The following is a 576,716-nucleotide window of genomic DNA, read 5'->3' as shown; positions in this document are numbered from 1 at the left end:
AATTTCCCAGTCAGTATCCATACACTCCAGCAAACACCCTGTCACTCCCCTCGCACTCCTCCAATGACCCATTTCGCACCATGTACTAATCCATTCACTGAGCAAAAACCCAAACACTTATAAATTCACCCAGGCACTCTCCTTGCAGTACTCTAATCATTCAGTCAGTACCCAAGTACTCATGCACTGAACCAGGCCTTAGCACATGAACTGCTTCAAACACCTATCCACTATACATGCAGTCCTCTAACCACCTACACACTTGTCTTTCACACCTTCAATTTCCCAGTCAGTATCCATACACTCCAGAAAACACCCTGTCACTTCCCTTGCACTCCTCTAGTGACCCATTCAGTACCATCTACTAATCCATTCACTGCACCAACACCCAACCACTTATAAATTCACCCAGACACTCTCCTTGCAGTACTCTAATCATTCAGTCAGTACCCAAGTACTCATGCACTGAGTCAGGCTTTAGCAAATGCACTGCTTCAAATGCCTATACACTATGCATGCAGTCCTCTAACACCTACTTACTTGTCTTTCACACCTTCAATTTCCCAGTTAGTATCCATACACTCCAGCAAACACCCTGTCACTCCCCTCGAACTCCTCCAGTGACCCTTTTAGCACCATTTACTAATCCATTCACTGCACCAGAACCCAAACACTTAGAAATTCACCCAGGTACTCTCCTTGCAGTACTCTAATCATTCAGCCAATATCCAAGTACTCATGCAGCGAGCCAGGCCTTAGCACATGGACTGCTTCAAACACCTATCCACTATGCATACAGTCCTCTAACCACCTACACACTTGTCTTTCACACCTTCGTTTCCCTAGTCAGTATACATACACTCCAGCAAACACCCTGTCACAACATTTGCACTCATTCAGTACCATCTACTAATCCATTCACTGCACCAACACCCATCCACTTATAAATTCACCCAGGCACTGTCCTTGCAGTACTCTAATCATTCAGTTAGTACCCAAGAACTCATGCACTGAGCCAGACCTAGCACATTGACTGCTTCAAACGCCTATCTACTATGCATGCAGTCCTCTAACCACGTACAAACTTGTTTTTCACACCTTCAATATCCTAGTCAGTATCCATACACTCCAGCAAACACCCTATCACTCCCCTTGCACTCCTCCAGTGACCCATTCAGTACCATGTATTAATCCATTAACTGCACCAAAACCCAAGCACTGATAAGTTCACCCAGGCACTCTCAGTACAGGACTGTAATAATTCAGTCAGTACCCAAGTACTCATGCAGTGAGCCAGTCCTTAGCACATGGACTGCTTCAAATGCCTATCCACTATGGATACATTCCTCTAACACCTACACACTTGTCTTTCACACCGTCAGTTCTCTAGTCAGTATCCATACACTTCCAGCAAACATCCTGTCACTCCCCTAGCAATCCTCTACTGATCCATTCAGTACCATGTATTCATACAAACTCTGCACCAAAAACAAGCACTGATAAATTCACCCATGCACTCTCCTTGCAGGACTGTAATCATTCAGTCATTACCCAAGTACTCATGCAGTGAGCCAGTCCTTAGCACATAAACTGCTTCAAACGCCTATCCACTATGAATGCAGTACTCTAACCACCTACACGCTTGTCTTTCACACCTGCAATTCCCCAGACAGTATCCATACACTTCCAGGAAACATACTGTCACTCTTCTTGCACTCCTCTATTGACCCAATCAGCACTCTGTACTAATCCATTCACTGCGGCAAAAACCAACCTCTTATAAATTAACCCAGGCACTCTCCTTGCAGTACTCTAATCATTCAGTCAGTACCCAAGTACTCATAAACTGAGCCAGGCCTTAGCACATGCACTGCTTCAAATGCCTATACACTATGCATGCAGTCCTCTAACAACTACACACTTGTCCTTCACACCTGAAATTCCTCAGTCAGTATCCATGTATTTCCAGGAAACACCCTATCACTCCTCTTGCACTCCTTTAGTGACCCATTCAGCACCATGTACTAATCAATTCACTGCGCAAAAACCCAAGCACTTATAAATTCACTCAGGTACTCTCCTTGCATTACTCTAATCATTCAGTCAGTACCCAAGTACTTATGCACTGAGCCAGGTATTAGCACATGAACTGCTTCAAACGCCCAACCACTATGCATGCAGTCTACTAACCACCTACACACTTGTCTTTCACACCTTCAATTCCCTAGTCATTATCCATACACTCCAGCAAACACCCTGTCACTCCCCTTGCACTCCTCTACTGATCCATTTAGCACCATGTATTAGTGCATTTAGTGCACCAAAACTCAAGCACTTATAAATTCACCCAGGCACTTTCCTTGCAGGACTGTAATCATTCAGTCAGTACCCAAGTACTCATGCAGTGGGCCAGGCCTTAGCATATGGAGAGCTTCAAACGCCTATTCACTATGCATGCAGTGCTCTAACCTCCTACCCACTTGTCTCGCACACCTTCAATTCCCCAGTCAGTATTCATACACTTCCAGCAAACAACCTGTCTCTCCTCTTGCACTCCTCTAGAGACCCATTCAGCACCATGTACTAATCCATTCACTGCGCCAAAAGCCAAACACTTATAAATTCACCCAGGCACTCTCCTTGTAGTACTCTAATCATTCAGTCAGTACCCAAGTACTCATTCATGAGCCAGTCCTTAGTACATGGACTGCTTCAAACCCCTATCCACTATGCATGCAGTCCCCTAACTAACCAATACACTTATAGTTCTGCACTTATACATTCAACAAAAAAAAACAATATTTCAGTTTCACAAAATAAAAAAATGAAAAATCCATTTATATTAAATATATATAATGTAATTTAACAAATAAAATATGCAAACATAAACAGTGTAAAAAACTGTAGAAAATCAGTATATAAAATACTTATAACTAATATTACATTTAAAAATTATCATTTTAAAAACCTTCGAAATTCACTAAAAAAACATAGGTTTCAGACATGTTATAGTTTGGAATTAGCATTTAAAAAACCTTAGAAATTCACTGAAAAAAACCATAGGTTTCACACATGTTATAGTTAGCTGGACATTTCACTCATACAAAACCACTGAAATTCCCCCGTTATAGTTAGTTCAGCTAACTATAACTCGCGCGACCGCAATGCACTGCTGATGACGTCACATATTACATCACTCATGACATGGTCAGTGACATCACACATGGCAACACTGATGACATCTGAAATCACATCACTGATGACATCACTGATGACATCATCCAGTAAATATGTGTCTTTCTGAAAAATAAATATTTTTTATATATGTATATCTAAAGATCGATGGAAGAATAAATGGGTAAATAAGTGTCTAAATGGATGATTTTTTTAGTAAAATTGATTGTATAACTGCCTTATTAAGTGTATCTTAGTGAATACATGTATTAGCGAGTAATGTTTAAATATGTAAATATCTGTATCAGTGTCTCACTTTCTGTATAAGTGGATGCATGGGTTGGTGAGTATCTACATGAGTGTCTATATGGGTTATTAGTTGCTGACTGTGTATATGGGTTATTACTTTGTTTTTTGAGTATCAGTATGAGTGTCTGTATAGTTTGGTGCGGGATATTACTTAGCGTATAGATGCATGAATAAGTGACTCACTGATTGTATGTGTTTTGAAGACAGCATGTGTGCAGGACTGTATGGGTAGATGAGTGTGTGTATGGGTGTGTTAGTGAGTGAATGACTGTCTCAATATTGTCTTTATGAATAACTACATATGTTTTAAACTAGTATATGTGAGTATTGATGTATAAACATGAGTATATATGAGAGTCAGTGTTTGGAAGAGTTCCTGTATAAATAAGTATGTGTTTCTATAAGTGATTGTTTAAGAGAGTAAGTATGTGTACGTTTCTGTAGAAGTAAGTGTAGTGGTGTGTGTATAGCTGTATATGCAAGTAAATGGATGTTTGATAGTTTATTTGCATGTGTGTAAGTAACTCTAAGGATGGGTGTCGGTGTGTAACAGGATGTATAGGTGTATGAGTACATTTGATGAGTGAGTACATGTATGAGTGACTATATAGAACTGCTGGTGAAGGAGTGTATATGTATATAGATGTTGGACCACCATAATAACAGCAATGGACTCATCTTCCAGCCATTCTTCAGAGGTGGATTTCATTCCTGAAGAACCTCCAAAGAAGAAGTAAGAAGCTCTAATTTGGAAGTGTTTTACTTTCCCTGAAGGGCAAAGAAATGTTAATGCTCCAAAAGTAACCTGTAACCGGTAACCTGTAAAATTTGCCAAACAACTCTTTCAAGAAGTGATCCATTGAAAAAATACTCCTTTGGCACAGCGAATATGGTGCGACACGTGAAGAACTTGCATCCCAACAACTTTGCTCGAGCTACAACACGGGACAACCCACCTGCTGCTGCACCAAGCACATCAACAGCTGCAGCAGCATGTTCAGCAAGCACTCCACACCCACATATTGATCCTGATTTTGATGAACTTAAAATTCTATGCATTTATTTCAATGAACTTTTGTGTTACGGGGAACAGTCTATCGAACTGATAAAATGCAGGAAGCAGGAGCATCGCTGTCCTCGACATTACTTTTTTTTTCTTTATTCTTTTGTTCCTATTTGACACTTTTTGGGTTCCAGTTCCATTTTTTTGGTTTAAAAAAAAACTTGTTGAAAAACACAAAAAAAAACAACTAAAAACAGTTATTTTTAGAACTACCTTCACTGGTCAAAGAAGGAACTATATTTCTATGTTAGTGTATAAAAGATTCTGAGAATGAATGTGTAGTTCATAAATGAATGAATAAATACATTACTAGTGTATGGTGAATGTGAATGTGCAGAACTATAAGAAAGTGCTACAGCATAAATCTATAAGCGTTTTACCTATAGTATACTGCAGTACCTCCGAAGCACTTGAATGTAACATATGCACATAAATATGTTACAAGTTTCTGCTTCAATTTGCACTGCTGGTGAAACTGCCTGTATGAATTTGTATGTGTTAGGGGTGGATTTACAACTCCCTTGTGCCTCTTTTACACAGCCGTTGCGTCACTTTTGTGATGCACTGGTGGTGCAAAAGATGTGCCATGGTATGTGGTATTTACAATGTGACACATCTGGAAGCTGCATCACATTATAAAGCCCTGCGCCACAAGGAGGTGATGTCACAGTACACAATAACTGGCATATCTCTGGGGATGTTCCACTTATTGTACATCTGCTGATTAGTGTTTTAATGTAGTAAATGGATTCTTTAGAACAGTGTATAGATAAACACATTGTGCTGTATGGTCACTACAATACTGAAACAGAAGTGTGATAGTGTTTACTGGAAGTGTAAGAATACAGATTGGGGAATTGAAGGTATAAAAGACAAGTTTCCCGGCGCATAGAACACTGCATGCATAGTCCATAGGTGTTTGATGCAGTCCATGCCCTAAGGCACACTTTCCACCATGAGTACCTGGGTACTGGCTGAATGATTACAATTCTGCAAGGAGAGTGTGTGCCTGAATGTATAGCAGCTTTACTTTTACAACAGTGTATAGATAAGCATATACTGCTGTATGGTTCACTACAATACTGAAACTGTAGTGTAAGAGTGTTTGGTGAAAGTGTAACGATTCACACTGAGTAATTAAAGATATAAAAGGCAAGTTTGCTGCTGTATACAACAGTGAATGCATAGTCTAAAATGATTTGAAGCATTCCATGCCCTAAGGTCTACTTTGGTGCATGACTACTTGAAAAACGACTGAATGCTTACACTTCTACAAAGAGATTGTCTAGCTGAATATATATCACCTTTAGTTTTAGAAAAATACATACATAAGAACATACTGATGTATAACTCACTACAATACTAAAATAGCACGTTTATTCAGCTCTTCTATGACACTGTTAGTAATTTTGAAAGTCTTCCAAATTGTTTTGTTAATTTTACATACTGATTTTTTTATGTTGTAGGTCCTTGTACAAAACATAAACAATTCATTTTTTCATTTTTTCTGATACTGAACACAAAACTAGCTTTATCAACTATTTTGCCCTTTCAAAAATATACAAATACCTTTCTCAACTACTTTATACGATTATATAAATATAATACAGCCTTATAGCCGCCGTAGAAGGCTATACCGGCTATTAACGCTCTCTCCCGCATTAAAGACCCGAGCCGAAGGCTTTGAGCCGAGCCCACGCTCTGTGCATGTGTTGCGTCTGCGTGTTTCAGTGGATTTTGTGTGCATATGCACCATATCTTTCCCTCCGTCTGGGTGTGTACCCCAACGGTTCGCACTCACTGTGCGCATACGTCTATTTTTTAGAAAAGGCACTGTGCGCCGTCCATCAATCTGACATCCTGTTTGACCAATCACAGCTCTGAAACCCTCGTACATATTGGTTAACCAATGACTGTCATCCTAAGTTATAAGTAACCTCCCATTCTTATACAAGTAAACTTTTAAGTAACCTCGCATCCTTCTAGACAAGGTTGCCAGATTGCGCTATTTCTCGCACAATTGGGCAACTTTTGCCCCACTTTTTTCACAATGTGACACCCTCTGCACTAATGTTTGTGGTAAATTGTAAATTGATTGCATTATGGTTCAGTTTCTGAATGATCATAGTGACCTCTGCCTTTGACCCTTGCCATATTACAAACAAGTCATCAATATATTGTCACCAACATTTAACATTAGCACTAAGGATATTTCCAAATTTTCTGTGTAGGACCAGCTCCTCCCACCAACCCATGTGGAGGCAGGTGTAGCTGGGGAAGAAGCTGGCCCCCATGGCTACTCCCTGTAACTGCTGGTAAAGGGTGCTCTGAAATAGAAAGATTATTTAGACAAAATTCTATCATGTCCCTGAGCATTCTACTATGTTGTTCTTGTGTAGCTTGTCTTTTTCTGAGGTAATGTTGTACCGCTTGTAGACCATATTTGTGGTTAACGCTCGTATAGAGCGCCATAATATCCATTGTCATCAGTAGAAATCGGGTTGCCATTGGAAATTATGGATTTTTGCCCACAAATCACCTGTGTCTTTTAAATAAGATGGTAGTGATTGGACAAATTCTTGGAGGAAATGATCAACATATTGAGATGTATTTTCTGTTAAGCTGTTGTTGGCGGAGATAATAGGGCGCCCAGGTGGTTTGACCTGATTTGTATGCAGTTTGGGAATGAAAATTAACACAGGAGTTGTGGGTGTATTGTTCCTAAGGAAAAAAATATTCATGCTTGGAAATCAGACCCAAACCTTTCCAAGCCATAAGTTTGCTGTAGTAGGTGGTGTATGTTGCTTTTATGGCTGCTTGGTCACTCAGTTGTTCTGTAGCTTCTTTGACATAATCTTTTTTGTCCCAAATCACAAAGTTGCAACCTTTGTCAGCATTCCTTATGATTATATCTTTGTTGTTGTTCAATTTTTTCATAAGCTGATGATATTCAATTTCCTGCTTGTTCTTTTTAGTATTCTTTGTATTGTTGGTTTTGTGGTTCAGCTGTTTCAGTCCCATAGTGACTTGTCCATGGAATAGATCAATTGAATCCCTTGGCATAATGGGAATAAATGTTGAACGAGGTTTAAATATTTTACTTTGATTGGTGAGTTTAATATTTGCCCCTGTAGCCGAGCTTTGGCCGTCCTTATCCTGTGTTCCAGTTTCCTGTGCTAGAACATGAAGGTCTCTCAAGAGTGGCATATCTTCACTAGTTGGATTATATGGGGGAGAGGAGCAGGCAAGAGGATACATGATTTCTGTGTCATTGTTAGATTCCTTAATAGTTGTATCTTTAAGAAGATGGTATTTATTAAGTTTAAGTTTTCTGATTCCATTGAAAATGTCCATTCTTGTTGCGGCATAATCAAATGAGCTTTCCGGACAAAACGAGAGTCTGAGGGAGAGAAGTTGCAGCTCCTCTCTGTTAAGGACAATGTGTGATAAGTTTGTCCCTGTAATGTTGCTCCTTTTGACCTGCATTGTGTTTGTTGTTACTTGCGATTCCATCGGCATGTTTGTTATCTTCTGGTTGATTCGCCTTTGCTTGGCACGTCTCCTTTCACGACATTTGGAGGTATTATTTTTACTTGTTACCGCCTAGGTCACAATGTTTGCTTTCTTTCCTCCACTAAAAAATTCAATTCTTCTTCTAGTGAGATGGCAATCGGAACACGTCTGTTGCTGGTTTATGCCTCAGTTTTGCTTTCAATAGCGGAGCTCAGTTCGGAAGTTGAGGAGTCTGCTTTTCTATTCCCTCTTTTGATTCCTGGTTGGATTTTGGAGGCGGCGCTGTACTTACATATCTTCATATTCTAGAATTTCTTTGCGAATGTGAAGATGCGCCCACACTCATAGTCAGCTTTATCTCGATGGGATTTGTACTTCTTATGTTCTCTTATTTTCTCTTCTTCTTTTTTTAGGCGTTTTATCAGCTCCTCTCTCAGTTTTTTATCCTCGTCACTTTGTCCCATTTCGGCCATTTCATCATTGAGGGCTTCTATCTGTTCTTGTATTTAAGTCGATCCGACTCCGCATATTTCACCAGTAAGATTACTAGTCTTTTTGATGACTCTAAATTTGTCTCAGGCCACTCTTTCATCATAAGTGGGTCCGGTGTTTCATAGCTTTGTGCTATTAATATTCTTAGTCCTAGTTGGATCCTCCCAACATCCAGGTACTGCTTGAGGGATTTTCCCTCCCACCACTTACTCTGCTCGCTTTACATCAGTTTTTCTAAAGTTCTGTATTTGTCCCGGAGACTTGTAGTTCTGGCTCCTGCTGATGCATTCTGGACTATGGAGTTTGTTTTCGGTATGCTCATGTCATTGAACATTTCTGACGATGCTGCCTCGCGGTCTCTTAGCGTGTCGGCCGACATACTTAGGGGTTTAATCATGTGTATTCTAACAGAGTTGAGGTTTTGCCTCTAAATTATTGTTAGCAAACCATCCAAGGTTCACTGGCACACCCCTCAATCCTGCGTGTTGCATGTGATGGTCCTACCTTGGTTTGCTGTCAGTCCACTTTCGCGTCCTCCGATGCGAGATGGTGCTGTCTGCTTACCCAGGGTATCCTCGTTTACGCCGTAAATCCTCCCGGATTGTAGAAATGGTGTCTGTTTCTAGACGGTTTACTCTCTGCGAGCTGCCTGCCCAAGTCGAGGGGGGGTCCGTGTGCAACCGGAGAAGACAAACCGGGTTGTAATATCTCGAGTTCTCCACTGCAACTGCCACTGGCCCTTCGATTCGGACGAATGGAGCACGGACCCCAAATAAGGTGCATGAAATCAATTTATTCACCCATTGGTATGACGACCATTACGAGTTTCGCTCCAGAGAGCCTTGATCACATGACGCGCTTGGAAGTCAGCTGATATTATTTATACAATTTTTTCTTTTTCTATTTGTGTTAAAGTGACAGTGCAACGAGTATTGAACCAGTCTCAATGGTGATTTTACACATAGCATGACCTGGACGCTTTAAACTTATTGCTGTACATTACAATTCAAATATCATTGTAAACATATCAAAGTGCAACCAACGCAATATTTATGTTGTGGTTTGAATACCAGAATGACATTTAGAACTCTGTAGATTGTTCCGCAATATAAGCATACGGGTGATCCCTCAATGGTTCAGAGATCAACCAGCTTGAAATATGTGCATTTTTGCAATTTACATACAGTACTGGATTTAACAAGGTTGTAAGAGATGGTGGAAGTCATACATATTATATATATCATTCACAATTCTTTATGAACAGACTCACTGGGAATACCTTGTGGGACATTTGGAAAGCCTCTCAGGATCATGTTGTCAACTATCTGGAGGGAAGCACAGGGCACATATCACCAAATTTCACATACAAAACTTGCTATGGGAATTCATTTGACATTATAAACATTAAGCACCGCCTTAATCTGTGTATGCATAGGCCTTCTCAAAAATTAATTAATACTATAAGTGGCCCTTTTACAAATAATTATATTTTTATAGAGCAATGGTTTCCAATTAAAATGAGAATGAAGATGCCCAGATAAGTAAAATGCTCATCCCTACTGATAAGTTGACCCTTGACTAGAAATATTTTGGATCTGGTGTTGTTGGGGCCATTCAACATAACATGGTATTTGGTTTCGTTTGTTGGGAAGTTGAGACCCTCCATGAAACTTGTCAAGGAGTTGCTGCAAACCCTTGGCATTACGTTTGACTATGCAAATGAAAAGGTGGGCAGCAAGCGGCCACCTTCACTCAGTACGTCCATCAATACGTCCATCCTTTGTTCAGTTAAAACTCACTCCAGCTGATTATTATGAAGGATAAATAGAAAGGGGCCAGGATATAGCCCTGGCGGACCCTCTCTTCAAACTAAAGTACTGAGTGCATCCTCCATTACACTATATCAAACTGAAGCAGTAAGACCATCATGAAAATCACGCAGGACAGTAACAAGAGTGGGCTTAATCCCCATAGAACTCAGCACAGTCAATCAATCAATCAATCAGAGTTCATGTAGAGCGTGGTACTTACCCGTGAGGGTCTCAAGGCGCTGAGGGGAGGGGGTGCTGCTACTGCTCGAAGAGCCAGGTCTTGAGGAGTCTTCTGAAGGCGAGTAGGTCTTGGGTCTGCCGTATGTGGGTAGGGAGGGTGTCCCAGGTCTTGGTGGCGAGGTAGGAGAAGGATCTGCCACCGGAGGTTGTTCGTTGGATGCGAGGGACAGTGGCGAGGCTGGCAGAGCGGAGCTGGCACGTGGGGGTGTAGAAGCTGAGTCTGCTGTTAAGGTAGGCTGGTCCGGCTTTGTGGAGTGCTTTGTGTGCGTGGGTGAGGAGCTTGAAGGTGATCCTCTTGACGATGGGGAGCCAGTGTAAGTCTCTCAGGTGGGGGGTGATATGGCTGCGGCGGGGAGCTTAAATCCATCAACCCTATCAAATGCCGAGCAGAGGTCATTAAAGGCCATGGAAATTGCACCCTTGTATATTAAGTGAATTTCAAATGTAGATTCAGATACTGTTCAATAGTTCCCCGCCCTCGCCTGCAGCCATATTGAATCTCAGATAAAACCTTCTGTACTTTTGACCAGGTAGAAAGTTGTCAGGTAACACCCAATCCATGAATTTAATCACAATATCTACCAAAGAAAGAGGTCGATAGCAGGTGGGATCCATTCTATTCCCCTTTTTTAAATCTAGGAATATTGGAATGTGATTTATTAGTAGGTGTAGTTAGATACCTACCACAAGTAATACGACCACAGTCACAATAATAGGCACAGTCAAGTTATCAATAAATAATTCCCTTGCTCAAACCTTTGGTACCTGGCTGCTAGTGAGCAGGCTTAACTCAGGAGACGGGTGTGTAAAGCATTTAAAAACAACAATACATTAAATAAGTGAGACACAACCTAATACAAATTCCACCGGCAATTTAGATAGAACATAATTTTTTTATTAAAATGACACCAAAACAACAAAAATCCAATGTACGGAACTTGAGATATGAATTTCTTAAAGCCATGTAAAAATTTGCTTTTTAGTTTCTAAAAGCAAAAAGTGCCACCTGGGGACATCTGGTCACGCCTGATCGGGACAAAGTTACAGAATGACTCCTATGGAGCACAGCTCAGTACAATGAGCAGTAGGGCCCAGACAAAATTTTACCTTTTCACGTATTCATTTTTTTAGTTCTTTTTGTCTCAACGTCGAGGAGGTCTCTTCGGCAGGCGGCTTTGAGTTTGAATATGGTGGCTTCCTTCAGCAGGACGCCCGGGTCAATTCCTGGAAGGGAAATCTCCTCCAAAAGTTCCAGAGCTTCAGAGGGGGAAACCTGAATGTCAGACTGGGTCATGGTTCAGCGTCACTGGCTTGACTCTTGATGGCTGGTCGGTCAAACCTCTGGAGATGCCTTTAGTAGGTATTTTGGGTTATTGATGGGTACACAATAACAGCCATGGTTCCAGAAGCTCTGAGTTCCTCCTTTGAGAGTTGGGATTATAGTGCCCACAATGCACCTGGCTAAATCCTTTAAATTCCAGCTGAAGGGAGTCATCTGCTTTCTTCTTGATGGAGATTATACAAGTGGAGCTCTTTTAAACTGTTGCTTTGATTGATTCCACTCCTTAAACTCTTTGTGCAAAGCAAAGTTCTTCTTTTGCTGTAGTTCCTATCACCCACATGCATCAAGTGATTTTGGAGTCGCAAATGGTGCGATTCGGAAAAATCGGCCATTTGCGATTCCAAAATCACATTTTGGGATGCATTCAACATTTCCACAAAATTCGCAATTTTTTGCCATTCCTAAAAATGCGATTGCATTTAAGGAATCGCATTTGTGCGATTCCTTGATTGCAATGCATGATTTTTTTTTAAATTGTGAATTTGGAAATAGGAGGTGCAAATTAACACGAGGTTGACCCTCGTGTTAATTTGCGAAATCTTTCAAAAATGCTCAAAAATGCATTTTTGAAAGTGTCATGTTACATACACACATGTCCTTTGGACATGTGTGTTTGAAACTTGCACTTAAAAAACATTTCAAGGGTGCAGGGGGGGGTCCTTTGGACCCCCCTCAGCACCCTTGCAATGCATCAACCAATTGCGAATTGCAAAAAAAAAAATGCAAAGCGGCATTGATTATGTAATGCCATTCCTTAATTGCGATTCGCAATTAAGGAATTGCAAATTCTGAAAATTAAGAAATCCTAAAACTTTTCAGATGTCTTGATGCATAGGATTTTGCAATTCCTAAATTGTGATTACTTAAGTTTCGCAATTTAGGAATTGCAAAATCCTACAATGTTGCATGTGGCCGAAAGTGTGTAGTCATTCAAACTGCAGTCCTGTTGGTACAGGCCAGGGTTCTAGCAGGGCAGTCATTCTTGTTTCTTCAGGCAGGGATCTGAGTCTGTTAGACCTGGCACCATTGGCGTGCGTCTCCCTTCCTCTTTTTGACGGATTACCTCCTCTGTTTTTTGATGTTTGCTTGGTTAGATGCTCTCAGTACTGTGCTACTGCTGTCCAGTGTGCAGTGCAAGTGCTCCCTGAGTAAAGTGTCAATTCGTGATTCCATGATTGGTGTATTTGATTTACTGTCAGACCCTGGTAGCGTGCACCAAGGGTCCCAAGGGTTTGTAATTCAAAAGCTACTGGTGGGCTTGCAGCACCAATTATGCCACCCGCCGGAGTAGCTGGTAAAGTATGACTCGTGCCTGCCACCGCACAGCGTCATACGCAGACTGTGCCGCTGTGTGACTCAGCGAGTGCAACCACTTGCAGGTCTGTGAACCTTCCCTCTGCAACATGTTGGTCACCCCTACAGAAGACCTACAGGCAGGGTGCATTGTACGTAGGAGACAGGTCATGCCCTGAAGTGTGTGGCGTGACCTGGTAGTGAATTACCCCAGAGCGCGTTTTTCACTATTGCAAGGCTCCCTGTTCCCCGTAGGCCAGACTGGGCATTTCGATTGTAGCACCCTATAATCCTACCTGACCCAAGGAACCAGGTAGAGAATCGAGTTTAGTATGCCTGTACTCAGAATGATAAGATGCATCTTTTAGGAAAGTTGATTTTAACATTCTGTGTTCGAAAATACTCCTGAGAGTGGTGGGTGGAGTTGGGTGGAAATTGCATAATCCCATTAACTTTAATCTCTCCGAAAGCGCCACCAATCTACGCAAACATGGGAAAATATTGCAAAGACGCGGAAGTGCTTGCCCCGCATGTTCGCAATGTTTCTTGTGTGATTGCGTTGGAAATGTGTCGCCAAATTGCCCATGCAGTCACTAATGGGCGCAGCCATCTTGTTTTTTCACCCCATTCGCGATGCCCATTTTCTGTTCCGGGTAGCGTATTGCATGCTCCACCCAATCATGATGAGTATTTCCAGTTAGGGAACACGTATTATGTTTTTGCGACGCTTTTTGCGTGTTCAAGGGGGAAATATCCGACAACCTTTCCCATGCGGTCGCAGTGGGCACGGCCATATTGTTTTTTCACTCAATTCTCTGGTTCTGGGCCTGGTTTTCTATCCTCCCTCTATCTCTGCAATCCTTTGTTTCTGCAAACTTTTTTAAATCTTTTTTTATTTATTATCTATCTCTCTATTTTCCTAATTCTATATTTCAGTTTTTTCCCACTTTTTGTTACTTTTTCTCCTACTTTTTTACTCTTGCTATAACTTGCTTTTTCTTTTACCTATTTTTCCAATTCCTCCCTTTTCTTTTCTGCCCTATCCCCCCAGAGTCCCGGAGCCATGGCCAAGGGAGAGAGCAAGGCGAAGGCCAAGGGCAGGACTGCTCGCAGTCGCAACCGCCTTCCCTGTGGAAGGGTGCGCCCACATGGGGTGCATGCACGGGCCTTATTCGGTGAGGTGGAGATGGCTGCGCTTTTTTTTTTGTCCAGCGCCACCTCCCCTTAACCCCGGCAGCAGGCGGCAGGCCTGAGTCCGGGCTCCGGGAGCATCGGCAGGGGTGGGGAAAGGTGCGCCGGGCAGTGTTTTGCTTCTCTGGTGTCCGGCACACCGGTGGTCCAGTTGACACACCGGTGGTCCAATATCCTGGACCGGGAGCAGGACCTGCTGGACCTGCTAGGAGTGGAGGTCTGGGGGCTTAGTGAGTACCTATTTAATCAATACTACTTTGTGTCTATTTTTCTGCTCTGTGTTATATATTGCGAATATATGTTTTTTTCCGACCAGCAAGAATGCTGCTGCTTACATTGCAGGTAAATTACATTTAAAAATCTTCTGTGATTGTTATGACACAGGTGCTCGGCGCTACTAGTCTTACTTATTTGCAACTTTGTGCTAGCTTGGCATGATTACGTAAGAGTTTACTTTAGAGAACTTAAGTTAGGTAATGCTAGAGAGACTCAAGTCCTTCCTTTGTCCTCCTGCCACTAAGAAGAGATAGTGGTGGATCGATAGGTTTAGTTTAGTTACTTGTTATTAGTAGGTACGTTTTTTAGTGGTCTGCATGATGCATCCTCTGTCACGTTGCGTGTTGCTGAGTGCTGCTTACCCCAGTCCTTGGTAGAACCTTTTGTAGTTCGTTTATTGAATGGTAATATAGGCTTAATATTTATCACTAGCAAAACATCAGCAGGAACCAAGCATGCAAAGCATGGTGTATGCAAAAATGTAAGCATGTGTTCTCCATTAATTTTTTGCAGACTTAGTGAACAATTGGCCCGTCTGGATTAGGTTTGCTAGGTCAGGTGAAACTTATGTTTAGTTAGTATTTTGGAATCACAATGGAACACTGGAATATAAATATATTACCTAATACCAAGACATATCGCGTCGAGAATCCCACTATACTACTAGTCGACCAGCTTTAGATAGGTCAATTTTATTGCAATTGTGGTTTCCATAAATGTTTTTTTGAGCGTTTAAAAAAATATTTTATTTGTTTTCTACCAATCATCCATGTTTGTCTCTTTCTTTCTTACATCTTTCATGATCAGCACCCAGGGGCAGGAAGATGGGGTCGGAGTTGGCGGGAGCTGTTGGACAACACCAGAGATAGGAGAAACAGGACCAGGACTGCTCCTTTATTGAGGGCTCTACTGCTGGACCCAGTAAGTCTTCCTGTTTTTAATATTAATTATTATTATTCCCTAACTTTATTACCCACCTTATTTTTTCCGAACTATTGTTTCCGTTTCCTAATGCTATTTTTTACCAATTCTCCTTTGATCTAGACTATCTGTTTCTAAATTCTTGTTATCCCTATCTCTAACTGCCTCTGCTATAACTCTCTGTACTACTACTAGTAGTCTGTCTGTAGCTAAGCTTGCCCAGTTGGCCACTCTTTATTAAAAAGGTTTTAACTAAAACTCAGATTCACCAATAGCTCTAGCCATTGAGGCTTTTTTAATCTTGAGGCTTTTCGACAATTCCCACTAACATAATGCCCAACCAGATTTTACTATTTTCGATAGAATAGGACATACTATTACTGTTGTAGGGATTTTGCACATACAGAACTTTCCACAAGACAATAGGACGTTGGTGATGGGAGGATGAACCTTCCTCACACCTCAATCAGAACCCACCACAATCTCCTGCTGACTAGTTATAGTAATTTCTCATTACTACTAGCTCTCCGAACATCCCCCCAAGATACCCAATGAGTAGACAACCCAGAACATAACACTCCCGACCTCTCAGTCGTGGAAGCAATGCTCATGCACACACTTCCTTTCGCTCACTCACTCGTGTAAGTCCACACCAAATAACACTGAGTCTATGTAAGTTCAAAAGGTTTATTTTCAACTAACAAGCTCTGTATGTTGTTCTTTAATGCAGCACCAACAGAAAAATGCATACGATTAAAACATTAAACATTGTTACACTTAGTCATACTTACAACAACTACAAGTCCATAGAACGAAGACAAAATGCGAAATCATGATAACTTAACAGTGGTGGAGGCACCGCCCTCCCTTTGGTAGGAATATTCAGCCTGATTCATGAAGCGAAATAGCGCCCGCAATGGCTGCAAAAACGCAATTGCGGGTGCAAAACACGGAATCGGCATTCAAGTACGAAATAGCGAAATCGCAAAAAAATTATAGCGAGCGGAATAGCGATTACGCTGTAAAAGTCGCAGACTCCGGGAAGGCGAGCATTAGCGACAATGAAATAGCGACCAACCACGGAATCTGCGAATTGAATAGCGAAACGCAATATTGTCTCAATCGGCATTCATGAAAGAAATACATTAGCGAAAAATCGCTAAATCGCACATTAGCGCGGCGCAATTTAAGGACAACTCAAAGCAGGTGGTAACCATAAAAGCCATGATTAACCAAAATTTTAAAAACTGTTAGCCAATCACCAACAGGTCCAGGCCTGACAAATCACACATAAGGATATTCAGCAGCAGCAATAGGCGTTCCACAATGCCTGGGATGTACATGGTGGTGAGGCGGCGAAGGCTACAGCGAGCAGCACGGAGGAGACGCATGAGGCAGGCAAGGATTTACCGGCAGCGGGTCACCTTGCTGGGGCAAACCAGAGAACAGATTTATGCCAAATACAGGCTGAATGGGGAAATGATCACCTGGCTGATACAAGAACTCGACCCCATCATGCAGCACCCAACAAGGCGAAACAATTCTGTGCCCACACATGTGCAGGTATTGTGCAGCCTGCACCTCCTGGCATCCGGCAGTTTCCAGGGCATAGTAGCCGCTGCTGGGGGGATTTCCCAGCCCACCATGTCACGCTGCCTCCACACTTTTGTTGACGCCATGCTCACCCAGCTCCACCGGCACATCACATTTCCCACGAGCCAACAGGATTTGGACCTCACAAAACTACAATTTTATAATGTTGCCCATTTTCCCCATGTCCTTGGCTGCATAGACTGTACCCACGTCGCCATCTGCCCACCAGCTGGCACGGAGTATATGTACCGCAACAGGAAGTCGTACCACTCCCTCAACATACAGATGGTCTGCAATGCCAAGACCATCATCACTGACATTGTGGCCCAGTACCCAGGGAGTACCCATGACTCCTTTATCTCCAGGCACAGCGGACTCCACACACGACTGATCAGGGGAGAGTTTGGGGAAGGACACCTACTTGGTAAGTACACTTTGTCGACAATGTCACATTGCTATGAAGTAACTGCGCTGCACAGGCAATCAACATCTGCTCCTCTCATTCAGGTGACAGTGGCTACGCCCTACGGGAATACCTCCTGACCCCTTACCTCAACCCTGCCACACCTCAGCAACGCCGCTACAATGTTGCGCACATCCGGACAAGGAACTGTATTGAAAGGACATTTGGCCTGCTCAAGAGCAGGTTCCGTATACTGCACAAGACAGGTGGGGCCATGTATTACAGTCCTGCAGCGTGCTGCCGCATTGTGGCTGTCTGTGCAATGCTTCATAACATTGCAACCAAGCGCCGGATACCAGTTGACATCTCAGGCAGTGAATCTGAGGGGGACGACCGGCCACCAGCACATGCGCACCATGCACGCGGGGAGAACCCAGCTGAAGGCCACAGATGTCGCAACCACATCACAGCTAACAATTTCTAGCCCACCCCCTTCCCCCACCCCACATATCACAATTGCATGCAAACTGTAATGATTACACAAGGCGTATGTGTGCACCAAAATAAATGTATTTGTTTGAATCACAAAAATAATAAATGGGTCTTCGTAACAACTATTTACAAAATGCAGTATTCATGCATACTGCATGAGACGCTCCATGGCAGGCTTAAGTTCAGCCTGCGCCTGTGTCCCTGACACAATGTCATTGGCGCCTCCGGCGCACAATTCCCAGGCGCCTGGGAGCCTCTTCCTCTTCCTGGGCAGCTGGAGCTGGGGCAGCCCTTGCGCTGCGCCTAGGTGGGGGGGCCTGCGTGGCAGAGTGGCTGCTGACACTAGAGGCACCCTCACTAGCATCATCACCCTCCACAATTGCCGGAATCACAGGTGCGTGCAGTGCGGTGACGGCGGTTGTCAAATGCTCCAGCACCCGGGTAATATCCTCGCAGCACTGGACGAGTTGGTGCTGCTGGGTTAACGAGCGCCGCGCAAGCAGGGTGGTGGCATTTGCCGAGGCATAATTGGAGCGGCTATAGGTGGACAGCCGGCTCAGCAACTGGTGGTGGCGCCTGCTAGCAACACTTCGGTGCTTCACCAGCGCTGCAGTGTTGTGTTCCATAGCCGTCGCCATGCGGTCAATGGCCGCCGTCATGCGGTCCACCCTCTCGCCCACTCCCGCCACATTGCGGCCGATCTTCTGCAGCTGGAGCTGGATGGCTCCTTGCTGCTGCGACTGGCGCTGGTGTAAACGCAGCATGCGCCGCTCCACACTCATGCATGCGTGGAAATGGCCATTGCCCCTCCTGGTGGTCGGCCGCTGTGTAGCGGATGTGGCTGGCCCAGATGGTGGTGGACGAGCTGCAGGTCTTGCAGCAGCTGGTGTTGCAGGTGCGGCAGGTGTGGTGGGTGGCCTGGCCTTGGCAGCCGGTGGGCCTGAGGCGGAAGCAGCAGGTGTGGTGGGTGGCCTGGCCTTGGCAGCCGGTGGGCCTGAGGCGGAAGCAGCAGGCAAGGTGGGTGGCCTGGCCTTGGCAGCCGGTGGGCCTGAGGCGGAAGCAGCAGGCAAGGTGGGTGGCCTGGCCTTGGCAGCCGGTGGGCCTGAGGCGGAAGCAGCAGGCAAGATGGGTGGCCTGGCCTTGGCAGCCGGTGGGCCTGAGGCGGATGCAGAAGGCAAGGTGGGTGGCCTGGCTGCTGGTGTTGGCGCTGCCGCAGGGGCTGGTGGCTGGGTGGCAGGTAGGGATTCCTCCTCCTGGGCCTCCTCGTCGATCAGCAGCCTCTCACTGTCGCTGCTATCTCCCGCACCTGTGAGGGTAAGTGGATACTCATTAGGTGCATGTGACTGTCAGACGTGCAGATGTTACATGCATGCTGGGTGTCATTCCCTGGGTGGCTGTGTATTTGCGCACTTTGGAACCTTTCGGGCCGCATTGTGGTACTACTACATTGTGGACATACTACGTCTCCCACAATGCTTCAGGGCATTTCCTGATGCACGGCATGACTAAGGGCCAATGAGTGAGCCTATTTGGTCAGGGGCGGTCATAGGGGACAGGGTCGCAGTCGCATGCCACTTACCTTGGGTGTCTTGGGTGGGGCGGGAGGAGTCCAGAGGGGTCACGCCAACACACGCCTCCCTCTCCAACGTGTCCTCTACCCGGTCCTCCAGGGGGGTGTTGGGTGGGACAGTCGGTCCACCACCTCCGGTGCCTGATGCCTCACCAAGGCGCTCTGCCACCCTCTCCTTGGCACGCCCTCGGAGGTCGTACCACCGCTTTTTTAATTCCTCCAGGGACCTGTCCGCAACGCCCACAGAGTTCACGCTTGCGGCAATCCCCACCCAGATCCTCCTCTTCTCCTGCTCTGGGACCCTCCGGGAGTTTGCACCAAACAGCTGGTCGTGGTTGGCCACCACACCCTCTATGAGGTTCTCCAGCTCCTGTTCGGAAAATTTCAATTTGCGCTTTCGGCCAGCGCTGTTGCTGGGTCCGGGCTGCGGGTTGTCTGACATAGCGGTCGCTATTTCGGCGGGGTCGGGATGCGCAAACGGCGGGTTGGTGGCAGCTTTCCGTCGTGGACAGTCGACTGATAGCGTCACTGTGGTGTTTGGGGGTGGGATTTGGCAGCTTCCTGGTTGTGATGTCATCACGGTGCTCGGAATGCGTCTTCCCGTTTTCCAGATCCCGCGAGAATGCGACTCGCAATCCCGTGCAATCGGGATTGCGAGCGCAATCTCGTGCGATCGGGATTGCGAGTCGCAATCCCGATCGCAGGTAGCCGGAAATAGCGATTATTCTGCGTTTTTTGTGGGTCGCTAACGGCTTTAGCGCCCGCATGCGAGTCGCTATTTTTTCTCCGAAAAGTACATGAATGCCGTTTTGCGTTTCCTCAATAGCGAGTCGCTATTGATCGCTATTAGGGACACGCTAAACGGCCCGTACATGAATCAGGCTGATAGTTTATATAAAATTATAACTGAAGATCTCTGAGCGAATACTGGGGACCCCTCACCTTAGAAGAACCTAGTACTGGTTAAGCTGCAAAGCTCTGGTTCGTAGAAGGGAATCTTCCATCTGTTATAAGAAAAATTGTGCGCGTTAGTATATTGCAAGCATTTCTCAGTTGTGCCAAAAAGTGTAGCATTTTTATGGATAAGCAATATGGACTGGCTTGTTTTGTTCGACCTTGTACGCAGCACTTAATAGTAGCAGTATGAGCAAATGTGGGCTCAAAGGCGTCTTACACAACAAGCAGCGAGGTAACGTGCACAAAAATAAAAGACAGAAAGGTAAAATGGTTGCATGGCTCGGGCTAACTAACTAAAGACTAAAATGACCCTAGGGACTGTAGTGGGGTTGAGCATTACTTGCGTACAGCGTTAAGTTAGCATGAGCTTATTAGAAGTTTAAACGCCATTTTACCTTTTGCTGCCTTTACACACAGCACACACTTTAGCTGTTGTTTTAAGTTAGGCTGCGTGAAATGCTTCACATGAGAATAACTTGTTTTTCTGCATCCCTAGACTTACATTGCGAGCTTAGTCTGTACAGTGAGTGCTGAGGTCTCCAAGGTTATCATAACACTGTAGCTGTTGTTCGAGCTGATCAGCGCATGTTCTAGCCATAACATATATGCAGCTGTGGCCAACTGAGATTCTGGCGCCTTTAATAATGCTAACAAAAAGTTGAGGTTGACCCTTGGCACTCCTATGAATCAATGTTCTCGTATTTAATAAAATTTTAATAGAGAATTTTGTTCCTCCTTTGGCGTGCTGGTCAGTGACCGTGGGCTGCCTGTCCCACAGGTTGTAAAGTTATTTAGATTGATGGTACGTGATCAGGATGTCACGACCCTGCTGATCGCACTGCTGTATTAAAGTATTTTCTTCTTTGCAATAACTTTATCTGTCACACTTATTGTTGGTTGTTACTTAGATTTTGCATTTATTTAAATCATTGTTTTAATTCACAGTAACTAGTTGATTGTCGCTTTCACTGTTACATAAATACCAATATTATCTAAATGAATCCTTAGTTACACTGATACATTTTAGATTACATGTTCAAGCTATAACAACAATCGTCGCTTGTTGAATAGGTTGGCCCGACATGACATGACATCCTGATCACGTGCCTTTAATAATGCACCTTAACACACTTGGAGAACATTTGTGTCCTGAGAGCTTATGCAGAGCCTGATGTGATTCACTCCTGCTACTCTTCGATGTATGGGGTTCCCTATTCAAGCCTAAGAGACCTTCAATAGTTTGTAAAATATAGTACTAGCAAGGGAGGGTGAAATATAGGTATATTTAAAACCTGTTTCCATTTAGCATTATAACATGCTTTCTCCATTTGTATTTTATGGAATTGTAACTATGCTGATAATCTTATTTCTAATCATATGTCTGCTTGTATTAGCAAAAATGCTAATAACATCTCTTACCTTTGCTTGATGTTTAAATTAGTCACAGCGATGGCTGCATGGTGATGATGGTTTTCTTTCCCAACATGCCATGGTTGTGTGGTGGTAGTAGTAGTAGTAGACACTGGCAGGAGCATTTGCAAACAAAGGAAATGAGACAGTCAGTAGCCTGAGAGAGAATGTTGGAGGAGTAGTAGAATGAAGAACAGTACAGAACTTACTGCTAAACAATAATATGCAAAAATATAACAAAACGTAATAGTGGTGGGGATAGCCTAGTACATAGCGTTACAAACTCTAGTTGTGTCGACTCACTCGACTAGGCCCACAGTATACTGCACACAAGCGTAACTGTTAGTGCTGTGTAGGAGGATGACAACAAATCCAATCGATGCCAGCAAATAATGCTGATGTATATTAGGTACCTTTGGTAAAAAAGTTACCTCACAATTATACTGCTCATGGGTGGGCAAGCAGAAGAAGATCCTAGTCCTGCCTTGACATTGAATTACTGTTGCTTTTGCCACATCCACCCCAGCAAGCGTGTGATAAATTATTGGTGTACATTTAGTCACACCTCAATAAGTCACACAGCCCGGGGGAATAGGGTTAGGGTTTGTTGAATGGTTGGGAAGGGGGGTTTGGGGAAAGGTTTGACAAAGAAAAATACTAGCATGGACAAACACCAAAACACAATCTTTGTAGACTACCATATCCATATCAATCTGTTAAGGGAGAAAAAGAAATGCATGCATGATGATGATAAGGAGAGACCCCGATTACATGCAGTTTGTGTTCTGTTGTACCGGGCTTACTTCTAAAGATAGCCAGAAAATGTTAAAATATATGTAGGGATGAATTATAAATAGAGAGCAAACATAATAATAATAACAACAACACACTGTAGTAATGATTGAAGACAGAAAAATGAATCAAATTATTTAAAAGATGATGAAAGTTGATACTGTTACTGTGTTATCCTGGTCAAAATTGGGAGGTGCATCTCGGCATTCCTCTTGGTCCTCCCTTCCATCGATGCTCCGTACATGAATCTTGGGTGATGCCACTGCCTGCCTGCAGATGTAGATTCATTGGTAAGGTAAGTGTGCATTGTTTTCCCAAGTATAGCACTGGGTAAGGCCCAGTCTGTAATTGTAGATAGAAAAACGAAAGGGATATTGAGAAACCAAGTCGAAAAAAATACACAAGTTATGGTTTAGTGCAAGAAGATCACTTTAAGAGGAGGCGTGGATGCATCATGTCTACTCTAGTCTGTTTCCATCATTAACCTACAACAACAACAGGACAGAGCAGGCCCACTGTGATGGCACCCTTTGCTCATCCTCCATTTAGCGTGCATTTTTTGAAAGAGTTGAACAAAGCACATATCCAACAACATAGCATTTTACAATTTAAGTGACTAAATCAAAGTACCGCAGTCATACCACACTACCCTCGACTCCACCGCTACACAGACATTTAGGTCTGCTGTAGTTGTTGTTGACTTGTTTACCTTTTATGCCACTCATGAAACGCCATGACTTATTCCATCAATCATCTCCGATCCCACTGAGTGACAGCAAAGATACTATGTCACTGTATTCATCATGATGGTGTTGTTCAACTCAGTCTGCAGTGTACCGAGTGAGTCCAGATTCCATATTCAAAAATGCAATGTATCAGCCTGCAGTAGAAGTACAATTTTGTTATTAAGCAACAAGAGTGGAAATATTGACTTGAGTCACTGTTAGTGTGTAGATTAAATACTAGTACACTTTTACTTCACTTCATGCACAACAAACAACAACAACACAAACACCAATCACTCAGAGTCGGTGTCGAATGCATGCCATTCATTACCTGTGCCTTCTCAACTTAAGTGAAGGGGCAGTCTCTCTTGCCATCATCATCATGGTGTTGCCCTACTCAGTGTGCAGTGTACAGATTGAGTCATCTTTCTATATTCAAAATACAATGTATCAGCCAGCAGTAGAAGTACAAATTTGTTATTAAAAATACAAGAAGGGAACAATTGCCTTGAGTTACTTTTAGTGTGTAGATTACATTAAGGAAAACAATGAATTAACTTCCTCCACAACAAACAACAACAAAATAACTCTGTCAGCGTCCAATTCATGGCATAATTATTACCTGTTCCTTCTCATCTTCAGCTAATGGGCAGTCTCTCTTGGCACACAAAGGAGGATAGCTATAGTAGTCATCATCATATTCCACTTCTTTTTTTGAGGGACTCAACGAGGAAATATTTTCTTTTTTCTTCTATTTTGCATCATCTGGCTTGAGGGCAATGGAGTTAGGGACATTCAGGAGGATGGAGGAGCAGGATTTAGAGGAGTGGACTGGTCAAATGTAGACATCTGAAACTTGTATATGGCAATAACAAGACTGGAAGACGGTGGTGATGGATTTGTTGTGATTCAAAGTTTCCAACCAGAAAGACAGACACACAAAAAAAGAAAATAAGGGAGGAAGACAGTAAGAAGTGCAAGCCTAATTGTCAGGGAAGTATAGCTCGTCCTAAAACTCTGGGGGTTCAACCAGAAGTAGGTAACCATCATCTAACACACTACTTCCGTCACCTGAGCCGCTGTCCTCATCTTCCTTCCTAGTTCTAGTTCAAGTTCAATTTATTTATGATTTTGGAACTCAAATGAGATCCACATAAAAAGAAACACAAAGGATAAAACATACATTTTGAACAATAGAATAAGATATACAAATATACAAAATCATGTAAACGTCAAGTAAAATCAATGATGATAGTCATAACATCCTTTAGAAACTTTAGTATATACCTAAAAAAAAATTTAAAAAGTTAAAAATCCTGTGGCAAAACATTTCATTAGGAGGATTATAGATGGCATCCATAAATGTGTGGCGGACAAAATGAATAGTTGCAGGCAGATTGGCCTCATCCACTTACGTCGATACAATAAAAGAGGCAGGCAAATAAAGAGCACATGTGTAACATCCTGAGTGGAATTATTGCACAAATTACACATAGGGGAGGAACCGTATCATTTGGACAATACATTGTTAAGTGGAAGAGAACCCTGCCTCAATAAAAGCCAAAAACGACGCCCTCCATGAGGGAGGTTCCAAGTAATATAAGACTGTACTTTGTTTATCAGGCAAGAATCGATAACTGGATGAGAGCCTCTCTTTGAAATACGCGCTTCCCTGTCCATAGTAAATTTTAATTTCCAGGTGGCCTGCTTCAAAGTTGCCTTAAGCTGATATGAAGATAAAGTAAAAAGTACCGATTCATCCAATTGAAGCAACTCCACCGCAGTTCTAAAAATTTTTACAACTAATGATTGCTCTTTTAGGATTCCTAATAATTCTTTCTGAATAAAGGATCTTAAGGTACCAGGATCACCCTTTACAAGGCTTGAGACCCAACGCACTATCCCTGCAAGACCCTGTGCCCAACTACTGTGCAGCCCAAATTTCAGCCTAAGAGCTGCAACAGAACAGGCAGAAATAACTGAGGCTAGATTCCGAAAAAATTTACCTTCTGTTGTATTTAAAAAGCCCCATTTTCTTATATCGAGTAGTTCGATACCATACAACATGGACGCTGGGATTTTAGCATGGAAAACCTCTAGTAGAAGTGTGAAGTGTCTTCTGCCTGTGGATCTGTAAAGGGATATTAAGCTTTTACCTTGTACCATTGCTTTCCTAATATTATTTCCTATATGAGCATTTTCACTTAAGTTTCCTCACAATATTTTTCCTAGGAAGACATATGAATTTACCACTTCCAATTTTTGTCCACCAACAGACCAGACGTAGTTCCCAAACTTCAACTTTTTCCTTCCCCGCATGCACATTATTTTACCTTTAGACACATTTATCTTTAAGTGATGGGCCTCTGTATATTCATGTAATACCTGCAGATGACTATTTAATCCCCTCGGTGTTAAATCCAGTATTAATATGTCGTCGGCATATATCAAATAGACTATCAATTTTCCCCCCAATAATGGGGCGATACCTTCACTTAAGGACAGGGCATAGGGTACATCAGATATATATAAAGAAAATAATAGGGGGGCCAACAAGCAACCTTGTTTTAGGCCGTTTGTTGTAGAAATAACTTGGGATAGACCTCTTTCCACCCCCATTAAGACTCTACACCAAGTGTCAGTATGGAGAGCTCGAACCAACTCCAGAAGGGTGGCCGGCATGCCGAGGTCCGATAGTTTTCTCCACAGCAAAGGACGATCTACTTTGTCGAATGCTGTGGAGAAATCTATGAAAGCTGCGTACACTTTCCCTCCTCGGACTTTAACATATTTTTCAGTTATTACTTGCAATGCCATTAGATTATCCTTCGCCTAGATCCGGTCTGTTCAAATGGAAGAATTTCACCTGAGTCCACCCAGACATTGATTTGCATCAGGAGGCATTTGGCGAAGACTTTACCCACGGCATCCAAGAGTGCAATTTGTCGGTAATTGTGTGGGGCATCACGGTTTCCCTTCTTGAAGAGGGGGACTAAAATACTCCCTTTCCAAGATGGGAGAACGGTTTTATTTACAAAGCAGAATCTAAAGAGCGGGAAAAGGATTCTACTCCACATTGCACTGTTTTGTTTCAAGACCGAAATTAGGAGTTCGTCCGGGCCCATCGCCCCGGAGGAGCGCATACCCTTGATGGCCAGTTCAATATCTTTTCAGAAGGTGGTTCATATGGAGACGCGTCTTCACTTACTCTGCTACAATCAATCACATTCCCGTTACTTGCATAAAGGTTCTGGATATAGCCAACCCATATAAGCTCCTCAAAAGGAACTGGAAATGGACTTGATCTAACTCCACAACCCGCCCCGATAAGAGACCAGAATGTTCTTGTTTGACCTTTCAATGCAGCTTCCCTCAATTTAATCCATGTACTATCCTCTCTTTCTTTTCTCATCTTGCCTAGTCCTCCTTCTCTTGAGTAGTAAAATTCTACGATATCTTTCGGAGGAGTTGGTCATATATTGTTCCCTAATTAATTTATTTATTTCAATATTAAGTAGGCGTAGAGATCTGGGGGTTACTCTAATGTTACTTCTTTGGATCGACTTTTTTGCATCTGCAATCACTGTTTCCATAAAATCAGCAAAACATGCTATTTCAAAGCCGTTCCAGTTAATCAAATTGACCACAGCGGCCTCTAAGATACTTTCCAAACCCCTAATAGTCCTGATATCCCAGTGACATCTTCCTGATTTCTTACCGAGGCCAACCAAATCACTATTTGAGGGCCATGGATCGGTCTGAGTTGGATGTAAATTTACAGTGAGAGTTAGCACTTTATGGTCGCTATGGTGAGTATTTGAGACCTTAAGATCTTTCACGAGGAAGAAGGAGGTACTTCCCACTAACACATAGTCTAGGATGGATTCACTGTTATTTGATTTACAGGTGAAGTTCGCCGGTGTATCTGACGGGAGCCTTCCATTTGCTATAATGCCATCAACTTTTATCAATTCATCAAGAAGCATTTTCCCTCTCGTATTTGTCCTGATGTTTTGTGGAAAAATCGCTTGAGGAATCTGCAAGGATTCTTTTTTATCCTTATTTCGGAAAATCTCTAGATTAAGATTGGCGATCTTACAATTAAGATCCCCTACCAAAATTATATGAGGGGAAGGTTCTGCTTCAGTGACTTTCTTTATGTATGAAAAGACATTTTTTTAAAGTACATTGTGGCAGGCATCCGGAGGTATGTAAGCATTTATCAAAATCAATGGTTTAACCTTTCCAGCATTGCCCATGTTGAACAAAGTTATTGCCTGAAAAAGGTTACTAGGGTCTATGTAATAAGCATGACTCCATTTTATCTTATTAGACAACAGGCAAGCCACCCCACCCCTTGCATGTCCTCTCCTGGATGGAATTGCTCTGCCGTCCAACGTAAAGTAATCTTTGCCCAGTAATAAATTCTCTGTGAACCAAGTCTCTTGGAGACAGATCACGTTTGCATCTAGTGTGTGTAGAAATTGCAGCTTTTCCCTATTCTTTATACCTGCAGCATTGCACGATATTATTTTTAGTTCGTTGCTAAAAGAATGGATGTAGGGGGAGATTATTGCAGGATCTGCTCGACAGGACACCAGGTAACCAATTCCATTGTAGGCTCTCCTCTATGGCGTTCCGTTGGAAGGGGAGAGAGATAGGGTCTATGAGTCTCACTTGTCTTCCCCTTTTAGAAATACAGATTTTTAAGTCCTCAAATTCTCGGAGGCGGTCTCTAGTAACAGAGTCTGCCTGAGTTATCAGGGGCTTATTATCAATAACTCTATTTCGTGGTTTCTCTACAAAAGGGATGACATCGATCCCCCTACTTTGCAGAGCTTCTGACCATTGGAGTATAAGATTTACAATGATTTTAGAATTAAACCTTACCCTCGCTATATGCCCAACTTCTATTTCAAGGATAGAGACTAAACTTAAGTCACTACTTTGAATGAGTTTCAAACTTTCGATCTCCAAAAAACATCTGAGGAGAGAAGACCTATTCAATATGAGATTCCTATCAAACAGGGGCAAGAAGTCTAAATGAAATATATCTATCAATTCCCTTACGCGAACATCATTAGGTAACTTTGATTCTCCTCTACTTTCTTCCATTTACGGGAACGGCAAAGCCAAGGGATTAAGTGCTGAAGAAACTAGGCTAGCAGGCGTCTGCTGTGCTGCCATTTTAACACTTGGATGTCCCTTTGTTACAATGGTATAGGGAGCTAACTGGGGATGTATAGTGTTTGGGGGCGAAGCATTATAAATCAACAAAGGCCCTAACGCCAGATCTTTGGGCTCTGTAATCACTTGATCTACTTCAACAGGCTGGTTCATATCTTGTGATACATTGTGCAATAACCCCTGGGAAGGATCCTTTCCCATGAAGGGTTTCTGCGTCATCCTTAAAACAAATTTTCCTTTGCCTCTTTTTTGCAAATCTTCGTTTTGGTTTCAACTGTTTCCCTCTGTTCTTTTTAAGTTTCCCATTTTTTCCTTTTTTCCCAAACATGATGAATCCCGGACACTCTCTCTCTCCTCATTTATTCGGGTCTTAAAAATAGGAAATATCTCCTTTTCCTTTTTTCCCAAACATGATGAGTCCAGGCCACACTCTCTCTCCTCATTTGTTTGGGTCTTAAAAATAGGAAATATCTCCTTATCTATCCTTTTTTCTGGGTCCACCGCGATTTTATCTTCTTGAACACACTCATGAGTGCAATCAACTAATAGTGGGTTCAATGAGGAATCAAGAATCTTCTCTACCGTAGCCGCTATATTCATTTGCTCAAAGATTTGGGGAATACCATTGTGGTCAATTGGGATTGAGTCACAATTAGCGTTCTCAAACCTGTTCCCCACCACCTTATCAATCTTCTCTTCCAATCCTACTTTAATAGAGTCCGTTTCTAAACTAAGTTCCCTCCTCTGTTTGCTGTTTAATAATACCTTTAGTATTTGTGTTATGGTTTCCAGCACACAATCTGACCCTCCAACGAATTTTTCAAGTAACTTTAAAATGGAGGATAACAGATGTTCTAACGATGACAAAGAGTCTGAAACGAATATATCCTTACTGGTGGTTTGACAGGGTTGGATATCAGTAATATTTAAATCAGGGCTCGTGGAGGTGCGAGACTGTGATAGGGAATAATTAGATTTATTAGATAGAGTACTACAGAATAATTGAATTCCTATAGGGGCTGGTACAACTGGGGTATTTGCCAATTCTGTAATCTTGCTGGTATCACAGGCGATGTATCTCCTATAAAGCTCTAGATCTAGATCCTGAGGGTGAAATCATTACTTCGTACCTCCGCAACCGGAGAAGGACCGAGAAGGTCTTCTATGACTCCACCGGGGGCAGGTAAGGGTCTATGCACACTCACCTCCATTATTTTAGAAGTAGGTCCAGAGGATACATGGTGGGTTTGAGAACCATTTTGAACCCCAGGGATTTGCATAAAGTGGCTCAGGGGTTCCGGGGGACCTTGAGGCCTACCCACCCGACAGTAACTGCTTCTTTATCATCTGCCATATCTAATGATTCAACTATTTCAACATAATTGCTGTTCCCACTCACAATTACTCCTCCATGTCCATCATCCTCCCCCTTACTATTTACAATATTTGTTCCCACTTGGGGGACTCTGTCCTTTCCTCTTTCCCATAAACTATAAAGTTGTCATTGTCATTTAACAACATACCAGGAACATCCTTGTTACGTAGGGGTTTAGATTTAGTCTTTGAACAAGTCCTTCCTACCAGTAACCGCCCAGACCTTTAGCTTTTTCGCTGTCATTATGTTTAGTGGATTACTTAAGATAAAAACACCAGATACTAGAATAAGTGTCACAAACGAGAATACAATAAAAAAAAGAACAGATAAATAGTCAATTGGACATAAAGAATGCCAAAAGCTACGATAATGTTCGACCACAAAACAAAGGCACCGTGGGGGGACGCCGCTTGAAAGTGGGAGCGCTAGAAAGCAGGAACTGGAACCAGTGCCAATACCGCCACTTCTTCTCTCTCCTCGTATCGTTTGTTGGCGTTTCACTGTGTCTCAGTGCTCTCCACTACTTTCCGCGGCACGCTTTCCTGCTGCCTTGTCCCAATGTCTTGTGCCTTGTGCCTCGTCCCACCTCACCACATCGTGCCTCGTGCGCTGTGTATACAACAGGGCACCACACTCCGTGTACTTCACCGTTTCAGCCTCTCGTTGTGCTCACTGAGCTCACTGCTCCTCACTGCTCCTCCGCTGCTACGCTGCTACTACTCCCGGAGATCTCATGACACACACCTTCAGATGAGGGAGGTAAGACAGGGGCGTAATGCAGTCTCAAGAAACCCTACCGCCTGCCTTCTGCCTCCAGCCGCCTGCCTCGTGAACAACTCAGGCACAACTTCGTACACAAAAATGCGGGCAGAAGCTAGCCCCCACGTTAGCCCCCTCGCACCTTGGACTCTCCAACTCGCCAACTCGCTAGCCGCTCCTCACCTCTCAGTCAGCGATAGCGGCAACTCCGAACAGGATCGTCTATCCAGCCGCGGCGTGGGCGGGCCGAAGTAAGAAGGAGAGGGCAAAATCACGCCAGTACTTTTGCTTCGCTCTCGGCTTCTCGGCTTCACGGCCCGGCTTCCCGTACAGTTGAGGATCAGGTGAGGCAAATGCTGAATGACGGCTGACTAGGAGAGGGTGAGGGTGGGGAGGGAGGCTTACACACTGGATGCTGCTTCACTTCGCTTCACTCTGATTCGACTCAAGAGCAGCACATCTTCCTCCCTTGATTCATGTATTGTGTAATTTGGTGGTGTAAAGTGCTGATTCATTTTGATCATGGTTAACCTCTCCACGTTTTTGGGTGAGAGACTGGTCCTTCTCAACTGTTACAATGGAACCAGCAGCACTGAAAACACGTTCAGAATAGACACTTGCGACAGGGCAAACCAGATAGTTTACCGCCAGCCTGCTGAGCAGTGGCCATTGACCTCATTTCCCATACCAATAACGCAACGGGTTGTGATCAATGTATACCTCTGTTGGGTCATCCAGATATGCCTGGGCCATCTACTCAATCTTCAGGGGTGCTACACTTTGTTCGGGCTCTTTTGTCTTTGCATCAGCACTGGACCTAGCAAGTCCTTGCTGTAAATCCCAACCGTTTAACGATTTTCCTGGGGGCTAATGATCCGGTTCTTGCTGTTGTCAATAGTGTTGGTGAGTGTTCTGAGCCAAAGGCACTGCCCTCAGGCTCCAAAGTTAAACTAGATGCCAGATGCCCTGTTGCAGTACTTGTTATGGGTTTATCTAGCAGCCTTTTAATTAGCAACCGTTCATTTTTCAACTTACTGGCGGACTCAGCGATCCACGTTTTGCACCGGGCAACATCCATTTCTTAAAAAGGAATTAAAGTCTTACTTTTCAGTGCCAATTTTTACCGTGGCTCCAGAATTGTGGCACAAATGTAATGTTCTTGTGACAAAATCTTATTTTGTACCCTTGTATTGTCAACTAACCAACGGGCTAAGCTCTCCACCAATTCATACGCTTCTTTTTTTTCCTCTACACCTTTGTACACTTCAGACACCTCCTTCAGCTGTTGCTCAAGCATTTGCAACAATGGGATAGCTTGGCCCATGGTACAGTCCTCCTTGCTGACTTCACGTGTGACGACCTCAAGAGGAAGAAGCATCTCAATAAGGCATTTAACTAGGCACTATTGGTCCATCTGAAGGGTCATGCCTTTCACAGTAACATCCCCTCTTTGCATGACATATTCATTGATTGGCCTGTACTGCTCAAACAGACGGTCAAGCATGTAATAAGTTGAGTTCCAACGTGTTGCCACCTCCTGGATGACTGCTTTGACTGGCATTCTATACTCACATTGAATGATACTCAGCTGCTTCCGAGCTTTAAAAGAATGGCTGAAATGAGTACATATTCTTTGGCAGGTGGTCAGTATGTGGCTGACTATGGCTTCTTTTTTCAGAAAGTCCTGAAATATAATGTTAATGCAGTGCACCAAACACGGGACCCTGAAATAAGAACCAAGCTCCATGGCCTTAAGTACATTACTGCCATTATCTGTGGAAACAAAACCAATCTTAAGCCCTCTTGGGCACAGCCATTCAAAAAGTCTTCCAAAATGTTTACAGCAGTATGAGATTTCTCGATGGCGAACATGGCTACAGTTGCATGTTTGCGAGTAGCATTAAAAATCTCAACTGTGTCAACAGCACCTACTTCCCAGTGATGCACATGTAATCAGTGGCTTGGCAACTGGTCCACATGTCTGTTGTCAGGTAGATATTGTGAACAAGACTCTGCTGCAAAGCTTGTCCAACCAATTCCAGCAAATCATGATGTAGTGCTGGAACAGCAACTCTGGCGAAATAGGACCGGCTGGGGACCTTCCATTTAGGGCAGATGACTGACACAAATTCAAAGAAACCCACCCTTCCACAAAAGAAAAAGGGAGAAGGTCCAGCGCTAACATTTTAGCCAGCTTCGCATTGTACAATCGTGCCGTTGGGTTATTGCGTTGGTACTGCCCCTCCAACCTAAGCATGCTCTCAATAATAGGCTGTATTATTTTCCTTTGTTGTGCAGTTGTTTTCTTGAACCCAGTTAGGCTCAACAATGCACTTTGTTTCATTGCAGTACTACTACTCGGTCGACTTGGTGTCTCAGTCTGACTCTGAGTATAGCTCTTAATGCGGTGCCACTGAGATGTTGCTGAGGATGTGGACGGTACCACTACACTGTTGGGGACAGGGCTAGAAATGTCTCCCTCTTGTTCACCTTCCACCGCGACAATATGTTCCCCTGATTCTTCATGCCCAACAACAATGGGTTGAGTTTAACTTTTTTCTAAGCGAAGTAGGTCAGCCTCCCACACGATATTTTGGTGTATTTTGAGATGACTTGTTTGGCCTCCGGTACCATAGTTTGTACCAAGCTTACCCCGCCTAACAGCATGTCGACAAATTGAGCATATAGCAATGTTCTCCTCCTTACTGCTAACCGAAAAGAAGTCCCAAACTGTGGAGGGGAACTTTCTGGCACTGCTGGATGTGCCACTTTCAATACCAAATGAACTGGAGGGTGGGATTGGAATGTGAATCTGTGCAGCTACACTTCTAACACTACCTACTGAGGTGGTGGTTGAGCTGGATGTAGGTCACTGCCGGGCCTTTGCAAATGCAAATATGGAAGCTGGAGGTCATGGTGGTGTTACCTGTGTTGGTGGTATCCGTGCTACATCCCTCGCAGCCATTTTGGATAGTGTAATATTGTTGGTCTCCATCTCCTTTGGGCCAGGAGTAATGTTCCTGATGACTGGCTCGTCATCATCATCATCCCCTCTTGTGCATCCACCTCCATAACTCTAAGGCTTTCTGGAACCTTCCTTTTCACTAGCCTTGTCTTGTGGGGTGCATCACTCTCCGACTGAGCTGGTGGCTTCCAAGTGGCATCTCGATCATCAGAAGTGGAGCTTGAAGAAGAAGATGATGGACTAACCTTCCTTTTCCTTGCTCAGGGTATGGAAGATAATGGATCTCCTGAGACAGTAGCTTGCTCCACTTTGTCTGCAGGCAGCTCAATTTCCTGAAATGCCCCTAATTTAGGAGGAAAACTACTATTGAGGACTGTTGTTGTGGCTGTAGTTGTGGCTGCTGCTGTTCTTGTGGTTGCTGCTGTTCTTGCGGCTGCTGCTCTTCTTGGAGATGTTGCTGTTCGTGCGGCAGCTGCTGGTCTAGTGGCGGCTGCTGTTCTTGCGGCTGCTGCAGTTCTTGCGGCTGCTGCTGTTCTTGCCCCTGCTGCTGTTCTTGCGGCTGCGCCTGCTGCTACACACTTATCTGCTGAGTTTCCACCTGCGTTAATTGTGTACTACTTTGCGATAATGATGTTTCAATATCGCTACTCGTTAGTAGACTGGCGACACTCAAGGGCTTGGGCCTAGGTTGGTGGGGTTGAGCCGCTGGTTCGGAGGTGCTGCTCCCAGCTTGGTCCCTGGACAACACTGCTGCAGGCGTAATTTTTAGGAAACCGCGAAGTTACCCATGCGGTCGTACAAGGGCATGGCCATCTTGTTTTCAGTGTTCGCGTTGCGTATTTCCGTTTCAGGGCGCCAGTTGAATGCTTGCGTTGTGCATTTCCTATATGCGGTCCGCAATTACGTGTTCGCGTCCCTTTTTGCGTGCTCACGGGGAAATTTTGCGCAAACTTACCCACGCGGTAGCAATGGGCGCAGCCATCTTGTTTTCCATTCACTGCTATGGTTCTGGGCATGCTTTTTCCATCCTCTTCTAATCTTTTGCCGTCCTTTGCTTTTTTGAGCTTTTAAAAAATCTTTTTTAATCATTATCTATCACTTTATTTTTCTACATCTATATCCGGTGTTTTTTTCTACTATTTCCTACTTAAATACTACTTTATACACTCTCTCTCTCTCTTCTTTTATTTTCATTTTACCTTTTTCCTATTCCTTTTTTTGTTTTCCAGAACCATGGCAAAGGGAGTCGGCCCTAGCAAGGGGAAGAGTCCGGCACCCCGCAGCATTGCGGGCGCTTAAGGTCGGAGGATAGCACAGCCAGGGAGATCTTTAGTACAGTGGAGGTGGCCCTTACTTATCTTTAATGTGCAGCGCCACCTCGCGAAGACCATCTCAGCAGGCGGCAGGCCGGGTACATGGTATGGCCTCGGGAGCGTCGCCAGCTCTGGGCTAAGGTGTGCCGGGCAATGTTTAGGGAGTCGGGGGTCCAGGGCACCTACAACCAGGCTACGCATCGGTGGTCGGATCTCCTTGACCGGGAGCTGGACCTGCTCGACCTGCTAGGCATTGAGATCACTGGCCTTGGTGAGTAGCTATTTAATAACTACTTTGTTTTCATCTGCTCGGTGTTATATTGCTAATATATGTTTTTCCCGAAGAGCAACAATGCTGCTGATTTGATTACATTGCAGGTAAATTAATGTTTGAATAGCTTCTTTGATTGCAGGTGCTCGCCTGCTCAGTGGCGTTGCTACAATGATTACTTGTTTGCAAATTTGTGCTCATTTGGCCTGATTATGTATGAGTGTAGTACTTTACAGAACTGCGTAATGCTAGAGAGACTAGAGACTCAAGTCTAGTCCTTCCTTTGTACTCCTGCTGCCACTAAGAAGAGATATTGGTGGATTGATAGGTTGAGTATATTATGACTTGTTATTTAGTAGTAGGACATTTTTTAGTGGTCTGCAATCATGATGACGGACTGCTGCTGAGTGATGGCAGCCGTAGTAGAACCTTTTTGTTGTTGGTTTAGTTAGTGATTTACATAACTTTCCAAGTAGACGGTCTGCGAATACAGCAATACTGTACTATCTTCCTAGTTGACCAGATCAGATAGGTCAATACATGTAGTGCAATTGTTGGTAATTTCTTGTTTCCCCGAGATAATTTTAGATTGTGGTCAAATAAATCAAATATTTTAAAAAAACAATCATCCATGTTAGTGTTTATTTCATGATCATCAGCACCTCCTAGGGGCAAGACCACGACAGAGACGCCATCAAAACAAGGTGGGCAGGATCGGTCCTCCGAGGTCTCTTCTGCTGGCTCCTATAAGTTGTTCTGTTGTTAATATTAATAATTATACTTCCCTAACTTTTACAGCACCGATTCATTCCAAACTGTTTCCTAATTCTATTTTTACAAAATAGACTTTGATCTTCTTGTAGACTGTTTCTACATTTTTATCCTGCCTATACTATCACTCTCTGTGCTACTACTATTTACTATCATTATGAGTCGGTCTGTGTAGGTAGCTAAGCTTGCCCTGTCGGCAAACGGCGTTAAACAAAACTCTGATCCAGCAATAGCTCTAGGCACTGAGTGCAGTCCTCTGGGTTGCCCTTGCTGTCTATTCCAGTCTTCTTAATATTAGTGCTTTGACAATTTCCAACAGCAAAATGTCAATGTCCACCAAGAATAAGCTAGTAGTTGGCTTTTTGATTTGATTGGAGCACATACCATACCGCTAGTGTTTCAGGGACTATTCTGCACATACAGAAGTATGGACAAGAGAAATAGGACATTGTTGATGATAGGTGCAGTTCGACTTTCCACATACCTCAGTCAGTCAGAACAGAAGTTGAACCCCCAATACCCTGACCGACTATCTAGTGTGTCTGACCAATGAATATACGACCCAGAAGAACAGAAGAAGACTACTGAGTCCCGACCTATCAGAGTCACGGAAGCATGCTTACAAAGTGCAGTAGTGCAACTGCAAACCCTTCCGCTCACACAGTGTTTTTTAGTTTTAAAGTTTTATTTTCAATTTTTTTTTATTTTTAATAGCACAGTATTCCCAGCGAGCAATGGTGATAGATGACGTTAATGTTTAAAAACCCTTCACTAGAATATACTTCAACTTAACACATTTAATTATTATCATAACTGTGCGGGAGTCCTCACCTTGTTTGAAGTTCAAGTACTGGTGGTGATGGGGAGTAGGTGGTGAAAATTGAAAACCTCTTGTTGGCAGAAGGGCAATGGAATCTTCTGTCTGTAATTAGAAAAATGGTTCACGTTACAAAGCAAGCATTCATCAGTTGTGCAAAAAAGTGTAGCATGTTATGGCTAAGCATATAAAAAGTTAACACCCTCCCCAAACCGTCACTTTTTTTCAGTCTCAATAATAAAAAATTGTTTATGTATTAACATTTTCTTCCATTATGAGACAAAATAGGGGGTGGTGTATGGCATCTAAAAATAGGACATGTTTTTTCTAGGCATCACAACATCGGATGCGGTACCTACCTCCACCGGGGCCAGCAGCGCTGAGGCGTCCACTGCAAGGGCTGATGCGGCGGGGCCACAAGTGCCACCAGGAGGAGCTGCTGTGGGGGATGGCTTAGCAGCGGCGGAGGGTGGTAAGTTATTATACTCCTTACTTATTGCCATTGTAGAGTAGGCTCGCAAAGGGGTGTATGATGTACTGTACAGTAGACAGTACACTAGTTCAAGTACACTGTACTGTTAAGAACAGTTACTAATTTAGAACTACATTTTTGCCAATCACGGAGAAGACAGTCACCCTTGACTTAGCAATAGCATTAGCGGTGGTAGTTCTCGAGTAAGCAATGGCCCCCTCTCTTTGACTTCAAATCAGCTGTGATACTTTTATTGTGAAGCCAAGTCAGATCAGATGAACTTGGGGGATGTGATGAACTAAAAGGGAAAGAAGGGTGTAAGGAAGGATGAGCGAGTCGTAACATTTATGACTGTAAAGAATGATACGTATTTTTGAATGCATGCAGAGGTGGCTGATAGGAAGGAATCAGATGCATGGCTGCTTGAAGCAAGGATGGTTGGAGGAGAAAGAAAAGATGACTGCCTGTGTGGGTGAATCAGAAAATGCATGTGTGGTGTGCATTGCATTATATCATTTGGGTGAAACTCAAATGCAAGTCAAGACGGTGGTTTACCAAATAAAATAAAAAGGGTGTTAGTTGGTTGATGAGAAAAAGTAAAATTGGTCCAGTTGAGACATTGATAAGAATGATAGACGTTTACTTTGGAAGCCTGGATGGTGTCTTCTTCCTCATTGATCTACCTAAGAACAACTAGGGTCGGCTCTTAATCAGCAAGGCTGAGCCACAATTCTATAACAACAAAGAGAATTGCCTATACTGATGTTTGGTTAACAAAGGATTTGCCACCAGAGCAAAGAAAATTTATCAAAGCTGGGATGTGCTTATAAGTAGCCTTTTATTCGAATATCTTAGTCAAAAAACAAGGGTATATTTGTATCAATCATATACAGTTTGAACAAAAGCAACATATTTTGAATACACTAAAGAAATTGTGGACAAAAAAAACTCAATAGAATGTTAAAATTCAACATACATTCTAAATCCAGTCATATCACAATCATACCTTATCAGTCATACACAAAACACGTACGAAAACAAATACACCCACGGCTAGATAGAAATAAATAGTCGTGTGGTGTATTAGGTCTGCTACAGTCTATACAATAATATATACACAATTATATTTACAGATGTAACTGAAAAAATGGATCAACAGAGTTAAATGTCAAATCAACAACACTATATAAATCAATTTTTTGTAAGCCAGTAATGTGTCACTCTATTCACACTACAGGACACCACAAATGTGAAAGAAGCAGACATTGAACATGAGAAGGCCTACGCGTTTCAAATCCCCAGGATTTGACAGGGATTTTCGTCAGGGCCAAAAGTTTCTAAAAAAAGAGAGAAAAAGAAATTTCTGTCGTGTATCTTTTAAAAACTATGTGTAATAAAAGATCAAGATGCTCCAAAGCATTACCACCCAAGAAGCCTTCAGCTTACCACTTTGGAGAGTATCCGAAGAAAGGAAGAGCCTGTGTGATGAAAAAACAACATACAAGAGGCTACATAAGTAAGGTGAAGAAATCAAAAAGGGGAAACTCCCACTAATGTTACAGGCCTACAAAGACGGCGGGAAGATACATGCCAAAATGTTATACTGTGCTTGCAAGTTGCTAGTGTTACTGTGAGACAACTTTCTGTTAAATTATTTTGTGTTAATGTTAAAGAGTATTGGTTACAGTATTTTTCTTTCTTTCTTCATATAGATGCTCCAAAAAAACTCACCCGGAAGGAGATGGCTGTCCGGTCCAGTGCCCGGAAGCTGGAGGCCATTTGTGCCATATATCAGCGGCTGGTGGCTCGGGAGCAGGAGGAGGAGCTGCATCCTCCTCCAGTGCCCCAGGGTCCACCAGCCAAAAGCCTCGAGTGGTACGGCGCCGTGGTCCGACAGCCTCCCGCTGCCGCCGCGGAGCAGCAAAAAAAAAAGCAGCAGCCTCCCCAGAGCCTAGATGGCACGTCAGCGCCATCTCCGCAGGAGAGTGGACTACCTGGGGCGCGCGGTTGAGAAGCTGAAGCGCCAGCTCCAGGACCTCCATAAAGGGATGCGGGACCACCTGTCCACATGACACCGCCGGAAGTGACTGTCCCTTGCCCCTTTTTTAAAGACTGTTGGGGGTGTGGAAATTGGGCGTTGGGGATTCAGAGGGACTTTTTGAGGGACATTCCTATGGACATTGGTTGGGGTTAGGGAGGGGGAGGGTTGGGTCTTTTGAATAGTTTATTTTTGTTAGGAGAAATATAAATATTTATTTTACATACTTCAACATAGTGTAAGCGTTCATACTATTTTGTGGGGTGTTGGGCGGGGGTTACTGTACGTTTGGTTTCCTCAATTGCCCTACTAGTACTTTACTAGTACTACTGTCAGTCTCTCCTCTCCTCCGAGTCCTAGCCCATTATTCTACCTCCCCAAAATGCTAATCTTACCTGTGATTCGTGTTTGAGAATAGAGCTAGGCACAGCGCTGGCTGCATGGCAAATGGTGATTACGGTTGCCCATGAAATCCATCCAGGACAGAAAATCCATTGTTGTGGTGGTAGTAGGAGTGGTACCACACTAGCAGTAGCAGCATATGAAAAAAAAGGAAATGAGACATTGAGTGGCCTGAGAGGAGTATTAGAAGGAACAATATATTTGTAGCCTAAGCAAGGCTGAAGATAAGTATGGGAAAAAAATATTTGCATGGATGATTATCGCTACAACAAGAACAGTGACACTGTGCAGCGTAATCTTTCTTCACATGTAGGAGGATGCTGTGTTGACGTTGGATCCAATCGATGGTGGGCATGAAATTCAGAATTGATTTGAAAATACTCATTGGTGTTTTTTTAAGCAGAATTACAATATCCTAGGATTCATCTAGGTGCCTTAAAATTGATTTGAGGAGGTTGCTTGCACCTTATCCTCCCCAGCAAGTGTGTGGAACTATTGTTGTCATTTAGTCACACCTCAATGAAAACCACACAGCCCGGGGGAAGAGGGTTAGGGTTTGAAAATTGGATGGGAATGGGGGTTTTTGAGAAAGTTTTGTGGAGAGAGGAAAGAAAACACAGCATGGACAAGCAACAAATGAAGAAAACAAATCTTTGGATACGAAGATATCCATAAATCTTTTAAGGGACATAAAGGAAGTGCACTGCTGCATGCATGAAGTTGTTTGCTAAATGGATGGTTAGGTTACTGAAAAGTAGTTCTTACTACAACTTAATAAGTATGAAGAAACAATTTGACAATACAGGGCTGCGGTAATTACGCAATTTCACTTGCCTATCTGCCCTCAGAGAGAATAAACACTTATTAAATTAGTTTTAAAAATAGCAAAGAAACTTATGAATTAGCTGGAGGGATGAATTTGAAGCAGAGAGCAACTCATAGAAGTACACAACAATAAAATGATTTAAAAGATAAGGAGAAGTGAAGAGGATACTGTAACTGTATGTTGTAGTTGCCCTGTTCAATATGCGAAGTTGCATGCATCCAGTCATTCCTCCGTTTCGCGGTACTCCTCCATCCCTTCTGACGCTCCGTCGATCAATCTTGGTGACAGACAGACACACTGTCCACTGACTGCCTGGCGAATGCAGAATTTTAGATCGCTAATGGTAAGCCTGAGTTAAGCGTTTTTCCCATCGCACAGGGTAAAAGCCGGCCTGTAATTGTTGATGGGAAAACAGGAAGTGATATTAATACACCAGGGAGAAAAAAATATAAGGTACGGTTTGTAGTGCAAAAATAACACTTTCAGTTTTCAGAGGCGACAGTATTACATACAAGCATCATTTCTAAAGTGCGTACTGTGAGTCTCCTTTTCAAGGATACTAATAATAAATAGCACACAGCAGGCCAGGGCCATGCAGACGGTCAAGGCAGGCACCACTGAGTGTAGCAACCTGATGTAGCATACCTCTTTGACACAGACAGACAACGCATATCTAATTGTATGCAGCAAGCCATATAGCCGCAATGTTACATGAACTGTTGTCTGGACTCTGGCATAACAACACTACACTGGCTCGACCACTCCATACCACGACTAGACAGACATGTAGTTCTGCTGTAGTTGTTGTTGACTGGTTTACCTGTTTGCCACTCACGAAATGGCCATAGTTCTTCCGTAATCCGACGATGATGATCCATCCATCCCAGTGAGTGACTGTAAAGAAAAAAGATATTATGTAAGTTTGATCATCAAGACTCATCATCATCATGGTATATTGGCAAATTCAATGTTGTTCATGCAGTCACAGTCTAGTAGTCTACACAGTGAGTCCAAGGACATTTTGTATATTAAAAAATGCAATTTAGTGGCCCCTGCAGTAGAAGTACAATTTGAATTAAACAAGGTAAAAAAAACAGAGTAGACTTGAGTTACATTTAGTGTGTAAAAGATTAAATAATAACAGAAGACATATGATTCATTTCATGCACAAGAAAGAAACAGCAATTGCTTTCATCAGAGCCAGACAGCCAGTGCTGTCAAATGCATGCCATCTCATTATTCATTACCTGTTCCACTTTTTGTCAGCATCTTGTTCTTAAAGTGAAGGCCCACAGGGCAGCCTCTCGTGTCAATTTCAGAAGTAACTGTCATCAATCAACTTATAGTCAGTAATTCCAGTCCCACTTCTTTTGAGGGGACTCGTCTACGAAGCGACAGTTTCTTCATTCTGCGTAATCCAGCCATCTGCCATGAGGGAAATGGATAGGGGGAGTCTGGAGGAGGAGGATAGAGGAGCATGACACAGCGGCACGTTCAATAAGGAAATAAGACGAAGACAGTGCTGCTGATGAATTTGTTGTGATTAGAGTTTTGTTGTGGATGGTAAAAGTTGCAAAACAAAGAAAGACACACAGGAGTAAAAGTGAATAAGGAGTTAGGAGGAAAAAAAAAGGAAGTCAGTTTCAGGCCTAGGTGTCAGGGAAGTAGAGCTCGTCCTCAAACTCTGTGAATTGAGACGGGAGTAGGTCAGCTAACAGAGAAGAACTTCCGTCACCTAAGTCGGTGTCCTCTTCGTCCTACGTGGATTCACGAATGTTGTAATCTGGTGGTATGAAGAGCTGATTCATCTTGATCATTATTAATCTCTCCACATTTTTGGGCGAGAGGCGGGTCCTTTTTGAAGTTACAATGGCACCAGCAGTACTGAAAACACGTTCAGAAGAAACCCTTGCGAGTGGGCAAGACAAATAAATTAGAGCCAGCTTGGTGATGAGTGGCCATTTATCCCTTTTCCCATACCAATACCGCAATGGGTTATGATCAATCAAGACCTCTGCTGGGTCATCCAGCTAGGCCTGCACCATCAAGTCAAGGTCCTCCAGGGTTTGTCCACTTTGCATGCCATCTGTTGCCTTAGGCTTTGCATCAACACTGGAACGAGAAGAAAACCCTTGCTGAGTTATCCAATCCGCTTCCGACAATATCATGGCTGGGCCTGGTGCAGGTGACGATGATGATATGGTTGCTGGTGTCGGTAATGGCTCTGAGGGAAAGTGACTGCCTTCGGCCACAGAAGTGGACCTTGACACCGGATGGCCTGCTGATTCAGTAGTACTTGTGACGGTTCCTTCAATTACCTGGCGCTTTTTTTCGAACCGAGTGGCTGACAGAGCAAGCCAATGTCTGTACTTTGAAACATCTGTTTCAGTAAAAAGGAATGAACGCTTTGCTGGCCACTCCCTTTTTGTACCGTGGATTCAGAATAGTGGCACAAATGTAATGTTGTTCTGTATGTATTTTTTTAAGCCTTTCATTGTTAACTAGGTGGGTTAATAAGCTCTCCGCCAACGGATATGCGTCTTGCTTGTCAGTATCATCTTTGAATGTTGAAGACACTGCCTTCAGTTGGTGCTCTAGCATGCACAGCAATGGGATAGCTTTCCCCAAAGTACAGTCCTCCCTGCTGACTTCACGCGTGAAGACCTCAAAATGACGAAGCATGTCTGTCAGGCTTTTAACTAGGCCCCATTCCTCCAAATCTAGCCTCATGTCTTTCATATTAGAACCCCGTTGAAAGACATACTCATTGATTACTATGCACTGCTCAGACATACGCTCTAGCATGTAGAAGGTTGAGTTCGAATGTATCACCATCTCCTAGATGAGTCCTCTGACTGGCACTCTACGTTCACATTGAATGATCCTCAGCTGATTCCGGGCCTTAAAAGAATGGCTGAAATGTGTGCAGATTCTTCGGCAGGTGGTCAGTAACTTGCTGACTTTGTTATCTTTTTTCAAGAAATCTTGAACAACAATGTTAATACTGTGCGCCAAACACGGCACTCTGAAATAGCCACCATCATTCATGGCCCTAACTATATTACTGCCATTTTCCGTGGAAACATAACCAATTGTGCGCTTTCTTGGATGCAGCCATTCAAAGACCTTACTCTTAAACTCAGTCAAAATGTTTACTGCAGTATGAGATTTCTCCATGGCATACATGGCTACTGTTGCATGTTTCCGAGTAGCTTCAAAAACTGTGTCCCTGTCAACACCTGCATATAAATTGTCTCTAACCCCTGCAAATGAGACCCAGTGTGCAGTGATGCACATGTAATCAAGGGCTTGGCAACTGGCCCACATGTCTGTTGTCAGATGGATAGTGTGAACAGCACTCTTCTGCAAAGCTGCCGCAATCACCTCCAGCACATCTTGATGTAGTGCTGGAATCGCGACTCTGGCAAAATAGGATCGGCTAGGAACCTTCCATTTAGGGCAGACTGTTGCCACAAATTCTAGAAAACCCACCCCTTCCACGAAAGAAAAAGGGAGAAGGTCCAATGCTAACATTTTAGTCAGCATTGCATTATAAAGACGTGCCGTTGGGTGGTTGCGTTCAAATGGCGCATCTGACCAAAACATGCTTTTAATGGTGGTCTGGACCGTTTTCATATGTGATGATGATGATGCAGACTTCTTCAACCCAGTTAGGCTCATTGATGTACTGTTTCACATTGTTGTCTCTCCCAGACTCTTAGTGTGCCTCATACGTGTTGCTGGGGTATTGGGTGTGGGCGCTACCACTGTAGTGCTGCTGCCAGGGGTACTGGGTGTACCAGAAAAAATGTCTGTTGCTTCTTCACCTCCTGCCTGCTCGATCAGCCCCTCGTCATCATCAGATGCCATATCAATGGATACATTTGGATTTGTTGTACTTTTGGCTTGCCGGATCATCCTTAGGTACGCCTGCCAAGGGATAGTGTGGTGTTTTTGGAGATGACCTCTCTGGCTGGCCTCCGGTATCATAGTTGGTACCAAGCTTACCCCGACTAACTACAGCTTTACAAATTGAACAATCGACTAGGTTTTCTGCTTTTTTGCTAATACGAAAAAAGTCCCAAACTGGGGACTGGAGATTTCTGCTGGTGGTGGAGGTGCTACTTTCAATGCCAGATGAAGTGGTGGATGGGCGTGGCTGAATATGACTCGGTTGTGCACTTACAGCACCCCTACTTGAGGTAATGGAGGTCGAGCTGGATGGAGGTCCCTGCCGGCCCTTCTGACGAGAAAATATGGAAGCTGGAGGTCGTGTTGGTGTAGTAGTTACCTGTGTTGGTGGTGGTACCAGTGCCACTCCGCCCACATCCCGCTCAGCATCAATTCGGGATAGGGTCAAAATGTCTGTCTGCTGCATGCCCGCTGGGGCTGGAGTGACGACTGTGATGACTGGGTCGTCATCAGCAGTAGAATACACCACTTTTACTTCTTGTTCGTCGTCATCACCCATAAGTGAAAGCCTTGCGGGAACCTTCCTTTTAGGCATAGCTACCTTTGTCGGCTCATGGCGTGCCTCCCTCTCAGACTGCATTGGTGGGTTCCAAACAAGATCTAAATAATCAGAAGGAAGAGGGCTTGAAGAAGAACGTGTACTAGCCCTCCTTGACCTTTTTCTTGCTGGGGATCTCGAAGACAATGGATCATCAGGAGCAGTGGCTTGCTCGGATGATACCTCCGCTTGAATCTAGATTTCCTGATGTGCCCCTACTTCTGGAGGAACAAGCATTGTTGGCAGTTGTGCCTCTCCATGCGCTTCTTCATGCGCCTCTGCTTGCGCCTCTCCATGCACCTCTACTTGCGCCTCTACTTGTGCCACTCCTTGCGCTACTCCTTGCGCCACTCCTTGCACCACTCCTTGCGCCTCTCCTTGCTCCTCTCCTTGCACCTCTCCTTACGCCTCTCCTTGTTGCACCTGTGGTTGTCGTTGCGGCTGTGGTTGAACACTTGTCAGATGAGTTACACCCTGCCTTGATTGCATGCTACTTTCTTGCGATGAGTCAGCGCCAACATCACTGGTCGATGGTGATTGAGCAATTAAAGTGGCTAGCTCTGCGGCACTCATGGCCTTGGGCTTAACTTGGTGTGGTGGTACTGAGACCAATGAAGCTGAGGTGCTGCTCCCAGCTTGGTCCCCAGCGGACACCGCTGCTGCAGGCGTAGTTTTTTTTTCCCCAAAAAAAGTGTCTGTGGGCACACCAGTCTCCTTGGTAAGTGGTGCCACTTGCTTCTTCTGCTCCTTCTTACTGGCAGTGGCACTGGCAAATTTCTTGGTAGAGGAGCTACGGCCACCTTTCTTTGGGCCCATCTTCTTCAGATGTCAGAACAGCAGGCCGCAGTTGCACGAGTTGCAGAGTTGTCTGTGGCCACACGTGACGTTGTGCTGCACACACCGCAGCAGGACTTCTTCCTTGCACTGATGATGAACGATGAGGATGATTCTTGGTTCTCTTTGTGCACCTGGAAGCAAAGGAAGCCAGAGGAACATCAGTTAAATAAATGTTGCATATGTTGTGCTTCAATTAATATTTGCAACTAGGTATTTATTAATATTACAACACACCCATAAACGGTAAGACCAAAAATAAAAATTGCAATTATTTCTAATCAAAAGTGGATGTTTTACATTAATAGAAGAGAGACCACACAGAGAGAGTTGTTTCATGCACCACTGAGTACCCCTGGGCATAATGGATGAAAGCAGGGCAGACTGGGTGCAAGCCTATGGCACAAAGCACACTGCCTGGCTTCAAAATGGCCCCTTGACCCCCACCCACATGGCCAGGCCCTGTCTGGACCAGGCCTCAAAATGGCCCCCACCCACATGGCCAGGGCCCAACACCACCCCAAAAAATCGAAAAACACACAAAAATCACCACAATACAATGCCATCCAGGCCCTAAATGATGTTTAAATTCAAGAGACCCCACAGAAAGCCTTGGTCCATGCACCACTGAGTATCCCTGGGCATAAGGACTGAAAGCAGGGCAGACTGGGTGCAGGCCTATGGCACAAAGCACACTGCCTGGCTATAAAATTGCCAATTGACCCCCACCCACATGGCCAGGCCCTGCCTGGACCATGCCTCAAAATGGCCCCCACCCACATGGTCTGGCCCCAAAACCACCCCAAAAAATAAAAAAAACACAGAAATCACCACAATACAATGCCATCCATGCCCTAAATGATATTTAAATTCAAGAAACCCCACAGAAAGCCTTGGTCCATGCACCACTGAGTACCCCTGTGCATAAGGGATGAAAGCAGGGTAGACTGTGTGCAGGCCTATGGCACAAAGCACACTGCCTGGCTACAAAATGGCCCCTTGATCTGTGGTACTGAAATTCTGCACCCGTGTCATAAAAATTGTCATATCATGATGATTTTGGTAACATCAGACCGAAAATGACAAGTGTAAGGTGTGCGAGTATTTTCGTCATATTTGAGTGGTGAGATCACCATGAAATCAGGGATTCCGTTCTGAACCCTCGGGTTCCATTTTGTGTACGGCAGCTATTTTGTGGTTGCCCTCACATAGGCCGATGATTAAGGCCGAACGAGTCTTTTTGGAACACATACACCTTCAGCTGACTTCTGTGTGACCCGGGCAAGCTGACTCCGTTGCCCGAGGCCGGACTTGTTGGGCCAGTTCCTTTCCCAGTGGCCGATCAAGATTAGGGATCAAGGCACAGCATGCCATAAACCCTTTATTGCACACAACTATGTCTAATCTTAGTCACACCTGTCTCTGTTCTTTCTTTATGGCCTGCTTTACAATGAGGAGGTGCCCAATTTTATTAGGGGTCCATCCGATTATCTGATGAAAAGTGTTGGGCCTTGCCGGGTAATTGATTGTGGGCTGGACAAACTGAAATATGGGCTTGTCATTTTGACTCTGCTTTTTCTTTGTCGTGAAAATATGTGAATGGTCAACTGTAAATAAGGAATGTTTGCCTGAAGCATAATATTTGGTATAAAGGGGGTGACCACCTTTGTAAAGTTGAGCAGTCTCCTGAGAACATACATCGTGTTGTACTTCTAGGATACCTGTTACTGGTTGCAGCCAATAAATCTGATCTTTGACGTCACCAAGAAGTCTCTGCGTTTCTGTAGTCTGAGACAGGAGAATCCGGAGTCTTTGGGTGTGTCCCCTGGCACCGCTGGGTTCTAAAAAAAACGGTACTTCAATTGGCGCCCAACGTGGAACGATTTCAGCGGTACCGGTCCAAGCCAGGGGTTCGTGAGGAGCATCGTGTGAAAATTCTGGAGGAAGGCCAACCACTTCATCGACCCCTGTATGTCGTCGTGGTCCGAAAGTCTTTGCTGCGAGGTTCCCCGCTTTCCAACGGCTACGAAGGACTGCTGCCCTGACTATCGCCCTGTCTTGGACCCTTTGATGATTTGTAGAGCGGAACGATAGACGAGTCTTCTGGTGACATCATCGATACCTCAGTTAAGTATGAGTGGAGCGTCTCCCAGTCCTTAGTTTTGGGTATCCCCTTGGGATCTTTGATTTGGAACTTGCAAGTACCAAAGCCGAGGGACTCGTGTATTCACGAGACTATCGTATTTGATAATCCCTTAAAGTTTGAAGCTAGACTAGTGAGCGAAGATGCCTGGTCTTAGCAGACTTGGAAATTTGTTTTGTTGCGGTCGAAATAGGGATTCCCAATTGGAGGACTCGTGTCCGGTTCCTCAAATTGGAACGCCAACGTATGAACTTTATGTGAAGCATGGCGTGGGCCCCATCACATATAATGAAGTATGGATCCGATACACCAGGAAGGACGGTGTTCTACAGTGGCCCCAATATGGCAGTTTTGACACAGAAATTTTAGATAATCTAGAGGTTAGACTTTTTAAGAAGAAAGCCCGGCCGGCGATGTTTGACTCTTTCCGCCTATGGCGAAAGGAAGCCAAACAGAAAGAAATGAAATTAGCAAAGAGGAATAAAAGAGAAAAGGGTATCTCGATAATGCAAGCTGCTATGCAGTATAAAGATAATGAAGAAGAACAAGCAAGTGAGCAGTTGCACAGGCAACGTAAAATGGCGATTGATAAGTGCTATCCAGTTTTGTCGCTTCTTCAGAAAGATGCAGCAAAGGAACTCGAGAAAGATCCTTTAATGTCGCATTTGTTGAGTTTGCCACCCCTTTATGCACAGAGTGCTACAGCACCTCCACAACCTTTAGTTGTACAACATCCGGTTGTTTTGCCTCAGGTTCTTCCACAACCGCCAGCTCCGCATCAGTTGGCTCGTACTGTTATGGCGCAGCCTCCTCAAGGGCCGCCGACTGTGCTACCTACTCGAATTATACTTCCTACGACTTTGCCTACTGTGTCAACTACTTCTTCTGATATTCCTCCTGATACTGCCTCTGCGTCTGCCTTGTCTCATCCTGTCTTTCCTCCTGTTCTTTTGTCGACTTCTCCTTCTGTTCGACGGAGAAGGACTGATACTGTTACTAGTCTCCTGTCTCCTTTCTTTGGGTCATTAACTACGACCCCTGTTTCAGAGCGTAAACAGTTACGTAGCCAACTGCCGGATACTAGAGAGAATGGAGTGTTGGATCACTTGGCGCATAAATGGGTTACTGATCCTACAAGATATGAGTTAGAGTCTGTTATGGATGTCTTCCGTCAACGGGAAGCACCGAAGCAGAGATATGTTTTTGACAAAATGTGTGTTTTTCTTTGTGAAGAATTGGAGGATAATGATTTGGAATCCAATCTGCCTGAGTTGTGCCGTGTACGGTTCGAGTTTGCGAAGGGCACGATTGTGGGTTCCGATGTTGAAAGAGCAGTTGCGACATTGTTGTCGTTTAGGAGTGAGGCTATTTCTCGGACATTGTTTGAGCCTGATCCCTCTGTTAGGAGAAAAGCGAGACAGTACCCAATGAGAGAGGTTACTCCGGTGTGGAAGGAAGCAGTTCAAGCTGATGCAGTTAATAATATTGTAGCTGCACCGGCTCATTTTCAGCGTGTTTGGGTACATGTCCCGTGGAAACGTGCTGCAGTTTTGGCCCTTAAGCAGACTTTACCTGACCCCGGAAAAATCCTGCAGGGTATTATAAGGAATTATCTCAACTGCAGACTCATGTGTTATGAAGTTAGCTGACATAGACATGTTGTTTGGAAATGTTGTTCCGCAGCCTTTGTGGGGATTGATTCTTTATACAGATCATGCACAGGAGTTAGGTGATACATGGGCTAATATTGGTGCTGCAGATGCACAGCAAGTTGGCGGTGCTAAACCTGAGCCTTTAGTAGCAGAACTCCCTGGTAAGATCGTTACTTATATGAAGACTTTAATGCCTGCGATGCGTGTAAATTGGGATAAATTGTCTGCATGTAAGCAGAAGAAAGAGGAAACCGTATCTGATTTCTTCACCAGGTTTGAAGAGACGTTTATCGACCACAGTGGTCAAGACATGAGTACAGAAGGTGGTCAACGGTTGTTTGTTGACAAGTTTGTGCACAATTTGCTTCCTGAGTTGTGTAAGACATTGAAAGATTCAGAGAGTTCGTGGGCCGTTTCCTCTTCAGCACAGATATTGGCTACTGCACAGTACTACGAAAATAGAGATAAGGATGAGAAGGATAGGGCAGACAAGAAAACTAAAGAATTGAAGACGAAGGTTCTTTTGCAGCAGGCGTATCCACCTCGTGGGGATGTATGATGTTACAACGCATACTTTTACCACGCATACCTTTACAACGCGGTTTTTACATCGCAAACCTTTACAACGCATAGCGCTTAGAGGTGCTGGATAGTGGTAAGTATAAATTTCTATTCCAACTCCAGTCCCCGTAGACACTAGGGAAGGTGTTGGATAGAAAATTAAACTTATTCCATATCCTAGAGCGCCCCCCAGCGTAATGCGTTGTAATGGTATGCGTGGTAATGCCTGCGTTGTAATGGTAGCGCGTTGTAAAAGTTTCGTTGTATACCACCTCGTGATTTCTCAGCAATGTTTTCCTGTAGGCCCTAATCAGTGTGCGCATTGCAAAGAAGAGGGTCATTTTAAAAGTAGCTGCCCTGTTTTGTTACAACGTATGAATGGTGTTTCTAGCGCAAGAGGTCGGGGTGCTCCACAAGCTCCTAGCGGTAGAGGACGTGGAGGTTTTCCCCAGAACACACGTCCCTTTCCACAAAATTCAATGAATAATAATTTTGATCAGCAGAATAACGCGTCTGGTAGGACGACTCAGTACTATGCTGATGACTACTATGCAGAAGATGAGAATATGGAAGGTGATGATTGCTAGGACAGCCATAGACAAAGAGAGGGAGTTGTTTCAGTTCCAGTAGATCAGAGTGGACCTTATGTTGAGGTGATTACATCAGGTGTGTCAGAGCCTATTCTGTTGGATACTGGTGCTACAAAGAGTTCTATTATGCACTCTAAACTCCCTGGCGCACCTTTGTCTGGCGAGACGAATGTTTCAGTAGGTTTTTCTGGCGCCCTGGTTAGGAACCCGATTTCTAGTCCTATGTCTCTTTCTGTTGGACCTTGTGAATTCGAAGCACCCCTTATTCTGACGACGGGTTGTGGTGAGAACTTGTTAGGATTGGATCTGTTGAAAAGATTGTATGCGACATTGTATTGTTCTCCTTCGGGAGTACAACTAACACTGGGTAAGAAGGTGGTCTCCTCGATGTATTTGTCAAAGGATAAACTTCCGACAGAATTGTCGTCCCTCCCTGATATTCTGTGGGCTACTGTTCCTAATGATGTAGGTCTTTTGGAAATACCGCCATATGTTGTAACGTTAAAAGAAAATGTCAAAATGCCACGCATTCCCCAATACAAGATCTCTGGTGAAGGTGAAAGGGCGTTGCTAGCGATTATTCATGACTTGATTGAGAAAGATGTAATTGAAGAAACAAGAGGTAACGTTTGCAATAGCCCCGTTCTGCCTGTTCTGAAATGAACTGACTCTTCTCAGCCACCCGTTTACAGGTTTGTGATTGATCTTAGGGAGGTGAATAAAATAGTTGTGCCACAGTTTCCAGTTGTTCCTGATATCACTGCCTTATTAACGATGATTCCAGCTTCCGCCACTTGGTTCTCGGTGATTGACCTGAAAAATGCCTTTTTCAGCATCCCGATTGCCGAGGAGAGTAGGGATATTTTCGGCTTCTGTTTAGGAGGACGAAGCTTCCGGTTCAAACGCGCTCCCCAAGGCCATTGTGAGAGTCCATCAATATATAGTCAGGCTTTGAAGACACAGCTTGATACGATTGTTTTACCTGATGGTGCTGCTCCTATTCAGTACGTCGACGATTTACTAGTCGCTGCAGATACTGAGGAGATTTGTAAAGAAGCCACCTTGTCGTTGTTGCGTCATTTGTCTGATCTGCATCATTAAGTGTCCCTTTCTAAATTACAGTATTGTCGACATGAAGTGACCTACTTAGGTCATCTCTTATCGAAGGAGGGAAGAAGATTCACTCCAGAACGAATTCAAGCGATTGCAAAATTGAGTGTGCCAATTACACAGAGAGAAGTGCGAGCTTTCTTGGGTATCACGTCATATTGCAGACAATGGATACCGAATTTTTCCTTGCTGGCCAAACCTTTGGTGGCATTGACCTGTACAGATATGCCAAATCCCCTTCCGTGGTCTGAAGATTGTCAGAAAAGTTTTTCCGAATTGCGTGATGCATTGTGTTCGGCTCCTGTGTTGGGTACCCCCGACTACAGTAAGCCCTTTACACTGTATGTCCATGAGAAAGAAGGTTGTGCGTTGTCAGTGCTGACACAGTCTTTTGGGGACAAGCAGCGTCCATGTGCGTATTTTTCGTCAACTTTAGATCCGGTGGCTAGAGCGTTGCCGAGTTGCTTGAGAGCGACGGCAGCACTAGCTGTTTCTATTCGACAGTCTGCTGGTTGAGTGATGAATAATATGTTGATTGTAATGGTTCCACATGCAGTGGACACTTTGTTAAACAGGACAAAGACACAGCACTTAACTAGTGCTCGATTGTCAGGTTATGAGTTGACACTTTTAGCGAGTCATGTGCACATAAAGAGATGCAACAAGTTGAATCCAGCTACGTTGTTGCCGATTGTAGCAGAGACAGATGTTTCTGAACAGCATGATTGCTTTCTTAGGACAGAAGAAGAAACGAAAGGGAGAGTAGATCTTAAGGACACTCCTCTTGTGAAGTGTGATGGTACCTTATGGGTGGATGGTTCATGCTTCAAGCTTCCGAATGGGGATACGACTGCGGCACATGCTGTTACGACTTTGCATACGATTGTTGAAGCTGCACGTATCCCACATAATTCAGCTCAAGCAGCCGAGTTGATTGCACTTACGAGAACGTGTGTATTATCAAAAGGAATGAAAGTGACCATATATACTGACAGCCAGTATGCGTTTGGTGTGGCTCATAGTTTTGGACGATTGTGGAAAGAGCGTGGGTTTCTGACTTCGCATGGAACCAAGATCCAACATGGTCAGTTGGTGAATGAGCTTCTTGAGTCACTTACCTTGCCATTGCAAGTTGCGATTGTGAAATGTAGTGCACACAAGAAGGTTACTGACGACGTTGGTCGCGGTAACGCGTTTGCTGATGAAGTGGCGAAAGAAACAGCAAGAGATGTGATGAGTCAAATGTATGTGGCGGGCCCTGCAAGATGGATTGGTGACGTTGGAATGTATGAAGATACGATAGAGAGTGTGAAGTCTATTCAAGCTGAAGCTACAGAGAAAGATCTGAGTGTGTGGAGAGAGAGTACGGGTAAATTAGATGCAAATAGTTGTTGGGTTGAATTGTCAGAGCATCAGCGATGGTTGTTACCCGATGCGTATGTGCTTGCAGTGGTTACGATGGCGCATGGAATGGCTCATATCAGTGTGAAAGGGATCTGTAAGTTGTTGGCTCCAGTATGGCAAAATGCTGGAATTCCTAAGTGTGCAGAGAATGTGGTCAAGAATTGTATGGTTTGTCTGAAATACAACCCTGGTAGGGGAACTCCAACTCCAGCTGGTCATTTTGCGCCTCCAACGTATCCGTTCGAGGTTTTGCAGCTATATTTCATCCACATGGAGAGGTGCAACAACTTTAAATACGTACTCGTTGTTGTTTGTGCCTTTTCGAGATGGGTAGAAGCATATCCCCTGAAAGATAACACTGCCTTATCCACAGCTAAAGCCCTTGTCAAATATTTTTCCCTAGGTTTGGTTTGCCGAGAATGGTCTGGAGTGATAATGGGAGTGAATTTGTAGGTCGAGTGATGAAGAGAGTATGTGAAGGGCTAGGAATCAGGCAAAAATTTCACGCTGCAAATCACCCCCAATCAGCTGGACTAGTAGAGTGCTATAATGGCACGTTAAAACTGAAATTGGCCAAGATACAAGCGAGCTCTGGTCTTAAATGGCCTGATGCTTTGCCCCTAGCACTTCTATCGACAAGAATGACTGTGCATTCACGAGTGGGACTTAGTCCGTATGAGATTGTGTTCGGTCGCCCGGCCAACATATGGGGAGTGCCGAGGCCGACGAAATTCAGCAAGATTGAACACCCTGTACTGCTCAATTACTTGTATGATTTGACGGCTAAATTGCGTGTTTTACACCAACAGGTTCACGATACTCTGCCTCAGGCATCTGAAGATCCAGGACACGTCATCCATCCTGGTTCATGGGTTTTAGTCAAAAACTTTCAGCGGACAAAGAATGATCAGCCCCGCTGGAACGGCCCCTATTTAGTCCTGTTATCAACGAGATCTGCAGTGCGAGTGCAAGGAAAGAAGAACTGGATCCACGGCGTACACTGTAAGAGGGTCCCTTTGCCTCTGCCGTATGACCGGTGGGTCAAGGAGGGTATTGCAGATTCTGAAACTGAGACTGTGCCTCGTTATCTGCCTTTTAGCGATGCACGTTTAATTGGGACAAATTCTGAGCGTGAAAGCGACGATCTTCTGCAAGAAGCCTTGCCATCTGCAGTTCGATTGGATACTACTGAGCCTGACCTGTTGTTTCGAGATGAGACATTACCAGGAAAAAGCCGTTATAATTTGAGGCCAAGAACTATGGACAAATAAATAAAAATTCCTTTTCTTTGCTATTTTTGAAAGTGCAGCTCTCTCATCTGAGAAACTATTTTGATTTTTGTTTTTCGAACCACCATCCGGGTTCAGCTGTAGGGTCGCGGCGTCAAGTCTTTGGAGTGCAAACCGAAGACACAAGGTCGACGGTTCTGGTTGGTCCTTGGGAGTTCCCTGGACTGACAGGCGCATTCCTTAGCACAGAACACCCTACCCCCGCGAGCAGCAAGGTTAGAGGATGGAGTTTTTCGAGATGGAGAGACCTGCCAAAGAGATGAATTTTAGAGCCAAAATGTGTACAATGATGACTAGAAAATGTTTTCTGATATTATGCATTTTTATGTTGCTTAGTGTGATGATGTTTCTAATAGAATATGTTTTATTCTCTTTTCGAGTGACGTTTGCACCCACCACGCAGCCCATACCTCCTTCTACTGTTTCCTCGCATTCTTTTCACCCTCTACCTGAGCATGAGTCCGTTAGAAGATTAGAGTTTATCAATAACTCCTTTGTTCAGCTTCTGCACCAACACCAATTAGTAGTGAACACGACTAACTGTTGGGTGTGTGGTCTTATGCCTCATACTACTGATAAAGGTATCCCTTATCTGGTCCTGCCATTCAGCTACAATGGTTCTGTATGAGCATACAGAACGATGTTCATCTATGCTCGTGAAATCCAACCCCTACGTTCTGTGAAGGATAATCCAAAGAATAGTGCTCTAGTCAAGGGAATAGTTGACATGATAAAGGGAGCTAATTCCTTTGAGGCTATCCCAAAGGATGAGACACTAGCGTATATTGGATGGAACGTGACTGGACATGGAGCGAGTCTGAGTGAAAACCAGCGAGCAAAAAGATCCTCCCCGATTAGGATTGTATCCCATCAGGGTCATCTATGTCTGAAAGGTAATGGCAAGAATCCAAGACCTCAGTTAGGAAAGAGTATCTGCACTGAGACGTATGTTTTTGCGTCCCAGACTTCCCCATCATTCTTAGCAGCTAAGGGTACCTATTGTATCTGTTATGATAGAGCATACACATGTTTGCCCCCTGACTTCTCGGGCACATGTTTTGTTTCGTTCCTGTTGCCTCCCACCTACACCGCTGCAGCAGATTACCACAAGACAAGGGTAGTTAGAGGTGTCTTCAGTAAGGAAGATACTGCAGGACAAGAATTGGGAGATTTCTTGAAGGGTTTTCTGCCGTTTTGGGGACCTATGGTGAACAGCAGAAACATACGGCAATTGACGAGAGTGGTTGAGTCCACCGTAGTTGAAACTGCTGGTGCCCTTAGTAACTTGACTGCTGAGCTCCAGTCGGATCGTCTTATGACTCTTCAGAACAGAGTTGCATTAGATGTCATACTTGCAGACCGAGGTGGGGTATGTAAAAGGATCCCATCAAGTTGCTGTGTTTTCATTCCAGATAATGCTCCGACAGTGTACCAGGACATTTCCAAACTGCATAAGTTCTCCGACTCTATACATGTGGATAAAGGAGATTGGTCGTTGATGGGGTAGTTCTGGGAACTGATATCCGCCTGGGGATGGAAGATCCTGATGGTCATTGGGATGATCTTAGCCATTCTTTTTCTGTTCTGTCTGTGCGTACAGTGTGCTCCTACTATATGTGGCCTCTGTGCTACATCATGTGTAAGGAAACCTATATCGAGAGACGAGCTAAATAATAGGATGATGCTACAGCAACATCTCAATGATTTTATGAATATAGACCTAGACTCAGACTAGTGTGAGTGTAGGTTATTGCCTATGTAAGGGCAAAAGGAGGGTCTGTGGTACTGAAATTCTGCACCCGTGTCATAAGAATCGTCGTATCATGACGATTTTGGTAACATCAGACCGAAAATGACAAGTGTAAGGTGTGCGAGTATTTTCGTCATATTTGAGTGGCGAGATCACCATGAAATCAGGGATTCCGTTCTGAACCCTCGGGTTCCATTTTGTGTACGGCAGCCATTTTGTGGTTGCCCTCACATAGGCTGGTGATTAAGGCCGAACGAGTCTTTTTGGAACACGTACACCTTCAGCTGACTTCTGTGTGACCCGGGCAAGCGGACACCATTGCCCGAGGCCGGACTTGTTGGGCCAGTTCCTTTCCCAGTGGCCGATCAAGATTAGGGATCAAGGCACAGCATGCCATAAACCCTTTATTGCACACAACTATGTCTAATCTTACTCACACCTGTCTCTGTTCTTTCTTTATGGCCTGCTTCACGATGAGGAGGTGCCCAATTTTATTAGGGGTCCGTCCGATTATCTGATGAAAAGTGTTGGGCCTTGCCGGGTAATTGATTGTGGGCTGGACAAACTGAAATATGGGCTTGTCATTTTGACTCTGCTTTTTCTTTGTCATGAAAATATGTGAATGGTCAACTGTAAATAAGGAATGTTTGCCTGAAGCATAATATTTGGTATAAAAGGGATGACCAGCTTTGTAAAGTTGAGCAGTCTCCTGAGAACATACACCGTGTTGTACTTCTAGGATACCTGTTACTGGTTGCAGCCAATAAATCTGATCTTTGACGTCACCAAGAAGTCTCTGCGTTTCTGTAGTCTGAGACAGGAGAATCCGGAGTCTTTGGGTGTGTTTCCCTGGCACCGCTGGGTTCTAAAAAACCCGGTACTTCAGACCCCCACCCACATGGCCAGGCCCTGCCTGGACCAGGCCTCAAAATGGCCCCCACCCACATGGCCAGGCCCCAACACCACCACAAAAAATCAAAAAACACACAAAAATCACCACAATCCAATGCCATCCATGCCCTAAATGATGTTCAAATTCAAAAGACCCCACAGAAAGCCTTGGTCCATGCACCACCGAGTACCCCTGGGCAAAATGGATGAAAGCACGGCAGACTGGGTGCAGGACTATGGCACAAAGCACACTGCCTAACTTCAAAATGGCCCCTTTACCGCCAACCACATGGCCTGGCCCTGCCTGGACCAGGCCTCAAAATGCCCCCCACTCACATGGCCAGGCCCCAACACCACCCTAAAAAATTAAAAAACACACCAAAAAAACACAATCCAATGCCATCCATGCCCTAAATGATGTTTAAATTCAAGAGACCCCACAGAAAGCCTTGGTCCATGCACCACTGAGTACCCCTGGGCCTCCTGGCTAGTGTGGCTTTACACGAATACCTAAATTAAAAAGAAAATCCACATATAACAGTGAGATATTCTATTCCATGACATAAATGAAATTTAAGTTCAACAAAACTCACAGAAACAGTTGTATCGTGCACCCATGACTAACCCTGGGCCTACTGGATACAGTGCCTACCCAGAAATATATTTTTTTTAAAGTTGTGAAAAAGTTTAAAAATTGTCGTTGCAGCAACTGTAATGCACCCAAACAAACAACACCAACTTACTTGTAAAATCCCAAATCCAAAAGTAATCCAAAAGTGATCCAAACAAAATGTCCTCAAATACAAATATCCAGCAGCAGCCACAAAAAGTAATCCTTCCAGCTCCAGGTCCAAATGAAAAGTGACCAGGACATGGACAAAGCACTGGGAGGAGCCTGCTGGACAGGAACAGGAAGTTGGAGACTCTAGGGCACTACCTTACTCCCACCCCCCCAAAAATGTTACTCCTTGCAAAAAAAGTGCAGCCAAATGTCATTTTCAGAAGGTTTATGCTGCCTGCGGTATATTTCTTGTGCAGAATTGCAATTTTTACAAGTTCGGGAAAGCGAGCTGTTCAAATCTCCCGCCGGAAGTCAGCTGCGCGTCACATCTACGTGTGCGCAATTGTTTACTCCCGCGATGCGTGATCGCGCGCCCTTATGACGTAGTCGCGTTCTCAAACTCTCGCAGTGCAAGATGGCAGGCCACTATGACATAGTCACAGTCGAAAAGTCTCGCGCGATCACGCAGCCAGATCCAAAAAGGCGCACGCATGCAAACCAGGAGGAAAAACAACTCGGCGAACTCAGAATCACGGTAAGTCAACGCAGCGTGCGCGAGAATGTATTTTTGAAGCCCGACCAAGCAAAAAAATCCGCCAGCTTGCAAATTGCGAATTTTTGGACTAATTTGGACGATTCGCGGATCGCGAAATTGCCAAAAATTCGCAAATTCTGAGAGCGGAACGGATTTTCAGCCCATACTTACTGGCTACCCACACAATTTAAAAAAAAAAGAATGTTAAGTACCAAAATTGTAGTTGCAGCAACTGCAATGCCCCAATCAAACACACAACACAAACTTACTTGTAAAATATCAAATTAATAAGTCCTCAAATGCAATGATAATGATGCAGCAGACACAAAGAGTGATCCTTCCAGCTCCAAAGGCAGAATGAACAGGAGATGGACAAAGCACTGGGAGGAGCCTGCTGGACAGGAACAGGACGTTGGAGACACTGTGGCACTTCCTCCCTCTCCCACCAAAGGACTCCTTGCACAAAAAAGGAGAGCCAAATGTCAATCTGAGGAGTTATTTTCATCCAAATCATCATTTACAGAAGGTTTTATGCTGCTAGAGATATTATTCTTCTCCAGATTGAAAATGTTGTGTGTTCGGGATCGCGAGCTTCACCACACTTCCGCGGGATGCCGATGGCGCGTCCAAAGTGATGTGTTCACAATCTCACGCTCTCTTTCGCGGTGGAGAGTGATGTGTTCGCGATCTCACGCTTTCTCTCACGGTGGAGAATGACGTGTTTGCGATATTAGACTCTTGCGGTGTCTGATAGCTCGACCGGCTACCAACATCTCGTGGAGCACACAAACCGTTGGAAAACTCGTCGTCTAATGCAGGGATCCGGGTAAGGCAAGGGCGCGTGCAAGAACTCATTTTCAAAGCGCGAACATGAAAAAAATCTCCGCTACGTTCCGAGGAAGGAGAAAATGTGAAAATATTGCAACTTCTGCGAGCGGAACGGAATTTGACGCCCACCCCTAGCGGTGGGGTGGAGTAGGTACCTCGGTCTGAATAGAGTTGGGCCATCTCCCACAACATCGGCTTCACTCCCGTGGTGAGTCTGAAGACCCTGGCCCGCCCCGACAAAGAAAGAGGACAAGCAAGGGCGGAATTCACCTGAAACCGGTTCTGACGAGGCAAAGGACCCTCTGCCGTCAGAGGACAAAGGATTGATGAGTATAAATACTGGGGCCCGGACCCCAGTTCTTTAGGATCACTTTGGAAATGAACAAAACAACCCTCTGCCGAGGAAGAGCACCCTTAGACCGCAGGAGTTGTACTACCCCTCTGCCAGAGCGCTGCAGTGGGTTGGCCTGTTGTGGTGTCTCTCATGCCAAGTAGAGGTAGAAAGGACCAAGGAAGAAACTTTCATCATCTTGCCAAATATTCTCCAAGGGCTAGAGCGAACTAGTCTCCTGTTCGAAGACGCAGGGATACCAACAACTTCACCTCTTCTGCTTGAGCAAAGCTGGAACTGCTGTTTCCGCCGCTACAGAGAAACTCTGCAACCGGTTCCAAGATCGTCATCTGGACGGAGCCGATCATCGGCAAGAGTAACCGAGCACTCATTGACTCAAAGACATCAGCAATGACCTGTGGTGCTGGTACTGCAGTAACGTAACCTCCTCTCCGGTAAGGACCGAAGCCGCCCCCTGTTTGCATCTGCATTTGGGGACCCACTGCATCGCTTTCCCCTGAAGCAAGGAACTGACGCTACCACGTGCCACACGACATCGCAGCTCTCTGACGCTGAGAAAAGCCTTTGCTTATTAGCGCGGTACTGTCCCATGAGAGACTAGTCGTGACTCCGGGCCCAACGCTGCACTCCTCATAGGTGGGTTGTACCCGAGAACTTTGCTGTGTGTTGAAGTGATAACTCCCATTGTAGTTATCTGTTGCCAGAGACACCTGAAGCTAAAGCCTATTTTTCAGTATCCCTAAAGCCTATTTGTACTGTGGATTTTTGTCGTAAGGTCTTGTGATAATTATATAAAGATTAATTATTGTTTATACATCCCGGTGTGGTGTCCGTTTGTAGTGGTTCATCTATATTACTGTATGTGTCCACAAATGCTTAACACAGTGCCTCTGAGATAAGCCAGTCTGCTCATGCCAAGCTAACAAGGGGGTGAGCAGGGGTAATCTTCATCGTGTAATTCCCTTGCCCTGACGTAGACAAAGGGTCCCTATTTGACAAAGGTGCATACGGTTGCCAACTAGAGACTCTGGGTTCTAACATTGGTGATCAGCGGTTGTGATTTGTACTTGCATTTGTGATGCATGTACAGTGATAGGTGAACACTACTAGTGAGTGTAGACCAAAATGCAACCACGTACTAAGTAAGAAACTACTTTCCATCGGAACCGCCTATTTTTAGCTATCATGAGCCGACCAGCGTCCATTGCATCCACAGATCTCGAGTTCGAAGAAGAGAAGTTGGAATGTTACAACATCAAACAGCTGAAGCAATTCTGTTGCTAACTGTTTTCCAGAGCTACGCCAGCATTTGATCGATAGTAAGTTGTCCAATCCGAGGAAACTTGCTAAGGAGGAGGACCTCTGGGTTAGCACCAGGGTCCACAAAGGTCACATGGGAGACTCCGCCAAAGGTGGGTGGGGTCCCCAGCAGAGGAGTGGGGGGGGGCATGGGTAAACAGAGGGAGTTCAGGAAAGGGCCCCAAAGTAATTCCCAAGGGAACCAAGGGAAGGGTTCTCAGCCTCCCCAAGAGAAGAAGCCGGAAGCCCCGAAAGGTAAACCTGTTCAGAGGGGCCCCTTCACATACTATGCGTGTGGCCGAGTGGGTCACCGTGCTGTAGACTGTCCTGACAAGGAATCCAAGGCACCGCCGTGTGCATCCCCGTCAGATGGCGAGTGTAGCCCTGGGAGAGGAGGAGATGGGTGTCCAAGGAGGGTGGGGTCCCACAGAAATGTCCCTTGTCACGCAAGGAGACTTTGATATGGTCCCAAGAACCAACTGCCTGATACCACAAAGAAATACAGGCAGCGATTGACCATCAATGGCCACAGGGTGGAGGCTCTACGAGACACTGGGGCAAGCGTGACCGCCATCAGTTGCCGGCTGGTGTCCAAAGAGCAGGTGATCCCTCATGCATTCTACCCCGCAGTTGCAGCGGACAACTCGCAGAGCCAGTGTGAGGTGGCTCAGGTTCCCTTTGAGTGGGGGGGTCTCAGGTACTCTTCAAGTAGCTGTGAGGCCCGCCATGCCCGTAGACTGTCTGTTGGGAAACAATTTGGAGAGCACCCCTTGGGCGAAGGTGGAGCGAGGTGCACACTTAGAGATGTTGGGTTTGCCGGAGTGGGCTTGTGTGACCACCCGAGCAATGACAGCTTGTAGGGTTGTATAAGAGACTCTGGAGCCTGAGAGTATGGCCCAGAGACTTGCCTTGAGAAGAGGAGGGTGGGGGTGTCGGAAGCCAGCCTCCAGCATTCCCTACAGTCCAGGATGAGGCAGACCCAGAGGGGGATGCCGTGGTACCGATGGGGGAACAAGTGGCTGAACTGGGGGACCTACCTGAGCTGACCCATTGGCAGCAAGAAGGGGAGCCCTCCAGGGAAGACTTTTGCGCAGAGCAAAAGAAGTGCCCCTCTCTCGTGAGTTTGCGGTAACAGGCCACAAACCAGGCAGCAGGTGATCAGACCAGTTCACATTGGATATACTGGGAGTGCGACCTCCTGTATAGTGAGCCCAAGGTTGCGGAGCCTGGGTCAGCCTGTGTACTGGTGGTACCCCAGTGCTTCTGAGCCTTCCTACTGGGGTTGACTCATGACGTTCCTTTAGCTGGACATCTGGGGCAGGACAAGACCTTCGAAAGGCTTGTAACCCATTTTTATTGGTCCAAGACGTGGAAGAGTGCAACACTCATTGTAGGAACTGCCAAACTTGCCAGGCAAGTGGGAAGAGCAGGAGGAAGCACAAGGCTCCTCTCCAGGCCTTCCCGGTAGTCAGTACCCCTTTTAAGCGGGAGAGAATTGACATTGTGGGGCCACTGGACCCCAAGACAGCCATGGGCAACAGGTTTAAACTGGTCTTGGAGGACCATGCCACCCGGTACCCAGAAGCAATACCTCTCCGGACAGTGACGGGCCCCGTGGTGGGACGTGCACTGATGGGGATTTTTTTTCCCCACGTGGGGTTTCCCCATGAGGTAGTGTCTGACCGAGGTACAAACTTCATATCAAACTATATGAAGTCTCTTTAGAAGGAGTGTGGGGTAACGTACAAATTCACCACTCCTTACCACCCCCAAGGTAACATGGCCATATGCAAATTAGTATGACTCTGAACTGCCAAGCCATGTCTTCCCTGGATCGGAAACACGCGTCCCGGGACTGGTTTCAGCTTCAAAACCATCATCAGCCAGGCTATCTGGAATCCAGTGGCAAAGTGAGCAAGGGACCCACGTCTGGGCATACCCTGCCCACTTAGGGCGAACAAAGAGATACCAAAGGGGATGATGGAGGGAGCACTTGAGCAAATCAAACACTCACCCCCAGTCAACTGATCTGCGTTTAATCCATTGTCATTCTTTGGCTCACTCCACCACCCCAGTTCAGACATGGCCATATGCAAATTAGTCTGACCCTGTGCCTCATGGGAACAGTCCAGCCCGAAATGCCAAGCCATGTCTTCCCTGGACAGGAAACAAGCATCCTGGGACCGTTCTCGGGTTCATAACCCTAATCAGCCAGGCTATCTTGAATCCAATGGTAAAGTGAGCAAGGGACCCACGTCTCGGTATTCCCTGACAACTTAGGGCAAACAAAGCAATACCAAGGGGGTTGATGGACGTAGCGCAGAGAGTGAATTGGAAGGCTTTTGATGCCCTGAAGACTGCCATGTGCACCGCACCCGTACTTCAGGCGCCCAACTTCTCGAAAGAATTTGTTGTCCAGACAGATGCTTCGGAGCTAGGGGTCAGGGCTGTGCTGTCACAAGTGAATGAAGAGGGCCCAGATCAACCCGTAGCCTTCATCAGTCAGAGGTTACGTCCACGGGAACAGAGGTGGAGTGCAATAGAGCGTGAGACATTTGCTGTGGTCTGGGAGCTGAAGAAGTTGAGACCATAACTGTTTGGGACTCACTTCCGGATTCAGACAGACCACAGGCCCCTCAGATGGTTAATGCAGATGAGGGGTGAGATTCCAAAGTTGTTGAGGTGGTCCATTTCCCTACAGGGGATGGACTTCACTGTGGAACACAGCCCTGGTACAGAACACGCCAATTCTGATGGTCAGTCTTGATTTTCCCCCATAGTGAAAAGAACTACCACGGGGTGGGTAGTTCTCCCCACATTTCAGCTGGAGGGGACACTTGTTAGACCTGGCACCATTGGCGTGGGTCTCCCTTCCTCTTTTTGACTAATTGCCTCCTCTGTGTTTTGATGTTTGCTGGTTTAGCTGCTTTGGGCACTGCGCCACTGCCATCATGTGCGCAGTGCAAGTGCTCCCTGAGTAAAGTCATGTTAATTTGTGATTCCATGATTGGTGTATTCGATTTGCTGTCAGACACTTGTAGCGTGCACCAAGGTTGCCCGGGGCTTTTAATTCAAAAGCTACTGGTGGGCTTGCAGCACTGGTTGTGCCTCCCGCCGTAGTAGCTGGTAAAGTATGACTTGGGCCTGCCACCGTAGAGCGCCATATGCAGCCTGTGCCGCTGTGTGACTCAGCGAGTGCAACCACTCGCTTGTCTGTGAACCTTCCCTCTGCGACATGTTGGTCACACCTACGGAAGGCCTGCAGGCAGGGTGCGTTGTACGTAGGAGGCAGGTCATGCCCTGAAGTGTGTGGCATGACCTGCTAGTGAATTACCCCCAGGCACGTTTTTCACTATTGCAAGGCTACCTGTTCCCCGCAGGCCAGACTGGCCAGTTTCAATTGTAGCACCCTATAATCATAACTGACCCAAGGAACCAGGTAGATAATCGAGTTTAGTATGCCTGAACTCAGAATGATAAGATGTATCTTTTAGGAAAGTTGATTTTAACATTCTGTGTATGAAAATACCCCTTTTAGAAAGACAGTATTTTCTTGCCTGACCCTCCAGTTTGCTTCTGCTAGCGTGTGTATTGTGTGACTGGGTTTGCTAGTGACAGGGCTCGGGGGACTCTAGGAGGTAGGGTGTGACGGCACTAGGCTGATCCTCCTGAGAGTGGTGGGGAGGTGTAGGTACCTGGGTCTGAATAGAGCTGGGCCATCTCCCACAGCATCGGCTCTTCTCCTCGTGGTGAGTCTGAAGAACCTCCTTACAATAAGACATATCAGTGATCCAGTCCCTACTTCTCGGAAGACTTTTGCCACCCCAGCACAATGCTATGTGTATTTTAGCCAGTAACAGCGCGACAGCCAGAAATGTATGATGTCTAGCTCTTTTAATTTTGTATATACCCTAATGGTGCATTAGGGTTCTGTTCCGCTAGCATATTAGTGAGGATAGTAGTTACTTCCTGCCAATATCGGTGAAGTCGTGGGCATGGGTAAAATGTCTGCGCAATGAGCCCTACATCTATGGCAACAGTCATCCGTTCGTAAGCCATACCTGTGTAACTGCGTTGGTGTGTAGTATACCTGGTGTAAAAATTTGAAGTGTATTATTCGCAGATTGCTATTTGATGTGAGTGGCTGCAGTTGTGCACAGCTGTAGTCCCAGTCCTCCTACGAAATAGTACAATCCAGTGTGGTTTCCCATTTACATAGTGCATTGTTCCGTTCCCTGAATTGTTCACGTTGAGCTGCAGTGTAGAGAGATGTCACTAGACATTGACGCGTTGGGGAAGTCAGGAGAATTTGTAGTGTATTATGTGTCAGTGGTTCAGCAGGGAATGTGGGGTATAATTTATTCACAGCCAATCGTAGTAGGAGATATGCAAATATCTTGAAGAAGGTGTGATGGATGCTTAGGGAGGGGTCTGTTTGCGATATAAATTGTCAGTGCGGAAACAAGTCGCCCATTGCGTGAAGTCCCATGTCGTCCAGCAATGAATTTTCTTTTCTTGAGTCACCGTGATTCGTGGATGATCGGTAAGGGGTAGTGCGGGTGCATATGTGGGTAGTTTATGTGCTATTTTTGCCAATGTACGCCATGCTATGGACGTGCAGCAGACCGGATTAATTTCAGCTCTCGGGTGGTCTGCCTTGGGTCCGATATGTAAGTGATCCAAGGGGTCAGATGGACGCTGCCATGTTCTACGGCTATATGCGGAATATGAGGGTGCGGGTGTAGCCAGTACTGTGCATGTTGCGCCTGTGCACAGTTATAGTAGAGTTGTAGGTCTGGATTCCCAAAACCTCCCTGTGTGTACTGCCTAGTCAGGTCCGCCCTTCCCACCCTAGCCTGTTTGCCAGCGCACGTTAGACACAGCATTGCAGTGCGTAGTTTCTTAAACAGGTGTTGGGTAGGCCTCACTGATATATTCATAAACAGATAAAGAAATCCAGGGAGCATGACCCTTTTCTGTATGGCGATCCTGGCTGCTTGTGACGGGGAGTCTGATCCATCTATCTTTTTGATCTTCTAATTTAGATATTGCTCTTCCATAATTATCTCGGAGTACTACTTCAGGGTCTCTATGGTACCATATACCCAGATACTTCACAGGTTCCCTCTGCCACTGTAGGGGTAATCTATCTGAGGTTGTGGTGTAGCGGAGGTAAGGGGGATCCATACGGACTTAGACCATTGAATACAGAGTCCTGCAAAATATTCAAATCAAATGTATTCTCTGATAAGATTACGCAGATTGTCTGCTGGGTGGAATGTATATATAACCATGTCATCTGCGTATAAAGATATACTGACTGGTCTAAGATGAAATTGTAATGCCGTGCCCGCATGTCTCTGCCTCATCATACAGGCCAGGGATTCCAACACCAATATGAATAGTAGTGGGGAAAGGGGGCATCCATGTCTCGTCCCTTTGCAAATGTTAATGGGTTCTGATGTGTTTCCATTTACTCTTATCCTAGAGTAAGATTCTGTGTACAATAGTGTTATCCATTGCAGGAATGGTTCCGGGAACGCCATCCTGCATAGTACAGCGAACATAAATTGCCATTTCACCAAATCAAAGGCCTTCACTGGGTCCAGTAAGGCTACAGCCGCAGGTAAGTCTGGATTCAAATGGTGGAGCATTGCAAATATGGTCCTAATATTTTGCGTGGTAGATCGGGTAGGTATAAAACCTGATTGGTCTGGTAGAATCAAGGTGCGAATAAGTGGTTGTATCCACAAGGCTATGATCTTAGCCAGTATTTTGGCATCAATGTTTATTATTGATAAGGGGCCGTAAGATTCAAATTTTGTAGGATCTTTATCTGGTTTAAGTAGCGTGACTAACAATGCTTCTCTTAATGAAGGTGGTAATACTTCATCCTCATATGCTTCTTCATACATAGGGGCAAGTTGAGGTATTAACAGATCTTTGTACTCAATGTAAAATTCACTGGGTAAACCATCGATTCCCCGGGTCTTGCTATTTGGGAGAGAGTGAATGGCTTCTCTTTTTTGTAAAAAAAATGTATTGCCATTTTGGTATAATGCAACATACATTGCAAAGAAAAAGGAACAAACAAATTAGCCAGTACAGACTTACGACATAAATGATCATAGTACACGTAGCATGTCAATAACTGATGTGATGTACTTGTGCTCTGTCCACATTGCTATAAGGAAGAAAAGTGAGATTAGACAAAGTACAAGTGCTCTTAACCATTAAACAAAATCTAGTCAATTTCACAGCATGGGAGTCGTTAACCATCCATTCCATGTGACACATACCTTGTGGATTCTGATGTATGGAAAGGGCCACAACTGCATCCCTCCAGTCCTCCCCTCACATGCCTGCATCTATACTCACAGACAAGACCTCCGTCCATGCCGCCCATCCCACATCACTTCGGTGCAGTACCACCCTTCACACTTCGCATATGTCCCTAGTCCTGGAGGTGGAGGGCATTAGCTCCCTGAAAGTGGACAACTGTGAACGGCCATATGTGCCATCTCTAATCCAGTCATTTAGAGAAGGAATCCCCTTTTGCCCCAGTGTATTGCAATTTTGCGTTTAGCAAACAATAGGAGCATGGAATGCAACTTTCGGACCTTGACGGAGGTTTCCTTCACATATACCAGCAGACCGAGCAGGGGGTCAGGATCAGCAGGAATGGCAATGATCTGATGGATAGCAGTGAGGACACTGGACCAATATGGTGTCAGATGGGGGAAACTTCATGCTATGTGCAGAAAATGTGCTGCATGCGTGCTACATTTCCAGCAGCTGTCATCATCTTTCAATCCCACGCGGTGCAACCCAACAGGGGTCCTGTAAAATCTATGTAAAAATTTTAAATGCATTACCCGAAGTTTATAGTTAGGGGACATCACCATGAGTTGACCACAACAACAATAGGCCCATCTGTCCTCCATGAGTGGACAAGGGAGGCCCTCATTCCATGCCATTGGGCAACATGGGATTATGAGCCAGGGGCATGGAAGGCAGTTAATGGCTTCTCTAAACTCATCTTCTGTGATAGGGTGACAAAGAAAGCCTGTGGTCATCATCAGACAGCCAGGCCAATGCAATATTATCTAAGTATTTTGTAATGTCTGATGGGTCTAGAGACTTATCTGCGGAGTACAGTTGTGTGTAATAATCCCTGAAGCAGCGTATAATGGAAAGAGTATCAAAGTGAGAGGTGTCGTACGCATCATGAAGTTGTATGATGTGGGTCATTGTGTTTGGCTGCATAATGCCTGACCCAGGTATCCTCCTTCGCCATAGTTACGCGCTGTAAACCTGCGTGACATGTATTTCACCTCACTTTCCGCAAAGTCCTGATATGTCTCTAATGTAGTCCAAAAGTCTGCTAGAGTCTTGGCGTTCATTGTACGCATGCATTCCATTTCTAATTGCTGTATATCTTTTTCTGTTGTGAATAATTGTTGTTGGATATCCTTCAAGATGCTGGCGTGCTTCCCTATTCAATAGCCTCAGATAGTTACCTTGAAGGCTTCCCACACTGTTTTGGCACTGTCCACCGACCCCACCTTTCTCTCAAAATATCAGTTATGGTCGGTCTTAATTCCGGTCTAAAAACCTGATCTAGGTGAATTGCTGAGGGATGTGCGTGGGCAGCACCAGTTCCAGACGGACCGGTGCATGATCCGAGAGTGTTTTCGGCAGATGTTTTATTGATTTTGTCCAAGCACTGACGTCTTTTGTAGTGAGTCAAAAGTCTATTCTGGACCAAGTGTTATGTGTTGTGGATATGCATGTGCCCTCTCTGTTACCTGTATGTCTCATTCTCCAGACATCTAACATCTCAAACTCATCAAGACCATCTCTAAGCACTTTAGCGGCCTGCTTCCCAGAAGTGTCATTGCAAGTGGACCTGTCGATTAAGGGGTCTAGACAGGTGTTGAAGTCCCCACCCCAGAGAATCACCGTCGGTGGTAATGTGCGCAGTTAGTCCATATCAGAACGATTGGTCATCACCATTTGGTCAATATTCATTTACCAAAGTCAAGGCTACACCTCCGAAGTTCCCTTATATAATTCTAAACATTCCCTGATCATCTGTGGTCGCGTTGAGCAGAGTGAATGGTATACCACGTTTAATAAGAAGTAATACCCCTCTGGCATATGAGGAAGCAATGCGGTGTGTCGCCCATTTTATCTCTATATGGCTCTCTGTCGACCCTGTGAGATGGGTCTCCTGGAGACATGCTACGTCTATTTTATGTCTATCGGGGAAGGAAAACACTTTTTGAATTTTCTGCTGGTTTTTGAGGCCACATACATTCCATGTCAGGAGTGCTAGGGTTCTGGTGAAGCTTGTTTCAATAGCCATTATATAGTAGAGTACCTGGGTGTATTAGTAATTGTTGTATCGTCATGTCACATGGTTGACATAGTGCAGTCGTTTTTATTGGTCTAACCATTTTCTTTACATTACCCCGTCCCTCACCCACACCGCCATCCCAATCATGGCGAAGACAAACCCATAAAAGAAACCACTCACCCCTTCCCCTTTCCAGCTTGATTCCCATTTGAAGAAAACCCCAAGTGTAGTGGTATACACAAGTGGGTGGGAGCTGCCTGCCAAGAACCCCGGTGTGCTATCACACACGGGGTTGCTATATTAAATTAACTTTTTACATCAAGATCTGCAAAAGCCATATGGGGCAGAATCACATGTGTATGCATTACATCACTTATACAACCATATTTATATACAATCTATGATAATGTCGGTACGAAGTACAGATGCATGTTTTCCCATATACTTAGCACTCTATATAACTTATCTGAGTCTTTGCCTCATTGTCTCTGATACATAGATTATCTTTGAAGTGGTCCATATTGTTCATAGTTATATAGAGACTTACTAATCGATTTCCGAGGTTCTGCCTTGTTTGTTTGGATCGCCTCTGGGTGAGTTCCTTCTCGGAGTCTGTGTGCCTTTCCTTTTCAAGTACTGAAGCACCTCCTTAGGATCGTTATGGGTCATCGTCTTGCCTGCTACAGTTATCTTTAATCAGGCCAGGTATATCATTGCATAAGGGATGTTTTGGTATCTGAGTTTCTTCTTAACCTCCAAAAACATATTTCGAGCCTCCAGGACCATTGGTGTGAAATCTGTGCATATGGAAATTTCCATTCCGGTATATTGTAATTTTCCTAGTTCACTGGCCTTGCGGAGGGCTGCGTCACAAACTCTATAGTTGAGCACTTTAGCAATAATCAGTCACGGTCTGGCCCCCGGCCGGTGGAGGAGGAGCTAGTGATCTGTGCGTCCTTTCAATGATGAATATTTCTGAGAGCGTGTCTCTTCCCATCAAGGTGACCAAGAGGGTTTTGACATAGCGCTCCATATTTCAGGTAGATGTGGATTCTGCTATCCCCATGATTCTCAGGTTGCTACGGTGAGAGTGCGTCTGTAAGTCTTCGGACTTTATTACCAAGGTCATCAGAGTCTGTTCTATTTTCCCTTGTTTCACCGCCATTTGTTGCTGTGTGTCTTCAGCATCTGATATCAGTCTTTCTGCCATGTCTATTTTCTCTGCATGTTTATCTAGTATGTCCGATATATGATCCACCCTTATATGTCAGTGCTTCTAGCTTATCGTAAATGTTCGAAAAGGAGGCCTGTATTGTATTGTACATATCTCAAAGTTCCCCTCCTATTTCTGTTCCCTTGGCTGATGATGTGAGCTCAGCAGTGTGTTGTTCATCTGCTTGTGAATATCCCTGTTTTTTCTGCTGCTCAGAATGGAGTTTTGTTTGCATCTTATCTGGTTTTCCCATGACGTCAATCTGAGAACTATACCAATGGACTTAACAGCCATGTGGGTCGTGTCTCACCACTGTCTATACAGAGAAAGTCACTACCGTGGCACTCTTTATGAATGTTAGCAGATCAGCACACTGACATATCCCTCAGCGGAGGCCAGTTCCATCACATTAACTTGACGCAGTATGGCCACTACACATTATGTTGTATTGGAGATGCGGTTTGCTTGGCATTGGAGGGAGGGGGCCACTGTATATTCAACGCTGGCACTTTAAGCATAGCAAATCACCCTGGATTTCGAATGATACAATGTGAGTATCATCATACCCAGGCACCATCCACTATCGCCGCCGCTGAGTTAGCAGAATCGCCAGACTCCCAAGAGTTTGTTCCAGGGCTCGAGTCGGGGTACCACGCGGGTGGACGGCGTCCCCCCACTTATTTTACCTGGAGCTCGATAACTGGAGCAAATGGAGCCACACATTCACTCTTTGGCCTCTCTGGTGCGAGATTGAAGCCATTCAGAACGCTGCTCACGCGCTGGCTTCTCTGATGCAATCGCATCTAGGGGGGAGCGAGGGGAGGCAATGATTCTGATGGTGCAAGCCATCTTTCGTGACGTCACTTCCTGTCGTGACGTCAGCGTCCTTCCACTTCTTTTTTTAGGACTTGTGCCCTGGTGTGTTCTGAGCGAGGGATCCCCTCTCCCCTGCATATTTGTGGTGAGGCCTGCTCTTTGGAGTAGGTAAGGCTCGATTTGAGGGTTGTTGTGTTATTGAACATGTTCTTAAATCATCACAGGCAGAACTCTGTCACATTTAGGGGTTTACAATAAGCAACCAGTCTGTCTGCGCAGTGCTCCACTGTGGCCTACGCAATGAGTCCACTTATACAGGCCAGCGTCACTATCCTGTCTTCAATATTGGCCATTCAATAGCACTGTTTCAGCCGCTGTAGGCCTCTGACCTAGCCTTCTTTGACTGTTGTTTTAACCAGGCCGGCACTGGTTCCAGCCGTCAGCTATTTCAGTGAGCGTATTATACGAGTGTTATTTCGTGTGATGTACAAACCAGCCGGTACACGTTTAGCGTCTCTATTGTCAGCAGTATTGGCAAATGTATGTGCGTTATTTTCCTCTCGGGCCTTCACCAGTTTGTTACCGGACACAAGCTAGCAAAACTGGGCTATGCCTGCTTTTGCCTACGTCTGTAGTTGGCCTGTAGTCAGGCATTCTTCCTTCCCAGTGGGTTTCAAGCCTCTTCCGAGGCTGCCGAGTTCCCCAGTGCCACTTAGCCAGCCTAGGCGCCGCGCATCATCAGGGCTCCTCTCTTGGTCTTGCCCACCGTCTTCCCTCCGAGGGTCGCAGCGCAGAGCCGCCGGCCAATGCTCGGGCACGTCCTCGGACCTCGCCCCTCGTATGATGTTGAGGGCAATTTTTCCACTTCAGAGTTGTTTCACACAGTGCACTCAGGTTCCCTGGGATGCCAATACCTTCCGGTTTGCATATATGCAGTTTTGGGACAGTTTGCAGGATTTTGACGCAGGGTAAATTAAAGGATTATCTAGCGACTGCAGGAGCTCGCTCAGAAAGTAGCCATCTGCAGGCATGGCTAGCTCCGCCCCCCTCTTTCAGGCCACTACACACCTCATCAAGCAGCTTGGCTCAGCCTGACAAAGGCTGACCAATCAGGAGAGACTACTCTAGAGCTAGATTTAGTCACATTAGAAAAGCAAGTTCTGTAACCTCTTTTCTGTCACGGTTATAATGTCTAACCTTGGCAAGCTATTAGAATTGTTTAAACTAATATTTAGACACTTTGAAGTATTATTTTAGTTCTCTCCTGTCATTAGTTAGACTTTATTAAAGGTAAATAAAGTCCTCCCATGTTATGCAGCTAAAGCACTACAATTGGGAAAAACGAAATTGGCAGTTTTCCTTCACCACTGTATATAAAACATCTTTTGTAATTTACCTGCTTTCAGTTACAACGCACCCTACCCCCAAGTCACCTAGTGGATACCTTATGGGTGACTTATATGTAAAAATAAGGTAGTGTAAGACTTTTGAAGTACCTTTAGTTCCAAAGTCGAATTTGCAAATAAGTTTAATTTAAAAGCAGCCTGCAATCCAGGGTTGGCTTTTCAAATGACAGAAGCAACACAGCAGTCCAACGTTAAGTGCATTAAATCTGTTGGGCCTCTAAACCTACATGCCCTACAATATTCTAGGGACTTACAGGCAGGTTGTCGGTACCAATTGTAATTACAGCTAATTGCCATCTACCTTTTATTCAGAGCATGGGCTCTGGGCCTGGTTAGCAGAGCCCAGGGCACAAACAGAGTCAGTAACCACTAGTATCACTCAAAAATGGAGGTGACCAAGGCAAAAGGGATGACTTTCTCACAGCTGAAATCATTTCAATTGGCCTTTAAGATGAGAAGGGTCCACTCCAAATACTGGGGTTCACTCCTGTTTAAGGTAATTCATCATCATCATCATCATTATCATCTTTATTTCGATACATCTGTATCATAAAAGGTACATAAAAAATTGTAGTTCATAGAAAAATTATCACAATATTACAATTACCATGGGTAGATACAATTCAAGAAATAATTGATAAATGGAAGGGAGGGGTCGATCACATTATTAAAAAACCATAAATAGCTTAAAAAGGCACATATACAAAGGTAAAAACATTTAAATTTACAATCAGTTTTCCAGAAAACTACTCCAAGACACTTGTTAAGTATTAGCATTTAACTATGTTTCCTAAATAATTCATGTGTCTAAATATCAATTCTCTTACAAGTCCTAAAATTTCTCACCGGCTTTTAGCCGAAGTAAGTTCACTGCCAGCAGAAACCTACTGATACAAAAGACAATAACCTGGCAAGTATCTTTTAAGTTTTTGAAATCCTTTCTGCCTCTCTGTACGATCTCACACCTACGTTTATACACAATGCTTTTATCCATCTTTTTCTTGGGATCGTATAGGCTGGGCAAAAAAAGAGGACGTGCAATATCTTCCCTAACTTTTCCTGAGCACCATATACATGTTTCATTATTGTCATCAGTCCACCTTGCTACACATGATTTTATCATTAATACTACATACCTGTACTTCAAGTATAGTGTTTTTGCCAATGGTGGATTTACCTCGTTTAAAAAGGATTCAAAACAAGCACTTTCTTTAAACAAGAGGAATTCACTAGTCAACAATCCATTTGCTCTATCATTTAATCTATTGTGATCCATAAAGGCCCAAAAGGATACTTTTAGGGTCTTCCTTGAGTTTGAGGTCAGTGCAGATGGATTATTCCAGAAGTGTGCTAAACCAATCTTCTTTAGACATGTACTGACGTGGTTGAACCATATATTACAATTATTAACATCTAGATCCTTTATCTCTGTTAGAGCAGCCCTATAACCGGGCAGCTCTGGTGTTGTCCAGATCCTGACCCAAAACATCAGAGGTCTAATAATTACATGGTAATCGGTACGCTTCATGTTGAGATCTAGCATTAACGGTATTAACGGAGTACGTACTGGTAACTTTAGCAAAGCTCTATAGAATTTATTTTCATTGACCTCGAAAACCCACAATTCAGCGCCATATAATGCTGCTGATTTTGCTTTGAACCGGAAAACCTCAAGTGCTGGAAGCATCGCCTTATAAAGGCTGTTTCCATGTCTTTTTAAAATCGGTAATGTATTTTGCGTTAGTAATAGCTTGCTCTTTTCGATTTGGGTTTTCCACAACATTTTAGAATCAAGTAAAACACCCAAATAGGTAAAGTTTTGAACGTATTCTAATTTTTGCCCATTTAAAACCATGTTTTCTCTAAATGACCTGTGGGGATTTATTGCCATATACTTTGTCTTATCGATGTTGATCTATAGGCCTTTTTTGCTGCAATAAGTTTGGAAGGTATTAAGTAAACATTGTAGGCCCTTTGGTATTTGCAATACAAGAATTGTATCGTCCGCAAATAATAGAGCAGGTATTGTCTCACCCCCCAGTTTCGGTGCATCGTTACTACAATCTTTTAAAAAGCAAGGAATATCATTAACAAATAGGGAAAAGAGAGTTGGTGCTAGGACACATCCTTGGCGAACTCCCCTCGCTATGGGTATTGAACTAGTTTGTTCGCCAGCCGGACCCCACCTCACCTTTGCATAGTTATTTTGGTGCAATCTGATATTTTGTTCCAAGAGGTTGGCCAGTAATCCCTGGCTATTAAGTGATTTCCATAGCAAATGTCTGGGGATGAGATCAAACGCGGCTCTTAAGTCAACAAACGCCACATATAAATGGCCTTTCCTTAGATTTACATATTTCCAACAAATACAGCAGAACCTAAACACCTGGTCAATAGTATTAGTTTTAATTCTGAATCCTGCCTGGAATTTAGTTAGAACTTCATTTTTATCGATCCAAAGATTAATACGATTTAAAATGTGCCTTGCATACATTTTTTGTAAAATATCGATTACACTAATCGGGCGATAGTTTGCAGGACCACTCATATCGCCCTTTTTAAAAATACAAATGATTTCTGCTCCCCTCCATGTCTCTGGTATATCAGCTCCGGCTGCTACAAAATTACACAAATAATTATTGTAGGGGCCCAGACACTAGTATCATGTTTGTAGAGATCTCCAGGGATCTTATCTAGTCCAGGGGCTTTACTAGCTTTAACTGAATTGATAGCCGTAATCGTTTCTTGTAGGTTGAATTCTAAATTCCCTTCGCTCAAGCTAAATAACGGCCCATCATTTTCAGAGCTCCGGAGTTGCATATAGCCTTGTAAAATGGTCTATCCAAGTAGTTTCATCCAAATAAACTTCTCTGGAGCCCTTTTATTTCGGTTTCCATTAGCAACGATATACCAAAAAGCCATATGGTCCCTGTTTTTTGCTGCTACCAACATGTCTAACCATATATCATCGTCCCATGATGCTTTAGCGTTCTCTAGTACTCTCTTATATTTTGACCTGGCTTCCCTATCTGTCAACCCTTTGTTATTTTTTGATGGCATGTACTAGTTCGGCTTTTGCACTATGACAGTCTTTGTTGTACCAAGGTTTCCCCATCAGTTTTTGGCTTCCATTTCTTTTGCCTATTATAGCTTTTTTTGTTACCAGTGGGGCAATTCCCTTGAAAAAGCCCTTATGCAATTCTAAGAACATGTCCCTATCCACTTGGTCAGTAGCATGATTACCAAAAGTATTCGTGAAGATATCATAGATATTTGCCAACTTCTCACCATGTTCCAGCATGTGTGCCCATTTAACCGAGCGACGATTGTTGCTAACTATAACGTTATCAATATGATTACAAGGAATACTACTACTGTTCAATGGACTGGGCATCAACCTACTTTCTAAAACAAGTTCCAGCGGATGATGGTCACTCTCCACCCTTGGCTTAACTTTAAAGTCTACAGCATATTGCCATATATCAAAAGATAACATTATATAATCTATTGTACTTTGACTAATGCCTCTACAAAATGTAGGATACTTTCCTACATCCGATGGAAAGCGACCTTTACATGCCCTTAGGCCATAAGTCACTGTTAATCTCATTATTTGAAGTGCTAGGGCAGCACACGGGACAGATCTAGGGCGAGATAAAACAGGGATTTTATCGGCCAAATCTTCATCTTCTAAAATCGTTTCAAGCCCTTTGATGGGTTCATAATTACAATTAAGGTCTCCACATATTACTACGCCTACACCCGAATCTACCAAGTTTAAAATGGAGTCCAATTGATCAATTGTTATTGACTCCTTTGATCCCAACCTCGGTCGGTTGTAAACCTTGTATATATGCAGCACCCTCTTTTCCTTGGTCACTATTTTAATACTAAGTATATCTTGTGAATCTGTCACTAATTGTTTTACACTGATGTTAAGACTAACTTTTATCCAAATTACTAGACCACCAGAGGGTCTTCCTCTTGTAGACGGAACAGCTGCTGCCTAAAAATTTTTATAGCCCACCCTATGTAAGATCTTAGTTGACCAGGTTTCCTGTAGTATACAAATATCACTTGTTTCAATGAATTTGTTCCCCTCCGGGTCCCTGGTATTCTTTTTCAATCCCGCGATGTTCCATCAGATGATTTTCAAATCTGTGCGGGCTTTATAATTTAGGTCTCTCATAGGTTCTTCACTTAAAATTGGGTCAATACCATTTAATAATAGTGGGTCGTCTTTACTCTCACAACTTTTACCATCCCCTCCTGCCGCTTCACCCAAAATCCCAGTTAGTTCATTACTTATCCTCTCTGCTTCCCTATCTAATGTGTTCGATGCATCTAACTGTTGCAGTCAATCTACATCTTCCAGTAAGGATAATTCCTGAAATCTATTTGGAGTTTCTGCGACTAGAAAATTATTTAATGTTTTATTCGCTCCATTTTCTAAAGGATTATGAAAATATCCCAATGGTAGCGCGTGGATATTTGTTTTTCAGGTTAATGTTTCCTCGTGTGCTCTCAAAAGAGAACGGACTACATGAGGATGTCTGAAATATACAACGATACAATCTCCCTGTATGTCTTTCTGAGAACTCCCCACCCACCCTACCCTTCGTACCATCAGGATCTCGCCTGTTTTATGTGAATTAAATTTTTTATATTTGCAACTTTGTTCCTCAGGTTTTGCCAGGATTCTTTTTGGTCCCTTTTCAATACAGGGACACCAGCTAAAACTAAAACGTATGGACATGTAGCAGGGGGTAAGTTCAAAATATCTGGGTTGGGAATCAAGTCTGTCCCCTTCGGATTATACATCATTTCCCTGCCACTATAAAGCTCTGGGTTAGGTATGACATTGTCAGAACAGACAGAGGCCCTCTTCCTTTGCTCAGGCACCCCTGTAGCCTCTGCACCGTTCCTTAACTGAACTCTATCTGGGCATCCTACACCTACTTGACAAGGAGTTTTTTCCCCAACATCGCAAGCTATGTTGCTCCTTGTAAGCGATTTTAAATCAGCAAATAATTGTGCCACTTCTGCAATTATCCCATTTCCTTCTACTATATTTTTACCTAAATGGTGAACTGCATCATTTAATTGGACAATCTTGTTGTCCATGGCCCTTAATTTACTATCCATACAATAATTTATTTGTATCTGAATGGAAGTTAAGGCAGTTTTAAAAATGTCTGCCACTGTTTGTTCCAGGGCTCCTATTACCTCATTGTCCCTGCCTGCTCCAATATGGTCAACAGCATCTGTTTGTATCCCAATTGATCTCGACCTACTAACTTTTTGTTGTTCTGGTGCGTTTGAGTACCCATTACAAAGGTTCCCTTTCTCCCCTACTTTTCCTTTTTTTGGTGAGCTTTTTTCCCCTTCTGGGATTTTTCACTTTTTTCCCTAGTCGATGTTCCCGCTGTCCCCACAGTTTTTTGTACTTGTAGCCTACTTGAGATCCCTGGGCTTGCCTGCACATTTGCAACAAGCGATTCCATTGTGTCTATAATTGGGTTATTCACGGTTGATTGCATATTACCGTTATCGTGTTGCATATCTATGTCCATATTTAAACACAAGGTATTTACTGGGGACTGCCCCCTAATTACTGTATATGTAGGAAGTTTAGAGGGATCTAACGAGAGTCTTCTTTGTGCAATTTCTATCTCATGTGATAAAATGAGTTCTGCTTGTGTGATAAAATCATTTAGTGTCCCCGCCATTCCCTTCCTTTTACTCAATGTTAAATTAGACATAGTCGAACATCAATTCATAGCCAAAGCAGGAAGGTATACGGCAACTAAAGCAACAAGCAATAATTCATTACAATCCAATTCGCACTAGTAGAAATGAATAATTTATGATTACGCCTTTCGTTATGATTTTTTACAATAGCCAAATGCCTTACATTTGTCAGAATTACTAATTGATAACTACAAAAGCAGTATCAGAATAGCTTCAATCGTCCTGATTGTATTTCAGAGATACCTTAAGCTGAGCCAAAACCAAGAAAGCTGGCCCGGCCTCTTCTGGCCTATGATGGCCGCAGACGGCCCCGCCCTTGTCCCGGGCTTCTCCCGGCGCCCGACCCGCGCAGCGGGTACCGCAAGTTGTTTTAAAGCGGCTGTGGGCCAATTGAGAGCAGGTGAGAGCAGTCCTGGGGCTCCTGGGAGATTGAGTCCTTCGGGAGCAGCAAAGAGTTCACCAACAATACCTCACGAAGCGGGACCCGCGCAGCGGGTACCGCACATTGTTTTAAAGCGGCTGTGGGCAAATTGAGAGCAAGGGAGAGCAGTCCTGGGGCTCTTGGGAGATTGAGTCCTTCGGGAGCAGCAAAGAGTTCACCAACAATACCTCACAAAGTTGTTTTGGTATTGTTTTAATAAGATAAATATTCTAACTTGGTGTGGAGTCTTTTAGTGTTTTCTCTGTGTTTAAGTGTTGTAAAATGCTTTAAACCTTGCCTCCTAAGTTAAGCCTGACTTGTAGTGTAGTTACTATATTCCCAATAGGCTCTGCGCATTGGAATAACATAAACAGCAGTTTAGACGTAGGACTGAGGTCATCTAGGTCTCTACTGACTATGTTAGACTTAATTAGGTTTGCCAGCTAGCTCAGAGGTCACTAGAAACTTTCTCGAATGTTCAGGAAAGAGTTAACTCTCCTGATTTAGACAAGAAGGGATTAGTTTCTGACAACCGCATAAACATGACAACTTTGCTCCCTCAGAATAAAGAGTATATCTCTAGAGTCGTGTGAAAACAATAGACAGCTATTTCACTCAGTCAATCGTGCATGCTTAATTTCACCAGGAGTGCAGAGAAATAGAGAGACGGGCGTTGTCAATAAAAGTTGTTATTTATTGAGCAGCCTTCTTTCTCATGCAATACTTATCATGAAGTAAAGTGCGTACAGTAAAAGGAGTATTATGAAATAATACTGTAAAAGCATTGATGTGGTTTCTTAGCCATATGATACCTTAAAACGGATAAAATATATACATACATAAAAACATTGACTAACGTACTCAACTGGTGCTTCTAAGATACGCCTACCCCGGTGTACCTGACCTAAGCCTAATACGTGGGAAGGAGTAAGTAAGTTGCAGTTTAAGTTAAGTTGGTTTTTGCCAAGAATCTGAATCAAGAATTCTCTTAAGGTTTTAATCAGCTCCGTACCTTGGTTCTGGAATAAAGGAGGTCTTGTATCTCTCTCTCAGGAATCGATCTCCCAGCAACCCGCAAGGGTGACTGGAAACACCGGAGCTGGAATTTCTCGGCAGGAGAAAAGACAGCGTCTCTCTCAGTGCGTCAAATGGGAGGGTCGGCTTCCTTCGGTTCTCGCATCAGCTAGGCTTTGGGCAAGTAGATAGCCGCTCTGCTCCAAACCACAGTGTGTTTGCTTAAGACAATGTCCGTATATTTATACCTGTAAGGTGCCGAGTTTGACGTAAGGTTGGACATAAGACGTCACTCAGAACTAACAGTTCTTTCTGGACCCCAGGAGTTCTTGTGCAAATCAAAACAAAAGCAGGGGGAATTCCCGGGCTGCTGGAGGCTTGGTTTGTTTAAAGAACGTGTTGTACTTTCTAGGAGTATATGGAAGTAGCCTTGCCGTATTTGGACTGCATGGGCTATGACTAAATATGGGCATGATTCTTATGCCTTTATAAGGATATGTTTTATTATAACCACATAAGGGCATGAATCAGGGATATCTAATTAGGGTCCTAGATAGATTCACAACACCCACTCCACGTATTAATGTCCATCATTACTAAATACTAAGCAATACTAAACATATAACGATGCATGTGTGTTTTCCAACCCACCCCAAAATACATAAATTGCATTTGAAATGGTATATGGTAAATACATGAAAATGAGTATTTATACTGTACGTTTTTTCAAGCAGTGTTATCATTCAGGAAATGCATATATAAATATCGGCTGAATGAATTGTGAAAATTACATTTATGAAATGGCTCTGAATACAGAAAAGAAGGTCGAGACCATTTCATCACATATTTATACAATACTGTACATATGCTAGAGGCTGAGGTAAAATATTGTCTCTAGAGTTCCTAAAAATAGAAGCTCTGTTCTCTATGAATAGTTCTACTTTAAGCAGAGTACATGTGCCAGAAAAAAAGGTAAATATTTTTGAAATTGAAAAAAATTATTTTTCTTTCAGGGGAAAAAATAGTTCCAATTGTTTTCAGTAGTGTTGTTTATCAAAAACTGAAGGCCGAATTCAGAGTTCAGGGAACGCTGTGTGCTCATTGTTTTTAAAAGTTATTCTCGTTGTTAGGAGATATCAGACAGACTTGCGAAAAATTGGTCTACAACAGTAGGAGAAAGTTCGACCAAGTTCGAAAAAGCTGAAATAGTGCAAATGTGAGAATCATTGCTATCATCGATGTCTGGATCAGCAATGCTCACAGAAGGTTGTACCTGTGTGGTGCTGCTTTCATCTAATACTTCACCGCCACCTAATCGTAATGGTGAAGTCTCAACGAATGCCGTCATCAGAATAGGTAGCCGCTGGGGACAACACGTTGCATGAGCCGTTACTGAACCAAGCAAATTATCGATATATATCGGTACTGCTGATGGTAGTGTAAGACAGACGTCCAACACACATTCTTCTCCGCATAGCAGACATCGAAGCACAGGTAAGATGCAATCTTGCCAGAGTGGTCTGAATGAAAGAAACCAAGTTGTACTCAGATCTCTTAGCCGGGCTAATCCGAGGACTTTAGTGATTCGGTCTCGGTAGCGTATTGCTAAGATCGTTTCTTCCATCGTAGCTGGAGTTTTGTCTGTGGCTTGGCTTGCCATATCGGAGCAGAAGGATCAAATATAAAATTCCTGCTACGAGTCCCAAAAGAAGAGGCAGGCCGCCGAATAACGAATGCACAAAATTCGGGAAAGTGCCCAGAACTGTTTCAAAGGGTGCTAACAGTCCCGAAAAAACTGTCTTAAATACATGTGCGATGCCACTGGTATCAGACATGTTTAAGATTTGACCTAACATTTCTACGAAATGGACGGGGCTATTTATTGATAATAGGGTATGTATCTCTGCTGCTGTCCTTGCAACTTGCAGATCATACGTCTCTTTGGACGAGGTTAAAGGCACAGTTGTCTGTAAAAGAATAGACTTCATTCTGCTTATAGTATCAATTTGAATAGAAGAGATATTCAAAGACGGCCATATTGTTGCCTCCATGTCTGGATTGCTGTTTGGATACAATACTTGCATACAGCAAATGACCCTGGAAGTAACGTTTACGAGATAGGATTTTCCTGGCACCATGCCACAACAGCTGTGGTCACTTATTAGAACATAACTGCCGTTGGGAAGCTGTCTGAAAAAAGGCTCTATCTGTGTTGCAGGAGTGCCATGCAGGTGACATGAGAGGTTGTTTGATGAACCTTCGCAGGCTCCATGCAAGTTAATACCTTGACACAGAAGTGTACCGATTAGTGATTTTTTACAATTGTTACCACTAAGGAATACCTTTTTTTCCCCTTCACTATAACATTTGTGTGTATAAGGTAAATTCCAGGTTGATTTGATGTATCCTTTACCCAACCTTTTATACAGGCCTGCTGGTATATATTTTTGGCAATACTTAAACTGGAAAGTTGGTATCGGAATTGTAATTGTTCCGTGTATTATCCATTCAATGACAGGTCTCTCTGACATTGGCAATGGTAATCTCCCAAGTTTTTCAATGCTCAGAATCGTATAGTCTGCTCCTTTTTGTGCCAAACTGATTTGTGCATCAGTAAGGTTAAAGATAGAAAATAATGACGTTATGTTGGTTAGATGCCATGGCACGTAGCCGGAACGCAGGTTTTGCAACGTCCAGCCTAGCTGTACAATAGAACGCAATTGGGACTGACCATGTTGTAACATTAGCAAGTCCTGCTCTATTATATCAATAGCAGATGATACAATGCTGTCCAGTGAATAAATTCTGGAGGACAGAGTCGTTAACCCATTGTCCACTACAGAAAGTGATTTTTCCAAATTTATATGATCAATTTACCGTATTTTTTCAGCAGTTTCAATTTGCGTTACTTTCCAAGCTTCGTTGTAAGCAGCGTATATACCGACATAAATGAAACGTTTTTGACGCTGTTTGCGAGGTCCCAGTATGAAATCTCGCAAGTCAGCACCTTCTTTAAGTAAAGTCAAGTGTTGCTTAATTTCAGCCAGTGTGGATTTCTGTAGCCACTCAAGGCATAGTTTCCCTAAACTGTATGTTGTAAGTATCCCTGGATGTTGTCTCTGGGAATATCTTGGGTCTGGCCTGTTCTGTTTTAACCCCTGTGTTTTATTCAGGAATCTATATTGACAGTTATTTGTGTCTGTGGGCCAGATCAACCATTTTTTCCAATCAGGATTTGTTCTGTTTTGCTGTAAAATATGGGATACGTCTATCTCCACATCTGTAGTGCTATTATTATCAGGTATGGGCTTTGGAATAGACGGTTTATTTAAGTCTTTTATCTTGGCTAAGCCAAGACAGGACGTTTGTTGAATGGTATCATTCAGGAATATTATTTGTTCTGGGATCATGCAGGCTCTAAATAATGCTTCTAGACCGTGTACCTGCCAGTCTTTTGAACCCCAGATGGTTTTTGTTTCAATGTTCTTTTTCCAAAAATCGAAACCAAATGTAGACATTTTGTCATAACATTTTTCAGAATAAATCAATTTAGTATTTGTCAACATTGTTTTCATTCCTGTCTTATTTAACATTTTAAAATAAAACGTTTCTGGATCACTGTTGTTAAACCCTGAGAAGTATTGGAATTTCTCAAAAAATGTTTTCGAGCTGCCTTTTGGCGGAGTTGGACAATGTTCCCATTGATTATATGTAAAAACATTTCTAGGTTGAGCAGATTTATGCAAATAGTGATGACCAAAATGATTATAACAATACAACTCCTCATAATTTGATGAACCCTGTAAGTAATCATGTTCTGTGAATTTAGTTGACATTACTAAATCTGACATCATATTATTATTATTTTCAAAGTCCCAATCATCAGAGAAAGAACTTGGTGTCACAAAGTCACTTAAGGAAACCTTAAACTGGTGTGGATATTTCAAGAGCTCAATCGGCCCATAGATTTCATAATCCATTTTGTCCCATGCTACCCTACCGGGTATTGGATTGGCTGTGATGTTCACTGATGACAGTTCTCTTTTTTCGATGTGAGAGGATGTGTGAGGCTTTAGGGCCAAGTTGATGTTCTGACTTGCTGTGTCCATTGTACTATATTTTCCATCAATGAAGTTTGCCAAACATAGAACCATGATGAGCCAAAGTAGGAGGAAAAGTACACCTAACACAATCCAAAATTCAATCCATGGTGAAATCAGATATGTTTCTTTTAGTTGGTGAAAAAGTTCAGTCATTTTTTCTTTGAAAGTTTTTGTTGCTGCCGTTTCTTCATGCTCATTTTGATCTTCTGAAAAGTCATCGAAATTGATGAAGTAGCCAGATGCAGTTCTGTCAATTGTTGGAATTGCTTCCGGATTCGCATTAGACTTTGCATTTTTCTTTGTTTCATTAGCATAGTCTGAGGCTACATCGTTGTAGACAGGTGTTTCTTGACGAACTGTTGCAATTTGGGTTTCAAGAGGCACAAGTTCCATGGCTTTGTTGCATAGTCCTTTTTTATTCACTGCAGGTTTATTAAAAGTGATTAGTCTTTCAGTTTGAACCTCTTGGATTGTAGCAAGATTTGGTCTTCTGCTATTTCTTGGGAGTCCACTGGGCCTACTACTTATTATTGGCCACATGATTGTGGTTTTACCAGGTCGATGGATACAACTCTGTTCTCCTTTTTACCAGCAAGGGGCGGTAGTACTACTGATCTTGTTCCGCTGATAGCTAAGACAGGTACTGCTTTTCTGTAAGAAGGCCCAAATTCCTTCTTCACCGCGATCTTTTCTCTGACCAGATCCCCAATCTTTGGAATCCAGACAGGTTTTGCTGGGACAGGTGGTTTTTCTTCAGTGGATATTGGCTTTAGCTTTGTGTTACTTAGACTTCTTCTTGTTTCATTTAAGTCCTGTAAAACAGCCAAACGATCTTTGATATCAAAGGTTTTTTCTTTCACCACTGAAGTTTGACGATCGAGGTCTTCGATTAACATTCTTGTACCAAACAAAAGTTCATACAGAGTGATCCCCCCCAGAGAATTTCTTGGCAGATTATTAAAACTACGTTGGACACTTGTTAGATGTTTGACCCACCCATCACCCGAACCTAATACCCTCGCTGTTATAGATTGCTTTATGTCCTGGTTTTTTCTCTCCACTACCGCATTTCCCTCGGCATGGAATGGACTAGAGTCCCGCAATGCAATGGCCATGCTGGCCATGGCCTCCTTGTAGGCTCGAGAGCTAAACGCAGGACCCTGGTCAGAATGTAGCATGCCAATTGCGTATGTGCCGATAAAGACTCGCAAATCTTTTATAACAGTTCTGGCGTCAGCCGAGCGCTGGAGCAACATCTAAATGAATCTCGTCTTAATACTTTTGGGGTCGCATTCTTCCGTGTGGATGTCTACGTATAGATAGCCTAATGCTGTCTAATAGGGGTGTCTGGCCTGGTATCTGGTCCGGTTCACAACTGCGATCTCTGTTGCAGTCCTGACAATCCATTGCAAAGTTGTAAATTTGCACGCTCATCCCCGGCCACCAGTACTCTGATTGTAATTCTATTAGAGATTTCAAGATCTCTTGGTGCCTCAGACCCAGTCCCTTGTGTGCTTCTTGAATCAAGTAAGCTCTCCGGTTCGTGTTTGGAATTACTCTGTCCCCCACTCCAGGGATTTGAGCAAAAGGAACGGAATTTGCATCAACTATGTATGTATTACTGAGTTGATAGTTGAGAGGTAATGCTGCATATTCGCCTTTTAATGACGCTTTTACCGCCAGCATGGTTTCTCCATCTATGTGTTTTTTAGAATGCTTTTTTGTGGCTACGGAAGCCGGTTGAACCGCTGCCGCTGTGGCTCTGTTAGCCAATGAATTCCCTTCAACGTGAACGCCATCACGTTGATGACTCAGTGTATGTATCACGTTAGTCTTTCGGAGTTCTTTCTGCAAAAGAACTACTTGTTCCCAGAGCTTTTTATGCTTTATTGTGGCACCTGTGTCATCTATGTAACCATTTTTGATCCATGTCTGCATGTCAATATTGTAAGACCTGACGCAGTAATGCGAATCGCACACTATTAGTGTGGGTAATTCGCGATCGGCATTTTCATGCGCCATCTTTAAAGATCTTATTTCAGCTCGCTGAGCTGTACAGTTTCTGAGTGATTCAGTTTTTGTTATTATCGGTCTGAATTTACCAAAGCGCCAGCGACCTTTAACAATCGCGCATGCTGCATTGTAGGATTTTTTATCCACATCGTAGTGTTGTGCAAATCTATCCATGTAGATTACACAGCTGTACTGTTCGAGAGGCAGAATTTCGATTGACAGAGGATATTCATGTTCGTATTCTAGATGTTCTAGTTTGTTCATTTTCGGATCAAAAGCGTGTTTCACGTCTTCTGCAGCATTAGAATGTTCCCATTGTGTCCATTTTGGATCTAATGCCACTGCATTTAGATTGCGTGGACTTGTTACTGCCTCAAGGGCTGATTCTGCTGTTAAAACAGATATTCTTTTGCCTTGGGTTAGGGCTCTTTCTTTTGCTACAGCAGTTTGAACCGCAGTCAGAATTTTTTCTGTTGAACTGAATTTCATTTCAGCTTGTGTGTACAAATGTGATTTGTAAGCTATTGGTACAGTTTCTCCCTCATTAGAGGTCAGGTACGTGAATCCGCAAGTTCCTGGGATGACTCGGATTACAAGGTTGCGTACGTTTTTGCGTGTTTGTAATTTTGTTTTAGTTAACATGTCTGTTTGTAATGATCCTAACATTTCTGTGTGTTTCTGAGTCCAATTAATTGGTTTGAAATCAGGTTTTATTAATTCGTAGAGAGGTTTAACCCTCTCTGCATAATTTAGAATGTATGTTCTTCCGAAATTCAGGAAACCTAGTATTGATTGTAAATTCTTCAGCATTTCTGGTGCTTGGAGTACAGCGCACTTCTCTAAGAAGTTGTCTGCTAGGCTTTTGCCTTCACTTGATAATTCATATCCTAAGAACAGGACAGTTAGATGGGCAATTCGTGACTTTTTAAAGTTGAATTTGTACCCTTCAGCTGCGAACCCAAGTATTATGGTGTTCACTCTTTTTAAGTGAGTCTCAAGGTCATCGTCTGTGAGATAGATGTCATCGACATAAGATAATGCCTCATCATCATATATTTGTAGTAACTCTGTTATCCTTGCTGAGAATAATCCTGGGCTATTCTTGAATCCCTGTGGGAGTCGATAGAATTGGGGGCGTGACCCCATTATTGAGAAAGCGGTCAAATACCTGCTTTCAGGTGCTATGTTTTGACAAAAGAATCCATTAGAGATATCTAATGTTGTTTTATATTTGTTGCGCACAATGTTATTCATTAGTGCTGCACTGTGTGAGTTTTGTACTGCAAATGTTTTGCAGCAGGAGTTTAGGTGTCTGTAGTCCAAAACTAGACGATATGAATCATCTGGCGTGGAGACAGGAAACAAAGGATTGTTCATTTGTGAGGTGCATGTTTCAATCACCCCCTGATATTCAAGTTGATCTAAGATCTCCCTGACTTGCTCTTTAGCTTCTTGCTTAACTGGGTACTGTCTTTGGGCAGTTGGTTGATTTTTTTAACTGGATTTTGTGGTGAGGAGAATCCTCATCCCATCCTACATGATTTTTATATAATGCAGGAGCTTGGGCTACTGCCCATTTTCTTGCAAATGTGTATTTTTTATGAATTGGAATATGATTTGAGAAGGCAGGCATAATCATTTCTTCGCCATGAGGGCACTCCCTGACAAACTCTGGTGGCCAGTCTTTCTCAGCTAACTGGATGTCATAGCCTTTCGAAAGGTTATCCCAAAAGAGGCCCCTTACTTTCCTAGTCTTGTCCCCCTCTATACGCAATGTTATATCGTATAATTTATGGGGTTTGCTAACTCTGGTATCTGCAGTTTCCACTTGAATGTATTCATTCGTGTCCACTGTCTCCAGAAGATTCATCAGGATCTTGCGAGCTATGGTTACTTCTACTGCGCTGTCAAGCATTGTCTGGGCCATTTTCTGCTTTTCAGTTGTGTCCTCAGTATCCTCGGCATGTTTTATTCTAATACTAGCTACCTTCTTCTTTGGAAATTGTAATTTTTTACTTTGATGAGCAGGTTCCTTGTCTTTAGACTTGACGTGCTCTTCTTTGTGTTCTGACCGTCCTCTTCTTTCTGATTTCTGTGAGGAAGTCTGAAAAGATCGAGAGGGAAGTGTATCAATATCTTGATATCTGTCAGGTTTTCTCAAATTATCCCTATTTCTAAGGTTGTATCTTTTCTCAGAGGGCTCCCTCTGGGGAGACTTGCCTCCTCGTTCTGGAGATCTATCTCTTCGTTGAGGAGACCTTCCTCTGGACTGGAATCGTTTTTCTCTGGGAGTGGATTGTTTATTACCATCTTAACTCTTTTTTGGAGTGTTTAGATTATTTTTAATAAAGGTTTTTTCAGGATTTTCAGTTAGTTGGGGTTTTACTGGTTTCCCACCCAAACTATCTCTACCTAGTTCTTCATAGAATTTTTCTATGATTCTGGCAAGTTCAAAAGGTTCTTCTGCTATATCTGTTTCTTTGAATTTCCGGCGGATCGCCACAAATGCTGCTTCTACTTTTATGTTGGCTAATAATATAGCCGAGACATGCTTAAAGTCTTTCAGTAATTTCATACCTAGAGGTAAAGCAGGTTCTGGACCGTATTGATTTTTAATCTGTCTTAGCACATCTGGTATTACCGCCATAGACGGAACACCATGTGTTTTTGTGTATATTGAAGCAAAGACTGTGCCCCAAGTGTCACAGTCCTCCACATGTGGTGCGATCCCCATTGGAAGGCAGATAGTCAGAATTCTGTATTTCTCATTAGGAGTAGTATCAGGAAATACTGCCTCTATTTGAGTGATTTTTTGTGCTAACCAGAATGGAATTTGTTCCTGTTTCGCGGGTATTTTGCCAATGGCTGATTGTATATTTTGTGGTGTGATTTTATTTGTGTTCCCCTGGTAAGGGGTGTGCTGTGGAATTTGTATTACTTTTTGGACTATTGAAGTCCGCATTACATATTGGACCAATTGTCTATGTATTTTGATTAGTAGTTTTAGCTGAGCTAAAAGTTCCCGGTCTGACATTTTTTCAATGTCGGGATGTGGTGTGTAGCTGGCTAGAACCGGCCACGTGGCTCCTGGTCTACCTAGTGGACCGAGCCTGGTGATGTGATTTTGATGTTTTAGGGTGCCATTAAACCATAGCAGGTGCTCTTGGTAAGTTACTGGGATTTCAACGTCCTCGAAAGGAGCGTATCCATCCGGAGGTTCATCTATTTTGTAATAGTGGAAGTCCTGTCTTACAGCGTTTGCTGCTGGAAAATGTATCCATTAATAGAATACCTCTGTCTGCGATATTCATGGGTCTCTACCACGAATATGACTGTACCACCTCTTGGTGATAGTCCATTTTCTATAAGTTTAAGAGTTATAGTTCTTGTTACATTTACCGGAATGATTATAGTATTCGGGTCATTCTGTTGGAGAGTTGTGTCATCTAACAACAGTTGATATGCTAAAACATCTCTTTCTTCGTCACCATCCGGCATTTTACTGACAGAAAGTTTTTTTGTTGCAGATCAAGTTTCAAGGAAACAAAGATTAGGTGCATAACATTTTGGAACACTGTATCCTTCAACGTTGACTAAACCAAAAACTATACACAGGAATCTCTTCCTACTAAGTTCCGGCGGATATTAACCTTTTACCCACTCCAGACGTCTTTTGGAGTTTTTACGGGAAAAGGGGGTCTGTGTGAAAAGCACAACTGAGTTACTCAAATGTCTTGCGTTAGATTATCGCCTTACCAAACATTGGACGCCATGTAGTGTAGTTCCTATATTCCCAATAGGCTCTGCGCATTGGAATAACATAAACAGCAGTTTAGACGTAGGACTGAGGTCATCTAGGTCTCTACTGACTATGTTAGACTTAATTAGGTTTGCCAGCTAGCTCAGAGGTCACTAAAAACTTTCTCGAATGTTCAGGAAAGAGTTAACTATCCTGATTTAGACAAGAAGGGATTCGTTTCTGACAACCGCATAAACATGACAACTTTGCTCCCTCAGAATAAAGAGTATATCTCTAGAGTTGTGTGAAAACAATAGACAGCTATTTCACTCAGTCAATCGTGCATGCTTAATTTCACCAGGAGTGCAGAGAAATAGAGTGACGGGCGTTTTCAATAAAAGTTGTTATTTATTAAGCAGTCTTCTTTCTCATGCAAGAGAAATGAGTTGTCACAATTGCAATACTTATCATGAAGTAAAGTGCGTACAGTAAAAGGAGTATTATGAAATAATACTGTAAAAGCATTGATATGGTGTCTTAGCCATATGATACTTTAAAACGGATAAAATATATACATTCATAAAAACATTGACTAACGTACTCAACTGGTGCTTCAAAGATACGCCTACCCAGGTGTACCTGACCGAAGCCTAATACGTGGGAAGGAGTAAGTAAGTTGCAGTTTAAGTTAAGTTGGTTTTTGCCAAGAATCTGAATCAAGAATGCTCTTAAGGTTTTAATCAGCTCCGTACCTTGGTTCTAGAATGAAGGTGGTCTTGTATCTCTCTCTCAGGACTCGATCTCCCAGCAACCCGCAAGGGTGACTGGAAACACCAGAGCTGGAATTTCTCGGCAGGAGAAAAGACAGCGTCTCTCTCAGTGCGTCAAATGGGAGGGTCGGCTTCCTTCGGTTCTCGCATCAGCTAGGCTTTGGGCAAGTAGATAGCCGCTCTAAGGGCATGAATCAGGGATATCTAATTAGGGTCCTAGATAGATTCACAACACACTGATGTGTGGGAAGCTACCTCAGGTTAATTTAGGGTATATATAGGACTTACCCTGTCTAGAGTGGTGGTCCCTACTTGGACAGGGTGCAACCCTCTGCCAACTAGAGACCCCATTTCTAAGAAGTAATAAACCCATCTAGTAGTAAGGGTTAACTGGCAGATGCATCAATGTAGCCTTTTGCGATTCCTAAATAGCGATTTTTAAGGAATCGCTATTTAGGAATAGCAAAAGCCTACGCATGTAGGAATCGCTATTAAAATAGCGATTCCTAAGCATTCCTTAATTGCTACTCGCAAATTGCTAGTCGCAATTAAGGAATGCTGTCCCATTCTTTCCTATGGGCCTACAGGCCCATAGGAATGAATTGGAGATTGCATGAGCAATTTGCGAGTACCAGTAGGTACTCGCAAATTGCTCATGCATTTTCAAGGGTGCAAGGGTGTCAAAATGACACCCTGTGGCACCCATGAAATTGAACTCTGCACATATGTTGCACACACACATGCCCTAAGGGCATGTGTGTGCGCAGCATGAAACTATGAAAAATGCACAAAAGTGCTTTTTTCAAAGTTTTAGCAAATTACCATGAAGTTCAACTTCATGGTAATTTGCTACTCCTATTAGCGAATTCGCTATTTTTTTTACTTTCATGCATTGCATTTAAGGAATCTCAATTAGGGATTCCTTAAATGCAATCGCAATTTAAGGAATCTCAAATTAGAGATTCCTTAAATTGCGATTTTTGCATTTGGGATGATGCATCCCAAATGCAAAAATACTGGTCGCAAAGGGGCAGATTCTGAGAATCTGCCCATTTGCGACCGGTATTTACTTTGATGCATATGCCTGTTCGTCCTTAGAGCGAGAGCATTTACCAAGGGCTAAATTTTGATTTTTATGAGAAGCTGTGCACCCATGATTAAACAAACCATGCAGCTCCTTGCTCTTCAGTGGTTTGTGTACAACTAACTAGGAGGAGCACAGTGAATTAAATGCTTTCACAAAAGTGCAAGGATCTTCATCTTAATTTGTGCTTGGTGTGACTGCGTGCTGACTGTCTCTTTTGAGCTCACACATGAATTGCTCATTGTTAACTTACACTCAATCAATCAATCAATCAATCAAAGCATTTATATAGCGCATTACTCACCCAGAGGGTCTCAAGGCGCTAGGGGAGGGGGGTCCGCTACTGCTCGAACAGCCAGGTCTTGAGTTGCTTCCTGAAGGCGAGGTGGTTCTGGGTCAGGCGGAGGTGGGTCGGGAGGGAGTTCCATGTCTTGGCGGCGAGGTAGGAGAAGGACCGTCCCCCTGTGGTGGCTCTTCGGATGCGGGGGACGGCAGCGCGGGCGTGGCCGGTCGATCGGAGCTGGCGTTTGGGAGCGTAGAAGTTGAGGCGCCTGTTGAGGTACCCTGGGCCTTGGTTGTGTAGGGCTTTGTGTGCGTGGGTGAGGAGACGGAAGGTGATTCTCTTGTTGACCGGGAGCCAGTGCAGGTCTCTCAGGTGTCCGGAGATGTGGCTGCGACGGGGGATGTCCAGGATGAGTCGTGCTGAGGCGTTCTGGATCCGCTGGAGTCTCTTCTGGAGTTTGGCGGTGGTTCTGGCATAGAGGGAGTTGCCGTAGTCCAGGCGGCTGGTGACGAGGGCCTGGGTGACCGTCTTCCTGGTCTCGGTGGGGATCCACCGGAAGATCTTACGTAGCATGCGCAGGATGTTGAAGCACGACGAGGAGACGGCGTTGACTTGTCTGGTCATGGAGAGGGAGGAGTCCAGGAAGAATCCCAGGTTGCGTGCGTGGTCTGTTGGTTAGGGTGCGCTGCCTAGGGCGGGGGGCCACCAGGAGTCGTCCCAGGCGGAGGGTGAGGATCCCAGGATGAGGACTTCCGTCTTGTCTGAGTTCAGCTTCAGGCGGCTGTTCCCCATCCATTCGGCTACCTCTTTCATCCCTTCGTGAAGGTTGGCTCTGGCGGTGGCGGGGTCGTTGGTGAGGGAGAGGATCAGCTGGGTGTCATAGGCGTAGGAGATGATGTTGAGGTTGTGCTGGCGTGCGATGGCTGCGAGGGGGCTCATGTAGACGTTGAAGAGGGTAGGGCTGAGCGAGGAGCCTTGGGGAACGCCGCAGATGACTTCGGTGGCTTCAGATCTGAATGGGGGGAGGCGGACTCTCTGTGTCCTTCCGGCGAGGAAGGAGGTGATCCACTCCAGTGCCTTCTCCTGGATTCCGACGTTGCTGAGACGCTGTACTAGTGTACGGTGGCAGACAGTGTCGAAGGCCGCGGAGAGGTCTAGGAGGATGAGGGCTGCTGTTTCTCCGTTGTCGAGCAGTGCTCGGATGTGATCGGTGGCTGCGATCAGGGCGGTCTCGGTGCTGTGGTTGGCCCGGAATCTTGACTGCGAGAGGTCGAGGGATCCATTCGTCTCGAGGAAGGACTTAATTGCGGCCCCCTTATTCCATGTGTATTTACTTTTGGGACCCTCAGCTTTGATACTACCACTGGTTAAATTGAGCTTGAAAAATGTGGTAAGCAAATCGTGGTCGCTAGTACAGCTAGAAATTACGTTGAACTTTAAAAGCAAAGGTACAATTATATTCAAAAGCAAGTTCTCAGGCATTTAAATTTAACACCTCCCCATATGGGACATGCCTAAAATTCATCATCTCCGCCCCTCTCTGTCCAATAAACCACAAGTCAAGGTGTTACCTTGATTACTAAAGCAAACGTTAAAATCTTCTAAAATAAGACCTCTTTTTGAGCTTGTCCTGGAATTTAGCCAGGTGAACATTTTATAACATCAATTACTTTTACAATATTAAAATATTATAATTAAAATGAATCAGCATAAAATCAAACGTTTCAGGAATCATTTATAGCAGCAGTTATTACCAAGCATTTGCAATGCAATAGGTCTCGCATTTGCAAGAGTTGGAGCTATTGGCATTGTAATTGACAATGCCTTTTATTCATTTGTTTTGAAAACCTGCAAGCAGTGCATAAACTTGCACTTTATACGTATAGTCCTTGCTTACGAGAAGCAAGACTGGCAGTAAAAGAGATGCTTCTCATAAGCAAGGACTATAAGTACAAAGTGCTTGTTTATGTACAGCTTGCATGTTTTCAAACGCATAAATAAAAGGCATTGTCTTTTACAATGCCAATAGCTCAAACTCTCGCAAATGCAATACCTATTGCATTGCAAATGCTTGTCTATTTTGTGAATAAGCTTGTTAGTCCCTCCTTAGTACCGCCTTGTATCATTTGTAACCTCCCATAAGGACTGGCCCTTTTATGTTATGTTATTGTTATGTTATTATAGAGTTTTGTTAAGCGCTCAGCCACTCGGACCGAGTGTCCCGGCGCTGTCAGACCTAACACAACACAACCATCGCGGCCGAGGGGAGAATAATTGCAACTTCTGTTGTTACATGGTACGTCTTAAGCACTATTTTCTTTAACAAGTTTCTCCTACTGCAAGCACAACATGCTTCCCTGCTACATTCAGTGCGCCATGAGCGCTTTCACTTTCTAAGCAGCCCGGGACAATGGTGGCTGCTTCTATGAAATGAAATAGGTCTTGCATTTACAAGAGTTTGGGCTATTGGAATTGTAAATGAAAATGCCTTTTATTTATGTGTTAATTATCAAAACAGATCAATAAAGGGCATTGTCATTTACAATGCCAATAGCTTTAAATCTTGCAGATGACGTACTGCATGGCAAATCCTTGTTTTAAATGGTAACAGATCCTGCAAACTGCTGCAGTGTCAAACTAGGTCTAATATATCAGCACCTTAGTCCATACTAAGTGCCAAAAGCCTTAAACAGCTGCCCCACAGACCTCACTTCTGGTCCAAGGCATTTCTTCCTTTCTGTTGCTTCTGCACACATTCTGCAGTTTTGGAAATTTAGACAGATTGAAAACTTCAAAAATATTAAGTACCCGTTAAGATTTCCCTGCTATCCAGATTATGCAGATCTTTTTTTCACTATACACAATATTCTGAAAACAGTGGCTTCCGTTTTCCAGAAGAAAAATCTGAGCCACAGATTTGGACTGCTGCAGATTACAGACCCAGTAGACTGCAATGTAAAGCTATTACCAAAGACCGTTAAAAAGCCGGAAATGTGGAAGCATGGCCTGGGAAGGCATAAAACTGTGGCATTTCTACTGGTAGCAGCAGTGAGGCCCAACGATGAGTTGGCTACACGGGGCGCTCACTAAGTGAACGCGACTCCCCGACACCCCTTAAGCGCGATCTAACTCCAGAGCGTTATCTAACAACGCAGACAGTGTGGTGAGACAAAGCCGAAGGTATGGGCACCTCACCCTTCCTGTTCCCGTCTAGTTTCCACACCTTTCACTATCGTTGGATCCAGGGCCAGGCACAGGGAACCTACCGACAGGCCCTTGGCCAACGTCATTCATTTTAAAAGAAACGCGAGATAAGGCTCGTGTTGATTTGTTTGTACAGCACACAGTGCATAACGTATGTACTTCCAAGCCCGGCTCCAGGAATTTTTATTTGGGTGGGCCAATGGTACATTCGTTTGGGCCACTGCGGCAGTCGCGGCCGGCATGACTCGCGGGGAGAGGACGAGGGGTAGGGGGTTCACACGGGGCAGGGGGTTCACGCGGGGGGGTTCATTTAATAATCATTATTATTATTAAAAAATGTAGCTTACCTTTCCGCCGGCCAGGTCCCACGTCTTCTCGGCTCCTGCCTCTAGCAGGAACAGGATGCAGGCAGCCAGGCTCTCTCCCCAAAGCCAATCACAACACTGCAAGCAGTGTTGTGATGGGTCAGGACGCCGCCCAGCCAGGGGCTAATGTGGAGGCCATGTTCTCCATGCCAGCTGCATTGCAGCCAATGCAGCATGTATGGAGAAGGACAGAGTGGGCATAACTAGTTTGGGCAACTCCAGAAGTCCAACAAAATAGTTTTTGTGCACTCATGACCGTACTGCTAATTAAATAAACGAAAGGGCATGACAGGGCCGGCTTTAGCACTAGAGCGAAAGTCTTGTTTGGCGCCCCACCAATGACCTCTTTCTCCGCAGATACCATTAGTACCACCCTCCAACAGTGCCCTTCATCCCTCTGTAGCCCCTCTCTCAAATGCATTTCATTTGTTGTATAGCGCTACTCATATCAGTGTAGGGTGTCACAGTACTTCACATCACACACACATTATACATAGATAATTAATCATGCAAGTAGGTATATCAGTCTATAGGGAATGTCACATAAGCCAATGAGGATTAGAAGGAGTAGGACTCATGTCATCCATACTGGTGGGCAGTATATTTTAAGAGGGTATGGTCTGGAGAAGCACAAACTCAGGATTTAAAGCATACCCCAATTGTTGGTGGGTTGGCTTTACTAATAAAAATGTATATCTGCCTAAGCTAACTCTTTTTAGCAACATTAGAATAATGAAAGACTGAGGAAGTTCTAACTATATGGCAACACAAAAAAAAATGTGAAGTTCTAACTAAACCACTTGTTTAATCTTATACAAGGCTGCTGAAATTATGAGATTCTGCAGCCATGACATTTTTCACATGATTATGTATTTGTCACATAATCCACCACCTGCAGTTTAACATGTCGATTTAAAAAACAATTGCTTGAAGCTCAAATGGATCAAAAGTCACTAAAAAACATGGTGACGTGTTTGCGCACATTGGAAGCCCTTTTCAAAGGGTAACTGGCCAACTTTCAGTGGCTTATTTCTGTATTTGGCTGTTAAATTAGTACTAATGAGGTGAAATCTTTGCCCAGACAGTACTACCAAGTAAAAAAAATGTCAAAATAATTAACTTATACAAGTGAAAATGTGCCGCATTATACTGCATAATTCGTCTTTGGTGTGCCCCTGCCACATAATTCCATTGGTCCTGATCACATACTCAATCATTGCGTGGCAACCTATGTTATACAGTGTTTATTACAATTTTAGAATAATACCCTACATATTCACATTGCTTTCCGTTACATGCTGGGACCGTAAAACTGCATAAATACACATGTCACTATTATGCACTGCACCATCCTGGATTCAATTTTGTGACTCTGTTCTCATACAGAAATCTTCAGGGATCACATTAACCAAGTTTCATAATGCGAAGATGTGTGTCCCATCAATTAGTTTAATGGCATTTATTTAACACCTCATTACTCACTTGTAGATGTGAGCATTATTTTAAGTGCAGTTGCTGAACGTGTAAATACAACAAAATACTTATATATATGGCCCGTCAACTGTCATGTAAATGAAGACAGGCTGGAAACGCAAAAAAAGCCCAAAGTTGCTCTTCCAGGCCATCTTCATCCTTAAGTACTTAAAGAGGCATTTGAGCCCTCCTGGGACTGCCGCCATGGACCCACAGCTTGAAGACCTCCGCCCTAAGACCAGGGCGGAGCTCCCATCACATGCTGTGCCTGCTGGCTTTGGCCCATTGTCATTCTATATGTGACAATGGGCCGCGATAATCTGTGCTGGGCTGCGCAGAGGCTGCAGCAGCCTCTTAAATTCCAATCAGGAGAGCCAGCCCGAACACTGGTGGGGGTAAAAAAAGGACTCACATCAGGCCTCAGGCCAAGGCTCCTGTTTGGGTAGGCCAGGCTCATGTTTGGGTGGGCCTGGCCCACCTGGCCCACCCTCTAGAACCGGGCCTGTTAGTACTTCTAGGCCCTCTTGAGAGAGGCACGTGTTTTTTTACTCCTAACTAAAATGAACACCGTTTGTTAACTGCATGAGCAGGAGAGCCGGACAGATGCATTCAAAATGACCATATGAAACAAGCGCAATAAACAAGGTAACTCAAGAAACCAAGCATCTGAATGTGGAGTTACTATTAGAATGTGGAGTTACTATTTGTATATGGAGTTACTATTTGAAGTGGACCAGCAGAGTGGAGAGATGGGTCTGTTAGTACTTATGTGCTGTCAATTTCTATTTATGACTGTCCAGTTCCTGTTTGGAAATAACCTTTCAGGCCCCTGATCCGCGTGAATTTATGACGGGCAGGGCACACGCACAGTGATGATGAAATATGAACAAGGGCTGGTTTCAATTAGGCTAGTATGTTAGAGGGTGGGACAGACGCCGGGAGGGTGCCTCCCTCCCCAAGCAGTTCAGAGATGAGCTCACAGGATGAGCATCGCCTGCTGAGCTGTCAGTGGCCTCTGAGGCAGCATGGCTCTCACTTCCTCCCTGAACCCTCTTATTCATTCATCTTCAGCAAATCGCCCTCAGTCATCTCGGAGCGCACAGCATGTGCTTTGCTTCCTTTCTCCGGCAGGAAAGAGCCCCTTCCCCCTTAGATATGTTGCTTTGTCCTTGAGTATGTGGGCTACATCCTACATAGGTGCTCGAAGTTAGGTCGCGAAGAGGGAACCAATACCCGAATTAAACTACTCGAGACGCGATTGTAGCTTCGCTGTTACAATGGCAACAATAGAAATTACCTCGCACATTGGACAGGGTCCTAAGAATATATTTTTGCTTCATCTGTTAAAAAGACTTTAGCAGTAGGCAGCCGGTCTGGTGCAGATGTGTAGCTTATTTCGATAGGCATGGAAACAGCGGAATGCCATCTGCATTGTGGACATTGGCAGAGAAAGCAGAAAAAAAAAGAAAAATGGATGACGTCTGCAGAGACCCTCTGGTGCTTGCAGCATCCCTTTCTTTGTATAATATTGTACACGGGATGATGTGGAAATGTGCGCCTTCCAGCAAGGGCAACTTGAAAACATCAGTATTTGGGTCACCGCCCTTAAAATCAAATCAAACTGGCTGAGCGGAGCTCGAGGAGGAACAAAGAAGAAAATTGGCAACTGAGAATTTTAAGGCGAGGGGTGAACTAGGAATCAGATAGAACAACAAGTGGGAAGTTGTTTTTTGCATCCTCGCCTGACCGAGGGGGCTCTAGTTCAGGGCAGCAGAGGAGGCCACTGAGGCCGCCAGACACAGCTCCAGATGTGCCTGCAACTAAAGCGATGCCTGCAACCAGGACCGGCGCTAGGCATGGGCAGTATGGGCAGCCGCCCAGGGCCTCGCGCTCAGGTGAGAGGCAGGGGGCCCCCACAGGGGGCCTCCCCCTTCACTGTGAAATTAATTACTTTAACAGATTGCCCCCCTGCTCCACCAGGGCACCCTCCCTACACAATTACAATATACATCAGAGATGTCTGGTGTCAACCACGTGGTGGCATTCCTGGGGGTGCAGGGGTGGGGGGAGGGACAAACAGAGTGGGGAAGTCAAAGCGGCAGGGCCAGCAATTAGGGCTCAGAGTGACAGGGGCGAGGCAACACCTCTCTTAAGTACCGGCCATTCCCTGTCTGCATTTTGTTGCTAGGTGACAGAAGGCCCCTTTGTTTCCAGGACCAGCCGGACACAGGTAAGGAGCAGTGGGTGAGGGTAGGAGGGAGCAGCCAGATCAACTGGTGCTGGGGCAGTGTTTTAAGAAAGGCCTTGTTACTGCTTCGAAGGCCCAGGGGAGGGGGCCCCCTTTCCCTGGGCCTCGAAGCACTAGAGCAAGCTGCAAGGTCCAGGTGTGGGGGCCCTTTCCCTGGGCCTCTAAGCACTGTAGAAATCTGCAAGGTGTGTGTGTGGGCCCCCCTTCCCAGTAGCCACTACTCCCTCTTTCTTTTCCTTTCCTTTATTTGTTCCCCTGTGAAATGAATACAAAAAAGAAAAACTTTTTTGCTGGAAAGGTCATCTTTTTTGTGACATTTTTCACTTCCAAAGTGCAGCCTTGGGAAAGAGAGAAATAAAAAATTCAAAATGTAAAAAATAACTAAAGCAAGACAGAGTGGGTCGAAAAGGGGCCAGATTGTTTTATTCACACCCAAAACACATTAGTGCCACTACACAGAGTTTACCAGTGAAACACTACTTTTTTTTCTTGTCTTTCTCTAAACAGCATTGTTTTCCCCGGGTGGGGCATTGCACCATTTCTGGATGTACTGCAATACCTGCTTGATGGGCGGACTGGAAAATAAAGTGCATACCGCTGCTCTGTATTCACAAATGTGGTCTTTTTAAACCATATTGCTATCGTTTTGTAAGGATATATTCAATGGGCATTGAAGCAGGTCCGTTCCGGCCCTGTAGTCATGGCCTTAACTTTTCCTGCAAAAGCACTCATTCATTTCTGAATAAGTGCAAAAGCGTTAAGGTAACCATGTTGTTCCTGCTTACATTTCACATGCTTTAATTAATCTTGCATTCCTTATGAGTGTTTGCTTTTTCCAGCATGTTGTCACTTTTTTTTTAGGCAGCATATTGCTCTTGTCTAGTGCGTAATTTGAAATGAGTTGCCTCTAGGTGTTTGTAGCGGGGCACAATTGGGTTGTAGTTGAAGGCAGTGCGAGTTTCTCTCAGTGGGGTAGTATGGTGTTCAGTGGGGAGAGGATGTGGCACTATGGTCAGAGCTGCCGAATTTGGAACTGGGGAGCCAGGTTCAGCCTTCATGACCAGTCCACCAGACCAATCTCCCTGAGGGAGCATATTTCCATGCTAGACCTTGGAAGGACCCGCAAGACCTTAGGAGCCCTGGTGTCTTAGCATCGGCAGGTGAACCCTAGCAGTGGCAAGTGTGAGTTAACCTTGAAGGCCTGTTTACCACAATCCCTATTGAAGCCCACCGCAAGTCTTTTGGGCAGGCCTACGAAGCAGCACACCCTAGAGCAACAGTGACTCTGTCATTGAGGTCACAGGACCCTTGAGCAGGGAGGCTCTAGGGCGGTGCAAACGGTGAGATCGCATTGAGCGCTGACTTTGGGTCATGTTTGTGAGTATATTATGTTTCTAAAAGCACTTGCTGCCTCCTTCCTGGCCTCCAGGAATTTTCGGCAACAATAAAAATGTCATGAAACTCCGGTGATCAATGTTCTTCCTATAGAGAGATGGAGGTTTGTCAAGTGGAAGTTTTGACTCATGGAAAGGTAGTGCAGAGGGTTAATGTGCTCGCTGCAAAGAACATGTCCCATGCAGATCACTAAGTCCACATAATGTAAATAGGCCAGTGGATTACTGCTTTTGTCAGAGAGATCCTATTGGTACTTGCAGTTTATAAGTCAAAATCCTAACATAAGAGCTGCATGCCAACTGCAAGGTATAATTTACATCGTTATGGTTTTTTCCTCAGTCTTTGATTAACATAATGTTGCGAAAAGGGTTCACTTGAACAGAAATCAATTCTGGTTATTAAAGAGAACTTCCAACCATGGTATTACGTTCTAAATTCAGAGTTTGATTTCTCCAGATCAATCACTATTAAACTATACTGCCTACTAGTACGATTGTCATGTGACTCCTAGTCCTTTGTCTTATGTAAAATTACCTATTGTGATTTCCACATGTATTATTGATTATCTCTGTGTAATGTGTGATATAAAGTTCTCTGACACTCTAAACTGGTATCAGTGGTGCTGTTTATCAAATTAAATGCATCTGATAGAGAGTGTAGTTATGGAGACTTGAGGGGCACTGTTAAAGGATGGTAGTGAGGGAATCCGTGGCAGAGCAAGTCATTGGGGGCACCAACATATTCGCACAGGGCTCCACCTGTGCTAAATCTGGCCACATCTACTTCCTACAGTTCTAACACCAAATCAAAAGCGTTGATTTGACAACCCCTTGAATCTGTAGCATACCTTCAAGTCAATGCATGATTTAGCAGTGGTCTCGGTTGTTCTAAGACTGTTTTTGTTTATGTAAAATCTTTATTTGTTTGCAATGGTGTTTAGTAATTTTGCACTATATGTGTTGTGTTTTTGCACTTAACATAATTCTGGTGAGTAAAGAGCACACACACAAAAGATTGTCCTACGTCTCTTAGCATGGGAGTGTGGGATTCTGTTGAGAGGACTCACGTTAAAACAAATTACGTAATGTCATCCTAAGGTAGCACAATAATGGCACAGAAAGATAAGTTTTGAAATGTGCAATTATATCCATGGTGTTGGAGGTTTTCTCTTGTGTAATTTTATATTTTGAATGATCCCGCCCCTCATTACCTCAACAGGATCTCCCCCCTTTAAGAGGAAATTGTATCATGCACTCATCTGGAAACAATCTGTTAACGAGGAGTAAATAATATACATCTTTGTGAGACCTGCACCTAGCTTTTCCATCTAATGAGACAAATATAATCCATTTAACAGTTTTAAAATATATGGACTTATTTCATTTGTATATTTATCTTTTTGTCCATGTTACTGATATCCACGTTAGGTCTCTTCAGGGATGCCAAATAAGATCAATAGTCCTGCGATGTCACTTTCTATGATGTCACTTCTTGTGATATTACCAAGGCCGGCTCCTTCACTAGGGCGGAGGAGCGACGCCCCTCTACTTTCTCGCAAAAGCAGAAAGACAAAATGCTAAAACTACCATTTTATGTTTCTGCTTCTAGCACTGCGAGAAAGCAGAAGTGTTTCGTTGGGGGCGGGCGGGTCTGTTTTAGGGGAGGGGAGGATTGCCTTGCCAACTGCTAAGGGTGCTGACTGTTCGGCCAAACCAGTCTTGCGCACTCTGGCCATTCTCTATGTAGGCTGCAATGCAGCCTACATGGGGAAAATGGCCTCCCCAAAAGCGCCTGGCTGGCCGGCATCCTGATCAATCACAACGCTGCCATTGCAGCATTATGATTGGCTCAGGGGAGGGGAGGGAGGCTGCCTGCTTCCTGTTCTCCCCCCCCTTCCGAACTCCCACGAGATCCTCCACCCGCGAGTCATGCCGGCTGCCACTGGAAGATACATGCAAATTAGAGGGGCCTCACATCTTCTCTTTCGCCCGGGGCCCCAGGAGTTCTAGGACCGGCCCTGCCTGCAACTAAAGCGATGGCTGTCGGAACAATCTGCCCCATACGGCGCTGGTACCTGGGAGACCCGTCGGACCCCGCAGAGGCTGCCGCGAGAGGCGAGACAAGTGCACAAGAGGTGAGGTGCCCCTCTGCCTGTGAGTAGCACCCTGAGATAGCGGCGCCCATCAACTTCGGGGTCAGTGGTAACCCCAATCATGTCCAGAGTCCCCAATTCATGTGCAAAGCGCGATGCCGGTGAGGCCCGTTGGCTCCCACTGAGCTCCCACAGAGCCCATTGCATCACATAGACAAGCGGCGCCTACCTTTGATTCCCTGACCTTTTATGTGTTGAGAGGGATGTCCTGATCTCAAGGCGCCTGACCCCAAAATGGCGTTGCGGCGAAAAAGCACAGCCCCATTTGTTCCGATCTTGCCCTCTGCGTTCCAGTGCAGCAATCTTACCACTCTCTAAGCCCATCCTCATTTAGACTCTCTTATGCGGCCTGATAAAATGTTGCCTGCAGCCTGGCTGAACAAAAACGACCGGCCCATGACACCTGACCTCAAGATGGCGTAATTTGGGACACTGTAATACAAACCATCATGCTCGGTCATGCTTGGGACTGTAACCCAAGCCCCACAGTGATCAACATTGGAGACCAATGCCAATGAGGCTCTGTGCCAATGCAAATCAGTGCTAATGCCCAGTTCCAGCATTGCTCAATGATCCTGGGCACTGATTTAAGTGAGTAGCCTGTGAGTGGTGGCTACGACTGGGCCATGAACGCTGTATCAAATAGCTGCAATACACTGGGCTAGTGGCAGAGTAAAGCGTGTGGCTGCTATGCGTAGTCTCTGGCTCAAGCAACCCTGTATAACTGGGTTCATCTATCCAACCTTGACGCACTACGCGAACAGTCAGGATGGCCGTGAAGGAAGCCGCATGACCATCAGGAGGATGCTGGTGCCTCACCTTCAGCTGTGCAGCAAGTAGTGCCAGCTGCACCGTTTGGGCCTTTTACAACTGCGCAGCAATTAGTGCCAGTTGCACCGTTTAGGCCTTTTTCAGCTGCCCGGCAAGTAGTGCCAGCTGCTCCGTTTAGGCCTTTTTACAGCTGCGCAGCAAGTAAGTGCCAGCTGCTCCACTGAAGCCTTAACTGCTGTGCAGCAAGTAGTGCCAGCTGCTTCTCTTAGGACAATTTTATCAGTGTAGACAGTTTTGTTTGATTGCGATATGACTCACGCTACGTTGCCAGCAGCCTGGACATTATGGACTATGCATTCAGGTCATCTGTGCCCCCCTGCTGAGGTGGCCTGGGAGTCTCCGAGGCATTTAGGACGCTAGGCCATACTTTGATGCAGGGCCCAACAAATACCCACCCCACTTCCATGACGACACATTAGTTCGGACTTCTTCACCCAACTTCTGGATTATGTGCCTCCTTCTTGCCCTCTTACCTATCATCTCCTCAGCCTTCCTAGTAATACCTGTCTCTTCTCCCCCCCACCCTCCTCCAGCCCATTTTCCCAACATGGCCACCACTCGAGTTAAGGCTGGAATTAACTGCTATAAAATCATTTTTCCTCCCGGCCAGACTAAAGCCTCAGAAAAACGATTGAAACATAACACTATTGAACGTTTCCCTGATTCCCTTTTTGTTGATCAATTTTACAATGGTCATCTTGGGAGGCTCAATAACGACTTCATCTTCTTCACTCGCGACACCCCCTCTTGGTCCACAAGCTTTTATCATTCCCTTAACGTCACCTCCTCCTCCTCCATCCCTCATGGCAAACAACTAAAAATTTCCCCCTCTGCGCGTTTCGATGGCCACCTCACTATCTCACTCTATAACAACGGTACTATCTTGATACAAGGCAAAGACTCCTGTCTCTCGCTCTTTGACCACCTCTTCCCCTCCCTACTCCCCTCCTCTGTAACTAGGTTTTCTCCTAACTCCTCACCTAGCTACACCCACTACTCACTCTCTCCTCCCCTGACTCCCCTACACACCTTTAGGATGCACCCTCGAGAATCACAGGCATGCCCCCTTCCCTCCACCCCCCCTCCTATTCCTCCCCCTTCACAGTTTGCCCCCTCATTCTTCACTTCAGCCTTACCTTTAACTAATACGCTCCTTGCCCAAGCTACACCTTCACGATTCCCCAATCTCCTCACCTCACCCATATTCCTACCCGTCACCCCCCTTGTGAGTCCACCTCTTCTCCAACCCTCTACCCAGGCTAACCCTCCCTACACTCAGCTTATTCCTACATCCCCCCTCTCCTCTTCCCCCTCCTCCCCACGGTTTTCGCCCCGATTTCCCCTCTTACCCATTGCATCTCTCTCCTCCCACCCTCTCCTCCAGCTATGCTGTGCTACCCCCTTTCCCCCTTTGGTATTCCTCTCCACTTCCCTCCCTTGGGCACAGCAGAACCACTCCCCTTCCTCAATTTCCCTTTCTCCCAACCCCCCTCTCTAGGCCCGATGCCCGTTCCCCTACAGCCACCTCCTATCGATGACAGGACCCCTTTGACCACCTCCCCTCTTTTCCTCCCTAACCTCCCACATTCCCATAACTCTACTCAATCCCCCCCTCTCCTTCTACCATACCGCCCGGATCCGTACCGATCTTCTCCTAAATCGGTCCTTAATTCCTTTCCTTCCTGCAACTCCAACATAGACAACTCCCCCTCCGCCTCTGACGCACCTACTCCTACTCTCAACCCCCACCTTCCCCTACTTTTGAACCCCACTCCAACTCTCAACCTCCACCTTTCCCCACTTTTGAACCCTACACCCCTACTCCCCTCCTCCACCGCAACCCCTCCCTGCCCTCCCCCTCCAATGCCACCCCCTCCTGTCTCCCTAAAACCACCGCACAACCCGTGCTTTACCCTACTCTCCCTAAAAAATAAGCTAGACTCTCTGATCACCTTGATTTCCCAGCTTGTAAGTGCCATCTCACTTTTAAGCTCCAAGTTTCCCTCCTTTCCAGGCACCCCCATTCCTGTGGATAACCCGCACCATCCCACGAGCTGCACCTCGCCCCCTCACCCCACTATAACTAAGCCCAACCCCTCATCGGCAAACTTGGTTATCTCACACAAGTCTTCGAATGCCACCCTTATTCAACCTGCACCTCCTGATTACCCTATTGTCTACTCTATTCTGACCATCTCCTCTGTCAGAACCAAGCACCCACCTAAACCCTCCCGAGCACCCCTGTATAAGTACAACATCCCAATCACCCTGCAGAGCCCAAGTATCCCCATCACCAAAACAGTCTTGACAGAGCTGTGCTGTCTGCTCCACAATTGCAGATCAGCTGTAAGGCATAAACTTCAAATCTCCGATACCATCACAAGGTTGACATGCTCTTCCTCACAGAGACCTGGTTCAACGACACCTCACACGCTATATTTGATCTCCTACTACCCACAGGCTCAGGGCCGGACTGGGAACTGAAAGCAGCCCTGGCAAATTTTGCTAGACCAGCCCCCGTGCGGCGCGTAGGGAGCGCAGCTAGCGAGCCCGACCGCTACTAGGGGGGTTTGGGTTTTGGCAAACAGACCAAAATTGTGAATTTTACAGCACATTTTTCATTACATATTTATTAATATTCATATTGTGTTAACTTTCAAAGCACAGTAAATAGTAGATGATGACCTTAAAGGTTTCAGATTGCTATGTGTGACATTTTCATAATTTCAGTGTAATTATGAGTGAAATTTCAGCAACTATGAGTGACACTTTCTTGCGAGCGAAATGAAGGCATGGGAAACATATAAATATCAGAAATTACACCCATTTGAGCAACAAGAAACTCTGAGAAGATCTTAAAACTTCTGCAAAGTATGGGAAATGGAAGGGCACTAACTGGAGAGAGACTTTGTGACTTAAGTTCTCAGTAACAGAGGGCAGGCTCTGCAGCGGCTCAGAAGATGATCTCATCAATCTGATCCTTCATGACCACATAGTAGCCTAAAAAGCAGATTTTATAGCATAGCAAGTGGAACTAGGAGATTTATACTGTCACTCAGTCTCAAGCACTTACTCATAGCTGCCAAGTATTCTGACTTCTCATATGTCACATTTTCAGGATTTCACAGTACTTATGAGTGACATTCAACAGCAACATGTGACAACATGTGTAACACTTAGAGTGACACTTTCCCAAGAAAAATCAATCAATGAAGTGCATTGACAGAAATAAATATCCAAAATTACACACTTTCAAATAATGAGAAGTTCTAAAAAGATATTGAAACTACTATTAAATACCTGAAAAAGAGGTTCACTAACCAACTGCCCCTTTCTAGGAGGATCGCACTGTCATCTGTCAGGGGCTCAGTACTGCAGAGAGTGCTGTCATACATTACACTCAACTGTTTTCCTCTTACTACAGCCTCAATACTGGTGCTCATTTAGGATTGCCACCTTTTGCAGAAAAAATACAGTCTACCATTCCAGGTTTTAACAGTTTGCAAAGGCTGGACTTGATTTTTAAGGTAACTTTGCATGAAATTGTCCGTATTCATTTTTTAAATGGACTTTCTGTCTTTTTTATACTTTATCAGTCATGGGTCATTAGGGCAGTTTGAAAACACATTTTACACTGTTTTCTTCTTATATGCACTATTTAAAGTATGTACAGATATGGGTAAAAATACGTCTTGTATCTGCGAGAATATTAAAATACTTACTGTACCGGAGTCACGCTTCTAGAGCTGTTTTCTCTGATAAATTACCTAAATGCTGCTGGTGCTGGTGTGGTAGTAGGTAGGCTGAGGCAGAAGTTACCTTTCCTGGGGCTTAGTGCTATAGAGTGTTCTGGTATACATTACACTCAACTGCTTTGCGCTTGAACTTTGGCATCAATGCTGGTGCTCACTGTACCGCACAGGCTGAGGCAGGAAATTGAACATCGGACCTGCACTAGTTGGACATGTGTGTTGCCAGGCCGGCGGAAAAACAATTTGCCAGCCTATGCCGACTAGGCCCCCTGGCCCCCTTGGCGCCTACCCTGGAATTTGCAATCATAATAATGGCATGTGCATTAAAGCACTCTGGACTCAAGGCCGGGGACTTGGACAGGGCCCGGCCTACACTCGAGCCTCCATCAGGATGTTAGAGGCCCCAAACATTAGCAGCTGCCTAGTAATTAAAGAGAGACACTGTTAGATTGTGTCAGTGTACTCACTCAAGCCGCGGACATGGGACAGTAAGTCTCTGAGAAGTCTGTGAATCAGTGTAGACGAGGCTGAGACAGACTGAGGCACAGGTCAGTCACCTAGGTCACAGCCAGGCGGTCTCAGGCTGGCTGTATTTTTTTTTTTTAAACACTACATAGCTGTTTACTCACAGATGTTTACTAAAATGAGTTCTCTTGCCACATGTATTGCAAATTAGAGACGAACCAGGGCACAGCTTGTCATTGGCTCTGTGTCCCACCATTCCACATCTGTAAAATGTCCCTATAAATTCTAAATCTCCTTTTTTTTAAACTTACTATTAGTTTTGACAACACACACATGACGTGTGCCCTCTTTTTCACAGTAGTTTTCACATCCTTCTCTACACTCAAATCTTCCCCACACGTCAGAATTAGTTCTAAACGTTTAGCCACCAGAATCACTTCTTCTAGGTGGGTCATCCTTCGACCAAATTTCTTCTAGTATTTTGTCACTACTACTTCTTTAAAACAAATGAGTCTTTAATTTTCTGCTCTGTAGGTTTGCCAAAATTGAAGCTTTATGCCAGTTTGCGCCAAATAGTCACAAAATATTCCACAGACTCCTCTAGTTTTTGGAAGACATTTTCGTACTCATTCAAATTCCTTGTGTCTGCTCCAGACAATTCAGGTACATTTTCTAACACCTCTTGCGCCTAAATGATGTAATAACAGTGCATGTTTCCTCGCTGAGCTTAAGTTGATGCCACAAACTCAAGCATAATTCCCGAAAACCTTCTTCCATTTAAGATTTGGTTCGCCCTGTGATGTCAAGAAAAGTCATTGGAGCTGAAATTTTCTGAAGAAATTACTACAAGAATGCCTTTAAATTGACTAGACGCCTGAATATATATTATAGAGAAGAGCAAAAAGCAAGTGTCAGGGTATTGTTGTCTGTTTGCTCAAAATTACATCATTTAACTACTATAAAGTGCCTTATGCTCACACATAGTACAAGAAATAAAATTCACTTTCCAAACTGGACACTTTTATATGGACAACTTCAATGGGACCTTTCACTTCAGCAAATGCCTCCAAAATATCACAGTGACCCACTCTAAAACGGCTGCCCGCAGTTATCACTCCTATGTAATTGAATCCCAATCCAAAATGGCCATGACGGATGACATCATACACTCGTTGAGGCCACACACACACTTTACCAACCTCACTGCTGAGTCAATATGATGCACGAGCTTCAACAAGCTGATCATGCTCACGCCACTCCCATTGACATAACCATCCAAAACCTTCCTCTTACATAGTTCAATGCCTCTTTACACACCTTGCTGCAGTCACTGGGAGTGTGTCCGGGTCCTGTTTCCACTCGAGTTGTCACTATGGCAATACTCCTAGGTGACACTGAGCAGTCTGCGGTCAGTCTCTTTACCATTGACAAATAACACCTCATCCGTTTTGAGCAGGGTGTATGACTTAGCTTCTGCCTACCACCCTTGTTGCCAAATTGGGATGTCGACATCAATTACACATCAAAGCAAGGCAATGAAACGGTTCAAGTAAGGTACTATTTATTCAGACACCTTGACTTCATCAACTGCCTCATGGCCTTCCAACATTCCATCTCATTAAATCTCTAACATTCTAAAGAGGTGACCATGACTACACAGCCACATAATATGCTATGCCCATCCTAATGGTTTTGGAGATCCTGTGCACCAAAATATTCTGTCCCTCTGTTCAGAATATTTAGGGACTTACTGTGAGTCACGCAGATGTTGGTGTGATAATACTACACCTGGTAAAGACAGATATTGTTCAAGGAATTGAAGATTAGATTTATAAAGCTGCAGAAGGAAATACAGGGATTCCGTTTGTTGACTTGGCTCACAAGATTAGTTTAGTTACATTTATAAAAACGATAAATAAAGGTTTTTTTGTTAATGAGTTAGTTAAATGATCCCAGTGGTACTTTAAAAGATTTGACTACTTTCTTGTGAGAACCTCTTCTATTAATTACCGGATCAGTTCAGTTGGCAGCACTAACAGCAACTTGCCCTCTCTACGTCTATAAGGTCAGAAAACTGTGGTTCAGTTTATTTGAGTCGCTAATGCTGCGCTGTGCTTAGAGTCACTGGGACACGCTTGTGAGGACTACCTGAGGGCAACCACTGCAGGAGCTGTCATTCACGAGTGAGAAACTGCCCAACCCCAAAGCCTGCCAGTACCAGCGTGCACCACTGCCTGCCGCTCCGGATTTCATCTGGAGCTCTCAGGCCTCAGTACTTTGCTGAGGGGGTCCCCTGCAGCTCAGGCCCCCCGCACCATGGGGGCCTGTACTACGCCCCTGCACACACGTGCACATTCTAAATCATCTATGGCACATCGAGGATATTTGTGTGCTTTCTCTCTCCCAACAGGTTTGACATATATGTTACACTTGGATTTTCAGTAGTACTTGTTTTTTCCGACCTCTGTGAACCTTTATTTGGTGCAGGTAATGGTCAGCAGCAGCCGTACTCGGAAAATTGTTCCAGATGCAAGGAGAGTGCAAGCAAGCATCGAATACTATAGAAAGCAAAACAAGACTGCAAACAAGTACCTCGTGTAGAGAGCAACAGTGAGAGTGCGAGCTGACATGCATTACCTCCTCGTCAGCCCTCCCCGTCCCAGTCCTTACCCATGAGCATAGCTCCTCCCACCAGAAACTCCCAAGCAACTAAAACCCATCCCTTCCCTCCAGGCCACACCCACACCCTAAGGCATATAATCATGTGACCCGCCCATCCACATCCTGTTTGTTTTTTCTGCGGAATTCATTTCCTGGCAACTTCGTTGTGGGGAGGTACTGGACCGATGGTGCCTCCTTTCGGGTGAGTGTGAAACGGCCTGCTGGGCGGCCGTTTGTTCCCCTGATGTACTTGTTTTCTTTCCAGGTACTTTCGAGTCCCTGCTTTAGCGGGACCGTGGGGTTGGGGGGCCTTGACTGCCTGGTGTGGGGTGGTGTCTCCCTGCTGCGGCCTCCCCTCTTCCGGGTATGTTCCCTGCCCTAGCGGGTTCACCCGGGGAGGGAGGGGGGGTGTGTGGGGCGCAGCTGGCCTCTCTGCTCGCCTGTGGCGTGGCGGTTTGGCTCCTCCTTGGTGGTGTGTTTGGTGGCTGGGTGCTCGTTACGGGCCCGTGTTTCCCACTGTTTGCTGCCATTGGTTTGTCCGGGATTTCGGGGGCTAGGATGTGGTGTCCCATGCACTGCTTCCGGCTTTGGACTTGGTTGCCCGGTTTCGGGTGTTGGCGTTGCTTCAACCTCGTGTGGTTCGGAGCGTTTCGCATTTCCTCCCCCGCCTACAGAACGTTATCCTGTGTCCTTCTGTGATGCTACTGGTGCTCGTAAAAAGCGCGCCGTTGCGTTTTTCCGATGTTCCCGTGTCTGTTTGGATCTAGGGGTGCCCTGGTGTTCTGATTGTGTTGGGCTGTGCCCCGGCTACATCTGTTTATCATAGTGACATGATCCTCTATGTACTGTGGAGCGTGTTGGGTGTTTGAGCCTGCCCTTAACGGAGAACATGTGCTTTATTATCTTTACGATACGCATGCCTGGGGCCGGTTCCTTGGGGGGTCGGGACTCTGTGTGCTGTAGGTCCTTGGTTTCTCCCCTGGCCTCTTTCTCCTGCCGTGGGTCGCTCTCTGCCCCTTTTGAGGGCATTGCTTCTGTTTCTGACAGGGACCCGTGGTGGGGGCACGACTTGTCTTCCTGCTGGGGCCTCCCCTCTTCCAGGTTGTTTCCCTGCCCTAGCGGGTTCGCCCGGGGTGGGAGGGGGGTGTGTTGTGCATGGCTGGCTTCTCTGCACGTCTGTCCTCCTTTCAGGTAGGTGTGTGGCGGTCTGCTTGGCGGCTGTGTTTTGTTCCCCTTGGAAACCTGTTGTTTCATGTACGTTTGAGTCCCTGCTTTAGTGGGACCATGGTGTTTGGGGGGGTCCGGGACTCCCTCTTTATGTCATGTTTGGGCTGGCCTGCTGTCCTGTTGGGGTGTGGCTTTCCCTGATTGGCCCTTGTGGATCTTGCATTGCTTGGTCTGGGCTCTCCTTTCTCTGTTCTGTTCCCCTACTGGAGATGTGTGGTTTGGGCTACGCTGTAACTGGGGGGTGGTGGTCGCTGGGGCTTCCGCTGCTCCTTCACTGTTGTCATGTGCTGGATGCTTTGCTGTCGTGGCTCTGGACGTGGTTTCGGGTGAGTCCTGTGGGCAGGCTTCACGGTGTTCTGCTACGTGTTTGGGTTTGGGGTTCCCTTGGCCCTTGGGTGGTGGGAAGTCTGTAGACTTTTTCCCCTTTTTCCTGTTGTTGGGGCTTGTAGGCCTCCGTCTTTCTGTACTCTGTGAGCGGTGTGCTTGATGGGGGGTGGCAGGATGTTGTCACACTTGTTTTTCCCCTGGCTCTGGCGGTGGGGTGTCCTTTACAGTGGGTCGCTGTGGTGTCCTGGCTGTGGTGATGGTCGATCCCTGCTGGCTGGTGTGCCTTCTCGGTGCCTGTTGGTTTTTGTGGGTGCCGTTCCTTCTTATTCTGTGGTCCTGCTTGTTGCGAGGCCTTGGATCCATCTTTTTCTGCCTCTGGTCCTACTGTTCTGTCTGTGCCTTGCCCCTGCTTTGGGTTCGGTTGCTTCTGTGTGGCTGTCGAGGTTTCTCTGCGGCCTACGGCCTTGCCTCCCTGGTTTCGCCTGCTCCGGTCTGCTCTCGGGAGTTGGGCATGGTCGGGCCTGGTTGGTGCCTGGTTGGGAGGCCACCTTGGACTACCGGGTGCTGTGGGCTACGTTCCCTCTGATTCTTTTTCCATGTTGGGACTGCTGTTGCGTTTCCTGACGGATTTGTCCTTCGGTTCCCTTGGTACGGCAGCGGCTTGGTCCTCTATGGCTGTTCGATGGCTGTTGTGCTTCTGGCCTGGGGAGGCGGTGCTGTTTGTGGGGCTGCTGTGATGGGGCTTTCCTTCAGGGGCTCTGTCCAGTTTGGGGTTCCGTTGGTGCCCTTGTTCGGTTTGGCGGCTGCGGTCGTTCTTGTTGGCTCCAGTCCGATTACTCGGTGTGGGTAGTTTACGGGTTGTGTGCGGGCTTTTGGTCTGCCTTTCGTTATCTTTGATTGCCCGACCCTTTTGTGGTGTGGTGCGCGGCCGGTGGGTCCCTTCCTTCCACATGTCCTGGGGTTTTCTGAGTGCTTCCTCTTCTTCTGGTCCCTCCTTGTTGGGCTGGGCTACTGGATGGGTTCTGCGCTGCCCCTGTTCCGGGTTCTCTGGCGATGTGTCGGGCTTTCTTTCTCGGTTTTCGGGGCTTCGTTTCTGTTGGGCCTGTGTGGTACCCTCTTCATTCCTTCATGATTGTGTCTCTTCGGTTGTTTCTTCCCTTCCTGTTGGTGGGGTTTTTCCTGGATTCTCTGGTTCTTTGGGACGCCTGCTTTCATATGTCAGTTCACGCGGCTTCGTGGTGGTTCCTACGTTCTGTGGGGGTGTTGTTCATTTCCGCTTTTTGGGGCTGCCTTTTGGATGGTCTGCGCCTCCTGGTGTGTTTGCTGACCTTTGGCTCCCTGGGTGGTTTTGTTGAGCTACTCTGTTTGGTCTGCTCTGGGGTTCCGGATGTTCCCCTCCTTGGACGGTTGGTTGATTCTTCCTCTTCTTTCCTTCCGGCTCCGGCCCTTTCACTGGGTGTTTGCTGGCTCCTGAGTCGGTTTGGGTGGATTCTGGTCTTGGAGTCTTCCATTCTTTGCGCCGCTCTGGTGCTCCTGTTCGTTGGGTGATTTCGGCGCCTCGGTTGGTAGGGTCTTCCTGCCGGTGCCCTGCGGGCTGGCTCTGTTGCGAGGACTGCGGTGGTTGTTGGGGGCTCAGTCTTCCGCTTCTCCCCGGTGGCTCCATGTTCCGCGGCTGTTGTCTGCTGCTGTGGGGTTTGTTCCTTGGGCCCGTTGGCGCTTGTTCCCCCCAGATGTGTCTTGCTCTGGGGCTTTGGGTTCCGGCTTCTTTGGGCTGTCTGCTGTTGTTTCCGGGGGGTGTGGCCTTTGGCCGCGGGTGGTCCTGTTGGCTGGTGGTTCGCTCCTCTTGCGTGGCTGCCCTTTTATGTCCCGTGAGCGGTTGCCTCTGTGCCTGTCTTGGGCTTGTTGGGCGTTGATTGTCCTTGGACCTGTTACTCTATGGTATGTCTTGTGCCTCTGCTGCCGCGGGCTCACACTGGCGTTGGGTTCATATCCTGCCTCTGCTTTCGTGGTGTCCCTTGGTGGTTTTGGTTCTTGTGGTGCTTTCGTTTTGACCGGAGTGCTTTAGCTCGATGGTTTGTCTTGTGCCTCTGGTGGCGCAGGCTCGCACTGGTGTGAGTTTGGGTCCTTCTTCTGCTTTCTTTGTCTCCTGTGGTCGGTTCGGTTGGCCTGGCCTCTTTCGGCCTTGGCTCCTCTTGAGGTTCCTATCGGTCTGGTCGGACTGGGTGGTGGTGCCGTGGGGCTTTGGCTGGTGGGTGTTTCTTGTACCTTATTGTGGTGCCCGCCCTCGGAGGCCTGGGTTCGAATCCTGCCAATGCTGTGATTGTGTCCCCTGGTGGTACTTTTTGTAGTTCCCTTTGGGTTTTCTGTCTGCCGGGGGTTTTGTTCTTGTGGCGACTCGCCTGAGTGGGGTGTCTCCCTCCCTGTCCGTGTTGGGCCTCTTGCTGACCTGGTTCGGGGTTCCGTTGTTGGTCCTGTTTTGCATCTCCGAGGATCGCCTTGGGTTGAGGTTGTTCTCTGGTTTGGCCCGGCACTGTCTGGGGGGTGGTTGCCCTGTCCTTCGTTGGACGGGGGCCTGCTGTGTGCCTTTCCTCAATTCTGAAGCCCTTCGCCTCTCCTGTCCTGGGCCGGTCGTGGGGTTTTCCTTCCTGGATTACTGTCCGGCACGGGGTGTGTCTGCATTGGATTCCGGTGCGGGTCTTGGGTTTCTGGGCGGTTGGCTTCGACTGGGTCGGCCTGTGTCCTCCCTGCGTGCTCTATGGGCGGCTGTGTTGGCCTTTCAGGGTTCGGGCATTGGGCCGATGCGCCCCTTGGTGTCCGGGTGGTTTTGGATGGTTCCTCCTGGCGCCGTTCTTTCGTTCCTTTGCTCCTTGTTGGGGTTTCTGGTTCTGCCTGTTTTCTGTCCTGTTCCTCTTTCTGGGGTTTCGGTGCAGCTACTCTGTTTGACGGTTGTGCGGGCTCTGGAGGTGTTCCTCCTTCCTGCGGTGTCTTTTTTTTGGGGTGGTTTTCCCTTTTTGTTGCCTTTGGGCTGGCTGGTCCTGTTTTGGGGCCTGTTGTGGCTGCTCTCCGTCGGTGGCTGTGTTGGCTGTGCGGCCTGCTGTTGGGCTTGTGGTGTGTTGGCGCCTGGGTCGGTTCGAGGTTCCTAGCCTCGGGGGTGGCTGCTTCTTGTGCTTGCTTCCGGGGGGCCTCCCTGGCTGTGTTCTGCGTGTATGCTGCTGGGTGTTCTCCTCGAGCTTTTATGTCCTCTAGTCGTTGGTTGATGTGTGGGACTGTGTCTCCTGGGTTTGGGGACGCTGGGTTGCGTTCTGCTCGGGTTGTGTGCCTTCCTGCCTGTGAGGCTTGAGTCTGTTTTGCTACTGTGTGAAGCCGATTCTTGCTTTGGTATCTGCTCATGGGTAAGGACTGGGACGGGGAGGGCTGACGAGGAGGTAATGACCGGTTACTCACCGGTAATATTCATTACTCCGAGTCGTAGCCCTCCCCGTCCCAGTCCTGGTTCCCATCCCTCCCTCCCTGTTCGGCTTCTTGTGCTTGGTGGTACAGGATGTGGATGGGCGGGTCACATGATTATATGCCTTAGGGTGTGGGTGTGGCCTGGAGGGAAGGGATGGGTTTTAGTTGCTTGGGAGTTTCTGGTGGGAGGAGCTATGCTCATGGGTAAGGACTGGGACGGGGAGGGCTACGACTCAGAGTAATGAATATTACCGGTGAGTAACCGGTCATTACAAGGAAGTGGCGCAAGTCAGTGACAGCGAGTAGAGACCAGCAGCACCCGTTGTAGGTAACAGCAGAGCAATGAAAGTTTGCGACTATACTAAGACAACAGTAGCAAAGTGCAGGCTATGAAGTGTTTGCAACCGGTCATGTGCTACAGGGAGAAACGAGACAGTTCGAGCTTTCTTATACTAAAGAGAGAAACCCAGGATTTTCTTTCAACCTCTCACGCAACCCGTCAAATGAGAAAGGAGAGTGCGCGTTTTTTTCTATTTATAGGGGGCGAACTGAGAGAGCAAACTGTCACTTATTACAGAGGGAAATAGGCGTTTGCACACTGGCACTTTTATATACAGTAAAGTAATTAAAGGTGCACGCTGTCACTAAACAAGCTTCCTTTATTATTGGGAACTCTGACAAACCACACTTAATTACACAAAGTCCTCAGAACATGTCTTTTAGCTGCTAAATGGGTTGGACTTTCTCATTCTGTCCTATGCTCCCTAGCTCGAGGATGCCGGTCTCTGTGTGCTTTATACATCTACAATGAATTATTTCATTCATCCATGAGGAGAAACAGATGCGCGGGCCTTGAAGTCTATTAGGGACACAATGGGTGTATGCATCCTGTTACACGTAGAGTAAAAAAAGAGGAATACATGCTTACACTTTGAACAGAGAGACCATGTCGATAAACATGTAAAAAAATCCATCCTGATGATTTCATTTCAATTTCCGCTGATTGCTGTGTTTTTCCTTGTCCTGTCTTTCACACCCACCTGCTAAAAATGTCTTTTTAGCACACTGCACAGTAGTGCTGGGCCGCCCACCACCCATAAATCAGATCTGGCCCCTGACCTGAAAAACAAACAAGTACTAAACTCACCTGCCCTGTGGGCGGCAGACATGGGAAATTAAATTACGGGGTGCGGACCTGGCTGTCCTGCTCTGAATGCCTGCCTCGACCTCGCCTAAATCACGCGAACTTCCCAATGCGCATGAGCATCACTGCAGACCCTACCCTAAAGAAAACAGCGGCGCCGCGGAGACGGTGACAGGAGGCGGTGACATATGCTCGCCGGCGCCGCGCGCATCTTCAACAACAAAACATCATGATCCCGTGACAGGAGGTGAGGTCAGTTGATGACGTAGTGTGTTGAAATAATTTATTTTAAATCGGTGCGGCACCGCAGCTCACACCAGGCCTCTCAGACAGCACCCAGGCGGCCTGATTGTGATGTGCTTTTAATGTACTGCTGTAAGCACTGTCTGTGTTCTGTTATTGGGGCCGATTTGGACCGACCGTGACTCACGGTTGGTCCAAATGGGCCCCAACAACAGAACCGGCCCCCTGTCACGAAACCGCCCCCCACCCCATCCAGCCTACCGGGGGATTGCCCGGTGCCCGGACTGACCAGTGCGGCCCTGCACAGGCTATTCTATACTCAAGAAAGACAGAACCGACGGCGTTGGGGGTGGCGTTGCAGTCATCTTTAGAAACTCCCTTCAACTGAAGGCTCTTCCTTTCAGCTCTTTCCGCACTTTCGAAGGCCTTTCTCTTGAGCTCCAATTGCACCATCGCTCACCCCTCAGATTCCATGTCATTTACCGGCCACCGGGTAGGGACCCTTCGTTTTTGGAAGAACTCACTGACTTCATCAGCGACCAATACTCGGAAAGTGACAATCAGACCTTTGTGGGGGACTTCAATCTCCATTGGGGGCTCACCGCAAGACTCCTCTGCAAGCTCGCTTGCCACCTTCCTCTCTACAAACGATCTTATACAACACTGCACACAGTCAACACACTCTAAGGGCTCAATCCTGGACCTTGTTATTTCCAAAGTAGACAGGCTTTCTATCACTACCCCTATTCATGTTGACTGGTCTGACCACCTCCTCATCATATTCTCTCTTCACCTTTCACACTCTATAACTATTGGCCAACCTAAGAGGGCTACCTCTTGGTTCCGTGATGTTAAAAATATTGACATTGGTTCCTTCTGTGAATCATCCTTGTTATCACTTCCAAAGCTAGACCCGAACCTAGATGTTGACGTACTCACCTCCCAATGCCTCACAGTCCTTGCAGTCAAAATCAATAAGGTCGCTCCTCTCCAAAGCAAAAAGGTTAGGCCCACTCCTTCAGCACCTTGGTACAACAAATCCCTCTATGAAGAAAGGAAGCAGCTAAGATACCTGGAGAAACAATGGAGGCAAGAGCCCTCCACCGATAACTTAGTCACGCTTCGTTCTGCAAGATCCAAATACCATAAAAACATCTTCCTTGGGAAACCCTTCAGAACCCTCCTTGACTCTGCCAAAAATAGACCCAAAAAACTATTCGATCTCATCAAGATTCCTAACCACTCTCCCCAACCTCCAAGCTGGAGGACTCTACCAAGAAAGCAACGGACTTTGCTCTATTCTTTGACGAAAAAGTGAAATCCCTCATGGCTCAGGTAGCTCACCCTACCCCTCCTGAGGAGCGCAAATCCTTAGCCATTTGGCAGAATTTTGGCCCCATCTCTGAAGATGCCCTCCTCAAATGCATCCTCGAAACAAAGCCCTCCAACCACTCTCTTGACCCCATCCCTAGTGCCATTGCTATCGACTTCTATTCCCATTCACTGTCCTATTGGACCACTCTGGTCAACCTCTCCCTCTGCCAAGGCTCCCTTCCTGTCTCCTTCAAAACCGGGCAGGTCACCCCTCTGCTTAAAAAACCCTCTGCTGATGCGAATGACCTCAATAACTACCGCCCCATCACTAACCTTCCCTTTCTTGCGAAGATCACAGAAAGATGTGTAGCGAAACAACTCTCTCTTTATATCAGGGACAATGATCTTCTTGACAAATGTCAGTCCTGCTTCATCCAAAACTGCAGCACTGAAACAGCCCTACTGCAAGTGATTGATGACGCGCTGAGGATACTCGACTCGGGGGGGTCCTGTCTCCTTATTCTCCTTGACCTCTCTGCAGCCTTTGACACTGTCAACCTCGACACTCTCCTCAACACTCTGCAACAGAGAATGGGCATGGAGGGTAATGTGCTTAAATGGTTTGCTTCCTTCCTCTCAGATAGATCCCAAATGATCAAAATAGCGAACAGCCTTTCATCTCCTCTGCGGTAGGTCAAGGTGTTCCTCAAGGCTCTATACTTGCACCGACTTTGTTCAACCTCTACCTAGAACCCCTGGGAAATCTCCTAAGTAAATCTGGGATCAACTATCACCTTTACGCAGATGACACTCAAATCTACCTCAAAGTTGCCTCCACCCACGATCACACTATCCTTAGCTCAACTCTCGACTCCATTCAAAACTGGATGTCAACTCATCAACTGATTCTGAATCCCTCCAAAACTGAATTCCTCCTCCTCTCCTCCTCACTTTCCCCTCCCCCGGTTCAATCTTGGATGGATCAGACGAATCTACTCAACAATAAGCATATCATTGTTGAAAGCGCAAAATCCCTTGGTGTCTTACTCGACAAGAATCTCAATCTAATCCCTCACATCAATTCCATTGCAAAGTCTGCACGATACCAACTGCGACTTCTTTGGGGAATTTGTCGCTTTTTTCCTGAGCATGACCTTAAAACACTGGTGCAATCGCTGGTCCTCTCCAGACTGGACTACTGCAATTCTCTTCTTACTGGCCTCCCCAAATCCCACTTGTCCCCCTTGAAATCGGTCCTACACTCAGCAGCCCGTTTCATCCATGGGGCTAAAAGAAGCGACCACATCACACCGCTGCTATCGGCCCTGCGCTGGCTTCCCATCGAGGCTAGAGCTATCTACAAGACTGCCTGTATCACCCACAAAGCCTTGCACTCCTCCTCTCCTCACTACCTGTCGAATAAACTGAAACTCTCTGGAGGCTCTAGACCATCTCGGAATGCGGAAAATCTTCTGCTTGAACTCCCCACTTTCAAGAAGGAAAGATCGATGGCCCAATCCTTTTCAGGCAACGCAGTGAGAATCTGGAACTCACTCCCGCCTCAGCTCTGGACTACCTCCTCCTCTCAGGCCTTCAAACGGGAGCTTAAAGTTCTCCTCCTACAAAGACACCTCCAAGTCTAACTCACACCCTTGCCTTCGTTTGAAGGAAGACCTCCCATTACTGGAAAGTCCTTTGGCCAGGATTATGGTCTTCCTCCCCAGTTTGTTCTGGTAGTTTAAATGTTTAGTAATATCCCAATACCTGTGTATGGTACCCTTTTGGAACTTGCACACATCACTTTTGTTTTGTAACACACTGTTTGCTACCTCACACATTTGTTTGTTTTAGATACTTGCACAAGTGCCTCCATTGCCTTCGTAACGTTTGTTCTTGTGATGGAGTGTCTGCCTTTTATTGCAGTATTATACTTCTACTTGTATTTTGTACATTTTTGTAACTTGCACCCTTTTCACTTTTTTCTCCTGTAATGCACCGATTGCTACCTCATGTATTTTGGTTGCTCACTAGTGTCACTTTTGATCCATGTAACTTATTGTTTGCATTTGTATTTTGTTCCTTTATATCATTATTGATCCTTCTGTGAAGCGCTCTGACACCTTCGGGTAAAGTCCGCGCTATATAAAATTGCATAAATAAATAAAATAAACATAAATAAAGATGAAGGGGCGTGTACTCCGAAAGGGACAACCATACACAAGCCACATATGCAATATACACATATATTATTTAAAAAACGTACACATCTCATTATTACAACTCAAGAATAAGGAGAAAGTAATACACATTATATACAAAATGCATATATATTCTAAGCCAAGCTTTATCGCGTTCATTTCAATGCCGTGTGATGGGGAGGATGTCAGAAACTAGCCCCTCCCATCACTCATCTATGAGAGTCAATGACACGTTATACAGTCTGCTGGTGCACCTCTCTTCTCAGTGTTGCTGCCATGCACCCCCTGACACAGCCAGCACTCACCCCCGCAGCAGACCCTGCTTCGGTCGTTCCTCCCAAATTCAAGAAGCTTCACATGGCTCCCTGGCAGGCGGGGCTACAGCTGCTTCCCCCGGGTTCCTCGCTCTGCTGCCGGTTGCCGGTGATATCGTTGTGCCTGGCGGCGGCGCTTGCTCGCCCCCCACCGCTGGAAGAACCGGGCAAACGGCAATCCAGGACTGCGCATGCACCCAGGCCCTCGTGGCTCAGTACCAGGAGTAGGGGGCGTGGCAAGACTGTCCGACTGGGGTGGGGGGAGGCGGGGTGAATAACTGTCTCTGTTTCTAAATCAGCGTTTAAAAATCTGCGCTCTGGGGCGGAAGCGTTGCTGTCCTCTCGGCGCCGCTTCTATTTTGAGCTTTCCCAGTTTATGAAATTTCGTGTTGGATGGCGAGGACAGTAAAAGTCGTTGTTCCTCGCCTTCTATGAATAATTAATTGCGCCCCTCCACCCGCTACCGGTATGTAAGCGTGCGCCTTACGTTAGGGAGCAAGTACAAAAAAGATGGTCCAAGTTTGAAAGATTATTAGACAATTATTTCAAAACGGCGTTCAACCATACATATGTTCACCTTGTTATATGGCATCATTCATAATTCATTGCATGAATAAATGGATTACAAAGGTTTCAAGTTCAAAGTTCAGTTAAATATTCTGTCTCTGAATCGTAGTTAAGTAAACAAATCAGAAAAAAGACTTTTTCAAAATTCAAGTTAACCACATAGTTTTCAAAACATTATGTTGTATAATATTCCTACCTTTGTTTTCATGACTTCTCTCCTATGCCCTTACCTCATTGTGTTCCAGAATGTATGTAGCTATGAACTCTTCCTGGGATTCTAGGTTGAGTCAGTTAGTGCCTGGCCAGCTCCTTTTGAAGATGTCTTGCTGTCTACCTGCATAATAAACCTGCTGTGTTGTACTGGAGCCTCCGAAGCATTTACTACAATTTTGGCAACGTTTAGTAGCTGGTCAGTGGTACTTCTGGTGGCTTCCGGCGATCCTTAAAGGTTTGAGTCGTTGATTTCCAAAGAAATTGTGCCAGCGTGACAGCAGAAGGGAAAAAAAAACTTCAAAAGGGAAAAGAATCCAGGGTGTGCAGCCTCTCCATTTGTCCTCTGCCAGCGTGTTCAATTTTGGACGGTTTTCAAGAACTGTGAGTAGTCTTGCAGTTTTAGCGCGAGCGCATCTGCAACCGATGTTGTTGCTAGGCGCGCTGCTTCATGTCCATGCGTCTGATGTCATAGCGCTAGTGGAAACCTCCTGAAATGCGCTTCAAGCATTGTACGCATGCGTGACAAGCTTTGATGACATCGCGGTAGGCGACGTCATCGCGCAAGAGAAGAACTTTGCATCTTTGCGTTCCAAGCCTCGTCTTTATGCGTTTCAAGCCTCGAATTGAAGTGGTGGCCATTTTAACTCTTTGTTTACAATTTCAAAGCCGCATTTACAGTTTATTCATCGTAAGCAACTGTTCAGATGGGAGTTTTCCAATCGTGAAGCCTGCAATCTGTATCTGTACAAGTTCTTAACATTATTTGAAGACAACATCTTCCTGTGTGCGACATATAAATTTGGAGGTATGTTATAAAGGTAACTTGAACTTGTGGATTAACACTTGTTTTTGCCTCCTTCCATTTTGACATTCACAATTGCTTTTCATTGACTAAATTTGTTTAAAATTGATAAATATGGCACAACAAATCCTGGTTACCTTACCACCACAATTTTTGCCTTAACCTGGTACACCAGAGATACCTTGGGAAGATTGGTATATTATGTTCGACAACTACCTTGAGGCACTAGATGGACAAGAATTTTCAGCAAAAAGGAAAAAGGCTATCCTTTTGAGCACGCTTGGCAAAGAAGGGCAGAGAGTTTTCAGATTTTTACCTATAGCTTTAAGAGCTAATGGGCAGGATATGGACGATGAGTTCAAGGAAGCTGTGGCAAGGTTGGAGGTTAGATTTTCGGAGGAGGAGAATCTAGTCATGAACCGTTATACATTTTACACTCAGCGACAAAAGGAGTCTGAGTCCATAGATGACTTTGTAGCTCGACTCAGAGAGTTGTCCATTAAATGTAAGTTCGGTGTCATGACCGACGAACTTATAAGGGATCAGCTAATTGTCCAATGTTCTAATAAAAAAATTCAGGAGAGACTATGGGCGGCAAAGAATCCTTCGTTAAAGGATGCCATTGATTTGGCAAAAGTCATTGAGGAATCTAGCAAATGTATGAAGGTTCTTGATTCCCACAAAGTGAGCCCACAACAAGAAGTATCTGTGGTTTCTGATAGGAAAAGTCTTGCTGAATGTGAGCATTGTGGAGGTGACAATATTGCTGTAGTAAAGAATTAACCGAAGTTTCCACAAAAGAAAGGCTTCACTACCAACAAACCGTGCAATAGATGTGGAAGCAATAGTCATTCTTCAGATGCAAAATTTTGTTTTGCTGCAAACAAAGAGTGTCTCAAGAGTGGCAGAATGGGACACTTCTCAAAGATGTGCAAGGCAAAACCTAAGCAAAGAGTTGCTACTGTCGAGGACTACCTATGTGAAAGCGAAGCTGAGAGACTCCTAGAAGTGGATGAAATTGATGTGGTTAGCGAGGATCCTAGACAGAACAGACCAAAGGCTGTTTTCAAGATTGACTCTCATGAAGTGTCATTGATGGTGGACACGGGGTCACGTCATACCATCATTCCAAAATTTATTTTTGACACTTTCTGGGAAGGACTAAACTTGAATGAGAGTGATATCTCACCTAAGGGTTTCAATGGCCAGAAAATAGAAATTCTTGGCTTCTTTGAATCCAATATCTGTTTTGAGAAGAGATCCACTTGGGGGAAGGTGTACGTCTCTATTGATGGCCCTCCCATCCTTGGTTGGGTACACCAGTATGATCTGTACATTGTAATCAATCAAAGAGCTAAGAATCAGATTATGGTTGTGGAAGATGACTCTATCGAATCTATTCTTGATGAGTTTGGTTCTGTGTTCAAAGCTGAACTTGGTGAGCTGAGAGGTTACTCTCACCTCATCAGGTTAAAGAGAAATAGCTTACCTGTACAGCACCGTGTCAGAAGGATTCCCATTTCTATTCGTGAGGATGTGAGAGTGTTGATTGAGGAAATGCTTCAGTCTGGAGTCATAGAACCAACGGAGGCATCAGCCTGGGTTTCCCCAGTTGTTATTTCTAAAAAAAGCTGATGGCAAACTGAGGTTCTGTGTGGACCTCAGGGCTTTGAATAAGTGTGTTGTTGCAGACACGTTTCCCTTACCTAATATCTCAGAGATGGTGTCTACTCTTCAGGGAGCGAAATATTTCTCTAAGCTAGACCTGAAGAGTGCCTACCATCAGGTCAAGCTTCACGAGTCTTCTAAGCATCTCACCGCCTTTATCACTCCGGAGGGTATCTTCCAATTCACTTGTCTTCCCTTTGGTTTGATATCGGCGGCGAGTGTGTTCCAAAGGCTAGTCACTGAGATCTTCAAGGGGTTAAAAAAGGTTGTGTTCTTCCAGGACGACATCTTAGTTTTTGGTGAATCGGTGGCTGAACACAATCATGTCCTGAAGAATGTTCTGCATAGGATTTGGGACACTGGACTTACCTTGCGAAGGGAGAAGTGCTCTGTTCTCGTTCAGAACATTGAATACCTGGGCCATGAGATATCGTCTAGTGGTGTAAAACCCCAAAAAGATCTCTTGGAGGTTATACGTTCTGCCCGTTGTCCTGCTGATAAGGACCAATTACGTTCTTTCATGGGATTGATTGAATATTATTCTAAGTTTGTAGAGAAATTTTCAGAGAAAACTTTACCTTTGAGAGCCTTGTTAAAGAAAGGGTGTAAGTTTGTTTGGGGACCTGAACTGGGGATTTGTTTTAATAACATCAAAGATGCTGCAGTGCAAAGGTTCTGGCACCTTTTGATACCAAGAAAGTCTCTACTTTATTGGTCGATACGAGTGCTTGTGGTCTTGGCGCTGTTCTTGTGCAGACACATAAGGATGGTGAGAGGCCCATCGTTTTCGCTTCCCGCACCCTTTCTCAATGTGAACATAATTACTCAGTCATCGAGAAAGAGGCTTTAGCTGCTGCCTGGGGTGCACACCATTTTTGCACCTACTTGTGGGGTACGCGTTTCAATCTTAGAACTGATCATAAGCCGCTCATTAGGATACTTTCCCCTGGTGGTGCAGCTTGCAGTTCTCCAAGGTTGGCGAGGTTGGCTTCTAAGCTCCAAGAGTATCATTTCGATGTATCTCACATACAGGGTTGGAAAAACTTTCAAGCAGATTGCTTGTCTAGACTGGCTATACCGACTAATACTCAGTCTAGTGAGGGGTTCAGTCTTGAGGGTGCAGAGGAAAATATAGCTTGGATTAATGATGTTATTTCTCTTGGTGCGAGTTCTTTTTCACGTATGGATTGGTTGGAGGCTATGTCTAAGGACAGTGTTTTACAAGAAGTTATTCAACTAATCAAATTAGGTTCACGGAGGGAAAGTTGTGTTCATGTCTCTGTTCGTCCTTTTTTAAAGATTATTGATGAGTTATCTGTTTGTGAGGATAATGTCATAATGCGTGGAGACAAATGTGTTCCCCCTGCTGAATTGAGGTCCAGGCTTATTGCTATTGCACATGAGGGGCATCTGGGACAAACTGTAACACAGCAAAGGCTCAAGTTGAACTTTTGGTGGCCTGGAATGGACTCCTCAGTTTCTTCCTGGGTTGAGGACTGTCCTACTTGTAGGGTGGGAGGGAAAAGATTGAAAATTTCTGTTGGGTCTCAGGTTGGGGAGTTAAAATTTCCTGAGGTCCCGTGGCATACGATTTGTCTGGACTTTATAGGTCCAAAGAATGAATTACCTGTGTCTCAGAGGTTTGCTATTGTTGTAGTGGATTGTTTTTCAAAATGGTTGTCAGTTGAATTTTTGAAAGACATCACCACTGATACTACCATCAAATATTTGAGGTCTTGGTTTTTCTTGGAAGGTTTTCCTAATGTTATCATTACCGACAATGGGACGCAATTGGTTTCTCATGATATGGGCACATTTCTAACTGATTCTGGTATTTCCCATCACAGAACTTCCCTCTATAATCCCCAAGGATATGGTCTATGTGAGCGCTTAAATAGATTGGTCAAGGGAACCATTCAGATGGCTGTTTCTAAAGGTTCTTCTGTTTCTGATATGGTTCGTGAAATGATTTATGCCTATTGCACTACTCTTCATGGTTCTCAGCACAAGTCTCCCTTTGAAATTATGAGAGGTAGGGTTCCCAGTACGAAGTTGACTCCCTCTTGGCTTAAAGATTTGGTTTCACAGTCTGACTTAACAAGGAGTGCTCTTGTGTCTGGGTCTTCTTCTTCACCTTTACATACGCCTTCTTGTGGTAAACTTACGAAGCCTGTTTCTAGTAAGATTTTGAAGGGTGATCTTGTTAAAGTGAAGTCTGGTAGGGTTTCTGGTGGTTTGTCAAAATTTAGAGGTCCATTTTCTGTGAGGATGGTTTACCCACACTATATGGTGCTTTCCAATGGGGAGAAATGGAACTTGAGGAGGGTGGCTCTTTATCAGAAAGCTTGTTCTGGTGCTAGTTCTCAGGTTTCTCGTTCTGTTCCTCTTCAGGTTCAGCGTGATTGTAGTAGTGATTCTTCTGGTTACATGTTCATTCCCTCCCATGATTCACCTTCTTCCAGTTCTGTACAATCGTTAAGTAGGAGGGATGGTGGTGGTGATGCTCCTGACACTCAGTCCAGTAGTGGGGTTTCAAACCAATCTGGTCTTTGTGGGGTTTTGAACCAATCTGTTCTTTCTCCAGCTCATGACTTCTTTCAGTCTTCTTCAAGATGTCCACGGTCTCACAGACCACCCTTGTATCTAAATGACTACTGTTGTGATTGATCAGATGTTTAATGAACCGAGGTATGTTCCCTATTTTATGCCTCCTCTTTATGCCTCCCCTTTTGTATTTACTTGTGTGTATTTTCTTTTCTTAGAGTTTCTAGTTTCTTTTGTTTTCAACGAGAGAAGATGTGTTGTATATTATTCCTACCTTTGTTTTCATGACTTCTCTCCTATGGCCTTACCTCATTGTGTTCCAGAATGTATGTGGCTCTGAACTCTTCCTGGGATTCTAGGTTGAGTCAGTTAGTGCCTGGCCAGCTCCTTTTGAATATGTCTTGCTGTCTACCAGCATAATAAACCTGCTGTGTTGTACTGGAGCCTCCGAAGCATTTACTACACATTACTTGCGTCGTGCCCATGGTGAAAGCAGTGAAAAAGAAGGAATAGGTGTGATAGGGTATGTGAGGGGCTGGGTAAAGGTGGTGTGACATCAAATCATATCACAATGAAATCAGTAGACCTTTACATTCTAGCTTGTACACACGTTCCCTAGTCGCATCACACATAGGCTAGGTTAATCCAAAATATTATATCCTATGGTGTGTCTTGTCGGTGTAGTCTACGTTTCGACCCTGTAAAAGATTAAGGGTTAGTGGTGCCTCATGTTGGGGTCTTCTTCAGGACAAAAGTGATGTGTGAGCACATTTTTGGAGACGGTCTGTGTCATAACCGTCTATGTATGGGCCAGCTTGGGCTCATTATGATTTCGGGTAGGTCACAATTGTGCGAGCATCCGGTTGCCCTCCTCTGGTTGGTGGTTGGTATCCGTGGATTACCTTCTATCTGTGGTTCACACCATAGGTCAAGCTGATTTCTGGCTTCATAGCTTCCGAGGTCGGGGCAAGACGATTGTGCTGCCGCCTCTTAGATGCTGGTTACTCGCGGTGCCGCCGCTGAAAGGTGACCAGCATTCAGCGGCGGCACCGCGAGTAACCAGCATCTAAGAGGCGGCAGCACAATCGTCTTGCCCCGACCTCGGAAGCTATGAAGCCAGAAATCAGCTTGACCTATGGTGTGAACCACAGATAGAAGGTAATCCACGGATACCAACCGCCAACCAGAGGAGGGCAACCGGATGCTCGCAATCGTCTTGCCCCGACCTGTTATGGAGGGTAATTTAATCGGGTCCACCCCTGTTTTTTCCAATGCTGGAGGCACCCTCCTGCAATTCCCCCCCCATAATGTTGGCTGACTCCCTGAAAATACTGAAAACACTGAACCACGAAAACACTAGCATCCATTGCAAAGATGATCAATCCAGCCGTCTACCGGATTCTTAACCTTTCTTCATTCTGAGGGTTTGGTGCCTGACAGCTGGAAACATTGGAACATCTTACCGCTTTTACAGAAACCCTCATCTAACCCCTCTGTAGCTAGCAACTACAGGCCAATTTCGTTGCTATCTTTTTTCTCCAAGGCTTTGGAGAAATATGTAAATAGGGTCTTCACAGATTTTGTTGAGGCCAATAACGTACTACATCCTAGCCAGTCAGGGTTCAGAGCCAACTACAGAATGGAAACAACTTTACTGGAAGCGTCAGACTCCATCAAAACTACCCTTGAAGGTAGAGGTAAGGCCGTACTAATTTTATTGGACCTTTCCCCGGCCTTCGACACTGTGGCCCATGCTGTTCTTTTGCACAGACTTCAGGGCTGTGGCATTGGTGGCACGCTTCTTTGGTGGTTCACTTCTTACCTTGGAAGCCACCAGCAAACAGTCTGATCCTCCCTCTTTTTCAGCCCCTATTTCCCTGTTGAATATTGGTGTCCCACAGGGATCTATCCTGAGCCCTACCATGTTTAATATGTTTATGGCACCCATGGCGCTTTTGGCGGAACAATACGGTGCTAAAGTAATATCTTACACCGATGATACGCAGCTATTGTTCACCTGCGAAAAGAATATGCTCCTGAATAGGACCATGATAAACATCTGCATGTCTAAGGTGTTCACCTGGGTGCAGAGTAGCAATATTGCCGCAAAAATATCATGGAACAGAAATATCCCCACAAAAATATTGTGGAGAAGAATTTCGACTGAGAGGTAAGTAATATCAATTACATTCATATCTTCGTAATAAATATTGTTTACAAAAATATAGTTTACAGAAATATAGATTTATTAATAATTTTATGTATTTTAGTGTTTTTAATGAGAATTTTTTGTTATTTTATTATATGTTTTAGAGTTTTACTAGTTATTAATTTATTTTAATTCTGCTTTTTTAGTTCCGTAATGGGTTGCGGGTTTGTAGGGGATTAGGGTGGAAAGTAATTTCATCTCATGAAATTTATTGAATAATTAATGTGTTAATTGAATAATAAATAATAGTTTAATAATTAGTTGTTAAATAAGTTCAGTTAGTCAATTAATACATAATTTGGGTAATTGCTTAATTAATTTTAGGTGTGTGTTGTGGTTTGTATATGTGTAAATTGTGTGTAGGGTGGTAAGTATTACATTTCTTTATTGATTATTTATTAAATACCTTTAAGTTTATTACCATCAATTAATGAGTAATTATTCATTGTAATTGTGTAATTAATTATAGGTGTGTGTTTTGGTGTTAATATATGTACATGGTGGGAAAGGTGATAAGTAATTAATTTTTTATTGATTAATTAATAAATAATAATACATACATTTTCAATAATTAATTAGTAAGTATTACATTTAATTGTGTAATTAATTGTAGCTGTGTACTGTGGCTTTTATAGTGTTAAATAATGGGTAATTCATTTTTTTATTATCTTTGATAATAATAATATATATACATGTATATATTAATTATGTTAATTTTGCAAATTAAATTTAATAAAAATTATGATGGTATTATTGTTCATTGTTTTGGGATCCAGCGCTTTTCCTACTGTTGCACTCACTGGAGTGGGAATAGTAATTTTTACCCCTCCGCTATCCAGCGCTTTCCCTACTGTTGCACTCACTGGAGTGGGAATAGTAATTTTTACCCCTCCGCTATCCAGCGCTTTCCCTACTCTTGCACACACTGGAGTGGGAATAGTAATTTTTACCCCTCCGCTATCCAGCGCGTTCCCTACTATTACACTCACTGAAGTGGGAATAATATTTTCTACACATACGCTATCAAGCGCTTCCCTACTGTTGCACTCACGGGAGTGGGAATAGTAATTTTTACCCCTACGCTATCCAGCGCTTTTTCTACTGTTGCACTCAATGGAGTCGGAATAGTAATTTTTACCCCTTTGCTATCCAACGTTTTAACTACTAATATTTTTATTTTGTTATTAAATGTATGTATTATTTTTTGTTAAATAGTTTAATGTGTTAATTAAATATAGAATATTTTATTTTAAATTATTTATATATGTTTATTTTTATATAATTAAAAAAATTATTAATTAAATAAAGATAATAGTTAATAAAATGTATTTAAGTACATATATGTATATGTAAATATGTTTTGTGTTTATATTTAATAAAATAAATGTATTTGTTATAATTAGTTTAAATATATATTAAATGTAATTTATTTTGTTAATATATATATATTTTTTTAATTAATGTATTTTAATTTATGTTTGAAGTCGATATTTTTTACATCCATATTTTTTACATCAATATTTTTGAGTCGTTATTATTGTACTTACCTGTTTAACTATAGCAATTCGAAATTTTTGTAATCAATATTTTGACATCGATATTTTTTTCAACTATATTTTTGCAATCAATATTTTAACATGGAACTGTTCACCTGATTTAAACAGAATCAATTGTTGTGTACTTCTGATAAGTCAGAAATCATTTTATTTGGACACAACCCGTGTGAGGAATGGTGCAATTGGTGGCCACAGAATATGACTCCCCCTGCTAATTTAGCTACCACTGTTAAAAACCTTGGGGTGAAATTGGGCGCGGACTGAAGTCCCAGGTCCAAGCGGTGGCTGGCACATGCTTTGGCCTACTGAAAATGTTGCAGAATTTCCTTCTACTTCTCCCAGTTCCTCATAGGAAAACAGTGGTCCAAGCATTGATTGTCTCCCGCCTCGATTATGTGAATGTCTTGTATCTAGGCCTCCCTGACTATCTTCTTGGTCGATTACAGGTGGTGCAAAATGCCGCGGCAAGAGTCATACTTATGGTCGGCTACAGGACACACATGATCCTGCATTTGAAGTCCTTACACTGGCTTCCAGTGCGTAAGAGGACACATTTTAAAGCCCTGATATTGGCCTTTAAGACCTTCCACAACACGGGGGCCTCATACTTAAGGTACAAAATACAGCAGTATGCTTCATCTAGAAATCTGAGGTTGTCCAACCAGCAGCTCTTGACTGTTCCAAGGTTTTCTCGTTCCCGTCAGGGTGGACGTTCCATTCAGGTGGTAGCCTCTCGACTTTGGAACAGCCTGCCTCCATCTTTACGCCAGGCTCAGGATCTTCTCAGCTTCAGATGTGGTTTAAAAGCCTGGCTTTTTTCTCAATAAGCAGCAGATACATGTGTGCCGGTATTGTTCTGTCACTGGTTTCTTTCTCTCAGCTCCGGGACATTCCTGGGAGTAGCCATGCGCTTTATAAGTGCCCAGTAACAATAACGTTAACATTGACATATGGTGCATGGATTTAAGGATACCAGTATAAACCAGTCAATCTATATTCCGGGTTGAAGCAAGAAATTTGTACTTGATCCTTGTTTGTATTTTGTATATAATTCAGGAATTGGGTTCATTGTTAGCAGCAACAAGAAGAGATTCTGCGGGCATGCTATATTTCTTTTCAAAATACCCTAATGGCAGAGCTTTGTTGAAGCAGAGTTTGTAGGCTAATGTAGACAGGAGTTGAAGTAAAATTCTCACAGCAATAGCACTTTTAAAGTTTATTATCGCACAAGTCCCCTGGGGATTTCTTAGCATGGTTGTCAATCCAAGGGGTCCTTCAAATGGAGAGGATTTCTGCGGCTAGATCATACGTCCACTGCGAGTTCTTTTGGAGACAGTAAGCAGACTTTATTTTTAAAGCAAAATGGTCTTTCCTCTAATTTTGCCAGCATGGGAACACCCTCCAAGACAATAACATAAGGGGTACATTCTGGGGGGGAGCTGGAGATAGACACTTGTAATTGAAGTTTAAGGACTGATCAAGTGCAGTACAAACCTTCATAACAAACTGTTCATTTCTTCCTAGAGATGACAAATTCATGACATTTACACCTTGTGCTTTGGGTGCAATTTGCACAGTTGGTGCCCAGTTCTCTGGGTGCAAGGGCTGAATAGCAATGCTCTTGTGGGGCTTACTAGTATCACAGCCAAGTACTTTAGAATCATTTTTTTGTTTATTGTCCATCAATTTTAATTTATCTAGGAGTACTTTCCAAAACCCTTTGTGGGATTCCTATCACTTTTCAAAACTTTTGGAACATTATTATAGCCTTATGGCCCGCCGTAGAGGGCTATACCGGCTATTAAAGGCCCTCTCCAGCGTTAAAGGCCCCGAGCCGAAGGCGAGGGCCTTTAACAAGGGAGAGGGACTTTAATAGCGGCATAGCCCTTCTACGAAGGGCTATAAAGCTATTAGAACATTCTGTCACTAGAGGACAGAATGTTCTAACAAAAAAAACAAAGCCTTTTGGGAGCGTGAGGGGATTGGAATCCCCTCAAGCTCCATGAACCCTTTGTTCACAACCAGAGCTGTGAACAAAGAAGCATTGGAATGTTGGAGCTCCGGGCTTATACCATCCATTATAAGCCCAGATCACTCCATTGTTTTCAATGGAGCTCCCAACATTCCAATGTTCTAATCTTTAATATAGACTCCAAGGCTGCCAAATCCATTAAAGTAATGTTCCCTGAGTTTCTAACTTGCATGTTGCAGCAATTTCTAGTATCGGCCTACAACATTTCTGGGTTTTGGCACCATTGAAGTACAAGAGTGTACTTTTTTTTTTAAAGGTGGGAATGAGTTGGGTAGTGTGGTGGTTGCTGCTGAAATATCTGTTGGAGGGTCAAGTATTACACAAGGGTTCCATCTATTAATTATTTGAGGTCTTTCCTGACTCTCATTCATTCCTGGAGTTTCCTATATCAATGCCTGGATCTTCTGGTACCCCCGTGCACAGACATTTGAGACTATTGTTTTTTAACAGTGTGTACCCTAACCTCCTCCAGCTGAATTCAGTATTAATAGCCCACATCACAGAAGTTAGAAAATTAGTAATTGACTCACTTGTTGTGATTTGTTGAGGTTTTCTTCTCATGGAGTGAATTGATGTTTCCCTTTCCCATGATTAATGAATCCTTTGATCAGGAACAAGTGGACTAAAAAAAGGAAAGAGGTACCTTTTTGCACTTATCAGAGCTCTTCAGAGAGGCTCCCTTGATTCGTTGTCATGGGTAAAAAAAGAAATGTAGTGTTGCCCCCCTCATTGACACTTGGAAATAAATACAAACTCTCAATGTATGGGAATTATCATATATTTTAAACAAACTCCTGCTTTGGGAGTTTGTTTCTAAAAGACAACTAGGCATATTATCAAGAAACGGCATTAACATTATCGCCGCTTTAGCGGCAGAAAATTGCCACTAAAGCTGCGATAATGGGCTTGATAATACACCCTTGTGAATTCCCATAGAAGTCCATGTTCTGGTGTGAACATGGGCTTCTATAGGAATTCTCTACGGCGTATTATCAAGCCCATTATCGCCGCTTTAGCAGCAGTTTTCTGCCGCTAAAGCGGCGATAATGTTAACGCCTTGCTTGATAATATGCCCTAACATTTTTTTTAAAGTTTGGTGGATGGCATCAAAACCGATGGCAGACATTTTCCAAACTATTTGTACATTGAGTTTGAGGATGCTCCCTTTCAACATACAGAGGTGACAGATTGGTGGACGGCCATTTCTAAATTTGGGAAATAGACATTCAGGATGGCAGAGGTAATGCCCTCCGCTAACCGAGACAGAGTACTGTCCTTCAAGCTTTAAACCAGGCCAACAGTATTCCCTCCCAGGCATTTGAGTCCAACAATGAAAGCAAATTCACCAAAACCCAGAGAAGTGTGAAGGTGCTCCATACATTTCTACATTATTCTGCATAAAGATTTCTTAAAGTTTATTGGTGGGTAAGTTTGTATGTAACGGTTCTACTTTCCACTTCTCCGTATTTCCTCTAAACCTGAGGAGCTCATAATACATTCCCTATCTTAATGAGATAACTTCAATATCACTGTCAGTGGACCTTGACAACAAGCCTCTGCTACAGGCTGTGGGAAAACCTGACTAGATGAAGAATGCCATTATATAGATTCATTACAGCTCAAAGATGTACTTGTCATGTGGAATGGCATTTTTCTGAGTGGCTGTCACCTTTTTTAAACACTTATAAAATTATTGGCAGATAATAAAATGAATATTAGGCTGACTCTATTCTGTGAGGCATGGGTCTCCGATCACTTGCCCATTCAAAGTTGTGAACTTTTTTCTAAGTAAAATAGCTTATTGGTTTTACCCATGTTGTGCAAGTCTAAAAAAGTGTGCGATGTATGTAATCCCCATGTGCAATTTACTGCACCCATCTTGAATACTTGGGTCTTCGGCGTGATCAATCTTTGAGGAAAATATTAGGCCAGGTGATGGGAGGGTGGGTTGGAGAAAGAGGCATTGATCTCTTGTCTTCCTTCTCGAATACTTGCTGGCTTGGGTGCAATCAGTCCTTTAAGATAAGTGTCTCTGCAAACCAGTAGGTCTCAGGCAGTCACATACGCATTTGTGAGAGACAGGTCAGCAAAGAGAAAAAGCAGCTATACAAGTGAGGAGTCATGCAGATGTTGAGTAAATGTCCCAAGCTGTCCTGTGGGTCTGGGACAGAGTCACCATGAGGAAGGTGGACTTAGCGATGTATGGAGACAATATATGTGGCACCAGGAGGCGAGTTGGGGCAGGATTACCCATGTCAGGCCAATCCCTCTTGATTGCTGCAGGCTGCCCTAACTGGTCTTCCTGCCAGGGGCACACAACACCTCTCACCCCCCAATCTTTGTCTCTGTTGTGGGAGCAGTTTTCACACTGGGCTACAGCTGGATTGCTAATGAAAATTAGCCTCCTGGAGTATCAAAACACGGTAAATTTCTAAAAGTTACTTTTCCTAATATTAGTCACCCTGAGCAGGGCCTAAGTCGAGTATGAAGACAATATAAGGGTCTGTGCAGGATTACTCCTGTCAGGCCAATCCCTCTGGACTGCTACTAGAGCTTGGAAAATATAAGCTGCATTATATGTTGCATTATATGTTGACGTGTCTGACAGGATATTTGTTTGAAGTCAGTGTATGTTATACGCAGGCCCACACAAATGCATACATTTAAAGTGTAAGAAAGTTTAAAAGTAATAAATGGACTTATTAATTGAGGCTGATGGTAGTCCACCACAAGTAATATTATCTCTATCTTGTTAGGTCAAGTTAAAGGATTCAGTAGTTAAAACCTGAACTCAATCCATGGTAGCAAAAACACAGAGCAGACATGCTCTACTTAGATAAAATATGTAAAGCATTTAGGAATACCAAAACAGGTAAAAAGTAAAAAACACAACTTGAGAAAAATAGTGTATAATTTTTTGACCAAAACAACAAAAATCCAATCGAGTGAACCAGAGATATGAATTGTGGAAGATTTAAGTAAAAATGGTGCCAAGAGGCACAACGCACCAATGATCTGTGGTCGCTTTAGACTGGGACCTTGTTTTTTCCTTTAGATTTAATCTCTGAAATGTTGGAATGGGGGACTAAGACATTTCTATAATATGTATTAAAAGTCTGACATCACCATTAAGTGGACTTTTAATAAATATTAAAAATAGTTGTTCAATCATTTATTTAGCTGGTCCCTAATTGGAGATAGGAGAATTCATATGTAAAATTATTTCCTTAGTGTTTCCCTATGTCGCTGCCAGCCTCCAATCAGTGAAAATAGCTTTTGGGTGCTAGTCGCAGTAAGGTCATGACAATGTTACATTTCTACATGTCCTTCATTTAATTACCATGTAACCTGCCTTGTGGGCTACAAGGTCTACATAAAGGTGACCTATTAATACTAAAAAAGAAGAGTTTCTCCTGTCAAAAACAGGACATTATTTGACAGGATGGGCTGCAGTTCTTTAAGCTTCAGTGGGCAGTTTACAGTGGCAAGCCTGAATTCATGTTCGCATGATCACACTACTGGATGGTAAAATAGTTCTGCATTCCATTTTGCTTTCCATGCCATGGGGAAACTGTGGGCTACACAAACTATTGCCTTTCCGGAGAGTTAAATATACCAATGAGGGCTTAGCTAATTTGACACTTTTTATGGGTCAGACCATAAGCTCTGGACAGCAGTATTCTACTGCTACTGTGCAGAGTCTAAAAACTAACAATACAATAAAACAGTAGAAAAGGGAGTGACACTCTAAAAGGGGCATTTTCTCACATACAGGACAAAACAAAAAGGTTGTGATTGTATTAACATTTATTACCATCTAGTATAGCCACTGAAAAGTGGTGTTTTGGTGTCTCAGTTTTCTAACAATTTCCTTATTCAGTTTGTGGTTACATTACGAATACATGCATTACAGAATACATCTAATACAATGGAAAACCCTTGACAGCTATATGCTCATTGAATTAAACTGAGAAACATTTCAACATATTTTTTAATCAAATTAAGAAAAATGAAGAACATGGAAATGAATAACAAATAGTTTAGTATGGTAATTTGAATTAGCAGTTTGTTTCAGCAATTGCAGAACAACTCGTGCATTCAATACATTTATTTAATAGTTAAGCTTCATTGAATATAGCTAATAGGGATTTGATGAAATCTCTTTATTTGCCATGATTTTATGATTTCGGTTCAGCAAAGACCTGTACTTCACAAAGCGTGAGGTACTCCTTTCGGCCTCGTATAATGACGTTCACATAACGGCCCACCATTCCATAGCAATGAAAGGTCTGGGTAGCACCAGCTGCAATACTGGAAATGGAGCCGCACCTGGGGATCCAATAAAAAGGCAAATCTGAATTAACTCATTGATGTTTGAAACAATCTGCCTCCCTGTGTTTCATTAATTTATCCAAAAGCTGTTTGAGGACAAGCATTGACAAAGAGATTATGTTTGATTTTTGAATTGTTCATACAGAGATACTCATGACATACATGCACACATAGAGCAGGCACACGTCCACAGACTAACATATTTACATCATTTTCTTCAAGTGCAATTGACATCAGGGTCAAACTGCTACAATATATAGGCCCAGGCGCCAAAATAAAATTGATCGCCCATTAATGAATTAGATTGGTAAAGAATGTGGTCCATGTTTGTAAATTCGGTCCGTTTTGAACTTGTAAAGGCATGCTGCATAAGTGTTTTGCAAGGTGTGCAAGATTGCATGGATTTGGCCTACTACAGGCAAGGGGGCAGATTTATGAAGGCCTTGCGCCGCCGGTGCGTCACTTTTTCCCATGTTAAAAATGACGCATTGGCGGCGCAAGGCCTTCATAAATCTGCCCCAATGTTTCTTTTATCATCAGGGCAATCATCAGTAAAAACCGGCCCAGCAGACCACAAAACAGGTCCACAATCAACGACACAAGAATTGGCAGTGTCAAAATGTCTGTCTTAAAAGAATGCTGTATGGTAATGTGAAGTATTACAAGTAAATAGCATGGCAATTAATATGTATTTGTGTAGAAGCAAAGGACGGTGAAATAATTAAAGTGTTGGGTTAAAAGGTCATGTGAAAGTTGCATTGTCAAGCCAGACCTAAAAATCCATATAGGTTAAAGACTGCTCTCCTCCCATCTGTGGTGCTGCCAGAGTACAACAACATCAATTACCTAGCTATCTAAGACACTTTAATAGCACTACAATGTTGTGAGTGCCACTGAAATTCCAACTGAGGCTTCTGGATAAATCAAAAAAATTATCACAGCTATCTTAAGGGCAAACACTTTTTTGTTGAAGCACACAACTTCTGTCTAACCAAAACATGTACTCCTGGCTCCCACCATATGGGAGGAGCCAAAGCCCCTCTCTAGTAATTCTCACATAATTGCATGTTGACAGCAGTGTTGTCATGCCAGATCATAACAAGCAGTGGCATAGCCAGCAGGTCTTGCCTTTGGGACCTTTTTAGTATTTAACCATACAGCAAGTTAGCCTGGGTGCTGCAAAACCTACTGTTACTTCACATACCACTGATGAACATTCACACACACTCAAGGATGGGCTTCCTTCTGTGCTATTTAATGAGAAATTGTATTTATTTAACATAGAAGCTTTGACACCAACAGGCACAGCACCCTAGAGCAATCAGAAATTGGATAATTAGGGGCAAGAAAAGAAGTGAGAACCAGCCTGCGTCTCAAATGATCAGGCATTCAAACCCTAACAGTAGGAATTGGCAGAAAAATCCATAGCACCATCAACATCTCTCCAGACGCACCATACCAGCCTAAAGCTCTTGCCCAAACACCAACAGAATAAAGATACCCCCAGTTGCACAACAATTCGCTTAGAGAGGACTCATGCAACATCACCAACACCATCCTTGGTGGTGAACCCATCAATGTAAACACACAGCACCAGAACCTTAGCTCAACACTTTCCACAATACCACCTCCCACAAAACACGGCTGAATAAAGGGTGTACACATGTAATAGCAGACCTATTTATTCACACTGATATTGAAATAAACTTGTGAAACAACTTCCAAATACTCTACACAAAACCAGGGTAGTATTAAGAGTGAATGAAGCAAGTGTAAGGCTGGAGACATTGAAGGCAGTGTGAAAAAACAGGCATAGCAGGAGTGGTGGTCGCTATAGGATGCCAAAAGCCATGTGTGTGTTTTGTGAGAGCTTGCAAAGGAATTTATCACACAGGCTCAACTTAACAAAACCAAAGAAAGAGCCGCTTTACAAACAGGTTTCCACGCCTCCACCGAAATGCCAAGAATTCAAGTTACTTTGTACGGACACAGATGAAAACTATAAAACTGCAGAAATGGGGATATGTGTGGCCTCGAAAGAGAGCATTCGCTTCTATAAGGAAAAAGGGGGTGCCAGACACTGCCCTTTCTTATTATCAGTGAGTTTACAAAAGTGCACTCATGCTACTTCACTTATGCCTCTAGTGAAAGATTACCAAACAAAAATATCTTCTTGGTTCTGGCATGGTTTGTGTTGTGTGTTTTTTAGGTCGCACAAGCTGTCAAGGGCAATCCATAGCACCTGTGTACATTTTATAACATCTTTGCATCTACTTATGACCTTGCAACCATTTCCAAAATACAAAATGATATGAACCGCTTCCCAAATTTTGGAGGGAGATTTGTAGCAGCACTTATTATATTGCTCAAGTTGTGTTTTAAATTGCAAAAAATAAAAAACCTATCCTTTTAACACAGTTCAGCAGGAAAGTACAAATATTCTCTTTCTGCTAGTAAATGGCTCTCAAAAATCGCAGAATTGACAAATTGTCCTCATGTGTCTGCCAAAAAGCCACTGACTGTGGCAGCGTGCTCGCAATAACTCTTTACCTGTGCTGCAGTCCCACCCACCCAAGAGTGATGACATGGGATACATCTAGCTTTGTTAACCACTCTCCCGCAGCGATGCCCAGCTACTCAAACTCCATGCTGCTGTACTCCCACACACACTAGAGCGAGAACTTCGATGGACACAGTAAAATTCCCCCCACTCCTCTACAATAAAGACAACCCCTCATACACAGAATTGCTATCTTTCAATGGTGCTCAAGCCCAAAAACAAAACATGGTAGACAAGACTTACAATAAACTAACAAAAATGTTTTTAATCAATTATTCTAAAATGTAAAAGATTTAAGTTGACAACAAACAGTGTACTATAGAGTCCTATGGTGTATCAATTATTTTGCAACAAAAATACGTGTTTAAATAAAATGTCTAAATATTTCATTCGTTTTGGAAAGACAGGATAAACGTTTTAGGTTTGCGTACTAATTGTTAGTTGTCTGGTAAACAAACTAACAGCAAGAAGCAGCCGTGTGATGGAATAGTATCCGAGTGACCAAAATAGGAGTGTTTTTTCTTTTTATGCACTTTTGAATTTTTTTTTAAAGCCAGGCGACCTTGTGTACGTTTTAGTCCATTGCTTGAAACGCCCTCGCCCTATTTCTGTTGGTCTTGGAAGTTAACAATTTTCCAATAATACGGTCGAAACTCTGCTGATAATTAACTTTGAAAAACCATAGGAGAAAGGCACACTCCGCAGGGTTATTTAAGGACAACTTATAGAAAATATGTAGGCAGGGAAAGAAAAATAGCAACACCTTTTAGAGGGAAAGGCAAGCCATTTGGAGGAAGAAGAAGCAGCGCCCTCTCCTCTCTCGCCACAGGCCGAGGAGTATCATGAAGTTTGTGCTTTTTAAAAAAAATACTACATTTAGTGCTTAACACTCAGGCAATAGTGCAGGCGTCAGTACGCGCAAAAAGAGATTCAATACTGGTGCATGGGTGAAACAAGAGGTTTAACCGGATGGGCACAGAAGAAAGGAGAAAGGCCCTCCAGGCATGGCATGCACCTCCCAGGAGGTGATAGATGAGAGCGCTATACCCCGAGGAGTCAGGGCGAGCACTCATGCTTGTGCTGGCCTCCATAAGAGCAAGCAACGGTGCACAGGCAATCTGTTTCCAATTAGCAGGTGCGCCGCTGCTCGCTCCTGCAAGGTGGATGCCAGCACAAGCACAAGTGCAAGTGCTTGAAAAGTCAAGACCTATAGCAAAAGGCCCTCTCCTAGGGCAGCGCATGCGGGCTGACTAGGCGAGACCTAAAAACCAGCCCACACACTGACATGTCAGACCAACCCATTGGGCATTCCCTGGTTGCCATATAGGCCAATACGACCCTGACTGACATACATTTGAATTTACACACAATCACACAAGTACATTTATAGGGGTCAATGTACAGAGACCAATAGCTGTAAGTAACCCTCTAAACCTACATAACTATGCAGTTAAATTAGGGCATCAGCAAAGCATTGCATGATGGTCAGTGGAGACAAAGTAATATACATCAGGGGAGTCGTGGGGTGTGCAGCAGTGCAGCAGAGGGTCACAGCAGGTGAGCAGAATGGGATGTACTGCAAAGCTTTGCTGGAGAGGCATCTGAGAGGAGAACTAGGTGGTGTGATCTAGAGTAGCAAGGAGCGATGTGCCTCAGGGAAGCTCTAGATTTTGCGTCACATGGGCATTTAGGGTGCTGTGCATCAAAGATCACTAAACTTCATATAGGGATCACATGGTTTTGTGCATCACAGGAGCACTGAATGATGTGATGCAATGTGCTGTAGAAGCTCCTGGTGAATGTGTATGGGGGTTGAATTGTGATGTAAAATTTAGATACAAACTGTTGAACAAGTTACTTACCTTTGGTAATGCCTTACCTAGTAGAGACTCTATCTTGCCGCAGATTCCTTACTTTAAAATATTCCCCGGGTGTCAGACTGAATCTGAAAAAACTTTAGTAGGCCCCATGCTCACCTGTAGGAGGTGTCCTTCGGCTCTGCATGGAATCGTCACCATCATCCATGAGGGAAGTGAAATGCGTAGTGACCATATAATCCCCAATCCAGCATGCTGGCCTCAGTCCTCAACTGTTTTTCCGCACCACAAGCACAGACCAAACTGAAAAGAAATGACTAGTGTGCCAGTATGAGGTCCAAAAGGATCTCTTAAGTGTTAGATACACAGTTCGCAGAACAGGGAGGATGGGAGAACCGGTAAGGAATCTGCGGCTGGATAGTCTCCACCAGAAAGGCATTACAGGAGGTAAGTGTCTAGTTCAACTGATAAAGATTTCTAGCCACAGATTCCTTACCATAGAATAGATACCAAAGCAACCTCTCCCCAGAGGTGGGTCTGCTGACTGTTATATTAAAATGTTCCGGAGGACCAAACGGGAAAAATGCCCATCTCGCTGGACCTGACTGTCTAAGCTTAAAAGTTTGATAAACATGTGCAGTGATGCCTACATGGCGGCTAGACAGATGTCCAGAACAGGAACTCCTCTTGCTAACGTAGTGGTTGCAGCCTTAGATCTTGTTGAATGAGCCTGCATGCTCTCATGGTGTTGGTTCTTGGCCATGGTGTAGAGAAGATGATCCATTTAGAGATGGTTCCTTTGTGAACTGCCTTGCCTTTCTTCATACCTGAAAAGCCCACAAGGAATTGATCATCCACCTGGAAATCCTTAGTATAATCAATAAAACATTATAGCACCCTTGTTGGGTCCAAAAGGTGGAATCCCTTCTTTTCCTTGGGGGGATGAGGGGGAGCAAAAAATGTAGGCAATGTGATGGTCTGCCAGACATGAGAAGGGGTAATCACCTTTGGTAAACAAGTGGTACAGGTCTTAAGGACCAAATTGTCCGAGAAAAAGGTTGTGTACCGGGATGAACTGAAAGAGCCTGCAACTCACTAACCCCCAAGTCAGATGTTATTGACACAAGAAAGAGCGTTTTGATGGTCACCAGTATGAGAAGGCAGCTGTGCATAGGCTCAACTGGTGAGCACATGAGAAAGGTGGGAACTAAATTAAGTTCACATTGGGCAGAATTAAGGATGTAGGAGGAAACGTGTTGTAAACCTTTTAGGAAAAGATTGGCAACAAGTGACTTTAACATGAAAGGCTTTTCTAGCAACCACAGGAAGGCTGAAATGGCAAGAAGGTACCCTTTAACTGTGCTCAGAGCAAGGCATTGCCAGGAAAAAGATGAAGTAAACAAATGGACTTCAGACAAGGGTATAGACAGAGGATCAACAGGTTTGGTACCACACCACAAGCTACAAATTTGTCCCATCAGCAGATGCAAATCATTTTCCATGGGGGAACAGTAAGCTGTTTTCTTCTATCTGCTGAAGAAACTCATAAAGGTTTTACCATTTATTTCTCAGGATCTTAGAAAAACAGTGGTGACCACTGTGCTGCTGCCTAAGCTGGACTACTGTAACGGTTTATACCTTGGGTTACAGAAACAACATCTAAAGAAATTTCAGATGGTACAGAACGCTGCAGCCAGGTTTCTGCTGAAAATACCTAAGTACCAATCGATTAAAGAAGAGATACGGAAGCTCCACTGGCTGCCTGTGGTGTAACGGGTGCAACGTATTTCTTTCACTGTATCAAAAATATATGTAGCATTCTGTTGATACTTTACTGAATAAAGGTTTTTCAACACAAATTCTTTTTTTTTAAAAACCACTTTGTAAAAGACAAAGTGGTTTTAAAAAAAAAAGAATTTGTGTTGAAAAACCTTTATTCAGTACAGTATCAACAGAATGCTACATATATTTTTGATACAGTGAAAGAAATACGTTGCACCCGTATGAACCAACTGTTGTTAATATTGATTTGCTGCCTGGGTTCATAAGGGATACTGGGTTTACTCCATTGGGTACGGAGCCTGTGGTGTAACGTTCTAAGTTTAAGGCACTTTGCCTTGCCCATAAAACATTGAATGGGACAGGACAGATACCTGCGAAACATCACTTCTCATGGTACCACCCAGGCAGGCAGTTAAGATCGACAAACGCCAGATTAATGCTGGTTCCTAAGATCCGACCTGCTAGCTGGGAAGGTCATAGCACGGCCTATTGTGCAGCAAAACTATGCTCTTCCTGTTGCCTTGAGAGAGTTGAATTCCCTTTCCCTCTTCAGAAAACAATTAAAAACTTGGTCATTTTCAAACTAGTCCCTTTTCCTTCTGCGTCATCAGGTCCGACTGTAGTTCAGCGCCAAGACACCCCAGTGTATACGTGGCATTGAAAAGTTTCATTAACATTAACATTACATGCAATAAAAGAGGTCTGCATTCTAGCCCCTCGATTGCTTAGCCTATATATTTCAGATCTTGCAGAGGTGCTGCAGCAAGTTAGGGGGGAGCACCGCAAACAAGCAAAAACCAAAATGGAATTCCTGTCATATGCCGAGGACTTAGTTATTTTAGCAACTACTACATTGCGGCCTCCAAACCCAGATCACCAGACTACATGCCTATAACGTGGACAACGTGACCTACAGATTAACATCAACCAAATGAAAATGATGCTTTGAACCTGTTTTTTTGGCCCAGATGAAACTGAGCAGGTGTCCATTTATTCATACCTTGGGATGGAATATAGGACAATAAATTGAACTGCCACGGCAATGGAATCCCTGTGGCAGAAATTGACAGTAATCTCTGAGTGGTAAAAAACTTTGGGCCTCTTGTATGAGTTTTTGCCATAGGGCAGTGCTGCAGGACTTGCTGTTGCCCTGCCCTATAGCAAACGAGAAAGGCAGGAATGTGTTGTATGTTTCAGATACAGTGCATTCATGTCCTTTCCCCTGCACTAGTGCACAATGTACTGCTGTGCACCAATGAGTCACCTTTGCACCATGGAGCAAGGGTGCCTGTGCTGCAGGTATGATTGTTTTTGTGCAGGAAAGGACATTTTTGGTGCTGCCTCAGAGTTGCGATTTCTCATAAATCTGGGACAGCGGCAAAACACTATAGATGTTGCTGGGAACGCCCACAGCAACACTAATTGCACACCCCTTTAAAGCAGAAAACGGTGTTAAAGGGAACGATATTTACAAGGCAGCATTAAGCCATAAAAAGTGGATTAGTGCTGCCTGGTAAATATGGAACATTCTCCTGCGCCACTGGAGTGTCGCAAAATGTGATGCACCGGCGGCGCAAGGGGCTTATTTACGAGGCCCTTCCACCACCGGTGCGTCACTTAACGTGGTAAAAAGTGATTTATGGGCGGCACAAGGGGTTTGTAAATAAGCCCCTCTGTATTTAAATATGGTGGGAGTGCCATCAGCACCACGGTAATAGTGACTAACGCCAAGTTGGTTCCAGTTTGTACATTTGTTGGCTTACGGGAACCATTAGGAAAGTAGAAACTGTGTTTACGAGTGGTATCAGGAATGTATTTATGAAAAGTTACACCGCAGTCTAATAAAATGAGAACTGGGACTATTGCCGATCGCAGCCCGGATTACATTTAACTTTATCCACTACTGCGTGGTCATGGGGTGGATCATACCACCATAAGATTTAACATTAAAAAAGAAGTTTCAAAACCACACAGTGAGGTACCAGTGGCAGAGCCTTGTATTAATGACACGCTGACCAAGTACAATCCGCCGATCATAAATTGCAGAAAATGACGACAGTCACTCCGAAGTTTTATCCAAACGACCTGGTGCCTCTTAGACTCTGAGATGGTGTCACAATACAAAAACTCCAAACATATTCTAGAGTCTTGCACGATACAAAAACCATACTTCGATTACAACTTCAGCACAAAGGCAATATCATATTTCTTATGCTTCAGACTCCTCTGCCTTTTTATCAGTTTGAAGTATGATGGAAAACCCCTCACGATTAGACGGCACGCGCCGTCTTTGCAGCTGGGAGAGGGAAACACTGGAGCACATTATCTGTTTATGTCCCGAGTTAATGGAGATTCGTAAGAATCTACTGAAAAGTGAAACAACCATTTTTACTGGGTCTTAAACACGCATGACCATTACCAGGCATACTTTACAATGAGCATGCCTTCACCAGGCATGTCCGTAACTACAACGCTTTTCTCACCAATATGCCGTGGTAAAGGCATGTTCGTTGTAATGAATGGTAATTTTCATGGATTAGGAGCTCATGGCCGGGCGGGGAACTGCGGCATGGGTGGTGGCTATAGGGATCAGGCCAGGCAAAGAGACAGACTTATGGTTCAGGACAGAGGGCTAGGGCGTTGAGGCAGGGGGCGGATTTAGGGGTCAAGTCCAGGTTCAGGCATACCAGGCAGCGTTCAACTCCCCTCTGCTTCTCAGGCTCCACCAGGCTCTCCCTTGGACTGGCAAACTTAAGGTTCAAGAATGGGTGGGGTACTGCGGCACAAGGTTTTCTCCGCTTCTGCCCTCTCTGTCTCTTCAGAAAAAGTGAGTCCGTTCACAGTGTCTATTTAGCACTGTGAATGGATCACGTGGGGAGGAACAACAACAAATCTGGTACGTTCACGCTAGTGTGTCGCAACGGCACGCATGCCACTACAAAGGTAATGCCTTTACCACGCATGTCAATTGAGCACCTACAGGCCCTTGCCAAGCATGTCTTTATGACAATATTATCGTGACAAAGGCATGTGTGGTAAAGGCATGTATGTTGTAAAAATTATCGTGCAAAATGCAAGCGTGGTAATGACGCACGTAAATAAAAAGAAGCTTGTGGTATTAGTATGCGTGGTTTTGTCCTACAACCTACTAACACAGACTTTTAATATGTAAGGGATAAGAAAAATATGTGAGTCCATCTATACTGTTTTAGGGGCACTTCACCAAAACAAGTGGGACAGGCAGGGACATTTTTGATGACTGAAATATGGGGACAATTAAAATAAAAGCAATTCTTTTTTATGCTTTTTTGTATATATTTTTTTAATTTGGACGGATTGTCTGTATTTAATTGTTTGTTTTTCTGTTTTTCTAAATTTGTCAGATATTGTAAATGGTTTTAAGTAACTGGAACAATAAAATATGATCTGATCCGATCAATAGGTTTAAAGGGGCCACATTCAGTCAGGTTTACTCTTAGCACAAGTAAACGCGTCACGGCATCACTTAGTAAGTGACTAATTCTTATAATTTTGCTTGGACAGAAATCGAACTGTCAAAATATGACCCAGTTCCCTGAATTGCATGGGATCTAGAAGTGCACCAGTCATAAGTGCTAAAGATATACTCCGTGAGTGGAGCGGCATAAAGCAGCCCACTTCATATCCAGAGAGAAAGTCTAGATCTCAATGGAACAAAATTAATGTAATAAAGGAAATAATTAGTTGAACTCTTGAAAAGTAGGGTACAGCTCATAAACCAGTACTGATGGCCTGAAGTGTGTGCTTTTTTCACATAATACTCATTTACATTATGTATCTGGGACAGTAAATACTTAATTTCAAGTTAGAGACTGCACAAAATACTCTCTTTGAAAGTAGCTTGAAGCTGCAAACGTTGGAATACAAATATCACGACACAGATCTAACTAACACGCATCTGTTATGTGTAAATGGCAACTAAAAGTGAACAAAGGTTTAACTTTACCTTTTATTGTCATTTCCATAGTTTGTCAATGAATTCCCGACGAGAATTTGTGCTCCATTCATCCTTTCCGTAAAGCCATCTCTGGCGGTGACAGAAATGAAATAAACTTTATAGGTTCTCAATAAATCCACCCTCCACCAAGGACCATAGTCATAATCTGTATGGGTGCAGGATCCATGGGGATAATTGGGATCCTTATTTCCATCTATTGCGTTGATTGCATATGCACTCCATTCTCCAGCAAGAACACTTGACTGGATGGCTCTACCACGCGGGGCCACATTCTGACCTGAAAGTAGACAAGCGCTTTAGGTTAGAAGAGGCCTGTAGGGGCTACGTCACTAGTATAATACCCAGCGCTAAAACATGTTTATCTCATAGTATAGTTATTCATTAATACATTTACCGGGTACACACGGGTATTTAGAAATCAGTGCCCCTATGCTAGAGGTTTTTACATCATAAATACTGCAAACAATTAAAGGCTTGCAAGACATGCATAATTGACCAATGTGACCATTCACAAGGAAATATTTACTTGAAAGACTTGAAACACTTTAAAGGCTTTGCACACAACACTTGCCACAGATACCTGCACCAACTCTAGTGGTCTCAAGTAAGAGTGCACTGAACTCCACCCAAACTGGCCATGCTGTGCGACTGCTTCATTTTGCCGGCACATTCGAAATCCCAGGATATTCAAAATTACCCTGAACTCGTGATACATTTCCCACAACCTCTATACAATGGATTCAAGTATACATATTTCAGTCTATGAGTAATTATCTCCTATCCACTGTTGGAAATATGCATTCATATTTCTGTGCAGTATTATCAACATGCAGAATGTGGTTTTACAATCAATGACATATGTATGCACAAATATTATACGGATGTATGACGTTTCAATGCATGCTTTTACCACGCATGCCTTTACAAGGCAGGTTTTACAACGCAAGTCGTTACAACGACTTGCGTTGGGGGGCGCTGGATAGTGAATAGTTTTATTTACTATTCCAACTCCAGTCCCCATGGATAGTAGGGAAGGTGTTGGATAGTAAATTAAACCATTCCCTATCCTAGAGTGCCCCCCAGCGCAATGGGTTGTAATAACTTGCGTTGTAAAAGTTGCGTCGTAATGGTAGTGCGTGGTAAAAGTTGCGTTGTAAAGGATGTTCCCCATATTGTACTATTGTCTTTAAAACTAATTTCCCATGACATATATGAGAGTGTTTTCCAGACCTTTGTTAAATGGGCATCAATTTGGGCCTAGCAGTCATATTGTTCAAAATGGATGCCTTTTCCCTGCACCTTTCAATATCTGTCATTTCTGCAGCACACAGTCAAGCAGAATCAGGTTTGTTTATTTCCATGGGTATTTTATTTCCTGGTTTCGATGAACCCCCCCTGGCCTCGACACCAAAAGCAACAAGTGAAGCAGCCAAATTTGAGTTTAGCATCGTGGACTCAAGCAATTCTGCAAGGCCCTGGGATGCCCCATGAGAGGGGGCACAAAGAAGGACGAGCTTCAAAAGAGCCTGAAGGCTTGGTGGGAGACCCAAGGCACTGCCATCCGGGAGACGACACTAGAGGGAGTCGACGAACAGGAGAATAGGTTCTGGTCGGAGGATTTGCCTGGACTACGGGGAGCCGGAAGGGCCGCCAGTATCCATTCTGCCAGGAGTCTCTCAGAAGAAGAAAGAGAGAAGAACCAGAGAATCAGAGAGGATGAGCTGGAGGTCATGAGGCTCAAGGAGAAGGCAAAGGAGAGAACTCGGGCCTTGGAGGTGCGGAAGTTTATTCTAGCTCACAAGTTGAGTATGAGAGAGCTGGACATCAAGGCGACGCAATTCTAGTCCGGCTCGAATGGTGGCAGCGCACAGCCAGTGCCAGTGCAAGGGGGTAAGGTATACATCTCCAAGGACGTAGTTCAACATTTTAAGAAGGTGCAGGATATCCATGCATGGTTTGAATCATACAAGTTTGCTTTGCGGATGAATGGGGTGCCTGAACAGAACTGGGGGGATGCCTGCAGAAACATTTTGAGGCAGCTGGGACAGCAGTTTTACCACCTTTAGCTAAGGATGGAACCCTTACATTTGCCAAGATGAAGGAGGCTTTATGTCTCAAATACAGGCTCACCCCAGAACAGTACATGGTACGGTTCAGGAATTCCAAGAAGAATGAGTCAGACAGGTGGGTTGAATGTGTGAGAACGAACACCCAAGCACTGGAAGGTTGGGTGCAGGGCACAAAGTTACTGATTATGAGGGGTTGTGCCATTTAATCAGTTGGGAGCACTTGAGTAGTCTGTGTAATCCAGAGCAGCACCAGCATTTGTTGAATAGCAAGTTAACTGATCCCAGTGAGCTTGCGAAGGAGGCGGACCACTGGACGAGTACCAGGGTCCAAAGGGGATTTTGGGTACCACAGCCAAAGATGGGCAAGGTCCCCAGCAGAAGAGTGGGGGGACAAGGGTAATCAGAAGGAGTTCTTCAAAGGCCCCCAAACTGTTTCTGAGGGGAAGGAGTCCCAGCCCCCCAGCTGAAGGCTTCACAGTCCCCTAAGGGCGGACTTCCACATAAGGGTCCCCCGAGTTGTTACCATTGTAATGAGGTCAGTCACATTACCCCAAGATGCCCTAAGAAAACCCAAGCACCCATGAGTGCTCCGAAACCGGGGAGATTGAGTGTAGCTTTGGGTGAGGAATTAGTTTCTGTGGGTAAGGAGCAAGAGGTGATTACCCTGGTTTCACTCGGAGACCGAGAGATGGTCCAGGAAGCCTATCTGCTGGAGAACACTAAGAAATACCAGCAGTGGGTGACCATCAATGGGAGGTGGGTGGAGGCTCTTTGTGACATAGGTGCCAGCGTGACATCCATTTGGTGTCAGTGGGTGTCAGAAGAGCAGGTCAGTCCTAACACACTTCACCCGGTAGTTGCAGCAGACAACTCGGTGTGCATCTGTAAGGTGGCACAGGTATCCTTTGAGTGGGGGGGTCTCAAGTCCTCTGAAGGTCATAGTGAGTCCGTCCATGCCTGTTGACTGTCTGTTGGGAAATGACCTAGAGAGTTCCCTGTGGAAGGAGGTGGAACGCCAGGCTCATTTGGAGATGTTGGGTCTGCCTGAGTGGGTTTGTGTGACCACTCAGTCCATGGCAGCCAACAGGAGGAATCAAACAGACCTGAAGCCTGAAACAGTGGCCCAGGTACCTGCTAGGAAGAGAAGGGGCAGGGGCGCAGGAAACCCGCCCCCACTGTTCTCCCGGCCCAGGAGGAAGCAGAACCTGAGGGGGATGCCCTTGAGCCGACGGGGGAACAGGTAGCTGAACTGGGAGACCTGCCTGAGCTGACCCATTGGCGGCATGACGGACATCCCACCAGGGAGGAATTCTACAGGGAGCAGAGAGAGTGCCCTTCTCTCGTTGGTCTACGGCAGCAGGCCGCATACCAGGCAGCAGGTGGAGAGCCCAAATCGCATCTCATCTATTGGGATGATGGATTATTGTATAGTGAGCCGATGGTCACTGAGCCCAGTGCAGCCCGTGTGCTGGTAGTACCCGACCGATTCAGGACCTTCCTATTGGGCCTGGCTCATGACGTGCCTCTATCAGGACATTTGGGTGCAACAAGACCTTTCAGAGGCTTGTCATCCACTTTTTCTGGCCCCAAATGAGGAAGCACGTCAGCACTCATTGTAGAGTTTGCCCAACTTGCCAGGCAAGTGGCAAAAGTGGAGGGAAGTGCAAGGCTCCCCTCCAACCCTTTCCTGTGGTGAGCACCCCTTTCGAGTGAGTGGGCATCGATATTGTGGGGCCACTGGAACCCAAGACAGCCTTAGGCAACAAGTTCATCTTTGTCTTGGTGGACCATGCCACCAAATACCCAGAAGCAGTACCGGGAAGCAGTACCTCTCCGGACAAGCAGAGCCCCCGTAGTGGGTTGTGCATTGATGGGTTCTTTTCCCGTGTGGGGTTCCCCAGAGAGGTGGTCTCAGACCGCGGGTCCAACTTCATTTTGAAGTATATGAAGTCTTTGTGGGAAGAGTGCGCTGTAACGTACAAGTTCACTACCCCGTAACATCCTCAAGGAAACAAGTTGGTTGAGAGATTCAACCGAACCCAGAGGGGCATGAATATGGGCCTTTCGGAGCCCATGAGACGTAAGTGGGTGTCTTTCTGCCATGCCTATTGTTTACATACTAGGAGGTCCCGCAGAAGTCCTTAGGGTTCAGTCCCTTTGAACTCCTGTATTGGCATTCCGTTAGAGAACCTCCGAGTCTGGTGAAGGAGAGTTGTGAGAAATCTCCGGGGAAGACTCCCCAGCATGTGTTCAGCTACATGCTGGCCTCCCGCAACCAGACAGAGCACTTCAGGAAACCCGCTTAGATGAACCTAGAGGCTAGCCAGGAAGAAATGAAAAGGTGGTATGACCAGAATGCCAGTCTGGTCGGATTTAAACCTGGGCAGAAGGTGTGGGTGATGGCGCCAGTGGAGCCCTACATGCTCCAAGACAAGTGGATTGGACCATATGAGGTGGTCGAGCGCAAGAGCGATGTCACCTACCTGGTGAACTTGCAGTCTCCGAGGAACCCGTTGCGGGTCCTGCACGTGAACGGCCTCAAGCCACACTTCAAGAGGTCTGAAGTGACGATGCTCCTGGCTACAGATGCTGCGATGGAGGAGGAGAGCGACCCTCTTCCGGACCTCCTGGGAGCCAAGGAGCAAGACGGGTCAGTGGATGGGGTGAACCTCTCGGCCACCCTGACCCCCGAACAGCAGAGGGACTGCCATCAAGTGTTGGGTCAGTTTGCCTCCCTTTTTTCCCTGACTCCCGACATCACCCATTGGTGCGGTCATGATGTGGACACCGGGGACAGCCTGCCCATAAAACAGAAATGTTACAGGTTGGCAGACAAAGTCAGGTCCAGCATTAAGGAGGAGGTTTCCAAAATGCTAGAGTTTGGGGTGATTGAGCCATTTATCAGCCCTTGGGCTAGTCCTGTGGTCCTTGTGCCTAAGGCTGCTGTGCCCGTTGCCAATCCAGAACTCCGGTTCTGCGTCGACAACCATGGGCTCAATGAAGTCCCGCAGACCAACGCGTACCCCATCCCCAGAGCTGGTGAACTCGTGAATCAGTTAGGAGCTGCCAAGTACCTCAGTACGTTCAATTTGACTTCTGGGTACTGGCAGATCACCTTAACCAATGGGGCCAAAAAGAGGTCAGCATTTTTAACGCTGAGGGGCACTTCCAGTCCGAGTTATGCCCTTTGGGTTGAAGAACGCCCCAGCCGCATTCCAGAGACTGGTCCACCAGGTACGGTCCGGGCTGGAGGAATTCAGCTATGCATACCTGGACGACATTGCGGTGTTCAGCTCCAGCTGGGAGGAACGCCTGCAATACCTCTGCACAGTGTTGGAGGCCCTACAAAGGGCAGGCCTAACCATCAAGGCCAGCAAGTGCCAGATAGAGCTGGGTTCTTGTGGTGTATTTGGGACACCAGGTGGGGAGCGGCCAGGTGGTGCCCCTACAGGCCAAGATATATATACCATTCTGGCTAGGGAGCCCCCCAAGACCCAGACAGAGGTGAGAGCCTTTATAGGATTCACCGGGTACTATCACAGATTTGTCAAGGGATCCAGCACCATTGTTGCCCGCTTGACAGGGCTGACTTTGCGGAAGCAGCCCCGGAAGGGGATTTGGTCCAAGATCTGCCAGACGGCGTTTGACGTCCTGAAGACTGCCATGTGCAGGGCACCCGTGCTCAAGGCGCCTGACATCTCCAAGGAATTTGTGGTGCAGACAGATGCTTCAGAGCAGGAGTGGCAGCAGTACTCTCACAGATCAATGACGAGGGATTGGACCAATCTGTAGTCTTCCTTAGCAGAAGGCTACTTCCCAGGGAACAGAGGTGGAGTGTGATTGAAAGGGAAGCTTGTGCTGTGGTCTGGGAATTGAAGAAGTTGAGACCCTACCTGTTTGGGACTAACTTCCGGGTTCACACGGACCACAGACCCCTCAGATGGTGTATGCAGATGAGGGGGGAAAACCCAAAGTTGTTGAGGTGGTCCATTTCCCTACAGGAGATGGACTTTAAGGTGGAACACCGCCCTGGTACGGAACACACCAACACTGATGGTCTGTCGAGGTTTTTGTGCCTTAACTCCAAGGGGGTGGTTATTTCTCCCTACTTTTCAGCTGGAGGGTACATGTATTAGCCTTGGCATCTTTGGACGTGGTTACCCCTAATTGTTTTCCTCTACTGCCTGTATTTTTTATGAGATCCTGAAGTATGCCAAGTACAGTAGTGATTGGTTTGATGTGAAGCAGAAAAAGATCAAGAAGAAGCTGATGGCTGTCCAGTCATATCAGTTTCACAGAAATTGGAGTAGTCCGATGATACAATCTGATGTGAGTTTTATGTTGCCTACCAATTCGGGAATGACAGGAGTGCATCTGATGCAAGGAGTGAGAATGGAAAATGAGATAGTGCATATGCAAGTTTGCAGAAGGGAGTAATGAGTAAAATGTTAATATTGATTTGCTGAACAACAGCACGCTTCTTATTTCTGCAGTACAAACAACCACTGAAAGCGGACAGGTAGACAGAATCCAGTTCAAATCTGGTAGCGTCACAGTCTGTAGCATCAGTCCAACCAGCTTCTGTGCAGAATGTGCAAAATGATGGGCTGTTCCATATGAATATGCCCATAGCTCTAATGGTGCAGTGAAACATGAGAAACAAAATACCATTTAGTCCATGATTTCAGCAAAATTGATTGATTCCGAATAAGAATTTTCCTCTGTTTTCCCTCCAGCCATGGAGAGAGGCGGATTTTTCATTTGGAGCCATCCTGCTGGTAGACCAATGAGGCTCTTATGTAGGTGGTAAGGTGAATGGTAACATTGTGTCTTTCTTGACCGATAGCTACTTGTGCTACAGTTCATTCTTTGGAGGTTCTAAAACCTACTCTTTTCTGGAATAGAAGTACAAGTTGTGGACATTAGCAATTGTTAGACTTGGCATCTGTTGGCATGGTTATCACTAACTTTATGCCTCTACCACCTGTATTTTTGACACTGTGCCGGATTACGTTTTTGCTGTTTAGACGCTTCAGGCACTTTGCCACTGCTGATCAGTGCCAAAGTGCGAGTGCTCCCTGGAGAAATGGTATGTGATTGATTGTCCACGGTTGGCAGATTTGTGTTACCCTTAGGTCCCTAGTAATGTGCACTACCTGTGCCAGGGCTGGTACCTCAAATGCTACCAGTAGGCTTGCTGCACAGGTTGTGCCACCTACACAAGTAGCATGGAAATAATGTCTCCGGCCGGCCACTGACATGCCCGTGCGCAGTCTGTCGACTGTGCCGATGACCTGGTAGGTGTCCACATCTGCCAGGCCTGACCCTACCTTCTTGTGCACGTTAGTCACCCGTATAGTAGGCCCAAGGTACCCCCCGGGCAGGGTGCAGTGCATGAGGAAAGCAAGACCTGTCCTAAGTGTGTGAGATGGATCCTGAGAGTGAAATGCCACCCAAATTTTTTTCTCAATGGTGGTGTTATCTTGCCCAATAGGTTAGAATGGAAAAGGCTGCCTATCTTCCCTTTAGGAGCAAGATACAGAGTCAGAGTTTGATACCCCTGAACTCGGAATTCGATAAAACATCTTTTAGGCTGGATGGTTTTTAAATTCTGTGGTTGAGGACAGCACTTTTAGAAAGTGGCTGTTCTTGTGTTCGACTGTTCCATGTACCTCCGCCCGTTGTGTGTATTGTTCGTCTGGGTTTTTTGAGCGACAGGGTCTAGTGTGTAGTACGTGACCCATTGGAGGGCCGGGTGAGCTGGTGGTTGGCTGAATAGGCCGAATAGGGCTGTGCCTGCCTCCCTCCTAGCTGAATCCACCTCCTGCGGTGCGTCTGAGGACCCTAGCACACCTGCACAAAAAGACAATGATGGGCCCTAGCCGAGGATACCCCAAACTGAGTTCTGGACCCCTCACACAAAGAGTTCAAAGCTTTTATGGGGTATAAGTACACCAACTGAACCCCTAGAGAATTAGACAAGTCTGAATTGACTACCTTGGTGATCGAGAGGAATCCCTGCCAAAAAGTAACACCTGAAGAGACTCAGGAGAAGACTGCCCTTGCATTGTGTCTGGGGTTGGCCTGCAATTTGGTGTTGCCATTGAGGTGCGGTCGAAGGGACTCAGCTATGAGTTGTGTCCCCTACTTGAAGACGGAAGTTGCTGAAGTGCAGTGTCGGTCTGAAGGAAAAGCGTCCCCAAGGACCAGAGTAGAGCTGGTCTCTTGTTACGAAGTCCCAGGCTCAAAAGGACTTCACTGCCAGAATTTTGTATAGCCCTCTCGTAGTCATAACCCTATAACTATAACGTGAATTAACTGAGTGAATGCATGAAACTAAGCAACCTTGAATAAAATTGCACCTACACAAGTGCATGGGGATAACAAACTTTGCATGTGTTGCAACCATAATAAATTAATTCTGTGATATTGTTACGTCTCTGAAATAACCAAGCAGCTGTTAAACTAATTAAATGTAGCTTAATTGTGCTTTTGTCTTTGTCTTTGTGGCAAAATCGTGGACCTATGTGAGTATAAAACGCATAAATGTGCTTTATTTGCTAGGTAACTATTAACAGGGATACTTTAGTAAAGGGGAAGGTAAACATAATGGGATTTAATTCATTTAATTAATTAATAGTTATTAGTGTTTGTTTCTATAATAGTTCCCGAATGGGCCTCTGAGGCCTAGTGAAAGATGGCCGCAGTCTAAGGCCTAGTAACTGAAGCAAAAGGTGAATGCGTTAACTTTGTGAACGGCAGCAGCTGAAATGAATGCCCAGTGTCTACAATGACCAGTTCAAGGAGAAAAGTAGCAAGAGATGCTAAATGACTGCCAACAGAATGAGAGTCCGTGCCGAGAATGTGGGCACTTTCAGCAAAACAACTGTTTAAAGGACATGGATGATCTAAACTTTTAAGAAACAATAAGATAATTATGAAAGTGATGATGGTGCGGTAATACATTTCCAAATTACAGACTTTTTGCTCTTCCGTCTGTTGAAAGAGCCAATCACATTGTGAATGCATCTTAGAATGATATAAAATATATACATTTAGGTAGTGATAAATAGTATGAAAGAGTAGGTTCCGATGACAGAAAAAACAATTTTTTCTGATTTCATCTTGGTATCCTGAAATGCTGTCGGACTGCTGATTGAACTCTGGACACGTAAGAGACTTTGAATTAATTTCCTTATGGGTCAGGACTTAGCCTGATCGAGAGTGGAGTCTTTAGGTGAGGAAATTAGTTAGGGAATTAGGAGTTTGTGTTTTGGGAACTATTATCCTTCGACACTGCCACCTTCCCGGAGAGCTGGAAGCACACCAAGCTCAGCGTCCTCCTGAAGAAACCAACAGCAGACCCCACCGACCTCAAGAACCTTCGCCCCATCTCGCTCCTCCGTTTTTCTGCCAAAGTCATCGAGAAGACTGTCAACAGAGAGCTCGCCGCCTTCCTCGAGACAAACGGATCCCTCGACCCTTCGCAGTCCGGCTTCCGAGCCAACCACAGCACCGAGACCGCCCTCATCGCAGCCACCGACGACATCAGATCCCTGCTCGACAACGGTGATACAGCGGCCCTCATCCTCCTGGACCTATCTGCGGCGTTCGACACAGTCTGCCACCGCACCCTAGTACAGCTCCTCAGCAATATTGGTATCCAAGGGAAGGCTCTGGAGTGGATCATCTCATTCCTCGCCGGAAGAACCCAGAGTGTCCGCCTCCCCCGTTCAGAGCCGAGGCCACCGAAGTCATCTGCGGCGTACCACAAGGATCCTCACTCAGCCCCACCCTCTTCAACGTCTACATGAGCCCCCTCGCAGCCATCGCACGCCAACACAACCTCAACATCATCTCCTACGCCGACGACACCCAGCTGATCCTCTCCCTCACCAACGACCCCGCCACCACCAGAACAAGCCTACACGAAGGGATGAAAGACGTCGCCGAGTGGATGAAGAACAGCCGCCTGAAACTGAACTCAGACAAGACGGAAGTCCTCATCCTGGGATCATCACCCTCCACCTGGGACGATTCCTGGGGGCACCCTGCCCTGGGCACCACCCCCAAGCCAACAGACCACGCAAAAAACCTGGGCTTCATCCTGGACTCCTCCCTCACGATGACCAGACAAGTCAACGCCGTGTCATCATCGTGCTTCAACACCCTGCGCATGCTCCGTAATATCTTCCGATGGATCCCCACCGAAACCAGGAAGATAGTCACCCAGGCACTCGTCACCAGCCGACTGGACTACAGGAACACCCTCTACGCGGGAACCACTGCCAAACTACAGAAAAGACTCCAGCGCATACAGAACGCCTCCGCACAACTCATCCTGGACATCCCTCGCCACAGCCACATCTCGACCCACCTGAGAGACCTGCACTGGCTCCCCATCAACAAGAGGATCACGTTCAGACTTCTCGCACACAAGGCTCTCCACGACATGGGCCTGAAGTACCTCAACAGCCGCCTTAATTTCTACAAACCCACCCGCCAGCTTCGATCGGCCAGCCTCGCCCTCGCCACCGTACCACGCATCCGCAGAGCCACCGCGGGAGGAAGATCCTTCTCCTACCTGGCGGCCAAGACATGGAACTCCCTCCCCATCCACCTACAGCCGACCCAGTAGCACCTCTCCTTCAGGAAACAACTCAAGACCTGGCTTTTCGAGCAGTAACGGACCCCCCCCCCCAGTGCCTTGAGACCCACTGGGTGAGTAGCGCGCTATGCAAACATTGTTGATTGATTGATTGATTGATCTGAGGTGAATGTATGACATTGTTCTGCATTCTATATATCAACTGTTGTGTTTTCACGACAAATAGTTTGCCACCAATCTAAACAATACAATATACAAGTTTTTTCAAACACACAACAGAGATGAAACTTTAAAGAAAATTTTTTAGCTGCAAATGCTGCTTGTTCAAAAATAGATGAATTGAAAGGTAATTTCCTTGAATATTGCAGTTCTTTATTCAAGCATCTTCAAGTCGAGAACATTAATTTCCACTCAACCAACACGTTTTGACCAGGTATGGGCTTCATCAGGGCTAAAAACATAACTTGCATTCCTTATTAAATCTGAAAACTTTGCATTTCATCTATATACCACCTATTTTACAATGGGAGCATGTATTCCAGCCAGAATACATGCTCCCATTGTAATGAATAGGAATGCGACCGACCAGTGCTCTGTCTCATCCTAGTTAATCGGTCGGGATTGCAGACCGCATGTTGGTCGGTCCAATGACCGAGACGATACCAGGTGAAGGAAACTTTGCCCAGAATCGTAATAGGCCCCTAAGTATCATTTAACTTTCCTATATGCCTCCTTATAGTAATCACTTCAATTCATTAGAACAATACAGCCCCTCTTGTCTTCCTCACGTATGATCAGTGAGCTTTTGTTTGCTATACTAGAGAGGGCTAGTCTTTCTTTCTTGGGTAAAATGTCTTTACTATCATTTCTAAGGGTTGTAAGAGCTTTATCTTCCAAGCAGTGCAGATGCTTAGTCACTTGTTGATGAAAAACATCAATACTTGTCAAATATGCACCCTGAGGAGTAAATTTACTGTGTACATGTAACCCACTATATCACCAGTGTAATCTTGTTCAATACAAACAATGGCGGTTGGGCAGAATGCGTCAGATACTGAAACCACTAGGACTTGGTTTTAAGGGCCAAACACAGCTACTGATACATGATGTGCTTATTTTTTGCATTTCATAAAGCGTACGCTTGAAGAAGGCATATGTTCACACGTGTGTATACTGCTACAGAAATGAAAAAATACATGGAAAATGTGAACTTTCCTAATCTTACAATCACATGTGTGAATGCTGCTACAGAATGAATACATATACGGGAAATTTGAACATTCCTAATCTTACAATCAGTCAATCAAGATGTATGGCATTTTGAGCTTTTGGCAGATTGTTGACTTAGTGTAACTTGAACATATTACTGTGCAGGAAATATGAGCTGTGGATATACAGGATTTACGCAGTAGTTGTTTGAGCCCCCTCTTGTTTGGTGTATACAGATATATGGTAAAAGGAAACATGCCGGCATAAGAAGCACCATCTATGTGAATCCCAAATCATCCCTAGAAACAGACCGCCATAACAACTAAGGCACCTATAGTTAGTATAAGCCAATCAGGATACAAGTAATGAAATCTATAAACTATACTTTACATTTGTGAATTCCTGTCACAATGCATACAGTATATTTCCCATGTATCTCAGGATAATTGGCCAAATCTAAAGAAAACGGGCCTGTCAGCCCCGTATTTTAGGGAATTACTTTGTCGGTGTGTAATGTAACATAGAGGAATGTGTACATAAACTCATACGAATTCCTCCTACCTTTTTCATTTTTTCGTCTTGGATAAGATTGGTAGCAGACAGTGTGTTGCTTGGCAAATGGACAGTAAAATTACTAATTGTTGTCGAGACCAGAGAAAATTGTGTGAATGCTGTTGTAAGATCGACGACGAGTGGATGATATTTGATCTGTATGCCTTGATAGTGCATATCTGTTGACACTAGAATGAATTTTGGAACAATGCCAACATGCCAAAAGTGCAGGCAATTTTAGAATCACTTTTGAGCTATAGAAAGTGGGTTGCAACACTCATGATGGCTCTCATCCTTTCTGTTCAGAGGATCCATAGATGGACATTGTGTCTATACAGGGGACAACTGATGGACATTTCTCTTTTTAAAATATAGAAGATTAATACATATTTTCCGATAGGGTAAGTGAATGAGATTTGTCAGTTGATATGGAAACTATATGATATATGGGTTTTGAGGTCTGGTGTTTTATGCACTCCATCATTTTCTTTTAATTTTTAGAATAATTTGACTTCCCCTTTATGTCCTATGCTTGTGAAATGACAACAAGGATACAGGAACAACATTGAATCACACCAGGTGCAGAGCCCTGGTTAAGATCACCCTAGCCATTAAATGTGGTGGATTGGTGGGCAAGGATATGGAGTAACTGGTGCATGTTCCTGACTATTCGTATAAATATAGTAATGATTTGAGAAGAAATTATTTTAACTGTTTGTTGATGAGGGTGTTCGAACACAGAATTATGTGACAATGTTTAAAAAAGTGATCTCTTCTTTATTTCTGATTACCAGTTGTTTTAAGGAAATTTGAGAAAAAAGGGGATAATTATAAAAGAAATGAGGCAATTCCTAAATGAATTGTAATGGGTACAACAATATCAGCAACCTGTCTCATATGATACACATTTATATATAGATGAAATGTAAAGTAATGTAAGTTATGTTTGTATATGTTTGAGGCCCTGAAGAAGTCCATAACTGGGCGAAATGCATTGGCTACATGGAAGTTAATTTTCGCGACTAACAGATGCTTGAATAAAGAATTGCAATAATGAAGGAAATTGCCCCTCGATTCATCTATTTATGAACAAACAGCATTTGCTGGTGTTTAATTTTTGCTTGAAAATTGCCTCTCTTTTGTCCTTTTGAAAAACCTGATTTAGACGATATATATTTATGTATATAAATGGAAAATACATACACAGGCTATATATATATTTTTCTACCAAATTATTGGCTTGGATTGCCAGGATTTGATTTACATTTGGTAGAATAATACACAATCTAAGATGATGCATGTTTTTTTTAAGTTAGTCATTCATTTATGACTATGATTTATTGGTTTGAATAAAGTAACAAATATGGTGTCTGTATCGTGAACAAGGTCTTAGCAGCTGAAATCCATTGAGAGTCTTCAGCTTTCAATAAACCATGCAACTGTTTTCTCTGGAGTGCCACTATCCTCTGTGAGAAGGTGGGATTCTTGTGTTTATGATTTGCAGGTGGGTACACTTACCTGAGAATTACCGGTGATCAGGAAGCACACTGGTACGGCAGCTGATAGAGTGTAGATAGTTGTAGGTAGTTATAGTTAGGAACTTCTTTCCATAGGAAAGGCATTTTTTGTTTTGTCAATAACTTTGGCGCCGCTTGACAAATCTTCAGTTTTTAAAAAAAAACATTTGCTACCTTCAGTTCAGCTGATGTGTTGAAAATTTCTGGATGCTCTGTCAAGCAGGGGCAGAGAAAAAAGAGGGTCCCAAAATGTGTTTTTCCCATGCATTTTCCCACAGGGATTTTGAACACGACTACAGCTCAAACTGCTGAACAGAATTACACCAAATTTAGCAAAAAGCTATATTTTGACCCAGAAAGCGTGCTTTTTGTGCTTTGGTGTAAATCCATTCAATAGTTTTAGATATAGTTAAATTGAAAAAATATTGACAACAGCAAATAATGGTAACGGTTAATAGGAGCGCACAGCAGAGTATAGGTAAATAGTCAGTAACAGAAATGAAAAAGTACAGTCGGTGCTCAGGAAGAGATTAGAGATCGGTTACCACAACCTCTGAAGAAACCATTGGTCAACAGTTAGGTGATCCTCCGAGCACTCTGTAAATTAATGTCTTGGTCATATACAGTCTTCAATCACCAAATTAATGTCTTTATCATATGTGGTCTTCAATCACCAGTAATGATCCGAACTTCAATCCAAAAAACAAGATCAAGTGTCTTTAGAAAGTCGATTTATTCAAAAGCGCAGCCAACACGTGTTTCGTCAGTCAGTAAGACAATGACTTCTTCAGGGCTGCAACCCAAAACAATTATAATCAATTCCAAATGCAATAACATATCGATATGTCAACACTTGCTTCAACATGCTTCTATAGGAGAAGCAATTTTATTACAAAGTAGTAAAGGGGATACACCCTCAAACCAAAATTCAAATCCACAACTAATCAATGTGAAAAGGAAAGAAGAAACAAATTCGCCAAATTCGTGCTTCTGTATTTATAAAGTAATCAACATTCTCTGTTGATACTGGTTAAATCATAATAAATGGTTTTTGATCACCATATGATACATGGTCAGCTGGATCACGCATTACATGCTACATATTGGACAAAGTAAATAACTCACCAATAACTGTGTGAGTTCTCTAATGTTGTGGTCAATGAAAGTGTCGCTTATCAATGGTTCATCAGCATCAATAACAATCCAATTCCATATCGAGTTGATACAAGTAAGATCCTACAAGTGAATTTAAGTGAAATAACTACACAAATAAATCAAACAAGAAATTGCAGTCCCTCATATATCAATCACTAGAACGTAATACACACTTACCAAATCAATGCTTGATTGTCTTATTCAAAACCAACATCTGGATCCTTTAACTTTCATTGGATCCAGGTACAACATTAATTATTATTGTATATCCTCAGGCGAGTATGGAGCGTATGCACACCTAAAATAATATATTCAATAGATGTATCACATGTTTAAAATCAGTGATAGCCAACTGTAAAGTGACAGGTTGGTATTAAGCACCTTATATCCCATATCTATAATGCAATCTCACCTAATGAGTCACGTGTCTAAATTCAGTGATAACCAACTTTCAATTAACAAGTTGGTATGAGCACCTTATATCCCATACCAATAATGCAATCTCACCTAATGTAATGTGTGAGACGAAAAGACTCTCCACTGTATTCTAATTCTCACTATCCAAATCTCTGTTCATTACGAGTATGTATCTGAAAATCAAAGCATACAATAGTAAATATATCCATGTAATACTTGCTCTCACAGTATCTACAACGTTCCAAACTAACCAAGTAGTATTCACAAAGTCGTGTATTCCGTGGCGTTCAGCGTCCGCGCCATCTTGTAATGGCTTTATATAGATATCTTAACAGCACGAAAAGTATCGTTTTTTTAGGGCGCCATCTTGTAATGGTATTAATCGCCCTACTTTAGATCGGATAGCAACATGACAATAACTGAGGATACGTAATCCCCTCTGGTCAGGGTAATGTAATCATAAGATGAGGTTCTGCAAGATGTATCTACCATCGCTGGTGTATTGCGAGAACTGTATAAGTCTCGTAAGTAAAATGAACTATAGCGGTTGAATTCACTAACCGCGCCATTTTGTAATGGCTAAATGTAGATTACCTACTACATGTAGAAGCACCAATTCTAAGAGCGCCATCTTGAAATGGTGTGGTCCGCGCTAATATCAATAGTAAATCTACAATTAATATCTTGATCGGTATAATCCTCTATTGATGAGGTACTCTAAGTTATATGTAACATCAATAATATATCTGAGTACTATGTTATACCTATGACCGCATTACTACATTCTAACGGTTAAATTCACTCGCAGCGCCAACATGAGTAATGTAAAACCTGCGCCCAAATCCTAACTAAAGGTAAAAGTATCAAGAACAATAATTCGAAGATATCAGTAATATTATTGAAAATAGTCTACTATGAATATATCTCGTTAATGTAATGTATGACGTGTACTTGATGCAATGCGTTAACCCAGCAGCCCACGCTGCACATGGGTCGCAAAAAACATTCTATATCAATTCAAATTAACAATTCACCTACATACAAGTGAGAGGTAGCTGGAAAACAGGTATCCATCACGCCAAAATATTAATTCAAATATTGTACAGACATTAATAGCATCTAGTAACATAGAAACAACACAGTCTCAACAATTCTATGTAATACATTGTGTACATTGAATATTGTGTATGTCCTTGGGGTGACAAAACAATATCTAGACATGTCAATCAAACATGCTCAAGCTCTTCATTCATAATATTAATGTACATAATATTCCAACTTCAATTGCCCAGATAAAATTCGTATTCATGATCCACATTGAGACCGCATTCCACGGCCTTCAGTTTAATCAACCATTGAACTTCACGTCTTCTCAACATCAAAAGTCTATTCCCCCCACGAGGGTCTGCTCTAATATGGTCGATCCCATGATACGTGAAACAATGTTGATCTTTGTTAGCAAAATTTTGTACTAGGTGGGATGCAATCGGATAGCGTGTATCACCATTTTTTAAGGCTCTATAATGTTCTGCAATTCTGTCCCTAAGTCTCCTAATTGTGCTCCCCACATAAATCTTTCCACAGGAGCATGATATCACGTAAACCACAAAAGTGGTGTCGCAGTTAATAAACATTCCAATTGTATACATTCCAGAGTTATTATATTCAAAAGTCAATACCTTCTTTTTGGCCCATCTACAAGACACACACCGACCACATGTGTAAAAGCCTTTGAAACTATTAAGCCAATCAGTTTTGTTCAATCTGCTTGGGTAGCTCGGACTTAATAAATTCCTCAATGTAGTCCCTCTCCTGAAGGTTAGGCTTGGTCTATCATATAGGTGTGGTCTTAAATCATTGTCCATCACAAGAAGGTGCCAGTGTTTGTTCAAAATTGTAAATAGTTTAGAACTGTCAACACCATAATTCGTAATTAGTCTAACTTTCTGATCACTGATTTTGCCATCCTTCTTTTGTCTCTTCAGGGTGGATTCCCTTTTCAATTTCTTCACTCTAGATACAGCTAACTTGATTGTCTCTTCCTTGTAACCTCTGTTACGAAATCTATTGGACATGTCCATCAAGTTACTCTCGAAATCTTTGTCATTCACACAGTTGCGGCGGACTCTAATAAATTCGCCATAGGGTATGGCTCTTTTCTGACAGCTAGGATGACTGCTTTCTGCATGAAGAATTGCGTTGCAGCTAGTCGGTTTCCTAAACATCCTACTCTTAATTCTGTCACCCTCAATGAACAACTCAACATCCAAAAAAGTAATACTCTGTTTGTCATAGGATGTTGTAAATTTCAAATTATATGCATTATCATTAAGGTATTCAAAAAAACCTTTTAATGAGTCAACTGTGCCTGTCCATATCAACAGGCAATCATCGATGAAGCGTCCCCAATAATGTATATATTGGGTCCACTCACTTCCCGCCGGGCCCCAGATTCGCTCCGCCTCGAACCAACCCATGAAAAGGATGGCAAAATCAGTGATCAGAAAGTTAGACTAATTACGAATTATGGTGTTGACAGTTCTAAACTATTTACAATTTTGAACAAACACTGGCACCTTCTTGTGATGGACAATGATTTAAGACCACACCTATATGATACACCAAGCCTAACCTTCAGGAGAGGGACTACATTGAGGAATTTATTAAGTCCGAGCTACCCAAGCAGATTGAACAAAACTGATTGGCTTAATAGTTTCAAAGGCTTTTACAAATGTGGTCGGTGTGTGTCTTGTAGATGGGCCAAAAAGAAGGTATTAACTTTTGAATATAATAACTCTGGAATGTATACAATTGGAATGTTTATTAACTGCGACACCACTTTTGTGGTTTACGTGATATCATGCTCCTGTGGAAAGATTTATGTGGGGAGCACAATTAGGAGACTTAGGGACAGAATTGCAGAACATTATAGAGCCTTAAAAAATGGTGATACACGCTATCCGATTGCATCCCACCTAGTACAAAATGTTGCTAACAAAGATCAACATTGTTTCACGTATCATGGGATCGACCATATTAGAGCAGACCCTCGTGGGGGGAATAGACTTTTGATGTTGAGAAGACGTGAAGTTCAATGGTTGATTAAACTGAAGGCCGTGGAATGCGGTCTCAATGTGGATCATGAATACGAATTTTATCTGGGCAATTGAAGTTGGAATATTATGTACATTAATATTATGAATGAAGAGCTTGAGCATGTTTGATTGACATGTCTAGATATTGTTTTGTCGCCCCAAGGACATACACAATATTCAATGTACACAATGTATTACATAGAATTGTTGAGACTGTGTTGTTTCTATGTTACTAGATGCTATTAATGTCTGTACAATATTTGAATTAATATTTTGGCGTGATGGATACCTGTTTTCCAGCTACCTCTCACTTGTATGTAGGTGAATTGTTAATTTGAATTGATATAGAATGTTTTTTGCGACCCATGTGCAGCGTGGGCTGCTGGGTTAACGCATTGCATCAAGTACACGTCATACATTACATTAACGAGATATATTCATAGTAGACTATTTTCAATAATATTACTGATATCTTCAAATTATTGTTCTTGATACTTTTACCTTTAGTTAGGATTTGGGCGCAGGTTTTACATTACTCATGTTGGCGCTGCGAGTGAATTTAACCGTTAGAATGTAGTAATGCGGTCATAGGTATAACATAGTACTCAGATATATTATTGATGTTACATATAACTTAGAGTACCTCATCAATAGAGGATTATACCGATCAAGATATTAATTGTAGATTTACTATTGATATTAGCGCGGACCACACCATTTCAAGATGGCGCTCTTAGAATTGGTGCTTCTACATGTAGTAGGTAATCTACATTTAGCAATTACAAAATGGCGCGGTTAGTGAATTCAACCGCTATAGTTCATTTTACTTACGAGACTTATACAGTTCTCGCAATACACCAGCGATGGTAGATACATCTTGCAGAACCTCATCTTATGATTACATTACCCTGACCAGAGGGGATTACGTATCCTCAGTTATTGTCATGTTGCTATCCGATCTAAAGTAGGGCGATTAATACCATTACAAGATGGCGCCCTCAAAAAAACGATACTTTTCGTGCTGTTAAGATATCTATATAAAGCCATTACAAGATGGGGCGGACGCTGAACGCCACGGAATACACAACTTTGTGAATACTACTTGGTGAGTTTGGAACGTTGTAGATACTGTGAGAGCAAGTATTACATGGATATATTTACTATTGTATGCTTTGATTTTCAGATACGTACTCGTAATGAACAGAGATTTGGATAGTGAGAATTAGAATACAGTGGAGAGTCTTTTCGTCTCACACATTACATTAGGTGAGATTGCATTATTGGTATGGGATATAAGGTGCTCATACCAACTTGTTAATTGAAAGTTGGTTATCACTGAATTTAGACACGTGACTCATTAGGTGAGATTGCATTATAGATATGGGATATAAGGTGCTTAATACCAACCTGTCACTTTACAGTTGGCTATCACTGATTTTAAACATGTGATACATCTATTGAATATATTATTTTAGGTGTGCATACGCTCCATACTCGCCTGAGGATATACAATAATAATTAATTTTGTACCTGGATCCAATGAAAGTTATAGGATCCAGATGTTGGTTTTGAATAAGACAATCAAGCATTGATTTGGTAAGTGTGTATTACGTTCTAGTGATTGATATATGAGGGACTGCAATTTCTTGTTTGATTTATTTGTGTAGTTATTTCACTTAAATTCACTTGTAGTATCTTACTTGTATCAACTCGATATGGAATTGGATTGTTATTGATGCTGATGAACCATTGATAAGCGACACTTTCATTGACCACAACATTAGAGAACTCACACAGTTATTGGTGAGTTATTTACTTTGTCCGATATGTAGCATGTAATGTGTGATCCAGCTGACCATGTATCATATGGTGATCAAAAACCATTTATTATGATTTAACCAGTATCAACAGAGAATGTTGATTACTTTATAAATACAGAAGCACGAATTTGGCGAATTTGTTTCTTCTTTCCTTTTCACATTGATTAGTTGTGGATTTGAATTTTGGTTTGAGGGTGTATCCCCTTTACTACTTTGTAATAAAATTGCTTCTCCTATAGAAGCATGTTGAAGCAAGTGTTGACATATCGATATGTTATTGCATTTGGAATTGATTATAATTGTTTTGGGTTGCAGCCCTGAAGAAGTCATTGTCTTACTGACTGACGAAACACGTGTTGGCTGCGCTTTTGAATAAATCGACTTTCTAAAGACACTTGATCTTGTTTTTTGGATTGAAGTTCGGATCATTACTGGTGATTGAAGACCACATATGATAAAGACATTAATTTGGTGATTGAAGACTGTATATGACCAAGACATTAATTTACAGAGTGCTCGGAGGATCACCTAACTGAAAAAATATTGATACTGGGGGACGTGAAACCTTGCAATGGAAATCTGATTGACAGCCAACACTTCAATCAGGAAGTGTTGGCAGCCATCTTGAAACTCGGCGCCGAGTCTCTCAAATCTAAAAAAAAGGAGGCAGTGTAGGAATATCCTGATTCCCCCCAATCCTCCTCCCCCAGATATGGGGGTTAAAAGGGATTCTTTTTAATTCAATTTTGCAGTAAATTCACTGGTGGACCCGAGATCCGCTGCAAAAATGAAAGATTTTTCTGGAAGTCCCCGAAGTGGCCCAGATACCGGGGTAGGTGTTTTTCAATTATACAGGGACCATTATCCCCGGGACAAACTATAATATGATGTGGGTGGCCTCAAAAAACCCCCAGTCCCGGGGACTGCCGCCTCCCCCGGGCAATTTCTAAAATGAGTGCGGGGAGGCCTGTATGGCCTCTCCCACACCCTTGAGGACTGCCACCTCCCTGGTGCTAATACCAATGATATGGGGGCCTCAAGGACCCTCCCTGTCACAGGGACCACCACCTCCCCAGGGCTGTTTAATTCTCACATTGGGGGCCTCAGGTGCACCCCTAGAGACCACTGCCTCCTCGGGCAAAAATATATTTTTTAAATGGGTGTGGGCCGTTCTCGCCCTTGGGGACTGTCACTTATCCGGCCTACCTAAATCTAAAAAAGAGGGTGGACTGCACCCCCCAGAGCTATACATCGCCCTGGGGACCGCCATTTCCCAAAGCCGGCTCCTGCTGTGTCCTGGGGTGCCCAGTCCTGGGACATAGCTGTTTGCTATGGTGTGGCAGGAACTTTACTGCTCCCGCCAAGCCATAGCAAACTGTGCTTGCATTCAGCAAGCAAGGGCATTGAAAATGCTCTTGATTACTTAAAGCAAGCACATTTTCTTTTACAGAGGGAGAGCTTCATGTTTGCAGCCCCCTTTCTGTAAATGCAATGCTGTCTCCCACAGGAGGGGTGGAGCAGACAGGGACCATAGGGGTCTTGATGATCCTTCTGCGGTACACAACAGAGTGGGTGCTTTGGGTGGGACCAGAGCACCCACAATTGAGACCTGACCCTGAAAGATGGGGTCCCCAGGGACGAAATCAGCCCTGGAGGGGCAGCGCAGCCCTCCCTCCCCTTATTTATTTATTTGTTAAACATTTTTAAAAAGAGACAGGGCCCTGGAGAATGGGGTCCCTGGGGCTATTATTGGTCTGATATGGAGCCCATGGGAACCCCATTCAAAATAGGCCTGGTCTTGGGGGTGGGATTCCTGGGTGTGAAATTGCTCCAGGCAAGGGTTGCAGCATAAACTGTGCCACTCTAAGGGACCCCTCACCAAGCATAAACAAAGACTGCCACTGCAGACTGCATGACTTGATGCAGAGAAAAGTCGGCATGGCACACATCTCTGTACGGAAGGGTTAAAAAGGGAGGTAACATTGGGTGGTTTTAATTGAGATCACATGGCAACTGATGATTGTAGCATTTGCACGGTGGTGCAGGTACAAATGATTATGGATGTTTTGGGGACGTTATCATGACATGGGGGTTCAGTTTGGTAGACACTGGTTGGTATTGAGTTTCACAGGAGAAGCTTTTGGTTGATGCTGTTTGTTTTTTACATTTACAATGTTAAGTAAGACAACGTTTGGGATTTAAGGGGTGTGTATGTATTATTCTTTATACTAAACTTGCATGGATGATAGAGTGTAAGATGTTTAGAGAGACTGCATTTTTTGCTTCTTGTCTAAAGTGGTGAAATATTAATAGTGGTTTTTAATTTGAATTTATAACTACCCTTGACTAAGGGCTATTCAGCCCAAAATTGCATTGAGCCAAAGTGAATACAGCTGCCTAGGATGAATTATGTGCTCCATGTGCTATAGAAAAAGTCATGGATAGGCCTCTCAAGAGCATTTGAAAAAAATTGGAAATCACCTAGCCTTTTATGTCTATGGAGAAAGCAAAGAGAAAGTGATGTAATTAAACATGGACTAAAAACGGATTAAAATGGATGATTTAATTATTAACGGAGTCTTTTGAATAGTTTCCGTATTGGCTGTGCTACTGGTGGATGGAGCGTAACATTTGGTATGAAGTTTTCACCCGTCCTGTGGGGGCAGGGCACAGCTTCAGTCTGCAAGCAAATATTGCTGCCGTTGAGCATAAAGGATGGTTGAACATTAAAGTGTGCATTCTGTCACTAAACTTGGATACACATCCCGGTGTGCTAGGCCTACACACCACTAAGGGCCTGATTATGAGTTTGACGGTGCAGCGGCAGCACCACCCGGCCACCGCATCACCAAACTCGCTTGAAAACTGGATGCCTTATAATTACTATTTTAGTCCTTGGCAGGTGATTATTTGGGGTTCCCACGGTGGTGCCTATAAAATAGGCACTGCAATGGGAACACCAAGGGAAGTTCCAGCTAAGCCTGGGCGAAGCTCGTGGAGTTGCACTACGCGTTATTCTGTAGAGTTGCATAAAAACTCTGTGGAATTCCACTGAGTTCCACTCCGCCCTATATCTGTAAAAGATATGGTTTATATTGCCACCATTAAAGAAAGCCAAACAAAAAATAAATGCCACTGTGTTCCAATTGCGTTTATATAGCGCTTACTTCTACCCCTGGTGAAGAGTTGAATTAAACTGGTGATTCCTGCATGCACGCATGCACCAGTCTTATGCCAGAAGAACATTTGAGTGTTTCAAAAAAAATGCATCACCAGCGCCGGCCAGTGAATCCGATAAATTATACAGCGAGTTTGATCCCATACCTGTGCTGCTCCCTCCTACCTCCAAAATCAGCAGAGGAAGTGGGGTGGCATCTGGCATTGTAGTCTGGGTGATTTTCTTGTTGCGCTCACTGCCCCGGCTCCTCGGGGGAGGGCGATGGCTCGGTGGCCACCGGGGGCGAATGAAGCCTGCCCTTGGAGCCCTTTCCTGCCGTGCAGCCCCAGCCTCCTGCTCTCAGTGCTGCAGCCACTGTCGGGTCGGGCTCTGAGGATAGGGAGGTACTACTATGGGAGCAGAAGTCAAGGGAGCTGGGTGTGCAGTGCACCGCATGGTCATAGTTGGGAGGGCTTGCTCTTGGGGGCGGGCTGCAAGCCACAAGGATCCTGCCTTGCTGCTACATCAGCCTAGTAGTCACACCGAGTCTTGGAGCTGATGCGTTCCAGGGCCTATGCTGTGCAAAGAGGGACAGAGGGGGCATGGCCATAGGGTCATCACGGCAAACGCAACAGTTGCGAAGGCGTGTGCAACTCGGGCTACTCCTGGAATGCCATTGCCAACAAAGGTTGCAGTGCGAAGCAAGATATCAACCAAATTAGGGCATTTCACAGGTGAGCTGAGAGTCTGCTGGTGAACTCCACTCCGTGGTGGATGGCGTAGTTCTTGTGGAAACTTTGTGCTCCAAGCAGAGTGTGGAGTCGGACAATCTCCGCAGACTCCGCTGGTGGAGCAAAGTCCACCGCCCACGGTTAGTTCCAGCACAGTATTGACCTGAAAGCCATACTGTGCTGGAAATAGGGGTGTATGCACACAAGGGGTCACATGTTGTGCCCCCCTGTGTGCATCCACATGGAGCGAGGCACTGTTTTCATGGAGGAAAGACCTTCATGAAATCAGTGGCGGTGAGGAAAGTCCTGGCAAGCATATGATGCCTCTTGACTGCCGCTCCACTGCCAGGAAATGGCGGCTCCATAGCAGAGTCAGCGGTCCAAGGGTGGCACGACAATCAAGGTTGTAATGTGGCACTGCCACCCCACCATGAGCCTTACGGTCTGAGGACCACTAGACTCATAATTAGGCCCTATATGTGGTATAGGTAAGTCATCCATACAGCAGGCCTTACAGCCCTAAGACAGGGTGCACTTTATCCCTTGTGTGGAAATATCTGTATGAGTGGATGTGTCCCTGTGAAATCTAAGTAAATTCTTAAATATCACAAATGTGCAGGGAAGCCATACTGAGTACATGGGCTGGACACTCGTGATTGCGAGTTCTCCAGCTACAGGATGGCTTCACAGTACGCACTGAAGTTTCTTATCAAACATCTTGTATTATTAAACCAACAATGATGTTAGTGTTTCATTTATTAATAAATGCACCCAGAGTGCACCTTAGAGGTGCTTCCTGAAAACCTACTGACAACTAGTGGCTTGACTGACTGATCTTGACCAGCCTGCTGCCACAGACATGTTGCTGACCTCCTGAGTTGAGAGCCATTGCTCTCAGAGGCCAGGAACAAAGCCTATTCTGGACGGAGGTGTTCATACCTCCTCCACGAAGGACCTGCATTCCAGGGCTCTGCCGCCTTTGTTATGCGACCCCAGCCTCTCCAAATAGTGGAGATGCCCTCCCCCCTGTCCAGACAGTTGGAAAAATTAGTAAGATGAGGAAGCATGTTTCCACCAAGCCAGCGCCACGCCTAAGGTGGACTAATTGATGTGGATGCCATCTTTTCAAATGTCTCTATCTTTTTTTTGGATTGAAATAGTATTCTAGGGTCAGGTTTATGCCCCCTTCCTAGAGGAAGTGTTTATGTAGAGGGTGTAGACACCCTGACAGTAGGCTGCCCATTGGTTACTATCGTCACTCCCCTTAACACCCATAAATTGAGTATTTAGGTGGCACCCCTGAACCCAAAAACTCAGATTCGATGGATCAAGAGAAGAAGGAGTAAGAAGAGTCACTGTCTGGTGAGAACTGCAGAAAGCCCTATGAACTTCTGGTGAAAAACCCTGCATGCTCGCTACTCTCTTGACAATCGCGACAGAGAGACTCGCCCTGAAAGCTGGAAAACTACCAGAACATCATGTAGCCTGCCAGAACTTTGAAATTGTGTGCAGTCTTTCCTGGAGTAGATGAAATACTCCCTTGCAGTCTGCAGGCACCGAAGAGCAGAGTCTATAACACCGCCTTGCAGTTGTCTGCCTCAACCGACACCGCAAATGAACAAGAAAAAGATCCAGTGCTCTGGATGGTCAGATTTTTCTCTCTACCAAATGTGAAGACACCAGATCCGACCGGAGCTGTGCAGCACTAATGCCTGTGGTACCAGACACCCTGCAACCTACTCCGACAGGGAGAGCCCTACTGCTCCATGACCAAGCAGCAATCGAGGGATGTCATCATCACTGAGACCCACTTAGAGCTTGGCCTAGCAGTCCTGGTTTTGCGCCTGCCAGCTGTTTGTCCCCATCAGCGAGGAGCACCTTTGTGCATTTAGCTCAACCAACCTACTTGCTCTGCACACCGCCCTCCTGGCTTGGGTACCAATGAACCACTGTGATTCCTTGTTCTAAAGGCCCTTGGGACCCAAGACTCCTTTTGGGTCCTCTTGGACTTGCCTACAAGTCCCCTGTGCAGCTTGTTTCCAGGTAAGCGACTGTACTTACATTTATGCATGCATGCCTTGTATTCACACAGGATTGCATTGTGCGTAAAGACACATGACTTTGAAAAAAAATTTTACCTTTAAAAAATGATAATTAAAACAGTACATATTTTTGAACAATGTTGTTGGTTTTACAAAATACTTTTTAAAAAGTATTATTTTTCTAATTTAGTCTCAGATTTATTCTTTGAATGTGTGTCTCATTTATTACCTCTGTGCATACAACAAATGCTTAGCACTACCATCTGATAAGCGTAACTGCTTGCCCAACGTAACACAAAAGAGAGCATTAGTATTATCTACTTAAGCCTCTGTAAACCAGTTTGGGACCCACTGGACTCCTACACAGGGTACTTCTTTTTAGCACACTATATAGAGAGCCAGCATTCTGCATAGAGAAAAACTGTGTTCTATGTAGGCATAGTTTGAAGATTTTTGAGAAAATGTGGTAAAGACAAGTGATTTATTTAGTGAAGTGTAGATGTTAGGACTGTTTTTGCTATCAGGAAATTCCCTTTTTCTGGATGTAAATATGATGAAACCTTGTTTTTCACTATGGTTTGCAGTGTAATATATCTAAGAACACTAAGCTCTGCAGTTCAACTAAGCCATATCTCCCTGGCTTGCCTTTGGGACATTAGTTTCAAAACTCCACAGGATAGCCTAATATTGAAGCCATCCCACATTGCACATTTTGGTGAAATGCCCTCTTCTCAAATTGAATTACTCTATTCTGCATTTGTACAATATGTTGTTCAAACATGTAGAGAGAATAGAAGGGTATTCTTGTATCTGGTGTCAGCTGTTGAGAATGCTCTGTCACCTAGTATTAACCCCTTCCGTGCGGCCGCGATTTCCCCCGTGTGCGGCAGCCGCACGAACAGGGCGGACCGTGACGAACCCCAGCCGTCATCAGCACACGAGCACCGTGGAGCGTGACGGCTGGGGTTCGTCACCAGCATGGAAGGGGTTAAACAACTTAAGATTGACTCAGAGACAACTAAAGAGTAATTGCTCTAAACAATTAAAGAGAAAAGGCACAAAAAGTGTTTTTTAAAAGAACCCTCACTCACCGACCTGGTCGGTGACATGCTTCATCATAGGGTTCCACCATAGAAGCCAAATGCTTCCCTGGTGTGCTTCCACGCCTGACTTACAGCGGAGCAGGATGTTAGATGCGAATGTGCATAGGTAGTGAGATGTGAAAGTGATGATTAAAAAGTGTTGGCTGGTGGCATCCAGAATTTGTGTTAAGAGGTGGTCAACATGTTTTTGCTTAAACGTGCTATTAGCAAAGCATTCGTCAGGACCCAGAAAAAATCCCACGGCGGCGTGCACACACTAAGGCGCACCATAACCTGTGGAAAATTGCAACAGAAGGTACAACTCACGGTTATACCCAGTGGTCTTGCATAGTTTCAGAGACCTTTAAGTTAATTGCAACCTGTAAGAGAAAAACATTCTGTCATTGTGTCCTAACTTCAATCTAGTTAAGTCCAATTACAAGTTTGGATGAATACAGCAGAAGCGAATAATCTCTTTAAACCAATATTGAATATATATTATTATAACAATTACATTTATTCTGAAAAATTGTGGAAGAAACACATCTGAACTTCACAGGATGTCTCTATTAATGTGACAGCAGCAAATTAATTTAAAGCACATCGTGGTTCAATGTTTCATTAAAGCGCATCGTGGTTGTTAGGTCTTTCTAAGTACCTACGAGCTCAAAGAACGTGGACTAAAAGCTCAAAAAAGGGGATTAAAATCACGCATGCTTTATGGGAGAATGCTCTGTCCCCATACTTTGCTGTTCAAGTTTTGGAATTTACCACTTGAATGTGCACACAAGAAAGTGAGAAGTATTTTGTAATGCTCACTTATAATGTATTTGGACAGGCATTATGTGTTCTCTTTTATTCAGACAAGTGGCTAGCCTTGCAGTGGCATTTTCAACTAGTGGGAGCCAGCGGACTACTTTCTACCTAGTAGCCATGTATATCTCATCGCCATTGTCCAGCGCAACTGGACAAGGAATTAATAAATTGAGGCTAAATGGATGATGGCATTTTGCGTTGGTAAAAAGTGTGAACATGGGCACATTTGCAACCGTATTTAACAAACCCAAATTGTGATTCCTGAACACATTACCAAATAGCAATTTGGGTTTACTGAATCATTTTTGGATGGGATGTGTTGTAATCTTGTGCTCAAATATGTCATGCTCTGTTGTGGCATGCAATGTTATTCTTGCCACTGTTCAGATCTTTTGGTAGTTACCGGGAGAGCCTGGCGATTGACACCTTGCAGTTGGCCTTGAGTTGGCAGGGAGGGGAGTCACATTCGACATTAAGGGTTCATAGAGTCTTTACTCTATTTAATTCGATTTATAACAGGATGTTTAGGGCATCCTTTCAAATACTGATTTGAAATGGGATATATTAATATTTTGCGATTGAAATCCTGTTACCTACCATAATCTACAGATTGCAGAAATCCATTCACAAATGGGAAGGAGTCCTGAAGGGACCCCTCTTCTTTTGAATGCTGAAAAAACATAATGTTAGTTAAAATGTAACATTTGTAATTAAAAAATAATGATTGCTTTATTTAAAAGCAATCACAGACATGGTGGTCTGCTGACCCCAATGCCACCATCCATGTGATGACTGTGAATCATAGTGGGTCGGGATTTGCGACCTACCTTATTAATATTTATGGAGTATGTCAAATTGTGACCCACTACGATTCAGTATTTTGAATACCGACCCAGTAGTTCATTGGTCGGTTTGCAAAGTACCACACTGGGCGTAAAAATAATCGTTGCAAGTTGCAACCACCATTTTCGACCAGTGCTTCATACATCTGGCACAGGAATCCTTAGAAAGAGTCAAACAAATCCACTCAGTGAAAGCCTTTGTTGAAGGTACATTATTTACCTCAGTTTGTGGCTTTTGGTTTGTCTAATCTGGGGGACAAACCTCTTAACCCCCTTAGTCCTCTGTCATTTTTTTTCTTCGTTTTCCTTCCCAAATCCTATCACTTTCCTTACGGGAAACAACCTTTACAACGCAGTCATTACATCACACTACACTTACAACGCAGTCATTACATCACAACATCCCTCACAACGCATGTCACTACAACGCAGACATTACAACGCATAGCATTTCAACAAATGACACTACATCGCATGGCACTTCAACACAGGCATTACAACGCATACCATTACAATGCATAGTAACCCTACACTTTCCAACACTTACCCTACTGTTGACACCTCTGGAGTTAGAATAGTCATTTTAACCCCTACACTATACAACACCTACCCTACTGTTGCACCCCCTGGAGTTAAAATAGTAAATGTTACCCCTACACTATCCAACACTTACCCTACTGTTGCACCCCATGGAGTTAGAAAAGTAATTTTTACTATCCAATACTTACCTTAAATGCAATGTAATGGTAAGCGTTGTAAAGGTAGCATGCAATGTAATGGAATGGGCTGTAAAGGTCGTTTTTTAATATACTATGTGCCTCCTGGGATTTCACCGGCATTGTGTGAGACAGACTCCTGCTGCCTGTTGCCCTGCTACTTCGCCCGCTACTTTTCGCGACACCCGCTCCGCGGGTGCCGCTCATCTGATTCTCTGCCCCGTCCTCCCTGGTGTGAGCGGCTCCACAGTCGGTGGAGAGTAAGCGCGCTCCCAGGTTGAGGCCACAGGCGAGTGCACAGCGCGTGGAGCCTACCGGGGGACTGCGAGGACCAGCAGCCTCAGCTTCACACAGCTGGTGCCTCTTCCCCCGGCGGCCACGCCCCCAGCCTCCCTGCATAACATCGCCTGGGTTCATTGGCTGTGTGGGTGCCTCCTGGGATTTCACCGGCGTTGTGTGAGACAGACTCCTGCTGCCTGTTGCCCTGCTACTTCGCCCGCTACTTTTCGCGACACCCACTCCGCGGGTGCCGCTCATCTGATTCTCTGCCCCGTCCTCCCTGGTGTGAGCGGCTCCACAGTCGGTGGAGAGTAAGCGCGCTCCCAGGTTGAGGCCACAGGCGAGTGCACAGCGCGTGGAGCCTACCGGGGGACTGCGAGGACCAGCAGCCTCAGCTTCACACAGCTGGTGCCTCTTCCCCCGGCGGCCACGCCCCCAACCTCCCTCTACTTTGCTGGCCACAGCTCCACCGCGACGCGGGACGGAGCACGGGGCGAAGACCGGGCAAAGAGCGGGCCGTTTGAGGCCGTTCGAGAACGTGAGAGTCCGGTCCGGGCCCTTCCTCTAAGCTCTTGCGGTCTTAAAATTACAGGTACTTACCATCTCCCTGAAGTTAGCTACGATCCACCTTTACCAACAAGAAACCTTCGCATATCCCACATACAGAAAATGAATACGCGAGCAAGCAAGCAAAAGAAATCCAAAAAAAACACTGGAATAGGCGCAAAACTGCTAGGACCAATGGATGACTTTATCTCTAAAGCAAATACATTCATTGACCAAAGTATAAGCCTGATTGAGGGCAGAGTTTCTACTGAACTTGCAATTGCAAGGCGATCCTCAATGGGACTAATAGCAACTGCAAGAACCCCAGATACACAGCCTGCGTCAATACAAACACTAGTGCCCTCAAACAGACTTAGTCTTCCAAATAACGTAGATCTTTCGGCCTCCCAACTTTCAGTATCATTTTCAGAAAATGAGCTAGAGAAAACTCCAGTTATGTTTCCTGATAACACCCCGGAAGAAGTAAGGCAAGCCAGAGGGAGGAGGGAGGGAGCGATAAAGAAAAGGAAGGATAGGGAAAAACTAGATAATACCTCAAACACTAGAACGGGCGGCGACATAGAACTGACCGATACCATAAACCCGGAAGCATCATCCCATCACACTGCTGACCCATACAATAATGTGATATCGATCCACTGCTCACCACGCAACCCCCGCGATAACATCACCTCAGAATCCCCCCCACCAGTAACAACGAGCAAGGAAAGAGAATCATCAAGGCTAATAAAGGAGATAGCTTCCCTCCTAGATTCCTTTATTCGCCCAATAGAGACCAGACTGCTTAATATAGTGGCTCAATTGATTAAAATTGCTAGTTGCCCCAAGACAATCTCTCTACAGGGACCGCCAAAAGAAGGGACAAACATCTCGGCCATACTGTCGACACATAAAAAACCGGTAACCCCAGCTTGCCCACCGCCTAAACAGCAACTTACAGTAAAGGCCCCTATTCCACCAAAGGCCCCCCCTGCACAGAAACCCACGCCCAAGGTCCTTACTATTCCCCCGCAGACCAATATTACACTAAATACATCTAAAGTAAACACGCCAACCACAACTACACCGGCCCCCAAAACTCCTGCCACCAAAAAGCCAAATTCTCCAAATAACAAAGGAGCTTTGAAAGGGACCAATGATAACAGGCACCCTCTAAACATGCCACCTGAGGCATGTCCTTATGTGGTAGTGATTACGGGGGTGCCCGAATTAACGGGAGAGGTGAAGGAACCCAATTGGTCGCTAAAAAATAAAGTACAGTATTGGCTGAACACACATCGACCTGCTCCGCCAACCTGGAAAACCACGATAACATCAGTGTGTAGGACCCCTTGGGTGGGGCATAGGAAGAAAAGCATTCGAGGAGACTGTATAGTGATCACTTTCGAAGATTCGAGTATAGCTGACTATATCTGTTCTTGGGAACAAAACAATACAACTGGAGGGATCGCTACAAGATCCCTCTCTTATTTCTACCCAAAAAGATATTATAATAACTACACAAATGAATCCGAAAACATCTGGCGAAAAGCAATCCCCCAACCATGGGAATTAGATCTCGCTGGGCCTAAAATATCTCAGCGATATAGTGATCCGGACAATACTTGGTGGTCAACACATCAGAATTATCAACAACATGAGGGCCCGTGGCAAACGGTGGGACCACAAAATAGAGCTAGAAACTGGGATCAATGGGACAGACCGCTCTATCGACCATACAGATCCAATTATAGAGACATGCCATATGGGCAAAATTGGCAAGGTATACCGACCATGAACCGGTTTAACAGCCTGGAAATGGTCGATTGACCACGAGTTAAATCTCCGAATCCCATACATGCAACCGTGGTCACTTTAAATGACTCCTCTGCTCTACCAGAACCAAAAATGGCAGTTACAGAAAAGGAAATCTTTCAGCTCCTGGTGATCTTCTGGAACATTGCAGGTCTTCGATCAAAAATAGAGGATGGTTCCGCCGCCAGATTTCTGGAGGATGCTAAAATGATATGCTTACAAGAGACATGGGTCACGATGCCCATACATCTTGTGGGATATAAGACCTATTCATCTCCTGCCCTTCCAAGTAGTTCGGGCAGATCTAGGGGGGGGCTGGCAATCTATATAGCGAACACAATAACAGACCTGAGTGTAGTAGAGGTAGATCCTTCTCCAAACTTTCAGTTGCTCATTCTCACAACAGGGAAAAAACATACCACTATATTAATCAACCTATACAATAATTTAGATGATGACAACTGCATAAATACCCTTCTTCTAATTCAAGAAAAAATCACCCATCATCGGCACCGTCATGAGAGAAAGGGCACCGTTCATATAATCTGGGGAGGGGATTTCAACCTACACCCCTGCATGAACAATCAGACCTGTGGAATGATGGACGAACATGAGAACCCTTTCGTCCACTTCCTCCATTTGCGAACGGGGTCAGCTATGAACGAGATCCTCTCAGAACTGGAACTTTTAATAATAAATCCTACTCAACCACAAGATAATCGATTAGAACCCACCTATCGAGGAAGAGGGCACGAGACCACAGTGGACTACATAATGATCACAGAAGGTCTAAGAGACCAAATCAGTAACGTTACAACTTTGGAAAACATTCTAAGTGACCACTCTGCTCTAAGTTTTAACCTACAGATGAAACAACCAAGGTCCCTTATGGCAACAATAGCAAGCACCCTATCACAAAACAGGCTCGAATTAGGAAAAAACAATGGATACACTATAAAATGGGAAAAAGTGGACCCGAACAAGCTTACTAATACTTTGGTAAAGACCGCTTACAACAACATATTGATATGCCTGGATTCCCAATCAGATCCAAAGCTAATCTTGGAAAATTTCCAGTCGATATTAGAACAAGTAAAAACACTTCTGACCAGAGTACCCAAGCAAAACAAACCAAGTACCACAGGCTGGTTTAACCATGAATGTACTAAGGCACAGACCAACCTTAGAAAAGCACTTGGAAAACCAAACAGAGTCTCAACAGAGATCCAACAACTCCGACGAAACTATAACAACACTAGAAAGGCAAGGAAAAAGGAGCTGAAACTGTCCTTGTGGAACGCTCTGCACAAAAGTGCACTATCCAAAGATAGTCAGTCATTTTGGAGAATTGTTAAGTCACCCTTGTTATCGGACTCTAATACCCCACAAATCGATGTGGCTATCGATGAGGAAACCTGGGTGAACCACTTTTCAAAAATATTTCAACTATCATCTCTGACTGAAGAATGTAACTTTAATCTTTCACCCGTAGCATTTCCAATACCCATTGACTTCGAACTACAAGACGTCGAAATGACACTGTCAATGAGCAAGAGCGGCAAAGCTCCCGGCCCCGACGGGGTCCCAGTGGATCTATTTAAACACCTTCCTGATCTATGGGCACCAATACTCACAAGAGTTTGCACAGCTGCAGCGAATCTCGGTCTGCTGGAGTCATGGTCATGCTCCATCATGGTCCCTATCTTCAAAAAGGGGGACCGCCAGGATACGAAATGTTACCGTCCTATATCCCTGCTTGACTCCCTGGGTAAAGTAGTCGGTAGAGTCGTCCTAGAAAAACTTCAGCACTGGGCAAGAGACAAAGATATCCTTTCGGATCTCCAGTTTGGATTTAGGGAAGGTTTTGGAACAGTTGAACAGGCCCTGAATTTAAGCATGTTGGTTTCGAAATACATCCACGCAAAGCCAGGGACAATTTACATGGTTTACGTGAATTTGTCCTCCGCGTTTGACTGCGTGTCGCACACGAAGCTCTGGTCATTGTTGAGTACAATGGGGGTGGATCCTCCCCTCCTGGACTTCTTGAGGGAGCTATATGGCGAAGCCTCAGCTAGAGTGAGATACGGGACAAAAGGAGAGCTAACGGCCCCGTTTAGGGTAGAGCGAGGAGTAAGGCAAGGGTGTGTCCTGGCCCCCTTCCTCTTCTCTCTGTATACCAACGGCCTTGAGGAGATTATGTTGAGGGGGGGGCAGGATCTCCCCAGACTGAAACATCGCCTGATCCCCGCTCTGCTCTATGCGGATGACGCAGTTATTCTAGCACGCACACCGATCGAGCTACAGAAATCCCTATCTAAGTATGCTGACTTCATGGGTGCTTTGGATTTACATATCAATGTAAAAAAAACATTTGTTATGGTAGCGGGAGGAAAACGAAAAGTCACTAAGAACATTTATTTAAAAGACCAAAAAATTGAAAAGACATCGCAATACCCATACTTAGGCATCATGATTGATGACAGCTTAAACTGGAAATCAGCTGTCGAGGCCAGGAGACACCTTTTTAAATGCGCAATTCTAGCACTGATGAACTTCTCAAACAAACTTGGAAAAAGACCATCAGTAGAATTGCTACAGATCTATGCTGCAAAATGCCAAGCCATCGCCCTATATGGGGCAGGGATTTGGGGACATACAGCTACTGGATCACTGCAAAAAGAAGAAAACATCTTCATGAGATTCCTGTTGTCCACACCAAAAGGCACTTCCATCTATGCCTCGCATATGGAACTGGGAATCCCATACATAGAAGACCTAATAAAGATCCAGCCACTTCTACTTTGGAGGCGCGTGTGGCTGTCGGATGAGAATCTTCTGACCAAAAACATCCTGCAGGACTCTATGGAACTGGATCATGCACACAAAATAGTGTGGCTCTCCTATATCAGAAATTTCTTCCATGATTTAGGATTACAAAAGTATTATTTTACTCCAGAAAAGCTAAATGAAATATCCAAGAAAGATCTGAAACAAATCGCGCTGAGCCACCTAGAGTCCTTGAGACTGTCTTTGCTGACGACCAAAAAATCTGCGATACATGCGAATATGATACAGCATTCCCCGAAAATCCAGCTTTATCTGACATTGGAATTTTCAGCATATGAAAAAATGCTTTTAACAAGGTTCAGACTCAATCTTTTTTACAGACTAGTGACTTTTCCTGATAAAAACAATTGGAATTCTAACTTGGCCCCCTGTCCGTGTGACGATCTGTCCCAACAGTCTACTATCCACACAATCTTGTTTTGTAAATTTTTCCAAACCCACCGAAAAATTTGGATAACCCCGCTACTAAAAAGATGGGGCTACAGACAATGTCGCCCAGCTATGCTAGCACTACAGTTGCTTGAATCTGAATGTGTCTGTTATCATGTACTGAATTTTTTAAAGAGTATTATGAGGCATAGGAGCAACCTTTGACTGTCTTACTATCTACACAATTTGTAAACAATCTGATCTTACGTAATATCTGCTTTTTAATACTTGTGTATTTTTGTATGTTTCGATAACTTTTATGGTTTTGCGCTGCTAAAAAACCGAATAAAGATTATTATTATTATTATTAATATACTATGTAGTGTCAAGCGATGTAATGGAATGCGTTGTAGTGGATGTTGCGATGTAAAAACTATGTTGTAAGTGCATGCGTTGTAAATGTATGCGTTGTGACATCATACATTCTTTCCTTACTGCATTTGTGTGCTCAGCTTCCTGCTTGCCTCCTCCCCATTTCATCTGCACCATCCACATTCACTATTGCCACGCTGTAATTCTACAAATCAATGCTATCAAAAAAACTTTACTTCTTACAATTCAAATAATAGTTCTTTTTGCAGTCCTTGGTTTCTACCCTGGAACCATGACACCTTTTCCTGCTATCAGGAGTAGATCTCATTTATATAGAATCCCATTATATTGACGAATTTCTAAAATGAAGGCAGTCAGACTGACAAAATGAGACTGGCAAAACTTCATGCTGGAGAAATATCAAAATGAAATACCTTTTCTATGAAAACAGCCTGGTTCAGTGGAAAAAGTGTAATGGTTCTGTGATAGAAACCAAGCACTGCAAAAAGAACTCCATAAAAATGTTGTTTTGAAAACCATAGTTCCGTCTAAACAAATGACCATGGATTTCTAACCTATGCAACCACACATTGTAATGGAGAAAATAATGTATTTTTCCCTCTCAAACTTTCAAAAAACTTAGACGTGAGTGATTTTAAGACACCAAACGCTTTGCTACTTCGTTTTTTTGGGGGGTTGGGAATATGCTTTTAGTGACAGTATTTTTTATTATTTTGCTTTAAAAATGAATGTTTTATTCCATACTTATTATCTCAGACTGCTGCATAGTTATGGTCATCTAGGAAAAGAAGAAACTAAAGAAAGAAGAAACTAACAAGAGAAAAACAGGCTGATTCTTAAGGCACATGATCAGGCAAAAACTGTTAAAGAACTGTAGACAAAAACAAAAGGGAAGGTGCACTCCAATGAAGTCAACAGAGCAAAGAGTATTTTTTAAAAAGTCTCTTCTTTATTCAGTATCAAAGTTTTTTTCAATCATCAAAGGCACAGCCAACGTGTTTCGTTCCCCTTTGTGCCACGGGAACTTCGTCAGGGCTAAACAATATATTTGGTATGAAGTCAAACGTCACGTATTTAGGAAAATAATGTCCTTGTAGTAGGTGTAGTAGGCATCCCAATGATATAAAACAAATAAGCGCCAGAGTTGCTCGCTGTTCTGTTTGGGTGAAGGGTAATTGCGAAAGTTGAGAAATAGAAGCCTTAGTCGGTAGACCTTTGCACCCAAGAAAGGGATTGTGTTTCCCCCGCAGAGAAAGTACCTCGCTTCAAATCGTGCGAGGTTACAACAGTAATTGAGTTGGGAGCCGTTCCCAGAGTAATACCTCCGATATATGCAGAAATCGAAAAAGAACACAGTTGCGGCACCTTTAGTCGGGCACCGGAGTCGTAGGTCGCCAAATGTTCGAGACGCCCTTCGTCTTTCTACATGAAACGTAGAAAGAGGAAAATGCCTCCTGCACAAAAACAATCCTGCTTACAACACAGGCAAGCTTGCACCATGGTGCAAGGTTGCTTCTGTTGGCGCTAGGCAGCACATTGTGCAGCAGCACAAGAAAAACACAGGAATGCGCCGTATAATGTTAAATAAGGCACATTCCTACCCTTTCCACATCACACAGCACAGCAAGGGGGCTTGCTGTACTATATAATTTCTAGAGAAAAGTGCCCCTTCATGTTTGAGTCTAGCATGATCGATCAGGAGTGGCAAGTAGTGTTCACGTCCAAATCTGAGCTCAGCCATGGGTTTGCTATAGTCTCACAGTCAGGCGAAACCGGAAGTCAGGAGGTGAGGATGCCACTTATGCAGGTCCGGCAAGACAGTGCAGGTGAGGTAGAGAAGCGTTCTTATCTGAACCTGCACACCACACCAGGGAGGACATGCAGTTTGGTAATTGATCTGACTGCAATGTGCAAACAAGACCCAAAAATGTTGTTTCCTTTTACTGGCCTGTGATCCTAACCACTCCTTCACAGACTTTTGCCTGATTACATGGCTAAAAATCCACCTATATTTTGCAGGCTTTGAAAAAGCCCCAAGCCTGCACACCAACTTGCGGTAAGATGTCCAACTTTATAAATTCAAATTAAGTACTTGAACTTGAATAGGATAGAAGAAAATAGAAAAAGTATAATAAATCAGGATCACAAATGGGAATTTCCAGTATGTCAATCAAGGTCCATCTCGATAATTGCTTATTTATAAATAACCTGTTAAGCGTTTAGCTACTTTACAGTAACATTTTTTTGTTGTTTGATTTGAATTTGTTGTATACAATATCCAGTGGGTTAGTGGGCAGAACCATTGCTGTCACCAAATGCATATATACACCAACCATATTTATTAAAAAAACATACATCAGCTGTAAAATGGGCACCTGATCTTGGGGGACCAAATGTGAACTTCTCACTTTTCTTGTGATCTGTGTGCTCCTGTTGGTTTTATTAAGGGCTGTTGAATTTTCTGCAACAGCATTTGTTTTTTACCTTGTTTCGTGTTTGTTTTTAATATGTCCATTTTGAGCCAGACCCTAGTACAACCCCCTTGAGAGATGCACTGGGCGCCTGAACTCCTGCAGGGCGAAATATGACACCTTAGGAGAATCTTCTCATGGATAATGGGGCACTTGTTGCTTTGAAATAACAAGTCTGGAGGGACTGTATCTACAAAAACATTTCAGGGCCTTAACCTGGTTAAAAAACGTTAAACTGAACAGGTGCTTACGCCTAAGGCTCTGGAACCTTGGTTAAGGGAGAGGAGTGCAGAATAATGAAGCCTGGACCCTCCTTGCTCCCTGTATCCATCTTGAACACGCAGTAGAGTTTCTTCAATCCAGTATTTACTTTTGCACACTCCAAGACACATTTCTAGAGGCAGGGTGAATTTCGATGCAGGTGGTGATTCTAAGATCCATGAAGAAAACTCAATAGAATGTGAACATGCTTTACACTTACCTCTGCCATTGGATTTTATCCAGCGAGGATCACTGTGGAAGTTGCTAGTGGGGGCACACCCCATGGTAGAATGATCTTTTTTGGTGCAGCATAGGTAGGTTACTCCTTTGTCGATGAATGGAAACAAACACTGTGGATTGATATCTGCATTTAAAATATGGAGAACAAAAAAGTAGATGAGTCAGGGTGTAAAGGAAGATAACTTAGCAAGTTGATTCCTGGCAACCTCCCTAGTTTCCTATCTTAGAGCTGACCTCAGCTTCTTTATGATAACCCACAATAGACATTGTCAGTCATTATACTGAAGAAGTGCCTTAGATATCAGAGAGTGGTGTGTTACTTAATCATGGCATACTGTAACTTTGAAGTATGGGCCCAAACCATGCCCACATTGTACTTGTGCACCCAGCTTTGCCACATGATAGGGAATGGTGCAGGAGGGATTCACCAGAGTCATCTGTTGAGAGGTTTATAACAGCATTTTCAAAATAGATATTGGCAAACACTTAGGCCATGATTAGAAGTTGGGAGTTGAAGAATGATCCCTGAGCGAATGGTTTGTACCCGGAATATCGTAATCAGAATATCAATGGAACAGAATATCCAGGACAAATGATCAAAACTGAAATATCAAAAGGTAAGCAAGCATAGATGTTGTATACCTAACTCTACATATATGTACCTTGGTGATGTATATCTTCAAGGTACTTAAAGGTGGTGTTCGGATTAGTACATTTAAATTTCCAATATGCACTTAACTTTTGGTATTGTGTCGCTCGATATTTTGGCCACAATATTCTTTTAGTGCAACCTCTTCAAACCGGAGTTTGCACAGAGATCAAAATACCTTTTCTGACCTACTTGGAAGTCTTGGCTTTAGAGTGCTACTGAACATTGGAATACCCTAAAAAGATGTTAATGACTGTTTACCATTTGGACTTATAAAATTGAAGTTAAGATAAAATGGTCACTTTGTAAGGTTGTTCAGTGTGAGCTTATGGTGGTTTAGTGTTCGCCTTCCACTAAACACTACAATTGTAACATTATGAAAATACCAGAGGTCACTCATAACTCTTCTGCAATCCCCACTTGTGCTGAGGTCTCTTTATCAGATAATACCAAGAGTCACTAAGAAACCTGTGATTGCTAATAAACAAACTTGCTCAGAGCTCTATTAAACGTCGACTGACTCACTTAAAGCTCTCAGCAAAAATTATACACATTCAGTTTAGTAACCCCCATAATTCACTGGTTTACTTAGAATTATGCATGTGATGATAACCAAGTAATACACACTGAGAACTCTGCCCCACATAATACACCGGGTCACTCTGAGTCCTAGTCCATCATTATTTTGCACACTATGCCATCTCACTTTGGACCCAGCAATATGCCAATCAGACTTGACCCTGATCCACTGGTCCAACCATTCCTGAGTTGCTTGTATTCTGGTTCAGGAAGGACTTGGCTTGACAGTTTTGGCTGGACTGTTTCCACTGGAGCATGGTCAAGAATGATTTGAGTATAGTTGGGTCTAAACTGAAGTGACATGGGGTGCAAAGTAAGCATGGATTGGGAGGCAACTCCAAGTAATTACCAGTGGCTGAGATTGTAAATCTGTATTTGTAAAGCGCAAACTACTCACCCCTTACAAGTCTCAAGGCGCTGGGGGCCATCGTGGAAATTAAGCCCAGTCAAAACTGTCAAGCAAAGTCCTTCCTGAACCAGAATACAAGCAACTCAGGTATTGCCCAGAGTCACATGGTGCTGAGCTGAACTGCCACCAAAGCCGGGGCTCGAACCATGAACCCTGTGCTCGGAAGTCAGCTGCCCTGGCTGCTGCACCACACCTCTCCACTAATAATTCAAGCATTTGACCATCACTTTTTGCATACATTTGTATGTTGCCTTAAGTGGGATGATTATGCCCAACATGGGTCCTGGGCACACTGGTTCACTGGAACCAATCATAGCCATCTGATGAGCCTATAGGAAATGCAAAACTGGTATTGGGTTGCTTGTATTCTGGTTTAGTGAGGACCCGGTTTAGCAGTTTGGGCTGGACTGATCCCATTGGAGCAGGGCCAACATTGATTTGCATAAAGCTGGGTCTAATCTGAAATGGCATGGTGTGTAAAATAAGTATGGATTGGGATGTGACCCTGTGTAATTACCAGTGACTGAGATTCATTCAAGCATTCCATCCATCACTTTTGTATACTTTTATATGTTGCCCTAAGTGGGGCAGGTATGCTCAGACGTGTGTCCTTAGCACATTGTATCACTGAAACTAAGCTTTTCCCAAATGATGAGCCCATAACAAGGACAACATGATCCTGGATTGCTTGTGTTCCTTTTCAATGTGGGCATGGCTGGGCAGTTTGGATAGACTGTTTCCATTGCAGCAGGGTCAAGACTGACTTTCATCATCATCATAATCATCTGCATGAGAACTTTATTTCCCAACATTTTGCACAAAGGAACACCCCACTTTGCCCATATTTATTTGAATAAGAGACATACAAACAAAACATGATTGGGTGTTTCAGGACACTCATCACAGCATGGACACATATCATCTTTTTATCCTTTTGTCTGTTGCCATTGACTGGTAAACGATGTTATGGGTAAGGTACCATACCTAAATTGTAAATACAGTTTATTAGCCTGTGGAGGAGCAATCTTATCAATGGTACCTTAATAGGCAGCTATAGGTTTCTGGTCAAATAAATACACAAATAGGTAACCCGTACACATCCTAACATTGCTAACCGCCACATTTCCCCAAAAGAGTCCTTTAATACTGGCCTTACCAATCATGCACATGCTTTTAGGGTTTGTCCAATACTCATCTCTATTCAGTCTACGAAGCAGATCCTTCATAGTGCAGAGCCAGGGTATTTTCAAGCATACTCAGAGGCCAAGAGGTCTTTAACACCCTCACTTTAAGACTGGAGGGCAGGAATTGTCCATAACTTGTGCCAAAAGGTCAGCATTCTACATTCAATCTTATCTGCAATTTTCTTTTGGCCCAGGTCTAAATAAAAAGGGGATAGGGCTGTTCTAGCGGGCAAATTCATTAAGGTTCTTAAAAACCGTTGCTCCACTATGGATAGGCCCTAAATGTGAGAGTAACCCCACAGTTAAGCTCCATAGAGAACCACCCCTAAGGCTTTCACATTGTAAATTTCCAATGCTGAACTTACCCTTCGAGATATTGTTTTCCTGTGGATTTTACCTATATGTGTTGTATGTCAAATTTGGATACATGGGCTTTTTCCACCTGTGGTGTCCAGATTGGGTTCTTGGTCATTTTAATACCAAAGGTACTCAAAGCTCTGTACGAGATCTAAAATTGTGTCACCCACTAGCATCCTCCTCCAGCAAGAATTCTACAACTGTCTACTAAAAATCATACATTTGGTCTTGGAGCTATTAAGCTTAGAAATTAACAAGGTGTCATCCACATAAAGAAGTGCAGGGACCCCCTGCCCACCTATCTTAGAGGCATCACACCCATCTTGATCTAAGAAGCCAATTACCCCATTTATATATAACATAAAAAGGGTGTGGGCCAACACACACCCCTGGCAGGTCCCATGATCGATACAGATCTGGTCTGTCAAGGTCCCATCCCTCCCCACCTCACCTGGGCAAACGTGTCAGCATAAAGCCATACAATAATATTCAGCAAAGGGGCCGGGACACCCATCTCTTCAAGGAACTTCCATAGGCACTAAATGAAAAGCTGCTCGAAGATTGACAAAGGCAACATAAAGTTTGTCCTATCCTTTGATCATCTCCCACCAATACATAAAAACAAAACGAGATATCTGATCCAGTGTACTCACATTATGTCTAAAGCCTGCCTGCCAATCTATAAGTATATTTGCATCTCTGATCCACTCCTGTACACGAGCCCGTACCTGTTTGCAAAACATTTTTTGCAGGGAATCGATCAGACTTATTGGGTGGAAGTTGTCAGGGTTAGCGCTGTCCCATTTTTGATATATTGTAATAATTTCAGCTAGTTTCCAGGACGATAGAATCTCCATACAGATTGTTTTTGAGAGCAAGATAATGTATGGCTCCCAGCTTTCTGGGTTTGCCTTTAATAAATCATTGGGCAATCGATCTGGCCCCGTAGCACAACCAGGAATGGAAGACTTTATAGGTAGCAACGTTGTTGTAAGGGTAAAAGACAAATCGGCGGCTTTCGAAAGAACACTAGATCGAGAAGTCTCTTCTCTCACCTTGATATCACATTTTTGAGAATAGAGCTAATCTAATTGAGTCATCCAATCTTGTGGCTGGATACACAAATCAAGGGACTTTCATATAGCTGGGTCTAAATAAAAATTGCATGGTGTGCAAAATAACAATGGATTGGAATGTGGCCCGAGTAATTACCAGTGGCTGAGATTAATTCAAGCATTCCTTCCATCACTTTTTGTATACTGTTACCGAGCTCAAAGGCATTTTGTGTTTTGAAATATCTTAGTGGATTAAAAGCCCCCACCAGAGTTCCCTGTGTTTTCACCAGATTTCAGACAACAAACTGTCAAGATAAATATTTGTGATTAAGGTGCTGGTTGGAGAGAGATGTCAGTTTTGTCTAAAGCAGATTTGACTCCTGATAAAGTAGAGCAGAGGGTTAACATGCCTGCTACAAACAAGGTGTACAATGCAGATCACACAATTGTATTTTATGTAGATAGCCCAGTGGATTACTGCTTTCATCACAGAGATCTTTTAGTTAGTAGAGCCAACTCAGACCACTGTAATATGTATTAAATCCTGAGTTTGTGCTTCTCCTGATTAGGCACATATAAAATATACTGCCTACCAGTATGGATGATATAAGATTCCTACATCTTGTGGTCCTTGAATCACTGACATAATTATTGATAACAACAATCTTCGATTTTCTAAAATATCAGAATTTGAATATTTTTATCAGAAACATCACTTCCCTATACTTTATTTAAAAATACTCAAATATCGTTAACCAAAATATTGTTACTAAAAATATGTATTTTTAATAACATTGACAACACAAATATTGCTTACAAAAATATTGTTGTTTTTAAATAAACATAAAACAGGTGGAAAATAAAACACAATATCGAAAACATCTATAATGCAAAACATATGGATGTTTTATAACAATTAAAAAACGATTGTTATTTAACATAAAATCATAATAAATTAAATAAACATATATAATTAATTTAACATTTGTACAAAAATAATTGTTAAAAACAGCACAAATGTGCAATTAAATATATTTTTTCATTTCTTAAAGTATAATTTAACATAAAATCATAATGAAGTAAATAAACATATAATAATCTAACAATATTATGATGATTTATTTTTTTACAAAAACAGTGGTCATTACGATTGCGGTGAATCCGCCACTGGCAGCCAGCCGGTGGCAGACTCACTGCAATCGTGCGGCCAAATCCCGCCCGCCAGATTACAATGGCATCAATCGTAACCATTGCTGCTGTCGGACCGCACACATTAATAGAATGGTGGTGGTGCCTAGCAGGCACCGTCTGCCATATTATGCCCTGCCAGCTTGTGTATGGTGGTTCAACCGCCATTCACAGGCTAGCGGGGATGTACTTTGGGGCCCGTTGCGTTTCCCTGCACCAGGTGGCAGACAGTCACTGTGTGGTGTCTGCCATGTAGTGCAGGGAACTGCAAACAGTGCATTTCGAACATTGCGGTGGGTGCAGCAGCCAGCAGCACCTGTCACAATGCTAGAGATACAAGATGCGACCGCCACAGTGGTGGTCGCATTGTAATCGCAGGTGCAGGACCGCCGCCTTACAGACGCCCAGTTCCAAGGACCGCAACAAGGGTGGACGGACTGAAGTCCGTCCGCCATTGTAATGAGCCCCACAGTAAACAATATACATTTAAATATATCATTAAATCATAAAAATAACGTTTAGCAGAAAATATGAATAAAGTAAAAAAGCATATATATTGATTGATTGATATATTGAAAACAAATGCTAAAAATGCAATGTAAAAGTATACACTTTAATACATCATGTAATTATAAAAATACAAATATTTACAACTAATAATACATTTTCAAAAATTAAAATTTACATTCTGCTGACATCTACTATGCCTACTCCGAATGCATTAATTACAATGCACCCTGCCCTTTGGATATTGTTGGACACTAAAGGCTGATAATATTATAGGGGCCGATTACAATGGCGGGTGGTCCGCCACTGCCGGCCCGGCTGTGGCAGACCGCCCGCCCAGCGGTGGAGGACCGCCCGCCATCAACCTGAATATTCCCACCGCCAAATTAGGATGGCGGTGGGAATGGGAATGGTACCGTGGCCGACGGAAAGACCGTCCGCCGTGGTCCCGCAAGGCGGTCCTTTTCCACCCACCTTGCGGGACATGGTACAATGGGGGCATTCTGGTGGTGCCTTGCAGGCACCGCTGTGTGCATGAGGATGCCTGTCTTTTTTGGCGGAGATCCCACCGCAAAAAGACAGGTGGGGAATGTCTTCTGGGACCGGTTGAGGGCCCCCAGGGGGTGTGAGGGGTGGGATGCTGCACATGGGGGGTACCTATGGTACCCCCCTGCATTTGCATGTACAAAGTGGCAGGCACCGCACGGTGCCTGGCACGTTGTACATTCAAATGCAAAACATGTATTTTTACATTGTGGCGGGTGCTGCCGCCCACCTCAATGTAAAAATACGGGATGCGCCCGCCAGTGTTGCTCATCGTAATTTGTATTGCGGGACCGCAGCACCTATGGTGGGTGGTCCCTTTTGCCCATGTTATCTGCCCCTAAGATTCCAAACATACAACTTTACCTTTTCCCAATCAAATTCACGACTTATTAAATATAATAATGCAACTCAATATTATCCTACGGTACAAGTAATACTCACAGTAGTGAAAACCGTATTTAGGGGCTTGGACAATGAAAAAGTACATATCTTACTTTTTATTTACAATGCACCCCACCCTATGGGAAACCTAGGTCCTACCTTAGGGGTGACATATCCAATAAAATCGGAGGTTAAGGCTTGGCAATCAGGCTATATTGCCAGGTTGAATTTGCAAATTTGAAACTGCATTCAGGCTGCAATGACAGGCCTGGGACATGTTTCAAGGAGCTACTTGAGTGGGTGGAACAATAAGTGCTGCAGTAGCATTTAATTTACTGGCCATGTGTATATGGTATACCACTGTAAAAGTAAATTAAATATGCCAATTCTGTGCAAGCCAATTTTACCATGCTTAGAGTAGTGAGCACAAGCACTTTAGCACTGGTCAGCTGTAGCAAAGCGCACATAGAACTAAGGCCAACAAAATTGAAATCATTATCTAGAAGGTGTTAAGCACGTAATGGGTTACATTTACTATTCCCACTCCAACCTAAACTATTTTGGGGAAGGTGTTGGACACTAAATGGTTCCAAAGTACTATTCTCTCTGCAATCTAACACATTTTGGGGAAGGTGTTGAACACTAAAGGGGATACAGTTATGATACATACTCCAAATTAAATATATATAAAAAGTAGTATTACAATAAATGAAACATTAATAAAACCAAAATCCTACTTAATAAATATTTCAAATTGGATAATCAAATTATCATAATTAAAAAAATGTATACTTAGATTTTTTTAATTAATTACATTGATTAGCAGAGGTACGAAATATAAAAACTACATAAAATGAAAACAATACTATAAATATTCAAAGTATTCAAATGAAAATATTATTAAATATGATATATGTAAAATAGCATACGATCATTGTAATATGTATACCATATATTCATGTAGTATTAAACAAATAAATATATGTTAACTTCTCAATCTTCAATGTTTTACATATTAATAAAATTATTTTCAGCAAAAGCAAATTGCATTACAAAAAGTCACTATTCAATACGATATTTTAAATATACATGTATTTTATTATATAATAATTAGAATTTCAACAGAATCATTAAACATAGAAACACACCGGCGTCATCCTCAAGCGCCCGGAGGCGCTTAAATCATCTCAGCGCCTCCCGCAGTGCGGGACCTCAAACTTGCCTTACTTGCCTTATCTGAAGGAACACAGCCGAGGGCTGGTCGCTACATTACTGGACCGCGGAGGGGGCTCTTCACCCGCGACCATTCACCATTTGCGCCGGATACTCGCGGGGCTGTTCTGGGCTTGGAGAACCACAAGGCTCCCCAGCGTCGGCACGCACCGCCAACGTCATCCTCAAGCGCCCGGAGGTGCTTAAATCATCTCGCTATCTTTAGCAAATTTTACTTTTTGTTCCCAGCCTCCAGACATTCGGGACACAGATAACTTTTGCAATTGCAAAAGAGACCTAGAGGGGCATCCGGGGTATTTGCATGAAAGCCTGTGGATTAATTTGAATTAATTTGTATAAAAGGTTGTGTATTTCTGCTTCTATTTTATTTGCAGAGTAGAGATAGAGTTTTTTGCTGGGTAGCTGTACAGTTGCACTCTCCATTTCAGACTGTATAAAAGATCTAGCTGCACACTATCAACCAAGGAGTGGTTGACACGTATAGGTTATCCAAATAGGGAAAAGAAAATTGCACACTAGTCCACCTGTTACAAAAATGTCCAAGGTTAAAGAATTCAGTACATCTTTAATGAAATATCTGACGGGGCAGTGGGAGCGTTAGAGAAACAAATCTCTAATGTAGAGGAGAAGCTGAATAAAGAGTCGTCTGGCTTGACCGGCATTAGTATAAATTATTCTCCTTGCCATGAATCAAATAGTGAAGTTGTTGTTACTATCCCAAAATAATCTATAGCTGAATTGCAAAATGGGTGTGTGCAGAAGGGTTGTGATGAGATCTCTGTAAACAATCTGGAGGGGGCAGAATTACCCCCCACAAAAGAGTATGTGTATCGAAGAAATCAGCCCTTACTGCATTACCCCCACAGATCCATGAAGTTCCACTAACACCTAAAAACTTAAAGGCTAAATGCAAAGCCTCGACAGGAAAGGAGGGTTCAGCTAAAAAGGTAGTCAAAAACCTATTAGCAATCAATGCATAGATAAAGGGCAAAAGAATCCAGAACTGGGTGACATCGTGAAATCCATTGCTGACCTAACTCTGTTCGTTAAAGAAGCTATAGCCACAATGGGGAATAGATTGGGTCAAATTGAGTCCAGCTTGGTTACTCTTTCCGGGCAACTAAAGGACGTAAGTAGCAAGCAGTAGGGATAGTAACACACAGCTTAACCAGCCGATCACAGATTGTTTCCCTACGATTTGCAATCAAACAAATTGTGGGCAAAGAACCAGTTCGTACGTCACAGACAATTTTACTGAAATGGAAAATAGAAAACCTCATCATCAGGCTGAAAGCAATATCCTGACCAGCCTGAACCTCTCCGCGGCAGCTGCCCCGTACACCTTGGTCTTGGCTAACATCCCCTTATCGGATGAGGGTGAGAGGGAAAATTGGGAAACGCTAAGAAATAAAGCCATACATTTTCTAGGACTTAAGACGGGTTTAACACAAGAAATGTTTCATTCATTCAAAATTGTGAGACGTGTGAGGTGGCTTGGCCTGAGTAGAAAGTCATTTAACGGGGATTGTGTAGTGCTATCACTTGCCTCTCCTCCCCTAGAACAAGAAATCTTGAACCGGGTTGGTGCTAACAGAAGGTGGGCTGAGGGGATAAATGTGCTCCCGCTTGGACCTAAGATGATCAATAAGTATAACATTCCCTTGACTGGTCATTCTCCTAACAACACATTGAGATATAACCTGGAAGTATCCAATAGGTTCGGCCCCCTACATTCGTTAGAGGATGTGGATTGACAAATACAAGATAGGGCACCTAGAAAATGTAAAATGAATACTGGCCACACAGCCCTCCGACGCCCAGGTGACAGGGCACCTGCGGGTGAAAATATGATCAATGAAGCTATGGCACATACTAAGGCTTCCATAGTTGCAGTATTTCCTTTGATGCCCGCTGGTGGCGATACCTTGAGTATGGCTATGGCAGCGCAGGAACATAATGTACAACTGATTAAATCGCCGCAATCCGATTTATTAATAGGTGGAAGATACGAGAGCAGCGACCTGGTCCCTGGGGATATAAGAAAGGATGAATCTGGGTTGGGAGGGTGGATGTATGTAGAATTCAATCAATGTATGTCCTGGTAAGGGTAGCCTATTGGAATATATCTGGTATTCAATCTAAGATCAATATCCCTATTTGGGGAGACTTTATCAGGAACTTTGATATCATCTGTCTGCAGGAGAACTGGACATTTGAGGAAATTCATCTTGATGGCTTTAAAACGTTTCATGTTCCAGCGGGTCGCTCGAGTCGTGGGAGGCACAAAGGAGGGATCTGTGTGTATATCACTAACCTTTTGGGGACTGTGTGGATAAAATCTGTAAAATCGTCAAGCTATTATGAAATTGTTGTCATCAAAGTGTCCTCACTGGTTGAGCTAGTGATAATTACCATGTATAACAACTTGGATAAGGGCTCCATCACTGATGTGTTACATGATCTTAATGAGGAACTAAAGAGGTTAAGTGATACATCAGGGAAGGATTCCATCATTTTATGGGGTGGCGATTTTAATAATAACATCTGCTCACAGTCTTTGTGTGGGTTTGGGGATCTGGAGGATGAGGACCTGGACCAACAGGCCCATTTTACCCACTCAAACGGGGAGGGACAGCTTCAATTAAGTCATGGCAACGCACAACCTAGGATTTGCAAATAAGTTGTGTTCTCCACCTGTCGAATTTAGTCGCATGTTTGTAGGTAGAGGTCATAGCACTTTAATCGACTTCATTATTCTCTCAAATTGTTATGCAACATGGGCTGCGGATTTTGTTGCACACAAAATTGGGATTAGTGACCATCTCCCGCTTAGCATTAATATCATATTCCCCTATAAAAGTACCAGCTCCTTGGTTGAGAGTTTAGCCTGGACTCAAGGGTGTGTGCTGGAACGTCAGAATGGCTATTCATTACGTTGGGCTAAGAGTGACCCAGAGGCCACCAATTTGAAAATAATGACTCATGCAAAAATTCTAATAATTAAGTGCCTGCAAGAAGAGTCATCGTACACAGATATATTGGGTTCCTTTTCCGATATTACCAGGGTAATACAAAAAACTCTGAATCACCCATGTAGAGACTTCAAAACCGGTAGAAATGGCTGGTTCGATACTAATTGTACCAAAGCTTACTCCCTTCTGAAAGTGGCCCTCCAAAGAACCTTGAGGGACAGTGAGGAATTTAGGAGGCGGAGGAAGGCATATAACTTAGCGAGAAGTAGGCGCAAGAGGGAAATTAAGGAACAGGCCTGGACTAACCTGTATGAAGCCTCGTTAAGGAGGGACTGCTCCCTTTTTTGGAGAGCTGTTAAGACACCATTTTGTAGGATGAGGGAGGGAGCAAGAATTGAGGTGGCTATCACTGAAGACTCATGGATAGATTTTTTTTCAGAGGTGTACAATCCAGGGGGAAAAGACAAAATAGTAGCTACGAAGCATGACCCGCAGGAGGAGCAAGCAACATTTCTACCAATTGATATCTATATTACAAATGAAGAAGTACTTGCAGCTATAAAAGAGAGTAAAGGAGGCAAAGTGCCGTGCCCGGATGGGACCCCGATCGATTTATACAAATACTCGATCGAGCTTTGGTCCCCACTATTAACCCGTGTCCTTGAAGCCAACTGTGAGAAGGGTTTTATTAAATCCTGATCTGAGTCTATAATTATCCCCATTTTTAAAAAAAGGGGACCGGGAAAAACCCACATGCTACCGCCCCATCTCCTTGCTCGATTTATTTATGAAAGTTGCAGGCAGGGTCATCCTGAATCGCCTACAACAATGGGCGGAAGACAATAACGTCCTAAGCCCAGTGCAATATGGGTTCATGGAGGCGTGGGGCACTGTAGAGCAGGAGTTAAATTTCTCCACTTTACATGGGAAATAAACCCAGGACAAGCAAGGTAAATTGTTCGCTGTTTTTGTCGATTTAACTGCGGCATTTGACTGCGTAGTTCACAGCCGGCTATGGCAGATTTGAGCTGACTTAAAGGTAGAGCAAGCACTTATATTATTTTTAAGACAACTGCATACGGGGTCTATTGCTAAGGTGAGGTTCGGTTTAAAAGGAGAATGCACCAAGCCCTTCCACGTAAGAAAAGGAGTTAGACAAGGCTGCGTCCTTGCCCCGTTCTTCTTCACTTTATATACTAATGACTTGGAAAAGGAACTGGTGGCCAGTGTAAGAGACTCCCCGCAGGCCAAAAAAAATCAGTTTGTCTCGCTCTTATACGCTGATGATGCCGTTTTAATGGCGAGAACCCAACTCGGTCTCCAGATGTCACTAAATACATATATAGATTTTATGGACAACCGGTGACTGAAACTTAACGTTAAAAAAACCTTTGTTATGTCCTGCGGTGGAGGCAAAAACAGATCTTGTCCCCTGGTTGCTGGGAGTGAGAAAATCGCACCCACTAAAATATTCTCCTACCTAGGTATCCTTTTAGAGGAATCAGGATCCTGGGGACTAGCTATAAAAAACAGATCAACGGCGGCAGTAATGATTTTCGCCAAAAAGATGGGTAAAAGGCCTCCAGAAAACTTATTAAAAATATATCAGGCTAAGTGCATCAGTATAGCTATATATGGAGCCGGTGTCTGGGGGGTTCACGATGCATCACCTATTCAAAGGGTAGAGAATGCGTTTTTAATATTCATTTTAGCTATTCCTCAAAGTACATCTATTTTTAACTGTCACAGAGAATTAGGGATTCGCTATATTAGTGATGTAATTAATATGCAACCCTTACTGTTGTGGCATAGAGCTTGGACCTCACCCGATTTAGTTTTAAACCGAGAAATAATTAAAGATTCTATGGGCTTAGACCAGGTCACAAAGATTCCATGGTTGAACTACATTTGTAACCTCTCTAAAGATATGGGGAGGCTCGAGTTTTATAGTAATCCAGACTCCTTAATCAGTATATCTAGGAAAGAGTGAAAGGCACTGTTGGGCATATTATCAAGGGGGTTTATCTCCGCTTTTTTGGCTTTAAAAGCCAAGAAAGCGGAGATAAAATTATCTCCCTATTACCAAGCTGTCGCTAACACCAGTTAGCGACAGCTAATAGGAGATAGCGACCATCTTGGGCCCCGCTTTGCATGTCAGTGATATTTATCACTAATGACATGCAAAGTGGGCGTGCCAATATGTTAGCGACTGGAAACAGTCGCTAACATCGCTATCTCCTATTACCAACTTTTGGAGATATTCGCGCTAAGCGCGAATATCTCCAAAAGCTAACACCTGCCCTGAGCAGTTCTTAGCCATGTTAACCAATGGGAGGTGGATAACATGGCTAAGAGCATTTGCTCGATAATGCATGAATATCGCTGACTTTTCAGCGATATTCATGCATTGCGGCCGTTTTTTATCGCATTTGCGATAAACCTTGCTAATAGCAAGGTTTATCTGCGATAAAAATCGCCGATGTGCGGCGATAATTTTTGTCTCTAAACAAGTTAGAGACAAAAATTATCTCTATTGGTTGGTAATATGCCCCTCTGTTGGTATCACTTTGATACCTAAAGATTAGGAGTGGAGTTAAATAAGAAAACTGTAGTTCAACACAAACTCACCCTGGTCTCAACCTCAATACAACCTTATTTGGTCTGGTGTCAATAGGGGTTTGATAGATACATCTTGACCAGATTTAGATTCGATTATTTCTTTCTTTCGCTTGACTACTTTTCCTAAAACTAATGATTGGTCCAGAAAGCTTTGTAAATGTCCATGCAATAACCAATCTGATCAATCTACACTGCATGTGATTTTTTTCTGTAAATTTTATTCTTCAGAAAGGGCTAGATGGATTAAACCCTTTTTGAAGCAGGGTTTATGGCTTCAATATTTCCCGGCCCTAGTATTTTTACAATTACTAAATCATATGTATTGTGTTGGTATAATGACTGTTTTTTTAAAAAGTATCTTGAGGAAAAGGAAAAGTTTAATTTGTTCTTAAATTTTTATGGATGTATAATTGACATGAACTGTAATTTTCTTGACCGTATTAATTATTGAATGAACTGTCGCTTTTATGATTTTATAAAATTGTGAAATCGAATAAAGCTTTTTCTTTCTATCTAGAAACACACATATGCATTAATACATTAGAACATTTTGAAATTGATTCTTAAGTATCTTATACAGCAATATGTAAAAAAAAAGCATTTACATTAATTTCTGGCATTAAACTAAAAAATTGCATATGGTGAATTATTTTCAAAAATTCAAACAAAATAGACATTTACACTAAATATTAATAAATGTTCACAAAGAAAAAACATTCATATATTAAAAAAGTTTTTTTAACTTTCACAAATTATGATTTGTTTAATTCAAAATTGAGAAATTATATTTCACATTGTTAAAAGCTATTCATTTATATACACACAAATATACCACTGTCTTTAAAATATTGCAGAACATGTACAAACATTTAAACATTATTTTTACAAATGTAAAAAAACCAAATAAAAAAATGCATCATTTCATAAAATTATCAAACATTTAAACAATTTATAAAAAATATATTTAAGAACACATTTAACGTACAGAAAATGTATATTAATATTCTCTTTAGTCTCAGAGCGTGGCCTGTCTGGATGCAGTCTGTCCCAGAATAGTGTGTGCCCTGTCCTGGTTTTTGTAGCATTTTTCGCAGCAGACGACGGAGACGACGGATGTATAGGAGTTCAGCAGCACAGCTCCGCAAAAAGCCCTGGAAAGCCGGAAAAAGCCCAATATAAAGCCGCTGTAGGCTCTCACGGGCCGGGAGAACCAAAGCGGGGGGTGGGGCACCGTGATTTTCAGAATCGTCGGGAGGCCGGAGGAGGAGGAAGAGACTCGGCTCAGAGGAGCAGCAGCGGATCAGCGGCTCAATGGCCGGAAACAGGCTAAAAATACGGCGGCGGTGGCTCAGTGACCCAGAGACCGTAGTCTCAGCCTGGGGGACAGAGTCACGGGCGCTGCGAAAGCCGTGTGAGTTGTGTGACACGTGAGCTGCGACTCCTGAGCGCACAGAGCAACGGTGAGCAGAGGTGAGCTGTGGGAGAGAACGCGTTCATTTGATTGCCTTGCAGCAACCCCGGCTACCGCCAGCTACCCCCAGCAACCCAGCGACCCCATCAACTCCAGCAGCAACAGCAATTGAGTAAATCGCTAGCATTGCCCCATATTGCTACCCCTATGCAACCCAGCGACCTTATCAAGTCCAGCAGCCACAGCAATTGAGTAAATCGCCAGCATTGCCAACATTGGCCCATATTGCCTTAAAGTGCCCCCCTTTACTTGAAATACGGGGGAAAGTTATAATTTAACCCTCCAGCAACTTCACCAACTCCATGTAATTACAGCAACAAAGACCTAGCTTAGCACAGCACAGCGGCTCTAGCAGTGAGAGTGGCAGGAGCAAGAGCTAGCGCTAGTGCGGGTCGGTTGACAATCAAGGGCCAGCAGAGATAGCAGCAGCAGCTACAACAGAGGGTAAGCACCGGGTATTGAGCGCGGCAGCCATTAGTGGCTAGCGATAAGTGAAGCCCGGCGAGGCTGCGGAAGCCATCCAACTAGGTTGGACTCAGCAAGCGGCTCACCAGTGTGCCTTGCTCTGGGTGCACCCAAGGGGAAATAATCCAAACAAACTAATAATTCAATAAGGAGCATGAGACCTGGGAAAGTTCATCAGGTGACTAAAGGCAAAAATAAAAACAAAAATAAAAAATTTACAGAACAAGAGCAAGTAACAAGCCAAAAAAAAGGCCCCAGACAGAGAGAGAGGCCAGTCTCAGCTCAGACACTGGAAACAACATCCCTCAGTTCTGGTAATAACACTGGGATCCAGAAATTCTTATTTTTAAAGGACCCAATGGCCTCCATGTACACACCACCCTTAGAGACAGTCCGGCTGCCAAGCCCAATAGCGCCAGACACAAGGGTTAATAAAGGACCTTTTAATCCAGGAACGACTGACTAACAGGAAAAGTGCACATCCATTACCATTAAAACAAGCCCTATCTATACAGCAACAGTCAAATGTAAATAATGTCAATAATGCGCTAAAAGTAAATTTAGCTTTACAGAAATCAATCATAGAAATGCGCAAAAGAGGACAATAAAAATGAGCGCATGGAAGAAAAAATAAACAAATCAGTTGAACAGGTAGTTCTTCTGGAGGATGCCCGGTCAAGCTAATTTTCCCTATCCAATACAGAAACACAGGAAACACCGAATGAAGCAATACAAGGGAATGCCTCAATACTGGTTACCCACAGAATCGACCAACAAGAGAACGTGCACGAAGAAGGAAGTTTTTCAACGAAAATAAATCAATTAAAGCTGTCATCTCCAAAAACAATTTCATCTGTTAGCAGGATTGATCATGGGTCTGGGGCATCAGGAAAATCCCTTGAAGATTTTCAAACTGCACCGTGGAGTAAAACCTTGCTAAGCACATTGGAACAAGCAATTAGGGTACTGAACAAAATGGAGGTCCAGATAGACCTTATAAACTTAATTGCCGGTCACATTTCTGGCAGAAACACCAAGCTGGGCCTAATTACGTCCCTTCTAACTTACAGGGGAAACCTGGAGCCACAAACAAGTAATCAACAATAGCAGATCAACTGCAGCTGTGGCAAAATAATTGATAAATTGGTAAATCTGCCCGAAATATTAATGGATATCTTATGGGCATTTCAATCAACAATTAAGTCCAAACAAACAAGGAGAACCCAAAAGGACGCAGTGAAAAAGGAGCGATCTAAAAAACAAGAATACAGTGAAAGGGACTTGCATTAATGATAAGGGAGAAGCAGAACAAATAGAAACAGAGGAATGCCCTGTTACAAGGGACCATCAAATCAAAGTTACACCGAGCACCATTGACACCTCGAAAATTGTAAATCAAACTATACAAAGGAAAGAAAATAAATTATTGAAAAAAGGCACACTGGATGCTTCAATAACGGTCTCAGACCAATCAAACCACACAACGGACTTTAATGGATTTAATACGAAGCAGGTTCTTCATATACCAACTAACCACTGGCTGACAAAAGAATCTGCACAAATCCCTAAACTTGAAAAGAGGAAATTAGAGTGAATCCAACTAACTGAGAAGAGAGAAGGGGCAGAAAAAACATTGCAGGTCCAAGTAAGAATTACAATTACACCCGAGGACGACAGAAGAATAAGTCCTGATAATGGGGTACAACCACCCAGCAGGAAAGAGAAAGGCCAAAAATTAGATAAACAGGGAAGTAGGGAAAACACCAGGTAATAAGGTGTACGATAAAATACATAACAAAGAACAAAGTATCTGGAATCCAATAAAAGTCATAATAAATAAAAAGGTAGAACTTGTAGGCTTCCCCTTACCGAACAGCAAATTGAGCCGACATGGTCATTAACACTTTTTGGGAAAATCAGAGAAAGATTTAAAGGAAGTAAGCAAGCCAGACACACCACAGGAAAAGGTCATCAAAGAACAGAGGAGCCAAGAAATCCATGTCGACAATGAAACCTCAACCACCCAAAATGTCCAAGTAGAAAAGATGACATTTTGGAAATCGCCACTTGCCTCCAGGCAGAACACATCAAAACTGACATTTGTGTCAGAATATTCCACAAAAGGAGAGCAAGATATATTAAACCAAAGGAACCTGTTAAGGCTGTTCAAAGAAATTCCAGAACTTAAAAGGAATATCTTAGCATGATCTTTTAGCCGTGGAACTTAACCATACTACAGACACCCCAGACATTGAAGAGTCCTTAACAACATGGTCCTCAAAGGAACTAGTGGACATGAAATATGCAATGAGATCAACATTTGAAGCTTGGGGAATTACGCTGAGGCCCCATAAACAACTAACGTACCCTTAACCCCTCCTAATAAATAATACAAATCAAAAAATGGAATACACATCTGGAAAAAATGTAAAATAATATCTTCGCCACGCCCGTTCTATCACGCCACCAAGGCCATCAGATTCAATCAAGGTCAAGGTAAAAGCGAGTCCATCAAAACTTTGAACACCAAACAGGTGATAGAATGGATTGGTCTTGGGTGCCAAAGGCACTAAGTAACAAGCGTACCTAATGCACAGTCAAGGTTATTCTTGGAAGACAAAATGCGGGGGCAGCTAGCTCAGGCTAACAGGCAAGACTTAATAGAAGGCCCAAGGCATGACTGTGTCCTTGGGGAGGGGAGCCAGGATATGATCAAGATCTGTTCATGGAATGTCTATGGCTTTAAAAACATGAGTCATGACAATGAAACTCTGTCTTTTTTTGAACAACAAGACCTAATACTGCTTCAAGAAACATCGAACATGAACCCAGTATCAATAGCGGGTTATATAGAACATCACACCCTAGCAGAAAGATTTTCAATCTTTGGTCACCCGAGAGGAGGTTTATCAACATACATATCACAAAAACATGGTTGGCAAACAGAAGAACTAGACGCTGGGGTAAACTGGTTGCAGGTCATAAAACTTACCGGAAAGATTCATTCTAACAAATTCAACTGGCAATTAATACTAGTCAACGTCTACATTCACCCGGCAAAACAGAATCAGAAGGAAAATGTACAATACTAATGAATATGATCGATGCGCTGCGAAAATCAAATGAACTCTGCCCTTTGATCATCTCAGGAGACTTTAATAGTAGTCTAATAAAAAATAAACAGAACAAAAGAAAGAGGCAGGAGGACTGGGTATTTCAAATCGTGAGTTAGAATGCCATGGTCTGTCAATCCTATATGGTAACACAACTGGGGATAGCCAGTGGCCCTAACACACTCGAGTGGAAAAAGTCGATCTACAATAGACTTCACTATTACCAGCAGTAATCTTGTTCCAAGAATAGTCTCATTCCAAGTTCGCCCGTGCATAGAAAGCAAACACTTCCCGCATATTGCAAACATCAACATTACCCTCATTCCGGTCCAAAAAATAAACACGCTGTACAACATGCAGAAAAATTTAGGCTGTGGAAATTAAAATTGCGAGGATTGGATATGACGACTATACTGAACACACTTAAGGAATATATGAGTCAACAGGGCCCACGACAGAAGAAAATCTAATAAAAATTTGGGAATATTTGTGCCTTGTTCTCATCCGAAAATTTCCAGCCATCAACTGAAGCAAAAATAGAATTGGCACCAGGAAGGAGCCATGGTTTAACTTCTCTTTACGAGATGAAAAGAGCAGGATTGCACAAGAGGTGCTAATCCAAGCCGTCACTGCAAAAATGGGTAGGAAAACAGACAAGGGTAATTTTTAGGTATTACAGAATAAATACAAGAATATGCTGAGGGAAGCGAAAACATCATACAAAGAAATATTCTGGACAAAACTATTGTGAGCAAGTAAATTGCCAAAAAGCAGGGAATTCTGGGGCATCATAAATAACCTGACTAAGGGTTCAAAACTACAACAAGAAGCCGGAATCGGCGAAAAATCTGGATACAGCATGTACAAAATAGATTCAGCAGTACGAAGCATGAACATCGTGATATGGCGACAGCAGCCTCAGAATCATCGCAAGATCAAAGACCCGATGTAGAAACATACACCAGACTGCCCCCAGCCTGAATATAAAGACCTAGGACAAGAGGCAATCTGCAAAGATTCAAATAACCTGATCGACACTAAACAATTAGGAGGAATAATAAAACGATTGAAAACAGAGGGTGCGGCAGGCCCGAATGGGCTTCCCAATGCACTCTTTAAAAATGCTTCGGATTTTTTAACAGATTATCTCACGCCGCCTTTTAATCAGAATTACAGCCAGAACAATGTCCCCAAATTTTGGAAAGGGAACATCGTTCACTTAATATTATAACAGGGAGATCATAATAAGCCTGAAAACTACAGATAGATATCGTTGATCGAAATAGAGGCTAAATTATATGGATCCTGCATACTACTTCATCTTCAAGATTGGATGGATGAAATTAACATAATCCCCAACTTTCAAACGGTTTTAGACCAGGGATAGCCACCTTAACAAACTTGGCATTTTAGCACTTTTAACTGAAAAGGCTGCAAAAAAGAAAATTCGGTTGTTTGCATGTTTTGTCAACTAGAAAGCTGCATTCGACAGAGTAAATAGAAATCGTCCCTTGGAAAAACTAAGAGCTTTGGGGTGCCGAGTAAATTACTGGATGCAATAATATCCCTGTAGCACTGTGAAACCTGGGCAAGAGTGAAATTAGGCAATGGATGTAGTGCCACCGCCAGTATCTACACACAACAAGGCCTAAAACAAGGCTGCATCCTGGCCCGAGCCTATTCAACTTGTTCCTGGCAGACATCCTTAAATACATGCATGCAGCTGATTGCCATCCGCCAAACTTGTCTAAAGAGCCAATTCCCTTCTTACAGTATGCAGATGATATTGTGGTGTTGAGCCAAAGCCCTATCGGATTACAAAAAGTGATCAATAACTTAGTAACTTACTAAAGTAAGGTTGTACGCCTAGTGGACCCCAAAAAACACAAGTTCAAATGGTTTGTAAAAGGGGCAATAGTAGAAGAGAAAGCGTCCTACAAATATCTCGGCTTAAAACTGGGGCGGGGTTCAACATATAAGGAACACAAAATGGACTTCAAAGCAAAAACACAATCATTAATCTTCGCATATAGATTATTGTATAAAGAATTGGGCTGTCTGAACCATACCCATCTTTAAGAATTAATCGTTTTTTTATTGAGCAGCATAGTATTACATAACACAGCTTGGCTGCCTACATCCATCGGCCGGCAGAGCACAGTAAGGCAATATTTGAACACAGCCTTAGGGCCTACACCCCTGAGGGCGACTCGGCGAGGACATACGAAAAGCCAAGAGGAACAGCCAGGGGTATCAATATTACTGCAATTTATAGAAAAAGATCAAACAGTGGAACAAAAACATAAACCCTCCCACCCCCCCTACCCAACCCCACCACTGCCCCCTCCCCCCTCCCTCCTCCGCATCAGACCTACAAATGCCTCCATGAACACGAACTCCCTCCCTTCGGCCAGCACACATCAGACCACACCCTCCTAGGTGGCTGTACTCTGTGGAACCAGTGGAATAAGTTGTAGGATTTGCAAATACTTGGGGCAGGTGACCTCACGCAAATCGCGAGATAGAACACGTATAAATGGTTCCCACAACTCCGCATATTTCTCACCCTTGCCATCCACACAAAGCGATAGTCTCTCCATGGCCAACAAATGCCATAGCCGTCAAATCCAATCTCTCAGGTCAGGGGAAGCAGGGGATCGCCATTGCGTAAGTATCACCAGGCGCGCTGCTAGCAAAGCTAATGCTATCTGCCTACCCCGCAGGGAGCGCAAGGGGAACGCTTTTCAGTGTGGTAGACCTAGCAACACGTGTTCTGGGGCCCTGGGGAACATGACGTGAAAGGCCTCATCTACGTCGTCCAGGACTGCTTTCCAATACCGCTCTAGTTTCGGGCAGTGCTAGAGCAGATGTGTCAAGGTGCCTGGTGCACCGCAGCCTCTCCAGCAAAGACCTGAGCACTTAGGATCCCAGGCGTGAATCCTCGTCTGGGGTATGGTACCAGTTGGACACCATTTTGTAGGCCGACTCGGTACCTGCAACATTGGCCGCGGTGTGTTGTGCGTGATAAAACACCTTTCCCCACTCCTTACTAGACAGCGGGCGGCCCAACTCCGTCTCCCATCGAACCTGCGCTTTCGTACGCGGCGCCTTAGGCCGCGTGACAACCAGCGCGTATAGTTCAGATATGAGTTTGCGATCATCTTTTTTACATATTACCCAACGTTCTAGCGCTGTCATGGCTCGGGACATATCAGCCACGTTAGAGGGTTACGTAACCCAGTGCGCCACCTGCGAGTAGGGGAAGGCGTCAGTTTCTGGGAGGGCAAAGTGGTCCCGGCGCAATGAAGAGAACGAGATCAGACCATCTAGGTCAAAGAGATGGCCCACCCTCTTGCAGCCCAGCTCCCTCCAGCGTTGGAATACTGGCGACGCGCAGCCCGGGGAAAAAAACGGGTTATCCACAATGGGCGTCATGGGCGACGGAAAAGTTGTCCAGCCCCGTCGTCGTGCCAATTGGTCCCAAGCGTTCATCGTCGGAGACCTTACCGGCGACGAGTACAAGCCCCATGCTCTATGTTTACGCTGGAGCCACAGTTCCCGCCAAATATTGCAGCCCGCAACAGCCTGGTCCACGAATAGCCAGTGTTTGCTGGAGAGCGGTCTATTCCATTCAAGAATAAAGCGCAGGCATGTCGTCTGATAGTAAGCCACAATGGAGGGGAAGCCCAAACCGCCTCCGGCCTGCGGCGTCGTGATCCAGGAGGACGCAAGTCGCGGATGCTTGTGGCTCCCTAGAAACTTAGGGCCCGATTCACAGAATGAACTTAAGACTAAATCCTAAACTTACTACTATTTGATATTCACAGAATGCACTTACTACTTTCGGGATTCACAGAGTGAACTTACTACTTTCGGGATTCACAGAATGAACTTACTACTTTCGGCATTCACAGAATAGATTTAAGAATACTAACTTTACGTCCGAAGTCGGGCCGGAAATTCCGGCCCGGAGGCGGAGTTTCCAGCTTGGGGGCGGAGCTTGTGGCCCGGAGGCGTAGCTTCCAGCCCGGATGCGGAGCTTGCGGCTTGGAGGCGGATCTTCCAGCTCGGAGGTGGGGATTTAGCCATGGCTGAAATCTCCACCTCTGGGCCGCAAGCTCCGAGCGGCTTTCAGCGGTTTATCCATTTTCGGCCTAGTCGCCGCCATTTTGCACATCCCTTCCAGCAACACTGGTCAGGCCTCGTGGGTCGCTCTGTAGGCCCGTCAAGCCCGCCAGTCCACACATAGTGAAAGTCCCAGCGGTCAGTAGGCCACACATCCTGCCGTTCTCACACCTGGCTCAACGGGGCCCCCCTCACACGCCCAAGGCGGGAAGCAGTGAAGACGAGTCGGTGGAAGGCGAACGCCGACAGTTGGGCCCCCAGTGTCACTAGAAGTTGCCGGTGTCTTCCTCACCCACAGCGTCGACAGGGCGTCGACCAGGTACCGCTAAGCTCCAAACTCAGCCGTCTTCGGGCACTGGCGACTATGTCGGCTCCGACAGCACTCGTCTGGCGCCAAAAGTTGCTTGTCGGGGTGGGCGCTGAGCCTCAGCACCACCCCAGGCATCTTCCGGCGTCGCTGATTCTAGGCCCCACTTGGTTCCCGCACCGGGGCACCCAGGGCCCGGGCTCTCCGTCTGCCCCCGGGGGGATTGCTGATCTCCAGCGCGGGACCGCCGCAGGCCCCTGTACCGTCCGCCATGCCGCGGGCCGATGGGATTTGACTCCCGCTGCTCGTCCGCTAAGGGTGGGCCCAGGGCAGCGCAACCGTAGGACGCCAATCGTCGCTGAGCCCCCGAGGCGTTTCTGTTCCTCCGAGTGCTGTTCGGCCAGACGAGTGCTGCGGGTCTTCCCAGGGGGCCACCCATCCTTGCCCGCAGCTGCGCAGCACTCACGTTCGTCTGTCTGCCTGGGCCGCGCCGGCTCTGGCTCACACCGCCGTCGGCTCTCTACGCTCCCCGCTGGCAGCGTGAAGCGCATTGGGCTCCGCTTGCAGTGAACGCGACTCCCAGGCCTCACGTTGCATCGCGTGTAGGCCGCACCTCGGTCCGCCTCCAACGCCGCACCGCCCCAGGCAATCGCACCGCCCGGACTCTCAGGGCAGTCGCAGGGCACCGGACATCGCCTCCGGGCCGCGGAAGGGCTCTCTGTCATACCCATCTTTTAAAAGGGATGGCAGCACACATTTTTCCAACATTGTCGTATGCCCTTGTCGTCTGATGCGGTAAAGAGGCTGATCTGTTAAACGAACTCCCGACGAAGGTTTACAAGGCCGTTTTCAACCTACCAAAGTTTGCCTTCCCAGCTCAGGTTCGGTTGGAATTCGGCCTTCGAATCAGAAATTACGGGGCATGAGCGGCTTCGTGAAGTTATGCCATAAATTTTGCTCATCTGAGCCGGGGTCATTGAATAGTCTATGCTGGAAAGAAGTTAAAAACAAGATTGATCAAGACATTCCAAATTCATGGGGAGCCCATCTCAGAAAATCATTGGCGGAGCTCGATATACAAATGACTTCGGACAGCATGGCAGACCGGGTTGATTTCGGTAAATCGGTTAACAACGTAGCAAAGAAGAAGTCTTTCTTGGAAGATAAATTTGCAACTTCCAAATGTCGGCATGGATGGACTGTGATTAACTCTTAACCAATAAGAAAGATGTTCCCTCAACGGCCACAATTATTCAAAATCTGTATATATCATATTCTTCTCATGAGCAGTGATAAATGTACAACAACCATGTTTGTTCAGTTTTAAAAAAAATATATATATCATTTATTTATATTATTTTTTTTAAACATTAGCATTGCTCTCAAGGATACGTTATTACATTCATTATAAAAAAGTACAGAAAGACATTAAATCACAAAATCAATATATCGAAGAGAATTGCATAGTTCATACAAAAAAGGAAGAACAATATTTTTATAACATTACATAGAAATAATTAATCTGAAAGAAGAAAAAATATATATAAAGATAACAATTCATATGTCCCTGGAGGTTCTCACCCAAAAACAACATCCACACTCATACATACATACACGTACACATGCACTACAAAGGCAAAAAGGAATCTGGGTACTAGTAGACAGGGAGCCCCCTGCCACTAGGGCGGTCTCAATATGAAGTATGAGACCCCGCACTCTGGTAGTCGACGCGCGTTTCGGCGGCTCTTGGCCACCTTCCTCAGGACCTTTTTCCAGATAGACAGCAACCCAAGGGGACCCCAGGGGACACTGAGAGGCTTTTGCTTATATTCTAGATAGTGGTAGCAGACCAATATACCACGGGTAGGATGATTCTGGCTCTAATCAGTCCCTCTGTGTAAATTTGAAGATGTCTCTATGATGATACCGAATTGGTGGACGAATAATATCGCACGTGTTTTGGGGCTAAGTCCATTTATTACACTTCACTAGGATGAACTAAAGTTGTGAATAAGGATGCATACATTCCATAGCAGGGAATTCCTTGTATTTCTCAATACACAAAGGGAACGTATCAGTCAGATTCCAAACGAAGACCCACAAATGAGGATTCGGATATGTGCACTGTGTGCAGGGTCAAACGGGAACTCCACGAAAACCGGCGACATCATGTCGCCGGTTTTCGTGGAGTTCCCGTTTGGAATCTGACTGATACGTTCCCTTTGTGTATTGAGAAATACAAGGAATTCCCTGCTATGGAATGTATGCATCCTTATTCACAACTTTAATTCATCCTAGTGAAGTGTAATAAATGGACTTAGCCCCAAAACACGTGCGATATTATTCGTCCACCAATTCGGTATCATCATAGAGACATCTTCAAATTTACACAGAGGGACTGATTAGAGCGAGAATCATCCTACCCGTGGTATATTGGTCTGCTACCACTATCTAGAATATAAGCAAAAGCCTCTCAGTGTCCCCTGGGGTCCCCTTGGGTTGCTGTCTATCTGGAAAAAGGTCCTGAGGAAGGTGGCCAAGAGCCGCCGAAACGCGCGTCGACTACCAGAGTGCGGGGTCTCATACTTCATATTGAGGCCGCCCTAGTGGCAGGGGGCTCCCTGTCTACTAGTACCCAGATTCCTTTTTGCCTTTGTAGTGCATGTGTACGTGTATGTATGTATGAGTGTGGATGTTGTTTTTGGGTGAGAACCTCCAGGGACATATGAATTGTTATCTTTATACATATTTTTTCTTCTTTCAGATTAATTCTTTCTATGTAATGTTATAAAAATATTGTTCTTCCTTTTTTGTATGAACTATGCAATTCTCTTCGATATATTGATTTTGTGATTTAATGTCTTTCTGTACTTTTTTATAATGAATGTAATAACGTATCCTTGAGAGCAATGCTAATGTTTAAAAAAAATAATAAAAATAAACGATATATATATTTTTTTTAAAACTGAACAAACATGGTTGTTGTACATTTATCACTGCTCATGTGAAGAATATGATATATACAGATTTTGAATAATTGTGGCCGTTGAGGGAACATCTTTCTTATTGGTTCTTTTTTCCCCTCCGTTCCTTGGCCGTAATCTACTTTTCTGAGGGGGTCCCATCATTTCTGCTTTCTGTGATTAACTCTTACACATCATGAAAGCCTCAGGCCTACTTAGTAACCCATTTCTGCGCTGAGTTAAAAAAGTGCTTCATAGATTTACAGTTGGGCATGCACAATTCGAAAGACCTACAGCCATCCTGGAAAAACAAGTAGCACACTGCCGCCTATGTGGTTTTCGTAATGAAACACTAGCTCACCTGCTATGTGTGTGCCCTAAAGTCAAGGATTTGAGGAGAATACTTTTAAAACCCATTTTTAAAGAATTGAACATTCGCACATGCAAGCAAGCCATGATACGTTGGTTGGAAGGATCCTCCATAATCTTGGCCTGCCGGGCGTAAAATATCTGCCAAAAGTAAGGGAACTTTTACGGCAAGCCGATTTAGAGGAAACTAGAAAAACATGAATTAGGTCGGCATGGGTTTAGTTCAAGCATAGCAGCACTTGACAAGCCCATGTAACACACGGACTAAAAGCCGAACCAATCATGGGATAACTTGAATAATAGAACATTTTGTAGTTTGCTTAAATTTTAATGTAAAGCTCTGCATCTTTTTTTAGGCACATTTTATCTTAACAGGACCTAGTTAATTCGTTTTCTTGGACAAATTCAATCGCATGAGTTCCTTAAAAAATCTGAATGATAGAACTTTTGTAGATTGTTTAAATTGGATCACTGAAATAATATCGACGGACAGAATATCGACTAGCAAAAATATGGATGCCAAAATATAGACAGACAGAATATCGAGTTTGTATCTACAAACAGGTAAGTACAAAAATATTGAGTCCAAAATATCGTTTACAAAAATATAGTCTATTAATATATCGACTTTATTAAAAACAATGTTAAATTAAATTAATAGTTAAAATTAATTACTAAAATATACTTAAAAATACTTAAATTAACTTATAATAATTAAATAATTAATGAAAGTTATAAAAAAAAATTCAATCATATTTGTTAAAACATATATATATAGTAACATAATATAATTACATAATATCCAGAAGTGTAAAAAATACTATTCCCACTCCAGAGCGTGCAACAGTAGGAAAAGTGTTTGATAGCGTAGGGGTAAACATTACTATTCCCACTCCAGTGAGTGAAACAGTAGGGAAAGCGTTGGATAGCGTAGGGGTAAAAATTACTATTCCCACTCCAGTAGGTGCAACATTAGGGAAAGCATTGGATAGCGTAGGGTTTAAATTACTATTCACACTCCAGTGGGTGCAACAGTAGGGAAAGCGTTGGATAGCGTAGGGGTAAAAATTACTATTCCCACTCCAGTGGGTGCAACAGTAGAGAAAGCGTTGGATAGCGTAGGGGTAAAAATTACTATTCCCACTCCAGTGGGTGCAACAGTGGAGACAGCATTGGATAGCGTAGGGGTACAAATTACTATTCCCACTCCAGTGGGTGCAACAGTAGGGAAAGCGTTGGATAGCGTAGGGGTAAAAATTACTATTCCCACTCCAGTGGGTGCAATAGTAGGGAAAGCGTTGGATAGCGTAGGGGTAAAATTTACTATTCCCACTCCAGTGGGTGCAACAGTAGGGAGATCGTTGGATAGCGTAGGGGTAAAAATTACTATTCCAACTCCAAAGAGTGCAACAGTGGGGAAAGCGTTGGATAGCGTAGGGGTAAAAATTACTATTCCCACTCCAGTGGGTGCAACAGTAGGGAAAGGGTTGGATAGCGTAGGGGTAAAAATTACTATTCCAACTCCAAAGAGTGCAACAGTAGGGAAAGCGTTGGATAGCGTAGGGGTTAAAATTACTATTCCCACTCCAGTGAGTGCAACAGTAGGGAAAGCGTTGGATAGCGTAGGGGTAAAAATTACTATTCCAACTCCAAACAGTGCAACAGTAAGGAAAGCGTTGGATAGCGTAGGGGTTAAAATTACTATTCCCACTCCAGTGAGTGCAACAGTAGGGAAAGCGTTGGATAGCGTAGGGGTAAAAATTACTATTCCCACTCCAATGAGTGTAACAGTAGGGAAAGCGTTGGATAGCATTATGGTAAACATTACTATTCCCACTCCAGAGAGTGCAATAGTAGGGAAATTAAATACTTTATATATGATTTCAATAAATATAAATTAATATCTATAAAAAATTAATTAAAAGTAATTACCAATTTAATATAATATAATAATTAATCAATTAAAATAACTAATTAAAAATAATTATTACAACTGTTTACCTATTAATACAAATTAATTACAAATTAACAATTAATAATTTAACATTTAAAAATGAATTAACAATTAATTCAAATTAAATACAATTAAATACATGTATTTATTTAATTAAATATAAATAAATAACTTCCCACCCTATTCGCCTATAAACCCACAACCCGCTACAGAAAATATATTAGTAAAATTAACATAATTAGCAATTAATCAATTAAATAAAATTGATTGCCAATTAAATTGTAATTAATTACCAAATATAAATTAATTAACAATTAATTAAAATGAATAACAATAAATAAATTTACATATTTAATTAATTATTATTAAATTACTTCCCACCCTATTCCCCTATAAACCCACAACCCGCTACAGAATTAAATTACGCAAAAATTAAAACATTAAAATGTCATTAATTAAAATTATTTATAACATAAATACACACTTTTAACACATATAATAACATAAAAAACACTATAAAAAATTCAATATTATCAAAAATTCGATAATTTTATTAACCTATATTATATACTCCGATATTTTAAATGTCTATATTTTTAACATTCGATATTACATTACTTACCTTAAAAACAATATTTTTGATGTCTATATTCTGTGCAGTTGATATTTTGTCCATTCGATATTTAAAACTCGATATTGTGTCCAGTCGATATTTTGGAGTCGATATTTTGACTGTGCACCATTTAAATTCTTAGATAACACCTTATGAGCATCATTAATGTCGTTCAGATTTTAAAAATTGCATATCTCATTGCTATTGTCTAAATATTTTATATTGTAACTTGTAACGATTCAAAGTAATCATATACAATAAACCATTGACTTGGAAGTATTTTCAATTCAATTCAAGGAATCTTTATTCGATGATTAAAAATCACCATAAAAGCACAAACATATTTACATGGATAAAAAATCATTAAACGTTTTCAAGATCCTGTTGCTAAAATATTCATGTTAACATGGGACACAAAACAAGGAGAAAAATGCAGCACATTACCAGAAAAGAAATCAAGAACACCTCATTCATCCCCCCTAGTTACCTTTAAACGGACCGCCACTTTGATAAAATTCATAATACAACACAGTGTAAAAGGGTCCGACGCTTTTTGTAAAAAGACTAGTGCTTCGCTAGCGTGTTCCAATTTAGCTTGTTTTAGAACTTTTACTAGAAATCTGCGCCTAGGCATTATAAAAAAGGGCAGAGTAAAACTAGGTGAAGGGAATCCTGCGGAGACCTGTTGTCGCAGCCGCAGGATCCCTTCTGTTCAATTGATGTTGAAAACCCTGCTGGTGATGCCAATATAAATGGGATTAGGTTAAGTCTAAAACGGCACATCAAAAATCTGTCCTGTGCATTATGCATAAGATACAAATATGGCTCCATTCCCTCAATGCTCTTGACCAGGTTATGGGCCCTCACTGTCTTTTTAAGCCCTTCAGCCTCAGCTCTACGTTGACTTTTCAGTTCTAAAAAAACTTTCTTTACTTGCATCTTGTGCTGGGCTACAATTATTGCAGGGTTAGTAAAGAGATTTACATAACCTAGTTCCTCTAGGGTATTCTTCACATAATTGAGCCATGGTATACGCATACATTTTTCCCTCTCCAAACAGTCCTTTAAGATTTCTCTGCTTAGAGACGCATCAGGGTTAACCCAGATCTTTAACCAGGCCACAATTGGCCTGAGTTTTACCAAATCAACTAGGTGTGGCCTCCCTAATTCCCTATGTGCTATGAAGCCCGCAGTACTCGGGGGTACCCTCAGGATGTTTTTTAGGTATTTGTTTCCCTCCCGTTGGATTCTTGTGGTGTTAACAAAGCCCCAAACTTCAGCCCCGTAAATTACTTTGGAGCAGGATATGGAGCTGTACAGGTTCATCACCTGTTCTGGACTCCATCTACCTAACCTCCTACCAAAACTTGCTATAGCCCCATTAGAAGCGATAATTTTACTGCAACGCTCCTCAACCAGGGAATTAAACTGTAAGGCACCATCAAAAGTTACGCCCAGGTAAGGAAACGTTTTTACCTCTTCTACTATGTGACTTCCAATTGTATAAGTAAATTTGGTGGAGGGTTTTTTACCAGCCAGGAGCACATAGGATTTGCCCAGGTTGACGGAGAGATCTAGGGCACCCATGAACTTAACAAATCCGTCAATCAGGATTTGTAAGCTCCTTGGTGTGCGGGCAAGCAGGACCGCGTCATCTGCGTAGAGCAGTACGGGAATATGACGCGACCCCACCCTTGGGCAATCAGCATTTAAATCTAACAGAAACTGCTCCAGATTATTTATATAAAGGGAGAACAAAAATGGGGCGAGAATGCAGCCTTGCCTAACTCCGCTCATACAGGGAAAGGAATCGGTCAGCCCCCCCTCCCTGTTAAATCGAACCCTGGCCGAGGTGTCACTATGAAGTTCTCTTAGTATGTTAATTAAGCCACCCTCTATCCCCATAAATGACATCATGTCCCAAAGTGTCTCCCTGTTGACGTGGTCAAATGCCGCTGCCAAATCCATGAATCCCATATAAATGGGTTCATCGCTGGCCATAGTGTATTTGGCAGTCAGCATATAAAGATTCAGGCATTGATCACTAGTGGACCTCCCTGTCCTAAATCCGTATTGAGTGTCCGAGAAGATGTTGTTTTCTTCGGTCCACTCGGACAGTCTATTGAGGATCGCCCTACCCAGGAGTTTAGCCGATACGTCAATCAGGGAGATAGGACGGTAACACTTGGGGTCGTCCCTATTGCCCTTCTTAAAAATCGGCACAATTATGGCTTTAGACCAGGGCGGTGGCAGGCCGCAGGTGGTGGCAGTGTTTATGACCCTGGTCATTAAGGGGGCCCAGAGTTCTATGCAGCTCAGGAACAGATCGGGGGGGATTCCGTCAGGGCCAGGGGCTTTATTTTTAGTCAAACCCTCTATCCCAGCAGTGATCTCCTTAATAGTAAATACAACCGTTGAAACCTGATTTGAGGTTTCAGGTGACTCAACGGGAGTACTGGACTCATGGTTATACAAGCCCCTATAATGAGTGACCCACTGTTCTGGCAGGATGTTAGACCCTATCTCCGGGGTGTCGTTTTCCTGGAAAGTAGGTTTATTAATGATTTTCCAGAATCCGGTATATCCTTTTTTTCCCCAGCTTCTCTTAAGTCTGCCCACGCTTCTCCCTGCAGGGCAAGTTTCCTCCTCTTAGTCTCTTTCTTGTATTTCTCCCTACACACCCTAATTTTTTGGGGATCCCTAGGTTTGGATTTAAGGCTGCTTTTGAGCTCCCTCAGTGCTTTTGAGCAATCTCTGTCGAACCAAATAGGATTACCGTGGTTCCTTGTGGGCGCACTAGTTTTTAATAAGCCATCAATCAGGTTGGCAATCTGATCGAATGCTTCAAGTAGCCTAGGTCCATGAACTTCTGTATCTAAACAGTCATTGATAGCGGATTTGCCAACGACCGCAAGGTCCTTATAGAACCTTTCCCCGTCTATTTTGGACCACCTTAATCTCCTACCCTGATCTATTACCTTCTCCGTGGTTGTACAATGGTCTCTGCTTTTTGATCCCACCCGATACATCAACTCCAATACAAGTGGGTTATGGTCGCTGAAACTGCTCCAATCGATCCCTACGCTAATAATTCTATTTAGCAGGGATCTTGAGACCAGGATGTAATCTATAACGGACGAGCATCCTCTGCCCTTAAAGGTGGGTGGAAGTGTGCCATCCTTCTGAGTGCCCATCATGTTGATAGTATGCTCAAGGTCATATTTAAGCCGGAGCCTACTAAAAGCTAACCCTGTCGGCGTGTGGGAGAAATGCGGCCCCTTCTCCACGGAACATTGAGACCAGTCGGTATTTGTTGTGACCAGTGCCGAACAAAGGTGGCAATTAAAGTCTCCCATGACCAGCAGCGCATATGACTGCCCCTTTTTCTGGACTGTTATTTCCTGGGCCAGCCTATATTCCAATTCTGCTACAAATGATGTACGGTCTCCCGCAACCTCGTTGTTATAAATATTCAAAACAGTAAATCTTAACCCCTTCCCGGTAAACCGTATTGCTTGAATCACTTGGGAATTCCAATCTGGGGTAGACCAACTGCCCGGGAGGTCTAAGTCTACATAAATGGATAGTCCTCCCATGGCTCTCCCTGATCTAGATTTTTTAGATTTTTGCGCAGGTACGAAAAAGCACTTATACCCCTGCAAGTGAAAATTGTTTTCTGGGGCCCATGTCTCCTGTAGGCTGATTACATGGAATTTTCTAATGTAATCAAGCCACTCCTTGTTATTGAATTTAGCGGCCAAACCTGCTATATTCCAGGAAATAATTTTCAATGCCTCGTAGCTCTGCGCTGTTCCCCCTTCGGACCCTATTTGTGTCTCTGTCTCTAACCCTTGTGTATCCAGCCCATATCTTCCTCCTGTACTTTCGCTATCTATGACCGTGGACACATCTGACACAAACCTCCCAACGCAGCTGGGTGGAATTTGCTGCACAAGGGGGCTTAGCTGCACCGTCTCCCCTACTAAGGCCCCTCTTTCCCCTTCTCCTAGAGGGACAGTACTCGCAGAGTTGGGCAGCCTGCCCCTTTGTCAATCAACCCCCTCCAGGCCATTCAGGCAACTGCACCGGTTGAAAGTGTGAAAGGGTAACTCTAGGCGGCTGTGTAGTGGCCAGGGATTAAATTCCTGATGTCTTCCCTGCCTACCAACCCTCGTCCAGCTGTCATGGGTTTGAGTCGGGTGCACAGGGGTAGGGATAGGGGGAAAAAAGAAAGACACATGGAGAGTTTGAATAGTTGATTCCCGTGATCTGTTCTTTCCTTGACATATATGGGAAACAGTTCCAGCGTCCCTGAAACTCACCAATATGCAATCCCCTATTATGGATTTGTATGTTTTACCCACCCAAGGCACCCTTCTAACCATTATGATTTCATTATTTAGATGTACCGGGAGAGGTCTATTCACATTCAGCCACTTGATTACCCTACTTTTTAGTGAGCAAAAGTCCTCAACTTCGCCCGCTTCAAGTGGGGGACGCCCGCCATGACTACCGTGTAATCATTTGCCTCTGGAGGAAGATTAGGCCTGCATGGCCTGGGGGGGGGCTTCATTAAAGGTGTTGGGGCAATGCTATCTGCGGGTTGTATTAAGGGGCCTGGGTCTTCAGTGGGAAATGACCTATTGGAATTAAGTAACTTGGCTGGTACAGGATTGGTCCTGGGAGGTTGTAGGGGGGCCTCGGCATTCACAGCCCGTGGGGGGGCAGAGGTCACTGCTCTATTTGGGGGCTGCTGGGAAGCCATAGAAGTGGGAATAAACCCAGGAGATCTTCCCTGGAGACCAGCAGAGGGTTTCATGCTGTTTAACGTAGCCTCCAGGATAGTAAGTCTGATCTCGACCTTTTTGATGCTCTCGCTGATTGGTAATAATAACGACCTGAGCATAAATTCCAAATTACCTAACGGGACAACAGAAAGGGGGACACTAGTGATTTTATTTCCTATGTCATTTATCAAAGTGGGAGCAGTAGCAACCTGTACAGTAGGTTTGGGGGGTAATTCATCCGCTAATCTCTCCTTAGGTAAGGGGAGTTTTAATGTCTTCCCAAACTCGGAGTGAGGGATTTTGGATTTGTTTTTACCCTGAGCACCCCTCGACTTCCTCCTGCGTTTTTTTGGAGGGGGCCCAAATACTCCTTGCACAGAGGTTAGCTTGGATTTGACATTCCTAACTTTGAGGGCTGGGGGGGTTGGGAAATTAAGTCAATGGTCACCCTGCTTGGACTTGGGGTCTTAGCGGAGGTTAAGCTCGTGCTTAGGGCCGGTGTGAGATTAGTACAATCCCTCAACAGGAGGGGAACATCGTCTATGGAAGTTGACTCCTCACTTAGTGAGGTAGAGTTAACACCGAGGGGCCTATGTTTCAGATTATCTATAGAGCGTCTCCGCTCCGCCCTAAGCCTAACCAATGTGCTCTCCTTGTCCCCATCACCCGCAGCCCGGAGAAAGTAGTTGTCTAGGGTCCTATTTTTTGCCCCTCCCTGCATCGAAGGGGTACCCTCCCTTGGCGGTGAGGGCATTTGTACCTGAGACAGCTGATGGGCTATGGAGAGCTATGTCAGATATTGAGACCAGCAGCTTAAATATGTAACGCAAGAGGGTAGGCCCAGCCCAGCCTGCTCCGGCCTATGACGGCCTTGGACGGTCCCGCCCTTGTCCCGGGCTTCTCCCGGCGTGCTCCCGCGCGCTCCCGCGCTGCGGGTGTACGATAGGTATTTATAGCAAGGGACGTGATTGGCGGGTGGGCGTGGCCGGCAGGGAGAGCAGCCCAGCTGGTGGTAATCGGGCGCGCAGGGATTCCTGGTCCACGGAGTCCCTGCCTGATGCTCGCAGCCCTGCCGGTCGAAGAACACCAGCCCCTTGTACAACAGCGGCTCCCTCTCTGGCAGCCGCGCTGCGGGACCCGCGAAGCGGGTCCGGCGAGTAGCAGGCGCTGTCACTGGTGTCAAAAGTAGAAAGGGGCTCCCGCTGCTGCTGTCCGTAGGTTGAAGGCAATTACAGGCGTTTAGGTAAGGGTCCCACCAAGTAGGAGGCAAGTCTCTCCTTTATCCGTGGGCGGGTGGGCGTGGCCGGCAGGGAGAGCAGCCCAGCTGGTGGTAATTGGGCGCGCAGGGACTCCTGGTCCACGGAGTCCCTGCCTGATGCTCGCAGCCCTGCCGGTCGAAGAACACCAGCCCCTTGTACAACAGCGGCTCCCTCTCTGGCAGCCGCGCTGCGGGACCCGCGAAGCGGGTCCGGCGAGTAGCAGGCGCTGTCACTGGTGTCAAAAGTAGAAAGGGGCTCCCGCTGCTGCTGTCCGTAGGTTGAAGGCAATTACAGGCGTTTAGGTAAGGGTCCCACCAAGTAGGAGGCAAGTCTCTCCTTTATCCGTGGGCGGGTGGGCTTGGCCGGCAGGGAGAGCAGCCCAGCTGGTGGTAATTGGGCGCGCAGGGACTACTGGTCCACGGAGTCCCTGCCTGATGCTCGCAGCCCTGCCGGTCGAAGAACACCAGCCCCTTGTACAACAGCGGCTCCCTCTCTGGCAGCCGCGCTGCGGGACCCGCGAAGCGGGTCCGGCGAGTAGCAGGCGCTGTCACTGGTGTCAAAAGTAGAAAGGGGCTCCCGCTGCTGCTGTCCGTAGGTTGAAGGCAATTACAGGTGTTTAGGTAAGGGTCCCACCAAGTAGGAGGCAAGTCTCTCCTTTATCCGTGGGCGGGTGGGCGTGGCCGGCAGGGAGAGCAGCCCAGCTGGTGGTAATTGGGCGCGCAGGGACTCCTGGTCCACGGAGTCCCTGCCTGATGCTCGCAGCCCTGCCGGTCGAAGAACACCAGCCCCTTGTACAACAGCGGCTCCCTCTCTGGCAGCCGCGCTGCGGGACCTGCGAAGCGGGTCCGGCGGGTAGCAGGCGCTGTCACTGGTGTCAAAAGTAGAAAGGGGCTCCCGCTGCTGCTGTCCGTAGGTTGAAGGCAATTACAGGCGTTTAGGTAAGGGTCCCACCAAGTAGGAGGCAAGTCTCTCCTTTATCCGTGGGCGGGTGGGCGTGGCCGGCAGGGAGAGCAGCCCAGCTGGTGGTAATTGGGCGCACAGGGACTCCTGGTCCACGGAGTCCCTGCCTGATGTTCGCAGCCCTGCCGGTCGAAGAACACCAGCCCCTTGTACAACAGCGGCTCCCTCTCTGGCAGCCGCGCTGCGGGACCCGCAAAGCGGGTCCGGCGAGTAGCAGGTGCTGTCACTGGTGTCAAAAGTAGAAAGGGGCTCCCGCTGCTGCTGTCCGTAGGTTGAAGGCAATTACAGGCGTTTAGGTAAGACTTGGAAGTAAATTAATATATTTTTAAATTCTCATCACCCTTTTCCTCTAAACACCTAACATGTAACTTCTATACCTTAATAATATACATATATGATAAACATTATTACAATGTATATTAAAATAATTTGATGCATAGTTATTAAGCCAGAGGGAGTGGGGTCATAGTCATTCAGTCCACTGATTCATAATTTCTTCTATCTCATAGAAGTCTGAGAAATTCCATCCAATATGATTCCTCTCCCTCCCACTTTCTTGAGAAATGATATCTTGGGTCAACAAGATGTTACCAAAGAAGGACTCATGAGCTTTTGCCAAAAACAGCCCTCTCTTCCCTGGGCAAGATTGTTCAATAGCTCTACATGCTCTGTGGCCCTGGAGTTCACTGCCTCCACAAGTTAGGGATGCCTTTCAACCTACCCCTATTTGATGATCTTACTGTTATTGGAATGTTTGACATTTGGGAACTACCCTGGACTATCGGGGTGTTGGCAAGGGAGCCCAAAAATGTCAATCTAAGGGAATTATGGTCACTGTCCACCCTTTCGAGGACCACCATAACTTGAACACCAACTCTTCAGGCAAATTTAAAAAGTCAATACGGCTAGTGTTACCAGGCCTGTGAAAGGTATGCTTGCCATCAGTATCAAATAAAGTCTACCTGTTCATGGATATTAAATCGAAAGTAAAGGTGAGAGCAAGTATCCGAGCTGCCCTTGGGGGCCACTTAACAGGGGGAAGATCCAAGGGCGGGATTCTATTTTCCTGATCTTGCTATGCCAGTATATCTGAATCTGGTGGGATACATGGTTCAAAAATAGAATGAAGATCATCTGTTATAATTAGCTCCCTACCACTCCTATGCTCCATCAGGAAATCCTCCAGGGTATCCATACATTCCTCGGTACAAGCCGATTATAAACATTGAGCATAAACTGGGAATTGCTGCTACTGAAATCAACTCTTAAGGCCAACACATCCAGTGAACTGGACAGTAGGTGCCTAGCTTAACATTGTAGACCTGTGCAAATCCATGTTGTCCTCTGCAGGGTGGACCAAATCATTAGGGGACTGGAGTGGACCCGTGGAAAGTATAGCAGGTGGTAAAAGAGGCCTCGTTTTCCCTGTGAACATCTTTAGGACTCTCTTCTTGGCCCTTCTTTTCTTTGCAGGGCAAACCCGGGATTTGGGCAAGGCAACAGTGTTCGAGTCAACTGGAGTGTTTAATTTCTCATCCTGCCCATGACACAGTTCTCACTCACAGAGCTAAGACCTTATTTTGTGATGAGGGGGGCCTTTTGATGCCTTTGTAGACTTTTGTTTTCCCATTATCAGTATGGGGGATGCACAATGTAAGTACTATCTCAATGGTACGGAAATCTCAAAGTCACAGAGCGGAAAGTTTAATGCAAAAGGCTCTTGCACTGGATGAATAAGGGATGGCCCAGTCCAAACTCTTCCAGGCTCTGAAGGGGGTTGGACGGGCCCGCCCTTTGCCTTTTTGAAACGCAATATTTTTTATTTACTATTTTTTTTTTCAAATACTGTAGTCCTCATTAACTTTTGTAACATTTCCTGACACTGATTAACAAATGTATGATTCTTTAAATGTGTGCATTTTAAGAATATGTTAGGAATATTTTTCGCAAAAGAAGTAAGTGTTTTCAAAATGTATTTCATAAACTAAACATATTAATTTTGAAAATCTTTCTTATTTTGCTAAATATATCCCTAACATATCCTGGGCAAGTTGTACGACAGTTTTTCCATGCACAAACGGGTTTGCGAACCCGTTTGCGCATGCAGCAACTGCATGGGGAATGTACAAACCCTATTTTGTGAGTCGCAATAGGGTTTTGCAACATACTATTGGTAAGGTGCGTTCCCTACCTAATAGCGAGTGCAACCCTATGTAAAAATGTTTTGTGTCTGCAATTGTGGGTGCAAAACACTTGAAAACTACCACCCTCTTTAAAAGGGTGGTAATGGTGTCCCAAGGATCACTGCCTGCCCTTAAAAAATGAAAGGAAAACAATCCATTTTTTTTTAAAATGCATCCTATTTTCCTTTAAGAAAAACTGGATGCATTTTTAAAAAACTGCTTTATTTAAAAGCAGTCCCTGACATGGTGGTCTGCTGAGACCAGCAGGCCACCATACCTGGGAGGGTCTGCCATTCCAAATGGGGTGGATAATTGCGAGAGGTTCATTAATATTCATGAGCCTCTCTATTTGCGAGCCCATTGGGAATCGCTAACAGTGTGTTATACACTGTTTTACATCCAAAATAGAGCCTCGCAATAGAGACGCTATTTTGGCAATTGTACATCTGGCCCCCTATTCTTGCTTTATTCCCTATGTGAAACTAATGTATTGCATAAGTATGGGAAATGGACTTTAAGAGTTTAAAAATATCATAAAGTTAAACCGGAGTTTGGACCACATTAGTAGGGGAATTTCCTTACCACTTCCCTGACAATCCCCTGGGGACCACAACCAGTGCAACTAACAAGGAAATGCTAAAGCTCATTTTTTACACAGACTGAAATAAGTTAAGCACTCTGAATTCACTGCCTTACATAAGTTCATGAATACGGTGTAACATATGCAAGAATAAGGCACACTTAGTTGCAGTCTTTAGTCAGAGTGTAGTCTGTGTAACTCATGCACTAAGTGAGTCAAGATGGAAGGCAAGAAGAAGGCTCCTTATGCACAGAACAGTGCAATTTAATTGTGCAATTATTCAACTCGTAAATCAGTCATAAGTCGGTTAGCAACTGAAAAAGTGGCGTTTCATAATGTAGAAATGCCATTCACTAACCAAAAATAGCAATGTGACATGTTTGTAAGTCTATATTTTTTGTGATCAATATTTGTGAGGCGCTAATACAGAATTGGTACTTGCGAATTGCACACCTTATGTTTGAGGCTGCTGCAATTAGCAACGAGTTGCAAAAACACAAGTTTGCACATGCAATTTTGCACTGATTCATTCCAGGTAACTGTGCAGACTATAAAAGCTGGCCCAGAATGCATCAGATGTATCCACAATGAGTGAATTGTATGTGATTGTAAGGAGGACACGACTACTGGCTGCTCAGCAGAGGAGGAGAAAACTGGAGAGGATCATACTATTTTCCAACAGACAAAGGAGGAAATCTTTGTACAACTCAGGGAAAGAAGTGCAGTGATTTTAGATTTCATTTAATTTCAGAAACCACATCTTGAAAGCAGTGCGCTGTGCAGCAGTTCCATCTCCACACAAGAGCAGGTGTTGTGCTCACTGCATCTTTTTGCCCCTGGCCGCTACCAGGAGTGTTGACTGTAACTGGTGGGGTGTCACAAAGTGTGCTGTCACATTTGTGTATGCAAGTTCTTAGATGCCTTGCTGCTAACCATCAACAGGTACGTATACCTAACCAGGAATGTAGAGAACATTCAAATCACAAAATTAAACTGTTACAAGGTGGCCAGATTCACATGTCTTAGGGTGAGTAGATGGAACACATGTTCCTATTTGTCCTCCAGCCCATATAGAATACTTGTTTTGGAATCAGGAAAAATACACATTCGCTCAATTTCCAAGTTGTATGTGAAGCACACGCTGTCATTACAGATACAGTGCCAAAATACCCAGGGAGCCCCAATGTCGTATACATCTACAGGCACAGTGGAACACCAATACATGAAAACAGGGGATTTTGAGGAGGGATATTTTTAGGTAATGTGATGCTGCATCATATCACATATGAATGTGATCACCTTGGGCCTTATGTATCAAGCAAATTCGCATTCGCAAACGCCGAATTCGCGAATGCTAATTTGCTAAATGGTATGAATTAAGGAAAATCTGGTGCAAAACAAGGAATCGCAAAATTTGCGATTCCTTATTTTGCAATTGCATTTAAGGAATCACAAATTTTCCCAAGGGCCATATACTAGTGGAAATCACACATCGACCTTTGGATGTTTTCTCGACTGCCAATTGCATGAAAGTTGCCATTAACCTTCATACTATACTGGTAGGCCATCCTATCACCCTTACTCTGGGCATTTCTGTAACAAATATAACAAACTTTGTATGTACGGCTCTTACAAGGCTTGTGTTTATACCAATGGATGCCTCCTTTTGGCTCGTACACTGAGGAATGATTTTCAACCATTGGGTGAGATAACTGGATTTGTATTATGGCGTTAAAATATCTTTTCCGGTATTTGTTTTTACATACATCATTCTTTAACACGTACTTAGGGCACCGTTGTCCTGCTTTCTCCTCACTTGTCACAATGGACTTTTCTGAATACTTGTAGTTACAGACCTTGTGGGTATCATACTACCAGGGTCACACACTCCACTTAGAAGGCCTCTGCAATTTGGATGGCATGTTTCTGGTGACAAAATGATTTTTTCAAATACTTTGATTGGAATATATCTCTGATGTATTAATTTTATACTGTTCTGGGTTCTTTGCCTGGGAGCATCTTCCTACCTATCTTATTTTTTACCCAACTGGTGTTTTTCTTGCTCTTTCTTATTCAACACGGTTCTTATTAATTCCACAATGTAGTGTTTTTACAATCTCTTTTTTCTGTTGTCATGTCCTATACCATGTACATTTTTAAGTTTTTTACCTTGTATAGCTTTCTGGGATCTTTTGCTATTGCCCAGCAATGTGTTGTTCCCTTCTTTTCATGAATGGGATGTTACGTATTTGTCCCGTTGTCTTTGTAATTGTGATTAAGTGTCACGTAATTGTGTTGAACATAGGTGTATATAAATGTACAGTGTGTTCATATAGTCTGTCTACAATGTATATGTATCTATTCAACTTGCAGTCCTGAAGAAGTCCAACGCTTACGGGACGAAACGGGTTTGGTTGATGTTTTTATGAATATTACATAATGCAACAATAAAGAAAGAAACACGACCGGAAAAGAAGGCTGATGTTTTTCTGAATATTACATGACACAACAATAAAGGAAGAAACATAACCGGATTGTGCAGAAATTGTTACTATCAAACTATGAAATATTCTATTATGAAAGTTTACTTTTTTGTTTCTCAGATGGTGCAGCTCTGATCTTGCTTTTGTGACTGATTTGCATATGGCTGGACGCAAACTGGGGTGACGTAGTGAGCAAAAGATTGATGGATTTAACCCAGGTCTCTTTACTGGGGGTCAATGTTTGATTCATTCAGCATTCCGTCCATCATTTGTTGCTGCACACTTTTCTTTACCCTAATTGGGATGGGTATGCCCAGGGTCTCTTGCTCGCTGTGCCACTGGAATTCCAGTTAGCATGGCTGATGAGGAGTGTGACCCCGAAATTGGTCCCAGGATGCTTGTTTATGGTCTAGGAAGGACCTGGTTTGGCAGTTCTGGCTGGAATGTTCCCATGACGAGCAGGGTCAAGACTGATTTGCATATGGCTGTGTCCAGACTGGGTTGGCAAAGTGAGAAAAAAACAAATGGACTTAACCTAGATTGCTTGACTGGGGGTAAATGTTTGATTTATTCAGCATTTTGTCCATCTTTTGTTGCTACAGCACTAATCATTCTGGACAGAAACCTGGGTGTCTGTCAATAACAAACTTTGTGGATGATACAGGCCACCTTAAAGTTCATCCTTTTCAGTATAGGCAGCCTTTGGAGCTGCAGTAAGAAACCAGAAACGTGACTGGGTTTCCATAAGACTGATGCGTAGAGCATGGTTATTAAGATACAACTCGCTGTTACATCTCAACGTAGGTTTTTTAGACTCTCTGCTCAACCCCTGGTAGCTGTAGCACAAGAAACATGCTATTCCCATGAGAAATGTGCATGACGCAGACCCAACAATTTACAAATCGAGAAAGAAACACATTTAATAAGCCAATATATATCAAAACAATCATCATCTGATAAGAACTGGAACGTTTTGAGACAAAAAGTGCCAAGAAACTACAAACTTATTGTAAAAGTTCAGTTTGTGTCTGACCAAGACGTAGCTGTGATTTCAGAGCGTCCTTGATGGATGGAAGGTTTGGCGAGCCAAGTGGGTGACACCGGTCAAAGTTTTTATCTTGGGACTCAAGGCCAGATGTACTGTGTCTGGACTTAAGCCTAGTCTATCCCTAAATGTTATGTGTTTTAATTAAAGGTTACCAGATGAGTTAGACACTTTTTACACTGTTTACCTGACTCTGAATAATACATCAGAGAGCCTGGGTCTCTCCTTGACGTGCCACTGTGACAAGCTGAGGGGAGAGGAGAGAATGGAGGGCAGACGAAGGGAGAAGGAGGAGACTCAGTTCTTTCAGAGGATGTAGCCTTACGGCTAGAGTGGCCGCCTTTGAAGCTGGGGAACCGGGTTCGAGTCTCGGCAATGACGCTGAACATCCTGTGATTCTGGCCAAATCACGTAATCTCCCGTTGCCTAACAAAAATGTATGTGTCCTCATGTAATGCAACTGGTGCTCATGTAAAGCTCTGATACCCGATGTCTCGGGTCTAGTTCGCGCTATATAAAACTCTCTGGGCACCAGCAAATATTTCGTAACACTGGCTTATAGTTATGACAGTCCACCACAAGGAAACACTGTCAGTCTATTTTTTAACACATGAGCAAAGTGTTTACCATTACAATGTACTGTTAAAAAGTATTATTACCAGGTTACCCAGACCATTCCTACAGCCTTGTGTCATTTAGTATAGTTCAAATGATCACATTTAAAGTGTCTTTTGTACTAGTATTTGGCAGCGCTGGCCGGAATCATAGGTGCTACAACCTGCAGAGGCCTCCTGAGAAATATCTTGCGACCCGGAATTTATTTTTTGCAAATTAAGCCTAGGCATATTGGGGAGAGCAGGCAGACTTGCTTTAAACTGGACAAGTGAAAGGAAAAGTTGGGAGTCCTGGGGGGAAAAAGAGTATGCTGCAGAAAGAGGGCAGCTAGGCACAGAGGAAACTGGGAGTCTCTAAGTGATATAGTAGGGTGAAATCAGACAGGTTGAGGGAGACGTGGGCTGACTGAAAAGAGAATAGAGAGGGAAAGTAGGAGAGAGGGCAGACTAAGTGGAAATTCAGAAGACTCTGGAGGATAAGGGGAAGCTGACAGGAAAACTGGCAGGCTGAGAGGAAAGCATAAAAGAGGAAATACATTGCATTCTGGGAAAAGAAATTGAAGACTCTGGTGGAAAGCGGGCAGACTCAAGTGCAAGGAAAAGCAAGCTGAGGAAAAAGTAGAATAAAGTAGGGGGAATGGCTAAAATTGAGGAAGAGCATTCAAAACAGAAGGGACATGAGGCAGCCTAAGGGGAAATAGGCAGATCCAGGGAGAACTGGGAGACTGGAGAAAAACAGGAAGGCTGAAGGGCTAGTGGGCAGCTTAGGGTAAAGAATAAATCCTTTGAGGGGAGAAAGAGTAAACTGAGGGGAAAATTAGTAGACTGGGTGGAGGACGGACAAACAGAAGGGAAGGAGGTCAGATCTGAGGGGCAAGTGTTGTGAAAAACTGAGACACCATCGAGGGGGAGCACACAGAGTAGGGAAAAGTGAGTGGCCCCAGGAGAAAATAGTGTGAATCTGTGGTGAAGAGGCAGACAGGGCAAAGTGAACAGGCTCAAGGGTGGAACGGGCAGACTAGTGACCAGAGGTAGACTCAGACGTAGAGAAGGTTGAGGATCAGGGGGCAGGCCCTGTAGAAAGGTTCCAGATTCTGTAAGAATGGAAAGGCTTGGGGAAACTGAGCAGGCTACGGGGAAAGTGGACAGACGTAGCATGGAGAGTGAGCAGCTTGGGCAAATGGGGCAGTTTGAGAGAAAATTGGTCAACATTTGGGGAGAAGTCCCAGATCAGGGAAAGCAAGAGGGCTGAAGGGAAAGTGAGCAGACTGGGAGAATTGACACATTAGAGCAAAGAGGTCAGGAAGAAGGTGGGGAGGGCAGACTTTTCTGGAGAGTGGGACAGAATCTGAGAAAGCAAGCAGGTGAAGGGTGAGGAAAATTGAATTTTGCCTTGTCATGTGTGCCTACGTGTTCCCCATCCTATGTAATATGTGCATGATCGATATGCATATGTTCCCCCTATGACCGATTAAAGACGCAATTATAGTTGTGTCCAACGTTAGTTTCCAGTCCCTGTGAAAGCAACGAGTATTAGGCCTATGTTGCCAACGTTTTACATTGTGCACGTTAATTTATCGAATTGTCCCCGTTTCTAGGCCTCAAAGGGCCTGAACACCAGATTCAAGCTCCAGTCTCCTGAACCCACTCCGAGGAGCGATGCAGCCCCTCCCGCATCCCTGACCCTTCGCTTACTTCCTGCCGCGCAGCGCGGTGCCCGGCCTGGCTCTGCCTGCCTGTCTGCCAAGAATATGTTATGCCTCTAGTTATCAGTTCAGCTCACCGTCTTCACATTCCTAAGCTAACGAACCGCATAAACATTTTCAGCTATAGTCTAGTCTTCCTGTCTACATGCAAGAGAATTACTGTATTAATATTCATGGAAGATTCATAGCACACGCAATACATGAAGAATATATGCATGCACCAGGCTTAGTGTCCAGTAGCCTTTGCTCTGATAACTTTTAGATTCTATCAACATGTACTCCAAACACAAGATACCAGATATGCTATAGGTACATGTCGTCCTGACATCGCAGACTTTAGTCTCCTCTTCTAGTACAGAAGTCAGAGCCCCCAGTTTCCCTAGTTACACGTCATGGCCCGTTTGCGCGCACCACTAGGTTAAAGGTTCCAGCTGCCCAGGTAGCCCCCTCCATGTATCCACCCATTTATGACACTTCTGTGACGTTCTCATCACATGTCTTCGTGCACGCCCTGTGCACGCCTTCTTTTTACGCCCATGAGTTCTTATCTTACGTTTGTCACTTGTTACGCCTACTGTATTCAATGCAATTGTAATGTTTTCCTATATATACTATGTACTGTTAATGAAACATTGCAGCTGCCATCCCATGCCATTCTATTTCAGGCTGTTCCGATCCTGTCCCTTCCCTTGTGCCTGATTAAAGCCTGTTCAACTCAGATTCCACGGATCCTGCCTCTTATTTATTGAGCTATCTGTTTTCATTAATGTATTCAAAAATAGTACCGGTAATTATTTATTTATTTACCACATAATGGTGCCCGAACAGGCACAAGCCCCTTCCCCACGCGCCGGCGATGTAACGCAGGCCCCCTGACCCTTCTGCAGCCGTGACGGAACTCTACCGTGCACGTGCAGATATTTCTGCTTCATCAAGTCTCCCTCAGGCCCACGGAGGAGACGGAGACTGCGGTCCGGCATCCAGACGAGGCGGTGAGGAATGCGGTTCGTCCCGACCAGAGCCCAAGCCGAGAGAGCAAGGTCCGAGGTATCCGGAGGCCCACCTGTAACCGAAGCCCGAAGTTCGAAGCGCATGCGTAGTAACCAGACGTCGTAGCAGTCCAATCCAGTCCGAGGCCTTCAGTTTCTGCTTCCCGGTGAGTACCGTTGCGGGGGAAGTATCTAGACAGGTTCATTAGTTTGTCCCTGGTCCGATGGGTTTGGGTACACAGATCCAGTCCGAAGTATTCACCTAGGTGGATACGGTATGACGTGTCTCTTTATGAGACCGGTATGTTCTGTACTGTTTTAGCAGTGCATCAAGTAATTCTAGTAAGTCCGTTCTCGAGAAATTCAAGTATGTTTTCAGTGTATCAGGTAATATTCTGTTCGAACTGTTATTAATGTATTTTTTATGTCGTGGTATGAGTGATTTGTTTGCCATTTCATTACTGTGATTATCGTGTATTGTGTTTAAGTCTAAGTTCAAGTACGACTCAAATATGCCTTTGTTTTCAAAGTTACGTCAGATAAAAACCAGAAAAGGGTTACTCGAAGAATCAGTTCCTGTCCCTCCTAGGGACAGTCCTGGACATTTTATGTATCACAAGCATGGCTTAGATGCCATATTATATCTAGATTTATGGGTGGATTATACAAAGAATCTTGAAGAGAAATATAGATGGCCTGTATCAGGTACATGGGATGCCGAGTGCATCATGCGAGTAGAAGAAGCATTATGGAAAAAGAAAGCTAGACAGTCTCAGAAAGATGCCATAGAGTTATGGCGCAAAGAATCTCATAGAAGAACCGAAAAAGAATTCAGAAAAGCAGAGTTAAGTAGGGAATCCTCAGAAAAAGCCCAAGAAAGGGAACTTCTAGAAGAAGGTGAACGAGGTAGAGCAGAACAGTCAGACAGACAGAGAAATGCCCTTATTAAAGGTATGTATCCTCTTCTTGCCGAGGGTTTGCCGAAGGCAACCCCGGAAGCACCCTGTAATTTTCCGCCACCATTGATCCCGATTAAGCTACGTCATAAACCGACTGCAGCTGAAATTTTTCTTTCGTCCTACTTGGACGATACGGTCCCAGCATATGCAAACCCTATTCCGCTTGCTCATCCTCAGCACCCTGTTAATAATGTAATTCCTGTTCCTCCAGCCACTGGTCCCGGGGACCCCATTAATGTGCCAGTACCCCCGGACCAGCCCACATTAGGTGTGCCCGTTTTGCCGGTCACTCTACCAGCACGTACAGTATTAACGATTCCAGTTCAGGAGGAGCGGGGGGAGGTGCTCCTATCACCCCGCCTCCAGTAAGACGACTGACGCCGAGAGAAGCGGCGTTACAGCGTATGCCAAAAATGGCTACATACGCAGACCTCAAGCGACATCTTACAGACTGCATATATGATTCAGTTCCAGGCGAAGATCACATGATATTATATTCCGTACGTTTAAGACGAGTTGCCAACTTTTTGGCCACCCTGCCTGACATGAAAGAACATCTAGACAGAATATATCATTTTATCCGAACAGGAGAGAATCCAGGAAGTATTCACGAAGCTATGGCACACAGAAAAGCCGAGATTCAAAATATGATTTTACAGTTCTTGATTAACTGTTTAATAAGAGAACAAGATTATCCTGATAAAGACAAAGACGAGATGAAAGGCCTGACAAGATGGAGTGACAATATAGCCGAGGGAAAACACAAGACACAGGGTAGTATAGAAAATATGTACAGGAAAATTCGTAAGGAAATTATAAGTATACACCAGAAGGAGGAAGCAAAAAGAGCAACCGAGAAAGAGAATGACTCTTCAAGTGAAGAGGTAGACAGCGAGAATCCCGCCAGAATAGCGTATGTAGGTAGAACTAGATTTTCCGACAGACATTCACGTCTAGATTACAAGAAAGTTTTTCCTCCTCCCGTACCAGAACAGTGTTCTCTTGAACAAGTATTCCAGGCCACCGATAAAATTCTGAAACTACGAATAGGTTATAGTGAGCTTAGTACCATGCATGAACAAGAACTAGCCCGATCAGCCGTCCGATGGACTAGTGATTCTACCACGTTTCCAGACGAAATAGTGGCCCAAACGTTTCTGAAACTGCCCCCAGCCGAGCAGCGTCTGGTGGGTATGTATATGATCCAGCACCTCATTACATTGTATGAGGATCAGCATTCGAATCCAGGTCCTTCGTATGATGTACTGAACGAGTTACTCCTAAACAGATGGAAAGGTCTAGGTACCGATTTAATTAGTGTCATTTTAGAACAGCGCCACAAATACAGAACATTCCTGAATCCACATTTTGTCCCCGTTCCACCCCCAGTAAGAAAATCATTCTACATAGACAGACAGAATCCGTTACGAGAAGTACATCCAGTTAAGGGAGAGGGGGGTGATCTAGAACAAGTATTTGTTTACACCCCTATCACGAAAATAGAACTTCTAGAAATGAAAAAGTTAATACCCTGTCACGATAAAGACCCAGCAGGGTTCCACCGTGAATTAAAGGACATGCTCCGTATGGGAGAATACACGTATCCTGATATCATCAAAATGTTAAAGGTCCTGTTGCCTGCGGGCATATATGAAAAACTCAAAGAAAAAGAATGGGAGGTGGGAGAGAAAAAGATAGATTGGACCGCATTAGAGACTGAAGATAACACACGAGTTCTAGGTACCGGTCTTCGGGATAAAGCTAAAGCATTGCCCGAGTTGTTAATACAAGTCTTGCCAAGATTACTAGCCACGAAAAAGGAAGACTGGGATGCCATCTCAGCCTGCAAACAGAAACAAGACGAAGACACTAGTGATTTTTATTCGAGATTTGAGAAATGTTTTATTATTAATAGTGGTCTGAAAACAAGTAGTGAATCATATCCACATCTTTTCGTTACCAAACTAGTTGAGAATTCTTTACCACAAGTTAAAAATCGAGTACTGAAAGTCGAAAGTACCTGGCAAGCTAATACTCCGTCACAAATGCTCCAGATGCTCCAGTATCACCAGAACAGAATTAGGGAGGAGCAGGAACATGAAAGGAGACGTATGAAAGACACGAAAATGAAAGTACTGGTTGCACAGTCTGTTCCACAAGACAGTCAGAAGAGGGGTCCGAATCAAACTAGTCATTCTACAGCTCCCGTTAAAGGGACATGCAATTATTGTAAACAGCCAGGTCATTATATAAACGAATGTGCAGTTCTGAAACACAACATAGCTACAGGTAAAACAAAAGAGAGACCACGTCCTCCTAGACAAGAACAAGTTCCGCAGAATTCTCAGCCCCCGCAGAACGCACAACAGACAGTTACAGTACCGCAGCCTATAGCTGCCACACAACACGTCACACAGCAGATGTACCAGTACGCACAGTCAGAATATCCAGACTATCAGCAGTATTCATGAAACAGCCTAGAGAGGGAGGTTGGCTTGCCTCTCATCGAGATTCCTGTAGATCAAGAGGGTCCCTATGTACACAGTCAAGTATTAGGGAAAGACAGAAAGTTTCTGATTGATACAGGGGCAAGTAGGACTACCATCAGTCATGACGAGGTTCCAGGGGCTCCACTCTCAGGCTCTAGAAATGTTTCCCTTGGATTTTCAGGAAAGCCTATTGTTAATGAAATATCGAAACCAGTTTCCCTAGAAGTTGGTCCATTGTCCCGAACTACAGACTTGTTACTCACGAAATCATGCCCAGAGAATTTACTAGGTATTAAGACATTGAAAGAATTAGGAGCAGTTATATGCTGTTCCCCTGAAGGAGTGCGATTGTTTTTGCGAGATTTTAAAGGTCATTATGTATTACGTGATTTTGATCCAAGATTATTGAATGTACCTCAGCATTTATGGGCGCAAGGTCCAACTGATGTAGGTTGTATGCACATTACACCCTATCGTGTTACTCTGAAACAAGGTGTTGTATTACCACGAATCCGACAGTACAAATTGCCACCTGAGGCTGTAGCAGCCTTATCGAAAATTATTGACGAGCTAATTGCTCAAGGAGTGGTTGTAGAAACTGACTCCAATGTATGTAATTCTCCTATCATCCCGATTCTAAAACGTACAGATCCCAATGCACCTCCAGTTTATCGATTAGTGATTGACCTTCGAGAACTTAATAAATGTATCATACCCCAGTACCCTGTGGTTCCAGATATTTCTTCCCTATTGACTGCCATTGATTCTGAAGCTACGTTCTTTACTGTTATTGATCTCAAGAACGCATTCTTTAGTGTCCCCATTCATCCAGACAGCCAGTTTCTTTTCGGATTCTGTTTAAATGGAAGAAGCTATAAATTCACACGAGCTCCTCAAGGCTTCACAGAAAGTCCTAGCATTTACAGTCAAGCACTTAAAAGACAACTAGACAATATTCATATGCCAACTGACACTGCCCTGCTCCAGTATGTCGATGATCTATTGATCACAGCCCGTTCTGAACGTGACTGCGAATGTGCGTCACTTACAGTCTTGTATTTCCTGGCCGAGATGGGGCACAAGGTGTCCCCTTCCAAATTGCAATTCTGTGTCCAGCAAGTGGTCTACCTAGGACACTTACTGTCCAAGAGGGGTAGGCAGTTGACACCAGACCGTATCCAGTTAATAGCACATCTTCCACAGCCCAAGACTCAGAAGGAGGTGCGAGCTTTTATCGGCCTCACTTCTTATTGCAGACAATGGATTCCTCAGTACGCATATCTAGCCAAACCACTGATACAGTTAACGACACAGGAGGCAGCGACATCGACTGTCCTCCCTTGGACCCAGGAACATACACTTGTTTTTAATGAGTTAAAGAAAGCTTTATGCCAAGCACCTGTTCTAGCGACACCAAACTACAGTAAGCCTTTTACACTTTTTGTCACTGAACGTGATGGTACTGCATTATCTGTTCTCACACAAGATCAAGCAGGACAATACAAGCCCTGTGCTTATTTTTCTAGCACATTAGATCCAGTAGCCCAGGCTCTGCCTGCGTGCCTCAAGTCAGTTGCAGCCACAGCTCTAGCTATCAGACAGAGTGATTCCATAGTGTTAGGACACTCCCTGACAGTACAAGTTCCACACTCCGTGGAAGTTCTTTTAAACCGAACACAGACTCAACACTTGACAATTGCACGTTTAACAGGTTATGAACTGACATTGTTTCAGCCACACATAGAAATCAGACGCTGCAACATTTTAAATCCAGCTACACTGTTACCCTCAGTTACTTCAAATCCTGCCACACATGACTGTGTGGAAGTTGTTAACACCATGACAAAGCCAAGACAAGACTTGACAGACATTGCATTACCTGATCCCGACCTGACACTTTATGTGGATGGTTCATGTATGAGAACAAGTACAGGAGAACTAGTAGCCGCGTATGCAGTGACTACTGAAACTGAAGTTATAGAAACACATCGTATTGACACCCTGTCTGCTCAAGCAGCAGAGCTCGTCGCTCTGACCCAAGCCTGCATACGAGCCAAGAACCTGAAAGTAAACATATACACAGATTCACGTTATGCATTCGGAGTCGTACACGACTTTGGAGTGCTCTGGCATGAGAGAGGTTTCATGACTTCTCATGGAACCAAGATTCAGCATGGCCCCCTCATTCAAGCTCTGTTAGATGCAATACATTTACCGACAGCTATCGCTATCATGAAGTGCAAGGCACATACGAAAGTCACTGACCTCATTTCCCAGGGTAACGACCTGGCAGATCGAACAGCCAAGCTTACAGCTCAGACTCCAGACATTCCAGTTAACATGACACAGACAGACATTCCCGTTCAGACGACTTGTATGACAGTTAAGGACCCTACACAAGACGTACTAGATATACAGTCACATGCTACTCCCGATGAAATCAAGAAATGGTCTGAACAAGGAGGGGTCCAGACTGATCAGGGATGGTTGACGAAGGGAAAAGCCACATGGTTTCTCCCCGACTCTATGGTTCAAGTCATTATTAACACCGCACATAGTCCAGCACATTTAGGAGAAAAGGCCATGTTAGACAGTATTCAGAATCTCTGGTTTAACAAGCATTTACGAGCAGCAGCCAAGCAGAAAGTGCGTACCTGCATGATCTGTTGTCAGTTCAATCCAGGTAAAGGTGTCCCGGTGGAACAAGGTGGATTCCATCCTCCTGATCACCCTTTTGAAGTCCTCCAGATGGATTATATTCAGATGGATCGATGTCGAGGTTTCAAGTATGTCCTCGTAATTGTATGCGCTTTGTCCAGATGGACAGAAGCATATCCAGTCCCAGATTACACTGCCGCGACCACTGCCAGGCAGTTGGTTCGTGAGTATTTCCCCCGCTATGGTTTACCTAGGGTCGTGTATTCGGATAACGGCCAGCCATTCTCCTCTGAACTCATGAAACAAGTATCCCTTCTGTTAGGGTACCAGTGGAAGTTCCACTGTGTACAACATCCTGAAGCAGCTGGTCTCGTAGAGAGACATAATCAGACCCTGAAAATCCGCATTGCCAAGGTATGCGCAGAGAAAGGCGTAGATTGGATGGTAGCACTGCCAGTCGCCCTTTTTTACATGAGAATGGTCGCTCACTCCCGTTCAGGTCTGTCCCCTTACGAGGTAATTTTCGGTCGTCCCCCAAACATGTGGGGTACACCTATGCCACGTAAAATAACTGATGTTGACAGTAATATGCTGACAGATTACCTGGCTTCCTTGATGTCTGCACTACTCTCTTGTCGTTCACAGGTTGCCGCTGCCTTTCCCGACAACACTCAAGTGAAACCGCACGAGGTCGTTCCTGGTGATTTAGTGTTGATCCGGAATTTTGATCGTTCAAGTCCGCTGGAGCCCCGATGGAAAGAACCAAAACTCGTTCTGATGACAACAAGGACTGCAATCAAGGTCGAGGGTCGCAAGGGCTGGTTGCATTCCAGTCACGTGAAACGATTTCATGGACTCCGTCCAAAGACTTTTTTCAAAGACTGCCCCGTTCTCAAGGACTGCCCAGATACTGACTCTAAACTTCCCCTGTTAGAGAAAACTCCGCAGCAGGAGTATAAAGAAAAGTTAAGGTCTAGTAAGTCAGCCAGTTTAATTGTCTAAGTCCCTCTCGGGTGAAACGGTTAGACAGGTTCCTGACCTGTATGAGATAGACCAACATAGTGAGAGAGTTAGTCAAAACTCTAAGAGAATACGTTATCAAAAGAATCTTCGAAGTCGATGCATTGTTACTCTATTAATTTTATTATTTCTGAGTCTTACGATTACAGGCACAAGTTATGTTTTACATATATATTTTCCTCCTATTGTTTCTCATGTACATTTTTCCTCTAATGTTACAGTAGAGCACACATTTAGTGAACTGCCTTCTCACGAGTTATCCTATCGTCTTGCCATGCGCAATAATACTTTTATCTGAATGTTACACTATTCACACCAGACTAGCAATGCCACAAATTGTTGGGTGTGTGGTCGACTCCCCCCTTTTCAGACACCGAAGGGAGTTCTGCCACTCTTTCCCTATCCGTTTTCACACAATGGTTCGTGTGGAGCATGGTCCACGTTAACGTCATCCTCAAATGATAAGTCCCTTCTGAATAGAACATGTTTCCCAGACAAGGAAGGTCTTTCCCATAGAACAGGGTTAGATCTAGAAAATGAAGTATATGATCTAGGTAATTATTCCTCGAATTTCATGGTTTTGAATGTTCAGTCCGAAACTACTCCAGATTTGCCTGCTATTACAGTTCTACCAGTAAAAGGCGAATTATGTGTCAGAAAGAATGGTTCAGTACATCTAGGACACAGTGATTGTACTACTGTGGTCGAGTATAGTGACAGTGGGAAATCTACTTTCAAAGCCTCACGTCATTCGTATTTTGTATGTGGTCAGACCGCATATGTTCGTCTGCCCCTCGATTGGGATGGAACATGTTACATTGCCTTCCTACTGCCACCAGTTTTTCTAGCCCCATCCGATTATCACAGAAATACACATCTAGTACACAGGAGACATAGAAGGGAGGTCGAGTCCCCAATTGTCGATCAGACTGAAACTGCTTTAGAACAGTATCAAGACTTCAATAAAGGTTTCTTTTTCTTCATAGGTCCTGTCCAGAATAGTAAGCTAATACGTAGGCTAACAAGAACCCTTGAAGCAGTAGTGAATGAGACTACTTCCGCTCTAGGTAACTTAACTGAAGAACAATCTGCTATGAGATTTGTCGTGCTCCAAAATCGTCTCGTCCTTGACGTCATACTGGCCGATAGGGGCGGAGCTTGTAGAGTCATCGGATCTAGTTGCTGCATTTTCATTCCTAATAACGCACCGTCTGTTTATTCAGCTATAACCAGACTTCATAAAATAGCCCATCAGTTACACCAGAATCCAGGCACCTGGACATGGTCCGGTTGACTCTGGAGTATAATATCTGCCTGGGGATGGAAAGTATTGTCATTCCTGGGTATAGCAGTAATGATCATATTCAGTTGCTGTCTCTGTTTACAATTTGGCCCTGCGATTTGCGGCTTGTGTGCTACCTCTTGTATTCCTAGTCCAAAGTCCCATTCCAAGACGATTCGAGATGAGCAAATGATGCTCTATGAACAGATAGATGGTATCATGAATATTGATGTTTCCTGATGGAAACGTAGGGCACAAGGAGGGAATGAGGAAAATTGAATTTTGCCTTGTCATGTGTGCCTACGTGTTCCCCATCCTATGTAATATGTGCATGATCGATATGCATATGTTCCCCCTATGACCGATTAAAGACGCAATTATAGTTGTGTCCAACGTTAGTTTCCAGTCCCTGTGAAAGCAACGAGTATTAGGCCTATGTTGCCAACGTTTTACATTGTGCACGTTAATTTATCGAATTGTCCCCGTTTCTAGGCCTCAAAGGCCTGAACACCAGATTCAAGCTCCAGTCTCCTGAACCCACTCCGAGGAGCGATGCAGCCCCTCCCGCATCCCTGACCCTTCGCTTACTTCCTGCCGCGCAGCGCGGTGCCCGGCCTGGCTCTGCCTGCCTGTCTGCCAAGAATATGTTATGCCTCTAGTTATCAGTTCAGATCACCGTCTTCACATTCCTAAGCTAACGAACCGCATAAACATTTTCAGCTATAGTCTAGTCTTCCTGTCTCCATGCAAGAGAATTACTGTATTAATATTCATGGAAGATTCATAGCACACGCAATACATGAAGAATATATGCATGCACCAGCCTTAGTGTCCAGTAGCCTTTGCTCTGATAACTTTTAGATTCTATCAACATGTACTCCAAACACAAGATACCAGATATGCTATAGGTACATGTCGTCCTGACATCGCAGACTTTAGTCTCCTCTTCTAGTACAGAAGTCAGAGCCCCCAGTTTCCCCAGTTACACGTCATGGCCCGTTTGCGCGCACCACTAGGTTAAAGATTCCAGCTGCCCAGGTAGCCCCCTCCATGTATCCACCCATTTATGACACTTCTGTGACGTTCTCATCACATGTCTTCGTGCACGCCCTGTGCACGCCTTCTTTTTACGCCCATGAGTTCTTATCTTACGTTTGTCACTTGTTACGCCTACTGTATTCAATGCAATTGTAATGTTTTCCTATATATACTATGTACTGTTAATGAAACATTGCAGCTGCCATCCCATGCCATTCTATTTCAGGCTGTTCCGATCCTGTCCCTTCCCTTGTGCCTGATTAAAGCCTGTTCAACTCAGATTCCACGGATCCTGCCTCTTATTTATTGAGCTATCTGTTTTCATTAATGTATTCAAAAATAGTACCGGTAATTAATTATTTATTTACCACAAGGGAAAACAACAGAAACAAGGACAAATGAGCACACTGAATGAAAATAGGCAGACTGAGGGGAACGAGCAGACATGGGGAAAGTATTTAGGCTGAAGGGAAAGTAGGCAGAACAGTGGGAGATTCATGAGAGAATAAGAAGACTTGGGTGAAAGTGGGTAGACTGACAGAACAAGCAAACTGTGGTGAAAGCAAATAAAAACTAAGGGAAGGGGAGAATAGATGAACATGGGGACAGCAGACAGGATCAGGAAGGAGAAAGGAAAGATAGAGAGAAAGCAGGCAGGCTCATGGTACAATGGCCAGACTTGGATTAGAATTATTAAACTGTCAAGAATGTTTGAGTACCTTGGGGGACAACAGACACATGGGAGATAGCGGTCAGGCTGAGGGAAAGTAGACAGACTTGAGGGGAGGAGGAGCACACTTGAGGAAAGAATGAGAGACGGAGGGCAAAGTGGGCAGAGTTGGGGGAGAATGCACTGAATGGAGGGACCCGGCTCAGGAGGGAAAATGCAGACTGGAGGGAAGTGGGCAAGCTCAGGGGAAGTGAGCAAATGCTAGAGGACAGTGGGTAGACTGGGGGTATTGGATGGAAGCTAATGAAGGATGTATGAAGTTTGGTTGAGAATCTAGGGGGCCTGAAGTGGGAGTTTGGGGGACAGATTTGAGCTCTGGATGTGTTCTTGAACACAGGCAGATAGGTGGCTAAGGGTCTGCAGAGGGGCTTAGGCCGGTTTCCTCATTATCAAGTGGGGTCTGAGATACTTAAAGTGTTCTTTACGCCATATGCTAGTTGAATAGATTGTTTTTGACCTATTTGCCTCAAGTAACAGCATGTCTCCAGCGTTTGCCCCACCCCCTCTTTTGTTCTGTTTCGTCCCCCACTGCTTCCTCTGGTTTTCCTCCACTCTTTTCATTGTTTTTCATCAACCATGCGTTCCTCCATTACATTTCCACCCCTTGCTGCTCCTTCATTGATTTTCGTCACCCCACCACACTAACTCCTCATAGTGGCTCCCTCTTGTTTATTTGGGGGCAGATTTATATAGCGAGAACTCGACCCGCAGGTATGGGAGCGCTTTACATGAGTAACAGTTAGGTTACACAAGGTATCATTCTTGTTTTTAGGAGGCGCAGGTAGATTAAGTGTTTTGCACAGAATCACAGGATGCTGAGCCGACTCCGAGGCTTGAACTTGGTTCCCCAGCTCCAAAGTCGGCAGCTCTAATAATTCCCCTGACTTCCTCTGTTACTCTTCCACTCCCCCACTCTGTTCTTTTTTACTCGCCTCACTCCTGAACATTGCTCTCCCACCACTCTTCATCCTCTCTTTTCTTAAATTTTTTTGTGAGTGGCCAGCAACTCCACTGTGTTTTCTCCTCATATTAAGGTATGTTTCTTTATGGAATATGGAGCGCGTGGGTTCTTAGCGCAACTCTCTGATTCCAGCTGTGGGGGTTGACAGTTAGAGAGATCCTGGTCGGTGTCTATGGATGCACTTATGAGCCTGCTCCCTGTTCTTACTGAAATGAACCTAAATAAAGAAGATTTCATCTTACCAGGCGAGTTGTGACTCATTATAAATTGGCAATGATTTGGGGAACAGGTTGGTGGCTTATCAGCTGTCATGGGGTAGCAGTGTGGAAAGTTCTTGTGTTCCACTGTTTGTTGTCCTTTGTGGAGCAGAGAGGATCCAGACCGCAGATGTACTGGAGATGTAGTGGGTACAACACGTACCAAGGAAACCAGAATTTGAGTCAAGTCAGAAGCAAAAGCGATTGAGGGAAAAGACCATTGGGAGATCTGAATCGGAGTCCAGGCATCAGCACACGTTGCATCAGTCCATGTTATACATCTTTCGTAATATGCTCTTGGCGGACATGTTCAAGGAAATTCTGCATGCTTTCCAGCTGGTGGATTCAATTAAAGCTCCCGTCCACGCAATCACTGGCATTTTGTTGTCTCTTACTGTAAGGCTTAAGCCAGAGGATTCTTAGACCAGCACCGAGGCATGTGAGAGGTAAAATAGGGACATACTTTGTGAAAGGTTTGCAGTTTCCTTTGTCAAGACCTGTACTTTACGCTCTGTTTATGTTTTGGCTTCAATCATAGCCACTTTGTAGTTGGTCTATATCAGAGGGTTTCAAATCCAGCATATTAGCAGTAATGGCTAATGATAGTCAGGTATAACAACTCCCTAATTTTTAAATGCATCCCTGGAGGCCCTCAATGGAATGGAACAGATGGTTTATGGCATTCCAAAATTATTTGACAGCAATAGATGCTTGCGAGTACTCAACTGGAAGGAAATTTGCATTAATGTTTTATTTGCTGAGTAATGAAGGACAGAAGGTTTTTGACCATTTGCAACCAATACAACCACCTGGTGAAGAGGCTGTAGAATCTGGTGTTTGGAATGTGATTGTGGAGGCAGAAAAACGATTGTCAAAGCGTAGAAGAACCCAGTATTATTTTGGAACACTTTCATTTTTATTCCCGCAAACAAGCCTCTGTGGAAACTATAGACCGATATGTTGTCGCTCTAAGGCTTCTAGCTAGTACAAGCAAATTTGAGAGTGCTCTGAATCCATATTTTAGGGACCGGATAATATTGAATTGTTACATAAAAAAGTACAGGATCATTTATTATGCGGCACAAACCCTTCTTTGGAACAAACGATAAAAATTGCTAAAGGCATAGAACATTCCTTAAAATCAGTCAACATTTCAGAAAATGCAGGTCTACCTGACAAGTCTGACAGTGTGAATGTTGGTTTAGTTAAAAAATTAGATACCCCCAAAACTGGAGGGTTTTTGGCTCGGGGGAGTGCATAATATAGGTATGGGTTGAGTTACCATTTATGTCAGGTTTCAGGTTCCCTTCGCGCCTACCTGAGTGTTAAAACTACAATTCCCCTGAGCCTTCACTTGGGAAGGTACTTAGCGATGTCACGCGCGGAAGCGAATGCGCGTTATTCTGTTTGTTTCCCGATGCCGAGTTAGAGGTCTGTAGGTACGGGTCTTGTTTTCTTCTTGGTTGCTTCCTGCTTCGAGTCTTCAGTTGTCACCGATGTTTCCTCAGTACAGCGGTTGGTGAGTGAACGACGTGCTGCTGCGTCCTCTTCCTGATAGCGGGACGTTGTGTGTCGGCCGACCACACGTTACCGTTGTTTATACTGAATTTTCCTGTTCTCGGTCATTCCGAGTTATTCCAGCGCGGCTGCGCTCGTGAAAGTTTACAGAACGCTGTGTGTCAGCGGGCCACGCGTCTCTGTTGGGATCTTGTCCATTGCGGTAAACGTTGCCGAACAAAGTGGTAATTACTACATGTTTCTGTAGCTTCAAAGGCTTCCTTCTTGTGTGCAGAGCGCAGTGTGTATCCAGCCACGTGTTACCGTGAATGATTAATCATCCTGCATTTGTAGCGGAGTAAGGTGTGTTGGTTGACCACTTGCTGCCGTGAAACCTTGGAAGTACTTTTCTTCATTTATAAAGCGGAGAATTGTGGTGGCTACTACGTTCTGCCATGTGTATCGTTTTTTCTTTGGAATATACGACTCACCTTTATTTTGAACATAGACGGAATATGGCTATATATTATTCCTGGTATTCGGAACCTTGTTTCAGTTTCAATGATGAATGGAGTACTTTGCTATTGCTGAAGTTCTAAAGGGTTGCTGGAGGTCAGTAGGCTCTCTTATTATTGAGTGCAGAAGACTCTTACGTTGTTTCCTTGTTATCATTGCTGGGTGTATGCTGGCTCTTGGTTTCAGATGTGTTTATGTGACATCAGGCATTTCCCTAATAGCGAGAATTGATGAGAGTAGCTGTGTTGTTTATATGCATTGTTTAACCATATATTTTGTTCTTATATCGTTTCAGAGCCTTTGTCCCAGCAGTCTCTTCCCCTTTCCTGATATCCCTCGCCTAATGGTTCGAATTCCCTGTATTCTAAGATCGGGGAGTTGGTAATGTTAGGAGGTGGACCCCCATGAGCAACGACCGGATCCTGTGGAGCGTAATCTTGACAATTTAAGTAACAATGTAAAATGTCCTGCTCTGGGAAATAGGTGTAGTAAGTGCAATAAGGTGGGATATTTTGCAAAAGTATGCAAAAGTATGTACGCTAGCATGAATGTAGATTATGTTGCAGAGAAGGAGCAACAGGATGTAAGTGAGTGTGAGTGTCATGATTTTGCAGATATTTCTACTACCACTATTTTGACTGTGGCTTTTAATTCGGATGCAGGAGATATTGCTAGCAAGAATGGACCATTCTGTGATCTGAGGATAGGGGAGGTTTGTGTGAATAATATAGTGGACTCTGGTTCACCAGTAACTATGTTGTCAGAAATGACTTTCCATGCTTTACGGAAGGATATATGCGCTCGATATTAGTGCAATTGCGTATAGTGACACTGAGATAGAAACGTTAGTTTTTTTTGAAGAATGTTTGTGTTTTCAGGACAGGGTTATTAGTGGCAAAGTGTATGTGGCGGTAAAAGGTAAAGATATTCTCGGATGGATTGATCAAGGAAAGTTGGCTATGATTTTAAGACCGGGTACGAAAGTTCCTATTGTGTTGATTGATAAAGTAGACCATGATGTGAGTGACGCAATTGATGTGGATGCTACTTAAAAAAAATACCCACAGGTTTTGAAGACAAGTTTGGAGAAGTGATAGGATTTGAGCATGAAATCATTTTAAAACAGAATGCTACACCAGTGGTGCACAAAGCACTTGAAGTACCTTTGAGGGTTAGGGAGGAGTTAAAGAAACATTTGAATCAGTTATGTATTATTGAACCTGTGAATTCATCTATACGTGCTGTGGTCATAGCGAAAAGGAAAAGTGGCAGTATTTGTTTGTGTGAATTTGTGTGCATTAAATAAGAACATTATCGTGGATTGTCACCCATTACCGAAAATCCATGAGGTTTTAACGACATTGTGTGGAACAACGTTTTTTACTAATATTGATTTAAAGGCTGTGTCCCATCAGGTCAGATTGAAGACAGAATCACAAATGCTTACCACATTCATTTCAACATTTGAGACGTTTAAATATCTACGTTTACCATTTGGTTTACCATCCTCTGATAGTATTTTGCAGAAACTGATGTTTTGTTTATTTAAAGATTTACGTGGGGTGCAAGCCTTCCAGGACGATATTCTAATTCATGCTAAAACCATTGAATAACACAAGTATATATATATATTATTTTTCCCTTTTTCAAAATTTTTTATTTATTGCAAGAGGAGAAAAAAACACAGTATTAAATCACATTAGTTGTACATATATATATGGTTATCTATACAATTTAAGTCTTTATGTTTAAAGTAAAAGAATAAAAAGAGACAGGAGATTGCAAAATAAATATTCACAAGGCTCTGAAGCGTAACAAAAAGAAAAACTAAAAGAAAGATTAGCGTGCCGGTCACACAATAAAGTCCTCTGTTTAGTCCATAAATGTTCCCCATATTTTTTCCCTTCCTTTCAGTGCTTTTGGGCCTCTTAGTTTAGCCAATGAGAGCTCCATGGTATGTATTTCATGCATTAGATACCACCATTCCATAACGCTTGGGGGTTCTATTGATATCCAGGTCCTTGCAATGGCCAATCTGGCACAAGCAAATATTATTGTTAGACCGAGACCGAGACCAGGAAGACTGTCACCCAGGCACTCGTCACCAGCCGACTGGACTACGGAAACGCCCTCTACGCCGGAACCACAGCCAAGCTACAGAAAAGACTCCAGCGCATCCAGAACGCCTCCGCCCGACTCATCCTGGATGTCCCCCGACGCAGCCACATCTCCAGCCACCTGAGGAACCTGCACTGGCTCCCCATCGACAAGAGGATCACGTTCCGGCTCCTCACCCACGCACACAAGTCTCTCCACGACCTGGGCCCCAAGTCCTTCAACGACCGCCTGACCTTCTACACGCCCACCCGCCAGCTACGGTCCACCAGCCTCGCCCTCGCAGCCGTACCACGCATCCGAAGAACCACCGCCGGAGGAAGATCCTTCTCTTACCTGGCTGCCAAGACTTGGAACTCCCTCCCCATCCACCACGGCTGACCCAGGACCATCTCGCCTTCAGGAAACAACTCAAGACCTGGCTGTTCGAGCAGTAGCATACCCCTCCCCCCAAGCGCCTTGAGACCCACCCGGGTGAGTAGTGCGCTATACAAATGGCATGATTGATTGATTGATTTAGTAAATCGTTAAAGTTGCTCCTGGTATCTTGTATATCTAACAGAACTAAGTGGGCAGATAAAGCGGGTGATATTATATGTTTTTTGTTAAGAACATCAGTTATTCCCAGCCAAAAAGTCGAGAGTTTCGGGCAGTGATAAAGCATGTGTTCTATGCCGGCAGCTTCCTTATTGCATTTTAAACATTTGATCCGTTCATTAGAAAGGTTGCCAAAAGTCCAACTAGAAATTCTTTGCGGTGTGTAGTATATTTGAGTGATTGTCCTATAAAATTGTAACCTTAAATTTGAAGAATGCACCACCCGATTTAATTGTTTAAGTGAGCCCGAAATCTGGCTAGAGTTAATCTTAATACCCAGCTATTGGTCCATGTGTCCGCCATTTTCCCACAGTCACCCACTTGTCCTGTATTTAGAAGAGTGTAGCTTTTACTAATGGGAGATTTAGTGTAGTTCGAATAAATACATTGGAGAATATCTGATCGTTCAACTGTTTCGATTTTCATTTTATTGATCAAAAAATCTTGTATCTGCATGTATTTGAAATAAGTGGTATCTTTAATTTTATAGAGTAATTTTAGTGTATGGAAACTTAGGAAACCTTCCGGGCTATAGAGATCTCCTAGGGTGTTAATACCCTGATGTATCCATTGGGCACAAGCACCGTCGGAGAAAATGTTTGGCATCCCTGGGTTCCCCCATATTGGCAATTCGGCATTAAAAAAAGATATTTTATCAGTGTCCATAATTTGTTCCCAAATTCTTTTGATTGCTCTAGCGGTCTTGAATATCACTCTCTTATATGAATTTGGGTTGTGTACCCGGAATAAGAACTGATTACTTTGTGGCCCTAGCATGAATTGGTGGTAGAATAGAGGAGCTTCTTGGGACAGAAGGCTACGTATGCGTTGAGTAAAGGTGGCAAAGAAGTAGATTTTAAGATCTGGAAAGTTTAGTCCCCCTTTTTCGATTGGTAGTTTAAGTGCTGTCATTGACCTACGGGCTTTTTTGTATCCCCAGATGTAATTGCTAAAGATGCTTTCTATTTTCTTGATGTAAGATTTATTTAATTGTAGCGGGATGGATCTGAAAAGATAAAGTATTTGAGGTATTATCTTCATTTTGATTGTGTTAATGCGTCCGGTCAAGCTAAGTGGAATTTTATGCCAATTTTTAAGTGTGGAGGTAATATCTTCAGTAGAAGATCATAGTTAATTGGAATAATTTTGTCGATATTGGAGGTAAGTTTTACCCCTAGATAGGTAGCATTAGAGCATAGCCCTATTATTGGGTGTAGAGGTTGATAATTTGCTATCACTTGAGTTTTGTTGACATTTAGCCGATAGCCTGAGACATCGCCAAAGTCGCTGGCTTCCTTAATTATGTTGGGTATAGCTTGTACCAGGTCAGTAGTGTATATGGCGATGTCATCGGCAAAGGCGGTGATTTTTAAGCCCTTGCCTTCATGCTCTATTGGGGTAATATGCTCCTGAGCTGTTAACGCATTTAGGAAGGGTTCTAGGGCTAGAGCGAATAACAGTGGTGAAAGAGGGCACCCCTGTCTAGTGCCCCTCCTTATTAGAAAGCTATCTGAGTTATTTCCAAGATAGCTAACTATGGCTGTAGGTGTCTCATATAGAGATTGGACCCATCCCAAATATTGACCCTGTATGCCAGTTGACTTTAATGCGGCCCAAAGATACTCCCACCCCACTCGGTCAAATGCTTTCTCTGCATCTAGCATGACCATTCCGAGTGGGGTAGGAATAATTGACGCTACATCAAAGGCAGTTCCCGCGGTATTAATGTGGGCAGTGGTGTCTCTCCCCACCACAAATCCGTGTTGTTGGCAATTAACCAGATCAGGCATTATAGGGGCGAGACGGTTAGCAAGTATTTTGGCAAAAAATGTTGCGTCCGTGTTGATTAATGAAATTGGTCTATATGATCCCTGTTCTTCCGGTAGTTTTTTATTTTTTTTTTAAAGAAAATTATTTTAGCAGTACACCATGAAATAGGGGCACTTCCTGATTCCCCAATAGAGTCTATCACCTGTTGGAATAGAGGGAGTAGCTCTTGTTCACAGATCTTATAGATCTCCATAGGTAGGCAGTCTTCTCCTGCGGCCTTGCCTAGGGGAAGTGATTGTATAGCCTTACTTATTTCCTCAGTAGAAATTTTAGTATCAAGTTGAATAGTTATTTCTTGGTCCATTATTTCGAGTTTGTGTGTTTCTAAATATAGTTCTATTGCTTCTAGAGTAGGTTTGTTCTCTGGGGTATAAAGATGGCAGTAATATTTGGCAAATTGTTCCAAATCTGCTCTGGTTCATTGTAGTTTGAATAACACAAGTATATTAAAGAAATTTTAATATATCCTTTGTAAAAATGGTATGACAGTTTCAAAAGAAAATGTAGATTTTTAACAAAATATCTGGATTATGTGGGACATTGTATAACAGCGGGGGTGTTAAGCCCAAAGACGATCTTATCAAAGCTTTGAGAGAAATACCATGCCCGCAAAATAAGGATGAGTTCAATTCATTTATTGGGTTGAGTGATTACTATGCAAGGTCTGTGAGTGGTTACGCTATTCTTATGGAACCTTTGATGAAACTTTTAAGGACAAAAGAAAAGTTTGTGTGGGAGGAAGAACAGAGTCATGTCTTTGAGGTAATTAAATGCACACTTGCTAATGTACCAGCGTTAAAGACTTTTGAAAGTGGTGCAACTTGTACAGTATCTGCTGATGCTAGTGCAGTGGGACTTGGTACTGTCTTTTGTCAAATAGTTGGTGCATAAGAACATACTATAGTGTTTGCTTCTAGAATTTTATCGGATGCGGAGAAAGATACAGCACAATAGAGAAGGAAGTTTTAGCACGTTCGCGGGCTGTTGATAAGTATAAAACATATCTTTTGGGTACCAAGTTTATTTTGTTTAGTGACCATAACCTATTGAGATACCTCTGGAATGACAAGGGATGGTCTGCAGCTTCTTTTAGGCTTATGTTGACATCAGGTACATAATGGCAGGAAATGCTAGGGCGTTTTGTTTATCACGGTTGCCCTTTGCAAGTGAGATGGAGGAATCTATTAGTTTGAGTTCAGAATGTTTTGTTGCCAGACTTGATGTAGCAGAGGTTTGTTAAGGAACTGTTACTGAGGAGGAGTGGAACAAGGGTGTTGCAGAAGATGCTTGTCTTTTGAAGGTGATTGATTTGTTAACAAAGAGTGTCCAGCACTTAAGCATGTGCAAGGGGAATTACACTGCTCATCATGGACAGATAGCATTCCAACTTACAGTTGAATCTGGCATTTTGTTAAGAACAGGCATGTATGTTCCTCCAAGTAGCATTAAATGCAAGATCATTGGTTTAGCTCATTCCAGACATTTAGGATCTACATTTACCATTTTGGTGGCCTTACATGGACAAGCAAATAATCAGGCTTAATCCTGACCAAGTCATAACATGTTCAAGAGTTCGAAACATATGTTCTTCTTCTTTATAATAAGGTAAGAAAGTAAAGAACCAAGAAAGACCTTTTGTATAATGAGGGTGATGGTTTCTGTCGAATTTCTTCTTTATCATGGACACCTGACTTCTCATATCTGCACATTTGATCTCTTGCATTTCAGTGACAATTTCACTTGAAATGACCTTCTCCTCCTGCCACCTTTTTCTACATGTTTATTTCATTTTTGGAAAGCGGTTTATTACTGTTTGGTCTTTATGCCAAAGGTTTTTCTTGGTACTTAACTTTCTTACATTATTATAATGGTAACAAAATAGTTACTGGGTATATGTATATTTTCTGTTGTAGCCCTGAGGAAGTTGAAGGGTGATGACCCTAAGACGAAACACGTGTTGGCTACGGCTTTGACTACGACTACTAACAAGTTGTGATTGTAACAAACGACAGTGTTAACAATTGTAAATCATCTGGATTTGGTTACCTAGACATATGTGATGACCATTTGAAAATAAAGAAGAAGAACTGGACTATTATATGTTTCAAACTCTTGAACATGTTATTACTTGAACAGGATTAGGACTGATTATAGATTTGGTTTTGGAACTTTGCAGCCCAAAATACTTGGGGACGTGGGTGGCCGTTTCCTCTTTTTCCTTTGAAAATTCTACAGATTTTCTAAAGAGCTCATTGTTCTGATGGTTATGTGCAGATTCTAACCCAGCTACACTTCTTACCTTGTTCGTACATGGATAAGCAAGTGCAGGAATTTGTGGATAGATGTGAGAGTTGTTTGCTATCCAATAAGCATTGGAGGACCACGGAGTCTCCTTTGATACTGACTCCTTTTCATGAGTACCCTAGGCGTAAGTTAGCCTTAGATTTTTCAGAACCTATTTCTAAACTACTGGAGGAATCAAAATATGTAATTGTTTTAGAAGATTACTTTTAAAAGTGAGTTTATCACAAATTTGTTGGAGAAGTTAATACCCAAGTAGCTATTGATTTTCTTGAGGAAATTTGCATCAGAAGGCAATCCACTAGAGTTAATCACAGATAACGGGGTGCAATTAGTATCTAAAACAATGGAAACATTTCTTAAATACAAAAGGATCAAATATTTACAGCCCTAATTTCAATGGAGCTGTTCAGAGAGTAAATAGAATACTTAACCCCTTCCAGGCTGATGATGAGCTGAGCTCACCATGAGCGTAACCTGCCGTGCGCTCATGAGGAGCTGAGCTCGTCATGAACCGCGGGGTTTTTAAAATCGCCGCGCACAGCGGGAAAAGCCGCCGCAGCGATGCGGTTAAAGAAGCGATTCACACGGCTATCACTTCTAATGTAGACGTGAAGAAGTTTTTAAGATATAAAATGTGGACCTATCACAACACACCTCATACTGTCAGTGGAAGCTCTCCTTTTTCATTGCTGAGAGGTAGGGAGGCTCGTACAGGTTTACTACCCACACAGTTTGAGGATAAAGTACCTACAAGAGTGATGCAAGGAAGGTTAATGGATGAAGAGTTGAGATGTAAAGTAGAAAGTTCACAGAACGCAATGAGAAAAAGCCACAATCAAACAAATTGTTTGAATAATATCAAAATGAATGTAGGGAACTGGGTGATGTTACGTAACATGAGGCCTAAAAGGTCAAAGGTGGATTTTCATTTTAATGGACCATTTAAGGTGTCTAAAGTGGCTCGTACCTCCGTTTTGTTAGAATACAATCGCTGGTGGTCAATAAAGAACCTAGGTGGTGATTAGGATGGCCTAGCAGTAACCTGACCGGCTGCCTGCCATGCGGCGGTCCGCCACACCAATTATAATGTGACCGCCACCGCGGCAGTTGCATCAGGCATTTTAACATACGCAATGGTGAAATGCCATGTTGTGCATTGCCATGAACAACGTGGCAGGCACTGCGCGGTACCTGCCACCTTGTGCATGATAATGTAGGGGGGGTACCATTGGTACCCCCAAGTGAAGCCCCCCTCCCTCTTACCCCCCAAGGGCCCGCAACGGGCTCCCAAAGCAAATCCCCACCAACTTTTCCATGGCGGCATCGCTGCCATGGAAAGGCCTTTAAATCCAAGCATCTTAATATGGATGGCGGTGCCTGCTAGGCATCGCCACCATTTAAGAGCCCTAGCTCTGCCCGGCTGGCAATCAAAATAATTGACGACCGGCGGAAAAGCAGCAGATGGACTTTCCGTCCTCCACGTTACCCACCACCATTGTGATTCGGTAGGTTACGATGGCGGGTTGCTCGCCACCGCCCGACCATCATAATTAGCCCCTTAGTTCCTTTAGAAGATTTTCAAAAGAGCATTCTTATGAAGAGGTTAAACATCCCTAAAAGTAATCATTTTTTTCCAGTAGAGATGTTTCTAGAATGTGATTTTTCTATACATGAAGACATGAGACAAGAGAATCTTCTAGGGGTTCCAGTAAATAATGTTGGTGCGTCTCCTCCATAAGAAGCATCTGCTGCAGTTTCTTATGATGAAGAAGTTGCTGAGGTTTTGAGATTGTCACTACCAGATCTGGTTGTGTTTGAAATCAACCAGTTTATTTACTTGATTATGATGTATAATATATGGAACGTTAGGAAGTGTATCCCATATACTTGTTATCATGATCATTATGTAAGTTATTATTTTTTTTTTCTCTTTATTTTCATTTTTTTTCTCTGTCCATGTTTATTTTTTTGTTTTCTTTGTTGTAAAGGGGGGGATGTTGTATCCTCATATTATGGTATGTTTCTTTGTGGAATACGAAGCTCAAGGGTCCTTAGAGTAACTCTGGGATTCCAGTTATGGGGGTTCGAGGGTTGATAGTCAGAGAGATGCTGGCCGGTGTGAATGGATGCACTGATAAGCCTACTCCCCGAACCTAAAGAAAGAGATTTCATATTACCAGGAAAGTTTATTTATTTATTTATTTTGACGGTTTTGTATAGCGCGAACAAGACCCTTGCGGGTATCAGAGCCCTTTACAGGGCAAATATAGGATGACAAATACATATAAAACATAGAATTATGCGAGTACAGTACTGATAATTATTCAAAATTAGCATATATCTACAGGAATGTACAAGTAACAGTTCAAGTGAATTTAGACATGAGTAACTCATTACACACTGCTTTTTCCACTCCTGTATTTACTGTTTTCTAACCTAATTCACAGATTGAATAATAGGCCATCACTCATTTTCAAACAGTAAATTAAACTCAGAAAAAAGTCAAAATGTGTTCTGGTGCATTACAACATGAATGCATGCCTTTTGAATTCACAACACATTCACACAGTTTGGAATGCTTTTTCTTTCAGAACTCTATTTCAAAATGACTGCCAATGTGTGAGCATGCGTTGTGCCATAGCAGCATCCATCTTGAAATCAGCTTTTCTCGTAAAGACAAAACATTTCAAAATGGCTGCTAATGGACCTAAGTGTGAATTTTGTGTTTTTGTAATGTTTTTTTTTACTATGTTTAACAAACAAGCTTTTTTCAGTGATTGTTGCTCTAAGCTACTGCTACAGTGAAGGAGTTCGGAAACATTTATTTTAGCTTTTGACATTCACTTTACATTTGTATATATGCGCTTGATTCTTTACCTAAATTTACAGTGCATTAAATACAGCTAAGCAATGTCAAGTCCAGGTCTATTGCTGATTCTGAGTGACCTCTGGTCCCTCTGTGATTTAATGCTTGTGTAGTGTGCCTGGAGCTGAAGTCGGTGTTGGAATTTCAAGTGCTTATAGTTGATCTCTGATTCTTAGTGACATCTGATTCTTGGATGTTTCTGTTAAGCCTGCTGTTTTTGTCTAGGATATCTAGGTTACTTTGTTTAAATTACAGAGTCTGGGTGGCCTATGATCTCCAGAAGTTGTTGAAAACCCTGCTGTGTTTGTCTGGTATTTCCAGATAATTTTAGTTAAATTGCTGAGTTTGAGTGGCCTCCGATCCCTGTGTGTTGTTGCAAAGCCTGTTCTGTGTGTTTAGTATATGTAGGATGTTATATTTAGATGATTAATTTTTAATGTCCTCTTGTCCCTGGTAGTTGTAAATCCTATTGTGTTTGTTAGGATATCTCGGTTATTATATTCAAATTTTCAATTCTCAGGAGCCTCTTTTACGCGGCTATTGTTCTATAGCCTATTGAGTACATCTTGGGATGGACCGTCTACTTTGATATTTTTTAAGTATTGATTCCTTATGGAGTTCAAATACATTTGAAGCCCACACTAATGCCCTTCCCTGCTGTTTCACAGGGATGTAATAAGTAGGTCCATTCGCAGTATGACAGTTTCAATGGGCAAGAAGTATTACCTCTCTTATATTTGGACTTCTCCAGGTTCAGAGTTGTCATTACTACAGGTTGTGGTAGACTAAGGAAAGGTTGTGGAAAACCTGAGCTGTTCCTACGCAAAGGAACACCAAGTTACACCAAGGCTTTCATGCTACATTTATGACACAACCCTGCAGTGGATTCAAGATGCAGATAACTGTTGGTATTGTTTGGACGGATGCTTTGTCTGTAGTGTAAGGAAGATCTCTGCTCTGGGTTGGTTTTGAACAGATGTGTTTCGGGTCTTATGTAATTTCTAAATTTATTTGGCTAAGCTATAACTAATGCATTGGCTGGATTGTCCAGATCCAGCTAATACAGCAGTATCTACCTGAGTCACGTTGGTTATTCACACATTCTTTGTAATGTTACAAGAACTCAAACAAATATAGTTTCTCATTTGATCGACTCACTGGACCCTGGTCTTGGCCACAGTGAGATGAAGGTTTATGCACTGGGGCATAAGTCACTCTTAAGGCTACACAACATGTTTTTTAAATAATTTAGAGGTGATTTTCTGTCAATGAAAATATGACACTGCCATGAAAGTGTGATTTTGTTTATGAAAAAAAAGCAATTGTCCCATTTCCCATGGTGTGGGGGTCAACAAAATGTTTTTATTTTCACTGACCGCCACGTTTTGGATGGCGATATATGAAAGGAAAAACTGGCCATTTGTCTGCCTACTGTAAATAGAGCAGGCAGACAAATGGCATAATCTCTGATGGCCCCTATGCCAGCGACTATCAGAGGTGTATTTCAGCCACATAGACAGAGTAGTCTCCATTGCAGTCGAGCCCTCACCAGCCTGCCTGGATTCGATGGAGTGATCCAGCTCCTTTGGGATGTAGCTTAGCAGCAGTTCTGGCATCCCCCCCGACTCTCCCTATAACCGGAACCTCAGTTTTGTTGGCGTGCTCGTTGCAGGTGAGATGAGGGTCACTGTGAATGACATGACCGCTGCTCCTCTGGGAGCGATCTAGCGGGACCAGTTACACCCGGGTGGAGGGTGGGCCAGTTTCTCTTGTGCCACCCCCCTTGGAAGCAGCTGTGGAAAGGCTCAGAATTGCAGGGGCTGCTTGGAGACCACCGCGCTGGTTCTAGGGTCATTGCCTTGCGCAACTAAGCAAGGGGGTCTCACGATCTGACCCGCGGTGTTGGGAACCTGCTGCCTTTACAACAGAAAAAGGTGCGTGATCAATGCCAGGCCCCGTTGGGGTCTGCCAGCACAGTCCGTGGCTTTTGCTTAGCCCAGCTGCTGGGGGTCCTATCCAGACTTCCCATATCTCTCTCCCCTTAGTGCTTACCAGAGCCCCGGAGCCAATATTACATATGTTTGGTCACTGTGCACACTAAATACCAGCGCCCAGTGACAATGGCGGGAGGGCTTGGCTCCAGTTAGCTCGATCATGGCAGCTGGAAGTCAGTCTTGGCATGGAGTTAATTTTACCTTCTTTCCTTTCCATTTTATTTGAAAAACTCATCAAGATGGCCACCGTTACCAGCCCATAGGGAACAGGCTCATGAGGATCTGCATAGATGGTCATAGAAATTAAAAGAGCACCTGGTTCATCTTTCACTGGCATTAAAAGGAAGGTGGGACTACTTTATGTGCATTCTAATACTCCATTGAGGAAAACCTGTAGGTCTTATCATCTGACTCATCCCAAGGATCGGCCATACTATAAAGGGGTTCTGTCTCTATCCTATTTGCAATCTAATACATCTAAGAAGAAAACGTGCAGGTTCTATCATCTGGTTCATCCTAATGATCTAAAACACATATATAATGGGGCTCGGCCTCTGTTCTTACCGGCCTGATTGTCTCTCTCTGACCCCTTACATACCTCTAGCAGTTCACTCTGGCACCTAGGTCCATTACCAGTTGGTCTTTTATTTATCAAAAAACAACAACAAAAAAACTAGGATGCCGTAATTTTCCTCCCACCCTCACAGCATCACACCTTGGCCTTGGAAATAAGTATTGTTTCCAGAGGCCCCAACTGCTTCACTGTTATTTACCCACCTAACCTCTCCGAAAATGCGGCCAAAAAACACAAACACTGGTTACTCTAAACCTGCCCCAGGACATTACTCTCAGATGTTTACTTTTGTGTCAATAAGGGTAAACTATCTAATGACCTCATCTTCTACTCCAGAAAATGAGCTCGTTGGAGGTCTGTCTTCCACTTCATGCTTCGTATATCGGGTACCAGGAAAACTCCCATGGGCCCAATCTTTCAGCCTCACCCTCGCCCTTTTCAATGCGTATGCCACCATCACCCTCTACAACAACGTTATTATCCTAATTAAAGCATCCGATTACAACTTAGCTAAGATGGATCATATTTTCCCTATTCTCAAAAAGCAGCAATCTCCAAGTCCAATCTTTCCAGCTTAATACATCCTACAACACACAATATCACTCTCACACCCACCACTGCAACTGGGATGTCCTCAACCACTCATATCTCTCCTCACCACCTATGTGATATCGGATCCTCTCATTCCCCTGAGTTAGATTTGCCAGACCCCTCATGCTCCACTCGACCATAGACTCAGGTGGCTAATGGCTCTACATCGACATATACTTCCCTTATCACTAAGGGGTCACACCACCATGATCCCAGTGGCAGGTTATCCCCTCACTCTCCACTGCCCTTTCTCTCTCCTGGTGATCTCCTTTGCACAATACTACCAAACATGCCACCATCTCAACCGGGCTCCAGGTTCTTGCCCTCCACGGATTCTAATCAATCCATTCCATCCCATCCCCCTTAACCCACCTCCTATCCTTTATATGCAGCTCACCCCATCACTGCCCTAGCCTCTCTCCATGGTACTGGTACTACACAAGACACCATTGAAATACTGGCTCCCCCCGACCTCTCCATTGCCGCTTTTGACCCACCAGATCTCCCTCGAGGCATCACATTTCTGGCGGAACTAGCCACCCAACCACTATCCTATATCCAACACTCAGACCTGGCTGCACACCTTGAAGAGATCTCTCTCCACTGACGGATGAATTTCATGAACTGAAAGTCCTCTCTATCGATCACCTTCCCCTGCTCAGAATGCTATGAGCACTAAGGAACCTACCCTTGAGCCTCATAGGTACAACCCCTGTCTCAGACATGAGTCCCTCTCACCTAACCTCAAAAACTTTACCACTCCCCAATGCCCCCTTCCACCTCAGAAGAATGAAGACCAAGCTATCGAACAGTGATATTGATGTTCTTCTCCTCTCTTATGCCCTCCCATTAAACACCGACACGTCCCCTCTGGCATCATGCAAGGCCCCTCTGGGCTTAATCCACGCCCTTCCTGCCAACTCGAACAGGGAACCCTCCCACAACTTCAGTGTTATAAACTATGACAACATCAAGCAAGTGAACATCATGCAGACTCCGACCATCCATGCACCTCTGCAATTGAAATGCGTACTACTCAACGGCAGATCAGCGAGTAAACACGCAGCCGATATCTTTGACCTCATTCCAAACAATGAGCTGGATATCATCATCCTCATGGAAACCTGGCTAAATGGCTCATCCACCCCTATCCTTGACCTTTAGTCCCACCTAGCCATGACATAATTCGATGGGACAGATCTATAAAACAGGGTGAAGGATTAGCCAGAATACACTGAAATACAGTATAGGTCTCACATTCTGATTCCTCCACTCTAAACTCCAGTGAGTACATATGCATCAACATCTCTAGCAATCACCGCCCAGTATTCAAATTACACACATTCTACCACCCCCCTGGAGACAACCTTTTCTTCATTGAACAATTAATGGAAATCAGCTCTTCTAATTATAACACCCTAGTTTCCCAAATCTTCCTAGAAGATTTCAACCTTCACTGGTCTAACCCAAACAATCAAGCTGTAAACTGTCTAAAATCCTTCCCATTGAAGCACGAGCTGACACAATATTGTGAGAGTCCAACCCATAACAAAGGTGGATCACATCATCTCCAAAGGAAAAACCATCTCAATAGATGCCATATCCCTTGTGATTGGTCTGACCATTACAGCATCTTCTTCCTAATTAACAAGGAGGTGTCCCCGAAGAGAGTCCAACCCAAGAAAACGAAGCAGTGGAAAAGGAACCTTAGGAATATAAACTCTATTGATTTAGCAACACACTGTAGAAAGTCCTTGTCTCCTCAATCGGACATGTCTGATGTTCATGTATTCACAGATTTCTATAATACCACCATAGCTGGAGTACTGGACGAAGTAACCCCTCTACAACAGAAAAGTGCCTCCTTCAAAATCTCCAAACCTTGGTTCAATGACAACCTAAACGCTGAACGCCATAACCTAAGGGTAGCTGAAAGATCCTGGAGAATCAGAATCCTCCACTGGACAACAAATTCACCTTAGATCTGTCAGGAACACTTATAGCAAAAAGATCAGAGCTGCAAAGGCTGAATTCATCTGAACCTAACTCAATCAAACCAAAAAATCACCCCAAGCAACTGTTTGAAATTGTTAAGCAACAATCGGGCAAGACACCCAACAGTTCTGACCATGGCGATGGCCTTCTATCATGCGACGATTTGGCAGCCTTCTTCACAGAGAAAACAAAAAGCATCTATATCGACCTGGAAGAAAAGAGGGTTATTTTCCCAACATCCGGGAGGGCTGCTCCTCTAGCTCACCATGAGCGGACCATTCCTTCTAGTATTTGCACCAAGATCAACGCCTCTCGGATCTCCTTTACTCCCCTCAACAAAAGAGACATATTTAACACTCTGCGGGAGATCAACCCATCTAATCATTTCATTGACCTGCTGCCACCACCCATCTTCAAAGACATCAAGGATACCATCCTCCCCCATGGACAAAGGTTGTCAATACCTCACTGTCGCAAGGCACCATCCTCGATTGCCTAAAAGTAGAGCAGGTCTCCCCCATTTTAAAAAAACATAATGCAGGCAGATCTTATCTCAATAATTTCCGGCCTATCTCCACCATCCCCATGCTGGCTAAAATGCAGGTAAAATGCTTGCAGATGAAACTTTGTGCACACATGGAGTATTTCCAACTTCTGGACCAACATCAGAAGAGGTCACAGCATGGAATCTGCTCTCACTCACATTATGGAGGACATCTTCAAAATGCTGGACCAAAATCAAGCAGGCCTCCTGATTCTCTTTGAACTTTCTTCAGCTTTTTACACTGTTAACCACGACAATCTCTTATCCATCCTTGAACACAAGATGGGCTTTTCAGGTCAAGATACTGCATTGATTTAATTCTTTCCTCCATAATAGATTACAAAAAGAAAAGTAAAGTTAAATCAATCCCTATCCCAGACCTCCTCAGTTTCTATGGGTGTTCCACAGGCATTTTCACTATCACTGATACTCTTGAATATATTCCTAGAACCTTTGGCAAACACTCTGAACTCTGCAAACATTCTCTTCCATATGTATGCAGATGACACTCAACTTTATCTGAAAATCACCCCCCCCTGAAGACTTCATATCACTAAACTCTACCCTTATGAATACTCAAAACTGGCTAACTGACAACCACCTCAACAGCTTCAAAACAGAATTCCTTGTCATCACTCCGCCTAATCACACCCCCAAGATCGACCACTGGCTGAATTGTCTTACGGCCTTCAACTGCACTCCCCACATTACCGATTCTGCAATATCCCTCGCAGTCACACTTACTAAGCACTTGAACATGCAGAATTACATTAGCAATTTAAGCAAGGGTGCTACAAACCAGATGAACACACTAAGGAACCTAAAAACATTCCTTCTACAGGAGGACTTCAAGATGGCGGTTCAAGCTCTGGTACTTCCTAGGCTAGACTATGGTAGCCCATGCTCCATGCAGGCTATGGTAGCCTGCATGATCCACAAAGCCCTACATCTCAAGACTCCCACTTATCTGACTCAAAAAATAGAACTATCTGGAGGTTGCAGAAAGTCAAGAAGTGCAAGTTCATTGCTCCTAAAACCACAGATCTTCCACAAAAGGAGAACGAGTCCCAAAGCCTTCTCTGGTGGTGCCCCAAAGATGTGGAACTCTCTTCCACCGGAAGTCTGATGAATTTCTTCCACTGCTACCTTCAAAAAGGAAGTTAAAAAATCCTAATGTCTAGGTTTTTACCATAACACGCCCCTTGCCCCACTGCTTATTGAATGCCCCCTGTTTGACTACTAGATTGTTGGACACCTTTGAATCCCAGCATTCGCCTGCCAAGCTCATTTATGTATCGAACATTGTCATATATTTCTCTTCATGGCCTATATCCGCCCTACCTTATTTGTGACGCACTCATATCTTGTTGTTTTATGCATATTCTTGTAATACCTATCCTAATTGTAAAGCGCTCTGATACTCGCCTGGGTCATGTTCGCGCTATATAAAACTTTCAAATCAAATCAAACCAAATTTCTGAGATATTTAAGTTCTGCCCGACTCTAAAAGAGTTTAATTTAGTGGCGAGGGTACTCCATTGCCGTTGCAACAGAGTGCCCTCTCTGCTGAACCCTAAATCAGGCCCTTTATCTTTTTTACTTCACTCTCTGAGATCCATCTCATGCGTCCTTGAATCAAATCATGTCTTGTTTACTAACTCTGTGTCTGATAATGTTTTCTAGTGGCGAGGCCATGTTTTAAGAGTGCCCTTCAGAAGGTAGGCACCCAAAATATGAATATGTCTCTTTACATCGCGGATTTTACTCTGCGATGCAAGAACAACACGTTGTCACAACGCACTACCATTACAACACAAGTCGTTACAAGGACTTGTGCTAGATGGCGCGCTGGATTCCGAAATAGTATGATTTACTATTCCAGCTCCAGTGTGTGCAACTCTAGGGAAAGGTTTGGAATCGTAAATCATACTATTCCTTATCCAGAGCACCATCTAGCGCAAGTTGTTGTAACAAATTGCGTTGTAATGGTAGTGTGTTGTGACAATGTGGTAGTTGTAACAACCGCATTGTGTTTGCATCACGGAGTAAAATCCATGATGTAAATGTTGTTTACCCCAAAATATCGACTTAGGAATCTCGACGTCACCAAGTGTTGCACACACAATACTGAAGGACAATATCTTGAAAGGTAAGTAAGTATAGATTTTCTATAGGTAACTCCACATATATGTACCATACTGAGATATATATATATATATATATATATATTTCAAAAAGTTCCGAAAGTTCCGAAAAGCCCAGGCAAGCCAGAGACAAACGAAACTTAGAATGGAACCACCAACTCCGTGCTGATCTTTTTCAGTGCATTTATTTGTGCATAAATAAAAGCCCACAAGTCGCCATTACGCGTTTCACCTCAGCCGAGGCTTGATCACATGTCATGTCAAGGAGATAGAAAACGGCATTTATAGTGCAGGTGACCAATGGCAGACTGATACAATTTCAAATCACAGAGTTTAAACGGGCATTTGTTTTAGTAATATAGGACATAGTGTCCTTTACGTACTGGGAATACGACATATTAATTCCAACAAAATATTATATTTGACATGTAGGGGAAAAGAAGAGAAATATAAATATTTCATATTGCTTCAATGTTTAAATACTTTCATTATGAAAAAATATAATACAATGTCATTGAAACAACAATTTGTATATTTACACATAAAAATAATTATAATTACCAACTGCATGTACGTTTCTAACAATTATATTGTTGCCTGCGTAATTCCCAAAAATTGCCCGTTAAAAATCAGGACTTCATTGACACCCTAGTGGGTTATCCAGAAGTTGAATATCTGTCTACCAATATATTTAAGGTAACACTCAGCCCAAATGCCTCAATATGGGAAAAACCAAAGGTTTTTATCAAATTCAAAGTGCAAGTGATAAACATTACATAATGTAAACAAATATGCATGTTAAAATCTGTTGCGACAAGCTGCCCAATCTGTTTAATTTGGCCATAAAGGCATAATTTCTATGTTATGTTGTTCATCTATTTCTTATTTACTCTATATATAGATGTATTCAGTTATTTACTATCAAAATTATGAACAATTCTAATGGTTTAAAGGCATGTGTACAAGTCCTCACTAATATTAAGTCCCCCAGGCTTCTTACTATTAAGTTCTAAGATGTAACGTGTTTCTAGAAGACGGAGTTTACCGTCTCTGTCTCCTCCCCTTTTCAGTGGTAGTATGGAGTCTATTAAATAGTATCGAAGCAAGCTTGGGTCGCTTTTGTGACAGCTCTCAAAATGTCTCGCAACTGGGTATGACTGATCCTTCCCCGTAATAGCCCGTAGATGCTGTAAAATACGTCTATGGGCGGGAAGTTGAGTACTCCCCACGTACTGCAAACCACAAGGGCATTGCAGTACGTACACCACAAATTCGGTTTTACACCCCAATTGCTTGTTGATCATAATGGGTTTTTCCTGGAATGGGCTACTGTAGTGGGTTTTGTTAATGCCATGTTTGCAAGCCTTGCATGTTAGGCATTTCTTGAAACCAGTGATGCAGTCCCATCATTTTTTGGGGGTGTCCTAAGTGTTGCTGACCAATGCCTTGGCCATGGCTGGGGATTTACGAAAGGTTATGTCGGGTCTACCCTTTACCAATTTGCCAATGACTGGATCCCCCTGCACCAAGTTCCAATTTCTGGTGAAAATTTTACGGATATCTGCATGCTGTTGGCTGTAGGTCACTATCGCCCTGCATTGCACTTGTTCCTCTCCCTTGCCAATCATAATGGATTTTTGGGAAGATTTCAGTGCTTGGTTTCGTGTTAATTTAGCAGTTTTTGTTATGGCATCATCAATCAATTTGTTACTATATCCCCTCGCCAAAAACCTCTTCTTACACAAATCTTGAGCAAGCGCACATTCAGTTGCAGTGCTACAGATGCGTTTCAACCGCAGCATCTCCCCATAGGGGATGCTGCGGATGAGATGGCGGGGGTGGTGACTGGATGCATGTAATAGCGTATTACCCGCAGTACTTTTCCTGTGCAGTCTGGTCTCTATGCAATTTCCACTAGCATACACTTCTACATCTAAAAAATTAACTGTATTTTTACTGATGTTAGAGGTGAGCTGCAGATTCATATCATTCACATTCAATTGTTCAATGAAATTCCTGGCACTATCCTCAGAGCCTCTCCAAACAAAAAAGAGATCGTCTATATACCTTAGATACATCATTACATGCTGTTCCACAATCTCCCTATGTTGACCCATGAGGACCCGCTCCTCCCACAGCCCCATGTGCAAACACGCGAAGCTGGGGGAGAAGCAGGACCCCATGGCAACACCTCTCAACTGTTGGTAGGCCAGCCCATTGAATGTAAAGAAATTTTGCTCCAAACACATTTGTAACATCCCCATGATCATTTTGTTGTGATGCACATTGTGTAATGGGTGTTTGTTCAAATAGAACTCTGCAGCTCTCAGTCCGTCAATATGTCTGATGGATGTGTATAGGGAACAAATGTCTAGAGTTATGAGTAAATATTCTTCACTCCAAGTTATTTCAGACAGTTTGCATAAAAAATCCGTAGTGTCCCTCACATAAGAGTTTAGTTCTTTTACCCACTCCTGGAGAAAATAATCATATATATATGAAAGGCTCATACTCCATTTCCTTCGTTCGTGAAAATAAAGTTCAGCACTCCCGGGGTATAGGCAGATAGTTCTTTATTTCGCCATTAGTTGCAGACGCGTTTCGGACGTAAGTCCTTCATCAGTGTTTACTTTGTGCGCCGTCCGGCGGCTCTCTAAATACGTCATAACGACACGCCCATCAGTATGATTCAAAAGGGTATCGAAATCGCATGTGTGCCTCTGCGAAAGGTGCGGCCATCTTGTAGCGCATAAATTATGCGCATTCACCTATCTTTTCTACCAATCTAGCCGTATATCGGCTTTGTGGCCGTAAAGCTGATGTACCTTAATGTAAGCCGTGGATCGGCATGTCACCAGCTACCCCCGCCAGCTCCATGCGATTTCGAACCATTTCCCAATTTTCAACTTCAACATAGGCATGTCTAAAAAATATATCAGCAAATCTATATTTAAATTTAAATTTACAGCAACAGCATTTGTTCATTAGGAACACAGAAGCCTCTGTTTCCTTAACGTTCCATGATGTCGGGTTATATATCAAGATACGAAAACAATCAGATTAATAAATAACCAGAGAACAATTTGAAGTGATTCATTCATTTCCCCAAGTGTTCCAATAATTCCTCTCCACTATTCATCCCATGTGGATGTTTTGTTTGTAGATCAATAATATAGCGGGATTCCAGTCTACGCAGCCTCAAAAGTCTGTCACCACCCCTGGGATTCATCGGAACATGATCTATACCAAAATATTGTAGTAATTCCCTATTGCTCTGATGTTCTTTGGCAAAATGTCTTGCCACAGGGTAATTTACATCTTTGTTACAGATGGCACGTTGGTGCTCCAAAATTCGCATCTTGACGTTGTTAATTGTGCTGCCAATATATATTTAAGTTTTCACTCTTCACATGCATGCACGAGCCGGTAAAAACTGCACCTAGTGAGAACACCGCCGGGGTTCCCGACACATTGACGGCTATGCGCGCTTCCAACCGCATCACCGAGTAAGTACTCTGGCATGAGACCACGTTATTAGTTGCACAAACGAACTGAAGGTTTCTTGGTTAACACGCGCTGTTCTGTTACAGAGACAGCGTCACAGCTTGTTGAAACTGTCCGTGAGTATGCCGCTCACGTTAATGCATGTTCAACTTTGCAGATCCCTTTTAAACTCACGGTTCGGTGATCGGGGTATAAGGTGGTTTCAACATACATTTACGTTTATCGGCCCAATGGATCTTTACTAATACACCAGCTTTTGTTCCGGACGACTAAGGATTATACTTTTAAACATACAACACACGCATGAGTGTTATCTTTCACCAGAACATTTGGGCACCTTTTTTTGATTTGAAATGCCGGTCACAAACACAGTGATATGTGATAATGTGTGTACATTAATTTTCTTGGACACACACAATGACATGTTGATTTGTTCCTTTTTTTGTAGAGTTGTCCCCTGAGGAAGGGCTTACATATTAGCCCGAAATGCATTGGGGAAGGAATTATATCTGATGGTGTTAATGTTGGATGTACAATCAGTAACTCACATGTTACGGAAACTTTGATGAACAATTAAATACTTTTTGGAACCCCAAGATGAGAATTAACTTTGATGATTAATCAGAAAGACTTTTCAGTCTGAATTACAGAGCGGTGCAACAGGGTGTCTCCTTCCATTGGGAGGAGCTTTGCATTAGTATTTAGAGAGCCGCCGGACGGCGCACAAAGTAAACACTGATGAAGGACTTACGTCCGAAACGCTTCTGCAACTAATGGCGAAAAAAAGAACTATCTGCCTATACCCCGGGAGTGCTGAACTTTATTTTCACGAACAAAGGAAATGGAGTATGAGCCTTTCATTTTGAACGCGTGTACCATCGCGTGTGGAGCACCCTCTCGAGAGTGACCTGTGATCTATGGTACAACAGGAGCGTTGATATATATATATATATATATATATTCACTGAAAAAACCATAGGTTATAGACCATATATAGTTAGGAATTAGCATTTACAAAACCTTGAAAATTCACTGAAAAAACCATAGGTTATAGACCATATATAGTTAGGAATTAGCATTTACTAAACCTTATTTTACTCACACAAAACCATTGAAATTCCATATATAGTTAGTTGCACTAACTATATATCGCGCACCCGCAATCCACTGCTGATGATGTCACATATTACATCATTCATGACATGGTCAGTGACATCACTGATGACATCACTGATGACATCTCAAATGACATCACTGATGACATCACTGATGACATCTCAAATGACATCACTGATGACATCATGACACACCAATACCAGTTACTACATACGCACTCACTGATTCCTACGTCTACACACACATTCACTCATTCACCCATACAATAACTCATACATACAGTCACTTATTATTACAACACTATCATATGCACTCATACACCTATGCAGACAGTCACACACTGCCACTCATCCATGGAGTTACTCACACACCAAGTCAGTCCTGTAAAGAATCAATCACACTTCCATTTCTTCATCTATACAGTTAAACACAGAACACCATACTTCAGTGACATCACTGATGACATCACTAATGACATCTGAAATGACATCACTGATGACATCTCAAATGACATCACTGATGACATCATGACACACCAATACCAGTTACTACATACGCACTCACTGATTCGTACGTCTACACACACATTCACTCATTCACCCATACAATTACTCATACATACAGTCAGTTATTATTAGAACACTATCATATGCACTCATACACCTAGTCAGTCCTGTGAAGAATCAATCACACTTCGATTTCCTCATCTATAGTTAAACACAGAACACCATACTTTTCACACATATACTAACACATACTTACTCTCTTATACAATCACTGATACAAGTACACATTGATATGCACAGAGTCACACACCTCCCAGCCAGCCACACACACACTCAGTCTTCCATACATCCAGTCATTCTTCAATATGTAAAACGTATTTAAACTTTACAAAAACACACAGACACTAGATGATGTCATCAGTGATGTCATTTGAGATGTCATCAGTGATGTCATCAGTGATGTCACTGACCATGTCATGAATGATGTAATATGTGACATCATCAGCAGTGGATTGCGGGTGCGCGATATATAGTTAGTGCAACTAACTATATATGGAATTTCAATGGTTTTGTGTGAGTAAAATAAGGTTTAGTAAATGCTAATTCCTAACTATATATGGTCTATAACCTATGGTTTTTTCAGTGAATTTTCAAGGTTTTGTAAATGCTAATTCCTAACTATATATGGTCTATAACCTATGGTTTTTTCAGTGAATTTCATTGGTTTTTTAACAGCTAATATCTGTAGCTGTAAAATTTATTCTTCTTTAAATCCAAAAATATATTTTATATGTTTATGAATAATTATTTTTTTAAATATTTTTTTTTCTTCGTTCCCGCTTCGCGAATCGGGAACCTTACAGTAAAAAAATGTTCAGCAAAATAAAAAAAAAAGTTCTTTTCAGAACTACCTCCCCGTTATTAAAAAATTGGTACAATATTTGGAACTGTGCCAACCTCTATTTCTCTTAGTTCGCTTCCTAGTTCGCTCGCTGGTACGCGAACTGGAAGCGAACCAAAAACAGTAAGTATAAGGGAAGGAAACACACACTTATGTTAAAAGAAAGACAGCTATAGGGGAGTAAACTAGAGATACTATTACCCATAATCCACTACTGATGATGTCACATATTACATCATTCATGACATGCTCAGTGACATCATCAGCAGAGGATTGCGGGTTTTTTGGCAACATGCCTTATCGACGGTTTAATAACGCTGCCTTTTGCTTTATATAAGTTTTCAAATTGTATGAAATATATACCAATAGGTCTTTATGAACCTTTAGGTAGTGCTTTTGTTCATGAGGTCTGGTCGCTTCCATACACATACAGATGTTTCAAAGATGATCAAGAAGTTTATCTGAATGGATAGGAATGCACTGAGACGCCAGATCATTCACTAATGTGTAGGCACATACAGTTACACGATTCATGCAACAAACAGCGACCAAATATGGCTTGCGTGATGCAAGGCACGCCAGTTCCTGCTATCATCCCCACGTTCAAGTTGTTGGAAAATGGTAGTTATTTGATGCTCAATAATGAAGATTGTTCTGAGTTAATTAAAAGTATTCCTTTTATCGTAACAGTAAGTGAACGGGTTATTTGCTGCAGAAATGTTCTATTTCCTCCCACACATGAACATAGGGAGTTTTCAATCTGGCCACAAATACCAACCTTGGGACACGTTTCAACAGCATGACAAGAATAAGAGCTCTTTTGTCTCAGAGAGAGGTGGCCTTGAGTTCGGCCCGTGAAACTTTCGTACTTCACATAGCGAACACCCGTACACAGGTTTGCCTTTCAATTTCAGCAACATGTTTCCGACTATCTTTAACGCATCCTCCACAAAATCCCTGGCACACTTTTTTAAAGTTGTTACCAGTGGTCTCGTGACTTCATTTGAGAAAATCTTTGGAGTCATCCCTACTCCCTTTCATTCCATTTTCTCCACTCTGGTTCGTGGATTGCATTTTTACTTGCATTACCAGCGGACGCTCTTGTACTTTTTTACATTTTTAAATATGGATGTCCCTCCTATGCAACCTCCGACCCTGCAGCTGCTGACACTGTTCCGCAATCGCATGCTAGAATATTATGGCACAATGCCGTTGGCGATATTAAGCACGGCATATGGATTATCTTTTCGGTTCTCCTACTTCACCTGTGTCCAGCCTGTATTTCACTGCCTGACCTGTGATTTCGATTGGGCCATTGATTTGTGTCTCTGCGGACCGGTTTCTCCTGACGTCGACTTTAATCAGCTGATGACTCCTATCATTACTCACGAGTTGATTTGTCCTGGCGAAAGGATTATGGCTGTGGCATTGATGCATGGACTACTTGGTCCCTGGAATTTACTGGCGGCAGCACAGTCTTTCTTGGAACACAGCTTTCTTGAAAACCCACCGAGCTGTCCTCTGATGGTGATAGAGGATCCGGTGCTGGGAGAGCACGTATGTTCTTTTCCGCTTTTAAATTGGATGGCTGAACTGTTTTCGGATGAAGACGGTGACTTCCTGTTGGAGGCTGTTGCAGCTTATTTTGCATACACAGTTATGTCATAGACCTTTTTCATGTTTCATATGCTGAGTACTAGCATTTCATTGACAATTCATTGACTTAATTGTCAAGTTTTTATTATTTACCTTGCCTATTGGCTTAAGACTCGATAAAGTACTTGGCTGTTTTATTTTTCTTTAGCATTGAATTTTCCTAGTTTTTAATGCTTTACCTTGCGGACCGTCCACATATAAACTTGCAATCTGCTCTCATGAGATGGCACTTCTATTATCTTATTCAGTTCGTTTCCGGATCATGAGGAGGTGTCATCTAGGTCCTGGATATCTTTACACCGTGTTAAGTTAGCATGGGCTCATTACCGGTTTAAACGCCATTTTTCCTTTTTTGCAACTTCTGCACACGACATTTAGTTGTTGCTTTAGCTTTCCACCTAGTAGTTCATCGTGGTTTACATGAGAATAATATGTTATTGCTCTACTATCTGCTTTGCTTGTTAAACTATATCTGTACAGCGAGTGCTAAAGTTTCAAGAACAACACGATACAGAATTGTTATGAGGTCTGATCTCCACGACTTCATACTCATAACATAAGTGCAACTTCTGCCAATTCTGGGCATGAGGCGGGTTTTATATTGCTTTGCCGAACACACATACACAACAGTTGATGCGGTTCACATGAAGAGAGAGCTGGTGTATGCTGATGTGATTCCTTCAAATCTAAGACACTAAAGTATGGGCACGCCCTAAACCAACACAAAGAGACCTTCTTAGCAAATAATATAATATGTGTATTAGGGAGGGTGAGATATAAGCAGCCGCGGGCCGTGGAGGGAGTTACGGTGAGGCAGGGAGGCGGGGAGGGGGAGAAGCAGGGTGGAGCCCTCTCTACCTTGCCCCTCCCCCTCCCCGCCTCCCTGCCCCACCGTAACTCCCTCCACGGCCCGCGGCTGCTTATAAGTGTTGCTAACTCTTATTCATTTACAGCATGTTAACATACTGTCACCATTCGCTTTTTATGTACTAGTAACTATGCTGGTAATTTTGCTACTGATAATATGTGTACTTGTATTCTCCACCCTGCTTCTCCCCCTCCCCGCCTCCATGCCTCACCGTAACTCCCTCCACGGCCCGCGGCTGCTTATAAGTGTTGCTAACTCTTATTCATTTACAGCATGTTAACATACTATCACCATTCACTTTTTATGTACTAGTAACTATGCTGGTAATTTTGCTACTGATAATATGTGTACTTTTATTATCTAAGGTACTACGCCTGAGAAGACGGCATTAGTAAATAAACATTTCAAATACACATGTGTTCTTCTTAACTCCATGTTCTGGTTTCTAAGAAATATATAACGACCGACTGTTCATGAGTTCCACGTATCCTGAGGTACTATAAGTTCATATTCTGGATTGTCTAAACATTGAGAGTTTGTTATATCCAATGTGACACTGTTTTGGGACACCCTAATTCGCCGAGGTTCCAATCCTCTGTCCACAGTTCTGTGTGAGAACAGAAACCCTGCGACAGGGGCACCCCCGACCCTTGCTGGAGCTTCATCACACTTGCGATACAACTCCAGCAATGCGCCACCTTTACGGCACAGATACATCACGCATCTGTGCTGTTTTTGCCCCGTGATGCGCCGCATTGTAAATGCAGCACACCATAGGTGACGGAACAGCGGCACAGAATGACTAACACATCCCTGGTGATGCGCCAGTCATCATAAATCTATCCCTATGCTTCTTATCTTGTTAGAGATGAACCGCCATATGTATCATCAAAGTTATTTGCATTTCCTAAATAGCGAACTTTAAGGAATAAATAGCGATTCTTTACCATTCCTAGTTTGCGATGAGCTATTTGCTAATTAGCCGAATGTAGCCCAATGAAGCCCAATGTAGCCCAATGTAGCCCAAAGATGGCCGCCAGACACACAAAAAAACAAATGTAGCCCAAATATCAGCCAGATGTAGCCCAACTATAGCCCAGTGACAGAATGACCAATCAGCTTCGCAAACCTCCGTTACGCGAAGCGGAGCGCTGTTACAGATATATATCTTTTTTTGAACGTTAATTTCTCAAAATCCACTGGAGCACATATATTGAGACCTAGCAAAGGCACATCGGGCTACCAGTCCCTAATATTTTGCCAAGTTTCGTGCAAATCCATTCAGCCGTTCAATTATTATTTTTATTATTTTTTTTTGCCCCGCGGGGCCCTTTTAAAACCTCCACATCAAACCTAGGGGGTCAGCGAGGATCTACTATGCCCCCTTATAGTTATTTCCCCCTTTGTTTTGACCTCCTCTTGTCTCTCGATCCTACCGAGAGACAAGATGGCGGCCGCTACGGACTGTTTGGAATGTTGACAGACGCCGGAGAACCAATCAGCTTCGCTTCACAAAGCTCCGTTGCGCGAAAAGTCCGCGAACCAGAGCGCTAACCGGTCCGCTGTTACAGATATATATCTTTTTTTAAACGTTAATTTCTCAAAATCCACTGGAGCACATATATTGAGACCTACAAAAGGCACATCGGGCTACCAGTCCCTACAATTTTGCCAAGTTTCGTGCAAATCCATTCAGCCGTTCGGGCTAAAAGTGAGGCCAACCGCCCTATGGAAAACTCAATGTTAAAAACACGTTTTGGGACCCCCCTTTTTTCTCGGCCCCCCCTTGACGAACCCCCCCCAAATTTTCAAGGGCTGCTCAGAAACAAAATGTGCCATTTTCCTGAAAATTTCAGCCAATTCCGTCCACAAACGCCAAAGTTATTAGACATAGAATTTTCAAAAAACCCATAGAGAAAAAATCCTAACTATATATACCTACTGGCGACCGCCAGTAGGTAATATATATATATATATATATATATATATATATATATATTCACTGAAAAAACCATAGGTTATAGACCATATATAGTTAGGAATTAGCATTTACAAAACCTTGAAAATTCACTGAAAAAACCATAGGTTATAGACCATATATAGTTAGGAATTAGCATTTAAAAAACCTTATTTTACTCACACAAAACCATTGAAATTCCATATATAGTTAGTTGCACTAACTATATATTGCGCACCCGCAATCCACTGCTGATCATGTCACATATTACATCATTCATGACATGGTCAGTGACATCACTGATGACATCACTGATGACATCTCAAATGACATCACTGATGACATCACTGATGACAACATCCAGTGACTGTATGTTTCTATAAAGTTAAAATATGTCTTACATATTGAAGAATGAGTGGATGTATAAGTGTCTGGACGAAGGATTTAGTAGGTGCATGACTGAATGTATGAGTGAGTGATTAAATGTGTCTCACTGAGTGCATGGGTTAGTGACTAAACTGTCTTAATTTGTGCATCATTATGTCTGTTGTTCTGTAAACTGCTGCATGTGTTGATCAGTAGCTATATGAGTAACTATATGGGTTATTGATTGATTGCCCAAGTATTTGCATGGGAGACTGAGTGTGTGTGTGGCTGGATGGGAGGTGTGTGACTCTGTACAGATCAATGTGTACTTGTATCAATGATTGTATAAGAGAGTAAGTATGTGTTAGTATATGGTTGAAAACGTAAGGTGCTCTATGTTTAACTGTATAGAGTAGAAAATGGAAGTGTGATTGATTCTTTACAGGACTGACTAGGTGTGTGAGTAACTCCATGGATGAGTGGCAGAGTGTGAGTGTCTGTATAGGTGTATGAGTGCATATGATTGTGTTGTAAACATGAGTGATTGTATGTATGAATGATTGTATGGGTGAATGAGTGAATGTGTGTGTAGACGTAGGAATCAGTGAGTACGTATGTAGTAACTAGTATTGGTGTGTCAATGGTTTCAAAAATTATACTCTGTTTTTAACACTGGGTGAAACAGAGGTTATATTAAAATGTGAAGAGATGCATTGTATTGTCACATGAATAATATCATCAGTGATGTGGTCATTGATGTCAAATGAGATGTCATCAGTGATGTCATCAGTGATGTCATTTGAGATGTCATCAGTGATGTCATCAGTGATGTCACTGACCATGTCATGAATGATGTAATATGTGACATGATCAGCAGTGGATTGCGGGTGCGCAATATATAGTTAGTGCAACTAACTATATATGGAATTTCAATGGTTTTGTGTGAGTAAAATAAGGTTTTTTAAATGCTAATTCCTAACTATATATGGTCTATAACCTATGGTTTTTTCAGTGAATTTTCAAGGTTTTGTAAATGCTAATTCCTAACTATATATGGTCTATAACCTATGGTTTTTTCAGTGAATTTCAATGGTTTTTTAATAGCAAATATCATAAGCTGTCGAATGTCAAGTACGTGGTAAGTGAAAACATTTTCGTGTTTATGCACACTGATCTGCTTTGAATGGTACCCCCCCCCCTCATTTCTATTAGGAGTACTCTCTCTTTGCAGATAGTGAAAGGTAGTTAACGCAGGCCTTTGCCCCCGTTGTAATCCGTCGTGCCTGCTTCTCTCTCCATTTGATTGATTGTTATCCAAGTATTTACTGTTTTAGAATTAGTTCTCTTTGGTTCATTCTCTATTTACAAACAAACACAGAGTCGCAATACTCTGTTTAGTCTTTGCAGATAACGAAAAATCGTGTAAAAAAAAGAAAAGGAATCGAGCAAAATCAGTAGGCCACTAATGGGATCTCTTTTTGACCTCGCTAAAATAGAAACATTAGGAACAACCCCTCATGACAAATACAAAACTAGTGAGATGAACTGAACTCCACACAATGATGGCTGCAAAACAGCTCGGCTCCGCCACCCACCCCGCCCAAAATAACGATAAAGAGCGGCTGCCATGATTGGTTGCGGAATGGCCACGACGGAGCTACGAAATGATGCTGCTCTCATGCTAACCCCAGCTTCAGTCTGAAACATCCAGAAACACTGTAGACTACCAATTCGATCAGTTCCGGTAGCGCCCCAATGTAACCCGGTAGAGAAGAACTAGCCCTCCCCTCTTTGACTGATGGTTCTTGTTGCCTGTCCCTTCTGTTCTCATTTAACAGAACTATTTAGCCTGCTGAAAGGGGTTGTGTTCCGACCGCTGGTTGGTGGAGACATTTTTACTATATTCTGGACCTGCGTTGTCGCGTAATGCGTCATATGACGCGCCGCGTTAGCGCATCCGGAAGTCATCCGGGGCGCGCAGCGCGTAACGTAAGCATAACAAGTCATGTGACTTGTTAATAAAACTTTTCATTGGTTCATTTTACTTTTCTTATTGTAATGATGAAAGGCTTGGTCATATGACCTAAAAATTACGCTTTTCATTACTTCCGAACATTATTTTTTCTTAAATATATGTTATAATGTTCCAGACTAATGTACTTTCCCGGAAATTTTACAACTGTCCTGCAAGTAAAATATATTCTTTTTTCGAGAAAAAGAGCGTTTCTTCGTCCCATGATGGAGCCGTTGAGCAAAAGAGGGTCGACCTGCTGTCTTAGTCGCCGATACGCCTGAATATGAGATTCTTATCGATCACTTTATGTTGCAGGAATAGAAAACACAACAGCCCTTGACCATTTATCTTTACTGCGTTCCTTCGTATTATACCTTTTACCCTTCATGTAATTGGTCTTCTTTATTTCACTTGCCTTTTAATGATTCTAAAACAGTGACTATTATTACAAACTTTACCAATGTATATACTACTACCATGTTTTCTTTTAAAAACCTTTATTGTGAAAATTTCATTATACAAATACGAGCCTATAACCACGTGGGCCGGCCACGGAGCAAACTGTAATCGTATGTGATGAGTAGACATTTACACTGTAGAGGAACGTAACGGGCGGGCCATTAGGTTGCAAGAACTAAGGTGTCTAACAGTTACGGAATCGGTGGACGTACATTTTATAATTAAAATACGACAGGGCCAGTTACAATAAAATTATCTAGATATACATTTGCGGGCAAGTACCATGGGTGACGTTAATTCGAACTTTCAACAGTACAGTAATCAATAACACATCAGAACTTAATATCAATAGGGATGTCGAAATATTCAATCAATTCTCGTCCCCGCCCGCCATGTGCTTCAAAACTGCATACGTATCTCGTGATTTCAAGGTTCTGCAACCAGTACACAACAAGGAGTTACGAGTCCCATTTATTCCGGCGCCATTTTGGGCGAGGACGGGCAGGTCCAGGATATAGTCAAAATGTCTCTACCAACCATCGACTATGATGATGTTCATATGCTGTATTTATTAGAGTAACACTCATCTGTCCACATGAAATTAATTTGCCACAATCTAAACATGTCATTTTAATCTTTCCAAAGTTCTTCTAAAAATTTGGGACCGTTTCCCTTGCCTCTGAAGCTCTCAGTGCCACTTCTTTGATGAATGTACTAGCAGGTCAGGGGTTCTCCTCCAAATCTCTCTTTTATGCAGCACTATAATTAATTGGTGCCACCTCTCCATATGACGATGCATGGTATAGTTACCACAACTATATTTTTTTTCGGTTCCTCTGGAGAGTTCATCGTGGCAGATGAAGCGTGTAACGTACCGGGCATTTACCTTTTTTTGCATGTACAGGAAAGGAAAAAAAAATCGAGCGTCCGAGTTCTAAGGTGTCCCAGGGCCATTTTAGTGGAGGACATGATACAGCGATAATGCCCTGGATAAGGACACTTCCTTCGGGCACCCCACGCCGTCTTTCGGCGCAGCATTGTAGGATGGCCACACCAGTGCGGCAACTTGCTAGACACCACCTCGGTGCCATCCGGATCTCGGCGCCCCACTGCAGATGAACTGCCTCCACATGGAGAAGCGGGAGAGGCTCGTTTGCGCCGCCTCCCCCCCCCCCCTTCGGGCACCCCACGCCGACTTTCGGCGCAGCATTGTAGGATGGCCACACCAGTGCGGCAACTTGCTGGACACCACCTCGGTGCCAACCGAATCTCAGCGCCTTGTGTTGTCTTCCATTCCGAAAATATTGTTGGCAGCATTTTGAAAGGAAAGACAAACAGCCGTTTGTGGCCCTCACTACACCGTTCTCCTAGTGAGTCTCACATTGTTACATTTAGGAAGAATGTTGAAGAGTAGTATGTTGAAAATCTGAAGCCATTGTTATACAAACTCTCAACCAGCCTTGGATGGAAAAATCCTGAAGAATGTACAAACTGAAAACCAGTTTTTCTCTGTATAGCATCAGCAGCAACGCTTGAGTCAGCTTTGTGTGAAGCCGCCATTTTGATTCAATCAATAGCGTCCCCCTGCACACATTCAGGGACCTGGTCGTGTCTTCAGGTCAAACGGATTGTGGGACAAGATGCACAAAGGAAAAGGAAAAAAGTTCCGCCGGACCCCGGGAGGTGGCCGCCTATGTCATGGGCGATCTTAGGCCACACCAGGGCAATAGTGAAGCTGCAGCAGGTGCAAATAAGCTTCAGACAGTGTTACAAGCGCTGCTCAGAACTCTCAACTATGACACCACCTCGGTGCCATCCGGATCTTGGCGCCTTGTGCTGGTTCCGGCCTATTCACACATCGGTCCGCTACTGACGCCACCTCACAGGCCAACGGGGCACCCCACGCCGACTTTCGGCGCAGCATTTTAGGATGGCCACACCAGTGCGGCAAATTGCTGGACACCACCTCGGTGCCATCCAGATCTCGGCGCGTTGTGCTGCCTTTGGCCCCATTCGCACATCAGTCCGCTACTGACGCCATCTCACAGGCTAATGGGGCGCCCCACGCCGACTTTCAGCATTGTAGGATGACCACACCAGTACAGCAACTTGCTAGACATCACCTCGGTGCCATCCGGATCTCGGCGCCCCACTGCAGATGAAGTGCCTCTCAACTATGAAACCACCACTGTGACATCCGGATCTTGGCGCGTTGTGCTGCCTTCGGCCTATTCGCACATCGGTCCGCTACTGACGCCATCTCACAGGCTAATGGGGCGACCCACGCCGAGTTTCAGCATTGTAGGATGACCACACCAGTGCAGCAACTTGCTAGACATCACCTCGGTGCCATCCGGATCTCGGCGCCCCACTGCAGATGAAGTGCCTCTCAACTATGAAACCACCAGAAAACGCTTGAGTCAGCTTTGTGTAAAGCCGCCATTTTGATTCAATCAATAGCGTCCCCCTGCACACATTCAGGGACCTGGTCGTGTCTTCAGGTCAAACGAATTTGGGACAAGATGCAGAAAGGAAAAGGAAAAAAGTTCCGCCGGACCCCGGGAGGTGGCCGCCTATGTCATGGGCGATCTTAGGCCACACCAGGGCAATAGTGAAGCTGCAGCAGGTGCAAATAAGCTTCAGACAGTGTTACAAGCGCTGCTCAGAACTCTCAACTATGACACCACCTCGGTGCCATCCGGATCTTGGCGCCTTGTGCTGGTTCCGGCCTATTCACACATCGGTCCGCTACTGACGCCACCTCACAGGCCAACGGGGCACCCCACGCCGACTTTCGGCGCAGCATTGTAGGATGGCCACACCAGTGCGGCAAATTGCTGGACACCACCTCGGTGCCATCCAGATCTCGGCGCGTTGTGCTGCCTTCGGCCTATTCGCCACAAGTGCGCACGCAACTCAGCTGCATAGCGAGTGAAACACCAAGGGGCGCCCCACTGCAGCCGAGGAACCTCCATCTTGGGGGCGACGCACAGCATCACATTGCTTTCCAATGCAGTCAGATCCTCAAACAGCCCCCACTGACTGACGCGAACTCACAGGCCAACGGGGCGCCCCACGCCGACTTTCGGCGCAGCATTGTAGGATGGCCACACCAGTGCGGCAAGTTGCTGGACACCACCTCGGTGCCATCCGGATCTTGGCGCGTTGTGCTGCCTTTGGCCCCATTCGCACATCAGTCCGCTACTGACGCCATCTCACAGGCTAATGGGGCGCCCCACGCCGACTTTCAGCATTGTAGGATGACCACACCAGTACAGCAACTTGCTAGACATCACCTCGGTGCCATCCGGATCTCGGCGCCCCACTGCAGATGAAGTGCCTCTCAACTATGAAACCACCACTGTGACATCCGGATCTTGGCGCGTTGTGCTGCCTTCGGCCTATTCGCACATCGGTCCGCTACTGACGCCATCTCACAGGCTAATGGGGCGACCCACGCCGAGTTTCAGCATTGTAGGATGACCACACCAGTGCAGCAACTTGCTAGACATCACCTCGGTGCCATCCGAATCTTGGCATCTCAACGCCTAGTGGTATCTTCCATACAGAAAATATTGTTACGCTACCTTTGGCCCCATTCGCACATCAGTCCGCAACTTAGACATCACCTCGGTGCCATCCGGATCTTGGCATCTCAGCGCCTTGTGGTGTCAGTCAGAAAATATTGTTGCGCTGCCTTTGGCCCCATTCGCACATCAGTCCGCTACTGACACCATCTCACAGGCCAACAGGGCGCCCCACGCCGACTTTCAGCATTGTAGGATGGCCACACCAGTGCGGCAACTTACTAGACACCACCTCGGTGCCATCCGGATCTTGGCGCGTTGTGCTGCCTTCGGCCTATTCGCACATCGGTCCGCTACTGACGCAAACTCACAGGCCAACGAGGCGCCCCACGCCGACTTTCAAGATTGTAGGATGGCCACACCAGTGCTGCAACTTGCTGGACACCACCTCGGTGCCATCCGGATCTTGGCGCGCTGTGTTGCCTTCGGCCTATTCGCACATCGGTCCGCTACTGACGCCGCCTCACGTGCCAACGTATTTTCTCCGCATTTTATACCCTATGCCGCATAACAGGTCATGTGACTTGTTTATAAAACTTTTCATTGGTTCATTTTACTTTTGGTTTCCTAATGATGGAAGGCTTGATCATATGACCTAAAAACAACACTTTTCATTGGATGAAAACTTTTTTTTTTTCCAAACGATGAAAGCCCCACCTTGTTTCTGGATCTTTCAGACTGAAGCTGGCGTCAGCATGAGAGCACCACCATCTCGTAGCTCCGTCGTAGTCATTCCGCGAGCAATCATGGCAGCCGCTCCCCACCAGAAGCCTGCAGGAGTCGGGGCCCCCAAAACTTTTGATGAATTCTCAAGGCGGAGGGGACGCTTTCGAGAATGGGGTCCAAGACCTAGCAGACAAGCATCCGATTTCCAAGGTGTCCCAGGGCCATTTCAGTGGACCAGGCCCAAAAAGGAAAGAGCCTGCCGCCATTTTGAGAGTCCTGTGACAGCCGCCTATCGCTGCACCGCAAGAGTGGGCGCAACTCAGCTGAATTGCGGCTTTTGACACAGTGGACCAAAAACGGACGGAATGGCAACTGAAACGGTAAAGGGGCGCCCCACTACAACAGATGACACTCCACCTGGAGAGGCCCGTTCACGCCGCCTCCCCCGGGGCGCCCCACGCCGTTATTCGGAGCAGCATTGTAGGATACCAAAACCAGTGCGGCAACTTACTGGACATCACCTTGGTGCCATCGTTCTGCTGCCTTGGAACTATTCGCACAACAGTTTGCTACTGAAGACCCACCCCCCGCGACGCCCCACGCCGTTTTTTGCTGGGCGGCAACTTACTAGACATCACTTTCGTGTCATCTAGATTTCAGCGCGTTCTGCTGCCTTGGAACTATTCGCACAACAGTTTGCTACTGATGACCCGCTCCACGCCGGAAATCTGGACGTTGTGCTGCGTTGGGACTATTCGCACAGCCGACCGCTACTTCGTTGTTTTTCCCTAAAAATGTTTATATGTTATTACTATTTTTGTTTTCTTGTATATATTTATAAATTATTAAAGTTTTATAATCTTACTACTTTGTCGGAGTGCTATATATTTTTAATGTGACACATAATTGTAAAAACTTTGATGTACAAAGAGTCATCCCTGGAATCTTCCGCTTCACGCTCGGTCCCCTCCCCAATCACAATACAGGATGGTTTTCAGATAATAGCAACGCTTCTGCTGTGACGGATCTCATCGAGTGTGGGCCTTGATCTACTATAACTCCTTTGAAGAGGGGTGAATCTTTACAGCTGTGGCCATAAACTACATCTGCAGGGCTAGCTGATACCCTAGGACCAGCCTGGACAATCGGACACAGAGGAAAAGGAGTGTCAGAGGGTGCAGTAGTGAATAGAGCGAAAGGGAGGTGTCGGGCGGGCACAGGGTGTGATTCTCAGGAAAGAGCAGCGCAGATGGGGGGAGGTTTATTACCCATGCATAAGACAGAGAGCGGGGGTGACCACTGCCTGGGGGAGATGCTTGCGAGGGTGGGGAGCCATGCTAAGGATCGACAGCGTGCACAGAGTGGGTCTTGTCAAGGCATCTAAAATGGCTGCCGTGCACGACAAAAGTGTGGCATTTGAAAAAAGACAAGATGGCGCAGACAATGTTTTTCAACACTTCCTGATTTCCTTCGAATCGAACGTTAACAGACGTTGGGGCATATTACCAAAGTTAAGCGATATTTATCCCTAACGATGCATTGCAAAGATTTTTTTACCGTCAGAAATTATCGCAGATAAACCTTGCTATTATCAAAGTTTATCGCAAATACGATAAAAACCGACCGCAATGCATTAATATCGCTGAAAACTCAGCGATATTCATGCATTACCGAGCTAATCCTCTTAGCCATGTTATCCACCTCCCATAGGATAACATGGCTAAGAACTGCTCAGGGCAGCTGTTACTTTTTGGAGATATTCGCGCTTATCTCGAATATTCCAAAAACTATTTTCTTTTTATAAGCTAATTGAAGCAGCGAATCAAAACATGGAGTAGAGGGAATGTAAGTCTGCAATGCTGTCTACTGTTTTACATTGCTTTGTGATTAAAAGTGATGTAGAGAATTAAATAATTGTACTAGTCATAAAGGTAGTGTAAGTCTGCTTCATAGTAAGCAGTATCAGTGTGATAGGAAATGTAGAACATGATTGAGCAAGAAGGGGAAGATATTACTAGTCCAGGATTGTGTAAATGATCTTCAACATTTTAATTCTGAAAGTTGCGGAAATGCGAAAAGACGGGATTGGCTTACAAGAAATCCAAGAGTTATACATGGCTCTGACACGATTTGGCCTTGTGGAATCGTGTGGTAGAGAGCGAGAAGTCATTTATTGTATGTAACATGTTTTTGAAAACGATGGAGGTTTTCTTTCAGAAAGTGGCGGGTTGAAAGTAATAACAGCACAACAGAGTGTAAGCTGTTCATAGGACATCCTTGGCCGTCATGGAAAGTAAGTTAACTTTAAGGAGTTCTGAATTCTGATTTGTAATGTATGGGTTTTTTAAACACAATCATTTTGATTGTGTTTTTTTTTCCCCGCTGTTATATGATGAATACCTTCAAGTCACTGTTTTAGTGAAATTTGATACATTCTGAGAACAGCAAAAATAAACCATTTAACATGTATAATTAATTCTGTTCTGTTTGCATTTATGATGTACATGTAGAACTGTGTAGGAGGCATGGAGAAGGTGAGGCTTCTGTCAGTGTCAAAGTTGTTGCATACAGTGCTCATATTCTACGTAGTCTTTTATATTTCATTACTTTCACTGTTTCTGACAGATCTAAAAAATGTTTTTTTAAAAGAACAGTAAGTATAAGGGAAGGAAACAGACAGTTATGTTAAAAGAAACACAGCTATAGGGAATAAACTAGGGATACTGTTACCCGCAATCCTCTGCTGATGATGTCACTGAGCATGTCATGAATGATGTAATATGTGACATCATCAGCAGTGGATTACGGGTAATAGTATCTCTAGTTTACTCCCCTATAGCTGTCTTTCTTTTAACATAACTGTCTGTTTCCTTCCCTTATACTTACTGTTCTTTTTTATAAAAAAAATGTTTTGGTTCGCTTCCGGTTCGCGTACCGGGGAGCGAACTGGGAAGCGAACTAAGAGAAATAGAGGTTGGCACAGTTGCAAATATTGTACCAATTTTTTTATAACGGGGAGGTAGTTCTGAAAAGAACTTTTTTTTAAATTGTTTTTGTTGTTTTATATTTTTTTTATTATTTTTCTGAACATTTTTTTTACTTTTTTTGAATTTTTCTGAACAGTTTTATATTTTTTTTGTTTTTTTTTCGGAGGGGGCAACGAAAACGATTCATTGTAAAGGGCTCAACAGGAGGAAGAAAACAAAAAAAAGAATTTATTGTTTGGGGAGTTTCGGACAAACATGAGCATGATTGTTAATAGCTCTGTTGATCAGAGTGATGCTACTTTCTGCGTAGCAAATGATTCCACTGCAATGTACGCAGACTTGTTTTACTTCACGAAATCTCATTTGTATATTTGGCACCATCTCCCTGCCCTCTGGTCCCGTTACTTCCGGTACAACAGATCTTCTGGCCATAATAGGGAGATTATCTAGGTCGTCCTGTTCCTCTTCTTCCTCTTCTTGCTGAATTATAACTTTAGCAGGTGGTCCACTCTTCCTTGGATGTGGTGGAGGTGGTGGGGAAGCACCAGCTGAAGCTAGTAAAGAAGCCATTGCTCACTGGTAACAAAGGGTCTTTCTCTCACAATGATGAAAGTCAGAGTGAGGAAAGAAGGAGGGATTTTCACCATTTGGGAAAAAAAATAGTTCTCAACCAATGAAAAGTGTTCATTTTAGATCATATGACCTAGTCTTACATCATTAGGAAACCGAAAGTGAAATGAACCAATGAAAAGTGTTATTACCAAGTCACATGACCTGCTGTGTTTACGTTACGCGCTTTGCAGGGCCTCCCGGTTATTCCTAACTCCATAACTATAGACCTTAAAGATATATATATATATATATATATATATATATATATTACCTACTGGCGGTCGCCAGTAGGTATATATAGTTAGGATTTTTTCTCTATGGGATTTTTGAAAATTCTATGTCTAATAACTTTGCCGTTTGTGGACGGAATTGGCTGAAATTTTCAGGAAAATGGCACATTTTGTTTCAGAATCCTTTTTGTTTCTGCTTATAATTTCAGGTTCATCAACTTTTCGTCTTTTTGCTACAACCTCCCCAGTATTGGTCACATTTCTTCGTTTCCGGCCTACCACACGTTTCTCAAACAAAGGATACTGAGGCAAATGTGGCGCATACTCTCTTCTCAACCTATTGTATTCCTTAACACAATCTAGATCCGCACAAATGTTTGTGACATCACACTCAATCAAGTACAATCCCGATAAAGTCCTAACTCGTGACAATGCCACATATGCCATACCCTCCTTGAACACAGAACTGCCAATATTCACCAATGCACAGTCTACACTTAAACCTTGCGATTTATGGATTGTCACCGCATATGCCAAGCAAACAGGAAACTGCTTACGACGAACATATAAGTCTTTTACAAGCAAAAATCTAGCAGAACAACGAGCAATTAGCTGTACTTCCTCAATGCCATCAAATTTAATTTTTAAAAATTCAATTCCATCTCTATTTCTGTATTTCACAAAATCAACAACATTACCCATTGATCCATATACCAGACCTCTTTCAACATGTAAATTCCTTCTTAAAATTATACGGCAGTTCAAGCACACATTCAGAGTCTTTTCAAAACCCGCAGTTTTAGATATACTCTTCTCTAATGAATCCAATTTTGTTTTCAGATTCTCAGACAAAATAATTGTTGATCCCATATGCTCTACTCTGTCAATAGCTTCCAATTTCACAATCTCTTGCTTTTCTAAATGCAACATTTTGTTGTTGAATTTGGCACATTCTGCAAGAGTTGGCATCAAACATATTCCAGATTTTTTCTCAGTAACTTTCTGAAAAATATTCTCAGGCACAACATCTTCGTCTGGATATAAATTTGTCAGTAATCGTGCATGTAAAGCTTCTTTCCCATGCTCGGTCACTTTTCCAATTCTAACATCTTGTAGAATAGTCTTGTAAACTTCATCCTTTGCCTGACGCATATTTTCATGCAGTTCAGCATAATTGAAGTTTAACCATATATTGACGTTGCCAATACTCCCTAAGCACTTCCTGGTATCTTCATGCGTGAGCATTTTGAACACAGGTTGCCCTTTCACTGGTGTCAGCTGCAGAAGATCTCCAAAAACAATGATGTGTTTGCCACCAAATAACACATCATACTCTGTTTTGAGAACTTCTTGCATTCTCAAATGCACAAAGGCAAGCATAACATTGGAAACCATGCTTACTTCGTCAATGATAAGAAGTTTCATTTTCCTCAAGACTCTTGAAACTTCAAAACAAGCATCTCCAGATAGCTTGTGATATTCTAATTTGTTGTCATGCTCCACTGGCAGCATCAGTAAACGATGTAAAGTAATCCCTTTAATGTTATGTGCTGCCAGTCCAGTTGGAGCGGTGACAACACAAGACAGCGATGACTCTGTCCTTTCCTGCAAATAACATGAAATTGCTTTAATAAGGAAACTTTTTCCAGTTCCCGCTTCTCCACTCACGTACAGTCGGACAGGCTTCAACGACGTACATGAGCACTCTTTCTTATCATGACTTAATCCATGATCAATTTGCATGGTAAGTTCGTCATATATTTTCCTCTGCTCAACGTTGAGTTGTCTTTCCAACTCTTCTAAGTTAACCGCATCCTCCTGAGCATGTGCCATGGCTCTTTCCACTTCATTCATAGCAGTGGCAGCTTCATTTTCGATAAGAGGTCCTCCTAGTGGATCCTGACTCAATGAAGCAGAACTCTGACTGTCCTGAGAACTGTCTCTGGCAATCTCGGCTGCAATCGTTGCTTCCTGCTCAATTTCCACATTCAACATTTCTACATATTTGGGAAAAGCAGGACATTCTATGGTCTCCTTGGCAGCATTGAAAGAGTCTTCGTAACAGAGGAAATCTCCAAGCAGTTCCTCTTCTGCACGCCAAGGCTTAAAAAGTTGCAAAAGTGCTAAATAGAAAAACTCCTTTTTTTCAGGAGATTCGCCACTCAATTTTCGATGGTTTATCAAGTGGCATTTTCTTTGCTTGACCAGACATCCCTCACTTCCTATTACAGCATACACTCCTTTCTCAGTATCTTCTTTGATGTTCCTCTTGAATATGTAATTTTGCAGAACCTCATACAGACAAACATTCTCGAGGTGACTGCTTCGATTTGGATAATATGTATCCAACATGTTGCTCTTCAAAATGTCGGTACTGTTTGGCTCCTTTTCCGCCAAATACTCAATTTCCCGCACAGGTTTCAGAACTCGATTACGCGTTGCAGCAAGACCAACACTCGCCCAAACGATACTCCTGGACTTGGCATAGAGACTTGCTGAAGACAACCGGTCAGAACATTCGTAAGCTCCGATTTCTCGATGCGACAACATCTTCAGACTGAAACTGTACAACTTCTTGCTGAGGCTCTTTTCATGGGAAATGTCCTCCCACATATCCTTCAATTCTGTCTTCTCTTTTTTGGTGATGTAAGATGTCACATACCTAGCCACAGCCATACAGTTATCAGCCACAAACTGTATATCCATGTTAGCATTCCACATGGACAAAATCACCGGGTTGTAGTCGTTGATGTACTTAGACTCTTCGTTCCTCTTCAAATTGTATGTGTTTTTAGGTGATTTCTTCATCACATTATGTCGCAGCGAAGACATCAAACTGTTCACTCTTCCTTTAGAAATCACCGATCGTGGAAAGCCGAAATGACATTTGGTGTAGAACTTGTCTTTGTTCCGGAATTTACGACGACAGTACTTTCCACATCGATGGCTTTGGAAACGTAGAACTTTTTCTCTTAGGCTTTTTTTCTCCTTTGCGTTTGGAACAGCACACGTAGAATACTGTTCTATGAAACTCATCACTGAGTCGTCTGCATCCGTTCCAAATTTAGGTGCATCCTTGATCCACAGCAACATATGTATATGAGGAGCACCTCTTGCTTGGTACTCCTTCCTCCAGAAGAAATCCAACACCTCTCCAAGAGGTGGATTCTTCTTATTCATGATGAAAGACATCATACCTTCAAATCTATGATTGAAGTACCTACATACATTGACTGGATCCAAAGAGCACAGTTCTCCGGGTGTCTTGAATTCGATGTTTTCTACGTTAGCATTTGCCTCTCGTAGAAATTCAAGTAAGTCTTCCCAGCCATACTCAGCACAGCTCAAAGTGAGGAACCATGTGGGAGTTCCTAAGTTCCTCAGCATACATTTTAAATCACCATGACGACGGTACCAGTACTCATTAGTACCACGCTGACACGCCATGAGATTAATCAGGTGAGAATCCAAAATACTGTCTTGGACATTGACTTTATCCATAAAGTCACTTGCCGAGATGTTTTGCATGTGTATACCACTTTTCAAGATGTGGTTCACTGCATATGACAGTCCAGACAGATCGCTTTCAAACAGGAGATGAAACAAATAAGGAATGCATTGTCGAAACCTAGGATCTCCTGCATACAATCGCAAAGTCCGGTATTCAGAAGCAGGAATTTGATGAGGTCGCTCATCATATCTTCCTCCCTGACCTGTTGGAAAAAGCTGTGGGAAACACCGAGCTTCCAAACTTTCCTCCCAAACACTAATGGGACTCCCTTTCGCTTGTTTCATTTGAAACAACTCAATAGCATTCCCCATGACTTCCTTGGAATGCAAAGGATGAACACTATAATGTTCATATATTTCTTCACTAGTACAGGGTTCTACTTTCTCAATTTGACCAGCACACAAATCGCTATCCTCTTCCTCACTTACTTCCTCTTCTGCAACATATACATTTTTATAGTATTTATTATATTTTTTCAAATACAATGTTGCCCTTTTGACTTTCCTAACATCTACTAAATCTTGCCATATTTTCTTATTCTTTGTCGGAACCCCATTAACTAAGATAACCAGAGGTTCCTCTTCCACTTTTTCTACTCCAATTGTGTTAATGTTTTTCTTCAAATCTAGAGGCAAATAAACAACTCTTCCCTTTAATCCTCTCTGTAAATCTGATGGAGGCAATTTCCCTGTCTTTGGCTCCATTCTTACAATAGCCTGAAAGGGATGGATACTTTGAATCAAAATAGATTCATAAGTATTTAAATCCTTCAATTCAGAAGGAATTTCAACCAATTCCAGATTATTATGAACTGCTCTAGCAGGCATCTGGTTTTGATTTAATTTGTTACAACAATAAGTACACACACGTTGATCCAATCCCAAATCAAAACAATTTTCTACCATCAAGTATGTTGTAAAATCCTTCCATTCACTATTATTTTCCCTTTCACTTTTTCCATATAAATCCACTAACTTAGTCTGATTCTTATAATAAGTGCGTCGACAACACACACAAGTGAAATTTGGCCTCTCACTTGATTTCACCTCAAACGTCGCAATTTCCCTCTGGAAATTATCTGTACTGGAAACCTGTACACTATCTTCCACATTACTCTCTTCTTCTTGGTCAATTTCAACATTCTCCTCTTTACTTCCAAAGTAACAAAACTCAATTTCTTCACATATATTTTTCACATCTATTTCAGAACCATGCAAAAGAGCAGCGCATAATTGTTTTAGCATAATTGCTGGACTCTTAGCATAATACAACATTCTAACTAATTTCCTCACTTTATTATGATGCACTGCTAGCATCCTGAAATGATGAAAAACACTCTGGCATACTCTCCTGGAAAGACAAGCCAGTGAATGACCATGCAAACCTATCACTTCTCTCACTCTGCAAGGATCTAATTCTTGCAACAACTTCATTTTCTGCTTCAAACTTTTCTTACTAAATGACCGTATAAAATCACAAAGCAAATTGATGGAATCCTGTCGTACACTGCAAATACTACTACACTTCCAGGTGTACACAGGACCCTTAGGACGTCTCCCTAAAACCTCATTACCTAACACCTCTTCTATCTCTGTTCTCACAAGTTTTTCTTTTTCAACTGGACAACCATCTTTCACTTCATAAGCTCGACCACTGGTGTCAACTGCATGCACCAAATCATTATCCTGGAAATAACTCTCCTCATTAAAAAATGCCTCAGAGCTTGAACTATGCATCCATTCTCCAGAAAAAACTTCACAAAAATTACTACGATTAACTATTCTCTTCCATCTACTATTTCTTTTGAAATCATAAATTACCTTGTTTAGCTTCCTAATTCTATTGATTGTCAAAATAAATAACTTACGTTTAATTTCAAAGGCCTGATCAATAACTTTCTCAACTATTTTTTTTCTCTTATAAAAAACCACTTTCTGCTGACCTTTCTTAATATTTTTTAACAAATTCCCAATTATCCTGTTGCGGAACATTCGTTTACGAATATCCCTAAACTGTTGTTTCCTTCTACTTTCATGCATAGAGTTATCTCTTACTCTAGCAGTAACATTTCTCATTGTCCTTTCCTTACCATTTGAATTCGGTCTCCTTTTCTGGAGTGAAACATTTTCTGTAGTAATATTTTTTTTACTACACATATTTCTTATGACTGTTTTTCGACTCTTACCCGGTGCTTTCTTGGTGACTTGACAAATCTTTTTGTTAGAGGACTGCTGCAATATTCCATGCTCCTGCTGTCTTTGACGTTTTCCAGCCTTTCTTACTCTTTCTTTGCTAGGCATCCTAAAATCTTGAAATAATGTGCAGTTGAATCTGTGGTAAAATATAATAAAAAATGTTATTAACCACTATTACCCAACAGTAAATTAATAACAGTCATCAAAAACTTAACACACTACTTAAGTATATAATATACTGAAGCCTATCTTCAATTTTTCACTGAACAGGACTCATCTCTTCTTAACCTTGGATAAACCTCACCTACTCTGTGTCCCCTGCACATAATTAAATGTAAAGGGGCAGATTTATATTAACTAGCACATCCCCAGGGATGCACCAGTTAACGTGCACCGCTGCTCTGCCACCCACGGTGTGCCGCATTTACAATCAGATAGGACAAAGCTACATCAAAACCCTGCGCCTGCTTGAAGCAGGCATAGATCTTGACGCAGGTAGGCTGAAAGCTAAAGCAACAACTAAGTGTCGTGTGCAGAAGTTACAAAAAAGGAAAAATGGCGTTTAAACCAGTAATGAGACCATGCTAACGTAATACAGAGTAAAAATATCCAGGATCTACATCAGTTTGGGGTTCACGAACCTGGCAGGTACAAGGCACTGAGGCTTTCCACCGTGCATGTCTCATCCCAAAACATATGTTGTTTGTGAATGAAACAATTTCCCAGACCAAATGCTTTGGATTGGCTACTTCTAAAAAATTAAACACCCCTACTATCCCGGAGTTAGAGGAATACGATGGTTGGAGTAATTTTACTCGTTGTCTATTAAAGATTTACAGGCCCTACTCCGTAATTCTTCCTTTAACATTTCCAGTATAAATCCAAAAGGTTGACTGCTTTGGCAACGTGCCTTATCCACGGTTTAATAACGCTGCCTTTTGCTTTATATAAGTTTTCAAATTGTATGAAATATATACCAATAGGTCGTTATTAACCTTTAGGTAGTGGTTTTCTTCATCAAGTCTGGTCGCTTCCATACACATACAGATTTTCAAAGATGATCAAGAACTTTATCTGAATGGAGAGGAATGCACTGAGACGCCAGATCATTCACTAATGTGTAGGCACAGACAGTTACACGGTTCATGCAACAAACACCGACCAAATATGGCTTGCGTGTTGCAAGGCACGCCAGTTCCTGCTATCATCCCCACGTTCAAGTTCTTGGAAAATGGTAGTTATTTGATGCTCAATAATGAAGATTGTTCTGGGTTAATTAAAAGTATTCATTTTATCGTAACAGTAAATGAACGGGTTATTTGCTGCAGAAATGTTCTATTTCCTCCCACACATGAACATAGGGAGTTTTCAATCTGGCCACAAATACCAACCTTGGGAGCACATTTCAACAGCATGGCAAGAATAAGAGCTCTTTTGTCTCAGAGAGAGGTGGCCTTGAGTTCGGCCCGTGAAACTTTCGTGCTTCACATAGCGAACACCCGTACAGAGGTGCAGACCCTTTTAAATACAGATTCGACTTTGCATTTCAGCAAGATTACCCATTCATTTCCATGCAGCAGGAGGCCCATAGGAATGAAGGTGCAATTTGCGATTAGCAATTACCTCATCGCAAATTACGAATTTTTCCGACGGTGCAGGGGTATCTCAAGAACACCCTGCTGCACCCCTGAAAAAAAAATTTGGGGTCATATGGCGCACATAAATTTTGAAAACATTCCTTTACCTCAAAAACGATTTTCAACTCATAATTTGAAAACACTGCACATGGGGAAATGACTTAAAATGTCCTTAAGACACATAAAAGCATTTTTTGATTGCCTTTGCAGCATGTTTCAGTCACCTTTAACATGCCTATGTAACGGAAAATTGCCATGCACAGGTGGGAGCATATTTACAAGCAATTTGCTCCACAGACAAACTTCTTACATTGAAATGGGAAAGACTCTCAATTACCTTATAAAGAAGCAGACACCATTATGTCCTTCTCATCAATATTAAAACCATTGCTTTTTCTCAAAAACGATTTACAAGTCATAATTTGAAAACACTCCACAGCTCCTATGCACATAAAAGCCCTGTCAGTACTAATACTTCACATTTTCTCCAATTACAATTTCTCAAACAAACAAAATCTATTTGTGAAACACTTGAGACAAAGCAACATTTGAAAAACACAACTTTCTTCATAATTTTCTCCTTAAAGCACACTATTTTCTATCTAAATTAAAGAAATTTTTTCTCACCTTAGCAAATACTTTGAGTTTCAAAACAGTCTCAGAAACACACCAATTTGTCTTCAGCAGAGCAAAAGGTATGCACTCCAGAGTCTGCAGCTATCAAAAGCACAGAAATGCTGTAATTCCTCACACAGATCTCTCATGTCACCCAATCAAAACTCTTCCCTCACTTTTTTTCAAAGCAAAACCCTTCCCCCCTCTGCCCCCTCTCTGCTTTTTCTGCATAGCAACCACCTCTTGCAAGACCTCTCACACAACAATGTTGCAATTGAACTCTGAACTCTCAGTGCACCTGCATATCCAAAGCATTCTTTCATTTAATGATTTTTTCTTCGCCACTCAAAATACATCTTTCAACGAACTCATCCATGCACACTAACTTTCTGTTTTCAGCAATCAAAATCCACCAATCACTCTTACTGCTTCATTAACACAGAAACTCCTCAGTTTTTTTCATTTTACACTCTCATTTTTTCAACTGCCATTTCATTGCCACACTTCATCTGACTGCAGGAGAACCTTCTCTCGCCATGTTTTCTGTCTGGATTGTTGGACATAGCTACATCTATTGGGCTCAAAGGTACGCTGAAAACAGGAATTTACCTAACCTCAATTTACAAGATGTGGAAATTAAGTGGTTTGGCCACAGAGGATTAAAATGTCACCAATTGATACCATTGGTGAAAACCTTTATGCATTTGCCAAAACCTGACCTGTTAATTGTGCACTGTGGAGGTAATGATTTGGGCACTTTGACTGGGGTAGGTCTGGAAATGCTTTTAAAGGACACCTTTGAGCAATTGATGGCACTTTTTCCTCAGACTGCCTTGGTATATTCAAATATATGCCAAAGACAGAAATGGAGGTGGTCGAACCAATTTTGTCCACAAATTGAGAAATCGAGGAAGCATGTAAACAAATCTGTTTCAGCTTACATGAGAGACCATGGAATGGGCTCCCTGTACAACAATAACTTGCGTTACTACATGCAAGATATCTACAGAGGAGATGGAGTTCACTTCTCAGATGAGGGCAACAGAGTTTTCACTCTGAATTTAAGAATGTGCATTGGTACCTACTTATAAGTACCTAAATGTACCATAAACCCAAAAGCTCTTCTCAGAGCTACCCTACATCTGATCACTCACAATTATTATTGTACTCTAACTTTTTTCACTAATTTTCAAGAAAGTACGCTCCCCAGAACGCTTCCCGGTTCGCGAACCGAGCGCACTCCACGCAAAAAAACTAAAAAAACGGTATATATTTTTTTGCCCTGCGAGAACCTTTCAAAGCCTCCACATCAAACCTAGGGGGTCAGGGACGATCTACTATGCCCCCTTATGGTCATTTGCCCCTTCGCTTTGGCCTCCTCTTGTCTCTCGATCCTACCGAGAGACAAGATGGCGGCCGCTACGGACTGTTTGGAATGTTTACAGACGCCGAAAAACCAATCAGCTTCGCAAACCTCCGTAACGCGAAAAGTACGCGAAGCGGAGCGCTGTTACAGATATATATCTTTTTTTGAACGTTAATTTCTCAAAATCCACTGGAGCACATATATTGAGACCTAGCAAAGGCACATCGGGCTACCAGTCCCTACAATTTTGCCAACTTTCGTGCAAATCCATTCAGCCGTTCGATTATTATTATTATTTTTTTTTTTGCCCCGCGGGGCCCTTTTAAAACCTCCACATCAAACCTAGGGGGTCAGCGAGGATCTACTATTCCCCCTTATGGTCATTTGCCCCTTCGCTTTCGCCTCCTCTTGTCTCTCGATCCTACCGAGAGACAAGATGGCGGCCGCTACGGACTGTTTGGAATGTTGACAGACGCCGGAGAACCAATCAGCTTCGCTTCACAAAGCTCCGTTGCGCGAAAAGTCCGCGAACCAGACCGCTGCCTGGTCCGCGCTTACAGATATATATCTTTTTTTAAACGTTAATTTCTCAAAATCCACTGGAGCACATATATTGAGACCTACAAAAGGCACATCGGGCTACCAGTCCCTACAATTTTGCCAAGTTTCGTGCAAATCCATTCTGCCGTTCGGGCTAAAAGTGAGGCCAACCGCCCTATGGAAATTAACATGGGAAAAACGCGTTTTGGGACCCCCCTTTTTTCTCGGCCCCCCCTTGACGAACCCCCCCCAAATTTTCAAAGGCTGCTCAGAAACAAAATGTGCCATTTTCCTGAAAATTTCAGCCAATTCCGTCCACAAACGGCAAAGTTATTAGACATAGAATTTTCAAAAAACCCATAGAGAAAAAATCCTAACTATATATACCTACTGGCGACCGCCAGTAGGTAATATATATATATATATATATATATATATATATATCTTTAAGGTCTATAGTTATGGAGTTAGGAATAGTTAATCTATACCTCCTTCCTAACCACTTACCTTATTTTGTCCCTCAATATTCCATACAGGATATTAATGTATCTCGATATTCCTAGCCTCGATATTCCGTAGTACAATACTTTCAGAACATGCTGCAGAATAATCTTATTTTCAGAAGAGCAACTTAAATCTAGCCTTCGGGTGTCTAGGAGAGGAACCAGGTGCTTCCCGGAGAGCACTGTGGAGAAAGTCCAACAGAGATGCCAGTGCTCAAGGACTTAGACAATGGGCTTGTGACAAGGGAAATATAATATGAAGATAACAATGAAAATGCAGCTTTGTACATTGCATATATACTCAATAGTTTCTAATAATGGATATTTATATTACCTATCACCGCTAAATCTACCCCAAGCAGCAGTGTGCAGACAAACGCAGTTGCAGGAGCAGCTTTCATTCTGCAAATAGAAAAAGACATGTTTAGCCATTTTGATTTCATTGAAACTGGAGAGGAAGCAGAGGGCCACCATGACCATGGAAGACACTACTGAAACAGAGGACTGGGCGCGGCCAGATGACAAGAAACTCATTTGAATATCCCACCATTTAACATGACAACCTCAGATAACTGAAACATGCTTTCCCCTTTATTTGTTTTCAACTTTTAGGCCCCGCTGGAGTCAGCAGGATTTGCAGACTTTGAGGAGCAACACGTTTCAATATAATACAGAGTTATAAGAAACAAAAACAATTTACATTTCATGTAAACAGAATGTGGCAGAGTTTCATCTGTAAATCACCATTGCTGGTGGGGTAGGAGTCCTCCATATGTCTGTAAAGAAACTAAAGGTGCTTGTATGTTCACTATGTATCTCAATGCGTTGTCGGCAAGTAGTCCATGAAGGGTGTTTTAGAAGGCTTGTGAGGGGTGCACTTCATGATGAGTTATGCGCATCCCATCAGACAGACTTCTGGCTTCTCACAATTCGATGACCCGCTATAATACTTAATTTCTGGTCTGAGTAGGTGAGGTTTTAACTTCAGGTCTCCCTAAGAAATACTCATTCAATCATACATTCTGTGTGCTTCAAAGTAGAGCCATTTTAGAGAAGAAACAACAAAGGTGATATGGTATCCTTTATTTATTGGTCTGAAGCTAGCCAAGACCTTTTGATTTTACAGAAATTATAGCTACTGTCTAACGTCATTGTGAGGGACAACCACTCTGCTCTTTACCATGGAGCACATCCACCATCAAAGAAGTTCCCTCCAGTGCCAGGGACTCTCATGACAATGTATACTTTTGGAGACCCAAAATTATTTTTACTTTTATCCCAAAATGTGTAATTGTGGTGAGTGGCCAGCAGCTCCCCACAACAATAAGTTTGTACAAAAACCATGGTAAAAACAAAATAAATTACAAAGCCAAAAGAATTGCGGACCCATAGGCTTTTGTAATGCTTGTCTATGTTTGAAATGAGGTGTGTTACAGAGTGTATGCATACGTCAGGAAGGAAACAAGTCATTGGATCTGATGTGAGCCACAAACTTTTCATTTTAATAAAAATATATTGACCGTAGCACACTTATGTACAGAGAATTTTCAGGCAAACATTTTGATCCATTGTTAAGTTGCATGGCCAATCATATGCTTCTTCTGCCCACCATATAACACAGCAGGTGTCTGTGGTTGAGCCCACTTCTGCTGTTGGTTTCCTCATGTGTGAGTGAATGCATTCCAAAGAACAGTGCAACGGACTGGTAGGTCAATGCGTCACTTTGTAAAAATGTATGGGTATATATACACATTCATTTTCCATTATGCGTGGTCCCAGAGAAGACCCTATTCAATCAGAGCAACAGACGTAGACAAGTAAAAAGATTTTACTTTTTAGGATACAACTGACTCAGAGGGAGAAAGCTCCTCGAATCAGTTTGATTTGTATGGCAATAGAAGGAATCAGTAAAATAGGTCCACCCCAACAATCTTTTTTTTAGGGAACAGAAGGAGGAACTATTGCCCCAGATTTCGAACCAACCCAGGGGGCGCCTCCAGGACCCAGATCTGTCTCAGAAATATCTACAAACCAGGAGGCATCAATGTTGGAGAAACTAAACACCATACTTGTCTTCAATGATCTATCTGTAAAAAATATTGATTCTGTGGCAGAGGATCTTTTGACAAAGTAGATTAGCCTAATCCAATCTACCTCCCATTGATAGATTTGAATTGATAAAAGATTTGTTGCCTTCTTTTGATGGATTACACAAAAGAAATGTATGACCCATGAATCCATGACTGAAGAGAACCAGTCCGGTCTAAAACCAACTTCTAGCTTTATTCCAAGTTTAAATCGGATAGAACCGGAAGTGGAAATCTTTGAAAAGGCAGTTATTTCTAAAATGTTGCAAGTAAATAGATATGTTTCCACCCCCCACCCAATATGTCGCAACAGGAAGATCTAGCCCTTAATTTATTGAAAGACAACAGTAATATTAATATAACACCATGTGACCAAGATAGGGGTATTGTTATCTTCAACACACAGGAATATAATACCAAAATTAAAGAGGTCTTTAGGATACCTGAACACTATAGAAAGATCAGAGGAGATCCTGAAATGAGGCTAAAAGAAAAAAAACATGCCATTGTGAAAAGGGCAGTTCTGGAAGGTGTTATTTGTACAAAGGAAGCAGAATTCCTTACACCAACCAATGCTCCCATACCGGTCATCTATGGGGTCCTAAAACACATAAAGACACTATTAATCTACCTTTGAGTCCCATTGTATCCACCTTAGTAGCAGCCCCAGAACCCTTGTCTAAATACATTGACGTGTCACTTAAACCTTTGTTAAATATCCTATGTCAAAGATACAAGTCATCTTATTTCTAAGATACAAGGCTTGCCCTTTAGTGCCCAAAAGGAATTTCTGGTAACTATGGACATAGAGGCGCTATACCCGAATGTGCCTAAAACCCAGGCCCTTAAGGTTATTTGCGAGACTCTGCAAAAGGACAACAACAATTTTAAACCATGACTTCAACCAGCCATGTTTGGAGATAGTTCTTATTGAAAACGTGTTTAATTTGATTGCATGTGCGCCTAGTATAGCGAATCTATACATGGATAGCTTTGCGACCAAGTATATCTATAACAAAATTGCCCCATTTTATGAAAACATACCCACTGGTCCAGTTTCATTGATGACATCTTTTTTACGTGATGCGGCAATGAGGATGATCTAAACTAATTTTGTTAATGGATCAACCTATGTGATATTCATCTGAAATTTGCTGTGAAAACTAGGAGGTGGGATTCCTGGACATATGGATAGAATACTGTAATCAACAACTTCAAGTTTCCTTATATACTAAACCTTCAGCTAGGAATATGCTTCTTCACTTCAGAAGGTTCCTTCCTCGCTGTCAAAAACAGTGAATTCCCTTTAGTCAAGTGTTACCACCACAGAGAAATTGCACTAATATTGAGGAATTTATGAGGCATGTCGAAGTTTTTAAATCTAAACTTTTAGATGGAGGGTATCCCAAAAACCTTATTCAAGATTCTTTCAAAAGAGCTAGATATTGCAACGGAGACAGCATGATTGAGACCAAAAATGAACAGATAGAAGAGAAGTTAGTCTGTGTCACATGGCACTCTAATCTTGATCAGACGATCAGATAAGCGGTTAACTCTCAGTGGCACCTCTTGAACATTAACAATGAAGAGGTAAAATTTGCCTGACCAACTTATGCATTAAAGAAAAATGAAAACCTGCCTAACTTTTTGGTCAATGCCAAATTGGGAGAGAGGCAACGCTTTTTTCAAAAGTCGATTACTGAGACCCATCCAGTCAAGGGAAATCACAAATGCCATACCAGTGAGAATGCTATAGTATTGGACTCTGTAACCATTGGAGAAAAACTATTAGACTGAGAGGCATGACCAATTGTAGGATCTCAAACAGTGTATATCTCATCCTATGCCCATGTGGACCTGGATACGTTGGAGAAAATGGACGAGAGTGCAGAACGAGAATAGGAGAGCACAAATATAATATCCACAATCACAGGGTTTCTGCACCCCTTGTTCAACATTAGTCAGAAATGAATCACTCTGAGAAAGAACTGCGATCGACGTTCATTGAGGAAATTGTACCACATAGAGGAAGGGATGACACTGTTCTTCGTAAGAAGAGAGAAGTGTTTTGGAATTTTCTGTTTGACTCCCAGAACAAGAGCCTTAATGAAATCACACCCTGGGAGAATGCTATCAAATGTAACCCAGAATTATATTGGTTGCATTTTTGTCCATTGCACGATACCCCGTTGCTTTGTGTTTTGAGCCCTGTTCAGCATGTTTATTATATGGATCTTTAATTCCTCTCAGTAACTAACTGTATACAGAGTAAAAATATGTTTTCATTCTACTTGGTCTCCTGGATTGAGTACTGCTCTTGTACAACATATTTTCTTTATTTACTTTTGGTTATACACAGTTTTAGAGTAAGGAGTACTTTGATCTTTCAAATTGATATATTTTTTCTAGCATAAAATCTGTTTTACAGTGCCTATATATATATGCACATCATTATTAATGTTCACCTGATTTTAGACCTACACTGGGAACTATTGTACAGAAAAGAAAAGATTCTGTTGAGCTAACTGCTAGGCTTAGTTCATGTTTATCTTTGTATCCTCCTTGTGGATCCATGGATTGCTTAGCCTGACTTGAGGAGCTCCTTTAGGCCATGTTATTTGTTTCTTAGTTGTATCACCTGCTCATATATTCTTGTCATCATAGTGTTTATTTACCTAGGTGAAAAGCGCGGTTGTGATCCTGTTAATAGTTGATTCTCTGCTTATAGTCTGGTTTTGGGAACCATATGCATATATTCTGCAGGAAGATTTTTAGGCAAGCTGATGCCATGGCTTTGCCAGAGACAAAGATGCCTTTTTAGGATTCTCTGTTACTTGGGTCTTTTCCATTTTTTGTTTTGGTAAATATTATTCTTCGGTTATTTTACATATTGACATTTGATCAGTCTAGTCTCCTCTATCAATCTCCTCTAAGGAGCTTTTTAAAATTTTTAAAGAAATCTCGGTAGTCACTAACGAGAGCAATGCCCATAATGACTCAGTTGAGAAATGTAATGATATTGCCAAATACTTTGCCAACAAAATTACCACAATCTATTCTAATTTCTCCACCGACCTGCCATCAGGCTCTGACTTCAATGAAAATCTGGAGCTTATCCATGTTAAAAAATGCCTGACAAGCTTTGCTGTTCCTCAAATTACCACATTAACTAATATCTGTAAAAATATTAAATCTGGTTCTCCCCGGGACCCTGCCCCCCCCAAGATACTAGCAGCCAGTCTGGAGGTCCTTGAGCGACACTTCAGGCACATCCTCCAACTCTCCTTTTCCACGGTTACCCTCCCCATGGAATGGAAGAAAGCCATTGTGTTGCCTATAAAGAAAAAACCTAACATCAGTCAGGACACCCTGGAAAATCTCCGGCCCATCTCTCTGCTACCCTACCTGGCGAAGGTGGCTGAGAAAATAGCTAACAGCCAACTCATGGCCCATTTAGAGTCTAACAATGCCTTCCAAAACTCCCAATCAGGTTTCAGGTCAGGTTATTCCACCGAAACCGCCCTTCTGAGAGCGACCGAAACCCTACGGGCAGGTGTAGATGAAGGACAGACTATGGCACTTATAATGCTGGACCTTAGTGCGGCGTTCGACACTGTGGCACACTCCATCTTGCTACAGTGTCTGAACAAAGCCGGGGTCATCCAGGAAGCATTGGGCTGGCTTAAAGCCTTCCTCACCAATCGCTGCTTCCAGGTTCAGAGAGGCGCTTTTCTCTCTGAAAGCATTGCCTTGGAACAGGGGGTACCTCAGGGCTCTGCCCTGAGCCCTACCCTGTTCAACCTGTATATGGCCCCTTTGGCTGAAGTGGTTCAATCGTTCGGCATTGAATTAGTTTCATATGCCGACGATACCCAACTTCTCATCTCCCTATCCCAAGCCCCCTCTGCTTCTGCAAATAACTTTAAATCTTGCATGCAGGCTCTGGCAGGTTGGATGACCCAACACTGCCTGAAGCTCAATGGCTCGAAAACAGAGGTTCTGGTCATGGGAGGTAGGGATACGAGCTGGACCAAGGAGTGGTGGCCTTCGTGTCTGGGGCCGTTACCCACCCCCTGTGAAGCGGCCAAGAATCTGGGGATTTGGGTTGACCCCAAACTATCCTATGACTGTCACGTGAACAAGGTGGTCGGAAAATGCTATGGGGTCATGAAGACCCTGAACCGCACCCTTGATCTCCTTCCCCTTGAAGCTAGGCGCACTATGACACAGGCTCTAGTGACCTCTAGGATAGATTATGGGAATGTGCTTCTGCTTGGAACAACTCAAAACAACATCAGGAGACTTCAAGTCCTCCAAAATACAGCAGCACGCCTAGTTCTTAGACTTCCCAAGAGAGCACCCTCCAAACCTGCTCTAGATACTCTCCACTGGCTACCTATAAAAAAAAGAGTTCTCTTTAAAGCACTCTTAATGTGCCATAGGATCATCTCCCAAAAAGCTCCTCCTTACATGAATGATCTAGCTATTCCCTATGAGCCCAATAGAGCTCTCCGCTCTGGGGGAACTGGCCTGCTCAAAATACCCCGTATCAGGAAAGCCAGAATGGGTGGCCGTTCCTTCCGGGCTATGGCTGCTAGGGAATGGAACGCTCTCCCTATGGAGATTAGACTAGCGGACTCGGAGACCGCCTTCAGGAAAAGCTTAAAAACCCACCTGTTTTCCCTGTAATTCCCTTCTCTGGTCTTGACTTTCTCTCCACAGCGCGGGGACACGCCGTGATGGCGTCACCAGGCGCTTTATAAGCTCCTTTGTTGTTGTTGTTAGTATGGCGATTCTCCATCTTGAGAGTGCCTGCTTCAGTTATTTTACATTTTGACTTCTGTTTCTTTTAATATGGTGCTTCCCTATCTCAAGAGTGACCGCTTTTTATTTGTATTCATGCAATCATCGTCAACGTCATCATTGAATGCACGTTTTATAAACATGACGGGCTAATTTCTTTCCCTCCCATCCTGAGAGGGCGAGAAACATGTGGAAGGAGTGAGGCTATGCGTACATTTGCCAACTAGGAATCGGTAAGTGGGGAGGCCTGGGGGTCTATACGGGGCTTATAACTTACATTTGAGCTTTGAATAAAAGATCCAGATAAAGGGACCTTTATACATAGGACACTAATAGCTCAACCCATTATCCTCATTTTACATGTTTCATTACATATATTGTTGTGTATATATATTTGGTGATCTTTTGTGGAGTTCAATACATCTTTTACTGAAAAAAAAACCTATATTCAGATAGAAGGATCATTGTCCATTATGCTAATGCTAGTCTCCAGATATTTGACTGTACATCCTGTCCATGGCTATGCATCTTCCTATTGAGAATTTCCACATATTCCTCTTGTGGTTTTATTGCACACTTTGTCCCTTTGATATATATATCTGTTCTTTAGTGCTAGGTGCAGTGAATCATTTTGCCCCTTGGTGCATATCTCATGAATATATCTCATGCATGCGTTGGTTTTTTAGATGCGTCTAAGCAATTCGCATACTACGCGGCAGTGATACATGGAGTTCTCTGATACTAGTAGGTTCTATTCATCTTGTGATTTATGTCCATTTACGACCATTTGATGTCTGGGTCCATCAACCATTGGATATCAACCTACCTCTTAAGATTAATTTCTTCATACTAGAGAGGTAGCAGATGTTCTTGTACCCTTTTGATTTAGACACACTGGACCTATAGATTACTATTTATCCTAGACTGCCTATTTACTTGTTTCTTTGTCCTCCTAGAAATGCTCATTGAGTAGCAGATAAAGAAAGCTTCCTAATCATTAATTCCCCTCTGGTGAGGCACCTTATACATTTCCTTACCTTCCTTTTTCCAAACCAGTTAGTAATAAAGGACTCTACTTGGAACCTATCTGGATTCCGTCACCTCTCTCCAACAGAGACACAAGATAGGTTTATTTTCGGGTGTAAGGCTATGTTCACTTGTAGGACATATTTCACCAATTTATTTCTTTTAGATTCTTTTTCGTGAACCTATAATTTTTTCTTTCCCTTTTGTTTCTTTATTTGAATGGTTGCTCACTTTATGGTGTGGTATATGGTAATGTAACACCCTTTATCCTGAACGTCACCATTTATCCAATATATTTAGTTTTAGCATAAGAAATGTGTAGTCCGTATATATACATACGTCATCTAGACTTTTGTATTTGTTCTTTGACCTTCTGGAACTGATGAGTTACTGCCCTGACGAAGGTCAACCAGGATAGCGGGTCTTAACCGAAACGCTCGTCGGTGCGGAGCCAGAAAGCAAGATACGAGAACCATTATATCCAGTTTATGGTCTTGTGAGCCAATTAATTTTCCTTTAACAAAAGAGTAAAGATTTTTTGCTCTTGATTTGATTTGTCAATTTCTAAAGCGCGCGAATGCCTGAAGGCGTCTTGGCGCTATGACTTGTCCGTATTCCTAGGCAGGCCTGGAGTTAATGCAGTTCTTGAAGTTTATGCCATGAAAAGCCAAGTTTTGATTTTCTTTCTAAATAACTCCAACGTTGGGCTGTTTTTTATATCTAGTGGCAGTTGATTCCATGTTTGCGCTGCGTACATGAGGAAACGTCTTCCTCCCCAGTTTGATCGTTTAAACTTGGGTACTGCTATCAGTTTTTGTTGTCCAGATCTAAGTAGTCTAGATGGTTCGTATTGTTTCAAGTGTGTTTTCAGGAAGAGGGGTCCTTTGCCCTGCAGGGCCTTGTAAGTCAGGCATAGTGATTTGAATTTGACTCTTTTGGCTACTGGTAGCCAATGGAGTGACTCTAATTTATGGCTGATGGGCTGAAACTTTGGAATTTCCAGTATTAGTCGTGCTGCTGCGTTCTGAAGTCGCTGCATTTTTTCAATAATTTTTATTCTGGCTCCTGCATACAATGCATTTCTGTAATCCAGTCGAGACAGTGCGAGAGCTGTCACTACCGTTTTACGTGTATCTTGGGGCAGATATGGGAGTATCTTTCTTATCATTTTTAGTATCAGCCAAAAAGATGAGGCTAGTTTGTTTACTTGTGCTTCATATGCTAATTTGGTGTATATCATGAATCCTAAATTTTTTACCTTCTCTGAGGGTTCTGGTCTTGTTCCCAGTTCATGAGACCACCAGTCTGGGGACCAGATGTCAGCATTACCTCCCAGAATCATTACCTCACTCTTTTCTCCATTGAGTTTGAGGCAATTTTGTTGCATCCAATGACTAACTCTTAGCATGCATTGTTGGAATTTTTCTGCTGTTATTTCCTTGTCTTTGCCTATGGAGATGACGATTTGTGCATCGTCTGCGTAGGAGATTGGCGTAAAGCCATTCTCCCTTATGACTTCAGGAAGGGGGGCCACATATAAGTTAAAGAGCGTTGGGCTCAGCGAAGAGCCCTGTGGGACACCGCATGGTACCTCGAAGGAATCTGATTTTGCTTCTCCTAATTCCACTGTGAATTTTCAGTCCTTTAGATATGATGCGATGAGATTGCATGCATGATCGCTTGCTCTGGCTTCTCTAATGCGTTTTATTAGTATCTCGTGGCTGACCGTATCGAAGGCCGCCGAGAGATCTAATAGCACCAAGGCGGCCTTCTCCCCGTTGTCTAGTATTTTTCTAAGTTCTTCAGCTGCTGTAAGGAGGGCTGTCTCCGTTCCGTGCCCTTCACGGAATCCGAATTGGGAATGGTCAAGCCAATTATTGTCCAGTAGGTACTGTGAAAATTGTTTGTTCAGCAGTTTCTCCAGTACTTTTGCAGCGAAAGGGATCCTAGCTATGGGTCTATAGTTGCTAGGAACCTCACAGTCCAAATTGGGTTTTTTCAGGAGTGGTCGGATAGAAATAGTTTTCCAATCGTTTGGAAATATGTTGGTGTTCAGAATTACTTCAAACAGTTTTTGTAGTACTGGTCCTATTTGTTCTGAACAGGTTTGCATCACCTTCGATGGACAAGGGTTTAAGGGACTGCCCGAGTTTGTTGTCATTATTTCTTTGCTAATTTGTTCCACTGTAGGTAGAGACCAGTGAAAAGAAGGGGTACAAATGGGTTGATTATTTGGTTTTGTATTTTTGGAGGGGTTTTGAATTATGTGGTCTGTCTGATTATTTTTAAATAGTTCATATACTGATGACACTTTGCTTACGAAGAAATGACCTAATGTGTTGCAGAAGTCGGATGATATATCCTCGGGGTTATTATTTTCGATTTTAGCAAGTTTTTTGACTACTGCAAACAGGTCTTTACTCGAGTTCTTGGATGCATTTATTTTGTGTACAAAGAATTTGCTTTTTTCTGTGATTGTCATATTTTTGTAAGTGGCCAGTTCATTTTTGTAATCTTTCTTTAATTTGGGGTCATATTGCATCTTGCATATTGCTCTTGGGTCCTTGTATTGTTTGGTTTGTCTTCTTTTTTAGATTATGTTATTCTGACTGTTTCTAGATGATAAATGAATGATGTATGAATGAATGTGGTGGGTGAAGAGGAGAGTGGTCAGGCATTAAAACATATTTTGTCTTCCCGAGCGCTATAAATTGTAAATATATGCCTATGTATTTCTGGGCTATATTGTAAAGATACCTTATGATACATCTATTCTGTATTGGAATCATATGAATTAAACGATTTAAAAAATATTTGTACAGCAAAAAATATTCCTTATAATTAACTTCGAAGTTTAAATTGATGTATTTGACAGTTTATTTTCTTCACTTATTTTTTATAAATGTGTATATATTTTGGCTCCCTTATGAATGTGTAGCATATTTCAGGTATGGCAAGATATTCCGCCCGTTAAATAGACTAGGTATGATTTCTGTATTGTTGTTACTTTGATTTCCCGGTTTTCCTGCCTTTGGAATTACTTTTACAGGTGCCCTCTTATTGTTTGATTTAAATAATTATATGATGCAATGGCATCTCTCCAAACACTGTCACCAGGCATACACACTTTAAGGACGTTGGGGCCCTGGGCCACACGTATACTGGTGACCCCTGTTCAGAACAGCTTTGAATTTTTGATCCAATTTCGCTCTTTCCTGTCCTCTTTGGCCAGGTCACTGAGAGTGCACAGACATAATCACCAAATTCTAAATTTGTTTATACATATATTCAGGGATAGTGATATGTATTTTCAATATTGTAGCACAGCAGCAGCTCACTAATATTACTGCAAATAATATCTGTGCCAACTTTCCCATTTCTCATTTGAGGTCCTGGTTTGATCTAAAAGAAACTTGGGGGCTCATTTATGAGAAATTACGCATTGCTGCGTGAAAGCAGCGATGCGTCACTTCTTAGTGCGCACTCCTTGTGACATACCTGATGCATCATATTTAATTCATGACGCATCATGTCGCAAGGAGTTACAGATACGTCAGTATTTCTGACGTATCTGTAAGTGCAAAGTGACGCATTGCTGGAGTGTGTCACAAAAGTGACACAACTCCAGCAATGCGTCCTTTCACTTGGGGCAAGCCCCAGGTGAAAGGGCCTGCGTCAGTCTTACGACTGCTGTGAGGAAGGTGCAAGATTTTGACCCAATGGCGTCCTAGAAGTGACGCAGTGAAATCTAATAGATTTCACTGCGTCACTTCTATGGGGCTTTTTGTGGGGGAACGCACCCCCTGCATACATTATACCTGACGCAGGTATAATGTAGCGCAGGGGTTTCCAAAGTGACGCATCTGCTTAGATACGTCACTTTGTAAATAGTGTGCAACAGGAGGCATGTTTTACGCCTCCAATGCGTCACAAAAAGTGACGCATCGGAAGCGAAAAACTGACGCAAGGCCTCATAAATGAGGCCCTTGGTTTATGAAACATAAACACACATTTCCCGGCAAAATATCTGTAATACTCTCACACATCACCCACATTAAAAATAAATGAAAGGACAACTGGAATTTAAAACAATCTATTTAAGATAAATCAAAGGTCATCAGGGAAATGCTCTGCAGAACAGAGCTGGCTGTATCAGGGGGCCCCTGAAAGGCTGGGCCCCTGGGGCAGAGCCCACTTTGCCCATGTTCTAAAGCTACCAGGTCCTTGCTGTTGCTTGCAGCATGCCACATACCGTGCAATCACTGAAACCATGACCCATATCTCACTGGGTGTTAAAACTATTCAAAGATGGCTGCCAAATAATGAACATCATAGCATTGTGGGTGGCTTTGGGTGGAGAAGACAGTCGTTCAGTGGACTTTTGCATGGTCCACCTGATGCCTTCCATGCCTGAAACGTTTCTTTTTAAATGCAGCACCTAACCATTTAAAGGGCACGGCTACTTTAAAAATCATGGCAGACATCCATGTTTGTATTCACAGTCATTCACAAGAGATTGCATCCTGTCATTATTAATAAAACAGGTGCTTTTGTTATTATCTGTAAACATACATTTTATGATGTGACTAACTAAGGCTTGAGTTAATTTCAGCCACGTACGATTGGTTGGGCCACATTCCAGTCCTTTGTTTTTCGCCCACTGTGCCACTCTAGATAGAAAGACCTCATAGATATACGTAAATTAGTTTCGGTTATAACCATTGCACTTAGGGGGTCTACTGCATAAAAAACAGTGATGGAAGGAATGCACATTTGTCGGTGTGCAATTTGCAACTTCTTCTTTGCAACCATGATTTCGTACAACAGGCCCTAGAGGGTGAATAGGGTGTGACAAAGAGCAAAACACCCCTGTATTTTCAGAGGTGTAGGAGATAGTTGTTACATGTGGAGAACAAAACATACGTACCCATGCACATGCACATTTCTGCAATATTACCTCCTGCAGATTATTCACACTGTAACCAATCTGCAGTAACAAATGCAGAAGACTAAACATACCTCTGGAGATCTACAGTCAGAGGGAGCCCTGAGGGGCATCAAGTGGATCTAGATTCTGCCCTGGTTTATAGGTGCAATGCTTTGACTTTAGGACCCTAGGATACAGGTTACAATAAAGACACCTAGCCCTAGATTAGTCAAAAAAGTCCAAGCAAGGCTTCCACCTACAAAGTGCGGTCACAAACCAAAAAGCTGCCCCGCCTGTAGGCAAGAAATAATGTTCCATTACTCCCAGCAGTCTGATGGTAATTGTGTGGCAAACTGAGAAATCCAGTGGTCATATTACAGAAAGTAGACTGCAGACACTACCTTCTGTGTCATGGATCCCAAGCAGGTGTCGTCGTGTTGGCATGGAGGCATGGGCCCCATGGCAATGAGGCAACACCTCTCCCCATGAGTGGTATTACAGATGCAGGTACAGATGCAGGTACAAGAGCAATGGTCCATCTGGTGGCTCATTAGTTTTGTGCCACCAATGAACTGGTGCCCAGTCAATGCATGCCATTGAAGATGCCCCTTATCAGGACCTCGAGGGGTCCCAGGGATCTTCCCAGTCACCCTTGCGCTGGGTCCAGTGACGCGCGGCACTGCCTTGAGGAGGGTCCCTGCCTCATCCTCAACGTGCTCCCACTCCCTCTGCATTTAAATACAGAATGGCAGTCTCAAACCTCTGACCCACATTTGACTGCTGCACTCAATGCAACAGAGGCGGAGTTTGCACCTGCAGTTGGGACAGCACATTTTAATGTAGTTTGGCACACTGCTGCTGTCTGCAGTGGGTGTAGAAAATTGTGGGTGCTTCTAGCCCAGACATGGATAGGGTGCATTTTATATAATGCAACCGCAGGTCTTATTGCTATTTTATAACCCTAAATGTAAACCTCCCACTGCCTCCAGATTTAATACCCAAACCAAATCAGTTCACTAGATCCATGGGCACTAGGCGAGTTCTGAATTAATAAACATTGCCTTTTCTCACTTCGAGTTACTCTCTTTCCATAAGTGACACCAATTTAGCTATTATGTTAGAGATGTCTGCTTCATAAAGCCCCACACATGTACTGGTGCTTGTAGGATAACTTATGAAGGTATGTAAATGTTGATTATTTTTTAAGCCTACCCAAACTCCCAAAAACTAATAAGCAGATTGAGTCATTACCTGTATTGATGGTGAAGACGAATCTTCTGCAGAAGTCTTTGTTTTCTATTTCTCCTTAAACCTTAACACAAGAAGCACACTCGTTTATATACTCCTCGTTGTCCTACACAGAGCCATACTACATTTGCATTGGCATTTTACCATCTATTTCCAGTTAATACTGACAAAACATGAAGAAATGCCTAGTTTCGTAATAACTTGAATAGAGGAATTTAATTTAGCATGACTCAGTTACATAAAATCTTATATCTCGACCTGTCGGCCAGCCACTGATGAATGAAATACGTAAGCAGTGTTACTTTGAGCCAACAGTCTGGAATGATGTTACTGTGGGCGCGGAAGAAATATGGCAGACAGGAAAATGAAAGCTAAGGCAAAATATAAAGAAGGAGTCAGAGAGAGAGAGGTCCTAGGATTGCAGCACGAGAGCACTATTCATGCATAAACTGTGAAGCAAGAGTAGCTAAAATATGGCATGTAAAATAGTAATTATCAGCGTGATATTTATTAAAAGATAGGGCTCTAATTCACAAAGTAATTTAAGACAAAGAAAGCACTAGATCACATAGGCACAGTCCCCTGGACTTAGCTGCGACCGGTCGTCTGACCGGTCAAGACCCCTGTGCACCTGGCTCTAGCATCTCGCGGCACCTTCCTTGACTCTCTCTTGCTCTCTCTCCCTCTCTTTCTCTCTGTGACTTTATGTCATTTCTCTCGGTCTTTGAACCTTTTCTCTCATTTATTGGTCTCATTTATTGGGTCTTTTTCCTTTGCTTTTTGCCTTTTCTTGCGGTTTGTGCTATTTCTCTTACTCCTTTTCCAACTTTTGCAAGATCACTCCCTCTTTGGGGACCTTTGTGAAGTGTCTCGCTATCTTCTCTGTGTGCAGTCTTCATGAGCCCATTTCCTGCCCTCTCTGCACCCGTCTCTCCTCCCCCACTCCTTATCTGTTTCCCACACCACTATCCTTCCCTACCATAGTGCACCTCCTCAGCCCCACCCACCACTTCCTGCGTCTTGTACCCCTTCACAGGACATATGTAATGTCCGATGTAGCATGGTCACACAGCCTGCGTGCTGCTGGCATGTTGGTGGTGGCCCAAAGTTGAGCCCATCTACACTCGTCTGCTCCTGTACTGGGGCGAGCATCAGAGACCATTTCTCGCCCAACTCACCTCTTACCCAACACTCTGCGTTGCACCGTCAACTCCGTACATCACATCACCCTGTGCTGGTGCACCACATCACACAATACGGAAATAGCTTTCACCTGCACCACTGCTCTTGTAACTCCAACCAAGAACATACCCACAACACCCAATCCTTCACATACACTCACACCTACCAGCAAGCATACTTGCACCTCTCACACATCAATATCATGCATGTTGCTTAACACCTGGATGATCAGTAAGTATCACACGGAGATTTGGATCCTGACAAACGACGCTCCAAACCTCCTCCTCCCCAAGGAAACATGAATGACCACAGCTTCAACGTTGGACGTTAAATTGTTATCCCTGCCGAATACAACATCACTAGGCAAGACCACCTAAACATGGCTGGAGGAGGAATCTCCATCATCTACAAAGACATCTCCAACTGAACCCCCTTCTCTGAAGACTTAGAAAACTGCACGCAACACCTCAATTTAAAGTTATAAATCAGAGCAAACTTCACGCTGAGTGGACCCCTACTCTATCTTCCCTGTGGGTCCATGAGCCAACTATGCTAGCAACATTGCAGATGTCTTCACCCCCTAGTCCTCAGCTCGAGTATATTCATCCTCCTAGGGGACCTAAATTCCCATCTAGAACACCATACTGACCCCAACTCTTCTGCCCTTCTTGTAAGCCTTTCAAACCTGGAACTAATCCAATGCGTCACTGAGCCCAATACGCCACCAGACAGATCCTAGATCCTCTGTTGACATCCTTCATCATCATGACAATCAACACACCAAGACCGGTCACCTGTACAGAAAACAACATAAACAGTTTCAAAATCAACTCCATCAACACAGACAAACTCCCACAGCAGGCCCAGCACACTGACACTGAAACAGACTTACAGAGGTGGATTGGGAGACCGACCTCCACGAGAACAAAGTAGAACCTATGGGCCTCCTGAACATTTACATTTTCAGCAAGTTGATCACCAACTGCACTGAAACTCTGGCCTCCAAGAAGCAAAGTCACAGAGCAAAAACTAAAACACAAGCCAGCTGGTACATTGAAGATCTCAAGTGACTCTTCAATGATCTGGAACAGAAAGAGAGAACCAGCAGAGGGGAAGTATAAAAAGACACTTTTAAAGCCACTAGAAGTCTCCCAGTGACGAACAAAGACAACACACCACATGGGACACCATAAACACAGAGGAAACCACAACAACCATGAAGACCATATACTCAAAGAAGGGATCCCATCAGTATGGCCTTCAACGCTAACCGCAACACCTTCATTAGTATAGCCATCTTTGCGGAACAATAGAAACACCCAGCCATCAACACCCTCCTAAAGAAACCCTCGGCTGACCCGACCAAACTTAGAAACTACCAACTGTTAACCATGCTTCCCTACCCATCCAACCGCAGCACAGAAACTGCTATCTTAGTAGCAATGGAAGATGTCTGGATGACCCTCGAGATGGCGGAAACCTCAGCCCTCATCCTTTTAAACCTACCAGTAGCCTTCAGCACTGTATACCATTCCATTCTGATCTGAACATTCCACGAAGCAGGTATCTAGGGACATTTCCTCAAATGGGTCTCCTCCCTCCTCACCAGAAGAACCCAATCTGTGGCGTCCCACAGTGCTCCTCATTCAGCCCAAAGCTTCTCTACATCTACATGACTCTTCCGGCTGATGGTATAAGGGCCCACATCATAAACATCTTCACACATGTCAACCACACATAACTGATACTGTCCCTGTTGGACAATACACCCAACACCAGGAACAAATTCACCACTTGTATGAACGAAGTGTCCACCTGAATGAAATCCAACTGCCTCAAAGTGAACTAGCAAAAGACTGAAGCGGTGATCTTTGGGAAAATTGCCTCACCATGGGACTCTACCTGGTGCCCCAAGCCTTGCACACAAGCAATAAACCTCAGAATCATCATAGTCAACAAATTGGACATGGGTCTCAAGTCTATGCAACAGTCTTGTCCTGCTTCATCACCATAAGGATGCTGAAGGTAAACTTCAAAGAAAATGGTCAACCAAGCCCTGATCACCAGAAGACTGGGTACGGGGACACTGTGTAGACAGGGATAACCAACCAGGTCACAAAAAGATTGCAGATCAATCCAAAACATAGCAGCCAGTCTAGTCCGCATGCCAGGAATCCTCTGCCCATAACACTAATCTTGTCTGATGTATATATGTTCTTGCCTGAATAAGGGTACTGGTTCACCATGCGGTGCAATATAGTTCATCATGCTGTGCAATGTAAACAGTATGAAATGATAACTGGCATAATGCTGTAGGTACTGAATGAAGGGTAGAAACAAAACTGAACAAAACTGTGATGAATGTTACACTGTGTGAGGAAACATAGTAGGTCCGAATTGAAAAGACTTGATGAAACAGTGGTTTGAAGCAGAGAATAAGTATATTCTGTAATGCAACCCCAGAGGCATTCAGGGTCCTTCTTCCTTCAGGATCAGTTTACCTCTGCTATGTTCCCTGGATTCTACATTCCAGAATCCAGTGAACATGACGTAGTCATTATGGAACATTGAGACAGATGTTAAGATACAACATATCTTCCTTTCCTATAGAGAATAACTAAAACAAAAAATAAAAATGAACTAGAAAAGAAATGAACAAGAAACAAAAGTGACAATAAGATATAGCAACTAGACAATTTTCCCTATTTAAATATAACTTAGCTTACGAGCATTTATAATCTTTCATCCAGATTGGTTTAAACCTAGGTCGTATAGATTTCTCCTTCATATCCACATTTGATGCTTTGACAAGAGATTTGGAACGGACAGATGCATCATCCCTACACTCAATGGATGTTTTGGGATCATTACCCATCATTTTCTGACTCAACATATATTTGCATTCTAAATCATCACATCTCGTTATACTTTTTACATTCCACCGCTTACCATCATCTAATTTCACAATATTTCCTGCGGCATAAATGATTTGTTTTGGTCTAGACCATTTAGAAAACCCCGGTTTCTGATTCCCTTTTTGATGTGTGCGCACCCATTCTCCCACACTAAATAACCTTGGAGAACTCTTGACCTTAACATTATGGTTATGAACATATTTAACAACTACAAAAAGGTATCAGAGGGTCTAGAAAGGGGAGAGTTTATAAATGACAGACACCAGACCAACTGTACAAAACCCTTCAACTAAATGAACATGAGCATGGTATGCAATGACGTCTCAATGGATGAGGAAAAATACCCATCAGTCACCATTCGGATCCGCCCTTCATCATTTGGGATTTGTCCAGACCATCCGTGTGAGTATGTATTGTCACAGGCATCAGGAGACCAGATGGTAAATAGGTCACCTTCGCTGTACCAACAACAGTATGGTCTACCACTCTGTGAAACCTGGTGAGTGGTAAGATGTGGTGTGACTGGGGAGTGCAGTGCAAATAAACGTGAAAAAGAAACATAAACAATGTGTTATAAAATTGGATAAGGGAGCATAGAACCTGGTTCCACCTTAGACAGCCCATTTAATCTAACTGTCTTTGACAAAAAATTTAATCTTGGTCAAGTGAGCATCATTTGAATAAAGTTGGTTCTATGCTCCCTTATCCAATTTTATAACACATTGTTTATGTTTCTTTTTCACGTTTATTTGCACTGCACTCCCCAGTCACACCACATCTTACCACTCACCAGGTTTCACAGAGTGGTAGACCATACTGTTGTTGGTACAGTGAAGGTGACCTATTTACCATCTGGTCTCCTGATGCCTGTGACAATACATACTCACACGGATGGTCTGGACAAATCCCAAATGATGAAGGGCGGATCCGAATGGTGACTGATGGGTATTTTTCCTCATCCATTGAGACGTCATTGCATACCATGCTCATGTTCATTTAGTTGAAGGGTTTTGTACAGTTGGTCTGGTGTCTGTCATCTATAAACTCTCCCCTTTCTAGACCCTCTGATACCTTTTTGTAGTTGTTCGGTATTGGGGACTGTATTCAGAGATAGGTCTTTAAATATTCCCTTGGGTCCTACCCCACCGGTGTGTTTTTGTTGTTATGAACATATTTATTCTGATACATCTGTACCTTACTCAATACATCCCCTACATCAAATGTTTTTGTGTTTTTCTTTTGAGACATCCAAGTAGGTTTTACTTTAGACCCAGCCACTCGTCCCTTCAATAAAGAAAAAGGAGACACTCCCGTAGCTGTATGAGGAGTATTCCTATAACACCATAACATTTCCTTTACTGCATCTTTACAATTATCATCATTGTTACTAGCTAGTTGTATACATTCTTTTAACACTTGGTTAAATCTTTCCACTAAACCGTTTTCTCTTGGATTGTAAACAGAAGTGGTGATGCGTTTCACACCCACCATATTAAGGTATGCAGCAAATTCTTCTGCCACAAACTGTGGACCATTGTCTGATAAGATGACACTCGGGTATCCCTCCCTGCGAAAAATTCCTTCACAAAACTCAATCATGTTGCAGGCCTTGATAACCCTTACAAATGCAACCTCTGGCCACTTGGTGTGAAAACCCATCAAAACTATGGCATATTTGTTCTCAATCCCTCTTACATGGAATGGACCACAAATATCAATAGCAACTTTGTCCCAAGGTTTATCAGGAAAAGAAGTTGCAGATATGGTAGTTTCTTGAGACTTATGTGATTTATCACTGCACATACATGCTAAACAACTCCGAACACATCTATCAATTTCTTTGTCCATACCAACCCACCAAAAGTCATTCCTAGCTCTCCTTTACATGCTGGTCATACCGCTATGTCCTTCATGTAATAGACTCAACATCTTGTCCCGTAATGTTAAAGGTACAACCAATCTGTCCCCTCTTCTAAGAATACCATCAGAAAAAGATAACTCTGACCAAACCATTTTATAATCAGCAAGAACAGTCTTGTCCAAAGATGACAAATTCACACCTACATGCACATTATTGATTACTTGTTGTAAAACACCATCATTAGCTACAGCTTGAATCCATTCTTGCTCACTTATTGCATTATTGCACGTTTCTTCAACACTAGCAACTAACCATTCATCACCATCTTCTTGTATATCATCCATATCACCAGGCAAAGGAAGACGAGACAAACAGTCTGCACTGTTGTTTTTGTGACCTGGAACATAGTTTATCTGAAAGTTGTATTCTTGTAACCTATACAACCATTTCGCTATTCTAGGTGTTGCCCTAGATGCTCCTTTTGTAGTGAAAATGTCAATGAGAGGTCTATGATCTGTCCTTAATTCAAATGCAGTTCCCCAAATAAATGTTTTAAAGTGGTCCACACCCCACCAACACGCTAAAGCCTCCTTTTCAATTACAGAATAAGAAGGTTCTGCTCCTTTGAGCGTGCGAGACGCAAAAGCTATGATTCTTTCAGTTCCATTGTGTCTTTGTATAAGAACCGCGCCTAATCCATAAGCGCTGGCGTCCACAACAATTATAGAGGTATGACTAGGATCATAAGGTTTTAGAGCAACAGCTTTTACAATGTCCAATTTAATTTTTTCAAATGCCTGTTGACACAAAGTGGACCAGACAAATGAAGTACCCTTTTTCATCAATAACCTCAATTCAATATGTTGTATCTTAACATCTGTCTCAATGTTCCATAATGACTATGTCATGTTCACTGGATTCTGGAATGTAGAATCCAGGGAGCATAGCAGAGGTAAATTGATCCTGAAGGAAGAAGGACCCTGAATGCCTCTGGGGTTGTATTACTGAATAAACTTAATCTCTGCTTCAAACCACTGTTTCATCAAGTCTTTTCAGTGGCCACGAGGATGGGATCGATTTGATGAAGAAATTGATTTAATGAAGATTTATCTACAACCCCTAAGGCAAACAACTCTCACATTCTAATTTGAAACATTGGACTTACAGGTATTTGATGGAAATGTTAAAACTTTAAATGTTTAAACCCCGTGAAAAATAATTTTTGCTGTTCTGACAATATTTTGGTCAGTTTGAGGGGCATTTAAAGCAATGGAAAGTTTCCGCGTTTAGCTTTGTTGTTTGTCAACTTCCTGTAATGGGTTTTATGACTTAAAGCAACATTTTTCCTGAAAGCGTCCTTCTTGAACATTTTTTTTGTGTGCGATCGTTACCTGCTTGAGCTTCAAAATGCTGTCTGAAGTTTCGTCATCACGCACTACATGCCTTCATTGTTGATCTTCAAATCTTATGTTTTCTGTTCCACCATCACGTGCTGCAAGACTTGCTTCGTTCTGTGTCGTGGCAATTTCAGCGTCATTGCAGTGGAAAGACGTGACGCCTAAGACATCATCGCGTCGCGCCTCTACATTTGAGACGCACAGCGGCCATCTTTGATTTCCATGGTAACCGTAAACATTTATCGTAAATGCGAAGGAGTACTTTTCGTGAAATTGTAGTGTGAATGCAGGTTTTGCCGATGCGCACGGCAGCGCAAACAACATGTTTTAAGTAGAACATCTATTTATAACAATTTCAGGAAAAATATAGACTGCGGTGACAACCTTTATTATTTTAGTTATTTTCTTTCATCATATGCAGACAACGGTGACTACATTATTTATATTAGTTCACATTTTTTCCTTCACACATTATAAAGTGAATGTATTGATTTCTTGATATTTATTAACAAAGTCAATATGGATGTTTTATCTTCTGTTGTAGCTCCTCCTACATTTTTGCAAAGTCCTGGTCCTCCTTCAATGAATTGGGAGGATTGGTCAGAATCATTTGAGACCTACCTAGAAGCTATTGGCGGTGATGTATTTTTACCCTCTAGGAAATTGGCTTTGTTAAAACATAATTTAGGGGTTGAAGGTAGGAAAGTTTTAAAGACTTTACCTAGAGCTAATCGTGTTGTTTCCACAGTTCTTGACACTGTTGATGAAAGTAGTGAAACAAGTGAAACTAGTTTGAATGACACAGCAGTAGATGTATATTCTGAAGCTTTAAAAGCTTTAGAAGAAAACTATGGGAAGAAAACTAGTATAGTCGTTGAAAGACACAAATTCTTCTCTAGAGCGCAGTTACAAGGGGAAAATGTGCAACAGTATGTAGCTTGTCTAAGAACCTTAGCCATTACTTGCAAATTCAAGGAAATGCATGAGGAAATAATTAGGGATCAATTTATCAATAGAATTAAGAATATCAAGATTCAAGGACGTTTACTTGAACTTAAAAATCCTTCTCTGCAAAAAACTGTTGACACAGTAGGAAAATGGAAAACACGTCCCATTACGTTAAAGAATTGAGTTCTGTGCAACAGAAAGATAAAGATGAGTCTAGCAGTGTTAATGTGATAAATAACAGTAATAAAAAAACAGAATTTAGAAATGAAAACAAAGATGTGAAATTTAATGTCCACAAAGGTAATATAAATAAATGAATATGTTTCAGATGTGGAAGTCAAAAACATACTGCAGATTTTACCAAGTGTCCTGCCACTAAAGGTACATGCATGAAATGCAAAAAGATAGGTCATTTCGCTAAATGGTGCAGGACTGGTGATAAAGGCAATTGGAAACGTTCTGTCAATGTTGTTGAACCTCAATTTGATAGTGAGGATGATGAAATTGAAAACAATTAAATTGATATTGAGGTGATGGTTGTGTATGATGATACTGTGAATGATATTTCTGAAGAATATCAACCTCCTAAATGTAACGTGTTAGTAAATCGTGACATCATGGCACTTTGGGCAGACTCATGCTCACCATATACGATCATTGATAAAAGTATGTGGGAAAACGGGAGCAAAACGACATTGATCTGTTCAGATGTACGACCCAAAGGGTATTGTGGTATAAAATTACCCATGTTAGGTTATTTTGATGCCCAGTTAACTTTTAAAGGTAGATCTTGTCTGAGCAAAGTTTAGGTTGTTGAACAAGGACGAGCCTTGTTAGGGTGGAAGGACCAAAAGAAGATGGGGATAATATTAAATCCTAATCATCCTGATCAGGTGTTGTTATCCAATGATTATCCGGATCAGGTATTGTTAACCAATGACAATTCTCCATCTAAGTGGGAATCTGTGTTTCCCAAGTTATTCAGCAAAGATCTAGGGTGTTTAGTTAAGTTCGAACACAAGATTATTCTTAAAGCAGACAGTATACCATCTGTTCATAAAGTAAGAAATGTACCATTTGCATTACGAAACTCATTAAAGGAGGAGTTGAACAGGTTGTGCGATGCCAAAGTAATTGAACCTATTGAAGCATCTGAATGCCTTAGTCCCATTGTTTTGGCACGGAAACCCAATGGAAAAATTAGGATGTGTGTGGACCTGAGAGATCTAAATCGGAATATATGGGTTGACCGCTATCCACTACCACACATCAATGAAATGATATCTAGTATCAAGGGTGCCATGTATTTTTCATCAATAGACTTGTCCAATGCATATCATCAGGTCAGATTACATGCGGAATCTAGGCATTTAACATCGTTCATAACACCTGAGGGTGCCTTTCAATATCTCAGAATGCCATTTGGATTAGCATCCGCATCTTCGGTTTTTCAGAGACTTATGTGCAGTATTTTGAAAGATGAAGTGAACGTGAGAGTGTTTCAAGATGATGTTCTAATTTGGGGTAAAGATTTATATTCCCATGATAAAGTATTGCATCGAATTCTATATAAACTGAAAAATGCTGGATTGACTGTGTGCGCTGAGAAATGTAAATTTGGTGTAAAACAAATTGATAATCTTGGGCATACAATCTCCAGTGAGGGTGTTAAACCAAAAATGAAATTGTTGGATGCAATTGAAAAGGCACCTCATCCAATCAATAAAGATCAATTACGATCATTTTTAGGACTCGCAGAATATTATTCTAAATTTGTTCCACATTTTGCTGACAAAGTACATGCATTGAGGTTATTGATGAAAAAGGGTCCTTCTTCCTTCATGATCAGTTAACCTCTGCTATGTTCCCTGGATTCTACATTCCAGAATCCAGTGAACATGACATAGTCATTATGGAACATTGAGACAGATGTTAAGATACAACACATATGTTTCTACATTGCACTCCATTGGCAGACAAATATAGATGCTTGTTATTTTACAAGTAAAATTGTCCTTATCCTTTTTAGTTTTTAGCACCCCTGAGCATCGCCCTGCATAACAAGGAGACACCACAAGTGCCTAGATCGGCTCCATAAAACCGGTCACGCCCACCGCATGGTGTGGATTATTGCCGAACCTTGGACAGGATACAGGTTGCGCTCCGGATGTTCCTTTCATGCTGGTTTCAGAGATTGAATGGTGCAGAAGGCTGAAGTTCCCTGCTGCCCGTTAAAGCAACAGGTAGGAGAGAGCTGTTATTGAGAACTTGTCTCAGTTCATTTGTTGGTTTTCCTCTCATTCTCTGCGGTTGCCGCGAGAGGAGAGGAGTGATACTTTTGCTAAGGGAATGCACTCTAGACCCGAATGGAGCATTCCTGCCATATGTAGACAAGAAGGCAACCAATACAGTTGGTGTTTAAGTGCTTAATACCAGAGACAATTTCCAAAGGAGATAAACAAGTTGGTATTTTTAATAGCAGAAAACATTTTCCGGAGTTGCATGAATAAACAGTACAGGAAAAGGTGATTAATCCATACAAAGGATCTATTTGGGTATTTTAGAACTCTTCTTTAATGACTACCTCTTGGACACTATTATTGGGGAATAAGTGACTTCATCACTCTTCCTCATTGTAAAGGTCACAAAGAACATTCTTCATTTCTTTTCAGGTAATGACTATATCTCCTTATTTGATTGATATTAAAGAGAACTGTAATATGCATAACCAGAGGTGACACTGAACAGACATTCTCTAACCATGTGCTTCATTCACTTCCAGGTCTCCCTCCCAGCAGTACCCTCCCTAATTCCCATCCCCTGAGATGACCACTTTGATCATCTGTGACTTTTCAATCTAGAGTCAAAGCTGCAAGGAGGTGGACATCTTGAGGGTACTGCTCCTGATGAACTAAATCTTGACACCCCAACCTTGCATGCCGAGCCAACATCACACAACCACTGGCTCCTGATACACAAGCCCATATACTTCATACTCCTCAAACATACCTACAAAGCACTCCACAACACAGCCTCTGCCATAACTATAACTCACACCTTTTCCATGCACTGCTTATATCATTTTATATTATCTCACTTACACAATGTAAAATTATAGCATTTAGAAGAACAGTTATAAAAATTGCAGATCAAATCTTTAGTGAGAACGCAGTGCATGGTAGGGTTGTGAGCTATAGTTAATGTAGTGTGGCTACTGAGTTGAATACACTGTGTATGGAGGTGTGTGAGTAATAATGATTTGAAGGTGTTGCATGAATTATAAATTAAAGGTATACGTTTAGTAATTAAACTGTACTGTCGTTTAACTTCTGTTTGTAGCTCAAGAATAAATAAAGTTATATTAATTTAAAGGAGATTCATAAATTATACATTTAACGTATAACTATAACTTAAGAATGTCTGATGTGTGTGTATTTTTGGTTTGGTCAAAAGAATAAAAAAGGTTTTCATAACTATAACAAAGGTTTAACCTTTGTTTTATTTATTTGAATTATTTTTTTTATTTTTTTATTTCAGTACCCTCAATTTGAACATATACAGATTACATGAGGATTACAATACAGACAATTTACAATTTTCGAATTCACCATATGGAAATTAAAACAACATAAATAAGGAAGCCACAGTTGTGAAGAGAAAGAAGTTACAAAAGACACAAAAATAAATAAATAAACCTGAGAAAAACAAAAACATTGTGGCAAATTAAACAGGTTACAGGATGAGTATTTTGATTATAGGATGCATTTATGGGTGACATCATGTGTTGAACATCTGTCTTCTGAGGAAGTATCAGTGCGATACAATACAATTTAAATTCCTTCTTTCCATCTTTTGATGGGGGCCCAGATGTTTTCCCCCAATATCCTTGCTCTCACGCCCTTTTTTCCATAAACTCCTTTTTCTAAGTTATAAATGTCTAGTAGTCTGCCTAACCACTGCAGAAACCCAGGTGCCAAGGGATACAGCTAGGCTGTTGCGATGCATATTCTAACCACTGCCATGGCTATAAAGAAGAAATAGCGGTTATCTTAAGGAGCCTCCTCATTAGTTACTCTCATCGTTATAAGTTGTGCGAAGAGGTTGGATTTTATATTGAGGGATGCCCTCAGAAACTTTTCACTTTCACCTAGCCAGCCGTGGAACAGAGGGCAGGCGGCGAACATGTGCACTATATTGGCGTCGGTGCTGTTGCTGCATCAGCAGGTGGTCCCATCCTGCCCACAACATTGCACGATTGTAATGGGGTAAAGGATAGTAAAAATAATGTTCTATAGAGTTGAGCTTGAAGGGCAGCAGAAAGGAGCACAGCCCTACCAAGTTACAGTGAGTCTAAACATAAATTGTATGATATACCTAATTCCTGCTCCCATTTAGACCCGTACCTCTCAAGATCATCTTGGATAAAGAGAGTCAATTTCGAATAGATTTGACTAATAGTGCACCCCTCTTTACACCGGACCGCTTACACAACCCTAATTTTTTTGAAACTGTTTGTACCTCCCTTTTTTTAACTTAAGTAGCTTTGGATTGGTAAATATTTTTAAAAAATAGCGGGTATCCCATATCTATCCTGAATTTCACTAAATCAGCATATCTCCGTACAATCTAGCAGATCTCCTATCATGCAAATACCTACGCCCTCTCATCTTGACATAACATTGTCCCTAAAGATCTCTGGCCTTGTTGAGTTTTTAAAAAGCTGTGTATAGTAGTTCAGCATGCCAAGCCCAGTTTTTCTTTTAATGGAAACCCAAATCTTAAATGTAGCCTGAAGAGTCTAAAATCTGACCTTCTTATAGTAGCTTGGCTCACTGTAATTCAAAAAGCAACCCTTAGCAACCTCGCCTAAGAGTAGCTCATAAATATCTTGCATCCCATATGTATTCGCCTGCTCTTCCTTTTTTTCCACAAAGCAGCACCCGCATATATTGCAAAGCTAACGCCCAATAGTACAGTCTTAAATCGGGAACCCCCCATCCTCCTTTCTCCCTTGCTAATTTGTCATGAATTTTAACGCTCTTCTTGTCTTGCCTTTTGACTAGATAAACCTGTTAAACATATGGTCCATTTCTTTAACCCAGCGGCCCGAAAACTTGAAGGGAATTGTCCTAAACAGATGTAGTACTGTGGCTAAAAATAACATCTATATTAAGTTACACCTGCCTACTATTGAAAGGTGAAGATAGTGCCACTTGTCAAAATCGTTTCCCCCTTGCTTATTATCGGAACGATATTTGCCTCAACAATTTGCCTAGTTAAGCTTATACCCTGAAATTTCCCCAAAAGCTGCAACTTCCTCTATGGTTGCAATAACTGCGGCCTGGGGGTCGAGTGTGACTACAGCTAGGTCGTCCGCATATGCAGGAATTTCAGTTCCCAGCTCCTGAAATATCATTGGCTTAATTTTTTCATTCACTTCAATTCTTCGTAAAAGTGGGTCTATATGTAAAGCGAAAAGTAACGGGGAACAAGGACAACCTTACCTGGTAACCCTTGTAATCCGAATAGACTCCGTATATCCTCCATTTATTCTAATTCGGGCACTGGAATCCTATATAAGCCCTTAATTGCTTTAACAAATCACCTATCCCATACCTCTCAGGAGTACCCCACAGGTAGCCCAGGAGACCCTATCAAACGCTTTCTCAGCATCTAAAAGTATCGTTGCCATACGGTCTCCTGAGACAGCTGCGGCATCGAAAAGTGTTACCACTCTGCGCACATGCTCTGTCGTTCCTCTGCCAGGTATAAACACATGCTGTCATGGGTGAATCACTCTACTAATAATTGAGCTTAATCTAGAGGCCAAAACCTTCGAGAAGATCTTGGAGTCACTATTCATGAGGGTGATCATTCTATATGATCCAGGTTCCTGCGGAGATTTCCCTTTCTTCAAAAAAACAACTTTTGCTGCCTGGCACCCGGACTCAGGTATAAAGCCTCCTCCATACACCTGTTCAAATGTTCTTAGCATGTCTTCTTTCAGTGTATGATAGAAAGTTTTATAAAATTCCAGGGGTTACTGCTACAAAGGAACAATGAACAAACAAGAAGCTGCAACAGAGAAGCAAGAGAGGAATTACCAAAACATTTTTTAGCGTTTCAGCACCATTTCTTCAACCCCTTCCTTCCTGCATTATTGACTTGTTTGATAGCGAGAAGCCCTTCCCTAATCTAAGGTTCTAAAATGTCACTGAACCTGCTGACACACTCTATTTCCCTATTGACTCTGGTTCCCTTAACTCTTGTAACTCCTTCAGGTAGTCTTGAGCCTTCATTTCAGAAGTCACAACTTTGAGACGCACAAGATTTAGGAGATAGGCCTTGGCGCTGTCAGCCTCAAATGGTGAAATCAGCTGGTGGATCCTCCAGCGCCTCCCCACTGCGCTATGACAGTAGTAAGGCCGGGCGAAGAACGCGTGCCCACCGAATGATCGCTCAGCATCTGCTTTTGCCCCATCTGTGATAGCTTGGCGTAGGAGAAAGTTTCAGAAGAAAACTAAAATTGCCATAGGTCGATCCGGTTGCCCTGACGTTCTATTCTTCTTCGCATAGAGATGGAAACGGTGCACCAGTTGAACCTCGGCACCCCAGTTCCAGTTCAAGAGCTCAGGGAAGGCACCCTTCAGCAAGTCCACCATAAAAGTTCTAACATCACTTCCTTCGCTATTTTCTGCTATTCCAAGGATTTAGAGGTTATTCTGGTGTTGCCTATTCTCGAAATCTTCGAGCTTCCACATCACGTCAGTTGACTGCTTTTCCTGTTGTACCTTGTATTCCTGAATTTTTCCCATTTTGTTATCTATGGACATGCTTCTTTCCTCAACGTGTGTCACCCTTTCCCTCATCTCTGTTCACATTTTTGTCACCTTCCGGATAGATCCCTGCAGTTTCTTTGTGGCCTGGTGTGCCCTGCGGTTTTCCTGACAAGCTTCCCCCTCCATTTGCTTGAGGGTGGCATAGATTAAGTCCATAGAGGGAGGGTTACACAGTGTAGCTGTGGGGTTGACCACCGTTTCATCCTGATCCGATCTTCCTTCATTATATACCTGACTTGTAGCGGAATAATCCCATTTTAATCTTTGGGTAGTTTCATTGTTGCTGCTCATTCGCTGACTTGTCCCTTTTGATCTTTTTCTGCATTTTGGGTAGCTAGCTTGTCATGGTTCTAACTTAGTGGGAGATATAATGCTGTGCTGAGCTTTGTTCTTATTCCCTGCCAACATTTCACCTGGTAAGTCAGTACTTTTCAACTAAGTTCTACTTGCTAGCGCACTATCCACAGGAAGTTTGTCTTTACCTGTGCTAGTGAGTGTGCTGTCCTCCATCAGCTTCCCGGGCTGCTCATTCAATGCCTGAGTCCGTTCCCCCTTCGACAAGCCAGGCTGCTCCACCTTCTTCCTGACACACCTCTTGCCTATAGGCCGCGCCATCAGGCTGATCCTCAGAGTAACCCTGCGCAGCTGTGGTTATCACCAATACTGCAATGGAGTCAGGCAGGTTCGGCACCGGCAGCTCGCTCTTCAGGTAAAACACTCTGAGGTTTAGACACAGCAGGCACCTCCATCTCTGATCCTTGTACTGTTCCTGCAGGAAAGCCTCCATGATGAGTGGTTGCTTCGCACCACGATCCGCAGCAGCCCCTCTCCGACGTCCATCTGTCCCGCGACCATTTTCAGATTTGCCTTCAGGCTCGTCTGCTCTTCCGATTGCACCCCCATGCCACTGGTCAGCTGCACCTTGGCCCACGCGACCGGTCTAAAGATTTTTTGCTGCATCTTTTGCTTTAATTAGCTTGGGAGCCATCCTGCCAGCAGTAAGCAGTATCCCTTGAACAACTGCTGCTAATGTAGCGGTGCTCTTAAAAAATGAAAGAGTCCCGCACTCCAGCCACCATAACAAACCAAACCAAGCTGAGGACCTGTGGTTCACCAGCTGGACTATTGTTCCTTCGCTATCAGTTATTACTTGTGATGCTCCATTTCATTGCGCAGAATTGCCGTTGGGTTAGGAGCGAGGCACAGTAGCTGCCATCTTGCCTTATTTATTTGAATTTCAATGTTTTTTTTTAATTTTAATTTTAACAAATGTAATCATAAAGTTTATTGTCATGGAATGGAGTGTCACTAAGTGAAGTGTGGTACACCGGAGTGTAGGAGAGTGTTGTAAAGTGTACTTTCATAGAGTATAGTGTTATAGAGTGGGATGTGGTACAGTGGAGTGGCATACAGTAGAATATAGTACAATGGAGTGTCTTAGAACAGGCTCGCTCGGCGCGTGCTAATGACCATCGGACTCTTCCTGGCCCCTCTGCCTCAACGAGCACACTATGCGACATGCCTGCGGGGGGGTCCGACAGTATTAATACCAATCTGTGATCACTGAGTGGCAGGTACCATATTTCACGAACATCAGCACAAAAGTTAGGCTGCCCAAGAATAAGGAAAAGTGAGACTCTAATAATAATTAATTAGTGCTTACCAACCCGTACTTGCCTGCCGGCTTGACTGACTCCAACATGGCGGCTAGACTTGATTTCTAGAAGCACAGTCACACACGGAAAGCCTGCTTCTTTAGTTTATTCTAAGATCACCATACTCTGGGATGTTCTGGGATGAATGAGACTGTTTTTTTTGTATCTACTAAACGTGTATTCCGGCCAATGTATGACTGACTGACTCCATGCATGACTCTAATATGGCGGATGAGCGTAATTTCTAGAAAGACAACCTTAATAACCACATTGTTCTGACTGATACACACAGAAGGCTGAATGTCCGGAGAAGGTGCAGTGAGTTGGGTCTGATGCATTGAAGTGTGGGCGAGTGTCGAAGGCCTGCTACCCGAGGATAAATCATTTTTGCCTGCCACCCTACCTGAAAGATGTACTGCACCGTTGATGCCAAGCCTGGAGATACAGGACTTTGTGGCAGTGTGAGATATAGGAGCTAGTGGGCCTTGAACATCACATCCCTACTCACCAGCGCCAGGACGGACCTTAGGGAGTGGCAATTGCTTCCCCTTAACCCCCTTGGCAGAAGTGTCCTTTTCACAATGATAGTCCTCCCCCGGTTCTTGTACATTCTGCAGAATATTTCCTTTCACCTCCCGGCGACCCAGTTTCGCAAGTTCAACTGTGTTTTTACCCGTTTTTTGTGCGGGGGAGGGAGATCGCGGATGTCCCTGGCACATTGCCGAATACCTCCTTATGACCGAGGTATAGGAGTCACCAACATTCATCTCTATTACCTTGCCACAAAACGTATTGTGGTCCACGACTGGTTCAAGGGTGGCTGGTCCGACCCGGCGTACCAAGTAGAACTCCAGGCGATGGACTTTCCGCGGCTTCAGGCTTACTTGTATGGAACCCCTGTGCCGCGAGACCTGCCCTCGGTCACTCGTTTGGTCCTCCTGGCTTGGCGCACTGCCTTGCGCAACACGAGGTGGGATCGGACATTTACCAGGCAGACCCCCCTGTGGTATGTCACATGGCTGCAGGAGACCTCATCCCTCCGGGACTTCCATCAGTGGGACCACATAGGGATTTCGATTATTGGGGATGTTTGGGTGGGGGACCATATAAAAACTTTTGCAGACCTTCAGCAGCGCTACTCTTTACATCCCTCCCAGTTTTACAAATATCTGCAGCTGAGGCATGCCCTGGGGGTGCACCTATCCTCTCCCTCCTCCCTTCCTGAGTTTAGTCCCCTTGAGGCCCAGGTGATGATGGGGAATATGGGTAGGGGAGGGGTCTCCTGGATATACCGTTCCCTCGTGAAAAATACCCTGCAACCTTAGACACAATGCGAGCCCATTGGGAGCGTTGGCTGGGCCCCTTGGAGGAGGCGGATTGGAGGGACGCCCTCATGGCCCCATAAACCCTGACAACCTCATCGAAGCTGCGCTTAGTCCAACTTTACTATTTACACGGGGCTTATCTCACCCCTGAGCGCCTATACAAACCCAACTGCGCCCTCCCCGACATGTGCACGTTGCAACCAGGCCCCCACGGATTTCTATCATATGGTTTGGCCATTCTGGGCGGGTGTGGATTTAGAGCTCTCACAGACCCTAGGGTGGACCATTCCCCACGACCCGTTGCGCCTGATTCTAGGCGTGTTCGATTGCCTGGACGGCTCTCGGGCCGACAAGCGTTTCCTCTGGACAGTGGTGACAGTGGTGAAGCGAGATATAAAAGCACTGTGGTCCCAGGCCCAGCCCCCCACTGTGCGGAGGTGGAGATGGGGGTGGACTGGTGTGGGACTCAGGAGGAGCCCCTCTTCAAAGTCCGGGGCGTCCCGGAACTTTTCCAAAAGATATGGGGCAAATGGTTCAACCTGCTATCTTGAGGAGTGGATACGTGTCGTTGTCTTCTGGGTTAACCCTCTGTATGATTTTACCCTGCTAATTGATTCACCGATCCTTGTCGTGCCACATGTGTATGTACAGTATGATATTTTGCTTGATCTTGATGCCTTGAATTTGTGGTTTAAAAAAATCAATAAACTTGATTATCCCCAAAAAATATGTATGTACTCCCCACACTGCTCCCCTATACCAGTAAAACCCCCACACAAAAAAATAAACAAACACCCTAATTAAATATCCATTCATTAATTTATATTAATTATCAATTCATTTTCAATTAATTAAACATAAATTACTTCCCACCCTATAAACCCCACAACCTGCACCTATAGTTAATTACACAAATTTCATATTTAATTTCAATTAAATAATTAAAATTAATTAACAACTATTTATTATTAATTAAGTAAACATGAATTACTTTTCACACTTTAACCCATAAACCCCACAATCCACACATACAAAAAAATCACACATTTACCATCATTAATTATCCATATATTGGTTAATATATACTAATTATTAATTAATTAAAAATAAATGACTTCCCACCCTTTACCCCTATAAATCCTACAACCCGCACCTAAAATTAATTACACAATTTCCATAATTAATTTTCGATCAATTAATTATTATGAATTAACAACTAATTATTAATTAATTAAAAATAAATTACTTTCCACCCTTTTCACCTAAACACCCCATAGCCCACACCTAAAATTAATTACAGAGTTTCCAAAATAAATTTTCAATTAATTAATTAATATAAATTAACAACTAATTATAATTAATCAAAAATAAATTACTTCCCACCCTGTACCCCTATAGACCTAGCAACCCACGCCTAATTTTTGTTTTACAATTACTATAATTAATGACAATTAATTCATTAATATTAATTAGCAGCCAATTGATAATTAATCAAAAATAAAGTACTTCCTACAATTAACACTATAAAATCTAAATTAAATAAATGAAAAATAATCATTAATTTATTATAATTAAATAGCTTCCCACCTTTTTCCCCTATAACCCCACAACCCGCTACGGAACTAAAAATGCAACATTTAATTAAAATAAAACTCATAACTACTAAAAATGTAACACAGATATTAAAAACATACTACTTATACAGAAAACGTACAGCACATATATATTTAAAATATAAACTAAAATACATAACACTAATTTAAAAATCAATATTTTAAACAACTATGGGGCCCATTAGGATGGCAGGCGCATTGCCCCCACCGGGCCGGCCCGGCGGGGGCGATCCGCCCGCCATCCTGTCATGAATGACCCCCCGCCACATTAGGATGGCTGGGGGATCCACGGTGGACAGAAAGACCGTCCGCCGCATTTCCGCCGGTGGACTCGTCAACCGGGCGGAAACCCTCAATAATATGGTGGCTGTGCAAGACACCGCCCTTCATATTATGATGCGGGCGGAGAAGAGTCTTTCCATGGTGGCGTTGCCACCATAGAAAGGCTTGCGGTCTTCGCTGTTGGGGGCCTCTGGCGGGCTCCCATGATGTTAGGGGCTACACATGAGTGCTGTGAGCACCGCCCGCCACAATGCTGGGAATGGGGGATGCCACCGTCACAGTGGCTGTGGCATCCTAATTGCAGGTGCGGGACCGCCGCACCCCTGGCAGACGGTCCTGTATTCCGTTACGGCCGCCCGCCATCGTAATGGTACCCTTTATTTTTGCAAACAATATTAATGACATATATTTTTTAAAACAATATTTCTTACCTTAAATTCGATATTCTTAATGCGAATAAAAATAGGGCATTTTATAAAGCGCAACAGCTACTTCAAACAGAGGTGTCCCAGTGCTGATGCAGTCAAGCAAGAGAGATAGGATGTGAGGGGTCTAGCACTGGCTAAAGAGCCAGGTCTTTATTGCTTTCTTGAACTCCAATTCAGATTGGATTAGGCTAAGTCTATCCGGACAGGAGTTCCATAATTTGGTCATCACCACCGTAAAGGTTCTACCTCCGATGCGGGACTTTGCAAATTGAGGTATGCACAGAGGATTCTGGGAGTTCGATCTTAAAGAGCGTTTTTGTTGATAGGGGTGAATACGTTTCCTAATGTAGCTGGGACGAATGCCTCTCATGGCCCTGAAAGCAACCATCAGAGCCTTGAATTCTATCCGTTTTGCTACAGTCAACCAATGAAGCTGTATATATTCTTGACCGCGATATTTCCACCTCGATATTTGTGTAAGTCGACATTTCCAACTCGATATTCTGTCTGAGCACCGCTAGAGGGTACTCATCCTGTTCAAAAACTGGACACCTAAAACTTTTTCACAAACGAACCAGAGGCTAGAGCAGGACAACTGTAGCGCTGCAGCCACTGAGTCAAATCGCCAGTGGGATTCAACTTGCTGGTTTGCATCACTGAATGCTGACCTGAGTTCCAGAAAAATTACTAAATCTGAACGTGGAGGACTTCACCAGGATCAATGCCATCATTGTCAATGCCTATCTCACCTGAACGTAGTGTGGCTTTCACCCACTCTGAGCTTTGCGGGCATTGACATCAAGAGCCTCAAACTTCCCGTCAGAACACCAAGGATCCTCGCTTCACCAAGCCGCCGTTGACGAGCAGTACTTTGGATCCAGCTTGCAGCTTGCCCCTGCAGACACCCAGCCCACAAGTACTTTCTCCATAAAACTTCCTAACTGCAAAGGTACATTTTCCAAAGGGATGAACCTTGGTCCTGCTATCTGGCTGATGACCTTCTCAGTCCTTCCTAAATTTTGACTTTGACCCTGTCTACCTTGATAAAGGCTCAAAAATTGGCTCTTTATGCTTTTTTGTGCTATTTTCACTGCACTCTTTAAAATGTCTTATCTCCCTTTCTATGATTTGGATTTTTGTCATTTTGGTTTCATTTTAATTATTAAAATACTGTCTATTTTTCTTATTTGGCTTGGGATTTTTCTTGTGTTGTGTTTTCAGAAATACTTTGCATATTGCCTTTAAGTTGAGCCAGACTGCTTTGTGCCAAGCACGGGTTTAAATATCAACGGATAACCCAATTTCTTACAAAGAGGAAAGGAGGGGCACATTTATTTGGAGGGTGGTGACCCAACAATAGGTAGGGCACATTGAGGCCAATCAGCGGCTGGTAAGACCGATCTAAAAGGAATTTCTGACTCTGTGCCAACAGGAATTGGAGTAGGCCAGCTCTCCCCTCCGCTATTTTAGCACTTTTTCTCTGTCAGTCCTCGAGATGAGATAGAACCGACAAAAGGAGAGATAACTTCCACCTTCTACCTTGCAAGCAAATCGATCCTAAGGAAAAGTGAGACTAGAGAAAGGTATCAGAAAACATTTGAAAAATTCTGTAGAGGGATAAGATCGGAGTGACTGAAGGAGAATTGAGGTCCACCTTCTAACTTAAATGGGTCCATCCTCTCCACAGCACCCCTAATCCCATCTTAGATGACAGAGAAAAGTGCAGGATATGATCCAGGTGCAAGATAGTGTTGATCATGAAGACTTTAACTAATAAAGTAATTGGAAATTTAGAACCAGAGGAGAAGGTGCAAAGAGGATTACTTACTAGGCCTAATGTAAGAGTTTGATTATTAACCAAGTTTAAAAAAAATATTTTAAGAAGAACTTCAGTTTGATTACCTGTTCCTCAAGTGTACAATCCACGATATACCAATATTCTGGAGACTTTTACTCAAATGAAAAAATGTTAAGACAAATTAACAATTTAAAGAATAGAGCTGAAAAAATAGGTTTTCAAATTAAAGCTACATAAAACCGAATGGAATTTCATACCATGAGAAAGTAGCTTTTTAAAGACTTTTTTAACTTCATAAAACCCCTGAAGGTATACCTTTTGAGGTTATCTCTTCAGTCCAGGCCATCCAATCCCCCTTTTTCTCCTTATTGCCTTGGATATTAACCTTTCATTCTCCACTAGATGGTCACCCAGGAAGGGTTCTCGAGAGAGGCCTATACCTCTCACCCCTCTGGCCTCTCAAGTCTGATCCCTCCACTGAACCTTCATGGTCACAAGCTGGCTGGATAGATGTCAGGGCTGTGGCAGCTGGATTATTTCTCTTGTGCCCTCAGCCTCTCGCCCAGTGCTGATCCTTGCGTGTGCCCAGGTGCCAGTCCCCATGGCATGCCCTCAGCATGGCACTGTATGGCTTGCACAGACTAATGTGTGCAGACTAAAGGAACTGATTTCCAAGTGATTGCCCCTCACACTAGATGATCAATACAAATACACACTTCTACAGGATTCTCACAGTCATATAACACATGTCCATGAGGCAATCAGCTCTATATGGCCTTTGACCTGAGAAGTTACTGGAACTTTTCATTTAAGCTGCTGTGCTACACCATAGACAGACCAACAACTGCCCTGCAGCTATTTTTACACAAGTCGAGTTAATGGACTTCTTGCAGAGGGCCATTAACAAGCAATGTAAACAATTCAAGATTCTGAAATCAGATTTTCAATCTATGGACAAGAGCCTCGAAATGATTTGATCCCTTATTCTGCAGTTTTGAATGTTATTCGAGGAGATTAGTCAGTCTTTGCCCCATGCCTTCGGGCAGACACTGAGCAACACTCAGCAGGTACTACTGAGAGACCTCAGCAGCAGGAGGCCCTGCTCAAGGTTCACCTTTCACTTTACAAACACCATCTGACATAAGGTGCGGAGACCTAGAAATTAATGACCTCTGAACTTTGGCTTCCTGTCTAACTCATCCTCACAGGGGCACGGATACTCCACGAGTCCAACAATCGATGCCACAGACTGGATTGGAGCAAACATGCTCTAAAGGGCGCTGGTGCCCACTTTGTAAGAAGCAGGGCCGCATATGAGCTGTTGCCCCAGTGCTCCCAGTCGGGAAACATCCTTTACAATGAAACTTTTACAACGCAGTGCTATTACAACGCAGGTTTTACAATGAAAACCATTACAACGCATTGCACTGGGGGGCACTCTAGGATAGGGAATAGATTTAATTTACTATCCAACACCTTCCCTACTATCCACGGGGACTGGAGTTGGAATAGTAAATTAAACTATTCACTATCCAGCACCCCAAAACGCTATGCGTTGTAACATCATGCGTTGTAAAAACTGCGTTGTAACAGTATGCGTGTTAAAAGCATGCGTTTTAATGTCATACATCCCTCTCAGTCACTTTCTCCGGAGTTGTATACATAGCGCTGAGAGGCTTACGTTTCATATACAGAAGGGCTTCACTTAACTGTGTACTGATGACGTGTCACCTGGGTTTCCAAAGAAGAGGCAGGCTGCCAGAACATGCAGTATCATTAATTATAAATACACTTCTCGGGAACTCAGGCTGTTTGCCAACAAAAGAGAGCTGACCCCTCGTCCCCCAGCAAAATAAAAACAACATGTTCCCTGTCTCCACCCTGATCAGATTTCTTGCAGAAAACATCTGCAAGACGATGTAAGAACGAGTCAGATGTAGAGAGGGGGCTGGGAGAGGGAGGGAAGGATGAGAGAGAGAGGGAGGGAAATGGAGATGGGAGAGAAAGGGAAAGAGAGAAAGAGAAAGAGAGTGAGAGTGAGAGTAGGAGAAATAGAGAAACACGGGAAATACATGGGAAGGGAGAAAGAAATAGAGAGACACAAGAATGCAAAACTCTGTGAGTCAGAGGTACTCAGACCTCATCTACATTTCAGTCGTAAGGTCTTTTTGGGGCAGATCGAGACAGAATGGTCTGATCTGTCTGAGATATCAAGGAGCAAACAGGAGTCAGAAGAAGGGTTCAGTACAATCAATATTTGTAAATAAAAATACAGTTAAAAAGATGAGACATAAAATGAGATGCCAAACACCCATGGGAAACACATATTTTATTTGAAAAGTATAAAATCAGAGATATTTTAGGGCTTGGACCAAGTTGGCAATTACCTTTCTTTGCATGGACCATCTGTTAAAGCGGTCTGGTCACTCTTGCTATAATAATAAACATTGCGGGCTGATTCACCAAGGTAAACTTACATTTTTGTGCAAGTTCACTACTTTTTAGTATTCACAAAGGTAAACTTAGACTAAACTTCTAACTTTACAACTTTTTGGTATTCACAAAGGTAAACATAGATGAAAAGTCTAACGTTACTACTTTTCAGTCTTCACAATGGTAGGTTACTACTAGGAAAGCTATGCTTTTGGTCAAAGTTTACCTTTGTGAATACTGAAAAGTAGTAAAGGTAGATTTATGGTCACGGTTTACATTTGTTAATGCTGAAAAATATTAAACTTACACACAAGTGTGAGTTTACCATCGTGAATCGGGCCCTGCATGTTTCGTGTTGGGCTTATCAGCATTAGGTTAGCCTTCCACCAAAGTTTTGCCTTCATCCTTCTATTTTGATTAATTTGATTTTATTGGCCTTAGGAATGCGTGCACTTTTCCACTTCTAATGCTTGCTAACTGTTCACTCCCTAAAACATGGTAAATTGCTTTACACTTGTTTGGCCAAATTAATCCATGTATAAGTCTCTATTAAAGTGGTATACCGTACACCCAGGGCCAGTAAATTGAATGCTACTCGTGGGCCTGCAGCATGTATTGCACACTCACTAAAGTAGCCCTTAAAACATGCCCCCGGTCTGCCATTGCAGCCTGAACACAGTTTTAAACTGGCAATTCGACATGGAAAATAAGACCATTGCTAAACCTTAAACTCCTCCTTTTTAACAGATAAGACATCCCTAGGTTAGGCCCTACGTAGCTCATAGGGCATGGTGCAGTGTCATTAAAAAGTAGAACTTTTATGCTTTGCTAATCCTGGTAGTGAAAAAACCTTAATTTCGTGTTAAGCTATGTGATTCCTAACTTTCTCATATGATAGCATTGGTTTGCTGAATTACATTTAATAAGTGCTAACTTTTGACTGAGAAAAAAGTGGAAATTTTATATTTGGTGTCTGAGAAACTGAAATTTGAAATCCTTTTTAGGCAGATTTTAAGTTACAATTTTGAAAATGCCACTGAAAGTTGGCATTTTCCTACCCTATTTGGTGCCTGCATTCTGTTCTTGGGATACATGACTGGGTGAAGGTGGACTTTATTTATCACCTTTGATGCTCATAACGAGCTCAGCTCATCATGAGCCACGGTGCTCATGTGTTCATGACGAGCTGAGCTCGTCATGACCGTTGGAACGCTCGCATGCTGGGCTAATTCCCCTGCTGTGCCAGCGTTCTACAGGAACGGGTGTGGTCATGATGAGCTCAGCTCGACATGAGCACACGACCACCGTGGCTCATGACGAGCTGAGCTCGTCATGAGCACGGGGGCATCAGCCATGCATGCAAGGGGTTATTCCTCTGAGAGAGCTACACAATAGAGTGATTAGGTGTGCCTGTATAGGCAATTACTGGCAGGGGGCCAGAGCTGGACACAGCCCCACTTACAAATCAATAGGCTGTACCCTGCCTTCACAAAAATGACTCGTCAACACTGCATTGTTCATACAGTCGGCCTGAAGCCAGGTTAGGGGAGGCAGGAAGCTTCAAGCAGTTCAAAGGGGGTTCTCTAGAAACTTCTCCTACTTCAAAGAAGTCACCAGGTATAAAACTAAGACCCTCAGATCCATTCTTCAGTTCACTGTTAGGACCTGTGGAAGGATTCTCATAGGACTGCTTGCTGCTGTGGACTTCTGTGCTGTACCTGGAAGGACTGCTCTGCTGCTTAAAGCTTGCATTGAACCCTCAGAAGCCTGTCCTGCTGTGAGAGCCCTGTTCCACTTTTTGAACCCACGACTGCTAGAGGGACTCCAAGGGCTAGTTGCCTGGCCTCCTAATCAGAGCCTCAGGGACAACCATCTTGAACACACACCCGGATTCAGCCTGAGTGAGCCCTTGGTGGTGGTGTTAAAGGAGACCAGTTGGGACAAATTGAAAAATAGGGGAAAATAGGGAAATAGAAGACTACTCTGAGAACTGAGAGGAGACCGGGACCAATGTCCTTATCTATCTGGCCAGGGTGCATTATCGAACAGCCTGACTTTGCTGCAGCCCCCACTACATTCCTCTTCGCAACAGCATATCCTAGTAAGCTGTTCTTCACAGTCCAAATGTAAAAATCTTCACCGTGACTTTGTCATGCTGAACACCACGTTCTCCTCGGACACCACCTGCAGCCTTGCCCTGTGGAACTACTACTTTCTCAGAAGATTTTTTCTGAAAGAAGGAAGTTAAGTTCCGACCACATTCAATCCAATCTTTGTATCTGACTCAACTTCATCGTGGTCAGTCATATTTTTCAACTTTGGCCTGATCTCATGCGACTAGATGTCCACGGTTGGCACTTTGATCTTTTAGATGCTAGTTTTGGTCTTAACCTTTAAAAATTCATGACTATGGTTCTACGGATTGGAGTTCTGCAATCTTGGTGTTGTTGCTCAATTGTGAATTTAATTTGAAAAATAAAAGACAAGAGGGGTTGTGCAAAACACAAGCAGTTGATTTAACAAATACTGGAACTCTTGAACGAACGGAACTTGGTTCAAATAGGCTCTCTTTTTAATTTCTAACTATGTTGATCAGTTGGCTGATTTTCGTTCTTTGTGTTTGACTCTATTGTTCTTGATGTCCTTCTCTACTAGGACTCGAAATGTTCAAATGAACCTCAATTCAGCAATTCCACTCTTATGGCCCCAATTTTTTTTTCTGAGTATATATTTTGGTGCCTAACTATACTTCCCTTGTTAATATGTTATGTTTGCTTGAACATATCATTATTGCATGTAATATGCTCAGTGACTTATTATTGCCTTGTTCTTGACTCCGTCATGCGCTCTGATACCTCAGGGTCTAGCTACTCTATATGAAACCTTGAATAAATAAATAAGTAAATGCAGTAGCCGTGAGAACAGGGAACAGTCGTGGTCTGAGGACTGTCTCAAAGTACATTGGTTTTGGCCGTCATTTTATACATTTCACAAAGTGTCACAAATGTACATTCTTTTAAATCAGGAATATAGGCCTAGTCACGGGTCCAAAATCTAATCATCGGAAGCGCAGGTGGGCTTCAACCTTGCGTGTACACAATGTGGGAACGGTATACAACCTTTACCACGCATTTTTTACCACGCAATACCATTACCACGCATCTATTACAACGCGGGATCCATTACAACCAACTACCTTTACAACGCATGGCATTACATCGCAGATGCTATTACAACGCATGCCATTACAACGTAAGTATAGGTAAGTTTATCTTTTTAAAGACATTTATTTAATTTGGGTTTTGGGGTACAGAGGTATTTTTAGGTTTCAGGGCTAGGTTTGGGTTTTGGGGAACAGGGGTATTTTTAGGTTTCAGGGTTAGGTTTGGGTTTTGGGGTACAGGGGTATTTTTAGGTTTCAGGGCTAGGTTTGGGTTTCGGGGTACAGGGGTATTTTTAGGTTTAAAGGTTAGGTTTGCGGTTTTGGGGTACAGGGGTATTTTTAGGTTTCAGGGTTAGGTTTGGGTTTTCGGGTACAGGGGTATTTTTAGGTTTCAGGGTTAGGTTTGGGTTTTGGGGTACAGAGGTATTTTTAGGTTTCAGGGCTAGGTTTGGGATTTGGGGTACAGGGGTATTTTTAGGTTTCAGGGCTAGTTTTGGGATTTGGGGTACAGGGGTATTTTTAGGTTTCAGGGCTAGGTTTGGGTTTTGGGGTACAGGGGTATTTTTAGGTTTCAGGGTTAGGTTTGGGTTTTGGGGTACAGGGGTATTTTTAGGTTTCAGGGCTAGATTTGGGTTTTGGGGTACAGGGGTATTTTTAGGTTTCAGGGTTAGGTTTGGGTTTTGGGATACAGGGGTATTTTTAGTGATTAGGGATAGGTTTGGGGTACAGGGGTAAAGGGGTAATTTAATGGTTCAGTCTTTAAAAAAATTACTTTTAATAAATTAAATTAATTTAATAATTATTATTTACAATTTTTTTTTAAATTATATACTTACCTATACTTACGTTGTAATTGCATGCGTTGTAATAGCATCTGCGATGTAAAAAAATGCGTTGTAAAGGTAGTTCGTTGTAATGGATCCTGCGTTGTAAAAATTGCGTGGTAAAGGTCGGCGTTGTAAAAGTTGGCGTTGTAACGTCATACATCCTGTGGGAACAGTGAGCACATGTCCAGAAGTCCGACATGGGGAGTGGGTGATCACAGTGTGTAGTGTGCATGTGGGGTTCTAATTAGTTGAGTGTCCCTAACTTAGTGTGGCATCTGATTTTATGGTGTTTTGGGAACACACCTCCCACCATTCCAACGTGTTTTATTTGGGCCAATCTCCTAAGACCATTGTGGTGTCGCTGTGGGATCGATCTGGGTTGTCCTGTTTGCGCAATTGTCTAAGGGTTACATGTCCCTCCACCTGTGATCTGCCAATCCATTGCTTCCGGCTTAGGTTGCAGGGCCTGCCTGACCACATATTTTTGATTGCGGTTGAGGGATAGGACATATCAGGTGGATTCGACCACAGCAATGCAAGTCTGTTGTTATATGTACATTGACATTGTATTTTACAATATTAACAGTGTAAAATATTTTATAAAAAATGTGCTCTGTTTTTCTAAATTATTTTGGGATTTTTCTTGTGTTATTGTGTCAATTATCACTGTTTGTGTGCTGCATAAATACTTTACACATTGCCTCTACGTTAAACCTGACTCCTTCTGTGGCAGGTTACCAGAGGAGTAAGCACCGGGTAATTTGCTAACTTTTATGGTGACAAGGATTGTGGCTGTTCCTTTAGCAGGCCAACTACCTGATTTTTCTTGCGCAGTTTTTTACATATTCTTTGTAATAGACTGGTCAGTAGCAAGGGGTAGCTGTCCCAACCAACAACTACAGCACAGAAAATGGGAGAATATGTTGAGATTTTACATATCACAACTTATTTTGCATATTTTCAAACTATTGATATTATTCTTTCATTACAACTACATGTGATAATTAGTAGTAAAATGTGCATTTTAAACCTTTAGCTGCTGAGGCTCTACCTCCCTTTGCATGGTTGTTATGGCATGTCATATCATGTCAAGTTATATGTTTTTAAGTTCTGCTATGGTATGGGATGGTATAACGGTAGGGCACGCTATTGACTTGTGAGGGTATCCTGGTGCATAGTCGGTGTGTAGACAGTGATGTTCCTGAATGCTAGTGAAAGAGTCAGGTCGTCAGAACTCTATGCATGTTTTGAGGTATGTGAGGCCAATGTTGTGGAGTGCTTTGAAGGCATGGGTCAGCACTTTGAAATGCATGCATTTGTGAATTCAGAGCCAGTGGAACTTCTTGAGGTGTGGGGGGTGCTGTGGGTATAATGCAGGAAGATGAGGGTTAGACTTGCTGCGGCATTCTAGAATGGTTTGTAGTCAGTTCAGAAGCTGCTTGTTGGTCCCCCGTGTAGAGTGTGTTGCTATAGTGGACCTGCTGATCATGAAAGCTCACATGATCATTTTTGGGGTGTTTTCTGACAACCATTTGAAGATCTTTCACAAGTAGCAGCTGGGCACAGGCTCCCACTAACAACTTCATAGGCTATGTCCTGTCCCCACAAAAAGGGCTGCATCTGCCCCTGTAGTGAACCAGGGCAGGGGGGGGGGACCTCTGTACACCTTAATGATCTTTCTTTGAAATCACAGCTCTTCAAAGGCACAACTAGGTAAAAAAAACTGGACCACTGACACCACTACTTCAGTACAGTTGTGGACCTATAACCACTCTGCTTGAAAGAGGAATTGCTGTGCTGAAGACCTGACACCCTGCTGGACTGCTGCTCTGGGAGTACTGCTGCCTTGCTGTGTTGCCCTGCTGCTCTCTCTTACCTCTGTGATAAAGTCTGAGCCTACATCACGTGAGCCCAGATTGACTCCAAGGGCTAGCTGATTGGCTCCTGATCCGAATTTTCAGGGACATAACAGACTTCCAATCACTCTGCTTCAGTGCTTGGACCGTTGGATGTGGGCCTGAGGTGCTTGCTCCAGGGGAACCAACGCATCCTCTGCTTCGAGAGCAGAATTGGCACATCACTGCTGTTGCAGGAACAGGACTGGCACATCGCCCTCAGAACTAACGCTTCACCATCAGAACCGCCACTTTGGAACCATTGCTTTGCTGCCACTGCATGGAGAAGATCGACCTATCACCTCTGCTGCGTGGAGAAACCCACTGCATTGTCTACAGTACCACTGCATCATGAAACCAGCACATTGTCTTAGGAACTTCCACATCGCTGTTGCGTGGAGAAAATTGACCCATTGCCTCAACTGCAGGATCAACACCGGAGCATTGCTCAGCTGCACCCTGAATCTTCATCCACGCAACCAAGACTAAGGCACTTTTGTGCAGCGGGCCTTACTGGGTCCCTGTATCTGGCCCTCGCTCCATCATGGTTGGCCTGAACTTGTGACTTTGTTCTGGTCCAGTGTGACCAGATATCAAAAATAAACTCTTATTGCTCCTAAGTGCTATTTTACAGTTTATTCTTTTCAAATTCATATCTCAAGTTCTGCTTACTGGATTTTTGTAATTTTGCTCTTAATTTAGGAGCTATTTTTCTCACCTGATGTGGAATCTTTTTCTGTGGTGTTTTCACTCTTTTACTCTTGAACTGTTTGAATGTGTACTTTTCACATTGCCTCTTAAGTTATGTCTGTCTGCTTTAAGCCAAATTGCCAGAGGGTGAACACAGGTAATTTAGGGTGTGTTTGTGACTAAGAATATCCCTCGTCTAAAAACTACTTATTAATCTGAGGTATTAATCCCGATTAACGCCAACAAAATTCTTAACTGAATAAATACGCAATATTTTTCCGGATTCCCATCACTCACCCAAATGGGTGACATGCCTCATCATCTGGGTCTCCTCTGAAAGCCAACTTGGTGGCTTTTAGGGGCTACAACTTCATCATAGTGGTAATAGTCTTAATATATATTTCACATATAATATTTTTTTCACCTTATTGCAGTAGCTAATTAATCTTGATAGGTCCTGACGAATGCACAAGGCATATTGTTGCTGTTAATGTGCTGAAACCTGTTGACCATTATGAATACTATATAGACTATATGAATACTATATAGCTTTTTGTTGAAACTGTCTAATTGCACTGTTTTCAACCTTGGCTCGCGGTGTACAAGAATAAAAGATTTGGGTTCACCTCGTTCCAATTTTAATATCACTTTTTCACTCTTGCACTGCATACATGTCCCACTCGTTTAACTGCTCACTTCTGGTAATTAGATAAACTACCCTCATAATAAAACGTCCTCGGGCTCATTCACCACTATGTTTGAATTTTTTGTGATTTCGCACGAATTCGCGGAACGCAGATCCGCAAAATTCACCCATGCTTACCTTATTCGAGTCATCTTGTTGAACACTGCTTTCAAGATCGGAATTTAAGGCTAGATGGATACATCGAGTTTGTTGGTGTTATAGCTAGCACTAGATTACCTTTTAAAATGTATGCTAAATCCGGAGCTTGCATGTTACGCGAGCCATACAATTGTATGTTCTTGCAAACCAGTGGGTGATCAGGTGTAGAAGTGCGCTCTTCTCCCTTTAAATAAACTTCTTTATCCTCCCTCAGGCATCTATAAGTGAATGGTAGAGACTAAACCTCATGGAGATAAGCGCTTCCTAAAGGTTCATATCTGCCTATGGCATAGAGCTTCATACATGAATTGAACTTAAACACGGGGAAGGGCAGTGTCATTAACCCATAAATGAGCCATACAGCTGAATTAGATTTGGCAACAGAAAAATGTAAAGGTTCCAACTTTTCAATATGCAAAAGTGAATATGCAGTTTCCTTCATAGACATAAACTGTTGTTTGGCAGTCAAATTAAATGGCATTAATATGGAAGAGGTATTCATGTAGACCCAAGGCACCTTCCCTTGTTTTAACACCTTGGCTGCTAGGGAGATTATCCTGCTGTGCTGGGCCCTAATGTAAATGGGTGTGGTTCATCATGAGCACACGAGCACCGTGATGAGCTGAGCTCGTAATGAGCACGGAAGGGGTTAAAGTTTGCAAAGTCCATGCAACTGCATAATGGAACGTAATAGATTTTTACCATGGTGCAATACAGACACTTCATCCTGTACAATATCAACAACAATATTATCTAATGTGTAAATTCGGGGAAGAAAGAGTATTGATGCTATTATCAAAAACTGCAAGCACTTTTTCTAAATTAGCTTGATCAATAGATCTCAATCTAGAAGCAGCTTCAATTTGAGATAGTTTCCAAACGTCGCTGTAAACAGCATATATCCATCTTTTTGACCAGCCTCCTACCGGGCCTTTAACAAAGTCATTCAAATCAACATCGTAAGTCAATTAGGACAAATAAAGTTTAACTGATGCTAAAGTGGGATGTTTAAGCCAGCTCTGACATAATTTGCCTACTAAATAGGTAGTAACAGAATGATCGATTTTAAAACGGGGATCCACCCTAACCTGTGTATAGCCAGGAGCCAGACCCAGAAAAAGATGTTGGCATGCATCTGAACTTTTCTGCCATAATAATCAACCTTCAGGATTTAAGCTGGAAATATTAAAGGAGGAATTTAGCATTAGGGACTTCAATTCATCAATGGACCTATTGGTGTGATCGTACCATGTAGGGTATTCCCCCAAATCAGGAATGGAAGGGGCATTTAATTTTTCAGATTTACCCAATCCAAAGCAAGAAGTTTGTGGAATAGTGGAATTAAAAAACAACATATGGTTCGGGATGAGACATGCACAATGCAAAGCCTCAGTGCCTTGCACTTGCCAGCTTTTAGAACTCCAGACAGATTTAAAACCTATAGTATCTTTCAACAGCTCATAGCCCCCTATAGCTAATTAATCGATAAAGGACTTCGAAAACAGTGATTTAATGTGGGTGGGTCTAACTTTGGAAGAGGACTTAGCAGCCATCTTAAAATAAAATGCATCAGGATTGATTAAAATCAGTAAAATAAGTAAACTTTTTCAAAAGAGTTTTCGAACTGCCTTCAATGGGAGCTGGACAATGTTCCCATTGCGTGTAATTAACCACATTTTTAAATGTGTTGCCTTATGCAAAAAATGATTGCCATAATGTTAGTAGCAGAATAAGTCTGCATAATTAGCCTAGAATCAAAACTCAAAGCAGCGTAATATTTCAAATCAGAAAACAGAGCCTTTACGGCTCGGACATCGCAACCATCAGAGCGTATGTTTTGTTTCACAACATTCCCCATTGAAACACGAAGTGAAGTGGGGAAATTTATAACCTCTGTAGGGCAGAAAATCTGAAATGTAACAGCATCCAACACAATCCCATCTAACACAGGCCAAGCTGTGATGTTGACGAAAGTCTGGTCCCTTTTTATTATTCTATGCAATGAGGAGTGGGGTTCCAAAGTTTTTTTTCCCGTTTTTTTTGGGCAATTAAAAATACCTTATTTAGATTTAGATAGTATACCTGAGTCATCTCTACATAACTTATGTACAATTCATGTATTCTAAGTTTCATACTTTTGAACCAGTAAGCTTTAGGGAGGTCTTTACCCTATGGATAGGTAGTGAAAGGAAAGAAAAATGAATGATAATTCACATACGTACATATTTCTTTCTTTATGTCTGCAGCTTTTTTAATTAATTCGTAAGTGTAAATTGTGGGCTTTTAATGCAAGAAATCAGGACTCTTTCACAATAGGCAGTAGTAAGTACAACTTATCACTGCAAAAGACCGATTTTACAGTCAAAATGTTCCAAATTCTGATTTGCGGAATCAGTATTTGTGGAATTTTATAACACAAAAAATAATCAAGCCAATACCTAAAATCTTCCATTATGGTAGTTTATTTTACGTTTCGGATTAAGGGATTGGTTATTGGGATATTCTGGCAGAATGTTGAGATTTAAAAAAAAAAATATTGACAACCACAATATCATTTAGATTTCCTTTTAATATGTATAAATTTGCTATTCTTAGCTACACATATTTTTACCTTAAAAGTAGAAGTTAAGAATAGTAAATCAATATTTAACTATAAATGCTTACCTTCTCGATATATTGTGTTATCCATTTTTTGGCAATGATATTTTTTTAATTTGTTATTTTTGTCCTTGATACAAGTCAAAAAATACTGCCCTTGTGGATAAATAAATGCAAAAGAGGTACAATGTGCAAAGGCACATTTCTGTAAAACTTTTTTTTTTAACTGTTCTTTTCTAATTTTCAAGCACCAATAGTGGACAAGATCCGTCACGCAGGACGGCACATTGTAGTAAACACAATAACAACAGAGAACAGGTGTGACTGCTTCTACATTGAGAACTAAAGTTGTTTGTACAAGGCCAGTTAGCACTTACAAATTTAAAAAGCAATATTTTCACAATGCAACAGACTATTCTCTAAGCATCCGATCTGGCATCACCTTGACTTTTCTTTAACAGATATTGCCGTAATGGTTCCCAAATGTCCTTGGGCTTAGATGAAGACGGAAGTTCTTCAGCATACAGTTCCAATGTTTCTTGGCAGTACACCGTGTCTTTCAGCCAGTGGTCAGTTCGGGGGAAGCTAACGAACTTTCCCAAGTTAGTGCTACCCGCCGTTTTGCTAGTAACAGAGCAATTCTTAAAAATGTCCCCACAGTACCCTTGACCTGAGGCACATAACACAACAAACACACCACCGGCGTGCATTGTAAAATCTGGTTAGACATGACCTGTAAGCAGTTAGTGACGGCTTCCCTGTATTGTGAGACAAGATTACACTGCCAGGCCAAATGCCAGAAGTCTGCATCTTGAGCATCACATCGCTTGCAATTACTGAAATCACGCAGGCCTATTTTGTACAGTTTGGAGGGTGTGTGGTATATCTGATGTATGTATTTTAAATAAATAATCCTTAGGTTGCCATTGGCGGTTAGTTTGCCTGTCAAAGTACAAATGTGTTCCCACTCTGAGGAGGTCAGCGGGGTTTCCAATGCAGTGGCTGAATTATTTTCTGAGGAGAACAATGAAATCCTCGCAGTGGACCGTTTCTGCTCGTACCAACTTATATAGTTTAGTTACTAGTTTCTGCCTCTAGGGTGTCACCGGTACAAAAGGGGGTGGTGATGGACGGAGCATCAGAGCCAATCAAACACTCACACCCAGTCAAAAGATCTGGGTTTGATCCATCACCGTTCTTTAGCCCACTCTGCCACCCCAGTTCAGACATGGCTATATGCAAATCAGTCTGACCCTGTGCCTCATGGGAACAGTCCAGCCGGAACTGCCAAGCCATGCCTTCCCTGGACCGAAAACAAGCTTCCGAGGACCTGTTTCTGGCATTCCAGCCGTCTTCAGCCCGCCTTGCTTGAATCCAGTGGCAAAGTGAGCAAGGCACTCACGTCTGAGCATACCCTGCCACACTTATGGCGGCCAAAAGCGGTACAAAAGGGGGTGGTGATGGACGGAGCATCAGAGCCAATCAAACACTCACACCCAGTCAAAAGATCTGGGTTTGATCCATCACCATTCTTTAGCCCACTCTACCACCCCAGTTTAGACATGGCTATATGCAAATCAGTCTGACCCTGTGCCTCATGGGAACAGTCCAGCACGAACTGCCAAGCCATGCCTTCCCTGGACCGGAAACAAGCTTCCGAGGTCCGGTTTCTGGAATTCCAGCCGTCTTCAGCCCGGCTTGCTCGAATCCAGTGGCAAAGTGAGAAAGGGACTCACGTCTGAGCATTCCCCGCCACACTTATGGTGGCCAAAAGCGGTACAAAAGGGGGTGGTGATGGACGGAGCATCAGAGCCAATCAAACACTCACACCCAGTCAAAAGATCTGGGTTTGATCCATCACTGTTCTTTGGCCCACTCTACCACCCCAGTTCACACATGGCTATATGCAAATCAGTCTGACCCTGTGCCTCATGGGAACAGTCCAGCCCGAACTGCCAAGCCATGCCTTCCCTGGACCGGAAACAAGCTTCCGAGGACCGGTTTCTGACATTCCAGCCGTATTCAGCCCGGCTTGCTTGAATCCAGTGGCAAAGTGAGCAAGGGACTCACGTCTGAGCATACCCTGCCACACTTATGGCGGCCAAAAGTGGTACAAAAGGGGGTGGTGATGGACGGAGCATCAGAGCCAATCTAACACTCACACCCAGTCAAAAGATCTGGGTTTGATCCATCACCGTTCTTTAGCCCACTCTGCCACCCCAGTTCAGACATGGCTATATGCAAATCAGTCTGACCCTGTGCCTCATGGGAACAGTCCAGCCCAAACTGCCAAGCCATGCCTTCCCTGGACCGGAAACAAGCTTCCGAGGACCGGTTTCTCTTAAACAGCGTGAGGACACCAGAGCATAAGATGAATATGGAGAGGCTACCTTGTGACATGCCCATTTAGACTCTAACCTAGCTTCGGAGGACTTGGTAAGGTGTGTCTCTTGTAGTAAAGCAATCTGTACTGTGTGCCTGTCCAAGTATGCCAAGACCTGGTGAATTTTCTTAGGGGTGGTGAGCCCTCTGAAGTTCCAAGTCAAGCAATTATATCTGTCAACCATCACTGAAAAAGATATTCCAAAGCTGACATACATATACAATCGAAGCACAGAAAGTTGCAATCACGAATAAAAAGTGCGGCCTGCATGTAGTTGCAATCACAACAAACAATTCCCACTTAAAAATCCCGCTAACCCCCAACCCCACGCACTTCATCGGCCCCAATCTGCCGTGGCCATAGCACAAAAACTTAACAAAACCCCCCATAAAATTGAGTCAAACGTGCGGTGGGGTATACCCTTTGGGGGACACTGTGGCACAATAACTCCCTGTTGGCCTAGGGAGGTGGCCGCATCACAATAACATAATCCCTAATGTACATATAGTATGTAGAAAATACCCCTCTGTGAGAACGGTCTATCGACACCTCCAGCAATACAGTCATTTTACGCTACAAGTTACACATTTAGCTTTCTCATGTATGCAACAGCCCAGTGAGGGTGCTCGGCGGTGCACCCGCTCCCTTTTGATAAATCATCGTTGTCTGACGCATCTGGTGGCGGTTTCTTCCTGCGACACACGGACTTCACGAATTCCATAGCTCGCTTGGGAGTGTCGAATATCAGGACCTTGTCATCCACTCCCACACGGAGGCAGGCCAGATACAGCATGGCATATTGAATACTTTCATTCGCCAGACGTTTTTTCACCGCTTGAAATTCCTTGCTCGCTGCTTGAACGTTTGCCGTGAAGTCCGTCACGGTCTCTATAATTAAGCAAGCGTGCAGTTATGGGCCGGGCGGTGTGCCAGGAGGTGGGCGAGAAGCCAACGAGCGGTGGGCCCTCTCCACCACCAACATGGTGGGAAGATTATCCGCGCCACATACCTCACGTAACATCTGTTCCACATAGGTCTCCAGTCTACCCACATTTGTGGATTTTGGCAGCCCCAAAATGCGCACGTTGTTGCGCCTCTAGCACGCCTCCAAATCCTCATTCTTAGCCTGGATAACTGCCAGGATCTTTGCCATGTTGGTAACCTTCGTGATGACCTGTTGCAGCCCATCTTCATTGGTGGATATCCGCTGTTCAGCTTCACCTATGCGTACTGCATGCCTATCCAACTTGGCAGATATTGAATCCATGCAACCATTTAGAGCTTCAATTTTGCCATCTATAGATTGTAAGCTGGCTTGTATGGCAGAGAGTGTTTTTTCCAAAGCAGTGAGCGGCTCGCCAGCTGCATCCAGCTCTGAATCCGTCGCCACAGATTATCCCCCTCTGCTGTTTTGCGCAGTTCAAAATTGAGCCGTGGCTGGTTTTGTTTCCGGCTTGCCCATTGCAATTGTATACAGCAATCCGGCTCACGCGCACACCGTCAAAGCCCCCCTCATGCTGCGTACTTGGAAGATGTAGAATCTCCGATGAGAAAAGTAACGGCTGCAGTCCAAACAGTCCGAGCGCACCCCTTGTGTACACAGATTTCAAGGAGGGGGGTGCTCAGCACATATCACCCAGCCAACTGAGTTACAAACAGTCACCTCCCGTCTGTATGTCGCAGATGTTGTAGGCCTCACATGTGTCAAGGCTAAGAAACAAGAACTCTTACCTACTACTTGCAGGATTCCTCAGAGACCGATTTTAATCACGCCTCCAATTAACCCCGAAGGGGGAGTGAATAAAATATTAAACAGAAGAGACTGGTTCCTGGACCTTCGCGGTTTCCTTCCTGTTTCTTCTTGTTTATCTGATCAATTAATCAGGCCTCTGAAGAAACCTGAGAAAACTAACACAACACAATTATTTAGTGACCTAACTTACCCTAAGGCTATCTTTAACTTTTAATCTTTAAGAACTTTTATTTTTACATACCCCTAAATCCTCTTGAACTAGCCTCTCTTCTTATTTGTAGTGTTTTGACTGTTAATAGAATTTTTTATGTTTGTCTTCGGTGATGTTAGTCTGCAAAATAAATATAAAGATATCTCTTAATAAATATTTCTATGAGGCATTAATCTAGTTTTAATTTATTTGGCAAATTCACCTGCCAAGTTTTATTTTTAAATCCTTGCTGTAAGTTTATTATTATCCTTTGGGGGTATTCTTAAGAAATAATATTTTGTAGAAGATTGTTTTTCTGTGCAAATTGCCTTCAGTTATTGGAGATAAATAACTAACAATATTGTCCTTTCTTGTTTTCTTTCGTATTGTTTATATTTACAGGTTTTAAACTGAAAACTGCAGTTCGCCAGGTAAGTGGAGACATTCGTTATTTTAAACTTTATACAACAGTCTTTTAAATTTGAGATACAAGAGTTTTTACACTTAGCTGAATTGTGTTTTCTTTTCTTCTTGTGTTCTCTTTATGCTTCAAGGGTTAACCGCCATCGAGAAGCCGGCGGCAGGAGGAGTCACGGAACTTGGAGCCACCCACATGACGTCTTCGTTTTCTTCATACACCGGAATGCTTCAAGCAGAAACTAAGGTAAGGAACTGCTCTGCACGGTTCTCATACCAAGGGGGATGAGTTCTGAAAATAACTATCACGGAATTACAAATATTCTAGGAGCTGGAGATAACAGGTTTGTATGTGGGAATCACCTCAGTGAAGTGCGCACTCATTAGGGAAAGTGCGCTTCACCAAGGTTCTATGCAGTAGTGAAAGAACAACTAGACCGCAATAGTGACGGTATTTGCGGCGGCCATCTTGGAATTCCTCTTTTGCCACAATTTGCCCCAAGTGTGACTTTTATGTGGTCCTCTCTTCTTTTCGACCAGCATAAGTTTGACAAGGAGCAGACTGAGCCTGCCAAGCGTGTTGTAGGTCCAGCGGTCCTGACAACATGTGGGCCTCCAAATCCAGCAGTCTCCTATAAACGTACTTCGTTCTCGCTTTCAGCCCAAACGCAGGTTCCACATTCAGGCCCACACTCAGCGTAGTGTTACTTACTGTTTTGTGGCTGATGTACGTTCTCCTCAGCGTACCTTCCGACATCGGCGCGTGCCCACACCCCAGTTAGCAACAGGGGGGACGCAGTGCCAAGGCCCCGTGAGCCAAGAAAGAGGGGCGGCACAGCTCTTCAAGACCCACAGTGCAGCAAGCGGTGTCAGGAACAGCACGGTTTATGCGGCACGGCCAGTGCGTGTCTGCACAGCAGCTCACCTTGTCCGCAGGCTAGACTGCATGCCAGCGGCGAACGTCCCGTACTTCTGGCACACACAGGCCCACGTCACCCACAGCCAGTCCGATTCACTGGCAAGCTCTGCTACCGCTGCGGTCATGTAAATTGCAGTGTGTGAATGCAGCATCCGACTCTCCCACAGGGCTGATGTTGCCAGCTACAGTGCTTCCATCGCTTCCATCTTTGCAGGGCCCCAGCGCTTCAGTCAGACAGTCAGATACCGATCGTATAGCCCAGTGGGCCCACTTTTCTTCCCCGCACCTCAGCACGGTAGTGTTGGCGACCCCTCCTCATAATTTGGGGCTCCGATGTCTGTTAGGGAACAGGATAATTGAAGGATAGATAGAACGGTCAGCAGAGCTGCACTATATGGCGGCCATCTTGCCGTGTGCCCTCTAGCGCCCCGTGGGGTGCCAAAGATCCATTAATTAACCTAATTGTTGATCTCTCTTTAACATAATGTCCATTTACTAGACAAAAAAAAAAACATAAATCCAACAGATATGAATTAAAAAATTGAAAAAAAGCACCAGCCAAATGTAGGTCCACTGGGGAATAAAAAAATGTCTTTTGAACCAAACAGCAAAAACAGAAACTTTTGACGGGGACTTTGATGTTGTAGAGTCAGTGTTAAATGAAAAATGTGACTTGTCAACTGCACACCAGCCAGCGACACATCTGTGGTATAAGTGTACTCAGTATCATCATGGGGATCACCAGCCAGTGGATTCAATAAAGGATTAGTACCTGTATTCATCTCAATGGCAATGTTAGGCCTGTTGGTACTCGCCGGAGCCAAAAGAGCATTTCTCAGCATTGTTGGACAAGAGACCGCTGAAGTCATACTAAGAAGAATCGGCCACTCGCTGTAATTTGACATTGTCAATTGAGATGTACCTGTTATCCTTGCGACCAGGAAGTGGAGGTAAAATGACTGTTCTTGTGCCCTGCACTTCAAGCACAGGGACTGGTGCACGATATGAGGGGCCAAACTCCTTCTTGTTCCCCACCTTCTCATGGACCAGGTCACTGACTCTGGGTAGCCAGCCTACTATGGGAATCTGAATAGTAGCATCAGATGTGGAGGGCAAATGTTCCTTTGCAAGACTGCCTCTGGTCTCTTGTAGGTTCTGTACTACAGCAGAATTATCATCTTCGTCTTCTACGCTGATGCCGCCATGTCTAGACCCTCAAGGTCCTTAATAATCATTTTGATGCTGAAGAGCATTTTGTATGTGTTCCGCCCACCCAGAGACCTTCTAGGGAGATTTGTAAGTGCACGTTGAATGTTATACAAATGGGCCAACCAGTTCCTGCCAGTGCCTAAAATCCTAGCTGTCAAGGATTGCTTTAAGTCATGGTTCATCCGCTCCACAACACTATTGCCCTCAGGCCAGTATGGAAACGAAAATTTTACCTGCACCCCAAAGACCTCATGGTTTCTTTGTAAGCCTTAGAGGCAAACGCCGGGCCTTGGTAAGAATGAAGGGTGCCACCCGCAAAAATTCCCACAAAGACCTGCAAATCCCTGATGACAGTTAGAGCATCAGTGCTACATTGTGGTCAGACCCATAGAAAGCGTATGCATGAATGCACTGCAACTAAGATGAACTTATACGCAGTATCAGAGGAGAAAGGACCGCAGTGATCTAAATAAACACACCCAAATATATACAACTGTGTTTTTTGGGGTGGACATGCAGCAGTGGAAGGTTTAATCTGCTGGCAAATGTCACAAGTAAGGAAATAATCGTGAGTCTGTTTATACAATCCACGCCACCAGTAACATTGCTGTACGATAGAGGTAGTAGCTGAAACGCCGGCATCAGTCGATGCCATGCGCTCGTGAGCAGCTGTTATCAAAGAAAGCCTGCAGTCCGCGTTGGGAATCAACCTGTCACCAACGTCGTTAATTCTCATATAGGGAACTTTATCAGGACTGAAATGATAAGAGTATTTAGAAGGGAAACCCCTAGGGTAATTACTTCCCTTCTCTGTTGCAGCAATGGCTGCCAAGATGTCATCATCAATCTTACTTTTGGAACGTGTAACTGCTGTTACTACATATGTTGCTAGTGCTGTCTTGGCTGCTTCATCAGCAAGACAGTTACCAAGAGTAGATACTCCTACGCGCTGGTGACCAAGAGTATGACTTACATTTACGAGAGGCAGACACTCTTTTAGTTCTGCAACTCTCACCCAAAGCTTTTTGGGGGAGATTTACAACTTCTGGTGCATCTCTGCAAATTAGCAGGGATGCACCAGAACAGATGCATCATGTAATCCCCCCCTTGAGCCACCACGGATGAGTTGCATTTACAATGTGGCGCACCATGGTGCAAGGAGGCGCATCTTGTGGCGTACGGGCGGCGCATTGCTTTTCGTCGCGTTTCAAGCGTGACGCAAATCCTGCAATGCACAGGGGCTGCCCATATTTAACGTGGTGCCTCACTCCTTATGCCTGCTTCAAGCAGGCCTAAGGATTTGACGCAGCAGCATCGTAAAACTGACTCAGTAAACTCTTCTAGATTTCACTGCATCAGATTTACGGGGCTTTCCTGTGAGGGAACACCCACCCGGCGACAAAACGCCCACATGAAACCTGATGCAGATTTCATATGGCACAAGGCTTTACTACGTGACACTTCTGCCTAGATGCGTCACGTTGTAAATAAGTTGCAACAAAAGTGACGCAACAGCGGCATAAAAGTGTCGCAAGGGGCTTGTAAATATGCCCCTTTGTATTTAATTGCTCTTCCTTTGGAATCACAATAGTCATTTTGAGTCCCAAAAAATACATTGTCTTTGAAAGACTGAACACAGTAGCAAGAGTCATTTACAATGAGAGTAGTCACACGGTGATCAGCATACTCTAGTGCAAGCACCAGAGCACGTAGCTCTGACAACAGGGTGGTACAGTCCCCTAATGACTGCGTGTCCACAACATTAAACTTTAATTCTCCATTCACCATGGTACCAACCACTATTGCGCAGGCTGACAAAGAAAGGGGAAACGGCAGGCTGCTGAATAAGCATGCTTTGATTTTGTCGCCGGTTGCGCCGAACCGTCAGTATAAATGATACAGTGGTAGTCCTCAAGCGGCGCAAGGCTAGAGGAGCAGAATGAACCCATTCATACTGTAAGATCTCATGTGTCTGCAATGAGGGATCAAAAATAAACGTGACATCTGGATACGTAAGTAAAGTGGCCCACTGTATCCAACGTGAATGCAAAGCTTTAGCATTAGGTACACTGGCTTTTGTCATTGCCTCAAGTGAAGGATAGGGTGTCACAACCAACATGCGTTTCCCCTGTGACAGTGCTCTTTCCTTTACAATCGCCATCTGCACTGCTGTCAATACTTTCTCGACAGTCGAAAATTGCTTTTCAGCCGATGTGTACAAGTGTGACTTGTAAGCTATAGGGTGTCTCCCTCATTAAACGTCAAGTACGTGAAACCCACTGCGCCCGGCACAATTCGTATTACCAGGGTTGTGTGGATGTCACCATCAGTAAGAACTCAGATTCAAGAAGATCAGCCTGCAAGGATTGCAGTATAGCTAAGTGCTCCGGTAGCCAACAAGATTTGGTAAAAATAGGTTGTATCAAAGCATATAGCGGCTTGATACGCTGGGCATAATCGGGAATGTAAGTACCCCCGAAATTCAAAAAACCCAGCAAAGATTGTAGCTTTTTTAGAGTTGATGGAGCACATAAACGTGTGCATTTCTCCAGAAAGTGAGGGGCTAAACCTCGACCTTTATTTTTGAGCTCAAAACCCAAAAACAACACTGTGTAATCTGCAATGTGTGATTTTGCAAAGGTAAATTTGTAACCAAAGTCCGCAAACATAACAATGATGCCGTCAACGAAACACAGATGCAGCCACAATTCGTCGTCTGTGAAATTAATGTCATCAATGTACGAATATGCATCAGGGTCGAGTCTCTCTAACAGAGAGACTACACGAGCGGCAAAGACGCCTGGGCTGTTTTTGTAGCCCATGGCTAATATTTTGAATTATCTTTGTTTGCAGCCCGAGGTAAAGGCTGTCCATTGACTACTAATCGAGGACAGGTTATGGCTAAAAAAGCCATTGGATACTTCAAGTGTGGTTTTAAACGGCTTTCTCACTAGAATATCCACAAGGGCTGAACTGTGAGTACACAGGTCCGACAATGAGAGTTCAAATGGTGGAAATCCAATACTAGGCGGTACAACCCAACAGGTTTGGTCACAGTGAATAAAGGATTATTCATGGGAGACACACATGTTTCAAGTACACCTTGGTATTCCAACTGATCAAGGATTTCTGCAACGGGCACTATCGCTTTACGTCTCAAGGGATATTGGGGCTTTGGCTGTTGCATTGACCACAATGCTATCTCGTGGTGGGGCGAAAGTTTATCCCACTCCACTTGAGTACAGTACACTGCCGGCGCAATCGTTAGAGCCAACACTTTTGCAAAATTCTGCGCCTGCTCCATGGGCGAAACTAGGGAGGATTACCTCCTCCCCTCTCGGAGCAGCCAAAACTAAAGGTGGTGGCCAGTCTGCCTCCGCTAACAAAATGTCATATGTAAAAGTCAGATTTTCCCCAAAAATCCCATTAATTTTACATTGTATTTCACCCTCAATTAAAAGTACAATTTTAATAGTCTGTCAGGGGGAGCCATGCTAGGGTCAGCTGTCTCTACAGTGATGGACGTTTCAGTTTCTGTCGCCTTCAGATACAGACTCAGTGCTTGCCGTACTATTGTAACCTAAATGCGCTGTCTAACAGGGTTAGTGCCCATGTCAGGTTCAGAAGCTGTGTTCTCACTAATTGTGGCATATCTCGCTGTTGAAGAAGCAACTTTCTTTTTCTGAAACTGAGGTCGTTGACGTTGAGAGTCGTCCTGCTTACCTTAACCATCAACTGGGTGGGCTGCTCACGTCCGTGTGGGACGCCCCGACCTCTGCAGCGTTCTCCGGCAACGGCTTTAGAGACTGATGTTTCCTGTAAAGAACGAGGTGAACGTTGATCAGGAACCTGAAATCGTTCAGGAGACCTAATGCTCGTGCAGTCGCGCAAATCATATGTGTGCTCAGTAGACACTGGTATTGGCAAAGCAGGGCGCAACCCTTGTTTCAGTTGCTGTATCCCCTGTTTCTTAACTTTCCAATTCTGTTTAAGATAAAATGAACAGTCGTCTTTATTAGACTCCGAGTTTGCTGTTGTGCTGCTGTCTTGGCAAAAGGCTTAACCCCTACACTATTGCGGCCAATGGTCTTATAAGCCTCTGCAATAATTTTCGGTAACTGCCGCAGCTTATCGGCATGTAGGACATCGCGCAAAACATCGGACACTTGAAAGTTTACAGTATCTCCCTTGACGTTAGCAAGATTAGATCAGAAACCACGTCAAACACTCCAACAAGTCTCATTCCCAACTTTACAGCCGCCTCCGGACCGTGTTGATCCTGAACACGCTTGATCACGTAGGGAAGAACAGTCATAGACGGGGCGCCGAAACACTTCACGTAGAGTGCTGTAAATATTTTACCCAGGTTCACAATCTGTTACCTCAGGTACTAAGTATTTCTGCAAACTAATGGTTAGAATCCTGTGTTTCTCCACAAGAGTCATATTAGGGAATACTGCCTCCAGTAGGTCAAATTTTTCATCAAGCCAAAAAGGCATCTCGTCCTTATCTTGGGGGCGCTTGGATGTTGTGAGAGACGTATTGTACTTAAGCCCTAAGTACCCCCATCAAAGAGGCATAAAAGACTCTTAAATCCACAATGGGGACTGAAATATAACATGGATGTGGAGTAAATCCGGCCAGAACAGGCCATGTGGCCCCAGAAATTGACAAAGGACCCAACCAAACCGCACCCACGGTGTGGCGAAGGGCGCCATTAAACGAAACTTGATTGTGCCAAGCTGAAATTGAAATCTCCTGTGTCCTGTAAGGTGTATAGATATTAGGCACGGCTGTGGGAGTGTAAACATGAAATGTACCACTGTCTACATTCACTGCAGGAAAGGTAACGCATGAGTAGAAAAGCTCAAAAGGGTATGCTGCTTAAGCACTCACCACAAAAAGTACGGCCATGCCTTCATTAGCACCCCAAATGTCTGTAAATGATTGCGAATGGGCACCCGACTATGAGGGGCGATTTCAACGTCACCCATGAGGGCACAGTAGAGAAGAAACAATCTATATTAGATGTAGCACAAACGGGTAGAAATTCAAATAACAAACCTTTTTTAAAATCTCATGCTTGATCGAACCTATAATTTATCCATATAGGTAGGTTAATCCATCACAACCTTCAACCGGAAACAGGAGTGAGGGGGTTGTGGACGGATTTAAGCACTACACGAGTGTCTCGAATATAAGACCAAACGTTGTGTGCGCCATGTCGCAGGGATTCTGCTTATGCACAGAACTATGTGCAGGAAACCAGGACTTCAGTGAATTGTGATGTACCAGAAGCTCACCTCAGAACCCAGAACCGATATCCGACTAGCATCAGTGTCTCATTACCTCTCCGTCCAAGAGGGAAGCTACGAATGATTAGACAACGCAGAACTTGCGACTTAGGGTACTCTCAGGAATGGTGGGAATCAAGAACACGTATTAATTTTTATTCTCATACCAGTCCACAGTGTGAGACACGGAGAAGTGTAAAATGTTTATTTTAACGAAGTGCTCTAAGATGCAGTATTTTTGCCAACATAAGCAGGCATATGAATAAAAAAAATACGATCAGCATTGTTACAATTCCATAAAACACAAAGGGAGATATCATATTACAATGATAGTGGAAACAGGTCCTATAGCACCTTGTATACCACCATCCCCTGCTAGGAACTAGGGGCATATTAGCCAGAACCTTGTTAAAATTATCACCGTTTTAGCGGCAGGAAACTGCCGCTAAAATGGAAATAATCGGCTTGCTAATATGCGTTATAGAATTCCAATAGAAGCCCAGGCTAGATGTCCTGCAAATCTAACCTGGGCTTCTATTGGAATTCTATAACGCATATTAGCAAGCCCATTATCGCCGTTTTAGCAGCAGTTTCCTGCCGCTAAAACAGGGATTATTTTAACGATTTTCTTGTTAATATCACCCTAGGTTTTACAATAATAGAAGTTCTCTTATGCTTGAATGGGGAACCCCGTACCACCAAGATCAGCAGAGGTGTATAACATCTCAGGATCAGCAAAGCGCTCTGTCTCTGGAAAGGATATTCTTTCAAGTGCCCAACTCATGCATACAGTGCAATATTAAAGGCAGTAGAATTTCAGTCAGCTGCAGCTGTGTTCATGTTGAGTCTAGAGCGTGGGCCGATCAACCTGAATAACAGCAAACATTGTTATGGTCACCTTGAAGGCTTCTGCACGCACTGAATGGACTAAGGTCGCGATGAAAGTCTAGGGATGTTAAAAACAAGCCGTTCTCAAGAAAATCAAGCAGTCTAACTTAGAACAATTGTTACATGTAGTGTTGTGTGCAAAAGCTGCTAAATGGCAAAATGGCGTTTCAACGTCTAATAAGCTTATGCTAATATAGCAATGTGTGCAAGCAGGGCCCTGTCCTCACAACAACCCAAAACTTGGAACAAACTCCCTCAGCACATCAGAGCCTCCTCACTTCTTGAGCTCCACAAGAAACTGAAGACTTGGATTTTTCAATAATGTATCTTCAAACAACAGTATGGTAGGCCCTGAAGAAGGGATCTGCCTACCAGGAGGGAGGAGAGACCTTTTACAGGCTGAGGAAGACTAGGATACGTTCTTCCGGAATGTGAACTACAAAAGAAATAAGGCTTACGATTCTGCTTAATATTATGCACCTACAGAATAATCACCATCTTAATGAACAAAGAAAAAGGAAGTCCTTTTCATTGTAATGTATAACGCCCACACACTCCAGTAGTGGCATGCCTCCTCATCGGGTTTATCCTGGCTCCTACAGGCCAGGATGGACTTGACTGTATTCCAGGGAATATTAGGTGACCGGGGGAAGGCCAATATATTAAAATTTCTCATCCATACCTATGTATCCCTTTATTCACAGGTTGATGGACACAGTATAAAATCAAGTAAAGAGGGACAATGTAGGATATAATAGTCCTATGACCCTTGTTGTGTCAAAATGTTTCAACATTTGTTCTTTAAGATGGTGATTATTCTATAGGTATGCTGGATTTTTGTTTAGGCAGAAGGATACACTTATTTGTTTTGTAGTATTCAAATAATCTTACAGGACCTTTCGCCTTACTCCTGCTCAAACACCTGGATACCCTCCAGGGTGATTACTGTGCTGTACAGATCAAAGCAACACAACGTGAAGGTAGCACTGAATAATATAGTAAGTTGGCTGGAGAATGAACGCAAATTTTTCACAATTTATCACAATTAAACTGGCTTTTCAAGAATGGCGTTACCAACTGTTGGGGGCTCGTCACACTGTAACCATTTACCATTGCAACTTGCAATTCCACTAAAGTGTAAAAGCTCTAACACCACACCAACTTTGTTGGCTTCTGTTTTTTAATGAATACAATTTTATTATTACATATAGACCTGGTAAGGAACAACAGAAATCAGTCACACTGTCTCGTTTGAGATTTTTAGAGTTCTGAGGTTGGTAATGAACAAATTAACCCAATTATCCAAGAAAACAAAGTTGTTGCCCTTTGTGTCCCACAAGAGTTTTTAATACATCTACAAAAAGCACAAGGGGAGGTTACAGAATTATCTGAGTTATTAAAAAAGGAGAGCTGTTGTATCATAATGATCGCCCATATGTTCAAACTCAGGAATTACAACAAACAGTGTTATCCTGGACACATGATTCTGTTTCTGCTGGTCATTCTGGTGTAAAAATGAATATTAACTTATGTCAAAGACAATTTGGTGGCCTATGCTCATTGATGATGTCAAACCTGTTCTGTTTGTGTACAATCAAAGACTCCTTACGTTGCTCCAACAGGTTATCTACAACCAATGCCAATACCACCTGTACCATGGCATACTTTAACCATGGACTTTGTCACTGATCTCCCTGTTTCAAATGGTTACCATATCATCTGGGTAGTCATAGATTATTTAACCAAGATGGCCCATTTTGTTCCACTTAAGCATATGCCTTCCGTCAAAGAACTCACTAACCTTTTTGTAAAACACATTATCAGGTTACATGGATTGCCAACAACAATTGTCTCCAATCGTGACCCTCAATTTGTTTCCAAGTTTAAGCGTGGTTTTTGTTCATCAATGGGCATAGACGTTCGTCTATCTTCAGCTTACTACCCACAAACTGACGGGCAAACAGAACGCCTCAATCAACCCATGGAACAACTATTACGTTGTGTTTCTTCTATGTGGACCACAGAATGGGATAAGTCCTTACCTCTAGTTGAATTTGTCAGGGTTTTAAGAGGAGGACTGTCAGTAATCACCTCGCAGTAGCTGCAGATTTTACCAACTGTGTTAGTTGTTTATCTCTGCAACATACTTGCATAAACCATGTTCGCATTCCCCAGGATGTGAGAACAAGTATTTAGTCGGTACAAAAGGGGGTGGTGATGGACGGAGCATCTCAACGAATCAAACACTCACACCCAGTCAAAAGATCTGGGTTTAATCCATCACCGTTCTTTAGCCCACTCTGCCACCCCAGTTCAGACATGGCTATATGCAAATCAGTCTGACCCTGTGCCTCATGGGAACAGTCCAGCCCGAACTGCCAAGCCATGCCTTCCCTGGACCGGAAACAAGCTTCCGAGGACCGGTTTCTGGCATTACAGCCGTCTTCAGCCCGGCTTGCTTGAATCCAGTGGCAAAGTGAGCAAGGGACTCACGTCTGAGCATACCCTGCCACACTTATGGTGGCCAAAAGCGGTACAAAAGGGGGTGGTGATGGACGGAGCCTCTCAACCAATCAAACACTCACACCCAGTCAAAAGATCTGGGTTTAATCCATCACAGTTCTTTAGCCCACTCTGCCACCCCAGTTCAGACATGGCTATATGCAAATCAGTCTGACCCTGTGCCTCATGGGAATAGTCCAGCCCGAACTGCCAAGTATTTAGTCTGCATTTAGGTCCCTGTTTATTTTGTGGCCGTATTTAATATTTTCAGTTTTTTCCAGTTGGCCCCAATGAAGTGTCTTGACATTGCTAGTAATCTGCATTTGGGGTGCCTCCAGGGCCGGACTGGCTATCGGGCAGTTGTGTGTGCTGTCGAGCTGGGGGCTAATTTCTCTGTGGTGGGGGCTTATTTAGTTGATGGGGACCTGCGTGCGCTTTGAAATAAAAAAAGCAAAAGGAATTTCGTTTTGCACACACAGGTCCCCATCAACGAAATCATCCCCCTGCTCGGCAGCGCACACAACTGCCCGGTAGCCAATCCGGCCCTGGGTGCGAGTATTATTTTATTGTGTCTTTTTAACAAATGGACAGTTATATTCTTTGAAGACTTGTTATTTCCTATCTTGCACTCTTCATGCGCTGGTTAAACGTGCGACCGAACGTTTACCATGGTTGCTAGGAAACCGGGCACATTATCAAGAAACACATGTCCCTAAAGCAATCATTGACACGTGTTTGACAACACCCTGATGCGGCTATAAATAGCCTCGAGACAAGCTTTCCATGCCTGACTTCGTTTCCCTCTTCGGCTGGGAGTCGGATCGTGTCGTCGCCAACCAACGTGCATCAGAGGCTTTCCTGATCTACAAGAGCCAGTTCCAACATGGAATAAAGGAAGTTTATGAAGATAAACCTGATTATTGCTTGTGGCATTCTGTGCTTTTCTTTGACATTGCTGAACTTTCTGAGAAAGGCTCGTAGAGCATATCTCTGCTAGTTTTGACTCTCCTACAGGTATTAGTGCCGATTTAGGTTGCGCTTTCTGAAGACTTTTAAAAGTGCTTGAATCTTTATTTTGAACACTACTTATGCAATACGCATTTTAAAAGGCACATGTTTTATGCTAAGTATGTTTTTAAAGTTACAATTATAGCTTTGGATAAGGCATGTTTATAAGTATTGTGAAGAATTAAGCAGGCTTTGTACAGAAAACTGCTATGGACATTTAAATTGAAAATAAATGCACTGAGAAAAGAAGTAATCAGAGAAATATAGAGAAGGCAAGACACAAGTAAAACTAAGGTGAGATACATTAGCTTATTTAGATATATTCAGTTTAACAAATCCAAAGGGAATAAGCAGATAGTAATTATATGTCACATTTTGTTTCTTCTTACCGTAGCTTGTTCTAAAGGAGCTGATTTAATTTTACTCAAGAAAACTTAGTACCATGAATGTGTGACTCTCATGCCTGGGAAACAGGTGACTAACTAACATGTTCAGAGCAATAATTTAGTTGATTTATTATTTTGGGTATAATTTGAGGTACATTGATGGGTGTTCTTCTTTTAAGACAGACAGAGGTTGACGATTCTGAATTTAAGAACCCAGCAGGTCCTGGTAGCAGAGTTGCGGTGTCTCTTTTTTTTTTTTCTTCATGTTTGTTTCTCTTCCCACCCCCCTTTCCTTTCAGAGTATTTGCCAGGATCACTGTTAAATTAATCAGTGAGACTGAGATATAGTCTGCAAGGGTTAAGGTATTGTCATCCCCCCTGGCGACTGCCTGGACTTCAGGTGATTGGTTAGACCAGCGCAAAAGTGAGAGGGATGTTTTGAAACTACTCCACCATTCTGTAGAGCAAAGAAATGCTGCCCGTGTGGAAATGCCACAACAACCAGGACTTATTGGTGAAAACGCGACATCTATCTGATCCACCATCTTTCCCCCTGCTACGTCACAAAAAGAGCTACGCCTAGAAAGACATTGGTGTCAACTTCCATGCCCAGAGTCAAAAGAGGACGGACACGCTGGACACCAATGAACTGTGCCAATTAGAACTGGTGGTGCCAGTTGCTCTTTGCTTTGCAGGCAGCTAAAGAGACTCTGCTGAATTTTCTCTTATTTTGTTTTATTCTTTCCCACAGGTTGGACTTTATTGTTTCCAGTTTGAATAAAGTTTGGGAGGGATGAAGTGACCTGCTGGTCACTGCTCTGGTAGTTTTGTCACCAGCCACTCACTGAGGGCTGGCTTACACCCCACCCCTCACCCATCCAGCACAGGCATCACTGGACATGTGACTCTGACAATAGGGGGCCGGGTGCACGTGCCCTGGACGAGTTCCACTAACTAACTATCTGTGTCTGTGTCATGATTATTCATGCATGAGGGCCTAGGACTCTACAGCATTAGAAGGTGGAGCGCTCCAAGACTGTTGGTCTGGGTCCTATGAAATTGTTGAGAGCAAGGGGGAGGTCACCTACTTCTTGGACCTCAAGGCCCCAAGGTACCTCCAAAGGGTTCTCCATATTAACAGTCTCAAACCACACTTTGAAGGTCATTAAGTTGTTTGTTCCATATGTGGTGAGGAAGAGGAGAGTGAACCTCTCCCTGATCTCCTAGCATCCAAAGAGACAGCTGGGAAAGAAAGGTGTAAACCTCTCCCCTACCCTGACTTCGGAAGAACAAAGGTACTGCTCCCACTTGCTGGTGCCTCTCCTCTCTGTTTTCCCTCACTCTTGGGATTACCCATTTGTGTACCCATGATGTGAACACAGGAGTCCGTCTCCCTGAATAAAATATACAGACTGTTTGACAAAGTGAGGGCTAGCATCAAGGAGGATGCCTCCAAGATGTTAGAGTTGGGGGTGAGTGAGTCCTCCAGTAGCCCCTGGTCCAGATCTGTGGTGCTGCTAACAAACGCTGCCCCGGTGGGCACTTCGCTAGAACTCTGGTTCTGTGTGGATTACAAGGGGTTCAACACAGCCACCAAGACTAATATTCATCTCACTCCTCGAGTTGATGAGCTTATTGGTTGGTTAGTGGCTGCCCAGTTTCTGAGTACCTGTGATCTGACTTTAGAGTCCTGGCAGATTGCCCTAAATAAAGGAGCCAGGAGTGGGGACATCAGCCTTCCTCACTCCAGAGGGTCACTACTAATTTAAAGTGATGCCCTTTGGATTAAAGAATGGCCCTGCCACCTTCCAGAGGCTGATGAACCAGGTTGTGGCTGGTGTGGAGGCCTTTACTCCTGCTTACTTGGATGATCTATCTGTGTTCAGTAACAGCTGGAAGAACCACCCTTTTCACCTGCAGGAAGTGCCTCAGGACTGACTATCAAGGCCAGTAAGTGCCAGATGGGGTGAGGGTCTGTGGTGTACTTGGGACACCTGGTGGGTAGGGTAAAGTGCAGCCCTTCCAGGCCAAGATAGAGGCCATCATGACCTGGGAGCCCGCACAAACTCAAACCGAGGTGAGAGCCTTCCTGGGTCTCACAGGTTATTACATGAGGTTTGTCAAGGGATATGACACCATTGTTGCCCCATTCACTGAGCTGACTTTTAAGAAGCAGCCAAGAAATGTGAGTTAGACAGAGACATGCCAGAAAGCATTTGACCGTGTGCTCAAAGACCCTAACTTATGCAGGGAATTCATTATGCGAATTGAGGCCTCAGAGCATGGCATGGAAAATTATTTCGCAACTAAATGATGTGGACCTAAATCACCCTCTAGGTAGAGAACTCCCTGGAGGTTGAGCAGCTCTAATCACTTTCACCAATGGCGACACGTTAGACCAGTCAGCCTTAAGGTGGTCTTCCTCCAAACGTTTTGCCTGTTTGCCTCCAATTGTGCTGAATTTATTTTGTTGGCATTAGAACTCTATGAACTTTACCACTGCTAACCAGTGCTCACTCCCCTAAACATGGTTTGATTGAAATATAACTAAATGGCATATTAAATTTATTTTTATGGTATGGTATTGATTGGTATGCCATATGCCACATACCCAGGGACAGTAAATTATGCTAGATTACAGGGACCGATTGTGCAACCTGAAAAGTAGCCCCTTTTGATAAATATTAGTCCCCCCTAAGGTAGCCCATAGGGCAGGGCGCTATTTAATAAAATGGTAGGATGTGTGCTTTTAAGTTTTACATGTCCTGGTAGTGAAATACTTCCAAACTCCTTTTTCACTATTTTGAGACATACCCCTATCATAGGATAACATTGGGGATTCTTCATTACATTTAATAAGCTGTGATTCCTAATTGAGAGGTGGTACAGCTGTCATGTTTTGCACATATGGAATGTGTTAGACCTGTCTGACTTTTTGCGTAGTCCCTCCAATTTATTATTTATTTTGTCCCCTTTTTGCCCCTCATGCCTTTATTTATTTTTGTGTCCACTAGATTTTTATGGTGTTGGCCTGGGGGGATAGGTGCTCTTTTTCCCTCATAAACAGTCACCTCAGTTTAGGTGCCTTTCCTGTCAGGGATTTACTGAGTTTCACAAAATGGTGGCCACCAACTGTCCCCAACTACCACATCCTAGACTGCCCCATAGGTTAACATTAGGCCTTCCAGAACGTTGTGGACCCTACTGGACCCTGTGTGGTTTGGCTATAAAAGGGCAAGGGTCAGGGAGCCATTTTGTGTAGTACAGGGAGTTGGAGGAGAGAGGCAGTGGTGTGAGGAGGAGGACGCACTGGAAGCAGTTAGTTTGTCCGTGTGATAGACAACCACTTCAGGGAGACGTTCCCCCTCTGGCCCCTGACCAAACCCTCCCAACCGCCTTCTTCTTCTGTGAAATTGGCCCGGCTGTGGCGGAAGACCCCCCCCTTGAGCCCTTGGCCCCTCTTTCCCCCGTTGTCCTAGCTCCTGCTGGGGACCTTCTCCCTACATTCCCCTGGTAAACCTCACCTACCAGCGTTTTGGTGGAAGCGGATTGGAGCGAGGTGTGGCGCCCTGCGCCTCCAGGAAGCTGCAGTAGAGCGGCGAGTGTGCGGCATTGAGCACAGGAGGAAGTGAGCGTTCGACTCTGTGCAGTTCCAATAGAGCGGCAGGGTGAGGAGAGAGAGCGCAGGCCCAGAAGCGGTGTCAGGGCAGGCGAGCAAGCAAGTGAGGCGGCGCCAAGCGGGAACACTAATCACCCGCACCTGCGCTGCCTCGCATCCTGACAGTGAGTAGTGCGTCTTGCCCGGGAGCCGGAAACCCCGATTGCCTCAGCCCAGACGCCGCCCCCTGCGAGCCCAGGCGTCTAGGGCGTGCTTCGTGAGCGGAGTAGCAGCGGAGGCGGGAGAGCTGAGGGGAACTGAGTCAGCGCCACCCTCCGCTCCATTATCAAGTAAGGTGGAGGTTTAAGGGAGGAGAACAGCTTGACTGAGGGGATCACACGAGAAGCGGAGGAGGAGTTCTCTTGAGCCCTTTATTGGAATCACCTGACAGAACCCTCCCTCATTACCCTCTATTTCCTGGGGATCTCCGTGTTGAGTCAGGAAGGGCCCGGGACAGCCGGAGACAAGCCTACGTTTAACAAGCTCAGAGGGAGGCATTTATGAAAAATCTCCACAGTACTGGGGGAGTGTCCTGCAATTGCGGAAAGTTATAAACTTGAATGTTGAAGTGTGAGATTCTTTTACAGAGGGGGAGGGGAAGAAGAAACGGTGACCTCATTTTATTTACCTATGTGTAAGTGATAATTGAGCTATAGAAACATTCCATTTGAAACTTCAAACTGTCATCTTGGGGTTACTGATCTCTTGCGAGGAGGGTGTTGCTCTGTCAAGGGGAGGTAACCTTCCAGGGTTCTAAGACCTGCACATTTCTAATGTGTTAAACTGAAGTGGAGGAAGTGTCAACGTTGTGGACGTTCTGGTGATATAATTAGAGAGCCTCCACTGGGGTGAGAAACCTAACACTGTAGAAGACCAACTTCTTTTGAACTGAATTCTACTGAGGTTATATGTCAACTGGAATCTTCTGACCAATTTGTACAGTATATTGAGATGTTAAATGACTGAAGAGTAGATAAAATATTTTTATAAAACAAGCTCGTATTTTTACACAAACATTGGTGTAGTGTCATTTTTGAGTGATATTGCATTAGATTACTGCTGGGTGGTTTGCAACCTTTACACATGTGCCTCTGTTGATATTGCCTTACCCTAGGCCAGGCTACCCTAGGTGACCTGACATATTTAGGTTCCAACAAGTTGGTGTCTAGCGGTGGGATCTTGACTGTGGTTGCAACTACTCTGTAGTAATTTAGTGTAATCCACTAGCCTACACCTGGAGTTTTCTCCTAGCGGCCCTCCTAATTTTTACTTTTGTTTTTCCAAATTTGTTCCTGGTGGTGGGGTGGAGGTAGCTTCAGGTTGCCCTTGCCACTCTATTCTTTTTGTGTGCTTAACCTTGTATTGCCCTTTTGCAAAATGGAATTTGCACTGGAAAAACTGGACAATTGGGAGTGTTCTTTATGCGTGGTGCCAAGAAGGGGGAACTCCAGACCAGTTTGAGGGCTTGGGTGGAAACGCGCAATGAGGAGGGAACGGTGGAAGAGGAGGAATCGGACAGAGGTACTGTCATTGATAGGACTGCGGAATGTTCGCCGGGGGTGGGTGAGATGTCAATCAGCCCCAAGGCAACCTCACGGGAGGGCAGCAGTGTGTCATCGAGAGGGTTGTCAGAAACCGAGTTAGCTGACAGGAGAGAGGATAGACTGTTAAGGTGGGAAATAGCAAAAATGGAGTTGGAAGAAAAGAGGGAGGGGAGGAGGTTAGAACAGGAGAAGGAAGAGCGGAAAATGGCTCATGAATTCAAACTAAAAGAGTTAGAACTCCAGGCCCTGCAACGGGGACCCTTTCCAACTCCAAATGGTGGCAGCGAAACCAGAGAACCAACCAGGGAGTCCAGACCCTACCTGCCTAAGGATATAATTGCCAGCTATAGTCAGGGGGATGACATAGCCAAGTGGCTGGCAGCTATGAGGTCTCCTTAAGAGCCCATGGGATCCAGGAGAAGCACTGGGGGGGTGGGTTGTATAAGTGGTAACCCCATTGATGTCCAGAAGTGTGTGCTCAAGAAAGCTCCTTCTCCATAGACCCTATTAGCCACACGTCTGTTAACTCACCCTCACCCCCCTTCTCCGCGGTGCAGAGTAGGAATATCGACGGAGAAATATCGTGTGACATAAATATCCCCGCAGAAATATCGAGTTGAAGAAATATCGACAACAAAAATATAGTTTGACCAGACTATCAACTGATGGGGTAAGTAATATCGATAACAATAATATAGTTGTAATAAATATCGTTTACAAAAATATAGTTTACAAAAATATCGATTTTTTAATAATGTTATGTATTTTAGTGTTTTTAATGAGAATTGTTTGTCATTTTATTGTATGTTGTAGAATTATATTAGTTATTAATGTATTTTATGTTGAATTTTGTGTTATTAGTTCCGTAGTAGGTTGTGGGTTTATAGGGGAATAGGGTAGGAAGTAATTTAATTATATAAAATGTATCGATTAATTAATGTGTTAATTTATTAATAAATGTTTAATAATTATTTGTTAATTAATTTCAATTAGTCAATTATTAATTATTAATTAATTACGTTAATTGTTTAATTAATTTTAGGTGTGTGTAGTGGAGTTTATATGTGTAAATGGTGTGAAGTAAATAATTTTATATTGATTAATTATTAAATACTTTATAAATTAATTACCATTAATTAATTAGTAATTATTAATTCTAAATGTGTAATTAATTTTAGGTTTGTGTCGTGGTGTTTATAAAGGTAAATGGTGTGAAAGCTGTCAATTTTCAATTTCAATCTTTATTATGTTTTGGAACTCCTTAGAGGTCCACATAAGAAAAAAAACACAAATACAAAACACCATTCATAATGAAAAAAGACAAATTATAACAATTACTGCAACACAGAGTAGCTCATTAATACACATACCATTCTTCAATAAATATCTAAAAAACATTTAAAAAAATGTTGAAACAAAATCTCTCATTAGGGGGGTTATATAAGGCGAACATAAAAGAATTAACATTTACAATACCCATTTGCAAACATATTTGCCTTAACCATTTGCAGCGATAAGGACGCAGCACTGGGCATGTAAGGAGTACATGCGTTCGGTCTTGAGTAGACAGTTGACAAAAATTGCAAATTGCAGGAACTCCGTACCATTTAAACAAAAGATTATTTAGAGGTAACAAGTCCTGCCTCAAAAGAAACCAGAATCTCCGGACACCATGGGGTAAATTCCAAGTAGCGTAAGGTTGCACAAATTTTCTTGCGAATGAGTCAGTGAGGGGATTAACACCCTTCTTAGCAAGGATTGAAGCACTGTCTAGTCTATAGCTAAGGTCCAAAGTAGCCTCTTTCAAGACAGACTTTAACTGGGATGCGGATAGAGAAAAGAGAGTACTCTCTTCCAACTGTAAGAGCGATACAGCCTTTCTGAAGTTATTGACAATTAAAAAATGTTCTCTTAAACTTCCTAATAGTTCCGTCTTTAAGAGGAATCTCATAGTCCCCTCTTCTCCTCTGGCTATGCTTGCGACCCAACGTACAACAGCTGCCAGGCCCTGCACCCAACTGCTGCGCAAACCAAACTCAAGTCTGCAAGCAGCCACTGAGCAGGCGGAACTGATGGAGATTACGCTTCTTAACAGTTTTCCCTCCACCATATTTAGGAAATCCCAATGCTTAATATCGATTAATTCTAATCCATACAAAAGGGTGGAGGGAAATTTTGCCCTAAAGACCTCCAATAAATATGGAAAATGCCTTCTTCCCATTGCCGAATACAATGCACTTAAGCTTCTACCTTGGGATAAAGCCTTCCGGGTATTGTTATCGGTATGGGGTTTAGCACTTAAATTGTGTGAAAGCTGTCAATTAAATAATTAATTAATTAATTTTAAAAAAACATTAATTTTCATTATTTAATTAGTAAATAATAAATGTAATTGTGTAATTAATTTTAGGTGTGTGTGGTGGATATTATAGTGTTAAATAATGTGTAATTAATTATTTTTTATTATCTTTATTAATAATAATATATTTAAATGTGTATATTAATTATGTTTATATTGGAAATTAAATTTAATAAAAATTAAATTTAATTTCCAATATAAACATAATTTTTGGAGGCAAGATGGCCGCCGTAGCTCTGTAGAGAGAAGTCGCTACTTTTCTCTCTCCTATCCTAGGATGTAAAAAAAGGATTTGTGAAAGCGGGGATGTGGGTTCTGGCCTACTTGATATCCCGCAGGACGGCAGCAGTATTCCACCCAGGCTGGCTAAGGAGGTTCTCAACTAAGACGAGTAAAGTCTGGCTCAGTTGCTGGGAAAATCTACTAAGCAGCGCTAAAATACATTCCAAGATGTCCCAAAGATCTAAACCGGACAGAGAGAAGGACAAAGATAAAGACAAAGGAAGAGTTAAACCAGCGGCAGCAGGGTCGATTAAAGGCTCAGCAGCGGCAGCAGCAGCGAGAGAGGGTGCAATTCCTAAAACTTTAATCATTGCCACAAAGAAGCAGACGGAGCTGCTCACTCGCTCTTTGAAAAATGCCCTGCCAAAGAAAATTGAAAAGCAGGAGAAAAGGAATGAAGGGAGGTCGGAGACTTGCTTAGCAGTGACTAAGACTGCAAAGACGGCATCGGACCAAGAAGGAAAGACTCTTCGTTCACATTCGGCGAGTTCAAAGGAGCAGTTGCGGCAGGCGACCTTACCGGAATCCTTTTGTCCCAGAGTGTTACCGGCGGTGCCACTGATACAGCTTCAGCTGACTGACCCCTGCCAAGGCGCTGTGTTGGGAGGAAAAGCGCCAATGTCACAGGTGGCACAGGCGGCACAGGCGGCATTGGGAGATCAGCGGGACGCGAGCGAGCTGAACGCGGAAGCCAAGCCAGCAACGGCAGACCGCGAGGACGCTAGCGTCGAAGATCTGGTTGCCGGGCAACCACTCACTACTGGGGGAGACTGCTCGAGCCAAGCAGCTCAGAGCACAGGAGTAATGGAGGTGAGCGAGGGGGGAATAATGGTCACCGGCGAAGATGCAGAACAGCTAGAAAGACACAATAATTTGCAGATGCTAGACGCATTATTAAGTGTGGAGATAGCGCCACAGAACAACTCACTGCAGTGTTCCAACCCGAGCTGGGGAAGCACCCAGAGCCTAGGAGTTCAGCAAAGTCAAGCGCTCCAGTTTGAAGGACATAATGGCTTAAATAGAAGAGAAGACAGAAGCATGAGGAGGGGCTCCCCGGAATTCTTTTCAGTCAATGAGGGTTCAAGCTCTTCAGAGTTCAGCGAACATGAAACTCAAGGAGAGGGGAGCTGCACTGATCTGACTTCCGATACAAGTAAGGGCTCCAGGGAGCTAGAGACCAAAAAGAAAAAGAGCGGTGGTAGTAAAGAAGTCGGAAGAGGGTCCAGGTCTAGCACGAGCAAGAAACTATCATGGGACTATTCTGCTACATCAGAGACCTATCAGGAAAATGACCAGGAGGAGGGGGGGAAACAGGGCAAAAAACTCAAATTGTAACTCTTGAAATGATGTTCGGAACTCTGAAACAAATGCAGGCTGAGGCAAGAGCGGAAAGCCGTAGAGCAAAAAGAGACACAAAAAAACTTCAAGCTTCGCTAAGAAGAGTAAATAGAAAACAAGAAGAGGTTGAGGGGAGAGTAACGCAAGTTGAGGAAAGGACTAGCAGAGTGGAAGACGAGGTATCAGAATGGCAGACTTTTAAAGAAGACCAAGGAAAAGTGGTGGAAGACCTTCAATGGAAGTTAGAAAGTTTTGAAAACCGCCAAAGGAGAAATAATGTGAGACTTCTGGGACTGGAGGAAGGACGGGAGGGGCAGGATCCCAGGGGGTACGTGGTCAAGATATTAGAAGAAGCCTTTCCAGAGTCAAAATGGCACTGGGATATAGAAGTACAGAGAGCCCATAGATATCCCCTGTTTGTTAAGAAAAACCGGGGGGAGCAAGAGAATGCGCGACCAAGAGCAATGCTGGTCTTCCTAGGTAATTTCCTAGCTAGGCAGGAAATAATTGATAAGGCTAGACCTGATTCCAGAAAAACAGCTGACGGTAACAAATTTTTTTCTAGGCCAGATTTTTGCCACGTTACCGTGGAAAGAAGGTGGAAATTAAGGCAGATGATAGGACCCTTCCAAAAGCAAGGCGCAGAAGCTTATTTATTGTTCCCTGCTAGGCTGAAAGTAATTAGGAAAGGGTATACTAGGATGTTTACGTCTGAGATAAAAGCAGCAGAGTATCTAGTTGAAATCACGGAACTAGACAAAGGAAAGGAGAGTAGAACCAGAACTCCACCAAGAACCCCCGTAACCAACCCACCAAAGACCCCGTAGATGGTAAAGTCATATATAGTCAGGTTACAGATGTGTAAATAGGATAGGAGAGAGCAGCGACTCTGCAGACTACAAGGGCTACACATAGGCCAGGATTGGCTTATTTGCCTGTAGCAAGGGGGGGGGGGTTCCTTAAGGGAGGGGGGCAGCGGGGGCGGGGGAGGGTGGGGGAGGGGTGGAAATAAGCATATAGTAAGTGGACACAAGAACAATCTATGCAGAAAAGTAAAAAAAGATGAGTGGAGCAAGTTGTACATGAGAATAGCAACAATAAAATTGGGAAAGGAAACGAAGGAAACAAAGAATCCCATTGAACGTTGCCGGTATAGGTATTTGCATGAAGATGGAGAAACTATAAAACATAATGACCTGTAAAATAGTGTCAATGAATATTTGCGGACTTAATGAGCTAAACAAGAGGTTAAGAACTGCTTCTTTGTTAAAATCGCTAAAACCTGACCTAGTGTGCCTTCAGGAAACACACATTGAAGGAATCAAGACTTATTTACTGGATCAACTTGGTTTCAATGTCTTAGCAAAAACTACTCAGAACACAAAGACGAGAGGAGTGGCGATTCTGGGTAAGAGACAGGATACCTCGGTTAAGAGGAAGATGGAGGATCAGTGGGGTAGATGGGTTATTGCAGAATTAATTTGTAGGGGGGAAACTCTTACGCTTGTCTCAGTTTATGGGTCAACAGGAGATGATCCTGATATCTTCCAATTTTTAGATGTAGAACTTGCGCAATGGCCGGAACCCATTATTCTCTGTGGCGACCTGAATATTCATGACGCAGATAGTAGTTTTTTAGATCCTGGAAGGAAATATACGGGGAGGAAAAAGAAGACTTATAGAGCCTTAGCGGACATGGTAAGGAATAACTCGCTTGAAGACCCATGGTTAAATTGCCATCCAAATCTGGATGGGAGCACCTTTTTCTCAGCCCCTCATCAGACACTGGTCAGGCTGGATTACTTTTTAATTACAAGAGGTCTGATAGATAGAGGAAGAATAGAAAGGGAAACAAGGATCATATCAGACCACAGCCCGTTAGTTTTAATTGTAACAGCTGGGCAAAGGAGAAATAAAGAACTGAGGCAATGGACTTTTGACAGGAAGTTGCTCCAGGATCAGTCTTACAGGGAGAGAATGAGCAAATGGATTATGGATTACTGGGAGTTTAATAAAGGTACAGCATCACCAGGGATAGTGTGGGATGCTTTTAAGGCCGGTATAAGAGGTGAAACCTTGAGCTATGTCATTAGTGCTCAAAGAGTGGTGAAGGAAAAAGAGGAGCAAGATAGGAAACTAATTTCACAGGCAGAGGAAGAACTTAGGACAGCTATACATACACAGTCTCCATTTGACCAGATATTGTTGAAGATAGTAGCTCTTAAAGCTGAAATTATGGATGGGCTGGCAAAAAAGACCGTTGAGAAATATGTAGCAAATAAAGAAAAGGCATATGAGCTTAGCGAAAGAGTTGGTCACATTCTGGCTATGCGAGCTAGGCAAAGGGATGGGATGTCTGATATTAAGGAGATCAAAAATTCCCAGGGAACCAAGGTCAAGGATGCAGAGCAGATCAGAGAGGTTTTTAAACAATTTTACATGGAGCTTTATACTTCAGAGGGTCACGAAAGAGAGGAGGATATAAGGGCACATTTGAGCGAGATAGAGTCCTCGGGATTAGCAGAGGCTGATAGAAAAGGGCTGGAGGAAGTATTCCAGGTGGAGGAACTGATTGAGGCTCTGAGGGATTTACCGTCTGGGAAGGCTGCAGGTCCGGACCAGATTCCGATAGAATTTTACAAGGTTTTTCAATCCTCTATCCTAAAAGAAATGTATGAAGTGATGTTGCTAGCACAAATGGGTGAGTCTGTTCCAGAATCTTGGGGGGGCGCTGATATTATTATTATACCAAAAAAGGGCAAACCCATCGACGCCCCGGGCTCTTACCGCCCCATTACTTTAATGAACGCGGATATCAAGGTGTTCTCCAAAATTTTGGCAAAAAGGTTATCTAGGGTAATTGAATCACTCGTTATTCCCTCTCAGCATGGATTTATTCCAGGGAAGGGAACAACTCAGCACACCAGACAAGTGATTACGGCATTTGATGTTGCAAATACCCTAGAAGTCCCAATGGCAGCGGTGTTTCTCGACGCCGAAAAAGCTTTCGATAGGGTTTCTTGGAGGTACTTGTGGGATGTTTTGAGTTGGCATGGTATAGGACCAGGCTTTATAAAGGCCCTGCAGACTTTATACATAAACCCGAGTGCCAAGATAAGAGTCAATAGAGGCTATTCAACAGCAGTTAATATCCAGAGAGGTACAAGGCAAGGATGCCCTTCTTCTCCTTTGCTTTTCGCTCTATATCTTGATCCTTATGTACGCAAGTTGGAATGTAATGAGCAGATTCCACCTTTAGTTCTCAATGGTTGTCAATTTAAGTCATTAGCTTACGTGGATGATGTCGCCATCCTGACTGCAGCACCTACGCTTGCCATTAGGGCAATCGAAGATGAAGCTGAGGCATTTGGTCAGTTTTCAGGGTACAGCTTGAACAGCACTAAAACGCAGATCGTCAAAAACCAGTGGGTAATATGTAATGATGACAGAGTGACGGGTATGGCAACTTACTTGGGGGTACAAATCACAGCGGAAATAGATAAGATTGTTAAAAAGAATGTGGATCCTTTGATAGCTCAAGCCAAAAGAGATCTGGAAAGAATGAATAATTTACACCTCTCTTTGGTAGGCTGTACAAATATTATCAAAATGATGTTGCTACCTAAATTCTTGTATATATTCAGGGCTGTACCCTTGTTGATTGAATCTAGCTGGTTTAATAGTATCGAGGCTATTTGTAATAGGTTTATCTGGGCACACGATAAGACCCGGAGGGCCTACAGGTATATGACACTTCCTAGGGAAAAAGGGGGCTGGGGTGCACCAGATTTCCGCTTATATTATATGGCTACGGTGCTGCAATATATACAGGGACTTATTGGAGGCAATGTTGATGATGTAAGAATGCATAATATGTCTACGGAGGTCTATGCTGTTGCACTAGGGGTAAATGTTCATAATTGCTTCTTAAAATGTACAGATTATAGCTACTTTAAGAGAACCAGATTTAAAACGGTCAAGGCGGCAATCACGGTATGGAATGCTTTCTTAAAGAAAGCCAAGATGGGGAGGTATAATAGGTATGTTTTCTTGGTCAACAACAGATCACTCCCAGAGGAAATATTTGCCGATCACACAATGGCAGAGTGGGCTTCAAGGGGGGTTACGCAAATAGGCGATCTATTTTCACAGGAGGGTTTTAAGCAATTTTCGGATTTAAGATATACGTATGGCATACACAACAGGGGTTTCTTTAAGTACCTGCAGATCAGAAGTTTTTTGAAAAATAAAGTGGGAGGCCCAGTAGGCTTTAATAAAATAGAAATATTGGAGAAAATAAAGTTGATGGGGGATTGCACAATTAAGTCTTTTTATGCAATTCGGCTGAAAGAAAAGCAAGATGACTTAGGCAAATTCAGTAAGAAATGGGCAGATAAACTAGGAGTTGAAAGTAACTTGTTTTTTGATTCGCTGGACCTAGGCTGTATAATATTATGTGCAGCCCCGTTACAGTCCCAGCATTACAAAACACTATATTTTTTTGTATTTCACGCCTGCAAGGATTGCAAAATGGGGGGGGGAATACAGGAATTAACTGCCCCCGCTGTAATGCGTTGGAAGCAGATAGCATACACATCTTTGCAACATGTCCCCAAATACAAACACTGATTAATGAGATTGAGGGGTTTTTGGCAAGGTCTTTGGTCATTGTGATTTCTCTTACTCCAGCTTGGATTATGTTAGGTGTGGCTGATCGGGAGCAGGATCTGCACACTGAATTTCTGTTTGTGATAATGGCTGTCTACAGACTGACAATAGCCAGGGTTGGCTAGATAAAAATCCTCCGAAACTGCAAAGTTGGTTGGCAAATATTCTGTATGCATACAATATAGAGGAAAAAATTTATGCTCAAAAAGGGAGGAGAGGAAGATGTCTGGGGAGAAGAATTTGGGAGCCAATACGTAAATGGAAAGAGCGGCAAAGAGAGGACAATTAAGGAGTTAAATTCTCAAGTTGGTTGAAGTTATAATGGGTTTAGCATTAGTCAAGGTTGGAATCTATACATTAGACTTCATGGATTGGAATATTTACAGAATTGTAATGTATTTTTCTCTGTTTTCCATTTTTCTTCTGTGTTTCTTTTTGATTATGCTTGTGTAATATGTATCTGATTTGTTTGCAAGGAAAAAATAAAAATATATTTAAAAAAAAAAAAGGAAATTAAATTTAATAAAAAATATGATAGTTTGTTGTTTTATTGTTTTGGGTTCCAGCGTTTTCCCTACTTTTGCACCCTCTGGAGTGGGAATAGTTATTTTCACCCCTACACTATCCAACGCTTTCCCTACTGTTGCACCCTTTGGAGTGGGAATAGTAGTTTGTACCTCTACGCTATCCAACGCTTTCCCTACTGTTGCACTCACTGAAGTCGGAATAGTAATTTTTACCCCTACGCTATCCAGCGCTTTCCCTACTGTTGCACCCTTTGGAGTGGGAATAGTAATTTGTACCCCTAGGCTATCCAACACTTTCTCTACTGTTGAACCCTCTGGAGAGGGAATAGTAATTTTTACCCCTACGCTATCCAACGCTTTCCCTACTGTTGCACCCTCTGGAGTGGGAATAGTAATTTTTACCCCTAGGCTATCCAACACTTTCTCTACTGTTGAACCCTCTGGAGAGGGAATAGTAATTTTTACCCCTACGCTATCCAGCGCTTTCCCTACTGTTGCACCCTTTGGAGTGGGAATAGTAATTTTTACCCCAACGCTATCCAACGCTTTCCCTACTGTTGCACCCTCTGGAGTGGGAATAGTAATGTTTACCCCTACGCTATCCAACGCTTTCTCTACTGTTGCACCCTCTGGCGTGGGAATCGTAATTTTTACCCCTACGCTATCCAGCGCTTTCCTTACTGTTGCACTCACTGGAGTGGGAATAGTTATTTTCACCCCTACACCATCCAAAGCTTCACCTACTGTTGCACTCACTGGAGTGGGAATAGTAATTTTTACCCCTACGCTATCCAACGCTTTCCCTACTGTTGCACCCTCTGGAGTGTGAATAGTAATTTTTACCCCTAGGCTATCCAACGCTTTCTCTACTGTTGAACCCTCTGGAGAGGGAATAGTAATTTTTACCCCTACGCTATCCAGCGCTTTCCCTACTGTTGCACCCTTTGGAGTGGGAATAGTAATTTTTACCCCAACGCTATCCAACGCTTTCCCTACTGTTGCACCCTATGGAGTGGGAATAGTAATTTTTACCCCTACGCTATCCAACGCTTTCTCTACTGTTGCACCCTCTGGCGTGGGAATAGTAATTTTTACCCCTACGCTATCCAGCGCTTTCCTTACTGTTGCACTCACTGGAGGCGGAATAGTAATTGTTACCCCTACGCTATCCAACGCTTTCCCTACTGTTGCACTCTCTGGAGTCGGAATAGTAATTTTTACCCCTACGCTATCCAACGCTTTCCCTACTGTTGCACCCTTTGGAGTGGGAATAGTAATTTTTACCCCTAAGCTATCCAACGCTTTCCCTACTGTTGAACCCTCTGGAGTGGGAATAGTAATGTTTTTACCCCTTCGCTATCAAATCTTTTAACTACTAATGTTTTTATTTTGTTATTAAATGTATGTATTATTATTTTTAAATACTTTAATGTGTTAAATAAATATAGAAAATGTTATTTTATTCTAAATGTTTTATATGTGTTTATTTTGTTTTTATATAATTATTAAAGTTTATAAATTAAATAAAGATAATAAAATGTATTTAAGAAAATATATGTATATGTACACATTTATTATGTTTATATTGATTAAATTAAGTTTATTTGTTATAAATAGTAAATATAAATGTAATTTAAATTATTTTGTTAATAATATTAATATTATTTAATTATTTAATTTAAGTTATAATATTTTTTAAAGTCGATATTTTTTACATCGATATTTTTTACATCTATATTTTTGAGTCGATATTATTGTACTTACCTGTTTAAGTATAGGGAGTCGATATTTTTGTAATCGATATTTTACATCTATATTTTTGTAAACTATATTTTTGTTATCGATATTTAAACATGGAACCCCAGTGGCCATCCCCTCCTGTGGCTACACAATAGTTTTTCCATCAAGCAATCAACCCTCAAAGACCGTCTGTTCCTCCAGTGCGTTGGGACATGACCACACATCGACTGCAGCAGCAAAGAGAAGCAGCAAAGGTGAACAGGGCGCCCAAACAGGTGCCCATTTCCATTGAGTGGCTCATCCTCGGCCAGATCTAACCTCGGAACTAAACGCAGACTGCTCATTTAGCCTGCCATTGGCTCAATGGACTCAGGCTCCAGCTGGGAATAGAGATTATTCTCACCTATGAAATCATCCAATCTAGATGCCCTTGGAAACTCCTGGTGGCATGGAACTGAACGATCAATCCCTTCTGGAGTTGTCACTTCTCCTTACAGAGGTCCCTCACAGCCCTGGGTTAGCTTGCAAAGCCTCAGTTATCTCTATGGCCAGTCCTTCTGCAGACACTCCAGTCTACTATTTCTGCCCTTAATTACAATTCTGGTCAGCTGGACCTTCAAGTTGACCTCCTGAATTTGCTTGCGATCTTTACAGCCGCTCAGCAATTTAAATTCATTAATCCTTAGAGTTCAATCAACTGCCAATCTCGCTCTGCCGTTGTTCCTCCATCATAGACTATCTGTCTTCACTTCCAACCTTTCTCAATGCCGTATTAATGGAGATCAAAGGGCTCACTGGTCGCCCACGGCAATGCCAACCATTGAAAAAAGTAATCTTTCCTCAAGCCTCTGAAGCCTCCATCTTCCAACCCCAAGACGCGCACATCATGCCAATTGGCTCTAGCCGTGAGCACGAAAGCCCTCAGTTGGCTATTTGCCCCTTAGTGATCATAAACACAAATGGTTCTCGTGCTTGTGATGACCTCAATTGCCCCACATCAAACGTGCATATTTTGTGAAAAAGCTTGCGTTCCTAGCAGGCAGGCTCACAACCTTTATCCACCTCGGCAGCCATTTCCCCCCATTGTGCTACAGCCTACCTCTGGAATCATTGACCTAGATGCAACTCAGCCTCTACGTCCTCTTAGCATGAGGGAAAGGAAGCGACGCCGGAAGCAGAGAAACAAAATCAGCAGCAACTCAACCTCCGCCCATTGTAATCTGTTTCCGCTGTTCACAACAAAAAGGACAAGGCCTCCCATGCCCAAAATAGAACAAAGTAGCCCCAATAACCTTATCCACATCTCATCACCAGTTCAAACTGAAAGCTCAGAGTCCGTTGGCTCAAAGCCCTTCCAGGTGGCGGGTCACCCCCTCCCAATTCCCGCCCCCCTCCCACCAACCTACGTTCCTGTAATTCCTTAAATCACCACTGATAAGCATGCTTTGGTGCCATAACTGGTTGCAGGTTATTTAACATCACAACATGTTTATACAGTTTCAACGTTCATGGTCATAACTCTGATTGTTTCAGTGTCCATGCTGCAAGTTTACATTTATTGGTATTTGCCCTTGTTTTGCTCACAATATGGACCCAGCCTCCTCAATTTCCCAGGAGGGTAGGGACCCTCTGTCTGGGCTTCTGATTTACAGGTCTAGGCTTTAACTTGCTGCCGACTTGGAGGGTGTCCGTCTGGACCTGCCCGGGCTGCAAGCGCTGTCCCGCTTGCCTGTACCCTTTTATAGGCCATTCCTGCTCCCGGGGGTCCCTGCTGTGCGGCATCCCAAGGACATTACTTGAGCCTCTACTCTATCTTTCCTGAGTCTGAGTCCCTTCATCTTTCTCCCTCGGTACCCCTGCCATGAGGCATCCCAAGGGTCCTGCAGGAGCATCACATCTACTCTTTCTATGTCGGCACGCCGCCCTTGGCTTCCTCAGTGCCCCTGCTGTTAGGCATCGCAAGGACCCTGTGATCTATCTTTTAGTAAGTTGTCTCTTTTTCCTACCTTCCATGAGTTTGTTTCCGTCCCCCCTACCCTTGCAGCTGCAACGCCCGCTTTCTTTTAGTTGTGGGGGGTGGGATTCTTCTGCTTTCTCCACTGCGAGGGAGGTGGAATGTGTTTTACCTGGGCCCTGCTGGCCACTTTTAACCACCCCTCACTCTAGCATACTCGCCCCCTGATTGGGGGGGCCCATGCTTGTACTTGGGGGACCAATCCTGGTTCCCCCGCCTAGCTGCAATGCTAATGAGGGGGAAGCTTGGGCATGCTACCCGCCTCCAGAGGGTGTTTGACCCGGGCCCCCATTGGGTCCAGCTACGAGTTCCAGGAGGGCCAGGGGTGATGCCAAATCTAGGCTGCTCCGCTGACTTGCCCAGTCTCCTGACAGCTCTAATTGTGAGCCCACCAAGTTACGATCGTAAGGACGTGGGGAACTGCGAGCCAACCGTTGGCAACAATTCACACCACTGAGCCTCTTTTGACTCTTCTTTCGGAGGAGGACCCCCAGCGAGTTCCATTTACGCCACCCTCCACACAGATCACCCACAGTTCTCCTAGAAGACATGGTCCAGAACAACAGGCACCCCTGCAACTCTCAAGTGCCAAACTGTTCTTTATCCCAGAATACCACATGCAAGGCCCTCATCACATTTTAAATGTAGAAAATAAAATAGGGCTACTGAAAAACCCTCATGATGTTTTAAATATAGAAAATAAAATAAGGCACTGAAGGCCATCCATGAGTTTGGCTGTCTGGAGTCACAGGACATCATGTCAATTGAATTGCTGGCCCCTAGAGACACTCAAATTTCAGAAACCTTTAATGATGACCTTCACCTCAGTGACCCTTGCACCAGCAATTCTATCCAGAACAAAGGCTTGAACGCATGGGGCATCAAGATCAGCCCCTTAAAGTAATTGGCTACCCTAGGGTTCAGGCAAAAGCCCCAGACAATAGCAGAGTTGCCTGGGAAAGAGCCATATGCAATCCTAAAAAATGCACTGGGCAGTACCATCACACCCTCTAGTGAGCAAAGTGTCACCACAAATGACCTTTTAAGAAATGACTCGAAGAGGGCGCCATCAGCCCTGTCCGGTAAGCGCTCAGATTGAATCAAGATCTGAGCGCCCTCTCATCCAGAGTCATCATCTCTATCGTTGTGCTCCTGGAATTTCAGTGGGTTCTCACAGAAACTTCGGTCCCCTGATCTCACAGCCTTTCTGAGCGGCTTTGAAATCACCGCCTTTCTGTAAACATGGTCTGTGTTGAGCCATACTATCACTGGCTTCATCCACCTCAGTAGATCGGCTTCCAGGGAGAACAAATAGTGGTCTGTCATTATACATTTCCATAAAACTGCAGGTAAAAATGGAACAAAAAATATTTAAAGAGAACTTTTTTTTCAGTTGTATGAATCGCAAAGTGGACCCAAAGGGATCGAAGCGCTTTACATGAACACTAGTTGCATTACAGAAGGGCACATTTTTAGGCTTGGGGAGATTAGGCGATTTGCCCAGACTTTTGCAGAGACTGTTTGAGCTTTCCGTCAGACTTCAACCTTCAAAGTCAGGTTCTCTAGCCGTTGAGCCACACATTGTTTTAAAGAATACAAATTTGCAAGTGGAGACCACAGCGCTCGCTCTTGCTGATCAACATCTCAATCAATCCGAATGCAAGAAAGAAAAGGTCAAACCTTCACCGGTTAGCATTGGTCCTGTGTGACCTGGCCAGGGACCACCACCCCCCAGCGGATTGCATGATAACAGGTGACTTTTTTTTTTTAGTGTAGAAAGTTTTATTAAATAGAAATATACAACGTAAAACATCAGTACAGAAGTAAATGATACTAAAGAAAATCGAGCAGTAAATAAAATAAAAACAATATAAATACAAACCCCAAATGGGTAAAGAAACTGTACCAAGAAACAGAGCTTTTATGGGATAACAGGTGACTTTAACACAAACCTCTTCCAGGATCACCACGAGGTCAATGATGAGATCTCCCCTGAAGGCTCCTGGGCCATCGTCAAACAAATCAGGCCCAAGGGCTGCTCAAGAAGCCTGCTTGGAGAATTCCTGGCCCGGCAGCTCAGCAACATGGGGCTTCATTTATGAGAAATGTCGCATCGCTGCGTGAAAGCAGCGATGCGTCACTTCTCAGTGCGCACTCCTTGCGACATTCCTGATGCGTCATATTTAATGTATGACGCATCATGTCGCAAGGAGTTACAGATACGTCAGTATTTATGACGTATCTGTAAGGGCAAAAGTGACGCATTGCTGGAGTGTGTCACAAAAGTGACGCAACTCCAGCAATGCGTCCTTTTACATGGGGCAAGCCCCATGTGAAAGGGCCTGCGTCAGTCTTACGCCTGCTGTGAGGCAGGTGCAAGATTTTGACGCAACGGCGTCCTAAAAGTGACGCAGTGGAATCTCATAAATTTCACTGCGTCACTTCTACGACCCTTCCTTGCGTCAGTACGCCCCCCTTGCATACATTATACCTGGCGCAGGTATAATGTGGCGCAGGGATTTACAAAGTGACGCATCTACCTAGATGCGTCATTTTGTAAATATGGCGCAACAAGGCGAATTTTTTGTGCCACTGGTGCGTCACAAAAAGTGACGCACCGGCGGCGTAAAAGTGACGCAAGGCCTCATAAATGAGGCCCATGGGATTTGAAGTACTAAATGGACGGTTCTCACAGGACATCTCCTCCATTGGCCAAGAACCGACGGAAAACTTGTTTCTATCTCGACTACACCATATGCAACCCGGAAGTGTTCCCCTCAGTGGAAAGCTACTGCACAGTTCCGAGCACTGAGAGTGACCGACACCCCCCCAAAGATTCCATTCTGTCCCACCACATCTCAGCCTGTGACACAAGCAAGGGTATTTACAACCACAACCTCAGGAGCCTCAATTGGAGAGATGACATCAGCTGTAAAATCATAGCTGAATGAATAAGATCCACCGCAGGGGCAGACTTAGGTGACATCTCGAGGTTTGTTGAGTGGACGCATTTTATTACCCGACTTCTCTTAAAATATCCACGAACAGCTTCAACATTTCTTCAGTCATTCAATCACACCAAATCATTTCCCATACGACAATGATTCAAGGCCTTAAGAAAGCTCGCAACACTCCATGAGACGAGACGAAAAAACACTGGGAATAAAGGGCAAATCTAAGGGCCTCATTTATGAGAAATGACGCATCGCTGCGTGAAAGCAGCGATGCGTCACTTGTTATTGCTATTGTTATTATGGGTTTATATAGCGCCGGGTCACCTACAGGTCTCAGGGCGCTTTGACCACAGAACATAACATCCGAGAAAAAGAAAGGGTGGAGTGCCTAAGCTGGACTGGACTTCTCAGTGCGCACTCCTTGCGACATTCCTGATGAGTCATATTTAATGTATGACGCATCATGTCGCAAGGAGTTACACATACGTCAGTATTTCTGACGTATCTGTAAGGGCAAAAGTGACGCATTGCTGGAGTGTGTCACAAAAGTGACGCAACTCCAGCAATGCGTCCTTTCACATGGGGCAAGCCCCATGTGAAAGGGCCTGCGTCAGTCTTATGCCTGCTGTGAGGCAGGCGCAAGATTTTGACGCAACGGCGTCCTAAAAGTGACGCAGTGAAACCTCATAGATTTCACTGCGTCACTTCTACGACCCTTCCTTGTGTCAATAAGCCCCCCTTGCATACATTACACCTGGCGCAGGTATAATGTGGCGCAGGGGTTTACAAAGTGACGCATCTACCTAGATGCGTCACTTTGTAAATATGGCGCAACAAGGCGCATTTTTTACGCCACTGGTGAGTCACAAAAAGTGTGCACCGGCGGGCGTAAAAGTGACGCATGGCCTCATAAATGAGGCCCTAAGTATTCAAGCTGGCGCAGAAAAATGACCGGCATGCTCTTCGGGCAAAGAAATCTAGTTGCTCAAACCACTTCCTTGCAATTCTCCTACGTGAGAGCAAGAAATCCAACTCAAGGAACTTCTGGGCCTGGGTGAGCAGGCAAGTGAATGGGTCTGTCAGGACTGGCTGTGCGAACATCACTGAATCAGAATGGTCATCGTCCCTCCTCAGGCATTTCATGTCGAGCGGCGACTTAGATCGCCAAATGGATGGGGGTTTCCTAGCCCAGATGTAACCACCACCTCAGCCACACCCCGAGATTGAGACTGCCTGTCCCTTCGCCCCATGGATTCATCATCTTTGGTCAGTCGGCTGCAAAGGCTGGGTCAGATGGAGCCCCTGGGTCTAAAGGCATCCCTCAGGCCGTTTTAAAGCAGGACATCTCTTTCTGTGCTGGCAAGCTCCCATCGTTTTTTTGATTACAGCGTAAGGAGCTCGTAATCTTGGAGTCCAGGGCCGGACTGGGAACCAAAACCGGCCCTGGCAAAGTGCTTGGCCGGCCCCCCCTCGGGGAGGCGAACGCTTTGCCAGGGCCGCTTTTCAGCCGATTTTGTTACAGGGCCGAATTTGCAGCTATGCTGCAAAAATGGCTCTGCAACAAAAACGGCCCCCAGGGCACAAAACAGGCCCCCACCCTTGCGGCCGACCGGGGGATTGCCCGGTGCCCGCAATGGCCAGTCCGGGCCTGTTGGAGTCATGGCATGGGGCTATCATAAAACCCATCTACAAAGAGGGCCCTAAATCAGACCCCAGTAATTATAGACTGACTGCCTTTCTGGACATATGGGAAGGGGACCTAACATCCCTCCAAGACTTCTCCACATGGCTTAATTCGAGGGATGACAATCCGAAGTTCACCTTCGAGCACAGCAAGACAGAACTACCATTTTTAGATCTACTACTGTACCCCAAAGACGGCAGTCTGTGCTCGGAACTGTACCGCAAACCTATGTCAAGAAACTCTCTTCTTTGCTAAGGGACAATCTGCCTGTTGGGCAGTTTCTCAGATTGAGGAGGAATTGTAGTGAATTAGTGAAATACAGGACACATGCAAGGACACTGAGTGCTAACCTCCTAAAGAGAGCATATCCTGACCACATAATCAGAAGGGCTGACAAACGAGCCAGGAATAATAACAGAAAAGCCATGCTGGAGACCCCTCCCAGACCTAGCTCAGACCGCTTAGAGTGTGTCACTACATTCAGTCACCTAACCAACACTATTAAGAACGTTTTAAGAAAGAACTTACACATCCTGAATGCAGGGATGAGGACACTACCCAAACCCTTGTTCGCTTTCAAGAGTAGTAAAAATATACGAGAGATGGTGGTGCATACTTGACCCGGAATCCAACAGAGGAAACCTCCTCAGAGTGAATGGTCCCTGCCTTTGATAACAGGCCACTATCCCTGTGGGTCATGCCCCTACACGCGACCAACCCGGGATATTGACGTAGGACTATGCACCCCCAGGAACCCTTACGAAACACACGAACTGCAACACGGAGGGGGAGGTGTATCTGCTGAGATGTCCTTGTAACCTGCCCTATGTAGGGATGACACCGCGCAGGGTCAGAACAAGGATAACAGAACATCGAAGCTCAATCAGACGTAACAAGTCAAACACCAAGTTGACGCAACATTTTCTTGAGAAAGGACACACTGCAAATGACATTTACTGGAGAGTTCTTGACAAACCTAACTATTGCAGAAACATGGGCCCACTTGAGAGGGTTCTCTTTCATAGGCAACAGATGTGGGTTTCTTGCCTTAAAAGTGACAAGGAGGGGCTGAATAACGAAAGACCCTGGATCTCCCTTTCCCAGTAGGGCTGATCCCCTGACTGAACACTATCCAGATGTTCGCTACAGCTGGCACCAGTCAATGGGTGGAGGAGCAGAGGGTGGGCACAGGTCTTTCCTTTCTCAATAGAGACCACACTATAGGTAGGCTGGGAGACTCACACCATTTCTCTTCCTCCCCGTTACCCCCTCTTTACTGTTCTCCCTCCCTTCCCTCCCCCTCTGTTTCTCTTCCCCCTCCCCCTCTCCCTCCATCTTGCCCCCTCCTTGCCCGGGGCGATTTGGGGCTAGAGATCCACATTACTATCCCGGGCAGGGGTGACCTGAGTCCCCAGCCCATGCCTCCTTAGCACTCCCCTAGATATGATGACTCTCGGAACATTAGGCCTACACATCTACTTGAGAGTTGGACCCACACACAGCCACCGCCTGTAAGCAGGCCAGTGGTGGACCACACTCTCCTTTGACCCCAGGCTCGCTAAAATCCGAAGTCAACCCCTGAGCACATGGCCCGTCCGGCAACTTGTTTGCACTTGGAATGGTGGCACCCTTGGAAGGGTCTTTGACCGTTTTACTGCTGGTGCACACACGCCTACAGCTACCCTTAACGGGACTTAGGGCTCCTTGTGAACCTCCGAGGTTTTTCCTCTCCCATTCCTCGGGCCCTCCACATCACGCTCATTGCCACCCATGTGTCACTTTTTCCTGACCCGGGCACTGACGCACAGTCTGCCCGCACTACCTTTCCCAGGAGGCACTGGGTCCCATGATACGACACCTCCTGCGTCCGCACGTTCCTGTAGCCTATTAGAGTGGGACTGGAGAGAAGTGCGTTCACTCTTGCCAGCCATCTTCGATAGGAATTTCCAAGCAGCAAGAAGTAAAGATCCCTCCCGCCCGACACAGTGGCGTAACTATAATTGAGGGGGCCCCCCTGCCAGGTACGTGGAGGGGCCCCCTCCGGACTCTATTAGGAGCTCTCAGCCCGAGTGCAGTGCTGAGGGGGCCCCATTGAGCTTGAGGGCCTGTGTTGCGCCCCTGGCCCGACACTGTCGAGATGAGGTCTCACAACTTGCACTCTCCGGAGGGGCTTTTACAGTTCCCTCGCCAGGAGTTGTCTCCCGGTTGAAGGGCTGCCCTTGCAGGCTCCCATCCCGCCCATTCTTTGAAACGGCGGACTCGCACCATGATAGGTGCCCCAGTAGTTTCACTGCCCTCCCTGGGAGGAGGGTCTTTCCTGGAGAAACACATTGAGAGTGAGAAGTTTGAGACAGGGAGCCCGCATGTCCCAGACAGGCCTGATGTGGCTCCTGTGTCCAGATGCTCGCTCCTCGCCGGGGACATTAGCAGGACCCTCACAGAAACTTGCCACTCGAAGTCAGGGCTGCCTTTGCGGTCTCCACACCCTCCCGTTCTGTGGAACGGTGTGCGCTCTCCGGAACAGGGGCTTGTTCTATCCTACCCTTCCACACGGTAAGGCTCTTCACTACTCAGCCCACTGTCGACAGATGGACAGGTTGGCTAGCAGGGTTCTCCCAGGCAGCTCCGCCACCCCTTCCACATGAAAGGAGCGGGCACTCCTACCAGGTAGAGCACTGCGGTGGAAGCCTGGTAGTCACAGCTGTTTTGTGATCCGCCCGGCCCATATGTTGGAAGGGAGGCCCATCTGGGGGTCTCCAGGATAAGGTACCCTCTTCTCCCCCCCCCTTTTCTGTCACCCCATCTTGATATCCCCTTCTGAGCAATCTACGACCAAGTGGATGCAGCTCCCTAGTGGGGCAGCACTACGCCTTTGACACCTTACCATCAAGGAATGAGCAACTGTTGGAGTTACCCACGGAAGGATTGACCTGTGCAGACTTCCTCTCGCACTATGTTACCGGAACTACTAATCGTGGGATTTTTTGTCAAGGGGGCCCTGACTACTGAGGCAATACTTCACCAGGGAAATGGGATGAATCCCCACCACCCCCTTTGAGAATACTGCTGCATTTGCCATGTCTGTTTTATTTTGATGGTAGATAGCAACTGATTCATCACTAATTGAATGTTCGTGCACTTACAGCTGGGCACCACAAGATGGTCCTGAGCATGGACAGTGTATGTGACTGTGTTGCACATTAGGTAAGCACCTAGACACGCGTGTACAGGAAACATGGGTGTTTATTTTGAATTAAGATGTTATAAATAAAGGTCTAGCATACTAACCTGACCTTCTCTCGACAGTTACTCTCTGAAAAGAAGAGGGACACTGAACATCTGGCCACATGACTCCAGTGGTGGCTTGTATTATTCACATGATCATTTTCACTTTATTCGCCATTGCAGAGTGACTGGATACTTAGGTACTGACGAATGCCTGGTGGCAGAAACATGTTGACCTAGCGTATTAGGGTATATCTATGGAAGCCCTATCCGTCTCACTTTTTTACCATGTCCCTGTGACCACCTAATATAATTTCACTGGACTCAGACAGATATTTTAGATCACCACTTACCCACTATATGCACTTTGCCCCTGACTCACCCCCTACCAACGCTCCTCCTCAGATAAAACACCACTGCTCCTCCCCCGAGGGGAGTCGTAGCCCACACCTTTGTGTGAGGAGGGAACCCATATGATGAAGCATGTCACCTTATGGTGAGTGAGGGTTCTTGTCCTGAGGGATATCTCCCCCCACTGGCTTTCCTTTGGACACCATTTCCCCAATACCCTTCTCTTTTTTCTCCCACTGAGAAGGAGCCAGTCGTACTCTAGTTTGAGTTATAAATGGAGACGAGTGGGCTCATCCGAAGTACAAAATGGGTTTCACTGCAAAATCTATCACACTATCCAACTTTTTAGCCATATCAATTTTATCAGCCAAAGCAATCACCTTACACACTCTGTTGCATTGCTGTTTTGTAAACTTCTAGGCAGCTTTTGACCTCCTTTCAAGAGGGGCATTCTGGTACAAAGTAAGGAAAAGGGGTATCCCATCTAAACTTCCAGAGCCCATTATCTAGTTACACTCCAAAACTTGGATTAGCATTAATTTAGCTGATGGTGCCTGTGTGTTAAGAATAATCTCCATTCTCCACATGGGGTGTAAACCAGGAGTGTGTGTCAGCCCCCACCTTTTCAAACTGTTTATTTCTGGTCTGTCTAAGGGCCATATGTATCAAGCAAATTCGCATTCGCAAAGGCCGAAATTCGCAGAATTTCGGCCTTTGCGAATGCGAATTTGCTAAATGATATGTATTGAGCTAAAAGTGGTTCAAAATAAGGTATCGCAAAATTTGCGATTCCTTATTTTGCGATTGCATTTAAGGAATCGCTAATTTTGCGATTCCTTAAATGCAATGTAAGAAGCCAAAAAAATTAGCAAATTGGCCTTAAGGAATCGCAAATTACCACCAACTTCTAGTTGGTGGTAAGTTGCGAATTCCTTCCAAATTTTCTTTTTTTTTCATTTTTCAAAGTGCCATGTGCACTCATGCAGATTTCAGGGGTGCAACAGGGTGTCCTTTGGACACCCCTGCACCCTTGAAAATATTCACAATTTGCGATTTGCAATTTGCGAATCGCAAATTTCCCCTTCACTCCTATGAGCCTCCTGGCCTATAGAAATGAATGGGAAATTATTCCTTAATTGCGATTAGCAATTTGCTAATCGCAATTAAGGAATTTTAGGGAATCGCTAAAAAATAGCGAATTTCTTCATACATACCATTTTGTATATTGATACATATGGCCCTAAATCCCTTGATACCATCAACAGTCTCTGCCCGAAGATTGATGAGGAACACATCAGCAAACTTCTTTATGCAGATGGCGAAGCCCTGTTCAGTTGTACAAAAGTAGGGTTGCAGCATTTCTCGCGAGAAATGCGCAGGCGCGGGCGGCCGCGCATGCGCATTGGTATCCAAGACGGCGGCGACTGCGGCGCGAACGAGCAGAGGGAGCCCTGGGGTGCAGCTGACAAGGTAAGTGCATTTTATTTTATTTTATTTCAGCCTTTACAAAAGTTAGGTATGTAGGGGAGGGCGGGAGGGAGGCGGGTGGCGGGCAACTTCGCTACGCCCATGGAGTGGGCGTAGTGTTGCCTGCTACGCCTACTTTGCAAAGGGCGAAGTAGGCAACACTACGCCCACTCTGTGGGCATAGCGAAGTTCTTCGCCCATGGTTACTTCTTTCCCCTTTTACCCTTCCTTGCATATATTGCTTTCTCAAGGTTTTAAGCTGATAGTAGTTTGGCTAACCACTGATGAAAGGTCGGTGGAAGACGATCCAACCATGCCGTTGCAATACACAGCCTCAAAACTGCCATAGCTACAAAAATAAAATACCCATATTGTGTCTGTCTATCAGTATCATCTACTCCGAGCAGGACTATTGACGGTGTTAAATTAATTTCTATTCTTAATGACCTTTCAAGAAATAATTCAATTTCATCTCGTGTTGTTTGTAGATGAGTACATGTGGCAAACATATGTACTAGATCTGCCTCAGAGCTGTCACATCTGGGGCAGGTAATACCAGTTATCCCTCCCCATTGCGCTATCCTGGCATGTGTGTAATACAATAAATATAATGTTTTATAGTGTTGTGCCTGGAGCGCTGCTGAACACAGAACTTTCTGCCCCATATCAAGTGACAAAAGAAAACATCCTTTATAATCCTTATCCTTATAATAATATGGCGGGGGTCATTCCGGCACGGATGGCGGGCGGATCGCCCCCTCCAGGCCGGCGGTGGCTACCGCCGGCCTGGCAGGGGCGATCCGTCCGCCATCCTAATGGGGCCCTTAGTTCGGGGTGAATGAAGGAGTGTGGATACTGGTGTATGCATGGTGTTTACATGGTTATTGTTTTTGTTTTTACTTTTCACAAAACAACTTTGTAAGCTGTCCCTTTAAACGTTTTAATTTCCACTGGATTAGGTCATGGGGGTTAACCTACTTGGGTCTTGGAGTGCACAAGTTTATAAAAACATGTTTGGAAAGGCTTGACTCAAACTGAATACTGGCAGTGACGAATGAAGTTGCACGTTAAGATGAGTTTACAAGTTATGTTGGTACTAGTTTAAGTTGGAGTTTTTATGGATGGGTTGACTGTGGGATGGCGCTAATGAGAGTACGGGTAAGGTTTTATTATTTAGCTATTGTTTAATTTTCATGTGCTGGATTCATTGTAATTTTGAGTTTGGGCAAGTGATTACCAGGTGGAGGGATAGAATTAGCATTTGGAATTCAGAATTATGACTGTTAGCAAGGGTGAATAGAGGGCAAAATGATCGGTAGTTTTATTCACATCTTTATTTCATTTTAATTTTTTACGTAGACAGCATGTTGTGCACAGATGTCTGTTTTATTATCCAATTCAGTGACCCCTGACAAAAAGCCCTTGTGGCCTGAAGTGCATTGGGTGATAATAAATAAATACCTTTGATGTGCCAACTTGTTGAGTATGATTTATTCCAACGTGTTGCTGTTGAAGGCCCGGAGGGCATGCAGGAGACATTTGAAAAAGTATAGTAAATGAATCATGCTGTAATTACGCTGTTTTCACCGTGATGCCGGAAGTATGGATAAACTTTGGATGAAGGTTTTGATAACTGTTTGATTCACTTTGAATACGAGGATTATTGAGAAATGAAAGAGGAAAAAAGCTGTATTGTGATATGGAAATATTCCCGTTTTCGCAGTGCGACAGTCAGAAGCGCAATTGAGTTCCTTTTTGGTTATTCTTTTGGAGAACTGTGATCATTGGGACAGATCACCTACTGGTCGCACGCAACGTGCTATAACAATTTCTCCATTAAGTTTGATAAACTTCTACCTAATAAAGGGAAGGAGTGCATTCTTTCATCGTTTCTCTTGTTACTTTCACAACTTAGCCATTTGGTTACGAAATGGGGAATTTTTCTGGGAGCTTGCTCCCACTCTTCCTTTACCAAACTGAGAAGTCCTCTGACAGGGTGACTGTATAGAAGCTTAAAGGTGCCGAAGACCACTCCCTTCTGTGCTACCTTCCTGTAGGAAAACAAAAGGCAGAGCAAGAGGATAGCTCACTTTTTCTTCAGGCATACTGATCATGCCTTTCAGGGTCTTGTTGAATCCCTCAACAAACCGATTGGTTTGGGGTGGTATTATATGGAGAACTTGTGACACCACACTCTTTCCACATTGCCTGCATATATGCAGACATGAAGTTTGTGCCCCTGTCAGACACAAATTCCTTGGGAAGACCCACTTGGATACAAATCCCAATCTGAGCCTTAGCCACCGCAGATGCAGTGGTGGTACTCAGAGGGATTGTCTCTGGGTACCGGGTGGCATGATCCACCAGGAACAGGATCAACCTATTACATGAAGTAGTCTGGGGATCCATAGGCCCAACAATGTCAATACCTACCCTTTCAAAGAGGGGTGCTGACAGCAGGCAGTGCTTCCCGAGGATCGTTTAGCTTTTCCCTATCTTTCCACCAGCAAGGCAGGTCACACAGGTCCTACAGAACGTATCTGTGAATGTTCAGATCTTGGGCTAGTAGAAATGTGAAGTAAGCCTTGCAAATGTCTTGTCTTGGCCCACGTGTCCTGTCCATGTGAGCCAGCTCCAGTAGGAAGGCACTCTACCATTGGGGGACCACCTGGCCCGCCCTTGATGTCCCATGCAAAGGAACCTTAGGCTTACTGTAAATGAGGTTGTCCTTCCAGCAAATGTGATAGCTCCCAGAAATATCACCTGCTGCTTGGGCTTCAGCCTGGCACCTCATGCCCTCAAGGGTTGAGCACTCCTTCTGTTCCCTACATAACTCTTCCCTGGTGGGTCTTCCTTCCACATGCCAATCAGAAGGTGTGTGCAGGTCACCCAGGGAAGAAATATCCTCCTCTGTGAACTCTGGAACAGTCACTACAGGAGCCTAATCTATCTCACTGGGGGTACAGTCAGAGGCTGGTTTCCCACACTCTCTGCCTTTCCCCTTTTTAGCATCTGGCAGGTCCATTATTCCAGGCTCCAACCCGTTTTGACGCCCTCCCTGGGTAGCCAAGGACATTGTCGTGGCACAGATCCAATAAGGTAACCCCAACATCTCCACATGTGCCTTGAGCTCCACTTCTTTCCAGATAGTTTTTGCTAGGTATTGAACCAACACACAGTCCACAGGCATGGCAACTTTCAGAAGACCTGTAACCCCGTCCCCAGACTCAAATGGAAACAGGGCCCCTGGATTGTGACCCTCTCTGTTTGTCAGCCACCACTACCTATTAGAATGCATTGATAATCACCTGCTCTGGGGACACCAGCGGACTCCTTACCATGTCGGTGTCATTCTGGCACCTGTGTCCCCCAGAGCCTCAACACCTTGCTCATTGATGGTGATCCATTGCCTATACTTTGTAGTACTACATGGCGCATGGATCTTAGGAATCATTTCTCTGTCACCCAGGGGCACTAGGGTAACCCCACTAAACTCCCCCTCATTTACTGAGACAAACTCCTCCCCATCACTATGCTAGCCACCCCTGAGTTCTTACCTCCAATGGAAGGGTTTGTTATTTTTGGACACTTGGGATCCCTTTTGTAGTGTCCATACTCACCGCACTAGTAGCACCTGGGGGTTTTAGGCTGCTGACTTTTGTCAGGGTGGTCTTGTTACAGGTGACCAGATAGGGAGGGAGAACCAGACCCTTTCCCATGTGAGTTGTTTTGGGGGTCTTGAGTTAACTCATTATTTGTATCTCCCCACTCCTTCTTTTGATGGGAACCCTGACCACCCTTTTGGGAGCCGTCCCCCAGATATCTTCTTAGACACTCTGGTGCTGACCCAGATGCCAGCCTCCTCAGCAAGCTTCCTGGGGTCAGAAAGCTCACTATAAACCATATGTTCACGCAGCTCTGGAAAGCAAGTATCAAGCATGTGCTCCTTTAAAAAAATAAGTTGTACGGCTCTGAATAATCATCAACCTTGCTGTCCGTCAACAAACCCTTCAGTGCCTTGATAGCATAATCTAAGAAATCCACCTATTGTCTGTGATGAGTGGTCCAAAATGTTGCCTATACTTTTCATGGATCAGCCTAAATGTACTTTACTCACCAAGATGGCCTTCATTACAGTTTAGCATGTCTGGTGCCCCACCTCTAGTATGAGATGTGTGTACCTCCCTACTATGGGAATGTACCTCTATAAACTACCACACCTTGACTCGGATGGGACCTTGCGCATTCTTAGAGCCACTTCATAGCCTGCAAACCACTTGTCAATGTCATCACCCACAGCATGACTAGACATCAAATCCTTTGGTATCCGGACTCTTACTTCTGTAGTGACACTGCAGGTTTGCTGTCACTATTACTACTGCTGAACCCCGATTGTAGGGCTCTAATGTCCAGTTCTATGAGGCCCAGCTCATGGTATATTTTCCTCTCCTCTGTGGACAGCCTCTTCTCTTCCGAAGCTTGTTTCCTCTCAGCTACAGCCTGCTCTTTCTCAGGTTGGGCACGTTTCTGCTCTTGCTCTATCTTAGCAAGCTCCAGCTTGAGATTTCTTTCCTCCTTCCTGTCTACTGGCTCCTCTGGGGACAGGTTCTTTGATGAGATGCTGCTCCCTTCTCTGGGAATCTCTACTGCTACCAGTAAGTTGTTGCCCCCTCCACAGGCAGTCCAAAGATCCACAGCAAATCATAGGATCAGCTCCTCATTCTTCTCCTCCTCTGGGACCTCAGTGCTTGCATCAAGGGCCTCTGCCCGGGCTCTCAAAGACTTCTGCAGCTCCACCTTCCAGGTGAAGTCTTTCATAGATATGTGAAACCCTTGCAAACGTCCCTAAGCTGGGCCACAGAGTAGGATTCTAACTTGATCAGCTCAAAATGAATTACTGCAGGGGCAGATTCTGCTTCACCAGAGAGAGACGTGGTTTAGCAAAAAATCCAAAAGCCAATTAGGGAGAATTGAATAGAGTTCAAATTGGTCTTAGTATATAGTTGTAATGAACAATGAGTTACTATTTCGCATTGCACAATCCCAAGTCCTATCCTCACCACTGATCAACAATGTCTGAAATGGGGTCTCTGGTTGGCAGAGGAATGCACCCTGTCCAAGTAGGGATCATCACTCTAGTCAGGGTAAGTCAGATACACACTAAAAGTTAACGTGTGCTGACCCTTTAGTAGCTTGACACACAGCAGTCAGGCTTATCGAAGAAGGAAATGTGTAAAGTATTTGTGCAACACACACACACACAGTAATACAATGAAAACACCACAAAAATACTCCACACTGGTTTACAAAAGTAGACAATTTTATAAATAAATCAAGTACATAAATTATAAAAATCCAATAGGTAAAAGTCGAGTTATGAATTTTTATGAATTTTTAAAGAATAAAAAGAGTTCTAGCTCTTAGAAGCAATAATCACTTATGGGGGTTATATGGTTGTGCTGGACCAGGGAAAAGCGGTACAAAAAATCTTTTGACTGGGTGTGAGTGTTTGATTGGTTCAGATGCTCCGTCCATCACCACCCCCTTTTGTACCACTTTGGCCGCCATAAGTGTGGCAGGGTATGCTCAGACGTGAGTCCCTTGCTCACTTTGCCACTGGATTCAAGCAAGCCGGGCTGAAGACGGCTGGAATGCCAGAAACCGGTCCTCGGAAGCTTGTTTCCGGTCCAGGGAAGGCATGGCTTGGCAGATCGGGCTGGACTGTTCCCATGAGGCACAGGGTCAGACTGATTAGCATATAGCCATGTCTGAACTGGAGTGGCAGAGTGGGCTAAAGAACGGTGATGGATCAAACCCAGATCTTTCGACTGGGTGTGAGTGTTTGATTGGTTCAGATGCTCCGTCCATCACCACCCCCTTTTGTACCACTTGGACCAGGGAAAAGTCAATAGCTTGGGCCTACCACAATGGAACGCAGGCTGGCTACAGGACCCTTGCAGGTACAGTGAATAAAGTACCTTATAATGGTTGCAACAGTGAGATGTGGGGTGCAGCCTTGCAATGCGTCGAAGTTGATTGTGCAGCTGTGGCATTTCATCAGTTCCATTGATGAAGCACCAAGGCAGAGATGTATTGGTTCTGAGTGTGATGCACCAGCTTTCTCCGTGCAGTCCAAGGATGTGTTGATCTCTGGAGAATGCTGTTGCGTGATGCGTAGGTCCATGCATCTGTTTATGCAGGCACTTCAGTGGTTCAGATGCGATGTGCCGGGTTCTTCACCTTCCACAGCGACAATGCATTGATTTCTGCTCATGCAGTCAGAAGATGCGTTGGTACCTCTGAAGCAAGTAACTGGGTCCACTTCCAAGTAAATCAGGCACAACAGGAGGCAAGCCAACATCCCTTTGGAGAACAGTTTGGGGTGCAAGGCAGAATCCAGCTCTCCCTCAGTGAGGTCAGACAGCAGCAGGGCAGCACAGCAGAATAGCAAGCCTTCCATGTCAGCAGTCGAGCAGAGTGTCAGTCCTTGATTCAGCACAGGAGTTCTTCTGACAGAGTCCAGTTGTAGGTCCAGAAGTGTCTGATTTGGTGGGTGTTGGAGACCCAGTACTTATACCCTGCTGTACCTTTGAAGTGGGAGTGACTTCAAAGAAGTGTCTTCCTTAAGTTACCAGATGTCCTTTCTTCCCAGCCCTTGCTCCAAAGGCGGTAATCAGCCCTTTGTGTGGCAACTGGGCACTTCCTATTCAGGTGTGTCATGTTCTCCCTCCCTCCCTTCCTGCCCAGGAAGAGCCATCAGAATACAGATGAGTACTCAGACACACCTAATCTTCATGTGTTTGTAGCTGTCTAGAGGGAATGCACAAAGTGTAGCTGTCACCCACTACAGACTTGTATGGGAGACAGGCTACAGGCAAACAGGGGTGTAAGAGCAGAGAAATGTCCACTTTCTAAAAGTGGCATTTCCAAAATGGTATTGTCCAATCCAATTTGATCAGCAACGTAGATTTGTCATTACCATTACAAAGATATAAAACGTGACATGGCTACTGCTCTAATCAAGAACTACAGTTTAAAAGTGTATTAAGGAACTGCCAAAATTAACCTATGAGAGAAGTAGGCCTCAGAGTGGTGAACATTTATTTTAGTTGTTTTGCACTACCAGGACATGCAAAACATAACACAACATGTCCTACCGTTTCCTTACACAATGCCCTGTCCTAGGGCCTACCTTAGGGGTGATGTATGTGTAATAAAATAGGAGTTTAAGGCTTAGCAATGGGTTTTAAATGCCAAGCCAGTGTCAGTAAAACTGCACATACAGGCTCTGCAGGGGCAGGCCTGAAACAGGTGTAAAGGGCTACTTATCTGGGTGGCACAATCAGTGCAGCAGGCCCACTACTACCATTTAGTTCGTAGGCCCTAGGTAAATGGTATACCACTTTGCAAGGGACTTACAAGTCAAACAAATATGCCAATTGTATACACACCAATGTTAACATGTTTAGAGGAGAAGAACATGAACTCTATCACTGGTCTCCAGTGGCAAAGTGCTCAGAGTCCTAAGGCCAAAAAAACAATCAGCAAAAAGAGGAGGTAAGCAAGGAAAACATCCGGGGGAAGACCACCCTAAGGCTGATAGGTCTAACATGTACCTTGACCATGTATATATCTTCAAGGTCCATAGATGGGGAGATAGGAACAGTAACTCTATATTTCCTCTATACACACATCCCTTATGTTGTCGCTCAATATTCTGTCCAGGATATTCGCGTTTCTCGATATTCCTAGCCTTGATATTCCATAATACAACACCTTCAGAACAAGCTGTAGAATAATCCTATTTTTAGAAGAGCAAAATATATTTGGTTTTATAGTGTTTAAGAGAGGAACTAGGTGCTGTGGGAGGATATTCCAACCTAGATGCCAGTGCTCAAGAGCTTAATCAATGGGCGTTGTCACATCGAAATCAAATGTGAGGATAATATTGAAAATAGAGCTTTGTACATTGCAAAGAAACACAAGTACGTCTAATAATGGATATTTACATTACCTGTCGGGGCTGAATTCATGACAAGCAGCAGTGTGCAGACAAACGCAGCTGTAAGTGCAGCTTTCATTCTGCAATAAAAAAATAAATGTTTAACAATTTCGATTTCATTGAAATTGGAGAGGAAACAGAGGTCCACCGTGATCATGGACGAGGCTAGTGAAACAGAGCAATGAGCGAAATGGGAAGAGATGAGACCCATTGGATTATCCCATCATTTCACATGACCACATCGGATAACTGAAACATACTTTCCCCGATATCAAGTATCATCTCTTAAGCCCCGCAGAAGTCAGAACGCTTTGCAGAGTTTGAGGAGGAATGGGTTTCAAGATATCACAAACATATAAGAACAAAAAACAATTTACATTTAATGTAAAGAGACAGACTTTCACCTGTAAATAACCATTGGTGGAGGAGTGGGAGTCCCCCATAAGTTTGTAAAGAAAGGCTCTGGTATGTTAACTATGTATCTCAATGCTTTGTCATCAAGTAGTCCCTGAAGGGCGTTTTACAGGAGGCTCATGTCGGGTGTACTTCCTGCTGATCTATGTGCTTCCAAACGTACATGGGGGCAGATTTACAAGCCGTTTGCGCAACTTTTGCGTCACTTTTCCCATGTTAAAAGTAGGGCTGGGCATAGTTTGCGAAGTTGTGCTACGCGAGCTACGCATAGCACTACGCGAACTGCGTAGTACCCTGTTCGCACTGTGCAAGATGCCGTTTTCAAAGATTGCACAGTGCGGACAAGCATCCGGCCCTGTGCAATCATTGAAAACGGCATCTTGCACAGTGCGAGCTGTAGTTTTCTGCCGCTCAAGTAGATTTTTACTCGATCTGAAAGCTTTCTCAACGCGGACTGGTAGTTTCTCATCGCGAGCGGTCGCGAGCATACACGACCACTTGCAATGAGAAACCTGACCTCCCCGCGTTAAGAATCTTGCCGGGAGGTTTATTTTCCACACTAGCGATCGGCAACTTGATGTTGCTGATCGCGAACGAGGAAAAAGTCTCACCGGGATGTCATTTTGCTTGCTCGCGGTCGCCGACTTGATGTTGAGTACCGCGAGCGAGTATAAAATGACCGCTGGACTACGTTACGCGTGTTTGCACTGTGCTACGTGCAGTTCGCATAGTGCGAAGTAGTGCAAACTTCACAAACTACGCGAGCGTAGCGTAGTGCTTTGCCCAGGGTTAGTTCAACGTGATGCAAAAGTGGTGCAAGGGGCTTGTACATATGCCCCATGAGATTTTACCATCAGGTCTCTCTAATGGATACTCTTAAAAGGAGATATACTGCGTGCTTCTAGGGCAGGGGTCTTCAAACTGTAGGGCGCGACCCCCAGGGGGGCCTTTGAGCGATGCAAAGGGGGTCGCGCCTTCACAGTGTCACTTCTGCTCTGGCCTCCAGGGCTTCAGCCCCCTCCTCCCCCATCTTGTGTCTCAGCCCGGGCTGCTGCAGTGCAGCTAGAGCTCCTGGGGCCTCGGAGTCTTATCTCCGGCCGAGTTTTTCACAGGTCTTTAAAGACCATTAGCATATTTACATGCCTTTGTTAACTGATTACCAAAGATTAGTTTTTTATGGTTCCAGTACCTCCTGGGCCCCCACTCTGCCTATTCCTTACATTTGTATTTTTACACTTACTGCTTTAGTGTGAGAATGCATTTAATGAAAAGAAATATAAAGCTGGGTTGCCAAAAGAAACATGCCTGCTATGTGTTGTTTAAATATCCTGCAGAGACCTGCTCTTGACACTAAATTGAGTTATAAATTAAAAAGTATGTATTAATTAGTTATGTGACTTTTCTGTCTTTATTCTCTTTAATTATTAGTCATGGATCATTGAGGCATCCCTAAAACACAATTAAAAGTGCTTTCTATTTATATTTGCTGTTCTAAGTATTCACAGATAAGTGCAAAAAATACAGCTGTAGGTGACTGCTTATTTCTGGGCCATCAAAATAATGAGCTGGTAACCCTAATCATTAGACCGGAAGTTTGTTGCAGGATCAGCACATTATTTATTTCCTCCACCCTCGAACCCTGATCAATGCCATTATAGCAATAGTTTAACTTATATCTGACACCCTACGCTTCAAGTTTCTGGGAATGCACCCTGCTTTCAGACTACTCACTTCTTATTCTCGCCTTCACTTTCACGTTCACCCTGCACTCCCAGTGATCACAATGCACTCACACTGATCACCATGCACTCATAGCGATCACCATGCACTCATAGCGATCACAATGCACTCACACTGATCACAATGCACTCACACTGATCACCATGCACTCATAGCGATCACCATGCACTCATAGCGATCACAATGCACTCACACTGATCACCATGCAGTCACAGCAATCACAATGCACTCACACTGATCACCATGCACTCACAGCAATCACAATCCACTCACACTATTCACCCACTCACCCTGCACTCACACTGATCACCATGCACTCACACTGATCACCATGCACTCACACTGATCACCATGCACTTACACAAATCACCATGCACTCACACCATTCACCCGCTCACCCTGCACTCACAGTGATCACAATGCACTCACACTGATCACAGTGCACTCACACTGATAGCCATGCACTCACAACATTCACCCACTCACCCTGCAGTCACAGTGATCAAAATGCATTCACACTGATCACAATGCACTCACATCATTCACCCACTCACCCTGCACTCACACCAATCACCATGCACTCACACCATTCACCCGCTCACCCTGAACTCACAGTGATCACAATGCACTCACACTGATCACAGTGCACTCACACTGATCACCATGCACTCACAACATTCACCCACTCACCCTGCACTCACAGTGATCATAATGTACTCACAGTGATCACAATGCACTCACACTGATCACCATGCACTCACAACATTCACCCGCTCACCCTGCTCTCATCTGATCACTGTGCACTAAAAATTTGCTTGCATTGTTCACTCTGTACCTCACCCTGCAGTCACATGAGCACACTTCTCACCCTGCACTCATGTGACACTCCACTCACCTGTCCACCCTTACTGCTCAATCTGTAGCTCACTCGAACAAGGCCATCACTAACCATGCACTAATTCGTCCCACTCTGCACTTACAGCCGAACCCAAATTCATATGGTCACCACACTCACCCTGCAGTCACTCCTTTTACCCTACTCTCACACTGTTGCATTGCTCACCGTGCAGTCACATGGGCACTCTTGTCACCCACACAGTGCAGAAGGTTAAAGTGCCTGGTACAAAGAAGATGTACCATGCACATCACAGAACTGAGTGTGAGTAAACTATGAGTAGCGCTTTAAAAAAATGAAATGTTTGTCAGACAGGTGCTATAGAGAGATGAGGTGTATTGTTGGTGAGTAGTAGTGAGGGAATTCATGGAGAAGGTGGAAAGACTGTTGCACCGTGTGCAACCAGTGCTTGGACAAGCCCTGGCTGGGAGTGTTAACCCCCCCCCCCTCCCGAAGTTCGGGTCTAGTGGATCCCCTGCTTCTGCCTATTATTTACATTTGTAGTGCGCTACTGTTACCAAAAGGTGTCCTGGAGCTAATAACCATCTGCCTGCAATGTGAGAGAAGGATCCGGGGTTGGGAGATGAGAGAAGAGAGGGATGGAAGGAAGGGGGTGAGAGGAAAGGGGCATGGGTAAACTGCTTAACTCTGCACAAGACCGCCACGGTTTGAATGCACCCTTTCTGCTCCCGGCCATGGCCAGGTGAGCTTCTAATGTGGCAGCGCGTATTCCTGCGGATTGGGAAGCCTTTCACAGAGGTTGACTAGACATCTTTTTGATGTTAATTGCTGTATTTTGGTGTTAAACTGGTACTGATGGAGTGAAATCGTTCCTCAGTATTACTGTGTTTAAAAAAATTCTAAATAATAAAGCAATGCTACCCCAAAATACGCAGCATCACAGTTCATTATTTACATTATCTACTCACACAATTTAGTCAAGCCTGTCGCATAATTTGGTCCTCACCTTCCTCATAACCTAGAGGTTTAGAATTTTTTGTCAGGAGGGGGTCCTTACGCTTGAAAATGTTGACAGGGGGGTCTCGGCATCCAAAAGTTTGAAGACCTCTGTTCTAGGGGGAGCCATTTTAGAGACGTGCCAACAAAAGTGATATGGTCACCTTTATAGGTCTGATGTTAGCCAAGACTTTTTAATTTTAAGAAAATTATAGCCACTGACTAACGTCATTGTGAGTGACAACCATTCTGCTTTTTCACATGGGGCACATCCACCCTCAAAGTAGTTCCCTTCAGTGCTGGGGACACCTATGGCAATGTATGCTTTTGGAGACATAAAAACACGTTTGCTTTTAGACAATTTTAAGAAAATATTGGTGAGTGGCAGGCAGCTCCCCCATCAATAATATTTATGAAAACAATGACTAAACAAAGAAAAAAGACATTGTGAAAGACAAAAGGGATTTCTTTCAATGCCAGGCCCATAGGCTTTTCCAATGCTTGTTTGTGTTTAAAATTAGGCATCCTGCCGAGTGCATGCAAACTCCAGGGAGTAAATAATTCCTTTGGAAGGCCAGAAGGAGGAGAGGTCTGCAGTCATTAAGAGAGATCACCAGGGTTTGCAACAGCATGTCAAGATCATTTTTTGCCATGAATGCTTTAATGTGACTTCATTGTCTGACTTGATATCCTGCACTGCCGCCCTTAATGTATTCAACTTAGAGAGTTTCTATGGTAAAGGTATGTAGTGGTAACAATGCTGGGTGTGGGACAAGTCATTGGATCCGGTGTGAGGATTTTAATAAACATATATAAACCTAAACATACATATGTACAGGACCTTTTCAGGAAGCTCCCTTGTTCAGTTGTCCTGTCAATCACTTGTGTCTTCTGCCCAGCATAGGATACAGCAAGAGTCAGTGGTTCAGCCCACTTGTGCTATTGGTTTCCTCATGTGCGAGTGAAGGCATTCTGCCCAAGTGTCGACCCTCTTCCCCCCACACACAGACAGAAAGTAGTCCTGTTTAGTGCCACGGACTGGTGAGGCAATGGGTCACTTTGCAGAAACAAAAATAGAAAAAAAGTAAGAAAAAAAAAGTATATATATATATATATATATATATATATACACACATATATGAAGAACTCCGATCCCCACACGCTGACACTTCCCCCAGACGCGGGGCAAGAACAGACACGGACCACCAGATTATCGGATGCTGATTTATTCAGGTGCTGTCGCCAGAACGTTTCTGCTCATTCGAGCCTTGATCACATTTTCCATTGTTTGTGTGCTTTTTAAATAAGTATGTGATGCCATGGCAGGTCTCCAAACACTGATGCCAAGCCCTTGTTTTTGGTGGAAGAATGCCCGCGTACCATGCAGTCACTAAAGCCATGACCCGCATTTGACTTCGCTTTAAAACTACTCAAAGGTGGCTGCCAAACCATGCACAGGGAGACATTGTGGGTGGCTTTGGGGAGCAGACAGTGTTCCAGTGGACTATTTCGTGGTCCCCCTGATGTCTTCCATGCCTGATACATTTCTACTTTAAATGCAGCCCCTATCCTTCTAAAGGACACGGCTGCTTTATAAAATGTTATCAGACCTCCATCTTTGTATTCCCAGTCATGTCACTTTATTATTGATAAAGAAGCTGTTTTTGTGAAGTTCAGCAAATATACATTTTATGATGTAACTAGTTCATTAGTGACTTTTCATAATGCAACCCTGCTTGCAAATCCCAAAAACAAGGTGATGAAAGGAAGGCTTGAGTACATTTTAGTACCTTACGATCGGTTGGGCCACATTCCAGTCCATTGGTTTTCGCCCACTGTGCCACTTTAGACAGGGAGACCTGGTATACGTAAATGAGCCCTGGTTATAACCATTGCACTTAGGGGGTCTATTGCACACAAATCAAGGTGATGGAAGGAATGCACATTATTCATGTGCAATTTGCACCTTCTTCTTTGCAAACATGATTTCGTACAACAGGCCCTAGAGGGTGAATAGGGTGTGAAACAGAGCAAAACACCCCTGTATTTTCAGAAGTGTCAGAGATAGTTTTTACATGTGAAGAGTAAAATGCGTGCACATGCAAATGCACATTTCTGCAATACTACCTCCTGCAGATTATTCACACTGCAAACAATCTGCAGAAGCAATTGCAATAAACACACCTCTGGAATCTACAGTCAGAGGAGTCCTGACGGTATCCAGTGGATCTAGAGTCTGCCCTGGTTTATCGGTGCCCTGCCTTGACTCTGGGACCCGGGATACCGGGTACAACAAAGTGATTCCTCCTCCAATCAGCTTAGCACAAATATAGACCTAGATGAATTAAAAAGTCTAAGCAAGGTTCCCGCCTACATGCTGCGATCACAGACCAGAAAGGGGTCCTGCCTGTAGGCGAGACACATGTTTCCATTACTTCCAGCAATAGGCTGGTGGTGATTGTGTGGCAAACTGAGAAATCCAGGGGGTCATATTACAGAAGGTGCCCTGGGGCATAGTTGATATCCGTGCTGGTTTTTACTGAAGGGACTTCAGACTCCACCTTCTGTGTCATGGATCCCAGGCAGGTGTCTCCTTAAGGGCATGGGCCCCATGGCAATGAGGAAACACCTCTCCCCATGAGTGGTAATACAGATGCAGGCACAAGAGCAATAGTCCATCTGGTGTTTCATTAGTTTTGTGCCACCAATGAACTGGTGCTCAGTCAATGCATGCCATTGAAGATGCCCCTTAGCAGGACCTCATGGGGTCCCAGGGATCTTCCCAGTCACCCTTGCGCTGGGTCCAGTGACGCGCTGCACTGCCTTGAGGAGGGTCCCCGCCTCATCCTCAACGTGGTCCCAGTCCCTCTGCATTATAATACAGAATGGCAGTCTCAAACCTCTGACCCACATTTGACTGCTGCACTCAATGCAACAGAGGCGGAGTTTGCACCAGCAGTTGGGGCAGCACATTTTAATATAGTTTGGCACACTGCTGCTGTCTGCAGTGAATATAGAAACGTGTGGGTGCTTCTAGCCCAGACATGGATAGGGTGCATTTTATATAATGCAACCGCAGGTCTTATTGCTATTTTATAACCCTAAATGTAAACCTTCCACTGCTTCCAGATATAATACTCAAACCAAATCAGTTCACTAGATCCATGGGCACTAGGCTTGTTCTGAATAAATAAACATTGTCATTTCTCACTTCGAATTACTCTCTTTCCATAAGTGACACCAAGTTAACTATTATTTTAGAGTTTTCTGCTTCATAAAGCCCCACAAATGTACTAGTGCTTGTAGGATAACTTATAAAGGTCTGTAAATGTTTATTCTTTTCTAAGCCTACCCAAACTCCAAAAAACGTATAAGCAGATGGAGTCATTACCTGTATTGATGGTGAAGCCGAATCTTCTGCAGAAGTCTTTGGTTTCTATTCCTCCTTAAACCTTAACACATGAAGCACACTCATTTATATACTCCTCGTTGTCCTACACAGAGCCATACTACATATGCATTGGCATTTTACCATCTATTGCCAGTTAATACTGATAAAACAGGAAGAAATTCCTAGTTTCGTAATAATTTGAATCGAGGAATTTAATTTAGCATGACTCAGTTACATACAATGTTTTTTCTCGAGCTGTCAGCCAGCCACTCATGAATTAAATACATAAACAGTCTTAATTTGAGCCAACTGTCTGGATTGATGTTACTGTGGGCGTGGAAGAAATATAGCAGACAGGGAAAGGGAGCGACCCTTTACCCGCTAGGTAGGTCGCTCCCCCTCCGCACAGCTCCGCCTGTGTGTCCCTGCCCCAGCTGCCGCTGCTGAGGAAGTGCAGGGCCCCCCCCCCACCCGCAGACTACCACCTGCGCCTCATCCCTGGTGGCCTGTGGTAGGCCCTAGGTTTGTTCATCTCCGCTTTTTTTCCAGCTAGTTATTGTATTGCAGAGTATTGTTTTTATTGTTTTCACTGTATTTCCTGTATTGCCGTTGTCTTCATTACTGTGCCTGTGACTGCTCTTTCCCGCCTTTTCCCTCGCTGCCTGCACTTGATCTGTGCCGTTTTTCCTGCTGTTCCCCTCGCTGCCCGTTTTTGCCTTCTGTCTCCTAGCTGCCTCTGTATTTATGTGCCCTCTTGCCTTCTGTTCCACTCGTGTCCCCCTCGTTTTTTGAGCCCTTTTGCCTTCTGTAACACCCGTTTTTTAAACCCTTTTGCCTTCTGTGTCACTCACTTCCCCCTTATTTCTTGCGCCCTTTGCCTTCTGTAACACCCGTTTTCTCTCTCCTTTTTTTAGCCCTTTTCCCTTCTGTGCCACTCACTTCCCCCTTGTTTCATGTGCCCTTTGCCTTCTGCAACACTGGTTTTTCCCTCGCTTTTTGAGCCCTTTCTGTGCCCTTTTGCCTTCTGTGCCACTCACTTCCCCCTTGTTTTTTTGTGCCCTCTTCCTTCTGTAATACCCGTTTTTTTTAGCCCTTTTGCCTTCTGTGCCACTCATTTCCCCCCTGGTTCCTGTGCCCTTTGCCTTCTGTAACACCCGTTTTTCCACTCGAACTTGTGCCCTTCCCTCTATTCCCTTCGTCATCCCTCTCCTCCCCGCTGCTGTGTCTCCTGCGGCCCCGCCCCCCTGCCTGCCCATTCGCTGCCCCACCTCCCAGCTACTCCTCCCTCCCACCTCTCCATATATGTCTGCCGCTCTGTGGCCGCGTCTAAGGCAAGACCGTCTGCGCCCGTCCGTGCCTAGACCGCGCCCAGCAGCAGAGCCCCTGGCCCCCGCCACGACGACCGCGGCCGCTACGATGGCAGCACACTCCATGCTCTCAGCCCTGGACAGACCCTCACCTGCTTCAAGGACGCCCCGAAACGCACACACGGTCCCTTCACCTGCCGGAACTGCAGCCAAACCAGCCTCAGAGCCGACGAACCACCCGCCAAGAAAGACCGCACCCACCTGCGATGCATACTACTGAACATCCGCTGCGCACGCAAACACGCCGTCGAGCTCTGGGACTTGCTCGACACAACATCGCCTTCCTGACAGAGACCTGGTTGAACCACTCATCTGCACCCGACATCGCCATAGCCATCCAAAATGGCTTAAAGATCACCCGCAGAAACCGCACCAACGGAGCCTGAGGAGGAAACGCCATTGTCCACAAGAACAGCATCAGGGTCAAGACTAGCACCAACAACGCGCTCAGCACCACCGAACACATGCACTTCCAGATCCACACAGACCCCAGCTCTACCCTCAGAGGCAACCTCATCTACCGACCCCCCGGAGCCCGCCCCCAGTTCAGCCACTCCATCGCCGACTTCATCAGCTCGCAATCCCCGACGTTCACCGACTACATCCTCCTCGGAGACCTGAACTTCCACCTTCAGATCAACAATGACAACAACTCCACAACCCTAATCGATAAACTCGCCAACCTCGGACTGAAGCAACTCGTCACAACGCCCACCCACTTTGACGGCCACACACTCGACCCCGTCTTCTCCTCAAGCCCGCATGTCTCCGTCAGCCACACCACAAACCCCTCTGGACCGACCACCGCTGCATCCATTTCACCTTCCAGAAACCCACCACACACCACCGCATCCAACAGATCCCCCGCCGCTGCTGGAGCAAAATCACAGAAGACCAACTACATGCAAACCTCGCTCTCAGCCCACCCACTGAACCCTCCAACACTGACGACGCTGCCCACAGCCTCAAACGCTGGATCGAGGACTGCGCCAACACCCTCGCCCCGCTGAAGAAACCCCACCACAGGGACACCAGAGACACCAGGAAGAGGGCCAGAGGGTTCACCCCAGAACTCCTAGCCTCCAAGCAAGCCTGCCGGAAACTAGAGAAGAAATTGCACTGCGAAAAAACTACGGACAACCGCGCAGCACACAAGGACGCCATCTGCAACCAGCCCCACCTTATCAGGGCTGCCAAGAGAACCTCGTTCAAAGACCGCCTCGACAACAACACACACAATAGCAAGAAGCTCTTCAACATCGTGATGGAACTCTCCGACCCCAGATCCAACACCAACAACATCCCGCCATCGCAAACCCTGTGCGACTTCCTCGCCACCTTCTTCCACCGGAAGATAGCAGACATCCATGACAACTTCAACACCCAGACAGCCCCAACAGACAGCAACACAACAGATCCTCCGCACACCATCGACCATGACCCCCTGCTAGCCTGGGCCAGCGTGAGCATGGATGACACCATCAAGACCATGAGCACAATCCATTCTGGCTCCCTGTCAGATCCCTACCCACACCACGTCTTCAACAAAGCAAGCACCTCCGTCGCTCACAACATGCGCAGCATCATCAATCTCTCCCTCGAGACCGCGACCTTCCCAGAGAGCTGGAAACACGCCGAGATCAATGCCCTACTGAAAAAACCCAAGGCAGACCCAAGAGACCTCAAGAACTTCCGACCCATCTCTCTGCTCCCCTTCCCGGCCAAGGTCATCGAGAAAATCGTCAACAGACAGATAACCGGATACCTCGAAGAAAACAAAATCCTGAACCCTTCCCAGTCAGGGTTCCGCAGCAACCACAGCACTGAAACTGCCCTCATCGCCACCACTGATGACATCAGGACCCTGCTTGACAACGGAGAGACCGCAGCACTCATCCTCCAAGACCTCTCCGCCGCCTTCAACACCGTCTGCCACCGCACACAATGCATACGCCTCTATGCCGCAGGGCTCCGAGACAAGGATCTGGAATGGACCACCTCCTTCCTCTCCGGCAGAACCCAGAGTGTCCGCCTCCCCCCATTCCGGTCTAAATCCTCCGAGATCATCTGTGGCGTACCCCAAGGATCCTCCCTCAGCCCGACACTGTTCAACATTTACATGGCCCCGCTCACACACGTCGCCCGACAGCACGACCTCAACATAATCTCCTACGCTGACGACACTCAACTGATCCTCTCCCTCACTAAGTATCCCATCACCGCCAAAGCCAACCTCCACGAAGGAATGAAGGCTGTAGCTGACTGGATGAAGACCAGCCATCTGAAACTGAACTCGGACAAGACGGAGGTCCTCATCCTCTGCACCAACCCTTCAGCCTGGGACGACTCCTGGTGGCCGACGGCACTGAGAGCAGCCCAGACACCCACCGACCACGCACGCAACCTGGGAATCATCCTCGACTCAACGCTCTCAATGACCAAGCAGGTCAACGCCGTCTCCTCCTCCAGCTTCAACACCCTCCACATGCTTCCCAAGATCTACAGATGGATCCCGACAGACACAAGAAAGACAGTCACCCAAGCCCTCGTCAGCAGCAGACTCGACTACAGAAACACTTTCTACGCAGGAGCCCCAACCAAGCTCATCAAATGAATACAATGCATCCAACACACCTCGGCACGACTGATCCTCAACGTATCACGCCACAGCCACATCACCCCCCACCTGAGGGACCTACACTGGCTCCTCGTCAGCAAGAGGATATCCTTCAAGCTCCTCATCCACGCACAAAAGGCACTCCACAAGACCGGCCCAGCCTACCTCAACAGATGGCTCTCCTTCCACATCCCCAAGCGCCAGCTATGCTCCGCCGACCTCTCCCTAGCCACCGTCCCGTGCATCCGAAAAACTACCACCGGCGGGAGATCCTTCTCCCACCTCGCCGCCAAGACATGGAACACCTTCCCACTGAGCCTACGACAGACCCAAGACCTGCTGACCTTCAGGAGGATGCTCAAGACCTGGCTGTTTGATCAGTAGCGCCCCCCCCCCCAGCGCCTTGAGACCCTCCCAGGTATGTAGTGCACTTTACAAATGACTGATTGTTTGATTGATTAAAGGCAAAATATAAAGGAGTCCTAGGATTGCAGCACAAGAGCACTATTCATGCATAAATTTGGAAGCTGGAGTAGCTAAAATTTGGCATGTAAAATAGTAATGCTCAGCGTGATATTTATGAAAAGATAGGCCCTAATTCACAAAGTCATTTGAGACAACGAAAAATATTTCGCTGTTGCACTAGATCACTGAGGCTCAGTCCCCTGGACTTAGCTGCGACTGGTCGTCTGACCAGTCAAGACCCTTGCGTACGTGGATGTAGTTTCTCACGGCACCTGCCGTGACTCTCTCTTGCTCTCTCTGCCTCTCTTTCTCTCTGTGACTTTGAGCCACTTCTCTTGTTCTTTGAACCTTTTCTCTCATTTATTGTGTCTTTCTCTCTTGCTCTTTTTGCCTTTTCTTGCTGTTTGTGCTATTTCTCTTGCTCCTTTTCCAACTTTTGCTAGATCACTCGCTCTTTTGTGACCTTTGTGAAGTGTCTCGCCATCTTCTCTGCACAGTCTTCATGAGCCCATTTTCTGCCCTCTCTGCACCAGTCTCTCCTCCCACTCCTTATCTGTTTCCCACACCTCTATCCTTCCGTACCATAGTGCACCTGCTCAGCCCCACCCACCACTTCCTGCACTTGTACCCCTTCACAGGACATATGTAAAGTCCGATGTAGCATGGTCACACAGCGTCCGTGCTGCTGGCATGTCGGTGGTGCACCAAAGTTGAGCCTATCTGCACTCATCTGCTCCTGGACTGCGGCGATCATCAGAAACCATTACATGCCCAGACTCACCTCTAACCCAACACTCTGCTTTGCACCTTCAACTCTGGATATCACATCGCCCTGCGCTGGTGCACCACATCACACAATACTGAAATAGCTTTCACCTGCACCACTTCTCTTGTAACTAAAACCAAGAACATACCCTTCACATACACTCACACCTACAAGCAAGAATACTTGCACCTCTCACACATCAATATCATGCATGTTGCTTAACACCTGGATGAACATTAAGCATCCCATGGAGATTTGCGATATGACAAACAATGCTCCGAACCTCCTCTTCCCCAAGGAAACATGAATGACCACAGCTTCAACGTCGGACGTTGAAATTGCCATGCCTGCTGAAAACAACATCACTAGGCAAGATCGCCCTAAACATTGCTAGAGGAGGAATCTCCATCATCTACAAAGACATCTTCAACTGAACCCCCTTCTCTGAAGCCTGAGAGAACTGCACACATCACCTCAATATAACATTATAAATCAGAGCAAACTTCCCACTGAGTGGACCCCTAGTCTATCTCCCCTGTGGGTCCATGAGACAACTATGCTAGCAAAATTGCAGACTTCCTCATCCCCTAGTCCTCAACTCGAGTACATTCATCCTCATAGGGGTCCTAAATTCCCATCTAGAACACCATACTGACCCCAACTCTTCCACCCTTCTTGTAAGCCTTGGAAACCTGGGACTAATCCAATGTGTCATGGACCCCACCACGCCTCTGGACAGATCCTAGATCCTCTGTTCACATCCTTCATCATCATCACAATCAACAGACCAATACCGGTCACCAGGACAGAAAACACCATAAACAGTTTCAAAATCAAGATTTAGGCTTAGATCTCTGTACTGGGGTGAATGTATGACATTGTTCTGCATTCTGTCCATCAATTGTTTTTGCATTTGTCACCCCGAGTGGGATGGGTATGCTCAGACGTGAGTCCCATTCTCTCCACACCACTGGAGTCAAGCTATCCTGGCTGAAGATGGCTGATAGCCATACACCGGTCCTAGGATGCTTGATTCCGGTCCAGGAAAGACATGGCTTGGCAGTTCGGGCTGGACTGTTCCCATGAGGCACAGGGTCAAGGCTGATTTGCATATGGCCATGTCTGAACTGGGGTGGTGTGGAGTGCAAAAAAATGATGGATTTAGGCCCAGATCTCTGTACTGGGGTGAATGTATGACATTGTTCTGCATTCTGTCCATCAATTGTTGTTTTTGCATTTGTCACCCCGAGTAGGATGGGTATGTTCAGACGTGAATCCCATGCTCTCCACACCACTGGATTCAAGCTATCCTGGCTGAAGATGGCTGATAGCCAGAAACCAGTCCTAGGATGCTTGATTCCGGTCCAGGAAAGACATGGCTTAGCAGTTCGGGCTGGACTGTTCCCATGAGGCACAGGGTCAAGGCTGATTGGCATATGGCCATGTCTGAACTGGGGTGCTGTGGAGTGCAAAAAAATCGATGGATTTAGGCCCAGATCTCTGTACTGGGGTGAATGTATGACATTGTTCTGCATTCTGTCCATCAATTGTTGTTTTTGCATTTGTCACCCAGAGTGGGATGGGTATGCTCAATCGAGAGTCCCATGCTCTCCACACCACTCGTGTCAAGCTATCCTGGCTGAAGACGGTTGATAGCCAGAAACCGGTCCAAGGATGCTTGATTCCGGTCCAGGAAAGACATGGCTTGGCAGTTCGGGCTGGACTGTTCCCATGAGGCAGAGGGTCAAGGCTGATTTGCATATGGCCATGTCTGAACTGGGGTGGTGTGGAGTGCAAAAAAACAATGGATTTAGGCCCAGATCTCTGTACTGGGGTGAATGTATGACATTGTTCTGCATTCTGTCCATCAATTGTTTTTGCATTTGTCACCCTGAGTGGTATGGGTATGCTCAGACATGAGTCCCATGCTCTCCACACCACTGGAGTCAAGCTATCCTGGCTGAAGACGGCTGATAGCCAGAAACCAGTCCTAGGATGCTTGATTCCGGTCCAGGAAAGACATGGCTTGGCAGTTCGGGCTGGACTGTTCCCATGAGGCACAGGGTCAAGGCTGATTTGCATATGGCCATGGCTTAACTGGGGTGGTGTGGAGTGCAAAAAAAACGATGGATTTAGGCCCAGATCTCTGTACTGGGGTGAATGTATGACATTGTTCTGCATTCTGTCCGTCAATTGTTGTTTTTGCATTTGTCACCCCGAGTGGGATGGGTATGCTCAGACGTGAGTCCCATGCTCTCCACACCACTGGAGTCAAGCTATCCTGGCTGAAAACGGCTGATAGCCAGAAACCGGTCCTAGGATGCTGGATTCCGGTCCAGGAAAGACATGGCTTGGCAGTTCGGGCAGGACTGTTCCCATGAGGCACAGGGTCAAGGCTGATTTGCATATGGCCATGTCTGAACTGGGGTGGTGTGGAGTGCAAAAAAACGATGGATTTAGGCCCAGATCTCTGTACTGGGGTGAATGTATGACATTGTTCTGCATTCTGTCCATCAATTGTTGTTTTTGCATTTGTCACCCCGAGTGGGATGGGTATGCTCAGACATGAGTCCCATGTTCTCCACACCACTGGAGTCAAGCTATCCTGGCTGAAGATGGCTGATAGCCAGAAACCAGTCCTAGGATGCTTGATTCCGGCCCAGGAAAGACATGGCTTGGCAGTTCGGGCTGGACTGTTCCCATGAGGCACAGGGTCAAGGCTGATTTGCATATGGCCATTTCTGAACTGGGGTGGTGTGGAGTGCAAAAAAACGATGGATTTAGGCCCAGATATCTGTACTGGGGTGAATGTATGCATTGTTCTGCATTTTGTCCATCAATTGTTGTTTTTACATTTGTCACCCCGAGTGGGATGGGTATGCTCAGACGTGAGTCCCATGCTCTCCACACCACTGGTGTCAAGCTATCCTGGCTGATGACGGCTGATAGCCAGAAACCGGTCCTAGGATGCTTGATTCCGGTCCAGGAAAGACATGGTTTGGCAGTTCGGGCTGGACTGTTCCCATGAGGCACAGGGTCACGGCTGATTTGCATATGGCCATGTCTGAACTGGGGTGGTGTGGGGTGCAAAACAATCAATGGATTTAGGCCCATATCTCTGTACTGGGGTGAATGTATGACATTGTTCTGCATTCTGTCCATCAATTGTTTTTTTTGCATTTGTCACCCCGAGTGGGATGGGTATGCTCAGACGTGAGTCCCATGCTCTCCACACCACTGGAGTCAAGCTATCCTGGCTGATGACGGCTGATAGCCAGAAACTGGTCCTAGGATGCTTGATTCCGGTCCAGGAAAGACATGGCTTGGCAGTTCGGGCTGGACTGTTCCCATGAGGCACAGGGTCAAGGCTGATTTGCATATTGCCATGTCTGAACTGGGGTGGTGTGGAGTGCTAAAAAACGATGGATTTAGGCCCAGATCTCTGTACTGGGGTGAATATATGACATTGTTCTGCATTCTGTCCATCAATTGTTGTTTCTGCTTTTCCTGTTGTACCTTGTATTCCTGAATTTTCCCCATTTCGTTCTCTACGGACATGCTTCTTTCCTCAACACGTGTCACCCTTTCCCTCATCTCTGTGCACATTTTTTTTTCACCTTCCGGATAGATCCCTACGGTTTCTTTGTGGCCTGGTGTGCCCTGTGGGTTTCCTGATGAGCTTTCCCCTCCATTTGCTTGAGGGTGGCATAGATTAAGTCCATAGAGGGAGGGTTACATGGTGTGGCTGTGGGCTTGACTGCAGTTTTATCCTGATCTGATCTTCCTTCATTATATACCTGAGTTGTAGCAGAATAATCCCATTTCAATATTCGGGTAGTTTCATTGTTGCTGCTCATTCGGTGACTTGTCCCTTTTGATCTTTTTCTCCATTTTTGGGTGGCAAGCTTGTCATGGTTCTAACTTGTCGATGATCCCTCAGATTCTGAGCCTTCCTCTGTTAGCCTTGGAGTGGAAGTTGAAGTCCCAGAATCATCTGTAAGGGAAAAAAACTCCCCACCCCATAATATGATGAGCCCATTATGTTTTTCAGCCAGGGGACTCCTATCATTCCCTGTGTCATTGTCCCCCCTTTAGTGGGAGATATAATGCTGTGCTGAGCTTTGTTCTTATTCACTGCCAACATTTCACCGTTTGTCAGCACTTTCCAACAAAGTCCCACTTGCTAGCACACTATCTACAGGAAGTTTGTCTTTACCTGGGCTAGCGAGTGTGCTGTCCCCCATCGGCTTCCCGGGCTGCTCATTTAATGCCTAAGTCTGTTCCCCCTCTGACAAGCCAGGCTGCTCCACTTGCTCCTGATTCACCGCCTGCCTTCTGCCGCGCCTTCCGGCTGATACTCAGAGTAATCCTGCGCAGCTGTTGTTACAACCAATACTGCAATGGAGTCAGGCGGGTCGGCAACGGCAGCTCACTCTTCAGGTGAAACACTCTGAGGTGTAGACGCAGCAGACACCTCCATCTCTGATCCTTGTACCGCTCCCTGCAGTAAAGCCTCCATGAGGAGTGGCTGCTTCGCACCGCGATCCGCAGCAGACCTTCTCTGAAGTCCATCTGTCCTGCGACCATTTGCAGATTTACCTTCAGGCTCGTCTGCTCTTCCAATTGCACCCGCATGGCGCTAGCCAACTGCACCTCGAACCACACCACCGGTCCAAAGATCTTTCGCTGCATCTTTTGCCTTAATTCCCTTGGGAGCTGTCCCGCCGGCAGTAAGCAGTTTCCCTTGAACAACTGCTGCTAATGTAATGGTGCTCTTAAAAAAGGAAAGGGTCCGGCGCTCAGCCACCTAACACACCAAACCACGGTGCTCGGAAAGTGACTAGCTGTCACAGGCGGTCCGAGTTAGTACGCCGGAAGTCCCACGTAACCTCTTCGTAAGTCTCTGAAAGTAACAGGAACCACCCGGACACTTTGACGTGCTGCAAAAAATCTTTAATGGCAGGTTCAATTCTATTATGAATTAAAACATCAAACTATTGAAAAATCTTCAAACTTAAATTTCCCACTCCAGTAAGTGCAACAGTAGAGAAAGTGTTGGATGGAGGAGGTGTAAAAATTACTATTACCACTCCAGTGAGTGCCACATTAGGGGAAGTGTTGGATAGCAGAGGGGGGAAACATGTTATTCCTACTCCAGTGAGTGCAACAGTAAGAAAAGTGTTGGATAGCGTAGGGGTAAACATTACTATTCCCACTCCAGTGAGTGCAAAAGTAGGGAAAGTGTTGGAAGGCAGAGGGGTAAAAAGTACTATTCCAACTCCAGTGAGTGCAACAGTAAGGAAAGTGTTGGATTGCGGAGGAGTAACAATTAATATTCTCACTCCAGTCAGAACAACAAAAATTAAAGCTAAATAAATTAAAAGATAAATAAAGATTTTAAAATGGAAATACGAATTTAAAAACATATTATAATGATAAGTACATCTGACAAATACCAAAAATCTTATATTTAATAAAATAAAATATAATTTCCAAACAAATATTTATTTTTAATTAGAAATTATTTAGAAACAACACCATTAATTATTACATTTTTTTTTATTTCATACCCTATAACACCACACAATTTACAACCCACATCTAGGGGGCCGATTCTGATTTCGGTCAGAAGGGCTCCGGAAGATAGTCCCTCCTAGGACTTTTAAGTTTTGTAGATCCTGATAGTGAAAAACTCTTAAATTCGTTTTAAGCTATTTTGATGCCTACCTCTCTAATAAGATAACATTGGTTTGCTGTAACGTTTGACTGAGAACAAGTGAAGATTTCAGGATTGGTGTCTGAGAAACTGTAATTTAAAATCCTATTTAATGGTAAAGTCAGATTTTATGTTACAATTTTGAAAATTCCACTTTTAGAAATTTGGCATTTTCCTGCCCTATTTGGTGCCTGCATTCTGTTCCTGGGATACATGACTGGGTGAAGTTATACTTTATTTATTACTCCCTGAGAGCCATACAATAGAGGGGTTAGGTGTAGCTGTATAGGCCATTACTGGCAGGAGGGCCTGAGCTGGACAGAGCCCCACTTACAAACAATATGCTTTAATCTGCCTTCACAAAATAACTTGTCACCACTGCATTGTTCAAGCAGTCGGTCTAAAGCCAGGTTAGGGGAGGCCGGAAACTTCAAACACTTCAAAGGGAGTTCCCTAGGAACTTCTCCTACTTCAAAGAAGTCACCAGGTTTAAAACTAAGACCCTCAGATCTATTCTTTAGCACACTTTTCTGGACCTGTGGAAGGATTCTCTTAGGACTGCCTGTTCCTATGACGATCTGTGTACTTTGAGAGACTGCTGTGCTGTACCTGGAAGGACTGCTCAGCTGCTTAAAACCTGCCTTGAACCCTCAGATGCCTGTCCTGATGTGAGCCCTGTTCCACTTTTCGAACCCAGGACTACTAGAGGGACTCCAAGAGCTAGTTGCCTGGCCTCTTATTCAGAGCTTCAGGGGACACCGTTGGGACAAATAGATAAATAGGGAACTAGAAACTTTTTGGCTAAAACTGCTCTGAGAACTGAGAGGAGACTGGGACCAATGTCCTTATCTATCTGCTAAAGGGTGCATTGCCGAACAGCCTGACTTCGCTGCAGTTCCCACTACGTTCTTCTTCGCAACAGCATTTGTTTGGTCAAATATTTTTTATTAACATTTTCGTATTTGTAACAGATCGCATGATAGTACATTTACAATGACTTCATTTTGTATGTTATAAACATTTGTTATTACAGTTGTTTGTCTGGGATGGCATCTATGTTTTACATAGTATGATTGCTGCAATATACATTATCACATTATTGTGCATGTCTTTACACATGAAAATGCATCTTCTTCCTTTTGACTACTGGTTTACCAACTACCGGTTGTGGTTCTTAACTATTAACTGGGGTGTTAAACTGGGGTGGTGTTCGTGAGATCCGAGATTTGTGGGTCAGATGGGGTGCAGGGGCCGTGTTGTATCCTGCCTGTGGGAGTGGTTCATTTCTTCAGGTTGGAACTTGTCCAACCATCACTGCTTTTCTGGCTGACCTAGTTAGTGTGTGGTTGAGTTTTCGTTCGCCGTTACACACTTGTGGTTGTTTGGGTAATAATGGGTGTGCCAATGATCTGGGTTTGTGTTTGGGAGCCTGTTGGGGCTTGCAATGATATGCTTGGATTGTCTCAGTTTGTTTGTTGTTTGAATTGGTGTAAAAGTAGAGTCTACTCCATGGATATGTGGTGTTTGCCTATTCATTTTTTTTCTCCTCCCAGTTTGCCTCCTCTTCTGCTGCTGCCCATTTGCTCACTGCTCCCACCCATGCTGCCATCAGGGGTCAATCAGGGGCCCACCAGAGCATAGCTATTCCCCTTTCAGCTATTAGTATTGCTAGCAACACGAAACGAATTTGAACTTTGTGTTGTTTCCGCCTTTGGAATATTCCGAGTGCACAGGCCTCCCATATGTTCATGTCGGATAGACCCGTAATGTCTCTTAGTGTCTCATGGATAGTGTTCCCACATGATCGTATTGTGGGGTAAGTCCAAAACATGTGATGAAGGTCTTTGTCCGGTGATTGACATCTGGGGCATAGAAACTGATTGGTTGGATAATATCGCTGCAGGTGCGCTGGCATTTGATACACTCTGTGTAAAATGTAAAATTGTAGGTTTTAAATAGCACGCTGCTGGACATCTTTTTGGGGTATTCGAGTCCTGTCTCCCATTCTTTTTTGTGTTACTTTGAAAGACTACTGTGCTGTACCTGGAAGGACTGCTCTGCTGCTTGTAGCCTGCCTTGAGTTGAACCCTCAGAGGCCTGTCCTGCTGTGAGCCCTGTTCCACTTTTTGAACCCAGGACTACCAGAGGGACTCCAAGGGCTATTTGCCTGGCCTCCTAATCAGAGCCTAAGGGCACAACCATCTTGAACACACACCCGGACTCAGCCGGAGTGAAACTTTGGCAGTGGTGTTAAAGGAGCCCAGCTAGAACGAATTGGAAAATAGGGAAATAGATAATTTTTGGCTAAAGACTGCTCTGAAAACTGAGAGGAGACCAGGACCAATGTCCATATCTATCTGCCCAAGGTGCATTGTCATTCAGACTTACTTCGCTGCAGCTCCCACGACGTTCTTCTTTGCAACCGCATATCCTGTTAAGCTGTTATTCACAGTCCGAATGTGAAAATCTTCACGGTGACTTTGTCCTGCGGAACCCCGCAGACACGCTCTCCTAGGACACCACCTGCAGCCTTGCCCTTTGGAACTTGTACCTTCTCAGAACATTTTTTTCGGAAAATACAAAGTTAAGATCCAACCAGATTCAATCCACTTTTTGTATCTGACTCAATGTCATCGTGGTCTGTCATAGTTTTTCAACTTTGATCTCATGCCAACTAGATGTCCACGGCTGGCACTTTGATCTTTTAGATGCTAGTTTTTACCTTAACCTTTAAAAATTCATAACTATGGTTCTACTGATTGGAGTTCTGCAATCTTGGTGCTGTTGCTCAAATGTGAATTTAATTTTAAAAATAAAAGACAACAAGGGTTTGGCAAAACACAAACAGTTGATTTAACAAATACTGGAACTCTTGAACAAACTGAACTCGGTTCAAATAGGCTCTCTTGTTTTATTTCTAACTACGTTAGAAAGTTGGCTGTTTTTCTTTCTTTGAGTCTGCCTCTATTGTTCTTGATGTCCTTCTCTCCATGGTCCCTAAATGTTCAAATGAACCTCAATTCTGCAATTCCACTCTTATGGCCAAACAATTGTGTATATATTTTGGTGTGCGCCTCTCGCCCTGCCTAACTATACTTCCCTTGTTAATATGTTATGTTTACTTGAACCTATGATAGTTGCACGTAATATGCCTAGTGACTTATTATTGCCTTGTTCTCGACTCCATAAAGCGCTCTGATACCTCAGGGTCTAGCTAGTGCTATATAAAACCTTAAATAAATAGATGCAGTGGACTGTCTGACAGTACTCTGGTTTTGGCCGTCATTTTATACATTTTCCAAAGTGTCATGAAGCAAATGTACTTTCTTTTAGAACAGTAATCTGGGCTTAGTCATGGATCCAAAATCTGATCATTTGATAAGAAGAGCAGGTGGGTTTCAACCTTGCATGGACTAATTGTGGGAACAGTGAGCATATGTCCAGATGTCCGACATGGGGATCGGGTGATCAATGTGTGTAGTGTGCATATGGGGTTCTCATTAGTTGAGTGTTCCTAACTTAGTGTGGAATCTGATTTTATGGTGTTTTGGAAACACACCTCCCTCCAGCCCAACATGTTTTATTTGGGCCAATCTCCTAAATCCATTGCGGTGTCGCTGTGGGATCGATCTGGGTTTTCCTGTTCGCGCCATTGTCTAAGGGAGACATGTCCACATGGAATTTGAGGCAGTTTGTGGACAAACCCACCTATTCAGAAGATCCCTTGCTTGATCTGATTTTTTCTAACGGTTACGTTGAGGTTGCAGATGTCTTGAGTAACACCTGATCAGTTCATGGAATAATACACATTAGCTGGACACTAGAGCAAGGTCCCAGTGATCTGTCAATTGTTGCTTCAGGCTTAGGTTGCAGGGCCTGCCTGACCACATATTTTTGATTGCGGTTGATAAGGAGGTCTTATCAGGTGGATTCGACTACAGCAATGCAAGTTTCTTGTTATACATACATTGACATTTTTATTTTTCAATATTAACAGTGTAAAATAATGTATAAAACTGTGCTCTGTTTTTCTAAATTATTGTGGGATTTTTCTTGAGTTATTGAGTCACTTTATCACTGTTTGTGTGCTGCATAAATAATTTACACATTGCCTCTAAGTTAAACCAGACTCCTTCTGTGTCAGGTTCCTTCTGTGTCAGGTTACCAGAGGTGTAGGCACCGGGGAACTTGGTGATTTTTATGGTGCACCATGACAGGGATTGTGGCTGTTCCTTTAGCAGAGTAAACACCCCACTCAACCAACAACCCAATTTCTCTTGTGTAGTTTTTTACGTATTCTTTGTAATAGACAAGTCAGTAGCAAGTTGTAGCTGTCCCAAACAACAACTACAGCACAGAAAATGGGAGAATATGTTGAGATTGTACAGATCACAACTTATGTTGCATATTTTTCAAACTATTGATATTATTCTTTCCTTACAACTACATGTGATAATTAGTAGTAAATTGTGCATTTCAAACCTTTAGCTGCTGAGGCTCTTTCTCCTTTTGCATGGTTATGTTATGTTATGGCATGTCAAGTTATGTTTTTTTATGCTATGGTATGGTATGGTATATTAGTAGGGCACACAATTCAATTGTGAGGGTTCCCTGGTGCATAGCCTGTATGTAGACAGTGATGTCCCTGAATGCTAGTGAAAGAGTCAGGTCTTCAGCCCCTTGTAGAATTACAGCAGCGAGCAGGATGCTTGGATTAGTGAGGAAGGTCGGTCCATGCCTTGGGGTGTGTACTGGAAAGCACAACCTCCTGCTCTGCAATTGTGCATGTGAGGGATGTGTGCAAGTGAGAGTCAGGCTGAGCTGAGGTGTCTGGCAGGCTGATAGAACTCTCTGATGGTTTTAAGGTATGTGGGCCTGAGGTGTGGCGTGCTTTGAAGGCATGGGTCAGCAGTTTGAAATGGATGCATTTGTGGATTCTGAGCCAGTGAAACTTCTTGAGGTGTGGGGTGCTGCGAGTTTGATGCAGAAGGATGAGGGCGAGACTTGCGGCGCAATTCTGGATTGGTTTGCAGTCTGCTCAGGAGCTGCTTGTTGGTCCCCGTGTAGAGTGTGTTGCTGTAGTCAAGCCGGCTGGTCATGAAGTCTTATGTGATAATTTGCTGTTTTTTTTCTGGCAACCATTTGAATATTTTTCAGAGGTAGGAGCTGGTCACAGGCTCACACTAACACCTTAATAGGCTATGTCCTGTCCCCACAAAAAGGGCTGCATACCCCTCTGTAGTCAGCCTGGAGCCAAGGCAGGAAGCGAGGACCTCTGTACACACTAATGATCTTTCTTTGAAAATCTCCCCCTCTTCAAAGGTACAACTAGGTATAAGAACTGGACCTCTGACACCACCACTTCAGTCCAGTTCTGGACCTATAACCACTCTGCTTGGAAGAAGAATTGCTGTGCTGAAGGACTGTTACCCTGCTGAACTGCTGCTCTGGGATAACGGCTGCTTGGCTGTGTGGCCCTGCTGCTCTCTCTGACCTCAGTGATAAAGACTGAGCCTACATCACCGGAGCCCAGATTGACTCCAAGAGCTAGTTGACAGGCCTCCTGATGTGAATTTTCCGGGACATAACAGACTTCCAATAACCCTGCTTCAGTACCTGGACCATTGGATGAGGGTCTGAGGTGCCTGCTCCAGGGGAATGAATGCATCCTCTGCTGCTAGAGTAGAATCAACACATCACTGCTGTTGCAGGAACAGGACTGGCACATTGCCCTCAGAACTAGCACTACACCATCGGAACCGCAAAATTGGAACCATTGCATTGAGAAGATTGACGTATCACCGCTACTGCGTGGAGAAACCCGCTGCATTGTCTTCAGTACCACCACATCATGGAACATACTGTTGCGTGGAGAAAATTGACACATTGCCTCAATTGCAGGATCAACACTGGTGCATTGCTCAGCTGCACCCTGCATCTTCATCCACGCAACCAAGACTAAGGCACTTTTCTTCTGTGGGCTTTACTGGGTCCATGTATCTGGCCCACGTTCTGTCATGGTTGGCCTGAACGTTTGACTTTGTTCTGGTCCGGTGTGACCAGATATCCAGAATAAACTTTTATTGCTTCTAAGTGCTATTTAACAGTTTATTCTTTTATAATTCAAATCTCAAGTTCGGCATATTGGATTTTTGTCATTTTGGTCTTGTATTATTTATTAATTTAAGGGCTATTTTGCTAACCTGGTGTGGAATCTTTTTCTGTGGTGTTTTCACTGTTTTACAGTTTGAGGTATTGCACAAATACTTTACACATTGCCTCTTAAGTTATATCTGACTGCTTTGTGCCAAGCTCAGAAGGTGAGCACAGATAATTTAGGGTGTGTTTGTGACTACCCTGACTAGGATTGTGGTTACTGTTTGACCAGGGCTTCCACCCCAGTGACCCAGGAACCCAGGAAGGGTCTGTAAACCCAAGGATTTTGTACTCTGCAATGTAGTGGGGAATGACTTTGACAAGTGGGTCTCTGCATTGAAAGTGGCTCTAATGGTGCATAAGGTTTCTGAGGAGTATTGGGAGGGGCAACTCGTAAAGGTGCTGTCAGGCTGTTAGTAGCAGAGGACCAAGAAAGCCACTAACCTCAAAGTTAGCCAACAGGGATGAAGGCGCGTAGAGAGCCCCCCTCCTCCCCTGGGTGCAAACCCAGGCAGAGGGCTACAAACACCACTGTGTAAGGGAGCACTCCGGTTAAAAAGGGAAGAGGAGAAAACAATAAACACTATGATGTTATAGGGGTATCCTGACTACGTCTGGTAGTGGAGTACAGCACGGCAGTATACCAGATCCCTGGTGGGCAAAATGCATACAAGGGAACAACAAGAAAAAACAGGTATTAGGCAAAAATGATCAGTTGACTCATTCACACTGCACACCCCCTGGGAGTCCAAGAGCCCATTACTTACATAACAAAAATGTCTCTACTCCAGAAAGCGTAAGATCAAATGGCAGCATTCCTTAAGGGGAACTCACAGTTTTGTAGTGAAAAGAAATGCCTCTTACGTATAGTTACAATTTGGGAACACAGTGCTGTTTAATTCATTGAGCAACCGTGGAAGAGCGTGAGGTCCAGGATCACTGTTCTAGACACAGCATGGTCCTTCCCAAACGACACACCACATTCTGAACATACTGTTAAATACACAGCAATTGAACTTCCAACTGAAAGTAAAGAAGCAGAGAGTAGCCGATAGTCAAGAAAGCTACCATGCATAAAAGTTACACACACAGGAGGGGCGATCACAACAGCAAATAGGGGGTTTGCAGCTGGAAATATCCAGGATGTGATGGGTTCACCTAAGGGATCTAAGGCATGTATGGCTCTTTGCTAGCTCCCAGTCTCCTATATATGTTTCTAGTGGCCAGAGAAAGTGGGGTGTGGCCATAATAAAGCAAAAAAACTATAATAGTGACCTACTGACACCAGTTTGGGATCTGCTAGAGATGTCCTCCTATAGTCTGCTATCAATGCTAAACCTGGATTGCAAAATTCTGGGTAAAGTACTAGCAGCTAGGATTTTGCCACTGTTGCCTGACCTTTGTACCCCAGAACAACACAATAGATAATGTGAGGAGCTTCTTCCATGTTATGAGAGAATGATTGTGTGATGACTGTCTACTGCACTGGCTTAAATCAACATGAATTGTTTGATGCCATCAACTGGAATTGTCTGTTTTCAGTCCTCCATGTGCTAGGCTCAAATCCTAGGATCATCATAGATGAAACTGTTGTAAGAGGATCCAACTGCCAGGATGAAGACTTGGAGTCAGTCAGTCAGTCAGTCAAAAATACTTTATTCGGTTCATAACAAAAACCATAAAAGTATACTACATAGTGCATCGAAGTCAAGACAATTGTTAAAAAATTACAATAGATTAGTTTTACAATCCATCCACTAAAATTACGTATATATATATGTTAGATCTGGGGGTCTCTAGTTGGCAGAGGTAGGTACCACTGTCCAAATAGGGACCCTTGCTTCTAGTCAGGACAAGGAGATAACTCTCTAAGATAACCCCTGCTCGCCCTCTAGGTAGCTTGGCCTGAGCAGTCTAGGCTAATCAGAGGCAATGCGTAAAGTATTTGTACCAACACTCACAGTAACACAGTGAAAACACCACAAACTGATTCCACAACAGTTTAGAAAAATAAAGGTATTTATTCTAAAACTACACAAGACCAAAACGATAAAAATCCAACATACACGGTTCAAGAATATGGTTTCAAAGAGTTCTTAAGGTTGCGTTAAAGTTCTTCAAGTTGCAGTAAAAATAAACCACAGTTGCGTGAAAAGTTCACAGTTGCGTCACGTTTACTCACAGTACCTTTAGTTGCAACAAAGTTCCAAAAGCAGAAGCTGGTGCGGTGGAAAACAAGCGATGCGTCGCTCCTGAGACCCTGGGGAGGCGATGCGACAGCCCCGCTGCAGCAGCGGGCGTGTTGCGACGAATCCGGTCTGTATGGGGAGGAAGGCCACTTGTATGGATTCCGGTGCGTAGGTTCCGTAGGAAGTCTGTTCTCGCAAAGGCACGATGCGACGATCTCGTAGGTGCTGCGACGATCTCCGGGGCGACGATGCGCGGTCCAGCGGTGATCCTCTCTCTCGCAGCTCCTCGATGCGATGATTCTGCGACGACACTCGCAGCGACGTGATGCGGTCCGCAAGCAAGCGGTGCGGCGTTCTCACCCAGCGACGACAGGCTCTGCGACGATACTCGCAGCGATGTTCGATTCTCCCGCACCGGTCTGGTGCGTCCCGCAAACGGAGGATGCGACGTCTCTGGCAGCGGCGTCAGGCGCTGCGACGATCTCGACCTCCGTAGCGGCGGGAAACTTCTCGCACTGTCGGGGATGCGCTCCGCAAGCGAGCGATGCGACACTTTTCAATTTCGAAAGTCTCTCAAGCTTTTGTCTCAAGCTTCCCAGCACAGGTCCAACCTCCAGAGGCCCCACAACTGGATCAAGCACTCTAGGAGGGACAGAACTCACTCAGCAGAGTTCAGGGAAGCTGGGGGTGAAGTCCTTTTGTTCCTGGGACTTCAAAACAGGGAGCCAGCTCTTCTCAGGCCCTTGGAGATTCCTTTCAAGACAGGGGACACAGCTCACAGCAAAGTCCTTCCCCTCTCCTTGGCAGCAAAGCAACAGCAGGTCAGTCCAGCAGAGCAACAGCAAGACAATCTTCCTTCTTCAGAGTCAGCTTTCTCCTTGGCAGAGGTTCCTTCTTGATTTCCAGGATGATCTAATTTTCTGTTGTCAGGGGTCCTGTACTTATACCCCTAAAGTCTTTGTTCTCTTGGTGCATGTGGGCCCTGTGCCCGGTCTGAACCAGTTCTGGGTGGATCCTGAGCACTTTGTTTTGGTGGCTGCATCTTTCCTTTCAGAGTGAGGGGCAGGGTCCTCAGCCGCCCAGCAGGGGGGTGGAGCCAGCATTGTGGAAGGCAGGCACAGCCCTATTCAGCCCAGGTGCTAACTCCTCCCACCACTCAAGTCATTCAGCCTAGTGCTGACTCATTCATCCTGCCGGGGAGTTCCCCAGCCCCTGTCACTCACAAACCAGACAGTCAATACACAAACAGGCCCAGGCACACAGAAGGTTCAGACAAGAGAACAGCAACTTTCTAAAAGTGCTGTTCTCAAACACAGGATTTAAAAACAACCTTTCCTAAAAGATGTGTTATTAAATTCTGAGTTCAGGGATACTAGATACTTATGTCCTATCTTGTTCCTATGGGAAGAAAGGCTGTTAACCACTGTAGCCAGCATCCCCCATGTTAATCTATGGAGCAAGATAGCCTTACAATAGTGAAAAACGAAAATGGCTGTAATTCACTACCAGAACATGTTACCTGCACCAGTACATGCTCTACCTTTTACATACACTGCACCCTGCCCAGGGGGGTACCTTGGGCCTTCCATAGGGGTGACTGATGTGCACAAAAAGGGAAGGGTTAGGCCTGGTCAGTGGGGACACTGACCAGGAGGACATGGCAGTTCTAAACTGCCCATAGGCACTGCAGTGGCAGGCCTGAGACACCATTTTAGAGCTACTCATGTAGGTGGCACAATCAGTGCTGCAGGCCCACTAGTAGCATTTGTCATCACCAGCCCTGGCACACCCAGTGCACTTTACTAGGGACTTCATGGTGATACAAATATGCCAAACATGTATATTCAATCAGAATAACAATTTACACAGAGAGCATATGCACTTTAGCACTGATCAGCAGTGGTAAAGTGCGCAGAGTCCTATTGCCAACAGCCACGGGTCAGGAAAAATAAGGGAGGAAGAAGCAAAAAGTTTGAGGATGACCCTGCAAGAAGGGCCAGTTCCAACACAACCCCCTTCCAGCCTAAAGCCAGGGTAGACCAAACGATACCTCGATGGTATTCCCTGCTTAAGGCGATAGAACACGGAAACTGGCCCACACAGCAGGGCAGTCCTGTTCTACGCCGTCCTAAACCCAGTTCAATCACTCTATTCATACTCTCAGGGTCCACCATGCCAATCCATGTGGAACCCTTCACCTCACCTGTGGACACCACCTGTGCAGCACCTAACCTTAATTTCCTCACAGGTGTGTCCCAACAGACAGACAGCCAGCCACAGTGACCACCAACAGTGATCAGGGATGAGATCCAGGCCTCATGCCTCTCATGGCTCTCAAACCCCTGTGGCATCAGAGGGTGGGGGGCAGTAGCCCCAGGTGCTTGGCACCCTTTGTCCACTCCCTCTCTTGTCAAGTCAGGTCTAACATCCTGGCACTGACCCACCAGTCCCGGACCTGTATCCGGCGGCTGGACAGGAGGCTGAGGTGGGCTTCTCCACACCCGGTCCTCCTCTTCCTTGGGGCTCTGTACCCTCCCACCTGGAGCGGTACCCCCTTCTAGAATAGCCAGGGCACCTGTGGCAGGTGTCCCGCACCATTCATCCACCAGTTCAGGGGTGCTATCCTGCAACTGGTATTCCAGGCCAGGGGGGACACCCCAGACCTGGCCCTCAAACCTAGGCTCCCAAGCCTCCAGGTCAGACAAAACCTGAACCTGGCTTCCCCACCCAGGGACTAACCCCTGCAGTGGAACACTTGCCTGGCACACCAGGACTTCACTCACTGAGATGCCTATACTGGTAGACAGTACCCACCTGGCCAACACAACGGTGTGGCCCAGTCCACCCCCAGGGTGAGACTCCTGCCCTCCTTCCAGGGGCAACCCTGTCCACCAAGACAACCATGAACACAACTTTCCTACCAGTTCAGGACCTCCCTCCAGCAACTGGTCTCCCAACCTAGGGTTTAACCCCTCAGGTTGTACCGGGGTCAGAGGCGAGGACTCCCTCCCTCTGCACCCCCTTCCAGAGCGCTGCACCCTCCCTACTGGAGGGGTACCCCTGGGAAACATATTGGTCAGGACACTGGTTACAGATGTCCTTCCTTCCAGGTCAGGCAGATCCTGAACCTGGTCTCCCAACCCAGGGACCAATACCTGCGGTTGTGCACTTGCCTGGCACGCCAGGACTTCTGGGGACTTACACAGTACCCCCATGAGGGTGACACACAACTCATGTGTCCTGTGACAGTCTGCCTGACGCAGATCTCCCGACCCCTGTCCACCTGACAGCGCGGGAAGATCCCCCAGGACAGAAGTGAGGTCACCATGGTCACTCACTGGGGACTCAGCCCTTCCGACTGGTCCCTGACCCACTGGTTCTCCCACTGGGGACTCCTTCCCCCTCTCACCCCTCAGTCTGGACTTCTGTACCCTCCCAAATGGAGCGGCACTGCCAGACACCAGAACTGATGGAGGCCTGGTTACAGGCACTCCCCGTTCAACAAACACTAGGAGATCCTCCTCAAATGGCCTACAAGTACAGTCTAGGTCCCCAAACTGGGGTTCCCTCAAGGAACCTTCCAGGCCCTGAGACTGGGTTTCGGGCACCGTGAAACACACCGTCCCACACTCACTCCTTCTCCACTGAGACCGGACATGAGCCCCTACACCCCTCCCACTACACTGGGACCTAACTGGGCTACACTGAACCTCTTCCACCTCACAGGTCTGGAAGATATCTAAGCCACTCCTTTTGGGATCACTCCCCAATGCCTCCTCAGACTCTCTGGAATCCACCAAGAGGTCTGCCTCCAACGCAAGCTCTCTGGGGTCAGAGAACTGACATCCCACCGGGTGTTGGCATAGCTCTGGAAAACAGGGACTTAAAGTATGCTCTCCAACAAATGAATCACACAGCCCCCCGCAGTTGTTAACCAAGCTACCCTTTGCCTCACACTCCAGTGCCTCACACAAGCACCCCACACCACTCTCCTGAGACTGGCAAGACAGTGTCTGACTGTCTCTGTCACACAACCCATACTCTTCTGGCTGGTCTTCACACACACACACCAAGGTTTCTACCATGGGGGAACCCCTCTCCCTGTACCTCTCATCTAGAGTCAGTAGAGTGTCCCTCCCACCACTAGGAATATGGTCCCCTGTGCCAGTCCCCCAATCTACTTCAGGGACACTGCACTCCACTGGAACTACATCATAAACCTGAACCCCCTGGTGTATGTCGACCCCCTCCCTCAAGTCAGGCGCCACATCTCTGGGTGTTTGTACCTTTCTTTCCACACTAGATATCATAATCATGCTGCCACCATCTGAGCTGGACTCCACCTCCAACTCAGCAAAGCTCACCTCTTGAGCTACCCATGATTCTTCTTCAGCTGAGACCCTCATGGCCTCATGCCTTTTGAGCTCCAACTCAAGCTTCCTCATTCTTAATTCATGGGCCAAGGTCAATTGCAATTCTTCCAGGGCACGGGCATTTTTGCTCTCCTCCGCCGCCCATTCTCTCTCTTTATCCATTTCCAATTGCTTCAGCTTCATTTCAAGCCTCAACATTTCTAACTTATGATCTCTAACCCTTTGGTTTTCCTCCAACTCCTCTGGGGAAAAACTTTCAGCTGAATGGTTGCTGCCAGCCCTTGAAGCCGCTCTGGACACAGGCTGATCCTGTGGCCTGAAACCATCCCTTTGTGCATCCTCATCCACTTCTGCATCATCTGTCTCCCCAAGCTCTTTGGTCTCCCACCAGGCCCTTAAGGCCTCCTGTAGCTCCTCCTTCTTGGAGCGGCGCTTCATGGGGCATCCAAAGTTCCTACAGAACTGCCTGAGTTGACCTACTTTGTAATCACTTAACATTTCAATGTCAAACTCCAGTTCTGCAACATCACTTGCTGGTTTACCATTCAGAGTCATGATGCTTGGATTCTTTCAGGGTTATGATCAAAAATAGAACCAACCAAAAAAACAGTAGTATGTGGTGGCGTAGTGGTCTGCACTCACTAGTGATGTACACCAATTACTGTGGGTCAAGTACAAATACAAGTTCAAATCCCACCGCCTGACCACCAATGTTAGATCTGGGGGTCTCTAGTTGGCAGAGGTAGGTACCACTGTCCAAATAGGGACCCTTGCTTCTAGTCAGGACAAGGAGATAACTCTCTAAGATAACCCCTGCTCGCCCTCTAGGTAGCTTGGCCTGAGCAGTCTAGGCTAATCAGAGGCAATGCGTAAAGTATTTGTACCAACACTCACAGTAACACAGTGAAAACACCACAAACTGATTCCACAACAGTTTAGAAAAATAAAGGTATTTATTCTAAAACTACACAAGACCAAAACGATAAAAATCCAACATACACGGTTCAAGAATATGGTTTCAAAGAGTTCTTAAGGTTGCGTTAAAGTTCTTCAAGTTGCAGTAAAAATAAACCACAGTTGCGTGAAAAGTTCACAGTTGCGTCACGTTTACTCACAGTACCTTTAGTTGCAACAAAGTTCCAAAAGCAGAAGCTGGTGCGGTGGAAAACAAGCGATGCGTCGCTCCTGAGACCCTGGGGAGGCGATGCGACAGCCCCGCTGCAGCAGCGGGCGTGTTGCGACGAATCCGGTCTGTATGGGGAGGAAGGCCACTTGTATGGATTCCGGTGCGTAGGTTCCGTAGGAAGTCTGTTCTCGCAAAGGCACGATGCGACGATCTCGTAGGTGCTGCGACGATCTCCGGGGCGACGATGCGCGGTCCAGCGGTGATCCTCTCTCTCGCAGCTCCTCGATGCGATGATTCTGCGACGACACTCGCAGCGACGTGATGCGGTCCGCAAGCAAGCGGTGCGGCGTTCTCACCCAGCGACGACAGGCTCTGCGACGATACTCGCAGCGATGTTCGATTCTCCCGCACCGGTCTGGTGCGTCCCGCAAACGGAGGATGCGACGTCTCTGGCAGCGGCGTCAGGCGCTGCGACGATCTCGACCTCCGTAGCGGCGGGAAACTTCTCGCACTGTCGGGGATGCGCTCCGCAAGCGAGCGATGCGACACTTTTCAATTTCGAAAGTCTCTCAAGCTTTTGTCTCAAGCTTCCCAGCACAGGTCCAACCTCCAGAGGCCCCACAACTGGATCAAGCACTCTAGGAGGGACAGAACTCACTCAGCAGAGTTCAGGGAAGCTGGGGGTGAAGTCCTTTTGTTCCTGGGACTTCAAAACAGGGAGCCAGCTCTTCTCAGGCCCTTGGAGATTCCTTTCAAGACAGGGGACACAGCTCACAGCAAAGTCCTTCCCCTCTCCTTGGCAGCAAAGCAACAGCAGGTCAGTCCAGCAGAGCAACAGCAAGACAATCTTCCTTCTTCAGAGTCAGCTTTCTCCTTGGCAGAGGTTCCTTCTTGATTTCCAGGATGATCTAATTTTCTGTTGTCAGGGGTCCTGTACTTATACCCCTAAAGTCTTTGTTCTCTTGGTGCATGTGGGCCCTGTGCCCGGTCTGAACCAGTTCTGGGTGGATCCTGAGCACTTTGTTTTGGTGGCTGCATCTTTCCTTTCAGAGTGAGGGGCAGGGTCCTCAGCCGCCCAGCAGGGGGGTGGAGCCAGCATTGTGGAAGGCAGGCACAGCCCTATTCAGCCCAGGTGCTAACTCCTCCCACCACTCAAGTCATTCAGCCTAGTGCTGACTCATTCATCCTGCCGGGGAGTTCCCCAGCCCCTGTCACTCACAAACCAGACAGTCAATACACAAACAGGCCCAGGCACACAGAAGGTTCAGACAAGAGAACAGCAACTTTCTAAAAGTGCTGTTCTCAAACACAGGATTTAAAAACAACCTTTCCTAAAAGATGTGTTATTAAATTCTGAGTTCAGGGATACTAGATACTTATGTCCTATCTTGTTCCTATGGGAAGAAAGGCTGTTAACCACTGTAGCCAGCATCCCCCATGTTAATCTATGGAGCAAGATAGCCTTACAATAGTGAAAAACGAAAATGGCTGTAATTCACTACCAGAACATGTTACCTGCACCAGTACATGCTCTACCTTTTACATACACTGCACCCTGCCCAGGGGGGTACCTTGGGCCTTCCATAGGGGTGACTGATGTGCACAAAAAGGGAAGGGTTAGGCCTGGTCAGTGGGGACACTGACCAGGAGGACATGGCAGTTCTAAACTGCCCATAGGCACTGCAGTGGCAGGCCTGAGACACCATTTTAGAGCTACTCATGTAGGTGGCACAATCAGTGCTGCAGGCCCACTAGTAGCATTTGTCATCACCAGCCCTGGCACACCCAGTGCACTTTACTAGGGACTTCATGGTGATACAAATATGCCAAACATGTATATTCAATCAGAATAACAATTTACACAGAGAGCATATGCACTTTAGCACTGATCAGCAGTGGTAAAGTGCGCAGAGTCCTATTGCCAACAGCCACGGGTCAGGAAAAATAAGGGAGGAAGAAGCAAAAAGTTTGAGGATGACCCTGCAAGAAGGGCCAGTTCCAACAATATATATATAAAAAAACATGTGTTATAAATATTGATAAAAAGAGTAATACAAATACAAAGATAGTTCTTTTTAAAAACAATGAAGCGCTACTCAGTTCATAAGTATACCGCTATATACAATGTGCCCAGTTACTTTTACTCCTCAGTCTCATTGCTATTGTTAAAAAATGTGCTATGTTGAAAATCTCCCAGGTATTAGACAACAGCTGTAGATACAAAAGGGCAGTTTAACTTGTCTAAAGCCCTTATCCACAATGAGAGGAATAATGAACTTTTTACGAATGGGGCACAGATGCTTACAGAAAAAAATAAAGTGCACAGTGTCTTTAATAGAGAATCCGTCACAGGAACAAATCTCCAATTCCAACTCCTTAGTCCAACCTGAGCGTTCTGTAAGAAGAAGGTGGAATGTGTTCAATCTAAACTTAGTCAATAAGTATCGATGGTTCATATTGTTGACGATTCTCAAGTAGGGTTCTATGCCACTGGTGGTTATTAACAGCTGGTGAGCCCTTACAGTTGGTTTACATAATTCTTTTTCTTCTCTAGCTAGATATACCAACTGCTTGTGTGTGTCTTTAGCCCATTTCACGTCCCCCTTCAGTAACTTATTTGGGTGGTCAAACAATTCTGGACGACCCAGTTTAATTGCTAATTTTTTAACATAGTTCAACCAGGGGATGGAGTTGCCATACTCAAGTGCCAAACAATCCCTGAGGATCTCATGATTCAGCTCTAATTCAGGGTTCAACCATATTGAAATCCATTTCAATAGCGGGGCTAAAGCTATGCGGTCTTCTAAATATTCTACCCCACACTCTTGGTGAACAATGTAACCAGGTGTTGACTGGGGGACGCATAACATAGATTTCAGAAACTTGTCCTCTGCCACCTGCAAGGCCTTTACGTTTTTAAACCCACACAGGTCAGCTCCGTACATCGCTATTGAAGTGCATTTGGCGTCATAAGTTTTCAACACTGCCTGTATTGGCTTCACCCCCAACTTACGTGCGACATCCAAGACAGCCAGGATGGACCTAGCAAAGGCATTACGTTTGGCTACTAATTGGGGAAACCAGGTCGTCTTATCGTCAAAAATTACCCCAGGTATGGAAATCTTGTGACCCTAGATAAAACATTCCCTTCACAGTTCATAGTCTTAATTCTTTTGGGTTCACTGCCCACAATCATAACAAGCGATTTTGAAAAATTTACACTTAGATCCAGGGCTTTCATAAAATTGGCAAATAGATTTAAAAGACATTGCAACCCCACTGCTGTGCATGCTATTAAAGCGGCATCATCAGCATAGAGTAATGCCGGAATAGAAAACTTGCCAGCCTTTGGTATGTCTTTACACGCCTCAGTTAAAACAGCACCTAGGTCGTTAATGTAGAGGCTAAAAAGTAGGGGGGCTAGGATACACCCCTGTCTAACCCCGTTGATGATCCCAATCTTTCCCGTACTATTGCCTAAACGATCATACCTAACTGTGGCCGTAAGGTCCCTATGTAGATCAGCAAGAAAATATACAATGTTTTTATCAATGCCAAGCTTAAGGAGCAGTCCCCAGAGTTTGGACCTATTCACTCGGTCGAAGGCCGAGGAAAGGTCCATGAACACTAAACACAGCGTGCCCCTTTTGGCAATGGTATATTTTCCAATTAATAGTTGAAGGTTGAGGCATTGGTCTATAGTGCCTCCTCCTTTCCTGAACCCATATTGTAGGCATGAAAGGGTGTCTGTGTCCTCCAGCCAAGATGTTACTTTACCTAGGACCACTCGCCCTAACACCTTCACTGCAGATTCAATGAGGGAGATAGGGAGATAACAACTGGGATCCCCTCTATTACCTTTCTTAAAAATGGGTACGATAACAGATTTAGACCAGGAGTCCGGTATACCTGCCATACAGACCCTATTAAAAACATTTGTTAAAACTATGGACCAAGTCGTGACATCTGATTTAAAGAGGTCCGCAGGAAAGCCATCGGGACCCGGAGCCTTATTACTCGTCATCTTCCCGATGGCGTCTGCCACCTCTAACTCGGTGACCGTTAAAGTATAGGGATCTAAAATGGGGATAGGTGTAGTCATCTCCCCGAGATGTTCCCCTTCATAGACTGACTTAAAATGGGAACACCACGCCTGTTCCTGAATACCACAATCTAATTGGTCATTACAGGGGTCATGGAAAAAGGGTTTATTTACGACAGCCCAGAATTTAGCACTATTCCTGAGCACGTCTACGGAGGTCAATTCTTCCCAGGCCGCCTCCCTAATCTCCCGCTTTCTAGTATCCAGCGCTTTGTTACAATTTTTTCTTAATAGGGCTACAGTGGCCTTGTTCACTGGTTTACAATTCAGGGCGGCTTTTAATTTTTTGGTTGGCTGATGTACAGTTTCGATCGAACCACCCCAACTCAGCGGGATCCTTTGCTTTCCCTGAACGTCTAAGGTCTGCTGAGACCTGGGTGCAAATTATTGAGTAGGCCTCTAAAACCTCCTCATTCCCTGCTTCCAAATTCAAACAAGTATCCAACTCAGATCCTACTTTCGTTATTAAGTTGGTTTGAAAGTCTCCCGGTATGACTCTGCTCCATCTAAGTCTACGGGCCTGATCTGTCGGACGAATATCTGATTTGTCCGTTCTATTTTGAGTGGTCATGGGCTTTATGATCAGGTCCGAAACACTGAGGACAACTGGGTTATGGTCACTAAAATGTGACCACACCGGCGAGTATCCATGTATCTTGTCCCCCAGTGTTGAACTAATGAAGATATAGTCAATAACTGATTGACGACCATTCCCCTTAAAGGTAGGTATCTCCTTATCCAACATGGTTGGAAGCATCAGACCATTATCTGGCAAAATTGTTTCACGGAGACCTCCCTGTGCAGAATGTTCAAAATGAGTGTCCCCCTGCTCTACAGGACCTAATAGGTCTAATGACAGACATTTATCCGGGCAACCATGAATATTGAAATCTCCCATAACTATGATGAAGCATTGATTTTTATTGGCCTCCTTATATTCTGCCAAAAAGAAATTTAGTGTGGCCAGATGATCGGTCGTGGTGACTCTATCAAATGAATTATAAAAATTAACAATTAAAATTGTTCCCACCCCATTCAAAGAGATTTGTACTGCCATGCTGTAGCGTGAACCAGTATCTAGTTGGGTGTGGGTACCGGGAATGGTAGCCGAGATTAAAATAACCAGGCCACCCTTCGGTCTCCCCATGCTAGATTGAACCGCAGGAGTAAAATAGCACGAATAGCCATCCACACTCAGAATGTTACCTGTATCCCAAGTTTCTTGCAATACTATAATATCACCCACACTAATGCATTCTCTCCATGCTGGGTCATCTATTTTATTTTTAAGACCAGCAACATTCCAAGTTACCAGCTTTATGTATGTTCCCAGGGGCCCTTGAACTCTTGCCGTTGTGACTACATTAGGGGCACTAGCTGGAATAACTGGAATAACAGGGGTAATAATAGCTTTTTGAGTCCCTAGTCATTCGTTTTCTCCCAGATTTGAAAAAATATCAAATCTGTTAAAAACTGGAACAGAAAAGTCATTTGCCCCTCTCCCTTTAAATGAATCACTATGTATTTGTCTACTCTGATGTGGGGGATAAAAAAAAGCCTAGTGGGAGTACATTTACATACTCATTCTGAATTCTGGCTGACCCAGCCTGTCTCAATATGTCGTCAACCAGCCTGGGGGATCTAAAGCTTATGACAACACAGTCACCCTCTAAACTTTTTTTAGTCTTACCCACCCATGGCACCCTTCTAATCATCTTAAAATTGTTGTCCAAGTGTTCACCCAAAACTGTTTTATTTGACAGATAGTGGAGGGTTTTGTTTTTTAGTGATGTCCAATGTTCATTTTGACCACCCCTGATTTTGGGAACATTTGCAAGGATTATCGTATAGGGGCATGCCTCTGCTGGTAAGTGTAATGGTAATTCTCTCTTGGGGAGCTGTGTCTGCGGGCTTAGTCTCCCTACTGGGCCCCGAGGACCCTGTTTCTCTCCCAGGGTGGCTCCAGTGACTTTTGACACCAAGGTAGGAATACTTGGTGCTATGCCCTGAGGAGTCACTAAGGGTACCGGTTTCTCTATAACACTGGCAACAGACCCAGGGGGTACATCCTGATTTTCACTACTTTTCTTATTTGGAGCAGTTAAGCTGCCTGCTGCATCCATGTACTTATTCAAAAGTCCCCCTAATCTGTTAACCTCCACAGACATCCGGTCAAGTTTTGCCACTAAAGGTTTAATAATACCCTTGATCTTTAAATCGATAATACTAACCAAATGATTAAGTTGTTCATCATCCAGTTTTACAGTGCCAGCTTCCACTGATGCATCATCTTCCTTTTCTGGATTTTTATGGGGTGTGGCTACTTTTTTTCTAATGGTGCGGGTACCCCCGCGTTTAGTCTGCTTTTTTCTGCATGCTCTAACCGCTCTGGACACAGGGGTCGGAGGGTGCTGTGCCATAGAGTCTATAGAAACATCATACTCAACTTGGGTGGAGGTAAACTGCTCAGGCATTTCCCTTTCAGAGGCGTCAAGGTTATTGGGATTGCTACAGTCGCCCGGCACCGGTGCAGCAGGGGAAGAGCACGTAAAGGAAGGTAAAGGGTTACTGCTTAGTCCCAACGACTGTCGCCTTTCACTGTTAATTTTATTGACCATCTTGACTAAGTAGCTGTCCATAGTTCCAAGGGCAGGTGGAGCAATGTGTTTAGACATATTTAGGAACTGGTCAGACTATGATATGAATGATCAGATTAAGCTCTCATGAATTACACAATGTACACTATACCCACAGCTGTCACTTAGTAACACACGTATTTATGAATGTCACTGCAGTCGTTTCGTTTCGTTAACTTTATTCAATTGTTTATAAAAAACATCATAAAAGTATACAGATTAAAACATTACAGACATGAATTATCACAAGAATTAGAATACATGTCGTGACAAAGGATAATAAAACATGATCTGGCAGCAATGGTTATGATGGACTTGGTATTGAAAGAACCATACTTTTTCTTGTCGTGATAGATTTTAAAATAAAAGTGGTGGTAAAGAAACATGAATCAGGGGTAACAAGTGAGAATAAAAGTTTCATACCATTATCGATAGTAGACACAGAAAACTTCTTGAACAGTGGTTTGAGGTAGAAAATACGCAGGGGTTTGTACAAGGGACATATTAACATAAAATGCAAAGTACTTTGTTTAGTAAATCCGTCACAGGGACAGGGGGTGGCAGAATAAATTTTCATCCTTGGAAATGCCACCAAGTTATGCACAATGCCTAATCTTAATCTTGTAAGAACAAATTGATGGGATTGTCTACTGACAACATAGAGGTACATGGGGGGGGGGCAAATCCTTCTTCTTTGTTAGAAAAATAAAAAACATGAGTTGAATAATCTCTAGTTTTAAATCTATGCATGTTATGTTTGATTCTCAAATATTCCCCTTGGACCTCCATTTTAGATAAGGCAGTTGCACAAACTGGGTCTTTGCATATGTCCAAATCATAGAATTCTTTATAAGATGAAGTAACATACTTTAACCAAGGAATTTTGGAGACATTATCCAAATGCAGACAATCTTTGATTATTTCCCTGGTGAAGCTGGTTTCATCCTTGGACCAAATAGATCTCCACACCATTAAAGGTCTCAGTCCTATTAAGTCCGATATATAGTCCAACCCTAGTTCTTTGTGGGTCAGATCAGTGGATGCCGAGGGAGGAAGACAAAGTAATCTTTTTAAAAATAAATTTTCCAATATTTGCAGGTCCCTTTGTGAACAATGTCCCCAAACTCCTGAACCATATAGTGCAATAGAGGCACATCTGTGTCTATAAATATTCAACATATCCGGTATCCGTCGACTACCCAACTTAGTTGCAAAGCGAAAAAAACTTAAAGAGGCCTTACCCATCCTAGATTTTACATTGTGTTGCTCTGGGGTCCAAGACCCTCCATTGTTGAAAGTAATGCCCAAATAACAGAAATTATCCACAACCTCAATGTGATTTTCCTTAGTCAAACACAACCGAGGTATACTGTAAAGTCTCACTTTATGTATGTAGAGTAGGGGGCCGCCTCAATGTCTATTGGCCAAGGTCTCTGGCCCAGCCCAGCCTCATTCCGCCCCGGACTGCCACAGACTGCCCGCCCTTTGCCCGGGGTTGGCCCGGTACCGCCTGCGCGCGTCTGCAACGCTGGGGGTGCTTCCGTTGTTTTAAGCGCCTCCGGGCACGCTTCGGCTGTGGTGGGCGGTACTGACCGCTGAGCCTGCTGGGAGTTGTAGTTTCCCCCCTCCGAGCCGTTCGGTGTCACAAGCAGCGGCTGCGTGGGAAACAGGCAGCGTCAGGGGCTCAGAAAGAATGCTGGCGGCGAAAAGAAGGTGAATCCGCTCTGCCCCTTATCCAAGAAATACTGTCCCCGCTCCTCCGAGGGAGCTACCGTTGTTTTAAAGCGCCTCCGGGCGCGCTGCGGCGGGGGTGGGCGGTGCTGACCGGTGAGCCTGCTGGGAGCTGTAGTTTCTCCCCTCCGAGCCGTGCGGTGTCACAAGCAGCGGCTGCGGGGGAAACAGCAGCGTCAGGGGCCCAGAAAGAATGCTGGCGGTGAAAAGAAGGTGAATCCGCTCTGCCCCTTATCCAAGAGATACTGTCCTCTGACTTGGAGTCATATTTGAGTCTTTTTCTATTCAACAGTGGATGCAACAAGGAAAACCTCTATCCTCGCTCCTTTTTGCCCTTCCACTGGAGCCACAGAGACTCTTTGCAAGAATCAAACTCTGACATCAAGCAGCCAACATTGATACACCTTGAACGATTTGTAGAGATGGTACACAGACATAATATCGACTCCAAAATATCGTTTGGAGAAAATATCGACAGGACAGAATATCGACAGCCAAAATATCGTTTTTAAGGTAAGTGAAGTAATATCGTTTTTAAGGTAAGTGAAGTAATATCGTTTTTATTTTTAGGGTTCAGGGTCAGTTTTGGGTTTTTGGGTAAAGGGGTATTTTTAGGGTTCAGGGTCAGTTTTGGGTTTTTGGGTAAAGGGGTATTTTTAGGGTTCAGGGTCAGTTTTGGGTTTTTGGGTAAAGGGGTATTTTTAGGGTTCAGGGTCAGTTTTCAGTTTTTGGGCAAAGGGGTATTTTTAGGGTTCAGGGTCAGTTTTCAGTTTTTGGGTAAAGGGGTATTTTGAGGGTTCAGGGTCAGTTTTCAGTTTTTGGGTAAAGGGGTATTTTTAGGGTGCAGGGTCAGTTTTCAGTTTTTGGGTAAAGGGGTATTTTTAGGGTTCAGGGTCAGTTTTCAGTTTTTGGGTAAAGGGGTATTTTTAGGGTTCAGGGTCAGTTTTCAGTTTTTGGGTATTATTTTATTATATTTTATTACTATATATATATGTTTAATAAATATGAAATAAAAAAAATATGTATTTAATTTTTATTAATTATTTAATTATTATAAGTTAATTTAAGTAATTTTAAGTATATTTTAGTAATTAATTATTAATATTAATTTAATTTAACACTGTTTTTTGTAAATACGATATTTTTAACAACTATATTTTTGTAAACGATATTTTTAACTCGATATTTTTGTACTTACCTGTTTGTAGATAGAAACTCGATATTTTGACTGTCGATATTTTCTCAACGATATTTTTGATGGTCGATATTCTGTCCGTCGATATTCTTTCAGTGATCCGTAGAGATAACTGTACCAAGGGTGAATACGGACAAGTTGTGTGTATACCATCTGAAATTGCTAACAGAGCTTGGATTGCAGGCTAAACTCATGGCATGGAAGCTTATGACTTTCAAATATCTGGACACATAACTCTAACATACAGATCAAGCCCTGATTAACAGAAACATATCAGCAGCTATTTCAAGGCCCAGGCAAGTGCCATTTTTTGTATGGCACTGCCCTTATGATTTGGCGCCAGATGGATATCACCAAAATGGTTGTCAGGAACTGTTTCCTTTATTATTTCAACATCATCATAGCATCATCACACCACACTGAATGATATACTATGGGGTGGTTATAGATAGCAAGCGTCTCTTAGCCAGCTTCAATCCCTGAGTATGGGGGTGTCCATCTTGGTGCACTATTATCTGGTAGCGTAGTCACAATGGATGGCAAGCTGATTAGTGGAACCTGCTAATCCAGAGATCCAATAAATGACCTAAGTAAACCTGACCACAGGCCTACCCCTGTCCTTGTCCCCCTAGCCAGGTTTGTGCCAAACCCAGGAAAAAAGGAGAACTGTCTAGAATCAGTTCGAAAGTAGACCATTGATTGCAACATACCCACAGGCTGGCACTGGGTAGAAACAAGGGAACGCCAAGATCTAAAATAAGAACACTCCTGGACCAGGGAAGACTCTGAAGAAGGACTTTCCAGGTGTCTGAACTCTGAAGGAAGTATTTACCTGCTTGCCTTGTCTTGTCATGTAGTTCCTATATTACCCATACAGGATCTGGGTGTTCAAATAACATAGACTGTGGGATTGGTGGCAGACTGGTTCAGTACACCCCCAACGGGTATGCTAGCCTTTCAGTATTAGCTAGCTCACCGTGCCATGAGAAATCTCCTCTTATCGGGCAGAGGCTAGTTCTTGGCAACCTCAGAACATGACAACCCTGATCCCTCAGAATCGTGGAAACAATGTACTACCTTTCGCTCAGTCTCTCGTGCACACTTTCTCTCAGAGAGATACACAGAATAAACGGTTGTTATTCTAGTGTAAAATAGATGTGCTGCAATAACTGTTAGACAATAGCAAGAATATATGATCAGCAGTATTAGAAACGTAAAAGGATGGTATAGTTCTACCATCTTGCAATAATTATGAATACATACATGAATATAAAATGCATGATAAAAAAGAGTGCGTACTCCTACGATGCCTGTCTAGATGTACCTAAGTTTCCTAGCATGAGAGTAGGTGTGAAGCGAATAATCCGTCTAGGATTTAGTCTAACCCCATCACCTGAAGTGAGGAGTGTGAGACCCCGTCCTGGTCTCGAGTTGGACACCCCGCGAAGGATGTGTTAGACCACTGTCAGCTGGAGCATCTGCTTGCAGGAGCCTCAGCGTTTCTGGTCAGTGTGTCGGCCGGGAAGTCTCAGTTTCCTCTGCCTTAACCCAGTAAGATGTGCTGTATTTATTCAAAAAAGTATTTGGGGTTTCTTTGTCCCTTATTTCTTGTAATAGCCATTGTTGGATTTGAGGATGACGTATGGGATGAACCTTGTGCATAGATATTATACAGGTTGTGTAGCTTCTGCCTGGTTTCCAAGAACCCTTATGAATATATTTATTCATACTGTATGAGTCCTATTGATGAAGTTATAGGAGGGTATTGTTCAGGGAAGCCCTCCTTCTGTGCCCAGGACTAGTACTAGGTAAAGGTTCAATCCTAAAAGCTTGTTACTGGGCAGTGTAAGGGAGATAATGTAGGTGAAGGTATATGTTATTACCCGGGCCTATATTAGGGTACCTATATGAAACATAACAGTCTCCCGAACCCCAGATGTGACTCGAAGGGTCAATTGGCTGACCTCCTGTGTGAGCTACAGAGACACAACAAGCTTCCAGGGGCCATCTTCTGCAACTTTTCTGCTTTTGCTGCTGGCCAGTTCAAACTAAGGGCCTGATTACGATATCAGTCGGAAAGGTTCCGAATGGCATTCAGAATCTCCTAACACGTCGGAACCCATGTTTCCAACCGACTCTGAAACATTTTTGACTGACCGATTATGATAGAAGGTAATTGTTTGGTCTATCCAACTCGGTTCCGACCTGCATTCAGAGACTATGAGTTCCGACTGGCATTCGGAGACTCTGAGTCAGTCGGAGCTGACTGGTACAGGTCTATGGACCGTGTTTCCGACTGACGTATTACAATGTCGGATTCTGACAGCCTTTCTGAATTAGTCTGTCTGACATGAAACGGCTGTCAGAAACTAAATTTGGGGGCCTGTGGCAGGCCCCCTTCATCCAGAGGCCTTTGGTTGGGGCCCGCGGGGTACAGGGTACCACCCATAGGGTGAAAGGTGTTCTGCAACCATCCATGTTGTCGGTCGGAACACAGGATCCTATTGAAGTCAATGGGAGTCCGACCGAACGGTTTTCGGAAACACCGTAATCGATTGGTCGGACTCCCTGACAAGAAGTTGGTCGGAATCCTTTCTGAGCAATATTGTAATAAGGCCCTAAAACTGCACTAGGCCCTGCTACTGGCCTCTGTTGGAGTGAGTCCTAGCGCCCAACAGGCGTCGTTCACAACAAGTACTGTGGCTGGTGTTTGAGCAGGGGCCTCCAATCCATTCTGTAATAAAAGCTACTTATGATCAATAAAAACCATCCAGAACTACTAATATCATTAGTGTTGTAATCGTGACCACATCAGACAAGTTTACGTTAGTGACTACTCTATGGACAATTACCCACAGTGATCACCTCAGTGCATCAGGCAGGATTGCCTACGGTAATGTAAAAAAAAGAGTTTGCCAATTAAGAATGTTTTTCCATGGATATTAAATAATACTGTTATCTGAAATGCCCCTGACACCAAGGTAATAATATAAGTAATAGCCCCTCATCAGCACCACATGATTTTTCAAATATCAGCTTTAAATATATTTTGGCATTTTAAACATCAGCATATCAGTTCTAAAAATACATACATGTTGGTCTCTGTAACGTGCTTTTCAATTTTGAAACACATATATTAATTCAGTGAATTAAAAGCCTTTAATTTAGATGGGTAGACTGCACACATAGAGCCTCTTAGAGATAGCTGGAGAGCTAACAGCAGCTCACAAGCTACTCTTTGGAGAAATCTGTGTTAGAGAGTATTCATCCTGTTCAAAAACTGGACACTTGGAACTTTTTCTGAACTCTTGCCAAATAACTGGTGGGATTAACCTTCCTGGTTTGCACTACTAGACTATCCTGATTTCCAGAAAAGTTTGCAATTCTTAACATAGAAGCCTTCACCTGGATCAACTCCAATGAGAAACCTGTTGTCATCATCGGCTGCCTGACCTAAACATATTAATGCTTCACCCACTCTTAGTTTTCCAGCCATTGACGTTGAGTGCCTAGAACTTTCTGTCTGAACGCTGAGGACCCTTGCTTCACCAAGCCGCCATCGACGAGCAATGCTTTGGATCGAGCTTTCAGCATTGCCCCACTGACACCCCATCAGCAAGTATTTTAACCATAAAAGTTCCTAAGTACAAAGGTAAACTTTCCAATGGGATGAACCTGGTCCCTGTATCCGACTGGTGATCTCTCGTGGTTGGCATAAACTTTGACACCGTCTACTGCGTTTGTGGTTTATACATTAGTGCTTTACGCGTTTTGGTGCTATTTTCACTACTAACCCTTTTTTTTATTATCTCCAATTCTACTTATTGAATTCTTGTAATTTTGGTGCCATTTTGATTCTTAAAATAATGCCTATCACTCTAAATTGGATGGGGATTTTTATTTTGTTGTGTTTTCACTTTATTATTGTTTGTGTGTTGCAAAAAGACTTTACGCATTTTCTTTAAGTTGCGCCTTCGTGCCAAGCACAGGTTTATTTATTGACAATTGTAGTTCACCCTAAAAAGAATTGTAATTATTTTTTGACGTGTGTTCTACCCCCACATCAACAAATAACTCAATTTCTTACAAAAAGGAAAGGAGTGCACGTGTATTTAGGAGGTGGTGACCCAACAATAGACCGGGCAAACTGAGGCTAATTGACGACTAAGAAGCCTGGTCCTAAAGAAATTTCTAGCTCTGTGCCAATGGAAATAGGTGTGGAGCCAGTAGAATGTAGGCCAGCCCTCCCCTCTACTGTATTAGCAGTCGTTCCCTGCCAGTCTGTGAGATGATTTGGAACTGACAGAAGGAGAGTTGACTTCCACCATCCAACTTGCAGGAAAGTGGATTCTGTGAAAAAGTGAGGCTTGGGAATAGAAATAGTATACATTTGAAAGATTGAGAAGAGAGATTAAATCAGACTAACCAAAGGAGAACTAAGTTCCACCTTCTAACTTGCAGGGGTCGAGCCTCTCCACACCACGCCTAATCCCATCTTGGACAATAGAGAATGTTGCAGGATATAACCCAGGTGAAAGGGTGTGTTGAACTTTGCCTATGAGATTTGAAGTCTTTCGAATATTAGAATCAGAGGAGAAGATACATAAAGGATTTTACTAGGCCTGATGTAAGACTATGATATACAACCAAGTATTATAAAAATCAATTTAAGAACTTCAGTATGATTGCCTGTCCCTCAAATGTACAATCCACAATCCCCCTTGAGACTTTTACTGAAAAGGAACAATGTAAAGACAACGTAACAATTTAAGAGCTAGAGCTTTAAACATAGGTTTTTAACCTAAAGATACATTTAACCTTTTGGGATGTCATACCACTGGAATGCAGCTTACCCCACCCCCGTGACTGGATGCCCTCAGATGTTGTGCACATTACAAATAAGCAGTCATTATGCTGATCTACTAGTGATCTTGCACCCTGCTATGCATCCTATGTGGAGATGTGTCACAATCTCTGTAGTCCACCTTAGTTTGTAGAAACCAGATCTTCATGTTAATTCAGCCCTACTCTCCAATTATGCCTTGCTACATAAAGTGATCATAACATTGCATTGTACTGTGTCCTCTGGGCTACCAGCATCGCGTGCAACAACAGCGACAGGGGAGTGCTGGCATCTCCTTTTCGTGTAGCATGGTATTGCATGAAGTATATGTGTGACAGCTACAGTCAGCCTCAGGACACATTCCAAATTTCCAGCTTTGACACACTAACCCCCACATGCATCAAGCATTTTTGTAGTCGCAAACGGTGTGATTCCTTAAAATCGGCCATTTGCGAATGCAAAAGTGCTTTTTGGGATGCATGAAGCAATTTTAGAATTCGTAACATTTTTGCGAGTTCTAAAATTGCGGTTGCTTTTAAGAAGTCGCAGATGTGCGATTTCTTAAAAGCAATGCATCATTACTTTTAAAAGTGCAAAAGTCGCAATTAGGGTGCCAAATTTACCGAGTGGTTGAACCACTCGGTAAATTTGGAAAAAGTGTTTTAAATGCTGAAAATGTTTTTTTTTCAACATTCATGTTTCACACACACATGTCCTTAGGACATGTGTGTGTGAAACATGATGCGAAAAATACATTTCAGGGGTGCATGCCTTCCCATTGATTCCTATGGGCCTTTTGGCCCATAGGAATCAATGGGAATTGCGAAAATTAACTTAAGAATTCGGTATTTATTTGGGATTCGGTAAAAATTGCGATTTTTACCGAATCACAAATGAATACCGAAAAAAAATGATGCATAGCATTTTGCACTTCTTAATTTGCGATTCCTTATTTTTCGCAAATTAAGAAGTGCAAAATGTCACAATGATGCATGTGGGGGAAAGATAATCGTCTGATTTCTTATTTTGTGCCGCAAGTACACTTCATTGTTTTTCATCTAATAATAAGTAATAGCCACATTGGTTACTTCGGAAGAAGAGACACATTGTTGTAAGTTGCTTGTAATCAATCCATGTATGCTAGATCACAAGAAACAATAACCTCTTAATGGTCCTGTGAGTCTGGCGACAACAGGTGAATATCTCTCCCTTATGACGCATCTCTCCTTAGATGTTCTCTGTAGGTGATGGACTTTTCTAATGCGTGTCGTCACAGGGGCCGGCTCCATGGTGCCTCCCATCCTGTGTTCAGCAGCAGCTACTCTGGGCTTCTCCTTATTGATGTGGATACTGACCTTTCCTTCTTCACTCGATGGTCACCCAGGAAGGGTTCTCTTGAGAGGCCTATACCTCTCACCCCTCTGGCCTCTCAAGTCTGATCCCTCCACTGAACCTTCATGGTCACAAGCCGGCTGGATAGATGCCAGGGCTGTGGCAGCTGGATTATTTCTCTTGTGCCCTCAGCCTCTCGGCCAGTGCTGATCCTTGCGTGTGCCCAGGTGCCAGTCCCCATGGCATCCCCTCAGCATGGCACTGTACGGCTTGCACAGACGCATGTGTGCAGACTGAAGGAACTGATTTACAAGTGATTGCCCCTCACACTAGATGATCAATACGAATAAACACAGGATTCTCACAGTCTTATAATACAAGTCCATGAGGCAATCAGCTCCATATGGCCTTTGACCTGAGAAGTTACTGGAACTTTTCATTTAAGCAGCTGTGTTACACCATAGACAGACCAACAACAGCCTCCAGCAATTTTAACACAAGTCGAGTTAAAGGACTTCTTGCAGAGGGTCATTATCAAGCAATGTTAACAATTCAAGATTCTAAAATCAGATTTTCAAACTATGGACAAGAGCCTCGAAATGATTTGACCCCATATTCTGCAGTTTTGAATGTTATCCGAGGAGATTAGTCAGTCTTTGCCCCATGCCTTCGACCAGACACTGAGCAACACTCAGCAGGTACTACTGAGAGACCTCAGCAGCAGGAGGCCCTGCTCAGGGTTCACCTTTCACTTTACAAACACCATCTGACATAAGGTGACAGACCTAGAAAGTAATGACCCCTGAACTATGGCTTCCTGTCTAACTCATCCTCACAGGGGCACGGATACTCCACGAGTCCAACAATCGATGCCACAGACTGGAGTGGAGCAAACATGCTCTAGAGGGCGCTGGTGCCCACTTTGTAAGAAGCAGGGCCGCATATGAGCTGTTGCCCCGGTGCTCTCAGCCACTGTCTCCGGAGTTGTTTACATAGCGCTGAGAGGCTTACATTTCATATACCAAAGGGATGCACTTAACTGTGTCCTGATGACGTGTCACCTGGGTTTCCAAAGAACAGGCAGGCTGCCAGAACATGCAGTATCATTAATCATAGATACACTTCTCGGGACCGCAGGCTGTTTGCCAACAAAAGAGAGCTGACCCCTCGACTCCCAGCAAAATAAAAACAACATATTCCCTGTCCCCACCCTGATAAGATTTCCCTCAGAAAACAGCTGCAAGACGATCGAAGAACGAGGCAGAAGCAGAGAGGGGACTGAGTGAGGGAGGGAAGGATGAGAGAGAGAGGGAGGGAAATGGAGAAGGGGAGAGAGAGAGAAAGAGAGAAAGAGAGTGAGAGTGAGAGTGGGAGAAATAGAGAAACACAGGAAAAACAAGGAACTGGGTTACGAAAGACATAAACACAAGAATGCTAACCTCTGTGAGTCAGAGGTGCTCAGACCTCATCTACATTTCAGTCTTAAGGTCTTTTTGGGGCAGATCGAGACAGAATGGCAGAAGGGTTCAGTACAATCAATATTTGTAAATAGAAATGCAGTTTAAAAGATGAGACATAAAATGAGATTCCAAACACCCATGGGCAACACATATTTCATTTGAAAAGCATAAAGTCAGAGACATTTTAAGGCTTGGACAGAGTTGACAATTACCTTTGTAGTGACCTTCTGGTAAAGCAATCAGGTCATTCTTGCTGTATTAATAAACATTGCAGGACCAATTTACAAAAGTAAACTTACATTTTTGGGTACGTTTACTACTTTTCAGTCTTCCCTAAGGTAAGTTACTACTAGTAAAGCTAGACTTTTGGTCACAGTTTACCTTTGTGAATGCCGAAAAGTAGTAAACTTACACAATAGTGTGAGTTTACCATTGTGAATCGGGCCCTGCATGTTTAGTGTTAGGCTTATCAGCATTAGGTTAGCCTTCCCCAAACTTGTTTCCTTCATCCACCTACTTTGATGAATTTGTTTTTATTGGCCTTAGGAATCTGTGCAGTTTAGCACTTCTAATGCGTGCTAATTGCTCACTCCCTAAAACATGGTAAATTGCTTTACACTTGTTTAGCCTATTTAATTTACGTATGCGTCTCTATTAAAGTTGTATACCTTACACCCAGGGCCAGTAAATTGAATGCTCCTCATGGGCCTGCAGCACTTATTGTGCCACTCACTTAAGTAGCCCTGAAAACATGTCCCAGTTCTGCCATTGCAGCCTGAAAGCAGTTTTAAACTCGCAATTCAACATGAAAAATAAGACCATTGCTAAGCCTTAAACTCCCACTTTATTACAGATAAGACACCCCTAAGCCCTATGTACCTCATAGGGCAGGGTGCAATGTAAATAAAAGTTTGGACTTTTGTTTTTTGTAGATTCTGGTAGGGAAAAACTCTTAAATTAGTTTTAAGCTATTGTAATGCCTACCTCTCTCATAGGATAGCATTAGTTTGCTGTATTACATTTAATAAGTGCTAATGTTTCACTAAGAACAAGTGAAGATGTCATGTTTTGGTGTCTGAGAAACTGTAATTTAAAATCCTATTTCATGGTAAAGTCAGATTTTAAGTTACAATTTTGAAAATGACACTTTTTGAAAGTTGGCATTTTCCTGCCCTATTTGGGGTCTGCATTCTGTTCCTGGGATGCATGACTGGGTGAAGTCGGACGTTATTTATTCCCCTGAGAGAGCGCCACAATAGAGGTATTAGGTGTGCCTGTATAGGCCATTACTGTCAGGAGGGCCGGAGCTGGACACAGCCCCACTTACAAATCAAGAGGCAGTACTCTGCCTTCACAAAAATGACTTGTCACCACTGCATTGTTCATGTAGTCGGCCTGAAGCGTGGGTAGGGGAGGCAGGAAACTTAAAGCACTTCAAAGGGAGTACTCTAGAAGCTTCTCGTACTTCAAAAAAGTCACCAGGTATAAAACTTAGACCCTCAGATCCATTCTTCAGTTCACTTTTTGGACCTGTGCAAGGATTCTCATAGGACTGCCTGCTGCTGTAGCCTTCCATTTACCTTGAAAGAGTGCTGTGTTGTACCTGGAAGGACTGCTCTGCTGCTTAAAGCCTGCCTTCAACCCTCAGAGGCCTGTCCTGCTGTGAGCCCTGTTCCACTTTTTAACCCAGGACTACTAGAGGGCCTCCTAAACAGAGCCTCAGGGGCAACCATCTTGAACACGCACCTGGATTGAGCCTGAGTGAGCCCCTGGTGGCGGTGTTAAAGGAGCACAGTTGGGACAAATAGAAAAATAGAGAAATAGAACATATTTGGCTCTAGACTGCTCTGAGAACTGAGAGGAGACTGGGATCAATGTCCTTATCTATCTGCCCAAGGTGCATTGCAGAACAGCCTAACGTCGCTAGAGCTCCCACTACGTTCTTCTTCGGAACAGCATATCCAGTTAAGCTGTTATTCACAGTCTGAATATGAAAATCTTCACTGAGACTTTCTCCAGCGGAACTCCGGTGACACATTCTCTTTGGACACTACCTGCAACTTTGCCCTGTGGAACTTCTACCTTCTCAGAAAAAAAAATTCGGAAAATACAAAGTTAAGTTCCAACCAGATCCAATCCACTCTTTGGGGTCCATTAGGATGTCGGGCGGTGGCACCACCGCAGTGCTGGTGGTGCTAAAAAATGCCTTTTTCCGCCCGCGAGCAGCGGTACTCACGTCCTCCATATTAGTATAGCAAAACATAGTTCATTTCCCGACCGCCGTGGAGCGACGCGCACCTCCATCAAAGTGCGCCCGCCACCGCAGCAGTGGCAGCCAATGGAGACTCACTGCTCCACAAATTAGGATGGCCCAAACAGGTAGACGCACCGCAGCGGAGACACCGCCCAACCAGACACGGTGGAAACTCGACAGCGGAGCCCCATAGCAGAGACCCTGTTCTCTCCACCCGGTCATGAACGCCATGGACCCAGCCCTACATATGCATCCGGTCATGTACCTGCTACTGCACTACCATCAAATGGGACGCAGCGGACGCCACCGCAGGTAGCAACTACACAAATACAACACACAACACACGGGCTGACACAGGGTCCAATTCCACCACAGACACCCTGCTTGGGTCAGAACACATTCACAAGGGCACCCCTACATCACCCACCTGCCAACAAGTCATACCTCTGCATCCGGGACACACATCGACCGCGAACTAGCAGCAACGTCCAGCTCCCTGTCACGTCACCGCAGCGGTCAACACATGCGCACAATGCAGAAGGCAGGGCCACAACAAGACATGGGCAGGGCACAGAGACCACAGGGACACACCACCCCCAACCACACATCAACACACACCAGCATCACACAGGCCAGGTGCCCATCCTGTGCACCCCCATGCACAGAAACAAGCACAGGAACTAGCAAGCACAATGCACACCCTGCACCACACAACAGACAACCAGGGAGACAGCCAATGCAGGAGTGGCTGACAAGGAACACACAACACTAGTGCTACACACACTCAAGGCTGACAATACTTCCCAACACATACACACACAAACAAACACACATTCTGGGAGTATCCACAAACAGAACACACACACAGAGTAGCCTGAACAGATACCTGCCCAAAACTACACACAAACACCACATGAACACATACACAACCCCAACAGAAGCAGACATACCCTGCCAGCCAAACTATGGAAAGGCAATGGGAGTACAAACACAACATGACTGCACAACATCATCACTCACAAACAAAACACACACAACACACCACATATCACACACGAATTGCAACTGCACAGAACTATACTGCCACATCAAACAAACCACACATGCACATGAAAGTACAAATCAACAAACACTACAGGACATCAGGAGATGCACATCAGGCAAAGCCAAGCCCACATACCCACAGCACTGTATCCATAACAAGCAGTGTGTGCACAACAAGCACAACAGCTACACACAGACATGACTGACACAACCTCCACACACACATCACAAATCAGCACAGCACAAAAGCTACAGCACACCCAGGAAGTGAAGCAACACCACAGCCAACACACAGACATCCAATATAACAACAACAGGATGCACCACTCTGGATACAAGAGCACAACCAGCTACACCAGAGCACTGGGCAACACACAGCTCAAGTGCACAAGGGCAATCCACACTGATGAATAGCACAAGAATATCACACATAAACCAATGGGGCCATGTCCAGAGTGGAACATCACTCTTGGTCCAAGAACTGCACCGCAAGGCACAGTCTCACAAATGAAGTGATGTGGAGGCACATACACTTGTAAACAAAGGTGACAGCAGACATCAAAGTCAACCAACTTGCATGTCAGTAGCAGACATGTAAGGGGTGTACCATACTCAAATACAGGGAGTCCAGACTCACAATGGCTAGGCACAAGTGGCACACATAGGGGGTGGCATCACACCACACAACATACCATACAGGAGGAGAAAAGGCGCCATGTGCCTGCAATGCATGAGAAAGTCAAACACAATGCCAGTGAGGAGCAGCAGGCCCACACAGTCTACACAAACACACACAGCACACATAGATGATCAAACAAACTCAACACTGATGTGCAAGTCACACACTTTGCACACTCATAAGTGACCTAAACAACAAGGACGTTTTACACAGAACTGCATGGACACACCAACACAACGCACAGTGCACAACAGACAACTCACACAAGTGCATACAATCATTTACACAGTGCAGGACAATCCAAACAACAGACACACAACTCCTGGGTGACACGTGTGTCTATCACAAACCAGGGACACACACACATCCACACCCACTACAAAGTCACACCCTCTACACTGCACACCTCCTCACCACCCAAGAGCACACATCTCGTGTAGGCCATGGGACCAGGACTAAGGGCCAACACAAGATGACCATACACATGCACAGCTGGGCACGCATAAAGGAATAACACACATACATCATGACATTGCCCAGCCTGCATGCAAACCTGTGCACAGCATCACACCCTGTGCTGGCAGTGTACCCCAACCTGACATGGCAACAATGTAGCCAACAATAGCAAACCACAAAAAGAGAACTGCATGACAGGTAAAAGAGCCAACACAGATAACACAAGTATCAGTGCCTGAATGTACTGAAGACCCTGTCCCCCCTGTATAAAAATGTGATGCGGCAAAAGAGGTTGGCAATGTTCAAGTGACACATAAAGTATGGGGCACAGGCAACCAAATGCACACACCAAAAAAACTTTAATCAGCAAAGACACTGACAAAACACAAAACAGGAGGAACTGTCTTTATTCACATATTGCACAGATGTGACAGTAGAACAACAGTACACAAGAGCAAGGCACAAAATGCTGATCAAATGCAAGATAATCTCCACAGGCAAACTACAAACAGGAAGGCCAGTGGGCATAGCAAAGGGGAGAGCCCAACACAGCAGAGCAACAGGGCCAGTGTCCATGGCACTGGGAAGAGTACAACACAGCAGAGCAACAGGGCCAGTGTCCATGGCACAGGGGAGAGTACAACACAGCAGAGCAACAGGGCCAGTGTCCAGGGCAGGTGACACAGCAAGTACATGAGAGGCTGCACAGGGGAGACTCCAACACAGCAGAGCAACAGGGCCAGTGTCCATGGCAGGTGGCACAGCAAGTACATGAGAGGCTGCACAGGGGAGACTCCAACACAGCAGAGCAACAGGGCCAGTGTCCATGGCACAGGGGAGACTCCAACACAGCAGAACAACAGGGCCAGTGGCCATGGCACAGGGGAGAGTACAAAACAGCAGAGCAACAGGGCCAGTGGCCATGGCTCAGGGGAGAGTACAACACAGCAGAGCAACAGGGCTAGTGCCCATGGCACAGGGGAGACTCCAACACAGCAGAGCAACAGGGCCAGTGTCCAGGGCAGGTGGCACAGCAAGCACATGAGAAGCTGCCCATGGGAGACTCCAACACAGCAGAGCAACAGGGCCAGTGTCCATGGCACAGGGGAGACTCAAACACAGCAGAGCAACAGTGCCAGTGTCCAGGGCAGGTGGCACAGCAAGTACATGATAGGATGCACAGGGGAGACTCCAACACAGCAGAGCAACAGGGCCAGTGTCCATGGCACAGGGGTGACTCCAACACAGCAGAGCAACAGGGCCTGTGGCCAGGGCAGGTGGCACAGCAAGTACATGAGAGGCTGCACAAGGGAGACTCGAACACAGCAGAGCAACAGGGCCAGTGCCCATGGCACAGAGAAGAGTACAACACAGCAGAGCAACAGGGCCAGTGTCCATGGCACAGGTGAGAGTACAACACAGCAGAGCAACAGGGCCAGTGTCCATGGCACAGGAGAGACTCCAACATAGCAGAGCAACAGGGCCAGTGTCCATGGAGCAGGGGAGAGTACAACACAGCAGAGCAACAGGGCCAGTGTCCAGGGTTCAGGTGAGAGTACAACATAGCAGAGCAACAGGGCCAGTGTCCATGGCACAGGTGAGAGTACAACACAGCAACAGGACCAGTGTCCAGGGCAGGTGGCACAGCAAGTACATGAGAGGCTGCACACGGGAGACTCCAACACAGCAGAGCAACAGGGCCATTGCGGGTGGCACAGGAGAGAGTACAACAAAGCCGAGCAACAGGGCCAGTGTCCATGGCACAGGGGAGAGTACAACACAGCAGAGCAACAGGGCCAGTGTCCAGGGCACAGGTGAGAGTACAACACAGCAGAGCAACAGGGCCAGTGTACATGGCACAGGGTAGAGTACGACACACCCAGGTGGCAGACAATGGGCAGGACAAGTACATCTGTATGAGGGGGACTGGCACTCACATTTGGCTCTCAGGTTGACTTGGAGCTGGCTATGTGTCGTGATCAGCAGGACCACTTGACTGGGGAGACAGAGAAGCCAGTGATGTAGGGCTATCAGTCGTTTGGCAAGCTGTAGGGCTGTTTGGACCAGGTGGTATAGTGGCACGTGGAGGTAGAGTCATGCAGACCTGTGACACAGTGTCGGTGGTAGAGGTTGGAGGGGTGCCCTTCCACTTCTTGGGAATACGAAATGGCTTCCCTGTCTTGGGGTTAATGGGAACTGGTGATGACACAGGCACACACACCAACTTTCCCGCATCAGGTTCAGACACTGGCACTCCCTCTGGTGACGTGCTGGATCCTGCGGAACGCTTTGTCTGGCTATGGCTCTGGACCACCTTCCCCTGCTTGCCAGGTGTCCTACTTACAGTGCACTCCTCTGCCTCTTTGCATGGGGTGGCTGCTACAGTGCCCTCCTTTGCCTATTTGCCAGGTGTCCCACCTACAGCGCCCTCATTTGCCACTTTGCCTGGGGTGGCCCCTACAGTGCCCTCCTCCACCTCCATCACTGGGCTTGGAAATGGAGTTGATGTGGTGGGGAATGTGGCCCTGTGCCCTTCCTAGGTGTACCCTTGCTATACACACTTCCTCAGTGGTTGCAGACACTGCACGCCTAGCTCTGCGTGAAGTTTTAGGGACAGGAGAGTCCTTTGCTGGTGATGCCTGAGAGATTTGTGAGCCTGATGTCAACCTCATTGCCTGACGGGCTCTTGTCTTTGCATTCTGGGCTGGCTCTGCTCTTCTGGGAGGATGGTGTCTGTGGTCGGGAACGCTTGGGTTGTGTCTGCTCGGTGCTCCTTGTGCTGTATCGTGTCTGCGACGCATGCGAACCGTGGTCACTGTCCTCTGATGTGGCCACTGACTGGGGTGGACAAAGGCAATTGAGCAGGAATGGGAGCATGTGCCTGTTGGAGGGCAGACGTCACTGCAGATGACAAAGGCTGGACTGTACGGTGGAGCCCACCCACGTCTGAGTATATGCACTCCATGTAGGGAACCACCTGCCCTAATTTCTTGTCATGGTCGCTGAAGGCATTGAGCAGGGCGGTCTGGCCCACACAAAGCTGGCGCAGGAGTTCTACAGACTCAGCACTGAGGGCAGCTGGGTGGACAGGTGCAGGTCAGGGGTGCCAGGTATGAATGTAACTCGTCCCCTCTTACTGACAATGACACGGTCAGCACCAGAGGAAGTGGATAGGAGGCTGGGCACTGGCCAGTGAGTGGTAGATGATGTACCAGACTCCCCATCCCCTATGCCTGACAACATGGATGCATCACCGCTGGCATCAGATAATGTAGTACTCAGTGTTTCAGCCACGGATTCCTCCTGCATACTCCGGTCCCCCTCAGATACGCTGGTGAGCTCTGTGTCACTGGCCTCCGGTGCTGCTGTAGTGCTACTCTCGCCACCACTGGTTTCCAGCTTCCGTTCCTCCGTGCCCACCAGCGATTCTGCATATGAGAGAGATGCAGGGTTGTATAAATGACATCATCAGGACAAAGCAATCCAAACAATGCATACAGGGGATGCCCAAATCAACATGGTGACCACCACACCCTGCAATCACATTGCAGCAATACACTACATAGACCACAACAGTGCCTGCAACACTGAATAGCCGCCATGACTGAGCCATGTTGAGGCCACACAACACCTTGACCGTGGATAAAGTGTACCAGACACCTAACTTGCCATGCCCACACCTATCAAGTCCCAACACTCATTGCCAATGACAGGCTTTTAGGGAACCGGAGGGGACAACATACACACCGGTTAGGACATGACAGTCCACAATGCCAAGTAGGCCATACCAAGCACCATGTGGGTACTCTGGGGCACCTTGTTGTCAGACGGGTTACCCTCAACGATCATGGTGCATGCAAAGTAGGAATACATGAACTCACACTCAGATAGTGGACCCTTCTGTTCACCCCCTAATAGATTGCCCACACTATCCCAATGCAGAATCACCATGTGAATCCTAACACATCTGGCTATGAAAAATCACAGCAGGGAGTATCAGGGCTCCGAACGATGGTCCCTCCTAGGACTTTTAAGTTTTGTAGATCCTGATAGTGAAAAACTCTTAAATTCGTTTTAAGCTATTTTGATGCCTACCTCTCTAATAGGATAACATTGGTTTGCTGTAACGTTTGACTGAGAACAAGTGAAGATTTCATGTTTGGTGTCTGAGAAACTGTCATTTAAAATCCTATTTAATGGTAAAGTCAGATGTTATGTTACAATTTTGAAAATTCCACTTTTAGAAATTTGGCATTTTACTGCCCTATTTGGTGCCTGCTTCTGGTCCTGGGATACATCCTCCTAGGGAACCTCAACTTCCACCTGGAGAACAACAAGGACCGCAACACCGTCACCCTGCTGGACAACCTCGCCAACCTCGGACTCAAGCAACTGGTCAACACCCCCACCCACTACGCCGGCCACACGCTCGACCCCGTCTTTTCATCCAGCAAGCACATCGCCTTCAGCCACTCCACCGGACTTCACTTGACCGACCACAGCTGCGTCCACTTCAGCTTCAGAAAAACCACCACCCACCACCACCCGCAACAGGTTCCTCACAGGAGCTGGAGCAAGATCACCGCCGACCAGCTCACCGCCTCCCTCAGCCAGAACCCACCTGCCAGCACACCGGACCCCAACGAAGCAGCCCGCAACTTCACGCAATGGCTGAACGCCTGCGCCGATGACCTCGCACCACTGAAGAACCCTCACAGCAAACCCAGAAGCAAGAAGGCCCCCTGGTTCACCAACGAACTCAAGGACTCCAAGAACACCTGCCACACCCTCGAGAAAGCCTGGCTCCTCGACCGGACCACTGACAACATGACCGCCCTCAAACACGCGACCCGCAAGCACCACCAGCTCATCCGCACCACCAAGAAGAAATCACTGAAGGATCGACTGGACAACAACGCCCATGACAGCAAGGAACTCTTCAGCATCGTCAAGGAGTTCTCCAACCCCAGAACCGGCAACAATGACATCACCCCTTCACAAGATCTCTGCGACTCCCTCGCCTCGTTCTTCCACCGCAAGATTGCCGACATCCACAACAGCTTCGGCACACCATCCTCGCACCCAACCGTCGAACCAACGCACCCCACCGTCACCCTCCACACCTGGACCGCAGTGACCACCGAAGACACAGCCCGCACGATGAACACCATCCACTCCGGATCTCCGACTGACCCCTGCCCCACCACATATTCAACAAGGCCGTCTCCACCATCGCACCCCAACTCCGAGACGTCATCAACACCTCCTTCGACACCGCCACCTTCCCGGAGAGCTGGAAGCATGCTGAGCTCAGCGCCCTACTGAAGAAACCAACAGCGGACCCCACCGACCTCAAGAACTTCCGCCCCATCTCACTCCTCCATTTTCCTGCCAAAGTCATCGAGAAGACCGTCAACAGACAGCTGGCCACCTTCCTCGAGATGAATGGATCCCTCGACCCCTCGCAGTCCGGTTTCAGAGCCAACCACAGCACCGAGACCGCCCTCATCGCAGCCACCGATGACATCCGAGCCCTGCTCGACAACGGGGAAACAGCGGCACTCATCCTCCTGGACCTCTCTGCAGCGTTCGACACTATCTGCCACCGCACCCTAGTCCAGCGCCTCAGCAACACTGGCGTCCAAGAGAAGGCACTGAAGTGGATCATCTCATTCCTAGCTGGAAGAACACAGAGAGTCCGCCTCCCCCCGTTTCGTTCCGAGGCCACCGAAGTCATCTGCGGCGTCCCGCAAGGATCATCACTCAGCCCCACCCTCTTCAACGTCTACATGAGACCCCTCGCAGCCATCGCACGCCGACACAACCTCAACATCATCTCCTACGCCGACGACACCCAGCTGATCCTCTCCCTCACCAGAGACCCCGACACCGCCAGAACCAGCCTCCACGAAGGGATGAAAGACGTCGCTGAGTGGATGAAGAACAGCCGCTTGAAACTGAACTCAGACAAGACAGAAGTCCTCATCCTTGGACCATCACCCTCCGCCTGGAACGACTCCTGGTGGCCCCCTGCCCTGGGCAACGCCCCCAAGCCGACAGACCACGCACACAACCTGGGCTTCATCCTGGACTCCTCCCTCTCCATGACCAGACAAGTCAACGCCGTCTCCTCTTCATGCTTTCACACCCTCCGCATGCTACGCAAGATCTTCCGTTGGATCCCGATCGAAACCAGGAAGACGGTCACCCAGGCCCTCGTCACCAGCCGGCTGGACTACGGAAACACCCTCTAAGCCGGAACCACAGCCAAGCTACAGAAAAGACTACAACGCATCCAGAACGCCTCCGCCCGACTCATCCTTGACATCCCTCGACGCAGCCACATCTCCGGCCACCTGAGGAACCTGCACTGGCTCCCCGTCAACAAGAGGATCACGTTCAGGCTCCTCACCTACGCACACAAGTCTCTCCACGACCTGGGCCCCAAGTACCTCAACGACCGCCTGACCTTCCACACGCCCACCCGTCAGCTACGATCCGCTAGCCTCGCCCTCGCCGCCGTACCACGCATCCGAAGAGCCACCGCCGGAGGCAGATCCTTCTCCTACCTGGCGGCCAAGACATGGAACTCCCTCCCCATCCACCTTCGGCTGACCCAGGACCACCTCACCTTCAGGAGACAACTCAAGACCTGGCTGTTCGAGCAGTAGCGGCCCCCTTCCCCCAAGCGCCTTGAGACCCTTCCGGGTGAGTAGCGCGCTATACAAGTGATATGATTGATTGATTGATGACTGGGTGAAGTTATACTTTATTTATTACTCCGAGGGAGCCATACAAAAGAGGGGTTAGGTGTAGCTGTATAGGCCATTACTGGCAGGAGGGCCGGAGCTGGACAGAGCCCCACTTACAAACAATATGCTTTATTTCTGCCTTCACAAAATGACTTGTCACCGCTGCATTGTTCAAGCAGTCGGTCTGAAGCCAGGTTAGGGGAGGCAGGAAACTTCAAACACTTCAAAGGAAGATCTCTAGGAACTTCTCCTACTTCAAAGAAGTCACCAGGTATAAAACTAAGACCCTCAGATCTATTCTTTAGCACACTTTTCTGGACCTGTGGAAGGATTCTCATAGGACTGCCTGTTCCTATGACGATCTGTGTACTTTGAGAGACTGCTGTGCTGCACCTGGAAGGACTGCTCAGCTGCTTAAAACCTGCCTTGAACCCTCAGATGCCTGTCCTGATGTGAGCCCTGTTCCACTTTTTGAACCCAGGACTACTAGAGGGACTCCAAGAGCTAGTTGCCTGGCCTCCTATTCAGAGCTTCAGGGGACACCGTTGGGGCAAATAGATAAATAGGGAACTAGAACATGTTTGGCTAAAACTGCTCTGAGAACTGAGAGGAGACTGGGACCAATGTCCTTATCTATCTGCTAAAGGGTGCATTGCCGAACAGCCTGACTTCGCTGCAGTTCCCACTACGTTCTTCTTCGCAACAGCATTTGTTTGGTCAAATATTTTTTATTAACATTTTCGTATTTGTAACAGATCGTATGATAGTACATTTACACTGACTTCATTTTGTATGTTATTATCATTTGTTATTAAAGTTGTTTGTCTGGGATGGCATCTACCTTTTACATAGTATGATTGCTGCAATATACATTATCACATTATTGTGCATGTCTTTACACATGAAAATGCATCTTCTTCCTTTTGACTACCGGTTTACCAACTACCGGTTGTGGTTCTTAACTATTAACTGGGGTGTTTAACTGGGGTGGTGTTCGTGAGATCCGAGATTTGTGGGTCAGATGGGGTGCAGGGGCCGTGTTGTATCCTGCCTGTGGGAGTGGTTCATTTCTTCAGGTTGGAACTTGTCCAACCATCACTGCTTTTCTGGCTGACCTAGTTAGTGTGTGGTTGAGTTTTCGTTCGCCGTTACGCACTTGTGCTTGTTTGGGGAATAATGGGTGTGCCTATGATCTGGGCTTGTGTTTGGGAGCTTGCTGGGGCTTGCAATGATATGCTTGGATTGTCTCAGTTTGTTTGTTGTTTGAATTGGTGTAAAAGTAGAGTCTACTCCATGGATATGTGGTATTTGCATATTCCTTTTTTGTTCTCCTTCCTGTTTGCCTCCTCTTCTGCTGCTGGCCATTTGCTCATTGCTCCCACCCAGGCTGCCATCGGGGGTCAATCAGGGGCCCACCAGAGCATAGCTATTCCCCTTTCAGCTATTAGTATTGCTAGCAACGCGAAACAAATTTGAACTTTGTGTTGTTTCCGCCTTTGGAATATTCCGAGTGCACAGGCCTCCCGTATGTTCATGTCGGATAGACCCATAATGTCTTTTAGTGTCTCATGGATAGTGTTCCCATATGATCGTATTGTGGGGTAAGTCCAAAACATGTGATTAAAGTCTTTGTCCGGTGATTGACTTCTGGGGCATAGAAACTGATTGGTTGGATAATATCGCTGCAGGTGCGCTGGCATTTGATACTCTCTGTGTAAAATGTAAAATTGTAGGTTTTAAACAGCACGTTGCTGGACACCTTTTTGGGGCATTCGAGTCCTGTCTCCCATTCATTTTTGTGTTACTTTGAAAGACTACTGTGCTGTACCTGGAAGGACTGCTCTGCTGCTTGTAGCCTGCCTTGAGTTGAACCCTCAGAGGCCTGTCCTGCTGTGAGCCCTGTTCCACTTTTTGAACCCAGGATTACCATAGGGACTCCAAGGGCTAGTTGCCTGGCCTCCTAATCAGAGCCTAAGGGCACAACCATCTTGAACACACACCCAGACTCAGCCTGAGTGAACCTTTGGCAGTGGTGTTAAAGGAGCCCAGTTAGAACAAATTGGAAAATAGGGAAATAGATCATTTTTGGCTAAAGACTGCTCTGAAAACTGAGAGGAGACCAGGACCAATGTCCATTTCTATCTGCCCAATGTGCATTGTGAATCAGTCTTACTTCGCTGCAGCTCCCACTACGTTCTTCTTTGCAACAGCATATCCTGTTAAGCTGTTATTCACAGTCCGAATGTGAAAATCTTCACTGTGACTTTGTCCTGCGGAACCCCGCAGACACGCTCTCCTAGGACACCACCTGCAGCCTTGCCCTTTGGAACTTGTACCTGGTCAGAACATTTTTTTCTGAAAATACAAAGTTAAGTTCCAACCAGATCCAATCCACTTTTTGTATCAGACTCAATGTCATCGTGGTCTGTCATAGTTTTTCAACTTTGATCTCATGCCGACTAGATGTCCACGGCTGGCACTTTGATCTTTTAGATGCTAGTTTTTACCTTAACCTTTAAAAATTCATGACTATGGTTCTACTGATTGGAGTTCTGCAATCTTGGTGCTGTTGCTCAAATGTGAATTTAATTTTAAAAATAAAAGACACCAAGGGTTTGGCAAAACACGAACAGTTGATTTAACAAATACTGGAACTCTTGAACAAACTGAACTCGGTTCAAATAGGCTCTCTTGTTTTATTTCTAACTACGTTAGAAAGTTGGCTGTTTTTCTTTCTTTGAGTCTGCCGCTATTGTTCTTGATGTCCTTCTCTCCATGGTCTCTAATTGTTCAAATGAACCTCAATTCTGCAATTCCACTCTTATGGCAAAACAATTGTGTATATATTTTGGTGTGCGCCTCTCGCCCTGCCTAACTATACTTCCCTTGGTAATATGTTATGTTTACTTGAAGCTATGATAGTTGCACGTAATATGCCTAGTGACTTATTATTGCTTTGTTCTCGACTCCATAAAGCGCTATGATACCTCAGGGTCTAGCTAGTGCTATATAAAACCTTAAATAAATAGATGCAGTGGACTGTCTCACAGTACTCTGGTTTTGGCCGTCATTTTATACATTTCCCAAAGTGTCATGAAGCAAATGTACTTTCTTTTAGAACAGCAATCTGGGCTTAGTCATGGATCCAAAATCTGATCATTTGATAAGAAGAGCAGGTGGGTTTCAACCTTGCATGGACTAATTGTGGGAACAGTGAGCATATGTCCAGATGTCCGACATGGGGATTGGGTGATAAAGTGTGTAGTGTGCATATGGGGTTCTCATTAGTTGAGTGTTCCTAACTTAGTGTGGAATCTGATTTTATGGTGTATTGGAAACACACCTCCCTTCTGCCCAACATGTTTTATTTGGGCCAAACTCCTAAGTCCATTGCGGTGTCGCTGTGGGATCGATCTGGGTTTTCCTGTTCGCGCCATTGTCTAAGGGTGCCATGTCCACTTGGAATTTGAGGCAGTTTGTGGACAAACCCACCTATTCAGAAGATCCCTTGCTTGATCTGATTTTTTCTAACGGTTACGTTGAGGTTGCAGATGTCTTGAGTAACACCTGCTCAGTTCATGGAACAATGCACATTAGCTGGACACTAGAGCAAGGTCCCAGTGATCTGTCAATTGTTGCTTCAGGCTTAGGTTGCAGGGCCTGCCTGACCACATATTTTTGATTGCGGTTGATAAGGAGGTCATATCAGGTGGATTCGACTACAGCAATGCAAGTTTCTTGTTATACATACATTGACATTTTTATTTTTCAATATTAACAGTGTAAAATAATGTATAAAACTGTGCTCTGTTTTTCTAAATTATTGTGGGATTTTTCTTGAGTTATTGAGTCACTTTATCACTGTTTGTGTGCTGCATAAATACTTTACACATTGCCTCTAAGTTAAACCTGACTCCTTCTGTGTCAGGTTCCTTCTGTGTCAGGTTACCAGAGGTGTAGGCACCGGGTAATTTGGTGATTTTTATGGTGCACCATGACAGGGATTGTGGCTGTTCCTTTAGCAGAGTAAACACCCCACTCAACCAACAACCCAATTTCTCTTGTGTAGTTTTTCCACGTATTCTTTGTAATAGACAAGTCAGTAGCAAGTTGTAGCTGTCCCAAACAACAACTACAGCACAGAAAATGGGTGAATATGTTGAGATTGTACAGATCACAACTTATGTTGCATATTTTTCAAACTATGGATATTATTCTTTCCTTACAACTACATGTGATAATTAGTAGTAAATTGTGCATTTCAAACCTTTAGCTGCTGAGGCTCTTTCTCCTTTTGCATGGTTATGTTATGGCATGTCAAGTTATGTTTTTGTTATGCTATGGTATGGTATGGTGTATCGGTAGGGCACACTATTCACTTGTGAGGGTTCCCTGGTGCGTAGCCTGTATGTAGACAGTGATTTCCCTGAATGCTAGTGAAAGAGTCAGGTCTTCAGCCCATTGTAGAATTACAGCAGCGAGCAGGACGCTCGGATTAGTGAGGAAGGTCGGTCCATGCCTTGGGGTGTGTACTGGAAAGCACAACCTCCTGCTCTGCAATTGTGCATGTGAGGGATGTGTGCAAGTGAGAGTCAGGCTGAGCTGAGGTGTCTGGCAGGCTGATAGAACTCTCTGCTGGTTTTGAGGTATGTGGGCCTGAGGTGTGGAGTGCTTTGAAGGCATGGGTCAGCAGTTTGAAATGGATGCATTTGTGGATTCTGAGCCAGTGAAACTTCTTGAGGTGTGGGGTGCTGCGAGTTGGATGCAGAAGTATGAGGGCTGGACTTGCGGCGGCATTCTGGATTGGTTTGTAGTCTGTTCAGGAGCTGCATGTTGGACCCCGTGTAGAGTGTGTTGCTGTAGTCAAGCCGGCTGGTCATGAAGTCTTATGTGATAATTTGCTGTTTTTTTTCTGGCAACCATTTGAATATTTTTCACAGGTAGGAGCTGGTCACAGGCTCACACTAACACCTTAATAGGCTATGTCCTGTCCCCACAAAAAGGGCTGCATACCCCTCTGTAGTGAGCCTTGGGCCAGGGCAGGAAGGGAGGACCTCTGTACACTTAATTGAGCTTTCTTTGAAATCTCCCCCTCTTCAAAGGTACAACTAGGTATAAGAACTGGACCTCTGACACCACCACTTCAGTGCAGTTCTGGACCTATACCCACTCTGCTTGGAGGAAGAATTGCTGTGCTGAAGGACTGTTACCCTGCTGAACTGCTGCTCTGGGATAACGGCTGCTTGGCTGTGTGGCCCTGCTTCTCTCTCTGTCCTCAGTGATAAAGACTGAGCCTACATCACCTGAGCCCAGATTGACTCCAAGGGCTAGTTGACAGGCCTCCTGATGTGAATTTTCCGGGACATAACAGACTTCCACTAACCCTGCTTCAGTACCTGGACCATTGGATGTGGGCCTGAGGTGCCTGCTCCAGGGGAATGAAAGCATCCTCTGCTGCGAGAGCAGAATCAACACATCACTGCTGTTGCAGGAACAGGACTGGAACATTGCCCTCAGAACTAGCACTTCACCATCGGAACCGCCAAATAGGAACCATTGCATTGAGAAGATTGGCGTATCACCGCTACTGCATGGAGAAACCCGCTACATTGTCTTCAGTAACACCACATCATGGAACATGCTGTTGCGTGGAGAAAATTGACACATTGACTCAATTGCAGGATCAACACTGGTGCATTGCTCAGCTGCACCCTGCATCTTCATCCACACAACCAAGACTAAGGCACTTTTCTTCAGTGGGCCTTACTGGGAACCTGTATCTGGCCTCCTCTCTGTCGTGGTTGGCCTGAACGTTTGACTTTGTTCTGGTCTGGTGTGACCAGATATCCAAAATAAACTTTTATTGCTTCCTGCTAGGGCAGAAATCTGTGCCTCTTCTCACGGCCTCTCCCAAGAGGAACTGGCTGACAGGAGGCAGGAGAGGGAATTCAAGATGCAGATGGAAAAGTTAAAACTGGAGTAGGGGGAGAAGGAAAAAGCTTTGGAGGAGTAGAGACTGGCCATGGAAGAGCGAAGGATGGCCCATGAGCTCAGTCTTAGAGAGCTGGATTTCAGATATACACGGATTGACTGCAGCAGTAATGGTGTCACCATACCAGCAGTGTCCACTGTAGAAGCAAGGGTCTGGAAACCCAAGGATTTTTTACTCTGCAATGTAGTGGGGAATGACTTTGACAAGTGGGTCTCTGCATTGAAAGTGGCTCTAATGGTGCATAAGGTTTCTGAGGAGTATTGGGAGGGGCAGCTCGTGGAGGTGCTGTCAGGCTGTTAGTAGCAGAGGACCAAGAAAGCCACTAACCTCAAAGTTAGCCAGCAGGGATGAAGGCGCATAGAGAGCCCCCCTCCTCCCCTGGTTGCAAACCCAGGCAGAGGGCTACAAACACCACTGTGTAAGGGAGCACTCTGGGTAAAAAGGGAAGAGGAGAAAACAATAAACACTGTGATGTTATAGGGGTATCCTGACTACGTCTGGTAGTGGAGTGCAGCACTGCAGTATACCAGATCCCTTGTGGGCAAACTGCATATAAGGGAACAACAAGAAAAAACAGGTATTAGGCAAAAGGGATCAGTTGACTCATTCACACTGCACACCCCCTGGGAGTCCAAGAGCCCATTACTTACATAATAAAAATATCTCTACTCCAGAAAGCGTAAGATCAAATGGCAGCATTCCTTAAGGGGAACTCACAGTTTTGTAGTGAAAAGAAATGCCTCTTACGTATAGTTAAAATTTGGGAACACAGTGCTGTTTAATTCATTGAGCTACCGTGGAAGAGTGTGAGGTCCAGGATCACTGTTCTAGACACAGCATGGTCCTTCCCAAACGACACACCACATTTTGAACATGCTGTTAAATACACAGCAATTGAATTTCCAACTGGAAGTAAACAAGCAGAGAGTAGCCAATAGTCAAGAAAGCTACCATGCATAAAAGTTATACACACAGGAGGGGCGCATCACAACAGCAAATAGGGGGTTTGCATCTGGAAATGTCCAGAATGTGATGGGTTCACCTAAGAGATCTAAGGCGTATATGGCTCTTTGCTAGCTCCCGGTCGCCTATATATATTTCAAGTGGCCAGAGAAATTGGGGTGTTGCCATAATAAAGCAAAAAATCTATAATAGTGACCTTACTAACACCAGTTAGGGATCTACTAGAGCTGTCCTCCTATAGTCTGCTATCAATGCTGAACCTGGATTGCAAAATTCTGGGCAAAGTTCTAGCAGCTAGGATTTTGCCACTGTTGCCTGACCTTCGTACTCCGCAGCAACACAATAGATAATGTGAGGAGCTTCTTCCATGTTATGAGAGAATGATTGTGTGATGACTGTCCACTGCACTGGCTTGAATCAACATGAATTGTTTTATGCCATCAACTGGAGTTGTCTGTTCTCAGTCCTCCATGTGCAAGGCTCCAATCCTAGGATCAGCATGGATGAAACTGCTGTAAGAGGATCCAACTGCCAGGATGAAGACTTGGAGTCATATTTGAGTCTTTTTCTATTCAACAGTGGATGCTACAAGGAAAACCTCTATCCTCGCTCCTTTTTGCCTTTCCACTGGAGCCACAGACACTCTTTGCAAGAATCAAACTCTGACATCAAGCAGCCAACATTGATACACCTTGAACTATTTGTAGAGATAACTGTACCAAGGGTGAATGTTATGTTATGTTATGTTATAAAAAGTTTTGTAGCGCGCTCGATTACTCAGGAGTATCCTGGTGCAGTCAAGTATGGAGGGACAGAGAGCAGAAATGAAGGCAGAGGATGTAAGGGGGAATCAAATTATTATATTAAAAAGATGGGTTTTTAAGGCTTTTTTTAAAAGGGCAATATCCTGCATAGCACGAAGGTGAAGGGGAAGTGCGTTCCAGGCTCTGGCCACTGTTACAGAAATAGACTGACCCCCCCAGCCGAGCACGCTGGAATCGGGGAAGGACCATCCGACACTGGTTAGCAGATCTAAGGCAATGTTTGGGGACATACATTGAGAACTGTTTTCTCAGATACAATGGCCCTTGCTCGTGTGTCGCTCTGAAAGAGAGAACCAGGGATTTAAATAAAATCTGCTGTGCCACCAGCAGCCAATGTAGACTACGCAGATGATGGCGGACGCTAGACCTCCTAGGGATGATAAAAAGGAGTCTAGCTACCGCATTCTGAAAAACCTGAAGGCGTTTAATCAGGTAGGTTGGAATACCACTAAATAGAGCATTAGCATAGTCTAACCGAGATAAAATAAGGGCACGTGACACCATCTCTTTAGCTTCCCTCGGAAGTAAATGGAAAAATCTGCGCAAGGCTTTCAGAGTGCCAAAACAGACACCTGTTAATTTTTTTATGTGGTCTTCAAATTTGAGATTTTCACTAAACCAAACGCCCAGGTTTTTTGCCGGGCGACCCATGGCTTTAGGGCAGGGAGCGTCTGGTGGCCATAGATCTCTAAAGTTACTTAGGGAAAACACCATATAAGAGGACTTCGGATTTTTCCTCATTGCACTTCAATTGGGCAAGCGCAAGCCAACGAAATAATGAAGAGAGACAGAGCTGAACAGCCGACGTATCCAGATTGTCACCTGGCCAGGTAAACAAAAGCTGGGTGTCGTCAGCATAGGCAAATATTTTTGCCCCTAATTGCTCTGCCAGGTAGATCAGAGGGGTCAAGTAAACATTGAATAACAGGGGACTGAGGGTAGACCCCTGTGGCACCCCAGTGGAAAGTATCCTAGACGAGGACACATGAGGCGGTATCCAAACCTGCTGGGTCCGATTATTTAGAAATGATGTCAGCCACTCTAGAGCGGAGCCAGTAATTCCAATAGCAGACAGCTGGCAAGGAGAAGCTAATGGGGCACCGTATCGAAGGCGGCAGAGAGATCCAACAAAATCAGGACTGCTCTGCCGCCTCCGTCCAAGCACTCCCGAATAGCCTCTGACATTTCAACCAGAGATGTTTCAGTGATGCAGGCCACCCGAAACACAGATTGGGCTGGGTGCAAGGCATTGGAGGTCTCCACAAAGTTGTCCAGTTGGCGAAACGCCATCTTTTCACAGACCTTAGCTAGCGCCGGCAACAAGGAAATAGGCTGGTAGCTTGACGGGGCAGATGGATCCAACCCGGATTTTTGAAGAAGCGGCAGTAATTTAGCCTGCTTCCAGCAGATCGGAACAGTCGCGGTTAGAAAAGACAGGTTAACAATCTGAGTGACCTCCACACATACTGTCTCAGCTACTCCACCCAACACTCGAGCCGGACATGGATCGGTTGGGGACCCAGACTTCATGGACCTCAAAACTGCCAGAATATCCGCTTCTGCGGAGGGAGAGAATCCCTGAATACGGACAAGTTGAGTGTATACCATCTGAAATTGTTAACAGAGCTTGGTCTGCAGGCCAAACTCATGACATGAAAGCTCATTACTTTCAAATATCTGGAGACATAACTCTAACATACAGATCAAGCCCTGATTAACAGAAACATATCAGCAGCTATTTCAAGGCCCAGGCAAGTGCCATTTTTTGTAAGGCACTCCCCGTATGATTTGGAGCCAGATGGATATCACCAAAATGGTTGTCAGGAACTGTTTCCTTTATTATTTCAACATCATCATAGCATCATCACACCACACTGAATGATATACTATGGGGTGGTTATAGATAGCAAGCGTCTCTTAGCCAGCTTCAATCCCTGAGTATGGGGGTGTCCATCTTGGTGCACTATTATCTGGTAGCGTAGTCACAATGGATGGCAAGCTGATTAGTGGAACCTGCTAATCCAGAGATCCAATAAATGACCTAAGTAAACCTGACCACAGGCCTACCCCTGTCCTTGTCCCCCTAGCCAGGTTTGTGCCAAACCCAGGAAAAAAGGAGAACTGTCTAGAATCAGTTCGAAAGTAGACCATTGATTGCAACATACCCGCAGGCTGGCACTGGGTAGAAACAAGGGAACGCCAAGATCTGATATCAGAAGACTCCTGGACCAGGTAAGACTCTGAAGAAGGACTTTCCAGGTGTCTGAACTCTGAAGGAAGGCTTTACCTGCTTGTCTTGTCTTATTGTGTAGTTCCTATATTACCCATACAGGATCTGGGTGTTCGAATAACATAGACTGTGGGATTGGTGGCAGACTGGTTCTGTACACCCCCAATGGGTATGTTAGCCTTTCAGTATTAGCTAGCTCACAGTGCCACGAGAATCTCCTCTTATCGGGGAGAGGCTAGTTCTTGGCAACCTCAGAACATGACAACCCTGATCCCTCAGAATCGTGGAAACAATGTACTACCTTTCGCTCAGTCTCTCGTGCACACTTTCTCTCAGAGAGATACACAGAATAAACGGTTGTTATTCAAGTGTAAAATAGATGTGCTGCAATAACTGTTAGACAATAGCAAGCATATATGATCAGTAGTATTAGAAACGTAAAAGGATGGTATAGTTCTACCATCTTGCAATAATCATGAATACATACATGAATATCAAATGCATGATAAAAAGAGTGCGTACTCCTACGATGCCTGTCTAGATGTACCTAAGTTTACCTAGCATGAGAGTAGGTGTGAAGCGAATAATCCGTCTAGGATATAGTCTAACCCCATCACCTGAAGTGAGAGAGTGTGAGACCCCATCCTGGTCTCGAGTTGGACACCCCGCGAAGGATGTGTTAGACCACTGTCAGCTGGAGTGTCTGGTTGCAGGAGCCTCAGCGTTTCTGGTCAGTGTGTCGGCCGGGAAGTCTCAGTTTCCTCTGCCTTAACCCAGTAAGATGTGCTGTATTTATACGAAAAGTATCTGCGGTTTCTTTGTCCCTTATTTCTTGTAATAGCCATTGTGGGATTTGAGGATGACGTATGGGATGAACCTTGTGCATAGATATTATACAGGTTGTGTAGCTTCTGCCTGGTTTCCAAGAACCCTTATGAATATATTTATTCATACTGTATGAGTCCTATTGATGAAGTTATAGGAGGGTATTGTTCAGGGAAACCCTCCTTCTGTGCCCAGGACTAGTACTAGGTAAAGGTTCAATCCTAAAAGCTTGTTACTGGGCAGTGTAAGGGAGATAATGTAGGTGAAGGTATATGTTTTTACCCGGGCCTATATTAGGGTACCTATATGAAACATAACAGTCTCCCAAACCCCAGATGTGACTCGAAGGGTCAATTGGCTGACCTCCTGTGTGAGCTACAGAGACACAACAAGCTTCCAGGGGCCATCCTCTGCAACTTTTCTGCTTTTGCTGCTGACCAGTTCAAACTAAGGGCCTGATTACGATGTCAGTCGGAAAGGTTCCGAATGGCATTCAGAATTTCCTAACACGTCGGAACCCATGTTTCAAACTGACTCTGAAACATTTTTGACTGACCGATTATGATAGAAGGTAACTGTTTGGTCTATCCAACTCGGTTCCGACCTGCATTCAGAGACTCTGAGTTCCGACTGGCATTCGGATACTCTGAGTCGGTCGGAGCTGACTGGTACAGGTCTATGGACCGTGTTTTTCGACTGACGTATTATAATGTCGGATTCTGACAGCCTTTCCGAATTAGTCTGTCTGACATGAAACGGCTGTCGGAAACTAAATTTGGGGGCCCGTGGCAGGCCCCCTTCATCCAGAGTCCTTTGGTTGGGGCCCGTGGGGTACAGGGTCCCACCCATAGGGTGAAAGGTGTTCTGCAACCATCCATGTTGTCGGTCGTAACACAGGATCCTATTGAAGTCAATGGGAGTCCGACCGAACGGTTTTCGGAAACACCGTAATCGATTGGTCGGACTCCCAGACAAGAAGTTGGTCAGAATCCTTTCTGACCAATATTGTAATAAGGCCCTAAAACTGCACTAGGCCCTGCTACTGGCCACTGTTGGAGTGAGTCCTAGCGCCCAACAGGCGTCGTACAGGACAAGTACTGTGGCTGGTGTTTGAGCAGGGGCCTCCAATCCATTCTGTTATAAAAGCTACTTATGATCAATAAAAACCATATCATTAGTGTTGTAATCGCGACCACATCAGACAAGTTTACGTTAGTGACTACTCTATGGACAATTACCCACAGTGATCACCTCAGTGCATCAGGCAGGATTGCCAACGGTAATGTAAAAAAAAGGGTTTGCCAATTAAGAATGTTTTTCCATGGATATTAAATAATACTGTTATCTGAAATGCCCCTGACACCAAGGTAATAATATAAGTAATAACCCCTCATCAGCACCACATGATTTTTCAAATATCAGCTTTAAATATATTTTGGCATTTTAAACATCAGCATATCAGTTCTAAAAATACATACATGTTGGTCTCTGTAACGTGCTTTTCAATTTTGAAACACATATATTAATTCAGTGAATTAAAAGCCTTTAATTTAGATGGGTAGACTGCACACATAAGAGCCTCTTAGAGATAGCTGGAGAGCTAACAGCAGCTCACAAGCTACTCTTTGGAGAAATCTGTGTTAGGGAGTATTCATCCTGTTCAAAAACTGGACACTTGGAACTTTTTCTGAACTCTTGCCAAATAACTGGTGGGATTAACCTTCCTGGTTTGCACTACTAGACTATCCTGATTTCCAGATAAGTTTGCAATTCTTAACATAGAAGCCTTCACCTGGATCAACTCCAAGGAGAAACCTGTTGTCATCATCGGCTGCCGGACCTAAACATAGAGAGCTTCACCCACTCTGAGTTTTCCAGCCATTGACGTTGAGTGCCTAGAACTTTCTGTCTGAACGCTGAGGACTCTTGCTTCACCAAGCGGCCATCAACGAGCAATGCTTTGGATCGAGCTTTCAGCATTGCCCCACCGACACTCCATCAACAAGTACTTTAACCATAAAAGATCCTATGTGCAAAGGTAAACTTTCCAAAGGGATGAACTTGGTCCCTGTATCCGACAGGTGATCCCTCGTGGTTGGCATAAACTTTGACACCGTCTACTGCGTTTGTGGTTCATACATTAGTGCTCTGGGCGTTTTGGTGCTATTTTCAGTACAAACCTTTTTTTTATTATCTCCAATTCTACTTATTGAATTCTTGTAATTTTGGTGCCATTTTGATTCTTTAAATATTGTCTATCACTCTATCATTGTCTATTCACCCTAAAAAGAATTGTAATTATTTTTTGACGTGTGTTCTACCCCCAAATCAACAAATAACCCAATTTCTTACAAAAAGGAAAGGAGTGCACGTTTATTTAGGAGGTGGTGAACCAACAATAGACCGGGCACACTGAGGCTAATTGACGACTAACAAGCCTGATCCTAAAGAAATTTCTAGCTCTGTGCCAATGGAAATAGGTGTGGAGCCAGTAGAATGTAGGCCAGCTCTCCCCTCTACTGTATTAGCAGTTGTTCCCTGCCAGTCTGTGAGATGATTTGGAACTGATAGAAGGAGAGTTGACTTCCACCATCCAACTTGCGGGAAAGTGGATCCCATGAAAAAGTGAGGCTTGGGAATAGAAGTAGTATACATTTGAAAGATAGAGAAGAGAGATTAAATCAGACTAACCAAAGGAGAACTAAGTTCCACCTTCTAACTTGCAGGGGTCGAGCCTCTCCACACCACACCTAATCCCATCTTGGACAATAGAGAATGGTGCAGGATATAACCCAGGTGAGAGGGTGTGTTGAACTTTGCCTATGAAATTTGAAGTCTTTCGAATATTAGAATCAGAGGAGAAGATACATAAAGGATTTTACTAGGCCTGATGTAAGACTATGATATACAACCAAGTATTATAAAAATCAATTTAAGAACTTCAGTATGATTGCCTGTCCCTCAAATGTACAATCCACAATCCCCCTTGAGACTTTTACTGAAAAGGAACAATGTAAAGACAACGTAACAATTTAAGAGCTAGAGCTTTAAACATAGGTTTTAACCTAAAGATACATATAACCGTTTGGGATGTCATACCACTGGAATGCAGCTTCCCCCAACCCCGTGACTGGATGCCCTCAGATGTTGTGCACATTACAAATAAGCAGTCATTATGCTGATCTGCTAGTGATCTTGCACCCTGCTATGCATCCTATGTGGAGATGTGTCACAATCTCTGTAGTCCACCTTAGTTTGTAGAAACCAGATCTTCATGTTAATTCAGCCCAACTCTCCAATTATGCCTTGCTACATAAAGTGATCATAACATTGCATTGTACTGTGTCCTCTGGGCTACCAGCATCGCGTGCAACAACAGCGACAGGGGAGTGCTGGCATCTCCTTTTCGTGTAGCATGGTATTGCATGAAGTATATGTGTGACAGCTACAGTCAGCCTCAGGACACATTCCAAATTTCCAGCTTTGACACACTAAGATAATCGTCTGATTTCTTATTTTGTGCCGCAAGTACACTTCATTGTTTTTCATCTAATAATAAGTAATAGCCACATTGGTTACTTCGGAAGAAGAGACACATTGTTGTAAGTTGCTTGTAATCAATCCATGTATGCTAGATCACAAGAAACAATAACCTCTTAATGGTCCTGTGAGTCTGGCGACAACAGGTGAATATCTCTCCCATATGACACATCTCTCCTTAGATGTTCTCTGTAGGTGATGGACTTTTCTAATGCGTGTCGTCACAGGGGCCGGCTCCATGGTGCCTCCCATCCTGTGTTCAGCAGCAGCTACTCTGGGCTTCTCCTTATTGATGTGGATACTGACCTTTCCTTCTTCACTCGATGGTCACCCAGGAAGGGTTCTCGAGAGAGGCCTATACCTCTCACCCCTCTGGCCTCTCAAGTCTGATCCCTCCACTGAACCTTCATGGTCACAAGCTGGCTGGATAGATGTCAGGGCTGTGGCAGCTGTATTATTTCTCGTGTGCCCTCAGCCTCTCGGCCAGTGCTGATCCTTGCGTGTGCCCAGGTGCCAGTCCCCATGGCATGTCCTCAGCATGGCACAGTACGGCTTGCACAGACGCATGTGTGCAGACTGAAGGAACTGATTTCCAAGTGATTGCCCCTCACACTAGATGATCAATACGAATAAACACAGGATTCTCACAGTCTTATAATACAAGTCCATGAGGCAATCAGCTCCATATGGCCTTTGACCTGAGAAGTTACTGGAACTTTTCATTTAAGCAGCTGTGTTACACCATAGACAGACCAACAACAGCCTCCAGCAATTTTTACACAAGTCGAGTTAAAGGACTTCTTGCAGAGGGTCATTATCAAGCAATGTTAACAATTCAAGATTCTAAAATCAGATTTTCAAACTATGGACAAGAGCCTCGAAATGATTTGACCCCATATTCTGCAGTTTTGAATGTTATCCGAGGAGATTAGTCAGTCTTTGCCCCATGCCTTCGGGCAGACACTGAGCAACACTCAGCAGGTACTACTGAGAGACCTCAGCAGCAGGAGGCCCTGCTCAGGGTTCACCTTTCACTTTACAAACACCATCTGACATAAGGTGACAGACCTAGAAAGTAATGACCCCTGAACTATGGCTTCCTGTCTAACTCATCCTCACAGGGGCACGGATACTCCACGAGTCCAACAATCGATGCCACAGACTGGAGTGGAGCAAACATGCTCTAGAGGGCGCTGGTGCCCACTTTGTAAGAAGCAGGGCCGCATATGAGCTGTTGCCCCGGTGCTCTCAGACACTGTCTCCGGAGTTGTTTACATAGCGCTGAGAGGCTTACATTTCATATACCAAAGGGATGCACTTAACTGTGTCCTGATGACGTGTCACCTGGGTTTCCAAAGAACAGGCAGGCTGCCAGAACATGCAGTATCATTAATCATAGATACACTTCTCGGGACCGCAGGCTGTTTGCCAACAAAAGAGAGCTGACCCCTCGACTCCCAGCAAAATAAAAACAACATATTCCCTGTCCCCACCCTGATAAGATTTCCCTCAGAAAACAGCTGCAAGACGATCGAAGAACGAGGCAGAAGCAGAGAGGGGACTGAGTGAGGGAGGGAAGGATGAGAGAGAGAGGGAGGGAAATGGAGAAGGGGAGAGAGAGAGAAAGAGAGAAAGAGAGAAAGAGAGTGAGAGTGAGAGTGAGAGTAGGAGAAATAGAGAAATACGGGAAATACATGGAAAGGGAGTAAGAAATACAGCTACACAAGATTGCCAACCTCTATGAGTCAGAGGTGCTCAGACCTCATCTACATTTCAGTCTTAAGGTCTTTTTGGGGCAGATCGAGACAGAATGGTCTGATCTGTCAGAGATATCAAGGAGCAAACAGGAGTCAGAAGAAGGGTTCTGTACAAAGAATATTTGTAAATAAAATACAGTTAATAAGATGAGACATAAAATGAGATGCCAAACGCCCATGGGCAACACATATTTTATTTGAAAAGTATAAAATCTGAGATATTTTAGGGCTTGGACCTTTCTTTGCATGGACCATCTGTTAAAGCCGTCAGGTCACTCTTGCTATAATAATAAACATTGCGGGCTGATTCACCAAGGTAAACTTACATTTTTGTGCAAGTTCACCACTTTTCAGGATTCACAAAGGTAAACTTAGACGAAACGTCTAACTTTACAACTTTTTGGTATTCACAAAGGTAATCATAGACGAAAAGTCTAACTTTACTAATTTTCAGTATTCCCAAAGGTAGGTTACTACTAGGAAAGCTAGGCTTTTGGTCAAAGTTTACCTTTGTGAATACTGAAAAGTAGTAAAGGTAGATTTTTGGTCACAGTTTACATTTGTTAATGCCGAAAAATATTAAACTTACACAAAAGTGTCAGTTTACCATTGTGAATCGGGCCCTGCATGATTCGTGTTGGGCTTATCAGCATTAGGTTAGCCTTCCACCAAAGTTTTGCCTTCATCCTTCGATTTTGATTAATTTGATTTTATTGGCCTTAGGACTCTGTGCACTTTACCACTTCTAATGCTTGCTAACTGCTCACTCCCTCAAACATGGTAAATTGCTTTACACTTGTTTGGCCAAATTAATCCATGTATAAGTCTCTATTAAAGTGGTATACCGTACACCCAGGGCCAGTAAATTGAATGCTACTCGTGGGCCTGCTCCATGTATTGTACCTCTCATTAAAGTAGCCCTGAAAACATGCCCCAGGTCTGCCGTTGCAGCCCGAATACAGTTTTAAACTGGCAATTCGACATGGAAAATAAGACCATTGCTAAACCTTAGACTCCTCCTTTTTTACAGATAAGACATCCCTAGGTTAGGCCCTACGTAGCTCATAGGGCATGGTGCAGTGTCATTAAAAAGTAGAACGTTTATGCTTTGCTCATCCTGGTAGTGAAAAACCCTTAAATTCGTTTTAAGCTATTGTGATTCCTAACTTTCTCATATGATAGCATTGGTTTGCTGAATTACATTTAATAAGTGCTAACTTTTGACTGAGAAAAAGTGGAAATGTTATGTTTGGTGTCTGAGAAACTGTTATTGTTATTGAAAGTTGGCATTTTCCTGCCCTATTTGGTGCCTGCATTCTGTTCTTGGGATACTTGACTGGGTGAAGGTGGACTTTATTTATCACCTTTGATGCTCATGACGAGTTCAGCTCATCATGAGCCACGGTGCCGTTGGAAGGCTCGCACGCTGGGCTAATTCCCCTGCTGTGCGAGCGTTCTACAGGAACGGGTGTGGTCATGATGTGCTCAGCTCGACATGAGCACACGACCACCGTGGCTCATGACGAGCTGAGCTCGTCATGAGCACGGGGGCGCTGTGCATGTCTCCCTCCCCCCAACACAGCGGAGGAATCAGCCCTGCATGCAAGGGGTTATTCCTCTGAGAGAGCTAAACAATAGAGTGATTAGGTGTGCCTGTATATGCAGTTACTGGCAGGGGGCCAGAGCTGGACACAGCACCACTTACAAATCAATAGGCTGTACCCTGCCTTCACAAAAATGACTCGTCAACACTGCATTTTTCATACAGTTGGCCTGAAGCCAGGTTAGGGGATGCAGAGAACTTCAAGCAGTTCAAAGGCGGTTCTCTAGAAACTTCTCCTACTTCAAAGAAGTCACCAGGTATAAAACTAAGACCCTCAGATCCATTCTTCAGTTCACTGTTAGGACCTGTGGAAGGATTCTCATAGGACTGCTTGCTGCTGTGGACTGCTGTGCTGGACCTGGAAGTACTGCTCTGCTGCTTAAAGCCTGCATTGAACCCTCAGAGGCCTGTCCTGCTAAGAGAGCCCTGTTCCACTTGTTGAACCCAGGACTGCTAGAGGGACTCCAAGGGCTAGTTGCCTGGCCTCCTAATCAGAGCCTCAGGGGCAACCATCTTGAACACATTCCCGGATTCAGCCTGAGTGTGCCCTTGGTGGCGGTGTTAAAGGAGCCCAGTTGGGACAAATAGAAAAATAGGGAAAAATAGGGAAATAGAAGGCTACTCTGAGAACTGAGAGGAGACCAGGACCAATGTCCTTATCTATCTGGCCAGGGGACATAATCGAACAGCCTGACTTTGCTGCAGCTCCCACTACGTTCCTCTTCGCAACAGCGTATCCTAGTAAGCTGTTCTTCACAGTCCAAATGTAAAAATCTTTACCGTGACATTGTCATGCGGAACACCAGCGACACGTTCTCCTCGGACTGAGGTTCCGTGGGAATCGTTACGGTGTTCTAGGCATGAACGAATATGGGCAAGTTTGGTATCTATGAACTGTAAATGACGAGTTCAGTAAGAGTACGCGTTTTCGCTACACTACTTGGCGGGGTTCGCCTTATTTACGTGTTTCTACATCTGAACCCTCGGGTTCCATTTTAGATACGGCATCCATTTTGTTTCTTGCCCTCACGTAGTCAGCAAGCAGGCAACTGTCCGCCTCGTGACCCTTTAGTTCCCAAGCCTTACGGAAGATGCATATTCCTTTCATAAGTCTTTATGACCGGGGGAATGACACTGCAAAGGCAGATGGCTCCGCTCGAGGGTAATCTTCCCATGTTGGTCTATTGTTTCAGCCTTGCATGCGCTCGGCTCGAATCCTTTGATCCTGTGATCATGCTTCCGATATTACCCTCACACTCTTTTCTCTACTGTTGTCTGACTTCCTTGCAGCTGTTCTTGTCTCTACTCTCGTCCTTTTACAACTAGAGTGGAATGTGCCTAGCAGCAGGATAATGTGCTTTTACTGTTGGGAACCGGCAATGTTACTATAATTATGTTTCGGGTTTCGGAAAGCCCTTTTTAAGTTTATTGTGGGAACTAAGTTGTAACCTTTTGTCCGTATGTTGTCCAATGTCAAATACGTGTATAAAAAGAGCGACCCACATATGCAATTCGAAGCAGACTCTCAGAACCTACACTCGGTTGTACTTCTTGTGACTTTTGCCTCCCTGCAGTAATAAACGCTGATCTTTGACGCCGAAGGAAGTCTCCCGTGTCTCTGTCTTTAGTGCGCCAGAACAGGTATCCCACGAAGGTTTTAGGTGTTGTTCCCTGGCACCGCTGGACCTTAAATAGTCCAGTCCTTCAGTTGGCGCCCAACGTGGGGCGACATCAGCGGTACCGGTCCAAAGCCTGACGATTGTGAGGAACTTCGTGTGAAATCTCCGAGGAAAGGTGCACCCCGCTTCATCGATCCTGTTGTCGAAATAAGTGGTCCGAAGATTTTTTCCCGCGAAGATTCCCGCCTCCTGACGGCTGCAACGGACCGATGCCCTGACTGTCGACCTGTTTTCGGCGCCTGGCGTAGACCTTTCGTACAGCGAGACGATAGACGGGCCTTCCTGGTGACGCCATTGTGCTCTCAGTTAAGTATTTGTGGGTCGCTCCCAGTGTCCTTAGTTGTTGTTGCAGCTTGTTGAAGCTTTGTTGTATGCATGGTTCCATTGCATTTGTGGTTCTTAGTTGTTGGTTCTTAGTTGTTATTTGACAGTTGCAATTGCCAAAAACCGAGGGTTTTGTCTTTCACGAAGATTTAGCACTTCGGTAACCCTTGAAGTTTGATACTAGGTTAGTGTGCACGATGCCTAGCCATAGTGGTTTTCTTGGTTTCTTTAAATGTTGCAACAAGGATTCCCGGTTGGAGGACTCGTGTCCGATACCTCCAGTTGGAACTCCGATATATGAGCTCTATAGTCGACATGGTGTGGGCCCTATTATATATAATGAATATTGGGTCCGTTATACGAAAAAAGATGGTGTCCTTAGTTGGCCACCACATGGAAGTTTTGACCTTACGATTTTAGATAATCTTGAAGCTAAATTGTTTAAAAAGAAAGCTAGGCCAGCTATGTTTGATTCCTTTCGGTTGTGGCGTAAAGAGGCCAAGCAGAAAGAAATCAAGCAGCTTAAAAAGAATCGAAGAGAAGGTATTGTCCCGATAATGCAAGTTGTACAACAATGTCAGCGAGATAAAGAAGAAAAAGAAATAGAAGTTTCTGCTAGACTACATCACATGAGGATAGACAAATGTTATCCGGTTTTATCAACTAGTCTGGATAAGAAAGAAGAGGATTCAAAGGAGGATCCCCTGTTAGCGTATTTGATGAAATCGCCACCTCCTTATGCACAGGGTGCTACGGCCCCTGTAGTTCCTGCAGTTGTTCCTCCTGTTGTTCCGGCGGCTGCTGGCCAGCCCGTTGTTGGTCCTACGTTTGTCCCACCACCTGTTTCTATTCCTACTGCTCCTTTGCCTGTACCTCCTCAGTCCATTGTTCCTGTTACCTCAGCTGTCCCGACAACCTCTGCTGTTCCTACGTTCACTTCTAATATTGTCGCTCCTGTTCTTTTTCCTTCTTCTCCTTCCGTTCGCACCCGTATCCCTAATACTGTTGCTACGCTCTATTCCCCACTGTCCGGGTCGATACTACCATCCAGTGTTTCCGAAACTTCCCAGAGACGAAGTCAAATCCCTGGTGGAAGGGAGAGTGCAACATTAGCGAATATGGCTTGTAGGTGGATAAGACATCCTGCTAACTACCCTCCACGCATGGTTTTCGACACGTTTTCTCAGTTTAATGAGCCTACACAGAGATTCGTGTTCGAAGAAATGTGTAATTTTTTGAGAGAACAATGGTATAATGATGATTTAGATAATGTACCGCCCGATATGATTGAACTTCAGAGTCAATTTTCGACCGGTATGATCGTAGGTGGAGATGTACGACGTGCCTTAGAGCGATTGTTAGCCCATAGATCCACAGTGCCTTCTCGAGTGTCGTTTGATGACGACTCTGATAACTGGAAAGCGACTCCTGGTCAGTATCCTATGAGAGAGGTTCCGCCAGTATGGATGCCAGGTGATCCTAATGTTGCTCCTCCGGTTCTGCCACATTTCCAAAGAGTTTGGATACACCTCCCATGGAAGCGATCAGAAGTCTTGCAGGTCAAACAGTCCTTGCCTGATCCACGCAAAAATCCGGCGGGTTACTATAAGGAGTTGTCTCAATTGGTAGATGCTACTATTATGAACCTTGCCGACATCGACATGCTGTTCGGTAATGTTGTACCACAACCGGTTTGGGCGAAAATTCGCCAGGAAAATCATGCGAATGAGTTAGGTGGTGATTGGGTTGCAATAATAGCGGCTGATGGCCGACAAGTTGGTGGGGCTAAGCCTGAGCAGTTAATTACGGATCTGCCTCAGAAAATCATTACGCTCATGAAAACGCTTATGCCGGCGATGAGGGTAAACTGGGATAAATTAGCAGCTTGTAAGCAAAAGAAGGACGAGAGTGTCTCCGACTTCTTTACTAGATTCGAAGAGGCATTTGTCGATCATAGTGGTCAGGATATGGGCACTGAAGGGGGCCAACGGCTGTTTGTTGATAAATTTGTGTTGAATTTGTTGCCTGAACTATGCAACAAATTGAAGAATTCAGAAAGTGCATGGGCTGTTTCAACCACTGCACAGATATTAGCGACGGCTCAATATTATGAGAATAGGGAAAAGGAAGAAAGTGATCGTGCAGATAAGAAAACGAAGGAGCTCAAAACGAAGGTTTTGTTGCAGCAAGCGTATCCTCCACGTTCAAATCACAATGATTCGCAACAGCAATATAGACCACAATCGCAATCCTCCAGAATGCAGTCACGTTCTGACTCCTCTGACTTTAGATCTATGCTTGGGTATAATCAATGTGCATATTGTAGAAGAGAGGGACATATAAAATATGATTGTCCGGCTTTACGTGACCGCCTTAATGGTGTATCGGTACGAGGGGGTCGTGGTGGTCCTCAACAAGCATCTCGAGGTAGAGGCCGCGGTACCTCCCAAAATCAGACTGAGCGCCCTAATACGTCCTCAGACGCGAATAATTATTTTGATCAACGAAATGTGAGGTCCGATAAATCAGCACAGTATTATGCGGACGACTATTACGTTGAACATGAGACTGTTGCAAACGACCGTTATTAGGACAGCCACCGACAGAGAGAGGGAGTAGTATCAGTTCCGGTTGATCAGAGTGGGCCTTACGTTGCAGTTGCTACATCTGGCGTAGTTGAGCCTTTTCTGTTAGACACTGGTGCGACGAAAAGTTCCATCATGCATTCGAAACTCCCTGCCGCACCTTTGTCCGGCTTAACAAATGTCTCCGTTGGATTCTCTGGCGCCCCTGTTAGCAATCCTGTCTCTAGCCCTTTGCCCCTTACGATTGGCCCTCGTGAGCTGGAGGCTCCATTGATTTTATCTACTGGTTGTGGTGAGAATGTTTTGGGCTTGGATTTGTTAAAACGGTTATATGCGACTTTGTATTGCTCTCCTGAAGGAGTGGGGCTTACATTGGGTCGGAGAGTAATCTCTCCTATGTACTTGTCGATCGATAAATTCCCACCGGAATTGAGTTCCCTTCCTGTGTCTCTATGGGCCACAGGTCCCAATGATGTGGGCCTGTTGGACATCCCACCTTATGTGGTTCAGTTAAAATCAAATGCGCATTTGCCACGTATACCACAGTATCGTATCTCCTTTGAGGGTGAACGGGCGCTATTAGCGATCGTTTGTGACCTGATCAAAAAGGATGTCATAGAAGAGACTCGGGGAAATGTGTGTAATAGTCCTGTGCTACCAATTTTAAAACGAACTGATCCATCTAAACCTCCTGTGTACCGTTTTATAATCGATTTAAGAGAAGTGAATAAAATCGTGATCCCACAGTTCCCCGTGGTCCCTGATATCACGGCCTTGTTGACTTTGATTCCAGCTTCTGCCTCCTGGTTCACGGTGATCGATCTAAAGAATGCTTTCTTTAGTATCCCGATCGCTGAGGAAAGCAGAGACCTATTCGGATTCACATTAGGTGGTCGCAGTTTTAGACTGAAACGCGCACCACAAGGCTATTGTGAGAGTCCGTCGATTTACAGTCAAGCCCTTAAGAGTCAGCTTGATGCGTTTGTGTTACCGACGGGTGCGGCTTTGATTCAGTACGTTGACGACCTATTAGTAGCTGCTGATACCGAGGATATTTGTAAAACCGCTACAGTATCATTGTTGCAATACCTATGTGACTTACATCATAAAGTGTCACCTTCTAAGCTGCAATATTGTTGCCAAGAAGTAACCTACTTAGGTCACTTATTGTCAAAGGATGGGAGAAGGTTGACCCCAGAGAGAATTGCAGCGATTACCCGAATGACTGTGCCAAAAACTCAGAGAGATGTACGTGCCTTTCTAGGTATTACGTCATACTGCAGACAATGGATTCCGAATTTTTCATTATTGGCAAAACCATTGATAACCCTTACATGCAAGGACGTTTCATCTCCTTTGCCATGGACTGAAGAGTGTCAGAAAAGTTTTTCTGAAATACGTGATGCGTTGTGTTCGGCTCCTGTGTTAGGTACTCCTGATTACAGTAAGCCGTTTACACTATACGTTCACGAGAGGGATTGTTGTGCGTTGAGTGTCTTGACGCAACAATTTGGCGACAAACAGCGTCCATGCGCATATTTTTCTTCGACCTTAGACCCAGTAGCTAGAGCCTTGCCAAGTTGTTTAAGAGCAACAGCGGCAGCTGCGGCGTCCATTCGACAGTCCGCAGGTCTGGTCATGGATAATATGCTTACGGTGATGGTTCCACATACAGTCGACACTCTCTTGAACCGAACGAAAACTCAACATTTGACGAGCGCAAGGTTGTCTGCGTATGAGTTGACGTTACTGGCAAGTCACATACGGATAAAACGGTGTAATGTGTTGAATCCAGCAACATTGTTGCCGATCAACACGGAGTTAAGTGATGTAGCACCACATGACTGCTATCTGAAGACTGAAGAAGAGACGAAGGGTCGTATTGACCTAAAAGATACTCCATTGGTAGATCCCGATGGTACTTTGTATGTTGATGGTTCCTGTTTTAAGTTACCGAATGGTGATGTGACGACTGCGTATGCTGTAGTGACGTTGAGAACGGTTGTGGAATCTACGAGATTAAATCAGAATTCGGCCCAGGCAGCTGAGTTGATCGCCTTGACGAGAGCGTGTGTGTTGTCCAGAGGAAAGCGGGTGAATGTGTTTACAGACAGCCAGTATGCTTTTGGTGTGGCACATAGTTTTGGCCGATTGTGGAGAGAAAGAGGATTCTTGACGTCGCATGGCACAAAGATTCAGCATGGACAGCTTGTGAATGACCTTTTAAATGCACTTACATTGCCTAAGCAGGTGGCCATAATTAAATGTAGTGCGCATCGGAAAGTGACAGATGATGTTGGTCGTGGTAATGAGTTTGCAGACGAGACTGCTAAGGAGACAGCTAAAGATCTGACAAACCGAATGTATGTTACGAGTTCAGTGAGATGGCCTGCAGAGACTAGTATGTGTGAAGACACAGTTGAGAGTGTGAAGGAAATACAGAACGAGGCCACTGAGATGGAAAAGACTAAGTGGTAAGAAAGCACGGGAAAGTTAGACGAGGATGGATGTTGGGTTGATTTGTCAGAAAAACAGAGATGGATGTTACCAAATGCATATGTGCTTGCTGTTGTTACAATGGCCCATGGCACAGCACATATTAGCCCGAAGGGCATATGCAAGTTGTTGTCTCCTGTATGGAAGAATGATGGGATTACTAAGTGTGCGGAAAGAGTGGTTAAGAATTGTATGGTGTGTTTGATGTACAATCCTGGTAAGGGCACCCCCACTCCACCTGGTCATTTTGCCCCTCCTACATGTCCTTTCGAAGTTATCCAATTGGACTTCATCCACATGGAGAGATGCAATAATTTAAAGTATGTTTTGGTTGTGGTTTGTGCGTTCTCCAGATGGATTGAGGCCTACCCTCTTAAAGATAATACTGCCCTATCCACAGCTAAAATTCTGCTCAAAGAGTATTTACCCAGGTACGGCATGCCTCAGATTGTATGGTCAGACAACGGAAGTGAGTTTGTGGGAAGTGTGATGAAGAGTGTGTGTCGTGGCCTAGGCATAGTCCAAAAATTTCATAGTGCTAATCATCCTCAGTCGGCGGGTTTGGTGGAAGGATACAATGGCACCCTGAAACTAAAACTTGCTAAAATTCAGGCAACAACTGGTTTATCATGGCCTGACGCTTTGCCTCTAGCTCTCTTATCGACCAGGGCGACTGTACACTCTCGAGTAGGGCTTAGCCCTTATGAGATTGTGTTTGGCCGTCCTGCGAACATTTGGGGAGTTCCGAGGCCTAAAGAATTTGACAGAATTGAATATCCAATGTTGATCGACTATCTTTATGATCTGACTGCTAAATTGAGTTTGATTCATCAACAGGTCTTTGAGGCTCTACCGTCACAAACAGAGGGTCCTGGTCATCGGCTCCAACCAGGAGACTGGGTGCTCACCCGCAACTTTGGACGAAAACGAAATCTTGAGCAGAGGTTCGTGGGACCCTTCCAGGTGTTACTAGCAACGAGGACGGCGGTTCGACTGGAAGGAAGGAAACATTGGGTGCATGCCACCCACACCAAGAAGGTTCTGCTTCCTTTGCCAGCAGATACATGGATGAGGAAAGGATTCGCCTCGTCAGAAACCGACGCCCCTCAGCGTTTTGCACCGTTTAGCAAAGCTCAGCCCATAGGGAACACTTTAGTTTTTTCCGACACACCTGTTGATTCCTCTCAAACAATATCATTACCATCAACATTGGAGAATTCAAGTTCTGAACAATTGCCTGAACAATCGAACACTCTTTTGCCATCCAATCCACTGTTTGAAGAGCAGACTCGCCCTGGAAGAAACCGATACTTTCTTCGTCCACGCACTAAAGACTAATAAATTATTTTTATTATTTTTGATTTCACATTACCCCCTCACATTTGCCTCGAATATTGTGGACATTTTATTATGTATGTATCTTTTTCCAGTACAGCTAGGAGACGTACATGACATTGGTTGTTCAACTGATTTAAACCTATCATCTGGGTTGGCCGTAGGGCCGTGCGGGTACTCCCTTCTGTTTAGCAGTTATTGACACTAGGTCGATTTCTTTTGTCGATTTCTGGGAACTCCTGGGAATTGACAATCGCTACTCAGAACGAAGTGCGTCAAGAACGTTGCGGACGGTCGTTAGAGGATGGAGTTCTCTAAGCTGTCGAAAATGGAGAAAAAGGTGGTGCAAAGATCTAAATTATACAAAACATTTCGAACAAAATGTTTTTTGTTACAGGTTCTCATGTTGTTCCTAACTGTGTCTATGCTGCTGGTGGGTGGAGTGTATTTTGGTTTTCAATTATTGTTGCCTTCTACTTCACCTACTCCTCCTTCTCATGATCTAAATTTCGTCTCTACTGCTTCTCCACATTCTTTTCATCTACTACCCCAACATGAACAAGTCAGACGTGCAGAATTTAGAAACAATTCCTTCGTTCAACTTCTGCATCAGCATCAGTTGGTGGTAAATACTACCAATTGTTGGGTGTGCGGGTTAATGCCACATACCATGGATAGGGGTATTCCATATTTAGTTCTTCCGTACAGCCCCCAAGGGTCAGCTCGAGCATTCCAAACCATGTTCCGTAGTGCACTAGATTCCTACCCCCATCGAGAGCCACGCTCAGCAAACTTTGGTCTTGGCCCGTACCACAAGTCTCTGATGATAGCTATTGCTGACTTAGATAGAGACATTTTTGATGCATCGCTTATCCCAGAGGAGGAAGTGCAAGCCTATAAGTACCTTAGTGAAGCTGAGTATAGTGTATCAGTGGGTGATAGGCAGCTCAAAAGCTCATCACCAATCTGGATTGTACCTCACCTAGGCCACTTTTGTCTGCAAGGTCGTGGCCGAAATCCGAGAGCTCAGCTTGGGAGGAGTGCTTGTGTTGATATTTACGTTCTACCGATGCTCTCTTCCCCTGTTTTTCTAACTGCCAAGGGTACCTATTTTGTATGTTATGATCGAGCATATACGTGGTTACCTCATGACTTCTCGGGTATTTGCTATATCACGAATCTCTTGCCTCCGACTTTCACTGTTGCCTCAAACTATCACAAGACCAGAGTTGTGAGAGGTGTCATTAGTAAAGAAGATACTGCCGGTCAAGAAGCAGGAGACTTCTTTAAGGGTTTCCTACCGTTTTGGGGCCCTATGGTCAATAGCAGGAATCTGAGGCAGTTAACTCGCGTAATAGAGTCAACTGCTAACATAACTGCAAGCGCCCTTGGTAATCTGACAGCCGAGCTTCAAGCGGATAGGCTTATGACGTTACAGAACCGTATGGTTCTAGACGTTGTACTAGCAGATAGAGGTGGTGTGTGTAAGGTCATCCATTCGAGCTGCTGCATTTTCATACCTGATAACGCTCCAACGGTTTATCAAGCCATCTCCAAGTTGCATAAAATCTCAGAGTCCATACACGTGGACGAGGGAGATTGGACGCTTCTAGGATGGTTTTGGGGTCTGATATCCACTTGGGGTTGGAAGATTCTGATGATTATAGGGGTTGTTGTGACGTTTCTATTCACATGTTGTCTTTGTGTGCAGTGTGGTCCTGCCTTATGTGGCCTATGTGCTACAACGTGTATAAGAAGGCCATCTGTTACCAAAGAGACATTAATGGATAGAATAATGTTCCAGCAACATCTGAATGATCTGATGAATATCGAGATCGACTCTGACTTCGACTAGTTCTTGCCTACATGAGGGCAAAAGGAGCGTCTGAGGTTCCGTGGGAATCGTTACGGTGTTCTAGGCATGAACGAATATGGGCAAGTTTGGTATCTATGAACCGTAAATGACGAGTTCAGTAAGAGTACGCGTTTTCGCTACACTACTTGGCGGGGTTCGCCTTATTTACATGTTTCTACATCTGAACCCTCGGGTTCCATTTTAGATACGGCATCCATTTTGTTTCTTGCCCTCACGTAGTCAGCAAGCAGGCAACTGTCCGCCTCGTGACCCTTTAGTTCCCAAGCCTTACGGAAGATGCATATTCCTTTCATGCGTCTTTATGACCGGGGGAATGACACTGCAAAGGCAGATGGCTCCGCTCGAGGGTAATCTTCCCACGTTGGTCTATTGTTTCAGCCTTGCATGCGCTCGGCTCGAATCCTTTGATCCTGTGATCATGCTTCCGATATTACCCTCACACTCTTTTCTCTACTGTTGTCTGACTTCCTTGCAGCTGTTCTTGTCTCTACTCTCGTCCTTTTACAACTAGAGTGGAATGTGCCTAGCAGCAGGATAATGTGCTTTTACAGTTGGGAACCGGCAATGTTACTATAATTATGTTCCGGGTTTCGGAAAGCCCTTTTTAAGTTTATTGTGGGAACTAAGTTGTAACCTTTTGTCCGTATGTTGTCCAATGTCGAATACGTGTATAAAAAGAGCGACCCACATATGCAATTCGAAGCAGACTCTCAGAACCTACACTCTGTTGTACTTCTTGTGACTTTTGCCTCCCTGCAGTAATAAACGCTGATCTTTGACGCCGAAGGAAGTCTCCCGTGTCTCTGTCTTTAGTGCGCCAGAACAGGTATCCCACGAAGGTTTTAGGTGTTGTCCCCTGGCACCGCTGGACCTTAAATAGTCCAGTCCTTCAGGACTCCACCTGCAGCCTTGCCCTGTGGAACTACTACTTTCTCAGAAGATTTTTTCTGAAAGAAGGAAGTTAAGTTCCAACCACATCCAATCCAATCTTTGTATCTGACTCAATTTCATCGTGGCTAGTCATATTTTTCAACTTTGGCCTGATCTCATGCGACTAGATGTCCTGGGTTGGCACTTTGATCTTTTAGATGCTAGTTTTTATCTTAACCTTTAAAAATTCATGACTATGGTTCTACTGATTGGAGTTCTGCAATCTTGGTGTTGTTGCTCAATTGTGAATTTAATTTGAAAAATAAAAGATAAGAGGGGTTGTGCAAAACACAAGCAGTTGATTTAACAAATACTGGAACTCTTGAACAAGCGGAACTTGGTTCGTATAGGCTCTCTTGTTTAATTTCTAACTACGTTGATCAGTTGGCTGATTTTCGTTCTTTGTGTTTGCCTTTATTGTTCTTGATGTCCTTCTCTCCTTGGACTCTAAATGTTCAAATGAACCTCAATTCAGCAATTCCACTCTTATTGCCCAAATAGTTTTTTTTCTGAGTATATATTTTGGTGTGCTCCTCTCGCCCCGCCTAACTATACTTCCCTTGTTAATATGTTATGTTTGCTTGAACCTATCATTATTGCATGTAATATGCTCAGTGACTTATTATTGCCTTGTTCTTGACTCCGTAAAGCGCTCTGATACATCAGTGTCTAGCTACGCTATATGAAACCTTGAATAAATAAATAAGTAAACGCAGTAGCCGTGAGAACAGGGAACAGTCGGGGTCTGAGGACTGTCTCAAAGTACATTGGTTTTGGCCGTCATTTTATACATTTCACAAAGTGTTATAAAGCAAATGTACATTCTTTTACATCAAGAATATGGGCCTAGTCACGGGTCCAAAATCTGATCATCGGAAGCGCAGGTGGGTTTCAACCTTGTGTGTACACAATGTGGGAACAGTGAGCACATGTCCAGATGTCCGACATGGGGAGTGGGTGATCACAGTGTGTAGTGTGCATGTGGGGTTCTAATTAGTTGAGTGTCCCTAACTTAGTGTGGCATCTGATTGTATGGTGTTTTGGGAACACACCTACCACCAGCCCAACGTGTTTTATTTGGGCCAATCTCCTAAGATCATTGTGGTGTCACTGTGGGATCGATCTAGGTTGTCCTGTTTGCGCAATTGTCTAAGGGTTACATGTCCCTCCACCTGTGATCTGTCAATCCATTGCTTCCGGCTTAGGTTGCCGGGCCTGCCTGACAACATATTTTTGATTGCGCTTGAGGGATAGGTCATATCAGGTGGATTCGACCACAGCAATGCAAGTTTGTTGTTATACGTACATTGACATTGTATTTTTCATTATTAACAGTGTAAAATATTTTATAAAAAATGTGCTCTGTTTTTCTAAATTATTGTGGGATTTTTCTTGTGTTATTGTGTCACTTTATCACTGTTTGTGTGCTGCATAAATACTATACACATTGCCTCTACGTTAAACCTGACTCCTTCTGTGGCAGGTTACCAGAGGAGTAAGCACCGGGTAATTTGCTAACTTTTATGGTGCATCACGACAAGGATTGTGGGTGTTCCCTTAGCAGGCCAACAACCTGATTTTTCTTGTGTAGTTTTTTACATATTCTTTGTAATAGACAGGTCAGTAGCAAGGGGTAGATGTCCCAAGCAACAACTACAGCACAGAAAAGGGGAGAATATGTTGACATTTAACAGATCACAACTTATTTTGCATATTTTCAAGCTATTTATATTATTCTTTCATTACAACTACATGTGATAATTAGTAGTAAAATGTGCATTTTAAATCTTTAGCTGCTGAGGCTCTTCCTCCCTTTGCATGGTTGTTATGGCATGTCATATCATGTCAAGTTATATGTTTTTAAGTTCTGCTATGGTATGGGATGGTATAACGGTAGGGCACACTATTTACTTGTGAGGGTTCCCTGGTGCAAAGTCGGTGTGTAGACAGTGATGTTCCTGAATGCTAGTGAAAGAGCCAGGCCGTCAGAACTCTATGCATGTTTTGAGGTATGTGGGGCCTCTGTTGTGGATTGTTTTGAAGGCATGGGTCAGCACTTTGAAATGCATGCATTTGTGGATTCAGAGCCAGTGGAACTTCTTGAGGTGTGGGGTGCTGTGGGTGTAATACAGGAGGATGAGGGTTAGACTTGCTGCGGCATTCTCGAATGGTTTGTAGTCTGTTCAGAAGCTGCTTGTTGGTCCCCCTTGTAGAGTGTGTTGCTGTAGTGGAGCCGCTGGTCATGAAAGCTCACATGATCATTTTTTGGGTATTTTCTGGCAACCGTTTGAAGATCTTTCACATGTAGGAGCTGGGCCCAGGCTCACGCTAACAACTTCATAGGCTATGTCCTGTCCCCACAAAAAGGGCTGCATATGCCCCTGTAGTGAACCAGGAAGGGAGGACCTCTGTACACCTTAATGATCTTTCTTTGAAATCTCCCCTCTTCAAAGGCAAAACTAGGTAAAAAAAACTGGACCTCTGACCACACTACTTCAGTACAGTTGTGGACCTATACCCACTCTGCTTGAAAGAGGAATTGCTGTGCTGAAGACATGACACCCTGCTGGACTGCTGCTCTAGGAGAACTGTTGCCTTGCTGTGTTGCCCTACTGCTCTCTCTTACGTCTGTGATAGAGTCTGAACCTACATCACGTGAGCCCAGATTGACTCCAAGGGCTAGCTGATTGGCTCCTGATCAGAATTTTCAGAGACATAACAGACTTCCAATCACTCTGCTTCAGTGCTTGGACCATTGGATGTGGGTCTGAGGTGCTTGCTCGAGGGGAACCAACACATCCTCTGCTGCGAGAGCAGAATTGACTCATCACTGCTGTTGCAGGAATAGGACTGGCACATTGCCCTCAGAACTAACGCTTCACCATCAGAACAGCCACTTTGGAACCATTGCATTGCTGCAACTGCATGGAGAAGATCGACCTATCACCTCTGCTGCGTGGAGAAACCCACTGTATTGTCTACAGTACCACTGCATCATGAAACCAGCACATTGTCTTAGGAACTGCCACATCGCTGTTGCGTGGAGAAAATTGACCCATTGCCTCAACTGCAGGATCAACACCGGTGCATTGCTCAGCTGCACCCTGCATCTTCATCCACGCAACCAAGACTAAGGCATTTTTGTTCAGCAGGGCATACTGGGTCCCTGTATCTGGCCCACGCTCCATCATGGTTGGTCTGAACTTGTGACTTTGTTCTGGTCCGGTGTGACCAGATATCCAAAATAAACTCTTATTGCTCCTAAGTGCTATTTTACAGTTTATTCTTTTCAAATTCATATCTCAAGTTCTGCTTACTGGATTTTTGTCATTTTGGTCTTAATTTAGGAGCTATTTCCCTCACCTGATGTGGAATCTTTTTCTGTGGTGTTTTCACTCTTTCACTCTTGAACTGTTTGAATGTGTACTTTTCACATTGCCTCTTAAGTTATGTCTGTCTGCTTTAAGCCAAGCTACCAGAGGGTGAACACAGGCAATTTAGGGTGTGTTTGTGACTACCCTGACTAGGATTGTGGTTACTGTTTCACCAGGGCTTCCATTCATTATATAACTCTGATGATCAGCAGTGAGAATAGAACTTTTGTGTGTGCAGTACCATACAGTAACTTGGTGTACACTACCAACCCATATCCTAGACCTATTTGAAATTTAAAATCTCCCCAAATGGCATTTTTGTTTTATTCCTTAAATCTTGTCTCTGGGCCCGATTCACAGAACTAACTTAACACAAAATCCTAAACTTTCTACCATTTTGGTATTCACAGTAGGCACTTACTCATTTTGGTTTTCACAGAAGGCACTTACACATTTCGGTATTCTCAGAAGTTAGGAGTCCTAACTTTAAGACTCCTAAATGTCTTCTGTGAATACCGAAAGTCTTAAAGTTAGGATTTTTCTCAGTTTATGCTGATTTGGTAGCTTGTAACTAAACGTGAAGCAGCATACATACAGCACTTAAATATCCCTCAAATACAATAAAATGCTATGAAATGTTAAACATATGTTACGTTTTTAATACGAAAACGTCCCTACCTACTGTTAACTTCTGCCTAACTTTCCCTCTTCATTTTCTACTCCTTAATGCAAACACAAATTCATTCCTCCCTTTGATGTGACAGGTGAAGAGCGTCCCTGAACATGTAATTCCCCTGACCAGTTGTGTTGGTTGTCAATCTTGTAACAGGAGTTCTTCATGCATCTTGCCCTCCATTTTTCAAAATACAACATCTCTTACCGCTCAAATCTGTTTGTTTCTAAAGAAGCGTTTTCATGATTTATTTAGATCATTAATTCATGTGTATTTTGCAGCTCGAGTGCATGGAAGTGTGTGAAAGAGCTTTCAGGACAAGGGGCCAGAAAACGTGGTCGCCGCTGACACCCTCTGCTGCTGTCGGGCTGTGAATCCCACACCCGCCAACATACACAGCACATGCTGTTCCTCCCTGGAGTCAGTACCTAACAGAACATATGAACAAGGAATGCGCTGGTCACTGGTAGAAGCAGAAAGATGGCTCGCCACTGGTGCTCAGAGAGAAGGAGGGTCCTGTTCTTCAGTGTGACAGCAGGGAGGAAAGAAGAGCTCCGAGCCGGCTCCTCCTCCCTCGGCTCCAGACCCAAGCCTGTCACATGGCAATGTTTGCTGCTGACAGCATGAAGAGCATTCCTTTTTTATTTCTGTAATTTTTTTTTTAATTCTCTGTGAATATGAAGGGAAATTAAATGAGCCACAAGTGCCAGTGTTAAATGTGTGTGCCCACGATGTAAAAGAAAAGGCGGGTGCCCTGCTGCTCCATTAAGTGCGGCGCCGGGGGGGGGGAGAAGGGCGGGACAGCAGGAAGGGGTGCTTTTAGAAGGAAAAATATTTGTTTATCTAATAAAGGTAAAGCGCAGAATGGGGCGCTAGTAAATACATAAATAAATAGTCCTTATAAAAAAGATACAAACCTACAGTGTAAGGAAACTGTAGTTAGCCGGTGCTTCCCGCTTACAAATGGAAGTGATGTATGGGGAGCACCAGCCAATAAGGAGCCAAGAAAAAAGAGCAATGGTGTTTTTAACCAATGGCAAGCAACGGCTGTAATGACTCTACGTAGAGTGATTTGAGCAAGTCGTGCAGATAGGACATGCGCGCTGATGCTTGACCTAAAAATGATGGTTCTCCCCAAAATTTCTCTATCTCTTTCTCAATATTCCTAACCCTCTCACCAACTATTTATTTGCCCATTTACGAGGCCTGCTATTAAGACTTATTTGGGCTGGCAAACATCCAAGTGGCAGCTGGGACACATTGACACTCCTGTATGAGAGAGGCAGATTTGTAGAACATCACCTGCGCTTATATTATCTGGCAGAGCCTTGTCAGTATGCACGCCACAGGTCACAACCGTACGCCATATGCCAAGCCTGAGATGAACCAAGCCGCTCCAAAACCTCAAGCTTCTAAATTTCCCCAGGGTATACCCCTCGATCCCAGAGACATTAAACCCTGTCCACCATATGTTGGCCATAGCAAAAGGTTTACCGTACCTAGGATTGCCTGCAGCTTTGTGAGCCGGCAGACAACTCCTAGCGTCCCATCATGTGCGAAACACTGGTCAAACATATCATTGTACAATATGGCCTCCATACATTCGAGGTCCACTTCCCAGATGATCACAATCTCATTAACTCCAGAGATGCTCACTTCACTACAGCTACTGTCATGAACAGCTTTATCATGCATCACATACATACTGCACTATATACCAATATACCACCTACCCATTAGCACCAGACAAATTCCTTCCATTCATTGTTATTTTTTTTACAATTATTATTTTTATAGAATTTTCCAAATTACAATGAACATTGAAAAGAAAACATAATGTTCATAGCATTACAGAGTAGCAATACGGAGAAAGGAATATGACAACAGCATGCATAACAGTGTATCATTTACATACATGGCTATAGACCCATACAATACCATGCATATATTCATACGCTGATAATCCTCACATAGATACTAGTTGCTAAATGCATTAACCCTGAGACAAAGGTATAAAACACATATCATTTATGACTTTACATAATTGCAGGACCAGGGGGTCAGACGGCTCCTGAGTCGGAGGGTCACTACTATCCTGCCCTGCCAATAGGTAAATTTGAAGCGGTTGACAAATGTTCACGGGCCGAGAAGCCAGTGGCTTCAGCTTTGCATATGTGTTGCTGGTCGTATTGCAAAATGTCATACTATGAAGCCATGCGGCAAAAGAAGGGGCCTGTAAGCAGGCCCACTTGATAGCTATTTCACGCTTGAGAAGTAGCGCTATAGCGACAAAGCGGCGCTTAGATTTGGGGCAACCATGAACATATCCTAGTAGTGCTAGTAAAGGCTATGGCTCAATTTTAATGTCCATCATCCGAGAGAGTTCCCTAAAAATCGACTTCCAATAATCCTCTATTCTAGTGCATGTCCACGTCAAATGCGCAAAATTGGCCTCCGGGGAGCATTACATCTGGCACGCGTGTGGACGAGGGGAGCCCATACAATGCAATTTACTAGGGGTCATTTATGCCATCCACCAAAGGGTACCCAAGATCACGCTTCCACAATGCCTGCATGCTCGCATCATGGCATGAGAGCAGTGCCACTGCCGCTTTGTACATCCGGGCTACTAAGTGGCTCTCATCCCCACCCTGAATAACCCCAATTTAAATCAGGGGTCTCCATGGGATAGCTATCCATGCAGCGTGCAGCGTGCAGCGCCAACTGCACTCTCATCAGCACTAAGGGATTCATTGTAGTAGAAGTTGGAAGACGGGGGTCTTCAGTGTGAGAAAAAATGTGCTCCTCCTGGAAACAAATCACCAAATATGATCATCTGAAACTTGGCCAATATGCGCTTTACTAGGGCCTCCAACAGGATGGGAATCCAATTATTTCCTGCCAGTGTTAATGCGGGTGAATATAATACACAAGCCCTTGTCACACGCTGCAGCTAATGCCAAGCCCAGTTTGTTGTGGACACTGTCTGTATGTCTTGCAGGTCCAGAGGAAACCCCCACCACAACAGGGAGTTGAGCGCAGATGGATGTACCAAATCTGCCTCCTGCCTATGGTATGGAATCCGAAGATCTGTGCAGTACCAATGTTGTGCAAAGCTCGCCTGTGCCACCATAAAATAAATATCCAGGTTCAGCACACCAAACCCTCCACACTCATATGGGAGTGTTAAAGGGTCCCAGACAATACGGGCCGGTTTACAACCCCACACCAGTTGTGTTAACAGCGTACGTAGATTAGATTAGAGAAAAAGCTATTATATAGCGGTATGAGGATGTTTAAGAAGAGATACAGGAATTGTGGCAGTACCACAATCTTAATTATAGCTATCCTTCCAGCCATTGACATAAGCAGTTGCAACCGGCGTTCAATATTGTGCTCCAGTTTCTCAACTGAAGGGCCATAGTTTAGCTGCAGGATACGATCCTTGGGCCCAATTCACAGAATGAATTTAAGACTAAATCCTAAACTTACTACTAGTTTGGTATTCAATGAATGCACTTACTAATTTTGGCATTCACAGAATGAATTTACTACTTTTGGTATTTACAGAAGGAACTTACTACTTTTGGTATTCACAAAATAGACGTATGCCTACTAACTTCACCTCCGCACCTGGGCTGGAATTTCTGCCTCCGGACCGGAATTTACGGCTCTTCTGCGGAATCTCCGATTCTGGCCCGGAATTTCCGATTACAGGCCCGAAGATACGAATAATGGCAGTTGATCATTTTAGCCAAGGGTAAACACCTGTCCAAGTGCCTACCACCCCCCACCATGGATCAGCTGACACACTGAAGCCAATCGCTGCCAATGGCTCCATTTTGCCATGATGAATGTTGCAAATGCCTACCATCCCCAACCATGCTCCTGCTGAAGCCAATTAACACTAATTGACCAGCACCACAAAACATATAAAAGCAGCACACATTGAAGGAACAGTTTGGCCACAGAGAGCTCATGTTCACAATGCTCACATTGCCAGAGAAACATTGAACTAATGAGGAGAAAGAAGAACTTCACTGCAGAGGAGACCACCATGCTTGTGGAGTTTATTTTGAGATATCACAAACGCCTATATAGACTACTGCACCAGTGGGACACAGAAGGCAGAACTATGGCAGCAATTCGCCACTGCTGTCACAGTGTTGAGGGAGGAGAGGCGCACAGTACAGGACATCAAGAGTAAGTGGCAGTATGAAAGGCAGAGGGTAAAGGAAAAGTACTTAAGAATCAAATTAAGCAGGATCTTCCCTGCTGCATACCCTGGACCCCGCATCCCTGTCACCCCACTGGAGGAGGATATACTTACCACAATACACCCCCACTTGGTATATAGGCTGCCTGTCAGTGACATCTGCTACGTGGTACCAGGTAAATGGGATGAAAAGAAAAAGTGAATGAAAATATTGTCTGTGTTGCACTGTCATTGTGAGTAAGGAACTTGTCCAAAGCGTATATAAAAATATAGTCAGTCAGAGACTCATGTGTCACACTCTGGATGTAGCACCAGAATTAGCATTAGATATGGGAAATCCCTATCCCACCTTTGAAAACATGTGCACAGTACTCCTGCCGTACCCTGCTAAGTAGCAATTGGCAAATATTAGCAGGGATGTGCGAGTACCAATGCGACATGCAAATCAACCCTTGCGCAACCACGGATGCGTCACATTTACATTGCGGTGCACTGTGGGGCAGGGATAGACAGATATGTGTTGAATCTGATGGCTTTAGGGGGTGCTTTGCTGGACCCGTGTTGCAAGTGCGATGCAACTCTAACAATGTCCATGGACCGCCCATACCTAACGTGCTGCGCCACTCCTTACGTCTGCTTCAAGCAGGCGTAGGGTTGCGTTGCAGCAGCCTCTGAAAAGTGACTCCGTGAAATCTTGTAGATTTCACTGCATCACTTTTACAAGGCATAGCCCAAAGGAATGCACAGCCTGCCTGCATGAAAGCTGACGCAGGTTCAATTTTGCGCAGGGCTTCACAACATGACGCTTCACCATAGATGAGTCACATTGCAAATCATTTGAAATGTGTCGAAGTGCGGCAACAGCAGTGTACATCATTTTCAAGGGGCTTGTAAACCTGCCACAAATTATCCAAGAAGTAAATCACCCTGTGCCAGCCTTAATCAAAAAGCAGAAGTTTAGAGAATCATCAGATCAAAATGTCATACACATATTCTGTTGTTCATTTCCCACTCTACCACGCCATTACATCCCCAACCTACCACTGTTCCTACCTGCCCCGTCTGCGGCTGTACTTCACAACACTGTTAGCATGCAGGAGATATGGGGAAATCCCTTAAAAGTTCAACAAGCACATTTCCATTTGGTTACTTTTCTCTCTTCTCATCCATTAACACATTCAGCCAGAGCACAGGCAACTGCAGTAGCAGAGGTCCCTGCATCTACTGGGAGGAATCAACAACGTACAGAGAAAGGCATTACCACCTCACTAACTGGTAAGTCAAACTGGCCAGGAGATGGTCAAAATGCATACATTGTCAGGAGACGACAGAGGGACATATAGTGCCCTCATATGAAAGTCAACCAGAGATGAAAAATTTGCTTCATTATAATTGGAGTTGTGAATGGATTTTCACCTTTAGCATATGACATTTGTGAACAGACAAAATATAACATGTCCCAGACTTGGGAATCCAATCCTGTAATCGAATGCCACAATTAGTCAAAAGGGTGTCTCCACTATATTGTAATAGTGTCTGTAGACCTAATCAAGAAATCCTATTTGCACAAATATGGTATTGATGAACAAGCAGTGAGATACCAGACTCAGTAGTATTGACAATGCATCCACTGTCCAACTTCAAATCTTTCCAAACATTAAATTGCACAGTCCACGCAGCTGGTCATGTACTTTCACATTGGATGGATTATTTGTAGGGCATCAACAAAACACGATAGTGGACCTTACCTCTGGATTCTAGACATGTAATTGTGATATAGGTTGAATCTAGGTAGTGGACCCATTTAAGTCATATGTGGGATCACTCATGACATTATGTATATCACACTTCTGCAACTGTGGTGCCCACAACTGCATGTGCTCGTCCTTTGTGCCAGAAATTGAGTGCATCACATGTGGCAGCAAAAATGTAAAGTTGCAAAACACACTTATCATGGTATGTACAATGCGGGCCTCCCAGAATCAAAGACACACACTGACTTCTGCTACAAGGTTGGACGTGACATCTGTTCAGGGACCACCCACTGTTCCGGTGCTGGGCCAAGGTAAGTCAAACGAGAATAATTCTGGCAGCATGCTCATTAATTGGGCCTTTCACTTCCACTGTATATTGTATGTGTTGTACAACACTGTTATCCTGCATCACAATATGCTCACATACGGAATTTGAACACTTGTCAGATCAGAACCTGGTGGCAAATGAGAGGCTGACACAAAACGTATGCCAAGTGAGTGCAGAATGGACATACAATAGAACAATGGGGCATATTATCAAGTGGGTTTAAAAGCCAAGAAATGGAGATAAAATCATCTCCCTATTACCTAGCTGTCGCTAACACCAGTTAGCGACAGCTAGTAGGAGATAGCGACCATCTTGGGCCCCACTTTGCATGTCAGTGATATTTATCACTAATGACATGCAAAGTGGGCGTGCCAAGATGTTAGCGACTGGAAACAGTCGCTAACATCGCTATCTCCTATTACCAACTTATGGAGATATTCGCGCTAAGCGCAAATATCTCCAAAAGCTAACGCCTGCCCTGAGCAGTTCTTAGCCATGTTATCCAATGGGAGGTGGATAACATGGCTAAGAGCATTAGCTCGGTAATGCATGAATATCGCTGACTTTTCAGCGATATTCATGCATTGCGGCCGATTTTTATCGCATTTGCGATAAACCTTGGTAATACCAAGGTTTATTTGCGATAAAAATCGCCGCAGCTCAGCTGTAAATTTTTGTCTCTAACCAAGCAATAGCGATAATTATCGCTATTGCTTGGTAATATGCCCCAATGTGTCATATGAACCGACCAAAACACAACAGGCTTGCAATTCAATGATAGGATAAATCCCTAGCAAAATATACATTGTTAAATCAAAAATAAATTGGTATGGCTGAGGCACACACTGATGCCAGTTGTCTACCTTTGAGATGGGTGTAGGGGCTGCTAAGGTGAATGTTCATGCAGTTACACCTGCAAAATAACTTGGCTGAAGAGCAACACGATAATCCACTGCAGGCGGGAAGCCTCAAAGATTCTCAGCTTATCTGCAATGTGTGATCATAGCCAAATGTTGTTTGTGTCACTTGGTCTTCACACATTTTTTTTCAAAAGGAATGTGACTCCATATGCTGAAGGTGGAGGTGTGTGGTAGACCTAGTAGGGTCACACAATTGGGTGCTCGTTGTTGGTCTGTCAAGGAAAAGTGGTCTTTTATTGCATTCTGGCGCTTAGCAGTTATAGCACTTCCACACTTACTGTGGGATGCTGGAGTGGTTATCAGTACTGTATGACTGTTCTTCTCCCTTACTGACTCATTGTGACGCCCCTGGACAGGGTCTTGTTGATTTTTCTGTGACCACATGGGATCGTGACACGAGGGACAATCACCTTGCCTCCTGATGTTGAGGGTCCCTCCTCCTCCTCTTCTTCCTCGCTGGTGGAAAGAGTGTGTAGCCGCCAGTGAACTGATGGCCTCCTTCTCCGGACTTGTTCTTGCAGTTCTTCTATATCACCAGCCGTGCCTGCTGAAATGTAAGCAAAATCCTGATGTGGTGGTTGTTCCATGCAGGACGAGACACATACGTAGATGAGCCAAGGTCAGAAATTGTTTTCCTCTGATCACACTCTACAGTTGTCAGGGGCAGATATATGACTTCTGGTGCATCTCTACTAATCAGCAGAGATGAGCGAGAAGAGTTGCGACGCAACTGCCCACTAGTGCGCCACCACTGATGCGCCGCATTTACAATGCGGCGCACCGTGGCGCTCGGATGGGCAGATGTGTGACACTTCCCCTGCGGAAATGCGGCGCATTGCTGGAGTTGCGTTGCAAGCGCTACGCAGCTCCAGCAATGCTCGGGGGTGCCCTATCTCTAACATGCTGTGTCAATCCTTACGCCTGCTTCAAGCAGGTGCAGGGTTTTGACGCAGCATGGCCCTAAAAGTGACTAAGTGAAATCTTGCAGATTTCACTCAACCACTTTTAGGAGGCGTTCCTGCGCTGGAACACCCCTCCCTGCGCAAGAACGTCTATATGTTGCGCAGGGCTTTCCAACGTGATGCATCTCCCAGATGCGTCACGTTGTAATTACCCGCAGCATGGCGCTGGCTTTGCGCCGCTGCTGTGTCACAAAAGTGATGCAACAGCGCTGTAAAAGAGGTGCAAGGGGCTTGTAAATCTGCCCCTCAGTGTTTACAAATTTACATTACATGTATGTTCACTGTCATTTACTGAATTGAGTTTGACATGCACATCTCATGTGTATTTTTCGGGCATACGCAACGGTATTGGCCAACCCACAACCTTGGCATTCTTGGGATTTGTGTGTCCTGTCACTGCTACATGTGCCAGTTCCAAAACCAGTCCATCAAAGGAGAACATGAAGAGTCCAGAATTAATTGAATTTGGCCATTTTAAATGAGTTGCTGCTATTTAACATCTGGACAAGTGTCATCTGCTTTGTAGCATTGTATGGGACTAGACAAATGCTGAATGTGGGTAACACTTCCACATAGGGTCTGGGCTACTTCTCTAGCTACATTGTGAGTCTAGCCTTTTGCCGTCCCCACATATCATCTGACAATCCAGTGCCACATATTGGTTTTGTTGACTTAAAAGGTAGTGCAGTACACCGGTGAACAGTAGTGGGTCGTTATGACAGCTACCTGTACATGTGAAATGTCATACAGGCCACTGAGGGTGAGACGTCTGTCAGTGGACACACCTTGGAAATTTAGGAACACTTAGGAGTGATGAAAGGATCTCAAAGTCTGTCTTGACTCCATGGCACATGATGATCTGTCTCAATTGGAATCCAAACTCTACAAATGCAATGCAAGTCACAGCATCCAATACCCTTTTGCCTGCCATGCACACACTGGACAGTGTCTGTAACATTGCTCATCCAATGCACACATCTGTTATGATTTCCTTGGTTCCATGGTAGTGGTTCTGGTAGAGCAGACTTCAATATGAATGCACAAGTGTGGCTTATTTACCCAGTTGTCATGAAGAAACTACAACTCCCAAAATGCACTCTGCCCTGTACAATCCATATGCCACAGTGTGCCTTTTTAACCTTGGTGACTGCTGCATGGACACGAAATTGGTGAATGGAGGCAAGGGACACATAATGGTACCGCACTGTTTCACTCACCTCATACCCCCAGACACATATTGCATATGATGCATTTACTAGGTTCCTGCTGCTCATGCTCCTCCAGATGAGCATGGAGGGTCGGCCAAGCTGCTCACAGGACCCTCCTGTACAGTGGGGAGAGGCGAGGACGATGCACATGGTGCTGGGAAGACAGGCCCACCAGCTCCATAGCCTTGTGTCGGGACCAGCGTTTTAGGTCCTCCCAGCGCTTGCAGCATGGTGTAGACTCCCACTGTACTGCAGCGTTCACCGATGTTGGCCCATAGCCTGGCCCGGGCTGCATTGCTCAGCTGGTACTCAGGGTCTCCATATAGCTTCTATAATTTCTCCAGCACCCCCTCTACCAGGATGTCTAATTCCCTTTCTGTGAAAGGGGGTGCTCTCTCTTCATACTCCTCAGCCATTTTGGGGGAAATAATTGTGATGAGAGCAGCAGGATGTCTGAGAATCTGATCAGTGATACAGGATGACTCAGAATGAACACAAAATGGCTGCCAACTACTTCCTGTGATGTAGTTCCTGTCTCCCACTTCCTGTATAACATTGCCTGTATGAAATTATGTGTTCTAGTTTATTTTCAGAGATTACGGCCAGAAAACATAGTTTCCGGTTCCAGAGCTTCGGGTCCGCGCATTACGCTTCAAAACCGGAAATTACGTTTTTGGGCCGTAACCTCCGAAAATGACCCGGAACACATAATTTCATAGAGGAAATGTTATACAGGAAGTGGGAGACAGGAAATACATCACAGGAAGCAGTTGGCAGCTTTTTTGTATTCATCCTGATCCATACACAATCAGTAATCAAATCCACTGCCATCCTGTTGTTTTGTTGTAGAAAAAACTGAAATTACAGTGCAGGTGAGAATCATGAATATGTAACAAAAAGGGGAACAGATCATTTAATGACATTTCTGCATGAACAGAGGGAGGGGGGCTGACACAACATCAAATCCCAGTTTCATTTTCTACTACTTTGCATTATGGTACCTGTAGTCCATATTGAGTGCTCATTATCAGAGTTGTGTGATGTGTTTTTGGGTTGGAGCAGTGTGGATATATCACAGACACATGGGGTCAGATTTACAAGCCCCGCACGCCACATTTGCTCCACCGTTGCATCACTTTTGTGAGGCAGTGGCAGCGCAAAGCCAGAGCCATGCTGTGGGGTATTTTCAACGTGAACGCATCTGGGAGATGTGTCACGTTGTAAAGCCCTGCGTGACATGTGGGGTTTCTGGCGCAGAGGAGGGCGTTCCGGCGCAGGAATACCTCCTAAAAGTGGCTGAGTGAAATCTACAGGCATAGGGTCACCCCGAGCCTTGCTGGAGCTGTGTTGCGCTTGCGACGTGACTCCAGCAATGCGTCACCTTTAAGGCAGCAGATGAGTCACGCATCTTTCTATTCTTGCGCCATGGTGCACCGCATTGTAAATGCAGCACATCTATGGTGGCGCAAGAGGTGTCTGCCGTGATGCACAATAACTGGCACCTCCCTGATGATATTCAGGGATGCACCAGTTATTGTAAATCTGCCCCATGGTGCCTGATTCACCCATGACATCATCACTCATGTTCTGGGACCATCGTTTGTGAGGGAGTCAAATCTGTTGAGGTCACAGGCCTGAGTATGCAAGGGTGATGGCCTTTTCTGATTAAGTGAACCATCCTATTGCGGCCCAGGTTGGTCTCTCAGGACATGTATTGTTAGTCATTAGCGTGAATAGTTGTTTTTAGGGACATCCACTACACTGATCCCTGACATGGGCACATGATCTGAGGCACCCTCCACCTTTTGACTACTGTCAGCAGCTGTGATTTACATGCAGTTAGTGTGGCTTGCAAAGTCGTCTCAGGGTGGAATTTATTCATACAGTCGTGTCTATCCAACCACATTTTGTCCATGACACTACAGGTTCCTCATGTGAAAAACCTGGCAAAGAGCTGATCACAGACTTACATGCCCAGACGTTGGTTATGTGCAATGGCCTGGTTTCCCAGATTCAGAGATTGCCGAGGTTCCAGAGGTATGTGTAAGCCATGCGTTAAAGCAATGTTGTGCAAAATACAACAAGCTAATATGATCTTGCACACGACTTCTGGGGAGTACAGCAGCACACCCCCTGTACGGTTGAGACATCTGAATCGAGACTTCAACAGACCAAAAGTGCGTTTTATGATGGCTCGAGTCCGTATGTGTGCCCTATTGTACCTATGCCGAGGTACAGTATTTGCACGCCTGTAAGGGGTGAGGAGATGTGGGGAGAGTGCATACCCAGCATCACCTGAGAAGGGAAGATATTGGGGGGCATTCAGACATTTCAATGACACATATCACTCATTTTGAGTGCTTGGTACTTACCCAGTAGCCACATGTTGCCAAATTCTCCAGCAGCCATTATCCGGGCGAGAGGTGACATGCGGAATATGAAGCTGTCATGAGTACTGCCTGGGAACACTGCACGCACATTAATGAACCTCCCACTGGCATCACAGACAGCTTGCACATTGATGAAATACCATCTGTGTCTGTTGCAGAAGATGTGTGCAATGTGTGCAATGTGGCGGGGTGGCTGAAGGGCCACATGTGTACCATCAATTGCACTCAGCACGCGTGGGAGTTGTGCAAGACCCTTTGAAAGACCCAGTGGCAATGAAATGGAGACCAGAAAGGATCATGAAATATGCTGGTATTACATGTGAGCAGCAGGTCATAGAGCCAAGTTCCTGCTCCCACTCACATACCATATCCAAGATGACTTCTGGAGGGAAACGGTACCTGGCCCTTCCATCTAGGTTGATCCTCTGTCTGTAGATCCTCTCTGCTCTCCTCCTCCTCCTCAAGTAGTTTTGCCGCATGGCAAGGGGCAGTGCAACAAACATATTCAGTGACATATTGAAAGGGTCTGCTCTGCATTTATACATGCTGCAGGGCTAGGATTGGCTGCAGTGTGTCAGCTGATCCATGGTGGGGAATGGTAGGCACTTGGACAGGTGTTTACCCGTGGCTAAAATGATCAATGGCCACAGATCGTATATTACAGCCCAGAATTAGGAAATTCCGGCGCAGAGCTGGAAATTGCGGACCGGAATCAGAAAATCTGCTGTAGAGCCATATATTCCGCCCCGGAAGCGGAAATTCCGGCCCGGGAGTTGATGTAAAGTTAGTAGTTGTAAGTCTATTCTGTGAATGCCAAAAGTAGTAAGTTCCCTCTGTTAATACCAAAAGTAGTAAGTTCATTCTGTGAATGCCAAAAGTAGTAAGTGCATTCTGTGAATACCAAAATAGTAGTAAGTTTAGGATTTAGTCTTAAGTTCATTCTGTGAATCATGCCCCTTGTCTCTATGGATGTGAACTCCAAGGTATTTCACAGTGTCTTCATGCCAGGTCAGTGGATAATCCACCGTTATAGCACAGGCTCCTTCCGTCAGTTGAAGCACCTCCGATTTCTCCCAACTGATATGAAGACGCGACTGGGTGCCATATCTCGTTACTTCTGAGTAACAGGGTGAGATTGCCACCTGGGTGCCTCACATAGAGAATAATATAGTCAGCGTATAGCGTAAGGAGCAATGGCCCGGTGTTAAACTTCACCCCCCTGTGACTATGCCTGTAGGAAGGTGAAATCTGACTACATGGTTGCCCCCACTTTTCTCTTGGTGTTTTGATGGTTTGCGACTTAGTTTGGCTGGGAACCTGCAGTTCAGGTCCCCAGACTATCTGTTTTCCTCTCTTAATTGATTCCATGTACTATAGGTATACTCCAGTTTGGTTACTGGGGTACCCTTGTGAGTCCCTAGTATATGGTACACTAGGTTCTAAGGGCATAGGTATCCCACATGCCTACCAGGGGCTGCAGCATGTATTATGCCACCCCTGGGAAGCCTTCCAAAATGACACCACAGGACTGATACTGCAGCCTGGGTCAGTTAGTGCATGCACCTCTTACGGAGATATAGGTTACCTATATCTACCCTAAATCACTACACATATATACCTATCAGTCAACCGTATGGCACGCCTTATCAATCCTGAAGGCCGGGTGCTTGGTTTTGTGTGAGAGGGTGCCCATGCATGAGCAGAGTCCCTCTGCAGCCTACGGAATCTATTCTCTGGGGCTGTTCTGTGATGTAGCCAGACCATATATTCCTCGAGGTAAATGATAACTTTGAAATGGCTGCATGGAAACATGTTGTGTTTGGTGCCAAACACTTTGGAATCCTACCCCCCAGTCCTGTTGGGGGTAGAATTCCACCCTTCTAGAGGGAGAGACATGTACATGCCGGTCTGCCTGGTAAATGTTTAAAAGAACCCTGGCATCACAAAATGGATGCTGCAGCAACAACCACGAGTCTGGCCTCCTGCTGTTGAAGGAAACTATGGCAGGGGAGGCCTGTACAATAGGTTTCCTGTAACAGGGAGGTGTAACCACATCCCAGACAGGCTTTAGTGTATTAGAGCTGGGTGGGTGCACTCCAGGAGTGCTTTGTAGTCTGCACTGGGAGCACGTTTGGGGGTTTCCTGTGCATAGTCCAGTTCAAACCGGTTGCAGAGGCTACCAGTCCCTGCTCTGGTGCGCAACTGGACAAAGGAAATGGGTGTAGCCACCCCTCTTTCCAAACCCTCCCATAGGTGGGTCCCCAGAGTATGTGCAACCCCTTTCTTGAGTACAAGTAAGGGACCCCTGGCAACAGGAATTTAGATTTCACATGGACGAAAATCTGAAACTGAATCCTAGAACTTCGACGCTCTACTAAAGACTAGAGGGACTCCCCTGCTCAAGCAGGCACCAACAAAGCATTTGCTGGTCTGCATCTCTGAAGCTCCCGCCGGACTCTGAAGTAATTGCAGCCCAGGAAGAGGATTTCCAGACTTCTCCGAGGCCAAGGCGAGTCCCCAGCAAAGCTGAGACCGGCAGCCCTCGTGAGTGGAACCAGAACTCCTGGGCACCGTGCACATTTGCAAGTGCATTGACTTCTCAACGTCTCCTGAAGTTGTGCTTTGGTTTACTTGTAGCCCAAGCCCCGAGCACCATCTGCACCAAAGATTGTGGGCCTATACTCTACGAGTGTTCCGTGAGCTCGCTTCTTGGATTTCAGCTTGTGGCTCCTTTGAGATCCCCGGTCAGTCGACTCGACAGTCCCTGTGAAGGCAAATCTGACTTTCCTTACACCTCCCTGATTGCTTCAGACGAGCCATGACTCCCCACTGCGTGGTAAGTCTCATAGCCCTTGCTGGTCTGCACCAAAGCATTTCTTTGATTCCTGTGTGGGTTGCTGTTGCCAAGGCTTGTTGGGTCCAATCCGGACACCGACACAGCAGCACTTGACATCCTTTGTGGGACAGCTCGATTCCAGAACCTTGTTGTCGTCAGCACTCCTGGTCCTCGTGGCTGACGAGTCAAGCTTCACCTTCTTCACCTGCAATCACCAGACATCGTTGGGCATTCAACTATCGTGCCCCTGTCCCCTCTGCTTTCAGGTTCTTCTCTTCTCCGATCCAGGTTTGGATCACTCCGGCACTTTCCTCTATGACAGCAGCAGCACTTTGAAGCAGATCGCCATTGGAAACGACAACAATTCCGGACACCAAAAGACACCTATGCACCTGGCTTCCCTGGATGAGGTAACTCGAGCACTCTGGTGCTCCCATCGGTGTTGGCTCTAGAACCTCTTAAGACTCGAGGCATTTGCTCAAAGTCCTCCTCTAAATGTCCCTTTTCTTTAAATTTCCAACCGCGACTTTCCCATTGAAGTTAACAGCAACCTGTGGCTGTGGTCAGACACTGCACGCGTTTCTTGTGGGTCCCCTGTGTCACTACCTTGGGGTGGTTCCTGGTGGCCCCAGCACTTCTACAGGCTCTAGGCCTTGTGTCTAGTCAAGTTCTGGTTCTTATACCACTTTCTTAATATACGGTTTGGTACGCCCCTAGGGCTCAACGTATATTGTGCTAATTTACTGTGTGCTATAGAGTTTACTGTATGTACGAGACAAGTGGCTTGTGTTTAGAATAAATACATATATTTTATATACATACCTGGTGTGGTTCTCCTTTCATTTGGTCATTCATGAGATTATAGACTGGTAAAACAAGCTGCTTTACATTCCTCCAAGACTTAGCCTGAAGGCTGCTCTCCACAGCTACCACTAGGATAGCTTTCTATAAAGATTGTCCTTAACCTACCATCAATAAGGGTTGTTTTGACTGGGGCAAGGTACCCACTAGAATAGTGGACAGCATATGCCAGGCCAACTTCTCACATTGGTGGCAGCGGGGGTTTCCAGTTTGCCATTGTTTAACCAGATAATCTCAAGTGATTGACTAACTGAAAACCACTAAAGGTACCAGAGGTACATATAATACAAGCTTAAAATACAGTAAGTCCAACTGAACTAAGATTTGTGTGTCAAGAGCTTAGCACACTCTTTCTACAACTCAAGAGAGTTTAGTAGGCCACACTACAGTATGTAGGTGCGTACATCACACCACACTAGTAATGTCTTCAAGGCAGAGGAACCAGTGGGTCCCCTGCCAGATGTCAGTATGTTAAAGGCATCCAAGCATGACACATTCCCATTCTTAGAATTAAGGGCTTTGTGTACTATAAGGAAATTGAAGACAGGCAAAAGTGCCAACACCCAACGCCTCAAGGAAGTACTACTGCTGGATGATCTTAGAAAGGCTTCAGAGCCTGAGGGGTCAGGCAGTGGGAATAGGGCAGCAGAGGAGGCTGAGCCCAGTGGTACAAACTACCAGGACTCAAACTCCGATGCTGACCAGGAAGGTGACAATGACCTTGACTTAGACAATGCAGCTCCTCTTGGAAATGAAGATGGAGGCCAGGAAGGCCCTGTCTTTGTTCCCCCAGGAAAGGTTGGAGGTATGCCTAGAAGGCCCAGATCTCCTTCTGTGGAGTCTGACCATTCTGGTGTATCAATAGGGACCTCTGTCTCTTCTCACAGGAGGGACACCTCCGAGGAGAGGAGAGAAAGGCAGCAGAGTTATGAGGAAGCTCAGGTTAGAATCAGAAGACATCAAGTAGCCTTAGAAAGAGAGGCCCTAGAACTCCAAAGAGTTAGACTAAAGAAGGGACTAGAGTCCCATGGTGACAGCAACTTCCCTAGTGGTAAAGGGAGATCTCATGACCATAGGATTTTAAACAAGATTGTCCCTCCCTATCGGAATGGGGATGAAATCCACAAATGGATTACTGCACTGGAGATGGCCTGTAAAGTTCAGAAGGTCCCCCAAGAGCAGTGGGCAGCAATCTTGTGACTCTCCGTTGCAGACATAGGTAGAGACAAGCTCCTCACTGTTAGAGAAGAGGATGCTGATGTTTATACAGTCCTGAAGAGTGCTCTGATTGAACGGTTTGGCCTAACCACTAAACAATACAGAATAAAGTTCAGGGATACCCAAAAGGCTCAGACTCAGGACTGGGTTGACTTTGTAGATTGTGCTACCAAGGCTCTGGAAGGTTGGATACATGGCATTAAGGTGTGTGATTACAAGGGATTGACAACTTAATTATGTGGGAGCAGATCCTTAGTAACTGTCAAAAACAGCTTTTACACCAATACCTGGTGGACTCTGATCTGACCTCTCCCCAAGAATTGGGAAAGAAGGCAGACACATGGGCCAGAACCAGGGTAAGGCCAAAGAAACAAGGTGGTGAACAGAAGAAAGGTTCTACCAAATCCCAAGAGAAAGGTGGGGATAAAACAAACAACAAACCCCCTATAGGACCCCAACAATCCACTTATGGGGGCGGGTCCCAAACTCCTTCCTCTCCTGAAAAGAAACCATATTGCCATGTTTGTGAAAAGCCTGGCCACTGGAAAACTGATTCCAGTTTCCTAGAGTTGACAAAAAAGAAAATTGTTCTCCAACACTACCACTCCTCCTGGTGCTACTAGTAGTATTCCCCCAGGTGGTGGTGTTGCACCTAAAAAGTTAGGTGCATTCTCATGAAGAACAGAGGTGGGCCCTAGTTTAGACAGGTCCCCCTAACAAGCCTCCTTAGTCTGTGATGGTGGCATGGAATTTGCCACTTTTAGCATGGGTCCCAATGCTTTGGACAGGTAAAGACAGGAGCCCATAATCAATGGTGAGAAAGCTGTGGCATACAGGGACACAGGGGCTAGTGTCACCATGGTGACAGGGAAACTAGTCCCCCCTCAACAGCTTTAACCTGAGTTTAAATACCAGGTGAACATCATTGATGGTGTCAGAACAGATCACCCCATGGCCATAGTCAATCTCAGCTGGGGAGGGGTCACAGGCTTTAAGGTTCTTTTCATCTCTGATCCAGGCTTGGATCACTCCGGACACTTTCCTCTATGACGGCAGCAGCACATTGAAGCAGATCGCCATTGGAAACGACGACGATTCCCCATACCAAAAGACACCTTTGCACCCGGCTTCCCTGGGTGGGGTAACTCGAGTACTCCGGTGCTCCCGTGGGTGTTGGCTCTAGAACCCCTTAAGTCTCAAGGGGTTTGCTCAAAGTCCTCCTCTAAGTGTCTCTTTTCTTTAAATTTCCAACTGCGACTTTCCCCATTTAAGTTAACGGCAACCCGCGGCTGTGTTCAAACACTGCACTTGTTCCCTGTGGGTCCCCTGTGTCATTAACTGTGGTGGTTCCTTGTGGCCCCAGCACTTCTTCAGGCTCTAGGTCTTGTGGTTCTTATACCACTTTCTTAATATATTGTGTGGTACGCCCCTAGGGCTCAACATATATTGTGCTAATTTGCTGTGTGCTATTGAGTTTACTTTATGTACTTTTGCCTTTCGCCTCATAAAGAGACTGGTGGGATGTGTCTAGAATAAATACATATATTTTATATATATACCTTGTTTGGTCCTCCTTTCATTTGGTCATTCACGAGATTATAGACCGGTAAAACAAGCTGCTTTACATTCCTCCAAGACTTAGCCTGAAGGCTGCTCTCCACAGCTACCACTAGGATAGCTTTCTATAAAGGTTGTCTTTAACCTACCATCAGTAAGGGTCATTTGGACTGGTGCAAGGTGCACACTAGAATAGTGACCTGCATATGCCAAGCCAAAGTCTCACAATGCCTTTTCAGCAACTGGTGAACCAGTGGGTCTAATACTAAGACAAACAGCAGGGGGGACAAGGGACATCCCTGTCACGTGCAAGCATAAGCGGAAATGCCTTACTCAATGTACCATTCACTGGATACACGCCATGAGCAACGTATACAACAGCTAAACTACCGCCAAGAACTGCTCTGGCATCCCCAGTCTTCCGATGATAGCATACAATAAAGGCCACTCAAGAGAATTAAATGTTTTCTCAGCATCGAGGAGGAAGACGGCCGCAGGGATCGCCAGCAAAATCCTATTTAGCGTGGCAAACAGAGTGGATTGGGAAATAAATCTAGACTGCGCTGAGAAATCAATTTCTTCACAATTAAAGCCAGCCTGGTCACCAACATGTTTGCCAAAATGTTATCAGCAAAATTCAGGAGCGAGAGGGGCCGATACGAGCTACTTTTTAATACATCCTTTCCAGGTTTGGGCAACAGGATTATGAAAGCTTCTCTCAAAGTGGGTGGTAACACTCCAAGTTCGATGGCCTCCTGACACATATCAACAGGGTTTGGCACGAGTAGGCTCCTATAGTTTTTTATAAAAACAACCCTTAAAACCATCTAGCCCCAGTGCCTTAGAGCCATCCAGTGCATTGATAGCTTCTGTTACCTAATGCTCTGAAAATGGCTCAGCCAGGAATTGTTGGTGTGCCTTATCCATCCAGACAAGTGAAACCTTGTTGAGGTAACCACTACAGGCTGAGGGGAGGTCGGCAGTTCTGGAGGTGTATAAGGTTATATGGTACTTAAGTACCTCTCTCAATACCCCTACATTACCCATGGTCCGCTCACCATATTCCACGCTCAGTTAGGCTATGTAGGTGGGACTGCGGGCTTGTTGCATTATTCTGCTAGCATCCTACCAGGCCTTTCACCCTCCCCATACTGCCGAGCAACTGTATATTTACTGAGAAAATGGTTTCACGTTCACGGTCTTGAGTGCGGCGCGTCTGTGTAAATTGAGGGGATCAATATTGACTGCCTCTATATCTAGCTCCATAAGCTGTGTCTCTGCATGCTCAAGTGTGCGGCGCAGGGGCCCTGCGCACCCCAGCGTTCTTGGAGATACACACCCCCCTTGCATAGGCCTTGAAGGCATCCCACAGGATAGCCTTTGAGTCCACCGACCCAATATTTATCTTTAAATATTCTACTATCGCTTTCCCAAGTTCAGCTGCAAAAACAGTATCCCTCAAGGCCATATCCGGTAATCGCCACTGTTGCTCCACCCTCACCCCAACTCTAGGGATATGCAAGCTTACCATCACCAGAGAATTATCCGATAAAGTGCGCGTGAGATGTGTAACCCTATCAACCCACACTGCCACCCCAGCAGACAGGCACCAGCAATCCAACCACATCCAGGTATTATGGGGCGCAGAGTAGTGAGTATACCCCTCACGGTCTGCGCAGTGATATCTCCATATATCCACCAACTCAAACTGTTCAATAGTGTCCAGCACTGCGCGTCTCGTTTTGTGGCTGTCGCATGCACTGTGCTATCGCCTCCCGGGTCGAGCAACAAGTTGAAATCCCCTCCCATATAAACACAATCTGCCCCCATGCGAACTATGTGCCCGTAGATAGCCTAAATTAACTGGGTCGTCGGCATTCAGGGCATATATATTAACAAGGAGCATGTAGTGATCAAGCATGGTGAATTTAACCAATAAATAACAAACCCCGACATCCCGATAGACCTTCTCCTCCCGAAACAGCACTTGTTTGTGTATCAGCACTGCAACTCCTCTGGCATAAGATTTATATCCAGCAAAGTATTTATGCTGTCCCCAACTCAATGCCAATGATGTCCTAACATTTGCAGCAAGTTGAGTCTCTTGTAAAAATGCAATATCCACTTGATAACGTTGATATAGTTGGTCACTTGTTTACACATATGGGCATTGTTAAACCCCTAATATTCCAAGACATAAGCACCACACTGGATCTGCAACAACCCTGTTAGTCATAGTCTATATCCTGCATTTCGAACCCACTGGTATCAGGACTACATACACAACACTGCAACTGAGATGTACAATAATAACATGCTACAAATATTTGCAAATAACCCCAGATCCCCCCCTTCCACCACCCATCCCCCACACACAACTCTGGGGGAAAGTCACCATCCCTTTCAACCATATTAATAGAATCATACAAACAAAAACAAATTATACTGTAAACCTGCACAAATCAGAACATGCACAACTGCACCGGGGGGGGTGGCAACACCCTGCCACTTCCCCTATTATCGGCATAGGGTGCATGTATAATGGCAAGTGATAGGTCTTTGGCGGCACACTAACGTGCACACAGGCACAAGTCAACGGTGATTGAAGAACAAGCAGCGGGAACATAACAACATAATACTGCAATGTTCAAAACAAGTGTGGTGTCACAAACTAGCGGAAAACAAATCCGCACTAGCATCGGAGTCCGGTATGTCATGGGTATGCTGCAGCGCTGCCGGGCCTTTCTTCCTCGCGGCATTGGAGTACTTCTGACAGAACTCTTGAGCGTCATGGGGGGAGTTAAACACTCAGGACCGACTACAACGTCCACCGTCAGCCGTGCTGGGCACAACATCCCATACCGTAGTCCCATCTTCCGCAGGGCCGCCTTCACACCTGCGTATTTTCTACATGCGTCCTGGACCATGGCAGTAAAGTCAGTATAGAGGGATTTGTTCGAGCCCTGCCACTCAAGCCAACCCTATTCACGAGCCAGCCATTGGGCTGTATCCCTATCCCTACAATTCAGGAGCCGGGCTATGATTGGTCTAGGTAGGCACCCTGGGTTAGATTGTGTCCCCAAAATACGGTGTGCTTGCTCAACCACAAAAGTGGTGGTAAAGGATTCACTGCCAAGTATATCTGTCAAAAGCGTTTCAAAGAATCGGGCCAGGCGCCCCGTGTTTGTGGATTGAGGCACCCTCAGGATATGGATGTTCCTCTGCCCAAGAGATTCCAAGTCCTCGTTCTTGATGGCAACAGACTTAAGGAGCTTCTCCATTCTCTCAAACTTCTTGGATGTCAGGGCCACGCTGTCCCCCAGGTCTGAGATTCTGCCCTCTGCTACTGTCAGACGTCCCTCCTGCAAGTCCAGCCTGGCCCCCATGGAGCCAAACCTTCTGTCAAGGGTATCAAACCTGGTATCCAAGGCTCTAAACCCAGCACTCAGTTCCACCAGCAAGCTGCCATGCCCTGCCACCTCAGCCGTATGCATTTTATCTCCCTTGACCATGGTGGACTGCTCCCCAGTAGTGCCAGGACCATGTGGTTTGAAGGGCAGGGTGTTTTGCTTGGGGTGTTTGCGCCCCATTCCCCAGGTCGTCAATGTGCCACAATCTCAGGCATGGCAGAGGCCCCATGGTGAGGACCCAATGCTCAGAGTGGATTGGACCCCAAGCATAAATAAGCCACATAACAGCCTAGTGCTACACGATGCCACAGTTCATACATGAGATTGATTCATACTGGGGTAGCAGACACACGCCCAATGTAAAAAACTGGATGACCAGCATAACATATTGTAATACTAACAGCAAAATGTTCGCTTCAGTCCAACCCACCATTATCCAGACGAAGGTGTAGGAAGGTGGATATCTGACTATATATTTACCCCAACTTTTTGCCTAGTGTTTAGCTGGTTTTTGACTTAGTTGGCCTGGGATCCTGCTATTCAGGGCCCCAGGCTATCTGCTCTCTCTGTAAAATGGACTCCATGTACTTTAGGTACATACCTAATTGGGTATTGGGTCACCTTTGTGAGCCCCTGTATAGTGTACCAGAGGTACCCAGGGCATAGGTGCATCCAAGGCCTACCAGAGGCTGCAGCATGCATTATGCCACCCCTGGCTGGCCATCCAAACTGACACCACAGGCTGATCCCTCAGCTTGGGCAAGGTGGTGTAATCACCCCTTGCGTAGATATAGTATATCTAACCATATATATAGACACATGTATACCTATAAGTCTCCTATGGCAGGCCTTGACAATCTTGAAGGCAGAGTGCTTGGTTTTATGTCAGATGGTGCTGTAGCATGAGCTGAGCCCGTCTGCAGCTTTCGGAACCATGTCCTTATAGCTGTTCTATGATATAGCCATACCATATACTCTTGAGTGCATTATAATCCTCGCGGTTAATGCTAACTTTGGTTTGGCTTTATCAAAACATGTTGTGTGAGGTGTCAAACACTTTGGAATACTACCTCCGCCCCTGCCAGTTCTGGCAGCGGGGGTAGCATTCCACCCTTCTAGAGGGAGAAGACATGTAGTTACTGCTTTACCCGGTTAAAGTTAAACAGAGCCTCAGCATCACAAAATGAATGCTGCTGCCACAGACACGACTCTGACCTCCTGCAGCTGTATGAAACTCCAGCAAGGGAGGCCTGGACAATAGGTTTCCTGTCGAGGGAGGTGCTAGCACCTCCCCAGACAGCCTGTAGTGTATTGGGGCAGGGTGGCTTCAATGGAAAGATGCTTTTCCAGACACAGCCTGGGGCACACAATGTGCTCCATGCATAGCCTGGTTCAAACCAGTTGCTGGGGAACTGCAGCCCCAGCTCTGGTGTGAAATTCGACAAAGGGAAAAGGGTGTGGCCACCCCTTCCCAGGTTCTACCCATAGGAGAGACCTAGCAGGTAATCCAGTCCCTTAGTTTAGTATAAAGATAGGAGCTGTGTCTAGAGAGATTAGATTATCCTGGAAAAAACTCTGAAACAAACTCTTGGACCTTCAACGTTCCATATCGACTGGAAGACTGAAGACATCTCCCTTGTGGTCAAGGAGTGACCACCCTCTGCAAACAGGCACCATCAGTAACTAGCTGGTTTGCTTTGTCGACGCTCCTGCCGAAACCCAAAGACTTAGCGACTCAGGAACTGGACTTCCAGACTTCTCTGAATTCGACCCACATCCACAGCAAAGCTGAGACCCGTGGTGGACACGAGAGACGTGGGACTAGACACCCTGGACTACCTGCTCTTTGCTAACCGTGCAGCTTCTGAGGTACCCTTGAAGTTGTGCATTGGGGTTTAAGAAGCCCCAGACCCGAGCAGCATTTGTACCGAAGCTCAGCCCTCCACACTCCACGAGTTCCGGGTGGGGCCTGTTCCTGCATTTCAGCTTGATGCATCTTTGCAGTTGCTATCCCATTGGCTAGTGAGCCCTCTGAAGACTTCTTTGTACAACTACACTGCTTGCCTGGTTGCTCCGGGCTTGCTCCAGCTTCCCTGTGAAGGAGAAGCTCTCAAGACCTTGCTGGTCTGAACTGAAGCCAATCTTCTTATCCTGCATGGATTGCGTTTGCCAAGGTTTGTTGGGTCCTATCCAAATACCGACACCGCAGTCAACTAGATCCTTTGTGGGATAGCTGGAATCCAGCTTCTGGTTGTCGTCGACGCCTCCTGGTCCTCGTGGCTGCAGAGACAAGCTTCACCTCTTTACCTGATTGAATCTCGACATTGCCTGGTTCCTTCCTGGTCACTGGCTAGTGACCCTGACTCTGTCCCCTCTGCTTTCAGGTTCTTCATGACTCGGATCCACCCTTGGATCCACCTGGACACTTTTCTTCTGGTCGCCTGCAGCACCTTCTTGCAGCTCTCCATAGGAATCAGCGACGAAACCCGACACGAAAGTACACCTATGCACCCGGCTTCCCTGGGTGAGGTAACTCGAGTACTCCGGTGCTCCCATGGGTGTTAACTATCCAAGTGTCCTAGTTTAAAAGGGTTTTACCGTAGTCCAACCGGAAGTGTCCAAAATCTACTACTTTGTAACTTTTACATTCCCATTATAACTCCATGGTAACTTGCGTGTGTGTTTAGACACTGCACACGTCTCCCGTGGGCCTCCTACTTTCAATCCCTTGGTTGTTCAGTGCAGCCGCAGCAATTCCCTAGGCTGTAGGCCTATTCACCTTTCCTGAAGTGATTCTTATACCACTTACTTAGTATATGGTTCGTGAGGCCCCTAGGGCAGAATTGTATTTGTGCAACTTATAGTATGCTTATTGAGTAACTTGTGCTGTACCTCGAACTCTGACCTCATAAAGAGTGCAAAGGGATTGTGTTAGTAATAAATACTTATATATTTGATATATACCTTGCGTGGTGTCCTTTCATTTGGTATTCAAGGGATTATTTATCGTGCGGAAGTCTGTTCATGCTACTAACCTACAAATGCAGCAATATCGTACTATTTGCAATCTGTATTATACGGTGAACAACCTTTACAACGCAACTTTTAGAACGCACTACCACTACAACGCATTTTTTACAACGCAAAAACTTTTACAACGCATACCATTACAACGCATGTTTTTACAACGCAAGTACTTTTACAACGCATGCCATTACAACGTAAATATTGGTAAGTATATAATTATATTTAATATTTTATATGTTTGTTTTTTTTTAACATTTTCAGTATTTGGGTAAAGGGGTATTTTTAGGGTTTAGGGTCAGTTTTCAGTTTTTGGGTAAAGGGGTATTTTTAGGGTTCAGGGTCAGTTTTCAGTTTTTGGGTAAAGGGGTATTTTTAGGGTTTAGGGTCAGTTTTCAGTTTTTGGGTAAAGGGGTATTTTTAGGGTTCAGGGTCAGTTTTCAGTTTTTGGGTAAAAGGGTATTTTTAGGGTTCAGGGTCAGTTTTCAGTTTTTGGGTAAAGGGGTATTTTTAGGGTTCAGGGTCAGTTTTCAGTTTTTGGGTAAAGGGGTATTTTTAGGGTTCAGGGTCAGTTTTCAGTTTTTGGGTAAAAGGGTATTTTTAGGGTTCAGGGTCAGTTTTCAGTTTTTGGGTAAAGGGGTATTTTTAGGATTCAGGGTCAGTTTTCAGTTTTTGGGTAAAGGGGTATTTTTAGGGTTCAGGGACAGTTTTGGGTTTATGGGGTACAAGGGTATTTTTAGGGTTCAGGGACAGTTTTGGGTTTTTGGGGTACAGGGGTATTTTTAGGTTTCTGGGTTAATTTGGGTTTTTGGGGTACAGGGGTACAAGGTAAAAAAAATTAGATTAAATAAATTAAATTAAATTAAATTATATTAATTACATTTATTTTAATATAAAATATTATATACTTACCAATTCTTACGTTGTAATGGCATGCGTTGTAAAAGTACTAGCGTTGTAAAAACATGCGTTGTAATGGTATGCGTTGTAAAAGTTTTTGCGTTGTAAAAAATGCGTTGTAACGGTATGCGTTGTAAAAGTATGCGTTTTAACGTCATACATCCGTATTATACACAAGAAAGAATAACTAAATGGGTTAATACCAGCCAAACTAGCACACGCACGAAGTGTCCTAAATGTGATCTCCAGGCTGCAAGTTTGATACACATGCTTTTAGAATGCCCAAAACTGTAAGATATTTGGCAACAGCTCGCTAAAATCTGCTCTGAGAAGTTAGGGATTAAACTTATTATAAATACAAGGGGCCTCGTTTATGAGGCCTTGCGTCAGTTTTGCGCTTCCGATGCGTCACTTTTTGTGACGCATCGGCGGCATAAAACATGCCTCCTGTTGAGCACTATTTCCAAAGTGACGCATCTAAGCAGATGCGTCACTTTGTAAACCCCTGTGCTACATTATACACCTGCGTCAGGTATAATGTATGCAGAGGGGACGTTCCCCCGCAAAAAGCCTCGTAATAGTGACGCAGTGAAATCTATGAGATTTCACTGCGTCACTTTTATGACGCTGTTGCGTCAAAATCTTGCGCCTGCCTCACAGCAGGCGTAAGACTGACGCTAGCCCTTTCATATGGGGCTTTCCCCATGTGAAAGGAGGCATTGCTGGAGTTGCGTCACTTTTGTGACACACCCCAGCAATGCGTGACTTTTGCGCTTACAGATACGTCAGAAATACTGACGTATCTGTAACTCCTTGCGACATGATGCATCATACTGTAAATATCTCAACAAAACAAGATGCCAGTACTGCGATATAGATTTATCTATTTTCTATGCACAATGAAATGAAACATTATGTTTGGTGTTTATGCGACAATTGTTTAATTTCATTGTGCATAGAAAATAGATAAATCTATATCGCAGTACTGGCATCTTGTTTTGTTGAGATTGACATGTGGCGCAGCCTTACTGCGTTTGAGCCAACCCCTTTTGGTGTTTCTTGTTGATACTGTGAATACGACGCAACAATCATGTCGCAAGGAGTGCGCACTGAGAAGTGACGCACCGCTGCTTTCACGCAGCAATGCGTCATTTCTCATAAATGAGGCCCAAGGGATATTATGTTAGGACCTCGTATGTATAGTTACCAACAAAACCGGCTATTATTGATATTGTTTGTGATGGGTAGACTGGTCATCGCTAGAGCTTGGATTGACATACATCCTCCTAATATTAGGGATTGGTGGGCTCTGCTGAATCAGACATATTCAATGGAACATATATTAGCAAAGTCTAGGGGCTCACAGGCCCAGAATAAACTTAACTCTGTTTGGGGACTCATTTCGGAATGTTTTTGATATGATTTAGAATTATTGTGATACATATGATCTTTCTCGTATTATTATAACTCTTATACTATTTGAATATGTTCTCTCTATAAATATTTCTGCTTATTATTATTGTATACAACTTTTGAATAATTGAAATACTGTTTATATTATCTGCTGACTTGTTGAATAATAAAGATATTTAAAAAAAAAGGTATTCAAGGGATTATAATTGGCAAAACAGCTGGCTTCACATGCTCTCTGAAGTTTTAGCCTAAGGCTGCTTTGTCCATGCTACCACTAGGATAGCTGGTCTATAAGTTTGACTTGACAACCATCACCATAAGGGTCGTTTGGACTGGTGCAGGGTGCCCACTAGAATGGATATCATATACCAGGCCAACTTCTCACACAAGGCATATATCGCAACTTCTACGCGATAACTTACTTTCAACAACTGAAGCTTCCCAGCACTCGCATGCTTTGAATCCCACCCTACTCTCTCCACAATACAATCACTCGGTTCCACCCCACTGGACCTCCACGGATATCCCTCACACCTTCAAAGTGACCTTTCCTCCGCACTATTCCTCCTCCTTCCTGATTAGACTGCTGGCTTCTTCACACTTTCATGTCTACATTGTGGCTGTTTGTATTATGCTGCTTGCTATGTTGGATTTGGAAAAACTTGGTTGTATTTGTCTTGTTACTTTTATGGGCTCTTTAACAATTTGATTGAACACATTATTTACTCCCAATGCTCCGATTTTGTAAGGGTGGCTATTACATCCGATTATATGGAGTAGCATTCTCCTTTCTTAGATATTCTGTATTGTTGTCAACTGTACATTTCTCAGTGACTGCAACACTAGATTCCTTTGATATGGTCTTTTGCATGGTTATCTCCTCCGCTGCAGACCTGGGTGCATGCTAGGGATTGTATGGAAGGGATTAATTTGTCTGAGTCCTGTTCTGGATATGTGTTGGATCCTTCAAATGTTGTTATTACTGACACATCCAACATTCTATACTGCTTGTGACTCCCTATGGTGACCCAACTGAGATGATGGAGAGCGGAGGCTTTGGTGAATGCCTGTTCCGACACTGCTATACTCATCAGGACACAGGATGTGGGACTGGGTGATTTGGCTGATGGGGGAGTGGCAGGCCAGGTTGGACTGCAATAGTCAGTTTGGTGTTTAGAGTCATGTATTGATCTGTCAACAATTGGTTCATCAGGTTAAGTAAGATGTGAGATTGTAAATGAGCCAGGCCTAGCTTTTCCATCCAATTGTGTGGATGTTTTGCATTGTTGCTTGGTAGATCAGCCATATTTTTTGACAGCATTTTCATGTGGGATTTATACATGTTGTTGGCCTATTTAAAGATATCCAGACTATATAAGGTGCTTCTTGCGAGGGAGACATCCATTACCACGCGTTCTTTTTTGATTATTTCAACATCATCACAGCATGCTTGTTGAAGTGCCAATTAGCTGCAATAGACACCACACTGAAAGATATACTAAGTGTCTCTTAGCAAGCTTAAATCCCTGAGTATGGGGGTGTCCATCTTGGTGCACTATTATCTGGTAGCGAAGTCACAATGGATGACAAGCTGATTAGCAGACACTGCTAATCCAGAGATCCAATAAATGATCCAAGTAAACCTGACACCAGGCCTACCCCTGTCTTTGTCCCCCTAGCCAGGTTGGGGCCAAAACAAGGAAAGGAGAACTGTCTAGAATCAGTTCAGAAGTAGACCAGGGTTTGTAACCCACCCAAAGGCTGGCACTGGGTAGAATCAAGGGAAGGCCAAGATCTGAAATCAGAACACTCCTGGACCAGGGAAGACTCTGAAAAAGGACTTCTCAGGTGTCTGAGCTCTGAAAGAAGGCTTTACCTGCTCGCCTTTTCTTGTTGTGACGTTCCTATATTACCCATACAGGATATGTGTGTTCGGATATCATAGTCAGTGGGATTGGTGACAGACTGGTTCCGTACACCCCCAATGGGTACGTTAGCCTTTCTGTATTAGCTAGCTCACAGTGTCACTAGAATCTCCTATTATCGGGGAGAGGCTAGTTTTTGGCAACCTCAGAATATGACAACCCTGATCCCTCAGAATCGTGGAAACAATGTACTACCTTTCGCTCAGTCTCTCGTGCGTACTTTCTCTCAGAGAGATATACAGAATTAATGGTTGAGACGATTTTCAATACGTATTTATTGAACAGTTGTTATTCTAGTATAAAATAGATGTGCTGCAATAACTGTTAGACAATAGCAAGCATATATGATCAGCAGTATTAGAAACATAAAAGGATGGTATAGTTCTACCACCTTGCAATAGTCATGAATAAATACATGAATATATAATGCATGATAAAAAGAGTTTGTCCTCCTACAATGCCTGTCTAGATGCACATATGTTTACCTAGCATGTGAGTAGGTGTGAAGCCAATAATCCCTACAGGATTTAGTCTAACCCCATTACCTGAAGTGAGAGAGTGTGTGACCCCGTTCTGGTCTCGAATTGCACACCCCGCGAGGGATGTGTTAGACCACTGTCAGCTAGAGCGTCTGCTTGCAGAAGCATTAGCATCTCTGGTCAGTGTGTCGGCCGGGAGGTCTCAGTCTCTTCTACCTTAACCCAGTAAGATGTGCTGTATTTATACGAAAAGTATCTGCGGTTTCTTTGCCCCTTGATTCTTGGATTTGAGGATGACATATGGGATGAACCTTGTGCGTAGATATTATGCAGGTGGTGTAGCTTCTGCCTGGTTTCCAAGAACACTTATGAATATTCATTCATACTGCATGAGTCCTATTGATGAAGTTATAGGAGGGTATTATTCAGGGAAACCCTCCTTCTGTGCCCAGGACTAGAACTAGGTAAAGGTTTAATCCTAAAAGTTTGTTACTGTGCGGTGTAAGGGAGATAATGTAGGAGAAGGTATATGTTATTACCCAAGCCTCTATTATGGTACCTATATGGAACATAACAGTCTCCAGGACCCCATATGTGACTTGAAGGGTCAGTTGGCTGACCTTCTGTGTGATCTACAGAGACACACAAGCTTCCAGGGGAAATCTTCAGCAACTTTTCTGCTTTTGCTGCTGGCCAGTTACAACTAAGGGCCTGATTACGATGTCGGTCAGAAAGGCTCCTAATGGCATTCAGAATTTCCTAACCTGTGTCGGAACCCATGTTTCCGACTGATTCGGAAACATTTCTGACTGACCAATTACGATAGGAGGTAACTGTCTATCCAACTCGGTTCCGACTTGCATTCAGAGACTCCGCGTTCCGCCTAGCATATTACCGACGTATTACATTTTCAGATTCTGACAGCCTTTCCGAATCGGTCTGTCTGACACGAAACGGCATTCGGAAACTAAATTTGGGGGCCCTTTGCAGGCCCCCCTTCATTTGGAGGCCTCCGGCTGGGGCCCGAGGGGGTACTTGTGGGACCCCTCTGTACAATAATACAAAGTGTGACAGGCACCATAGAGTGCCACCCATAGGATGCAAGGTTTTCTGCACCCACCTATTTTTTCAATGGGAACCTGTGCTGTCAGTCGGAACACAGGCTCCTATTGAAGTCAATGGGAGTCCGACTGAACGGTCTTCCCAAACACTGTAATCGATTGGTCAGACTCTCCAACAAGGAGTCGGCCACCGTGCTTTCTGACCAGTATTATAATGAGGCCCTAAAACTGCACTGGACACTCTACTGGCCTCTGTTGGAGTGAATCCTAGGGCCCAACAGGTGTCATCCAGGACAAGTACTGTGGCTGATGTTAGAGCAGGGGCCTCCCATCCTTTCTGTAATAAAGGCTACGTCTGATCAATAAAAACCCTACAGATCTACTAATATCATTAGTGGTGTAATCGTGACCACATCAGACAAGATTACGTTAGCGACTACTGTATGCAAAATTACCCGCAGTGATCACCTCAGTGCATCATGCAGGATTGCCAGCAGTCACGTATAAAAAGGGTTTGCCAATTTAGAATGTTTTTCCATGGATATTACATAACAGCCGTATCTTAAATGCCCCTTACACCAAGGTAAAAATATAAGTAATAAACCCTCCTCAGCACCACATGATTTTTCAAATATCAGCTTTAAAGATATTTTGGAATTTCAAACATCAGCTTATCAGTTCTGAAAATACATATATTTTTGTCTCTGTAACGTGATTTTCAATTTTGCAACACATTAATTAATTCAGTGAATTAAAAGCTTCTAATTTAGATGGGTAAACTGCACACACAAGAGCCTCTTAGAGGTAACTGGAGAGCTACCAGCAGCTCACAAGCTACTCTTTGGAGAAATCTGTGTTAGGGAGTATTCGTCCTGTTCAAAAACTGGACACTTGGAACTTTTTCTGAACTCTTTCCAAATGACTGGTGAGATTCAACTTCCTGGTTTGCCCCACTGGACTATCCTGATTTCCAGAAAAGTTTCTAATTCTGAACATAGAAGCCTTCACCTGGATCAGATCCAAAGAGAAACCTGCTGATGTCAATGGCTGCCTGACCTAAACATAGAGAGCTTCACCCACTCTGAGTTTTCCAGCGGTTGACATTGAGTGCCTTGAACTTTCTGTCTGAACGCTGAGGACCCTTGCTTCACCAATCCGCCGTCGACAAGCAATGCTTTGGATCAAGCTTTCAGCATTGCTCCACTGGCACTCCGTCAACAAGTTCCTAAGTGCAAAGGTAATTTTTCCAAAGGGATGAACCTGGTCCCTGTATCCGACTGGTGATCCCTCGTGGTTGGCCTAAACTTTGACTCCGTCTATTGCGATCGAGGTTCATACATTGGGGCTTCGTGCGTTTTGGCACTATTTTCACCACAAATGTTTTTTTTTAATTATCTCCAATTCTACTTACTGAATTCTTGTCGTTCGGATGCTGTTTTGATTCTTAAAATAATCTAAATTGGTTGGGGATTTTTATTTTGTTGTGTTTTCACTTTATTACTGTTTGAGTGTTGCAAAAAACGTTACATATATTGTTTAAGTTGCGCCTTTGTGCGAAGCACAGGTTTATTTATTGACAATTGTAGTTCACCCTAAAAAGGATTGTAATTATTTCTTGACTTGGGTTCTACCCCCACATCAACAAATAACCCCATTTCTTACAAAAAGAAAAGGAGGGCACATTTGTTTAGAAGGTGGTGACCCAAAAACAGCCCGGGCACACTGAGGCTAATTAACGACTAAGAAGCCTGGTCCTAAAGAAATTTCTAGCTCTGTGCCAATAGAAATGGGTGTGGAGCCAGTAGAATACTCTCCCCTCTACTGTATTAGCTGTCATTCCCTGCCAGTCTTTGAGATGATTTGGAACTGACAGAAGGAGAGAGTTGACCTCCACCTTCCAACTTGCAGGAAAGAGGATCCTATGAAAAAGTGAGGCTTGAGATAAAAAATAGTAAACATTTGAAAGATTGAGAAGAGAGATCAAATCAGACTAACCGAAGGAGAACTGAGTTCCACCTTCTAACTTGCAGGGTTCGAGCCTCTCCACACCACACCTAATCCCATCTTTGACAATAGAGAATGGTGCAGGATATAACCCAGGTGAAAGGGTGTGTTGATCATAAAGACTTTGCCTATGAAATGTGAAGTTTTTGGAGTATTAGAATCAGAGGAGAAGGTGCATAAAGGATTTTACTAGGCCTGATGTAAGAATATGATATGCAACCAAGTATTAAAAAAATCCATTCAAGAACTTCAATTTGATTTCCTGTACCTAAAATGTACAATCCACAATCCCCTTTGAAACTTTTTCTGAAAAGGAAAAATGTTAAGACAACGTAACAATTTAAGAGCTAGAGCTTTAAACATAGGTTTTTAACCTAAAGATACATATAAACTTTTGGGATTTCATACCACTGGAATGCAGCTGTCCCCAACCCCATGACTGGATGTCCTCAGATTTTGTACACATTACAAATAAATATTCACAATGCTGGTCTACTAGTGATCTTGCACTCTCCTATGCATCCTATATGGAGATGTGTCGCAATCTCTGTAGTCCACCTCAGTTTGTAGAAACCAGATCTTCATGTTTAATTCAGCCCAACTCTCCAATTATGCCTTGCTACATAAAGTGATCATAACATTGCATTGTACTGTGTCCTCTGGGCTACCAGCATCGCGTGTAACCACAGCGACAGGGGAGTGCTGGGATCTCCTTTTCGTGTAGCATGGTATTGCATGAAGAATATGCGTGACAGCTACAGTCAGCCTCAGGACAAATTCCAAATTTCCAGCTTTGAAACATTAAGATAATCGCCTGATTTCATATTTTGTGCTGCAAGTACACTTCTTTATTTTTCATCTAATATTAAGTAATAGCCACATTGGTTACTTGGGAAGAATAGACACATTGTTGTAAGTTGCTTGTCATCCATCCATGTATGCTAGATCACAAGAGATAATAATCTCTTATTGGTCCTGTTAGAATGGTGACAACAGGTGAATATCTCTGCCTTATGACGCATCTCTCCTTAGATGTTCTCTGTAGGTGATGGAGTTCTGTTAATGCGTGTCGTCACAGGGGGCAGACTCCATGGTGCCTCCCATCCTGTGTTCAGCAGGAGCTACTCTGGGCTTCTCCTTATTGCCTTGGATACTGACCTTTCCTTCTTCACTCGATGGTCACCCAGGAAGGGTTCTCTTGAGAGGCCTATACCTCTCACCCCTCTGTTCTCTCAAGTCTGATCCCTCCACTGAACCTTCATGGTCACAAGCTGGCTGGATAGATGTCAGGGCTGTGGCAGCTGTATTATTTCTCTTGTGCCATCAGCCTCTCGCCCAGTGCTGATCCTTGCGTGTGCCCAGGTGCCAGTCCCGATGGCATGCCCTCAGCATGGCACTGTACGGCTTGCACAGACGCATGCGTGCAGACTGAAGGAACTGATTTCCAAGTGATTGCCCTCACACTAGATGATCAATACGAATAAACACTTCTACAGGGTTCTCACAGTCTTATAATTCAAGTCCATGAGGCTATCAGCTCTATATGGCCTTTGACCTGAGAAGTTACTGGAACTTTTCATTTAAGCAGCTGTGCTACACCATAGACAGACCAACAACCGCCCTGCAGCTATTTTTACACAAGTCGAGTTAATGGACTTCTTGCAGAGGGTCATTATCAAGCAATGTAAACAATTCTAGATTCTAAAATCAGGTTTTCAAACTATGGACAAGAGCCTCGAAATGATTTGACCCCATATTCTGCAGTTTTGAATGTTATCCGAGGAGATTAGTCAGTCTTTGTCCCATGCCTTCGACCAGACCACTGAGCAACACTCAGCAGGCGCGAGAGACCTCATCAGCAGGAGTCCCTGCTCACGGTGAGGTTCCGTGACAATTTTAAGTGATGTTTTCGACTCGCACGAATATGGTCGAGTCTGGTATCTAAGAACCGCAAATGACGAGTTTAGTAAGTGTGCGCAGTTTCGCTGTGCTAACTTAAACCGTTCGTTTGATATGTGGGTTTTTCATCTGTACCCACGGGTTCCATCTTAGATACGGCATCCATTTTGTCTCTTGCCCTCAAGTAGCCAGCGAACGGACACTGTCCGCTTCGTCACCCTGGGACTCTCAGGATATTTGTGGAAGACACATGTACTTTGTAAATATCTTTTACGATGAGGGGGATGATACTGTAAGGCAGATGGCCCCGCTCGAGGCTCATCTTGCCGTCCGGTTTATTGTCTCAGCCGTGCATCTCATTAGGCACGTCCCTTTGATGCCTGTATCTCGTGTTTCCCGATACCTCCCCTTTTACACCCTTTTCGATTTCCCCACTGTCTCCATCTCCCTCTGCACCTGTCTTTGTCCCTATTTCGATCTGTTTTACTGCCGATTGGAATTCACTAATGTTGGGAAGATGGGTTTTTACAGTTGGGAACCGCCAAATGTTTCCGCACTTATGTTCCGGACCTTATGTGTACCAAAGTGACCAAAGCGACCCCTCTGAGGGATAATTATGGGAACCAGGTTGTAAACTTTTGTGTACCATGTTGTCCTATGAGTTAATTTTGTATAAAAGGAGCGATCCACAGAACCAATTCGAAGCAGTCTCCCCAAGTTACACGTGTTGTACTTGTCGTGACTTCTGTTTTCCCTGCAGTAATAAACCTTGAATCTTTGACGCCAAAGGAAGTGTCCCGTGTCTCTGTAGTTTGTGCGCCGAAACAGGTATCCCATGAAGGTTATAGGTGTTGTTCCCTGGCACCGCTGGTACTGTTAAAAAGTCCAGTCCTTCAGTTGGCGCCCAACGTGGGGCGACTTCAGCGGTACCGGTCCGGTCCAAAGCCTGATGATCGTGAGGAACTTCGTGTGAAATCTCCGAGGGAAGGTGCACCCCGCTTCATCGATCCTGTTGTCGAAATAAGTGGCCCGAAGTTTTTCCATGCGAAGATTCCCGCCTCCTGACAGCTGCAACGGACCGATGCCCTGACTGTCGACCTGTCTTCGACGCCCGGCGTAGACCTTATGTACAAGCGAGACGATAGACGGGCCTTCCTGGTGACGCCATTGAAGTTCTGAGTTAAGTATTTGTGGGTCGCTCCCAGTCCTTAGTGGTTGTTCTAGCTTTCTGAAAGCTTTGTGGTTAGCCTTTAAGGCTTTGTGGTAATAGCTCTCCGAGCTTTGTAATAGCCTTAAGGCTTTGTTGTATTGCATGGTTCCATTGCATTTGTGGTTCTTAGTATTGGTTCTTAGTATTATTTGACAGTTGCAATTGCCAAAAACCAAGGGTTTTGACTTACACGAGGTTTCATTGCTTCGGTAATCCTTGAAGTTTGATACTAGGTTAGTGTGCACGATGCCTAGCCATAGTGATTTGTTTCGTATTTTCAAATGTTGCGCAATGGATTCCCGGTTGGAGGACTCGTGTCCGATACCTCCAGCTGGAACTCCGATACATGATCTATATAGTCGACATGGGGTAGGTCCTATAATCTATAATGATTACTGGATCCGCTATACAAAGAAAGACGGTGACCTTAGATGGCCACCACACGGAACTTTTGAACTTTCGATTTTAGATAATCTTGAGGCTAAATTATTTTTAAAGAAAGCTAGGCCAGCTATGTTTGATTCCTTTCGGATATGGCGTAAAGAGGCCAAACAGAAAGAAATCAAACAACTTAAAAAAGATAAAAAGCAAGAGTTTGTTCCGATAATGCAAGCTATAAAAGAATGTAGACAAGACAAAGAAGAAAAAGATATGGAAATCGCTACTAGATTGCATCACATGAAAATAGATAAATGTTACCCAGTTTTACCGAATAATCTAGAAAAGAAAGCAGAAGATTTGAAGGAGGATTCCTTGTTATCATACTTGATGAAATCACCACCTCCTTATGTACAGGGTGCTACTGCTCCTGTAGTTCCTCCTATAGCTCCTCCTGTTGTTCCTCTTGTTGCTCCAGCGGCTGCGGGCCAGCCCGCTGTTAACCCTACGTTTGTTTCACCACCTGTCCTCGTTCCTACTGCTCCTGTACCTGTACCTTTGCAGACTGTTGTTTCTGCTACTCCGACTATCTTGTCCATTCCTACTATGCCTTCCTTCACCTCTAGTGTTGTTGCTCCTGTTTTTCTTTCTCCTTCTGTTCGTAAGCGTGTTCCTAACTCTGTTGCTACCCTTTATTCACCTCTTTCTGGTCCGTTATTTTCGTCTGATTCATCTGAAACTCCTCAGAGACGGAGTCAGATCCCTAGTGGTAGGGAGAAAGAGACGTTAGTAACAATGGCACATAGGTGGATAAGACATCCTGCTAATTACACTCCGCGTGTAGTATTTGATACGTTTTCTCAGTTTAATGAGCCTACGCAGAGATTCGTATTTGAGGAGATGTGTAACTTTTTGAGAGAAGAATGGTACAATAATGATGTAGATGATGTACCGTCCGATATAATTGAACTCCAGAGTCACTTTTCGAACGGTATGATTATAGGAGACGATGTACGACGTGCCGTGGAACGCTTATTAGCATTCAGACCCACAGCACATTCTCGGGTGACATTAGATGATACCACTGAGAACTGGAAAGCGGTTCCTGGTCAGTATCCCATGAGAGAAGTTCCGCCACTATGGGTGCCTGGTGATCCTAATGCGAACCCTGTGGTGCTACCGCATTTTCGAAGGGTGTGGATACATCTTCCATGGAAACGATCGGAAGTTTTGCAAGTGAAGCAATCCTTACCCGATCCGCGTAAAAATCCGGCTGGTTATTATAAGGAGTTATCACAACTGATAGAAGCTTCTATTATGAATATTGCCGACATCGACATGTTGTTTGGCAATGTTGTACCGCAACCAGTTTGGGCTAAAATTCGTCAAGCCAATCACGCAGCTGAATTAGGGGGTGATTGGGCTGCACTGCTAGCAGCTGATGCATTACAAGTTGGTGGGGCTAAACCTGAACAGTTGATCTTGGATTTGCCTCAGAAAATCATTACGCTCATGAAAACTCTCATGCCAGCGATGAAGGTGAACTGGGATAAGTTATCAGCTTGTAAACAAAAGAAAGACGAGAGTGTCTCAGATTTCTTTACTAGGTTTGAGGAAGCGTTTGTCGACCACAGCGGTCAGGACATGGGCGCTGAGGGAGGTCAGCGGTTATTCGTTGACAAATTTGTGTCAAATTTGCTGCCTGAGCTATGCAACAAATTAAAGAATTCAGAAAGTGCGTGGGCAGTTTCAACCCCTGCGCAAATACTAGCAACGGCTCAGTATTATGAGAATAGGGAAAAGGAAGAAAGTGATCGTGTAGAAAAGAAAACGAAAGAACTCAAAACGAAGGTTTTGTTGCAGCAAGCATACCCTCCACGATCAAACCAAAATGATTCACAACAGCAGTATCGACCACGAGCACAGCCCGATAGGACACAGCCGCGCTCTGACAACTTCGATCCCAGATCTTCACTTGGGTATAATCAGTGCGCATATTGTAGGAAAGAGGGACACCTAAAATATGATTGTCTTGCTTTACGGGACCGTCTGAATGGTGTGTCGACACGAGGAAATCGTGGCGGTGGTCCTCAGCAGGCACCACGTGGTAGAGGTCGTGGTTCATCCCACAATCAGATTGATCGTCATCAAAACCTTTCAGATGCAAATAATTATTTTGACCAGCGAAATGCGGGGTCAGTTCGATCTGCACAGTATAATGTTGATGATTATTATATAGACCACGAGACTGTTGTAAATGACCACTACTAGGACAGCCAACGACAAAGAGAGGGAGTAGTGTCAGTTCCGGTCGATCAGAGTGGGCCTTACGTTGCAGTGACTACATCGGGTGTAGTTGAGCCTTTTCTGTTAGACACTGGTGCGACGAAAAGTTCCATCATGCATTCAAAACTCCCTGGCGCACCTTTGTCTGGCTTAACGAATGTTTCCGTTGGATTCTCTGGCGCCCCTGTTAGTAACCCAGTCTCTAACCCTTTGCCTCTTATGATTGGACCACGTGAGCTAACGGCTCCACTGATTCTATCTACAGGTTGTGGTGAAAATCTTTTGGGCCTGGATTTGTTGAAACGATTATATGCAACATTGTATTGTTCCCCCGAAGGAGTGGAGCTTACATTGGGAAGGAGAGTGGTCTCTCCCATGTATTTATCGGTTGATAAATTCCCACCGGAATTGAATTCCCTCCCTGCGTCTCTATGGGCCACAGGTCCCAATGATGTGGGCCTGTTAGACATTCCACCCTATGTGATTCAATTGAAACCAAATGCGCGATTACCGCGTTTACCTCAATATCGTATTTCTCTTGAGGGCGAACGAGCGCTGTTAGCAATCGTTCATGATCTCATTGGAAAAGGTGTTGTTGAAGAAACTCGTGGAAACGTGTGCAATAGCCCTGTATTGCCAATTCTGAAACGAACTGACCCAACTAAACCTCCTGTGTATCGTTTTGTAATAGATTTGAGAGAGGTAAATAAAATAGTAGTTCCACAATTTCCTGTGGTACCTGACATTACGGCTTTATTAACAATGATTCCGGCATCTGCCTCCTGGTTCACAGTGATCGATCTAAAGAATGCTTTCTTTAGCATCCCGATTGCAGAGGAAAGCAGAGACCTGTTCGGATTCTCATTAGGAGGTCGCAGTTTTAGGCTAAAACGCGCTCCACAGGGCTACTGTGAGAGTCCGTCAATCTACAGCCAAGCACTTAAAGGTCAGCTTGATGCCTTTGTATTGCCTAAAGGTGCAGCTTTGATTCAATACGTTGACGATCTTTTAGTGGCAGCTGATACGGAGGCCATTTGCAAAACGGCTACAGTATCATTATTGCACTATCTACATAACTTGCACCACAAGGTGTCGCCTTCAAAGCTACAGTATTGTTGTCAAGAAGTTACCTATCTAGGTCACTTATTGTCAAAAGAAGGGAGAAGGTTGACCCCAGAGAGAATTGCAGCGATTTCCCGAATGACTGTGCCAAAAACCCAAAGAGATGTTCGCGCCTTTTTAGGTATTACGTCCTACTGCAGACAATGGATTCCAAATTTTTCATTGTTGGCGAAACCATTGATAGCCCTTACGTGCAAGGATGTTTCATCCCCAGTACCTTGGTCTGAAGAATGTCAGAAAAGTTTTTCTGAATTGCGTGATGCGCTGTGTTCGGCTCCTGTGTTGGGTACCCCTGACTACAGTAAGCCGTTTACACTATACGTTCACGAGAGGGATGGTTGCGCGTTGAGTGTTTTGACACAACCTTTTGGTGGTAAGCAACGCCCATGTGCCTACTTTTCTTCGACTTTAGACCCAGTAGCAAGAGCCTTGCCAAGTTGCTTAAGGGCAACAGCGGCAGCTGCGGCGTCCATTCGACAGTCCGCAGGTCTAGTCATGGATAACATGCTCACGGTAATGGTTCCGCATGCAGTCGACACTCTATTGAACCGAACGAAAACTCAACATCTGACAAGTGCAAGATTGTCCGGATATGAGTTGACGTTGCTGGCCAGTCATATACGGATAAAACGATGTAATGTGTTGAATCCAGCAACATTGCTGCCAATCAACACAGAATCAAGTGATGAAGCAGTACATGACTGCTATCTCAAAACTGAAGAGGAAACCAAGGGTCGTATTGACCTAAAAGATACTCCATTGACAAATCCCGATGGTACTTTGTATGTGGATGGTTCTTGTTTCAAGTTGCCGAATGGTGATGTGACGACTGCGTATGCTGTAGTTACATTGAGAACGATTGTGGAAAGTGCAAGATTAAATCAAAATTCGGCTCAGGCTGCTGAGTTAATTGCTTTGACGAGAGCGTGTGTGTTGTCTAAAGATAAACGGGTGAATGTGTTTACAGATAGCCAGTATGCGTTTGGTGTGGCACATAGTTTTGGACGACTGTGGAGAGAGAGAGGATTCCTTACGTCACATGGTACGAAGATTCAACATGGACAGCTTGTAAATGATCTTTTAGATGCACTCACATTGCCTAAACAGGTGGCCATAATCAAATGTAGCGCACATCAGAAAGTAACGGATGATGTTGGTCGTGGAAATGCGTTTGCGGATGAGACTGCTAAGGAGACTGCCCGGAACCTTAGCACTCGAATGTATGTGACGAGTTCGGTTAGGTGGCCTGCAGAATCAAGTATGTGTGAAAACACTATCGGAAGTGTGAAAGCAATTCAGAATGAGGCCACCGAGACTGAAAAGGCGAAGTGGAAAGAAAGTACGGGAAAGTTGGATGCGAATGGTTGTTGGATTGACTTATCGGAACAGAAAAGATGGATGTTGCCTGATGCGTATGTGCTGGCTATTGTGACTATGGCACATGGGTTAGCACATATTAGCGCGAAAGGTATCTGTAAATTGCTGTTTCCTGTGTGGAAGAATGATGGTATTACGAAATGTGCTGAACGCTTGGTTAAGAATTGTATGGTGTGTTTGATGCACAATCCTGGTAAGGGCACTCCCACTCCACCTGGCCATTTTGCCCCTCCTGCGTACCCTTTCGAAGTTATCCAGTTAGACTTTATCCACATGGAGAGATGTAATAATTTGAAGTATGTGCTGGTTGTGGTGTGTGCATTTTCTAGGTGGATTGAGGCCTACCCCCTTAAGGATAATACGGCTTTATCCACGGCAAAAATTTTACTCAAAGAGTATTTTTCCCGCTACGGAATGCCTCGGGTTGTGTGGTCAGACAACGGAAGTGAGTTTGTTGGGAGCGTGATGAAGAGTGTGTGTCGCGGGTTAGGGATTGTACAGAAATTTCATAGTGCCAATCATCCTCAGTCAGCCGGTTTGGTTGAAGGGTACAATGGCACCCTTAAACTAAAACTAGCAAAGATTCAGGCTACGACAGGTCTTTCGTGGCCTGACGCTTTACCCTTAGCATTACTGTCAACAAGGGCAACTGTACACTCCCGAGTAGGGCTCAGTCCCTATGAAATAGTGTTCGGTCGTCCTGCCAATGTTTGGGGGGTCCCTAGACCGGGTGCCTTTTGTGAACTTGAGTATCCAATGTTAATCGATTATGACTTGACTGCTAAACTGAGGTTAATTCACCAACAGGTTCACGAAGCATTGCCGACACAGACGGAGGGTCCAGGCCACCAGCTCCAGCCCGGAGATTGGGTGGTAACGCGCAATTTTTCGCGCAAGAACAATTTGGATCCCAGGTTCACTGGACCCTATCAGGTCCTCCTTGCCACGAGAACTGCAGTTCGTCTTGAGGGGCGGAAAAATTGGGTGCATGCCACCCATACCAAGAAAGTCCCCATTCCGTTGCCAGCAGACTCGTGGGTAAGGAAAGGCATTGCATCAACTGAAACCGAAGGATTGCCGGCGTTTGTACCTTTCAGCGACGCACAACCTGTCGGAGAATCCTCAGTGCAGCAAAAAGGCATTATTGAACACTTGCCATCAGAAAACTCAAGACCAGAACATTCAGCTGATAAACAGGGCGTTGTCCCTTCAACGGATCTTTTGTTTAACGAACAGACACGTCCTGGGAAAACCCGATATTTTTTGAGATCCAGCACTAAAGACTAATAAAAAACCCCGTTCTGTCCCTTGACAAATGCATTATCCCGTTTTCCATGATCAGTTTGAACACTCATACTATTGTAATTATTTTTGTATATATTCATTGAGCTTCGTTCCTTACACTTTTTGTTTCCACAGCTGAGAGACATTTGTTTTTGATATATATATATATTTGTGAAATAAAGGCCGTAGGGCCGCGCGTGTACTTCCTCCTGGTTAGTAGGTCTTGACGCTAGGTTAAAGACCGTCGATTCCTGGGAACTCCTAGGAATTGACTATTGCTACACAGAACGAATTGCGTCAAGAAACGTTGCGGACGGTCATAGGGAATGGCATTTTTGAAGCTGATGGACTTGGAAGAAGCTCAAGCACAAAGATTCAAGCTGCAGCAACTCAGTCGTACCAAATGTTGTGTGTTCCAAATATTCGTACTGTTTGTGACTGTTTCTGCGTTATTGGCGGGTGGAGTGTATTACACAATGTCTTACTTCTTGCCCTCTATCATACCTACTCCTACCCCTGACTTTAAACTCACCTCCACTGTTTCTCCTCATTCTTTTCACATCTTACCTGAACACGAGCAGGCTAGACGTGCAGAATTCCGCAACAATTCCTTTATTCAGCTCCTTCATCAGCATCAGTTAGTGGTTAACACTACTAATTGCTGGGTGTGTGGGTTGATGCCACATACTACGGATAAGGGAATTCCATATCTGGTGTTACCGTATAGCTCCCAAGGGTCTGCTCGAGCATTTCAAACAATGTTTCGCAGCGCACTGGGTTTCCACCCCATTCGAGAACCACGTTCCCCCTACTCTGGTCCTACCTCGTACCAAAAATCTTTGTCTATAGCAATAGAGGATTTAGATAGCGATATCTATGATCCCTCGCTTATCCCTGAAGAAGAGGTACAAGCCTATAGGGTCCTAAGTAGAGGCGAATATAGTGTGTTCACTGGTGAAAAACAGCTTAAAAGCTCGCCTCCGATATGGGTCGTACCCCACACTGGCAATTTTTGTTTAATAGGTCGCGGCCGTAGATCGAAAGCCCGACTTGGAGACAGTGCTTGCACTGAAAATTATATTTTGCCAATGGTCTCGTCCCCTGTGTTTTTGGCTGCCAAGGGTACATACTTTATTTGTCATGATCGTGCGTATTCATGGTTGCCCTCTGACTTCATGGGCTCATGTTTTATCGCAAACTTGTTGCCTCCGACATTTACTGTAGATGCAGATTATCACAAAACTAGAGTTGTGAGAGGCGTAATTAGCGAAGAGGATACTGCCGGTCAAGAGGCAGGAGACTTTTTCAAGGGTTTCCTCCCATTTTGGGGACCTATGGTTAATAGTAGGAACCTGAGACAGTTGACTCGAGTGGTAGAATCGACAGCTAATATTACTGCCAGTGCCCTTGGTAATATCACCACAGAACTTCAGGCGGATAGACTTATGACGTTACAAAACCGTATGGTTTTAGATGTGATCTTAGCAGATCGAGGTGGGGTATGTAAGGTGATCCATTCGAGCTGCTGTATTTTCATTCCTGATAACGCTCCGACTGTCTATCAAGCCATCTCGAAGTTGCATAAGATCTCCAAATCCATACACGTGGATGTAGGGGATTGGACGCTACTTGGATGGTTTTGGGGCCTGATGTCGACCTGCGGTTGGAAAATTCTGATGATCATTGGAGTCGTTGTAGTGTTCCTGTTCACGTGTTGCCTTTGCGTGCAGTGCGGTCCTGCCTTATGTGGCCTCTGTGCTACAACGTGTATGAGACAGCCACCTGTTACCAAAGGGTCTCGGTTGGACAGAGCTATGCTACAGCAACATCTCGAGGGTCTGATGAATATCGAATATGATTCCGACTAGTGCTTGCCTACATGAGGGCAAAAGGAGCGTCTGAGGTTCCGTGACAATTTTAAGTGATGTTTTCGACTCGCACGAATATGGTCGAGTCTGGTATCTAAGAACCGCAAATGACGAGTTTAGTAAGTGTGCGCAGTTTCGCTGTGCTAACTTAAACCGTTCGTTTGATATGTGGGTTTTTCATCTGTACCCACGGGTTCCATCTTAGATACGGCATCCATTTTGTCTCTTGCCCTCAAGTAGCCAGCGAACGGACACTGTCCGCTTCGTCACCCTGGGACTCTCAGGATATTTGTGGAAGACACATGTACTTTGTAAATATCTTTTACGATGAGGGGGATGATACTGTAAGGCAGATGGCCCCGCTCGAGGCTCATCTTGCCGTCCGGTTTATTGTCTCAGCCGTGCATCTCATTAGGCACGTCCCTTTGATGCCTGTATCTCGTGTTTCCCGATACCTCCCCTTTTACACCCTTTTCGATTTCCCCACTGTCTCCATCTCCCTCTGCACCTGTCTTTGTCCCTATTTCGATCTGTTTTACTGCCGATTGGAATTCACTAATGTTGGGAAGATGGGTTTTTACAGTTGGGAACCGCCAAATGTTTCCGCACTTATGTTCCGGACCTTATGTGTACCAAAGTGACCAAAGCGACCCCTCTGAGGGATAATTATGGGAACCAGGTTGTAAACTTTTGTGTACCATGTTGTCCTATGAGTTAATTTTGTATAAAAGGAGCGATCCACAGAACCAATTCGAAGCAGTCTCCCCAAGTTACACGTGTTGTACTTGTCGTGACTTCTGTTTTCCCTGCAGTAATAAACCTTGAATCTTTGACGCCAAAGGAAGTGTCCCGTGTCTCTGTAGTTTGTGCGCCGAAACAGGTATCCCATGAAGGTTATAGGTGTTGTTCCCTGGCACCGCTGGTACTGTTAAAAAGTCCAGTCCTTCAACGGTACACCTTTCACTTTACAAACACTATCTGACATAAGGTGACAGACCTAGAAACTAATGACCCCTGAACTATGGCTTCGTGTCTAACTCATCCTCACAGGGTCACAGATACTCCACGAGTCCAACAATCAATGCCACAGACTGGATTGGAGCAAACATGCTCTAAAGGGCGCTGGTGCCCACTTTGAAAGAAGAAGGGCCGCATATGAGCTGTTGCCCCAGTGCTCCTAGTCACTGTCTCCGGAGTTGTATACAAAGCGCTGAGAGGCTTACATTTCACATACCAAAGGGCTTCACGTAACTGTGTACTGATGACATATCACCTGGGTTTCCAAAGAAGAGGCCGGCTGCCAGAACATGCAGTATCATTAATCATAAATACACTTCTAGTTCAAGTTCAAGTTCGGGCATTTGTATAGCGCACTACTCACCCAGAGGGTCTCAAGGCGCTAGGGGAAGGGGTTGGTCTCAAGGCGCTAGGGGAAGGGGTTCATTATTTGTCGAATAGCCAGGTTTTAAGTTCTTTTCTGAAGGAGATGTGGTTCTGAGTAAGGCGAAGGTGAGTGGGGAGTGAGTTCCAGGTCTTGGCAGCCAGGAAGGAGAAGGATCTGCCACCCATGGTGGATTTTCGGATGCGCTGGACTGCGGCGAGGGCTTGATTAGACGATCTTAGTTGGCGGGTGGGTTTGTAGAAGGATAGTCGAGCGTTGAGGCATTCGGGTCCTAGATTGTAGAGGGCCTTGTGGGCGTGGATGAGAAGGCGGAAAGTAATTCTCTTGTTGACAGGAAGCCAGTGGAGGTCTTTTAGATGTCCGCTGATGTGATCTTGGCGCGGGATGTCTAAAATGAGTCTCGCTGACGCGTTTTGGATGCGCTGGAGTTTTTTCTGTAATTTTGCTGCGATTCCGGCATATAGAGTGTTAGCATAATCCAGTCGGCTCGTGACCAGTGCGTGGGTGACAGTCTTTCTTGTCTCGAGGGGGATCCAGCGGAAGATCTTTTTGAGAATGCGAAGTACGTTGAAGCAAGAAGACGAGACTGCGCTGACTTGTCTGGACATCGAGAGAGAGGCGTCTAGGATGAAGCCAAGGTTGCGTGCATGGTCTGTGGGTGTGGGTGCTGTGCCCAGAGCGGAAGGCCACCAAGAGTCGTCCCAAGCTGAGGGGGAAGATCCTAGGATGAGCACCTCCGTTTTGTCTGAATTGAGTTTTAGGCGGCTATGATTCATCCATTTGGCTACTTCTTTCATGCCTTCGTGAAGATTGGTTTTGGCGGTGTTGGGGTGTTTGGTGAGGGAAAGGATTAACTGGGTGTCGTCGGCGTAAGAGATGATGTTGAGGTTGTGTTGACGCGCGATGGAGGCAAGGGGACTCATGTAGACGTTGAAGAGGGTGGGACTGAGTGAGGATCCTTGAGGTACGCCGCAGATGACTTCGGTGGCCTCTGAGTAGAATGGGGGAAGTGGACTCTTTGAGTTCTCCCAGCGAGGAATGAGATGATCCAGTTCAAGGCTTTTCCTTGTATGCCGATGTTGCTGAGGCGATGTATAAGGGTGCTGTGGCAAACTGTGTCGAAAGCGGCGGATAGGTCGAGTAGGATGAGGGCCACTGTTTCTCCGTTGTCCAGGAGTGTTCGGATGTCGTCGGTCGCTGCAATGAGGGCGGTTTCGGTGCTGTGTTTTGCTCGAAACCCGGATTGAGATGGATCAAGGGAGTTGTTGGATTCAAGGAAGGCGGCGAGCTGGCTGTTGACGGCTTTCTCGATAACTTTGGCCGGGAATGGGAGGAGGGATATGGGTCGGTAGTTTTTAAGTTCAGAGGGGTCTGCTGTGGGTTTCTTCAGAAGGGCGCTGAGTTCGGCGTGTTTCCAGTTTTCTGAAAAGGTGGCAGAGTTGAACGAGCAGTTGATGACATCACGGAGGTGGGGTGCGATGATGGAGTCAGCTTTGTTGAAGATGTGATGGGGGCAGGTGTCGGTAGGCGAGCCAGAGTGGATAGAGTTCATGATGCGAATGGTGTCTTCAGTGGTGATTGGGTTCCAGGCGCTGAGGTTGTTAGTTAGTGGAGTGGGATCTGAGGAAGGTGGTGAGGGTTGGTCGCTGGGAGTGTTCGTGAAGCTGTTGTGGATGTCGGCAATTTTGTTGTAGAAGAAGTAGGATAACGCGTCGCAGAGGTCTTGGGAGGGAGTGATGTCGTTAGATGCTGCGGTGGGGTTGGTGAATTCTTTGACGATGTTGAAGAGTTCCTTGCTGTTATGGGTGTTGTTGTCGAGACGATCCTTGATTGTTGATTTCTTGGCGGATCGGATCAGTTGGTGGTGTTTGCGGGTGGCTGTCTTAAGGGAGGCCATGTTGTCGGAAGCTGGGTTTTTTCTCCATATCTTCTCCAGGGTGCGGCATAGCTTCTTGGATTTTTTGAGTTCGTCATTGAACCAGGGAGCCTTTTTGCTGGCTAATTTCATCTGGTGCTTTTTCAGGGGTGCTAATTCATCAGCACTGTTGGTAATCCATTGCCTAAGGTTGGTGGCCGCTTGGTTTGGGTCCGTTGAGAGGGTGGGAGGGTTTTTGTTGAGTGAAGTGAGGAGTTGGTCGGAGGTAATTTTGTTCCAGTTTCTCCGGGGAATAGGTTGTGGACGGTTGTGGGTTGGGGTGGTTATGTAGGTGAAGTGGACGCAGCTGTGATCCGTCCAGTGGAGCGTTGTAGTGCGGTCGAAGGAGATGTGCTTGGTGGAGGTGAAGATAGGGTCGAGCGTGTGACCGGCTGTGTGGGTGGGGGTGTCAACAAGTTGTTTGAGTCCGAGATTGGCCAGGTTGTCCAGAAGGGTGGTGGTGTTGCTGTCGTGTTTGTTTTCAAGGTGGTAGTTGAGGTCTCCTAGAAGAATGTAGTTCTCGGAGGCGAGGGCGTGTGGACTGACGAAGTCCGTGATGTAATCGCTGAATTGACTGCGGGTACCTGGAGGCCTGTAGATGAGGGTGCCTCTGAGTGTGGTCCTTGGGTCGGTGTGGATCTGGAAGTGGAGATGTTCGGCGATAGCAAGATTGTCGTCGGAGCTGGTTGTGATTTTGATGGTGTTCCTGTGGATAATGGCGATGCCTCCTCCTGTTTGAATGGTGCGGTCTTTTCGAATAATCTTGTAGGTGTCCAGTATGGCTATTGCGATATCGGGTGATGATGATGTGTTCATCCATGTTTCAGTGAGGAAGGCGATGTCAGGTGACGCAGTGTCGAGTAGGTCCCAGAGTTCCGTTGCGTGTCTGTGGACCGAGCGGGTGTTGAGCAGGATGCACTTTAGGCGGTTGTAGTCGGAGCTGTGTTTGGAGGGCGTGGATTTGGTGAGGTTCCTGGAGCAGTTGAATTTGCAGGCGAGGCAGGCGAATGGGCCGTGAGTACGTCCAGGAGTAGCTTTGCAGCATAGTGGTGTGTGTCCAGGGTTGAGTGCGAGGAGAGTAGCGGCATCATATGATATTATAGAGGGTTGGGAGCGGCGGGGACCAGGGGGTCTGGCGCTGGGTGCGGTCCAGGCGCGGACGGGTGTAGACGGGCTTACCTTTGGCGCACCTTCGGCACGCATGGGGCGCGACCGCTGCGCGTGAACGCTGCGCGGGAGAGCATCTAACATATATGGAAGATGGAGGGGGAGGGGCGAGGGAGGAGCAGCTGGGAGGCGGGTGCGTGGTGGAGGGGGCGGGCTCCGGGCACAACATCAACACTAGTAATGGCGGCTAAAAGGGAAGTGCAGACCGGGTTGGGGAGACTAAATTATTTATTTATGTGGTGGGTAGCGGGGCGCCTGAGGAGCGGAGCGCAGAAGCAATGGCCCACAGCAGCAAACAAACAAACGAAGCGGTAATGCGATCTAAATAACACAGGCACTCTCAGTCAGTGAAGCAATGCAGGCACTGTCGAGCAGACACAACGGGCGCGTGAAAATAATGAAATAATAATGCAAGCACGTATCAAGCGCTAAATAAGGTCAGCAGAGCAGCGCTAACGATACCCAGCCAGCGTAGTCAGGAGAGAGCAGGGCAGAAGGGAGCGACCGCTTCTGACGAAGTCAGGGTGGTCCTCGGGAACCCAGGCTGTTTGCCAACAAAAGAGAGCTGACCCCTCGACTCCCAGCAAAATAAAAACAACATATACCCTGTCTCCACCCTGATCAGATTTCACCCAGAAAACAGCTGCAAGACGATCGAAGAACGAGGCAGATGCAGAGAGGGGGCTGAGTGAGGGAGGGAAGGATGAGAGAGAGAGGGAGGGAAACGGAGAAGGGGAGAGAGAGAGAAAGAGAAAGAAAGAGAAAGAAAGTGAGAGTAGGAGAAATAGAGAAACACAGGAAAAACAAGGAACTGGGTTACGAAAGACATAAACACAAGAATGCCAACCTCTGTGAGTCAGAGGTGCTCAGACCTCATCTACATTTCAGTCTTAAGGTCTTTTTGGGGCAGATCGAGACAGAATGGCAGAAAGGTTCAGTACAATCAATATTTGTAAATAGAAATACAGTTTAAAAGATGAGACATAAAATAAGATTCCAAACACCCATGGGCAACACACATTTTAATTGAAAAGCATAAATTCAGAGACATTTTAAGGCTCGGACAAAGTTGACAATTACCTTTGTAGGGACCTTCTGGTAAAGCGATCAGGTCATTCTTGCTGTAATAATAAACATTGCAGGACCGGTTTACAAAAGTAAACGTACATTTTTGGGTAAGTTTACTACTTTTCAGTATTCACAAACGTAAACTTAGACCAAAAGTCTACCTCTACTACTTTTCAGTCTTCCCAAAGGTAAGTTACTACTAGTAAAGCTAGACCTTTGGTCACAGTTTACCTTTGTGAATGCCGAAAAGTAGTAAACTTACAGAAAAGTGTGAGTTTACCATTGTGAATCGGGCCCTGCATGTTTCGTGTTAACCTTTCCAGCATTAGGTTAGCCTTGACCCACACATTTTGCCTTCATCCTCCTACTTTGATTAATTTGTTTTTATTGGCCTTAGGAATCCGTGCACTTTAGCACTTCTAATGCGTGCTAACTGCTCACTGCCTCAAACATGGTAAATTGCTTTACACTTGTTTAGCCTATTTAATTTACTTATGCGTCTCTATTAAAGTTGTATACCTTACACCCAGGGCCAGTAAATTGAATGCTCCTCATGGGCCTGCAGCACTTATTGTGCCACTCACTTAAGTAGCCCCTTAAAACATGGCCCGGGTCTGCCATTGCAGCCTGAATGCAGTTTTAAACTGGCAATTCAACATGAAAAATAAGACCATTGCTATGCCTTAAACTCCCCCTTTATTACAGATAAGAAACCCCTAAGCCCTATGTACCTCATAGGGCAGGGTGCAATGTAAATAAAAGTTTGGACTTTTGTTTTTTGTAGATTCTGGTAGTGAAAAACTCTTAAATTAGTTTTAAGCTATTGTAATACCTACCTCTCTCATAGGATAGCATTAGTTTGCTGTATTACATTTAATAAGTGCTAATGTTTGTATAAGAACAAGTGAAGATTTCATGTTTTGGTGTCTGAGAAACTGTAATTTAAAATCCTATTTCATGGTAAAGTCAGATTTTAAGTTACAATTTTGAAAATGACACTTTTTGAAAGTTGGCATTTTCCTGCCCTATTTGGGGCCTGCATTCTGTTCCTGAGATGCATGACTGGGTGAAGTCGGACTTTATTTATTCCCCTGAGAGAGCGCCACAATAGAGGTATTAGGTGTGCCTGTATAGGCCATTACTGTCAGGAGGGCCGGAGCTGGACACAGCCCCACTTACAAATCAAGAGGCAGTACTCTGCCTTCACAAAAATGACTTGTCACCACTGCATTGTTCATGTAGTCGGCCTGAAGCAAGGGTAGGGGAGGCAGGAAACTTAAAGCACTTCAAAGGGAGTACTCTAGAAGCTTCTCGTACTTCAAAAAAGTCACCAGGTATAAAACTTAGACCCTCAGATCCATTCTTCAGTTCACTTTTTGGACCTGTGGAAGGATTCTCATAGGACTGCCTGCTGCTGTAGCCTTCCGTTTACCTTGAAAGAGTGCTGTGTTGTACCTGGAAGAACTGCTCTGCTGCTTAAAGCCTGCCTTCAACCCTCAGAGGCCTGTCGTGCTGTGAGCCCTGTTCCACTTTTTAACCCAGGACTACTAGAGGGACTCCAAAGGTTAGTTGCCTGGCCTCCTAAACAGAGCCTCAGGGGCAACCATCTTGAACACGCACCTGGATTGAGCCTGAGTGAGCCCATGGTGGCGGTGTTAAAGGAGCACAGTTGGGACAAATAGAAAAATAGAGCAATAGAACATTTTTGGCTCTAGACTGCTCTGAGAACTGAGAGGAGACTGGGACCAATGTCCTTATCTATCTGCCCAAGGTGCATTGCTGAACAGCCTAACTTCGCTAGAGCTCCCACTACGTCCTTCTTCGGAACAGCATATCCTGTTAAGCTGTTATTCACAGTAGGAATGTGAAAATCTTCACTGAGACTTTCTCCTGCGGAACTCCGGCGACATGTTCTCTTTGGACACTACTTGCAACTTTGCCCTGTGGAACTTCTACCTTCTCAGAATTTTTTTTTCTAAAAATACAAAGTTAAGTTCAAACCAGATCCAATCCACTCTTTGGGGTCCATTAGGATGTTGGGCGGTGGCACCACCGCAGTTTTGGCAGTGCTAAAAAATGCCTTTTTCCGCCTGCGAGCAGTGGTACTCACGTCCGCCATATTAGTATAGCAAAACATAGTTCATTTCCCATCTGCCGTGATGCGGCGCGCACCGCCATCAAAGTGCGCCCGCCACCGCAGCAGTGGGAGCCAATAGAGACTCACTGCTCCACAAATTAGGATGGCCCAAACAGGTAGACGCACCGCAGCGGAGACACTGCCTAACCAGACACAGCGGAAACTCGACAGCGGAGCCCCATAGCAGAGACCCTGTTCTCTCCACCCGGTCATGAACGCCATGGACACAGCCCTACATATGCATCCGGTCATGTACCTGCTACTGCACTACCATCAAATGGGCCGCAGCGGACGCCACCGCAGGTAGCAACTACACAAATACAACACACAACACACGGGCTGACGCAGGGTCCAATTCTATCACAGACACCCTGCTTGGGTCAGAACACATTCACAAGGGCACCCCTACATCACCCACCTGCCAACAAGTCATACCTCTGCATCCGGGACACACATCGACCGCGAACTAGCAGCAACGTCCAGCTCCCTGTCACGTCACCGCAGCGGTCAACACATGCGCACAATGCAGAAGGCAGGGCCACAACAAGACATGGCCAGGGCACAGAGACCACAGGGATACCCCACCCCCAACCACACATCAACACACACCAGCATCATACAGGCCAGGTGCCCATCCTGTGCACCCCCATGCACAGCAACAAGCACAGGAACTAGCAAGCACAATGCACACCCTGCACCACACAACAGACAACCAGGGAGACAGCCACTGCAGGAGTGGCTGACAAGGAACACACAACACTAGTGCTACACACACTCAAGGCTGACAATACTTCCCAACACATACACACACAAACAAACACACACCCTGGGTGTATCCACAAACAGTACACACACACACAGGGTAGCCTGAACAGATACCTGCCCAAAACTACACACAAACACCACATGAACACATACACAACCCCAACAGAAGCAGACATACCCTGTCAGCCAAACTGTGGAAAGGCAATGGGAGTACAAACACAACATGACTGCACAACATCATCACTCACAAACAAAACACACACAACACACCACAAATCACACACGAATTGCACCTGCACAGAACTACACTGCCACATCAAACAAACCACACATGCACATGAAAGCACAAATCAACAAACACCACAGGACATCAGGAGATGCATATCAGGCAATGCCAAGCCCACATACCCACAGCACGGTATCCATAACAAGCAGTGTGTGCACAACAAGCACAAAAGCTACACACAGACATGACTGACACAACCTCAACACACACACCACAAATCAGCACAGCACAAAAGCTACAGCACACCCAGGAAGTGAAGCAACACCACAGCCAACACACAGACATCCAATATAACAACCACAGGATGCACCACTCTGGTATACAAGAGCACAACCAGCTACACTAGAGCACTGGGCAACACACAGCTCAAGTGCACAAGGGCAATACACACTGATGAATAGCACAAGAACATCACACATAAACCAATGGGGCCATGTCCAGAGTGGAACATCACTCTTGGCCCAAGAACTGCACCACAAGGCACAGTCTCACAAATGAAGTGATGTGGAGGCACATACACTTGTAAACAAAGGTGACAGCAGACATCAAAGTCAACCAACTTGCATGTCAGTAGCAGACATGCAAGGGGTGTACCATACACAAATAGAGGGAGTCCAGACCCACAATGGCTAGGCACAAGTGGCACACATAGGGGGTGGCATCACACCATACAACATACCATACAGGAGGAGAAAAGGCGCCATGTGCCTGCAATGCATGAGAAAGTCAAACACAATGCCAGTGAGGAGCAGCAGGCCCACACAGTCTACACAAACACACACAACACACATAGATGATCAAACAAACTCAACACTGATGTGCAAGTCACACACTTTGCACACTCATAAGTGAACAAAACAACAAGGACGTTTTACACAGAACTGCATGGACACACCAACACAACGCACAGTGCACAACAGACAACTCACACAAGTGCATACAATCATTTACACAGTGCAGGACAATCCAAACAACAGGCACACAACTCCTGGGTGACACGTGTGTCTATCACAAACCAGGGATACACACACATCTACACCCACTACAAAGTCACACCCTCCACACTGCACACCTCCTCACCACCCAAGAGCACACATCTCGTGTAGGCCATGGGACCAGGACTAAGGGCCAACACAAGATGACCATACACATACACAGCTGGGCACACATAAAGGAATAACACACATACATCATGACATTGCCCAGCCTGCATGCAAACCTGTGCACAGCATCACACCCTGTGCTGGCAGTGTACCCCAACCTGACATGGCAACAACGTAGCCAACAATAGCAAACCACAAAAAGAGAACTGCATGACAGGTAAAAGAGCCAACACAAGTATCAGTACCTGAATGTACTGAAGACCCTGTCCCCCCTGTATAAAAATGTGATGCGGCAAAAGAGGTTGGCAATGTTCAAGTGACACATAGAGTATGGGGCACAGGCAACCAAATGCACACACCAAAAAAAAAACTTTAATGAGCAAAGACACTGACAAAACACACAACAGGAGGAACTGTCTTTATTCACATATTGCACAGATGTGACAGTAGAACAACAGTACTCAAGAGCAAGGCACAAAATGCTGATCAAATGCAAGATAATCTCCACAGGCAAACTACAAAGGCCAGTGGGCATGGCACAGGGGAGAGCCCAACACAGCGGAGCAACAGGGCCAGTGCCCAGGGCAGGAGGCACATCATGTACATGAGAGGCTGCACAGGGGAGTCTCCAACACATCAGAGCAACAGGGCCAGTGTCCAGGGCAGGCGGCACAGCAAGTACATGGGAGGCTGCACAGGGGAGACTCCAACACAGCAGAGCAACAGGGCCAGTGTCCATGGCACTGGGAAGAGTACAACACAGCAGAGCAATAGGGCCAGTGTCCATGGCACAGGGGCGACTCCAACACTGCAGAGCAACAGGGCCTGTGGCCATGGCACAGGGGAGACCCCAACACAGCAGAGCAACAGGGCCAGTGTCCAGGGCAGGTGGCACAGCAAGTACATGAGAGGCTGCACAGGGGAGACTCCAACACAGCAGAGCAACAGGGCCAGTGTCCAGGGCAGGCGGCACAGCAAGTACATGGGAGGCTGCACAGGGGAGACTCCAACACAGCAGAGCAACAGGGCCAGTGTCCATGGCACTGGGAAGAGTACAACACAGCAGAGCAACAGGGCCAGTGTCCATGGCACAGGGGAGAGTACAACACAGCAGAGCAACAGGGCCAGTGTCCAGGGCAGGTGATACAGCAAGTACATGAGAGGCTGCACAGGGGAGACTCCAACACAGCAGAGCAACAGGGCCAGTGTCCATGGCAGGTGGCACATCAAGTACATGGGAGGCTGCACAGGGGAAACTCCAACACAGCAGAGCAACAGTGTCAGTGTCCATGGCACAGGGGAGACTCCAACACAGCAGAGCAACAGGGCCAGTGGCCATGGCACAGGGGAGAGTACAAAACAGCAGAGCAACAGGGCCAGTGGCCATGTCTCAGGTGAGAGTACAACACAGAAGAGCAACAGGGCTAGTGCCCATGGCACAGGGGAGACTCCAACACAGCAGAGCAACAGGGCCAGTGTCCAGGGCAGGTGGCACAGCAAGCACACGAGAGGCTGCCCAGGGGAGACTCCAACACAGCAGAGCAACAGGGCCAGTGTCCATGGCACAGGGGAGACTCCAACACAGCAGAGCAACAGTGCCAGTGTCCATGGCACAGGGGCGACTCCAACAAAACAGAGCAACAGGGCCTGTGGCCATGGCACAGGGGAGACCCCAACACAGCAGAGCAACAGGGCCAGTGTCCAGGGCAGGTGGCACAGCAAGTACATGAGAGGCTGCACAGGGGAGACTCCAACACAGCAGAGAAACAGGGCCAGTGCCCATGGCACAGGTGAGAGTACAACACAGCAGAGCAACAGGGCCAGTGTCCATGGAACAGGTGAGAGTACAACACAGCAGAGCAACAGGGCCAGTGTCCATGGCACAGGGGAGACTCCAACATAGCAGAGCAACAGGGCCAGTGTCCATGGCGCAGGGGGGAGTAGAACACAGCAGAGCAACAGGGCCAGTGTCCAGGGCACAGGTGAGAGTACAACACAGCTGAGCAACAGGGCCAGTGTCCATGGCACAGGTGAGAGTACAACACAGCACAGCAACAGGACCAGTGTCCAGGGCAGGTGGCACAGCAAGTACATGAGAGGCTGCACAGGGGAGACCCCAACACAGCAGAGCAACAGGGCCATTGCCAGTGGCACAGGGGAGAGTACAACAAAGCAGAGCAACAGGGCCAGTGTTCATGGCACAGGGGAGAGTACAACACAGCAGAGCAACAGGGCCAGTGTCCAGGGCACAGGTGAGAGTACAACACAGCAGAGCAACAGGGCCAGTGTACATGGCACAGGGGAGAGTACAATACACCCAGGTGGCAGACAATGGGCAGGACAAGTACAGCTGTATAAGGGGGACTGCCACTCACATTTGTCTGTCAGGTTGATTCGGAGCTGGCTATGTGTCGGGGTCAGCAGGAACATTTGACTGGGGAGACAGAGAAGCCAGTGATGTAGGGCTATCAGTCGTTTGGCAAGCTGTAGGGCTGTTTGGACCAGGTGGTATAGTGGCACGTGGAGGTAGAGTCATGCAGACCTGTGACACAGTGCGGGTGGGAGAGGTTGGAGGGGTGCCCTTCCACTTCTTGGGAATACGAAATGGCTTCCCTGTCTTGGGGTTAATGGGAACTGGTGATGACACAACAGGCACACACACCAACTTTCCCGCATCAGGTTCAGACACTGGTACTCCCTCTGGTGACGTGCTGGATCCTGCGGAACTCTTTGTCTGGCTATGGCTCTGGACCACCTTCCCCTGGTTGCCAGGTGTCCCACTTACAGTGCCCTCCTCTGCCTCTGTGCATGGGGTGGCCGCTACAGTGCTCTCTTTTGCCTATTTGCAAGGTGTCCCACCTACAGTGCCCTCATTTGCCACTTTGCCTGGGTTGCCCCTACAGTGCCCTCCTCCACCTGCATCACTGGGCTTGGAATTGGAGTTGATGTGGTGGGGGATGTGGCCCTGTGCCCTTCCTAGGTGTACCCTTGCTATACACACTTCCTCAGTGGTCACAGACACTGCACGCCTAGCTCTGCGTGAAGTTTTAGGGACAGGAGAGTCCTTTGCTGGTGATGCCTGAGAGATTTGTGAGCCTGATGTCAACCTCATTGCCTGACGGGCTCTTGTCTTTGCATTCTGGGCTGGCTCTGATCTTCTGGGGGGATGGTGTCTGTGGTCGGGAACGCTTGGGTTGTGTCTGCTTTGTGCTCCTTGTGCTGTATCGTGTCTTTGACGCATGCGAACCGTGGTCACTGTCCTCTGATGTGGCCACTGACTGGGGGTGGACAAAGGCACCTGAGCAGGAATGGCAGCATGTGCCTGTTGGAGGGCAGACGTCACTGCAGATGACAAAGGCTGGACTGTACAGTAGAGCCCACCCACATCTGAATGTATGCCCTCCATGTAGGCAACCACCTGCCCTAATTTCTTCTCATGGTCGCTGAAGGCATTGAGCAGGGCGGTCTGGCCCACACAAAGCTGGCGCAGCAGCTCTACAGACTCAGCACTGAGGGCAGCAGGGGGGACAGGTGCAGGGTCAGCGGTGCAAGGTGTGAATGTAACTCGTCCCCTCTTACTGACAAGGACACGGGCAGCACCAGAGGAAGTGGATAGGAGGCTGGGCACTGGCCAGTGAGTGGTAGATGATGTACCAGACTCCCCATTCCCTATGCCTGACAACATGGATGCATCACCTCTGGCATCAGATCATGTAGTATTCAGTGTCTCAGCCACGGATTCTTCCTGCATACTCCGGTCCCCCTCAGATGCGCTGGTGAGCTCTGTGTCACTGGCCTTCGGTGCTGCTGTAGTGCTACTCTCGCCACCACTGGTTTCCAGCTTCCGTTCCTCCGTGCCCACTAGCGATTCTGCATGAGAGAGAGATGCAGGGTTGTATAAATGACATCATCAGGACAAAGCAATCCAAACAATGCATACAGGGGATGCCCAAATCAACATGGTGACCACCACACCCTGCAATCACATTGCAGCAACACACTACATAGACCACAACAGTGCCTGCAACACTGAATAGCTGCCATGACTGAGTCATATTGAGGCCACACAACACCTTGACCGTGGATAAAGTGTACCAGACACCTAACTTGCCATGCCCACACCTATCAAGTCCCAACACTCATTGCCAATGACAGGCCTTTAGGGAACCGGAGGGGACAACATACTCACCGGTTAGGACATGACAGTCCACAATGCCAAGTAGGGCATACCAAGCACCATGTGGGTACTCTGGGGCACCTTGTTGTCAGACGGGTTACCCTCAACGATCATGGTGCATGCAAAGTAGGAATACATGAACTCACACTCAGATAGTGGACCCTTCTGTTCACCCCCTAATAGATTCCCCACACTATCCCAATGCAGAATGACCATGTGAATCCTAACACATCTGGCTATGAAAAATCACAGCAGGGAGTATCAGCCTTGTGAGGGCTGTTTGGCACAATGCACAATGCCTGACACTAGCACACATCCCTGCAGCCGCTCACATGACACAGCACAGCATCACCCCACGAACATCACATGGCTGAACCCCTCAGTGGGTCGCAGACAACACCATTCCCATGCATGTCTGACACCCCCTCTGCCCAACAGCACCCTCAATGATAACTTACCACTACATTGGGGCCACCATACAGCCTCGGGTACTGTGCCAGCACCTCGTCCACTAGGACCTCCAGCTCCTCGCTTGTGAATGGACTGGCACGGATCTTCTCTGTTCTTGCCATCCTGTGTACATGGAACACCTGTGGTTGAAGTGAGTGGTGCGGGGTCCCAGGCAGCAGGCACTTGAGGCAGCAGCAGGAGAGGGTCCCAGGCAGCAGCAGGAGTGTGACCCAGGCAGCAGGCACTTAAGGCAGCAGCAGGAGAGGGTCCCTGGCAGCGGGCACTGAGGCAGCAGCAGGAGAGGGTCCCAGGCAGCAGCAGGAGAGGGTCCCAGGCAGCAGCAGGAGAGTTTCCCAGGCAGCAGGCACTTCAGGCAGCAGCAGGAGAGGGTCCCAGGCAGCAGGCACTTCAGGCAGCAGCCGGAGAGGGTCCCAGGCAGCAGGCACTTGAGGCAGCAGCAGGAGAGGGTCCCAGGCAGCAGCAGGAGAGGGTCCCAGGCAGCAGCAGGAGCGGGTCCCAGGCAGCAGGAACTTGAGGCAGCAGCAGGAGAGGGTCCCAGGCAGCAGGCACTTGAGGCAGCAGCAGGAGAGGATCCCAGGCAGCAGCAGGAGAGTGTCCCAGGCAGCAGGCACTTCAGGCAGCAGCAGGAGACGGTCCCAGGTAGCAGGCTCTGTGAGCAGTGGAAATGTGGGGCTCACTCCCACAGATGTATAGCCCCCTAGGCTACTTTGTGAGGTGCAAAGTTGCAATTATTGGTTGTCCAGGTCTGCCTCATTCAAAAGCATCCATTGACCGGCTCCGCGGTGGCGGAGCACACCTTCCGCGATTTTCAAAACTGAATCATGCCACCGCAAACAACGCTTCCATTGGCTGTGGGCAATGCTCCATGGCGGTGATGCACCGCAGGGGCCCGGGGTGCGCTACCGTGATGGTGCATTGTTCAAAAGCATCCAATGACCGGCTCCGCGGTGGCGGAAAATGAGTTTCATTGTTTTCAAACCTGCATCATGCCACCGCAAACATCGTTCCCATTGGCTGTAGGCAATGCTCTATGGCGGTGATGGACCGCAGGGGCACGGGGTGCACTACCGTGATGGTGCATTGTTCAAAAGCATCCAATGACCGGCTCCGCTGTGGGGGAGCACGACTTCCGCGGATTTCAAATCTGCATCATGCCACCGCAAACATCGCACCCATTGGCTGTAGGCAATGCTCCATGGCGGTGATGCACTGCAGGGGCCAGGCGGTAGCAACCGCCATTTGTGTGGCACAGCATGCCCACCGCTATCCACCCATGCCAATGTTTACCGCACTTGTGAAGGGGGTGGTGCTGGTCTCATACCGCCGTGGACAGGCGGTAGCTACCGCGATTTGGGTGGCGCAGCATGCCCACCGCCTTCTTACCATGCCAATGTCTACCACACTTGTGAATGGGATGGTGCTGGTGTCAGACCGCCATGGACAGGCGGTAGCTACCGCGATTTGGGTGGCGTAGCATGCCCAGCGCCATCTACCCATGTCTCCATGCCAATGTCTACCACACTTGTGAAGGGGGTGGTGCTGGTGTCACACTGCTGTGGACAGGCGGTAGCTACCGCGATTTGGGTGGTGCAGCATACCCACCGCCTTCTACCCATGCCAATGTCTACCGCACTTGTGAAGGGGGTGGTGCTGGTATCACACCGCCGTGAGAGGTGGTAGCTACTGTGATTTGGGTGGTGCAGCATGCCCACTGCCATCTACCCATGTCTCCATGCCAATGTCTACCGCACTTGTGAAGGGGGTGGTGCTGGTGTCACACCGCCGTGGACAGGCGGTAGCTACCGCGATTTGGGTCACATGCAATGGCAAATTCCATCAGTGCACAGCAGCAACATGTTTAATGGCACATCATTGTGCACACAATGCCATTATTCGATATAATACACAGGTGGTTGCACGTTATGTGTGACGCACATTGGTCTGTGGTCCCTGCAATGTCACTGATGCATTTGATGGTTGATGATGCTTGACAGTGTTAAGCTGATGGCAATGATGTGTGACAAATCAATGTGTTGTGGGTCAGTGCTGACCTTGGCAAGGCTTGTCTTTACTGAATGGTGTTGTTACTTACTTGTGCTACCATATCAGCCCATGCACACAAGTTTACCAGCTACTGTGATCATTGGGCTCTTGATGTGTGCCAGCTTCACATGATGCATTGAGGTGTGACAGGTACAGCAGATGGGTGGGAGGCATTCATGGTCATCTTACACACTTTTGTGGATGGTACGGTATGAGGTGTGCACATGTGGAATGTGGTGTTCAGAAAGTGTGCATTCCCATTGACCTATGTGTTGTTTACAGCACCTGTGTATTGAGAATGAATTGGTGTGTCATCTGTGTGTCTCAAATTTCCACACATGTAACCTTGTGTGCCAATAATCTCTTATGGAATTGTAAGGTTTTGCGTGACATGATTAACGGTATGTGCTGAGGCCACCTCATGATGGTTGTCATTGACATGTGTCCATGTACATCTCAACTAGGAGGAGGCCAAATCTCATATGTCACCTGACAGTGCTGGAGGACATAGAGGATATCCGAAAATTCCACCTTGACAGACCGACCATGCCGACCCTTTGTGATCTGTTGGAGCCCCACCTGCAGCCTCGTCGCCACTACCCAACAGCATTCACACCCTCATACAAAGTGATGGCAGCCTTCCACTTTTTTGCAACTGGTTCCTTCCAGGAGACCGTGGTCGGCGCCGCATGGATGTCACAACCCATGTTCAGCATGGTGCTGAGGGATGTTCTTGCAGCCATGATGATATATAAGGATCGATACATACATTTCCCCAGGGGAGCTAATTTGCCGGTGTGAAGGGTGACTTCTATGCCCTTGGGCACATCCCCCATGTTGTTGGTGCCATTGATCAGAAGGTATGGATAGTTGCACAGCTATGTTTGGTTAGAAAAAGTTAATATATGTAAGTTCAAGTTCAACGGTTAATGAGGTTTGCTGCCTGGGAGGCGTCTTTTGTCAAGGACGTCAAGTAAACATCAGAAATAGTGCTTTCAATAACAATTGGAAGCATCCACTGACGCTCCACTCTGAGGTAATTCAAATTTGTTCAAAATAAAGTTCATACAAAGATTTTTTTTAGGAGGAAGTCCTATTTTATATTCATAAGATCGAGTTGTAAACCATTTTCCATTTGTTTATAAGTTCATCAGGTCAATAAACAAAATAACACGTTTTCATGTCCGATGCATTTCGGGCAGATTTGCCCTTCATCTGGGACAACAGGTGTCGTTTGTTTTTAGTCTACTTGTTTGGACGTGGGTTACAATGTAGATGTACGCGGAGCGTCTCTTGAGATATCGGGCATGTTGACGGTTTCACGTCTTTCGCGGCAGACGTGAAACCGTCAACTTGCCCGATATCTCAAGAGACGCTCCGCGTACATCTACATTGTAACCCACGTCCGAACAAGTAGACTAAAAACAAACGACACCTGTTGTCCCAGATGAAGGGCAAATCTGCCCGAAATGCATCGGACATGAAACGTGTTGTTTTGTTTATTGACCTAATGAAATTATAAACGAATGGACAATGATTTACAACTCGATCTTATGAATATAAAATAAGACTTTCTCCTAAAAAAAAATCTTTGTATGAACTTTATTTTGAACAAATTTGAATTACCTCAGAGTGAAGCGCCAGGGGATGCTTCCAATTGTTATTGAAAGCACTATTTCTGAAGTTGGTGCCATTGATTGCACCCATGTCGGTCAGGTGCCACCACAGGCCACTGAACACATTTTTAGGAATCGCAAACATTATAATTCAATAAATGTGCATGTGGTGTGCCTTGCGGACATGACCATATCACATGAGTGTGCAAGATTCCCCGGCTCAGCCCATGATTCGTATGTCATGAGGAACAGCATGGTGCCCCGGATGATGGCTAACCTGCTTCCCGATCGTGCTTGGATTGTGGGTGAGTATGCCTAGTGATATGGAGTGCTGTGTGTGTGTGACCTGTTGCCCTCTGCATTTGCATCATTGCAATGAGTGTTTGTCATTCCTAGGTGACTCTGCATATCCCATTCGTCCAGGGCTGCTGAGCCCACTAAGGAATCCCAGGACCCCGGCTGACGTCAGGTACAATGAGGCCCATGGCAGAACCCGACATGTCATTGAGCAGACTTTTGGCCTACTCGAATCAAGATTCCGCTGCCTTGACAGGACTGGAGGTCCTGCAGCACAACAGAAGGGGGCGGAGGTGTTGGTTGTGACGCAGGCCTGTCCTTCAGCAACGCCACTTGCTGGGCCATGAGGTCCACCATTTGACCAATGCGTGTGTCGAAGGACCTCATCAGCAGGATGAGCTCACGTAATAGTTCGTCCGACCGGCCACTTTGTCCCTGGACCTGTTCATATGCACTGATGACCCGGGTGAAGTGGTCCAGGGATGGTGGGACAACCTCCGAAGGTCTGGGGGGGACCCTGGCCCTCCCACCTGCCCTGCTGCCACAGACCTGGTGCCTCGCCACGGTGGGTCCCCGCGCACTCTCCCTGGCCTCCACAGTTGGTGGTGTGTCCTGGTCGTCCCCTGGGACAGGGAGGGTGCTGGTGGTGGTGGTGGTGGATGAGGTGGCAGTGATGGAGGCCCAGGACATGACTGCAGGGGTCTGCTGTGCAGTTGTTGGTGCAGCAGATGTGGTGGTGGTGAGGATGGGGTCCTGGGACCTGTTGGGCCTTTGCACACCAGACGGGCCGGCCCGGAGCTCATCGGCCAAACTGTCCTGGAAGTCAACATCCGAGAGTCCATGTACCGGGGGTGGAGACTGGCTCTGCTGGTCGTTGTTGTCCTCAGCAGCGAGATCTTCATCACCTGTGGATTAGATGGGGAATGGTCAGTGTTGTGCAATGTGCAGGTATTCTGTTAGCTGCATGTCATCTGCTGTCTGTACACTACACAATTGAGACAACCTTACTATTATTGTTAAATGCAATACTGGCTGTTATTACATGGTGGAGGGGAACATCAAATAATCATAATGTCCTGTATCGATGCATTGCATGCAATTGGTGCCGTGTGTAGTGTTGCAGGTCTCACAACCACAAACAGCAAGACCAGTGAAGATGGCTATCTACCTGTAAGTGTGTTTGGCATACAGTGCAATGGCTTCCAGGTGCTCCTGGGTGGTGTGGGAGGAGCCCTCCATCTTACTGGGGAGTGGGATAGGGGGCATGGTGGGAGTCATGGTACAGGCCTCCCACCCCCAAACAATACTCCAATACAAGATGGCTACCTACCTGTTAGTTGAGGTTGAACAGTGCAATGGCTGACACATGCTCCTGGGTGGGGGAGGGCTCTATCCTGCTGGGGTGTGAGACAGGGGGCATGGTGGGAGTCATGGTACAGGCCTCCCACCCCCAAACAATACTCCAAAACAAGATGACTACCTACCTGTTAGTTGAGGGTGAACAGTGCTATGGCTGACACATGCTCCTGGGTGGGGGAGGCCTCCATGCTGCTGGAGTGTGGCACAGGGGGCATGGTGGGAATGGTAGTGCATGCCTCCCTCCCACAAACATGCTTCCCAGTGAAGATGGCTACCTACCTGTTAGTTGAGGGTGAACAGTGCAAGGGCTGACACATGCTCCTGGGTGGGGGAGCTCTCTATCCTGCTGGGGTATGGGACAGGGGGCATGGTGGGAGTTGTGGTACAGGCCTCCCACCCCCCAACAATACTCCAATACAAGATGGCTCCCTACCTGTTAGTTGAGGGTGAACAGTGCTATGGCTGACACATGCTCCTGGGTGGGGGATGCCTCCATGCTGCTGGAGTGTGGCACAGGGGGCATGGTGGGAGTGGTAGTGCATGCCTCCCTCCCACAAACATGCTTCCCAGCGAAGATGGCTACCTACCTGTTAGGTGAGGGTGAACAGTGCAATGGCTGACACATGCTTTTGGGTGGGGGAGGCCTCTATCCTGCTCAGGTGTGGTACAGGGGGCATGGTGGGAGTGGCAGTCCAGGCCTCCCTCCCACAAACAATACTCCAATATAATATGGTTACCTACCTGTTAGTTGAGGGTGAACAGTGCAATGGCTGACACATGCTCCTGGGTGGGGGAGCTCTCTATCCTGCTGGGGTATGGGACAGGGGGCATGGTGGGAGTTGTGGTACAGGCCTCCCACCCCCCAACAATATTCCAATACAAGATGGCTACCTACCTGTTAGTTGAGGGTGAACAGTGCAATGGCTGACACATGCTCCTGGGTGGATGAGGCCTCCATGCTGCTGGAGTATGGTACCGGGGGCATTGTGGGAGTGGTAGTGCAGGCCTCCCACACACAAACAGGCCTGCCACTGAAGATGGCTACCTACCTGTTAGATGAGGGTGAACAAAGCAATGGCGGTCGGGGTGATTTTCTGCCCGCTATCCTAATGGGGCCCTTTGTATCTGACTCAACTTCATCGTGGTTGGTCATATTTTTCAATTTTGACCTGATCTGATGCGACTAGATGTCCACAGGTGGCACTTTCATCTTTTAGATGCCTGTTTTTACCTTAACATTAAAAAAGTTATAACTGTGGTTCTACTGCTTGGAGTTCTGCAATCTTGGTATTGTTGATCGAATTTGAATTTAATTTGAAAAATAAAAGACATGAGGGGTTTGGCAAAACACAAAAAGTTGATTTAACAAATACTGGAACTCTTGAACAAACTAAACTCGGTTAAAATTTGTTCTCTGGTTTCATTTCTAACTACGTTGATCAGTTGGCTCTTTTTCTTTCTTTGTGTTTGCCTCTATTGTTCTTGATGTCCTTGGTCCTTGATCTCTAAATGTTTGAATGAACCTCAATTCAGCAATTCCACCTTTATGGGCAAATATTTTTTTTTCTTTGTATATATTTTGGTGTGCTCCTCTCGCCCTGCCTAACTATACTTCCCTTGTTAATATATTATGTTTACTTGAACCTATGATTATTGCACATAATATTCTCAGTGACTTATTATTGTATTGTTCTCGACTCCATAAAGCACTCTGACACCTCAGGGTCTAATTAGCGCTATATAAAACCTTAAATACATAGACGCAGTGCCCGGGAGAACAGGCAACAGTCGGGGTTTGAGGACTGTTCAAAGTACATTGGTTTTGGCTGTCATTTTATACATTTCGCAAAGTGTCATAAAGCAAATGTACATTCTTTTAGAACAGGAATCTGGGCCTAATCACAGGTTCAAAATCTTATCATTTGATAAGACGTGCAGGTGGGTTCCAACCTTGCATGGACACAATGTGAGAACAGTGAGCACATGTCCAGATGTCCGACATGGAGAGCGGGTGATCACTGTGTATAGTGTGCATGTGGGGTTCTGATTAGTTGAGTGTTCCAAACTTAGGGGCACATTATGATGGAGGATTTTCCGCATCCTCCGGGCCGGCGGAAGCCACCGCCAGCCCGGCGGATGCGGAAAATCCTCTGCGGACCCACCAAAGACCCACCGCCACATTAGGATGGCTGGTGGGTCCTGGTTTCAGTCCGCCGCTTTTCCGCCGCGGTAGGCTTACAACCGCGGCGGAAAAGCTCTAACATGGCTGGCGGTGTCTATCAGACACCGCCAGCCATATTAGGATGGTGTAAAATGTATCCTTTTCCGAGGCGGCTTTTCCGCCGTGGTAAAGCATATGGACCTTCACTTTGGGGGCCCTTTGCGGGCCCCCTGGGTGAAGGGGGGGTGGGGATGCACATGGGGGGTACCTATGGTACCCCCCTGCATTTGCGTGAACAAAGCTGCAGGCACCGCGCGGTGCCTGCCACTTTGTGCACGCAAATGCGGTGCATGCATTTTTAACATTGCGGCGGGTGCAGCATGAAGCTGCACCCGCCGCAATGTTAAAGATAGAGGATGTGACCGCCACCCTGGCGGTCACATCCTAATTGCACTGGAGAGACCGCCGCGGCCCCTGCGGACGGTCCCTCCTCCTCTAGGGTGGCGGACGGATGCAAGTCCGTCCCCCATCCTAATGAGCACCTTAGTGTGACATCTGATTTTATGGTGTTTTGGGAACGCACCTCCCTCAATTCCAAAGTGTTTTATTTGTGCCAATCTCTTAAGAATACTGTGGTGTCGCTGTGGGATCGATCTGGGTTTTCTTGTTTGCGCCATTGTCTAAGGGTTACATGTCCCTCCACCTGTGATCTGTCAATCCGTTGCTTCAGGCTTAGGTTGCAGGACCTGCCTGACCATATATTTTTGATTGCGGTTGATGGGGAGGTCATCTCAGGTGGATTTCACTACAGCATTGCAAGTTTGTTGTTATACGTACATTGACATTGTATTTTATAATATTAACAGTGTACAATATTTTTTAAAAAGGTGCTCTGTTTTCTAAATAATTGTGGGATTTTTCATGTGTTATTAAATTGGCTGGTCCTCACTGTTTGTGTGCTGCATAAATACTTTACTAAACACTAAGGGGGTCATTAGGATGACGGGCGGATTGCCCCCGCCAGGCTGGCGTTGGCTACCGCAAGCCTAGCGGGGGCAATCCGCCCGACATCCTAATGGGCCCCTTAGAGAGGGGGGACAGGAAGCATTAAAGGAAAGGTAGGTCCAGTACCATTGTTCCCAAGAACTGACATGTACTCACTGGTTGGTAACTGTTCCTAAAAGAGAAAGATATAACCTACTAGGTTACATAGAACATGAGTTAGAAAAAAGTATTTATCTGTGCTTCCAGTCTGATGAAGATGGGGAAATTCTCCTTTCGAAATTAGTGCCCTCACACACTCTTGCGAGTGTCATGCTCCATCAACGGGCGTTGCTCCTAGTGGGGGTGGCGCTGCAGTCCTCCATGGGCCCCGCGAGAGGGCTCTTTGTTGAAGATCTTTTAGGAGACGCCGCGGTTGTGCATGTGGGTGTGTGGGCCTAAAAAGGAGGATAGTGCGAATATATTAAAATTACCCCACCTGTACCCTGAAGGAAGGTTTATTCGTAGGTCCATGGGGTCAAGGTAAAAAGATAATTTGGGATGGATGAGCCACCTCTATAAACAAATATAGTAGAGGACGCGGTGTTACTCTGTTGCTCTCAGTACCCGTGTATATTCATAAATGTGAAGCCTGGTCGACATGTTTTGTGCTAAACGGAGTTCCCAAGTGGATCCTGGTGCACTTCGTCAGGACCGTGTGATGTGAATTAGTGCAATAAAATCAATAAAAATAGAAGTAGGGAAAAAGGCCCCGTATAGTCCTATGTTACCTCTATTAAGGCTCTGAATGAGTTAAAGTACTCAAAGGCACATCTCAGTTGTGTTCCTGTTATTACCCCTTAATACGAATAGAGTGCCTCAACGGCGGGTTCCCGCTGTCTAGAGGAGGGGTCTCACTTCGTCCAAGCGCAATGGCCTTGAACCTGCCCAACCGCTTGATGATAGCGGGTGGGTAAAAATTACTATTCCCACTCCAACAAGTGCAAAAGTAGGAAAAGTGTTAGATAGCGGGTGGGTAAAAATTACTGTTCCCACTCCAGTGACTGCAACAGTAGGAAAAGTGTTGGATTGCGGGTGGGTAAAACTTACTACTCCCATTCCAGCTAGTGCAACAGTAGGGAAAGTGTTGGATGGGGGGAATAATGTACTATTCCCACGCCACCAAGTGTAACAGTAGGGAAAGTGTTGGATAGCGGAGGGGAATAATTTAGTATTTCCACTCCGCAAAATAATTAACATTAATTAACAAATAATATATTTTTCAAAAATTATTTATCTCCCACTATAAACATCACAACAATATTGTGAAATATTGCACAATCAACATAATTATTTAACAATTAATTAATTAACTGATTGCAATTAAAAAGCAAATTAAAAACAATTAAAAATAAACTAGTTCACACAATTAACACTATAATATTACTTTAAATAAATATTGCATATAGAAAAATAATAAAAATATTAATACAATTAAATTACTTCCCACCCTACTTCCCTATAAACACACAAAAAACGTATAAAAAATCACACAATTAACATATTTACCAATTAAAAAATAAATAATTAATTTCCAAATAATTAAAAAATACACAATTAACAATATAAAATATTAATTACATGAATGATCATTAATACATGTATTTATAATTAATTATAATTGAATTACTTCCCACCCTACTCCCCTATAAAATCACAACTCACTCTTCAAACAATTCCAAAACATATTTACCAATTATTAATTAATAATTAATATCCAATTATTAAGTAATTAATAACATGTTCTAACACAATGAACAATAAAACATATTAATTACATAAATATTATTTACAAAAATGATTAATAATTAATTATAATTAAATTACTTCCCACACTACTCCCCTATGAAACCACAACCCACTTCTCCAAAAATTCCACAACATATTTACCAATTATTAATTAATAATTAATATCCACTTATTAAGTAATTAATAACATTTTCTAACACAATGAACAATAAAAAATAAGAATTACATACATATTATTTACTAAAATTATTAATAATTAATTATAATTAAATTACTTACCACCCTACTCCCCTATGAAACCACAACCCGCTCCTCAAAAAATTACACAACATATTTACCAATTAATTATTCATTATTAATAACAATTAATAATTAAGTAATAACAAATTAATTAACACTATTAATAATATCAATTTTTAAATACAAAATTATTAATTCAAAAAACTATAATTGATTAATTACTATGAATTTGCTTCCCACCCTATTCCCCTATGAACCCACAACTCGCTACGGAAATAAAACGCAATATTTATGTTTTTTTTTAAACTAATAACTTCTAAAAAATGATTATTAAATATATTATAATTAAATTACTTCCCACCCTATTCCCCTATGAACCCACAACCCGCTACATAACTAAAATGTGCAAAAAATGATTAACATAATATAAATTCGCTGTAAAATATTCAAACTTACATTACAAAAATAAGCTACATTTTTAACACATAAACTAATATACAAAACACTAAAAACAATTATATTATTAACATCGATAATATTTAATTTGATATTCTTACCTGCATTTCGAGAGTCTGCACCACTATATTTTTGACATTCGATATTCTGTCCACTCGATATTTAAAAATCGATATTTTGTCATATCAATATTTAAAATTTGATATTTGGACTGTGCGCCATAATAGCAAAATTATTAAATTATTACAATAGAGACACCATTTTGAGACTGGCAAGGGAGAAAGTGGAACTGCAGTATCAGAATAACCAAATCTCCTTTTACCCAGATTTTACGATGACGGTGCAATCAGCTCGCAGAGGGTTCTTACCCATCAAACACCAATGGCAAAAAGAAAATATAACATACGCAATGTTGCACCCAGCCCGATTGCATATAGAGCATAAAGGCAAGCAACACATATCTGCAATGCCGAGGGCAGCTAAAGACAACTTGAAACAGCTGAATGGAAACCAGAAGGCTCAGAACACCTCAGATGTCGACGAAGAAGAAGACTAAAAGGTGCAGTGATAAACGGCTCAGCTCAGGTGAGCGTATTAAACATCACTCAGTGGGCGTAGAGTGCCAACTATCGCACAGGATGTGTGGTAGACTATGGACATGTGCATCATCTATGTGACTACTGGTCATGGATTAATAAGATGCTTGGCGGGACCCTGCCACCTCCGTCCACCTGGAGGGTGTTTCGGGCCGCTGGCCAACCCCCTGCAAGGGAGCACCCTAGATGAGTCCAGCACAGTGTGCTGCAATTGTTTTTATAAGATGTGTTTGTACGCTTGCATAACTTTGTTAAGAGGGTATGTTTTTGCCTAGTTGGGATTGCAAAAGTGGGTGGGATGTGGGTATGTTTGAGAGTAGCTAACCTTTGCATAGGAGACATGTACCACTAGTTGAACAATAGACCTAGCATACAGCACATCGGTCTGCGCCACAGTATTGTGATGATATTGACAAGCCAATGGGAAACAACATAAATATTTTGACATGGAAAATACACTGTTTGAATAACCCCCGAAAAGTTAGAATGATACTACAGTTCTTAGATAGGAATAAGATTCACGTAGCACACTTACAAGAGACGCGACGTATCGGGTGGCATCCTCCTACTCATCTTATTCAGAGCACGTGTTAAAATTGATTAAACGCGTGACAGCTTTCAAACCTATGAAGTGACACACTAATGAGCAGGGTACAATGTTGTTGGTGCAAGGGAAATTGGCTGGGAAGGATATTACACTGATAAACACATACGCCCCAAATGTTGATGATCCAAAAACATTTTAAGATGTGTGGTGGCAAATACATAGCATTGCACACGAGCATGTTCTCTGGGGAGGGGATATCAACACATACCTGGACCCTAACGTCAATAGCTCATCGAATACTAATTGCTAAGGTAAGCAAGCAGCTAAAATATTATGGGGAGGGATTGAAGACTATGGCCTGGTGGAAGCCTGGATATTGCGAAACCTACAGAAATGTGAGGGCACATTTTTTTCATCTCTTCAATGACACCCGGTCCAGGCTGGACTACTGGCTGGTTTCCATGGAAATATGTCTGTGGATGGCAGATGTTCACCATCTCCCCAAGACATTATAGGACCCTGCACCGGTCTTATTACTATTGAGGATTCCTGGGGTGGTCCCCAGACCTTTTACCTGGTGCTTCCAGTCAGCAGCCTTGCTGGATGCGGTTTATAAGGAAGAACTACGGGTGGCAATAGAGGAATACTTCTCAAACATGAGGGCCTTATGGATAGCAATCGTTCCCTATCGGAGGCCTTTAAAGTAACAATACACGGAAAAAGTATTTGTTCTCAAGTGGGTGTATTAAAAAGCATATTTACCCAGCTAGCAAACTCAGAATAATCTTTACACTCCCTGGAAAGGGAATACGAACAGCAGCCCATGGAGTGCAAGCTAGCTCACATTAGGGAACAATTTACTAATTTTGAGAAACTGGCAGAGCAAGAATTGAGGTTTCTTTATAAGCGCCATGTGGCTCGTGCATATGGGGAGGGTGGGAGACCCGGGCATACCCTCACTCAGAAGCTAAAGATACAGAAAGCGGAGGACTCAATAACTAAGCTCCTAAACGAGGAAGGGAGGGAGCACTATACAAACCCAGACGTAGTGAAGTTATTTACAACCATTTATGCTAATTTATATGGGGAAAGAAATACGGCCATATAGTAGAACTATGGCGTTATCTAGACGATGTAGCATTGGCATGGTTATCCTCCGGGCAGAGGGAATATCTTGTGCAGCATGTAACTAGAAGACGTTAAGTCTGCAATAGAGACATTACCAAATGGCAAGGCACCAGGCATGGAGGGGTTCACGGGGTAGTTTTATAAAGAATATGTTGAATTGTTGGCTCCTCGCCTGCATGCAGTCTATGAGGAGGCCTATAAGAATGGCTTTCTACCACAGTCGCTCAAAGAGGCACTCATTATACCATACTAAAACCAGACATGCCACCCAACAAATGCGAGTCCTATATGCCTCTGATATTAATAAACATAGATGCCAAAGTTGAGCTAAAGTGATAGCTATGAGGCTACAACTGTTGCTACTGAATATGGTGCTACCAGATCAATAGGGATTCATCACTGCTAGGTCTACCACCCATAATTTGCAAACTCTCTGTGCTATGCTCCACTAACTTGAACCCAATATGCAGGCGGCGGCAGTGTTGTTAGATGCTACCAAGGCATTTGATTCAATTGCATGGCCGTTAATGTTCACAGTGCTGGCCAGAATGGGTATTCCTGAAACTTTTCTCAAATGGATTAGGATACTATACGAGACCCCGAAGGCGACGGTGCGAGTTAATGGGCATACATCAGACCATTTTAGAATATATGGAGGGACAAGGCAGGATTGCCCATTGTCCCCTTTATTGTTTACACTCATAATGGAGCCACTGGCTTGTAAATTTAGACAGAAAAATGTGGTTGCAGCAATCAACTTTCAATTGTGCCCATTGATCATATTGTTATATGCAGATGACTTGACACTATGGGCCCGATTCCGATGTTGCACTGACCTGAGTCCGTTGGACAACAGTCAGGAACCATGACCGAACGACCTACTGTCGGCGATTACGGCCCTTTCAGTACGATGCGACCGAACCCTGTTCGGTCGCACTCGTATATTTCACAATGGAAGCATGCATTCCCAGTGAAATGCATGCCCACATTGTGAAATGGAGGGGTGCAGTTCATCCCTGCACCCGAGGTGCCCGCCACCGGGTGCAAGGATCAAAAGAGGGGCACCATTCGGCGGCCTCACACCCATTGGGGCCCTACTGGGGGCCCTCAAAGACAGTTTCCAACGGCCTTTTCATGCCGGAAACACTGGCACGAAAAGGCAGTGAAAAACTGCCATCGTACTCCCTCGGTTGTAAAGAGGCGACCGGGGGAGTACTGAAGGATTTCCGACGGCGGACGTGCTCTCCAAGCCCATCGTAAGCCATCCGGAAATCCAAGTTGGATTCCTTTCCGACCGAGCCCATCACAATGGCTCAGTAGGAAAGGAATTCGCCGGCAAATTCCAGTTCGGGCGGAAGGGCTCCGACCATTGTTCAAAGCACTTCCATTCGAAATCGGAATCGGGCCCTAAATGTTAGGGAACCAGAGACTAACTTAGCGCCTATAATTCGAAAATATGTACAGTTCAAATATCACTCTTGACTAAGCATAAACTGGGCAAAGTCAGTGATCTTTCTTCTTGCACCTACGACAGTGCCCTGTGCTGTTGAATTCCCACTGGAATGGGGTAGAGACCTAGGAGCGTGGGTGCATAAAGATCCAGAAGTGATGATCAGTGAAAACTATGGTAGGGCGATGTCCTGGTTAGTGGACCATGTGACGCACAGCATCGCACTTCCACTGACCATGGCAGATAGGATAGCAGTTACAAAAATGATAATTTTAACACAATTCCTGTACCTTTTTACAAATGTGCCTTTGATGTTAACTGGAGCATTTTTTTAACAATTGAGAACACATTTCATAACATTGACGTGGGCGGGCAAAACACCAAGAGTAAGTTGGGAGGTATTCGTTCGACCATATGCAGAGGGAGAATTTTGTGCACCAGACCTAAAGTTGTATTATTTATGTGCGCATGCACAGTTCACGCACTACTGGTATATGCCATATGACTTTATGCCACATGACATAACGTGTGGCAGTCGAGCATGACACTGCAGCCCCACTACCACTCAACGCCTTAATCTCACATAAGCACACCTCTCCTTTACGCACAGAAATAAACATTGTGTATACCACGAGGAAGGCATGGAAGGCACTCACCATGAGAGCTGGTCAGGCGGTAATATATGCCCCGAGATGCCTCTTTTACACCACCCAGACATATCAGTGACACAGGAAGTAAAGTCACTTAAGATGCTACAAAAGGCAGGTCTGCAGATGATGGGGATCTATATATTAATGGGGCATTTTTAACGCTTGCTGAAGCTGGGGCGCAAGCAACAGGTTCTCCACTTTGTACTTTTCTATATTATAGGCTAAGAGCAGCAATACAGGCACACAATTCATGTTTCCCAGAGGAGCCCCCTATTTTTAGAGCATTCCAAACACTGCTAACCAGTAAAACTAGCAAGCACCTATTGACTAGGCTATACAATGCGGCACGAATGGAAGACAATCAAGGACTGGGAACGTCGATGGAAAAATGGAACGCAATATTAAATAAGCCAATGGAAGAAGTTGAATGGAGGCAATGCTGTGTACAATTGAGCATGTTAACATCAAATTGCAATCTACGGATTATTCAGTTGAAATATTTGCATCAAATATATAACAGGCCACTACAATTGAATAAGTACGGTCTGCAGATTAACGCAAATATTGTCCTCAGTGCGGGGGGGATAGGGTGTGGCTGATTTTATTCACCTGGCCTGGCATTGCTCGAATGAAAATAGATTCTGGATGCAAGTTACAGAAGCATTGACTGCCTTGATCAACAGGAGCAAAAAGAACTGTATTATGGACAGACGGCAGAACAATGTCATACATTCACCCCAGTACATAGATCTGGGCCTAAATCCATTGTTTTTTTGCTCACCATGTCATTCCAGTTTGGACCCAGCCATATGCAAATCAGTTTTGACCCTGTGTCCAATGGGAACAGTCGAGCCTGAACTGCCAGGCCAGGTCCTCCCTGGACTGGAAACAAGCCTCCTAGGACCGGTTTCAGGGTTTCACCCCTCTTCCTGACCGACCGAAGGAAGACAGCATTTGTGACTCACGGACCGGGGATAACGTATAGACCAACGGCACCACGAACAACTCACATGCTGTACCGCTCCTGTTAATCAACTATATCTTTGCGAGTGCACCGCTGCCGGTGTCTCCATAGAGCGGCCTTTCACCTTACCTGCCACCTAACGGACGAATTGTATTCCGTCAAGTCTGGCCGTCCCCCTGCTTGTCCACACGTCACACTCAACCCTCGGAGTAGGTGGGGCGTTTTGGTGCCAAGTCGCTGCCGGGGTCTGCACAGAGCGGTTTTCATTTTACCCGCCACTAAACGGACGAACTGCATTCCGTTAAGTCTGGTCGTCCCCCTGCTGGTCCACATGTTAAACCAAATCCTTTGAGCAAGTGTGGTTCTTTGAAGTTAAGTCGGGTCGGCAATACGAGCGTTTTACAGCGTCCCCAGCCTCCTGATATATCATACAGTGGAAAAAGCATATTTTAATATCATCATATGAACACATGCCACCATATCCGAGATATTAAGTGCCTTGATATCCTTGTGATTGGGGAACTTCGTTGTGTAATTCGCCCTTAGAAAATCAAATCTAAAACAAACCAACGCCATTTTTGAGACATACTATAAGAACATCGATGGTACAGTCCTGAGGAAGACACAACTTACGTGTCGAAACGCGTCGACAGGAAACCATCATTTTTTATAATGTTTATTGAATTTTTAACCTTAACAGATCATGTATAATTACAATGAAGTTTGCATTGACTCTGAACATTGTAATGCATTTTTATCATATGAACTTTTTATGAATATTTGAAAAATTAAAACCAATTTTATTGGAGAAAGCAGTTCGTCTAATGTTGTTGTAGCTAATTCTATCTACATGTGTACCTGCTAGTCACGTTTGTGCATGCCTGGGAATTTTTGCTTACATATATTCTCTACCCTGACCCAGGATTGCTATTTGCACCAGGGGGCTCCTGTTACTTTACATAGTTTCACCCCTCTTCAGCCAGGATAGCTTGAGTCCAGTGGCATGGAGAACACGGGACTCACGTCTGAGCATACCCGGCCCACTCGGGGTGACAAATGCAAAAAGAACTATTGATGGACAGAATGCAGACCAATGTCATACATTCACCCCAGTACAGAGATTTGGGCCTAAATACATTGTTTTTTTGCTCACCATGCCATTACACTTCGGACCCAGCCATATGCAAATCAGTTTTGATCCTGTGTCCAATGGGAACAGTCCAGCCCGAACTGCCATGCCAGGTCCTCCCTGGACTGGAAACAAGCATCCTAGGACCGGGTTCAGGGTTTCACTGCTCTTCAGCCAGGATAGATTGATTCCAGTTGCATGGAGAGCACGGGACTCACGTCTGAGCATACCCGTCCTACTCGGGGTGACAAATGCAAAAAGAACTATTGATGGACATAAAGCAGAACAATGTCATACATTCACCCCAGTACAGAGATCTGGGCCTACATCCATCATTTTTTTGCTCACCATGCCATTCTAGTTTGAACCCAGCCATATGTAAATCAGTCTTGACCCTGTTCCCCATGGGAACAGTCGAGCCCAAACTGTCAAGCCAGGTCCTCCCTGAACTGGAAACAAGAATCCTAGGACCGGTTTTGGGCTTCCAGCCCTCTACAGCCAGGATAGCTTGATTCCAGCGGCATGGAGAGCATGGGACTCACGTCTGAGCATACCCGTCCCACTCGGGTCCTATGATGCTTGTTTCCAGTCCAGGGAGGACCTGGATTGGCAGTTCGGGCTGGGCTGGACTGTTACCATGGGGCACAGGGTCAAGGCTGATTTGCATATGGCTGGGTTCAAACAGGAATGGTATGGTGAGCACAAAAAAAACGGATTTAGGTCTAGATCTCTGTACTGGGGTGAATGTATGACACTGTGCTGCATTCTGTCCATCAACTGTTGTTTTTGCATTTGTCACCCCGAGTGGGACGGGTATGCGCAGATGTGAGTCCTGCGCTCTCCATGCCACTGGAATCAAGCTATCCTGGCACCCCTGTGGGTAGGGTGCATTGAATGTGAAAGGTAAGACATGCTCGGATGCGTGTAGCATGTCCTGATAGTGAAATACTGCCAATTTAGTTTTTCACTATTGCAAGGCTACCTGTTCCCATTGGACAGAATGGTGAGCTAGATTATAACATTTTATGAACATAACTGACCCTAGGATCAAGGTAGAAAAAGAAGGTTTAGTATGCCTGAACTAAAAATGTTAAAGTGCATCTTTTAGTGTGGGTGATTTTTACATTTTGTGTTTGAAAATACCACTTTTTGAAAGTAGGTCTTTTCTTGCCTAACCATCCAGTGTGCCTCTGCTAGGTTTGTGTATTGACTGTCTGGCTGTTGGGGTGACATGTGCTGAGGAGGTGCAGTGGCTCAAGAGGGTCTGGATGAGTCAGTGCTAGGCAGAATAGGCCTGGTCTGCATTTGGAGTGGTGGGAGGAGTAGCACCCTCACCTGAATAGGGCCCTGCCTGCCTTCCAAAATGATGGCTCCACCCCTCTATTGTGAGTCTGGTGAGCCAGGGCTGGGCTGAATAGACTTGGGTTGCTTTTACAGTAGGGGGAGGAGATTTCCTTTCACCTGCAAGTGCCTGGTCTGCCTTCAACAATACTGTCTCCACATCCTGCCAGGAAGCTGCACCAGTGAGGACAGAAGTGTTTCTGGCTGGGTACAGACATCCTCTGCCTTCATAGAACAAAGGGTTTTTGTGTATACAAAGAAGGCCCCAGACTTTTAGATCACTTCTGGGAAATCAAGAGGAACCTTTGCCAAGGAGAAGAGCTGCATAAGCGGAGGAAGAATACTGCCCCTGTGCTGTTTGCTGTCTCAGGTTGGCCTGCAGTGGCTGCTTGCTGCCAAGGAAAAGAGAAAACAGACTTTGCTTTTTGCTTTGTCACCTGCTTGAAGAAAAGATCTCCAAGGGCTTGAAAATGAGCTTTGTTCCTGTTCTGAAGTCTCAGGGACCCAGGCACTTCATCACCAGCTCCCCATAGCTGCCCTGCTGGGAGTTTTGACCTGCAAGAGGTACCTGCTGTTGTTTTGGGCCTCTATAGAACTGCTTTCTGCATGGAGCGGAAAAATCAATGCAACTTCGAAGAAGAGAAATGCATCCGCACCAGTTTCCGATGCATCGCCGAGGAAACCATTGCAGCGCCAGCCGTGGCTCGAGAAATCACTGCACCCTGCATTGAGTGCTCCGATCTCTGAAGCCCAAGACCGACGCACCGATTTCGACGCAAGGCCTGCGGTGTGGCTGCAAGAGTTCACGCATCGTACTGGAGTATCGCATTGCATTGAGGCGCCAAGTCTGTCGCATCGTTGGGGGACGCAGTAAGAAACAGGCGCATCACTTCCTCATGCAGTAAGAAATTGACGCATTATCTCCTCTCCTATAAGGAATAGATGCCTCACCTCCCCTGCGCTGCAGTAAGGAATCGACGCGTCGCCTTTCCCTAAGCAAGGAACTGACGCATCACCTTCCCTGCGTGTAAGGAACCGATGCATCACCTTCCCTGCGACCATTTTGTTTGTTTTGCGTGACACATCCAAGGTGCTTTGTAAGAAAAGTGTTGCATTTACAACTTGCATTGAACTGCACTATTTCTACTATTTGAAAGCCTTACTTTTAATACTGTATTGTGAATTTGTGTTGCTTGGTCTTGTTTTGGTTTAGATAAAGATTATTTATTTTTCTAAACTTGTGTGATGTCCATTTGTAGTGTTTTCACTGTATTACTGTATGTGTTCACAAATGCTTTACACACTGCCTCTGAAATAAGTCTGTCTTCTCGTGCCCCGCTACCAAGGGGGGTGAGCAGGGGTTATTTTAGAAGTGTATCCCACTTATCTTGACTAGAAGAAAGGGTCCCTATTTGGACAAAGGTGCAAACCATTGCCAACTGGAGACCCCAATTCTAACATGGATTACAGCCATAAGGTAACCTTGTTGGTGCATCCAACCTTTGCTCCATTGTGGTCAATGTCATGTATCCTGGTTCCCTTCACATTGGGTGCTCTGCGCTAGCACTTTGACACCTCATACATATATGCATGCATACATACATACATACAAACATACATACATTCATACAATTTGCACCTATATCCCAGTGTACTGCATCCATTGACTATCATTGGCACTTTATGTTTGCTCTATTCCTACTGAAAATATTTTAGATTCATATATCCAGTTTCCCTTATCTGATTTTGTCTTTTTGGTTTAATTTTGTTTATTAAAACTCCTCTATTTTTCTTAATCGGTTTGACATTTCTACTTTATTACTGTTTTGGTACTGCATAGATAATTTACAAATTGCCTTAAGTTAAACCTGTCTTCTCTGTGCCATAGCTACCAGGGGATTGAGCTCAGGTAAATTTAGTGACTTTGAGCGTTCACTCTTATGAGGATTGTGATTATTCCTTGAAGTGGGTTGTCACCACACCAAATAATAATTCAATTTCCTACAGCCTGCCAAACTGCAGGAGTCGTGACTGTTCATGAAGTGCCTGGACCTACTTTAAAGAGCCCTATTCGAATGGGCCGGGGCCATCTGAGGGAAATGGCCTCAGCCCCAATGGTTGAAACCCAGTTGCCCGTGCATGCCCTGTGCTCGCCAGATGCCCAGAAGGGACATAGAATGGGAGATAAAAAAAGAAAGAGAGATACTATTGACAAGGGTTATTAAGGTGTAAAAGATAGAATTAGAGCCAGAAAAAAAAGGATAGAGAGACTGCCTGATAGAGCAAAAGAGAATTGGAGACAGAAGAGAGAAAAGGAGGGGGAGAGAGAATGATTGAATGAAGTGCACAGAGAAAATGAAAGGTATCTTTAAGGGAGCTGACTATAAGCACTATGGCAAGGTGGAAGAACCCTGACTTCCATGAAAAGGTGACTAGGTCCATGGGTTTGAACACAGCAAGTAAAGCACAGATGAAAAGAGACACTTATCAGATTGTTAGAATACTTTTCAGCACACAGCGGTGAATGGCAAGTAAAAAAGTCGGAAGTGGAGTGAAAAAAGGAGAGGCGAAGGAAAGACTGGGTAAGAGAGACAGAGAGAGCAAACAATAGTAGAGAGATAGAAAAAGTGACCAATATAGAGACAGGGAAAAAGAGAAATCTGGAAACAATTAAAAATTATTTAATTAGACATTAAGGGCCAAAGATGCATAATCACAGCCACAGCAAGGAAATAAATGCAAAACATAACATATTACAAGACAATAACTAAAGCTAAACTAAACATGCCTAGGCACATATTACACATACGGCGTACAAAGTGCAATCAATAAGACATTTAGGAACACCAGAACAATCGAAACAAATGATTGAAATTGACAGAACATAATGCACACGCTAACCCACAAGGACATTACCTACACTAGAAAAACGAGTAGATGCAGCTCACCACAATCCCGTACAACACAAACCACACAAACTTGGGGACAAATAAAATGGGGACGTAGGTGATGAAGTCAGAGATGCGCATGCAACATGTTCTGGACAGAGCTAAGTTTGCTGTCAGTCACCAAGCAGTATATAAACATTTTTCTACCATATAGTTTGGGATACAAAGTTACATATACAGGTAAAATGAAAACCATAAATATTGGTGTGACGGCTCAAGCACCATTATTGGGGTAATGAAATCATTCAATGCAATTTTAAATACGTGTGGAATTTTCAAATGTTCAGTAGCACCAAATGCATCATATGCAACATTATCCCTAACTATACCATCCAGTACTGAAACTGCTGTAATGTTCACTAGGGACCGGTCCCTCTGCTTACGGTGTGATAACGTATGTGGTTTCAGGACCAAGTTCACAGGTTGTACGGCAGAGCATTGTGGGAGGTAATGTCCATTCAGTAGTAGGAAAAAACAGTTATCATACCAATCCAAATTAATAAGAATAGGATCCCTAATGCAAACTAAAGATGCAACCCAGGTTACACAAAGTAAGTCTTTTTCAGCCAGAGATAGAATTGTGGAAAGTTTTCTTTTTTGGAAATGGGTGGCGTTTGCTCAGGTCACTTCGATCTGAAGAAAAGTCATTGAAGCTGATGAAGAAGCCAGACATAGGGGAGGAGTTTGATATGCCACATGCCCAATTCTACAAGTACCTCCAGTTCCGGCATGCCCTTACCCCATATATCCGAGACGTGGAAGATATGCCGGACTTTAACCCCATTGAGGCCAAGGTCTTTATGGGGGAGTTGCCGGACAAAAAGATCTCCCGAATATACCAAACTCTGGTGCGCCATACTACCTCAGACCTTGCCCGCCTTAGGACCCAATGGGAGCAGGATGTTGGGGAGCTTGACGAGGACGATTGGGTGGAAGCTCTAGAAGGGCCTAGGGGAGCGGCCGTCTCCACGCGCTTGCGACTGATACAATTCCGGTACCTACACCGTACATATTACACTAGGCAGCGCTTGTGGAGGGCGGGTTTGATTGCATCCCCGACATGTCTTAGGTGCGACTCAGAGGTGGGTACGCTGCTGCATACGGTGTGGAGCTGTGGGGCTCTTCAGAGGTTTTGGGACAGAGTGTTCCGGTGTTTGAGTGAGGTACTGGCCTGGGAGCTGCAGAGGGACCCCAAACTGGCGCTCCTTCATGTGCTGGCTGGTGTAGGGGGCAACAGATACAAGCGTCACTTACTACTTCTGGGTCTGACCTTGGCAAAGAGGGACATAGCGAGATCCTGGAAGGCACCTCATGCTCCCACCTTTACAGCTTGGCAGAATGGGATGGATTTTTGTATGGGTCTGGAGCAGCCTGTCTATGTCGCACGGGGGTGCCCCCTCAAGCACTATAAAATTTGGAAGAGGTGGGCGGACTATCGAGACCTAGACCTGGACCCACCCTTGGAGGAGGAGGCCACACAGTATGTCTGACGGCCTTACAGCCTTTGTACTGGCGAACAATCTGCAGCGCATGGCACGAAACGGACGGAGCAGGCAGCGGCACACGTGGGGGGTGGGGGGGAGGAGTTGAGGGTGGGTGGATGAGGGCGGAGGGGTTTCTGGTACTATTGGACATTTCTTTGATTACACTCTTCTCCTGATTCACCGCCTATGAAAATGTTTGCATGCTGTATTATTGATCATTTGCTCTAGTGATTGTCTCTGGTGCTCAGAGAATTCCACGATGTATTTCTGTCATGCAACTAATAAAATCTGTTTTAAAAAAAAAAAGAAGCCAGACATAGTTTGATCTATCTTTGGGAGTTCTGCAGTGTTTGTAGTCATGGCAGTTGCTTCTTGTGAAGGCATGTTAATGTAAAGTTGTAAAGTTAGGCCAAATTGCAATTTGCGTGTTATTTTCATTTGGATGTTGTTCTGTTTTAACAGGTGTAATTCGTACTCTGTTATTTGCAACTCCTGCATCTTGCGCAGAGGAGTCTTAAAACGTTATTAGTCTTTCCATCTGAACTTCCTGTATAGTAGCGAGAAGAGATCTGCTGCTACTCAGGATTCAATGTGGCCTGATGTTGAGAATCGGCCACATAATGCGGTTTGATCAGATCAATGGAGGCAAATCTTTTCTCTTTTTTGCCGGTAATAGGTGGTATTACATTAGAGAGGCTGTACATGGCCCTCGGAAATCCCGATTGCATCCAGTGTTATTGCCTGGAGCAGCAACCTTGCGCATCATCCACAATTTCTTCATTCATCACAGACCTATGATCGGAGGCCGGACCCGGCTTCGTGAACTGCCCACACTCTGCCCTTTTGCACTTATCTGGAACGCAACTTGGTGTAGCAACTATTCCTTATTGTGAGGATACTCGCCTTTATTTAAACCTATGACCAGAGGCCGGACTCGGCTTTTGAAAGTCCCACACTCTGCCCAGTGTAATTAATTGGAGCGCACTTTCTGTGTAGCAATATTTCAGTATCGTGAGGATACTCACCTTATGGAGCCCTGATGAAGTTCTTCTCCATGTGAAAACGAAACGCTGAGTGTAATGATCCCATTTCGTGAGATTTAATCCATTGGAAATAAAGGCAATTTTGAACCCTGATACTGATTCTCTGGACTTCTTTACCTGGCGAGATGTAACTTCAATATCACTGTCTGTGGACCTTGACAACAGGCCTCTGCTACAAGCTGTAGGAAGACCTTACCAGATGCAGAATGCCATTATATAGGTTGATTACAGCTCAATGATGAACCTGTCATTTGAAATGGCCATTTTTTCAGTGTCTGCCACCTTTTTCAAACAATAATATTATTATTGGCAAATATTAAACTAAAATGAATATTAGGCTGACTGTATTCTGTGAGGCATTGGTCTCTGATCACTAGCCCATGAAAAGTTGGGAATTCATTTTTTTAAAGTAAAATACCTGTAGCAAGCTTCATTGGTTTTACGCATGTTGTGCAAGTCCCAAAAAAGTATGCAAGATATGTAATCTCCATGTGCAATTCACAGCACCCCTCTTGAATATTTGAGTCTTCCACACAATCAATATTTAAGGAAAATATTAGGCCATGTGATGGGAGGGTGGGTTGGAGAAAGAGCCATTGGTCTCATCTCTTCCTTCTCGAATACTTACTGGCTAGGGTGCAATCAGTCCTTTAAGATGAGTGTCTCTGCAAACCAGTAAGTCTCGGGCAGGGTCACATACGCATTTGTGAGGGGCATGTCAGCAAAGAGAAAAAGCAGCTATACAAATATGGAGTCATGCAGATGTTGAGTAAATGTCCCAAGCTGTCCTGTGGAGCTGGGGTAGAGTCACCATAAGGGAGGTGGGCTTAGCTTGGTGTAGGATTACCCATGTCAGTCTACTCGCCTCTGGATTGCTGCTTGCTGCCCCAACTGGTCTTCCTGCCAGACGCACACAACTCCCCTCACCACCCAAGCCCTTGTCTCTGTTGTGGGAGCAGTTTTCACACTGGGCATCAGCTGGATTGCTAATGGAAATTTGCCTCCAGGGCATCAGGACAGGGTAACTCTCTAAAAGTTACTTTTCCTTAATATTAGTCACCCTGAGCAGGGGTTTAGTTGGGTATGAAGACAATATAAGGGTCTGTGCAGGATTACTCATGTCGGGCCAATCCCTCTGGACTCCTACTAGCGCTTGGAAAATATAAGTTGCATTATATGTTGTTGTCTCTGGCATTTCTTTGAAATAAGTATATGTTCTACACAGACCCACACAAATGCATACATATAAAGTGAACAAAAGTGTAAAAAGTAAGAAAGGGACTTATTAATTGAGGCTGATGGTAGTCCATCACAAGTAATGTTTTCTCTATCTTGTTAGGTCAAGTTAAATGATTCAGTAGTTTAAACTTGAACTTAATCCATGGTAGCAATAACACAGAGCAGGCATGCTCTACTTAGATAAAATATGTAAAGCATTTAGGAATACCAAAACAGTTAAAAAGTAAAAAACACAACATAAGAAAAATAGTGTATAATTTTATGACCAAAATGACAAAACTCTAATCAGGTGAACCTGAGATATGAATTGTAGAAGATTTAAGTAAAAAAAGTGCCAAGAGGCACAAAGCACCAATGCTCTGTGGTCACTGTAGACTGGGACATTGGTTTCTCCTGTGGATTTAATCTCTGAAATGTAGGAATGGGGGAATAAGACATTTCCATAATATTTATTAAAAGTCTGACATCACAATTAAGTGGACTTTTAATACATATAAAACATTGTTTGTCAATCATTTATTTAGCAGGTCCCTAACTGGAGAAAGGAGAATGAATATTTAATAATATGTCCTTAGTGTTTCCCTATGTGGCTGCCAGCCTCAAAACAGTGAAAATGGCTTTTGGGTGCGTGTCACAGTAAGGCCATGAAAAAAGTTACATTTCTACATGTCCTTCATTTAACTGCCATGTAACCTGCCTTGTGGGTTACAAGGCCTACATAAAGGTGACTTATTACTAAAAAATGAAGGGTTTCTGCTGTCAAAAAGGGATATTTTGACAGGATGGGCTGCAGTTTTTTAAACATCCTATAGCCAGGCTACAGTGGTAAGCAATTGCGTTTTTGCTCTCCCCTGAGGCGGAAAGCCGGGGGAATCTCTCTTTACCCTTTAAATCTGATTATTTAGCCTTCAGTCGCTGACTCACAAACGACCAATTTTAAAAAATTGTAAAATATTTTAATTGCTCATTTTTAACCGGACATTACCTCGTGGGTGAGATTACTTCACCTGAGGTCTCCGGGTTGTTGCCAGACAAAGCGCGCTGCTAGAAGGCGCCCTGATCTCACCTGACCCTCCCGAGGCGCCATCTTGGTGAGGGAAGGTCAGCGCTCCAGTCGATAGAACCCTCCCGCCCTCCCAGGTACTTAAAGAAGGGACTGGGTAGGGGAAGGTAATTGCGTTTTTGCTCTCCCCTGAGGCGGAAAGCCGGGGGAATCTCTCTTTACCCTTTAAATCTGATTATTTAGCCTTCAGTCGCTGACTCACAAACGACCAATTTTAAAAAATTGTAAAATATTTTAATTGCTCATTTTTAACCGGACATTACCTCGTGGGTGAGATTACTTCACCTGAGGTCTCCGGGTTGTTGCCAGACAAAGCGCGCTGCTAGAAGGCGCCCTGATCTCACCTGACCCTCCCGAGGCGCCATCTTGGTGAGGGAAGGTCAGCGCTCCAGTCGATAGAACCCTCCCACCCTCCTCCGACCACTGATGAATAAAAGCATGGCATCATCCCGTCCGCGCAGCGGGCGGGCGCAGCGGGCGCGCCGGCGGCGCGCCGAAGGCGCGCCAAAGGCGGGCCCGTCTGCGCCCGTCCGCGCCGGGACCGGGCCCAGGGCCACAACCCCTGCTTCTCGCACCATCTACTCTCGTAACGAACTTATGGAGCTGTGCCCTTCTTATGCTCCGCTATGTACTAAAGCGGATGTATCACTTATTCCATTGGTTTCAGGCATACGGTGTTTACACTGTAACTCTTTACCCATTCTGGTTAACCCTACGCGGCATATTAAAACACGAGCTATGGAGGAAGACACACTCATCTCCATGGCACTTGTTAATGCGCGCTCACTCAGTAAACACTGTCAGGACATAGCCGACCTAATAAATGATCATAACTTAGACATCCTTTTCATCACCGAGACTTGGTCCGATGAAGCATCTGCCCCTGACTATGTTATAGCAGTTCCCCCTGGCTTTAGTGCCTATCGGCAGGATAGGCCTAAAGGTAAAGGAGGTGGAATAGCCATCATAGCAAGAGACTCGTACAAAACGCGTTGCTCACTTATCCCTATTAATGCATGCGAAGCCATGCATTTTGATATTAAGCTGGCTCCCACGTATAATTTTAAGGGGATATTGATATACAGACCCCCTGGTACCAGATCCGCGTTTCTCACAAATCTTACCAATATCACCGAATCTATAGTGGCAGAGGAATTCACAACGATATTGGGAGATTTCAACTTTCATCTAGAGCTTCACAGTGATAGGGATACCATCTCCCTCATATCAGACCTTGACACGATGGGCCTCAGACAGTTGGTAATGACCTCTACTCACCAGGCAGGCCATACGCTGGACGGTATCTTCACCAATGTGGAAGGACTGTCTATCACTTCTGTTCTTCCAATGACCTGGACAGACCATTCAGTTATCATGAGTGAACTTACCATCAAAGGGCCGCAGAGTAAAATAAGGTCTCCGGCTATAAAGGGCACGTTCAAAGCGTGGAAAGACATTAATCCCAATGACTTAAGACTGCTTCTCCACACCACAACCCCAGAATTATCCGCTGACCCAACGACTGCCACTAATCAATTTCACAAATGGTTGGGTGACGCTTCAACTCAGTTGGCACCCACCAAATCAATTTCTAAAAATAGAAATAGGCCTAAAGCTAAGTGGTACACGAAACAACTAAAAGACCAAAAACAACTTACGAGGAATAAAGAACGACAATGGCGTAGAACCTACGACACTGAAACCAAGGTCAATTATAAGAAAACCCTGGCTACGTATAAATCAATGATAATAACAGCAAAAAAGGATTACTACACTCGCCATATAGAATCTGCCAAAAATTCTAGCAAAGAGCTTTATCTCATTGCAAAAACCCTTGCGGGTAAGGCCCCGGATCTTAATCCACCCCCATCACAAACCCTATGCGATGCCTTGTCAGACTTTTTCTTTACCAAAGTTAATGATATTTATCAAGATTTCAATCCTGACCAGGTCCATAGTAGTGACACTATTTCTTCGGTCACGGCAGTGGCACCGGTTAGCACTAC

At 44.5% G+C, this 576,716-nt stretch overlaps 1 protein-coding gene across 1 annotated transcript; it reads right to left on the bottom strand.

Moving 5' to 3' along the window:
- Positions 1 to 136,407: 136,407 nt before the first annotated feature.
- On the bottom strand, positions 136,408 to 403,596 carry LOC144761996 (fucolectin-4-like). Its single transcript, XM_078647162.1, has 7 exons — positions 403,521 to 403,596; positions 396,136 to 396,203; positions 308,672 to 308,732; positions 294,912 to 294,979; positions 186,136 to 186,279; positions 147,095 to 147,383; positions 136,408 to 136,947 (listed from the first exon to the last, which is right to left on the bottom strand). The coding sequence occupies exons 2-7, from the start codon at positions 396,200 to 396,202 to the stop codon at positions 136,797 to 136,799; spliced, it is 780 nt and encodes a 259-aa protein (XP_078503288.1). The 5' UTR covers position 396,203; positions 403,521 to 403,596; the 3' UTR covers positions 136,408 to 136,796.
- Between the last annotated feature and the right edge of the window lie 173,120 nt (positions 403,597 to 576,716).

Source organism: Lissotriton helveticus, chromosome 6 (assembly GCF_964261635.1).
Source record: "Lissotriton helveticus chromosome 6, aLisHel1.1, whole genome shotgun sequence".
Classification (NCBI taxonomy): domain Eukaryota; kingdom Metazoa; phylum Chordata; class Amphibia; order Caudata; family Salamandridae; genus Lissotriton; species Lissotriton helveticus.
This window is presented reverse-complemented; position numbering and strand designations above follow the sequence as displayed.

Coding starts and splice junctions, on each gene's coding strand:
- LOC144761996 (XM_078647162.1), bottom strand. CDS start 396,202: ATGAAAGCTGCACTTACAGCTGCGTTTGTCTGCACACTGCTGCTTGTC. Junction 294,980..308,671: donor CGTCTTCACCATCAATACAG/GTAATGACTCAA, acceptor TTCTATTTGCAG/AATGAAAGCTGCTCCTGCAA. Junction 186,280..294,911: donor GGTAGATTTAGCGGTGATAG/GTAATATAAATA, acceptor TTTTAAATGCAG/ATATCAATCCACAGTGTTTG.